A 515,068-nucleotide genomic window follows, 5' to 3' on the forward strand; every position below is an offset into this window, starting at 1 on the left:
CCAGATCTGCGCCTTGGGGAATCCCATCGTGTGGTGCTGGGGAAGAGAAGAGCAATGCTGTGAAACTTCTCAGAAAGACCATACTTGTTTTGGGTCCACCAGAGAAATCAGCTATGCATCAGAGCTGGCTGGGGGCCTTCAACACCAAACCACCCAGCTTATCTTGACAAGGCCAGATGCCCATTTGCAGAAGCTGAAACAACAGCATGTGGGCAAGAAGCTCACACCAGAAGGTAAATTGAGTATGATTTGTTAAACCACATCCAGTGAGTAGAACCAATCTTAAATCCTGCTCATTATCCTGGGGCCGTGTTGCAGAGCTCCAGAAGTGAAATGCTCCTCTGGAACATATTTGCTCTGATTAACTGGGATCCTTCAGGATAACGCAAGTTCAAATTTTCCTACATTTTCCTTTAAATACTGAGCCTCTCCTGGAGGCTAAGTATCAAGAAGCTCAAGTAGAATCTATTTCTTCGGGAAGGAGCCCTTGGCAATTCACTGGCCTCTAATGTGAGCAGGCATAATGCTGAACAGCCAGTAAAGTCCCAAGCAAGTTTATTTTATTATCAATATTTCATCTTCAAGGTCCATAGTAACTTTTCTACTTACCTCCATTTTTACCTCCACTACCTCCACTGAGGAATGAATAGTAATTACATATACTTTGGGAGATTATTTGATGCACTGTTCTTGGAATCATCTTGTGAACTAAATTTTCTTAGGTGGCTGTATCATCTTGAAAAATAAATAAAATGTGATTACAACCTGACATTTTTACAAAGCCAAGAGCTCAACCCTACTGTTGCTTCACTTCATTGGATTATTTTTTTTCTGTTCAAGGCTTTGCCCCAAACATCAACACTAATAAAAGAGAAAAATGGTAATTGGCGTACGAGCTACCCTTTTCATTGGCTAATCAGGGCTATATGCAAATTAACTGCCAACTAAGATTGGCAGTTAACTGCCAACAAGATGGCGGTTAATTTGCATATGTAGGCACAATGCAGGGAGGCGAAAGGGAAAGCAGGAAGAAGCCCCCTGCCACTGACAGTGATCAGACACCCAGGGGGGAGCTAAGAGCTGGGGGGCAGGGCAAAGGCGGCCCTGGGGCTGCCTTTGCCTTGCCCCCCAGCCATGATCGGAGAATCAGGTGCCTTTTCCACCCTGGCCAGTGATAGCAGGAAGTAGGGGTGGAGCCAGCGATGGGAGCTGGGCACGGTCGAAGCTGGCAGTCCCGGAAGCTAGGGGTCCCTTGCCTGGGCCTAAAGCGAAGCCCACGATCGCGGGGCCGCTGCAACTGCGGGTCCCCGCTGCCCGGGCCGGACGCCTAGGCCAGAGGCGTCAGGCCTGGGCAAGGGGCCTATCCTGCGATTGGAGGGTGATGGGGGTCAACGCCTGAGGGCTCCCAGTATGTGAGAGGGGGCAGGCTGGGCTGAGGGACACTCCCCCCACACACACACCCAGTGCACGAATTTCATGCACCGGGCCCCTAGTCTAAATAGATAAAAGCCTAAGCGACCAAATGACTGAACAACATGAACAACCAGAACAACTGGTCATTATGATGTGCACTGACCACCAGGGGGCAGATGCTCAATGCAGGAGCTTCCCCCTGGTGGTGAGTGTGCTCCCATAGTGGGAGCATCACTCAGCTGATCAACCCTCCCAGTGGCCCACCAGCCCAGCAGCAGCCACTCACTCCTTCAGTAGTCATGCAGGTTCAATTCCAGAGAATGGGCCAGGCACCAACGGACCAGCCCTGCTGGCACAATCCTGACAGCACTGCCAGCCTCCTGGAAGTCGGCCTCAGGCACTGCGGCTGTTTCCTCTCCCTAGACACTCCACAAGGAAGAAACAATATAAAAGCAGCCTCCAGGTGGCACCCAACAACCAACACTAATGTCAGCAAGCTGAATCCGGATCCTGGGCCAGCAAGGGCATCCCACTGCCTGCTCGGAGGGCCGATCGCATCCCGGCTCTGCCAACCCTATCAGGACCCCACCTGTGCATGAATTCGTGCACCGAGCCTCTAGTATTTAATATACGTGCAACAGGGAGAAACCAAGATGGCGGCATAGGTAAACACCTGAAATTGCTGCCTCACACAACCACTTCAAAAATACAACTAAAAGACAAAACGGACATCATCCAGAACCACAGGAAGGCTGGCTGAGTGGAAATTCTGCAACTAGAAGGAAAGAGAAAAGCACACTGAGACTCAGAGAAGGTGCAGAAGTAAAGTGCAGAGGTATGGAGGCGCACGCAGAAAGGGCTGGCAACTGAGGACACGGTTGTCTTTTTCAATTGGGAGGGAGTCTCAAGCTCCCAACTGCTTTGAACTCCAGTTGCAGGTGAGTCTCTGGGGACCCAGACTCATATGGGGAGAAACTGGACTGTCTGGCATCAGTCGGAACACGAGGGCGGCTTCTCTCAGAGGTGCTTGCAGCGATTACTGGGACACTGAGATGTGGGGCTTCTTAGGGTAGGACTGAGGAGCAGCCATAGCTGTTTGCTCCACCCCGTTGATTCCCTGAGACCCCGCCCCACCCAAGCTGTGTGCAGAGGCTTTTGCTATGTAAGGCCTGGCCCTTTGCAATCTGAAAGTTACCTAACAAACTGCAGCTGGGCCAGACAGACCCAGAACTTCCAAAAGAAGGCCCAAGGCCCCACAGCAGCTTGCATTGCTTCACAGCTGGGCCTCATCTGGGCACCTCCAAACCCCAAACAAAGAAGAGGAATCTGCAGAACTCTCCATAGCTCCTGCTGGGTAGCCTCAGGCAGAGGCTAAATTAGCACCTCCTACCAGTGTACCCAGTGGTCAGAGTGGGACCATCCAGATTACAACTCCTCAGATCCAAAAGGGACACACTCAGGGGGTAGACTCAGTGAGTACCAAAGCCCCACTGAAGCAAGTCTTGCCCCTTAGGGTGTCTCCAGCACAGAAGTTCTCCCACTGTATACACAGCTGATTCTCACAGCCAATGGGCCTGGAGGTCAACTCCTCCCAGTGATACCAACTACAATCAAGGATTAACTACAACAAGACTGTGCACAAAGCCCACAAAGGGGTGCACCAAGAGTGTCCACCTCAGGTAATTGGGGAGGCTGAGCCACTGGGCCCTGTAGGATACCTACCGCAGAAAGACACTCTATCAACACAGGGAAACATAAAAAATGCAGAGACAAAGAAACAAGTCACAAATGACAGAAATGGAGGAAAGCAAACTACTGGATATAGAGTTCAAAACCACACTTTTAAGGTTTTTCAAGAATTTTCTAGAAACCTCTGATAAATTTAATGAGACCCTCAAGAAATCTAGTGAGACCCTCGAGGCTGTGATAAAGGACCAACTAGAAATTAAGCATACACTGACTGAAATAAAGAATATTATACAGACTCCCAACAGCAGAATAGAGGGTCCCTCAGCCTGGCCTGCATTGTCTCGCAATCCAGGACCCCTCAGGGAATGTCAGAGAGCCAGTTTTGGCCTGATCCCACAAGCCAGGCTGAGGGACCCCACGAATTTGTGCACCAGGCCTCTAGTTGGATTATAACTGGAGTTGCTAATGTTAGAAAATCCTGTTACAGATATAAAAGACATTGTCACATACTGTATACTACTTTGTACCTCAATTCCAGCACTTTAATAACACAGAACATATTTTCTGCCCTTTGGGGTGATGCCCAAGCATCCTGACTTGGGGTAGATATGTCTAGATCAGGCCCCTTGCAGGAAATAGCTTTCCAATCATCCATCTTGTTCTGGGCTGAGATCAAGGGAGTATGAAACCTATTAGTAGAAAGTTAGGAATAACAAACTGATCAAATATTCTCTTCCTTTTCAAAGAAAACACTTGGTGAAACTAAAGTCACAGAGGATCAATATCACCCAACCTAAAGTATTTTTAACATTATCAAGTCAAAATACCAAAATGTTGGAACTAAATATGCAATCTTTCAAAGACTCACTCTCCATTTTTCTTCATCTACAATTGAGTATAAGAAGACAGAGTTTTGTTTTTTGTTTGTTTTTCCTTTCCCTGTATTCCTTTCCTGGTGCATGATACATGTTAACTCATTCCCACTCTCTAACCCCAGCCCAGACTACCTTCTTGGGGCCAGGCATTCACCAAATTGGGATTACAGAAGTGGGTTTTTTAAAAAGTATTTTAGATATCATTGTGTTTGCCTTTCCTATAACATGCATTCAGTATGTTAAGCACCTCAAATTCCCTACTGTATTATAGGGAGAATGTTTGGAGTCATGTATGCATTTAAAGATAAAACATTGTATCTTCAGTCAAGTTCCCTAGAGGCAGAACCTGAGATGGGGATTCTCGATCAAGTGATTTATTTGTTGGAGGAGTACCCCCAAGAGAAGGGGAATGAGACAAGCTGTATGTGCAGATGAAGGAAGTGAATAGGATCCTGGATGAATTGATTTTGTGTGAAAGGAATTCTCTGGGAATTGCTTAGCATCTGTAGGACGGTCAGGGCTGGTGAAGGGCATTTGTGCAGGGCACCGGTGGTGTCTATTCCATGATGTATTGCTAAAAACTGTTGCTTTGGGTAAGAGAAAATGCATGTTGGGAAGCAGATACCTTTAAAACCTGGTGGAAATGGTTAAGCTTTGATTCAAATATACAATGAATTATTCTGGAAGGGTAATTTTCTATTAAAAATTTTGCTTGAAAATTAATTTGCTGGCATTGTGTCTCCTCAGAAAATCTAGTATTATATATATAGTCTCTACTCATTTAACAAGTACTCAACTTATTAACATTGTATATATAAAAATAGAATGTCTAATGCTTTACAGAGGAGAATGTAGAGCCTTCCTGGAATTTACTCACCAATGTGATAAAGATAATATACCTACTTAATTATTGAGGCTCAATTATGAGAATGGTCTAAAATAATTTGTAAACAGAATATTTCTTTAAAATACAAAGTAGGTATTATGGTAATAACAGGGATTAATAGATGGAAAAAAAGAATGTAGATAGATAGATAGATACATACATACATAGATACATAGATAGGTAGATAGATAGATAGATAGATACATAGATAGATAGATAGATAGATAGATAGATAGATAGATAGATAATCATTGACAGGGAAAAGAATGGAGAAGAAATGTTTCTCTATATTTATATTTGTGTTGTGTACTTAGTGTATTATTTTATAACCACCTCATCTCAACAGGTTGTTTTGTTTGTTGTGTTGTGTTTAGACAATCAGGGCCAGCCTTATAAAAAAAAAAAAAAAGTGAAAATTAGGCAAAGTTCAACATCAGTGAGGAGCTAGTATCGTGAGCCAGAAACCTTGGCATCATCCATCCCTGCTTCTATCCTTGCCCACTACAGTGTATTCTCAGCAGGGTAATGCTTTTAAAACCTGTCAGGTCATTGCATTTCACTGCTGAAAATCAATTGGCACCTCATTAGATCTGAGTGTAAGCCAGGTTCCTTGCCATGACCTTCAATGTCTTGCCTGACTTCTCTGACTGCATCTTCCTCCAACTCCCTCCACTTCTTGCTCTTCCCCAGAGATGCCCAGCTCCATGACTGCAATGCCTCTCCACACATGGTTACACACTACCCAGTGCTAGAGAGCAACATGCACCTTCACAGTCATTATAGGTGTGCAATTTACTACCACACATTGTCAAGTGACAAGGAAGTGTCTCAGGCAAGGCAGGCTATTTGGAACAGCAACAAGGCTGATTCCAATTTAGGGTTTTTCAAATTGTTTCTTCAGTCTTAGAATTCTTCCCCTTCTCCCTGCCCCCCATTATACATTTGTGGAACTCCCTCACCTCCTTTATGTCTTTGTTCAAATGATGCCAACTCAAGGCCTACCCTGACCACCCTACTTAATATGCATCCTGCACTACCCCCCAACACAAACACATTCCTGGAATCCCTAAACCTACTCTATTTTCTTCACAGCACTTGCCCCTTTCTAACTTGCTATATTATTTACTTATTTATTATATTCATTGTTTACTGTCTCTCTGCCACACTAAAATGTGAGCTTCATGGTGATAAGGATTTTAGTCTGTTTTATTCATTTATGTATCCTGAGTACCTGGAATAGTGACTATGTTAAGTTTCCTAATTTCTCGGGTCTCTGTTCATCTGTTAGTGTTGAAGTGAGGATGCTGTGCTATTTATACTGGTAAAGTCCTGTCGAGCACATAGATAAAGCTCTTTCAATACTCTTCCTCGGTGCCTGTTTCCCCAGTGGTGAAAGCAAGTAACCGCAGTCAGAAAAGAAAGTATCTGGATTCCTTAGATTCACATTTTCAAGACCAAGAAAGAGTATTTGTTTAAGGTCAAAGGTGGAACATTTGGAACTCCACAACTGGTGCCCCTCTAGCGGCAAGGTGCTTGCGTGTGTATGTGCTCTCTTTCTCTCCCTCTTTCTTCTGAGTCTCAGCAAAAATTCTCTGTGATGACTTCATCCTCAGGCAGATTCTCTTCTGAGGCAACAAAGAAGGCCTCAGGAACTTCAGACTTATTTGTGCTTTATAATTTAGTATCTTAGAGAAAATCCGTTTCTCCCCGGGTCCTTTAAATCTCCACAAAATGGACTTCTTTGGGCCTACCTATGTCACATACCAAACCTAGACCAATCACTGTATTAAGAATCTGCCTGTCTGGGTACCTACTTACTCCAGAGGTGGAAAAACAGGGTGATTAAAATCTTAGCAATGGAAGGAGTATCAGTTCCCCCAAAGAGAAGATTCTGAACAAGAAAAAAAATTAACAAATATTCCAATACTTAGAGCAATACCTACACTATTGCGGCACTCAGTAAGTGAACATGTGCACTATATTCTCATTTTTCTTGGTAATGCCTGCCAGTAGTTCATTATTCTTTTTGGGGAACTGTCTTTTATTTATCATTCACTTTTAAAACTTTTTCCTACTTTATTAATGTCTGCTATTACCCTTATAAATTCCTTCCTTCTCTTTCCTTTTGGTTTTATTTTGTTGGTTTCTTTTTCAGAATTTCAGGTGAATCTTAGTCCATTTATTTCTCATCTCTCTCATCCCTTTGGCCCTAAAGGCAGTAGGAACATCTCTCAGTGCATTGGCCATTATGACTCATTTTACAGCAACAAAAAGAAATAACATTTTAATGTTGAAATGGGGCCAAGGGGTGGACATAAGGGGAAAGGGTCATTTGCACTCCTCACCACTGCTCTGTGGTCTGATGTACGTCTCTAGAAAGGGCTCCTGAGTATTTTCAGGCACATGGGATGATAAAAAGAAGACTAACAATTTTTAGTTGACTTCATGATTTTTTTAAGTTCTCCATAGAATAGATACATTCTCATTGCCTATACCTGGGCAGCTGGCTTCCACAGCCTCCCGCCCTCTTCCCTTGGGGAGTCACTGCTGACTTCTCACATAGTTCTCAAAAACTCACAGTGGGGGGCATCCCATAAAACTCTGCCATCCTATTTCACCAAAAATTCCTCACACAGACCTGCCAGTTTTATCTGCTATTTGAGGAAAGCTAAGAAATCTCCCTGCCTGCCAGACAGATTCCAGAGATGGGAGGGTATTGTTAGGTGGAATTTGTCATGGAAAAGAGCTTAACCAAGAATGCTTCCATCAAGGTCAGCTAGTCCAAATGAGGCATTCTCTCAATAATCCTCATATTTCCTTGATTTGATGTCAAAAAGGGGTAACTAGACACAGTGATTGTTGACTTTGATGCATTATAGTGACTTACATAAAGTGGAAATTCTACATTGGGAATAGACCTAGGTTCAAACCCCAACATCACCCCTGACTTTCTCTATTATCTTAAACAAATTACTAAGTTAGTATGCATCTCAAAATCCTCCTTTTAAAAGATGGGTCAATAATATCTGCCCTGTCTTTCCCAAAGGGCTGTTTTGTGACATGAACATGATTGAAAAGGACTGGGCAGTGTGGCAGCAAGATCTGGACAGAACCTTTCCTGCCTCATTACTCACTGAGATGCAGCCCTCTGCAGCTGGATCTCCTGGCCTCCTATTCCCAAAGTAAGCAAATGGACCTTTACTAAAGTGTATATTCCACATGCTCCTATTGGGTTTACCCATTGTTTATTATATTATTACCAGGGGCTCAGTGCACAAATTCGTGCACCTTAAAAGGAACTGTGGGCCATGAGGCTGCAGTGGGGATAGGGGTAGGTCTCGGCCCATCCTCTGTGCCCCCACCTGCCCCCTCCCAACGCAGCCCCCAGTCCCCTGTCTGCCAGCAGCCCCACTCCCACCACCGCCACTCCCACACACTGATGGTGCCAGCCCTGCTCACACCCGCTGACGGTACAGAGCAATTTGGGCCGACGCTGTCAGCAGGTGCGAACAATGAATGCTGCCCTGATTGCCCCTCAGGAGCAGGAGGAGGTGGAGAAGCCCTGAGGGGCGATCAGGGCTGGAAGCCACCACTTGCACCTGCTGACAGAGCTGAGAGATTGCATGCAAGCGGGACCAGCGCTAGCAGCAGGTGCAAGTGCCGGGAAGAACCGCGGCACACTGGAGCAAAGAATTTTCAGTAACCACCAGAGGTTCACCCCGATGACAGCAACTGGAGCCCCATCTTGGTCTGGCACCCCCACTCACTTGCTCCACCATTCTGCTGTGGCTGACACCCACCATGTTCCACGTACACCCCCTGGTGGTCAGAGCACAGCATAGCGACCAGTTGTTCGGTTGTTTCGTCAGTCTATTTGCATATTATGGTTTTATATGTAGATATTATGTACTCATTGTCTATTAGCATGAAGACATGGATTTACTGGTCTTTTACATTTTTTGTGCTCAATGGCATTTTAACTAAGATGGGCCTGATACCTTGATGATGATGATGATGATGATGATGATTTATTTTTATTGAAGTAAGACATACTTACAGAAAATCACATAAGTCAAAAGAGTATAGATCAATCATTATTTTCATGCAATCATCATTCAGATCAAGAAATAGAGCAGGATCAACACCCCAGAAGTTTCCTTCATGCCTCCTTCTAGTGGCCACCCAACCTTTCCTTCCAAGGATAACCACTATCTAACATAGTCATAGATTAGTTTTCCTGGTAGCTCTTTAACAGGGTAGACATGCTATTTCCATGTCGTTTCTAATAGCTCTCTTATTTGCTATATAAGATGTTGATGATTTATCAGAATAGAGGTTGTTTTTTTTAAAAAAAAATATGTTTTTATTTCTTTCACAGAGAGGAAAGGAGTGTGAGGGAAAGATAGAAAGAAACATCAGTGATGAAAGAGAATCATCAATCAGCTTCCCTCTGGTACCTGCCCTCGCAGCCCCAGTTTTATCTGGAAGGTCATCCGGAAGGAGGTCTGATCTAATTAGCATATTGTGCTTTTATTATTATAAATAGGAAATGAGCAAAGGGGGAAGGGTAGGCATTATAGGCATGTCATATAGGCAGCTTCACCAGGAAGCTGCAACTTTGCACTCCCCAGGGAACCACCAGACTATTCCCTGCAAAACACTGGGGAAAAGAATCTAATGAAAGGAAGATAGATGCATACCCAATAAAGTTGGAGTGACATAAGGAAGGTGCTTGCCTCTGAGTCAAGCCTGGGGAACCATGGATTGGCCAGAATGACCATGGCCACTGAAAGCATGTGAAAATTTTGGAATACATAATCTCCTAAACAAAGGAATTCTCTCTTCCTTGGCATACTTGGCTTGTGACTCTTGGCTCTCTTGCATTTGTCCTTCTGGCCCATGGCCAGTGAACTCTACAGGCCGTGGACTAATGGACTCCTGCAGGAAATACAAGCTAAGCTATCCTGTTACTGGACTGGACCCGGCTCCAACATGGAAAGAAAACTCTGGACATTGGCTCTGATTTTAGCTCTACTGAAGCCCCAGCTACATTTCTTCTATGACTGGACTAAGGGAAATGGAACTTTGGAAACCCAGGGGTGTAATTCCATGGAAATAAAGCTTTCTACTATATCTCATCCTCCTGTGTGAGTGTCAGGAAATTCTTTTTCTCAGGATATCACAAGAAATCCACCCCCATCAGCAGCCAGTGGGGACAGAGAAGAGGACCTCTCCCCTCTGTTAACAACATTTTTGGGAAAGCAAAGCTTAATGAAGTTGGAACTATTGTGTTTCTTTTGTCTCAGATACATTACAACATACCATTTATAGAAAATTTTAAAAAAGAAGGAAAGCATTTTTCTGTGGTTTAACTTGGTACTTGTCCATGCTTGGAGAAAGTTAGAGATGCACAGTATAATACTGTCAACTTAGATTTTTTTTCAAAGGCCCTTTTACCACAATGTTCCCAAGTACAAACAGAATCCAAATGCCAGATCTTGCCCAGGTCACCAATACATTTTCTAGGTGATGAGCAGAGTGCTGGGGGCAGAAGACAGGGATAGAGGGTGGGGGGGAACCAGGTACTGTGTGCCAACTGCCTCAGGGCAAGAAACCTAGCTCCCTTTCTGTCTCTCCATATCAAATCCTCAACTGCATTCCATTGTCTGACTGCGCTGGCCACAGCTGAGGCTGTTTCCAAAATGAAGATGGAACCTAGCCATACTTGGATTTAGTATTCTCTAGAATTGCTCTTCCTTTGGGCATTGTTGTTAGGAGTATCATATTGCATAGGGGCTTAATTTGTCTAACTGGCTTTTGGGAAAATTTGCAAATCTTCCACCCAAATATAAAAAACTGATGTCAGAGGCTTCTGTCATTATACTTTTTTGTGTGTTTTTCTAGAGCAGATAAGTTATATATCATCATAGCACAATACAGCTGCATATTTAAGCATAAGAGTAAAAGACTATGGTGACTTCTTGTTATACTCTGATTTAAATCAACCAACAGTCTCTAAGAACTTAGGATATACCAGGCACAGTGTTAGATACAGATAAAAATGAGAAATAAAACTTTGTCCCTGCTTACAAGGTATTCACAGATAAGTGGCACAACAAATGCAAAGCCAATAATTACCATATAGCAATTAGTTGTTGCAATGGAAGTATTGTGTCCAATCTTTTGCAGAAGAAGAAATTATTAATTCTCATGGAATGTTTGATCTGGGAAAAAGTCACAGAGGAGGTGTTACAGCATAATTTGCCAGCAAAGGCAAGGACCAGATTGCCAGGGAAAAGAAATAAAAACACAAAGGCTCAGAGGAATGACAGCCCAGTATTCAAAAACTCAAGTGACAGCAAAGTCATTTAAGCGTAAGTGAAGGGTGACAGTCAGTGAGACTAATGCAGACAGGTGGGGTCAGATCATGGTATGACTTGACCCTCTCAAGAGTTTTAAGCAAAGGAACAATGTGGTTAGAGTTGTAGTTTAAGGATTCACTCTGGCATAGAATAAGCTCAATTATCAATTAACAATTATGGAAAATGGAGGCAAGAAGATCAATTAAGAAATAATGTGCTTTCAGGCCTAAAATGTGCCAAGCCTTTAGTACCATGGACACCCTCAGTCTCACCTTGGCCTATGCTCTTGCTCACTCCCTCTTTTCTATTTGCATTACTGCCTTTCTTTTCCCATACCCATATAACTCTTCCTCATACTTTATATAACACTATAGAATTTTTAGGAAGAATGCTTAAAAATATCCTGCATCATCCCACAGCCAATATACACAAGATACACAAACAACTTAGAAAAAGAAGAGAGGGGTTAATGCAACCAATTTAAATAATAGGTTGCGTTAATTTTTTTCCATTATTGTAAATATCTTAGGGAAGGTACCTGCTAAATAATAGTCTCTCTGCTGGCTCTGTGTAAGTGATGGCAGACTTGGTAGCAGAGCCAGCTATGGTTTCACTACCATAACAAACAGAAAAGGAGAAAGTTTCTTATTACCAGGGCCTTGCTGGTGATGTCACTCTGCCCAGAGAGTTTGCTTGGCCTTCAGCCCTTGGCTAATCATCTCTGACCTGTCACTAGTTGTCCTTATGGGCTGTGACACATGTGATTATTCTGCACATTTCTGTAAAAAGTAGCTGGCTTCTTTGTGTCTGCTCCTTTCTGGAAGGTATGGGTTTACAGGGGGATGGAGAGGAGACCATATATGGTGGTGGAACCTGCTCTATTTCTGGATACACAGATGAGCCAGTCTGACCAGTTAGGACGAACAAGACTTTGAAGGAAACAAGAAGACTGCTGAAGGATCTCCTAATGGACAGGTGCAGGTGAATCTAATAGGGAGAAATAATTTGTGCTTCCAACATAAGGTGTCTCAGCCTTAGGTAGTGTATAAAAAACCCCTGAGAGGAAAACTTGAGAAATTTGAAAAAAAATCTAAAATTATTATTATTATTATTGTCTTTAAGTCAGAACATTCATTTATTTAGAAAATTTAAATGCAATAGGAGAGTGTGGGATATTTGTATTTATGAAATGGAAACTTTTGTTGTTGTTTTTTCTTGGATATTTTTTGAGACTGAGAAACAGTGCTCTCATTTGCCTAACTCACAATAAATACAAGAAAGCATGGAAGAGTGGTCAGTCAGAAGGAAGTAAAAACTCAAATTCAGCACCTGAGGCAGTAGTTTAATAATTTCTTTTCTTCACTGTGCCTCACTTTTCCTTGTATGGCTAAGAGGAAGTAGCCTTTGGCTCCATGGGAAAATGAATCTAGCAATAAAAATTGGATATACTAGGAAACACGTGTAAGCCTATTTACAATGAGCAATGAAATAAAATGTTTGAAGTTTGTTTTCAAAGAACAAGGAAAACTTGTATGTTTTCTAAGCAGGTTTTGATTTTTTTCTTCTAAGAAAAATAAAATTGACTTGCAGCATAATGATAAATTTAGGACCACGAGTTATGCTGCAGAATACATGAGGTTTTTTAAAGAGCTTTTAGAAATTTTTAATGTTTCATTATGGTATAATGGAAAGAATACCAACTTCGCAGTCAGAAATTTCTGGGTTCAGAATCTAACTGAAATTTCCACTGCTGGCCAACATGGAGTAAACCAATTACAACCTATCTCTCCCACTGATTACAGAATACTCGAACAACACTATCAACCAACTTAATCTAACAGACACTTAAAGAAAACTCCAACAACAGCATAGTATACATTTTTTTCAAGTGCACATGAAAATTCATGATGATAGATCATATCATGGGCCATAATGCACACCATTAACTAAACGTAATTGAAATCAAACAAAGTATATCCTCTGACCAAAAGGATTTAAAAATAACTAACAATAATTTTCTGAAAAATCCTTGAATGTTTGAAAATTAAATGGCACACTTTTAAATAGTCCATGGGTCAAAAAGGAAGTCTCAAAGAAAACTGGAAATTCTTTTGAACTGATTAAAAAGGAACATACAACATGTTAATCTGTGGGTTGCAGCTATAGCTGTGCTTAGAAGGAAATTTATGGTACTAAGTACTTATATAGGAAATTATGAGGCATCGCTAATCAATAATCTAAGTATTATATTAAAGTACTAGAGGCCCAGTGCATGACATTCATGCACTGGGGGCGGGGGGGAGCTCAGCTTGGCCTGCACCCTCTCGCAGTCCGGGACCCCTCGGGGGATGTCTGACTGCCTGGGAGCGGGCCTAAGCTGGCAGTCGGACATCCCCTGAGGGGTCCTTAGCACTGCTGCAGAGGTGGGAGAGGCTCCCGCCACCACCACTGTGCTCGCCAGCTGTGAGCCTCGCTTCTGTCAGAGCGGCGCTCCCCCTGTGGGAGCACACTGACCACCAGGGGGAAGTTCCTGCATTGAGAGTCTGCCCTCTGATGATCAGTGCGGGTCATGAATACCGGTCATTCCGCTGCTCAGTCGATTTTCATATTAGCCTTTTATATAGGACTAGAGGCCCGGTGCACAAAAATTTGTGCACTCAGCGGGCCTGTGCCTCTCACAGTCTGGGACCCCTTGGGAGATAATGACCTGCTGGCTTAGGCCTGCTCCTGGGTGGCAGAGGGCAGGCCCAATCCCTAGGTGCAGCCCCCTGTCATGCACAGAGCAGGGCGGATCAGGAGGTTGCAATGCCACCCTCAGTCACGCTCAGGGTAGGGCCGCTTGGGGGGTTGGGGCACCGCCCCCTGTCACACTCAAGGCAGGGTCGATGGGGAGGTTGCGGCGCCACCCCCTGTCACACACAGAGCAGGGCCCATCAGGGGGGTTGGGGCTCCATACCCTGTCACGCACAGAGCAGGGCCGGTCAGGGGGTTGAGGAGCTCCCCCCTGTCACTCACAGAGTAGGGCCGATAGGGGAGTTGGGACACCGCCCCTGTCACACACAGAGCAGGGCGGATCAGGGGGTTGGGGCGCCGCACCCTGTCACACTCCGGGCAGGGCCGATGGGGAGGTTATGGCTCTACCCCATCACATACAGAGCAGGGCCCGTGGGGGGGGGGGCCGTTGGGGCGCCTCACCCTGTCACACACAGAGCTGCAGGGCGATCAGGGGTTTTGGGCGCTGCCCCCGTCACACTGATCCCCATGCTGGGAGGCATATTACCCTTTTACTATATAGGATAGAGGCCTGGTGCACGGGTGGGGGCCAGCTGGTTTGCCCTGAAGGGTGTCCTGGATCAGGGTGGGGGTCCCCACTGGGGTGCCTGGCCAGCCTGGATGAGGGGATGATGGCTGTTTGCAGCTGGTCATACACCCTTCAGGGTGGGGGTCCCCACTGGGGTGCCTGGCCAGTCTGGGTGAGGGCTGAGGGCTGTTTTCAGGCTGGCGGGTGACTGAAGCTCCCAACCGCTCCTTTTTTCTTTTTTTTTTCTTTTTTAATTCTGGGCCAGCTTTAGCTCTGAGGCTTGGCTCCAGCTCTTAGGCCTTGGCTGCTGAAAGCAGGTATCTGGTTTGTTTGGGTTCTATACTCGAAAGACTGTTTCAACTCGAGCTCTGAGATCCTGGATGGCTGAAAGTAGGTTTCTGGGGTTTTGTTTAGCTTCTATATTTGTAACAATGTTTCAAACTGCAAGCTCAGAGGCTGGCAGCGGCAGGCAGGGAATGTTGGAGTCCTCTGTCACTGAAGCAAGCAAGCCTCGTGCTCGCTTCAAGCTGCCTGGCTGCCGGCCGCCATCTTTGCTGGCAGTTAATTTGCATATCGCCCTGATTAGCCAATGGGAAGGGTAGCGGATGTACAGCTAATTACCATGTTTCTCTTTTATTAGATAGGATAAGAGCATCAAGCCCTGGCTGGGTGGCTGGTTTGGCTGGAGCATTGTTCCGTACACCAAAAGGTTGAGGGTTAGATTCCTGGTTGGGATTCATGCCTAGGTTGTGGGTTCAATCTCTGATCAGGGTGCTTATGGGAGCCAGCCAATTGATGTTTCTCTCTCACATTGATGTTTCTCTCTCACATTGATGTTTCTCTCTCTCTCTCTCTCTCCCTCTCTCTGTCTCTCTCAAGTCAATAGAAACATATCCTCAGGTGAGGATTAAAAAATATAAGAGCATCAATCAATAAAATTGTTTAAGCAAAAAGTAAAGGAAATCAAAGTAACAAAAAGTTTATTCTTTGAAAGATCAATAAGACTGATAAACCTCTACCTAGGTTAAACAAGAAAAATGGAAGACTATAGACCTGATAGATAGTAAAAGGATGGTAAGAGAATCCTATGAACAACTCAGTGTCCATAAATTTCACAAGTGAAATAAATTGGACCAATTCTTGAAAGAGAGAAACTGCCAACACTCACTCAAAAAAAAAAATAGTTAACCTAAATTTTCTTATATCTATTAAAATAACTGAATTTTATTTATAAACTTTCCAAAAACAGGAAATTCCAGGCCCAGATGGTTTCATTGGTCAATTCTATCAAACATTTAGGAAAGAAACAATACAAATTTTCACAAGTTTTTCCATAAAACACAAGAGGAGAGAGCACTTCCCAACTCATTTTAGGAAACCAGTATTACCCTGCTACCAAAGCTATAGAAAGACAACTATGGACCAATATACCCCATAAATAGAAATGTAAAAACTCTCAAAAAATATTAGAAAATCGAATCTGGTAATATATAATAAGGATAAGACATCACAACCAAGTAGAGCCTATCCCAGGAATGTAAGGTTGGTCCAACATTAGAAAATACAATTAGAAAAATGTATTTCACCCTTTCAAGAGGTTAAAGAAGATAAACCTTATAAAGGCAAGAAAAGCACATTTGATAAAGTTCAAATTCCATTCATTTTTTTTTTAAATTAAAACTCTCAGCAAACTGTGAACAGAAGGGAACTTCCTTAACTTCATGATGGCTAACCTATCTGTGCACACACTTAAAGCCCCACTTCCATTTCTAAATACTACCAATGAACATTTTGAAAATCAAATAAATTTTTTAAAAAAACAGTCACAAGCACAGAGTATATCATTGGCTTATAGAGGACTCTCAAATATTTATTGAATGAGTAAGTGTGCAATTTGCTTTTTAAATGTATTATATTTTTGTTTTTCAATAAATTTACATTGCAAAATATATTCTTCTGGGTGTTGTGAACATGATATCCTCGAAAGAATAACAATTATTCACAGATAGTAGCAGTGGAGAATAAGCTAGATAGCTAGAAACACATTAAATTTAAAAACCTAATGTCGGCCACCTTGGCGGGGAAAGTAATGATTGGTAAACCTTCAGTTTTCTTTTAAACAGTAAAGGCTGCCAAGTATAGCTACTTTCATATTGTGGCAGACTCATTGACTAAACAATGCATAAAATTCACGTAGCTACCTGGCTGCTTAATATAGAGAGGTTACATGGTATCCAATTTAACAGTTTTCTATAACCCCTCACCTAGTGGGGTTTGCTGCTATGGATGTTCATGAAGGTCTATCTCAATTGTCTGGGGCTTGGTACCATTGACTGAGGTTCTTCAGTTATTCCCTGTGTTGCCTTGCTTTCCATGTAGTGCCTCTAAGCACCTGCCACTTCTCCAGGAGAAGAGCGTAGACTTCTGAAGATACTTTGATTTCATCTAAGAAGTAAATTAATGTACTTTTGGAAAAGCTTCTTAACTCCCTTTGTTAAAATCAGTTGAGGTGTCCAGACTTAAATTTGAAAAACATGTTTAACTTTACCAAAGCATTTTCCAAAAAGTAACAAAGACTTCTATTTTTTAAATGCGAAAAGCATGTTTTCGGGGAAATGTGTTTGGAAAGAAAAAAAAAAATTCCCCTAAGGTTATAAACATTAGGCCACTCTGTCCAGTCAGTGTATCTCCCTTCTTCCTTCCTTCTTTCCTGGCAAAGTGCTTTAAAATCAGAACTTATTATGCGTCATAGTATTAAATGTTTTTTCTAGAGTTTCCTAGAGTGCTTGTGAAATATTTGCTTGAGAAATTGGAGGATAAAAAAAGGTTACAATAGCAAACATTTAGTAATATATCACTGTGAAAATATCCCCTATGATAACTGATTTTTTAAAGGCTATGGTGGATAATTTTCTCTGAGAAGAGAGAAAATCTAGAATTTTTTTATTCCATTATATTTACAATCCATTATACTTAGACTTAAAAAGATATGATGGTAACAAAACAACTTATTTCTCATATTCAGGGGAGTTATAAAATTCCAAAATATACAATCAATTAAAAAAGATAAAAAGAGTTACCAACAATCAAAAATTTGATGTGATAATTTAGATTCTATTTGCAGCCAAGGATATATATTTGTTAAAAGAAACCATTTCCCTTGCTAATAAAACTGTAAACATTAAGTTGTTAGTGTTTAAGAGCAAATAAAATAAATATTGTATTCTTTTATGTGTATTGAATTTTTTTTTAATTCCCGGCAGAAACTCAGGTGGAATCAACACTTTCATTAGGGCCATCAAATATAAAGTATTTTTTAAGCTAATAAAAATTAGTTTTCACTTGAACATTTTAACCAGAACTTTCACCCATGTATCTTTCTGCTTCAGAAATTGAGGTACTTATTAAATGGTCATGGATGCTTATTATGATTGCACTGTATTTTATTAAGATGTTTGTAATACATTTAATAAAGTGCATGTTACCTCTAAGTTTAACCTATATTTAAGTGTATAGTAGTATTAATTTCTCAAACCTTTTTATGGTGAGTCAGGAGAGGAAACTAAAACAGGTAATGTCTCCTCTTATAAATTTGGAAGTATTCACTACCATTTTTTTCCTAGCTTTGCCAGGAAGAAAAATATTTTCAGTGTCACAAATGGTCTCAGAGAAAAGAAAAAAGCCCAAGGTTCCAACAGTAAATATGTTGTCCGAGTCATGGTAAAGTCTTTAAGATTTTAGAATGATGTCAAGCAGTGCTTCATACAGAGGCCCTGCGGAGAATACCATGGGCATTTTCTACAGCACCCTGATCCTCACCAAGGTAAAATTTATATATGTGGCTTTTGTCTAATGGGGTGGGTTAATTTGCTATAGGAGGCTCACAGAGTTTTAAGGAATATTGTATTGATGAAGATACTGTCAATCGACTAAAAGTGATAGAGGCAGTTCAAAATGAAAAGAGATGTTTAGGCTCCCAACTCCCCACGGGTATTTTTTTTCTTAAGTCTCTTTTTTTTAAACCTTCCTCTACACACAAAAATATGGCTGTAATGGATATCTATTGTTATGTAACAAGCATAATGGCTTTAAACAATGATTTTTAAAATTGTCATGTTTCTGTAGATTAACCAATGGTTCTTTCGCTCCAAATGGGTCAGCTGGGATCACTCCTCTGTGTGCATTCAAATGGTGGTTAAGCTGAGCTAGAAGGTTCAAGAACTCTCTCACTTGCTGTTGACCAGGGTATCTCCTTCCTTCCCTAGGTGGCTTTTCTCTCCATGTGGTGTCTCTAGAGACTCTCCACAAGGCTCAGGGATCCAAGAGTGTGAAAGCAGAAACGACCAGGCCTTCCTTTCACCACCTTTTATTGGTCACAATCAGTTATAAGGCCAGCTCAGATGGAAGAGGAAGGAAAATGGATTTCAACCTTGAAAGGAGGAGTTGTATGCTGCACGGGGAAGGGAGGAATTGAGGGCCATCTTTCCATCACAGTCCACCCTCTGGTCACAAGTCTTGTTCCACCCACATGCCAAATATACTCACCCTGTATCCTAAAGCCTCATCCATCATGGCATATGTTTAAAATCAGTATCTTATCATCTAAACTAGAGGCCTGATGCACAAAATTTGTGCACGGGGGGTGGGAGTGTCCCTCAGCCAGGCCTGCACCCTCTCCAATCCAGGACCGCTCGGGGGATGTCCCACTGCTGGTTTAGGCCCAATCCCACAGCAAACATCCCTCTCACAACCTGGGACTCCTGGCTCCTAACCGCTCGCCTGCCTGCCTTCCTGATCGCCCTTAACCGCCTCTGCCTCAGCCCCCACCACTGTGGCTTTGTCCAGAAGACGTCAGGTCTAATTAGCATATTACCCTTTTATTAGTATAGATTAGGTCCAGATATGGCTGAAACTCCTCAGGTACTGTTTCTCAGGTGTGGCTACTGGGGAGTTGCTTCACTTAGTCCAGGTTTCTAGGATGTAAAAACCACACAGACACTCCCAGTCAAAAAGGGGGTGAGGAAAACAGGAGACACAAAACTAAAATGGTTGTCAGGGTCCTACACTAAAGTCTGGGATAGTCCCTCAGGTGGTGACTTCCTAATCCATCACTTACCTTGCTTCTTGGCTCCTCCCTCTGGGATATTGGCCCCACCCGCTAGTCATTCTTTTTCTATAAGAAATGACAAGTGCCAAGGGCCTACGTGGAAATTTTCCTCAAAATTCTTCTTTAAAATCAAACAGTTCTTTCTTCAGCTTACTTCTCTCTTCTTGTACATTATCATCATCAGCTATAAAAAGCTAATTGGTACTTTCACCACTCTGCCTGGAAATCTAAGAGATCTATAAACTCATAAGGTTTATTTTCCATCTTCTATGTCAGAGCAGGCAAAAGTATTGACACACATTTTGTTACCACATACTAACTCCGGCCCTACATTCTCTTGCATTTAGTAATTTCCTTACTGCCTTTCCACCCTCTTCTTAGAGTTTGTTCACCATGTTTCTAGCCTTGGCTAACAGCCTCCTAACTATCGGTGATATTTTTCTCTATCTCCTGTAACAAAGCCCACAAACTTAGCAGGTCTAAGCAATAAACATGTATTACTATATAGTTCTTGAGGTTATAAGTCCAACACCAATCTCAATAAAGTAAACTCAAGATGTTGGCTGAACTGTGTTTCTTTCTGAAGGCTCTAAAGGTGGGTGAGGAGGGGGTCTGTTTCCTTTCTGAGATAGTTCCTCAAGTGGAAAAATGCTTTTCATTATGAGTTTAGAATGATCTTTACAAAGAAAACCAAAACAAAGCCTTGTTTTTGACCAGCTAGTTATTCACTCCAGTTACAGCGGCAGAATGACCGAATAAAGATTCTGAGGTCATCAGCAGTAAATTAACCAGCCAGGTGTTGGTGTGAATATTACAGCACAGGTGATTGAATTTTCTCCATCAAACACAGTGTTCTGTAATAAATATGTAATGAATAAATACTACAACAATAACTAACATGTAAAATAAGATTGCAGTTGGCAGAGTCTCAAGGGGATAATATGGAAACATTCTCAAAAGTAATTTGGAGAGTGGTGCTTTGTTCCTTCTGAGCAATCCAGCTAGAAACTCAATTTCATAACGGCAACATGCAATAAATGCGCAGCTTAATATACAGTGCATGAATAGACTTCCACTCCGTTTAGTCAATGCTCTTTTATTTTTTTGTGAATTTATGGTAACTGGAATACAAATAATCTCCAACATTCCCCTTAATATAAAAGCGTAGTGGTGACTACAAACACTATTGTCAGTGAAAGTCTGTCTCCTCTAGGATGCTTGTTCACTACAATATAACACACAGCCTATGGTTTCAATTGCAACTCTGAACTAAGGTTGAACTTTATTTGGAATTTAAAATGATCTATGCTTCTGTTACATAGTGTCTTCCAACAAAACATTGAATTTTTATTTCAGCAATCACATTTTCAATTCCCAAATCTCTTATTGCATATTCTTTTTCATATCCCATTCCTGTTTTGTGGCTACAATATACTACTTTTCTGAAGGTATTTAGTGGTGTTTTTTTCCTTTGTTCTCTGCTTGTGTGTTTCCTTTGGATTCCCACCGCCCCCCCTTGTTAACGGGCCCCTCTTTTTTATTTGGAGGCTTTCACCATGTAGTGATACTTGGCTCTTTTTCATGAATAGTGAGTTTTGGCTGGTGGTCTTCAATGTAGGTTCATTAAGTGGTTAGCCAAACTTTTCATTAGGACCTTTTAATTGTATTTGGAGGCAAAAATTTGGTAAAATTATCGCCTGCAGTAACACGTAGACAGAAAATGCAGCTAATGCATTCATGGCATTCGGTGAGATTTTTGAGACAGAATTTTTAAAGAATAAGCTGGCTGCTATTAGCTGTAATTGATGAAGTACTAAAAGAAAGAGAAAAGCTCAAAAATAAGGTGGTTGGTATGCAAATGGAATTGAAAGGGAATATAGACCCTACAGTGGTTCTCAACCTTCTGGCCCTTTAAATACAGTTCCTCATGTTGTGACCCAACCGTAAAATTATTTTCGTTGCTACTTCATAGCTGTAATGTTGCTACTGTTATGAATCGTAATGTAAATATCTGATATGCAGGATGGTCTTAGGCGACCCCTGTGAAAAGGTCGTTCAACTGCCAAAGGGGTCGCGACCCACAGGTTGAGAACCGCTGCCCTAGGATGTACAGGGCTGGAGAATGAAATCGTTTCTCACCAAATCAAATGTGTTATCATTAAATACAACCTTAAAACAAAGACTAAGGTCAGGGTACTGCTATTACCATGGTCTCAAGGAAAAGACCAATAAAGGAGTATAGATATATATTCATTTTTAAAAAATATGTTTTTATTGATTTTTTATAGAGAGAAGAAGGGAGAGAGAGACAGATAGAGACATCAATGAGAGAAAAATCATCCATTGGCTGCCTCCTGCACAGCCCCTACCGGGGGTTGAGCCTGTAACCTGGGCATGTTCAATTCCTTCTACTGGGAATCAAACTGGTAACATCTTGGTTCATGGGAGGATGCTCAACCAATTGAGCCACACCAGCCAGGCCATATATAGTCATTTTTTTAGACCATGTAAGAATTAAGGAGATGCCTTTCAGCTGAACCTAAGTATACCTAAAAAGAGTAAGGAAATGAGAAGCTTAATGTGCTCAAAACATACATATATCAATAAACTAAGTCATAGGCATGGCACCTTGAGCACCTCAGGCTGAACTAGTTAGTGACTGTTTCTCTCACCTCTTATGGGAAGTCTTCCAGGCCTTTACTCCCCTAGCCATTCCCATACTTGGGTGAACCCTGATTCTTTATTAAATCTCTTTATTCATGTAATACTTGTAATGAATCTGCTTTCCTCATGAAATCCAGACTAAAACACCTGGCTTCCCTAAAGAGTGAGGAAGAAAGGAAGGCTAACAAGGATGAGAAGCAAATGCTCATTGATAACTTACTATATTGCACTTGTTTCATGAAAACCCATGAAGAGACACTGCCAATCATTTGGCAAGTACACTTGCTTAGCCACATGGTATATCTCTAAACAAAAGGGTGAAAAACTGTGCCATAAAGATGTGTTACTGACCAGCCAGTGCACGGCTACTTTGTGAGGCTCCTTTGAAGAACCGTTTTGTCTAATGGCTCCTTCATGGCAATGGCTACTTGGTCTGCAATAAAGCCTCTCCTATATACCTGTGACTTCTCATGTCTTCTCTGTCTAATACCCAGTGTCCAAGGGAACTTCCACAGTTAGCATAGTCGAACAGGATCAAGGATCTGTGTTCCCACAAGGAATAAGTGCTCCAACAATTGGCACTGTGAGCAGGATTCTGGGTAAGTGCCCCGTCCACCCCATGGGGGGGGGGGGGCATGTTGCCTTCAACAGGGCTGTGGTGTCTGGTAGCGGCAGTCCTGATGCCTTGGACCCCTCCAGAGACTTGAGAACAGGACACGGTGATGCTGGTACTGGCGGACAAGACCAGATCCCCAAAGAGCAGCAGGGAACTGTGTGGCCTGGGAGAGACTGAGCTTCCAGGAGCCAAGCGGAGGCAAGGCGGAGCGGAGCTCCACAGCAGCAGCCGTGGCAGCCTTCGCCTAGAGCAGAAGCAGGTGAAAGAAGCGAGACCTGTGACTGTGCGTAAGACAATGCCTAAGGCAATGAATGGGCCCAGGTACCTGGTACGGTGAACCCACTGCTGCAGACTGCAGTTTGCTCTGTAGTGGCTTGGATAGATGTGCGGGCCCTGTTGCTCATGTAGACAGCTGTGGGGTTGAGCTGTCCCTGTATGGTAGCAACTCTCTCCCATACCAGAGTGCATCTTGGGGAGATTGGACGGACGGTGTTGTGTCTGGAGACACTGAGGATGGTCCCCGGTGCAGAGCCCCTACAGTTCTCTGGTATGGCCGGTAAAGAAGCCTGAGGGCACCTGTTGAATGACTGTGGGTTGCGGAGAAGTGAATGACTCCTCTGTCCTACTCCGCAGCGCCAGCTATAATGGATCTTGTGGACCGCTAACTCTGTTGTTAGGGTGGAGACCTCTGTGCAGTGGCCTGGCACTAGATTTGGCTGCCTGGGGCAAGCCTCCAAGGCACCAATGTTCCATTGTGTTAATAATGTTGTATTAACTTCTGGTTCTCTTGCAGATTTGAATGCAGCTGCCATTCGTCTATGGCAGACTTTGGACTCGTGGGGTATTGACAAGTGTCCATCCCTCACATAGCACAGTTGTTACAGATCTATATTGGTCTACAGACCTATGTTGGTCTTTTGGGGTATTGGCGAGTGTCCAGTCTCCACTTGGTGCAGTTGTTGCAGACCTATATTGGTCTAGAGACCTATGTTGGTCTTTTAGGGTACTGGCAAGTGTCCAATCCCCACTTGGCACCATTGGTACAGCTATTGTGTCAGTTGTCCTGAAAGGGGATGATGTAGGGTTGAAACCCAGAAGTAGAGAAGGGTACCAAGCTGCCAAGGGGGCAGTCGTCCAAATGTGTGGAGAAGGGTACACACCAGGTTTTGGACCCAGTTATGGAAAACTGGGAGCCAATACTCTCTTGTTGAGAAACAGTTGGCAGCCATGTGTGCTGCCTTGCAGGCCTGTGTGAGCATGCCCATGTCGGGTGTGGCACAAACCCCAACTTTAGCAAAGTAGGGGCCTAGTTGGAACAGAGGGCAGCAGTGAGTACCAGCCCTGTCACAGGAATTGCAAGCCCTGTGGGGTCCTGTGACATAAGAGACACTGTCAAGGGATGAGACTCCTATGGAGGAGGTACTCCCTAGTTCATTCTAGGGGGTCCGCCACCTCTCCCGGAGACCATGTAGTGTATAGATGGGTCTAGTAAGGAAGAACCTTTCTACATGGACAACTGTAACTGTCCGTCTGGATACTGATGAACTGTGTAGTTCAACTCAGATATTGGGCTAAGTAGCCCTTAGAACAGACAGCTGGACTGTCTTTATAGGCTTAACTATGTAGTTGCCATGATGGCACAAGCAGTAGTGGCTAATAGGCAATCTCCCCATGTGGGGTCAGGAAATGTGAGCTCCACCTAGGAGTGGACCCATGTAGACTACAGTACAGGCCATGCAAGTCCTTTCCCATGACCCACTCCGAGACTGGTGGGATGGATTGTTAGGAGCATAGCATTGGGCATTCTTGAGTTTTACTATTAGGGCCGGAGTACTGGTCCTCATATAGTACAGTTTGTATTATTGTTGTAGGCTCTGAGTTCAAGGAGCTGGCAAATAAGCCAGGGTACCCCCAGAAGACCATCTGGTGTGAGGGGTGGAGTGTGGGAACCCTAATCAGAGTACGCTGGATGTTCAAGGCCAATTTGCCATATGCATGTGCAAAGGTGATGACACAGCAGTTTTACTGTACGCAATGTGCAGGCAGACTTTTCTATAACCCAAATATTGATGTCACTATTTGGCAAGAAGCCTCTTTTGTCTGCATTAGTATAAAGATGTGTTACCGACCAGCTGGCTACTTTGTGAGGCTCCTTTGAAGAACTGTTTTTTCTGATAGCTCCTTGGTAGCAATGGCTACTTGGTTTGCAATAAAGCCTTTCCTATATACCTGTGACTTCTCATGTCTTCTCTGTCTAATACTTGGCGTCCAAGGGAACTTGCTCCACAGTTAGTGTAGTTGAGCAGGATTAAGGACCTGTGCTCCCACAGTGGGTCCTTTTTTTTTTAGTATAGTTGGTATATATTAGTTGTTTTTCTGGTGTACAATATAGTAATTCAACATTTTTATACCTTAAAATGTAATCACCTCAGTAATTCTAGTAATCAATCATCAGTCAGCATGTCAACTTATCACAATATTATGGACTATATTCCCCTTCACCTTTTTCACCCATCCCCCTACCCCACCCCACCCTCCTCTGGTAACCATCCCTTCAGTCTCTGTTTCAATGTGGGTCATCTTATGCCAAATGGGAACAAATGAGTGATAGAATTGTGTTGTTGTTTTTCCCTGCCTCCCTTTTGTTCTGTTAGTTGTTCGTAGAGCCGGTTTCATGACAATGGATTTTGGCTCAGGGAAGTCCAAATTTCAACAAGAAATCCAACTTTGGCTTGCTTAAATCCATTCAGCCTTCCTCTGTTCCCAGCACTAAGTTCTAAGGATGAAGAAATCCATTTTAATTCCATTCTTGTAAAATAACTGCTAAATAAACAAGCCAGTTAGTTTATTTGGCTAAGACTGTAGGGTTAATAATGTCCAAACCTTATATAATCTGCACTCCTTTTCATAAATATCATAATAAAATGGTGACCTCATGGAACCAATCAAAAGTCCCAGGTTCTAGACCAAGTTCTATCACTAACTAGTTTTGTGGGCAAGTTAGTTAATTTCTTTGGGCCTCAGTTTCTACATGTATACAAAATCAGGGATTGCTATATATTACAATATTCCAAATGTCCTATTTTTACAGGATGTTAGTAGCCATTACTTATTCAATTAAGTTTAAGAAATACTAACCTAAATAAAGTTCTAAATGTTTATTTCAGGACTTTTTAGCATCTTTATGCTGTGCCCTTTGAATCTCTAAGAGGGGAATATAATGTGCAGCAAACTCATTTCACCATTAACTAGTATTTTCATGAAACATGTGTCCCCCTGAATATACTTTTGGGAAATGTACTATTATTTCTAGCATCACTAATGAGTAAATTTATGTCAGGGTCCCAGAAAGAAACAGAGGGCAACTTCAAATGGGGACATTTAAGTAAAAGAATATACTAAATGACTATTTACAAAGATATGGGCAGGGTTTATGGAAACCCTGGAGCTAATAATACCCGGGAGGCGTTACTATCCCTAAGTGAACAGGGGCAAAGGGGGGGACCTGAAATGCAAAAGTGTAGCTGCAATAACTGAAGAATGGCCTACAATAGAGGATAACTACGGTGTCCTGGCAGGAAAGGAGGCCGGGGAAATACACACAATTTCATTTGCTTTTCAACCTCCAATCTCTCGCTGGTGCTTCTCATTTGTTGAAACCAACCAAAAGCCAAAGGGTAAAGGAACCTACCTACCTGAGAGAACTGAGAGAAGAATGGAAGAGTGGAGGGGGCATCAGGAGGGGCCCGCAGAAGCTACCAGCACAGGACTCCATTCACAAGCAGGTAGATTAGGTGACTAAACGATGCCCTCAGGACTCAGTCTCCATCTCTCCGCTCTGCTTTCCTTTGCTGGCTTCATTCTAAGGCAGGCTCTTGCCACCTGCAGCACAGATGCCAGCAGCAGCTCTAAGGTTATCTCATTTAGTTTACAATTCCAAATAAAATAAAAGGGTAAAGAAAAGACTTACTGTAGGCCAGGTGCTTTTGAAAGCCATTTAGATACATCGACTCAAGTTAATTCTCGTAAGTATCCTATACTAGTAAGGTAGCTATTGTATTACCTTACCTTTAGAGATGAAGAAACTGACATATGACTGGTAAGTGGAAAAGGAAAGCTTAAATTTAGATTCAGATAGTCTACCTCTAGAGTCTGCGCCTTTAACCACTGCACTTAGTGCTTCTTGATAAATAAGCCCTATCTTCTAAGCATCCACACCATTTATCAGAAAGGATGCTGGGTCATGTGCTCACCACTGAATCAACCACCTGAGCCATGTGTCCAAGCCTATGACAGGAACCCATGACCGCTAGGAATTTCTCCCTAAAAAAGATGCCAGATGTACAAAGCAACAATTGTCCATCATAGGCAGTGTGGACGTGAAATAGTTCTAGGGACTGGAACTACAATTCTAGTTTTGCCTGTGTTTGCCATTAACTTCAAATTACCTATCACTTCACTCACTGTCAGCAAGGAGATTCTGATCCCATTTACCTCCAAACGTGGTAGTGAGAATAAGTGGAAAGATACAAGGATCTTAAAACAAGTATCTAAATATATCGAATTAAATAGGTATAAATATAACACATTATTATAGTAAAATGTAGTAGTAAGATTGAGATATGCCAAACTTGAGCTAATAACTTCTTAAGCTAATTTTTCAGTCAACATTATCTCTGAAAATTTCCTTAAAAATGACATCCTTTTAAAAATATATGAGGTAAGCCCTAACCGGTTTGGCTCAGTGGATAGAGCGTTGGCCTGCGGACTCAGGGTCCCAGGTTCGATTCTGGTCAAGGGCATGTACCTTGGTTGCGGGCACATACCCAGTGAGGAGTGTGCAGGAAGCAGCTGATCGGTGTTTCTCTCTCATAGATGTTTCTAATTCTCTATCCCTCTCCCTTCCTCTCTGTAAAAAAATCAATAAAATAGGAAAAACCTCGCATAAGGGTAAAACCGTCCGGAGGAAAAAGTAGAAGGATGGCATTTACTTTTACTGAAAAAATTAAAATTCTCTTTTATTCTAGTGAAGGGAAAGAGAAAGAAAAAAAAGTCCTGCTAGCAGAGAATGGTTTCAATCCATTGACCTCTAGGTTATGGGCCCAGCACGCTTCCGCTGCGCCACTCTGCTTCTGCGGGTGCAGATGGCTCCTGGTTCCTATAGAAAGTTTCCTACGTGATCTCTGTCCTAATCGCTTTACACAGCGCTGTCTAAGTTTTGGTAAAAAGAAAAAAAAAAATCATTACTGTCTAGTCGAATCTGATTGGCTAGTTCCTGACGCAGCAGGGGTTTTTAATTGGTTTACAAGCCCGTTTTCTACGGTAAACCAATAGGCATAAGCGGAGGAGTAAGGTGGGAGCCAATCGCGCCGTGGTGTGTTGGCATCCCGGCCAGCCGCCTCTGCTCGGAGGCGAGGGGTGGTTGGTGTGGCTTCCATTGTTCAGCATCTGGGGCGCCATGAGGGGCGGCAGAGGCCGAGGTCGTGGCGGGCGCTTTGGTTCCGAGGAGGCCCGGGAGGAGGGTTCAGGCCCTCGGTGCCCCACATCCCATGTGATGTCTATTTGTGTGAAATGGCCTTCCCTCGGGTTAAGCCAGCACCTGATGAGTCTTCCTTCAGTGAGCCATTGCCCAAAAGAAAGCAGGACCTTGCTCCTAATTCTGCTGAACAGGCCTCTATCCTTTCTCTGGTGACAAAAATAAGCAATGTGATTGACAATTTGATTGTGGCTCCAGGGACATTTGAAGTGCAGATTGAAGAAGTGCAACAGGTTGGATCATATAAAAAGGGAACAATGACTACAGGACATCATGTGGCTGACCTGGTGGTCATCCTAAAGGTTCTGCCAACGTTGGAAGCTGTTGCTGCCCTCGGGAACACAGTCGTGGAAAGCCTCAAAGCACAGGATCCGCCTGAGGGTTGGACCATGCTGACCAATGAAACTGGCTTTCAGATCAGTTCTTCTGATGCTACAGTGAAGATTCTCATTACAACAGTGCCACCCAATCTCTGAAAACTGGATCCAGAACTCCATTTGGACATCAAGGTGCTGCAGAGTGCCTTAGCAGCCATCCTCCATGCCCGCTGGTTTGAAGATGCTTCTCAGTCCACAGTTAAAGTTCTCATCAGACTTCAGAAGGACCTGAGGATTCGTTTTCCTGGCTTTGAGCCCCTCACACCCTGGATCCTTGACCTACTCGGACACTATGCCGTGATGAACCACCCCACGGACAGCCTTTGGCCCTACATGTGGCATACAGGCGTTGCTTGCAGATTCTGGCTGCAGGACTGTTCTTGCCAGGGTCAATGGGTATCACAGACCCCTGTGAGAGTGGCAACTTCGGAGTCCACACGGTCATGACTTTGGAACAGCAGGACATGGTCTGCTTCACAGCTCAGACTGGTCTGAATCCTCTCACACGGTGGCTTTAGGAAGATCCTTGGCCAGGAGGGTGATGCCAGCTGTCTTGCTTCTGAAATATCTACCTGGGATGGAGTGATCGTGACACCTTCAGAAAAGGCTTATGAGGAGCCACCAGAGAAGGAAGGGGAGGAAGAGGAGAATACAGAAGAACCACCTCAAGGAGAGGAGGAGGAAAGCATGGAGACTCAGGAGTGACTCCCTTCTCTCCACCCTTCTTACCCAAGGGGAAGATGGAGCCTGAGATAACTGCTACTGGGCTCTATATGGTGGCATTTCTGAGGGCTGGGGGAGACAGGAAAGAAAATAAAAAACTATGGAAGGAAAAAAAATCAATAAAATATATTTTAAACATATGAGGTAAAATAAATAAAGCCTTATTTTTTAAAGTGGTCTTGCAGACATGACACATGAATATTCTCTAAGAATAAACAAAGCACAATTACAAGTTTATTGATTTTAACAAAATAAAGAAACAAAAGTGGCTTCTTAAAAACTAATGAGTAATTTTTCTTGTTTCCTTGTCTCCAGAGCATTTGGCATTCTTTATCAACTGGTACATAAAAGAGTAGAAAAATAGAAGATTGTCATATTGTCCTTTGTATTTCTCTTCTAATATATCAGTATGGTAGTCTACCAGAAAGTAGTAGATGGCTTCAATTGTGGAAAGGAAGGTATCTGGCTTTCCTTTTTGATGGCGCCAAAAGCAAGTTTTTCTTGTTTTCAACTCAACTTGTAGCAACCCTGCCAAAAACAAATAAGAAAAGTATAAATATATATACATTTTACTCTCACCCAAGGATGTTTATTGATCCTAGACAGAGAAGAGGAAGGGAGGGACACAGAGAAAGAGAGAGAGAGAGAGAGAGAGAGAGAGAGAGAGAGAGAGAGATCGATTGGTTGCCTCACATATGCACAATGACCAGGGATTGAACCCACAATCTAGGTATGTGGCCTGACCTGGAATCGAACCCGCAACCTTTTTGGTATACGAGACAACATTTCAACTAATTGAACCAACCACCCACGACTAAATATTTCTTAATCACAGGGTGTGGTACAATTAAATGATTTCTATTAAAATTTTTTTTTAAAGAGCACAGATAAAACCCCTTGCTCCCAATTCAAAGTAAGATATTTTTGCCCTAGCCAGTTTGGCTCAGTGGATAGAGCATCAGCCCACAGATTGAAGGGTAATGGGTTCGATTCCAGTCAAGCGCACGTTTCTTGGTTGCAGGCTGGATCCCTGGCCCCAGTCTGGGCTTGTGTGCAAGGCAACCAATTGATGTGTCTCTTTCACATTGATGTTTCTCTCTCTCTGTCTCTCCCCCTCCCTTCCACTTTCTCTAAAAATCAATGAAAAAATATCCTTGGGTGAGGATTAACAAAATAAATAAAATATTTTCTTAAATGCTTTAAAGTATATACAGAAGCAATATAAAACACAGATTGAAATCTTATACCTATAAGTCTTGGACCCTGTAGCAATGGGTAAAAGTAGTTAATATTTAAGGGATTCATCTCTCTCACTCTCCTCTCTCTCTCTCTCTCTCTCTCTCTCTCTCTCTCTCTCTCTCTCTCTCTCTCTCTCTCTCTCTCTCTCTCTCTCTCTCCTTTATCCCAGGAGTGAGGATATTTCTTTCCCATTAATTTTTAGAGAGAGTGGGAGGAGGGGAAGGGAAGAGAGAAATATTGCCATGAGAAAGACTCTTTGATTGGTTGCCTCCTGCTCGAGTCCCAACCCAGGCCTGGATTGAACCTGCAACTAAAATATGTGCCTTTGACTGGGAATTGAACCCACAGCTGACACTCTAACCACTGAGCAACCAGCCACAGCAAAAGTCATCTCTTTCTGCTACCTACCACTGTCATTTTTTATTTAAACTTGTGACAGGACTAAATTCACCAGTTTTCAGAAAGGTTTCATTTCCTTGATAAATAAACATTTAAAACATCATTCTGAAACTCACTAAGAAATAGGCAGGTTAATGGTCTTGAATGCATCTAGAAGTATTGAAAATGTTGTAAGCAATTAGTACAATTAAAATCTTAACATAGGCGGTGGGGACCACTTTGTAAAGTATATGATTGTCTAACCACTATGCTGTACACCTGAAACTAATATAAAATAATATTGCATGTAAACTGTAATTGAAAAATAAAATTTAAAAAAAATCTAAACATAGAATTTTGACATCATCAATGTAATTTATAAAAAGAAACAAACTAAGAGCAACTATTATAATAATGCTAGTTTCTATAATACATCTAATATATTCTAAAATATCTAATCTAATGAAAGGGTAATATTATGCAAATTAATCATCACTCTGACACAAAGATGGCAGCGCCCATAGTGTCCCATGCCCTGGCCGTGGAGGGAGGGAGGGCGGGCTGCGGACACAACGCAGGGCTGCTGGGCTGGGGGCGTGCCCTCGGCAGCTGCAGCACGGCTCAGGCACGCCCCCAACCCTGTGGACACAATACAGGGGGTCCTCTGCACATGAGCTGTAGAGGAAAACACCTTTTCTGATCGCTCATTGGCTAAGCTCCCTGTATGCCTCCACTAGCAGTGTTCTTGGTAATTTGGGTAATAAGAATCCAAGAAGGTGATCTAGGGTTTTCCCACCTCACTCCTGGAGGAAAAAACGAAGGTCCACTGCTGGAGGGGCTAAGAAATGTCATATCCTGCCCTAGCCAGTTTGGCTCAGTGGATAGAACCTCAGCCTGCTGACCGCAGGGTCCGGGTTCAGTTCTGATCAAGGGCATGTACCTAGGTTGCAGGCTCCTCCCTGGCCGGGCCCAGGTCAGGGCTCATGCAGGAGGCAACCAATCGAAGTGTCCCTCACATTGATGTTTCTCTCTGTCTTTCCTCTCTCTTCCAAGCTCTCTAAAAAATCAATGGAAACATATCCTCAGGTGAGGATAAAGAAAAAAAAAAAAAAAAAAGAAAGAAAGAAATGTTATATCCTATGAAAGACACATCTTGAAAATGCCTAAAGAAAGTTGTCATTTTTTTCATGGTGAAGGGACTGGAGTCCGTGTTGATGAAAACACCTTGGCGGCTGTGGCAGTGGCAGCAGCAGCAGGGTGATGGGAGTGGCGCCTTCCCCTGATCAGCCCGGTCACCTCCCGCAAAGGGAGGCCAGACTCCTGAGGGCTCCCAGTCTGTGAGAGGGGGCAGGCTGGGCTGTGGGCCCCCCCCCCCAGTGCACAAATTTCATGCACCAGGCCTCTAGTTAAATATAAAAACCAATATTTAGTGACTATCGCCACTAATCTATCCTGTCTTTAAAATTTCCTTGGAAATATATAGACATATAGAACCTTTTAAATTACACTAAAATACACAGACATGAAATTAGTTAGAAAATTTATATTTTTAAAAGTTTGATATATACATTTAAAAAAATTTCTTGCCAGTATTTCTGGCAATCAATAACTTTAAGATAACTACACAAATTACTTTAGCAGTAAAACTTGAAAGCAGGTAACTGTAGATGGCTTTTCCCTCTAAAATTATTGCCTGAATTTCTTCAACCAAAAAATGGGAATGAAAATCATATTATTTTGAGGACTAAATAAGGTAATATACTAGTATGACGCGCATTCATTAACATACTAAGTATAGTTTGGGAAATGTTTATAATGTGAACAAATCTGTCAAAATGAAGGGATAGAGCTGGCAATTTTTAAAACAAATTATGATATAATTCCCACTTTAATCATCTGGACCCTCTCCTTAACAAAAAGAAAACCATCCTTCCCACCACATCCCCCCAAAGCTTCCCATGGTGAATCTTCAAGAATGTATGTCAGTTCATGTGTAGATTTACACTATATGATTAAATTAGACATTCAACCTTTAAATGTGTTATTTTGACAGTAGTAAAACACCCAGAGCTTTCCTCTGTAAAGTCTGGCAAAATGATGTTTTTACATTGTTAAGGGGATTCTTAACCTCAGCACTCATAGTAAGATAACAGAAACATTACTTTTTTAATACATTAATTTTGAGGGTTTAAACTGAGGTTTAGAGTTGTTCACATTAATCCCATGAAATGATAAAATGTTTTCAAGCCTAAAGGCAATGATTTATAACAAACATGAGTTGTTTCTTGTGGAAGTAATTGGGCTTATCTGGAAAATGGTATTTCACAAATACAGAGATTGTAAATAGGCACAGAGCCCGATTTCCCTGTGGTGAACGGAGGAGCCAGAGTAGGACATGCAGAGAAGACTGACTCTAGAAATCGGTTTATTTCATGATTTTGAAGGAATTGAGACATACTTTTTAAAAATGTAATGTATCCCAGAATTAAAATGGATGATACTTTCTATGTGATGTGGGAAGAACAAAAATTATTCTGTACAAATCTGATTTTAAGCCTTAAGCTCAAATGTGGACACTCTGAAAACAGATTTTGAATTTTACCTCAGAAATTCCTTATATAGTTTTTTTCAAGTGTTTTCACTTAACGGTCTTTCATTGGATCCTTTCAATAACCATATAAAGAAAAATAGCTCAGAAAAATCTTCAAACTGGGGAGTAATTTGCTGCTGTAACCATCCAAGATAATGTGGCCAGCAGAATCCAAAGAGAAGGGTTTTAGGGTTCCATTTCTCTATTAAACGTCAGCAACAAGATTCTTCCAGGTCATGTCCTCTACAGTGTCTCTCTCTCTCTCTCTCTCTGTCACACACACACACACACACACACACACACACAATTTCTCTGTCTCTATCTCTCTCACACACATACACATAAGCACACACAGAACAGGAAAGCAATCTTACTAACATTTATGTTGATTTCACAGGTATGAACCATATAAATTAAGCTAATTAACTTTACTAATGTCACTCACTTTAGCTTGGTACTGATTAACACAAGTCAGACTCCGAAAAAAAAACGTGTCATAAACTTTCTTTTCTTAATGGTGTACTTTTGACAACAGCCTGGGAGAAGCTCTCCCAGGTTGAAACTCTTTTGGCAACTGCCTATTACCAACTAGGTTGGTAACTAGCTCTCTTGCCTTATAATCGCATATGGTACACAGATAAAGCCTCCAAAAAGCTGGAAATAAAACTAAAGCTTTTAGAAAAACTGAGAAATCCTGAAGAACTGAGTAGGTGAAACAGCATGAGAGTTCATAAGAGCTCCTGTTCCTCATATTACTGGTTGTCGTACTTGGGGAAATAAAGCTACTCTTTTACTAATAAACCATTATTATTAGGAACTAATCTTTTCACTCCAAGAGAAAAAGAGATATAAAACAAGAAAAAAAATCACTGTAATGTTAAAGCTGCCTCTCTCTGCCTCTCTCTCTCTCTCTCTCTCTCTCTCTCTATACACACACACACACACACACACACACACACACACACACACACTTTTTTCTTGGCTCTGTCCTTTGAAGCGACGACATCCAAACAGTAATAAATTTACCAGATCTTGATTTCTAATATCATTCCCCATTAAAAAAGCACCACAGTTCCTTTGAATGACTGGTTATTGGTCTGGGGCAGGAGAAAAGTGCAAGTAAACTTTGAATGATTAATTCTAGGTCTGAGGAAGGAAAAAGTGCTGAACCAGAAAGACTAATGAGGCCATGCCTCAAAGGACTTGAAGCGCTCCCACTGACAAAATCTGAGACAATCTGGGCATAAAAATATATATAATCATTATAGATTTTAACATACTGAATTAAAAAGGCATGTATCACACCACAGTGATCTCATAAATGGTACAAGGAGAGAAGACAAAAGAGGAGGAGAAAAAGGAAAAGCTCTTCCTTACATAAGAATGCCAGTCAACAAATATAGAAGAAATAATAAAATTAAAATGTTATCATTTTGCAATTCTCGATATAATTACTGATTTAAAGAAGCATCATCAGTGAATACAAAAACCTCTGAATGAAAAGCAGTTGGTAAACAGACAGTCCACAGTCTCAAAGCATCCCCTCACAGATTACTACTAATGTCAAAGAAGAAAATAAATCTTTAGAATGGAGAGATCTGGCAATCACCTTTAACCAAGAACTGAAAGTTATCACCAATAATGGAACTTATTTAAATGCCTCCTGTTTTGATGCAATAATTAGTAAACAACTTCACCTATATGAATAGGATAATCATATAATTTATCAGTTATATAGCCTCATTTCTAAGAGTAAAAAGCAATCTTATTAATAATTATACCAAAACAATAGTTATAAACTGGAATTGTCATGGGAAGTCCTGGATTTATTCTTATCTGTAAGGATCCTTGCAAAAAATTTTAAACTGAATCTAATCACGATGAAACATTCAGACAACTGACCTGTCCACTTCACACAATTCTAAGTCATGAAAAACAAAAACAGGGAACTGTTCCACATTAAGAGAGAATGGAGAGACGAAACCAAATGGAATGTGAGTTTACATACCACATCATACATCAGAGGAAAAAAAGCTACAGAATATATTTTTGGGTCAATTAGGGAAATGTGAATTTGGACTGTATATTAGACATTACAGAAGTTTTGTTAATTTCTTAAAGTGATAATGATACTATGATCATGCAATTATTCTTAAAAGATGTACACAGGCATTTAAAGGTGAAGTGTTGTAAAGCCTACATCCTTCTTTCAAAAGGTTCAACCGAAAAAATATGTATCTAAGTATACAACACACATAATACAGAAAAGAGAAATAAAGCAAATGTGGTAAAAGATGCATGGGTAGTTAATGCAATTCTTCTAATGTGTCTGTAGACATGAAGTTTTCTGAAATGAAAGTTGGGGGGGAAAAGCAATACAAAAACAATTTTTTTTCTTACCTTGAAGTCTCTCATCAGTGAATATTTTGTTTGTTTGGTTCCAGGTGCTATCTATAAATATAATTTTTTTCAGTGTTGTCTCTTTGCACTTGTTGTCATTCAAATCTTGTTCTTCAGTTTTCTTGCGTTTACTAGATGGCTTGTCAGGGTCATCATTTTTGCCTCTCACATTATTTTGAATCCTTTTTTGCAGATGAAAAGAAATATCTTTTATTGAGACAGACTTAGGTCCAGGAAAAATGAGCGCAACCTAAAGCAAAGAAACTTAAGTTAATAGTGTGTGATTATGATCAGAATGAATAAATTCTGACTTAAAACTTTAAGAGAAAAAAAAAATGAATATCTAAGAAACAAGCATTAGCTTCTACTACATCCACTTCTTCAATATATATGGTAAAGTATTTGACTCTTTCCAAGTAATTTATAATCACTGTATACTACCTAAAAGTTTTATTTCAAAATAAGTTATTCACCTGTGGATAGAAACCTAGTTAATTGTACCTTGAAAGAGAAAACTAAACTTTATAATATTTCATAAGATCAAAGGCAAAGTCTGTGATATTTTGTAAAAGAACCATTGAAAAGTGCTCAATAATTAAATATCATTTTCATCTATATAATAGACAAAACAAATGATACACAGTCAATACTGGTAAGCAAATTGGCAACTTAAAGAGTTTTGAAATGTTCACACTCTTTCATCAAATAATTTCACTTATGGGCATTTAATAAAATAATCCTAAATACCCACATACCCACCACACCCATAATATTTATTAAAAATATATCTATTACAGTACAAAATTAAAACTGAAAAATCTAATTTTAAAGGAAAAATTCTATAAATTATAGTACTTCTTTTAGCATTTTACTGAGACTTTATACTCCTATGTCTGAACGGCTGCTATTACAAAGCAGGCATCCAGTAAATATTTGTGAAATGAGTAGATGTTGGTAGAATTATGAGTATTTTATCCCCCATACTTTTCTGTATTTCCCAAATTTTCTTTAACAAGTATCATTTTAATATTAAAAATAAGCATTATAAAAATAAAAGAAACAACAAATCTTGAATTTTTAAACTTCAAAGTTATATACAAGTTGCTTAAACATCCACAATCCATGCCAATATTCACCATGCACTCAATCAGCAAAGTCTAGGGGTTTTAGATTTTCTTGGATTATAAGATATCACATCACTTTATTGAACCTAGCACTGTGTTCTATTTAATTCACATAAATTATATCTAGTAGACCAGCGAAGGAAATGCAAATATATTCCTAGATCCAAAATTCAGGTATTATTTACAAACACAATTTTCTATATAAACTCAATAAAAAACATACTTATGAAAAAGGAAAAACCAAGTTCTTTTTAGAACAACTGAGTGTATGTATTAATTTTTAATTTTGTTTCTGATTAACAACACCAATAAATGATCCCCAATATACCTAAAAGGGCTTACAAGTTTCTTTAAAAAGTACCCAATGCCTACTTCTTTTTGAGATCTATTACAAAAGTGCTTTTCAACAAGGCCAGTAATATCTCACCAATGTGAAATTTCAACTATGCAAAAACCAATGAAGAATCTAGAAATGAGCAAGGAAGGCCTCTGAGCTGACAAAAGAAATGTTACAAAGGCCATATACTAAAGCTCTAAATTTAGGGAGAATTCCTGAAATTTTTTTTTCATTCAGTCTTTCTTTCCTTCTTTTGGAGAAATTCCAATAATGTTTGTACTCTGGTTTCTCAGTTTGCATTAAATTAGATCACCTATGTGTCGTATAGGCAGAACAATGAAGTGGGGAGGAAGTGAAAGTAGGCATAATAATATTGGCAAAGTGTAAAAACTTAAAGAATTCAGAAAAAAATGATAAAAAGTGGAGACTCAAAAAAGTCTAACAAATCTAGAATCGTCTGATCTCTTCAGATACCAATGAAATGAAGTGTATGTTGTTTAGTGCTAGATATAAGGATAACCCTAGATCATTAAGAAAAGTATTAAATTGTGTTCAAGTAAGTTCAGAACAACACTGGAATTTAAAGTTCATTTTTAGATTCAATGTGCACAGTTGCAAGAAATAAGCTACCTACTTCATGGTCCTCTTCTTCATATTCCGGAATACAAGGGTACGTGTAAATATTTACAAATTCAGGTGCTAACAGTTTAGCGTGGATAGCAGTACTTTTGCCATCTGTTTCATTTGGATGTTTAATGATGTCAATCTTCAGTGGAAGCTAAAATTAAAAAATAAAAGACAAGTGAACAAGCCATATATTAAAATTCTAATTAGTATGTTAATACAAATGGTCTTTAAAGCTTAAACAGCAAACTCACACTACATCTCTATAAATATACTTATGGTTTGAAAATCATCCATTTCTACACCAGGCTGTTAAGAACAATAAGAGTCATAAACCAAATCCAAATTTCTTCCTCGATATTGTTAATCATATGATAGAACAACTATTTTAACTCATTTAACAGAGAATCTGCTCTTAAAGCAAAGCTCCAATGTCATTTTCATTTATGTTACAAAGCCATTGAGTCCAATCACTTCTATTTCAGCATCTCTGCCAATAATATTTTTTAGAATTCCTATAAGCTTCAGATTTGTTCATTTTATGACATGTAAGAGGAAATAAAAGTTTGGGCAAAGTTTCATATCTAAAATTCAAGTTAAAATGTTGTTCCTTATACATCCTTTGACGTCATATATCCAATTATCCTTAGTTGTAAACATCATCATTCTCAGAAGTGTCTTTTAACAACACAAATGAAATAATTATCAACTGAAAAAAACAGTAACAGAATGGACCTAGGAGGTGCATTCTATGGGTAAAAATAACTCTCTCAAAATGACTTGGCCTATTTCTCTTAAAGTTTAATTATTTATTATGGGTTGTGTCCTTTCTCTATGCAAAATTAATATTATTTTGCATTTTTTTAGTTATATTTTCCTATTACTTTACTGATGTGGTTTGGTTTTCTGCATAATGCTTGTGCAAGTGCTGCACTCAGCCATGATTATGAAAATGAAAGCTTAGTCATCTCTCTCCCACTATACATAAGAACCCTCTCTGAGATGGACTTGGCACTGCAGGTTTCAAAGGACTTATTGTTATGATAAGCACTCTTCCAGCTCCTGTCCTGCACTCAACAGGCAGCACTCTAGGTGTTTACCCTGAACACAGCTATTTTACCCTGGAGTACAAAACAATTTTTTAAAAAGCTTTATTAAAGAGAAGAAACTGATACAATAAACTACACACACTCATAGTGTACAATATAATGAGTTTTAACATGTTACACCCTTGAGCTCATCACTACAATCAAGATCATGCACATACCTATCACCCCCAAAGTCTTCTTGTGCTTCCCTCTGTCCCCAATCTCCATCAACTCCCACCCACAGTCCTTAGGCAACCACTGATGTGCTATCACTATAGATAAGCTTGATTTTACTGATTTCTATAAAAATACAATTATACAGTATGTACTCTCTTCATCTAACTTTCTTCACAAAATAATTATTCTGAGATTCATCCATGCTGCTGTGTGTATCATTAATTCCAGAACTATTTTTTTAAGGAGTAGTTGGTACATGCTACTAAATGATCTCAATGGCATGTATTTTATCTTTTCAGATGATTACGTGAAAGAGGACAAACAGTGTATGCAATTTAGTAGTGTATGCAATAGTTTGCAATTTAGGGTTTCAAACCCAATTTCTTCTACTATCTCCATTTAAGCCTAGTGATTAGTTATAAGTTAGGGCCAACTGGCTCAAATCATCAAAGCAACTTCTAGCTATAGAAAATTTACCATTTAAGTAGGCAGTTCACAAATGATTTTACATCAGTCTACTTCTGGCTGAACTCTACATCAGACCTCCCTCATGATGCTCAGTCTCAGGTGAACTATATTTCCTTTCCCCAGGGTCTGTCATTACCAGGTCAGCATTACTTTGCCCAGGGAAGGTAGGAAGAGGAAAGAAGAAAAAGAAAGCAAATCATGACCAAGTATTCTAGTACTAATAAAATCAATTTTCTTTTATGGCTGATTAGTAGAGCTGAAAATTCCAAAGGTGATCAACATTTTTGACCAGCCGGCTACCTTTGAAAAATATCAATTGTATCAAGGACACAGGATTGAGTGTTATTAATGTACTTTACAAACTATGTACCTAGCCCAGTGGTCGGCAAACTGTGGCTCGCGAGCCACATGCAGCTCTTTGGCCCCTTGAGTGTGGCTCTTCCACAAAATACCACGTGCGGGAGGGCACGTACAGTGCGATTGAAATTTCGTGGCCCATGCGCAGAAGTCGGTATTTTGTGGAAGAGCCACATTCAAGGGGCCAAAGAGCCACAGTTTGCCGACCACTGACCTAGTCTATTATAGACTAAAATCTACAAGCACTAGTAGAAGACAATTATGCAAATTTTGTGCTCAAGAAGTATTCCTGGGACCTAGTCCTGGTATCTGTAGTTCTCTGGAAGTTAAGCCTAAAATTTCTGATTCTACGCAAAGCACAGACACAGATCTTATCATAGAAATATATATTTGTGCTCTAGTTCACATATCTTAAAGGAAGATACTTCTTAAATAATGACGGGATAACACCAGCAGAGCTGACTAGATGCAGTTCAAATACAGATGTTTCATTTTCAAACATGTAAAGAACACCAATATGTCCTCTAACACTATATATCCTATGAGAGATCACAAACTTATCTGCCCAAATTTATCAAAATGCCATTAGCAGAAAGGCCTAACTAAGCTGTCCCCACAAGATTATTACTTTCTCAAAGAAAGCCTTTTAAAGTCTAGGACTTTAATAAAAATGAAGCTTCCTTTTACCTTATGATTTTCTCTTCTTAAAAAAAATACCAAGAGCATCTTTTAATTTTTTCATGCATTTCTCATGGCACTAAAAAAACAAAATCATATTCCACATAAAAGGACAGGAATTTATGAATTTATTTCCAGACTAAAATTTAATGCTTGGGAGGTAGTTATTTACTAGTATTATGTAATTACCTTCCCTTCCCAAGCAGGCTATCTAAAAGCAAATGCTAAACAATTTGTAACAATAAAAATAAAGTAGAAATTAGAAAGAAATACTTAGTTTTTATCATTAATATATATTATTAATGCATCAATTTTATAAATGGCCTTTAAAATATAGTCACTTTCAAAAACTGCATAGATAAGCAGGCCATTTAGAGTTGATCAAACAGTTGGCATAGTGTTTTGAGTCATTTCTATTAAGTAGTGTACATTAGACCACTGATTTGGGAAATAATCCTCTATTATTAAATTTCTATGAGAATGTTAGCCCTGTCAATATATCATTGAATTTTATTCTGATCTTCAATCCCTTTTGACCATAACAAAAAAGTTTTATGTTAAAACTTTTCATGAAATACTTTCTTTATGTGGCTATAACATAAATAGATGATAGAATAATTCTGTGTACACTTCAAAAATAATACTTTGAAATGTAACTAAATTCTTATAAGATAATGGGAAACTTAAAAATAATTATTGTCCTCAAGTTCTCAGTTTTTCTGAAATAGCTATAAAGCTGATTAGAGTCCATGCTTACTTATTCTCAACCAGTAAACTTTCCAATAGCCTGTAAGTACGATTTTAGACCCCAGAGAAGACTGTGGACTTGACAAGATAGTATATAGGCTAAACTGAAATCCAAGTAACAGAATATGAGTATTAAATTATTCTTACTTCAAATTTAATGAACCTTAAGATCACCACATTAAATGTTTTAAGTGTAGTTACAACTTATTTTCTTACTAGCCAGTTCTGATGAGCTCATGTGTAATTTAGCCTCACTAATTCTAATAGGGAGGAGTCAAATTTTATACATTATTTGATTTACTCCTAGATCCCCAGTCACTGTTAGACATATTAACGTACACCTATCCTATATAATAAAAGGCTAACATGCAAATAGACCGAACAGCCGAACAACCGAACCGATTGCTATGATGTGCGCGGAACTGTCAGCCACGGTGGGATGGTGGAGCAGGTAAGCGGGGGTGCCAGATCAAGGTGGGGTGCTGGTCGATGTCATCAGGGCAAGCCTCTGGTGGTTACTGAAAATTCTTTGCTCCCGCATGCCGTGGTCCCGCCCAGCACTCACACCCTCTGCCAGCACCTGGCACTGAGTGACGGGGCCGGCACCAGGTGCAAGTGGTGGCTGCAGGCCCCAATTACCCCTCAGGGCTTCTCTACCTTCCCTGCTCCTGAGAGGAGATCAGGGCCAGCAGCCACCTCTTGCACCCGCTGCCAGCAACAGCCCTGCTTGCACCCACAGCCGGTGCCAGAGCTGCCACTAACACCCGCTGCTGGCACCTGGCACCGGTCCCAATCGCTCGGCACCATCAGTGGGTACAAGTGGCAGCTGCAGGCCCAATTGCCCCTGGGGGCTTCTCCACCTCCCCCTGCTCCTGAGGGGCTATTAGGGCAGCAGCTGACACTCATACCCACTGACGGTTCTGGCCCCATTCGCACCCTCTGCTGGCGCTGGCTCCAATTGCTCTGCACCGCCAGCAGGTGCGAGCGGGGCCAGTGCCGTCAGCATGTGGGAGCAGCGGTGGCGGGAGGGGCCACAGATAATGGGCTGAGACCTGACCCTGTGCCCACTGCAGCCTCACAGCCCACAGTTCCTTTCAAGGTGCACAAATTTGTGCACTGGGCTCCTAGTCTATAATAATAAAAGGGTAATATGCTAATTAGATCGGACGTCCTTCTGGATGAAGCTGAGGCCAGAGCAAAGCCCAGGTTCTGGTTGCCTGCCGGCTGCCTAAGGGAATCCGCCCGGATCCTGGGTGCCCGCTGGTGGCTGGAGGGAAGCAGCCCAGGTCCTGGAGGGAAGCCAGTGCCAGCAGCCGGGGGAAGGAAGGCCTATTCTTGCTCGAATTTTTGTGCATTGGGCCTCTAGTCCTATATAATAAAGAGCTAATATGCTAATTATACCTGATGGCAGAACAACCTTCTGGAATGACCAGTGGGCAGGTGGCAGGGCTTCGAGGCCTACCCTTGCACGAATTTCATGCATTGGGCCTCCAGTATTTATATAAAAGCCTAAGCAACTGTTTGACTGGCCATCCGACTGGTAGCTATGACATACAATGACCACCAGGGAGCAGATGCTTGGCAACTGCAGTTCTTGGGTGATGCACCTGGAACCAGAGAAGAGGGAGCCAGATTCCAGGGTGTGTCATCCGAGAACCTCCCTCTTACAATCCGGGACCCCTTGGGGATGTCAGAGAGCTGGTTTTGGCCCAATCCCCGCAGGCCAGGCTGAGGAAACCCACTGGTGCACCGGGCCTCTAGTGTAATAATAAATTCTTTGATTACATAGACATGATGCTCTACAGATTTTTATACTTTATATAATAGTAGTCTTGATAAGCAACAAAAAATATAAGCCAAGTAATCAATTCACATATATTTTTAAGATCTGGCTTTAAATTACTACAAATTATAACACAGCCCAATGAGTAGGTCTTAGTCTTTTCAATTTTAGTATCTTTTCGTTTTAGTCACTGACAGGTGCTCCATATTCACGTACAGGATGGAGCTAAGCCCATTCTACAAAAGCCTAAACAAAAACGAAGCCTACCTCGTCCTTCGGCATATGTTTTCTCAGAGCAGTCCAAGGACCTGAGGTGGTTTTTGAAGCTCCTTCAGGCAGTCTATAAACTTGTCTCTTGCAGTATTCATGTTTATACCACATTTTTTCCAAGGTTGTAAATGAATTATAGTCATTAATTTAAAAAATAATTGATTTCATTAAAAACAACACCATCTCAGAACCTAGTGTTTTGGCAATCTGGATCTGTTTTTCCAGAGACAAGAAAAACAAACAGGTTTCCAGTCTGTAGGATTACATTTCTATTAATATAATTCATTTTCCTAATGATGCTATTTATCAAGTGTATCTATTACATTAGAACAGGAAAATATGAGGTCTTTTTAAAATCTATGTTCCTACTTTCAAACAATTAAATTTCTTACCCACCTTCACAAGTGGCATCTGCTCCATAGGTACATTTTCAACTGGGACGTAACATGTATAGCAGTAGAACATTCTTGAACCACCACATTTAAGACATTTTGATCTTCCACTTTGCTGAGCTTTCTGAAGAACTTCTTGAGATGCTAAGCGTAAATTTTGAAGAGGATCTTCTGCAGCTATGGAAGTAGTTTGTGGTTGTTGTATTTCCACAAATCTTGAATTATTTTCTTCCCTCTCTTTGAGAAATATAGGTGGGCTGAGAGACATTTTTCATTCAAACCGAAGTTTAACATCTATTTCTACAACACATTATCGTAGGTGCACTGAAAAAAAAAAATAGTGTGTGTGTGGGGGCGGGACAAAATAATAACAAAACATTTTACTCACTGTCTCCACATATAAAATTACTCAATTTAATTCACAACTGTGTGCTGTTTTTAGAATTAAGAAAAGTTAACAAGTTTTTAAATCACTAAATTAGCATACTTTTGAATTAAATTTATTGGAAATACAAAATTAAAATGCAATAAACTCAAAACCATAAATTACCCTTTGGAGGGACCCTCCCATAAGAACAGAAAGGTGCTCTCTTAGAAAACTTATTTCAAATATAAAGTTTAGGTAGCAACAATCCATTTTTCAGTGGCTATCTTTGTTTCCCAAACAGTAATTTTGTTTTATAATAGGAATGCAATGGCTTAATGTATCAGCCAGGAATGTATTCAACCCAATAGGCTCTTTGAATTGATATAACATCACATCTAATCTCAACCAGGACTAATGAAAATACAGGTTCCAATATAATCAGCAAAATTTAGTTGGTTATGTTCTAAAAGATACCTTCCTCTCCAACTTAAAACACACATAAAAAATAAAACTAAAACCCTGGCCAGTGTGGCTAGAGCAGGGGTGGGCAAACTTTTGGACTCGAGGGCCACAATGGGTTCTTAAACTGGACCGGAGGGCCGGAACAAAAGCATGGATGGAGTGTTTGTGTGAACTAATATAAATTCAAAGTAAACATCATTACATAAAAGGGTACGGTCTTTTTTTTTTTTTTTAGTTTTATTCATTTCAAACGGGCCGGATCCGGCCCATGGGCCATAGTTTGCCCACGGCTGGGCTAGAGTGTCCCACTGAAGGGTCCTGTGTTCAATTACTAGTCAAGGGCAAGTGCCTGTGTTTCAAGTTATAGTCTCAGCTCTGATGTGCGGGAGGCAACCAATTAATACAGTGGTTCTCAACCTTCTGGCCCTTTAAATACAGTTCCTCATGTTGTGACCCAACCATAAAATTATTTCCGTTGCTACTTCATAACCGTAATGTTGCTACTGTTATGAATCGTAATGTAAATATCTGATATGCAGGATGGTCTTAGGCGACCCCTGTTCGACCACCAAAGGGGTTGCGACCCACAGGTTGAGAATCACTGAATTAATGCATCTCTCTCACAATTGAAGTTTCTCTCTCTCTCCCCTAACCCTGCTCCCTCTAAAAATCAATGGAAAAAATATCCTCAGGTAAGGATTAACAATAACAACAACAAAATATATAAATACATATATATATATATATCAAACATCTATTAAAATATGAGCTGCATCTACTTTCAATTATTAATAAAATATCCCAAAAGATAAAATATATCCCTGAAAAATAAAATACAATATTATAAATTTAAAGTTTTGTAGAGTAACATTAATATGCACTCATTCTAAGAATTCCTACTGCTTTTTTTGACACCATTCAGATTATTAGTTCTAGAAATAAAATAGGAAAATGACTTTTCCACATAAATATTTCCTTCAAAGAAGGATGATGGCTGCCAAAACTGTATTCAAATACTCTGTAAGCACAATATCTTTTGAGTAGAAAGAGACTGGGGCCCTTTTTATTTTATATGCATTCCAAAACTATAAAATGATTCTCCTATTATAAAGTCTTAAGGCATTGTGGTGTTTAACTATGAGGCTCCAGGCACTCTGACAGGCAAAATACTGACTTGCAACAGGCAATGGTCTCCCAAATAGAATATGAACAAAAAGTCCAGTGGAACATAATGTACAAGATAATTTACCAACAAGAAGTTTAGTGATACCAATTTAATTACTCATCAGGAGTTTATCTACCTATAACAAAAAAAGCATTAACATGCTAATTAGACTGGATGGCCGAACAACCTTCCAGACGAAGCCAGGGCTGCAAGGGCTAAGTCCCTTGCAAAAAATTTTGTGCATTGGGCCTCTAGTCAACACTAATAATCAACACTAATAAAAGAGAAAAATGGTAATTGGCGTACGAGCTACCCTTTTCATTGGCTAATCAGGGCTATATGCAAATTAACTGCCAACTAAGATTGGCAGTTAACTGACAACTAAGATTGGCAGTTAACTGACAACAAGATGGCGGTTAATTTGCATATGTGGGCACAATGCAGGGAGGCAAAAGGGAAAGCAGGAAGAAGCCCCCTGCCACTGACAGTGATCGGAAACCCAGGGGGGAGCTAAGAGCTGGGGGGCAGGGCAAAGGCGGCCCTGGGGCCACCTTTGCCCTGCCCCCCAGCCATGATCGGAGAATCAGGTGCCTTTTCCGCCCTGGCCAGTGATAGCAGGAAGTAGGGGTGGAGCCAGCGATGGGAGCTGGGCACGGTCGAAGCTGGCAGTCCCAGGAGCTAGGGGTCCCTTGCCTGGGCCTAAAGCGAAGCCCACGATCGCGGGGCCGCTGCAGCTGTGGGTCCCCGCTGCCCGGGCCGGACGCCTAGGCCACAGGCGTCAGGCCTGGGCAAGGGGCCGATCCTGCGATTGGAGGGTGATGGGGGTCAACGCCTGAGGGCTCCCAGTATGTGAGAGGGGGCAGGCTGGGCTGAGGGACACTCCCCCACACACACACCCAGTGCACGAATTTCGTGCACCAGGCCCCTAGTCCTATCTAATAAAAGAGAAACATGGTAATTGGCGTACGACCGATACCCTTTTCATTGGCTAATCAGCGAGATATGCAAATTAACTGTCAGCCAAGATGGCGGCCGGCAGCCAGGCAGCTTGAAACTAACATGAGGCTTGGTTGCCTCAGTGATGGAGGACGCCAACGTTCCCCGCCTGCGGCTGCAGGCCTCTGAGCGGGCAGTTTAAGAAACATTGTAACAAATACGCCCAACTTCAGCCAGCAGATTGGCAACATTGTAAGCAAAGGCCAGAAACCTACTTTCAGCCAGAGGCCTAAGAGCTGGAGCCAAGCCTCAAGCTAAAGCTGGCCCAGAATTAAAAAAAAAAAAAAAAAGGAAAAAAGGAGCGTTTGGGAGTTCAGTCACCCCCAGCCTGAAAACAGCCCTCAGCCCCTCACCCAGGCTGGCCAGGCACCCCAGTGGGGACCCCCACCCTGATCCAGGACACCCTTTAGGGCAAACCAGCCGGCCCCACCCATGCACCAGGCCTCAATCCTATATAGTAAAAGGGTAATATGCCTCCCAGCACCAGGATCAGCGGAGCCGTGAGGCCTCCCGGCACTGGAATCAGCGTGACAGGGGGCAGCACCCAAACCCCCTGATCGCCCTGCAGCTCTGTGTGTGACAGGGGGCGGGGCCACAACCTCCCTATCCACCCTGCTCTGTGCCTGATAGGGGGGAGCTCCCCCCCCCCACGGGCCCTGCTCTGTGTGTGACGGGGTAGAGCCATAACCTCCCCATCAGCCCTGCCCTGAGTGTGAGAGTGGCGGCGCCCCAACCCCCTGATCCGCCCTGCTCTGTGGGTGATAGAGGGCAGCACCCCAACCCCCTGATGGGCCCTGCTCTGTGCGTGACAGGGTACAGAGCCCCAATCCCCCTGATGGGCCCTGCTCTGTGTGTGACAGGGGGTTGCTCCACAACCTCCCCATCGACCCTGCCTTGAGTGTGACAGGGGGCGGCGCCCCAACTCCCCAATTGGCCCTGCTCTGAGCCCGACCAGGGGCTGCACCTAGGGATTGGGCCTGCCCTCTGCCACCCGGGAGCAGGCCTAAGCCAGCAGGTCGTTATCTCCCGAGGGGTCCTAGACTGCGAGAGGGCACAGGCCAGGCTGAGGGACCCCCCCTCCCCCCCCGAGTGCACAAATTTTTGTGCACCGGGCCCCTAGTATATATATAAAAGCCTAAGTGACCATTACAACCGAACAACCGGTCAACCAGTCACTATGACGCGCACTGACCACCAGGGGGCAGACACTCAACGCAGAAGCTGACCCCTGATGGTCAGTGTGCTTCCACAGCCAACCTCCTATGGTCCCTCACCCCAGTCGGCCAACCTCCCGCAGCCCCACCCACTCCCGGATGGACCCCGGTTCGGCCTCAATCGCTGGCCAGGCCAAGGGACCCTACCTGTGCATAAATTCATGCACCATGCCTCTAGCAGATTATAAATTCCAGGGAGCTGGAGACCCAAAGAAGAAATGCAAAGGAAAACAATGATGTTCATTAAAGGAAAAATATACTTGCAAAATTTACCCAAGGGGAAAATCAAAATACTGTATAATAAACATTTTTGATGTGTACAGATCAGGTATAGATTTACATTTTTTATTTTTCAGAAAAAGTGCTATTTCAGAATAATAGTCCAATCACTTTTTCTTGTCTCACAAATGGAAAACATCATCTACTTCTGACCCCCACACCAAATCACCTACTCCAAAACGGCTTCTATCTTTGTGACTATGCCCTCAATGACTAGAACAGTGCAGGATATTAAGCAACCACCTTTTCTTGAGCCTCAGATCCTTTTAAGATCACTTGAGAGTCTCACACCTTACTTACAGCAAATGAATTTTACAGACACAATGTTTTTCTCACAATTTCATGAGATTTGTAGATCAGTAGAATTCATCTACAGATACATATAAAGAAATCCTAAGATCAAAAACTCATTCTAAGTTCAGGAGGCAGCCTTAAAAGTCTAAATTTGGAGGGGAAAAAAGTCTAAATTTGGGTTTGTTCTGGTGTTGCCTGCAGTCCTTACAGAGAAACATTTTTAGGCTGTACCAATCTTGAGTTACTTCAATCACAGGACTCCTCCCAAAACAAACAAACAAAATGGATTGGACTAATTCATTTCCCTGGGTATTCAATGGAAAACTAGTGGTGCATTTTTTCTAGGGCTCTCAACATGCACTCCTTCTGAGATGCCTCAGAAACATCCCCTATACTTGGGCTTCCATCCATATAACTAAATAGATATTAGTGGAACCTTATATAAATATTGTTCCCCTACAGAAATCAGATATAAATACCTGTGAGACAGTGAAAGGGGCATGTTTATGACTCTCTCCCCTGACTCACCTACACACTCTCACTTATGGCTGATGTGGCCACAAAGAAGAGGTCAGCAGTAGTAGGTCATGGGCAGCTACCTCCAAAGGTCTCTGAAACCATATGACCAGCCAACAGCCTGCCTCAAATGTGTACAAATTATGTGTTGCAAACATGATGATTCAAAACCTTCAAAACATACTTGTTAACACCAAATATATGCATGGGAGTTATTTGGAAAACATAAAGAGACTTTATATATGTTTGCTGATACAGTTCCTAGGGCAAGGGAAAAGATAAAATAAACAAGTGGGACTACATCAAAATAAAAGGCTTTTGCACAGCAAAGAACCCATCAATAAAAGGAAAAGGGAGCCCACTATATGGGAGAACATATTTGGCAACAATACATCTGATAAAAGGTAATAGCCAAAATATATAAGAAACTCATACAGTTTAACAAAAGGAAGACAAATAATCCAAGTAAAAAAATGGGCAAAGGACCTAAATAGACACTTTTCAAAAGAGGACATACAGAAGGCTAAGAGACATATGAAAAAATGCTCTAAGTTACTAATCATCAGAGAGATGCAAATTAAATGACAATTAGGTATCACCTCACACCTGTCAGAATGGCTACCATCAACAAATCAACAAATGACAAGTGCTGGTGAGGATGTGGAGAAAAGGAACCCTCATGCACTGCTGGTGGGAATGCAAACTGGTGCAGCCACTATGGAAAACAGTGTGGAGTTTCCTCAAAAACTTAAATATGGAACTGCCATTTGACCCAATGATTCCACTTCTAGGAATATATTCTAAGAAACCTGAATGACCAATCAGAAAGAATGTATGCACCCCTATGTTCATAGCAGTGCAATTTACGATAGCTAAGATCTGGAAACAGCCCAAGTGCCCATTAGTAGATGAGTGGATAAAAAAAGCTGTGGTACATCTACACCACGGAATACTATGCAGTAGTAAAAAAGGACCTCGTGCCCTTTTGAGACAGCATGGAGGGATCTGGAGAGTATTATGCGAAGTGAAATAAGCCAGTCAGAAAAAGATAAGTATCACATGATCTCACTTATATGTGGAATCTAAAGAACAAAATAAACTGATGAATAAAATAGATCCAGAAAATAGAAGCATGGAACAGACTGTTGAACCTCAAAGGGAAGGCGGGGGTAGGTGGGTAGGTAGGAAGAGATTAACCAAATTAACTTTTATGCATATATGCATCACCCATGGTCACAGACAATAGTGTGGTGAAGGCCACAAAGAAGAGGTGGGGGACAGCTGCAGGCTAGAAGGGATCAATGGGGAAAATTTCAACCATCAAGATTTTTAAAAAAAATAAGTGGGGAGGGGGGAAGACTTTATTCCTAAGGAACTAACTAGTACATCCATCATTCTGGGACTTAGATTGAAAACAAATCCTCCTTCTACCCTATCCCCCCAAAAAACGAATTACTCACCAAGTCGCATCAATTCCACCTGGCACATAATCCTCCACTTTTAGTCTCAAAGTCAGGATTCTAGATAGTCTATGGCAATCTCTTACATCTCTACCTCTGTGCACTTATTGATTCCACATATTTAACATGGAAAAATGTACCTTAACTTCGAGTACCTTTGAGTGAAGTTATGTGTCCTAGCAGATAGTCAACTCTGCGAGGGCAGAGCTCTTTACTCGTCTCACCTATCCCTGTGTCTAATGCAGCAGGAGTCAGTCAACAAATACTTAACCAAACCAAAACCATTCTAAAAAAAGAAAGAAGAAAGAAAAAGAAAAAGCATACTATATGCATCTTGCTACTGAAGTTCCTGACAAACTAATTTTATGGGCCAAATGCAGCCTGACATAAAAAATGCAGCCTGGCAGACCTCTTTTTGCAAAACAGTACTCATGGAAAGGCTCATAACTACAACCAAGTTGACTCACTTCCTAATGAAACATTACAGAAGACTGTCCTGTATTGTAGGTATTTTTTTTTTATTAAACCCCCTTCAAATATTTCTTTGCGGCAATATTTGTAAGAACCTGGTCACGTAACATATACAGATCTCAGATCCACTCTTTAAATTCCAAGGTATCACCTTTTTCGGCACAGGACCCAGGGCCCCGCCCAGACCACCCCCGGGGGGTGCCACGGGCACTTCGTAGTCGTCCCCGGCGCACCGGCTTCAGATGGAAGCAGCCCTTAAACGTTGTGGTTTTAGTGGCGGCTTTATCCGCCAACTCCACGGACTTGCCATCTCAGAGTGATCATATATTTCCTTACTTGTCCTATATTCCCTCCAAATAACTTAGCCATAGGTAACAAGCTCCTTTGCTTATGATGTAAGCATTATCTTAATATTTTAAATATTACAATGCATGGCACACTACGTCTGTGCTGCGTTTCTCCTGCCGCAAACCACTCCAAACACTAAAAATACAAAGAATAAAGTAGGGTCCCTAGAGACTAACTTTGCCAGGACAGACTTTCTTTGAGACGGAAAGCACCGAAAATAATTGTTGGAGGGGTTGGGGGAGGTATTTTTTTCCTTTTTCTTTTTTTGAAAAATCTGGAAGTGTTTTTCCCCCGAAGGGCCCACAACAACCAAAAAAATGCAAGCGCCGCGCAGGGACCCCGGAACGACCTCGGCGAGGGCTCGGCCGACGGCGCGTCCACTCCCCGCGGCCGCACGGAGCCCGCCGGGGCACTGGCGCCCAGAGGGGCGCGCACACCGGCCCGGGACACCGGAGTGGGACTCAGACCTGCCAGCCCGCGGTCCTCGCTCAGCTCCACGCGTCCTCCGCTCCCCGGGAGCCCGTGGCGAGCGCCCGCCCTGCTCGTGCACGAACGCGAACGCGAGCGCGGCGGAGCGCTTTCCGGGCGACACCGGAGGGAGGAGCCGGCCGTTGCTAAGGCCGTTGCTAGGCCCGGCGCGGCGCCGCCCGGCGGAGGAGGTAGCGGGCTGGGGAGACGACGCGGAGGGCTCGGACGGGAAGTCCCGCCTCAGCCAGTCGGTGCCGGCGGGTCGGCCTTGGCCTGCGGCAGCCGGGCCAGCCCAGTCCGGTCCGGGAGCCGACCTTACAACTCCCGGTGCCCTTCTCAGCCCCGCCGGGCTGCAGGAGGGGACGCGCGGTTCTGGGAGACTCTCTCAAGGCGGAGCTGCAGTGAGTTGGAAATGCGGGTCCCACCGAACGCGTGTCCATGCTACCCACCCCCAGACCCCCCTCCTGAGAACTTGGTGCTTGTGTATGGCTCTGTCAAGACACGTGTTTGTAGTTTGATGATTTGGTTTGCTTAAAAACTACACAGGCCTGAAGAGGTGGCACTGTTTTTGTGCACTTTCCCAGTTTGAAATTAAGCACAATGTATGGATAGATTCCACGCCCCCCCTCACCCCACCCCCCTTCCAAAGACAATCCAAACCTAAAAAGTGGGTAACAACTGAGAGTTGGAAATACAAGGGCTAGATATTGTGTCCTATGAATTCAGCAAGTGAAATACAGGACAGAACCTTGACCTGGAGGAGTTTGCCATATCAAGTTAAGCATGGGTAGTACCGAAAATGTAATATGACTAACAAATTGTAGGGTTTTCTAAACAGCTCAGAATGGACTGGCCAGTGAAGGCTCCGTGGTTGGACTTGAGTAAGGCCTTTGCTCAAGCGTGACTGCAGTCTCCAGTAGTGTTTGTCAAGGGGACTGTGTGGGACCCGTTGGTGGCGGTCCTGTGTGTAAGCAAGGAAGTCTATTTAGCCAAAACTGCGCTTTTAAAAAATGAAGTAATATAATGTGGAACTATTGGTGCATGGCACTTGGTAAGGTTAAGCATCGCTTTATGGAGTTTTAAATTATTGCCGCAACCTTCGGGGCGGGGCTCAGGATCTGAAGGAGGGGCCGACGCACAAATGAAAATGCTATTCAAGAAATGTGCATTGAGAAGGCATTGGGGGGCCGGGTGGACCCTCTTTTCCTGAAGAGGCACACCGAGGTCTGGCCTCGTCCGGTTTTTGTTCCGTTTTAGATTCACAGCTTGCCCTCAGTAAAGCATGGCAAGCACATAGCAGACAGACAGTCTCAAAGGTCCGTAATGACCAGTAAGGTCCAGTGAACGTTTACTTGGAGGCCATCAGGTCAGGAGGTTGCTTCGGGCCACCGCTAGCTCAACATGAACAGTCGGTGCCTAGTGTCAGCCCTGCTAACGCTCAAGGTCCATCAGCCTCCCGCGTTCCTTGGTGCATACTCATGACAGTACTGGCAAGCGGTGGCTTCCCACAAATTATGTATGTGTATACACACACACACACACACACACAATTTATATAATACACTAGGTCATGTTTATAAAGTCTATTTCTTATTTTGTGTTTTTCTTTAAAAAGTTTGAAAGCCACTGCTTTAGGGGAGAAAGATGAACTTTCTAGGTGAGAGAAGTAGCAATAACGAAACTCTCCAAGCCAAGAATATTCACATCTTTTTTCTTCTGTAACTGCTTTAGTTCAAGTGCACAGATTACAAAACAAATGATATGATTAATTAATTGGAGTTACTATTGCTCTGCAGTAAGTTACTCCAAAATATGTGTCTTAAAACAACCATTTTATTATGTTCATGAATTTTGTGTTCAATAGGGCACAGAAGGACAGCTTTTTCCAATAACTCAGCTGGGAAGACTATGAATGCTAGCAGAGCTCCTATGTGTGGTCTCTCCATGTGGCCTGGGCTTCCTCATAGCATGGCAGCAGTGTAATGAGACTTCCTAGTGTAGGCCCAGTGCTCCAAAGTCAAATGTTGCAATGGACAAGGCAGAAACTACATGTCCTTTTTTTTTTTTATCTAGCCTCAAACAGTAATATGGTGTCACTTCTCTCACATTTTTTTGGTTAGGAATCACAAGGCCTGTCCAGAGTTTAGGAGAAGGGACATAAAAGTTGCTTCTCTAAAGATTGTCAAAGAATTTGTGGTCATATATATTTTTTTAACACCAACATAGTGAATTTACTGCTATCACAGAAAACCCCCAAATTTCAGTGGTTTAATACAATAAACTTTGTCTCACAAGAAATTGATTATGGATGTTTTTAGTCAAATGAAATGTTAGACTTAAGGATACAGGTTTCTGTTTCTTTTTTTAGTGATTCTGCTCTCCCCTAGGACTTGGAGCCCACAGCTTACCTGACAAGAAAGAAAGTTTGGTGAATCACACAAAAAGTTTTAGAGATCAGCCCTAAAAATGCATATATCACTTTTCCCAGATTTCATTGGCCAGAATTTAGTCCCAAGTTTGCTACTATAACTGCAAGGGAGCCTGAGAAATGTAAAGAAACATATATTGTTGAGCATTAACAGTTTGCCACATTCTAGGCCTTTAACCAAAACCCTCTGGTTCCCAACCTCTCCACCCTATTTTCAATTTTATCAAAAGGAAAATTCTTTCAGGTCTTTTAAATATTCTGTTATTTACTCCATATTTCAAAATATGGTTACACTGCAATGTCTTGATTTTTCAATCTCAGACATTATTCATTGACTTTCTCCTATGGACGTCAAAGACAAAGCTCTTTTATCACACCATCCCTAAGTGTTGAAACATTTCTTTTCATCTCCCCCCTCCCCCACTCTTTTATCCCCTCATCTCTCAGTATAGTAATATCACAGTTTTTGTTCAAATCAACATTTGTAAATATCAGTCAACCCTCACCACGTTAACTTTCCATGCAACCTGGTACTTTCCTTTATCTTAATAAATGCCATATTTATACTCGCTCATTTGTAATCTGCCCTCAAATACTCTACCAAAGTGCTAAAACGTCACAATCAAACACATCAGTTAATCTCAAAGATTAATTTTTTATCCTCAAGATAGTCCTAACTCTAGTTCATTCAGTATTAGTTACTTTTACGATCCAATACTGCTCTCCTGTGTTGGATCCCTTGTTTACTTTTTCTTTGTTTAGTCCTTTGTTTTTATGAAACATATCTTCCAGTACCTTCCTGAGAAAAGATGAATGGGAGTATGGTAGACAGCATAATGACCACCCCCAAAGATGTCCACATCCTAATCTCCAGATCCTTATGGCAAAAGGAACCTTGCATATGCAATTAAATTAAGGATCCTGAGATGGGGAAGTTACCCTGAATATCTGGGTGGGCCAAGTATAATCACAAGTGTCCTTATAAGAGAAAGACCAGAGGACAGAGAGAGTAGATGCTGTGTTGCTGGCTTTTCTGGATCTCCAGAGAGGTTCTGCTTAGGATCTCCAGCCAGGTTCTGTAGCCATGTTCCCTCGCTAGGTTCTCCAGCCAGGTTCGGTCACCAGGTTCTAGTCAGGTTCTTTTGCCATATTTCTGTTGGGGTTTTTCTTTTTAATGCCTGCTTTTAAAAAATAAAAAAGGGGGAATTTGCCGGGAGCCGGTCCATCCTTGCTGTTTCAAAGGACCTGGCATATATGGCATACTGTTCTTAATATGTTTACTCACCTTCTTGGCACTATGTGTTTTAACCAAGGACTCCTCTCTGAGAAAGGTGGTTTCCCCAGGTAGGGATTTTCCCCTGAAGTTAGGGAGGGAATAAAACCTCTTAACTAAGTGCCAGGCCGGTAATTAATCACTTTAACTACGAACAATCATGCTTAAGCTACATAATCTTTACTCCCTGGAATGGAGATAAGAAACGCCCTAACCTTTGTAATAGAGATTGATAGGATTGAATCAACTGGTATAAATACAGATGTAACAAGACAGAAAGAGTCAGAACTTAGAAGTCAGAACTTAGAACACAGAACTTAGAAGTCAGAACTCAGAAGACAGAACCTACAGACAGAAGAACTTCGCTGGAGAGAACATGGCAAAAGATCCTGGACTGAACCTGACTACAGAAATATGGCAAGAGAACCTGACTAGAATCTGGTCACCGAACCTGGCTGGAGAACCTAGCGAGGGAACATGGCTACAGAACCTGGCTGGAGATCCTAAGCAGAACCTCTCTGGATATCCAGACCAGAACTTGGCTGGAGATCCTGGCTAGAGATCCTGGCTAGGCTGCTGATCAACTGAACGCTGTCTCCGTGTCATTCCTTCTTCGCCGAATCCGTCCACACCTTTGGGGACCCCTGGACCTGCTGGGGTTGGACCCCGGCATATGGCGCCCAAACAGGGACCCCTAGGTAAGCCCCACTCTCGGGATGGATAGGATTCCACCATAGGAAGAGGGTGGATAGTCTTCGCCGACTCTTTCCACACCTTTGGGAACCCCTGGAACAGGATTCCCCTAGGTAAGCACCCCCCCCATTGAGAACCCCACACTCGGGACGGATAGGACTCCACCAGGGTACTGCAGACCCCCCTACAGAGGATAAGTAGGGTAAGAAGGTGGATAGTACAGAACTTAGATTGAGAAGATGTGCCATACTGAGTCCAAAGAAAGAAGACTCTGTATTGATCTTTAGATTAAGAAGATGTGCCATACTGAGTCTAAAGAAATAAGACTCCGTATTGATCTTTTAACACATATGCTTGCTAGCAGAGGAATTAAGGTTACTCCCAGCCAGACAGAACGTTTTATACAAGAAGTATGTCCATGCTTTTCTGAGGAAGGAAAGGTAAATGTAAAGGCATGGGAGGAGGTAGGCCCAAGGAGCCTTATCCTTAACCCCACTGCAGCCTTTCCACCCCGGGAAAGTGCAGGATTGGCAAGCTCTCCCTGGGGTGGTAGATCAGGACTCAGGTAATAGCAGAAAGCGCCAATCCTACTCTTAAAATGGATACAAGAAAGCATTTCGGGTTTTTCTGGCTGGAGATCTCAGACAGAACCTGGCTGGAGAACCTAGCGAGGAAACATGGACACAGAACCTGGCTGGAGATCCAGACCAGAACTTCGCTGGAGATCCAGACCAGTACTTGGCTGGAGATCCTGGCTAGAGATCCTGGCTAGGCTGCTGATCAACTGAACGCTATCTCCGTGTCATTCCTTCATCGCCAACTCCGTCCACACCTTTGGGGACCCCTGGACCCGCTGGGGTTGGACCCCAGCAGGCTTTGAGGTTGGAAGAAGGAGCTAAGGAATAAAGAAATGCAGGTGACTCCTAGAAACTAGAAAAGGCAAGGAAACAGATTCTCCCTTACTGCCTCCAGAAGGAGCATAGCCCTGCAGACCCGTTTCAGAACTCCGATTTCCAGAACTGTGAGATAATAAACCTATGCTGTTTTAAGTGTCTAAGTTTGTGCTCCTTTGTTATAGCAGCAATATGAAACTGATACAGGGAGAGATGGTGATTTTTTTTTTTTTTACTACTTTTCAGATCTGAAAAATGTCACACACTTGATAGTCTGCCTATATTTAAATTTCTAGGTTGAAATCATTTTGCTGGAATAATCCTCTAAATTCTTATCTTTTGTCCTGTAATTCTTTTCTTTAACTTTTAATTCTATTCCCAGATTTCTTCAGTTCCACCCTCCCACCCCCCCACACACACACACATTTTTGTTTAATATTTAATTAATACCATTGTATCTGTACTTTTTAAAAATTTTCTTTTTCTTTATAATATGCTATTTTGGTTTCAGGGATGTATTACCTTGTATCTTTCTAAGAATCTTAAAGACATTTTAAAGGTTTTCATGTTCATGTATTCCTATTATCTTTATCCTCTCAGATTTTATTTTCAGTTATTTGTTTTGATTTCTATGTTTTTGTTTTTATCTTTTTAAAATTTTTATAGTTATTCCTTAAGTATTCTTCATATTGAAGAATGAGAATTAAATGGTGATAGAAAGCTCAGTGTGCCTGAACAGTGGTTGTCAAATAAATAGCTTCATAATAGGATCAGATTTTACATTGGAATATTCTCAAGTATCTATAGAATAAAGGCACTAATGAAGATAAGAGCAGAAATCAATAAAATTAAAAACAGATGTCCACTGGAGAAAAGCAACAAGGCCAAAATTCCTTCTTTGAAAAGATTAATAAAATTGTTAAGTCCTTGGGGGGACTGACCAAGAAAAGAAAGAGAAAACTCAAAGTACAAATATTAGGAATCAAAAAGGAAACATCCTGCAGATAGTAAAAACAATAAGAGGATAATAAGAACAAATACTTATGTCAAACTATTTGATATTTCTTTTTATTTTCCTTGAAAAACTCAATTTACTGAAACTGATATAAGTGGAAATAGCCTTCTTGATTGATCCTATATTAATTTTGAGAAATTTTATCTGTATTTGTCTGCTCTAGCTACCATAATAGAATACCATGGACTGGGTATTAATAGAGATAACTTAAATAACAGAAATTTATTTTCTCATAGTTGTGGAGTGGAGGCCAGAAATCCAAGATCAAAGTGCCATCAGGGTTGGTTTCTGGGGAAATCTCTCTTCCCGGCTTGTAGATGGCTGTCTTCTCACTGTGTTCTCACATGGCCTTTGTGCATTTAGGGAGAGAAATATCTCTCTGACATCTTTTCCTCCTCTTATACGGACACCTCTATAGGATTAGGGTTCCATCCTTATGACCTCATTTAACCTTGATATCTTCCCCAGAGGCAACATAGTCAAATATACTCACATTGGGGGCTAGGGTTTCCACATAGGAATTGGGTTGGGGAGGAACACAATCCTCTTCCTATATCAATGATGGCGAACCTTTTGAGCTCGGCATGTCAGCACTTTGAAAAACCCTAACTTAACTCTGGTGCCGTGTCACATATAGAAATTTTTTGATATTTGCAACCATAGTAAAACAAAGACTTATATTTTTGATATTTATTTTATATTTTTAAATGTCATTTAACAAAGAAAAATCAACCGAAAAAATGAGTTCGCGTGTCACCTCTGACACGAGTGTCATAGGTTTGCCATCACTGTCCTATATAATAAAAGGCTAATATGCAAATTATCCCCAGGGACAGGAGTACTACCAACCGGGACTTAGACGTGCGCTGACCACCAGGGGGCAGGGCGAGTGGGTGAGTGGGCAGCTCCAAGCCAAGATGGATGTGAGCAGGGGCCCCTATCACCCCACCAGTTGCCCCACAGATTGGTGAGGCCTAGGCCTAGGGACCCTATCTGTGCACAAATTTTGTGCACTAGGCCTCTAGTTAATACTATAACGGTATCTCAATTTAAAACTCCTCCCTAACTTCAGATTTAGGTAGCATCACCAGCAAGGTCTATCAAACATTTAAAGGAGAAATAGAATTGATCTTTCAGATTTCCAAATTCTTTCAGAGAATAGAAAAAAAACATTACCCAACTCTTTTTTATTTTTATTTTTTTTAGGCCAGAATAATCTTAATTCCAAATCTGAACAAGGACATTATAGTAGAGAAAATTTCAGGTCAATATTTCTCATGAACAATTTGGTATAGCTTCATAATGAATGTTTCCTATTCCACTACTTTAAAAGATTGTGTATTCTGCAGTTGTATGTTCTATATTTTCTATAAATGTCAATTAGGTTAAGTTGCTTGATAATGTTCAAATTACCTCCTTTCTGATTTATGTATGTACCTATTTATCAATTACTCAGAGAGATGTGTTAAGAACTCCAAAAATAATTGTGGTTTTGACAATATTTCTCATTTGATCAATTTTTGCTACATTTATTTTGAAGCTCTTTTATTAGGTGCAAACACATTTAGCACTGATATGTTAGCACTGATATGTCTTCTGAATGAATTGGCCTTTTATCAATATGAAGTAAGCTTAATTAGGTATGGTAATACAGTGGGGCCTTGACTTATGAGTTTAATTCATTCCGAGACCGAGCTCGTTAAGGAGCTCATTAACTCAAATTACTCTATCAACTCAATGAAAAAAATCGGCCGAGAGACAGCTGGTATCTCAAAACACTCGTTAGTCGGGACACTCGTAAGTCAAGGCCCCACTGTATTCCTATCTTGAAGTCTACTTTTTCTGATATTAATATAGACACACCAGTTTTCTTATGATTAATATTCCAAATTTTTCAGTAGTTTCTTTTTAAAATTTCAGTTTCTCTTGAAATACACCATTATTTTCATGAACTATATTATAATCCAATATATATATTGTAAAACCTTTAACATATTTATAATAGTTGTTTTAAAATCCTTATCTGCTAATTACAATAATTGTATTCGCAGTGAATTGGTTTGTATTAACTGTTTTCTCTTGATTATGGGTCCCATTTTCCTACTTCTTATATGTCTTTTAATTGTTTTATTGTGTATTGGACATTATGTGGAAAAAATGTGGAGACTGAAGTTTAATTTAGTTCTAAGAGAGCACAAGCCTTTTTCTTACCTTGGCATTTAGAGTGAGAGGCTGTTCCTTTGAAATTTTTCTATACTTGTATTAAGCTTTAATGTTGGCTGCAGCTTTCATTAGATTGAGTTCACCTGTGATTAACCCACCTCCACCATCTCTCTTCAAAGCCACCTCTTATATCTTGTCAGTATTTCATTGGAACGGGTTTGGACTGAAGTTTTAAATATTTTTGGTTCACCTTTGGAGTCAACTCTGTCAGGGCCTTGGAACCCAAGCATTATAAGAATGCATTGGCCCATGTAAATGCTCTAACTTCCCAGCCCTCCTCCATGGTTGCTGATTTTTTTTTTTAACAAGATTTGGAAGTGAGGTGTGGGGTAATTTTTTTTTTTTTTTTTTTTTTTTTTTTGCATTTGGGTGTCTTTCAGACTCCTGTTTGTTCGCCAAGCTCACACTGACGCCTAAGGCCCAGCCTGACTTCTCTTCATCTCTGCAAAATTACTGAATCATGGCAAGCCAACACAAAGCTTACTTCTGGGTAAGGAAGCTGCAACAGCCTCATGCTCACTTATAAAGCGCATATTTCTCTCTGAATTTCAGGTCATTAAGGCTTCCAGGTAAGGCAGCTTTATGGGTTTTCACCTGTGCAGTTGCACAGGGCCTCATGATTAGGCAGCCCTACACTTGGTTTAATTATGTAATTGTTCCTGCTCACTGGCATCCTGCACTCTTCCCTAACCCCATAGAAAGGTAAGTTTTTTATTTGGTCCAGGTTTTTCTTGTTGTTAGCATGGAAGCATAAGGTGTTTTGCATTCTCCTAGAGCCTTACTTCCTTTTAACTAAGAACTTTGGGATTTTATATTAAAATTAGCTGGAACTTTCCTACACAAGTTTCACTTTCTTAATTCATTTTCTAGTTCCCTTTCATTGAGATGTGGATATTATTATAGTGCTTTGTACCAGAAGTGATTTTTACTAGACAGACATTGCAAGAAAAAAGTCAAAATTTAATTGGTTTTAATTTGGCTCCTTTATTTTCTGTGCATTTTAAAATGTACACAAAGCTTTTTTCTAGCCAAACTGCTATAATAACTATCCCTGAACATATATCATGGACATTTTTTTCTCTACGCACATTGTGCTACTTCTCTCTTACAGTGGGGCCTTGACTTAGGAGTGTCCCGACTAATGAGTTTTTCGAGATACGAGCCATCTCTTGGCCGATTTTTTGCTTTGAGTTGTGAGCTAAAATTCGGGTTACGAGCCAGCTTCAGATACCCCACCGCTAGTTGGCGCAGCGAATGTCACAGTGAACGCCTCAACATCAGCCCAGCATCACGTGTCCCACTCCTTCACTTTAAGCGGTTAGCTCTTGGTTGAAGCATCAGTGTTGTGCTCGCATTTGTGCTTGCAGTTATTTTGCAAAACATCGTTTTTCCAACCACGGATCTGAAGAAAGTAAGTGCGAAGGACAGTGCTGAGAAGAAGAAGCGGATGATGTGCATTGAATTAAAGAAAGAAATTATCGAAAAACATGACCAAGGTGTGCGTGTAAGCGACTTGGCGAAGCGGTACGAGCGCAGCACGTCTACGATCTGCACCACACTGAAGCAGAAGTCCATACAGGCTGCAACTCCAGCCAAGGGCGTTAAAATAATGTCTAAACAGCGGACATCCATCCATGAAAATATGGAGAAGCTGCTAATGGTGTGGTTAACGGAGAAGCAGCTCGCAGGAGATACCGTGACGAAGGCTATAATCTGCGAGAAGGCAAGAGCTATTTACGCTGATTTGCTGCTGCAGACCCCAGGCCAGCCGTGGGCAAATTGCGGCCCGCGGGCCGGATCCAGCCCGTTTGAAATGAATAAAACTAAAAAAAAGAACACCGTACCCTTTTATGTAATGATGTTTACTTTGAATTTATATTAGTTCACACAAACACTCCATCCATGCTTTTGTTCCGGCCCTCTGGTCCAGTTTAAGAACCCACTGTGGCCCTCGAGTCAAAAAGTTTGCCCACCCCTGCCCCAGGCACTTCAATGGACGAGGCATAGGGTGAGCCCTTTAAAGCCAGTCGGGGCTGGTTCGAAAATTTTAAAAAGAGGACTGGCATTCACTCCGTTGTCAGACATGGTGAGGCAGCGAGCGTGGATATAAAGGAAGGTGACATCAAGGAGCTCATCAAAGAGCACTCCGAGGAACTGACAACGCAGGAGCTAAAGGAGCTACAGATGCAGCAGCACAGGGAGGTTTTGCAGGAAATAGATGACACGGAGGAGGAGGAGAAGGAGGAGGAGGAGGAGGAGGAGGAGGAGGAGGAGGAAGAGATGGTTATCTTTATAAGTGAGATAAAGGAAATGTTGGGAATGTGGGAGAAACTTTCAGACTTTATTCAAAAGAAACACCCAGAAAAAATTGCAACTGGGCGTGCGATGGAGCTATATAATGACACTTGCCTGACTCATTTCAGAAATATTCTGAAAGGGAGGATGGAACAGATCTCATTGGACAGGTTTTTATTGAAAACTCCTGTAGATGAAAGTGATGAAAGCGTGGCAAAAAGAGCAAAAATCAGCAAATAAGATTCAGTTATTCAGTTCAGCCTTTCTCCTCCAACTCCATCAGCATCTTTAAGTCGTTTGATCTCCAAGGTAAATGCTGTACATTAAACTTAATAAAACAAGTTTATTGCACTACATTCTATTGTTCAGTATTGTGTTTTTATACAATATTCGTTATTTTTAAATACATTTTTCTTATTTAAAAACATTTAACAAAACAATTGCGGTGTTTTTTGGGTGTCCGGAATGGATTAATGGCATTTCAATTCATTGTAATGGTGAAAAATGATTTGACATATGAGTAATTTGAGTTACGAGCTCCGTCATGGAACGAATTAAACTCGTAAGTCAAGGCCCCACTGTATTTTCTACCTTTCTCAATCTGACTAGGCCTAGAGTCTCATGCTTTCCATAAAATTTCCCTGACAGCTCTATGCATCTTTGTATCTGAACACTTTTTTTCTTGTGATTGTTACACATATCCTTTATTTTTTCATTACTATATTATCTGTTAATATATTTACTTATGTTCATCATCTATTTTAAGTAATATTAGGAGAATGAAATATTATCTTCAACCTCAAATGTATAGTTATTTTTATAGAACATGGCCTTGTAATTTTGTAATCTTGATCATTTTACCTACTGATAAGAAATATGGGTGTGAGTAAATTACAATGTAATGCAATCTTTTCAGACAATCATCATCAGACCATTAGGGTATTAAATAGGATATTCTGAATTTCTCTTATTTTGGTCTTCTCACTAGTTTTTTTTTTCTTTTCTTATTTAAAAAAATATATAAATACCTACATATTTCTCTGACATTCATCTACTCATTTATTAATTAATTAATTAACACTGAAAGTACTTATTATGCATTGGCCATAGGCCAGCCTCTGTATGAAATTTTGACAATTCTGCAGTGATTACACCATAGTTTCTATCCTTGTAAAGATACAAATCTGCTGTCTGTTACCATAGCATGGTTCTCAATCTTCTGGCCCTTTAAATACAGTTCCTCATGTTGTGACCCAACCATAAAATTATTTTTGTTGCTACTTCATAACTGTAATGTTGCTACTGTTATGAATCGTAATGTAAATATCTGATATGCAGGATGGTCTTAGGCGACCCCTGTGAAAGGGTCATTCAACTGCCAAAGGGGTTGCGACCCACAGGTTGGAATAGAGAATATTTTTGGGGACCAAATTAGTCTTCCTAGAAAAAATGACTTTCTTCTCAATTAATATTTGACAAAGGAGGCAAGAACATACAATGGAGCCAAGATAGTCTCTTCAATAAATGGTGTTGGGAAAATTGGACAGATATATGCAAGAAAATGAAACTAGACCACCAACTTACACCATACACAAAAATAAACTCAAAATGGATAAAGGACTTAAATGTACGACAGGAAACCATAAAAATTCTAGAACAATCCAAAGGCAACAAAATCTCAGACATATGCCGAAGCAATTTCTTCACTGATACAGCTCCTAGGGCACTTGAAACTAAAGAGAAAATGAACAAATGGGACTACATCAAAATAAAAAGCTTCTGCACAGCAAAAGAAACCATCAACAAAACAACGAGAAAACCCACTGTGTGGGAAAACATATTTGCCAATGTCATATCTGATAAGGGCCTAATCTCCAAAATTTATAGGGAACTCATACAACTTAACAAAAGGAAGTTAAACAATCCAATCAAAAAATGGGCAAAGGGCCGAAACCAGTTTGGCTCAGTGGATAGAGCGTCGGCCTGCGGACTGAAAGGTCCCAGGTTCGATTCCGGTCAAGGGCATGTACCTGGGTTGCGGGCATATCCCCAGTAGGAGATGTGCAGGAGGCAGCTGATCGATGTTTCTCTCTCATCGATGTTTCTAACTCTCTATCTCTCTCCCTTCCTCTCTGTAAAAAATCAATAAAATATATTTAAAAAAAAAATGGGCAAAGGACCTAAATAGACTCCTTTCAAAAGAGGACATTCAGAAAGCCAAGAGACATATGAAAACATGCTCAAAGTCACTAATCATCCGAGAGATGCAAATCAAAACAGCAATGAGGTACCATCTCACACCTGTCAGACTGGCTATCATCAACAAATCAACAAACGACAAGTGCTGGAGAGGATGTGGAGAAAAAGGAACACTTGTGCACTGCTGGTGGGAATGCAGACTGGTGCAGCCATTATGGAAGACACTATGGAGTTTCCTCAAAAAACTGAAAATGGAACTCCCATTTGACCCTGTGATCCCACTTCTAGGAATATATCCCAAGAAACCAGAAACACCAATCAGAAAGGATATATGCACCCCTATGTTCATAGCAGCACAATTCACCATAGCTAAGATCTGGAAACAGCCTAAGTGCCCATCAGTAGATGAATGGATTAGAAAACTGTGGTACATCTACATGATGGAATACTATACTGCTGTAAAAAGGAAGGAACTCTTACCATTTGCAACGGCATGGATGGAACTGGAGAACATTATGCTAAGTGAAATAAGCCAGTCAATGAAGGAAATATACCACATGATCTCACTCATTCATGGATAATAGAGACCATTATAAACTTATGAACAATAATAGATACAGAGGCAGAGCTGCCTCAAACAGATTGTCAAACTGCAGCGGGAAGGCCGGGGAGGGTTGGGGGGCAGGAGGGAGGGGGGTAAGAGATCAACCAAAGGACTTGTATGCATGCATATAAGCATAACCAATGGACATAAGACTCTGGGGGATAGGGGAGGCTAGGCGACTGTCAAGGGCGGGGGGGAAAAAGAACACATGTAATACCCTTTGTAATACTTTAAGCAATAAAAAAAAAATAAAAAAAAAAATCCTGGCATGAGGCCTAAAAAAAAAAAAGAAAGAAAAAATGACTTTCAATTTGATATTTGATATAAAAGTTAAATAGGCCAAGAATGGGTTGGAGGAAGAGGGTTCAGGACAGGGAGCCTTCTAAGCAGCAGGAAGAATGTGTACACAGTCTCTAAGGCAAGGAAGAGTAATATGTATTCTCAATTAAAATTAATTTGTCTAATGAAAGGATACATTTTTAACTTACAAAGAAACTGCTAATAAAAATAGGGTCATTACTTATTACACTAAAACATCCAAATATTTATAGTATTTTCACCATGTCACTAGTGTGGCTTTTTAAATACTTCATTTTCAAGAGGAGCATGTTATTACATTTTTGGCTCTGGATTTGTTGTAGACACCATCCCAGAGAGCCCAAAATATCCTGTAATTCTTGTAGGAATTTGAAATGAGGACATTCAGGAGGATTCATGTGGAGCTTTTTCTGTAGGAGTGGGGTATCAGAATTTGGGTTGGAGGCACAGAATTTAAACACTGATCTCTGTCACTTTTCAAAGTGCAGGGACTTTACAAAGTATTTTACAATATCTTACGGCTCTGAAAATTATGATAAGTTCAGTGTTTTTATTTATTAAAATAATGTATAAGATTATGAACAATCTGAATTTATGTTAATATTGATTTTTCTTTATTAGGAACCTCCAAAGAACATTGAAGAATTCTTAAGGTTCCACAAGTTGGTGAGTAGAGCATCCCGTTTTATGTGCCGGTACATCTTTTAAAATATCAGTTCTGGAGATGGAAAAAGCCTAGGAAAAAACTTTAATAATAGAAATTCGTATGGGTTCCATTTTCTTTTTGTTCTTTATTGAATTTTTGGTTAATAATTGGTTAATAATTGGTGACATTGGTAAATAAAATTATATGTTTCAGGTGTACAGTTCTATAATACATCATCTGTACATTGTATTCTGTGTACACCACCCAAAGCCAAATCTCCTTCCATGACCATTTATTGCCCATTTACTCTTTCTACCTCCTCCCCATTCTCCTTTCCCTCTGATAATTACCATAATGTTGTCTGTGTGTATGAGGTTTCTTGGTTTGTTTGTTTAATCCCTTCACCTTTTTAACCCAGCCCTCCAACCCCCTTCCCTCTAATAGCTGTCAATCTGTTTTCTATTTCTATGAGTCTGTTTCTATTTTGTTTGTTCATTAGATTTTACATATAAGTGGTATCATGTGATATTTGTCTTTCTCTGACTGGCTTATTTTATTTAGCATGATTCTCTTCAGGTCCATCCATGCTGTTGCAGAAGGTAAGATTTTCTTCTTTTTTCTGGCTGAGTAGTATTCCATTGTGTAAATGTACCACAGCTTATCTATGCACTCATCTACTAATGGGCTCTTGTGCTGCTTCTAAATCTTGGCTATTGTAAATAACACTGCAATGAATATGGAAAATACATTTTAATGTAAGAAATTTTTATAAATATTTACCTTCTTTCAGTAAGCTCTATCTCATAGCTTTTCCCTCTTGTCAATATTCTATTCTCTTTTCCACTTTTAAAAATTCCAGTCCAATGTCCTATCAGAAGAATTATATAGACATTTCTCTATTATTTTGCTAATATAAGATTTTTGTCTTATATATTTACACCTTAAAGAATATCTGACAGTTTTGCTTACTTACATCATTTACATTCACCACAGCTGAGACAGGTATTGCAGTGGTGTTACATCAGTGTTCTTTGATGTTGAATCAGGGTAAAATATTTAAAATGTGTTTTTATGTTGAAAGCTCCAGTTTCCATTATGTGTAACTATTGATTTCTGGAGTTATTTGGATTGTATGGGTTTTCTCTTGGGTTCATGCAGTTGTGAATCTGAAGGTCAGGTTTTTTTTTGTGTTGAGGAGTGTCAAAGGCTAGGAAAATGATGTTAATGAGGAAAGCAAAGATGCTTTTTTAATGAGGTGTGTACATATTTTGAGTAGATTAGACTTTAATTTGCACTTATTTATGCTTAAATGTAAACAGAATTTGCTGTGACTAAACTGTTAACGAGTTTCAAAAATATCTATTTTCTGTTCTTATATTTGTTTAAATAAGTGTTGTTTTCTTAATGTTTTAAAAAAGGATTGAATTCCCTTTAGGAGTGAAATGAAAATGTTCTTAGTTTACAAAAGTTTGTTTCAATCACTGTGGCAAAGCAGAAATTTTGAAATACTCTTAGGGCAAGCTTCTTGCAGCTATTTTAATTTAAATAATGATGGAAATGTGCTGTGGCTTAATCACAATGCTCTGGGTCTTTTTTAATGTTAAGGGAAAGGGGTTACAGTTAAAATTAAGCCAAACTCAGCAAATAATTATGGAGACATTTGGACAATACCATCATGCATGTTTGAGAACCTATGATTTGAAGTGAAAATGTATAGTCACTCTGTTCAAATTAAGAATAATACTAATCAAATCAAGATCACAGGTTTATGCCTTTCACCAAAGATAGAATAAAATAAAACTTAAAGCACCATCCTTTTTGCAAAGGACAACATCTATATTGATGGCCTTCCTTTTTTATCAGCTAACATTTGATAAAACAACATATCCAGTTGTACCATTTTGTCTTTTATGGGTGTATCTGTACATTTTTTCTTATTGTCTAGATTTCCCAACCAAATACTTAGTTGTTTTTTTAAGGTTGGGCTATGTCTGTGCATTGCCAAACTATTGGATATTTGAATACATCTAGGAATAAAATGACTATATATTTAATTTTTTGTTTGCTAGACAAAACTTCTACCTCATAGATATTAGTAAAAAACTAATAAATCCTTCAAATTTATTTAAAACACATTTTTGAATACCTATTGTGTATCAGGCACATAGACATTTAGAATAGATCAGTGAATCAAAACAAGCAAAGATCCCTGCCTTCATGAAGTTGTCATTTTTTATTTTTTTTATTTTTTTAATATTTTTTAATTAAAATATTACATATGTGTCCTTATCCCCACCCCCCGCTCATGTCCTCACCGCCCCCCCCCCCCATTGTCCGTGTCCATTGGTTAGGCCTATATGCTTGCATATAAGTCCTTTGGTTGATCTCTCCCCCTTACCCTCACCCTCCCCTACCTTCCCTCCAAGGCCCGACAGTCCAATCAATTCCTCTCTGTCTCTGGATCAGTCCTTACCATTTGCCACAGCATGGATGGAACTGGAGAGCATTATGCTAAGTGAAATAAGCCAGTCAATGAAGGAAATATACCACATGATCTCACTCATTTGTGGAATATAATGATCAACATACACTGATGAACAAGGACTGTCATTCTTTTTTAATTGTGGCATATTATAAACAAGTGAATAAAACAAAAGAGAAATTGAAATATATTCTAAATCACTTATGGCTAAGCCTGTCTCTGTTTAATTTTTCTAAAATATAAAAGCAAAGGTATGTATTTTTATAGTTGTGTAGTGGTTAAAATCAGAGGCTCTGGGGTCAGATTGCCAGGTTGCCTATGTTTAAATCCCAGCTCTGCTACTAATTAGCATTTAGTACAGTACCTGGAACTTCCATGTCAGCTTTTAGTTTCTTATACTTTACTAGGGGCCAGTGCATGAAATTTGTGCACGGGTAGGGTCCCTAGGCCTGGCCGGCAATCAGGGCTGATCTGTGGGGCGACCTGCGGGGTGATCAAGGGCCCCCGCTAGCACCCGCCTTGGCTAGCCTTGGGTCTGCGGGTTGGGGGCAGCTTCTGCGTTAAGCGTCTGCCCTCTGGGATCAGTGCATGTCATAGTGACCAGTCGTTCTACAGGTTGTTCCACCCTTTGGTCAATTTGCATAATTGGCTTTTATTATATAGGATGCTTTGTCATTTCCTACATCATCAAAAGCCCTCTCATTTTGGTCAATTTCCACTATCTCTATCTTTCTTTTATAATTTTAATATTTTATACCTTCTACTCCTCTTTCCTCTCCTTTGTTATAGTTCTGTGTACTTTCTTACCTTCAATCATTTCTCTTCTCATTTCTCTATTGACCAATTCCCACATTCTTTTCTTGTCTCTCCCCCTTCATCAACATTCTGTTTCTATTTTGTTTTTTAAAAAATATTTTTACATTTTTATGGCATCCTTTTGTTCCACTAATGTTGCATCATTATCATTTCTAGTATTTATTCTATTCATTCATTTAATGATTTTTATTAACTACCTACTATTTGCCAGGGAATATTCTGGACACTGAAGATACAACAATGAGCAAAAAAGATAAATATTCCTGCCCTTGTGAAATTTACCTCCTGCCTGCATCTATACTATCACAACTTTGTAGTCCTTTTCAGTTATTTAGGTACTGAAGAGTTGGTTTAACTCTTTCCTTATATACTTATCAGAGTTGACCTTCCCTGCTGTTATTCATTATTCTTTTTTCTGCTTTCATGTGATTTCTACCTGGTAGTGCTTGTCTTAGGACATCAGTGTCAAATTTTGTTAATAGGGCTGCTAGGTTTGTAATACAGGCTGGAGAATACTTAGATCCCTACTGGATCTTTTGCAGGAGATCAAAGGTGCTTTACTATAGAGAGAATAATTATTTCTTTTCCATTCTCTTTATTCAGGGAATAGCTGTTTTATTTATTTATTCATTCATCCATCCATCCATTTAGATGACTCGAGTGATATGAGAGAACTATATTTTCAAAAGTGGTTGCCATTCTAAATTGACCATGTTTGTCTCCAGGGATTGTACCCTATGATCATATCTTATTCTTCTGAGATCTTTGTATAATTTGACACAATAACCAGGTGGCTGAGTGTATTCTTTAAAACATGTTTGTAAGATTTTAGAGGGTGTACTTATGTATCTGAGTAATATTTTTTATTCCAAAATGGCAGAAAGACCTAGATCTCTCTGGGAAAGTTTTCAGATATTGAAAGCTGGGTATTATTTATCTACTTGTTATTGTTAGAGAGCACCATTCATAAAGATATGATGATGACTGTAGTGGGTTTTTATTTTTCTACTTATAAAGAGCTGAAACTTATTTCTCACAGTTTTGGAGGCTGGGATACAAGATCAAGGCACCAGCAGATTTAGAATCTAGTACAAAACTGGCTTCCTGGTTCACACACACAGCCTTCTTGTTGTGATCTCATATGGTAGAAGAGATGAGCAAGTTCTTTGGAGCTTCTTTTATAAGGGAACTAATATGGACCATGAAGGCTTCACCCTCATGACCTACTCAACTCCCAAAAGCTCCACCATCTAATACCATCACTTTTAGGGTTAGGATTTCAACATACAAATTTTAGGGTGACACAAACATTCAGACCATAACAGAAGGCATCAATTCTAGTGTCCAATAAACATAGGAAAAAGGGGGACAACTTGCCTCCAGGTTTGGGGCATCAGTAAGAACTGTAGCAGAGTGTGTACATCATTAAATTTTAGAGTTCAGTGGGCTTTGAAAGGTCTAATTAGTCATCATATCATCCACTACCCTGGCCCTAACACTAATCCCTTTAGTGTTAGTGGCTTTTATAGGCTTTTAAAGAAAGAAAAAGGGAAGTGGAATGGACCAAGGCAAGTTTAAAATTCCTGATCTGGAGATTTCAGATTTATTCCCATTTAGCTAAATTTCCAGAATATTTTACCAAAATTTATTAAAGAGTTTTATATCATACAAGTACCAGAACTCATCCTCTTACTTACAAACCCTTAATTATTTTGGCTAAATTTCTTTGTTTTGTTATCATTGATTATATTGAAAGATAATCTTTTATTTGGCTTGCAAATGTTAATATTGTGATTCCCCTTCTATTCCTATTATTTTTTCCTCTCTTTTCTTCCTCTCCTCCCCTTCTTGAGTAGTTTAGTCCTAAAGCCATTTGGGGGCCAAAACAAGGCAGGCATCCAAATTGGCAGGGGAGATAGGGATTCACTGTGATAATGTCGAGCAAGCTGTCTGAAGTCAACCACAGTGAGGAGAGTGTCCATGTTACACCATATGTGTCAGAGTCCCAGGGAATGAGGATGATATCTACATGTAGCCAGGGCAAGGGATGAAGGGTGATTTCAGGAGGTGGGAGGTAGGCTATGGCCTGATATGGGAAGTCAGAACCCAAGTGGAGGTAAGGAAGGTATCCCTATAGAAGGGGCAGCCTGGCAAGAGGTGTCAGAGCCTGAGCAGGATGAGAAGGGCATCCAGTAGAGAAGAAACTATCAGTACATAGAAGAGATGGGTTAGTGATCATCTGAGAAGATAGATAAAATAAATACATATATTAAAGATAATGGCAGCTAGGTTTTTTATTGTTGGAGATGATAATTATAACATGGAAAGAGAGAAAATAGAATGTTTGAAAATGGAATTAGGAATACCAGTATGAGTTCATGATTTTAAGTACACAGGAAAGACTGAGGAGCTAAAGACATCTGAAGAAAAATGTAATGTGTAATACTACACTAGATCCTTTTGCTATAAAGTGCATTATTGGTTAAGTTGATGAAACTTGAATAGAATCTGAGGATTAGCTAGGAGACATTGTATCAATACCAATTTCCTGAGTCTGATGATTAATTTTGTTATATAGAATAATGTATTTGTTTTTAGGAAATACACACTAAAGTATTCAAGGATGGTAGATAAGCAACTTATTTTCAAATGATTTAGGACAAAAAGTTTTTATGAAGCATTTGAAACTTCTAAAGTTTATGAATGTTTCAAGAATTTTAAAGAATACATTTAATAAAAAATAATGCTGTGTAATAAAATCTCAATTTTAGCTAATTGATTTAAGTTGTATTGGATAACATTTTTTTTTGCAGGATTATTGGCCAGGGGAAATCATCTTTGGAGATCAAGATAAATGGGCATGCATACTGAAGAAAATAAAAGAAGATAGTTCATTTGCTTCAATTTATACACACCTCTGGGAAAATGTCCCTCGAAGACATGGTGCAGTCAGGATCATGGAGGCAAGATTACAGGAATGTTCAATTCTTTTGAAAAACCATGCCTCTAAAATTCTTGAGTGGGAAAATATAATTTCTCAGAAAGGTAAACTGTATTTTTGTATGAGTAGAGCAATGGTCAGTTGTGTGTGTGTATGTGTATCTATGTCTGTCGGTCTGTCTCTGTGTGCAATCTCATAAATAATGAAATCCTAAGGTATAAAATATCTAAAAAACATAATAATAAATTTATTTTATTTTATACCTCTTTCTTTCCATATGGTCCAGTACAGAATTTTAGTTGAACATGAACATGTGGATTTAAAGAAAGTATTGCTAGGACAAAAACTCAAATAGCTGTGAACTTTGTTAAGCTGGAACAGGGGTAGCCAAATATCAGGGAAACACGATGGATTGTATAAACTGATACTGGTAACAGAGATAAGCGAGCCAGCAAGAGTCAGGTTATAAGAACATAAATACCTAAAACCCAAAGTAAAAGGGGTGAGAGTGGATTTACATGAGCTAGTTTAGCTTGTAGGAAGGTAGTGTTTAGTATTCAGAACTGAATAGCTACAGACTGGGTAAAAAGCATATCTGCTAGGAATGTTACTTCTTAAAATTAACATTTTTACTTCTCTTAAGTATTTGTATAACTTTTTTATTATCTAATTAACACTTTCAGTAACTAAAAGATTTTAGATACTAATTGTGATACTTGTCCTATTTTTTATTTAATGGGCAAACTTGTTCATGGGTAAGCCTTAAAAATGCTGATATTAGTTATACTTAGAAAGTATTTTCAATGTATTAAATAAATTTAATTAGTCATATTATTTAGATATTTAATATTCTTTTATGGACCTCTATTTTTCAAATTTTGAGAATGTGTTTAAATACACTATTATTAAGTTTTATTTTAAATTTTCTTATTTAATTTTGTATTTTTAATATAAAATATTTTGAACCATATATGTGTGTGTAATATATATATATATATATAGAGAGAGAGAGAGAGAGAATATATATATGTATATATAGAGAGAGAGAGAGAGAAAGTACACATGTGTACTTTAAAAACTAATTGTATGTATATTAATTATTCTCAATATGTACATATCAAAGTTTGACTCAAGTCCAGGTTAACTAACTTCAGTGCCCCTAGCCCAGCTGTGGGCAAACTACGGCCTGCGGGCCGGATCCGGCCCGTTTGAAATGAATAAAACTATTGAAAAAAAAGACCGTACCCTTTTATGTAATGATGTTTACTTTGAATTTATATTAGTTCACACAAACACTCCATCCATGCTTTTGTTCCGGCCCTCCGGTCCAGTTTAAGAACCTGTTGTGCCCCGCGAGTCAAAAAGTTTGCCCACCCCTGCCCTAGAGTCTTTCACTGGGCCATGTTTCAAAGTCCTGTTCCTACTGGAATTTAAGGTGACCATGAAACTACAATGCAAGTGATTGAACTATTTAAACAACATGAACTTGATCAGTAAGAAGAAATTGATGTAAGACTTTAGATATAGGAGTAAGTGCAAAAGACATACTAATTGGAGCATGACATTTCTGTAAAACAAAGGAAACAGAAGAAATAATAGTAATCTACTCATTCAACAGCGTTTGTATATCTAGCATTATGCTTATCAAAATAGCTAGTTGATCCCGTTGAATAGTTTTATATATATTTTATTTAAAGTACTTACATCTTTTTCATTTTTAAAGGAGATCTACATGTGTATACACATACACACAAGTACACATATATATGTTGTGAATTCTTGTTTTTTTAAAGGTACTCCTGGAAAATTGGAAAAATATGAGGCATTTCTAAAGAATCACCATAAGAAAAAGATGATAATGGTACGGTATTTGTTTTCATTCTTGAAAAATTATATTTCCACAGAAAATATAATCACTGTAATTGCATAGATAACTTTTTGAAATTTTCTTATATCTTTTTATCATCTACCTATCTCTGTATTTTTAAAATATCTGGACTCATTTTCTTTACACACATAATATCAAAGTGTTGGCATGTTCATATCACTAGAAGTGATTTTTAAAATGTATATATTTCATCCTCTTATTATTTAATAATTTATGTTCTATACTTAGTGCAGGTCCCATATCAGTTCTCTTCTATAGAAAAAATTAAGAATTCCTTTTACCAAACATTCAAAGAAGAACTAACACCTATCCTTCTGAAATTATTCCAAAAAACTCAGGTGGAGGGAAGACTCCCAAGATCATTAGGCCAGCATTATCCTAATTCCAACACCACATAAGGATACTATAAAGAAATAAAATTACAGGCCAATATCCCTGATGAACATAGATGCCAAAACCCTCAACATAATATTAGCAAACCAGATCCAACAATTCATTAAAAAGATCATACACTATGATCAAGTGGGCTTTATTCCAGGTATGCAAGGTAGGTACAATAGCAACAAATCAATAAACATGATACACTACATAAACAAAATGAAGGATAAAAATCACATGATCATATCAATAGATGCAGAAAAAGCATTTGATAAAATCTGGCACCTATTTGTGATAAAAAACTCTCAACAAAATATAGAGCGCACATACATCATAATAAAGACCATATATGACAGCCCACAGCCAACATTATACAATGAGCAAAAACTAAAAGCTTTTTCTTAAGATTAGGAACAATATAAGGATGTCTATTTTCACCACTCTTATTAAACATAGTACTGAAAGTCCTAGCCACAGCAGTCAGACAAGAAGAAATAAATGGAATCCAAATTGGAAAGGATGAAGTAAAACTGCCATTATTTGCAGGTGACATGTTACTGTATATAGAGAACCCTAAAGATTTCACAAAGAAACTATGAGGACTGATCAGTGAATTCAGTAAAGTAGCAAGATACAAAATAAATATCCAGAAATCAGTTGCATTTTTACACACCAACAATGAAGTATCAGAAATGGAAACTAAGAAAACAGTTTCATTTCCAGTTTCATCCAAAAAATTAAATGCCTTAGAATAAACTTAACCAGGAATGTAAAAGGCCTGTAAATTATAAGACAATAAAGAAACAAACTGAAGATACAAATAAGTGGAAGCATATACCATGTTCATGGGTAGGAAGAATTAACCTAATTAAAATACTCATATTAACCTATAGATTCAATACCATTTCCTGTCAAGATACCAATGGCATATTTCATATAACTAGAACAGATAATCCAATAATTTATATGGAACCACAAAAGACCCCGAGTAGCACAGAAATCTTGAGAAAAAACGAAGTTGGAGGAATCACTCTACCTGATACCAAACTATACTACAACGCCATAATAATCAAAACAGCATGGTACTGGCATAAAAAACAGACATATAGATCAATGGAACAGAATAGAAAGCCCAGAAATAAATCCATGCTTTTATGGTCAATTAATATTCAGCAGTGGAGGCAAGAACATACAGTGGGGTAAAGATAGTTTATTCAATAAATGGTGTTGGGAAAATTAGGTACCTGCAGAAAAATGAAACTAGACCCCTTCTTACACCATACACAAGAGTAAACTCAGAATGGATTAAAGACTTAAATGTTAGACTTGAAACCATAAAAATTCTAGAAGGAAACATAGGCAGTAAAATCTCGGGCATTTCTCATAGCAATATCTTTTCTGATATGTCTTCTCAGGCAAGGGAAACAAAATTAAAAAGAAACAAATGAGACTACATAAAACTAAAATGTTTTTGCACAGCAAATGAAACCAACAAAATGAAACGATAATCCATTGAAATGGGAGAACATATTCATTAATATATCTGTTAGGGATTAATATCCAAGATTTATAAAGAACTTATAAAGCTCAACACCCAAAAAAAAAATTAATCCAATTAAAAAATGGGCAAAGGACCTTAATAGATATTTCTCCAAAGAGGATATATAAATAGTCAACAGACATATGAAAAGATGCTCAGCATCACTAATCATCAGAGAATGCAAATTAAAACCACAATGAGATACCACCTCACATCTGTCAGAATGGCTATCATCAATAAATCCACAAACAAGTGTTGGCAAGGATGGAGAGAAAAGGGAACCCTCATGCATTGTTGGTGGGAATGGAGACTGGTGCTGCCACTGTGGAAAACTTAAAAATAACCCAGTGATTCCACTTCCGGTAATATATCCCAAGAAATCCCAAACACTGATTCAAAAGAATAGATGCACCCCTAGTATGTTCATTGCAGCATTATTTACAACTAGAGGCCCAGTGTACAAAATTCATGCACTGGGGGGGGGAGGGGTTCCTCAGCCCAGGCTGCACCCTCTCACAGTCCAGGACCCCTTACCCCTTACCACTCGCCTTCTCACTGCTCCTTAGCACTGCTGTGGAGGCAGGAGAGGGTCCCACCACTGCTGCCGAGCTCACCAGCCATGAGTCCAGCTTCTGTGGGAGCACACTGATTAACAGGGGGCTCCTGCATTGAGTGTTTGGCTCCCGGTGGTCAGTGCACATCATAGTGACTGGTTGTTCTGGTCATTTCACCTTAACGGTCACTTAGGCTTTTATTATATAGATATCCAAGATTTGGGAGCAGCCCAAGTGCCCATCAGTAGATGAGGAGATACAAAAAAATCAGTGATACATTTACACAATGGAATACTACTCAACTGTAAAAATGAAGGAAATCTTACCTTTTGCAACAGCATGCAGTGAGCTGGAGAATATTATGTTAAGTGAAATAAGCCAGTCAAAGGAAAACAAATACCATATGACTTTACTTATATGTTGAATCTGATGAACAAAATAAACAAAATAGAAACAGACTCAATAGATGTAGAAAACAGACTGACAGCCGTTGAGAGTAGGGGTGGTGTACTGCGGAAAAAAGGTGAAGGGATTAAGCAAAAAAACAAACTCATAGACACAGATAACAGTATGGTGATTACCAGGGGAAAAGGAGCGTGGGAGCGATAGAAGAGGGTAAAGGGGCAATAAATGGTGACATAAGGAGACTTGACTGGGTGGTGAACACATAATACAGTAGACAGATGATTGCATTATAGACTTGTACACCTATAATTTGTTAAGAGATGTTACCCCAATAAGTTCAATTAAAAAAAAGTTAAGAATTCTTTGTATTACCTTCAGAATTGCTTTATCATTTAAAAAATCTCTTTGAGATTTTGAGTAGAATCATAACTGGCTTTTAATTACTATTAGAAATTTTGTCCTTTTCAAAAATACATTTAAAGTTATATAATGTTAAAACTATAAAGACTTAAAGCGCCACCACTAGTCTCTCCACCTTAGTAAATGTTAATTTTTAAATTTCAAAATTACTTTGTTTTCCTGATTATTACTAAGGTAGTCATTTTTTAAAGTTAAAAGAAATAGATAAGCACTAAAAAGATAAAGAATTCTAATTTTATTATTTATAGATAAATTACATATATCTCACTATTTAATTGTCACTTTGATTTCTCTTTAATTTAAAATTTTAGAAAAATTTGATTAACATACTTATAATGAAGTAAATGTATTATGGAATTTTTTTATTAATAAATATTTTTCTACAGTATTTAAAAAATAAATGAATGTAATTGCCCTTTTTCTGGATTCTCAGATTTACTGTGCTTTATTCATTATTATTTACAAAGCTGCTGTGACTATATTTAGAGCTAAAGACTGTGCTTGCCCATGAGTATTAAGATAAATTTCTAGATGCCCTGACAGTTTGGCTCAGGGGATAGAGCGTCAGCCTGAGTACTGAAGGGTCCTGGGTTCGATTCCAGTCAGGGGCATGTATCTGGGTTGTTGGCACATCCCCAGTGGGAGGTGTGTGGGAGGCAGCTAACCGATGTTCCTCTCTCATCGATGTTTCTAGCTCTCTATCCCTCTCCCTTACTCTCTGTAAAAAAATCAATAATATATATATATATTATATAAAATTTATATAATATAAATATATATATATATAATCAACACTAATAAAAGAGAAAAATGGTAATTGGCGTACAAGCTACCCTTTTCATTGGCTAATCAGGGCTATATGCAAATTAACTGACAACTAAGATTGGCAGTTAACTGCCAACAAGATGGCAGTTAATTTGCATATGTAGGCACAATGCAGGGAGGCGAAAGGGAAAGCAGGAAGAAGCCCCCAGCCACTGACAGTGATCGGAAACCCAGCGGGGAGCTAAGAGCTGGGGGGCAGGGCAAAGGCGGCCCTGGGGCCGCCTTTGCCCTGCCCCCCAGCCATGATCGGAGAATCAGGTGCCTTTTCTGCCCTGGCCAGTGATAGCAGGAAGTAGGGGTGGAGCCAGCGATGGGAGCTGGGCACGGTCGAAGCTGGCAGTCCCGGGAGCTAGGGGTCCCTTGCCTGGGCCTAAAGTGAAGCCCACGATCATGGGGCCGCTGCAGCTGCGGGTCCCCGCTGCCCGGGCTGGACGCCTCAGCCAGAGGCGTCCTGCAGGGGCAGGGGCAGAGCCCGCGCGATCGCAGCGCCCCCCGCTGCCACTGCAGGTCCCCGCTGCCCGGGCTGGACGCCTAGGCCAGAGGCGTCAGGCCTGGGCAAGGGGCCGATCCTGTGATTGGAGGGTGATGGGGGTCAACACCTGAGGGCTCCCAGTATGTGAGAGGGGGCAGGCTGGGCTGAGGGACACTCCCCCACACACACACCCAGTGCATGAATTTTGTGCACCGGGCCCCTAGTATATATATAAATTTCTAGAAGTGGAGACACACGGGAGAAGAAATCTAAGTTTTATGACACATGTTAACAAATTGTTCTCTAGAAAAGTAGTACCAATTTATATTTGTAACAATAAAATTTGTGATCAATCTCACCCATTTTCTTGCCAACATTTTATATTATATATTTAAGTGTTTGCAGAGTTGATAGATATAATGTTATCAACTTCATACATTTTACTAATAATGTTGATTTTTTAAAGTTTTTATTCATCTTTGTGTTTCTATTATTGTGAGTTGCTTATTTATGAACTTTTGCCATTTTAGCTGTCCTTTTTTTATTTCTAAGAGCTCTTTATACTTTAAAAATATTAATCCTTCTCAGTAATACATGTTGTATATATTTATACCACTTCATTGCCTTTTAATTGAAAAGTATTTTTTACTACATAGAACTATATTTTCATGAATCTATAATTTTCTATTGAAATTTTCTGCCTTCAGTGCCATAATATTTAAGAAGGCTTTCTTCATCACACAGTCAACATAATATTTACCTTTGTTCTTTTATATTATTCTTACATATTTGTGTCTTTAATCTTTTAATCCATTAAGTGTTTATTTTTGTGTAAGGGAGTAAAACATAAGGACCTTATTTTAGCTTCACCAGTAAATCTGTGTGATTTTCTTCATATAAGTTCTACACACACTGTTAAATTTACTTTTGGATATCTTAATTTTTTTATTAATAATGTTGATGAGATTGTTTTTCCATTATATTATCAAGGTGAATTATTGCTAGCATATAGAAAATTATATTGGCATATGGACATTATTCAACATTGTTTTTCACTTTGTCTCTGACTCAGAATTCTAGTAGTACTTTGTTATTAAGTATAATTTTTAAAGGTTTAGATAGCTATCCTTTTTTCAGATTAATGAAATTTATTTTTATTTTTAGTTTATTAAATATAGATAGCTGTGGATGTAGATGTATATTAGGTATACAGGCACACCTTGTTTTACTGCACTTTGTTCTATTGAGCTTTGTAAATACAGAGCGGGGCAAAAGTAGGTTTACAGTTGTGAGTACACGAATTTATTCTTGTTATTATTTATTAATTATTCTATTATTTTTCATATGAAAAATTCTAAACCTACTTTTGCCTCACTCTATGTTGTGTTTTTCACAAATTGAAGGTCTGTGGTAACCCTGCATGAAGCAAGTCTATCAGTGCCATTTTCCAACATATTTGCTCACTTCAGGAGTCTGTGTCACATTTTCTAACTGTTGCAATATTTCAGACTCCTACTCTCATATTTTTTATAGTGATCTGTGACTAATGATCTCTGTTACTATTGTAATACACTTTGGGGCTTCACGAACCATGCCCATGTGAAAACAAAATTAATTGATAAATGTGTATTTTTGACTGCTCCACTGACAGGCCATTCCTCTCTCCCTCTCCAAGGCCTTCCTATTTCCTAAGACACAACAATATTGAAATTAGGCCAGTTCATAACCCCATAATAGCCTCTACGTGTTCAAGTGAGAAAAAAAGTTGCATGTCTTCCACTTTAAGTCCAAAGTCAGAAATAATTAAGCTTAATGAAGAAAGCATGTCGAAAGCTGAGATAAGCTAGAAACTAGGCCTCTTGCACCAAACAGTTAGCCAAGCTGTGAATACAAAGGAAACCTCTTGAGGAAAGTTAAAAATACTATTCCAGTGAACACACAAGTGATAAGAAAGCAAAACAGCCTTATGCTAATCTGCAGAAAGGTTTAGTGGTCTGTATAGAAGATCAAACCAGCCACAACATTTCCTTAAGCCAAAACCTAATCCAGAGCAAGGCTCTACCTCGCATCAGTTCTAGGAAGCCTGAGAGAGGTGAGGAAGATGCAGAAGAAAAATTTGAAGCTAGCAGAGGTTGGTTTATGAGTTTTAAGGAAACAGGCTATCTCCATAAGATAAAAGTGCACAGTAAAGCAGCAAGTGCAGGTGTAGAAGCTGCAGCAAGTTATCTAGGAGGTCTAGCTAAGACAGGCTGACTTCTTACTAGGGGCTAATGCAGCTGGTGACTTCAAGTTGAAGCCAGTACTCAGTCACCATTCTGAAAATCCTGGGGCCCTTAAGAATTATACTAAATCTACTCTGCCTGTGTTCTGTAAGTGGAATAACAAAGCCTGGATGACATCTATCTAAAACATGGCTTACCGAATACTTTAAGACCACTGTTGAGACTTACTGCTCAGAAAGAGACCTACTGCTCAGAAAAAGATTCCTTTCAAAATATTACTACTCACTAACAATGCACACGGTCACTCAGTAGTTCTGAGAGAGATGTACAAGATTAATGTTATTTTCATGCCTCCTAACATAACATCCCTTCTGCAGCCCATGGATCAAAGAGTAATTTTGACTCTCAAGTCTTAAGAAATGCATTTTGCACAGTTATATCTGCCATAAGTAGTCATTTCTCTGATGGATCTGGGCAAAGTAAATTGAAGACCTTCTGGAAAGGACTCACAGGTCTAGATGCCATTAAGAACATTTTTAATTTATGGGAAGAGGTCAAAATATGAACATTAACAGGAATTTGGGAGAAGTTGATTCCAACACTCCTGGGTGACGTTGAGGTGTTCAAAACTTCAGTGGAAGGAGTAACTGCCGATGTAGAAATAACAAGAGAGCTAAAAGTAGTAGTGGAGCCTGAAGATTTGACTGAATTGCAACCATCTCATGACAACACTTTAATGAATGAGGAACTGATTTTTATGGATGAGCAAAGAGAGTTGTTTTTTGAGATGGAATCTATTGCTGGTAGAGATGCTGTGAAGATTGTTGAAATAACCAAAGATTTAGAGTCGTACAGAAATGTAGTCGATGAAGCGGCAGCAGGGTTTGAGAGGATTGACTCCTATTCTACTGTGGGCAAAATGCTATCAAACAGCATCTCATGCTACAAAGACAGTGCTTGTGAAAGGAAGAGTCAGTCCATGCTGCAAACCTCATTGTTGTCTCATTTTGAGAAATTGCTACAGCCACACCCACTTTCAGCAACAGCCACCCTGATCAGTCAGCAGTCTTAAACATTGAGACGAGAACCTCCCACCAGCAAAGATTATAACTCCCTGAAGGCTTGGATGATGGTTAGCAATTTTTAGCAATAAAGTACTTTAAGATATGTACATTATTTTAGACATAATACTATTATATATTTAATAGACTACAGTATAGTGTAAACATAACTTTTACATACACTAGGAAACCAAAAAATTTGTGTGACTCACTTTATTGTGATATTTGTTTTAATGTGGTTGTCTGGAGTTGAACCCATAATATCTCCAAGGCATGCCTGTAGATTAGATATAGATAGGTATCCCTTTGCTCAAAAACTTGAAAAAAATCTCCATGTTTTGAAGCAGAGAGGAAAATAATTCACTGTGGTGAATAGCAAAGCTACTTTCAGCTTTAATCTGTGAATATGGCATTTTATATTAATAGCTTTTTAAAAGTTGAACCATTTTTATAATCTTAGGATATACTATTTAATCTGTGTTTCATAAGATACGATTATCTCTTTTGGCTTTGTTATCAAAATTATACTAACCTCAGAAAATGAGTTAGTTAGCTTTCTCTTTCTTTCCATTCTATATCTAGCTTGTGGAATATTGAGATATCACTTGTTCCTTGTATGTTTAGTAAAAGTTGCCTGTGAACTTTTATTGATCTTTTAATATTTATATGTTGCAGAGGGTAATAGTTAGGTTGGTAGAAATGCTGTGTGGGAAAAAAAAAGAACGCACTCACTGTTTACCAAGACAGTTAAGTTAAATTTCAATTTTCTAATATAACAAATGCCTATGTATTTTGACATCATAGCTATGAATACAATGCAGTTACATATTTCATTTGAAAATAAAACTTAAGGAGAACTGTGTTAATATTACTTGGCACCTCCAGAAATCATAAAAACAAATGCTGTGTGGAAGCCAACAGGTTCCATAAATAACTTTGGTAGATTGTCAAAGCATAATACTGAATGGAAAAAAAGCAATATACCAAAAGGATATGTACAGTTGATATCATTTCTCTAAATTTTAAAAATGCACAGAAATGTCTATATTTTGTACATACACACATATATACATATGTGTGTAAAAGTATTTTAATGAAATGGAAGGGATACAAACAAGACAAATAATAATGACTATCTCAAGAAAGAGGAACACATGAATATAACTAGAAATCATTGTGAAAGCAAATCCAAACTTTTATTATGTATATTTATATATAAACTTTGTATATTCTCTTTAAAATAGTTTTAAGCAATACTAAAATATCAGCGGTAATCCTTTCTAGATTGTGGGGGCATAGGAATACTGGTAATTATGGTATTCATTATAATTTCTGTGTTTTTTAATTTTTTTAAATTTCTGACTTGATAAAAGATGGCTTTCAGAATCTATTGAAATGATCTTAAGATGAAGTATACTAACAAAAGTTTTAATAATTATTTAATTGTTAAATATGTTATATCGGGGTTTTTAATCAAGATGTTAGCATGTGTTATTTATATTTTTGTGGTATCTTTCCCAGACTATATGATCAACACCTTGTTTTGTTATTACTCTGCTCTTTAAAAATGTCCAGTGTTTCTTTGCTCCCTGCAGAATAAAGCCAGGTCTTTGAGATTAACATTAACATCTTTCTAAATTTGACCCCTATCTTTATTGACCAGATGTATATGAAGCTCTCAAGCATACAGCATTCATTATTTGTTTTTAAATATATTTTTATTTATTTCAGAGAGAGCGATAGAAACATCAATGATGAGAGAGAGAGTCGTTGATTGGCTGCCTCCTGCATGTCCCCTACTGGGGATTTAGCCCACAACCCAGGCATGTGCCCTTGATCAGAATTGAACCCAGGAAACTTCATTCCACAGGCCAACTCTATATCCACTGAGCCAGACTGGCGAGGGATATGGCCTTTTTTTTTTTTTTTTTTTTTTTTTTTACCATAATTGATTTTACTTTCCCTAGTCATTCTTTTTTATTCCTTTGCACACTTTTTAAAATGCCAATAATGTAATTATCTTAGCAATCTTCTGGTAGCAATCTGTTGTTATCCTTTTAAGTGTGTTTTCTATGTCATCTCCTCTACAATAATATGTATTCTATAGTGTGTGTATGTGTAAAAATTGCATGTAAGATTAGGTATTCCTGGAGGAAGTAAGGATATAGAAATTAGTAAACAATCTATCAACATGTCTAGATGGTCAAAAAATAATGTATATAAAAGGCTACTTAATCTCTGTAAAGTAATATGGTAAACGTGGAGATAAGCCACATAGATGCTCCTTCAAGGGAGGACCTGTTGCTCTAGCTGCTAGGAGCGCTGTTAGGGCACTGACAGCCCCTTTAGGGATTGCCTCACCTATACGGAACTCACGAGGACAAGCTCTTTCCGGAACCACCCACATCCAATGGCTGATCAAGTTGGATGCAGAAAGAAGTGGCTATTTCAACCCAAAGCAGGACAACTATGATGGGTCCTTTCAGCTTTCGAGCCCTTCTTAGGATTATTGGAGTCTGTTAGACTTGCATCATAGCTGACTTCTCCATCTTTCCAACCTTGCCTCTCCCTTGCCTTCCATAGATAATGAACCCAAGGCCCTCCCAATAAATATTCTGAACACTAACTCCACCTCAGAGTCTGTTTGCAATGAATCCAAACTGCAGTAAGTAGTTTGTTTGCATTTCTGATATAGCCCTTATCTCTTTGTGTTCTGTTTATATATATATGTACCTTATTCCACTCTTGAACTCTGAGTAGCTCTGAGGGTAAGGGCCATTTTGTATTCTTAGCATCTAACACAGCCACAGCATTCTAAGCTTCAGCAGGAGATCCACACACATGCATTAACTGAGCAAGTTTATCAAATATAAAAATTCTTTTATTTAGGATTTTAAAGATTTTATTTTAAATGTTTTCCAGCTTTCCGATGAAATGGAAACAGCGAAGAATATAGAGGTATTTAAAATTTCTGTTTTTTTATATTATGTATCAATGAATTATGTGGAGGCAAAAGAATGTTTGTAAAAACAGATTTGGCTATAGAGATAGGGATAGTAGGAGAGAGTTGGGAACAGATATAGAAGTTTTCTTTTAAAAAAATTGAAAATATATTTTTATTGACTTCAGAGAGGAAGGGAGAGGGAGAGAGAGATAGAAACATCAATGATGAGGGAGAATCATTGATCGGCTGCCTCCTGTGCACCCCATACTGGGGATTGAGCCTCAGTATGCGCCCTAACCAGAAATTGAAGGAAATCGAACTGTAACCTCCTGGTTCATAGGTCTGTGATCAACCACTGAGCCACGCTGGCCAGGCAAAAGCTTTCTTTTCCTGCTTAGTCCATTTTCTTATGTGTAGTTAAAATTCTTGATCATTTGATCAATTCTTAATCAATTTAGTTATGCAATATTATTTCCTTTTGCTTTTGGATTTGGCATGTGACTATATCAGGGTCTTAATTTCAGAGAAACAGATAGTATGAAGATTTTGCTTAGGTGGAATAAATATTCTTCAATTTTCATAAAAAGTAAAATAATTGACAATTAAGTATTTGTCTCCTACTAAGACTACCAATTGAAAAGAGTGAAGTAATTACTGTTGTGTGATATTTCCTCTTTCTAGGGTTGCAACTTTGCAGGATTCAAAACAAATGAGCTTTCTCAACTACCCAGACACTTGGATGCTGAACGAATTTATCTCTTTGTTTTAAAAGCTCATAACTTTGATGTATGTAAATATTATTTTATTTTTGTATGATAAGTTTGGAGATTATTATTTAATGAATCAGACCTTTATTTAAACATCTGACAAATTAGATGTTTAAGCAAGGTTTAATCCTTTGAGTATTAAGTCTGGCAGGAAAGACTAGTGATGATTTACATCCTGATCACCTGAAGATAATGTATTAGACTCTGTGTTCCTGCCTCAGGGGCCTGCGGTTGCTAGTGTGCATTGGCTTAGCATGTGCAGGAGAGGTTGTAGAGAAAGGAGAACCCTCATTCACTGCTGGTGGGACTGTAGACTGATTCAGCCACTATGGAAAACAGTAAGGTAGTTCCTCAAAAAATTGACTCAAGTTACCATATGACCCAGCAATCCCTCTTCTGGGAATCTACCCAAAAATCTTGCAAACATTATATATGCACCCCTACGTTCATTGTAGCACTGTTCACAGTGGCCAAGACATAGAAACAACCAGTGTCTTTCAATAGATGATTGGATAAAGAAGATGTGGTACATAGATACTATGGAATACTACTTAGCCATAAGAAAAGATGAAATACTGCCAAATGCAATAATATGGATGGACCTTGAGGATATTATGCCAAGTGAAATAAGTCAGGCAGAAAAAGCTGAAGCACCAAATGATTTCACTCATATATGGGATATAAAACTGAAACTCATAGGTACAGACAACAAAATAGTGGTTACCAGAGGGAAGGGAGTTTGGAGGATTGTAAGGGGTAAAGGCAGCCAAACATATGGTGGTGGAAAATTATTTTACTTTGGGTGATGGGCACACAATGCAATATACAGATCATGTATCATAGAAATCTACACTTGAAACCTATATAAGCTTATTAACCAATGTTAACCCAATACGTTTAATTAAAAAGAAAACAAAAAAAAGAAATGCTTATAATAACTTACAAAGATTGAACTTATGGATTTGAAACTCAGAAACAGAAGGTTAAAGAGCTACTGTTTTATGCCCTTTATTTCAGTGGGAATTCACTGAAATAACTGAATTCCCCTTACCTCATCCAAACACATTCCTGTACATACAGGCACAGATTAAATTTCTTGATGAACAAAAGTATATCTTAGCCCCTGTATCACACTGAGCAGAACCTTGGCTAGAGATGATGCTCAGTAAAAATTTTATTGAATTGAATTGTGAATAAAGGGCCTATACTGGTAACATAGTTAAAAGGAGAAAGCAGAGTCGCAAGCATACTTACATACACAGATAGAAATTCGAGAGAACATAGAAGTAATTTTTTCCAACCTGAGTCAATTTAGGAGAAAAAGTTCCAAGTCAGATAATCTGTAGGTTTTAAAATATATTATTTACTGGGACTGGAATCAAAAAAGTATCACAAATGTCGAAGGGGGTGGTGTTGAGAAGGTGAGAACCATTTCGTTTTTAAGCTGGGTTTGGGTTTGTTTTCTTTTCCCAATTTTCAATTTTGAGTGGTTTTTGACTATTGATATATTTTAAAGAATTTGGAATTTTCCTGGAAAAAAAGGAAGTTAGCGATAATGAACTTAACCAAAATTAAGACTAAGATCAATCATACAATTAACTTACAGTAAAAAGCATCTTTGCTTGAACTATGCAAATAATTTAAGCAAAAATATTCATCTTTCCCTCATATTTCAATTTTCTACTTTTTCTTTATGTACTTTACATATGTTCTTTGTAATTAAGAAGTACCAAATCTAAGATGATGCTGTTACCAATGTAAGTGAAAGAGAAGTGCCCCCACAGAATTTGTGATAAATAATAATCTCCGCATAAAAGTTTGCACGATCTGTTTTGTTGTTGTTGTTGTTGTTGTTGTTGTTGTTATAGACTTGTACTTGAGGAACAAGAATTTATATCTATGTATTTCATTAAAAGAAATCTTAAACTCTACTGAATCTGGCATTTAAAAACTTTTAGTTGAATAAGATAAAATGATCTATTGAATATACCTCTTTAAACCAAGATTTATAATTTGTAATAGTCATGGTAAATAGACTTAACTTTATGTGACAATTTAGATCCATTGCTTAAAGAAATCTCTATGTTTAGGTAAGGTGTAGAGTTATAATGGGGTTGATTGGGATAGAAGTCCATGATTGGTGACATCTGTCTTCATTGTAAAAGAGAACTGGTAGCATATCTTGAATTTTCGCTATTCTTGATCTATCCTACACTATAATTTCCATATGTCCTAGCCACGTGGTTGTCAAACTGCGGCTCACGAGCCACATGCAGCTCTTTGGCCCCTTGAGTGAGCTCTTCCACAAAATACCACGCTTGCACGCACATACAGTGTGATTGAAACTTCATGGCCCATGCGCAGAAGTCGGTTTTCAGCCTGGGCGAGTCTATTTTGAAGAAGTACTGTTGATATTTGGCTCTGTTGACTAATGAGTTTGCTGACCACTGTCCTAGCCAAATGTGATTATTGAAATGTTGCTAATATTACAGATGAATTTTTAAATTATATTTTAATTAATTTATATATAAATTAAAAACTAATACTTGATTCAGTTATCAAAAAACTTTTGATTATGTTTGAAACAAAATTATAACCATGTATTTTATGAAGTCTAAATATTGATCTAGTATGTATGATGAAAATTTGGTGTTCAAATTGAGATGTGCTATAAGTATAAATTATACAGTATATTTCAAAGGCCTAGTACCAAAAAAGATTGTAAAATATTTAATTAATATATTTTATTTTTTAATTTCTTCATTGATTAAGTTATTACACATGTGTCCTTATCCCCACATTACCTCCCATCCCCCCACTCATGCCCTCAACCCCCTGTTGTCTGTGTCCATTGGATAGGCCTATATGCTTGCATATAAGTCCTTTGGTTGATCTCTCCACTTACCCCCACATTCCCCTACCTACCCTCTGAGGTTTGACAGTCTGATCGATGCTTCTATGTCTCTGGATCTGTTTTTGTTTATCAGCTTATGTTGTTCATTATATTCTATAAATGAGTGAGATTATGTGATATTTATCTTTCTCTGATTGGCTTATTTCACTTAGCATAATGCTCTCCAATTCCATCCATGCTGTTGCAAATGGAAAGAACTCCTTTATTTACCGCAGCATAGTATTCCATTGTGTAGATATACCACTGTTTTTTAATCCACTCATCTGCTGATGGGCACTTCGGCTGTTTCCAGATCTTAGCTATGGTGAATTGTGCTGCTATGAACATAGGGGTGCATATATCCTTTCTAATGTAGTCCCATTTGTTTATTTTCTCTTTAGTTTCCATTGCCCTAGGAGCAGTATCAGTGAAGAAATTGCTTCATCATATACCTGAGATTTTGCTGCCTGTGGATTCATCTAGTATTTTTATGGTTTCCCATCTTATGTTTAAGTCCTTTATCCATTTTGAGTTTATTTTTGTGTATGGTGTAAGTTGGTGGTCTAGTTTCATTTTTTTTGCATGTATCTGTCCAATTTTCTCAACACCATTTATTGAAGAGGCTGTCTTGACTCCATTGTATGTTCATGCCTCCTTTGTCAAATATTAATTGAGCATAGTGGTTTGGGTAGATTTCTCGGTTCTCTATTCTATTCCATTGATCTATATGTCTGTTCTTGTGCCAGTACCAAGCTGTTTTGAGAGCAGTGACTTTGTAATACAGCTTGATATCTGGTATTGAGATACCACCTACTTTGTTCTTCATTCTCAGGATTGCTGCAGCTATTCGGGGTCTTTTTTTATTCCAGATCAATTTTTGGAAAGTTCGTTCTAGGTCTGTGAAATATGCTGTTGCTATTTAATGGGGAGTGCATTGAATCTATAGATTGCTTTGGATAGTATGGACATCTTGATGATGTTGATTCTACCAATCCATGAACATGGTATGTTCTACAATTAATATATTTTAAATCAGATGATAACATTTTAAATATATATATAGTTGGTTAGATGTGATTAAATTTATTTCACCTTTTACTTTTTACTATTTTAAGGTGGCTACTTGGAAATTTAATATCACAATAGAGCTCTAGATTACATTTATATTGAACACATACTCTTTACAAAGCCTATTTAATTAACATGTTTTATAATGTATTTTAATTTTATCCCCATCTGTCTTTTTTTGTAGGAAAAACTTTTTAAACTCTGGAGGATTTATTTTCTCTCAGAAGCCTCTATTGCTGTCTTGCATGATTCCTTTTGGTGGTGGTTTCTACATAAATTTAAGGTATAATGATATTTTAAAAAATTTCCTTTTTAGGTTGATTTGCAGCATAATTCTTTTTTCAGTAGAGGTCGCATTGGTACAAAAAATTTTTTTCTGGATCCTTTCACAGAGCTTGGTTTTTTAGTCTTCCACACATGTAAGAAATCCTGTTTGAAATAAAGAGTTCTTTCACAGAATTAAGACTTTAATATGGATTTCAAGGAACCTGGGTCTTCATTTAATCAGAAAAAGATTAGTGAAATCAAATATAGTGAATAATAAAGTTGTAGCTTTATTTAATATTATCATTTGTTTATAAACAATAAATAAGAAGCCCACTGCAAGTCAGTGACATTGAAGGAGGTCTTCATTTGGGAACCATTCTGCAGATCAGATGGAGAGAGGGTCCTCAGTTGTTTTAAAAGGGTTGACTCTGATTAGGATTAAAGAGAGAAAGAGGTGGGTATCTGGGAAAAAATAAGAGAATGGATGTAAGCAGCTCATAAATCTTACTTTAGAAAATACATGAACCTAGAAAAGGTGGTGAATATAAATGAGTGCTGTGTAGCCTCTGGATCTGGAAGAATGGAAGATAGAGCAACGCAGGGCATTGCAGTCTAAGCATTAAGAAGGTGTGCCACCCCATCAAGGACACCTACCTTTCCCCAGCTCAAGTTACCCCCAGAAAACTGTCGATGGATCCTCACAGAAATTTCATACCATGAATAAATGGGTGTTACCAATCCTATCTAATAAAACAGAAACATGGTAATTGGCGTACGACCGCTACCCTTTTCATTGGCTAATCAGCGAGATATGCAAATTAGTCAACAGCCAAGATGGCGGCTAATTTGCATATGTCAGCCCCAAGCCTCAGACTGAGGCTTTAGGCTGGGGCCTGGGCGGAGCCATCTAGCAATCATTGATGGCGGCAGCGGAGGGGAACCAGGCGGAGCCAGCCAGCTATGCTTGATGGCAGCAGCGGCAGGAAGCTGGGGGTGCTCGGGCCCAAGCCTAAAGCCTCCGCCAGAGGCTTTAGGCTTGGGCCGGTCCAGCCCGCCAGGGATCCTTGATGGCAGTTGCAGCGGGGAACCGGGACGGAGCCAGCCAGCGATCGGTGGCGGGGAGCTGGGGGTGCCCCGGTCCAGGCCTAAAGCCTTGGCCAGAGGCTTTAGGCTTGGGCCGGGGAGGAGCCAGCCAGCGATTGTTGATGGTGGCAGTGGCGGGGAGCTGGGGGTGCCCCGGCCCAGGGCTAATGACTCTCCAGAGGCTTTAGGCCCGGCAGGGGCCATACTGGCAATTGGTGTGAACTACAGAGGAAACACCTTTTCTGACTGCTGATTGGCTAAGCTCCCTGTGGTCACTGGTAATATTCTTAGTAACTTGGGTAATGAGAGTCCAAATAGGTGATCTAGGGTTTTTCCACCTCACTCCTGGAGAAAAAAAGGAAGGTCTGCTGCTGGAGGGTTAAGAAATGTCATATCCTGCCCTAGCTGGTTTGGTTCAGTGGGTAATGCCTCAGCCTGCCCAATGCAGATTCTGGGTTCAATTCTGACCAAGGGCATGTACCTAGGTTGCAGGCTCCTCCCTGGCCCGGGCCCAGGTCAGGGCTCATGCAGGAGGCAACCAATCAAAGTGTTCCTCTCACTTTGATGTTTCTCTCTGTCTTTCCCTTTCTCTTCCACATTCTCTAAAAATCAATGGAAACATATCCTCAGGTGAGGAGAAGGAAGGAAGGGAGGGAGGGAGGGAGGGAGGGAGGGAGGGAGGGAGGGAGGGAGGGAGGGAGGGGGAGGGAGGGAGGGAGGGAGGGAGGGAGGGAGGAAGGAAGGAAGGAAGGAAGGAAGGAAGGAAGGAAGGAAGGAAGGAAGGAAGGAAGGAAGGAAGGAAGGAAAGGAGATGGAAGGATGGATGGATGGATTTTTTCATGGTAAAGGAACTGGAGTCCATGTTGATGAAAACATCTTGGTGGCTGCCCTGACTGGCAGTGGCTGCAACAGTGTGGTGATGGGGCTGCGGCCTTCCCCTGATCAGCCTGGTTGACTCCCACAAAGGGAGGCCAGACTGTGGCTTAGGCCCACTCCCCAAGGGGAGCAGGGAGCAGGTAGTAGGACATCCCCTAGGGCTCCCAGTATGTGATAGGGGGCAAGCTGGGCTGAGGGACCGCCCCCCCCTGCCAGTGCACAAATTTTTGTGCACCGGGCCTCTAGTTTTATTTTATATATAAAGTACTCGAGTAGTGCTTTAATGTAATTCTAGGTAAGAGTATTTCTGATATTGTTAGGAGCTGAATGAGGCACAGGAAGTGACATATCAATTCTACAAAGGTCATTACCTAGGGAAATTTGTGGAATCAGGAGAGTTTCATTATCTTAAGTTTCTCTTCTAGATCTGGATCCCGAATTTATGTTTTCCCATGATAACAGAGAGAAACCTTACTTTCCCACTAAATCTGTTAAGATTATATATAACAAGTTTTTGAAGAAACTGTCTAGCATAATACTGATTTTATAACTGGAGTAAAATAAAACTGAGTCACATATAATTTAATTACCAACATAATAAGGAAAAAAATCACACTTTAGAATATAGCATGCTTTAGCATGCTGACTCTAAACTTGTGTCAGTTATTGTTATATGATTAATATAAGAGCAAATTTTGTTTCTTTATTACCTATAATTTAATGGTAGGCTGCTAATAGAAAAAAATGCTGTTCTTGAACCCAGAAAACTAAAATTGAAGTCTTTTTCTCCCATTAGTTAGTGTGAGACTTTGGGCTATTTGAGAAAACCTCTCTGAGTTTCTCTAAAGGCAAAACAAAAAACAGGTAGAAAATAACATAAAACCTGTTTTTTTCTAGGATGGTCGTGTGTTCTAAAAGTGGCATGAGTAAAAAGACACATAATAAACTGTGAAATGCCATAGAAATGTAATAAGGGATGCAATATAATAGAATTAAGAGATCTGGCTTTCAAAAACAAGTTTATGAACTTAGTAAATAATGTGACCTTGAATAGTTATTGACCTCTCTGAGTCATTCATAAAGTTTAAAAAATTACCTACTTTATGTGTTTACTGGGAGTGTTATGAGAAAATGTACGTAAAGTTTTGTTTTCATGGAACTAGGTATAGAGTGAGTGTTTAATGGATACATCTATTGTTGTTGTTGTTGTTGTTATTATATTGATAAAGAGAAAACAGTGTCCTTCCAAAAAATTGAAAAGGGGGAACACTTCCTAACTCATTCTATGAAGCCAGTATTAACCTGATACCAAAGTCAACAGCACTATAAGAAACCAAAAAATTTTCATGAATATTGATGTAAAAATCCTCAACAAAATACTAGCAAACCAAATTCAGCAGCACATTAAGAATATTTCTCTATGACCAGTGGGATTTATTCCTGGAATGCAAGTATGATATAAGATGTTAAATAGCTTGATCTAATGGATATACCAGTAACCTGAATATCCCAAACAGCTACAGGATATATTTTCTTTCCAAACATACCATAACATTTACCAAAAAAAATGATCATACCATTTTCCTACTCTGTCTCCTGTGGAGGTATATATGGTATGGACACATATTACTCAAAGACATATTCTGAAAGTTTCTGCTTCGGTAAATTTCTTCATACATGTTAAGTGTAGATTGTGTATTTGAAACATGATAACTTTTTTGACTAACTACATATATATGTATACATATACACACACATATATATGTGATCAAGAACTGCTATTAACATTATCATTATTATTTTTGCTATAATCTCCTTCCATAAATTTATTACACAAGTATGAGAGCTGTATTGGGAGTTAGGAGACCTAGATTCTAGTCTGGCTCTCAGTTACTTAACTGTATAACCTTAAATAATTCTCTTAATCTTTCTGAGTACCAGTGCAATAACTGAAATAGAAGAACTTAATGTAGGTGATATCCAACTTCCATTTTAGGTCTAAGATCCTGTACATTTGTAAATCCCAGCTCATATGGCTTGCTAATTTCATAAAAGACTACCACTAACTTTGAAAATTTTTGGTGTTTATTACCATAATATATTAATGCCAGGGTGCTTCTACAATTGACATCATAAATTAACTTGGACCCTTTAATTCATCTTTATTGCTTAATTGATAGATTTGGACTCTAATTCATCTCTTCATTTCTTAATAAAGCAAGAATCCAGAGTGCTACATTAAAACTTTAGTATAATATTGCCATTATTATCTATATATTTCTTCCTTCTTGCAACATCCTTATTTTGTTTTTAGTTTAGCTCTCATGTCACAATTTTACTAGTTCTAGTTATGACTTTTTCATCCCAATAATTGCTTTACTTTCATGCTGAGTTACTGGTAATGAAAGAATTGGAACGGTTATAGAACAATAGTAGGTAGCTAAGTCATTGATTGCATTCTACATGCCAACTACTATAAGAACCTTCATTAATTCATCAAGCATTTTTGTGTTTTCTATGTGCCTGGCACTGTGCTTGAAATACATCATATAAAACATAATCCTTGTCCTTACTTAATTTTAAGATATTACTTTAAGATATGTATATATTACCAACATTTGGCAAATGAGGAAAGTAGGACTTAATTAACTTCCCCAGGGTAATGCAGCTAATGAAATAACAGCCAGGATTCAAATTCAGGTCTGCATGATGCCAAAATCCATGTTTATTCCACTGCAGCAACTGATCTGCTCTTTAAGAATAGGTAAAATTACTGATATTTGGCAAACAAATTCTAGTTTTAAATTGTAATATTAATGATTTTAATTCCATACATCTTTTGTTTTTTAAGCCTGACAAAGAAAATCAAGATTTCTTGTTTGATAGGATTTCAGAAAGTTACGTGACACTTTTCATAAGCATACCTCAAAGTAAAAAGGACGCATTCTTTCAGGTAAAACATAGAAATTAACTGGTTATGCTAATTACTTTTGGAGCTAATGAAGTAGAAAAATCGTTATTTTTACTTAAACACATATAAGAACATATTTTGTTACTTTGAAAGCAAAATTTCCTGAAATAAAGTAAGTTATGATACTGTTTTAATCCTTACCTGAGGACATGATTTTATTATTATTATTATTATTGATTTGAGAGAAAGGAAGGGAGAGAGAAAGAGAAAGAGAGAAACATAGATCAGTTGTCTCTCATACTACAATTTGGTAATGTGCCCTGATATGTCCCTCACTCCAGAATATTGTATTCCCTTGACTAAAGTTCTTACAGAATCTCCTTAGTGTGATATAGGTCTTTTGTTTGCAGATTAATAATTTGAAAACTATTGACTTATTCTATGTATATTCTTGGTTTTTATATTTATCTAAAAATTGCTTATCAGTTTTGTTTTTCTTTACAATATATGTTTTGATCTAAGAGGACTTGAAAAGTTTATGTTATGCCTAAAGACTAAGTCCCTGTTAAGTAAAGAACATGGACAAATTTATGAATCAAATGCTTGTTTTCCTTTGCTCTAATATTAACTAATGAGTAGGGTTGATTAAAATAATTTATATTCTTGAGTAATGTTAAATGAAGATAGTAGGAATTTCATTGGGTATTTTTACATTTAAACATTTAGTATTTCAAAGCAGAAGCCACATTTAAATACTTTATTGTGTTGACATCTGTAAATCAGGAATACATAGGTATTTTGGAGTCAGTAAATGTTTCTTTTCCATGGGTAAAATAAGCCTAAAATAAAAATAGTTAAATGTCCTTCATAAACAAACCTAATTTGTGAAATATTTATATGTGATCCTTATCTTATAAACATACTAGAGGCCCAGTGCACAAAAATTTGTGCACTTGGGGGGGGGGCGGTCCCTCAGCCCGGCCTGTGCCCTCTTGCTGTCTAGGACCCCTCGGGGGATGACCACCTGCTGGCTTAGACCTGCACCCCAGGGTATTGGGCCTAAGCTGGAAGTCAGATACCCCTCTGGCAGCCTGGGAGCCCTCAGGGGATGTCCACTTGCCAGCTGGGAGCAGGCCTAAGCTGCAGTCGGACATCCTTAGCGCTGCTGAGGAGGCAGGAGAGGCTCCCACTACCACCACTGTGCTGGCAGCCGTCAGCCTGGCTTGTGGCTGAGCAGAGCTCCCACTGTGGGAGCGCACTGACCACCAGGGGGCAACTCCTGCATTGAGCATCTGCCCCCTGGTGGTCAGTGTGTGTCATAGTGACCAGTCATTCCCAGTTTTTCTGCTGTTAGGGTCAATTTGCATATTACCCTTTTATTATATAGGTGCACGGGTGGGGGCTGGCTGGTTTGCCCAGAAGTGTGTCCCAGATCATAGTGGGGGTCCTGCTGAGGAGCCTGGCCAGCCTGGGTGAGGGGCTGAGGGCCATTTTCAGGCTGGCCACACCCTCTTCAGGGAGGGGGTCCTGCTGGGGTACCTGGCCAGCCTGGGTGAGTGGCTGATGGCTGTTTGCAGGCTGGCCATAGCCCCTTCACGGTGGGGGTCCCTGCTGGGGTGCCTGGCCAGCCTGGATGAGGGGCTGAGGGCCGTTTTCAGTCTGGCCAAGCCCCCCAGCGGGGACCCTCATCCCATGAGGGTGTGGCCATCCTGGGTGAGGGGCTGATGACTGTTTGCAGGCTGCCCACAGCCCCCAGCCACCCAAGCTCCCAGTGGAGGCTGGCTGGAAGCAGGTATCTGGGATTTGTTTATCTTCTATACTTGAAACTTTGTTGCCTTGAGTGGAGCACACAGCCGCTGGCGGGAAGCTTGGCTTCCTCCATTGCCAGGGCAACCAAGCCTCCTGATTGCTCCAGCTCCATGGCTGCTGGCCGCCATCTTGGTTGGGTTAATTTACATATAGTCGCTCTGATTGGCTGGTGGGCGTGGCTTGGGGCATAGCTAAGGTACAGTCAATTAGCATCTTTATCTTTTATTAGTGTAGATACCTACTGTGTCACAAAAGGAAACCAGTAGTGGACTTGGAATGAGATTTGGCTTCATGTCTGGAATCTGCTACTAATTTTCTGGGGGATCTTAAGACATTCAGTCTCAGTTCTACAGCTGGTTGTCTATCAGAAAAAGATGATGATCAGATTTCTGATTCATAAATTATTGTTTTGTAGAACAATGATGTTCTCAAAGATAGACTGAAATTTTGTCTGCTAATACTGAATTGTTTTTAGTATATTTTATTGATTTTTTACAGAGAGGAAAGGAGAGGGATAGAGAGTTAGAAACATCAATCAGAGAGAAACATTGATCAGCTGCCTCCTGCACACTCCCTATGGGTATCTGCCTGCAACCAAGATACATGCCCTTGACCAGAATCGAACCTGGGACCCTTGAGTCCGCAGGCCAATGCTGCATCCACTAAGCCAAACCGGGTAGGGCTAATATTGAATTCTTTTTTCTTATTTGCAGGAAATAGTTAATAGCTAGGATTTTGGCTAATTAAATTGTCTAGAGGTGACAAAAACAACTGTTTCTCTCTCCATCATCTTTGTTTGCTTGGGAACCAAGCCACCTCCCTACAGGTTTATCCCCTTCAGAGCAATTTAAATGGAAGTGGAACCTCATCTCTCATTGACCAATTTCCATTATTTGTAACTCATTCAGATAAGTGGGGGTTTTGTTACTATTAGCTCATCTACCTTATCATACCTAAGGAAGAGAAATTTATTAATTTTAAAGAATAAAAACTTATCTTCAGATTTTATTATTCATACACTAGAGGCCCAGTGCACGAATTCGTGCAAGATGGGGTTTGGCTGGTTTACCCTGATCGAGGCCAATCAGGCCGGCGAACCTGGGGGAGGGCCTGCAGGCAGTTGGCCAGCTGACCTGCCCCCTGGTCAAACTCCTGGTTGAATTCCTGGTTGAGGGGACAATTTGCATATTAGCTTTTTATTATATAGGATATTAACTGAATCTAAACATATTTACTGCGGCTTTTACTCCCCTCTCTTCCCATATTGTACAAAGATATTCCTTTAGAAATTTTTCCCAACACAATTTGACACTTGATCTCTTTTTCCCTTAATCTCCTAAAGGTGAGGTGCTTACAGGAAACTTTTAGAGATTTCCCTTTTTCACCATGTGCAACATTTAATTTTAATCATTAGTTTTATCCTCTTCAGAACTATTTAAGTGGAAGTTGTTTTATGTACCACAAATAAAATATGTGATTCTTTCTGGTAGTAAAATGTTCATGGTTCATTCAATAAAGTTATATATATCAATATATTAAAGCATTCTCCTCTCTCATTCCTGCCCCCCTCCCAAAATAATCATTGAGTTCTTCAAATAAAACCATCACTTACAAACAAATGTGAACAATACTGGATTCAGTGGTTCTATTACTTTCCTATTGTTGCTATAACAAATTGTCACAAACTCAGTGGCTTATAAGAGCAGAAATTAATTGTCTAACAGTTGGGCCAGAAGTCCAAAACAAGTCTTTTTTAAAAATTTGTCTTTATTGTTGACAGTATTCTAGATGCTCCTTTTTTTTTTCCATTGATCCCCTCCATCTTGCACCTATCCCTCCCAGGCCTTAACCACACTATTATCTATGTCTATGGGCTGTGCGTATCCTATGAAATAAGAGAGAAACATGCAAATTAACCATCCCTTCACTATGTTCAAGCCATGCCCACAAGCCACACCCACCAGGCATGCCCCCCAGCCAATCTGAGTGACTATGCAAATTATCTGACAAAGATGGCAGTTAATTTGCATATGCAGGTGTCAAGCACACCAGGAGATGATGGCTGCCATGGCTGTGGGCGACCCGGACTTTCGCTGGTCGGGGAGGCGTGGCCGCCGGTGCCTAGTCACGCCTACAGACTCCTAGGACTTTGCCGGCAGAAAGCAGGAGGTTTGGAGGACTTGGCAGAGCAGTAGACAGCTGGACATAGAGCAGACCAAAAGAGAGAAGGTGGCTTGGAGGGCACAGCTCCCTCTGTCACCCAGCCTCCTCATCACAGCTGTGGAAACAGGGAGGAGTAAGTCCCACCCTCACAGAATCAGCCAGAATCAGACATTGGTCAGATAGCTCTCAGCAGCCTAATAGACCGGACTCTCATTCACCTGCATCTCAGACCACAACAGTAGAGTGGTGGGACTATGTCTAAAGAACAACTGTTGATACAACGTAGCTCTGCAGCCGAAAGATGCCGGCGTTATCGACAGAAAGTGTCTGCAGTGCAGTGTGTGTCAGATCTTGAAAGAAGGCGGTACCTGCAACAGGATGTATCTGAACACCTACTACTGGAAAAATGCCGCTCTAATGCTGAGAAACACCAGCGTTATCAATAGAAAATGTCTAAAGACCAGCGTGCCTTTGAAGTTGAAAGAAATCAACAACAGAATATGTTGAGAGAACAGTCATCAACAAGTACTACCAATACCAGTAGGAACTGCCTTCTCAGCGAAAATGAAGTACATGAGGATGCAATCCTCAAACATAGTTGTGGTGGAATGACTGATGTGAATTTTGCCTATCACTAAATTTCTCGGATGAAAAACCATCTGATGGGAAATTTACTTGATGTTGTAGCAAAGGGAAAGTCTGTCCAAATGATATACATTTTCCAGATTACCCGGCGTATTTAAAAAGATTAATGACAAAGGAAGATTCTGATAGTAAAAATTTCATGGAAAATATTCGTTCCATAAATAGTTCTTTTGCTTCCATGGGTGCAAATATTGCATTGCCATCAGGATATGGGCCATACTGTTTTAGAATACACGGACAAGTTTATCACCATATTGGAACTTTACATCCTTCGCATGGTGTTTCTCAGAAGTTTGCTCAACTCTATATTTTGGATACAGCCGAAGCTACAAGTAAAAGATTAGCAATGCCAGAAAACCAGGGCTGCTCAGAAAGACACATGATCAACATCAACAGCCTAATGCATGACATAAATGAATTAACAAAATCGTACAAGATGCTACATGAGGTAGAAAAGGAAGCCCAATCTGAAGCAGCAGCAAAAGGTATTGCTCCCATCAAGGTAACAATGGCGATTAAATACGATCACAACAGTGACCTGGGTAGATATAATTCTCCCCGTGTAACCAAGGTTGCTGTCATATTCAGAAACAAAGATGGAGTACCTCCTTTTGAAAGGGACTTGCTCATTCATTATAAACCAGATCCCAATAATCCAAATGCCACTAAAATGAAACAAATCAATATCCTGCTTCCTACATTAGATGTGATGACATATCCTATTCTTTTTCCACATGGTGAACAAGGCTGGGGAACAGATATTGCATTAAGATTCAGAGATGACAGTGTAATCGACAATAATACTAGACAAAATGTAAGGACACAAGTCACACAAATGCAGTATTATGGATTTCATCTCTCTGTGCAGACACGTTCAATCCTATTTTAAATGCAGGAAAATTAACAGTTTGTTGTGGATTCGTATTAAAAAATGGAGGCCAATCAAATAAATTTCATCAAAGCAAACCAATCTAAATTGAGAGTTGAAAAATATAGTGGTTTGATGGATTATCTCAAATCTAGACCTGAAATGGACAATGTGCCGATTGGTAAAATGATAATACTTCCAACATCTTTTGAGGGTAGTCCCAGAAATATGCAGCAGCGATATCAGGATGCTATGGTAATTGTAACGAAGTATGGCAAGCCCGATTTATTCATAACCATGACGTGCAACCCCAAATGGGCAGATACTGCAAACAATTTACAACGCTGGCAAAAAGTTGAAAACAGACCTGACTTGGTAGCCAGAGTTTTTAATATGAAGCTGAATGCTCTTTTAAATGATATCTGTGAATTCCATTTAATTGTCAAAGTAATAGCTAAACTTCATGTCATTGAATTTCAGAATCGCAGACTGCCTCACGCTCACATATTATTGATATTAGATAGTAAGCCCAAATTATGTTCCTCTAATTAATTACCTTTCAATGTGCATGGATTTCATGCACCAGGTTACTAGACTATATATATAAAAGCCTAAATGACTGAATGACCAAATGACCGGTCGACCAGTTGCTATGACGTGCACTGACCACCAGGGGGAAGACCCTCAACACAGGAGCTGCCCCCTGGTGGTCAGTGCACTCCCACAACCAACCTCCCAAGGCTAGTCAGCCTCCTGTGGTCGGCCAGCCCCCCTGATTGTCTCCATGGGGAGATGGGGGGCGGCCGGTCAAGCTCCTGCAAGTTCCTCCCCTCAGCCAGCCAGCCAACCTCCCATGGTCCCTCCCCCCAAACAGCTACCCCTTCCCCCCCCCCAAATCGACCCGATCGCTGACCAGGCCAATGGACCCCACCCATGCATGAACTCATGCACCGGGCCTCTAGTATGGTTAATCTCTCCCCTCCCTGATTTTTTTTCTTTAAGTAAATTTATTGGAATGACATTAGTCAATGTGATCATATAGGTTTCAAGTGCTCTATGTTACAAGATGTGTATATTGCACCATGTACCCATTTCTTAAATTCAGATCTTCTCCTGTCACCCTCTTTTAGCACCCCCTTCTTCTCTTACCCACTTACCTCTGCAGCCCCCAAACAGCTGTTTGTTTTCATGAGTGTTAGTTTTATATCCCACATATGAGTAAAATCATATGGTTCTTAACTTTTTCTGACTGACTTATTTCACTTAGCATAATATTCTCAAGGTACATCTATGTTGTTGCAAATGGCAATATTTATCCTTTCTTATGGCTGAGTAGTATTTCACTGTGTATGTTCCACATCTTCTTTATCCAGTCCTCTATTGCAGGACACTTTGGTGATCTTACTCTTATTGTTGTGACCTTATGTTATGTTTCAGAATAACTCCCTTGAGTATTTTCTGCAATGGAGATTTCTGGTGATAAAATCCCTCAGCTTCTGTATGTCTGGGAATGTCTTTATTTCTCCTTTAGATTTAAAGGATCATTTCACTAGATATATTATTTGTGGCTTGTAATTTCTCTCTTTCAGATGTTTGAATATTTGGTTCCACTCTTGGCTGGCTTTTGGAGTTTCTACTAAGAAGTCGGATGAAATTGTGATGGGTTTTCCTTTGTATTTCACTTCCTTCTTTTCTCTGGCTACTTTGAGCATTTTTTCTTTGTCATTAATTTTTGACAGTTTTAATACCAACTGCCTTGAAGAATGCCTCTTTGGATTGAGGTAACTAGGTGTTCTGTTTGCTTCTTGGACTTGAGGATCTAGTACTTTCCATAGGTTTGGGAAGTTGTCATCCACTATTTGTTTGAATATATTCTCTGTTCCCTGTTCCCTCTCTTCCTCCTCCAGAATGCCTATTGTTCTAACATTGCTTTTTCCAATAGAGTCAGATAGGTCTCATAGAGCGCTTTCATTATTCTTTATGTTCAGGTCTCTCTCTCTTCCCTCTGTATCATTTCTAGATTCCTATCTTCAATATCACTAATTCTTACCTCCATCTGGTTGGCTCTGTTTTTTTATGCTCAGTAGTTTACTTTTAATCTCCTTAATTGCATGCTTCATTTCCAGGATTTCTGATCAATTCTTCTGTAAAGTTTCAATTGTTTTGGAAAAGAACCTCTTTTTTTATTGATTTGTTTTCTGAGTGCATTGAATTGCCTGTCTATATTTTCTCGTATCTTGAGTATTTTCAGAACTGTAATCTTGAAATCTCTGTCATTTATATCATATATTTCCATGTGTTCCAGCCTGATTTCTGGGGATTTTTCATTTTCTTTCTGATCATCCTCATTACCATGGTTATTCATGGTTATTTGCTTTTCTCCTTTGCCTACACAGTTATCTCTGTCTATATATATGGCCAATAGCAGTTTCCTCTGAAGAGGTCTTTATTACTATTTTCCAATAGATGGCACTGAATCACAAGATTTTTTTTACCTCTGTGATCTCCCAGTCTTGATCTCCACAACTTCCATAAGACAATGCAACAACACTGCTTGGAGGTGGGGTTTGTTTTGACCTCACCATAATGGCAACTCCTGACCTCTATGGGGTCCTGCCCCAAGCACTCCACCTGGGGATCTGTCACAGAGGGAAACAGTGGTTCTACTGCAATGGCTCTTGGTTTACAGGTAATATGATCCTTAACCCACCTCCAAGGGTGAGTTTTGGGAGTCCAAGCAGCAAGGCTCTGTGGTTCCATTTATTTGTCTGAAACACCACTGCCCAGCTCCACAGTGGAGAGTTGCATGGCAGAACTCCATGCTCTGTCAGGCGTCTGCTGGCTCAGTCACTGTTTGCTCTGCTTGCCCTGCTGGAATGCCCCCCCCCCGCTCCCCCCTTCCCCCCCTCCCCCCTCCCCTCTCCCCCGCAGCTATTGCTGGCTTCCTCCCTTCTCTTAGGCCAAGCCATGAGCTTCTGGCTGCAGGGCTGCATCTGTGGGTCATCTGCAATTTCCTCCCTTCTCATCTCCCCATTTATTCCTGGTTGCCCACCTTTAAATGTTTCAATACACAGGTCTCTCAGGAAAACCTTTGTATTTAGCAGGGAATTCTTTGTTGAGTTATAATTAGTTAACTTGTTCTAATTTCTGAGGGAGAGGCCATGGGATCTCTCATGCTGCCATTCCTCTGACGTCCCCAGCTCATTTCCTTAAATGAGTCTTATAGGGCTAAAATCAAGGTATCAACAGGGCTAGTTTCTTTAAGAGGCCCCAAGGGATAATTCATTCCTTGCCTTTTCCAGCTTCTGCCAACATTCCTTGGCTTATGGTCACATTACTCGTATCTCAACTTCTGCCATCACATTGCCTTCTCTTCTATAATAAAATTGTCAATTTCCCTCTTATAATGATACTTGTGGCTTAAGGCCCATTGTACAATCTAAAATAATCTCTCCATCTCAAGATCCTTCACTTGATGATGTCTGCAAAGCCCTTTTGTTGTATAACATTTACAGGTTCCAGGAATTAGGATAGTTACCTGTTAAGGGCTTTTCTGATACTAAAATTTTACATTATTAAGGCCTAAATGGGTGATTATAAATACTTATCTGAATGCAGAGTACCAAAATAGTAATTTAAAAAAAATTTTAATATAAAAGTATCATATCTTTCTATGTTTAAGTATTCCCTGAGAGAACTTTAGTAGTTTAGGGACCACTGGTAGAACCATAGATTGATATCTGATAATAGTTTTAATATGTAAGTAATATAATAATGATTATAATATACTAACTCACCTAAACAGGCTTTGATTATTTAAAAATATGCTTTTTATTCTGATAATTATGTGACTTAACAGAGGTATTTGCTAAGGCCATAGTGCAATATATAAATATGTTAAATCAACACATGTACACATTAAATGTACACAATATTATATGTCAATTATATTTATATACACTTTCAATTATTATCTGTACATGTTACTTTATAAAAGAGGATAACAATTGCAAGGTAAAACTAAATAAATATGTATTCATCAAACCTTATCTTAATTGTTAATTTCATCCTTTATCCAAGTTAAAATATTTCCCCAAATGTTATCAAATAGGCAAACTGACTGACTTTACTTTTAACTCTTCTTTACATTCCTCTATTAAAATTACAAAGAGATAATAAATGGCCAAAAGCAAGCTATAACAAAAAAGGGGCATGTATATTTTACCAACTTAATAATTTTATTTGGTAGTTGAACTATGTTATATGAAATATGAAATTATTCTAATATGTTTTTGGTAGGTGTATCCTGATTGTTTGACACAAGCTATCTATGTAGCGTTCCAGGAAGCATTTCCAGAATCCAGTGATCTCTTTAATGATGAATTTAAAGAAGATCTAGGGAATAACATTTATCTTTGGTTGTCAGGTATGATTACATCATTTAAGTATTGATCATTATCTTGGTACCTAAAACTTTTGGATTTTGTTTGCTTCAGTCAAAATGATAGGTAGTTCTTTGCCTTACAAAACATGCTATCTGGATACCTATATTTTAAAATAGTAATGAGTAATCTCAAAAAGAGGTGATATGCAAATTGACTGTCACACACTCACAAGATGGCTACCTACCACCAGGCCGGCAGGGGGGTTAGTGAGGGATGACCAAATGACTGAACAGCAGGCTGCGTTGGGTGACCAGACTGGCGGGGGTTGGGGGGGGGCGCTGTGAGGGGTGACCAGGCAGGCAGGCAGGTGAGTGATTAGGAACCAGCAGTCCAGGTTTATGAGAGGGATGTCCGACTGCTGGTTTAGGCCCGATCCCTAAACTGGCAGTCGGACATCCCCTAAGGGGTCCCAGATTGGAGAAGGGTGCAGGCTAGGCTAAGGAGACCCCCCTCCCCTTGCACGAATTTCGTGCACCAGGCCTCTAGTTCTAAAATATTTAGCTAGAAATGTAGGTACTTGGATTTAATACTAAGATATAGTTACATATTCCAGGAATGACCTTCCCAACATTTTTTCTAAGACATTGGGCTATTATGGACTACCAGAAGCTGTTGACAGTTTTCAAGTAGTGCTTCTTGTAAATCTTTCAGTTCAAATTTTGACTGATTTTAAAAACTGTTTTGTGTCTATATCTTTAGTAACCAAACCATTGCTATCAGAAAGTGTATCATATTTTAAGGAGAGAGAAACACCACAAATTTCTGTGTATTGATTTTTCAGGATACAAAATTACTATATAAAATTAGTTGCATCTTTCTAACAATGAAATATCAGAAAAAGTAGTAAAGAAATCAGTTTCATTGACAATAGCATTAATAGCAATAAAATACTTAGGAATAAATATAGACAAGGAGAATAAATAAACTTTACATTAAAAACTACAACACTTCAATGGAAGAAATTAAAGAATGTACAAACAAAGGGAAATATATCCTGTGTTCATAGATTGGAAAAATCAATATTAAAATGTCCATGCTACCTAAAGCCATTTATAAATTCAGTGCAATTGCTATTAAAATACCAATGGCACTTTTCACAAATATAATACAGAATCCTAAAATTATATGGAACAATAAAAGACCCTGAATAACCAAAGCAAACCTGAGAAAGGACAAAGTTGGAGGCCTCACACTTTCTGATTTCAAATTATGCTACAAAATTCTAGTAATCAAAACAGTATGTTACAGGCATAATAATAGATACATAGACCAATGGAACAAAATCAAGAACCCAGAAATATACACTCACAAATACACTCAACTAATGGTTGACAATGGAGCCAAGAATACTCAATGGGAAAAAGATAATCTCTTCAATAAATGGTGTTGGGAAAACTGGATAACCACATGTAGAAGAATGAAATTGGATTCCTATTTTATTACCACTCACAAAAATTGACTTGACTCAAAATGGATTAATGATGTAAACATCACAAGTGAACTGCAAAACTGATATAAGAAAACATTGGGGGAAATCACTTGATATTTGTCTTGGAAATTTTTTTTAATGTGATATCAAAAGTCCAAGAAAGAAAAACAAAAAATAATAAGTGGAACTGCATCAAATTAAAAGCTTCTGCACAGCAAAGGAAACCATCAACAAAATGAAAAAACAACTTATAGATTATATTTTTAAATCATATGTCTATTAAGTAATATTAATTTCTAAATATACAAAGAATTCATGCAACTCGATAGCAAAAAATAAATCTGATTTAAAAAATGGACAGAGGAACTAAATTGATATTTTTTCAAAGAAGACATACAGATGGCCAACAGATACGAGAAAAGGTATTCAGTATCACTTATCATCAGGGAAATGCAAATCAAAACTACAGTGAGGTATAACCTTATGCCTGTTAGAGTGGCCATTATAAAAAGGCAACAAATAACTAGTATTGATGTGGATGGGAAGAAAAGGGAACCCTTGTGCACTGTTGATAGAAATATAAATTGTTGCAGCCACTATGGAAAATAGTATGGAGGTTCCTCAAAAAAAATTAAAAACAGAACTACTGTATGGCCCCACAATTCCACTTCGGGGTATAAATCCCAAAGAAATGCAAATAGGGGCTCAAAGAGATATCTGCACTCCTCTGTTCATTGAGGCATTATTTACCATAGCCAACGTACAGAAACAACTTAAGTTACTGTCAGTTAATAAATGGATAAAGAAGATGAGTATATATAAACAATAGAATATTCTTCAGCCATTTGAAAGAAGGAAATCTTGTCATTTGTAACAATGTGGATGGACCTTGAGGACATTATGCTTACTGAAATAAACAGAGAAAAACAAATACTGTATGATATCACTTATATGTGGAATCTAAAAAGTCAAATTCATAGAAATAGAGTGGTATGGTGATTATCAATTGTTGAGGTGTAGGGGAAATGGGGAGATGTTGGTCAAAGGTTACAAACTTTCCGTGATGAGTAAGTTCTAGAGATATAGTGTACAGCATGGTAGTTATAGGTAATAATACTATATTATATACTTGAAAGTTGCTAAGAATGTAAATTTAATGTTCTCATTATAAAAAAGAAATGGTAATTATGTGACAGAATGGAGGTGTTAGTTAAAATTATGGCAGTAATCATTTTATAGGTATGTAAGTATTATAATATATGTGTCTTATCAAATTAAATCTTAAACTTACACAATGTTATATGTCAATAAAGCTGTAAAACCTTAAAATTTAATAATTTTTTAAAGATATGAAACACACTATTTTGGATGTGATGGTCCTATATTAATGCCATTCTTTAAAAGAGTTCATGTTTCGCCCTAACCAGTTTGGCTCAGTGGATAGAGTGTCAGCCTGCAGACTGAAGGGTCCCAGGTTCGATTCCAGTCAAGGGCATGTACCTTGGTTGCAGGCACATCCCCATTAGGGGGTGAGCAGGAGGCAGCTGATCGATGATGTTTCTGTCTCATTGATGTTTCTAACTCTCTATCCCTCTCCCGTCCTCTCTGTAAAAAATCAATAAAATATATATAAAAAAAGAGTCCATGCTTAGTTACAAATTTAAATTTCCTACTTGTAAATAATGTTGGGATGCAGTCACAGCTCAAACAGTGGTTTATTTGAAAAAGAAGCAACCGAGAAGCTAACTTGCATTAAATGCTTGCTATGGACCAGATACTGTGCCAAATAATTTTACATCTGCCTTGGTGTCAGGCAGTATCTAAATTGAGTTGAATATTGGGTTCCCTTGTGTCAAATACATAGTTTAGCACAGGGGTCCTCAAACTACGGCCTCCGGGCCACATGCAAATACAAATATTGTATTTGTTCCCGTTTTGTTTTTTTACTTCAAAATAAGATATGTGCAGTGTGCATAGGAATTTGTTCATAGTTTTTTTTAAAACTATAGTCCAGCCCTCCAATGGTCTGAGGGACAGTGAATTGGCCCCCTGTTTAAAAAGTTTGAGGACCCCTGTTTTAGCACATAGTAGGCCTTCAAAACTATTTGCTGAGCCCTAACCAGTTTGGCTCAATGGATAGAGCATCAGCCTGTGGACTGAAGGGTCCCAGGTTCGATTCTGATCAAGGGCATGTACCTTGGTTGCGGGCACATACCCAATAGGGAATGTACAGGAGGCAGCTGATCAATGTTTCTCTCTTATCAATGTTTCTAACTCTCTATTCCTCTCCCTTCCTCTCTATAAAAAATCAATAAAATATATTTATTTTTAAAAAAAGTGTTTGCTGAATGTTATCTTTACTTATATATCAGAACCTAGTAGGGTTTATTACAGAAATGGAAGGATTATTCAATACTAGACTGTACTAACCATTTCTTTTGTTTTCTGTATTCTGATGCTTTGATATTTGGGGTCTTGCTGGCCCTGGAAGGACTGCCCCTCCCAATGTTAGCCAACTCCTAGAGCTATTAAACAACTCACCCATGAGCATGCTTTTCAAGTACAAACCAACCAATCCAGAGCCCACACCTCAAACACCTTCTTTATTGGGCTCTCACTCTAGGCCACTATCTACTTGCCCTAATCATCCTAGGATCGGGTATCAGACAATTGGGAATAGCACCTATACCCCAGAGCCACTGAGATTATTCAGACTAGCCATTCATAAGCCTATTTACTCTGCCTCATCCATTTCTTCCCACAGAAAACACAATAAAGGCTCCTACCCACAGTCTCCCCCCTGACCAACCCCTATGCTTCCTTTCCTATGTGGCCTCCCATGGCATGGAGTACCCCCTCCTCTTGGAAACTGAGTAACAAACTATCTTTTCACTGTAAATCATCAATGTATTGGCCTTACTATTCCTCAAATTTTAATACATTATATTTTAAGACAATCTATCAAGAAGCATTCAAGTTAAACAAACAAAGCTGTTGCATTTTATCTACATAACTGAATCTAAAAACACTCAGAAATTCTAATTTGATAGCTGAATATAGCAAATAATCCTCATTGAACACTCACTACTGAGAAAATATTGATTATATTTATGAGTATGTTGATGTATAGTAATAATGTTAGCTCATGGTTCCCATTTACTGAGCATTTTAATATATATTATCTCAATAACCTTCAGAACAAACACATAAAATACACAGATAAATTTATATCTGTATATCTTTTTATTGCTCAGGCTACAAATGTTTATTGTGGTTAAACAAATTATTCAACCCTACACAGCTTTTAGAACAAAAGTGGAACTTTGTAAATGAAATATATCTTACAACTTTTGGGGTACTATAATTGATTCTTAAATACTATCCTATATGCCCTAACTGGTTTGGCTCAGTGGATAGAGCGTCATCGTGCAGACTGGAGGGTCCCAGGTTCGATTCCAGTCAAGGACATGTGCCTTGGTTGCGGGCACATCCCTAGTGGGGGGTGTGCAGGGGGTGGCTGATCGGTGTTTCTCTCTCATCATGTTTCTAACTCTCTATCCCTCTCCCTTCTTCTCTGTAAAAAATCAATAAAATATTTTTTAAAAAATACTATCCTATCTAATAAAAGAGAAACATGGTAATTAGCCATACATCTGCTACCCTTCCCATTGGCTAATCAGGGCGATATGCAAATTAACTGCCAGCCAAGATGTCGGCCGACAGCCAGGCAGCTTGAAGTTAACATGAGGCTTGTTTGGTTCAGTGACGGAGGACTCCAACGTTCCCCGCCTGCCGCTGCCAGCCTCTGAGCTTGCAGTTTGAAACATTGTTTCAAATATAAAAGCTAAACAAAACCCCAGAAACCTGCTTTCAGCCAGCCGGGATCTCAGAGCTGGAGTTGATACAGTGTTTTGATTATAGAACCCAAACAAACAAGACCTGCTTTAAGCAGCAGAGGCCTGTAGCTAAAGCTGGCCCAGAATAAAAAAAAAAAAAGAAAAGAGCAGTTGGGAGCTTCAGTCACCTGCCAGCCTGAAAACAGCCATCAGCCCCTCACCCAGACTGGCCAGGCACCCCAGTGGGGACCCCCACCCTGATCCAGGAAACCCTTCAGGGCAAACCAGCTGATCCCCACCTGGGATCAGCGGAGCGGCGAGGCCTCCTGGCACCAGGATCAGTGTGACAGGGGGCAGCGCCCAAACCCCCTGATAGCCCTGCGGCTCTGTGTGACAGGGGCGGGGCCACAACCTCCCTAACTGCCCTGCTCTGTTTGGAACAGGGGAAGGCGCCCCAACCCCCTGATCAGCCCTGCTCTGTGCCTGATAGGGGGGAGCTCCCCAACCCCCTGATCGCCCTGCGGCTCTGTGTGTGACAGGGTGCGGCACCCCAACCCCCTCACCCCACGGGCCCTGCTCTGTGTGTGACGGGGTAGAGCCATAACCTCCCCATCGGCCCTGCCCTGAGTGTGACAGTGGCGGTGCCTCAACCCCCTGATCGGCCCTGCTCTGTGGGTGATAGAGGGCGGCGCCCCAACCCCCTGATCTGCCCTGCTCTGTGTGTGACGGGGCGGTGCCCCAACCCCCAAATCGGCCCTACCCTGAGCGTGACTGAGGGTGGCATCACAACCTCCCAATCCGCCCTGCTCTGTGCATGATGGAGCAGTGCCCCAACTCCCTAATCAGCCCTGCTCTGATCCCAACCAGGGGCTGCACCTAGGAATTGGGCCTGCCCTCTGCCACCCGGGAGCAGGCCTAAGCCAGCAGGTCGTTATCTCCCGAGGGGTCCCAGACTGCGAGAGGGCACAGGCCGGGCTGAGGGACCCCCCAACCCCCCGAGTGCACAATTTTTGTACACCAGGCCTCTAGTCCTTTATAATAAAAGCCTAATACACAAATTGTCCCCTCGACCAGGAGTTTGAATGGGAGTTCGACCACTCGCTATGATGTGCGCTGGCCCCCAGATGGCGACCAGTGGCAGCAGCAGGAGGCAGGACTGCTGCCTGGCTCTCAGGCTCTGAGGGAGCTGGGCGAGGCCCGATGACTCAGGCAGAGAGGGCGTGCAGCGGCTCGGGAGCCCAGGTGCTGCCCAGAGTCCATAGGTAAACTGGAACCCTGCCCTTCCACACCAGACACTCATGCTTCGATTGCCGGCCAGGCCTAGGGACCACACCCATGCATGAATTTTATGCACCAGGCCTCTAGTTTTTAAAATAATAGGAGATATAGATAGGGGAAATTTGTAAACAATTATCACCTATGCTCAGAGGCAATCATATTAACATTTAGGCTGTAGTCACATTACATAGAAGGTAAAATTGTTCTTCACATAAAAACATGAATGCCTTTCTATGTTAACAAATATATACAAGGTAACTTTACTGGATACTGAAATCCACTGTATGGATGTGCTGTTGTTGGATATTAAGGTCCTTTCCAAGTTTTTACAATTGTTAGCCTTTTATGTTCATATGTGAACTTAGCATATGCGTATGAATCAAAAGAGTACATATCAAGCTTCAGCTGTTTTCTAATTCATTGATTAATATAATAAGACATTTCTATATAAAATTTCTCTCATTAGAAACTTGAGACTGACAATCCTCAGAGGACTGTTGTGAGAATAAAATGTATAATATTCATAAAAAGGTTTTGATAGATCAAAAAAAATTTCAAAATCCTAATTTCTTTGGCTGACTGTATGTTTTATTATTAACAGGTTTGAAACCTCAAAAAGGTTTTTGGACCCAGTGGAAACTAAAAGACCTGACCACAACAACTATACATGGTACCAAGAAGGCACCTGGCAAAATCATATACGAAAGGATTATAAGGAGTCAGGAACGCATAATGAATAGTAAGTAAATTTATCCTCAATTGAAGCATGAAATTGCCAAGATGAAGTGTGCTAAGTTATTTATTTGTCAGAATTTTCTAATGATTTATACTTTGGTGAGGATCTTCAAATAACATTTGATTTGTACACTGGTGTTATAGTAGTTTGAAGATTGCTTAACATTTTAGTTTTTCATTATAAAAGTTACATATGCTTAGGTCCTTTCCTCATTTTGCCCATATTATATGTTTATATTGATTTTTAGGAACTTTTCAGGTACACAAGAAATATTCTTACTTTTTAGCTATATTGCTAACTGGTTAATAATGTATTTTGCTAATAGGTAAGTTTAAAAATTTTTCCAGTAAATTTAAATAATGTTTTCCTTAGAATTTCAGTTTTGTGACATGTTTGTCAGGACTTACCTAATATTATGAAAATATCTATCTCAGTGTTCTCAACCTTCCTAGTGCCATGACCCTTTAATACAGTACCTCATGTTGTGGTAACCCCCAACCATAAAATTATTTTCATTGCTACTTCATAACTGTAATTTTGCTACTGTTATGAATCATAATGTAAATATCTGATATGCAGGGTGTATTGTTACAAATTGACCATAATTAAAGCATAGTGATTAATCACAAAAACAATATGTAATTATATATGTGTTTTCCGATGGTCTTAGGCGACCCCTGTGAAAGGGTCATTCGACCCCCAAAGGGGTCGCGACCCACAGATTGAGAACCGCTGATCTATCTTCTCTTTCTAGTACTTTTTATTTCCATGTTTTATTTAACATTTATTCCATCTGGAATTTATTTTGTTACAAGGAAGGTAGTTGTATTCTAGTATTTTTTTTTCTAATTGCTCATTTATTAAATAGTTCACTTACAGGCTACATGAAATATCAATTCACTTGGATATATTTGTGTATTCTCTTCTGTTCCTTGAGCTACATGCCAAATTCCTGCACCAAACTTCTCAGTTAATCTTGATTAATAAGCACTGTAAGACAAGGTTATTTCTCTCTTGTTTATACCATATCTCTAATACAAAGCATTGGCCTGGTGCTCAGGCCTCATTTCTGACTCATTAAATCAGAATCTGCCTCAGGATTTTTTTAAGCTACCCAGGATGATTTCAACATGCAGGCAAAGTTAAAACCACTAATGTCAAGGGAAATCACTTTTTAATCTTGATACAGGACAGAGGACAGAGGGACTAGCCTACTCAACCTACTCTTCCTATTCCGAAAACTATTCTTCAGTTAATTTCTGTTTCTAAAATTAATGAATTATTGCTCTTGGGATTTGTGCTGTCATTTTCCCCACTCCTATCCTCATAGATATCATCCTATCTGATTTCTATCTTTTAGTAGTTAACATGAAATTTCTTGCTTGCTGTTGCCACGAGTTTTTCCAGAACTTCATACATAGTTGTTGTTTTGAATGGAGAGGTACTTTACCATCTTGACCTAATCTTGCATATCTGTGTTTACTCCCAGTCTCATAGGTGAATAACAACTTGGCTGAACATAAAATTAAGGGGTTTGAGGTAACTCTTTATTCTGTTAAAATTTTAACTTACGGAAGGTGATAAGAATAGAATAAGGAACTTCTATACTGGTATATCCCTGATCCATCAACTGTTTAAATTTTACCCTATTTATTTTATCATTCCTTCTCTTATTTTTTCCTGTAGCATTGAAAGCTATAAATTTCTCTAAACACTGTTTTAGCAACATTGTATAATTTAGATGTGTTGTATTTTCATTATCATTTAATTTAAAATATATTCTAATTTTCAGTATAAATTCTATTTTCACCCTTGGGTTATTTGGAGATGTATTGCTTAATTTCCAAATATTTGGGGATTTTCTAGATATCTTATAGTTACTTAATTCTAATTTAAACTATACTCTATATGATTATTCTTGCTTTATGGTACAGTGCATGGCCTATCTGGATGATTTGATGTGCACTTGAGGAGAATGTACATTTTCTAGTAGTTTTATAAATCTTAATTAGATCAAGGTATTTGATAGTATTATTCAGATCTTCTGTATCAAGAGTTAGCAATTATATCCTGTGAACTGAATCTGGCCTATACACTGTTTCATGTCCTGTGAGCTAAGAATGACTTTTACATTTTTTAAGAGTTGTAAAAGAAAGAAGAATATACCACACAGACCACATGTGGTCCACAAAGACTAAAATATTGACTGTCTGTCCCATAATAGAAAAAGTTTGCTAACTCTGGTTCTATCTCCTTACTGATATTTTAATTATTTATTCTATTAATTAGTGACAAAGGATATTAAAATCTCCAACTCTAATTTGGAAGTATTTATTTCTCCACTTGATTCTTTTGATTTTTGCTTTATCTTTAAGTTATTGGGCACATACTCATTGTTATAATGTTTACCTTTAATCATTTTGAAATTTTCTGTCACATCTACGATAATTCTTCTTGTCTTGAATTCTATCTAGTCTATATATATATATATATAAAGGTAGTGACCATGTCGACCGAAACAACTGGCCGACCGAACAGCAGGCTGCGTGGGGCGACCAGGCCAGCAGGGCAGCTGTGAGGGACTACCAGGCCAGCAGGGTGGACAGTTGGGGGCAACCAGGCCTGCAGGGGGGCAGTAAGGGGCAACCAAGCCAGCAGGGGGGGCAGTTAGGGGCAACCAGGCCAGCAGGGGGGGGCAATTAGGGGCAACCAGGCCAGCAGGGGGGACAGTGGTGACCAGCACTGGTTAGGAGCCAGCAGTCCAGGATTGTGAGAGGTATGTCTGACTGCCGGTTTAGACTCTAAACTGGCAGTCGGACATCCCCTGAGGGGTCCCAGATTGGAGAGGGTGCAGGCTGAACTGAGGGACCCCCCCCCCATGCCATCATAGTTTAATATAATAGAGCCACCTCAGCTTTCTTATGCTTATGGTTTGTATGGTGTATCTTTTCCTATCATTTTACTTACAACCTATTTTTGTTTTTGTGTCTAAAGTGCATTTCTTGTAGAGAGCCTTTAGTTGTGTTTTGTTTTTTTTATTTAGTCTGACAATGTCTTCTTTTTAATTAGAGTGCTTACTTCATTTACAATCACTATAAGTATAGATTTATTTTTACCATGTTCCTTTTTTTTTCATTTTTACCTCTCCTGATTTCTGTTCTTCCATTTCCCCTTTACTATCTTCTTTCAGTTAATTAAATATTTTTGGTATTACATTTTATTTCCTCTATTACTTATTTGCCTGTATCTCTTTGTAAGTTTTGAGGTTGCCTTAATGATTACAAAATGCATCCTTAAATTATCACAATACTACTTAAAGTTAATATTGTCCAACTTCACTAGAAATATAGGAACTATATGTGGAGTAGAGTGAAAAATGGAACAAAAACTTGGGACAATTGAAGGGCTCCCTCATGTGTTTCTCTTTTCTTTGGGATTATTTTCCTATGTTTCCTGTTGTCCAACACATGAAAACCATTGTTTCATTTATTTTCTCTAAATTTTCAGTTGTTTAAGAAAGTAAATCGGTGCCTGTTACTTCATCTTAGTTAGAAGTAGAAGTGATTATAATGTATTTTTAAAATATCAAGAGAAGGTTTAAAAATAGCCTTCTAAATTTATTCACATATTTATCATTTCTGGTTCTTCATTCCTTGATATAAATTTGAATTACCATCTGTTATTTCCCTTCAGCCTGAAAAATGGCCTTTTGACAGTTTTCATAGTTTAGTTCTGCTAGCAATGAATTTTCTCAAGTTTATGTATCTAAAAATAATGTTCATTTTGCCTTACTTTTGAAGGATATTTTTGTTGGATATAAAATTATGAGCACTTTTCTTTTGCCTTTCAGCAAGATACTGTTCTGTTGTGTTCTATTTTGTATTATTTTAAGTGAGAAGTCAGACACTATTCTTGTCATTTTCACTATGTCTAGATCAGAAGCATTTTCTATAAAGGACAAAATAGTAAATATTTTAGATTATGTTGGATACACTTGGTCTCTGTCACCTAATATTTAAAAAAAAACAACTCTTTAAGAATGTATTTTAAAAAAAACACTCTTAGGTTGGAAGCTACATGGAAAATAGGTCATGAGCTAGATTGGACCTGCAGGCTGTAGTTTGTTGAATCCTAGTAGATGTAATGTGCTTTCTTCCCTCTAACTACTATTAAGATTTTTCTCTTTATTCTTGGTGTTTAGCAAGTTGTCCATGATGTGCTGATGCACTTTTTTTTGTGTTCATCCTCCTTGGGGTTTCTTAAACTTGTAGTTTGATGTTTTTCACCAAATTTGGGAATTTTTTTGCCATTATTTTTTCAAATTCTGTTCTATTTCTCTCTGGGACTCCAATTTACATGTGTTGTATTGCTTAATACTGTACACAGCTCATTGGGATTTTGTTTTGTTTGTTTTTTTAACCATTTTTTCCTCTGTGTTCTTTAGAAAACACAATTTCTACTTATTTCATTTTAAGTTCACTCATTTTTTTCCACCCATGGTTTACATTCTACTCTTAAACCCAATAAATGAATGTTTTACTTCATATATTATATTTTTCAGTTAAGAATTTTCATTTGGTCTTTTTTTATAGTTTTCATTTTTATTCTGAGGTTCTCTTCAGACCATATTTTCCTTTAAGTCTTCAAACATATTTACAGTAGCTGCTTTAAAATTATTTTCTGATAATTCCAATATTTGGATAACATTGAGATGGATTTTATTGCCTATTTTTTCTTGACTATAAGTCACAATTTCTTGTTCCTTTTCATGTCTAATAATTTCTTATGTATTCTGAGAATTTTGAATGATACTTTGAGGAGACTCTGGGTTCTGTTACATTCCACTGAACAATAGTAATTTTTGTTCAAGCAGGCAATTTCTTCAGCTGGACTCAAAGTCTTCTGCGGTGGTAAGCCACTGAAATCTCAGCACTTTAGTTATCCAGCTATTCCTTTTCACCTTTCCACCCTATTGGTCTCCCTCTACCCAATGCATGAGTAATTCAGACAACAGCCAGAAGTTTGAATAGAGCTTATACTATGCAGATTTGGTACTTGCCTTCTGCAACCCTTTTCTTTCCGTGATTTCTAAAAGTTCCTCATTTTTCAATCCTCTGGAAGTCTTAAGTGAATAATATTTCTACTTGACTCCTCAAAACGGGAATACTTCTACCTTCTGTTTGCATCCCATCTACTTATATGCCACATAGACTAGGGAGTTCTGTCAGTCAAAATGCTGTAGCTGCATGAACACAAATTGTATTTATCACAGCTTCCTTTCCTCTACAAAGGTTCGACTCCCTTCCAGTTTATGGTGGCTTTTGGCATTTTCTTATATATTCAAATTATTTTCTTTAATATTTTCAAAATTTTATAACTTTTAACTATTGGAAAGTCAGGCTGATGTACATTAAATATTTTATTTAAACATTGAGCTCATTTTCCAATTTAAATTCTCAAATCACATTTTCTCACGAAACCAGAGATGTTACTTCATTATCTTTTATTATTTAGTCTGGTAAAAAAAAAAAAAGTCTTAAACCAATCCATTTTTATTTCCTTTACAGTTAATTTTTGGAATTTTATTTTTTACTTTTGCTTTTTTTTTTTTGGTTTAGATGTTTCAAGGAATTTTTTTTTTAATAAAAAGACAATCAGTAACATTTTTATTTTGGATTGGACACTTGTTCAGTATTTTACAGATCCTCAAGTTTTGAGGTAGGTTGAATATTAGCATTGTATTTTACAACTTAAAACTCAGGCAGACGTTAGATCACTTATCGCAAATCACAGCAGGAGGCCTATCATGGTCAAGAATAACACGGTCTCTGATATTTCAAATTAATCTCTGATGCATAGATTTAATGGAGATAGCTTGCACATACTCATTTTAAAAGACCAGATGTTACAGAAATTCTACTTTGGGTTATTTTGTAATTCCTTTTTTTTCCTTTTAAAACATGGAATGCTTCACAAATTTGCGTGTTATCCTTGCACAGGGACCATGCTAATCTCTGTATTATTCTAATTTTAGTGAATGTGCCGAAGCAAGCACTATTTTGTAATACTTAAATCCATCCTACAATAATTATACATATTGTGGAATAACCTACTTGTTCCCATATCTTAAAATTGCAAAATTAACACATTACTAATTTTGTTCTTTTCTGGTTTTTGGGGGTGGGTAGAGCAGAAAGATAACCAGGGAGCTTTCCTCAGAGCATTAGGTTGTCTTTAAGTGCAGGCGCTATATTCATGGCACCATATATGATGATTTAGGGTAATAGGAAAGCAGGTATACAAATGGAGCCAAGACCAGAAAAGATGCCTGGATCTAGGATTTTTAATTGGACTTTAAAATTGAAAAATGTCACCAAAACATATCTCAATATTAGGAACAATTTCTCTAAGTTTTTGCCAGTGCCAAATGTAGTTAGAATTCCTGGATATCCCTAAGCTTCATTGTTGCAGAATTTACCAGGCAACTGGAAAATACACAACGAGTACTCAGAGATTCAGGAAAAACCCTTTATTTGCAGATGTACTAGTACAGTGACTCAGGGGAGGCAGTTTTCCAAAGCCTGAGTGATGAATATGGAGGAAGCCTTCCTTTTATATCAGGCTTCTAGACTTTTTCATGGGCTTTGCGGTCCCTCTGTGGGTTGGGATGGGGGATGTGAGATTACACCCAAAGGTCTGGCCTGGCTGGCGCCAGCGCTGACAACCCCTCTGGGAGTTGTGTATGGTTCATGGTTTATGGCCTCTGGAAAATGGGAGTGTTCAGGAAACAGGTTCTGTAAGGCAGCTTACATTAGTAGATTTCCCTTCATCAGCACAGGCCTAGTAAATGTCTTAGCTAAATATTTCAAGTGAGACAGAAACTTACATGACCAGACTGAAGATAGAGAAAAGTATCACCGTTTTAGATATTTAAGAAACAAGTGTTTTGTTTTTTTTCCTACCAGTGGAAGGTATCTCAGATGTTGAGGAAAAAAAATCTTTAGAAAAAGGCTTCTTATCCTGTTTTCACATGGTATACTATGATAGACTAAATGTCTTCTGTTGCAGCATAAAAACTGAATATATTTAGAAATCAATTAAATAAATAAATAAAAAGCCATTAACAAGCTATTCCTACACTAAATGTTACAAAACCAAGAAGAGTTTTCTATTAAGGAATGAAAACTGAGATGGCTAGATGCAAAACATCAAGTCCCTAGGAAAGACCACAGTTTTCGATATCACATTTTAGCCCTGTCAGCGGCTTACCATTCTACCAGATGCTCCGGGACTTTAGAGGCAAAAGTGACCATGAGTGAAGGGATTCTCATTAGATTCCCAACATTTCAACGCAGCTTTTGCTTTTCAAGTAAGTTTCTGCCAGTGGGATGGAGATCTGTCAAGACCTCCTCTTATGTACTTTCCCATCATATGGTAAAGTATATTTATTATTAAAAACCTTGAAAATTTGGTCCCATTTCATAGGTTTCAGATATATATCAATTTTTATGTTTATCTTCTGGTGCTGATACATATTTTTCTATTTATATTTTACAGTTTTTTTAACTCAGAGCTAGGAGATTAAAGTGGCTATGTTTATCTTGCTACCTTACACAGGGGTCTCCTTTTAGGTTTGTTTTTATTACAGTGGAACATTGGTTCTTGACCTAATTTGTTCCAGAAGACTATTCAAGAAGTGATTTGTTTGAAAGCCAAGTCATTTTTTCCCCATTAGAAATAATTTAAATTGAATTAATGCATTCCAAACCCCAATGATTTCCTGTTTTAACCTTTCTATTTATATACAGTGCATGTCTAATGTACTGTTTAATCTATAAACAAACACTTCTTTTCTTAAATTTATCGAACCACAGTCTATAAGCCTTAAACAAATTACTTTCAGCAATGTTCCAGGCGTGTCTTTTAGGAAGTCAGGATGCAGCACCTTCCCTTTTGCACATATCACTGCTTCAGAAATGCTAACTGCTTTTCATTTATCCAAATCAAAAATAGTTTCTCTACCTCTTCAGTTGCCTGTGATCATTGTTTCTTTCACATCCTTATCAGCATTAGCACTCATGATGGCCTCTTTATGTTTCAAAGTGTGTTAATTGTCCATTTTGTCAGCAAAAAAACCCCACAAAAATATTCACAGCATAATTTCCTGAGATGTTAACAACGCAGTAAACTGACTGACATTCTCTCCTTTGTTTGTGGCCTGAGAGAAACACTTTTTGTCATGCTGATGGATCAGCATGAAAGGGTTGTCAAACCCAGAACCAAAGCTTGTTCAACAACCAAGACATTTTTTTCTGTGAACAACTTGGTCAAGAACCAAATTGTTCAAGATGAGAGACATTTGGGAACTGAGATTTGACTATGTTATATTTTATTCAAACCTGCAGGATAGTATAGAGCAGTGGTTCTCAACCTTCTGGCCCTTTAAATACAGTTCCTCATGTTGTGACCAACCATAAAATTATTTTCGTTGCTACTTCATAACTTTCTGATGTTGCTACTGTTATGAATCATAATGTAAATATTTGATATGCAGGATGATCTTAGGCAACCCCTGTGAAAGGGTCGTTCGACCGCCAAAGGGGTCACGACCCACAGGTTGAGAACTGCTGGTATAGAGAATATTTCTCACATGTAACAACTGTTTGCATTTTGCCACACTTCCTTGTCAGGCCTTTTATTTACAGCTCTTTTGTCCCATCCCTAAGTTAGTCCCCCCATTCCCAGAGGTAATGACTATATTAAAGTTTGTGGGCATTCTTTTTTTCTATACCATATAATATTGTTTTTAAGTTTTTTACATAAATAACATATGAAATTGTTTTACATTTTAATATTCACCTATAATCAATATTCAATAATTTAAAATAATCATATGTAATCTAAAATGAAGAATTTTTCTAGGTGGTACACTAATATGCTTGAAATAAATTTAATACTGTACTTATAAAGATCAGTTTTATTTGAAAAAACATAGGAATTATATTTGCTTCTAATACATTTGATTTTTATATTAATGGAAAAATTTTATAAAATGTATCATATTTTATTTACACAAATATTTTAAAAATATTTTCTATTTGATTCAAAAACATGACTAGATTTTTCTTTTTTTTCCCCCTTTTTTTTTTTTTTTTTTTTTTTTTTTTTGATGAGATCACCTAAGTCTGGAGGGCAGGTTAGAGGTTTAATGAGTATTTCTTTTCATATGCTGCTCATAATTAAATTTTAATAATTTAGGTTTAACTTGGAGAAATCCTCAGTTTAAAGCATACTCTTGATAAAATGTGTTAACTTAATAAAACCTCATTAGTAACATTCCTATGTGGCAGGTCAGTTTATTGTCATTTATAAAATGAAACAACTGAAGCATAATATAATTTAGTAACTTGTCTAAGTTCACATAACTGGTAAGTGTTGGATATGAATTCAAAGCCAGCAAATTCTGTCCTTAGAGTCTGAACTCTGAACCACTTCTCATACTGCTTGCCTCTCAGTCATTTAATTTTATAGGCTTGTAAGTATTTAAGGCTTAAATTTTTCAACATAGGATGAGTTGCAACTTATGAGAATTACCATAGCCTCAGTCCTTCACTCATGACTAATGTGAGTTTTCAGATCCTTTCCTGGGATCAAACTTTAATAGGTGAGACTGAAGGAGGAAGGATGTTAGTGGAAGTGCCAAAAAGGGAGAAGACTGGGGGTGAAGGGTGGGGGAACTCACTGGTTTCCTAATTTTATATATGGAGTCCTCTAGTGAGCAATGTTTAGAGAATTGAAAAAACCTACACTCTGAGTCTAAAGTGGTCCAGAGGCACAGTGACAGCAAAAGGGTTGGAATTTCTAAACCTCTTAAAGAAACTAAGCCTCATTGGGAAAGCACAGGTCTGCTACACACCATCTTTTTTGGTAGGGAAACTAAAAGGGCAGTTACACCATTTCAAAAAGGCAAGGATTACTTACTGAGGTTTTTGCTGTAAACTTCTGCTTAAATTATTTGTGACTACTGGGAAATGACAGATTTTCAATACTTAAAGACTTCCCTGATAAGTCAGTGGTGATATTAACAAATATGAATTTTTGATATTGTATAAAGTGTGTCAAAATTTAGATCTGCATAACTCCTTGGACCAATATTTTCCAAATGACCAATGACTTATATTAAAAATAATTATACATAGATTTTAAAAAGTGTGACAGCTTAATGAACTTTAATGTAATAGAGTACACAAAGCACACCAATGTGGTTTTAAATTCCACAATGCTACCCACCTTTAAGAAACTACAACTTCTCAAGTTCTTGGGTAGCATAAAGAATATTCATAATTGCCCTAACTGGTTTGGCTCAGTGGATAGAGCGTCAGCCTGCAGACTGAAGGGTCCCAGGTTCGATTCCAGTCAAGGGCATGTACCTGGGTTGAGGGCACATCCCTGGCAGGGCGTGTGCAGAAGGCAGCTGATTGATGATGTTTCTCTCTCATTGATGTTTCTAACTCTCTATCCCTCTCCCTTCCTCTCTGTAAAAAATCAATAAAACATATTTTTTAAAAAGAATATTCATAATTATATGAAAAAGTTATTAAAATATTTCTTTTTCCAACTATTTGTATTTTACTGGATTTTTGTTATATACTTCAAAATATAAAAATACTTTAAAATCATATCATAATAGAAGTAGATATTGGAATGCGGCTGTTTCTACTTTCAGATGTTAGAATTTTTTTAATGGGAAACTAAGTTATTCCTCTGAAAATTTCTTCTTGAAAGTAGTTCTTTTTTAAAAAAGATGCCATTTATGTGAACATGAAATGGATTTATTACTGTTCTTTTTAATGAACTAATAAATAACCGCTTAAGAAATACTAATAGATACAAAAACCAAATGAACAAACATTCTTTAGTGTCTTCAACTGTTCTTAAGATATTCAGTCCTTGAGGTTGAAAAGTTTGGGGACCACTAGCCTATAGGAAATTGCTGTGACTGGGCTTGGCCCCTGGCATCTGAGCACTCCCATATCCAGGTTAACAGTTTTACAGTTTCTTTGTGGCTTATCCCCAAGCTGTACTCAATCATCATTGTGGAGGATGCCCCACATGTAAGACTCAGATAAATTTACTCAGGATATAAATATATTTTAATTTGGAGACTTTTCTACAGATTCTAATATTTCCTTGGGTCTGATATATTTAACTTGCACATAAAAGACTTGAATGTCCTTGAATGTGTCATAAAACCCTTCATAGCCTTATTTTTCCACCTGAAAAAAAAGGTGATTAGAATAAATTATTTCTATATTCCCTTTTACAACATTTTGTTTACTCTATACCAGTGATGGCGAACCTATGACACATGAACTCATCTTTTTGGTTGATTTGTCTTTGTTAAATGGCATTTAAATATATAAAATAATATCAAAAATATAAGTCTTTGTTTTACTATGGTTGCAAATATCAAAAAATTTCTATATGTGACACGGCACCAGAGTTAAGTTAGGGTTTTTCAAAATGCTGACACGCCGAGCTCAAAAGGTTCGCCATCACTGCTCTATACCTTATATCCATAGGTGCTGATAATCTTCCAAAGTGATTGTTGACTATTGAAATGGAATTAGTAATAGAAACTAGTGGCTTACATTGATTATTTTAGCATTTTTACCTCTCCATAGTTTTCTCCTTCTCTCTGCCTTTGTGTGTATCAGTACCTTAATTTGTGTGCTGTAGGAATGCCAAGGCAGATCAAGAGCAAAACAGGGTAAAACATAAGCATTTACATGCATGTGTGCATCTATGGCTTTCAAGGAATAAAATCACTTGTGCTCCATGTATCCTGGTGTCTCAGAACTGCCGCTTCTAATCCAAAACATATTTAAAACATTGTTTTTTCTTCTTGACATCTGAGGTGCTTACTGTCATGTGGGTTAACTTTTCTACAGAATTTTAAACTAAGAGAATTTTCTTTTTTTGTTTTCAATGAAGTAAATAGACAGCTGATAGTTAAAATTTGCCTTCCAAACAAAGAGGCATACCTCCACTTTCAGGAGAGGGATGTAAGCAGTTATAGAATCCGGTATCTGGAATGACACAGGATTTACAAGCCAGCTCCCCTTAACCAGTGAATTGTTAGATTACTTACAAGACTAAAGTTTTAATGTTCATTCTTCTTATAATGGTACAACACCATATAACCTTTTAAACTAAGATGAGGATCATTTTAAAAAAAATTTTTATACCTGTCCCCTAATTTTTAAACCCAATTTTCCCTCTTTATCTAGACTTTAAGGTTAAAAAATTAACTCCATGATTTTTAATGAACTGTAGTTTAAACTGCAAGCAAATTAAAAAATCTTTACACTCAGTTAACATGTAGCTTTTAAGTACCTTATGTGCAAATTACTTCACATGGTACTGTGGGGAGATGAAAATAAAAAAGAAAGGTAGTAATTACTCATACGCAGTACACGTTGCTATTCAGCAAATGATGTGTTCCAAAAATACTTAAAGTATTAGCCAGATGGATGAGCTAGTTAAACTTTAATTTGCACCTCTGTCATTTTTCAGAGACTCTTCACTCTTCACTGTCACCAATGCTTAGAGACATTTAAAAAACAACCCTTAAAACTTGGAAATAAGGTAGCTCTCTGAAAATTAAGCCAGTAAAAGCTTGACATTGTGCTTTTCATTATACATCACTGAAAGAAAACCAAGAAGATTGCATGGTAAAGAGTGAGGAAACTCCCAAGACACTAATAAGATGGCCAGAGATATAAACTCCCAATGTGGTACTAATTTAATACGTTGTATTATTGTATTGTTGTTGGTTGTATTTTATATTATATGGAGAAAGATTGTATGAACACAAGTTGGGAAAACAACATGTGGCATAGGATAGAGGAAGCACAAAGAAACAGGAACTGGCATTGTTTTTACAGAACTATCCAGATTTGATCATTGTGAATTAGGTTTCATAATAATTTGATTAATATGTCTTTTAAAGCCATTTTAGCTCTCTGTGCTTTAATGTCATGCTCACCAAGCAACTTTCTAATTACTCATTTAGCTTTTAAGATAATTTCCCATGGTCTGCCATAGGGTGACCTGCAAATCCCTGCCCCAGATATGTTGGTCATTAATTGGTAGCAGTGGTCAGATGTGCTGGATGGCATGAAAAAGCAATGGTTTTTCATTGTATTATAAAATGCTTTAATATCATCTATTGAGTGACATGGAAATACTTCTGAGAGAATCACTAGTTTGAACAAAACATCTGCATTTGTTTCAATATTGACATAATGCTTTGTAGCTATGTATGCTCATTATTCTGTTCCTGAACTGGAATTCATTTATCCATTTGTTCACTGAATATTTACTGAGGGCTTACTTACTATGTGCCAGAGACTGTTAAAGACGCATTGGGATATGTAAGTGAACAAAACATGTAAGGTCCTTTCCTTGTAAAACTTATGGCCTGGTGATGAGATAAACACAATGGACTGAGGAAACTTTAAGGTTTGTTGTTGAGCAGTGAGAAGATTGGACAGGTAAGGTAAGAGCCAATTGTATGACAGCTTTGGATGCTATTTTAAGGAATTTTCTAGTACTCTCTCATTCTTTCTGATTCTTTGCTCTGTGGGAAACAGTCATGCTATGGGGAGGCCCATCATGGGGAAGTGGTGTTGTGAGCCAACAACCAGTGAGAATCTAAGGTTGGATCCCTCTCCAGGTTGGGCGTAGAGATAATAGATGACTGCAAGCCTGGCCAACACCTTGATGCAGCCTTATAAGAGTTTCTAACTAGAAACACATTGTGAAACAATGCACAGCTCCCGGAGCCCATAAACTATGAGATAATAAATATCTGCTATTTAAGTCACTAATTTTTAAGATAATGTGTTATATAACCATAGATAACTAAGACATGGCTGGGTTGGTCAAGAGAGAGGTCTGTCATCTTCAAGCTAAATATTATTATTCATCTCAATTTTTATTATTAGAATATAAGTTCTGGTGATAGGAAAGAAAATAAATTTGATATGAGGATTTAGAAACTGAAACCACAAAATAATCAGAAAGTAAAATAAATATATATGAGCCATCTTCTCAGCTGAGAGGAAATACAGGTATTGTGGGGAAAAGACTAGGACTTCATTATTTCTTGCTTCCTCAACTCAAAATAAATCAATTTCCTTGATACACCATTCAAAGTTAGAGGAGCACATGTGAGCCTAAAGGGAACATCACCATCATTGAAAGCAGCAGTTTCATTGAATATAGAAGTAAAATACAGTAGCCTAACAAAAATGCTGAAAGAGTTAGAAATAAAGTTTTATGAACTATTTCATATTAGGATAATGCATTAAGAGCTCTAACCACAGAGCCAATTGATAATATTTTCTAAAACTCTATTTTGGGGTCATCATGGAAATGGTTAAGGCTGATAATCATCTGGTGCCCACAAGTAAGTCACAGTGCCCTGTATCTATTCTGATAGATCAATGATATATTCTGATTGACCAGTAACCACTCATACTGGTCGTTACATTTTTAATATCACTCTTATCCAGAGTGAATTTTAGATAACTTTTGGGTTTTCTTTTGCCATGTATCACCTGTGTGTAAAGTTGGACTATGATAAGGTACAGGATCTCTTGTGACTTATTCATGCCCAAGTATATGGCAATAGGGTAGTGGTGTAAATGAAGCCATTATGATAAAATTTGTACATCTTTCTGGTGGATCACTTTTACTCACTGGTGTCGCTTTCATATTAAAGCACAAACAAATGTATTATGGAGTAAAATGCAAAAATTACATGAGTCTTTTTGTGTCTTTGGTGAGTGACCTTAGACTCTCATTCTCTGCCTCTATTATTGGCATTTCAGTAGAAAATTGGAAGAGGCACTGATGGAAACTAAGAATTCATCTCCAGAACTCTTCTATCAAGTTTAGTTTATTACCAACTCAAAGGCTGATATCTTATAGCTTTTTCATGTGAAAATGTTTTACTTCACTAACTGCATTGAAAGTATCTTCTGTATTAACTTCTTTTGCTAACAATTTATATTCTTTTAGTTTTTTTCCTTCCTAATTATTGGAAACCTATGTATTTAACCACCATTCTTTTCAAGGACCATCTTAAGAAAAGATTACTCTGTTTATATGGATATTTTGCACAGTGCTCTCCATTTGTAAACAAAGGGGTACATGTAAGAGTTGACTAGGAATTAGGATGAGAAATTGCATTATTTCTTTCATCCTTTTGATTGAGATCACAGTATAGACTAATTAATTATATATGAAGTGAATTGCCAAAACACAAGTCATGCATATATATGTACATTCAAATATAAATATTATGTCTCGATAGTATTTTTTTAATGAGACCACTAATAATCCTAATAGTCTAAGAGTAGGAGGCACATGCTAAGTGCTCTAGACTCTTGTGACAGCTCTCTACCTAACCAGGTACGTGACTTTGGATGTATCATAATCTTAATTTCCTGGTCTGCAGATAAATAGGAGGGACTAAGGCCCTTTATAGTTGTAAGAGTCTAGAATTCTAAGCATATGTAACTAGTACAGATATTCTAAAATTTTCATGATAGATGTAAAAAAGGAGGCAACAAAGAGTTAAAAGTATTTCTAGAAATGCTCCCAGATTGGAATTACTGCTAAAAGTTGGTTTGCTTAATTCAGCTTTGCTGTGTAATTTGATTGTAACTATAACTTCATAGACAAAGAGTATCTGACCCTAACAAGCTTGTATCATACACACACACACACACACACATATATATTTCTGCTTACATTTCCATATAATCATGTTTCACCCTAACTTTTACAAATGAAGTAAAATTAGTCTCATTATGAATTTTTTTGATATTCAAACATTAAATCAATTCATATAAAATTTGAGTATGGACAGATATTCTGCTAGGTCCTAAGAAAATAAATATGAAAAACATAGGTCATCTTCTGCCCTCACATGTTCACAAGACTCCAGAAGCTGATCTAGGAACCTAGACTAGTAAGGCCCTTGAGTCAGATAACAGTTAAAAATATCATTCTTGGCCTGGCCACGGTGGCTCAGTGGTTGAGCGTCAACCGATGGACCAGGTCACTGTTCAATTCCTGGTCAGGGCACATGCAAGGGGCGTGCAGGAGGCAGCCAATCGATGATTCTCTGCCATCAATGTTTCTGTTTCTCCTTCTCTCTTTCTTTCTGAAATCAATTTAAAAAATTCTTTTAAGAAAAAATTATTCTTGGCATCTCCCCAGAGTAGATCTTAGAAAGGGTAGCTTTTTAGCTTCCCGCAGTCTCATTAGACAGGTAAACCACAAGAAAACCAATTGAATTTGTTGTTTCTGTTTATTTAGCTGTTTCATATAACTCTCACCTATAAATGTATTACCATATCCTATCTAATAATAGACAAACAGGTAATTAACCATACCTCCACTACGCTTCCCATTGGCTAATCAGCAGGATATGCAAATTAACTGCCAACAAAGATGGCGGCCAGCAGCCACGCAGCTGAAGTGAACATGAGGCTTGCTTGCTCCAGTGATGGAGGAAGCCAAGGTTCCCCGCCTGCCGCGGCCCAGCTCTGAGCTCCGGATGCAACAATGCTGCAATTACAGAAGCTAAACAAACCCCAGATACCTGCTTTCTACCGGCAGCAGGCTCAGAGCTTAGAGCGCCAGTGATGGCAACAGAGTTTCAATTATAGAAGCTAAACAAACCCAGATACCTGCTTTCAGCCAGCCACTGCCTCAGAGCTGGAGCCGACTCTCAGCTCCAGTGATAGCCATAGAAGGTAAATAAATCCCAGAATTAAAAAAAAATAAAAAAAAAAGAGGCTGGGAGCTTCAGTCGCCTGCCAGCCTGAAAACGGCCCTCAGCCCCTCACCCAGGCTGGCCAGGCAGCCAAGCGGGACCCCCCACCCTAATCCAGGACACCCTTCAGAGCAAACCAGCCAGCCCCCTCCTGTGCACCAGGCCTCTATCCTATATAGTAAAAGGGTAATATGCAAACTAACCCTAACAGCAGAAAGACTGGGAATGACTGGTCACTATGACACACACTGACCACCAGGGGGCAGATGCTCAATGCAGGAGCTGCCCTCTGGTGGTCAGTACATTCTCACAGGGGGGAGCTCTGCTCAGCCACAAGCCAGGCTGATGGCTGCCAGTACAGCAGTGGTGGTGGGAGCCTCTCCTGCCTCCTCAGCAGCGCTAAGGATGTCCGACTGCAGCTTAGGTCTGTTCCCCACTGGCAAGTGGACATCCCCCGAAGGTTTCTGGGCTGCCAGAGGGATGTCTGATTGCCATCTTAGGCCTAATCCCCCGGGGAGCAGGCCTAAGCCAGCAAGTGGTCACCCCCGAGGGGTCCCAGACTGCGAAAGGGCACAGGCCGGGCTGAGGGACCCCCTACCCCCCGAGTGCACAAATTTTTGTGCACTGGGCCTCTAGTCTATATATATAAAAAGCCAGCAACCAGAACGCCGTAATGACCAGAACGACCAGTTGCTATGATGCCCACTGCAGCCAGTGAACCAGCCCGATTGGGGGAGTGGGGCCAGCCAGTCAACCTCCCACAGCCACCCCCCCCAAGCTGACCCTATTCCTGATCATGCTCTCCCACCCCGATCGAGGGCAGGCTGGCTGGCCAACCACCTGCGGCCCCTCTCCCTGGCCAGCCCCACCTTCAATGGGCCCCCACCACCTGATCGGCCTGTGGCCCTTCCCCCCAGCCAAAACAGCCCCCAATTGGCTTCCCACACACCAATCGGGGATCGGGCCAGCCAGCTCACCACCCATAGCCCCTCTGCAGGCCATCCCCACCCCCAATTGGCACCCCCACTCCAATCAGGGGTGAGGTCCATGGGCCAATTGCCCACACTCCTCCCCTGGATTAGGGCAGGCCGGCTGGCCAACCTCCCGCTGTCTCCTCCTCCCAACAGGCCCGGCCCCAATTTGCCCTTATTGAATCCGGTCAGCCTGACCCCACCCATGCATGAATTTGTGCACTGGGCCTCAAGTAACATTTATATAAAACAAAGGAACTTGAATGAAAAATATTTTGAAATTAAAACCACCATGGTGAGAATGTCAATAGTATAATTTAGATAACTTTTGACTTCCTATTAATGAATATATCAGGTGCCAATGGAAGAGTTATGAGTGGAGATTTGTTTTCTGATAAATCCATTATCTGTAGCCTGATTTTAAACCTTTATGAAATTCTGGGCCTCAATATCCTATTTTGGGCATTGTACTCTTGCCATCTAACAGGGAAACCACTTTTAATGCTGCCATACTCCAAATGTCCAGATTTCTAGAGATTAGAAAAATTACTAACTTTAAATATGCATGTTTTTAAAATATGGTATTTTCTACTGATAAACTCAAATATAGTCTAACTTTAAAATTATGTGAGTTCTTTTAACTTATACGATTCAATTTAATTGACAAGAGTATGTGGCAAAACATATTTCACATTTTTGGATTGTTCCCTGTGAGACATCTATTGTGAGATTGCTGCAGGCTGTCATTTTTGTCTGTCATCCAGGATTTGCTGGCCCAAGTGTTGTGTACTGGACTTGGTGTTGGTCACAAGGGGGAGGGAACTTGCAGTGGAGCCAGCCGGTTTTGTTATTGCTTTACAATTAAAAGCATATGAAACAGATACAGCTTATTAAGGTTGTTTTTTATAAATAACATAAACTTAAATAACAAAACAATAAAGTTCATATACAACTTAAAATAGAGTTTAATGCTGTAACCACCAAAAAGAAAAAGCATGATTATTTGTGGGGAAAACATTATTATAAGCCATATTCCTAAATATGAATTATACAAAAGATAGATTATATTACTTGAATTTTAACTTTTAGGGATTATAAAATGTTTTTTTGTGGCAAGTGAGATGAAGTACAGTATTATTACCATTATTGCTATTTTATATACAAAATTTTTGAAAACGTCCTTGTAGCAATACCCTTTCAATTTGAGCAGCATTAGGAATTTTGTTCCTGTTAGTAGGCACAAAAATGTTCTAATCATATACTTTGTATAACTATTCAATTCCATAATAGAATTTTTGAGAATATTCCTTCTTTTCTGATTAGAGTTTAAGTGAATTATAATTTTTCACTAGAAAGCATTTCAGCTACTGCTCATCTTTCATAGATAGCATTGGCTTGATTATCTGACAAATCATTCCAGCAGCCTTTAGGTCTGACATATCTTATATAACATCATCTGCATTATTATTATTATAGCAGCCATTTAATAAGCAGAAAAGAATATTTAAATAATCATTATCAGATAATCAAATCTAACATACTCTTAAGGGTAAATTAATTTAAGAAAAAAATTACTATTACTAACATCATGATTGTACAACCAGTTTTACAATTTTTTACAACTTTTAGTTACTAAATCTGATTTTTGTGTTTATTTTTCAAACCTTTTTAATGCAGTCTCTTAAAATAAACATAATGCGCAAGTCCAGCTTGATCAGTTTTTCAGTAGTTTTCCAGCCTTTCTTGGTTACTTAGAGAAGAGAAAAGAAAAGAAAACAGTCCACTTAAAGAAATCTCCCTGCTGGAACTGGTTTCTTATATAGCATATATGATTAGGTTATTGCCATAGGAAGAAAGTGAGCTGTTTTTTGTTCTTTCTTCGTTTTTTTTCCTCTTACAGGCAACCCCTTTTGACTTAAGGCAACAAACATTTCTCCTCCACCGTGTGTCCATTTAGCAGATGCATATGTGTTATAATGGTTTTCCAGGATTAATTCTTTGAAGTTGCAATCTTCATTGCACTCTTTCTGTTAAAACAACAAACAAACAACATTAGCCAAATGATTTTTAGAGTGGCTCAATTAAACAAAGAGTAAGCAATAATATTTGGTAGAATTAAAGCATATATTACTTTTTTAGTGGGCATAATTGCAGTTTACACATTTGCAAAAAAATAAGATCTTAAATTTAAAAATAAAATGATACACATTTAGTTATGCAACATGATTTCAAACATGTAGCTTTGGGCAGTCAGTTGCTTCTGTTCTTCAATAATGGGAGTTATTTCCCCCTAATTAGCAGCTCTCATTTTACTGTGCCTGCCACTCATTCCCTAGTCACCACTGAAACTTTGATGACTAGCAGAGCCTCTGCCTTCCTCAGCTGAAAGACATATTTCACAACCTTTATTTCCTACTACACTGTCTGCAATAGTGATGGAAAATAAAAGGTAAATTTATTTGTTCATCCATCTAATTATTCATTCATTCATTCAGTTAAACCTGTGTTTTTATGTAATTAACCTGTGCCAGGTATTGTGATGGACTCTGAGAATACAAAAGAAAGCTAGTTATACTTTATTACTGTGGGATGAACTGTTACATATTTTACATTGTAATAAAGTAAGAACGATGGTAATACTTGCAGTTCAAAGCCCATAATTTTGGGATTGATAAACAAACTTCTGAATTCCCCCCCACCCCAAGAATTCCCATGTCAGCCATGTGCAAATTGGGTGAACTCTAACAATAGAGCTTTAGTACTGATGGATGGAAATTTAAGATTTTAAATATCTAAAATGCACATGGAATGTTAGAGCTGGAAGAATCCTTAGAAGTTAGCTAGTTTAGCTCATTTTACAGATGAAGAAACCGAAGTCCAGAAAGCTAAACAATTTGTCCAGAGTCACACAGAAAACATTTTTCTTATTGCTTGAATATAAAATATTGTAATGAAATCATTATATGGTTAGAGAAAAATTAATTCCATTTTTTACTTTTCAGAAAGGCAAGATGTTCTTGGTAAAAATAAGTTTGGAAAATTAAGGCTATGCTATCAATTATTAATACCTTTGCATAGAGTTTTCCTTCCTTGTTCATTGCAAGAAAATATTCACTTTCCACCCCTTTGATTGCCACAATTCCAACTTCCACTGTCCTGATTTCCATAATATCTGCAAGGAATCACAGAGAGACATGTCAGTTATTTACTCAGCTTTGCACATTATGCAAGAATGGCCATTTGTCTTTATTTCTGTTCAATTGGAAGTTAAGATTATTAATGTGATTATTTACTTAGCACATACACACAAACACCAGATCACTACTTCTTATTATATATGTGCAAACTACTGATTTTTTATTTTGTAGAAAAATATACTTATCTGGATTCAATGAAATAGTTACATATATGAATTTAGCTTTTTCTTCTCTAGAATTACATTTCTAATTTACAAGAATAATAACATTAAAAAATAACTAAGAATTGTTCTAGCACTTATGTATTAACACATTTACTCACCACCCAGACTATGAGGCATGTACTCTTGTTATCTCCAGTTTACAGATCAAGAAGCTCAGGCAGAGAGAAATTTAGTAATTTGCCCAAATTCTCTTAGCTGGTAAGTGGCAGAAGTGGAATTTGAATCGAGATGGCCTGGCTCTTAATCATTATATCCTATATAATAAAAGCATAATATGCTAAGTGTCCAACTGTTCAGTCGACCGCTCGACTAGTCGCTATGATGCACACTGACCACCAGGGGGCAGGTGCTCCAACTGGTAGGTTAGCTTGCTGCTGGGGTCAGGCTGATCAGGACTCTAGGGCCGGATATGTCCTAGGGCCTTCCCATGGTCCCTCCCCAGCCAGCCGGCCTTGATTGGCCTGATTGGGCCCCAATCAGGACTGGGCGAGATGGCCCCAATCAGCCCACATCGCTGGCCAGGCCAAGGGACCTCACCTATGCACGAATTCGTGCACCAGACATCTAGTAATACTATAAAAGCATAATAAGCTGACATCTTTATTTTTCTACTTAAACTATCTCTTTAAAAATATTGCTAACAGAATATCTCTTGAATATACTGAAATTGAATAAAAATCCAGTCAAAGCAATTGTAAACGATAGTAAACAGAGCCTAAACTTCAAAAAAGATTAATAGTCAGTTTTGTGATACATGAAAAGATAATTTAAAACAAAATTATGAACCCTACTCATATGTTATTTTATAAATGTGTACCTAAGTAATTTTGAAATTAGTTGTACAAAACTTGTAGTTCCCACAAGAATGTTACATTATTATTTTGCATTATGTATATTTTCCTTAAGTGATATATTTTAATGACTCATACTAAATACAGTAAAACCTCAAGAAATTTTTAAAGATTATTTGGGAATTAAAAGTTTAGTGAACCTTTTTATGTAATTTCCATTAATTATACTTTCAACATTAAGGTGCAAACATAAGACATTCTCTTTCCTGCCCCTCACACAATACAAAGAAAATTCCAAGTCAAAATTATCTGTATAAATTGAGACTCCAAAAGCTATTTTATAAAATATTCATTTAATAAAAGGAAAATCTGATGTTTTACTCTATGCCTTTAGTTCATCCTCTTATTCTTTTTGCTTTGGTTTTCTTATCTAGAGAATAAAGTTGTTACTCTTTTCATCGGGATTAATGTAGCCTGGCTAATATTTGTTATCTGTCTCACATGTGTGCTGCATATAGAAGCCACTTTCCAGTATACTGTGCTTGGCACCTGTCAGGGCTTATTTAGTTGAGCATTAAGAGCTGCTCATCCAAAAACTGGGCTCTATATATAAAATGCAAAGGAATGGATATTAATCTTTCTAGGTATTTATAAAGTATAGTCAGGATGCATAGTACTGTACTATAATTTTAGAATACAGATTAAGGAAAATTGCCCTGGTTTCTGAATTCCAGAAGTTAAAAATCTAATATAGGCCGCAAACACATCTGTAGATATACCTTAATGAATGAGAAAAAAACTCTTTGGAAAACACAGCCCTGAAAAGAAGGCTCCGGGAAAATTTAGCAATTGTTTACAAACACATGAAGGCTGTGACACTGGTGCAGTCATACAGCATTTAACGAATCTTCACTGAGAGCCAGTCTGTTCAAGGTCACTTCAGAGACAACCCGTGCCCTTTGGGAGCACTGTATCTGGTAACTAACTCTTCTTTGTGTTCATGAAAGGAATGGCAAAGGGAAATCATTTACAATGCCTCAAAATCTGATTAGGTTATATTCGTACTAATACCATGAATGATACTGAAAAAATTCACTGATTTAACATATTTGCAATATCTTCTAAATTGCAAATGTATCTATTTAAGAACATATGGAGCAGTGGGTTTCTAAACCCACTTACCACTGCAAAATTAAATGAAGAGGTCAGTATTTTCCTTATCATCAATCCATTTACTCCTGCTTCCCAGCCTTTATTCAATGTTATATTTTTTTGTAGATAGAAGAGTGCTGATGAATAGGCTTAGGATATCTTCCATGCTCAATTGCAATTAGGGAATGGAATCTGTAATGTTTGCTGGCTTTTCTTTTATAGACCAGTGTTCACACAATGTAACTGTGATAGAGGAATTGTTGATTATGATAAGCAGACAACTTCTCTTTCAGGTCCAGTCATGACAATATGCTTATATTGTCTCACCTCCAAACCCTTTTTTTCTCTATACCCTACCTGTCCATTGCCCATCTTATTTTTGTTGCACTCTTATACTTCATACGTGATGAATATTGTTCATCATATCCCTCCACATGTCGGGGTATATTATATTAGAAAGGGTTTAGATTTTTAACAACCCAGTTCACAGTGAGCAATATCTGAACTGGTAGGTGCCTTATCAATGTGGCAAATAGGCATATGAAAATATGCTCAATCTTTAAAGATTCTATCCTTTAACTGGGATTAAAATAGACCTGAAATGATAAGGTTCCTGATTCAAGGATATTCTTAATTGTTTGATGTATTTAAATAATATCTTTCACTAGGAAATCAACAGAGTTAAAAGTAGAATGCCTAGGAGAATATTAAGTAGTGTTGGCAGAATCAATACCCTATCAGCCCTGACTTTCTAGTCCGTTCTTCCCTTGTGCTGTGCTCTCTTTTATTCAAAAGAACAAAAAAACAAACCCTAAGAATGAAGAAGCTACAGTGACGACTCTTGTTCAAATGCAGAATGGAAAAGTAATGTTCCTACAAATCCACAAAGATCTGTAGAAGAATGAACTATTTAAGCTTATTATATCCTGCCCTCCAACCCACAAGCCAGGCAGTTGCTTAGAAAATATAAATAAAAATATATAGTGTGTCAATATTAAGGTAGCTATCCAAATAAGTTAATTGTACATGGTTTTTATTTACTGTATATTTTTTCTTTATACAAGAAAAATATAAGTTTATCTTTTCTGGTGAGTCTAGATTTATGAAAGGCTACATACTGTATGATTTCAACTTTGTGAAATATAGACAGTTATGAGGAGTAATGTTATAATAGAAAAATGCATTCTGGGGAGGGTTCAACTACACAGACAAGAGTTTGGGGAGAGATGAGAAGGGATGAAAATGTGAAGAATGGGATTTTTAACACAATGAAATTATTCTGTATGGTGTTGTAATAGTGGATACATGATGTTAGACATTTGTCAAAACACATGGAACTACATATACTAGTAGAAAAGAGTAAACTTTAGTGTAAACTATGGACTTTAGTTAATAATATGATTCATTATTGACTCTTCAATTTTAACAAATGTTCCATATTAATGCAAGTTGTTAATAATAGAGGAGCTGTGAGGAGAGGTTGGGATGATATAATGGGAACTACCATCTACCCAATTTTTCTGTAAATCTAAAGCTTTCTTTTAAAAGTCTGTTAATTTAAAATACAGTCTAGATTTTAATTAATATAATATGATTAAATGTGCAAGACACTTTTTATACTGGCATTTTTATTACTTATTCTTGTCCCAAATATGTAGTATATCTGGGGTTTATTATTAGCTACTACTAATAATGTCTTCAGTGATGGATTAAGATCTGCCTACCAAGTCTATGACTTCTCTTTGTGAAATATGGACAGTTATGAGGAGTAAGATTATAATAGAAACACACTTTGGGAAGTTAGGAAATACAAATATTCTGTATACAGGTGACAGTATATGGGTATTATCTCTCAGGTGCTTTGGGATGGAAAAATCACTGAGGTCCAGTAATATTTAGAAACCTGATGTCATAAAAATATCTGGACATGAATAAAATGTATGTCAAAATTCAATTAGAATTTTCTCTTGCTACAGAAAAAGAAAATGAATGATACCCAGCAGTATGTGCCAATTGCTAAAAAGAATAGGATAGAAAAATCACTTCAATAGAAATTCAGAAGGAAGATGTATTGAATATCCCAGGTGATCAAGGGAGGAGTTGAGGAACAGACAAAACTTGAGTGAGATCTTGAAAGATGGATAAGGTTGAAATAGGTGTGATGGAAACATAGGGTGGAAACATCATTCTAATTGGAAAAGTATATGTAAGACCATTGAGTCAAAGATTGCAAAGTCATGTTCAGAAGAGAGAAACTACAGCTGTCTGGAGTAGGAAGTGTCTCTAATAGAAGAAGGTGGAAAGGAGCTAAGACTAGATTGTTGAGGGCCTTTATTGTCAATTTAAGGAATTTTAACTTTTGTTTGTAGACAGTGAGTCATTGGAGGTTTGAAATTTGAAAAATGTCAATATCCCAAGAAACTAGAAACACCAATAGAGGATATATGCACCCCTATGTTCATAGCAGCACAATTCACCATAGCTAAGATTTGGAAACAGCCTACGTGCCCATCAGTAGATGAGTGGATTAAAAACTGTGGTACATCTACACAATGGAATACTACACTGCGGTAAAAAGGAGGAGTTCTTACCATTTGCAACAGCATGGATGGAACTGGAGAGCATTATGCTAAGTGAAATAAGCTAGTCAGAGAAAGATAAATATCACATGATCTCACTTATTTATGGAGTAGAATGAACAACATAAACTGATGAACAAAAAGAGATCCAGAGACAGAGAAGCATCGATCAGACCGTCAAACCTCAGAGGGAAGGTAGGGGAGGGTGGGGGTAAGGGAAGAGATCAACCAAAGGACTTATATGCAAGCATATAGGCCTAACCAATGGACAACAGGGAGGTGAGGGTATGAGTGGGGGGGGGGTATGGGAGGTACCGTGGGGATAAGGACACATATGTAATAACTTAATAAAAAAATTAGAAAAAAAATGTCAGAATATAAATTGTGTTTTAGGAAAATTAATTGGATGTGCAATGTAGATAGGAAGAGAAAATGACAAAAACTATATAAACGCAGCATTTTTTCCCCTATGTTAATACTGTCTGTTGATGTTCACATTGACCTATAATGTGTTATTGTGATTTTTAAATAAGTTAATACATAAACATTTTTAAAATGTCTCACTTTATATTTCTAATGTAGGAAACAGAAGTAATTATAACCCATAGGGAATAAAGCTCTTTGAAATCCTCAATAACTTTCAGGATTTTAAAGGGAGCTCAAGAATAAAAAGTTTGAAAACAGTTTTTGTAAATTAATTATATTTTTCTTGGGTGTTTAGTTGCAGTTTGACTGCACTTTATATGTTGTACCCATATATTTGTGGGTTGAATATCTTTGGCTATTTTGTATAACACTTTATATACATGGGCTTATAAATTAAAACTCCATGGCACATGCATACAGAAATCCCCAATGCGCTCCATAATGTCTGGAGAATTTCTTGCAAATTATAATTAAATTATGTAAGTAAATAGTAATCTATGTTAAACATTCGTGTTTGATCAGCTTGGTTTCTAGTTTAATGTTAGTATGGCTTTAATTAAAGAATAAGGCTAAGGTATATATTTATGCTGCTATGATTTTTTACACAATTATAAGGATAGCAAAGAATTTTTCTAAATATATGCTGTATTTGTGACATATTAAAATCCTGTATCTCAGTCTTAAGTTTTTCACATATCTTGCATATAATTACTGCAGTTATTATTGTATGTGTGCTTGCTGTTTTAAGTTCAAAATAATTGCCCTCAAGAACAGTAGACTGATGATTCTCTCTCCTCCTAGTTTCCCTGAGATATCTTCAGTCCTTCTCTTCCTTGCAAAAAGGAAGAGAAACCCACTTTCCAAATGTTTTCCTTAATTAGGGCTGTTGTAAGATTTTCATAGACCTTAGGTACTGCTATTTCCTGAGACTACCCTACACAGATTAAATATTAAGATACTAGAGGCCTGGTGCACAAAATTCATGCACGGGAAGCAGTGGGTGTCTCTCAGTCTGGCCTGCACCCTCTTGCAATCCGGGACCCCTTGGGTAGGGTCCCTAGGCCTGGCCAGTGATCAGGGCCTATCAGGGCTTTCCTTCCCCTGGCTACCAGCAGCTGGCCCCACTCTCACCACTGCCACTGCTTGCCATCTGTGTGGCACTGCCCCCCCCTCCCCAACCACCAGTTGCCTCCCTCTGCAGGTGACAGGTGTGGGATGTGATTGGTTGGCTGGCCTGGGCCTCCCTCTGTGGGGTGATTGCTGGCCACCCCCACACATCTGCCACAGCATCACTGGCCAGTGGCCTGGGCCTCCCTCTGTGGGGCAATCGATCGCCAAGTCCTCAGATCAATTGCCCTGCAGAGGGAGGCCCTGCCCACCCACTGCAGTGCTGCCAGCAGGATAGCCTGGGCCTCTCTCTGTGGCCACCAGCCAGATGGCCTGGGCCTCCCTCTGCGGGACAATGGTGGGGGCCCCCCAACCAATCACATCGCACCCACCTTGGCTGACCTGGCACCAGTGCGTGTCATAGCGTGGTCGTCTGGAAGGTCATCCATATGGTCGTTCTGCTATTTAGTTGTTCAGTCAATTTGCATATTATGCTTTTATTATTATAGATTTCTCATCAGATACAATATTTTATAATTATTTCAAAGTTTTGTATAATTTCTTTTTAATTATTTGTCCTAAAGGAACCAATTAAATTTACCATTATCTACAGTTTTTTGTAAGTATTGTACATTCTTAGGATCTCTTACAAAATGAAAAATTATCAAATCATTTTCAAATTTTATGGAAAAAATAAATTTTATAAATTTTATAAATTTGACTTAATGGTATATTTTATATGTTAAGTATTTGCTAATCTTTGTTTTAATTTTCTTTTCAATTCTCATTGCTAATACTTAATTTTAAAGGTTTAAATATATTTGTAGGCCCTTGAACTTCTCACAGTCTCTAGGGTCTTTGCCTGTGGGCCAGTTGAATAAAATGCTCTTAACTCTGGAATCTTTTCAAAAGACTTCTCTAGTTCCCTTAAACTAGTACCACATTTCTTCAAAGTGTAGAGTAAATCTCACTTTCCTCAATTTAACTCTTGTATTCTAACTTCTAATGTCTTTATTGGCTTTCTCTCTTCAGGCTCCTCATTGACCTCCTAAGTGCTAAATCCAAGAGTTTTTTAGGTAATGTTAACTTTCTTCTATGCATCTTTTGGCACTCTAGACATCTCATAGTCTGTCCCTAAACCTCACTGTTTCTCTAATCCTACACTTTTCTGATTAATTTATTCAAAATGATTAGTTTTGTGTAACCATATCTATAGATATTATTTGCTAATTTATTATTTATTTAACTTAAAAGTCTTTTTTTTTTCATTTCACTGTCTGAAATACATTTTATATTTTTAGTTTTAAGTATATGTTTTAAATTCATCTGGAATTAACATGGGGGTATGGTAAAGATGAAACTCTAAACTGGTATTTTTTCCTGAAAATAGCCAGTTTTTTCACCATTACTTATTAAATATTCCATTTCTTTTTTACTGATGCAATGCCTATCTTTTGCCTTTTTTCGATCATCTTGTTTTGTCCAACTCATTTATCTGTCTGCTATATACCCACATTATTGAGCATTACCAATTTTGAAGTGGCTCATTACATTTATTGGTAGCTCTGATCCTAAATGTGTGTATATATTCAGAATAAATGAATATCTTTTCCACATAGAGTCTTTCAAGTAGATAAAGATACTGGTCATGCACTCATTGGGCAAAGCATCTGCAGCTTCTTCAGCCCTGTCTCACTCAACTTGGACTCCAGACTCTTCACCAGCTATATATCATTGCCTTAAAACCAGCTTCTCAGCAGGAACTAGAGACCAACATAGACATAACAGTCTAAGACAGATTATTAGTCATTATTTCCCTTAGTATGGACCTCAACCACTGTAATGTAATTTCACCATTTTTAAGGAATAATTGTTACCATTTCATTATTTTGAAGTTTTGATATAATAAAAAGCGTGTCTATCAAAACAATTTTTATTTCAGATTAGTATATTTTTCAAGGGTATTTTTTTATAAAAGCTGTTTAATTATAACAAGTCATATCTATAACAATAAAAGCATAATATGCAAATAGACCGAACGGCTGAAGAGCAAAATGACCGTCCGGACGACCTTCCGGATGAAGCTGGGGCTGCGAGGGCCAAGATAGCCAGGGCTGCGAGGGCCGAGCCCTTTGCATGAATTTCGTGCATCGGGCTTCTAGTTTTAGATATAGAGACATATGTCAACTGTTCCCTTTTAACAAATGATGAGTGCTTCTTTTTAAATTAATTATTCAATAAAGCATGGGTTTGTGAACAAATAAATTTCAGAATCATATGTGATATGTGCAGAATTTAAAATGTATTAAAATAAATATAAATTAAAATATAAATGTCATAGCATTAAAGATGTCAAAACATACTTTCTTACTCTGATCTGATATTGGAATAATTCTAGTCTGTGCTTTAAAAATTAGCTCACTTATTTTTACAATCTTACGTAGTATCTAACATGATATAGGAGAGATACTGTCATTCTGCTATTTGCAAATAGTGCTTCACAAATGAAGTATTGCTAGTGAACAGAATCATTATACCCCCCACCAAAAAAATAAAGCCAATTCTAGTATGATTGTCAGAATATATTCTGCAACATACAAATTATTTAACAAATATTTGTTGAGTATTTACTATTGCTGAACCCCATTCTAAGCACAGGTACTTACTGACCTAGAGAAAATTATCTAGAAATGAATTGTGGAATTATCTTAATGTTTCCTATTAATGTTTAAGTCAATAATTTCTATGCTTCCTATTGTTAACTAACAGCCTGTTAAGGTTGTAAATTTAACAGCACATGACAATGAATGAACCTATTTATAAAATAGTGAAAACAACTGTGATTTGATTAAATAATGAAAGAATGAGTAAACTGGGTCATGAGCAAATTTATCTCATCTTTCTAATTACCAAGCATCCATATTTGATAAAACGGTGAAAGCACTAAAACAATTTTTTTTCTGAAATGGAAAAAATATATAATTAATTTTAGAAAAACTAGATAGAAGTTGGAAAAGATTTGTTTTTATGCCTTTAGTTAAATTAATCCCCCAAGCACCTTGGAAACTTCTGGGTAGTATACATACAATTTATTGAGAAGGAGTAAGTTGAATTTCTTAATTCACTTAATATTATATAAACTATTTTAAAACCAGTGACATACTGGTGGCTTATATTGAGGTTATAAAATGCCCAGGACTTCATTCATGTAAATCATATCTCCTATGTTTTGTTGACATGCAACTCATTTTTTCATTGCAGTTTGGATCTTTATATTTCTGTCTGATTTTGAGTATTCCTGACTATCATACTTTTTAAAGTTTTAATTCAAATACCTCAAATTTTGTATGTAAATTGACAAGGAATAAATTATAAATAAATGATATATGAGTATATTAGAAAATTTTGACACCAACATATTAGCTATTCCTTTCATTTATTTCTTATTGGCAAATTTGAGATATGTCTTCATCTCTAATGTACAATGCATTTCTTTTGCATCTACTATTAATCATTGAACTGTGCTTTTTATACCATTTGAAGTTAAACATTTTAACCCCACCCCTTCTTTCATTAGGCATACTGGGTTTTCTGTTCTCTCTTTGTCTTATCTGCAATCCTTAAATCTTCAAGCTTATGACAACACATTGTCATTCATTATGTCATTCATTCTTTCATTAAACCATACATAGGAATTTTTCTCCCCAATTTCATGAGCAAAGAATATTCATTGTTCCTTTATTTCCTTTCTTCTCTTCTTCCTAGCAATATAATTTTTAGTTTGCTGCACAAAATAAACATTACATTTCCCAGGCTCCCTTGCAGTTCAGTGTGGCCATGTGACCAAGTTCTAGCTAGTTCGACATGTGAAGGGTCCCATAGCAACAATGAGAAATCTTCCATAAGAGATAGCCAGCAGGAGCTCTTTGTACCCACTTTTTAGTTTTTTATTCCATTCTCCTGCTGGAATTTGGATTCTACCTTAGATTGTGAGAACAGGGAGATTGTGAAACAGTGAGATTGTGGAACAATGAGCTGAATGGAGCCTGGAAATTCCCAGATGTTTCTGTAGAACAGAGTTGTCATGTCTCCAGATGTTTGTTGGAAGGAGAAATAAATATTAGGTTTGTTTAAGCCAAACATAATCTTACCTAATGCAGTTCAATTTCATTTTCCTGTCAGAAACATTGTTCATAAAATGTACATAAAAATTCAGGAGCCCATTTTTTTTTTAGTTATTCTAAGCCAAGAACCAGAAATAGAAGTCCTGTTTTCAACACTATTGTTAATAGGCAGGTTATAGCTGTTCCTTTAATTTCTAAAGTCATGAGATTAAACTAGAAGAAGAAATGCAAACAACCTGTGCTCTCATGTCTTTCATTTTTCTATTCAGAATTTCAGTGTGACTAAAGATCCCAAGTTTCATTGGTGTTGTCATTCATTCCCACATGTGTCAGCATTCAGTGAGCTTGATGAATCTTCACTAGTTCTCCTTTACATCTTGATACATATGTCAGGAATACCCCAAGCAAGCCACCTAGTAAGTTGTGTCAAACCTGTGTTCAATTGCTTGCTAACCAGTAAATAACCTCATTACAGAAAGCTTTTCTGAATGCTCCTCATTGTTACATAAAGCATGAGATGCGATTGTCAATCTTTGAGAAGGACCAGATTTACCATTCTTAGTTAGAACATCATAACTCTTCATTTGTGAGGAAGACAATTGTTGAGATGCTTAACTATGTTCAGCACTCTGAATATAAGTTGTCTTTCTTTACCATATCAATTTTTTTTTTGGCCATATTCTTAATGGTAGTTTGGATTCCCTAGCCTCTTTAGATTTATTTTCTTCTTGGCTTCCTTCCTGAATTAGTTTTTTATCCCTTTAAAAATGTTTACCTTCTCTAATAAGCTGAAACATAGAAAAGAGTGCCTCAAGCCTTTGTACTTTCACATATAGCCAAGAAAAATAGCTTATAAATTCTACACGTGATTGGTGACCATTGCAGACACAAGAACAAACATGATAGATACATCCCAGGTCACTTCAAATTGCTCCCTTGTATCCGTATGTCCTGGAATTTTTCCCCGAAAGCTGTTGAGCTCCTGGAAGCATTTCTTTCAATTTTCTGGATGGTTCCCTTGTCAATGCCTCTATACTTTGTTAATTATCTAGGAAGTGAAGCATAATGCTGGATAAACCACGATGTCAAACATAGCTTCTTTCAGCAACTATGATAGAATGCAAATACTCAACATACTTGACAGCAATGATTGAAATGATTTCTTATCTCATTTACTCATTTCTCTTGCTATGCCCATTTCCCCAACTTCTAGGCCCAGTGGATGTTTTGGCTAAGGCATAAGGATAAGGAGTTAGAGAAGTCAAGGATCACTTCAAATTTGACTGATTTTGAGAATGACATGCAAAAACTTAGGGGGATGCTGTTTTTATTGGGTTGGAACTGACAACATGTTTGAGTTTTATGAAGACATTGAGCTTGACGTGATGGCATTTTTCTGTATCTTGTTCCTAAATTTGGCATGAGCAAATCGCTCTGTGATCCAAATCCACAATAAAGTTCTAGTTGTGCTTATAATTGTTTGTTAGCAATAAAAAAATCATTTTGTATGGCACAAAAAATCAGAAGATATCAGACTAATAAAAACATGGTGATAATGTTAGTGTTTCAGTTTTTTAATATTTAATATTTACTCAGTGTTCCCAATGTTCTCAGTGTTAAGAGTATTTGTAGGTGTCACTCAATGTAGCTTCTCATGTGCTCTCCTATCCCTACTTCCCTCTTTAATCTGCAACCACATCCTGGAATTTCATAATTTTCCATGCTCTGATCACAACACTAAGATCTTCAAAAGATGAAGCAAATCAGAATGTCTCAGTTTGACTATGATTACATGCAGGGCTTAAATTTTACTAGCATGAATGACATTAAGACATGTACTGAAGCATAATTATCATTTCTATTTAATACCTTCCTCTGTTAAATGGAACATTGAACACTTTCGTTGTGCCATGGGAGTGAGAATTCCTTGGTGTGATGTGGATAGAAAGTTCCTCAGTTCTCTTTCCTTATCATTATATCTCATTTTTAATTTCTTATTATATCTTCCTAATACATTATAACCAGTAACTCTCAATCATATTATTGCTATTATCCACCACTTTTAAAGGCTTGGCTTAGTTGTGACCAAGATCCCCATAGTTGAGTTCAATCAATGATGCCAGTGGTTGTAAATGAGATTCTCAACTACTTTTATTCTGCTATTTAGTAAAATCAGGGTATTTAAGTAAATAGTTTATTGAATTCTTAGTGACACCTCATAATTTAATCTATAAGTCACTGTTTTGACATTGAATACAAAAACAAAGCAGTTTTTACTGTTCTGACTCTATGAAAGGTAATAAAAATCGTTGTACTATTAAAATCCAAATGAGTTGTTAGTCTGAGATTTTTAGAATGAAATAAAATAATGGTTATGTCATACATAATGTATTAGAATAAACTATAAAATGTTTTGATGATTAAACTAATTTTAATGCTCCATACTATTCAAATAGAATAGAATACATTTAATTTTAAGAATATCTCTGAAAGTAGCAGTTTTGTATATAAGATGGTACTCAGTGAAATGAATGATATATTTACCTCAAACCAAAATAATCCTTTAAAGCAAATATGATTGACAGCAGAGTAACACAAGTCTTATATTGACCAAGACAGATAAATTGCTTATAAGAAAATAAGTGACTGATGTACTATTTAAAACTTGTTTCATTCTTAAATTTATTTTAAAGATGGTTTATGAGTCATGTATTTTCTTATAAGTAACTTCTATCATGAACCAAGTTTCATCAAATTATCCTATATAACAAAAGCCTAATATGCTAAGTGTCCAGTCATCCAGTTTTCCATTCAACCAATCAAAGCATAATATACTAATGATATGCTAAGGCCACTCAACTGCTCACTATGATGTGCACTGACCACCAGGGGGCAGATGCTCTGACTGGTAGGTTAGTTTGCCGTTGGGGTCCGGCTGATCGGGACTGAGCGAGAAGGGCTGGACATGCTTGGAGCCCTCCCGTGATCCCTCTCCAGCTGGCCAATCTCCCATGTCCCTCCCAGCCCTGATCATATACCATTGGGGTCCCTCAGACTGGCCTGCCACCCTCTTGCAATCTATGACCCCTCAGGGGATGTCAGAGAGCCAGTTTGAGCCCGATCCTGCAGGCCAGGCCAAGGAACCCCACTGGTGCACGAATTTGTGCACCGGACCTCTAGTATAAGATAATATCCAATTAAGAAGATGTAGCTACCAATATTCTGTTTCAAGGTGTCAACCTAAAACATAGGCAGATGATCTTAAGTGATATATGCATGTTATTCAAAATTTACTTTCTCAAAAGTTATAGTAAAGCAGATAAACACACAACAAACTATCTTAGGTTGAAGTAAATTTGAGTCATCAAGTAAGCAGAGTGACTACTTAACATGGAAGACAAATCTCTCTTTTCACCTTTAGGTAGCTGTTAGGTGCACATGCTGAATTTGCTGTCTGAGGGCAATGATTCAGTGTTTGAGTTGGGAAAGAAGTGAGTTCAGCTTCCCCACACTTCTTTATTGACTTTCACTTGGAGAGGCGACACAAAAGACTTTGTAGAGGTAGTGACTCCAACAGGTTCCAGGTTCTCTTACTTTTACCCATGAACCCTAGAATCCACTATTGTAAGATAACACAATTGATTCATATGGTTGATAATGCTAATCTTGTCTTTGGGTCACTTTTTTAAAAAGCATGCCCTGTAGCCCTGGACAGGTGGCTCAGTTGGATGTCACCTGTACATGAAAATATCGTGGGTTCAATTCCCAGTCAGGGCACATACTTAGGTTGCTGGTTCAATCCCCAGTCAGGGTGTGTATGGGAGGCAACCAATTGATGTTTCTCTCTCACATTCATGTCTCTCTCTCTCTCTCTTTCTCTCTCTCCCCCTCTCTCCATTACAAATCAATAAACATAGCCTTGGGTGAGGATTGTTTTAAAAAGCATACCCTGTAAAGCCAGCAAGAAAGAAACACAAATAGATAAATTATTACAGAAACTCAGAAAGTGTAATTCCCATCAAATCAGCATGAAACTCAAAACAGTTGCAAATGATTGCACAATTGCTGGTATCAAATATAACTGAAATGTCCTGAAACAGAGAATTGATTCCACACCATCTTCATCAGTGCAGGATAAATCAATTACAGCTCTTATCAATCTTCTATCTATTCCATAATGATGTCCAAAACTACTTACATGACTTGTCAGGTTAAGTAAAAAGAACCGTGCCATTCACTTAGGGATTTATTAAGAAAATAAATAAACATTAGACAATCTTTAGAAAGTACATAACATGTGGTACAGTGATGGCAGTGTTTTCTTTTGAAAGAATGTAAGTTGCAACAGCTTGTTTCAGCGGGGTTAAAACCATGCCAGAATGAAAAGCAAACTATTCAGTTGTGCAACAAATAGGATGATCCCAGTGGCAAATTACTGAAAAATGTCATTGGAACAATGTTGAACCATATTGCACAGAAGTAAATTGCTATACCACTTTGCCGACTTTCTCCTTCTCCTTGTGGCCTCTGGAACACCAGGGGGCCAGTTTCTCCTGTGGGCCAGGGAAAACACGTTCCCTGCACTGCTGGGAGGAAATACTCTTTTGTTTGCTCTGTAATCACTGTAAGTTCTCAATTTTTATTCAGAAAGAATGATTTAATCAGGTTGAGTATTTACATCTGCTAAATACAACTTTACTATGTTCTAAAAGTGGCTCCGAAATGATCAGAATAGATGTGGATACTGTAATCCCAGAATATATGAGAAAAATTTCAGAAATGGAAATAATCTCTTCTTACTCCTAAAAAGTTCTCATTTTCTGGCTTTTCCTGAAGTCTAAAATATCTTCAATAGGAAACCAAACTTTTCTTTATATAGGATTAGGGATAAGGTTCAAAATATAGATGTGTCTGGAGAGCAACACATACACATAAACTCAGACTATGGATGTAAGGACTATACCTTCTGTGAGAGCAGAGTTGGATTTTGCTAGAAGTGAATGAGCACAGTGGCACCACGAATGAAACTAAAAGGGGAATGTGGTCATAAAAGGAAGAAGATGTGGAAACTTTCATTAACATTTTACTTTCAGCTAGCTTCAGGAGTCAAGACCTCTCAGGTTCCATCTAATTCATTGAGGCACCAGGTCACAAGAGAAGCCACACATCCACTTTGTCCCTCTACTTTACCTATTACTAGGTCCTGTGAAGTATTGCTATCTGGTATATATTTAATGTAATCTTTCCTATTTATCTCTCCTTTTTTAAATTTTATTTTTGACATTATTACAGCTGTCCCCAATCCGCCCCCTTTTTGCCCACCTCCACCCAGACCCAGCCACCCCTCCCTCTGGCCATCACCCACTGTTTTCTGTGTCTGTGGGTTATGCATATATGTTCTGTGGCTAATCCCTTCAACTTCTTTCCTATCTATCTTTGTAACTTGTATTGAAATGTTCTGCCACCCAGCAATAAGATAATTCTAGATACTTCGGTTTTAGATTCTGCTGGTAATCAGCATTGAAAAACTAAAGCATGATTTAAAGCCATTTTGGCCCTTGGCTCTCTTTGGAATTTTTAGACACACAGTTTTTGCTAGCAGTCTAAACAATGAGTTCTAATGCGGAGTAGTTATATTTTTCATACAAATGAAACTGAAATGAAAAAGAAGAAAGTAATAAAAACATTCGGGTTTACAGAGGAAGACAATATTTAAACGGAGATCCAGACACCCTTTCTATATCACCAAATGTGTATCTGGTACTTCCCTTCTGTTTTCACTGCCATCATGTTCGCCCAGGCCTTCATTATTTGTACCTCGCAATAATTACAGCTCCTTAAGCCTCTCTGTCTTTATATTTACCCTTTTCTATATTCATGAAGGACATGCTGTAAGGGTTACTCTTCCACTCCAAATATCCTGAAACTTTCAGTGGTGCACTCTATTAAAAAGCAAACCAAAATATTTTACTTGGATTTCAAAGCCCTCCAAAATCTGACTCCAGCTTACTTTTACAATTTTCTCCCATTGTTCCTCTACAACTTACATGAGCCTTTGGCCCCAATAAATTGTTTTGCTTATTGTCTTCCTCTCCCATACAAATTGCTGGGCACTTTTCCTGCTCTGCTCACCAGTTCCAGTAACTACATAGAGTCTCTATTTCAGTTTTTCCCAAACATTGCCTCATGGACTGGTTCCATGGAATCAAGTGATGAACTCTTTAAAAACTTTCAAATGCTCAATTCCAACTCCTCAGAAAGTCTGATCCAATGGGTCTAAGGTGGGGCTTAGGAATCAGTGTATTAATAGCTTTTATTTACTTGAGTGACGCTTTTCTTTCAATGCCAAACTTAAGGTCAAGTTTCTTCATAATATTTTACCTACTTTTCTTACATTAAGACCACACTGCTATACTATGAATTAGCACTCACTTCAATACTCCTATTGTTATTCATAATTTTAGCCCTTTTCCCCTCTAAATTATAAGCAATTTAGAAAGACTTTCTTATACTCCTGCAAATCCTTGTTACTTAGTATAGGGATTTGTACTTGGCAGGCCCTCATTAAATGCTGAAGTAGATAGAATGATACAGAAACCCCATATTTACTAGTGTCATATTAAAATTAGCAAATGAAAGTAGTTATTCCAGTATTAAGGAATTAATGTGTCTTAATCATATCAGAAGAACTAAGGTTAAAAGATTGATTAACCAAAAATATTTATTAAATTTCCTTCTAATTTTTATTATAGTTTTGGAGTTTATCTAATTCAATAAGTAGCATTAAACATTATGATTAATTTAAACAATAGTTCATCTTAGATTATATTTTATAGTACCAACTCAAAAGAGTTGAGAGAATTCCAAACATCTTTCATTTACTAACCAGTTATAGGTCTTTCTTTTTTGGTTTTGGCTAAACATCTCTTGAATTTATTTATACTTTTAGCATGCAACACTTATATGAGTAACAATTTCCATATGTTTTGGTTTTGTGTAATATACCATATCTATTTATCTGTCTTGCTCCTAGCATATTATGACTTTAAGAAGTGTATGCTAGTTCCAATATTTTATCAATTAACTAAAAAGTTTCTCTTATTATTATTTATATTGTTATTATTTTGCAGACATTGAATATAGTCCATCTTAATGTGGACCTTAATAAACATTTACTATTCTAGTTGATAGCTTATACTTTTTAGCCTATGTCATGAATGTCTTACATCATTCATTTATTCATTCTAATTCCAGGATGCTTCCACTGTACTGTGTAGTCTTTATCAATACTAAGTGAAGAGGATGACATCTGTATTCCAGATGTAGATATACCATGTTATTTACACAGAACTATTAGAACAGGTCCTGTTTTGTATCTTAACTTTCTTCCTGACGATGCCCAGCACTTTATTGGTCTTTTGGCTACAACTGCACATTAAGATAATATCTTTAGGGAAACATCCTAAGTGATTTCTTGGTGCCTTTTTTGTAAGGAAGTTCTTGTTCAAAGCCCTTTATCTTATAAATATAATTTAAATTGTATTTCAAAGTCTATTACATTCAAACTCATCTGCCAATTTTCTGCTGACCTGTATACATATGTTCTGCCAGCATTTTAACATCATTAGCTTATTTCACTAATTTAAAAATGTTAGTATAATTTACAAATTTGGAATTTTTATTATATATTCTCATTGTTAGAAATATGTTGACTAAGTTGGGTACTTTTATTGATCCCTGAGGAATCTCACTGTTATATATTTTTGTTCAAAATATTTATTCATTCAAACTTTTTTCTTATTTTGAACTTGTTTCTTTTTCTTTAACCAGTGATTCTCAGAATGATTATCTAGAAGTGGAGGTGGGGGCAGATACTGTTGGGCAAAGAACACCCTTCAGGTTTCAGGATTACTGGGACTTTTTAAAACCACATATATATTCCATGAAGATTCTGGTACTTCCCCTCTTCCTGTCTTTGGAAAGTTATCCCCTGCACAATCTAGCACTCGAGGGACGTACCACTGTAAGTAGCCAATGATACAATAGATGTGTTTGAAATAAGATACCTTATTTCTTGGCCACATCAAATAATTGAAGGTCAAAAAAACTGTCTTCATGCTTTTTCTTCATAGAGCTTTAGTAAAGAGGTATAATTTTCCCCTTACAGAAACTGCCTTGCCTACTTCCTCAACATCTATTCTACAAATATCTTGAGTACTTCATAGCAACACAGTAGTGACATAGGGAAGATGAGGCAGAAGGAACTCTATGAGAAAGGCACAGAAGCATAAAACACCTGGCATGTTGAAATTAGTGTGCTGTGCTTAGAGCAGCGGTTCTCAACCTGTGGGTCGCGACCTCTTTGGGGGTTGAATGACCCTTTCACAGGGGTCGCCTAAGACCATCGGAAAACACATATATAATTCCATATTGTTTTTGTGCTTAATCACTATGCTTTAATTATGTTCAATTTGTAACAATGAAAATACATCCTGCATATCCGATATTTACATCACGATTCATAACAGTAGCAAAATTACAGTTATGAAGTAGCAACAAAAATAATTTTATGGTTGGGGGTCTCCACAACATGAGGAACTGTATTAAAGGGTCGCGGCATTAGGAAGGTTGAGAACTACTGGCTTCGAGCATATATGAGTCAGATTGCCAAGAAAAGAAACGAAATATAATTAGGGACCAAATTATAAAAAAACTTATGTAGCTAGTTTAGTTTGGATTTTTATCCTGTGAGGATGGGAAGCAACTGAAAGGTTTTAAGATGCTTCTGTTAACAGTGTGGTAGATGGATTGGCAAGAGGCAAGACTATGATAGTGAAGAAATAATAACACTGTTCTAGGCAATAGCACTGATCCAAGACAAGGATGATGGGGGTTGGGGATTGGAGGTGAGTGTACTTGTTTTCTCAAATAAGTTGTATTTATATAAATAGTTAATACAAATCCTCAATCCTATTTACAGTGATTTAGGACACAATCTCTTAAAAGGCTTCAAAGTGTTGTTGATACATAGAAAATCTGATAATACTATATCTACCACAACACAGTCCCAATGTGCCAAAATTGACTTTATAAATGCCTAAGTTAGGACCTAGAGAAGAAAATGTTGTTGATTATTATGATGTAAAATCAAGTTTTTTAAAAAATATTAATTTCAGAGGGGAAGAGAGAGAGAGAGACATCAATGATAAGAATCATTGATCAGCTGCCTCCTGACGCCTCCTACTGGGGATGGAGCCTGCAGCTCCATCATGTGCCCTAACCAGGAATGGAACTGAACTGTGAACTGGCTCATAGGTCCCCACGCTTAACCACTCTCAACCACTGAGCCACACCGGTTGAGCTAAAATCAAGTTTATCAGTAATGAATCATCCTCCAGAATACAGTCATCCCTTTATAAATTCCAACATCTTTACTAGACTGAACTACTTTCATATTCAGATACTTCATTTGTTTTTCTTTCCAAGTTGTGTGTTAATTAAAAGCATAATAAGTGAAGCAGGAGAAGGAGGGACAGAGAGCAGTCATGGAATCTGTGAGCAAAGCTACATTAAGGTCACTGTGACCTTCCCCTGTGCTTTCCAGTTTTGTGCCATTGAGAGTGGATGGTGCACAAGGAATCAGGAGACATGGAGTTAATATAGAATGAAGAGAGACTAGTAAGCTATATTTGCCGATTCTGGAAAAAAAAATAGTGGGACTGGATTAAAGATATTTCTGGACAAAGGCTGTGTGAGGAAAGAAAGGATAGTAGAACAAACCCATATTAAGACATCTAATCTGAGAGCACCTAAATTTAGTAGACATATATTTTAGAGGCTCACTATTCATCCTTCAAAATCCTTTCTTTGGAAAAGATTTTCAGCAAGAATCACATTCATATGTGATTAAGGCACAAAAAAGCAATCATCATTATTTTTTTCAAAACTGCATCTATTACATAAATCAGTGTACCCTAATAACCATATACAGATAGTGAGCTCTCAACTGTTTGATTTTAAATTAATATAATGCAGTAATTAGCATATTGAAATTCAGCTTGGATTTCTGTGGTATGTCATGTTTTAATCAAGTGTCAAAAATTTCCCTCAAAAATATCAGCATTGCCCCTTTTGCTACCTTGAGAATGTCCATACTCAGTGTCTGCACTGTCTGGATGCATTGTGCACAACTCTTCTAGTCCGTGTATGTAAGTGTGGAGAAGTGTCAGAGCATGAAATACGCTATTTCTTTGATCAGCTAATGTCTGCGTTGAAAAATAGACATGATCTCAAGGAAACTTGACTTAGGGTGGTGAATACACAATACAATATACAGGTGATCTATTACAGAATTATACACTTGAAATCTATATAATTTTATTAGCCAATGTCACCCCAATAAATTCAATTATTTTGAAGGAAAAAAAAACTAGAAAAAAAGGAATAAGAAAAATAGAGATGATCTCAAATATGCCATGACTTTTTAATAACTTTAATAATGACTAAGGAATATGTCTACTTAGTAGTTTTCAAATCTAAATAAATGAACCAAAGTTTTGACTGCATACCTTCCTTGTATCTAGTATTGTACATAGAATAAAGAAAATAAGTTGATAACTACCTATGAGAAACAAATTATCTTTGGGAAATAAAGAGTCCTACAATTAGCCCACATGACAGGGAAGACTAAATAGCAAAGCAGTAAGGACAAGTAAAGGTCAGTGACCCTAGTTCAGTCAAGGAGGGCTTCCAAACACGGGGATGAAAAATATTTGACTCAGGGAGAAATGGATTAGAAGGAAATAGACGAAGAAAAATGGCAGAGGTGAGCGAGGAGCAGTGTGTGCAGGGAAAGGCTGGCCACCAGGTTAAACAGCATCCTCCTTTGTGGTTTACATAAATGCTAGCTCTCAATACTTGACTTTGAAGTAGTACAATTTGAGTTGGACAACATTCATTTTAAAAAGAAAAATGAAAAATAAAACAAAAATATTATGAAAAAACAGACACGCAAACAATTCTCCTCTTTGATATTTGCTTCACACACAAAGACCACACAGCTTTGACCTCTAATATTCTCTGCGAGAACAGAAAATCATATTGCCAAGATAGAGATGCTGCACGGTTTTTACAAGTGCCAGAGGGGTTTCAGAATTGTTTAATCATTAATATACATGACTGGTATCAAGAGCTTTCCGTTTTTAGAGTGTAATGAATACAATGTGAGTGGGTTATGATATTTGTTTTATGACTTGGCTGTTGTTAGAACATTTTTGGAACTCACTAATACTCCCACCTTGAATATTTGGTAATGATCGCCTGGACCGTGAAGAAATGTCAAAATATAAATAGTAAAAAGAGGAATCTGGTCTACAGGTTTGGAATTTGAGCTAATGTACATGCATCCCAGATTTTCAGTTCAGTCAGAGATAATACGTGGACACACAACACACACCAGAAACACAAATTATATTTCATTCTACTGAAAAATCAAGCCTCATCTTCCATAACCATGACCATATGAGTATCTCAGCATGTTATTATCTGTGTGTGGACCAGTGATTATGTATGATGTAATTAAGTGTGCAGTTTATCCATTTCTAGGGATATTGAGTTTTCAGGCCTTTTATTTTTAAATTCAGAAGTAACTTTAGTGGGTATCAGGGAAAGGAAATCTTTATTTTCCCCTCTCTTCAGAGTGTAGGGCCTGCCTCTTCCATACTTGATGTTCTGGTCTGACTCTCCATGTAAAAATTGCCACGACACTAACATTAGCATGAAGTCTGTTCTTGGTAGAGACAAACTAGGCGGCGGTGAGGTACGAGGTACAATGCGAAGGGAAGAAGGTGTTAGCTGTGGAAACTTCATCTACAGACAGTGTGTGTGCTGGTGAATATGTAACACAAACTCTCCAGAGAAAAAGGGAAAGCTCTGATTTGTAGTATTAGCCAATTTCCATGGTGCAAACACTCCCACATGTCTAATTTCACACCTTCCTCAAGCTACCTATCTGGTTGAAGAGATGGATGAGGAGTTGGAAACAGGCACACTGAGAGCCACCATGTGCTGGTACCAGCAAACCACTGCTTGGATCCAGCGCAGTGGGCTGTGAACCATTCATTGCCTAGCACTGGCCCCTGAAGATGTGTTTTTTTAAAGCATAAAATAGTAGTATATAGCACTATATAAGTAGTAGTTATATTATGCCCCAACTCTATGAATTTACGTAGAGCAAAATTTGCAAAATAATAAGAGAGATATAAAAGAAAATGAGACTTTAAGATATATTAAGATAAAAATATCAGATGGGACAGGAAACACATTTAACATGATGCTGAAATGCAGTTTTGTTTTAAAACCATGTTTCACTCTTCTATCTAAAATCAAACAAACAAACAAGAATACTGCACTTCAGGAATGTATAGTATGTGAGCAAGCAGTTTCAGAAAATGGACTGAATAGATTTACAAATCATAGGTGTTCTAATTCTAAAAGAGTTTTTCTAGTTCGCTGCAGGCACCGAGTGGTTGTACTGTTACTCCAGAGAGCACCCGACACAGAGAGCTCGCTGGGAGCCCGCCCTCGACGGTGAAGGTGCCCCGGCATGTACACAGTCCTCCTCCAGGACCATTTACACCCAACACAGACGCGCATGGACACATTCTCTCTCCAGGAAACTCATCAGATAGTCTATAGTGACTATACTGATAACACAAGGGAGAGGACATAGTCAAGCATTAATTTTATGAGAGTAATATTGGTTTTTAAAAAATGGAAAATTGTATAATCAAAGGAATTATCTTATTGATATGGATACAGATCAGTATTTTTGCAATCAGTAATTTTTATCAAATAGCCTAATTTTTAAAAATGATTACTTATAATTAAAGAGTAGATATTGGGCAGCCTAGTTAAAAAAAAACACAAAAATACATATGCAGGAAAAAATTTATCTGCAAGGCTTATTTTTTGTCTATAAATCAAATTTATAGAATAAATTTCTAAAAGACGAGATTTTAAGAATGTCCAAAGTATCCACAACTGTAACTATTCCCATTGCTTTTATAAAACATTATCATAAAGTTGATTTTGAGCTTTGTTGTCTGATGTATTACATTTTCACTTTGCATGAAAATCAGAAAATATGGGAACATAAAGTTCACTCTGATTTCTATAAAGGAAGAGCTTGGCAGTGGTAAAAAGCAAATTCTAGTCACTGCATTCTTAAAGAGTTTCTTCTAGTGAGTATTATCTTAAACTGTATGAGTCTTAAATTGGGAAACAGGGAACAGAAAAATCTTGGATGAAAAATAATCCAAATAAAACTGAAACCTCTAAATGATAACTAATTAGAAACACAAGTTAACTAAGCTAGAAGTGCATGTTTATAAGTTTAAATGACCTTTAAAGATGACTCATAGCCAAATGATAGCTTAGTTGTGGATTATAACTATTTAAATATACCATTTATTTTTGTTCTTTTTGCTCAGGGACTCAATAGTTTATGTTGCCAATTATAAATACCTCAACTTATCCATATTATCAAGCTGAAGCCTTAAATTTTCACAGAATTTTTACATATTTTATCTCATTTGATCTTCCAACAACACTTTTGCTATGAAATGAATATTGTGATGGGGGAAAAAATCAATCAAGAAAGTACTACTTAACCAAAGAAAAATAACAACTGTAATAGGTTTAATACATTGATGATAACATTAGCATAAAAATTAGAATCTCTTAATTGTTATTTTATTATTATAAGCACTTTCCAAAGCATACACAATTTAATTGAGGACTACAATAATTCTTAGGTTTCTTAAATATATTATTTCACAAACACTCTTAATTTTAAATACTATAATAAATAATATAATAAAACCTCTGTTTTCTAAATACTAAATTAATGATGCATTGGAAATCTATTGTCATTTGTACCTTGGGATCACTTCAAAAATTCTGAAGATCACACCCATTTGATAAATTCATTTTCCAAGTCTGCACTCTATGGTTTCTCTTGTCTTGAGAAATGGAAAAGTTTTTGTTGTTCAAGGAATTTGGGAATAATTCATTCCTATAATAATTATTGCTATAGATTTTTAAGAAAATAGATTTTTAAGAAAACCTATAGATTTTCTACAAATTGGTGCAGTAGTTTTAAATTACCAAATTTCAAGTTTACATCTCATGATTTTCCCGTTTTAGTTAATGGCATCACAATTTTACAAATCAGCTTTTAAATTTAAATGCCTTTTTATATATATATATATATATATATATATATATATATTATTGATTTTTTACAGAGAGGAAGGGAGAGAGATAGAGAGTTAGAAACATCGATGAGAGAGAAACATCGATCAGCTGCCTCCTGCACACCTCCCACTGGGGATGTGCCCGCAACCAAGGTACATGCCCTTGACCAGAATCGAACCCAGGACCCCCCAGTCCGCAGGCCGATGCTCTATCCACTGAGCCAAACCGGTTTCGGTTTAATCCTTATTTCTCATCTCCCACATCTGATTGCCACTAACTATGAATTCCATTACAGAATAGCTTGCCCCTTTTTAAAAATTTTCTATTTCTGTTACCAACACCATTGTTACCACATTCGGAATGTGATAGTATTAACTGAATTCTCTCTCTTATCCTATTCTCTCCCCATTCCAATCTATCCAAGATTCCTGCTTTCCTAAAGAAACAACACTATGTATAAGCTTGTAATGGTTCCCCACTTGTCCAGGAAATGGAATGCAAAGTCCTTGTCTTATGTTATGAAGTCTTCCTATTTTGCACCTTGCTCTTAGACAAGGTGACTTTTTCAATTCTGAGGTTTCTTCCCAGTAATAAGGGGGCAATTCTGTTGAATTTTTTAAAATTAAAGTAGATTAGCTTACATGTGTAATAAATACACTTAACTGAGTGCCCAACACATTGTAGGAACAGTTACCTATCCTTTTCCCAAGCATATCACTCACTCATCAACAAAGTTAAATGGCCACTGAGTCTCACAATTCGAAACCTTGTGTTCACTCAGCCTGCAAAGTGACCTCCCACCCTATGTTCACCAGTCAAAGCCAAGTACCTGATCCTCCCTCTTTTTTGCTCTTTTCAGAAACTCCCAAAATATACCTCTCCCCCTTTTAAGAAAGAGCACTCACCATATTCTGCCTTATTTTGCAATAACTTGTGTAGTTATGCTATCTTTCCTTTTAGAACATTACCTTCTTGAGGAGGGAGAGGCTGAAAAATATAATCCTTAAGTATCTTTTTTCATGTAGAAATATATCTAGCCCAACTCTTGCCCATGGTAGAAATGCTACATTTATTGAATGAATGGAAATATAATTTTTGAGAAATTTTACTTCCAATATGTTACCTTGATAGCATTACATTTTGTATTAGCCTTTCTTATATTAACTCTGTCAAGTAATTTTAATTGGCAGAAATGACCTGTCATCTAAGACACTGTCCAGCTGCTTTCTCTTTCCATGATTTCTTTCAACTTCTAAATATAACTCTCCACTTGTTGCTTCCTTCACAAAGGGTGCTATTATGAACATCAAACACATTATGGGAGTTTGGGTAATAATTTGGGTCTCAGAGTGAAATAGAGTAAAAAGTGAGAATGAAAAATTAACTCTAAAATATGCTAAATGAAATAAGCCAGTGAGAGAAAGACAAATACCGTATGTTCTCTCTTAAATGTGGAATCTAATGAACAAAATAAAATGATAAACAAAATAGAAGCAGAGACATGGATACAGGGAACAGACTGACAGCTGTCAGAGGGGCAGGGACAAGAGAGGAGAGGACTGGATGAAAGGAGGTGAAGGGATTAGCCCAAAAGCATATATGCATAGCCAATGAACACAAACAACAGTGTGGTGTGATGGCCAGAGGGAAAGGAAGGGGCAGGGGCCAGGTGGAGGCAGGCAAAAGGAGTGGGGGATGGGGACATCTGTAAGAGTGTAAACAGTAAAAAATATATATATAGTGTATCTAGAATAAGAACTGAAAAAATAATCTCAGTAAAATATGTTTAACAAAAATAGAATTCTCTAATAGAGAGTCTAGACTTACTTTAAAATTTTAGAATATCTCTTAAGAGTGGTTATAAAAGGCAGAAACACATTGGAGCATGTAACTGCATGTGGAGCCAGCTCTTAGTTGTTTCTGTTAATGAAAGCTCTTCTAGTTTTCCTGCTATTCCCTCTTCTGGAGACATTTCCAACACATTTTGCACTCTGCAGTGAAAATTTCAAGTAGCATATTTTGGGTACCAAAAGTAAGGAAAAAAAGAATAAAGCCATGGTTCAATAATAGCCAACAGTGAAAAAATGGCATACTTGAGACAAACTGAAATTTTTCTTCTATGGAGTATACCCAAATTCAAGCAGTTTCACTAAGAGCATGTTTTCTTATTTCTCCTACTTTGAACAAGAAAACAGCATGTGTATCTACTTAAACCACCAAAAGCATTTATTTGTTTTAAATGCTGCCATTTAAAAATACGTATGTTTAAAAATATGAGATGTTTGGTAAGAAGTTAAATTGTTAAATATATGTCTTAAAGGACTTGTCTACAGATCTTTTTTTTTAACTAATGAGGGATCTAACCACAAATTTGGTATAAATTAAAAATTTTAAAAATAGACCTCACAAATGTTCTCTCCTCTGTGAACCTCTGAGTGATCCATGGGATGTCTCAGGGAGGACAAGGCAATTTATTGGTCCTCATGTCTGATGAAAACATGTTCTAACTCTAGCATTAACTCTTTTCTTTTGTAAAAGTGTGCACTTTCTATATTTTGTTTTGTCTCTTTACTCAAGAGATACAGAAAGGGAGAAGATCGGCCAATGGAAATATGCAGATGTATGAAAAAGCCTGGTGTATTTGAAGCATGGCAAACAGTGAGGTATAGCTAGAACAAAAGGATCAAGGGAATAGCAAGTGCTGTTGAAGCCAGGTATTGGAATTTGACCCATAAGCACTGGAAAATAGCAAATCGTGAGCATTATATGTAGAATTACAATAATCAGGTATTGTTTTTAGAAAGACACACAGTGATGGTCTGAAGGGTGGATTGGAAGCTGAGAAAATGTAAATCATTTCAAAGATTAGTGCAATGACCTTGGATGGGTGTGAGATGACGTCAACCTTAAGTAAATCTGTTTTAAAGGGAATGGCTTAGTAGTGGAAGGAGAGAGGAAAAGGAAAGGAATTAGCCTTCATTGATAATTGTTTGTCATATATACATTATACAGTTTAACCTTTGTACAATCCATTTTACAAAAGAAACTGATGTTTGGGAACATTAAAATTCTAGCTCTAATTTATAGATGAATTGGGGGTAAAGCAGAATTTCAAACCCAGGCCTGTCTGACACATATATCTATTATACCCCACTGCTGCTTCAGCCATTATCGATCTCCTAGGGCATTTGAGGACCCAATTTTAGAGATGCTTAAGCAATAGAGCATCTATACCCAGTGACCAAAGATGAGAGTTTAAAGGAGCTGGAGGCATGCAGGGCTTCCAGCTTGGTCAGCTGAGTGGATGATGATGGCATAATGTATGGAAGGAATACAAGACAAGAGCAGGTTTGGGGAGAAAGATTAAAAGTTCATTTGGGAACATACTGAACCTGAAATACCTGGAGATTATCAGGAAAATTATTTAGAGGCTCTTAGACACATGGACCAACAACTCAAGAAAAGAAAGAGGAATGGAATCACATTCCAGAATAATTAATATGTGGGCCATAATCAAAGTCATGGGTATAAATACAAGGACTATATGAATAGAAAAAATGCAATCATAATAAAAATATAACATGGGGACCAAACATGCAGTACCTTTTTATAGACTCTGATGTAATAGTTTAGGACGACTTTCAAAGATTGTTTATAAAACCCATATTTCTACAGTTTTAAGAAAAAGAAGAAAATCCATTATTGTAGTAGCATTACAATTTTTAACTAAAGCAACATTTTATACATTGGGTCCCTCTAGAAGGAAAATCAGTTTAAAGTGATAAAAATATGGAGTTTGGAATATATAAAATATTTAAAGAAATTTAGTTTTGTCATATTTTTGTCCATATCATATTAAGTAAGGCATATAACAGCCATCATTTATTGGGTGCTTATATGTACTATTCCCTGTGCTATGCTTCACATACTAGTATATTCATTATTCTAATAACCTCATAATTATATAAGTTAGACATTATTATTTCTGTTGCTCTAATGAGGAAACTAAGATTCAGAGAGATTAAGTAATTTACCCAACACTAATAGTTTTATATCTAATCTTGGATTTGAACACAAACTATAGTCTCTTTATTATACTTACTAAAAGATTGTATCCATGAAAGCTTTTTTAAAATGTAGTTGCTTAAATAAAAAATAACAACTTGAACTTCATATCAATTCTACGTAGATTCTTCCCTCAAGTGCCAGAAAATAATATTTCAGTTTCTCTGGTAGCTTATTTTTACTTATTAATTTATTTACCAAACATCCTTTTTCATAAATAGTATAGAATAAATTCCAACCAGGGTCTATTTTAATTTTCACATATCTAAGTTAATAAGTAAATAATGTTCAAATTTCTGAGTATGGCAAGTAATAAAGTAGGATTCCATACTGACAGTAAGTTTTCCAAATACTTTTTTCCCTCTAATTATTAAACCCAGCTTCTCAAATTCTGAATCCTGGATCCTGGGCTCTTGTGTTGCAATTGGAAAAAACCACATATGAAATGAGTCATTGCCTAAGAGACTGCAAAATATGTCTTAGTTTATTTCCCTAGGCAAAGGATTTATTTAACTTCTATAGATTGATATAAAAACTTAGCAAATAGTTTTAAACAGATATGTTTATGGCATAGATTTTGATGATGGCTTCACAGATGTATTTTTATCTCCAAACTTATCAATCTGTATATATTAGAAATGTACATCATGTTTTGTATCAATCATGCCTGAGTAAAGAGATTTTTAAAAAATTAGGAGTATCAATCCTCAAGAAATCCTTCAAAGTTAAAAATTAATATTAGATTAGGTTTATGTTCCATATTTACTTAAAATATCAATGTAAATTAATCTCTGGATAGTCAATGCAGATAAATGTTAATTGTTGCAAGAATCAGAAAAGGATTTAGAAAAAAATACAATCTAAGAGCTAAAATTTCAGTAAAATGAAGATTTCAGATTTTAAAATCATCGTTAATATTGTAATCTGACATTCAGTTATGCGGTTATAGTTACGTAATTGTTTGGCCTTTTAAAATTTATTAAACTTTACTATTTCCAGCAATGAATAATTTTTTTTTCAACTGAATGCTGCACTTGTTTCAGTACTTCACAGAAAACAATTATCACTGTAATACTAATTTTGTGCCTGATAAAATTTTTAGTTTTTATAATTTTTTCTCTTACACAATCTTAGGTTCTATGATATATAACTGTATTAAGAAGTTATTTTCAATGCTAGAATTCTTATGATAGTTAACATTTTTATAAAAAATTTTAGCAAAATCTGAATTGGTTAGAATTCAATGACAGTATTACTCATTTCATGTAAAAGTAGCAACATTCTTAGTTAATATTTTGGAAACAAATACATATTAATTCTATAGAAAATTGTTTTCTGATATACGTTTTTTAGGTCATGGGCTTTATATTCAACTCTTAAAATTTTGGTGGGATTAAACTATCTCTTAAAAGACAGTTTTGAAAGGACTTGTATGCATGCATATAAGCCTAACCAGTGGGCACAGACACCAGGGGGTGAGAGCATGAGTGGGGAGTTGGGTGGAGCAATGGGGGGATAAGGACACATATGTAATACCTTAATCAATTAAAAAAAAATAAATTGAAACAATTAAAAAAAAGACAGTTTTGTAGAAGTTTAATATTTTGCTCCCTGATGTTGATGGCACTGACCAGCACAATACATTTTCTCAGCCCATTCAAAGGAGGAGATTTGCTGTAGATATACTAACTACATCTCTAAATTATTTGAGCTTTACAAACTGGCTCAGCCCCCAAGTGAAAAAGAATAAGTAGGCAGCTCCAGAAAACCTAAACTATGGAATGACCTATAACAGGTTTTACAGAAAAGTAAGATGAGATTTATTTTAAAATGCATTATCAAAGCAAGTTCAGTTTAATTAATTTTTACTGAATTATATTTAAAGATCAAGAAAGTAGTTGAAATTAATTGAAATCTATGGTTATGGGAACCAAGAAAAATGACCCAAAGGGCGCTGGCTGGCTATTGGGTTTTAGTTTGCAGCCCTGTGTGCTTCCCTCTCTATGGCTATGTCACCAGTTGCCAATAAAATATTTTCTGGCAAAAAAAAAAAAGATAGTTTTTCTTCTCCAAAATATATTCATATTCTTGCCTGCTGCATCCCTGAGATTGATCTATTGGAAACTAATTGCTCTACATTGAGCATCATATCCCCTGGGGCACACAGCTAAAGGGCATATATTTCTGAGAAAGTTTACACATTGAGCTATTATTCATTATAACATCAATTTATAAAATTGGCTTCTAGCATGGTTGGCTGAAAGGAGGCCGCCAGGGAAAAATATGGCATGCAGGACAGTCTTGAAGTGTCAGCGTAAGGGAAGGAAACAAATCTGTAACAACAGAGTCAAAGACAAAGGCCTCTAAAGCAAGGAGCACTGGACAGTGAAGAGCACAGTAAAAGTTCCAAGAGTCAGAGGAAAGGGATGGCCTCTAAAGACAGCAAGCTGCTGAAAGATGACGGGGACAGCAATGAACCTATATTTCATCGTTTACTCTGTTAATGTCTCCTGTTAGCTCTGAGTCTTGACATATACACGAAATTCACTTTCTGACGTTCTAATTACATTATGTGGGTTTCTTTTTAGTGAATTGCCCTCTAAGACTGCACGTTTATCCTACAACTTCATGATTTTCATTTGTTTCTCAGTCCCACAGACTTGCATAACCCTGGTACATGCATTCCTGACCCACTCCTAATGGGTCCAGGCAACTGCCTTTGTATGAATGTGCAATGTCACAGCCTAGTTTGTGATTGAGCATAACATTGGCTTCTCATAAGTCTGTGGAGTATTCCCTCCATATGTTTCTAAAAACCTGTTTCCCAACTCAAGAACAAAATGTTAGAAATTCACAATATGCTTATGTCTCTCAAGTTAAGCAATCTCTAGGAGTATCTGACCTCTTTCACATGTAACTTTTTTTGTAGTTGACTAGAATGTTGAGATGAAGCCAATAAGATAAAATATAAGAAAGATAATGTCAAGGTGCTATAAATACAACAACTGCACAAGTACAGAAGCAGAGGAGACCTGACTTGGCAACAATTTATTTGAAAGAGAGCTTGAGCAGACAAGCTTAAGATGAGCCAAGAGTTGAGAACATCTGATCCCGAATATACTAGTATTGATGGCAAGAAGAAAGCGATTGCCGAGGGAGCAGTAATCCTGCTGTTCTTGGAATAACCCTGCTTTGTTTGCAGATTGTGTTCTGGGTACCTCATTTAAGACGGTATCCACAGAGGTCTGTTGGATGGAGAGAGGTTAGGGAATCATATTTAAGGATAATGGTTGAAGGAATTTACATTGTTTAGCCTAGAAAAAATATGCTTAAATAGAAATATAACTGCCTTTATATATTAAAATCACTGTCCTATAGAGGATGATTTATAAGTTAGGCATAAAAAAATTACTTATGGTCTTATTTTAGATTATGGATAGACTGACTTCATGATGATTATATTCCATACAGAAATGAGTAGCAATAAGTATTAGAAGCTATGCTAGTATATGAGCCTGTGCAGATTGAAATTACTTTTAGTAGTAAGAAAACTTTGGATTGATAATATAGTCTGAGATAGTGCAGGAAGAATAAACAATTCTCTGCAGACTGGAAGTATCATCCATGTCCCTAGTCAAGTCCCTATCCAGCATTTTAAATAGCTGGAAACTTGCCCTAACCGGTTTGGCTCAATGGATAGAGCGTTGGCCTGTGGACTCAAGGGTCCCAGGTTCAATTCTGGTCAAGGGCATGTACCTTTGTTGCGGGCACATCCCCAGTGGGGGGGGGGGGGTGTAGGGGGCAGCTGATCGATGTTTCTCTCTCATTGATGTTTCTAACTCTCTATCCCTCTCCCTTCCTTTCTGTAAAATATCAATAAAAAAATATATTTAAATAGCTGGAAACCTCTTTAAACTGTTATGGAAACTCTAAAATTTTAGAGATGAAAGTGATCCTAGCAGTCACCTGGTTTAATCTTCCTATAAAGAATAGAAGTTGAGAAAAATTAAATGATTTGTAAAGTTCATAATACAAACTAGAGGTAGATCAGGAACCAGAACTCTGGCCTATTGATTCCTAGTTCAGGTGTCAAGTTTGTTCATTACACTATCTAAGTAATTATTTGAGTGATACTAGAAAAATTGTTTTCTCTGTGTTATATAAAATACTAGTCAGGGAAATTCCTCACTTACTTTGAAGCCACTTACTAAACCACCTCAGTTATATGGAATATCACCAGGAAGTATGCATAATGGCGTTTGAAGCACAAAAATAGAAGTCCTAAGAACTTACCCACAAAATTCATTAACTCTATTATATTGGGAGCCTCTCACGTCATTTATTCAGACATTAGATCTATTCAAAGTTACCTAGTTCTTCGGAGCCTTTATTTCTTCATTTGTAAAAGAAAAATAATAATGTGTGCTAATTCAAGTATTTTAAAGATTAGGTGTCATATGTGAATTGCTTAGCTTTGTGCCTTACATGCACACACACACACACACACACACACACGAGTTTCATAAGTGTCAGGCATTATTACTACTCACTAATCATGTGCTGGAGATGAAACACAATGCATCTGGCTTCTGCAAGGGAACAAGAATGGACTTTTCTTAAAAGTTCCAGGACCTCTTTATGGCCAGTTATTACCCTGCCGAAACAGTGGACAGTGATCCTTGCTCCCATAAGCCAGAAGTGGAAGCACCTTCTAGCCTCAAGATAACTCATGCTCCTACTCCACAAAACAAATAACTACTCATAGAAGAGAGGGAAGAGCCCAGCTGGCGTGGCTCAGTGGCTTAATGTTGACCCATGAACCAGAAGGTCACGGTTTGATTCCTGGTCAGGGCACATGCCCCAGTTTTGGGCTAGATCCCCAATGGGTGTGGGGGGGGGGGCGGTGTTCTGCGGGAGACATCCAATCATTGATTCTCTCTCATCACTGATGTTTCTATCTCTCCCTCTCCCTTCCTCTCTCTCAAATCAATAAAAATGTATTTTTTAAAAGAGGGGGAAGGACCCAGGTCTACCCTAATTCTTAAACTATCTTGTCCTTTGTTTCCTGAAGTATCTTTTCAATATTTACCAATTGTCCCTCCCCCTAAATACATACACATGTTCATAAACCTAAAAATGCTTCATCTGCACCTGTGACCTCATGTTGCTATGGCAGTATATCCTACATCATCTCAGGAACAAAATGTCTGCACAATGCATAGGCTATATGTTTTATTGATTTAACCATAACTAGAGCTATAATCTTAATCTGGTAAAATTACCAGGAAATTATGTATTGGTCATGGTTTAAATAAGTTTAAGTCATAGAACAAAAACTTGTAAAAATATAATAATATTTTGTAAAGTTATAGCTGTATTATATTTTCCAAGCATCTTTTAAATGATTTCTAAAAGCCTTTCCCCATATTACTTTTCCAAAATGTGTTGTTTTCCATGTGGTTATAAAGAAGCAAATACTGCCTTAGAATGCCAGAGCAATGGATGGATTCTGATCCTGGATTTGCCACCAATGACCTTGAGCAAAACAGAGAACATTCTATCCACAGCATCTGAGTTAAATTATCATTCCTCCCTCTACCTCTGACTCAGAATTTTCAATAGTTTGAATTCTTAACATTTCCTTAGAAATAGAAGCCATAGTTTCCCTCAACACTGTATTAGTCATATATAGATTCTAAGTGAGGCATAGTTGCTTCCCCCATCACCCCACTGCTTATCTGCAGCACCATAGCAGTACTGGTTTAGTGTAATTTCTGGGGTCAGACAACTCAAATCTGACCCTGGACTTGCCAACTACTGCCTCTGTGACCTACGGTACATCTGTTAACTCTGTTTCCTCATCTCTAATATAAACATAATAATACCTACATCTGACAGTTGCTTTGAGGATTAAATTAATAACTGTATCTGTGAAGCACTTAGTAGAATTCTTGGCACACACTAAAGGCTCTATAAATATTATTTCATCATTATTATTACTGTTATTAGAACTAAATGTTTTTTATTCATTTGGTTATTCAGCCATTCAGTTTTTATTTGCTAAATATCTATGTCATTCTGCCAAGAATATGCAGTTATAAAAAAAAATACTGCAGTTTCTTTGACTGTTGTACCATACAATCTATATGAGAATACAAACCAAGATATTTTATAAAATTTTAGATCTTAGTCACCCAAACCCCATTTTAACAGTTAAATACCTTTTTTAATTTCTATCTTTTTATTCTAGAGATTTTTCTAAAATGAAAAATAGGAAAACTTTTTTGAAAACATTTTAATGTTTCCAGAATTATTACAAGTAAGTAATTCAAGAACTCTTATAAGCCAGAATGATTCTGATATTAGTTACAGATCAGAGTGAGTTGAATGTGAGAAGATAAGATCTTAAATCCCTACTAGTTTTTAAATCATCTAGCATGCCTGAATTCAGGCACATGCACATACCTAATCACAACACTTCAAACTGAGCAATACGAAGCCTTTTGTTGTTGTTCAATAAAGGCTGGGAAACTATTAAGATGGAGTAAAACTGTCAAAAATCCAAGATAACTTTTTAAATCCTCACCTGAGGATATGTTCATTGATTTTTTTATTTGTCCTTATTGTTGAAAGTATTACAGATGGCCCCTTTTCTCCCTCAATGACTCCCTCCTCCTGAAGAAGTATTTGATAAAATCCAACGCCTGTTTTCAATATGGAGGCATTTTTAGTTTATTCTATTCAATAATTCCTCCACCTTGCATCAAATTTCCACTAACAAATTCCTACATTTATATTTATTTATTTTTCTCCCCTAAGTAGTCAAAGAGGAGTAATTTCTTCCTTGTTCTCTTTTTGATTCCTAACATTTGGCCCAGTACCTGACAACAAGTACTCAATAAATACAGGGTGTCCACCCCCCAAAAAAGTATATACACTTTGAATGATTATTAATCCCTATGGGTTATATCTGAAAAGGAAGAAACATCAATTGAACTATCAGAAAAAAAGTGTGCATACATTTTGGGGGGACACCCTGTGTTTATGGAATTCATCCATTCATCCCCTCAACAAATATTGAGCACCTACTATGTTCCAACCACCATTCTAGGCACTGAATATATTAACAATGAACAAAATACCTTCTCCTTCTAGTCAGGGAAAAAGTTTATACATAAGATAAATAAAAATAATACATAGTATCTCAAAGAGTGATAAATGCTAAGGGAAATAATTGAAGAGAGAATAGGAAGTATGTATGTTGGGGAGAAGGGAGAAGGAAGGTCTCAGTGAAAAGATGAGATTTCAGTAAAGACTAGGAATAAGTAAGGAATTGAGCCACCCAAATATCTGGGAAAGCAAACATTTCAAGCAGAGGAATAGATAGTACAAATGATGCAAGACTTTGCCTGACTTTGTCCTCGGAGCAGCAAGGAGGCCAGTGTGAATGGAGTAGCATGAGCAAGGGAGGTCGTAGCATTGAGAGTTGGTGGTGAGGGGTGCAGATCTTCTGGGGCTTTGTAGGTCACTGTAAAAGTTTTAGATTTTATTCTGAGTAAATTGGGAAGACATTGGGGAGGTTTGAGCAGAAAGTGACATGATCTGATTTATATTTTGAAAGACTCACTCTGAGTCTGTCGTAAGAGTAGACTTCTGAGTACAAGGGTGGAAGAAGGGAGACCAGCTAGAAGGCTTTTGTAGTAACCCAGGCAACAGATGATAGTACTTGGACTAAGGAGGAGCAATGGAGGTGGCAAGAAGTGGTAATGTGGGGATGTGTTTTAGAGATGATACAATAGGATTTATTAGCAAATTGAGTATAGAATGTGAAAGAGAGATGTAAATCAGGATGAATCCAGATAGTTCACTGGAAGACTGGTTGGTATTGTCATTACCATTTTCAAGGAGCATGGGGGCGCAGAGTTCTGAGTTCTGTTTTGGGTATGTTAAGCTGGAGATGCCTGAAAGTCATCCAGGTAGAGATGAATTTATGAGTCTGGGATATAGGGGAGAAATCTAGGCTAGAGATGTAAATTTGGTGGTCATTAGCCATGAGACTAGATGAAATCATCAAGAGATGTGTATAGACAGAAAAGAGACGTGTGTAGACTGAAAAGAAATGTGTGTAGACAGAAAAGAGATGTATATGAAAGTATTTTATTAGTCATGTCAATCTATTATTCATATGCACAAAAAGAGAAACATGATGAAAAAGTCTTAAATTAAAGCAAGGGTAATTTCTCTAAATATGAGCAAGTGTTCCAACTGTTAGGATGATTTAATATGGAGTGGATTGCAGGTGGTTCCATTCTCGGAGAGCTTCAAAGAACTGTTTGCCAATTACAGGTCTTGGATTTCTTAGATTACTGGTGGTTGGGGGAGACTTTCTTGTCCTATCAAGTGTAACTAAAAGAGGAAAATGAGAACCACATGAATAAAAAGCAACATATTTTATTATAATTAAATGTGCACATATAAATATATATGTATATGTTCATGTTCATCAAGAAATTAGTATATGCTCATCAAAGAATATTTGGAACACTAAAAAATGAAAATCACCTGAAAATATATCACTGTTATAATCTCTTTTTAAATAATTTTTCCTGTTCATTCTGATAAAGTTGTAATTATAAATAGGTCTTTTAAATTTGATAAATTATTTTTAATTGCTTTTTTAATTCAAGCACAGGAAATTTACTCAATTGCTTTAATGAATAATGTGTACTTCAGTTCTCTAGTGTGTCTAGGAATGGCAAAGAAATGGAGAAAAGTTGCTAAAAGAGTTGGGCAGGAAGAAAGAAGAGAGAAAAGAAAGATGAGGGAGAAGGCAGGAGGAAGGGAAAGGGAGTAGAAAAGATGATGAAGGAGATGTGGGGAGAAACAGAAGAGTTGTGGGAACACAATAGAGAGATGCCAGGGATAAGTGTGAAAAGAAAAAGGTTTAGTAATTTGTGAGAGAGCTCCTGAGATAATCGCCATTCATCTGGCCCTCCAACACCACAGCTATAAACAGGAGCGTAATGTGTTGCTTCATATTTCTGCTCTTTGAACTTCACATAGTTTGTTGGTTTCAGTTCTTTATATGCTCTTTTGCAATAAAATAATTAAAAACATTCAAGTCAACAAGGTAGCTGGAGCTGCCTGTGAGTGGGAAAGTCTTCTCTTGTTACAGAAGCTAAAACTAGGTCCCTAAAGAACAAAAACTTGAGGGTTCTACCTATGCCTTAGGCATTGATAACCCAGAAAGCAAAAGGCAGGCCAGCTGTTTATTCTATTTACTCTAGTTCTTCATGAACCTTTGATTTCATGTTTTCTCCATCATGTTGGTGATAAGTTAGATGAATTAGTTTGGAGGCAATAAAAATTCCATAAAAATTTTTGTATGCATCAACAATTTTTCATAGACAGACTGCAAGTTTACCCAAAATAGCTTCCTCAAAAATGAATGTGATTGTTTGAAAAATCTATCAATTTGCATAGACTTATCACCATACCAAAAAAAAAAATGCATCCTAAGCAAATATACCACTGATAGTGGCCATTTATTTTAAACTTAACAAATAGTACATCAATGCATTTGCTTCCAAGATTTACTTAATAACGAGTAAAAATGTATGTGGTTTCTATTAACTTTTATATAGATCACACACAAATGCTAATGTTAACCATGTACCAAATCCTGCTTTAAAATTATTAATTTCAAAGAAACATATAAATCTGGCTATAATATGTCAGTGTAAATAAATCAATAAGGTCCAATGGCCAGTGTATTTGAAAGAACAGGTCAAAATTTCATAGCTTTAATGCAGAGGTAGAAATTAGACCACATTTTCCAAGTACTGGTTTATGTACTGAGTAGTACATAGGAAGAACTTGCTGTCCCGAGTACAAAACAAAGATAGCATCAAGAAAGATTTCAATAAATGCAAAATCTACTGTAAATGCATTTTCCGGAAATGCAGTGCTAACCTGGGCTAGGTTAGTAAGGACAAGTAGGGCCACTGAAGTACTGATCCAATCTGGAAGGTGACACAGTGAAGACCATTCAGTCTCCTCAGAAGGCTGTGAAATTGAGCCAAATTGGGCCAATTTACTATTGCCTTTGTCTTAATTTTATAACCATTTTCATATACTAAGACCTTCCAATTTATGAGTAAAATATTTTAGTGGTAATGTTAACATAACAAAATATAGAATCTTGAATGTTGAAGGAGAAAGAAATGATTTTCTATGATATAATATCATATATTTTGTTTGAATGCACTCCAGGAAAACAGATGTAATTTGTTTCAACTTTACACTTGGGCGATTTTTCCTACTGGACAATATTTTACTTATGAACTATACTATGATTTGGGGGGGGGCAGTATTTAACAATAGGCATTTCTTTGATTTGCATACTTAGTACATTGCTTTTTTTCTTATTTTAAAACTACAAGGAGTCTATAACTGCATCTATTTTTAGATCTGTAAAATTGAGCATGATTATGTGTTTTTACTACAATTAAAAAAATTTAAAAAGTGATTAACTCTTTCTGCAGACAAATGTCAAAAATAGAGTTCAAATTCAAAAATATAGAAGGATATGACTTTTTGAGAAGTGGTGTTTTATTCCTCCAATTTTAATCAACCATCTTAAAGAAATTTCTCCATTACTCATAAGAACTAATTACTATAGTGGATAAAATTATATTTAAAAAATTTTAATGTGAATTTCCACAAACAAAATTTGTTAACATAAAGACTGAGAGGCTCTTGTTTTAGCATATGATTTTTGGTAGTTGCCATATTTTCATTTTGACCTTTTTTAAAATTATTTAAGTACAGTGCACATACAATATTATATTAGTTGCAAGTATACAAAGTAGTGAGTAGACATTTATATATTTTATGAAGTTTTCACCCCAATAGGTCTAGTACCTATCTGGAAATATACATAGTTATTATAATATTGTTGACTACACTAGTGCCCCGGTGCATGAATTGAAAGGAAATTAATAGAAGGTGGCCAGCAGGGCAGGACTGGGCGAGATGGGCCAGACATATCCTGGAGCCAGCTTCTTGCAGTCCATCCCCAACTGGCCACACCTGGGGCAGCACCGTGCCTTGAAGGGCATCTGTGGAGTGAGTGGGGTCCCTCCTGCAGGTGGGATCCCTCAGCCTGGCCTGTGGGTATTAGGCGAAAACCAGCTCTCCAACATTCCCTGAGGGGTCCCGGATTGCAAGAGGGCAGTTCTTGAGTGACACACCCGGAATCAGGCTCCCTCCTCTCTGGTTCTGAGGTGCATCACCCAAGAACCACTGCTACCAAGTCACTGCAACTAGGCAGCTCCTGCATTGAGCGTCCGCCCCCTGATGGGCAGTGCACATCATACCTACCAGCCAGTTGGATGGTCACTTAGCCTTTTATATATATAGATTCCCTATGCTGTATTTTACATCCCCATGACTTTTAGTATTATTCGGAACAGTCCACTTAATTTCAACTGGAAATTTGTACTTCTTAATTCCTTTCACCTTTTCTACCCATTCTCCAACCCACCTCTAAGCAAAGCTCAAAGTTATCAGGTAGTATTTTGCCAACTAAAAAAACAAAAGGAATTTCTTAGTTAATATTCTCAAATTCTTAGACTTGTCAAAAGAAATAACATACAGTGCAGGCTTATTTATATCTAGGGGCCCGGTGCACGAAATTCGTGCACTGGGTGTGTGGGGGGGGGAGTGTCCCTCAGCCCAGCCTGCCCCCTCTCACATACTGGGAGCCCTCAGGCGTTGACCCCCATCACCCTCCAATCGCAGGATCGGCCCCTTGCCCAGGCCTGACGCCTCTGGCTGACGCGTCTGGCCCGGGCAGCGGGGGCCCGCAGCTGCAGCGGCCCCACGATCGTGGGCTCCGCTTTAGGCCCAGGCAAGGGACCCCTAGCTCCCGGGACTGCCAGCTCTTAGCTCCCCCCTGGGTTTCTGATCACTGTCAGTGGCAGGGGGCTTCTTCCTGCTTTCCCTTTCGCCTCCCTGCATTGTGCCTACATATGCAAATTAACCACCATCTTGTTGTCAGTTAACTGCCAATCTTAGTTGTCAGTTAATTTGCATATAGCCCTGATTAGCCAATGAAAAGGGTAGCTCGTACGCCAATTACCATTTTTCTCTTTTATTAGTGTTGATTATTTACCATGGGCCTGGTGGCTTGTCTCCATAAGTTATTACAAAAATGAGTTTGTGAAAGCCTTATATCAGAGTAGGAAACCCCAGGCTTGCACTTCTGACCCTTAGCATGATTTTTTATTCAGTGGTTAAGGTAGTATTATTCAGATCACAGTCCACTTATTCAAGAAGATGAATCTGCCATGCCCCCTAACTCTGGTTATACCTTTCAAAATCTCTGTGGACTTCAGAACTTCCAGAGCATTGCTTTACCTTTTATCTCTCCTGCTTTCTTGATGTATCTGTGTTTCCTTTTCCTTTTCTTTAATGTTCACTCTAACTCTTGCCCTGCTTGTGCATTTCTCTATATATTTCCTCGTATCCTGCTTCTTCCTCCCCTCTCTTTCACCCTCTTTTTGCTCCCCATCTTCTCTTTTCATAATGTGGTTAAAATATGTTGTGAAGGATTTGCCTGTTTACCAGCTCTGTGTTACCACCCTCCTACCATATTCTCAAGCCACCAGGAATCACCACATACATGTCTTTTTGCACAGCTCTTCACCCTCTATCAAAATCCTCCAACTAATTCCCCTTTTGTGCAGATGCAATTTTTCTAGGAAACTTTCTACTCTGTCTCCTTTGCTTTTTTAGCAGCACCCAGTATTCACTTTCATTCTCCTGATCAGAGGCCTGGTGCACGGATTCATGCAGTGGTGAGGGGTGTGGCCTGTGAGGATCAGCCCACTGTGGGAGTGCCGCTCATCCTGGTCAGCTTAGCGGCAGTGGACCCGCCCTCTGAGCGACTGCTGAATGAGGAAATTAGTCTGAGCTGATATTTCCGGGTAATGTCTTGGGTAAAGGCGTGCTCTGTGTTCTGGAGGAACCTGGCAGAGAGCTTTGCACCCCAAAGCCACTTGGTGAATGTCCTTGATGTGTGATGCCAGGTCAGTGACACCATCGGGGATGTTCAAGGAAGCTGTGCTCCAGGATCCTTAGCCATCAGGACAGCTTCCCCGGGGGGGGGGGGGGGGGGCCACAGTCACCTCCCCTCTTGCTGTCCACCTATGCCAGCTCCCCGCATTCTTTCTAGAACACACCTTAGAGGTCCTGCATCAGTTGGTGGGGTCAGGCCAGAGTCTGGATTGTCTCAGGTATTTGATAGGTGCAAAGACTTGGCCTCACCCTGAGCCTCATCCTGGGAGCAGCCGCTCATCCCGGTCAGCCTAGTGACACTCCCACTGTGGGAGCACACTGACCACCAGAGGGCAGCTCCTGCATTGAGTGTCTGTCCCCTGGTGGTCAGTGCGCGTCAGAGCAACTAGTTGACCAGTCATTCTGGTCATTCTGCCGTTCAGTCGCTGGGCTTTTATATAGAGAGATTAGTAATTTACAGAACTTACCAAATCATCCTATATAATAAAAGCCTAACATGTTAAGTGTCCAGTCGTCAGGTCATCTGCTCAACCAATCAAAGTGTAATATGCTAATGATATGCTAAGGCAGTGATGGCGAACCTATAACACGCGTGTCAGAGGTGACACGCGAACTCATTTTTTTGGTTGATTTTTCTTTGTTAAATGGCATTTAAATATATAAAATAAATATCAAAAATATAAACCTTTGTTTTACTATGGTTGCAAATATCAAAAAATTTCTATATGTGACACGGCACCAGAGTTAAGTTAGGGTTTTTCAAAATGCTGACACACCGAGCTCAAAAGGTTCGCCATCACTGTGCTAAGGCCACTCAACCACTCGCTATGACATGCACTGACCACCAGGGGGCAGACACTTCAACTGGTAGGTTAGCCTGCTGCTGAGGTCCAGCCGATCAGGACTGAGCGAGACAGGCCGGACACACCTTGGAGCCCTCCCATGGTCTCTCCCCAGCTGGCCAACCTACTGTGTCCCTCCCCGACCCCGATCGTGCACCGGTGGGGTTCCTTGGCCTGGCCTGCGCCCTCTCGCAATCCAGGCTGAGGGACCCCTCCTCGAGTGCACAAAATTCATGCACCGGGCCTCTAGTTTCCTATAAAAGAACATTAAAGGCAAAAGTATATATCTTCATAGCCTTTATTACTCAACTAGAGGCCCAGTGCACGGATTCGTGCACAGTGGGGTCCCTCAACCTGGCCTGCACCCTCTCGCAATCCAGGACCCCTCAGGGGACGTGGGACTGCTGGGTTTCAGCCCAATTGAACTGGCCTGCAGGGATTGGGCTGAAACCTGGCAGTCTGACATCCCCCCTAAGGGATGTAGCAGTGCCAAAGTGGTAGGTGGCTGGGGAGGAGCCCTAGCCAGGGCTGGATGCAGCTCCACTGCTGCTCATCCCAGCCCTGCTGCGCCAGCCACTGCTGCTCAATGGTGCTGCCACAGAGGCAGGAGAGGCTCCTGCTGCCGCAGCTGCGCACCAGCCATGAGCCCGCTTCTGACTGAGCAGCACTCCCACTGTGGGAGCACACTGACCACCAGGGGACAGCTCCTGCATTGAGCATCTGCCCCCTGGTGGTCAGTGGGTGTCATAGTGACTGGTCGACCGATCATTCCAGTCATTTGGTCATAATGGTCACTTAGGCGTTTACATTTATAGATGTCACCTTGTACATTTTATTGAATTTATTGGGGTAGCATTGGTTCACAAAACTATGCAGATTTCAAGTGTACAACTCAACAAAACATCATCTGCACACTGCATCGTGCGCCCATCACCCAAAGCAATCTCTTTCCATTCCCATTTATCCCCACCTTTGCCCACTTCCACCTACCCCTTTCCCTCTGGCTATCACTATACTTGTCTGTGTCTATGTATCTAATATATATACATATGTTTTGGCTTTTTTGCTTAATCCCTTCACCTTCTTTCATCTAGCTCCCCTACCCTATCCCCTTTGACTGACAGCTGTCAGTCTGTTCCATGTATTCATGCCTCTTTCTATTTTGTTCATCAGTTTTATTTTGTTCATTAGATTGCACATATAAGTGAGATCATATAGTATGTGCCTTTTCTGACTGGCTTATTTCACTTAGCATAATAATCTCCAGGTACATCCATACTGTTGCAAATGGTAAGATTTCCTTCTTTTTATGGCCATGTAGTATTCCATTGTGTAAATGTACCACAGCTTTTTTATTCACTCACCTATTGATGGGCACTTGGGCTGTTTCCAGATTTGGCTATTGTAAATAATGCTGCAGTGAACATAAGAAACCCAAAACACTAATTTGAAAAAATATATGCATCACCTGTACATTAAATGTGCTTTATAAATATTGAATTAAATTGTATTCTTAATTTAAATCCCAAAGATCTAGATCAAATTGCATTTTAACTCCATGTGACATTTAGTTAAAATTTTCCATGATTAGTGGCTCTTAACTTTAAAATTTTTCTCATTTTTAAAAGAAGTCTTCTCCAGTGAAATTGTGTCAGCCTACTCCCAACTGTAATATACATCTTTATTTTTAAATAGTAAATAAGATAAATTAATAAAACATTGGTATTTCTAAATATACTATAGTTTTAATGTACAAGGAAATTAAAAATATCTTTATTCCAGTAAGTGAAAAACTCATCAGTTTATGTAAAATTATAATGTAGATGGGGAAATCTACATTACATTATTATATTCTCTTAGACTTTCAGACCAGCAATATAAAGTGTTATTCTTCTTTACAGTTACTATATCAACTCTTCTCCAACTTGGTTCTCACCACCTCCCCTTTCTTTACTCTTCACCTCCCACCTCACCTATAAGGTTAATGCTTTGCATAGAATAGTTACTAATTACCTTATTCAATGTCCTTTATAATTACTTGACCCACTAGCATAGCTATTTATGCATTCAACAGAAAGAAAAAAGGGGGAAAAAAATCTCAGTTACAAATTGTTACTGTTTATACCAAACAATTCAAATACACCACCATTTGTTTTTCTTCTTTTTAAAACAAGGCCTTCTTTTGGCTTCTACATGATTCCTGTATCTCTACTCAGTTCTTGGCATCCACCAATTATGTGCTTCCCACATCACTCAACAGGTTTGTTAGAAAAAAGATTCGAAATGGCAGATGGGGAAGGAATGCTAGAAACTGTGTGAGGGCAGCAATAGTTTCTATCTTGAGCCCTACTGTGTTACTTGCCCCAACAACTAGCACAGTTCCTGGCATGTAAAAAGTACTTAAAAATACTTTTCAATCCTGGCTGATTTGGCTCAGTGGATGGGGCGTCAGCCTACAGACTGAAAGGTCCCAGGTTCGATTCCAGTCAAGAGCACATGCCTGAGTTTCGGGCTTGATCTTCAATAGGGGGTGTGTAGGAGGCTGCCGATCAATGATTCTCTCTCATCATTGATGTTTCTATCTCTCTCTCCCTGTCCCTTCCTCTATAAAATCAATAAAAATATGTTAAAAATATTTTTTTTTCAGATAACTGAATGAATATATGGATCTGTATTTGGGTTTATATTAGGGATGACCAACTATCATCTATTTGTTGATCTCTTTCTTCCTAATATATAAACACTGGGTTTTCAGATTATATACAATTTGGAGAAATATTCTCCGCTTTCTAATGACTATTTTACTTATAAAAAACATATCCACTTTTTAACTCTTGGTGGGGGCACAAAATGGAAAATAATCCTAGTAAAGAGAGTGTGTTGAGGAAAATCAGCTAAGCATTTGCTTTTACAAACATTGCCACTAATTCATAACATAACTTTAAAAGTTATCTGACTTCTGTGTCTCAGGTCATTCAATAAGATGAGCATGATGGCTAGATCACTTTTGGGGTGGGGAACACAGGTGTTTTTGAAAATCTAATGAAAGCTTTGAAACCATTTCCCAATATTTTGTGCACAATTTTTCTTACCAATTTCCCTGAGGACCAAATGTGAACTGTATGTCAAGATCACTGAATGAGCTGATCTCAAGGCTTCCTTCCAGCTCCCTATGTCCAGAATGGAGTTGGCTTTGTCTCATCCAACCCATAGTGTGCTTTCAAGCAAATAATCTAATTTCTTTCTCAGTGCTACAAAGTGGGGCATTAACACACACTAGAAGCTTTCCTGTCTGAGTTTACAGTAGGAGAAGAGAGCTACATGCTTCTTAAGGAAAACATAAGCCAAATTCACAGCTTCCATAGGAGAGCTGTCTATTCCTCAGGCTAATTTCACAAACATACTACCCTGCTCCTCCTCTGTTCTTGCTCTAACTTAACTTTATTCCAAGCTTCACTAGACATTCTTCAGATGCAGAAACCATATGTGGTAACCAGTGTTTGGTTAGGACTCTAATGATACCCACCACTTAGTGTTTATAGATATTTTGGAGCAATATTCTCCCCTCTCCAGTGACTATTTTACTCCCACGTTTTACTAGGGTTGCTTTGTGTGACCAATAAAATAAGGCAGAAGTGATAGTGTATCATCCAGTTTTCATCTTGGAGATGAATTCTTGCTCCCTCCTCCTCTCTTTCATGCTCGGTCTGTTATCATGTTATAAAGACATTTAAGAAACCTATGGACAGCCCCACATGGGGAAGTCTCTGGCCCATAGCCTTCTAGGAACTGAGGCCTGCCAATACCATGGGAGAGAGCTTGGAAGCTGATCCTTTGGCCCCAGTCCTGGCTGACAGCTTGACTGACACCTTGTGAGAGACCCTGAGCTAAAATCACTCAGCTCAGCTGCTCCCAGATTCCTGACCTAGAGACACTGTGAGATAATAAATATTGTTTTAAGCTGCTAAATTTGGGAATTCATTACACAGCAATAGATAGTTATTTCTCTCTCTCTCTCTCTCTCTCTCTCTCTCTCTCTCTCTCTCTCTCTCTCTCTCCTACTTAGTACTATTGGTAACATTTTACAGTTGAAATCTATTCAAGCAATCTGTTCTAACCTCTTTCGTTTTATATATTTTTAAAATGAGGCCCAGGCCATAACTGGTTTGGCTCAGTGGATAGAGCATCGGCCTGCAGACTGAAAGGTCCCAGGTTTGATTCTGGTCAAAGGCATGTACCTTGGTTGCGGGCACATCCCCAGTAGGAGGTGTGCAGGAGGCAGCTGGTCGATGTTTCTCTCTTATCAATGTTTCTAACTCTCTATCTCTCTCCCTTCCTCTCTGTAAAAAATCAATAAAATATATTTAAAAAAATAAAAATAAGTAAATAAATAAATAAAATGAGGCCCAGAATAGTTAAGTGCTTGCCAAAGTCATCCAATTAAATACTGAAAGAAAAAGCATTAAAACCTAGTCTCCTAATACTAAACACTGCATTATTTCCATGTCCTATGCAACCTCTCACTTTCTAATCAAGTCAATCTAGTTTTAAGGGGTAAATAATATGTATTAATGTTTATACTAAAAGAGCACTATTGGTATGATAAACTAAGACCGATAAATCATAAATGAATTATGTAAGCCTACTTTTTTTTCCTTTTCTCCTAATTGACAATTAAGTCCATTCATAAACCCTTATACAAAGAGTGGGTAGAACAAGGTAATGAGTATTAATGAACATGAGCTAATTTTGCTACTTGTGGGTAGTTCTGATAAGAAACTTTGGTAAGAAAATTAGTTAAATTTTTATTAAAATAAGTGTTCAGGTTATTAGCAAATATTAACCATCAAGTCACTTTTGTGAAAAATATAAATAACTGATTATTTTTTATTAGTTACTGCTTCTGCATTCTTCTTCAGTAGCCCCTTATTACCTACTAGAGGCCTGGTGCACAAAATTCATGCACTGGGGGGAGGTTCCCTCAGCCCAGCCTGCCCCCTCTCACAGTCCGGGAGCCCTCAGGGGATGTCTGTGGGAGGCATCTGGGCTGATCAGGGGAAGGCGCCACTCCCATCACCCTGCTGCTGCTGCCACTGCCGGCTTCCACAGCCGCCAAGGTGTTTTCATCAACATGGACTCCAGTCCCTTCACTACAAAAAAATGACAACTTTCTTTAGGCATTTTCAAGATGTCTCTTTCATAGGATATGACATTTCTTTTTTTCTTTCTTTCTTTCTTTCTTTCTTTCTTTCTTTCTTTCTTTCTTTCTTTCTTTCTTTCTTCCTTCCTTCCTTCCTTCCTTCCTTCCTTCCTTCCTTCCTTCCTTCCTTCCTTTCTTTCTTTCTTTCTTTCTTTCTATCCTCACATGAGGATATTTTCCCATTGATTTTTAGAGAGCGTGGAAGAGAGAGGGAAAGACAGAGAGAAACATCAGTGTTAGAGGCACACTTCAAGTGGTTGCCTCCTGCATGAGCCCTGACCTGGGCCCCACCAGGGAGGAGTCTGCAACCTAGGTACATGCCCTTGATCAGAATTGAACCCGGCCCCCAGCCACGGCCATGGGGCTGGGGCTGGGAGCCAGCCCCCCTGTGTGTTGTTCTCTCCAGCTCCAGGGCTGGGCGCAGACCAGCCTGTCGTTCTCTCAGGCTCTGGGCCCACACCAGGCCCCTCCTCCTGAGTTGGTTGTGACGTTACAGCTCCCAGCCTAATTTGCATATTATCTGTTTCTATAGATAAGGATAAAGTACATGTTTCCTGAAATGGACTGTAGTCTCATCTCTCCCTGATTCCTACTTTGAATTTGATACTCCTGAAACACTAATTCCCACACATACCTACTGACACACCATTCAGTTTTCTGCATGTACTATTTCCAGGAAGAAGTGCCCTTTATTCTTACTCATTCCCCATTCCCTATCCCCTTCTAGCTAGCCTGGTTCACTCCCACTAACTCTTCAAGATGTATACAGTTCAAATGTATAAGGTCCTTCAAAAGTCTTGCTCAGTCTCTCTATGATTCTGCGATTGGCCCTTCACTATGACCTCCTAACTTCTTCCTGAACATATCTTTATCACATACCACATTCTATTAAAATTGAGTCTTTGGTGTTGGTCTTCCAAGTGGGCTGAAATTTTCCAAATAGTGGATCTTTTCCATATTTTTCTATGTAGCCAAAGTACCTAGCACACAATATATGCTCAATCAATATTGCAATACAGGATATAGTATTCTAGTTTCTGGAAAGAGGCACTGCAACTTTCAAAATACAAGCATTCCAAGATTTTTTTAAGATGTTGAAAGAAACTCAAGTCAATCAGTCACAAATAATGCATATGTCTAATTCTCAGGGGAAAAAAAAGAGAAACAGATATATGATTTACCCAGATATAATGTCTTCGCTCTAACCCGTCATTTTTATTCCCTTTCTTTTGCCTTTTTCTTTTAATTGGGCAAAGTTCTAAGGGGATTAGAAATAAATTGAGAACATAATAATCATGGACCAAAGGAAGAACCAATTTGCCAGTAAACTATTTTTTTTCCAACTATCCTTCAGAAGTGCTTGTTAGAACACTCTCTGCTGTTTCTTTTATTTGTTTTTGTGTTTGTTCTGTTTGGATTTAGTGGCCTTTGGAGAGGGAAACTATCTGGCTATACTCCTAAAATTAACGGATTTATTCTCTAAAATTAAATTGTACATATCTATATATTCTATAACAATTGAGGACAATTAACAGAAGTATAAATATTTTTAATAAATAACAGAAACGTGTTTAAAATACAACTAACTTAAATTTTGTGGCATCTCTAGCCATTTGTTAGCAAAATAAACTAAAAGTTCTATGCCAACTCAGAGGAAGGCAGATGGAGATGTTGTGTACAAGGAAAGTTGGAGTCAAGTTTTTATTTAATGATAAAAAGATAATGCCAACTGCTCATTAGGTCATATTACAGAGAAGAAAATGTCAGCTGTTTATAGTTCTTCACATACAAATTATCCCACTACATGGTGCAAATTAATAGGTGATATTTTAATAACGCCAGTGACATGTGGTGAAAACTAAAATTATGCTTTGGAGTTAAACCCTCCTGGGTTCACATCCCAACTCTGACAGTTACTAGCTATGAAACCGAGAGCAAGTTACTTAACTCTGTGAGCCAAAGTTGCCCCCTCTGCAAAGTGAGGATAACTCTACAACCTTAAGTGTTCTGTGATGATTAGAAATTTGATAATATATATAAAGTGTCCATAGGGCCAGGTACATAATAACCACTTAATATGTTTACCTCTTAAAGTAGTTGTTCTTATTATCTTAAAATAATATAAATGGCCTGTGTTTTTATTCTGGAGTGAAATGTTACTTAAAAATGCCTCACTTCGCTCTGGCTTGGGTAATTTAATGGTTAGAGTATCGGCCCATGCAACAAAGGGTGGAGGGAGGGTTCGGTTCCCAGTCAAGGGCATGTACCTGGTTGCAGGTTCTATCCCAGGCCCCAGTTCAGGCATGTGCAAGAAGCAACCAATCAATGTGTCTCTTCCTCTCACATTGACCTCTCTCTCTCTCTTCTCTCTCTTTCTCTCTCCTCTCTCCCCTCTCCTTTCTATTCCTCTCCCCTCCCTCTCCTTCTCTTCTTCCTCCCTCCCTCCCTCCCTCCCTTCCACTCTATCTAAAAATCAATGGAAAAAATATCCTCAGGTGAGGATTAACAGCAACAACAAAAAAAAATGCCTCGCTTCTTCCCCTTCCAAGTCTCTTAATAACTTGTGTTGGCTTTAAGGAAACTGGGAGGTTTAAAGGCGTATTCTGAACATGAACTTGTTGCTCTTTAATGCATAAGCATGTTTATCACACAGCGAATTCATTGGGCCTACTATTCAGTGTCTACTCTTTGTAAGTTAACTAACCATCAAATATTTCCAGAAAGCAATCATTTCAAACAGAAATTTTGATATGATCATTTCAATTTTCAGCTAACTTTGAAGACTAATCCTTCTTAATTAAAGTTAACAATGCCTAAATAAGAAGCAAAACAGGCCTATATATAATTTTAAAACTAGAACTTGTACACTAGCAAACTTATCAAACCAGTCAATCTCCAAGGGGTCTTTTCTTCAGTGAAATGGACTAATGGGGATTGCAAGCTTAAAACAAAGAGGTATTTTTAGAAATAATTAAAATGGAATGAAGTGTCCAATTGCACCAATTTTAATATTGGCATATGTATTTTAAAAGAAATACATCTATTTAGCTCAATAAAAATGTTCCCAGTTGTACATTGTGCAATTTTACATAGACTAAATTAGACAATTTATGACAAAAACAAACAAAATTTATTTCTACACATTGCAGTAATTTTAATAATGATATTAAATAATACTTTAAAACATCATAAATTTTAAGTTCAAGTACAACTCAACAACCATGATATATAGATTTATGCTTGTTTTCTTTGGGAATGAATTATTATTCAATATCAGATCAACTTCAAGACATTTAGAAAATTTGAAGACCAAGTTTGGCCAGAATCTTTTCAAAGTGTATAGCACCTTTGTATGTCTACTAAACACCCAACTTTATTTTATGCATTATTTATGCAGAAAGAGGATTGAGCACAATTTCTCAGAAACAGAGAGACTTCAGTAGATTTATCTCAGTGGAAAAACATCTCAGCTCATTGCCTACTTCATGATTTACAGAGAGTAAAACTATGCCAACTGCTTGACTACTGAGTGTCCGGTTAAATAGCTGAAACAGGTGATCCAGCTCTAATGATAATGTCTTATCTTCAAAAATGTGGCAGACAACCTCCATAACTTTGTCCTTAAAAGGCTAAACATATTCCTCAAAACCATTGTTTCTCTCACTTTTTTAGAAACTATTATGGGAGAGGAGAGAAGTCCTCCATAAGGGTAATGTAGCTTTTACAATGAGTATCTGTGAATAGTTGATTTAAGCAGGTTGTAATTATGATCAAAGATCAAAAAGGAATTAAAGCCCTAGCCAGTTTGGCTCAGTGGATAGAGCGTCAGCCTGCGGACTGAAAGGTCCCAGGTTCGGTTCTGGTCAAGGGCATGTACTTTGGTTGCGGGCACATCCCCAGTGGGGGGGGGTGCAGAAGGCAGCTGATCCGATGTTTCTCTCTCATGGATGTTTCTGACTCTCTATCCCTCTCCCTTCCTCTCTGTAAAAAATCAATTAAAAAATATTTTAAAAAAGGAATTAAAAAGAGAAAAATATGCAGTTATCCAGAAAAGCAGTATTATTGCAATTTAATTTATGTTTACTTTACCATTCCAATTTAAATTATGCCTTCAAAAATGTTACCTTTTAAAGGAAATAGCCATTTTTAGTAAACAGGGCAATCAGAAAAAGTCTGAAAGTTAATAAAGGTCAAGTATTTTTCTCATATTTTGAATAGAAAAAAAAGAAAGTTAATCTTTGTGAGCTTAATATTGATACCTAGAAAAATACTAAGTCACTTTCCATTTCCCAACCTTGCAGTACTCTCTTATTACCAATCATCTGCACAAAGTATGTCCTCTGAAGGTAATACATTTGTTTGCTCTTTCATTCTGATTATTCTTCAGGTCATTTTTCTTTCAGGAAAGAATTCCATGCTACCCTCCTCAATTTGATTTAGGCAACCCCTAATATGCTCTCCACTTTCCTCCTCTGACTCATAGTTCACCCTCCACCCCCAACTAAACTGCTAATTCTCTAAAAACATGGATTATGGACTTAACTACTATTTACTACTTACTACTGAAGCATCAGTCTGGCATAGGGAAGTATCAATGATTATTTACTGAATTAGTAAAAAACTGAAAAAAGCAGTCACCAACCTTTCAAAGTTTTACATGATATCTTTATTATTCAAGCAAACAGGGAGAAAGCTGTCCACTGCCTACAGGTGAACTCCCTATGATTACTGCCTCAGTATTTACCAGACTTGCCAAGCCTGTGGTCAGAGTCCAGTTAGAGACACAACAGGACACCAAGAGCCTCTCCAAGAATCAGGCTACTGGCACTAAAACAAATTCATACTGTATTCACCAACTTGGCACTTCTCCCCAGCTCTTTATCCCTACATACATGTCCTCTTCTCCCTTCAACATTGCTCACGAAGTCCAGGACCAATCTTATAAGTGCTAATAATGAGTAGGCAGATCCCTACTAAAATTTATAGCCCACTGCTTGTTTTTTTACCAGTATAGCTCATTTAATTCTTAAAGACTTTTCCTCTCTTTTTTTTTAATGCAGATATTCCTTAAGTCAATGTCAACTATGATTATATTTTTCTTTATATAGTTTTTGATATACAGGGATTAGTTTATAGTCAAATGATAATAAGAATGGGTGTTGAAGAGGGCCATAGCTCTTCCAGGATTTGTCTTTACCATGCCTTGCCAATCACCGTTCTTGTATCACCAGTGGTAACTGTACATGCTTAGATCCTTGGCCTCTACAATAAAACTTATTCACTAGTTCCTTGAAATTACCCAGAAAACACTAAGTCAAATAGGTTACAGAGGCCAAGACATTTTTAATGATAGAGAATAAGAAAGAAGAGAGGTGCACTTCTCTTTTATTTCAGCAAAGCTTTAATTCTTGTCCACATCAAATTTTGATAACTTAGTAATCTATTTCTTACTTGTAACTAGTTTTAGATGTGTAAAAACTTAAGGGAGAAATATGCTGAGTGATTGCCAATCCTTCTCTCTTCTCCCACCTCTTACATTGGACTAAGTGCTATTTCTTCTCTCATTGGGAGATAGAAGGAAGAGTAAGACATGATACTTAATCCACCAGAACTGGCATTCTAGTGGCATTGCCAAATGCAAGCGTGAAGAACGATAAGACAAGGCAAATGTGCTGTGTATGGCTAGAAAGACAATTCTATTTACAGTCTTCAATAAGTGACCTGTTCAAATGATATTGCAATTAATTCATTAAATTTGCAATTCTCCTTCTAGGTTATGCTAAATTTCACATTTCTAGTTTTTGGCCAGTAAATGAAATTTGTTCTTTATTGGTACAATTGAAAGAACTTCAGCCTTTGCTCAAACTACTTTTTTGAATAATAAAGCAAAAGTTTCTTGCTTTCAGGTACATAAGATAAGAAATTTTCAATCATCTTGGAATCCTAAAATGTTTCTAGTTTGGAGTTGGTTTCTAGGTCGCCCAAAAAATAGGTATTGGGCATCATTTCAAATTAGGAGAATGATTCTGTAAAGTTGCTCAGAACCCAGAAAGATCTTTAAAGTAGGTTTAAATCTTACTGCAAATCTCTGGATTTCAGCCCAGCATCCATACCCTAAATATTACCCTAATAATCCAAAACATGGCTCCTGACTTTGGCACAAATTCTTGGTTCAATGTCATTCTTAAAATACTACTCAGGTCAATCTTATAGCCTTTTAATTTGGAACAAACAACTTAGTGGAAGCTTGATTTTAGTTCTTCACTACACAATAGATAGATCCAGTAGCTCTCACTTTTCAATGTAATGAAATTTAAATGTTTTACCCAATCAAGGGTGAGAGTGAGGAGGGTGAGAGGGTTGTGTGTGGTCTGTTGTCAAATAAATTTGGAAAATCATATATAGTCTTCTAGAGTTTTGTAATTCGTATTAGTGTGGTATAGGCTTAGAGAATTTATTTGGTGAAAAGCTTGTTCAACTTTGTTTAACTTAATATTTCTCAGTTGGTTAGCCATGGAAATTGTGCTGCAGGAAGCACCATTAATATCTGTAGGAACACTAGTGATCTAAGAAACAAAGTTTGAGATTGCTGCGTTAAGAAAGATCTGCATTGCCTAGCCAGTGTGGCTCAGTGATTGACCCAGGAACCAAGAGGTCACTGGTTCTATTCCAGGTCAAGGCACATGCTTAGGTTGTGGGCTCAATCCTCAGAAGGGGGGGTGGGTGTGCAGGAAGCAGCCAATTGATGATGTTCCTGCTTCATTGATGTTTCTATCTTTCTACCCCTCTCCCTTCCTCTCTTTCTAAAAACCAATTAAAAATATTTGGGGAGGAAAAGGAAAGATCTGCATTGATTCTGAATTTCATCTCAAATCATTTTTTCAACATTATCTACAATTACATCTAAAGTTCAAATAGGCAGGTAAATGGAAAGTATTATAATAGCTTTTAATAGAACCTAATAAATATGGTATTTTAGGATGTTTAAATACACTTCATCTCTACTGTCTTACATCATAAAAATAAAGTCAGTTTCAGAATTGTCCTGATAAATATGCAAAGATTATTGCAGTTTGGGGCACAAATTTAACTAGTAGATTCAAGCCTTCTATTTGAGTAACATCTGCAATAGTCGTATTATCATATTAACCCCTCTGCATACTATTTTGTTTCTGTTTGTTTTGATCTCAGAAATCCTCCCACTACTATCTTATCCACCTATTGAATTCCGTTGCCCTTATGTTTAAGTACGTCAAAAAGTTAGTAGAGCTACATTTTAGGAAAATCTTTTGTACTTAAATTCTCTAAATTTAAAATGCAAAATCCATTAAGTTTTATATAAAGTTCCTTTTCCTCTCTTCGCTCGCCTTTTTCTCTCCTGTTCACAAACAGATATTTTCTTCCTATTTATTCTTAACAAGACACTTGCTAATGGCTCTGTCAAGGACTCAACGCTTACCCCAGTAGAAGTGATTACATCCCTCTGCAGGGAAGTTGACCAAAGCAAGTGGAGAGAATCTTCCAGACCCTGTTCTTCCCCAATGTATCAACCCTGTTCCCTCTGAGAATGGTGTTGTCCATTTAAAAGTCAAGTTTTACCTGGAAGTGCATGTTGAATAACTCTCCTCTATCCTTCCCCACCCCAGTCCTGTTGTCTTTAGATAGTACTATACAGATCTGTTCAAAACTAGCTAACTTGAGCCCTAACCAGTTTGGCTCAGTGGTTAGAGTGTCGCCCTGCAGACTGAAGGGCCCCAGGTTCGATTCTGGTCAAGGGCATGTACCTTGGTTGCGGGCACATCCCCAGTAGGGGGTGTGCAAGAGGCAGCTGATCGATGTTTCTCTCTCATCGATGTTTCTAACTCTCTATCCCTCTCCTTTCCTCTCTGTAAAAAAATCAATAAAATATATATTTTTTTAAAAAAGAACTAGCTAACTGGAATGATATTTGTTTGGTTAGTGAATTTGGTATGGCTTCTCTAAGTTAGATAGAGAATCTCAGGTAGACTCTGAAATGCAGAGGTGAATCATGGTCAAGTTAAATGTTCAGGGACTCTTTATTGTGGCTTTCAGAACCATGTAAAAGGCAGAGGACCTTCATTTTCCAACCCATCCTGCATGTGGAAAGATTGTATATGAACTGGGAGGACACTAGGCTAACTGAAATAAACCAGACACAGAAGGGCAAATACTGCATAATACCACTTATAGGCTGAATCTAAGATAGTCAAACTCATAGAAGCAGAGAGTAGAATGGTGGTTGTTAGGGCTCGGGGAGCAGAAACAGTGAGGTATTGTCAAAGGGTATCAAGTTTCAGTTACAAAAGATGAACAGGTTCAAGAGATCTGTACAGTGTAGTGCCTATAGTTTACACTATTGTACTCTATACATAAATATTTGCTAAGAGAATAAATCTTATGTTAAGTATTCTTCTCACAAAAATTATTATTATTATAAATAAAAAGAACAGGAGGAAACTTTTGGAAGTGGTGGATATTTTGTGCTGTTGATTTCGCTGATGTACGTTCACCTCCAAATTCATAAAGTTGTATACATTAAATAAGTACAGCTTTTTGTTTGTCAGTCATACCTCAATAAATTCTGTGTGTGTGTGTGTGTGTGTGTGTGTGTGTGTGTGTTTCATGAAAGATTAGGTATGGTTTAGGAAAGGAAAGCATATGAAAAACTATTTCATTTAAGGAGGGTTTTTTTGCTTATTACTTAGCCATACACAATTCCTGCCTTTTCTTCTACATGCCATATGTGAACTTAAAATAGCTTATTTCATAGTGATTTAAAAGAACCTACTGTGCTCCCCAAAATTACTTGATACAGAGGAAGAAGGCTAGGATCCTTCCAAACATGAAAGCGTTGCCTTAATCCCACACTTACAAAGGGAACAAACCTCTAGCTTCATATCCTTTCCACTAACCTGGATGGACCCTCTAGGCTTGTAGTTTCTTTCCCCCTGGGTTTTCTAGACTGGAAGTTGTCTCTTTCAATCACTGCTTTGAACTCTGCGGGGCAGCCAAAGGAGGTGACACCTTAATTTGAGGGCTGCAGGGTTCCTAGCAGTAAGTGGCTCATTTAAGTGCCAGGTGAGCTGGCACTGATGCCTGTCCCGCAGGTGCTCTGCTGCAGCGCCGCTTGAAGGTGTCAGAGAGACTCGGACCTGCCTGTCATCATGCGACTGTGGCACAGGACCTGCTATCTCTGCAACCAACTCACTCCCCAAAGAAACCTTTTTACATAGCAGCTTTAGAGCTGTCATCACGTGCACTTCCAGGCCAGTTCTCCAGATGCTGAAACCCCTGAGATTTGTCAGAGTTCAAATGGACCCAGGAGAATGTCCTTAATAAATCCATTTCAAAATCGTGCAGGATAAGTTACCTCTGGAGCCCTCCACGGGTACAAAAATATTCTTGGGACACCTGAGGAGATTCAGGCTGAATTAGAACCTTTGGTTCCATTAGTTAGTGGTTTTCAACCTTTCCTGCACAATAAAATCACCAGAGAGCTTTAACCAACATTAATACCTCGGTCCTCCCCACCTTCTTGAGATTCTGATATAACTGAGCTGTGCGTGGTTTCCCCAGTGATCTAATGTGATCCCTCAGCCCCGTCTTTCTCAGCTTTGGCAACATGTCAGAGTTATCTGGGGAGCAAAATTCTCAATGCCCAGGCTGCGCCCCCAATCAATTTAATGAAAATCTTTGTGGGTAGGACCTGACATCAGTATTTTTTTTAAAGTTCCCCAACTGATTGCAATATTTAGCCAAGGCTGATAAATAGAAAAGTGTAGAAAAGGAAACCCTTCCATATGTCTAAAAGCTGGCTTTTTGCATTCTCTCCAGTTTACTTACGTCTCTGATTGCTCTGAAACTATAGGCTGAAGAGTTGTGACACAGCTGAGTAACGAGGGAAAACACATATTCAGATGCTCTGGGTTGGCAGAAAATGAAACTGATAGGTGAGACTTTACAAAATAAATAAGAGATGTACCTGTGGCAATAAATTATTAGGACTTCATAAGTGCCAGGCACTTGCATTAGCCCACAAAAGAGGGAGCCTATATGATGAAAAACAATCTTGAATATTAGACTTTTCAAAAGTAGCTAATATTTTCAAATCTATTCCACAGAATTTTATCCATCTCCCATAATTTAGAGCCTTGACAATTTACTTAAGGGACTACAGGTCATCAGTTCTACAGGATTCCATTTTGTCAGTAATTCTAGGATGTTGGTTCAACTCCATGGCTATGTTCCTCATTATCTATTTTTTAAAGGTGGAGTTGTCCTGGTTTTCTTATTTTTTACTTTGGCTATGTGAATTATTGTTCTTTGAGTTAACTTGCTCAGAACTGTTTGGAGCACAAGCAAGTTTGCCATATTTAGAGGTGATGTGTATGTTTGGTAGCTACTAGCAGAGATTATTGTTGATTAGGAGCTTGTCCAAAGAATTGTTGACAATTGAGTCGCTGAAGATTTTGTAGCCAAAGTCAAATCCAACAGCACTGTGTTTATTTGCTTTTTGCCAATTGTTAGGCCATATCCCGTTACAGTCTAACAATCCAAAAGAGAGTATTGCCAAATCATTGGCCAGTTTTCAGAATGGCTAACCCTTTTCTTGCTATGGAACTTAACTATAACCAGTAAGGCATACTTTTTTTTGGATCGGTGCTGTATGACAATTCAGGATTTTTCTTTTCTTAAAAGGCATGGGTGATATTTACCATTGCTGGGAAAGGCAAAACCTTTAAGTAATTGGATGCCTAAAGGAAGGAGACCATCCTGAGAGACTGAGCTCTGTTCCACATCTGTCTCTCAGGGCAGTTGCCGGTTCCCAATGCCCTGCTGCCGTCTCTCATTCGGCACCTCAATTCCCAACTTAAACAGCAGTGTTATTTCTGTCAGGTGTGGAGTGATTGCTTCTGTCTGCTGATGGGTTGCCTGGTCCAACAATTGTCTAAATTCACCCTCTGGCCTGTCTCCCAGGGGAGAGCTCTGACAAGAGCGGTGGAAGCATTGACCATCCATCGCCAGGCCCTTTATGATGGTATTAATGCTTCCCTGCACAACAGCATATGTATTTTACTTGTGAGGTGGGGGCATTTTATGCTTTTATTACCCTTTTACCAGTATTAGTTCAAGTTAAGTTCTAGTTTCATCACCTGGAAACCTACTGTGAGGCTAAATGTGGAGCCACCAGAGAGAGCAAGTGGAAAGGAGAGGCTTCTTGTCTCCTGGGTGATGATGGTATGCAGTCTCAGGACCAGGTCTCCAGCAACAACTTCTCTCCCCTGAAGACTCAAAATGTGGTCCAGCATCTCTTGGCCTCTCATGGGTTCCTACATTTACACAGTTGGGTCTTGCTTATATGTCTACTAATACGTCTTATTTCTATTGGGTTCCTTGGTACGCTTTTTCTGCGATTTCATTCCAATATAAATGTAATATATTTCACAAGACACCACTATAGTAAGATAGATTGAAATGAGATCTTCACAACCCAGGGTAGCTTATGTAACTTTTTAAGTTACCTAAAGATATGAGACATGAGCTATCATATCCTGCTCCCTACCATTCCCCCTTCTCTTCCTTCTGGCTTTCCATCCACCTACCCCAGCCCAACACCTTCTGAAATCAGAAGTATCCATCCAGATTTTCCACCTCCTCTACTCACTCCAATCCATTATCTCAGCAATATCTTATAAACTTCATTCTTATGAGTAGCTATGCTTAATACTGGTAAAGTAAGCAGTCCTTCAAGACCCATTAATATCCTGATGTCACTTCATTTCTTTTTCTTTTTTTCTTACTGCAGAATTAGTTAGTGTTAGAGGAGAAATGGCTTATCAGAGTGGCTTTATGATTACTCAAGGTTTATGCTAAATTGTATTTCAGACTACAAAATAACTTTAGCATTTTGTGTATATATTTACAAGTGCCTATGTTTCATGGTTTTAAGAAATTTTAACATAAATAAAACTTACATATGTAAATGTATTCCAGTTGTAGATATTTTTATCCCAAATAATTATATATATTATTCATTTTTACTGGATTTTATATCTAATTTTTCACTTTTTTATTATTTGACAAAAGCATTCAAAAGGAGTTAGTCAGCATATAGAAGAATTCCACAGGGTTTAAGTTTAAGACACTTACTACTACAATTTTCAATTAGTTCTGACAGCTCATTCTTACCATTGAGATACTATCACTTTCATCTCATTCAGTGTGTGTGATAATTATGAGTACTTACATTTTCCACATTTATGTTATATAAGTTCTGTGGTTTAAAATAAAATAGGCTGTAAACTAGAAGATATATTGGAAATCATCTGTACATATCCCACATCTTACAGATGAAAAATTGAGAATTTTTAAAAGTAAGAAATTGTTCCAAAGTCATTCACAGACAGGGGTTGGACCCAAATGTTATAACTTCACCTAGTCTTCCCCATCAGGTTCTGTTATCCATTATAAATCTCAACTTATAAATGAATTTATTATAGGCCAAATTCTGTTGCTCACATAAAAGTGGCCAACCACAAATAGTTATAACTTTCCTCCAAATAGTTATTTCCTTAGCTAAACATCAGCATAATCAGGCCAGTATTCTAAGGATAACATGATAACTTCATTAATAACAGTAATTATAAAACCACAACTGTTCACAATCCATTAAAATGGTCTTAACATTCTATATCAATTATAGTTAAATTAGCTAAGAAGCCTGAAAGCCATTCATTAAATAAACAACAAAAGTTTTAAATATTTACTAGGCCATCCTGGCACTGTCCTAGACAAATGTTTACACCACCATCCCCAGGCATTCCTTTTCAATTGACTTTAACACATGATATTATAAAATGATATAATAATAACATTGTTCAAGTGCTAGTAATACAAACAAAATTTATTTTTACTCAGGGACTTTTAAATTCTAATATATATGTTGAGGTATATATTTTATCCCATTAAATTTAATGCTATGATAAATCCAATCTTGATATTTCAAGATGAATAACTGATTCTTGAGGAAAATTAGGGCTTATTAATTGAAAATCATGGAATTAACATATTTCCAACGCACTTGTATTTCTTCCTTCACATTTACCTATCTTTTAAGGTACCATAGAACTATGGCATAGAAGATTTATATAAATAAAATGTTAGGAAGGACCTATTTTTCTACTTAGGTAAATAATTAAACATTATGACATGCAAGCTCATTATGACATGAACAAATAAGGATACCACAGACTTCCTTCTGTTTTATAACAATTCACAATTGCACAAGTCACTGAATGTATTTTTGAACATAGACTCAGTATTTTGCATCACAGAAATATCCTTTCAAAGAAAATAAAATTATTTTTAAAAGTAAATTCTCTGTTCCTCAAACTAATAAGTGGTTTATGATGACTATTTACTGAGTACTCTATTAGTGTTCATAATGAGTTTTGCTAGCAGATACATTCACATTTCAATGTGAATAATACCATTGTTGAACTTGTGTTATCAGTTCAACTATATTAGTAAACTTGCCCTGTTCCAGGAGGTTTTTAGGAACACAGTCCAGCTATCCAACTTTAGAGAAATTAAAAGATGAGGTTTAATTTTTTCCAAAAAGTAAAAGGAAACATAAAGCATGTCACTTGCTTTTCCAAGATTGTTAGGGTTCATTAGTAGTGCTATAAATAAAAGACATTACTTACTGTAATTGTTCTTCATCTCTTGGGTGCCTTTGACTTTGCCTCGTTTATCAATTCTCAGATACCACTGTGTTCGACAGAAGAGTCTTCTCACTCTTATATCCCCTCCTTCCATGTAATCATAACTTCTTGTATGTCGCTCAGGGCTGGAACAGTTCACATTTGCAGCCATTTGCTCTGGAGTCATGTCATTGCAAGCTAAAGATATAGTGCCCACTAGACAGATAATGTGGAAGCAGGAACTGTAGAGCAAAGTTGGCAGGATCCATGTCAGTATCCATTTGCGCATTATAGTGTAGTGCTCCGGGTGTTCATGAATAACATAATGAAAATTAAATCTTGAGTGATTATTGCTCCTAGGTCATTGACCTCTTCCTATCCGTGAACTGTAGGTTGATTTAAGAAAGAGTAGTTGCTCTTTCCAGTTTGGTAGCCTTCTCCTAGTTCCTGATAACAATACAGGATTCCTCCTTTACTCTGCGGGTATATCCTTATAAAAACAGGTTGTAGGAAGCTCAGTTGCTGTGACGCTGTTTGCTACTTGATTTCTGTTTGCAATGAGAGATTAAGAATAGGGACAGGAGGAGAAAGGAAGATGAAAAATTGAATGTCTAGCTCTCAGTGGGTAAATAGTATTATAACATACAGTGCGGTGTATACTGTGGAGGTACATTTAAAACAGCCTTCATAGGATGCCAACATGTTTACCATTCTATATGTAAATTTATAAAAGTTATGCATTGGTAGAGATAAAGCAAAATATGATTGTACCAATCATTCCAGTTCTATTTGATAGAAACATCATGCTATTAGAGCTATTGGTTTAAATTCAGTTCTAAGAGTACTCTTAACAAAGTAAAAATGCTTTCCCTAGATTTCTTTGTTATATGCTTTTACGTTTTGGTTAATCAGTTATTTTCTCCTGAACTGCCCACACTTCTCAAGTTAAATGTCAGAATTGCTCTGGAGAGCTTCAACCTTCTCATTCTGTTAGTTCTACAGTGAAATTACTATAGATAATTATATGGCTTGAAAATCTGGTAACTTTACTTTTCTCCTCAGTACTAAAACCAGAGAAAGAGATAAACTACTAGAAAACATTCAGCATTATTTTTAAAGACAAATAACAGTAACTTACTTGTTCTGTTGATAACAGCTGGATACACAAGAATTCCATGTCTGTTGTCTGCCTTCTGCAACTTGAGCCTCTCTACTGTAGCTACAAACTACTTCTCAGCTGAGAAATTCTCCAGCAGAATCATAATTGTTTCCATAAATCAACAGGCAAGAGGATTTTCTCTGTGTGTGTGAGTGCGTGTATGCTTGTGTGTATGTGTGTGGAGCCTTTTATTCAGGGCTTTTCGATAAATACCTTTGCTGACCTCATTGGAAGCAATTAAAACTTAACCAGTGAGCTGTTAGTTGAATACAACAGCGAGAATAAAGGAGACTTGTATAATATTCATTCAATGGTCATGAGAGGGAGCTATGAACATGGTTTATGCTTAAATCTACAAGTGGGTATCTCCTTAGTAGAAACAGCTCTCCGAGTCTGAAGCAGTTAGAAGGGAAAAGGGAAGTTTTTGTACCGTCTTTACAACATAGCAGTAGTATATAAATTGAAAAATATTCCTTTGGACATATATAAGGGACTTTTCAATAGTTAGAAAAATTTTTCCATAGCTCTATGATGCATGTATTTCTATTACTCTCTGGTACTCAGAATGTTAGAATAAAACTACTAATCTGTATTTACTCACATCTTCGTGTCCTAAAGTACAATATTACAGAGGCAAGGGTATATATCCCTTTATACAGAAATATTTCACCATTGTATACGCATATAATTTGTATGTCTGATATTTCTAGACTGAAAATGAGAAGACCTGGGTTCTTATTTGAGCTGGGCCTCTAATTACAAATATGACCTTGGACAAGTCACTTAACATTCCTGAGTCTCAGCTGCTGCATTTGTAATATTAGTTTAAGTGATTATATGGTGCCTTATAGTTTTAAAATTCTGTGACTTATAACTTTAACTACTGTATAAGGAAAAGGATACACAATTTTTAATTATGATTTTTAAAAATAAAAAATAAAGAAAATGGTTTTACATTGATTATCAGTATTTGACTCTTGCCTCATAAGACTATTATCACAATAAATAAATGTTAATTTATAGATGGAATTATAAGGGTTATAGCTAATGTAAATAAGAAAGCTATTTTACTTTCTAGCATGAAGTGTTCTCCCCTTTACTTCCTGTTCTAGCATATATATAATTGTTTTCTGGTGTTTTATTAGATATTTGTCACAGAATAATTGCATTGGTAATCTAAATCAATATTTAAGAATGTATATTAAAATTCTCTTTCCCATTTTAAGACACACACACACACACACACACACACACACACACACACACACACACTGCATTTGAAATGTACTACTTTACCACCAGGTGGTGCATGTAGACCAATAGGATAAGGAAACTAAGTCCTTTCAATTGGATTATGTTATTTCCCTTTGTGTATATGCTTTTAGGGAATAGAATTAAGAGCATAGAATAGTTTAAATGTACCCAGGTCCTACTGTAGAAGCACCAGATATTGAAATTAAGTGTATCAGGGCAGAGGAGTTTGGGCCCTTCTATAGCTGAAAGCTAGATTGCTCAAAAATATCCTATCATGCATTTCTCTAAAAGAAGAAAGAGAAGAAGGGAAGAAAGTGTGATGCTACTGTGTTCTGAATCATACCCCATTAGTTTTATAGGCAACGATAATGAACAGGATTAGAACTCCCAGGACCTGGATATTACCTCTAAAGAAATGAAAATTATTGTCAGTTCACATGTAAAGGTATTCAAGAGCTTCTAAATCAGTTCCACACTGACCCTACAGATTTTAAATTAAGAAACCAACAGATTAGAAGTCAAATTTTTCTAATTAAACACTTAAGACTTAAATAAAGAAATGGATAGTATGTTGGTAAAGAGTGCTTGGTTCCTTCTGAAAATCTGCTATATAGGGTTAATTATAAATTTGGAAGCAAAATAAGTATGAGATTGTGATCGATGCACTTTAAGTTCATTAGATGCCATTGTACTCTGTGATTTGAAAATATAATTCCAGTAATATTAATGAAGGAATTAATCTCAACAAGGAAACTATATTTAAATCATTTGATTATCAATTTCCTTAATGGAGAATAATTAATTCAAGATGGGCCCACAACCTGCTTCACTAGCACCAAGTCTGTAATAAAGAACCTCATTTATGTCCTTATTGTTCTTATACTTCAAGAAGGATTCTCCAGAAACCAAGAGTAACATATGTTATGTATAGATGGGTTAACCCTCTATGTTTTCAAAATTCTTAATAGTAATAATGTTGACAAATATTTATTGCTCTTGTTTTAATGTATATATAGTGATAGGCTAAACACAGAAATATTTTGAAGTAATGTCTCTTTTATTGTTTCCAGATTGAGTTAACTCCATTTTTAATTGGAAAGACTTCTATAAATTTATAAAATAAAGGATTCTTGCATCTATCCTTAAAAATTGACTTTAAAAATAAATATGCTTAAAAATTAAAAATAAAAATAACCTTAGGAAGTAAAGATTATCACCTAGGGTTCTTCAAAAGGAGACAGTGCCTAACATTTGTCTAGTTTGATTTAGGGGTATGACACATAAAAAGAGTACGAGAATCTAATTCAGTGACTGTAATGAAAATATAGGCAGTTGTTAAAGTAATAACCAACCACCTAGTTTTGCTTGAGCAACCTTTGTTATATCCCTATTTCATGGAGAGATAAATAATAGAAAATTGCTTTTGTTTAATTAATTTGCATTCAATAATGAATTTTAAATGTATGCCACATGCATAGTGATGTATAATATAATTGATACAGAAGTACATCATTAAATATTTTCATCACTTTTATTCTTACATCCTATCCTATTCTTCATCCTCCTACTTCCAATCCTGCCAGAAGCCAATTCCAGCATGTCATAATTGCAAGAGTTTCATCAAAAGGTTGATGGAACTTGGGGACTCAGCAAGGGCTGAATCATCTGGGAATGGCTGATGGCATTTCCCAAAACCTGCAAGGGATGCATAAATTGATTGCTTGCTGCCACACAGCTAAGGTCATCTCAATCTACATGTTATTGCCTCCTACTGGCCAAACACCTGAACAGCTGTAGGCAAATTCTTCCATTCTGACAATGGACTGTGTATACAAAACCCTACCCTTTGAAGTGTATATTGCCACCTCACCTTAGGACAGATTGTGTTAATAAAAAGCAAGGGGTCCTGAGACGAGGAGATCTTAGTTACTTTAGCTAGGCTCCTCTGACCCCCAAATGCCTTTCAAAATTATATTTCCTCTCTGGACCCTTTATTAAGTTATACACAGCCTTTGTCCAGATTGCTGAACCCTTCTAGATGCTGGAACAAGAACCCCAGCACAATCTTTTCCCCAAAATGTAGGTAATCATTTTTATTAGTTTCTTGAATATCTTTCCAGAGTTTCCTATGCATATGCAGATAAATTAAATACATGTATATGTATATATTACTTTGCTTTTTCTCTTTTTATACAAAAGGCAATATACCATATACAATGTTCTGCATTTTGCATTTTTTTACTAAGTAAAATGGAAAATCTTCTCATCTCAGTATTTAGGAAATTTCTTTACTTTTTAACAACTGCATAGTACTCCATTGAATTGATATATCATGGTATGTTTTACTAGTCTACAAGTGATGAACATTTAATTTTTCCAGTCTTTCTCTATTACCAAAAAAAGATGCTGCAAAGAAAAAAGTTTTAAATCTGTCATTTTTTACTTGCAAATGTATCCGTGGGATCCATTTCTGGAATTTCTCTGGGTCAAATGATATTTAAATATTGCCAATTTACCCTCCAGGAAGTTGTATTCATTTTACAATCACACTAATCTGACAGATTAAATGTTATTTTATTGTAGTTTTCCCTTTCATTTCTCATTTTATCAGAGAAAGTGACCACCATGGACAAGTAGTATAAAGGAAAGGTGTGAGTGTCTACAATAGGTGGCAGTGAGGAAACATTTCCTTCAGTAATACCAGGAGAGCTGCAATTTGGGTTTTTTTGTTTTGTTTTTTTTTAATATATTTTTTATTGATTAAGATATTACATATGTGTCCTTATCCCTACATTATCCCCTACCCCCTGCTCATGCCCTCAGAGAGCTGCAATTTGATGGGTGACTTGGAGTTAACCAAATGAGGTACCTGTCAATATACAGATCATGTGTTGAAAGTGAGCATGTCTTTTTCAACAACAAAGCATCGGTGTGGCGTTAGCAGAGAGAATGAGAGAGACTGTGGTGCATAATGAGGCCAGAGAGGCAGGCAGTGTGTGATGGACTAGGTCAAGGAGTTTGATTTGTGTCCTAACAGCAGTAGGAAGCCACTGTAGTGTGTTAAGAGTGACATGAGCAGAATTGCACTTCTCGACTCTACTGTGGCACAAACTTATTTAATTCCTATTAGCAGAATAGGCTTAGGAAATATTAAATTGTGCTCATTTATCCTATTCGTTCTGTTCTTCATATTTTCAAAAAGATAGCCAAACTTTGTGTTTGGAAAGGAAAAATGGGGGAGAAAAAAAGCCATATCTCCTCCTTGACTTAGTTTATGTAAAGCCTAAATCTGTTTCAAAGGGTTTTGCTGAGTCCTCTGAAAAGAAGGGAAGTATAAAAGTGCATTTGATAGGCAGCTCAGGGAAGGTAGAGCCCATAGACCACGAAACTTAGAGAAAAAAGTCTACTTGGGGAGTCAAGCTCCGATGTTTCTGGTTACGCTGCAGCACACAGCAGAAGCAGAAAAGCTTGAGAGAGTAAGAACTGCCTCATGTCTCAAAAAGGATGGGCCCATAAACAACCCTCATAAAGCTTTCCCATGTTTCAAAAGAAATAGGGAAGCAGCAGGGAGCCCAGATCTGGAGGAACTGCGTGAGCAGAGTCAGAGAACTCCCCCAGAAGTAACCAAAGTAGACAAATGGCTCAACAACCAGAGGCCCTTGCCTTGGCCCTAAATCAAACCCTTGAACCCTGGCCCATCTTGAAGTAGGACAAGGAAACCCAACAATAATTGAGGTTAAGTTTTCCAGAACTGGGGGGGAAGGGGGTTGAAATTCTCAAAGTTGAAGCTAGGTTGATTTACTAGTATAAACATAAATTTATATGTAATTTCTTATATATTTGAGAGCGTGGTCCAAGGTTTATTTCCACTACATTCCCACAGCTGTCTTCACACTACAAATTTATCTTCATCCCTTCTGTCAATTCTTTTCCATGAATTTAGCCTCAACTTTGGATCATTTCATACAACCAATAGTACTTACTTCCTTGATTCATCCACTAAACAAATATTTATCAAATAACTACTTGGTGCCATATGTCATCCTCAACTTTTGGAAGTACAATGGTGAATATTCTGGAAGTGATGTCTATCCTTACAGAGTATGCATTCCTAACAACGCATAGATCTGTGATGTGAGTAGGAAGTTGGGGTAGGGGAGATATTAGCATTCAAAGAAGGTGCTCAAGGAGATAGGAGATAGAAAGATAAATGGGTAGAGGCACCTACTTTAAATAAGGAATGGCTTGGTGTGTTCCAAGAACTGAAAGAAGACCAATGTGAATGAAGTACATGAGCAATGGGGAGAACAGTGAGAGATAAAGGCAGCTGAAAAAACAGGCAGGGACCAGATCTTCAAGAATTTTGAAGGTCATGGCAACAGGAGTTTGGGTTTATTCTAAGTGGAATAGGAAGTTGGAGTACAGGCGGGTCTATTCCAAATCTGATAGACCTGGTCAAAGACAGTAGTTTAAACTCTGAAGTAAAATTCCAAAAGTAATTGAGCAAGCCTGTGGGCCCTATAAATCCTCAGTTATATAAACTTTGTGCTTACCATTGGCATTATGCCCTAACATTTTAAAACTAACTGTATATAAGATACGAAGTCTGAGTCATATGTTCAAAATTGTGGTGTGCCAGTGACTCAACTATATAAATATCTCAGTTTACAAATGTAATTGACTCTTTGTGTCTCTGAGTCTCTAAAATTTTCTTTCATTTAATTTTATATTTATAAAAAGTTCTCTGAAATGCTAATCTAAAATTAAAGTTCTTCAAATTATATTATTAACTTAGTGAATTACTGAGCAACTTTAGACCTGCAGCAAGATGTCATCAGAGTATTTTTTTCAATTTGGAAATTACTATATAGTGAAGTTATGTACAATTCATTCTTTATTGCCTTGATTTCCTTTAAATTAATGCTTAACTTTAGCAAAGAATCAGTCTCTTCGATTAAGTGCTACACGTGAGTAACTGGTTTTGACAGCCTAGTAGCACTCTATAACAGTTGAAAAGTGTTCTAATGGGAGTGGAGAGAGTTTGGTTCTACCCTAGGAGAATATTATGAAAAACAACAGAGACCCTGTGTAATTAAGGTTATTATATTCTATGCTTTAAATTGTCATTCTTTGGTTCCACATTCATTGTCTACATAGCAAAGCAGCAAATGAGGGATAAAACTAGCACAACAAATTTTTTTAATGTTTCATGGATGTCAATGTGTTAATAACAAAATTGGTTTAATTTTTAATTCATTAGCTTTACAACCATGACTTTTCAGCACCAGATAAACTTTTCAAAAGTGAGAGGAAGCAGAATAAGGATAGTTATGATAGTAAAGATGGAGAAGAAAGTTATGGGGTCCTACATCTTTAGTATAAAGATACACCCACAAAAATCCAGGTCCGGTAAAATATAGATTTCTGTAAAACCAGTGGCTAAAAAAATCATTCATAGGTAAGAGAAAAGACAGTCACACTTCTCCATAGGCTTTTCTTCAAACTAAAATATTACTCATATTTTTCCTCAGTGATGTTTAATTTTAATTCAGTCATAGTGAATCTTCCTTAATTCTCTAATTGATTTCAAAAATCATCACTTCTACCACCACAACTTTTCCCACACTTGTTTCTTCCTATAAGTTTTCCCTTCACATTCTAAGTCAACTGTTATCTCTCATGTCAACTGTATCCTAATCCATCTCCTCATCTGCAGCTCCTCTCTTTAAACTCCAGTCCATTTTATGTGCTGCTATCAGGTTAATCTTCCTAAAGCACAACTGTAATCATATTATTTTTCTGCTCAGTAACAGTCCCTGAATAAAACTCTAGCCTTCTTTTTCTAATATAGAAACCCCTGGCTCCAACATCTTCCGCGATCCTTTAGCCATAAATGGGTTGCAAAGTTGTCAAAATATAGGTGAATGAATACTTTACAGTGAACTCTTGTGACACTGAAAAGTCTCTTAAATAACAATATAAGCATTTTTACAAAGAAATCAATACTTAGTATGCTCTCTGGTTATTTTACCTAAAAGAAAGTCATTTCTATATTTTATATTTCCTTAGGGAAATACACTAATAGAGGAATGTTGTAGTAGAGTCGTTCCTATCAGCATAAAATACCATAGTAGATCATACAACAAAAAGAATATGTCAAAAACTAAAATTTTGTTTATCTAATGCCAAGAAAAATTAGTTAATTTGGAAGGAAAAAAGACAATCATATCGGTCTTTGATGGTGGCCAAGAGAACAATAAAACAAGACTGATTTCTTTCTAATAGAATGATTTGGCTGCACATGAGTAGAGTTTTTATTTCCTAGCCTAAGTGGCTTGGAAGATAGAAGTATTGTATCGCCAGTTTAGAAAGTTGCTGAATTAGTAAAAATTCTAAATTATAGTCCATTTTAAAAGAAATACTGTTTATTAATGTCGTGCTATATGTGTAATAAATCAAACTGTCTCTGGCTTAATTGAATCAATAAGAAAAATATGGAACTAGCTTATCAGCTACTCTGCAAATGTGGATGTGAAAGTACTGAAAGATGTTTGAAAATTGTTTTCTCCCTTAACTGTTTTTAAATCTCTCATGACAACCGATTTATTCTATTAATTTGTACTATCTTGAAAATATCTGTAAAGCAAAAGATAAATTTCAATCCAAACTCAATGTCAATGGCAAAAAGGGACTTCAAATAAATGAAGTTTTACCATATTTTAAAACAGGCAAGTTTATTAAAAAAATTCATTTTATTATTTTTGCCTTGGATAAATAAAAGTAAAGAGAGTAATTCTAGTTCTTAGTAACTAAAAGAGTGATTAAATACTAATTTCAAAATGGTAATTGAATTTATTTATGATGTACTCCTCCCTCCCCTTGAGTGCCTTCTTTATGCCTTCCATTCCATTTGATTCCACTCAGGATGTTGATATATTGTGGTAGGAAATATACTTTCATTTCTAATATAATCAAATATAAAACCAAGAAGGAAACTCAAACACATCATTAAATACATTATTGTTCTTTTTGTCCCTCAAATTATGTGGAAGAAAAGAGATGAAAAATAAAAAATTTCTGGATTATTTTACCACACCCAGAACATGTCATATTTTACATTTAAAAGGGGATTTTTTTCTTTTTTTTTTCTTCTTTTTTTTATTATTTTTTTTAATTGCTTAAAGTATTACAAAGGGTATTACATATGTGTCTTTTTTTTTCCCGCCCTTGACTATCCCCTGGCCTCCCCCACACCCCAGCGTCCCATGTCCATTGGTTATGCATATATGCATGCATACAAGTCCTTCGGTTGATCTCTTATACCCCTCCCTCCTGCCCCCCAACTTTCCCCGGCCTTCCCGCTGCAGTTTGACAATCTGTTTGAGGCAGCTCTGCCTCTGTATCTATTACTGTTCAAAAGTTTATAATGGTCTCTATTATCCATGAATGAGTGAGATCATGTGGTATTTTTCCTTCATTGACTGGCTTATTTCACTTAGCATAATGCTCTCCAGTTCCATCCATGCCTTTGCAAATGGTAGGAGTTCCTCCTTTTTTACAGCAGCATAGTATTCCATCGTGTAGCTGTACCACAGTTTTCTAATCCATTCATCTACTGATGGGCACTTAGGCTGTTTCCAGATCTTAGCTATGGTGAATTGTGCTGCTATGAACATAGGGGTGCATATATCCTTTCTGATTGGTGTTTCTGGTTTCCTGGGATATATTCCTAGAAGTGGGATCACAGGGTCAAATGGTAGTTCCATTTGTAGTTTTTTGAGGAAACTCCATACTGTCTTCCATAGTGGCTGCACCAGTCTGCATTCCCACCAGCAGTGCACAAGTGTTCCTTTTTCTCCACATCCTCTCCAGCACTTGTCATTTGTTGATTTGTTGATGATAGCCAGTCTGACAGGTGTGAGATGATACCTCATTGTTGTTTTGATTTGCATCTCTCGGATGATTAGTGACTTTGAGCATGTTTTCATATGTCTCTTGGCTTTCTGAATGTCCTCTTTTGAAAGGTGTCTATTTAGGTCCTTTGCCCATTTTTTGATTGGATTGTTTATCTTCCTTTTGTTAAGTTGTATGAGTTCCCTATAAATTTTGGAGATTAGGCCCTCTAATAAGTACTGAGAAACCATCTTGTCCCTGTTCCTTACTTTCTTGGTTTACAGGTAAAATTAAATTATGCTAATTCCATGGTGACACCAAATACTTACAAATATTTAGGAACTGAATTTGTTTGGTCTTGAATTCTGAAAATGTTCTTATCTTATTCTGTTGATCCTGCATCCCCTTTTCTCCTCTACTTTGTTTTTAACCCCCTCCTACCACATACATTCACACACATATGCACATGCACACATGCTTTTTCTGTCATGCCCATGCTTCAAGTTTCTAGAAACTGCCTTAGGTCATATTTATATTAATTTTCTACTTGTTTATCTTTTTTTCAGTCTAGTCTTAAAAAACACATCTGGTTTCTATTCTAATAAGTATTCCTCTGAGAATAACTTCATATTATAGAAGACAAACAATTCTCAATAACCCATAATGATGCAACCTCTAATAATTTTAAACTTTTATTCAATAATTTTTTAAAAAATATATTTTTATTGATTTCAGAGCGAAAATGAGAGGGAGAGGGAGATAGAAACATCAATGATGAGAGAGAATCATTGATCGGCTGCCTCCTGCTCACCCCCCACTGGGGATCAAGCTTGCAACCCAGGCATGTGCCCTTGTCTAAAATCAACCCTGGGGCCCTCAGTGTGCAGGCTGAGGCTCTACCCACTGATCCAAACCAGCAAGGGCTTATTCAATAACTAGAGGCCTGCTGCATGAATTTGTGCACCAGTGGGGCCCCTTGGCCTGGCCTGTGGGATCGGGCTGAAACCAGCTCTCCAACATCCCCTCAGGGGGCCTGGATTGCAAGAGGACACAGGCCAGGCTGAGGAACCCCACTGATGCACAATCGGGGCCAGAGAGGGACATGGGAGGTTGGCCAGCCAGGGAGGGACTGTGGGAGGGCTCCGGGGCATGTCCAGCCTATCTCATTCAGTCCCAATCCACCGACCCCAGCAACAAGCTAACCTACTGGTCGGAGCATCTGCCCCCTGGTGGTCAGTGCACATGATAGTGAGCGGATTGAGCAGCCTTAGCATATCATTAGCATATTACACTTTCATTGGTTGAATGACCAACCAGACACTTAGCATTTTAGGCTTTTATTATATAGGATTTTAAAAGAGCTACTTGTGTAGTCTAACTTGGCAGGCTTTTTTTTTAGATTAAGTTTATGTCTGAGTAATCAGTTAAAGGAAATTGATATTCGCAAACCTATGTTTTCAGAGAGAGAAATCTTGGAAACTAAAAGTAGAAAATGATTCACTATTCTCATTAGCAATTCATTTTTCAGAGTCACACGTGAAATGACATCTGCAAAGTGTTAGGACATTAAGAAGCTAGCAAAACCTATGTACTGAAAAACAAAGACAAAAAAAATTGGAGCCACTAAAAAACAGCAAATACATATTAAGAGATTCCTGACAACTCCTTACAAAAGCTGTGTACTGTAGGAGAGGATATAGTGTTTAGATATAATATGGAACAATGGGCCTGGGAAGAGTTTTCAGCATTCAGATGGTATATTTGCAGTCAGACAAACCTGGATTTGAATTACTGTTATCCTTAATAATTGTGTGTAGGCAGGTTACTTCACATCTTTGAGTCTGTCATATGTAAAAAAAAAAATAATAATAATGATACCTATCTACCTTTTAGGTTGTTGTAAGAATAAAATAAGAGAACTCCTGCTGGTAAGTGCCTCAGAGTAGGGGCTCAATAATGCATACTCTAGTGTATTTTCTTTGAAGAAGGATAAATGGCTAGAGACTGGATGCCAAAAATAAATAGGGTGATTTAAAGGCTCTGAATTGAACTTTCAAAGAGGAAGATGATTAGCTAATTATAGTGGCAGCACTGTAGGTGAGACCAAGTGGGAACCTCCTATGGGCAGGGAAGGTGAAAAGAAACCAAGAGCAAAGTAATGTTTAGAGCCTGGATGAGCCTCATAAACAGAAAAGGCATAGATGAATATAATAAGAAACAGAAAGAGACTAATTTATCAAATACTTACATAGCAGTACATGCTAGGCAATTTTCTAAGTGTTTTGTAAAATTATGACATATTCTAATTAAGTTGGTACTATTGTATCCTCATTTTGCAAATGATGAAACTAGTTTTAGGAATGATTTGCCAGAACAGAAGGAGAAGTAGAACAAAACTTGAGATAATTTCAGACCTCCCCAGCAGATCCTGGAGAAAAATTACAGGGGCGATGGTCCTGTCCAAGAGGAAAATTATAATGACAATTTAAACTATTCTAAATTTTATACGTATGTAATATATATCATTTCATGAAAAACTTAGTAAGAGCTAGCAAGTAATTAACAGATAGCTATTCTTTTATCCTCACTTTCTAGATGAAGAAAGAAGGCATAAAAGAGCTTAAGTAACTTTTCCAAGGTGTAATAAAGTTTGTAATAAATTAGAACCATTAATATGGAGCCTGAGCTCTTAATCACTATTGTCTTCAATAATGGATATATTTTCATAATGAGGGTGTCCCTAACCTCCCTCACTTCTCAGTATGCAGTGCCTTAGAGTGAAGTATGCAGGTTGATAGAGCTGGTTCACATGCAGAAAATATACCAGAAAGCCCTCCAATTCTGGAGAGAAACTTGCTGAGAAAAAAACACCTCCCCAGCTCCAGAAGAAATTCATTTCAGTTACCTATAATAGTAATACTAATCCTGAATTCATATATATGAACCGAAAATGACAAACATTTGGAGAAAACATGAGCAGGATCAAGGTGAAGGCACCAGAAAATTGATCCATGAGGAAAAGATAATCCAGCAAATGCAAAACGTTTATTTCAAAGTCTAACTAGAATTATTATACTCATTCAACAAATACCACTGAATACCTACTATGAGTCAGACTCTGATTTGTGATGCTAAATGCCATGATAATAACCCACCCCCATTTTTTAAAAAAATGAGAGCTACCCCAGGGAGCCTATTTGAAATTATGTTGCATTGTAAAAAACCACAATCACAGGAAATGGTGCAGAAAAAAGTAATTCAAATAGTTCTTAGAAATAAAAAAAATATGTTGCCTGAGTAAATAACTTAGCAGAATGGTTAGGTAATAGACTGGACATGGCTAAAGGACAAATTAATGATTTGGAATATCACAGCACTTAAAAGTGGAACAAAAATACAGAGACAGAATATAGAAAAATGTTAAATGCTATAGAAGATTAATTCAGATAGTTCATTCTTCATTGCAAAAGGAGTTCCAGAAGAGAATATGAGGGAAAGAGAGAGAGCAAAGAACACTTAACAAGTTGAATAAAAATCCAAGCCTTAAGATTGAAATGACCCACCAAGGGCCAAGTAGAACGAGTACAGACCCACATCTTGGTGAAACCTCTACTAGTAAACTCAAACAATTAAAAGAAAATTCTGAAAGTTTAAAAATTAAAGTTTTACAACTTGCTTATAAAGGGACTAGAATGAGACTGTCATCAGATATCTCATTAGGCAGCACTTGGTACTAGAAGAAAACGCCGAAATATCTACAAAGGTCTGAGCAAAATTGCATTAACCCAAAATATGTACCAGTCAAACTATCATTCACTCACAAGTTTAAATAAAAGTATCTTCACACAAACAAGAACTTCAAAGGTCAATTGGCTATAGACCAGCCGTGGGCAAACTACGGCCCGCGGGCCGGATCCCGCCCGTTTGAAATGAATAAAACTAAAAAAAAAAAGACTGTACCCTTTTATGTAATGAAGTTTACTTTGAATTTATATTAGTTCACACAAACACTCCATCCATGCTTTTGTTCCGGCCCTCCGGTCCAGTTTAAGAACCCATTGTGGCCCTCGAGTCAAAAAGTTTGCCCACCCCTGCAGACCCTTTGAAAAAAGAATTATGGCAGCAAAACAAAAATTTTCTAAGAGGAAATATAGGATAGAAAAAAATAAATGATGAAATACTACTCAACGAAAACAAGACCCAATTACTGATATGTAGAACATATGCATGAATCTCTAATCATTATGCTAAGTGAAAGAAGCCATACCCAAAAGGCTATATACATAGAAAAGACAAAACTATAGGTACAGTAAACAAATCTGTGGTTACCGGGGCCTGGGGCAAGTGCTAACTACAAAGGGCACAAAAGGATTATTTGGGTAATAAAGCTGTTCTATATATTGATTGTGGGGTGGTTACACCACCATATGCTTTCGTCAGAATTCATAGAACTGTGCACCCAAAAGAATAAAAAAGTAGATTATGTAAATTATGCCTCATAAATAAATAATTACATGCACAGATACACACATATGGAAAAAAATTAGTGCTAATGGTAGTGAACAATGGAGACCAAAAAACTGGTTAAATATATAGTTAAGTCTCAATCTTAAAAAATTTTAAAACAATTTTGAATAAAAATCCCAAATTATTACAACATTGACGGTGTTGGGAAGGAGAAGTTTAGGAAGATAAAGAAAAGTTTGTTGAGATTATTACTTTATTTGGGGGGGTGGGGAAATAGATATATTAATATATTCTAGATGTTGATAAAAATTAGCTAAATGTTTTAGATTAACCCCTAGAAGAATAGAAATGGAATTCATAACTTCCCAAGTAGATGAAAAAAGAGTAATTAGAAAGCAATCTAATTAGATTATTAAGTAAAATAGATGAGTTTTTACTAGCTGGGTGATTCAGTGAGGTGGAGTGTTGTCCCATACACCAAAAGGTTGTGATTTAGCACTAGCTGCTTTGGCTTAGTGAGTAGAGCATCAGCCTGCGGACTGAAGGGTCCTGGGTTCGATTCTGGTCAAGGGCACATGCCCGGGTTGCGGGCTCAATCCCCAATGGGGGCCATGCAGGAGGAAGCCAATTGATGATTCTCTCTCATCATTGATGTTTCTATCTCTCTCTCCCTCTCCCTTCCTCTCTGAGATCAATAAAAATATTTAAAAAATAAAATAAAAAAATTGTGATTTGATTCCCAGTCAGGGTGTATATCTAGTTTGTGTGTTCAATTCCCGGTTGGAGCACATACAGAAGACAAGCAATTGATGTTTCTTTCTCACATTAATGTCTCTCTCTCCCTCTCTCTCTAAAAATCAATAAAGACATATCCTTGGGTGAGGATTTTTAAAAAAAGGAAAATAGAAAAGACCAAAAAGTTTTGATGGAAAAAATAATTTCAAACAGATTAGTCATCATCTATATATATATATATATAAAAGCCTAAGCAACCAGCCAACCAGCCAGTAGCTATGACTGAGCAATGATCATGAGGGGACAGATGCTCAATGCAGGAGCTGCCAAGCTACAGGAACTTTGCAGGGTGCCCTCTCCCACTCTGGGAGCCCTCAGGGAATGTTGTAGAGCTGGTTTCAGCCCAATCCCTGCAGGCCAGGCTTAGGGACCCCACCTGCCAGAGGTACCCCTCTCACTCTGCAGACACCCTTTGAGCCCTGGCGCTGCCCCAGGTGCAGCCAGCCAGAGAGGGATCGAGGGAGGTTGACTCCTGGGTGTGTCCAGCCCATCTCACCCAGTCCTGCCCCGCCAGCCACCTTCTAATTAATTTCTTTTCAATGAGCACAAATCTGTGCACCAGGCCTCTGGTAAGAAATAAGAATGTTGCCAAAACCGGTTTGGCTCAGTGGATAGAGCGTCGGCCTGCGGACTGAAGGGTCCTGGGTTCGATTCCGGTCAAGGGCATGTGCCTGGGTTGCGGGCACATCCCCAGTGGGAGATGTGCAGGAGGCAGCTGATCGATGTTTCTCTCATCATCGATGTTTCTAACTCTCTATCTCTCTCCCTTCCTCTCTGTAAAAAATCAATAAAATATATTTTAAAAAAAAAAGAAATAAGAATGTTAACTTTTCATATTAAAAAAACAAACCCTAATAATGGTTAAAATTAAATATACACATACAAAAATTAAAATTTAGCAATATGCTATTTGTAAAAAAAAGATCTAAAATTAAATGACACAATCTGATCATCTTACTAGGTACCAAAAAATATATTTAACATGATTTAATATTCATTCTTAATAAAAAATGAAATAAATTTAGTTTGTTGAGACTTATAGGAAAACTTCATTTATTTGATATAAGGCAACACAACACACCTGCAGAACATCAGATTTAATGTGGTACACTAAAAAGAGAGTCACTGCTTCATTCGACTTTATTACTTCAGGTTTTAGTCAATATAATAAGTGAAAAAAATTATATGATAACACCTATAGAACTAAAGATGATAGCTAATCTCAATCTAATAATTGCTCCTACCAAGATTTTCTTTGCCTGTTACATGTCTTTTTATTTTAATAATTTTATAAGTACATTGTTCTAAACAGTTTTATTTCTAATTTCTTGTTCAAATGTGTTAAATTTGCTGTTAAAAAAATTATTGGTGTTCCCTACATATCAGCCTGCCTTCCATCAGCCATCAACTGTGTCTTGGTTGAAGGGTTGCCAGAACTTGTTTTGCCCACACATGGAGGACTAGAATTAATACCCTTTGGGGGAAATTGCTTCACCCATGACTGAAGAGAGAGAGTTAATAAATGCCAGAACTCCCCCACCCCTCTCCTTGGCTGGGATAATTCTGATGCATGTGTTTTACACTTTTTCCCCAGAGTTTCTCTAGGATTATAGTGCATCTTTCATTGACTACCTTTTCTTCCCTCTCCTAGCCATGTTCCTTGCAACTCCCAATAACCTGCTTGCACTGGAATCCTTGGGACAGAGTCTGTGTCTGAAGAGCATAAACTATGTATAGACATAAATAGTAATGATCATGGATATTGAAATGCCTTTCATTTGCTTCATTTTTTAATGCTAGCAGAGTCTAAAACTTATTTTCAAAACGATTTAACAAAAGAAATGCAGAGAAAGCAAATGGGGCAAAAGGTTGAAAACTGGTGGATATAAATAAAAGTCATAGAGATACTCTATTGTGATAGTTTTGTATATCTTAAGTTTCAAACTTTTCAAGACAAAAATTTGGAGAACATGCTGAATGACTTCTAGTTTGAGGATGGCAGCATCAAGTCAGCATTTCCCTTCCCTTCATGGAAAGTATCCAAAAACAAGGAAAATAAACAGCACACATTCCTTTGAAATTCCACTTCCAATGGTGAAATTAGGAGATAAACAAAATTCAATATCACAAAACAGGTCAAAGGACTTCCCAAAATGAGAAAAAAATGAGGGAGGAGGGAAGGAACAGGGAAAACAAGTGGCAGATGAAGAACATTCTCCAGAAAATTGATATCATGGAGTAGAAGAAAATTATAACTAGAAATTTGCCACACATTGTAAAACTTAATGATACACTTTTATGAATGAAAAGCATAAGCATAAAGGCAAAAGCTTAGTGTAGAGATTGAAAAGATGTGAGAAAGCCATCAACAGAAGGTAACATCATGAAGGTAACATTGGAAGGAGCCCAACAATGAATAAGACACTAATTAAAAGATAGTAAAATTTTTTGAAGGGGGAATATGAGTAAAATGGATATCAAGAAAAAGTTTTAAATGATAGTTAAGACAGGCAAAGAAACTCTCCAACATTGAAGGCCCCAAAGAAGCAAACCAAAATAACAGAAAGAAACAATTATTTTAAATATAAATTATTTTTAAATATAATTTTAAAAATAATTTTCACAATTAAACTTCTCCAGACTTTTATTTGTAGAGTTAAATGTGCAATTAGGTTTGACAGAAATTGTAAATAATGCTGCAATTAATAATAAGGGTGCAAATATTCTTTCAAATTGATGTTTTAGGTTTCTTTGGATAGATTCCCAGAAATTGATTCAGAGTTATAAGGCAATTCCATTTTTAATTTTTGAAGAAACTCATACAATTTTCCACAGTGACTGCATCAGCCTGCATTCCCACCAACAATGCACTAGTGTTCCCTTTTCTCCACATCCCCATCAACACTTGTTTGTTGATTTATTGATGATAGCCATTCTGACAGGTGTGAGGTGACATCTCATTGATTATTAGTGACATTGAGCATCTTTTCATATGTCTATTGGCCATCTGTATGTCCTCTTTGGAGAAATGTCTTTTAAGGTCTTTTGCCCATTTTTTAATTGCATTGTTTGTTTTTGGTGCTGAGTTGTATAAGTTCTTTATAAATTTGAGATATTAACCCCTTATCAGATTTATCATTGGCAAATATGTTCTCCCATTCAGTAGGTTGTCTTTTCATTTTGTTGATGGTTTTCTTTGCTGTGCAAAAAAAAAACCACAACTTTTTAGATTAATGTAGTCCTATTTGTTTATTTTTTCTTTTGTTTCCCTTGACCAAGGAGTTAGATCGGAAAAAAAAATATTGCTATGAGAAATGTCTGAGATTTTACTGCCTATGTTTTCTTCTAGGACTTTCATGGTTTCAAGTCTTACATTTAAGTCTTTAATCCAGTTTGAATTTATTTCTGTGTGTGGTGTAAGAAGTTGGTCTAGTTTCAGTTTTTTTGCTTGTATCTGTCCAATTTTCCCAACAGCATTTATTGAATACACTGTCTTTACTGCATTGTATGTTCTTGCCACCTCTGTCAAATATTAATTGACCATAAAGGCATGAGTTTATTTCTGGGCTCTCTATTCTGTTGCATTGATCTGTATGTCTATTTTCATGCCAGGATCATGCTATTTTCACTATGACTTTGGTATATTTTGATATCAGGCGTTATGATTCCTCCAACTTTGTTCTTGTTTCATAAAGATTTCTGTGGCTATTTATGTTCTCCTGTAGTTCCAGATAAATTTTTGAATTATTTGTTCTGGTTTTGTGAAATATGCCATTTTGTATCCTACTACTTCACTGAATTTACTTATCAGTTCTAGTAGTTTTGGCTGAACTCTTTAAGGTTTTCCATATATAGTATAATGTCATCTGCAAATAATAGCTGTTTTACTTCTTCCTTTCCAATTTTGTTGCCTTTTATTTCTTTTTCTTGTCTGATTGCTATAGCTAGGATTTCTAGTGCTATGTCGAGTAACAGTGGTGAAAGCAGACAAATCTGTCTTATTCCTGATCTTAAGAAAAATGCTTTTAGTTTTTTCCCATTGATTATGATGTTAACTGTGCATTTGTTATATATGCCCTATAGTATGTTGAAATATGTTCCTTCTATTCCCATTTTGCCAAAAGTTTTTATCATGAATGGGTGCTGTGTTTTATCAAAAGCTTTATCTACATCTATTGATATGAATATGATTTTTTAATGTGGAGTAGCACATTAATTGCTTTGCAAATATTGGACCAACTTTGCATGAATCCTACTTGGTCATGATATATGGTTTTTAAATGTATTATTGAATCCAATTTATTAATATTTTGTTGAGGATTTTAGCAGCTATGTTCATCAGGGATATTGGCCTATAATTTTCTTTCTTTGTAGTGTCCTTATCTGGTTTTGAAATTAGGATAATGCTGACATCATAAAATGAGCTTGGAAGTCTTCCCTTCTCTTGAACTTTTTGGAATAATTTGAAGACAGGTGTTAGTTTAGACTTTTGTGTTTGGGGAAGTTTATTGATTACTGCTTCAATTTCACAAATTGTAATCAGTCTTTTCAGACTTTGTATTTCTTCTTATTTTTTGTTTGTTTATTTGTTCCAAGTGTCAGTATTTTTTTTTAAAATCTTTATTGTTGAAAGTATTACAGATGTCCCCTTTGGTTTTTTTGGTTGTTTTTTCCTCCCATTGACCCTCTCTTCCCTGTACCAGCCCCTCCCAAGCCTTCTGCACACTATTGTCAGTATCCATGGGCTATGCGTATATGCATATAAATTCTCCGGTTAAGCTCTCCCTCCTAAACCTCCCTTTCCCCCACTCCCCACCCGACACTGCCCACCTTCCCTCTGAAATTCATCAGTCTGTTCATGGTTCTAGTCTCTGAATCAATTTTGTTCATCAGTTCATTTTGTTCATTAGATTCTACATATGAGTGAGATCATGTGATACTTATCTTTCCCTGACTGGCTTATTTATGTTTCGTCTTGATTTAGTTTTAGGAGATTATATGTTCCTAGGAATTTGTCCATTTTAACCAGATTGTCCTTTTTGTTGGTATATAGTTGTTCATAATATTTTCATACAATCTTTTGTATTTCTTTAGTGTCAGTTGTTACTTTTGTTGTTTTAGTCCTGATTTTATTTATTTGGATTCTTTCTCTCTCTCTCCCTCTCTCTTTTTTTATGAGTCTGGTTAAAGGTTTGTCAATCTTGTTTATCTTTTCACAGAGTTAGATCTTGGTTTCATTGATCCTTTGTATTGTTTTTAGACACTATTTGGTTTATTTCTTCTCTGATCTTCATATTTCCTTTTATCTACTCAATTTGGATTTTATTTCTTGTTCTTTTTCAAGTTAGTTTAAGTGTAAAGTTAGATTGTTTATTTGAGATTTTCCTTGTTTCTTGAGATAGGTCAAGATTTGCTTCATGTATTTAGGTGCTCCTGTGTTGGGCACAGAAATGTTTACAAGTGTTATATCCTTACTAGAGGCCAGGTGCATGAAATTCATGCACGGGGTGGGGGGGGGGGGGGAATCCCTCAGCCTGACCTGCACCCTCTCCAATCTGGGAGCTCTCAGGATAGCCCTCTCCAATGTGGGAGCCCTGATGGCTTACGCCCACTACCCATGGTTCTCTGCTCTCTGCAGGGCCTGGCCACTCTGCGCCCGCTGCCCAGAGGCTCTCCGTGGCCCAGAGGCCCTCCGCAGCCGGGGTGGAACGCTTGCCTCATCGCCACAGTGACAAAGCAAACATTCCACCAAGCTGCTCACACTTCCGGCTCTCAGTGGTCGTCCCCCCGAGGACTGGGGTACTCTGGCAGGGCTGAGGGGACTGGGTGCCGCCATCTTGTGGCAATGGGTGCTACCATCTTTGTGACAGAGTGATGGTTAATTTGCATATTACCCTTTTATTAGATAGGATGTTGAATTGCTCCCTTTCTCATTATGTAGTGTCCTCCTTTTTCTGTTATTATAGACTTTGTTTTAAATTCCATTTTATTTTATACTAGAGGTCCAGTGCACAAAAATTTGTGCACTCGGGGGAGAGGGGGGGCCCCTCAACCTGGCCTGTGCCCTCTCACAGTCTGGGACCCCTCGGGAGATAACGACCTGCTGGCTTAGGCCTGCTCCTGGGTGGCAGAGGGCAGGCCCAATCCCTAGGTGCAGCCCCTGGTTGGGCTCAGAGCAGGGCCGATTGGGGAGTTGGAGCACCGCCCCCTGTCATGCACAGAGCAGGGTGATAGGGAGGTTGTGATTCCACCCTCAGTCACACTCAGGGTAGGGCTGATTGGGGGGTTGGGGCATCATCCCCTGTCACACTCAAGGCAGGGTCGATGGGGAGGTTGCGGCGCCACCCTCTGTCACGCACAGAGCAGGGCCCATCAGGGGGGTTGGGGCTCTGTACCCTGTCACGCACAGAGCAGGGCCAATCAGGGGGTTTGGGCGCAGCCCCCTGTCACGCACAGAGCAGGGCCGATCAGGGGGTTGGGGTGCCGCCACTGTCACACTCAGGGCAGGGCCGATGGGGAGGTTATGGCTCTACCCCATCACACACAGAGCAGGACCCGTGGGGGAGAGGGGGTTGGGGCGCCGCCCTCTATTACCCACAGAGCAGGGGCGATCAGGGGGTTGGGACACCGCCACTGTCACACACAGAGCATCAGGGTGATCAGGGGGTTTGGGCGCTGCCCCCTGTCACGCTGATCCCGGTGCCGGGAGGCCTCGCGGCTCCACTGATCCCGGTGCTGGGAGGCATATTACCCTTTTACTATATAAGGTAGAGGCCTGGTGCATGGGTGGGTGCCGGCTAGTTTTCCCTGAAGGGTGTCCTGGATCAGGGTGGGGGTCCCCACTGGGGTGCCTGGCCACCCTGGGTGAGGGGATGATGGCTGTTTGCAGCTGGTCACACACCCTTCAGGGTGGGGGTCCCCACTGGGGTGCCTGGCCAGTCTGGGTGAGGAGCTGAGGGCTGTTTTCAGGCTGGGGGTGACTGAAGCTCCCAACTGCTCCTTTTTTTCTTTTCTTTTTTTTATTCTGGGCCAGCTTTAGCTTTGAGGCTTGGCTCCAGCTCTTAGGCCTCCGCTGCTGAAAGTAGGTTTCTGGCCTTTGCTTACAATGTTGCGATCCTGCTGGCTGAAGCCCGGCAGGTTTCTGGGGTTTTGTTTAGCTTCTATTTTTGTAACTATGTTTCAAACTGCCAGCTCAGAGGCCTGCAGTGGCAGGCGGGGAACGTTGGAGTCCTCCGTTACTGAAGCAAGCAAGCCTCATGTTAGTTTCAAGCTGCCTGGCTGCCGGCCGCCATCTTGGCTGACAGTTAATTTGCATATTGCCCCGATTATCCAATGGGAAGGTTAGCGGTCGTACACCAATTACCATGTTTCTCTTTTATTAGATAGGATAAGCACTGCTACTCCAACTTTTTATTTTTATTTCCATTTGCATTTGCATGAAATATCTTTTTTCATTTCTTTATTCTTTGCTTGTATGTGTCTTTCTTTCTTAGGTGGATCTCTTGTAGAAAGCATATATATTGTTCTTGGTTTCTTATCCATTCAGCTACCCTGTCTTTTGATTGGAATATTTAAGTCATTTACAATTAAAGTGGTTATTGATAAGTACATATTTATTACCATTTTGTTATTTATAAGTGTTTGTTTTTCTTTCTTTTTCTTAAACAAGTCCCTTTAACTATTGTTTAATACTAGTTTGGTGGTAATGAATTTTTAGTTTTGTCTGGGAAGCTCTTTATATCTCCTTGAATTTTATATGATAGCCTTTCTGGGTAAAAAGTTGCAGGTCCTTGCTTTTCATCACTTTGAATATTTCATGCCAATACCTTCTGTTCTGAAATGTTTCTGTTGAAAAATCAGCTGACAGTATGATAAGAGTAACTATCTCTTGCTACAGTTAAGATTCTCTTTGTCATTAACCTTTGCCCTCTTAATTATGATGTGTCTTGGTGTGAGCCTATTTGGGTTCATCTTGTTTGGGACTCTCTGTGCTTCCTTGATTTGTGTGTCTTTTTCTTCACCAGGTTAGGGAAGCTTCTAACCATTATTTCTTCAAATAGGTTCTAAATCCTTTTCTCTCTTTCTTCTCCTTCTGGTACCCCTATGATGCCAATGTTGTTATACTTCATGTTATTCCATAGGTCCCTAGACTATACTGCTCTAATTGGGTGTTTTCTGATATCTTATCTTTCAAATCACTGATTCAGTCCTCTGCTTCATCTAACCTAATCTTTATTCCTTTTTGTGTATCTTCATTTCAGATATTGCATTCTTCATTTTTACAGCTTCTTTTTTATGGTTTCTATGCTCTATTTTATGCTGGCTATCTCTTTTTTAAAGTTCTAAGTTCCTTGAGCATGTTTATAACCTTGAGCATTTTTTTGAACTCTATATCTAGTAGATTGCTTGCCTCTATTTCATTTACTCCTTATTTTCTGGAGATTTCTCCTGCTCTTTCATATGGGGCATATTTTTTTTGTCTCCTAATTTTTGGTGCCTCTGTATTTTTGTTTCTGTGTATTAGGTAGATATATGTCTCCCAGTCTTGGTAAAGTGGCCTTTTATAGTAGGTGTCCTGTGGAACCCAGTGGTGCAGTCTACTTGATCACCTGAACTGGGTACTCCAAGAATGTCCCCTGTGTTGGTTGTGTGAGACCTCCTGTTATAATTTTGTTGTTGTTGTTGTTAATCCTCACCCAAGGATATTTTTCTATTTTTTTTTAGAGAGAGTGGAAAGGGGTGCGGGAGAGAGAGAGAGAGACATTGATGCGAGAGAGACACATCGATCGGTTGCCTCCTGCACATACCCCAACTGGGCCAGGCATCAAACCTACAACCAAGGTACATGCCCTTGGCTGTGAATTGAACCTGCAACCATTTGGTGCACTGGCCGATGTTCTAACCACCTAGTCATGCCAAGTCAGGGCGGTAATTGAGTCTTAATTGCTGTTGGCCCAATTGTTTATGGAGTCGACCCTCAGGTTGGTTGACTTTGAAGATCAACCCAAACCACAGTGTATGTGCTACTGTGCAGGTGCTGACCACACAAAATGGGATTTGCCTCAGGTTCTGGCCTGCCGAGATCACCCTTTGTATATGCCACTTGTGAAGCTAATTGGAGCTTGCTCTGATGGTGTCTAAAGCTTGCCACTGGATGGGTTTGTTCTGGGACATTACTAGGAACTTTAGTGCAGGTAAATGTCAGACACTGTTGGTGACTGGCCCTGTGCAACCTGTTTGTAGCGCCCTAGCCATCCACAATTTGTGGCTGCTTCAGCTGAGCCTGAATATGTGTGGGAAGGACCTAGCTGCTCACCAATGCCAGCTTCCACCAGCACCAAGCCTGGAGGATGGTCAGCAAAAGGCCCAAGGCACCATGAGATCTGCCTCTACCTGCTGACTGCCTGTTAGGCTCAGTCACTGAAGGAGCCACTGGTGGTACTCAAGTTGCATGAGAGATTCCAAGGTGTTTCTTATGTGCTTTGATGTTTAAAGAACACTGCTGTATGTACCATTCAGTTCTTTCCCATGCACTGTCCATTGTAGTATAATGGTACCAATTATTGTAAAAATAAAATTGGTTCTTGGATCATGGGCTAGTAGCACTCAGTCCTTCTCCCTGAGGAAGTGTCATTAAGAATGACAGGTCTTCCCTAGGTACTAATTCAAACCTTCCATAAATTTTATTAGTGTCTTGTGGTCTTGCAAAAGAAACTTCTGATGGTATTCCTTCTCTTAGTATGATTGATTTGATTAAATTTTGATTCAGTTAGTCTGGGGAGAAGCTTAGTGGTAGGCCAATCAAAGAATTTGGGATTACCAGCCTTATAAGAGCCAATTCTACTCTAATCGTTCATTTTGACTATGAATTTCTCATTCATTTAGAAGAGCTTGGTTTAATTAAAAGCAGAACCAAATACTGAAAATTTGATCTTGGAATATGGGCTTATTTTAAGGCATATTGTTAGTGGTAAATATTGAGAATCCACCCATGGAAGAGGTTTGAGAGTCTATAATTTATTTTTTTAAATAATGGAATAAAATGCTAGTTTCTTTGTTCAGTAGAGAAGTCTAACTTACAGTAAACACTCTGATGGAAATATTTTGGTGAAAGGGAGGGGAACTGACACTGCGTCACTAGGACTTCTGCCAGCACTTTTCCCATTAGAGCACAATGGCTCCAAACAAAGAGGAAATGATATGGGTAAACCACAGCACCCTCCATACAACATTTACACTGAGAGGAAACACAATAGCTCTTACTAGTTTTCTTCCACCAAATTTGACCCCTCCACCCACATTTTGAAAGAAACATACGTATTTAATGTAAATCATACATAGAACTGACCTCACCAAAATGTGAACTCTTTGCCACTTTGATTTCATTATTTCAAGGTTTTGAATTTCTTAATTAACAATACTTCACTTTATTCCTCTATGGTAATAGGTAACTAACTATGCATTCCTTGGCTTCTGTTTTCTCCATCATTTTCAGTGGTAGAGATGGTCCATTCCTGTTTCATTTACAAAATTTATGATAATTTGAAATAATTAGGCTCATTATCAACTTTATGACTTAAAGGGGAAAACCACATCACTCACATCATTTGTTAAGCAACTGTAGTACTTAAATGAACTCATAATTAGCCACTAATTATTTCAATCATCCTCAAAGTTTTGAGTTCAGTCCATTATTTCTGGACACATAGTAACAATCAGCTTACACTAGGATAACCACTCCATCATAAACTCCTTTGCTCTTTTCCTTCTTCATATTCTTAGGACATTTCCTAAGGTAACCTTTTGCTGCAACCAGGGTGGTCTTTTCAAGATCCTGCCCAAATGCCCGTTACCCAATCTCACCCTATGTACATGCCATTGGCCTAATTCTTTTTCCATGTCTGAACTCCCACAAATCTGATCAGTTGTTTTTGTTTTTTTTTAAATATGTTTCTATTGGCTACCTCCTACCCACCCCCTACTAGGGATCAAGCCTGCAACATGGGCATGTGCACTGACTGGGAATTGAATGGGCCACCTCTCAGTACATGGGAACATGTTCAACAAACAGCCACATCAGCCAGGGCAAATCTGACCCATTTTTAAATGAGCCTTCTTTGACAGCCTCATCCCACAAACAGTCTCTGTCCCATCCTAAAAGTTCTATTTCCAATACAAGCTCTTTGCCTCTTTCTATTAACTTTGTAATAGACATGGAATTAATTATTCACAAGTATTTTCTGTAGATAGTTTACCAACCTGTTTGATTATAATTGGCTGTTGAATCTATGGACTGTATCTTTTACTTCTTGTTAACCTTGTAGTGTTTTTCACATAGTCCACAAGAAATGTTTCTTGAAGGAATGCATGAATAAATCAATAAGTGGAAAACAGCAGATTTAGGCTGAAAAAGTCATATTTGTGGGTTTTCCCCACTTATCAGAGGATTAATTTAATCTATTCCCTCATACCTTAATTCATATAATTTAAAGTAAGGCATGCAATTTGAACATAAATTTTAACTTTTTTTAAGACCTCACTTTTTCAAATGAGGATCTTGAGACTCAAGTGAAAAGTGGATTGCTAGAGATTGCATATATAGCCATGGCAAAATTAAACCAGAATTTAGATTCCAGAATTCTAATACTGTGCTCTTCCAAAGGGCAGTGCTTTGCGGTGAACACACCAGGTTAGCATTAGCCATTAGGCCATTTCAAGAAAGGGTTAAATAAAAAATGAGGTAAAGCACACAGATCAGTTCATATTGCATATCACATGTTTAAACCCTTTCTTTAAAATAATAGGCAATATATTTATGTATATACTTAGTTATGTATATGCCCATCTTTTGCCCATAAGAGTTTTGGTAGCTTTACATGAATGTTTCAGAACAAGAGCATAAAATAGCATGTTAAATAAGCAGATAAGAGAAAGAGGGCTAGGCAAAAATGAGATAGAAAAAGAAAAGTCTGAAATGATTTTACAACATAAAATCTTACTGAAAATTCTTTTACTTTTGCTAGATTTGGCTCACAAATATGATTGGTTCTAAGCTTTCTATCTGCCAAGGAAAGGAAATGACAATGTCATGTACATAATTTAGCAGTTGCCATAAAATAAAGACAAACCATTTGTGAGTATGAAGCACTCTATTTCATACTAGAGGCCCAGTGCACGAATTTGTGCATAGATGGGGTCTGGCTGGCCCGCCCCGATCAGGGCCGATCAGGCTGGGCTGGCAGGGGGGAGGAGCCATGGACAGTTGGCTGCCCAGCCCTGCCCCCAATTGGGATAGGAGGTCCAATCGAGGGTGGAGTCAGCTGAGGGGAGGGGCTGCAGGCAGTTGGCCAGCCGGCTGGCCCTACCCCCTGGTCTAATTCCCAGTCAAACTCTTGGTCAAGGGGACAATTTGCATATTAGCCTTTTATTATTTTCACTGAAGGCCTGGTGCACGACATTCATGCACTGGGGGGGGGGGGCGTCCTTCAGCCCGACCTGCACCCTCTCCAATCCAGGAGTTTCTGTCTGTCTTTGCAATCATATGAGCGAATTGTCTGAGACTCCAACTCAGTTTGGTTTGCTACCCACAGAATAATAAAGGCTTTTTTTTTCTTTGCTTCATTGGTGGAGATTTCCTGGAAGTTTTAGGATATCTTCCCTTTAATTTTTCCTAGACACTCTGATTTTACTTATATCTCTCACCTTTGCTTTCCCTCCATCCTCCACCACAGCAGTAACTTGCTCCAGGCTCACTTTGCTCTAATGTCTAGGACAGTGGTCGGCAAACTGTGGCTCATGAGCCACATGTGGCTCTTTGGCCCCTTGAGTGTGGGTCTTCCACAAAATACCGACTTCTGCGCATGGGCCACAAAGTTTCAATCACACTGTACGTGCGCGCCCACACGTGGTATTTTGTGGTAGAGCCACACTCAAGGGGCCAAAGAGCCGCATGTGGCTTGCGAGCCACAGTTTGCTGACCACTGGTCTAGGAGACCTGTCTGCCATCAGAACTATGATTCCCAGCATTCCTGGTGCTTCCCGCGCTCTGGGCTTCTGCTTCGAGTCCTGGGGCTGCCACCAGAACTACTATTCCCAGAATTCCTGGTGCTTTCCACACTCTTCGTTTTCCCTTCCTGCTCTGTCTCTATCCCACGGCCTCCCACTCTGCCAAGTCCTCCAACCCACCAGCTCTCCCTCTCTGCTCTCCATCTGGCAGCTTGGGGAGCCAAGTTCCCCAAGTTGCTCCACTCTCTGCTGGCTCTCCCGCTCTGCTCTCCACACAGTGCCTGTGTATGCAAATTAACCCACTATCTTTGTTGGGTTAATTTGCATACTCAGTCCTGATTGGCTGGTGAGTGTAGTGGAGGGATGGGCAATTTACATGTTTCTCTTTTATTAGATAGGATACTAGTGTCCCAGTGCATGGATTCATGAACATTGAAAGAAAATTAATTAGAAGATATATTTTAATATTGCTATTCGCCCTTTCTCTATAATAAAAGTGTCAACCAAATTCATTATCAACAATGACAGATCAAAACACATGTGTGCAATTGATGCCAGTGAGAGCTTTATATATGAAAATAAACTTGCTTGCCGAAACCGGTTTGGCTCAGTGGATAGAGCGTCGGCCTGCGGACTGAAAGGTCCCAGGTTCGATTCCGGTCAAGGGCATGTACCTGGGTTGCGGGCATTTCCCCAGTGGGGGATGTGCAGGAGGCAGCTGATCGATGTTTCTCTCTCATTGATGTTTTTGGCTCTCTATCTCTCTCCCTTCCTCTCTGTAAAAAATCAATAAAATATATTTTAAAAAAAAGAAAAGAAAAAAGAAAATAAACTTGCTTAATTAGACCTGCTTTCTGATTTAGCTAAACTTTTTCCAGCCCAGTGAAGCACCCCAACTTCAGGTAATGATCAGTAACACAGCAGTAAATATCAACACAAAGCACAATATTATTGTAGATTATGCAGTGAGAACAAAGGGTGAAATATTTAACTGTAGCAGTGTTTGACTAAATTTTGCACAGTGAGAAAACCTGAAGTCATTTTCAAGAGCCACCATTTCTTACTTCTTTTAAGTTGGGTCAAGTTTCTAAACTTTTCTAAATCTCTGCTTTCTGGCTAATGAAAATAGGTTTCCACCAAGTCTCCTATCTCCCTACTCCAGGATTTTTTGAGGATCAAATGAGCTGGGGCACATGAAAACACTTCACAAACACTTGGTTAAATTGTAAAATGTTTGCACCTGGCTATAAAGCAAGTTGGTTTCTTGGGCTGAAGAAACTCCAAGGAGACTAATCACTAGGGAGAAGAAGCTGGGCATTGCTACGTGATGTCATTACCCAGCACCCACAGCAACCGTTTCTGGGCTGGGCTGGGCTGTGGACCACATTTTGTACCATAGGGTCTCAGCAGCATCAGCTGCAATTTGGTGGGGTGTCGCTCCAGGCTGGTGGTGGGGCCTGTGTCCCACTTGGGGAAAGCCGAGTGTTGGTTTGTTGGTGCCAGGTCTGCAGTGCCATTTATTCTTAAATGGCCAGTGCACATTTAAGAAATGGCAGCTCCTGCATTGAACATCTTCCCCCTGGTGGCCAGTGCTCATCATAGCTACCAGTCGGACGGATGGACAGTTAGCCTTTTATATACCTACTAGAGTCCCAATGCATGAATTCATGCACAGGTGGGGTCCCTCCTGGCCAATCAGGGCCGTCTTGCCCAGTCCTGATCGGGACCGGCTGGGGGAAGGGACAGTGGGAGGTTAGCCGGCAGCAGGATGTTGGCTGTGGGAGCGCACTGACTACGAGGGGACAGCTCCTGCGTTGAGCATCTGCCCCATGGTGGTCAGTGTGTGCCATAACTACCATCCAGTTGTCCAATGGTCCGGTAGTCTGGTCATAATGGTCACTTAGGCTTCTATACATACAGATATAGATACTAAGACTAGATAGTATTCTTCCTGTGAATTCTTATATCAATCAGGATATGCTGTATTATGCTGTAGTAAGAACTTCAGCAAAATCTTAGTGGCTTATGCTGATAAAGATTTACTTTTCACTCACACTGTATACATTGCATACAGACTGGAGTCTCTATTGGTGTAGAAACTCAGACATCCATGCCGAAGAATATTTCATCTCATTCACAATAATCACTGCCTCGGGCAAAGAGAATTCAATGAATTGAGTACTGGCTTTTACATCTTCATCTCAAAAAAACAAAACATTATTTCAATTCAAATTTTATTATTTTATTGCAAAGTGCAAACCACATGGCCATACTTATCTCAAAGACATTAGTGGTTTTCAGTCCTATCATGTACCTTGGAAGGATAAATAGGTGAATATTTCTGAACAGCCTAATTGATTACCACACTCTCCCTAGGAAAGCTCTGTATAATGTAATGACTATGTTGACATAGTAAATGCAGATAGGATTGAGCAAGGGCATAAAGATAAAGCACAATATGGTAAAAAAAAAAAAAAAAAAAAAAAGTGCTAAAGGTGACCAGAAAAATTTAGTGCTAATACATAGCTCTTTGCTGGTCTACCTTAACTAAAGAATATGTCTCAGATTTCTCTAAAGCAGCGGTTCTCAACCTGTGGGTCGCGACCCCTTTCACAGGGGTCGCCTAAGACCGTCAGAAAACACATATATAATTACATGTTGTTTTTGTGATTAATCACTATGCTTTAATTATGTTCAATTTGTAACAATGAAAATACATCCTGCATATCAGATATTTACATTACGATTCATAACAGTAGCAAAATTACAGTTATGAAGTAGCAACGAAAATAATTTTATGGTTGGGGGCCACCACAACATGAGGAACTGTATTAAAGGGTCACAGCATTAGGAAGGTTGAGAACCACTGCTCTAAAGGAATAGATAAAACTTAATCAGTCCTCAATATTTTCAATATTTTTTCTCAACAAAGCTTTTATATATATGAAGTAATAGTGAGTTTGAATTTATACTCCTTAAAAAATAATATTAATAATAATATTGATTAACATGTAACCTTTACAATGTGCCAAGCACAATGATTTGCATATATGCTCTTATTTTTATGCAGTTAACAAGTATATAAGGTAACTATTATCATCTTCTAATTTTATTGAAGAAACTGAAGCTTAAAGAAATTCATTTGCCCAAGGTCACGTCGTCTACAAATGGCAGAGCTGGCATTTAAATCTGTTTCCGTTTGACTCCAAGACCTACATGCTTAACTCACACACGACTCTCCTTCAGGGCGCAGATTACGTTCACATGTGTGTGCTTTAAACTGTTATCTTTTTTTTTTTTTAATATATTTTATTGAGTTTTTACAGAGAGGAAGGGAGAGAGATAGAGAGTTAGAAACATCGATGAGAGAGAAACATCGATTAGCTGCCTCCTGCACTACTCCCACTGGGGATGTGCCTGCAACCCAAGTACATGCCCTTGGCCGGAATCGAACCTGGGACCCTTCAGTCCGCAGGCCGACGCTCTATCCACTGAGCCAAACCGGATTTGGCGTTTAAACTGTTATCTTTCCAGTATTTCTTTATACAAATGAGAGCAAATATAAAATATGCTTATTTCCTCTCTTTTACTTTATACTTAAGGTAGCATACTGTATAAGTGAATTAAATAATACACTCTATACCAGTGATGGTGAACCTTTTGAGCTCGGCGTGTCAGCATTTTGAAAAACCCTAACTTAACTCTGGTGCTGTGTCACATATAGAAATGTTTTGATATTTGCAACCATAGTAAAACAAAGACTTATATGTTTGATATTTATTTTATATATTTAAATGCCATTTAACAAAGAAAATCAACAAAACAAATGAGTTCACGTGTCACCTCTGACACGTGTGTCATAGGTTCGCCATCACTGCTCTATACAGTGTTCTGCACCTTGCTTCATTTAATGCTATGACTTTCAGGTCTCTACATCAGTATGGGGATTTTCCTCATTGTTTTTTTACAACTGAACAGTATTCCTTCAAATGGAGGTGCCTTAGTTTATTCAACTACAACTTTATTGCTAAATACATGGGTTGTTTATCATCTCTAAATTTTCAAGTTATGCCACAAATCAATAAAATTGTACCTATGATCTTTCCTACTTTTGTAACAGGTTGTGTAGTAAATATTCTCAGGAGAGAAATCACCGGATCAAAGCGAAAATATGTAATTTTGGTAGATATTGTCAGATTCCTCTTCATACGTTCTATGCTTTTACGCAGGTTTTAAAGAAAAGAAATTATGTGGTTTACTACTTTTCTTGCCAATTTTAACTCCAACTCAATCTAATGTTGGTTCCACTCAAAATTTTAAAATGCAGATTCCTTGCTAACCAATCATTTAACCTCTGCCAGAGATAAATCCACACTTGCATCTAGTATTTCAGGCTAATATTTAAAATATTCTCATGTATAATGTAAAAAATCAATTCCAGTGACTTTCCTCAACACCTGAAAGGTTTCTCATCAACATCACACCCTCTAAATCTAATTGGTCTACCTGGTAACTGATAATAATGAGTGCCAGAATGTAGCATAAGCCTCTTAGATCACCTGTTTTCTCTGCTCTGTGTTAAGCTATCTTAATAACCAGCTTTTAGGCTGACTGACATAGCTGATTAAATCATACAGTTCTGTTTTTTAAGACATGGCAAGATTCCCTAGATATCCTCATGTGCACTCATGCTGGTTGCAAGGAAAAATTGCCAGATAAGGGTATGTAGTCAGTATGTGGAAAAGGTGGACTCTAGGATCAAGCCTCCTATTGCATTTAACGAGAGGGTCATGAAAAGAGCTCTGGACTCAGAAGCAAAAGACCTAAGCCTGTATCTTCTCCATGTATTCTTAATAAATGGTAGCTTAGAGCAAGTCATGAGAAAATAAGATGCAATATTCATTTTCTCTGACTAGGGCAAGCTATAACAATATCTTAAACTTCTCCCATCCATCTTTGCCTCTGTCCATATTTAGAGTGAATTGCTAAGAGAAAGAAGGGGCATCATGTATTTTTGTCAAGAAAAAAAAACCCAGAATTTTAAAAAATATTTTATTTTCTATTTTAGCTATAGACTTCAATATGACGAAAATTTTTAAGATCCCATCAGGATATACATTATCCACATCCAAGGAAGAATCAAGAATATTAAAACCATCAGCAAAGGTTTGGAATAGAGTGATTATTTTTTTTAAGTTCTTACTTCTATAATTAGCAATACAATTAGTTGAACAGTTTCACATAGACATGTTGAATATTTCATTCTTGATATATATCTTAGGAAAAAATAATGACCAAAGTGATTTATTGGCAAGTTAATCTAATATAAAAACTCTTGTTTTGTTTTTGTTTTTCCTTAAAAAAATCTTCCTGTGTAATGAGAAAAGACATGGTATTTACTTTTTCTCCCACTTCTGGCACTACTTCTCTCTGGATTAACATATAAATGTGACTGTGATCTCAATAAGCATCAGTCAAAGTTGCAGGGAAAATGTCAAAGGAGTTTTCAGTAATGGTTGGCCTGTCCCCACCTCTTAAGCCAGGGTCTTGGAATAACTGAGTACATACATGTAGACACTGTTACTGTTAAGTCTAAAATGCTCTGTTTCTCCACTTTCCTGAAGGTGCCTCCAAAATAGAGATCATATGGACTTGCTATCTTGTGATGCTTTAGCAAGATTTGATGAGGTTATTGGCTTAAAATTCTGAATTTGATCTCTTGTTAGGTTTTAAATTTGTTGAAGTCTCTATTGCTAAAATTTATCTGAATTATCTAGTCAAGTCTGGCCATTATTTTAAATTTTAAACTATGCCTATATAAAAGCCACTTTCTGAAAGTCAGTATACATATTTCCTGGTCTCTAATAATCCAGGTGTATAGAATCTCTTCGAACCTTCACAGTGCTACAAAGTGTGGATTGTAAGTACTTAGCATAGAAAGTGGTGATCTCTAGAAGTCAATTTGGGACACATGACAATATCACACCTTTTTTGGTGGCAGGAGGAGATCACTAGATTTAGAAATCAGGGAAATATAACAGAAATTGTGTATCTGATCTTCAGCAAACACTAAAAATGGTCTTTTACACCTTGCTTACGAGTTGAAGAAATCTGGACAGATGGATGTGTGACTGTACAACCTTTTCAAGATAACACTATTAAAAGCTAGAAAGCAAATATTGTAGGTACATCTTATTGCATTATTGGTCCTGTCCCATGCAGACTACTTTATCAACAACTTGGATAAAAATATGGTTGCCATTTTATGAGATATGTAGAAGTCATACACATAGAAGAATTATTAATACATTGGATGACAGGCTAGATTAAAAGGCCTGATCTTAGAAAATAAACTTTTAATGTGGAAAAATAGGGGTCCAAAATTACAACTGCTGAGGTGCAGTATAATAAAGCCTTGGCTTAGGGGCATCTGAAAAGGCTTGGGAATTATTTTTAACAGTAAGATCTGTATGTGTCAATAGGAGGATGTTGTTGACTCCCAAATCTACTGTATTCTTGGCTATTGAAATAGATACATGGGTTTTACTCTATGCTGATTTGATAATAATTGTGTATTATACTCATTTTGGAGAGCTTCATTATATAAGAATCTAGACCAAGCATGTCAAACTCAAAGGCTAACACGGGACAAACAAACAAAGTTTAAGTTTATGTGGCCGCAAAAAAAAAAAAAAAAAAAAAAAAAAACCTTCAATTTTCATAGAAATGTAGGTTTATTTCGATGGAGATATGCTGAATATAAAGGGTTGAAATAAATGAGTAATCATTATCATAAAATCATAGAACATTTTAATAAAAATTAATATTTTTCTTGAACATTAACTTACCAGACACTGAATAGCTGCACAAATTAATAAGTATAACACAAATAAACCTATTTTTCTTGTTCTCCGAAAGTGAAATATTTCCTATTGAATGCACCAAACAAGTCAGTACAAGACTAATGACGTGGCAATCGGCTGCTAAAATATTCACTGCTAGTATTAGTGGAGAGAAATGGTGCGCCTGTATGTAAGGCATGTAAAGGAAGTGAATGCAACACGATTATAGTAATCAGTCATCAGTGAACGTTGTAGTTCGTTATTAATAACTAGTAGCCCGGTGCACGAAATTCGTGCACTGGGGTGGGGGGGGAAAGGGCCCCTCAGTCTGGCCTTCACCCTCTCCAATCTGAAACCCCTCAGGGAATGTCCAACTACCTGTTGGTGCCCACACTTTTAACAGATAACAGCTGCATTGTTGTTTCTTTCTTATGCTTAAAACCACTGGAATTAGTAGGTATTCAAAGTGTGTATACATTTTGGGGGGACACCCTGTATATCTCTAGTCAGCGGTGAAAGAAACCAACAGCAGATTTGGAACCCCCAGACAGGGAACCTCGCTCACGCCCCACATGTCTCCCCACTTCACTTTCCACCTTCGTGGGCAGCAGGAGATTCAACGTTTTCTCTCATTAATTTGGAAAAGCACGTCCTGTCACCCGCTGCCTGGCAGGAGTGCACTAGGCCCCAAGCAAGCGAGGCTCAGTCAGGGCAGCCTTCGCTCATTGGCGCTGGCACCCAAAGTGCACATTCCTCCTCTACAGTCGCCCCGACTATCCCACTGTTTCACTGAGAGGACGGAATTCCTCTCCACCTCTGGGTTCTTGATCTTGAACACTGACCGAAGGCACCTCAGCGAGGGCCGCCCACACCCACCAGGTGTGTCTGTCTGCATCTGCTCCTGCCTCAGCACCTGCATTAACACCCTAGAGGTGATCTCGTAGCTGCACTGGCCTCCGTGGTAACAGAGCATCACCACTCCGCCCTCTCACTGTCATCTCACAGGCGCCCACCCTCAGCACCCAGAATACCCAGACACTCTCCAAAGGACGTGAGCGCATCAGAGGGGATGTGTGCACATCCTGTGGGGGTGTTAGGCATGCAGGGTTGATGGAAGTGTGGTGGAGAGGCAGGGGGAACTTGTGCACGCCTTGGTTTGCAACTGTTGCAAGCACGGGAGGGTGACAGTATGCTGGGGGATGTTCGCACGCTAGTGGGGGATGTGCACACTGGAGGCCTCTGGCTTTGCAGATCTGCAAACCCCCGTGGTGCGGCTAGGGGGACGTCAGTCTGGCCCGCCACAGTGGCTGTCCCTGCAATCCTGCACCTTCTGGGCCAGGAGGTGGATCTTGCGCAGCCACTCCTGGGCGCTGATGGCCTGCAGGAGCTACTTCAGCTCAGCCTGCAGGCTCCGCTTGTCGCGCTCACAGCTGTCACCACCGCCATGTGGGGAGTACAGGCCGCCCTCTGCCGACCTGCCTCCCCTGTCCAAAGGCTCTCTGCACTGCTCACCTGCCCAGAGTGACTGGGGCTGGGTGGAAGCCAGGCGTTCTGCCCTTCCCAACCCCGGCCGATCTGCCCCTGTGCGAGCTGCTGCCCCGCCAGATAGGGTCACGGATCCGGGTCCTGGGACCGCAGACAGACTCAAGCACTGTCCCCCGCCCGGCAGGGTCACAGATCCATGTCTTGGTCCCGTGGACAGCCTCAAGTGCTACCCCCCGCCCGCCAGGTCACAGATCCGGGTCCCAGACCACGAACAGCCTCAAGCGCTGCCCCCACCCGCCAGGTCATGGATCCGGGTCCCAGACCGCGGACAGCCTCAAGCACTGCCCCCCGCCAAGCAGGGTCACAGATCTGGGTCCTGGACTGCGGACAGCCTCAAGCGCTGCCCCCTGCCCCTGCAGGGTCACAGATCCGGGTCCCGGGACAGTGGACAGCCTCAAGAACTGCCCCCCGCCTGTCAGGGTCACAGATCCGGTCCCAGACCGCGGACAGCCTTGCCCGCTGCCACCCGCCTTCAGTATGCAAATTAGCTGCCATCTTGTTGCTTCAGGGTGGGGGTCCCCACTGGGGTGCCTGGCCAGCCTGGGTGAGGGGCTGAGGGCCGTTTTTAGGCTGCCCACACCCCCTTCAGGTTGGGGGTACCCACTGGGGTGCCTGGCCAGTCTGGGTTAGGGGCTGAGGGCTGTTTTCAGGCTGGCAGGTGACTGAAGCTCCCAACTTCTCCTTTTTTTCTTTTTCTTTTTTTTATTCTGGGATTTATTTACCTTCTATGGCTGTCACTGGAGCTGAGAGCTGGCTTTAGCTCTGAGGCCTGGCTGCAGCTCTGAGACCTCGGCTGCTGAAAGCAGGTCTCTGGGTTTGTTTGGATTCTATAATTGAAACACTGTTGCGATCCTGCTGGCTGAAGCCCGGCTGGCTGAAAGCAGATTTCTGGGGTTTGTTTAGGTTCTATAATTGCAACATTGTTTCTTAGAGTGCAAGCTCAGAGGCCAGCAGTGGCAGGCGGGGAACCTTGGCTTCCTCCATCACTGGAGCAAACAAGCCTCCTGTCCGCTTCAGCTGCCTGGCTGCCGGCCGCCATCTTGGTTGGCAGTTAATTTGCATATCGCCCTGATTAGCCAATGGGAAGCATGTTGGGGCTATGGTTAATTACCATGTTTGTCTATTATTAGATAGGATTATGTATAACAGGATATTGTAAAAATTAAGCTATGAAATTTCTATTAAAATGTTTCTTACATACAGTTATATTGGCTGGGCCACAAAAATATATGCGGGTTTGATATGCCAGGTGTAGACAATCAAAAGCATTCTGCACATAATGATGAAGGATTCCAAAACCATATTATTTGAGGAATGGTCAAAATATTTAAAGACATTTCTACTAGAAAAGAAAAAACCCTGGCGACCTTATTAACTGTTTTCAAATAGAGAGCTACTGTAGGAAAGCAAGATTAGACTTTTTCTGTGTGGCTCAAAAAAAAAGTATTTTTACCAATACAAAGCAAAACATTTTTTACTTTTACCAATAAGTGAAAGCTATAGGAAGATAGATTTCAACATAAAGAAGAGGCTGCTTTTTTTTTAAAGCACCGGGGTTGTCCAAGTGATTTAATGGGTCCCTGTTGGTTTCAAATTCTCATAAGAGCATTGGCAGGACACATATTAAAACACCAAAAATCAAAGTTTAGTTTTACAATCATTATCAGCAATTATCCTGTAATAAATTAACAGAAAACTTCAGCACCAAAACCATTTCTTAGACTTTCTGGTTCACCCCTGGTGATCCTTCCAAAGTTTATAGGATTGCTTGCTTCTTCAAAATTAGTACCAAGTTGTTCTTTGACGATGAAAGCCCTGTTTATGGAATCAAAGTTCTCTGACAATTTTCTGTTAGATCTTTTGTGGAGTGAATCAAAGCAGTGGGACTTCTGTTAGTTGTTTTGGCTATTTTGAATATGTCTAACAAGAGTTCTTTGGGCAACATGGGACCTTCTGATATAAAGTATCTAAGAAAATGGCTAAGGCTCAACAAAACACTGATTTTGCATTTAATACCTAGTTCTGCTCTTGCCTGGTTCAACTATCCTTAAAAAATCAGCCGAAACCAGTTTGGCTCAGTGGATAGAGCGTCGGCCTGCGGACTGAAAGGTCCCAGGTTCAATTCCAGTCAAGGGCATGTACCTGGGTTGCAGGCATATCCCCAGTAGGAGATGTGCAGGAGGCAGCTGATCGATGTTTCTCTCTCATCGATGTTTCTAACTATCTCCCTTCCTCTCTGTAAAAAATCAATAAAATATATTTTTTTAAAAAAATCAAGGATCCTCATAGCAGAAGAAGGAGCTATAAAGTGTAGTTTTTGTAAGTTGAAAACTGGTAACTGAAGGAAAAAATAACAGAAATGTCTATTTGTAGTATTTCAGTAAGTTAGAGTTTTTATCTTACAATACACAAGATAGAAGCCAGGAAAGGGGTCATAAAATGATCTTTTGATACAGGCAATTTTTCTTTTTAATCTAAATAAAGGTTGGCTTGGTTTTGCATGTAATTTAAAAATCAGACTAGATATAACCTGATGTAAATTGTCATGGATTAAGGTGAAGGAAATGATTTACATCATAGGAAATACATCTGATATTGATATTTAATTTTCACCATCAAAGAATTGCTTTTGATTCTCATAGTACCACTTTTAAAAATAATTCTGGAGCAACTAGGAATAAATACAATTAAAAATAACCATAAGCAAAAGAAATACAGGAGAATTTTATGTATCAGTAAAAGCAAATGAGAATAAAATCTTACTTCCCCACAGGAAATGGAATCAATAATAAATCTCTCTTCTAGGCCTTATAAATATTGAGAAAAGACAACATATGAATAGTTGCTATATTGACCTTGTTTCCCACAAGGAGTCAATCTTGAAGCAATTATATTTATGATTGTTGTTTCATTGACATAGAATTCGTGGTCAACATTTTTTTCCACCAACACTTTGATTGTTATCCAACTGCCTCTGATGTCCTTTGTTCTAATGAGAAGTCAGCTGTTAATCTTATTAAGGATCCCATATATACTGTTTTTCTCTTGATGTTTTTTGAGTATTTTCTTTTTTGCCGTTGTCTTTCAACACTTTGACTATGATACATCTAGATGTGAATTTATCCTACTTGAAGTTAAGCTCCTTGGGAAGTTTCATTCATTATTTCTTTATCTATTTTTCCCCCTTTTCTAGGCCTCTGTTCCTTTTCTTCATTCTTTTTATTTCTATTCTTCAGAAAAAAATAATCTCTATTGACCTATTTCAAGCTTGCAAAAGGCTAGGTGGGCTTTACTGCATATACTCATAGATTCATACATTAGTAAATTTCTTTAATTAAGAAGATGCTTTGAAGTATTTAATTGTATTTATTCTAATACTAGAGGCCTGGTGCACAAAAATTTGTGCACTCGGCAGAGAGGGGAGTCCCTCAGCCCGGCCTGTGCCCTCTCGCAGTCTGGGACCCCTCAGGAGATAACGACCTGCTGGCTTAGGCCTGCTCCTGGGTGGCAGAGGGCAGGCCCAATCCCTAGGTGCAGCCCCTGGTCGGGCTCAGAGCAGGGCCGATTGGGGAGGTGGGGCGCCTTCCCCTGTCATGCACAGAACAGGGCAGATTGGGAGGTTGCGATGCCACCCTGAGTCTCGCTCAGAGTAGGGCCGATTGGGGGGTTGGGGCACCGCTCCCTGTCACACTCAAGGCAGGGTCGATGGGGAGGTTGCGGCGCCACCCTCTGTCACGCACAGAGCAGGGCCCATCAGGGGGGTTGGGGCTCCGTAACCTGTCATGCACAGAGCAGGGCCAATCAGGGGGTTGGGGCGCTGCCCCCTGTCACGCACAGAGCAGGGCCCATCAGGGGGGTTGGGGCTCCGTACACTGTCACACACAGAGCAGGGTCAATCAGGGGGTTGGGGATCTCCCCCCTGTCATGCACAGAGCAGGGCCGATCAGGGGGTTGAGGAGCTCCCCCCTGTCACTCACAGAGTAGGGCCGATAGGGGAGTTGGGGCACCGCCCCCTGTCACACTCAGGGCAGGGCGGATCAGGGGGTTGGTGCGCTGCCCTCTATCACCCACAGAGCAGGGACGATCAGGGGGTTGGGGCGCCGCCACTGTCACACTCAGGGCAGGGCCGATGGGGAGGTTATGGCTCTACCCTGTCACACACAGAGCAGGGCCCGTGGGAAGGGGGGTTGGGGCACCGCCCTCTATCACCCACAGAGCAGGGCTGATCAGGTGGTTGGGGCGCTGCCACTCTCACACTCAGGGCAGGACCAATGGGGAGGTTATGGCTCTACCCCATCACACACAGAGCAGGGCCCGTGGGGGGCGGGGGGGTTGGGGCGCTGCACCCTGTCACACACAGAGCAGAGCTGATCAGGGGGTTGGGGAGCTCCCCCCTATCAGGCACAGAGCAGGGCTGATCAGGGGGTTGGGGCGCCTTCCCCTGTCACGAACAGAGCAGGGTGGATAGGGAGGTTGTGGCCCCGCCCCATCACACACAGAGCCACAGGGCAATCAGGGGGTTTGGGCGCTGCCCCCTGTCACGCTGATTCCGGTGCTGGGAGGCATATTACCCTTTTACTATATAGGATTGAGGCCTGGTGCACGGGTGGGGGCTGGCTGGTTTGCCCTGAAGAGTGTCCTGGATCAGGGTGGAGGTCCCCACTGTGGTGCCTGGCCACCCTGGGTGAGGGGATGATGGCTGTTTGCAGCTGGTCACACACCCTTCAGGGTGGGGGTCCCCACTGGGTTGCCTGGCCAGTCTGGGTGAGGGGCTGAGGGCTGTTTTCAGGCTGACTGAAGCTCCCAACTGCTCCTTTTTTTCTTTTTATTCTGGGCCAGCTTTAGCTCTGAGGCTTGGCTCCAGCTCTGAGGCCTCAGTTGCTGAAAGAAGGTATCTGGTTTGTTTTGCTTCTATAATCGAAACTCTGTATCAACTCCAGCTCTGAGATTCCGGGCTCACCTAAAGCAGGTTTCTGGGGTTTTGTTTAGCTTCTATATTTGTTACTATGTTTCAAACTGCAGGCTCAGAGGCCGGTAAGGCAGGCGGGGAATGTTGGAGTCCTCCGTCACTGAAGCAAGCAAGCCTCATATTAGTTTCAAGCTGCCTGGCTGCCAGCCGCCATCTTGGCTGGCAGTTAATTTGTATATCTCGCTGATTAGCCAATGGGAAGGGTAGCGGTCGTACGCCAATTACCATGTTTCTCTTTTATTAGATAGGATACTAGATGGTAGTTTTATTCCTTATAATGCAGTTATAATTTATTTACAATTCTTTAAGAACATACCAAATTAATAACTGACTTTATTTTTTCTTTCCCTTACAGTCCCATTATAATAGCGCTGGTCCAGAGTTTAGCCGTGTGCTCTTCAATATTGGAGGTCACAGTCCACTGATTTTATATTATCTTAAGATGCATGAGCTAACAGGTATTTACAACGCCCTTAGACGACCCAAGATTAGGATCACTGAAATATCGAAAGAACCATATCCTTTTTTAAGCTTTTAAAAAATACTATCTATTTCTAAAATATTCAAAATGTTTTCCTAAATGTCTTAATTAGAAAAAATAATTCATTTTTAACCAAAGCTTTTACTTAGCATTTAATTATGTTCAAAGCTTTTGTAGCATGTTTGGTTAAAGTATTTTCTCTTTTAGATCTGAGGCTATGAGTTTTCATGCAACAAAAATAAGTCAAACACAAAACCTAGGAACTTTAGAAACTGATATAGTCAGCTCTTTAGTAACAGACTATTTTTTCAACTTACCTTTCAGTGTTCAGTTTCAAACATTTGTCAGAACCATGAGAAATGGGCTTCTAGGCATCTCCAGAAGAGAGTTTCAAACATGTTTTAGCTGTGGCATCCTTTGTTCCATAGAAAATGTATCAAAAAGCTTAATGTGTAAAATATAAAATAAGTGAAATTGGAACTCTTTGCTTACAGCAGGGGTGAGGGGCCAGAGTTCTATTTACACTCCTGTGTTCCCTCTGCATAATCCATCCTGGCCCAGGCCTGTCTGGGGACACGCAGATGAACCACCAGGGGATCTAATAGTGTGCCCTCCAAACTGGAACATACACAGCTCTCACTGGAAAAAAAAAAGATATCAAGAGTCTTGTTTACATGTACTTCTATCTTGAAAAACAAAAAAGAAGTTGCATTTCACTAGTATTTAGTAAACAGGTACCCTCACTCAGCTGATATTTCAGTCTGCACTCTACCATGCTGATGAATAATGATGGCATCTTTGCTCTTGTGTAATTTTCTGAGCATCACAACATAGTGCTGTTTTCTTTGGGGAGGTTAAGCAGATTTATAGATTATATCATCTAGCTTAACTAAATTAACAACTCACTAGTGAAACAATAGTTTTAAAAGATTTCTGGAAAGAACTGTAGATTGATGATAACATTTATGATGCAAGGATAAATTAGATTCCACATATAAACTAAGAAACAAAATAGAAAACAGACTCATAGCTGTCAGAGGAGAGGAGAGGTGGGGGCTGGGTGAAAAGATAAAGAGATTTGAGCAAAAAACAAAACAAAAACAACTCATAGACAGACAACAGTATGGTCATTACCAGAGAGAAATGGGGGTGGGGGAAGTAGAGAGGATAAATGGGGGTAAATGGTGATGGAAAGTGACATGATTTTGGGAGGTAAACACACAATACAATATACAGATGATGTATTATAGAATTGTACACCTGAAACCAATATAATTTTATTAACCACTAGAACCCCAGTAAATTCTATTTTAAATAGAATAAATTTTATAAAAAAGAAATGGCAGAACAATATTTCTCCTACTCCTTGAAGGAGTGCATTTTCAGCCACATTAAGAGATGAAATTAATGGTGACCCATTTACTTCTACCCAGATGTCAACCAAAAATATAAAAATAAAAATCTTCAAAAACACTATTTGAAATATGGATATACATCTACATATCATTTTATAAACAATGAATCTAACCCTAAATGTATGTTAAATGATAGTATGCTAGTTTAATTTACAAGGCATTTGTAAACCAACTATCTAGATATCAACATAAATCTCTATAATTTGAGGACTAAAGGTTTGGTGTACCATTAATAAACATTAAATTTTATTTTTAAAAAATTTCATCTCAGTTTTCTATTTCTACACTGCATATTTTTATAATGAGCATAACATATTATTACAGATTGATGTGTATATAATTTATACATTTAAAATTATACCTACATGGGAGTGTGCTCACGTAGCTTTTACTCATGGGGTACATGATCAGAAAAATGTGGAGACCACTGCTCTAGCAGACTTCAGACCTCTTCCCTGGTCGCTTCTTCTCCCACATTTCAATCAATACAACCTCTAGCCTCACTGACCACAAGCACATGGAATTGACTTGGGTGGCTCTGGAACACAAAAAGAAAGGCAAACTATAATGCTAAATCAGTCTGTTTTAAACTTGTCAGTTAAATAATGGAATAAGGATTCTCATCAACCTTGAATTATGTCTAAAACAAAAGTTTTAAACTTCTAGAAGTGAAATTTTTAAGGTATCAAACAACTTTCATAGTAGATTAAATTTATTTTTAACTAATTTTTATTTTGCTGGTAAAACTTTTAATCTTTGTATTTATATTTCTGATGAGCATGAATTTATTCAATGGCCATGTAAGAATTCATATCACCATTTTCCTGAGAATGTGGGAAAAATGTGAGTATGAGTGGGGCTGGGGAAAGGAGAAGGTGGAGATCTAAAGCATAAAACCTGTTAGGATTATGTCTCATTTAATAAAAAAATTGAAATAAGTCACCCATTGGAAAGTAATGGGTCTTTCCACAATGCTTACTGAGCTTGCAAAATATAATACCCAATGAGAAGAAAACATGTTCCTAGAGCTAATGATGAACAGAATTATAATGATGCCTCACATTCATCAACACTGGGCAATTTTTTCAAGCATGTGTTGAATTCCCCTATGTATTATCACAGGAATGGCAAGCGTCCTGTGACAGTGGGCAGGCACCCATCACAGCCACTTCACAGATGAGGAAACTAAAGCACAAGGAGAGTAGGTGGCTTACTGCACAAATTTGCCTCTATAGCCCTGACACTTGAAAAAGTGTGTAGCATACAACAGTTGTCAAACAAATGCTAATGGGTGGGTATAGCATGGTTTTATATAAAGACTCGAGGCATGGTGCACAAAAATTTGTGAACTCGGGAGGGTCCCTCAGCCTGGCCTGTGCCCTCTCGCAGTCTGGGACCCCTTGGGGGATGAGCACCTGCTGGCTTGGGCCCGCTGCCCGGGGGATCAGGCTTAAGCTGGCAGTCAGACATCCCTCTGGCAGCCCTGGAGCCCTCGGGGGATGTCCACTTGCCAGCGGGGAGCAGGCCTAAACTGCAGTCAGACTTCCTTAGCACTGCTGAGGAGGTGGGAGAGGGTCCTGCTAGCACCGCTGTGCTGGCAGCCATCAGCCTGGCTTGTGGCTGAGCAGAGCTCCCCTGTAGGAGCGCACTGACCACCAGGGGGCAGCTCCTGCATTGAGCATCTGCCCCCCTGGTGGTCAGTGTGTGTCATAGTGACCAGTCATTCTGCTGTTAGTGTCAATTTGCATATTACCCATTTATTATATAGGACTAGAGGCTCGGTGCACAAAAATTTGTGCACTCAGCGGGGGAGGGGGTCCCTCAGCCCGGCCTGTGCCCTCTCGCAGTCTGGGACCCCCCAGGGGATGACCACCTGCTGGCTTAGGCCTGCTCCCCAGGGGATTGGGCCTAAGAGGGCAATCAGACATCCCTCTGGCAGCCCGGCAGCCCTCAGGGGATGCCCACTTGCCAGCAGGGAGCAGACCTAAGCTGCAGTCGGACATCCTTAGCTCTGCTGAGGAGGCAGGAGAGGCTCCCACCACCACCGCTGTACTGGCAGCCATCAGCCTGGCTTGTGGCTGAACAGAGCTCCTCCCATGTGAGAGCGCCCTGACCACCACGGGGCAGCTCCTGCATTGAGCGTCTGCCACCTGATGGTCAGTGTGTGTCATAGTGACCAGTCCTTCTGCTGTTAGGGCCAGTTTTCATATTACCCTTTTACTATATAGGATAGAAACCTGGTGCACAGGTGGTGGCCGGCTGGTTTGCCCTGAATGGTGTCCCGGATCAGGGTGGGGGTCCCGCTTGGGTGCCTGGCCAGCCTGGATGAGGGGATGATGGTTGTTTGCAGCTGGTCACACCCCCTTCAGGGTGGGGGTCCCCACTGGGGTGCCTGGCCAGTCTGGGTGAGGGGCTGAGGGCCGTTTTCAGGCTGGCGGGTGACTGAAGCTCCCAACCTCTCCTTTTTTTCTTTTTCTTTTAATTCTGATATTTATTTACCTTCCATGGCTGTCACTGGAGCTGAGAGCCAGCTTTAGCTCTGAGGCTCAGCTCCAGCTCTGAGACCTCAGCTGCTGAAAGCAGGTCTCTGGGTTTGTTTGGGTTCTATAATTGTAACACTGTTGCGGTCCTGCTCACTCCAGCTCTGACGACTGAAAGCAGGTTTCTGGGGATGGTTTAGCTTCTATAATTGTAACATTGTTTCTTAGACTGCAGCTCAGAGTCCGGCAGTGGCAGGCGGGGAACCTTGGCTTCCTCCATCACTGGAGCAAGCAAGGCTCCTGTTCGCTTCAGCTGCCTGGCTTCCAGCCGCCATCTTGGTTGGCAGTTAATTTGCATATCGCCCTGATTAGCCAATGGGAAGGGTAGCGAAGTTACGGTTAATTACCATGTTTCTCTATTATTAGATAGGATAGAGGCCTGGTGTATGGGTGGGGGTTGGCTGGTTTGCCCTGAAGGGTGTCCTGGATCAGGGTGGGGGTCCTGCTGGGGTGCCTGGCCAGCCTGGGTGAGGGGCTGATGGCTGTTTGCAGGCTGGTCAAGCCCCCCAGTGGGGACCCTCACCCCATAGGGGTGTGGCCAGCCTGAGTGAGGGGCTGAGGACTGTTTTCAGGCTGGCCACACCCCCCAGCGACCCATGCTCCCAGCCTCTCCTTTTTTTCTTTTTCTTTTTTTTCAGCAGGTATCTGGGATTTATTTATCTTCTATAATTGAAACTTTGTAGCCTTGACCGGAGCTGAAAGCCGGCCAGGGCAGGTGGGAACCTTGGCTTCCTCCATCGCCAGGGGCAACCCAAGCCTCCTGCTCATTCCAGCTCCGTGGCTGCCGCCATTTTTGTGATGGAGTGACAAAGTGATGGTTAATTTGCATATTACTCTTTTATTAGATAGGATAAGGCCAAATTTCATCTTATTTCTCAGAAAAAATTGACATTATCTTTAAAAATTAAAAGAAAAAATACTCGAGGAAAGAAACAGATATTTGGCCCTGGCTGCTGTTGCTTAGTTGATTATCATCCCATGCACCAAAAGGTCACCATTTCGATTCCAGGTCAGAGCACATGCCCAGGTTGTAGGCTTGGTCCCCGGTAGGGGGTATGTAGGAGGCAGCTGATAGATGCTTCTCTCCTGCACAGATGTTTCTCTCTCTCTCTTCCTCTCCTTCCTCTCTCTCCAAAATCAATAAAAAAACATTTACAAAAAATGGAAAAAAAAGAAATTTGACAGTCATTAGTACAAAGTCAATCTATAAAGTCATCATTATTAAAATTATGTTTTGAATAATATATTGAATAGTCACTGTGTACCAAGCACTCTTCTAAGTACTTTATACTTATGAACTCGTTCAATTCTCATTGAACTTCTGAGACAGATATTATCAGTGTCTCTGTTTTGGCACTCTGCTACTCCCTTGTTTACCCAGGGGTCCGTGTAGCTCCAGGCTCTTGAGGAGAATTGTAATCCTGGATTGGAGGAAGGGTAGTCAAGTCAGGGAAGTCAACAGAGGACAGAAAAGAGGGGCTGCCATGATAGTGTCCCTCATCCTAGGGGAGAAATAGCTAATGGATATTTCTAGTGTGGTCCAGCATTAAATGACTTCAGCAGTTTTTCCTTCAGACATTTAAGATTGCATGACCATGCAATTCTATTTCAAAACTATTTTATCTATTTAATATGAGACTATTATGATAGGTACACTTTATTAAACAAGCTCAAATGCAGAACAATATATTTAGTCACTATGCAATTTTAAATTAGTCTTCTGGAACAGATACATTTAAAACTAAATGTAACATCATAGGTAATATTTATTTTGATTCAGAGTGATTTGCCAAACTCACAGGATAGAGGATTGCTTATTGTCAGTGTTTTAGTATTCATATGTAAACCCTAGAGGACTGGGGATGTAGGTGGAGAGAGATAGGGAGGAAGTAAATGTAATTGTAAATTATAGAGGTGTTCATGATTCTGAGAGGATTTAATGTACATTTATAAGAAAAATAAACTTCTGTACTAATTAGTGTTCACTGAATCATTATTAGTTGAAAATTTGAGTATTTTGTGAATAATTTTTAACTTGATCATTTAGTATTAGAGTTATGATTAAAAAGGTGGGAAAAACTTTGATTTCTAAGACTAAGAGAAGAATGTGTAGTGTGTCTTTAAACCATGCAGAATTTTGTACAAAATTTATTTGTAGCTCCTAATTTTCCCTTCTCACAATGTCTGTACTATATTTTTGTCAACCACCTCAAGTCCTTTATGTGTTGAAAGTAAACTAACAAATACTCAAAAGTCTAATAACTTTCTTACACGTAAAACATAATTATTTTTAAAGAAAGAAGACCCGAGAACAAACTGTTGGTGTAGTTTATGTGGGTCCTGTTAAAAATAAGAGTCTATAGACAATATATGTATTTCTAACTTGAGTTTAAAATGTTCACATTTGGTTGCAGTTTACAAAGAAATCCAAACTCAATGCAGTGTCATAATGAGTGAATTGTATTGCTCTAAACACATGCTTCCACCATCAGACACACATACACAGACTCTTTAACACGTAAAAACTTTTTGGGGTGGATTATTAAACTCTACAATGGAAATTAATGTGGGATATATCAAAGTTGATCCCAGAAAAAAAAGAAAAGCTATACAAAGAAATCATCTGTTGTGAATTATCTGTGATATGGAGGAAGCGAATAGTCAACAGTGAAAAAAAGGGAAGCAATCCTGAGACTCCCGAAAGGTCACCAGCACACGTCCCCACACAGCCAGAGTCCAGCGGGAAGCTCTTCAGAGCCATGTGCCACTTCTTTTCACTTCTATGTATAGAGCGATTTCTAAAGTCTTAGTCACATGTGCACTCAGACTTTTTCTCACTAATATGTGAATAATAGCTTGTGAACTGTTACTAAAGTTACTATCAATTGTATTTTTTACTTCAAATCAGTAACATTTCAAGTTAATTAATATTTACTAAGGATCTGGTAATTATATTTTTTAAATAATAAGCTAGCTAAAAGACAAATGTCCAAAAAACTTCTAATCCAGAACCCTTCCATCTAGTTATTTTCCTAGTAAAGATAACATATAATACTTTTTCTCTCAATCCTTCTAAAGTTCTCCGGGTGAAGGAATAGGAAAGCCTACGCTGCTAGAACGTTTGTTCCATTATTTATGAGATTGTACCCCCAAAATATAGCCCTCACTTTCCTTCAGCTTCAAAAATAGGCATGTGATCACCACAATATTATCTGTTAATGCGACCTTTCAGATAATAGAAACCAGATGTTAGTTTCCTGGAATGGGAGGTCTTTGAAAAATACTTTCTGTTGAAAACACCCAGCCCTCAAAACCCTGTGGATTTTTAGGGCACAGACTCCCTTCACCAAAACATGATGGAGGGCTGATATTTCCTCCAGTTGTCTACAGAGAGGAAAAGCAGGGACGTGGTAGACTCAGGCTGTTAAGGCTGCGAAAAGGATGAGAATGAAAAGGGAATTGAGGAAGTAGAGAGGAAACCTAAAACCCTTGGTTGCACTGAAGAGGCCTCTTCAACAGTATGCAGGGGCGGGGGGGGGGGGGCGCAGGGGGCGAAGTACTCTAATTTGAGCCTGTTCCCCATTTATATCAATCAATCAATCAGCAGATGGGTTGGACTACATAAATTTCAAGTCCCTTTGAATCCTGAGATTTATGATTCTGTTGGAGGAATTTGACTTTCCACACCATCAATGGATAAATTGGTAAATAGCTCGATTTTTCCCCGAAATGACAACATTCTCATTTTGTCAGCGTTTCTGAGTTCTTATGAGGCTACACAAAGAAAAAGAATGCATAGACACTATTTTTCCCATTTTTGGCTGTAAGCAATTCTAAAACACCACCAGAATAACCTGTTGATCAAATAAGCTAAGTTTAGTAGATTTATTGTAGTAAGAGTGAATAACAATTAAACAGTTTTAGTAGGGTCTCAAAATGGGTAAATTAAGTGATGATATTTATAGTTCTAGGGCCTGAATTAGATGATTTTGAGGCAGGCCACATAGGCAGAAATTGGTGGGATTGGGCAGAGTTTATTGATATCATTTTGAATTAGTAGGCCCAATGAAGCAAGGATCTTGAAGTAAGCTTTTGATGAGCAAGTTATTTTAGTTTGTTCTAGCAAGTATCTTATGTTATTATTACTCATTCCCAACGTTGCTACATATAGGAACAAAAAAAGTATGCATGGTCCCCAAAGTTTGTAATACCGGAACTGCAGTGACATCAGCATCATAGCTGAATAAGACATCCCTTGTTCATGCCCCCCTCTCAACAGCAACAATGTGGCATCCATTCATGGACAAAAGAATAGCAACCAATCCCAAAGACATAAAGATCTCAATTTATCTGATAAAGAATTCAAAATAACTGTTTTAAAGAAACTCAATGGGTTACAAGAAAACACAATTTAATGAACTCAGGAAAACAATATGAACAAAATAAGTTTAACAAAAGAAATTTTAAAAAACAAACCCAACAGAATACTGGAGCTGAAAAATATAATGAATTTAATAAGAAATGTAATAGAGAGCATCAATATCAGAATGGATCAAGCAAAGAAAGAATCTGTGAGTTAGAAGGCAGGAATTTTACAATTATTCAGGAGAGAACACAACAAAAGAATGAAAAAGAGTGAATAAAGCTCACTTAATGTATTGGATACCATCAAAAGAAATAATCTAAAAATTATTGGAGTTCCAGAAGAAAAGAGGGGAAATGGAGCTTAATTAAAGAAATAAAGGCTGAGAACTTCCCAAATCTGGGGAGAGATTTGGATATCCAAATTCATGAAGTTCATGGGTCACCAAACAAACTCAACTTAAAGAGATCTTCTTCAAGACACATTGTAATAAAACTGTCAAAAATCAAAAACAAATCTTAAAAGGATCGAGAAAAAGAAATCTGTAATTTACAAGAGAATTTCCATAAGGCAGTCAGCGGATTTCTTGGCAGAAGCCGTACTGACCTGGAGATAGTGGGATGATATATTCGAAGTACTGAAAAAAAGAAAATACCAACCAGGAACGTTCTATCCAGCAGAATTATTCTTCAGAAATGAAATGATAAGGACTTTCCCAACAAACAAAAGCTGAGGTAATTCATCATCACTCGTCCTGCCTTAAAATAAATGCTAAAATGACTTCAAACTGAAATTAAAGAATACTAATTAGTCATGTGAAAATACTGGTTGTATATTGTATACTGTATTTTACTGGCATAAAAAGAGTCTCATAGGCCAATGGAAAAGAATTGAGAACCCAGTAATAAACCCTCATATATATGGTCAGCTAATATTTTACAAGAGAGCCAAAAATACTCAGTGGGGAAAGAATAGTCACTAGTAAATAGTTTTGGAAGAAGTGGATAATCACATGCAGAAGAATGAAATTGAACCTCTAGCTTATTCCACTCACAAAAATGAACTCAAAATGGATGAAAGACTTAAAACCTGAAACTGTAAACTCCTAAAAGAAAACATGGGGGAAAGCTCCTTGATGTTGGTCTTGACAGTTTTTTGGATATGACCCCAAAAGCACAAGTAACAAAAGCAAAAATTAGTAAGTCCTCATCAAACGAAAAAGCTTCTGCACAGCAAAGGAAACTATCAACAGAACGAAAAGGCGATCTATGGAATGAGAGAAAATATTTGCAAATCATATATATGATAAGGGGTTGTAGCAAAAACATAAAATGAACTCCTACAAATTAATAGCAAAGAAAAAGCTCTTCCTCAATCAATCTAATTAAAAATGGGTAGAGGACCTGAATAGACATTTCTCCAAAGAGAAATACAAATGGCCAAGAGACATATGAAAAAATTGCTCAGACACTAATCATCAGAGAAATTAAAACCACCATGAGATATCACCTCACACCTGTCAGAATGGCTATCATAAAAAAACAACAAATAACAAGCACTGGTTAGGATGTGCAGAAAGGGAAACACTAGTTCACTGCTGGTGGGAATGCAGACTGGTGCAGCCACTATGGAAAACAGTATGGAGTTTCCTCAAGAAATTAAAAATGGAACTTCCATTTGACCCATCAATCCCACTTCTGAAAATATAACCTAAAAACCCCAAAACACAAATTAGGAAGAATATATGCACCCCTATGTTCAGAGAAGTGTTATTTATAATAGCTAAGATCTGGGAAGAGCCCAAGTGCCCATCAGTATATAAAAAAAGGCTGTGGGACATTTACACAATAGATTACTATGCAGCTGTAAAAAAAAAAAAGAAAGAAAGAAAGAAAGAAAGAAAGAAAGAAAGAAAGAAAGAAAGAAAGAAAGAAAAGAAAGAAAGAAAAGAAAAAAGAGTGATCTCTTACCATTTGGAACAGCCTGGAGGGACCTGGAGACTATTATGCTAAGTGAAATAAGCAATCTGAGAAAGATAAATATCACATGATCTCACTTATTTGTGGAATCTAATGAACAAAATTAATTGACCAACAAAATAAGATCAGAAGCAGGGAGGCATGGAACAGACTGACATACCTCAATGTGGGGATGGGGGGACGAGAAGAGATAAACCAAAGAACTTACATGCATTGCCCATGAACACAGGCAATAATGTAGTGAAGACCTGAGTGTGGGGTTGAGGGCTGGGAGGAGGATGGAAAGGGGGAGAAATGGGAGATATCTGTAATACTATCAGCAATAATATATATTTTTAAATAAAAATAGAACTACCATATGACCCAGCAACTCATGCATGGGTATATATCCAAAAGAAATGAGAACAGAATCTTGAAGAAATATCTGCACTCCTGTGTTTATTGGAGCCTTATTCACAATAACCAAGAGAGGGAAACAGCCTAATTATTCTCAGTGGATGAACAGATAAAGAAGATGGGTTTATATAGACAGTAGAATATTATTTAGCTTCAAGAAAGAAGGAAGTTTTATCACTTGTGACAACATGGATGGAACTTGAGGGCATTAACCTAAGTGAAATAAGAGAAAGACAAATCACTTACATGTAGACTCTAAAAAAGCTGAACTCATAGAAACAGAGAGTAGAATGGTGGTTGCCAGGGACTAGGCATAGGCGAAATGGTGAGATGTGGTGAAAGGGAACAAACTTCCAGTTATAAGATGAATATTTGGGGGGATCTAATGTACAGTATGGTGAGTATGGTTAGCATACTGTATTATATACTTGGAAGTTGTTAAGAGAGAAAATCTTAAATGTTCTCACCATAAAAAAGAAATGGTAATTATGTGAGGTGATAGAGGTATTACTATGCTAGTCATTTTACAATACATCAATAAGTCAAATCAACACAGTTGTACACTTAAAGTTACACAATGTTATATGTCAATTATATTTCAATAAAGCTGAAAGGAAAAGAACAAAAATGGACAGGGAAATATATTTAGTGTATGCTTTGAATGCCTAGGTTCGCTTCCAAAATAAAGGACTCATTTCTCAGCTACTGGGGCAATAATGCTGACAGCTCTCAGTAGCCAGCATCTTAGAAGGATTGCCTCAGGTGATGATCTTGTCCTCATTCGAGGTCACACTATGTGGCAGATTATATTTTTAAAAAATGGCCACAGCAACGTTATTCTTCTGGCAAGCTCTTGTTACAATGTGACTTCACCACATCTCCCATTATGTGGAAGAAAAGACTTTTTAACATGACCTAGAAGCAGGAGTGGTTAAGCACGGAATTAGACTAACAATGACACCCAGTAGCCATTTTTGTGTTTAGAAGACATTTAAAACACAAAACTTTGTACAGTGAGAGGTTCTAAACAAATATACTGTGCCTATGTAATTCTTATTTCTCCACCCCATGACTTCAAATAAATACAAAGAAGCCTAACAACAAAAAAAGATCTACACAATGGATAGTTTCTAAGTAAGAGGCAGAGGGCCTGAAAACAATGCGTTGACCATGCAGAGACGCCCACCGCATATGGTTGGGCAGGTTTGCATTGCCTAATGTTGTCTTTATGAGAATTGTGCAGCATATAAATGCTTACCGGTGCATGATGGCCTTGAACACATGCTTTTAAGGGGGAAAGCGATGCATGTGAGGAAACCTTTTTCATGCAGTGGATTTGGCTTGTCTATCAGCAGTCTCTCCTTTGCACCTGTGCACTCCCATATAACTCTACCGTTGGCCCTTGCCTGAGCTTTTCACTCCTCCAATTCTCACTCTGAATCCTAAGTGTGTTACCTTCTCTAATTATTATTATCCAGATTCATCAAATCTTGCTAAGTGTCTGATTCCGACCCATTACCTGAATATGCCTCCATTGCCTGGTCCCAGACTCCAGACTGTTCTTGTGTCTCATTTAACAAACATTTACCAAAAAACCCAAAACACAACAATGTGCTGGGTAATATGATATGTGCTAAGGATATGACTATAATCCCCAACTTCATGTAACTTTTTGTCTATTGGACAATCTTGTCCACAAGCTTGTCAGCTCTACTTAAGATATAGCCTCTCACTTTCCTCCTAAGCCTCCTGTTCTTCCCCTCTCCTCAGTATCTTAAAGCTGCTGTTCATTGGCCTTTAAGAGAGATGACACCTGTAAAGGGCTAGGGAAACACACTTCCTGTTCCTGGAAATGGATGAGATCTAGTGAGAAATGGGTATAATTTTTTGCTTACTTTGGAAGCAATCAGAGCAACAGTTGAAACACAAATGAAATGCTTGCGGTACTGTGCACGGCTGTCTTGAACAGAAGCTTAGTCTGGGAGAAAATGCAAAGGGAATTACAGGTTGCTTTTCTCCATTGCGAAAAAGAATGCTTTTTAAAATATATTTTTATTGATTTCAGAGGAGAAGAGAGAAGGAGAGTGATAGAAATATCAATGATGAGAGAGAATCATTGATTGGCTGCCTCCTGCACAGCCCCACACTGGGTATCAAGCCCCCAACTTGGGCATGTGCCCTGACTGGGAATCGAACTGTGACCTCCTGGTTCATAGGTTGACCTCCTGGTTCATAGGTTGACACTCAACCACTGAGCCATGCCATTGGGCTAGAAAAAGGATGCTTTGCTACCATTCCATGTCATTACATTTATCTACATAATTCGCTATCAAGACTTGGGGAAATCTCACCAGAAGACAAAGAGAGGAGGGAATAGAATTGGGGAAACTGGAGTCAAACAACCAACCAGAAGTATAGAACTGCACTGAAGTAAAAGGGGTGCCTGGTAATGTTAATCTTGATACCTATCAAGGGTTATAAGGAGGGTCAGCTCACTGTGTCTTTGGCTCTCATGTACCAGGAAGTGCTGTAGGAAAGGAAAAGACATAGCTGCTCTGAGGTAATCCACTCTGAAGAAATTAAGAAAGAAGTTGCCCAAGTTTTAGGAATTATAAAAGGCAAAGGTACAAAAAGACTCCGTCAAGGTCAAAAGATACACTATGAAGAAGGCAAGTCACAATGTCTGACCAGGATTCTAAGCATAACCTGTTGTAAGGGATGGATCATTGGTTCTTACTGTGTAGTCTCAGCCTGGGGGAACTAGCCCATAAAAGGCAGTTCCCTTTTTCTCATTATTCTTCTACTCTGATAGCTTCTAACTAGATAGTTTAGAAAACCAAGATTTTGATCCATTTGATCAAATTTTACATGTACAAAATGGCAATATACACTAGAGCAAATTTTAAAGAAATATAAATATGTACATATAGTTAGGTATTTACTATATTTTTTATCATTCAAAACTATACCATTCAATATGGTAGCCACTAACCATGTGTGCCTATTTAAATTTATATTTAAATTCATAAAATTAAGTGGGAGGAAAAATTCATTTCATGAGTTATACTAGTGATATTTTAAGGACTCACAAGCCACAATAACCCAATAACTCTCCTGCTGGGCTCTCAAAGATTCCTTGAAGAACCAGATTTTAAATTATTAAAAATATATTTGACTTATTTAATAGAGTACTTTATAAGCAGAGAAACATCATGGACACATAATAGGATAAAGAGTACATGAAGTATTTAAATTTTGCTCTTAGAAGAGAAAGTGAGGTTTTGTTTTTATTTTTAGATGACTTTTAATTGAAGCTATTCTAAACTCTGTTGAGTAAGTTGCTAAGTTTCTTCCTTTCACAAGCTCTGCCAGTTAAGAGTAGGGACCAAGGGTTTTTTTGTTTTTTGGTTTTTTTTACAGTGGTATGGGGGAGTGGGAGAATGAACATTTGTTTAAGAACTCGAGGGAAAGGGGCTTGTTTTACATGAGTAGCTATGTACATGTGGATCATAAGCATTTTGCAGCCACCTTGAGCCAGAGACAATTGCAAAATGGCTTGTAAGATCCGGCCCCTTTTTTTCTTACTGACTCGGTTTAAATTCTAGTTAGAGTTTTTCTTTCCTTTCCTTTCCTTTTCTTTTCTTCTCTTCTTTTTTCTTTTCTTTTAATACACAAGACACAAACCACAATTCAGTAAACTTGTTATTAAACTAACTAATGAAATAAATAGAAGACTTTAGTTGCCTTGAGTAATCAGCTTCCAGGGAGTGGGTTATATCAATCCTTTAGCCACAATTTGGACTTTGATTATAACCATGTCTCAATGGAAAAATAAGAGAGGAAGCAGGAAGGTTTTTCATCCTAGAGAGTTAGTAATAGTTTGGGGTTATTTTTTAAATTTGGTATAAATGTGGTAAAGCCCAATTTGTATCAAATAAGAGAGGAAATAGATCTTCAAATGTTGAAAAAAAATGGGGATTCTTGCTATACCCATTATTGGTCGATTAAAAAAAAAAATCAGTTGGAAAAGCCAGTGCTTTTGAAAGCTTAGAATTTAGGCCTAAAAAGAAATACCTTTTAAAAATAGAAAAAGTGATTATAATTATAATTATTTTCACCCAACCAACGCTGTTACTCTGCACTCACCCCATAAAAATCTCTGCTGGCTCCTGACTCCGCGAGATTCTGTGAGGTGCTCCAGGATATCAGAGTGGAAATCCTATCCCAGCTTAGAGCTGAAATCCTACGTATTTAAAGAAACGCCAAATCGGCTTTTTTGGGTGGTTGCCTTACTTGTATTCTCGGTTTTGTTACTAATAATCCAACGGGGGGTCAAGAATTTCTGTCTGGAGAGGAGGGACTTTTATATTCAATCCAGTTACAAGCAGGGAACTGGGAAACTTGTCTCAAACCTGAATTTGTGCAGCAAACCCCAAGTTTATGTGTTTATTTAGAATGGCTTTGTGGGGGAAGGAGGAGTTGAGGCTAATAATGAGGATGACTGAAGTCGCTCCAAGCAACCCTTGGAGCTGTGTGTGTGAAGGACATAAATTATAGAAATGTTGGGATCGCTCTAACCCAACAATTTGTTTATCCAGCCTTAGCAGGAGTGAACTAAGTTTCCTATAACTAAGTTTCCCAGATAGCGAGTGCCGACCATGTGCAACACCAAAACAGTTTACGCTAACCATTTGAATCAAAAATGTCCCTGAATATAGATCATACTTCATTGACTTCTTAAACAATATAACAACAATGAATTTTCTGGTGATGACCAGGCTGCTCGAGATGAAATCTAAATCTAGGACTCGACTGCGTGGACCTGTCACGGAGAAGCTCGTGCGGGAGGCGAAGAGCAGGGAGCGCCTCCTGCGCCCGCCCCCCAGCACTGGGGCGGGGTGAGGGCGCCACAAGCCGGCAGCAAAGACAAGAAGCGGGGTCCTGGGGACGAAGCCCTGCGCCAGGCGCCGGGGTAGCACCGAGGAGCACCCTTACCCAATGCGAGACAGTCCTGCACTAAAGGAGAACAGATTGCTAGACTTATATAGTCTTTATTTCTATTTTTTTATGGTTCTTTTGTCTCCTGCTTCAAAAACTGCCTAATGTCTTTTCTCATTCCGACTAGCTCCTTAAAACCAAACACCATGTCTTACTCATCTTTGTGTCTCAACGCCTAGTAAAAGTCCTGGCGAGTTTGTGGAATGCTTTTAGTTAAATCTGTGTTAACATTTCCAGTGGCCCTGTTTCCTCAAGTTTCTAGACTATGCTAAAACTGCTGCTAATGCCGTGTTAAATAGTGAAACTTACTAAAACAGTAACCCTATTTTACACATAATACCAGGCCATGTACAGTAGAATCTGGGTGAGATTTCAATAGAGATTCTGTCTCCCATAGAATAAGGTACATGTGCTTAGTTATCTTGCTGGGGTTTTTTTAAATTTTGGATACATGGCTATGTTGTGGATGTTGGACATTCCTGCAAGTCTAACGTGAGCTGATACCGTTGTCATTACCTAGCTATGAATAACTGGAAAGGAGCAAAGCGGCGGCCAAGAATAGACGCGTCCCAGTAAAGTCTGGGTGGGATAGGGAAGGTACTTGCCCGTCAGTCACACTTGGAAACAGGTCATTGGCCAGAGTACGCATGGCCACTGCAAATGGGGGAAGATTTGAGATAACTAAGCTCCTAAGCAAAGGAGTTTTCACTTTTGCCTCGTGGCTCTTGTTTGCTCCAGCTTGACTCATGGCCCGCAGGACTCTCACACTCCTGCTCAGAGCCATGAGCACCCCGTACAATGGACTAATGGACTGCAACTAGCCTGATACTGTACCGGACCCAGCTCCTCCGTGGAACAGAAACTCTGGACACTGGCTTTGCTTCTAGCTCTACTGAATCCCCAGCTGCACACCTTCAAGTACTGGGTTAAGACAAATGGGACTTGGCAAACCCAGAAATGTAATTCCACGCAACTAAAGCTTTCTACCAATCCCATCCTCCATGGGGCCTCTGGAAATGCTTATTCCCACAGCACCTCAGAGCCCCACTCCCGCTAGCAATGGAGAAAGACCCGCCATCCATTTCTCCAATAAGGAAACTATCTGAAGAGTCAGTAAAGGTAAACATTAAGCAGAATATAACTTCTTTAAAATCAGTTGGGGCCACATACTAATAAGTTATTAGAATTAAGAATTAAATGAATTTTGGTGTTTAAAGAAGAAGATTCTGGCCACTGTTTGAAGCTTAGGCTCCTTTTACGTCATATACAATAGCATCATGTGTAGCCTCATTCTAGAACAATACTTTTGGCAGACAGGAGCAAAAATCACACTGAGACATTCTTTTCTTGAGTCCCTCACACACCCAAGCTCTCAAAGACAAGGTACTTCCCTTCCAGTGCCTCAGTTTCTTCATCTATAATGTAGTCAAATGGGACCCTGTGATTTCTAAGGTTCCTTGTTTCTCTGTGATTCTAAACGGAGATCAAAGACCCCAGAGTCTGAATTGAGGCCGCGAGGATGTCTCCAGGTCTTGGTTTGTCACATCCCAACCACAACTGTTGTGTACAAGACCATTTTATTTGTGCCCAAGTGGCTCCTTATCCATTTAGTGGCTTGCCATGTAACCCCCATGTAACAGTGCCTGAGAAAATAAGTGTGAGGTCTGTTCAAACGGTGGAATTGGAAAACATGTTGCCACAGTCATCCCCAAGGAACAGAATATACCCACCCATTCATCATAATTTATATGCTTTGAATATTCTATTTTTCTTCAGTTGGGAAACATTGATGGCCTTAAGTATCTGAGGGAATAAAAATTAGGATATTAACAAACATTCATTAACAGAAGTCTACTGAAAACCATCACCACGAAATAGTGCAAGAAAATGCTGGGATGTTAGTCAACACCAACATTATACAGTTCAGAGCCTCATTACACAACACAAATGTACAACTGTGGCCCAATTTTGGGGACAAGGAGAATGACTTTTTAAAGAATGTATACCCAGTTCATTTCAATAATGGCATATGTTCAAATTAATAATTTATAATAAAACAGTTCTTTGTCTCAATACCAGTAGTAAGTATATAATGAATGTGCAATGCAAAATAAAATCCGATTAGAGTGACAAACATATCAGCCTGCTCACAAATACTTCATGAAAACCATGGTCAAGAGCACAATATAACTTTGTAGGACAGTCTTTGAAATTCTAACAGGCACTTGAGGGAGAAGTTAAATATTAGCAGGAAATAACTGCACCCAAATTAAATCTCAGCAGCTCGAGACCATCAACACTTTAGGAAAAAGTGTATCATTAGTCATGCTAGGCGTTCAATAAGAAGAATGATATCCAGTTTTCTGTGACTTTTACTCAGAGAAGATCTTACTTAGACTTTCAGTCACGTGTGCAGTAGGAGGAGGAAGGCAGGTATTAAAGGTAGCTGAATGCTACCGGTATCACTTGTTAGAGGAAGATTGCTGAGCCTTCTTTTCTAATGTGGTCGGACTTTTTTACAGTCTGTGGCATGTAGGGGGAAACACTAAAGGTGGGTATCAGGCAGAACAAACTGCAGGCCTTGTGCTGATGTCATGAACGGAGCCACTGCCTCCTTTCTGACTGTGTGCATCACACCAGTCCCAAGCTAAGCAAGACCTGGGCTGTCTTTGCCCAGAATTCAGAGGGAGCCGAGTGAGGGGAGAGACAGTTCTCCCTGGCTAGAATCTCGGGTTGCTGGGGAGGAGTCATATTGGAACACACAATTGGAGAAGAAAGGAGAAGTTGGTAATTTCATGTAAGAAAACCCAGCAATGTTTGCACCTTGGTAATGATAATTATGGCAATAGAGCCCATCTCGTATGTGCACCCAATGAAATCTTTTGCAAACATTAAAATTATTAGGACAAAACCTAGGTGCATGGGGAAATTGTGATACTATATTGGGTAAAGAAAGCAACCACACCATAACAATAAGGTAAAATATATATTTGCATGTGACAGATGGAGAGATACATAGAAAATTGAAAATAGTTTCACTGTTTGGAAAGTGGGATTATGGGAGAATTGTTTTCTTTGGAGTAATGCAATCATTAATGCTGCTAATATATTCTTAAAATAATATCCTTTGCCTTGCTGAAACATGTGTCAAAATGAGTAGATTTTGTAAAGCTTAGTTTTTTTCTCTGCTTTAATTATTTAAAGTGAGGCTTCCACTACTTCCCTCTTAAATTTGAGAACTAATGTACCCTTAATCTTGTTATTCATTGAATAATCAAATACATTTCTTATGCAGAAAGACAGCTCAATGCCCAACTTTGAAAGTAATGTGGGTCCAGCATTAGGAAGATTTTTTTTGAAATTTTACCATTAGGGCTTGATTCACATCGAGGAAAAAACTGTAGTTCATATGGGCACTTACTCTAGCAGTGTCATTTAGGACAGCCCTGAAGACGAGGAGATGTGCACAGTGTGACCAGAGCATGTGGGGAAAGCCCACTGGGCCTTTCTTATACCAGGTAAATAAGATCAAAATGAGCCTCTAGGATGGCCTTGAAATAGAGCATAAGTGTTTTAAATGAGCAAATTGCATTCAGAGAAAAGTCGAGGTAATATTGCAGTGTGCCTAGGGTTGGAAACTGCAGAGGGTTAAGGACTCCTCATTATTGATGAGTCTAAGGTCATCACAAAGGTGAGGGCTGCCTCCTTGAGTCATTTTCCAATCGCTTCTTCAGAAGGGAAGTGTGCTAGACACAAACCTGGGCTCACAAGAGGTTAAGGGTCCCAGCCACAGACTGTACCAGAAACAGATGGGACAAGAGCCCCGGCCTCATTAACAGCACACTTACACCGTCTGCTTACCATCTTTCTTTCTTTTTTAAATCCTCACCCAAGGACATGCTTAAGAGAGGCAAGGAGAGAGAGTGAGAAACATCAGTCAGTTACCTTCTGTTCATGCCCCAACCAGGGATCAAACCCACAACTCAGTTATATGCGTTGACCAGAAATCTGACCGACAACCTTTGGGTGAATGGGACGATGCTCAACCAACTGAGCCAATCTGGCCGGGCTCTGCTTACCATCTTTCTCCGTGCAGTTAGCCAAGCTCAGGCTAAGGGAGGCAGCTGACATGCTGCCAGTCGCCTCCAGAGCCTCTCAGAGGTCGAAAGACTTTGAGGTTCTCAGTATATATAGAAATGAAGAGATCTGACTTAGGGTAAACACACATGCAGTATATAGACGATGCATCATAGAATTGTATGCTTGAAACCCATCTAATTGTACTAACCATTGTCACCCCAATAAATTTAATTTTAAAAAGGAAATGAAGCAATGTCTAAACAGCGTTACAGAAATTCTGGTACATTTTTAATATTTACATTTAACAAATTGCTGCTTTTGAAGCACACCAAAAAAAAAACAACAAAAAAAAACAACTCACCACTTAAAAATGGTAATTACAGGATTTATGTGGCTGTTAAGTCCTAGCACACTGTGGTTGGAGTGGTCCAGATAATGGGATACAAGTTTAAAGTGGTCAGTGGGTCTTGTCTTCTTTCAGTCCTCTCGGTTATCACTCCAGACCCAGCATTCAGTTACACTTGAGACCCCTCATGCCAGAAGCCCAGGCCAGACCCCACCTTGTCCCCCCATCGAAGGTACTGTTTATCTTTCCTGAATGTTCCCAATTAGAAATCTTTCCTGCCAAAACCGGTTTGGCTCAGTGGATAGAGCGCCGGCCTGCGGACTGAAAGGTCCCAGGTTCGATTCCAGTCAAGGGCATGTACCTTGGTTGCGGGCACATTCCCAGTGGGAGGTGTGCAGGAGGCAGCTGATCGATGTTTCTCTCTCATTGATGTTTCTAACTCTCTATCTCTCTCCCTTCCTCTCTGTAAAAAATCAATAAAATATATTTAAAAAAAAGAAATCTTTCCTTAACCATAATCCCATCACATCACCTGCTCCAACTTACCGTGATATTATAAAGGAGGCAAACAGACAATTTGCAAAGAACCGAAGGGACTTGAGGATGTAAGTTGCTGCCATACTACTGCTAAATATAAAACTGACTCTTTTAGAGCTGGAAGTGATCTTAGAAACCATGTCCACTAAGCTCCTTCTGAGCATCTTACAACGCAGAGATTCTTTCCAAGTAGGTGCTGAGGATGCACTTCGTGCCCGTGGAGCCATGGCAAGTATCAGGGATTGAGGAAGGAAGCAGGGCTGTGGAGTGATTGGGGGATGCACCCCGACGTGGAGAGGCCAGAAGAGAGCCCCAGCGACTAGGGATTGGATCCTTGTCCATTTACAAAGATGCCCTGGAAGCATAGCGGAAAAGTTGTCTTCACTAGAAGGAGGTCCCTGGAGCTGGGTGGCAGCGGGGGTGGTATTGAGGAAAGCAAGGCAGGGAGGTCTTTTCTGAAATGTTTTATTTTAACCACTTAATTACAATGATTACTCATGGCCAGCCACGGTATTCTTATGTGCCAGGAAGCTAGAAATGGCTTAATGAGAGGATGTCCATCAATTTTTATAAGAACAAATTGGCAGGATCCAAAACTTCTGTGATGTCAAAGTCACTGCCTAGAGGTCTTACCGCCTTAAACGGGGGAAAGGACGAGTGCCTGGTGCTTTTCAGGAAACACATCAAAGAGAGGTCATTGGAGAGCAGCCAGCCAGGTCCTATCCAGCAGCAGAACCAAAGCCTGAGCTTCTGCTCCCACAGTCCCATTCCCCTCCCACCCATATTCACAGAGAGGGAGCCCTTAGATTTCCTGTGCTCAGTGGGAACAGCAGGATGGACACTGTGTGGGAGGGCCTTATGGGAGCAGCAAAGCCAGCCCATACTCGGGTGTCACGAGTGATGCCTTTGGCAGGTGTTTGTAAGAGAGGGTGGGCTGGGGACTCCTCACACAGAGTACTGCATTGGGAGGGGACACTGAAGAATTGGTTTGTAAAGGACTTTTACTGACATGGGAAAGTCGGCTAGTTGTTGATTTACTCTTTCACAATTAGAAATGTTTGCTTTAGCCTTAGCCAGTTTGCTCAGTGGATAGAGCCTCAGCCTGCGGACTGAAGGGTTCTGGATTCGATTCTGGTCAAGGGCATATGCCTCAGGTTGCGGGCTCAATCCCCAGTGGGAGGCATGTAGGAGGCAGCCAAACAAGATTCTCATCATTGATGTTTCTATCTCTCTCTCTCTCTCCCTCTCCCTTCCTCTCTGAAATCGATAAAAATATATTTTTAAATAAATGTTTGCTTTTTTAGAAAACTTAACTCTGATATTTGATTTTATAGGGAAAAGCACAGACTTAATGAAGAAATAAGAATTATAAAAGAGCGGCAGGAAAGAATTAACAAGGAGCTTAAGAGGTTTGTTTCTTATTCAGCGCTGTAGTGTTTAAACATTTTAATTGAACAAATGTGTTACATAAAACCACAATGATTTTATTATGTAAAAATACACCAACTCAGATATCTGCAGAGATTTTCTATTCAACAGTTCATCTAGAGTAACATTTTAACTTCCTTTATCCACATAATTACCTACTCTGCTAAGTTAATTACTTGCTAACATTATCATCTTCTCCTTTTACTCCACCAGATATAGAACTTAGGCTCAGGCTTTTAAAAAGCAAGCCCATGAGCATGCCATGCCCTAAGGGAAGATGTAAACTCCAGACCCACCTGTTTAACTGGTCTGCCCGGACTAGTTCTTTGTCCCCCTTCTGTCCCTGCTGTGTCCCCTACACATACATTGTCCCCTACTGAAGCAAGGACATTGGTCTCATTTCATTTATTTATTTTATAAATTAGAGTATAAATAGGAAAGCTGTACTGAGACTAACCCACTTCTTCCAACACACCCACATGCGTGAAAGTGAGCATCAGATGAGCACAAACTTCCAGCAGTCCGCGGGGACCAGCATGTGTCAGTCTCGCATACTGTTGACCCTTGAACATCGTTGACCTGCACACAGCCAAAACTCCACATATAACTTTTGACTCCCCAAAGCTTAAGTTGTCCTTGTGCATCCACAGGGTATTAGTCCCAGGATCCCTGCAAATATCAAAGTCTGCAGAGGCTCAAGTCCCTCATACAGAATGGTGTAGATTGATGCAGTTGGCTCTCTGCCTCCACTGAAAAACAAAGCCATGTATAAAAAGACCTATGCAGTCCAGACCAGTGCTGTTCCAGGGTCAGCTGTCCTAAAAACCACTGAATTGTACAATTCCAAAGGGTAAATTTTATGGTATGTGACATACCTCAATAAACCTGTTATTTATTTAAATAGAGGAGGGCTGTAAACCAAAGGAGAGACTTGGAAGATGGGTTGATGTCAACTGAGATGAACCAGGGTCTCAGGATGAGTTGCAGGTCAAGAAGATTCTAAGAGGGTGTGACTGGAAAAGGGCACAGGGATATTTTGGAGTAAATAAGACCATGAGGAAGAGACCCGAACTGTAAGAACACACTTGAGAAACACAGAAGGACAGACCCAGAGGGTAATGTGAGGTTGAGGCGATAAAATTGGCAGAGGCAAAGTAGAAGATGAGTGAGGGGACATTTATCACTCACAGAGCACTAACGCAAGAGACCCCCAAGAGGTAGCCCTACTATGCCCTCGGGGCAACCCAAGACTAAACACTGAAGAAACCTAGAGCAGGCCTTGCAGGGGGTTGGCAACCCAAACTTTATGCTTGCACAAGTATATTTGGAATTCATAGAAAATTTTACTTCCTACAGATTTCATGGAGGAAGAATAATTTTAAAATGTCTCAGTTGAAAATTTCCAGTGAAATAATAACCTTTTACCCTTTTTCATTGTTCTTTCACTCATCCGTGTTTCTCTTGCTACTAATGTTTCTCCCTTGTTGCAAGTTCCTACCCTTCCTTGCCTAGGCTACTTCTGCCTCTTGCCTCAAAGATCTCTGGATTCAACTACTCATCTCCCTCCTCAATAATTCTTGAATGAGTACTTAGGGACAGAAACCATGCGAGAGCCCTGGATTCCCACTCTCTGTGAGTTTAGTCTAGTGAGCACCCTCGCCCTTTTGCCTCTTCCATGTCTCTCTCTCTCTGTCCCCCAGGTCTTTCTCTTGCCAGTCTCTCTTACTCTTCTCTCCCCACTGACCCTTCCTAAAGTCTGTGCTGGAGCCTGTGAGTGGGGTCAGTTCAGGGAGTGCTGTGTGCAGCATCTCTCCGAAGAGGACGCTTCATGGCTGGGGTGCAGTGTCGCACCATGGTTGGAACTGAGGGCTCCAGTCACACTGCTTGGGTTAATCCTCTGCTACTTGTGAGCTCTATGTCTGTGGGGAGGGGACTTGACCTCCCAGAGGCCGTTTCCTCATTGATAACACAGGATAAATAATAGTAGTACCTACTACATAAGACTGCTGCAAGTGTAATTGAATTAACACTTGCAAAGTGCTGGCAAGTGCCCGGCACATTAAACTCTTTGTAAATGTTGGCCTTAGTTGGTGTCAGTATAAAAACTATTTTGGTTAACGATTTTCTTTGTTCCATGTTAGACTCCAAGCAAAGGCTACCAAGAAGCCTTTAGAGATTGAAAAAGACTTTAAGAAGTTCCTACATAAACTGGTATGTTTTGTTTTTTAACTAATTGAGAAGTCTCTCTAGCTTCTCTTACTAGAATATAGACTAGATCAGGGGTGGGCAAACTTTTTGACTCGAGGGCCACAATGGGTTCTTAAACTGGACCGGTTCTTAAACTGGATGGAGTGTTTGTGTGAACTAATATAAATTCAAAGTAAACATCATTACATAAAAGGGTACGGTCTTTTTTTTTTTTTAGTTTTATTCATTTCAAACAGGCTGGATCCGGCCCGCGGGCCGTAGTTTGCCCACGGCTGGACTAGACAATATTAAGTAAACAGTATGTGGCTTCATATGTTATTTCATCATCCATGTGCACATTTCATATGTCTGTGACTATCTCATGTCCACTATCCCCACCCCTTGCTTCTGACCAAGGATAAATTATGCAACTAAAAACCTCCAAATGCAGTCAGATTTTCAAATTAACAGAAAATTATTGGTGTTTGAAATCATATTCATATTTTCCATTCATAATTGAAAATATATTGGATCCCAACCACTATGTTAAATGAATGGGCCCTACCCACAATTAACAGAAACATAAGACAGAAATGAAAAGGTTTTGAACAGAGTGGAAAGAAAGAAAAGGAGAGAGACTGGGCCACCTTCCCGTTTTCCGTGTCCTCCCCTCTTCTGCTTATGGGCAGTCCTGTGCCATCAGAAGGGCCTTTTTCCTCCCAGCAGGCAAGGCCATGTAGAGATTACTGTACAACAAATCTGAAGGCTGGGCAATCTGAGGTCAGAAGCAGAAGAGAACCTTTTCTTTTCAGTATGCCAGGCTACCAATCAAAAATCTAGAGCAGTCCTCGTTGGCTGTGGGTGTAATGTCAAAACAGGAGTTAAATAATCTAATCTAATTCTTATGGAAGCCATAAAGGTGCAACAGAAAGAAGTAACATACCTAGGTGCTTAATATTAAACAAACAGGACTATTCTTTTTTTTAATATATTTTTTATTGATTAAGATATTACATATGTGTCCTTATCCCCACGTTATCCCCTACCACCCCGCTCATGCCCTCACCACCCCCCCCCCACCCCGTTGTCCGTGTCCATTGGTTAGGCCTATATGCTTGCATATAAGTCCTTTGGTTGATCCCTTCCCCTTTCCCCCATCCTCCCCTACTTTCCCTCCAAGGACTTCCACAGACACAAAATACTTCTTTCTCCCATTTTTATTGGTATCTCTTAACTACTACTGCTAGAGACATGGGTCCAGAGAGATGTTTATTTAGTAGAGAAAACACCTGTGCAGGTATGCGGGGAAAGGGCATGCTGACCTCAGCTAGTCAATATAAACGGCTCCAGTATTAGGGAAGTACGAGGAACTGTGGAAACTGGCACACTGGAGAGCACTCCCCTCGTCTAAATCAGGCAATGACCTCAGCTCCAGTTCATTGTTGCCCCATAGGAATGGAGGCCAAAGTACTATCGGATCTTCCACCATCAGCAATTCAGATTCACGCTCAAATTCCATCTTCTACTTGAACCGTTTTTTTTCCCAGTGGCCCTAGCCTTGTCCTTTCCACACAAGTTCGATATCTCTAAGAATTTCTAGAACAACACTTGGTGATAGTCTTATTGAAATACAGTTCTTTTTTAAATAGATAGCAAAGCAATGGCAAGTGTCTTTTTAAAAAAAAACACTGTAATGTAGGTATCTTTAAAGAATTATATACCAGCCACAGATCTTTTGTGGAAAATAGATATTTAAAAAAAACAACCAAAGAATTATAATTTAAAATCAATTCAGAGTTTGCCCTGGGCAGTGTGGCTTGGTTAGAGTATTGTCCCATACACTGAAATGAGACGGGTTCAATTCCCAGTCAGGGCACATACCTAAGTTGCAAGCTTGGTTAGGGCACATATGAGAGGCAACCAATCGATATTTCTCTCTCTCTCTCATTCTCTCTCTCAAAAAAAAAAGAAGAAAAGAAAAATCAATAAATATATACTTAGGTGAGTATTAAAAAATTAAATCAATTCAGATTTTGGATTATTGAGTTTTAAAAACTCAAAATTCTTTCAATAAATTTGACTTAAGTTTTCTAAGTCTTTGCCTTTCTGCTAAGAAATTTAATTTAGAATAAAATAATGGATTTTCTAGTACTTTCTATATGACTATTGTCCTTTGAGAAATATGACAACGAACTTTGCCTGAGCCTCCATGAAACTGAGATTCAAGATGATGATGTCCAATCTTTGAGTTGCACATTAATGAGCAAAAAACAATCATAGGTTAATAGAAAATTGTGGTAATTTTCTGGATAATTCATGCCATAAGACCACTGCTGTCTCAATTATCAGATTACATCACTAAATGCCTTCTTGTCTAAATCTTTACATAATTCAAAAAGGCCCTCCTGTCTTCTATCCGTGAGAGAAAGCCATTCATTTACCATTGCTACCTGGCCAAATATTTCTGCCCACGTTTGATAAACATATACAGGTACCCACCAACACCTCTACCCAACCTCAGAACCATCTCTCTAAGCCTTTTATACTCTTACCCACATACCTGCACATCAACTCTACACTGGCCCACATATATGAATAAGACTTACTAGACACACAATGAAGGGGTGCAAGGCGGCTTCCTCTCCCTAGTGAAGACAAGCCTCCTTGCAGTTCCTTCAGCCCAGGAACATGACTTGCTTTACAGCCAGGTGCAAACATTTCACACTTTAACCAAATGTCTGTGAAGAGTTTTCCTGTGCCTCATCTCATTTGATCCTCACAGAAGTCCTGGAGTAGGTAGATAGGAGACTGGTAGAATCCTATTTTCTTTTCATTAGCCGGAAAACAGATTTAGAAAGCTTAGAAACTTGACCCGACTGAAAAGAAGTAAGAAATGGTGGACCTTGAAAATGACTTCAGGTTTTCTCACTGCACAGAATATAGTCAAACACTGCTGCAGTAAAATATTTTACCCTTTGTTCCCCCTGAATGATCTACAATAATAATGTGTTTTGTATTGATATTTACTGCTGTGTTGCTGATAATTATCTGAAAGAGAAGTTGGGGTGCTCACTGGGCTGGAAAAAGTTTAGCTAAATCAGAAAGCAGGTCTAATTAAGCAAGCTTATTCTATATACTAGAGGCCCATGCAGGGATTCGTGCACTGGGCCTCTAGTATGCATATAAGATCTTTGGTTAACCCCCTCCCGCTCACCCCCTGCTCCCTTTCCCTCTGAGATTCATCGTTCTGTTCCATGTTTCCATGCCTGTGCATTGAGCATCTGCCCCCTGGTGGTCAGTGCATGTCATAGCTATCAGTTGAATGGTCGAATGGTCAGATGTTCTCTTAGGCTTTTATATATATAAATAGATATAAAAGGCTAAGTTGACTCATGTATGCAGGATACATATAAAGCTCTCACTGGCACCAATCGCACACGTGTGTTTCTATCATTGTCAATCGTGAATTTGGTTGACTCTTCTATTATAGAGAAAGGGCAAATAGCAATATTAAAATATTTCTTCTAATTAATTTCCTTTCAATGTGCACAAATTCGTGCACCAGACCTCTAGTATTTTAATAATGCTCATGTTGGTAACTGGGGAATTTCCAGTATACACTGTCCAGGAAAATCTGTGCATCCCTAATAATGTATTCTTTTCATAGCGGAATGAAGCTAAGCTTGACAGAGAATTTTTGACATCACTGTCATCATCATCATCAACAGAAGACTATACCGTGGATGAAGAAGAACGCTGAGAGAAACCAGAAGTAAACTGTGTTTAAGATACTGTACACAAGTCAATTGTTTCAGTTTAACTGTAGCAGTATGTTTAATTCTAGTCCAATCCATGAGGTTGGGATTGTCTTTTACAATTCATCTTTAAAAATCTTACAGTCAATAAATCCTAGTAAATCATACTTAAGGGATCTGTCCAACCATAATTTTGACTCCTATTGGTAGAAAACATTTTTTAAGATGGAAAAATAATCGTTATGAAGCTTAGAGAGCTTGCAACCATTTCTTTGGAAACACATCTTGATAATAGCAACCGTTCATCATAATACAAAACAGAAAGGATTAATTTACTGTGGCATGAGAAGTCCTGCCAGTTCCTAAATGCCCTAAATAGTTTCTCTGAGATTTTTTTACATTGTTTAGGCCTCAAGGAAAACCAAGGCCCCGCCTCCAGGTTTGGTAGCAAACAAACTCTGCTTCTCGGGTGCCAGGCACCGATCACCACTCTGGTAATAGGCTTCCTGCACATTTGCTAGGAAGCTGGGCAGCTTGTCAGCAGGTACCAATGAGACTGTGCAGCCTCCCCATCCAGCTCCTGTGAGTCGTGACCCTTGAGCCCCAAACGTCCTAAAACAGTGAGAAAAGAAAAATTAGATCCTGTAAATGAACATGAGAGTGATTTGGCTGCTGCTTATAAGACACGTAGCCTACCCAAGTTCTAATGAGAGAGAGTGCATCTGTGTGTATTGTTTTGTAGGGTTTTCTCCAGTGAACTTTTTAGTAAATTAGAAAATTTATACTGTTGCAGAGGTAATTTCAAATTTAATTATATCTAAAACTGGCCCTTGGTTTTGGCTCTGAGTAGTAGGCTGCTTGCTATATGGCTCTTTGAGTGGTGATCTCATGGAATCTTCCTGCATCTTCAGGAGCTGGTCTGACAACTGGACTCAGAATTTACCATCCAATGAAATGTGCAATTGGGATGGAAACTATTGTATAATCCACCACACAGCAGGCAGTGAGCTTAGTCCCCATCAACCAGGCACTGTCAAAGCTAAGATTTGTACAAAGTACAAGGATCACTCATCTTCAAAGGATGCTATTTATCCTGACAATAAAGTTAACATGTACTTCCAATTCTAATAAATTTACTCCAAATTTATAGCAGGTTAAAAACTCCATAAGTAATTTAGCACAATGTCATCCCCTTTTTCCATCTAAATGAGCTACTTTACTTCCTGGAAAATATCAGTAGACTATTACCCCTACTCTAGAACATCAGAATTATTGCATATCAGTGATTCACTTCCCCTCAATAATTTTGTCAATCGATTTCTTGTCATTATCTGCTTTATTCATTAAAGTATGCTTTTCAAATAAAAATAGATGTTGAAGGAAAAAAACAAAAATGCTTGCAAACAAATAAAAACCACTCCTGTCCTCCTGTCCCTCAAACATTCATTCAGCTGATGACCCAATAGCTGCATGGAGCCCTGGGATCCTAGAATGACTCTGAGTCCGTAGGCTGGCAAAGGGCCAATTTGCAATTTGGTGATTTAGAAAAAAAAACAAAAGTTGTCAGTCACATCAAACTCTCTTCCCTGGGGAAAATGCTAGAACAATAGAGGTGTCCGTGAAGCACCTCCCGAGAACCATGCCTCATCCAGAGCACACTGTGCCGCCTCCTCCATTCTCTAGGGCCCAAACTGTGCCATTTGGCTGGACACAGGCCAACCAGGTCTCCTCTGGTCTTCAATGAACTTGTAGGCATATTTGCTTACAGTTTTTCACTGGAACAGTTTCTGAAAGCTGTGGTTTCAAAACTGAACTTAAAGCAAACTGAGTGTTGTTTCTAACTCACTGCAAACCCCATAAGAATTGTACCAAAGGGCCTATTGTGCTGAGTATCCCGCAAGTTTCCAGAGAGCAGAGGCTCAAGTCTTCCTAGGTGAATGCATTCACTTCTGAGTCCCCAGAGCGGCTGTCAGCACCCTGCCGGCTGCAGATGACATGGAGTAAATTGCATCAACCACATGGTCTAAAATCATCAAAGCTTGACTTTCCCAAATAGAGAGCGATAAGTGCTATTATAAATAGCTTGTGCCCTGAGCCAGTGGCACTTGTGATCACAAATCAGGGTCTTCCCAGCAGCTGGTCAGCCGCCTGCCCAGCTACACACTCACAGGCTGAAAGGGCCTGTCTGCAGTGTCCCCACTGGTATTTAATATGCCCTTTGGCATATGCCATCAAAATTCCCGGAGACCCAAAAGTTAGGAGACCAATAAAAACTTTAAATTAAGAAGCAGGTGAGCAAGGGCATTTAGTGAACGTTTCATGTTTGCATTTTCCCCTGGAAGAACAGTAAAACATTAAGAATGTAGGTCCTGAGCAGCAATCATCAGAGAGGCAATACAAGAGTTATAAAAAGCCAAACCCTAAAATCTCCCAAATACCATTTTGATGACTGTGGCAACTGGACTAAGAAGAGTGCAGAAAGGTTGATCAAAACAACAAAAGAAGCCTCTGCCTTAAAAAGCATGATCTATCAAACAAAGGCTAGGGCAAGATACGAGATGGAGATTATAGACTATTCCTTTTGATCCTTTTATCACTGAAAAGTATATTCTTCTAACTTTCCAGGCACCCAATAAAGCCCGAATAAAATTTCCTACTTTTAAAGGATCTGATTTGACCATAAAGCACTTACTAAGGCACCATGCACAAGATAATGGGGGTGGGGAAATTCAATAAGACCCAACTTTGCTACAAACTACAAAGAGAAAGAGCAAGGAATTTTGCCTTGTATGTATTTCTACTCAATTTTATTTCAAAATAAGTATTTTTATATTATACAAATGTGTATTAATTATTTTAGAAAATCTTAAATTCAGGGGCAGCTTATATCTATCTCTCTAATCTCAGCTCAGCATAATTGCAGGCATTTGTTAGGTTCTAAAAATTGGCTGTTGGGTTTTATATTTGTTTTAAAATATCAAAATATAGGAACTGCCTTATGACCCAGCAATTCTACTTCTGGGAATTTATCCAGAGAAACTGGAAACACTAATATGAAAGAATATATGCTCCCTTATGTTCTTTTAAAATAGCCAGGATCTGGAAGCAGCCCAAGAGTCCATCAGTAGATGAGTAGATAAAACAGCTATTTTACATGTACACAATGGAATACTACTTGGCTGTAAAAAGAAAGAAAATTTTACCCTTTGCAGCAGCATGGATGGACCTGGAGAACATTATGCTGAGTGATATAATGCAGTCAGAGAAAGACAAGTATCTGATTTCACTCGTATGTGGAATCTAATGAACAAACTGAACTAACAAGCAAAATAGAGGCAGATTCATAAATAGACCAGTCTTTCTGGCCGGGGGTGGAGGAGTTGGGGTGTGTGTGTAGAGATTGAGCAAAAATAAATAAAAGAGAAAGATCTCATGGACACAGACAACAGTGTGCTAATTATGGGTGGGGGAAGGAGTGGGGAGAGGTGGAAGAGGGTATAGGGGGAACTAATAGTGATAAAAAAAAACTAAAATAAAAAAATATCAAAATATTTACTCAGGTTTTTAAAATAAATCTTAGAAAACCGCAATTATGTGAAATAAAGTATAATAATAAAGGAAAAAGATGATACTTGCCCAATTATAAAATCTTTTAAGTAAACAAAATGTAAATTTTAAAGTAGAATTTACTGAAGAACATAAAACAATTTTGAAACCAAGTCAATTATATATGAAATGGCATATATATTAATATAATATCCTATCTAATAAAAGAGAAACATGGTAATTGGCGTACGACCGCTACCCTTCCCATTGGCTAATCAGGGCAATATGCAAATTAACTGCCAGCCAAGATGGCGGCCGGCAGCCAGGCAGCTTGAAACTAACATGAGGCTTGCTTGCTTCAGTGACGGAGGACTCCAACGTTCCCCACCTGCCGCTGCAGGCCTCTGAGCTGCAACTCTAAGCAACTATGTAACAAATATAGAAGCTAAACAAAACCCCAGAAACCTGTTTTAGTCCACCGGGTTTCAGCCAGCAGGATCGCAACATTGTAAGCAAAGGCCAGAAACCTACTTTCAGCAGCGGAGGCCTAAGAGCTGGAGCCAAGCCTCAAAGCTAAAGCTGGCCCAGAATAAAAAAAGAAAAAAAAAGAAAAAAAGGAGCGGTTGGGAGCTTCAGTCACCCCCAGCCAGAAAACAGCCCTCACCCCCTCACCCAGACTGGCCAGGCACCCAATGGGGACCCCCACCATGATACAGGACACCCTTCAGGGCAAACCAGCCAGCACCCACCCATGCACCAGGCCTCTACCCTATATAGTAAAAGGGTAATATGCCTCCCAGCACCGAGATCAGCGGAGCCGTGAGGCCTCCCGGCCCCGGGATCAGCGTGACAGGGGGCAGTGCCCAAACCCCCTGATCGCCCTGCGGCTCTGTGTATGACAGGGGGCGGGGCCACAACCTCCCTATCCACCCTGCTCTGTTTGTGACAGGGGAAGGCGCCCCAACCCCCTGATCAGCCCTACTCTGTGCCTGATAGGGGGGAGCTCCCCAACCCCCTGATCGCCCTGCGGCTGTGTGTGTGACAGGGTGCGGCGCCCCAACCCCCCCCTCCCCACAGGCCCTGCTCTGTGTGTGACGGGGTAGAGCCATAACCTCCCCATCAGCCCTGCCCTGAGTGTGAGAGTGGCAGCGCCCCAACCCCCTGACGGGTCCTGCTCTGTGAGTGACAGGGGGCAGTGCCCCAACCCCCTGATTGGCCCTGCTCTGTGCGTGACAGGGGGTGGCGCCGCAACCTCCCCATCGACCCTGACAGGGGGTGGCGCCGCAACCTCCCCATCCACCCTGCCTTGAGTGTGACAGGGGACAGTTCCCCAACCCCCCAATCAGCCCTACCCTGAGCGTGACTGAGGGTGGCATCACAACTTCCCGATCGCCCTGCTCTGTGCATGACAGGGGGTGGCGCCCCAACTCCCCAATCAGCCCTGTTCTGAGCCCGACCAGGGGCTGCACCTAGGGATTGGGCCTGCCCTCTGCCACCCGGGAGCAGGCCTAAGCCAGCAGGTCGTTATCTCCCGAGGTGTCCCAGACTGCGAGAGGGCACAGGCCGGGCTGAGGGACCCCCTCCCCCCCAAGTGCACAAATTTTTGTACACCGGGCCTCTAGTATATAATATAATCTATAATAATAAAAGTATAATATGCTAATTAGACCAGATGAAGCTGGGGCCGGAGGGAAGTCCAGGTCCCAGGTGCCAAAGGGAAGCCAGTGCCAGCAGCCAGGGGAAGGAAGGCCTACTCTTACACAAATTTCGTGCATCGGACCTCTAGTATAATCTATACTAATAAAAGGGTACTATGCTAATTAGACCGATATTCTTCTGGACAGAGCCACGGTGGTGGAGGCCAAGGCAGAGGCAGTTAGGGGTGATCAGGCTGGCAGGGGAGGGCAGTTAGGGGCAATCAGGCCAGCAGGGAGGGCAGTTAGGGGTAATCAGGCCAGTAGGGGAGGGCAGTTAGGGGCAATCAGGCCAGCATGGGGGGAGCAGGTAGGGGTGATCAGGCTGGCAGGGGAGCAACTAGGGGGCAATCAGGCCAGCAGGGGAGCAGTTAGAGGGCAATCAGGCAAGCAGGGGAGCAGTTAGGAGCATCAGGCTGGCAGGCAGAGGTGATTAGTGGTGATCAGGCTGGCAGGCAGAGGCAGTTAGGCGCAATCAGGCACTCAGGCAGGCGACCGGTTAGGAGCCAGCGGTCCCTGCGGGATTGGGCCTAAACTGGCGATCAGACATCCCCCAAGGGGTCCCAAATTGGAGAGGGTGCAGGCCAGGCTGAGGGACCCCCCTTGCCGTCTGTGCATGAATTTCATGCACTGGGCCTCTAGTATAATCTATATATACAAAGAAGTAATATGCAAATGAGGTTGGGACTCTGTAACAGTCATGACCAGCACAGGAGGAGGGGTCAGGCACGGTCCCAAGCCTGAGAGAGCAACACAGAGAGGCTCCTGCTCCAAGCCTCCGCGGCGTGGCTGGGGGCAGGCCCCCAGCGGACACACACACACACACACACACACACACACACACATACGGGGCACCTGCTCCGAGCCTCCAACCCGGGGGGTGGGGGGTCCCTCAGCCCAGCCTGCCTCCTTTCATAGTCTGGGAGCCCTCAGGGAGCTTCCCACAGGGAGCGGGCCTCTGGCCACGGAGGTTCAGAGCAGGTGCCCCGTGTGTGTGTGTGTGTGTGTGTGTGTGTGTGTGTGTGTGTGTGTGTGTTCGCTGGGGGCCTGTCCCAGCCGCCCCACAGAGTCAGTATGGTATACTATACTGACTGCCTCTAATATAATCATAAGCAGTCGGTAATAGATCCTTTACCTGGAAATACTTCATGCATCTGCTCTGAAGCCTAAAATTTTCTGACTAGAATCTCAGAAAAACAGACCTTCCAGAACTAGTTATATTATTTTTACAGCCAGGTTAGAACCACTTTCAGATAACTTTAGATTCAAGAAATCAGAGACTCCAAATACTGTTTAGATGAAAAAGTATAAGAAAATATGACTACAAGTCTACCTTAGAAATGAAGCTACTAAAGGCCATTGGAGAGCAGTTGGGTTGGTTCTAGCTTATGGTATATCTCTATCTATCTATCTATCTATCTATCTATCTATCTATCTATCTATCTATCTATCTGGCAGGTGGAGGAAAGTAAGTGGAAGACAAAGGCCCAAAGAGAAGTGAGCCCAAGGGCAGCGGGAAGGGCTCCCTGCCTTTCTTGGGCAGAAATAAGGTTAGCACCTGAGCTGGTGGGAAAAGGGCCCAGGACTGTGGTGTGCACCTCGCTCCTCCCTCTGGGACCTGCTCAGAACAGGCACTGGAGGCTGAGCAGTTCGGGGGGAATAATGCTGTGGAAAGCCTTTTGAGGAAGACAGCACTTCTACTTTTGTAACCTTTGTTGGTCTATTAAAGTGTGTCATTAACAGCTTGGGCAATAATGCAGCACTGAGTCCTCCTTATTTCAACAAGTGTCAACTTATAAATAATGGCCTTAACTGTTTTTCCTTAAGTGCAACCAGGGAAACCAATAGCGAATGAGCGGTTTCTCATGTAATTGACTTGGTTTCAAAACTCCTTTGTGTTCCTCAGCAAATCCTACTTTAAAATTCAGCTGTTTCTTAAAATTTACATTTTCCTTAAAAAGAGTTACTTTATCATTGGGCAAGCTTCATCTTTTTCCTTCATTATTATACTGTACTTTGTTTCACATAATTGAGGTCTTCTAATGTTAATTTAATAAAAATAAGTAAACAGACTCCCTGCAGGAGTGTAGTTTCCTTCTCCCTCCCTGCCCCTTTTCTTTGGATCCTCAATGGATTTTCTCTTGAGGAACAGAAAAAGGCTCCCACTGAGAAAACAGCCAGCACTGGTGGCCGCTATCCTTCCCCCTTCTCTCCATCCCAGTCAGAAAGCAGCTTCTATGTTGTCCGATAGACTGGCTATGTAGAGGCACCTTTCCCTGCAGTCTGGCTCAGAGCACATGAAGGTTCTAGCATGTAATAGTGCCCCGAGACCTCCAGGCATAGGAATCCTTCATTCACTTAACCCATTAGTAGTCTTTTGCAAATACTTTCCAAGCAGGCCTTCAGGAAAACTAAAGGAATTTTAAAGTGCCACAAGGGGACCAGGAGGGAAAGCTAACCATTATCTTTGGTGATGCTCCCGACCCCTTTCCAGCCTTCCTCCTGCCCACAGCCTCACTATGCTGACTGGTCACAGCACTTAAGCACTAGCACCTCTATCCCTCCTCTTCCTGCTCTCATATCTGACGGTATCTTAAGATCATTCTGACTCAGAAATGTGAAGTCTGACTTCCAAAAATGTGGCTTTTATAGAAAGAAGGACATTTTCTGAGGCCAAAAATCCAGGAGTCATCTCGTGTCCTGTCTTTCACCCACACAGCGATGGTCTTGAGTCTTCCTTCAAGGCATCTGCACGGGACCTTAGCACTTCCACTCGCCTTTCTCCCTTCAAGCCAGAGCGCCTCCATGGCCCTCAAGGCCCACGTGGTGTGGCTCCTCCCACCCTTCTTTCTCCATCACCCACTACTCTGTCCTTCCTCTACTGTCCTCCAACCACACTGGTCTTCTTACTGTACCTCACATGACAGCCACTGCTCACTCAGGACCTATCTACTTCCTTCAGGACTCTGTTCAAATACTGTCTCTTCGGAGAGGACTCCTTCAGCCATTCCATATAAAGATTTCCCCCTTCAGCCCTGGTACTCTCTATCCCTTCTTCTTCTTCTTTTTCATAACACTTATCACTACCATCTGATTTCTTTTTAATTGTCATTTTCCTCTTTCCCTGTGAGAATGTAAGTTCCACAAGAGCCATAGCTTGTGGACCATCCCAGGAAGAAAAAGTTCATTAGTGAATTGCAGGAGGCTAGCAAATGCCTTTCCACTGCTTTTCAGGCAGGATTCAAACCACCCCACTACCTTACAGGCGGTGACGCTTCCTGATTTTGCACACACCATCTCTCTTGCTCTTATGTCCAGAACTGAACGATATTTGTCCCCTTCCATTTCCTGGGCCCTTGATATTTTCTGAAAAGAGCACTCACAATGAAACAAGCTCAGGAAGGCTCCCTGGCAATGAGCGAGCAAACACTGACGGCAGCAGAGTCATTGTCATCAATGCTCCGTTCACATCCCTCAGCAAGCCGGGTCACACATGCCATGTGCAATCACGGGGGCTGCTTGGTTTAAACTCTTCAGGCTGCGGGTGTGGCAGTGAGTGAGGCCAGCCATAGGCGCCAAGTGGCAAATTATATTTTCATTGCTAATTGCAGACAGTCCTCATATTCTCTTCATGCATTATCTTCTCACAGTGAAAACAACATGTAGCCATTTGAGAGTTTGCCCAGTTTCCCTTTCAGTTCTCCCAAGGTCACGGATCCCTCTGGGCAAAGGGACCATTCTCCTCTGTTCCCCCCACTCACCAGCAATTACAAACGAACTGGTCACAAGCTCCCTGAAAGTTTCCCTCATTACATTTCTGTCTCACCAACCATTCATAAACTGGGCTTTCTCATCTTTATTCCCCCAAATTGCCTAACAAACCGGGAAGGCAGGAAATGCTGGCTCTCTGAGTTAATCCCTTCAGCAACCTCCCTCTAGCCCAGCATCCTATTAGGCTCGAGGCTCCCTTTCCATTTTCTGTTCTTTTGAATAAAACTAAACTTGGGACACCAAACAGGAGATGTTGGCAGAGCCGCAGTGCAGTGGGCAGCACTGGGTGAACTACCAGGAGAAAGTAACGGGCCATGTCTGAGAAAAGCTCCCTAAATGTCTTTCCCGGGATGTTCTGAAGGAACGACTCCGTTCCCGGAGCCTCGTGGAGCGTGAGGGAGGCCTCCAGTCTCTCACCGCACAGACGTTCAGGAAGGAGCAAGGTCGGCTCCATTTCACACACAACTCTTCATACAGGAAGTGGGCAAGGACCATCTTGCACTCAGAAGGCCATGAAAATGTGGTGTGCGTTGTTTGTTTCATTAATTCAAACAACTGCTTTGGTAGCATCCCCCCCCCCCCACCCCCACCCCTGCCACGCTGCTGTCTCAGCCTCACCGACAGATGTCCACCAGCCGGTCCAGCTCAGGGCAGCTACACTCGTACATGTCCCGGCAGCTCTCGTGGCTCTGGTTCATCAGCTCCCCCAGCAGCTGGACCATGTTGTCAGGTGCTTCCTCACAGATCTTCTTAAACTGGAGCACTCGCGCAGCCTCGCTGCACACGTGCTTGGCCCGCTGGTACAGTTTGAAGATGAGCACTCAGGAAGAAAGGGGATGGGGAACAAGGTTAGAAATAGTTACCGGACAACCCAGTGCAAAGAAAAGTACGGTCATTGAGGACTTGCATTTCCGTCTTCATTATCAATACCTTAGACTTTATATAGGTCTCTCCTTCACTGAAAGAATTCCATTTTAAGTCTAGCTCTAACGTTTTATGATTCTATGAAGAACTTCCTCCAGGCCTTTCCCCTCATGTTGTTATGCTTTGTGAAGAGGATGTGACTGTCACCTTCTGTTTGCACCCAGTTCTCCTCTCTGCCCTTCCCTGCCCCGACATCTGCCCCAGGAGGCTGGCTGGTGTGAGGCACACCAACATGCTCCCTTGCCATCTAGATGGGAGAGAGGAAGATCAGCAAGAGACAGAGGGGAGAGAGTAAGGCCAGAATGTTTGCTCCCAGCTCTCCCTTGAAGAGCCCTCTGGAGCCAGGTCTGTCCTCCACTGAAGGACATCCTTTCGAGGCAGCTTTTTACATGACTCTCTTCCAGGTGCCTCTCCCCTAGACTATCACTACTTTTTTGGAAGTACTGTTACATTCCACTTATGAACCAATAGATTCTGCTAAAGTCTCGGGTCACATTTTTCCCCCCCATACCACCATCTTCCTGGCTCTTGGAGATGGATAAAAAGGCAGCAAAGGCTACAGGAAGTGAATGCTCATTCTTAGGATTTGTGTAACAGTTTACTAATGATAAGTGTGGGGCTAGTTTTCCTATAAATTAATAATGAAAAGTTTTCTTTCAAAGTTTCTCAATTGAGTCATATTAGACATATTAACTTAGAGTTGACTGCTTGCATCAATGAAATGATACAAATTCATGTGAATTTTCCTATTCTCTTTCAAAGAGGACCTAAATGCAGTCATCAGATCTAATTGGTTCTTTTTTTTACAGTGTGTTTTGTCATCATCCCTTCCTTCTATTCCCACTGTCATGACCCAAATTTAACTTTTATTTCCTTTCCCACTTAAACTATTTTGCAGTGATTTCCCAATTGATCTTCCTGTCTTAATCTCAACCTCCCCTGAGGTCAACACTGTCAGATTGCACTCCTAACACATAGCCTTACTCATGGTCCCAAACCTTTACTGCTTCCCCAGTTTTTACCATAATCCAAATTCTTAGACTCAACATGCTCGTCCCAATAGGAAATCTTCCCTCCAGCCAAAGTTGCCAATTCATAGTTATCCAAACACTCCTTGCTTCTGGGTATACTCATTGGTCCACACAAAAGGAGTTTCTTGCTCTCTCTCTCTCTCTCTCCCTGTCAAAATTTTACCTCCTTTATATGCTCCATGAAGTTATGATGGCCCCAGATGGGAACAATCTCTTGACTCTGCATTTGTACCACACTTGCAGTCCGTGGCACTCATTTGGGTGATCATCATATACAGTACTTTCCACAGTAATTGTTTCTCCTATCTCCGCAAAGTTTGCCAACTGCTGAAGACAAAGACTTGGTCTTCTGATTCTGTGCATTCCCCCACTACAACCTTTCACCCCACAACAGCACCTTCAACAGTGCCTTACACAGCAGGAGCTCCAGTGGCTGTCCATCGTTGATAATGAGATATTAGGGCTTTATTTTTAACCCCCAAAGCAAGATACCTCCATATAGTCATTGTTGTTTAAAAAATGAGGTGCTGGTATTCAACAGCTTATTAGTACTGAGGAAAGGGGACAGCAAGATTCCCTTTGATATTGAATCTGCAACCACTGACACCAAGTATGGAGGAAAAATAAAAAAATACCAATACTGGCATATACTGACAGCAAAAACACACTGTCTAAAGAGATCACAGGTAGATTTAATGATCACTCTTCAAAATCTCTGAACAGAGAAGGAAAAAGATGAGCCATTGATTGGCATGTAGGTGCCCAAGACAGTGCCAATAATTTTATGTATGCTAATATAACTATACTAATAAAAGGGTAATATGCTAATTAGACCAGGTCAATCGGCCATCTTCCAGACGTCCAACTTCCTTCCAGACAAAGCCATGGTGGTGGGGGCTGAGGCAGAGGCAGATAGGGGTGATTAAGCAGGCAGGGGAGTGGTTAGGGGCAATCAGGCAGGCAGAGTGGTTAGGGGCGATCAGGCAGGCAGGTAGGCAAGTGGTTAGGAGCCAGTGATCCCGGATTGCGAGAGGGATGTCCGATGGCCAGTTTAAGCCCAAGGGACTCCCTCACCATGCACGCATTTTGTGCACCAGGCCTCTAGTAACAAATCACAAGGGTGAAAAGTGCAGCAGATGGAATACAGTCAATAATATCACAATTTTGTACAGTGACTGATGGATACTGGACATTTTGTGGTGATCACTTTGTAAGTTGCATAAATGTCAATTCTCACTGTGTTGTATACTTGAAACTAATATAATACTGTGTGTCAACTATAATTGACACAAAGTATTAGCCCGGCCTGTGTGGCTCAGTAGTTGAGCATCAACCTATGAACCAAGAGGTCAGGGTTCAATTCCCAGTCAGAGCACACGCCCAGGTTGAGGGCTCGATCCCCAGTGGGGAGCATTCAGGAGGCAGCTGATCAATGATTCTCTCTCATCATTGATGTTTCTAGCTCTCTTTCTCCCTCTCCCTTCCCCCTCCCTCTCCCTTTCTCTCTGAAATAAATAATACATATATATATAAAAGAGCTTTATATTCCAGAATGAAAAAAAATAATACTAGCTTTTGGATTCCACATGTTTCAGTTTTACTTTTTAACTACTTCATCTCCCATAATCATGGGCCAAGTTACAAAATCAGAGCGTGGGGTTGGGGGCAGAAGGGGAGATTATTGGTTCGTTTTTATTGTAATGTTCCATTTTATGAAGAAATCATCTAGTTTCCAGGTCCACTGCTATTTACTATCACAGCACAAAAGGCACAATAAAGCAACATCCACTACAACCATAAAGCAGTGCTATTTAGCTGACAAATCACTGTACTGTACTCCAACTTGCAAAAATTTTAAAACTTTGAATTATAAAAATTTTCAAATTTATAGAACAGTAGAGAAAATATTACAGTAAACTCAATGAGCCCATAAATTAAACAATTATTAACATTTTGCCATACTTTCTTCAATTGATATTTTGTTGAAGTGTTTTAAAATAAATTATAGATGTGACATTTCCTCCCTACATATTTGCATGTGCATGTCCACAATATAAGTATATTTTCTTACATAACTCCATATCATTATCACATCTAACAAAATTACAAATGATTCCTTAATATTGTCACATATTCAGTGCATATTTAAATGTCCCAGTTGTCACTTAAATGTCAATTGATTTATACCATGATCCAACCAAAATCTACACATTATATTCCATTATGTCTAATAGGTCTCTTTTTTAATATATATATTTATTGATTTCAGAGAGAAAGGGAGAGGGAGAGAGAGATAGATACATTAATAATGAAAGAGAATCATTGATCGGCTGCTTCCTGCACGCTCCCTACTGGGGATCAACCCGCAACCCAGGCATGTGCCCTCAACCGGAATCGAATCTGAGCAGTCTGCCGCTCTATCCACTGAGCCAAACCAGTTAAGGCTAATAAGTCTCTTTAAATCAGAATTTAAAGTGATTTTTTTTATAATCTTGGTTTTCAATGTCATATACATATAATATAAGCATGTTTAGGGTCACTTCCTGTAATAAAACTCAATATAGTCCATTAGGGAGAGTATGCTTTGGTTTCCCTTTAGGATTACATAGTCCTTTAAAATTAAATGTTTTTTGTTAGGATTAAATATTCTAAAGCAGAAACTGTCCAGAGAGATGTTTTTATGTTAATCCTTAGTATTGGTATTTTGATTTGTGATAAGAAGCATTCAGAAAGCACCAAGCAGATTACTAGACCCTCACAAATCTGGCAACATCTGTGTCTGTTGTCTATTGCAGGGTGTTTCTGAGCAAGACTCCTGAAACAGAATGTCTAAGAAGGACTTTTGCTAGGCATTCGAAAGTGTGCCCCCTGAATGGTAGTCTACAGTGCAGGAGAGGGCAGAAAGGGCATCTGTTTTCAATTGTGATATAAAGTCTTGCTAAGGGCTACAACAGATCTGGAGACCACCCTGTGGGAGGGAAAGCAGTTCAGTGTTGGCTGGGTATCACAAATGCTCTCTCAATCCAGGGTTCTGGCTTGTTATTTGCTGGCAACTCATCAGGTCTCTGTTGTACATTTACCAAAATATGCAAGAAAATCTAAAACTGTAACAGCTTTCTTCCCTGCCCCATCTGTATATAAACTCTTATAATCCTTCAGAGCAATTATTTTATTAAAGATGAAGGAAGTTGTTACTGTCTTCATTCATACATGCTTTCTTTCAAAGCAAATTCAATTTTAGACTAGAACACCAGGTGCCATTTTCCTAAAATACTACTAGCATCCTATCCTGTGGACGGGACATCTGAGGCTTTGAAGCAGGACATATCGCATAGACTTTAGAACATGAATTTTCTCCAGTGTGATTCTTATAGATAATTACTGATTCTGATCCTGGAACATGACACAGATTCTGAGATCTAGGTGAGCATGGCCATATACATTTAAACTGTAAAAGTTGTTGAATAAATTCCCTTGTGTAATGACTATCTGTTAGCTCTAAACTTGCCTTCCCCCTGAGTTCCCTACACCATATGGGGCTCCTCCCTTGGGCCCGTTACAGCAGCTGTTCTGAAATGCTCTTCCCCCTGATCTTGACATGGCTGGCCCAGCTTGTTATTCAAATCTCAGATGTCACAGCTATAAGGAGACCTTTCCTCAACTTCAGTCTAGAGTAACTCCCCCACCTATATATTCTCTCCATCCTATTTTATTCTTCCCAACATTTAACAACATCTAATTTTTTTTCTTTATTTTTCCCATCACCAATTATCCCCCAGATACCCGCTTCCACCTCCACCCACCATACTCCCCCCCCATCACCACACTGTTGTCCATGTCCATGAATTCTTTCCCTTTTTTTTCTTTTTTGCTCAATCCCTCTACCCCCCCCCAACACCCACCACCACCACCAGAGCTGTCTGCCTGTTCTTTATCTATGAATCTGTCTCTATTGTGTTAGTTCGATTTTTTCATTAAATTCCACATATAAGTGAAATCATATGGTACTTGTCTTTCTCTGACTGGTTTATTTCACTTAGCATAATGTTCTCCAGGTCCATCCATGCTTTCACAAAAGGTAAAGTTTTCTTCCTTTCTGCAGCTGAGTAGTATTCCATCATGTAAATGTACCGTGGCTGTTTTATCCACTCGCTTACAGATGGGTACTTGGGCTGCTCCCAAATCTTGGCTATTGTAGATACACTGCAATAAAAATAGGGGTGCATATATTCTTTCAAATTAGTGTTTCAGGATTCTTCAGATAAATTTCCAGAAGTAGAATCAGTGGGTCATAAGGCAGTTCCATTTTTTATTTTTTGAGGTAACTACATGGAATGCTGCACCAATCTGCATTCCAACCATCAGTGCACAGGGTTCCCTTTTCTTCACATACTTGCCAACACTTGTTTTTTGATTTATTGATGCTAGCTATTCTAACAGGTGTGAAGTGATGTCTTCTTGTGGTTTTAATTTACATTTCTCTGATGATTAGTGATGTTGAGCATCTTTTCATATGTCTATTGGCCATCTGTATGTCCTCTTTGAAAAAGTGAGTATTCCGGTCCTTTGCCCATTTTTTAACGGGGTTGTCTTCCTGGTATTGCATTGTATAAGTTCTTTAAAATTTTAGATGTTAACTCCGTTAGCTTTTTCTTGTCTGGGAAGCTCTTTAAATGACAGCTTTGCTGGGTAGAGTATCTTGGTTGTAGATCCCTGCTTTTCATCACTTTGAATATTTCATGCCAATCCCTTCTGGCCTGTAGTGTTTTTGTTGAGAAATCAGCTGGCAGTCTGTGGGAGCTCCCTTGCAGCTGTCTTTCTCTTACAGATGTTGTTATACTTCATGTTATCCCAAAATCCCTTAAATTAACCTCCTTTTTTTTATTAATTCATTTTTCTTTTTGCTGCTCGATTGGGTTTGTTTTTTTCTACCTTATCTTCCAAATCACTGATTCGATCTTCTGCCTCGTCAAGCCTACTACTTATTCCTTCCAGTGTAGTTTTTATTTCAGCTATGGCATTCTTTATTTCTGCCTGGTCCTTTTTTATGGTTTCTATGTGCTGTTTCATGTGTTTGGCATCCTTATAATCATTACTTTGAACTCTGTAACTAATAAGTTGCTTACCTCTATTTTATTTATCTCTCCTTCTGGAGAAGTTCTTTCATTTGGGTCCTATTTCTTTCTCCCCCCCATTTTGGCTATCTCTTTGTGTTTGTTTCTATGTATTAGGTAGATCTGCTATGACTCCCAATCTTGGTAGGGTGGCCTATGTAGGAAGTGACCTGTGAGACCCATTGCACAGTCTCCCTGTTCACTTGACTTGGGTGCTTTAGGAATGTCCCTTAAGCGCATTACATGGGCCCTCCTGATGTAATTGAGTTTTGATTGCTATTGGCCCATCATGTGTGGGATAGGTCCTCAGGCTGGCTGACAGTGAGGCTCAACCCCCAACACAACATGCAAGCTGCTGTGCAGGTGCTGATTACAGGAAGCAGAATTTGCCTCAGCAGAGTTCAGTGCCTGCCGATATCTCCCTGTGAATATACTGCTTGTGAAGCTTATTAGATCCTACTCTGTTGTGATCTGAAGCTGACCACTAGGTGTATTGGTTCTGGGCCTCTTCTGAGGGACTCTGGTGCAGGTCAGTGTCACACAATGTCTGTGACTGGCCCTACGCAACCTATCTGGAGCTATCAGCAATCCACAACTTGTGGCTCTCTGCTGGACCTGGGTGCATGTGGAAAGGACCACACTGCACATCAAGGTCTGCTTTTACTAGCACCAGGCCCAGGAATAGGTTAGCAAAAGTCTCAAAGCACCCAGAGATCCTCCTTTACCTGTAAGCTATCTATTAGGCTCAGTCACTTAAAGAGCCTCAGGCTGTACTCCTCAGCAGGACATAAACTCCACAGGGTGGGGCAAGAGGGATTCCAAGGGGTGAGGATATTGTTTCCTTCCAGGTTGATGTGCATGGAGAGGAGTGCTTTGCCTGACAAAAATGGCTTCTGCAGTATGGGGGAATTACTCAGCACAGGGATCCTGGCAGCTGACCTGGCAGCTCTCTCCCCATAGCCATCAACCCCAGATTCTCCTCACACAGCTCTAGCCCACTCTGCCTTCCCTCCACTGGAGCCAAGGATAAGTGGCTGTGAACGAAATTTTGTGCACTGGCCCTTTAAGAGGATAACTGCATTACTAGCAGTCTCTCCCTGGCAGACAGAAACCCCACTGCTTTTCACAGCCAGGGGTAATATGGGTGTCTTTGCCAGTTCTGGTACTCTGGGCTGGGTAGCCCAGCTTGTGGTTTATACCCCACACTTCTCAGGGGAACCCCTCTGCAGCTGATACATCCCTCTGGAACTCTAGCTGCTGCCTCTGCATGCGCAGGCAGCCCTCCTGAGCCTCTGTACCTCCTACCAGTCTCAGTGTGGCCTCTATGTAAGCCCTTGTTATAAGGCTTCTTTCCAGGTAGTCTTCAGTTGGTTATTCAGGATTATTTGTCTATACTTTAGTTCTAATTTCAGTTTGGTCTCGAGAATAGTTGAGTGTAGCTCCCACCTAATCTTCCACCATCTTGGGTCTCCCCCAGTTTTCTTATGTGTTCATTTATTTGTTGGCTTGTGGTCATTTCTCTCCACTAGAAGTTAAGGGATGGGAGATCAAGGACCTTGTCTAATTTCTTCACTATTGTATCTTCAGCAGCTAAAAGATGGTTTGGCACACAGATGGGACTCAATGAATATGTATTGAATGAATGGTTCAGTTTCTTAACTTTATAACAAACCTGCACCAAATCTTCGCTAAATATTCTGTGGGACAAATGCAATAGAGCAAGTGAAGACTTACTATTTTGGCAATTTATGCTTCCTATCACCTTCACCAGAAAAAAAAAGGGGGGGAATAGTTTACTAAAAGAAGGTTCAGTAAACTCCAGTGTCTAAAGTGTGCCTAATACCCATTATCACAGATGACAGAATTGTTTATATTGTATTTTGCTTCACAGATGTGGGAGAAAAGAGATTTCTAAAACAAACAAAATGTGTTTCAAATAAAAGGAAGGAACAGAAAATAGATAATCATAACCAGTTATTTTTTTCTTTTAGACAATCTTTGAAACAAAAAGATGCCTATCACTTCCACCTTACAAAGATGGCTACATAGCTTATGATCAGAACTCCTCTCTAATCAATGAATTAAACCAGGACACAAACAATTGGTCATTTTGTTGTATCTCTAGTGGGAAAGAATGAGAAAGAGCCTGTGACTGGCACCATTTTCCTCATAAAAGCTGAAAATAGCAGGTCAACAATGGATGGACATGTCTATCCAATCTCTAAAAGAGCCCCAGTGATTTTTTGTTTGTGTGTTTTGTTTAAAGAGGGAATTTATTAGAATACAAAGGTTCTTGCAGGGAATCCCACAGATGTAATGAGATAACAGCTAGAATCACACCTTTCTGAAGGGCAGATTATGTTATAATCTTAACTTCTATTTCTGGGTTTTGCAAGATCACCAAGAGAATATCCCAGAGGATGTTCCTCCCTCTATTGTGCACAGGGACTAGAATGTGGATTCATTCCTGCTTGCTTTTTGGTCCTTATATTCCTTTATGCTGGCCTCAAACTTGCCAAGCACATGTTGGCAGACATTCATGAGCTCATTCAGGCCTCTCTGAAATGGCTCAACAGCTGGAAGAGCACCTCGAGTCTGAATTCGTAAATTAATTTTACTCTCTGAAGGACGGGTTGTAGTGTAACCACAAAAATTCCACTTCCGGGTTCTTCATGATCATGTAACGAAGAGAATTTCCTAGGGTATGGTCCTCCTCATGCAAAACAAATGTCATACAGTGTCTATCTATTCCAGCTGCCTGGGCCATTTCCAGAGCTGTCTTCCTCTTGCCTTCAGCCATTGAGATCTTCAATCCAGACATTTTTCTACATACATATTTTTTATAAAAATGAGATCATACTTTCCAACTCTTGGTCCTCTTTCATCACGGGGACGGCTTCTGGGATATTCCGGTGGAGCTGGCGTCCCTGCCCCATATAGCAAAATGTGCGAGAGAAGCAGGAAGGAAGGAACAACCGACCACAGAGCCCCACTGATTTAATTTTAAATTCTGCACTCAAGAGCTGATAGTCTCCTGATTACCTCATCTTCTGGTAAGAGTGATGCCAAAAGCACTGCATAAGATAGCCATCTAGCAACAAACAGTAGTTCTTATTGAGCACCTGCCATATGTTCCACACCATACTGCTAGAGGCAGAAAAAACATGTGAACAGAAGCCCCTGCTTTGGGGAACTTACAACTCAGTTAAACAGACAAAACAATGAGACCATTGGACAGTGACCAACTGTAGCAGATATACAAGTGCTGGAAATGCTAAAGGCGCACTGAGAAGACAGGTTTTTGTGGGGGAAGAACAGTAGTGAGAGGTGTCATGGGAGCTTCCTTGCTGCAGACAGGATGGGCTGCAGGCCCAGGCTGGGAACCAGCAGGGTGTGTTTATGTGCCTGAAGAGAGCAAACTGACCAGAACCTGTGGCAGCCTCTTGAGGAGTCTGTCCTCATAGCTGAGGTTTTAATATCCCCTGGTACACACACTACACAAAGTTGAAAACTAACAACCTGTGATCCATATCTAGCCACAGTGGTGCTTTCCTGATCCACATGCTGTTTTCTAAATTTTATGTAAGAATCTGAATTTCTGTTTTCCCTTGAAAAACTGAAAGGCCTGGCAGCATTGAAACACTGCACAGCAATGGTTAGCTGGAGCTGAGGAGCTGCTATCCCTTTTACACATAGCACACACACTTTATTTCCACACTGTTCCCACCATTTTGATGCTCAGCCTGCCTCACTAGTTTACACACCTGCCTGATCCCTGCAGGCATCTATGTGTGGGCTCTTGTCCCATAAAACTCTGTATAACAGGAATTGTTGGTTAGAGAGGGAAGAGTGGGTTTTCATGCCATAATGCACCACTGTTACTATTACTAACAAGTGCCACCTTACTGTGGCGCACTGATAGTTCTGTATTGAACTAAAGTCTATCTTCATGTAACCTCTACTCTTTAGTCTTTGTTCTGTTCCTCAGACATATGTAAACATAAGACAGTCCTTCAGTGATCTGAAGAAAACTCTCATGTCCTACGCTTTTTATATAATGATGAGAATCCACTATGTGCCAGTTTTAACATTGAAGAAACAGCAATAAGATAAGCTCCTTAACCTCAAGAAATAATAGTCTAACACAGTGGTCGGTAAACTCATTAGTCAGCAGAGCCCAATATCAACAGTACAACGATTGAGATTTCTTTTGAGAGCCAAATTTTTTCAACTTAAACTATATAGGTAGGTACATTGTTATTAACTTAATTAGGGTACTCCTAAGGCTTAGGAAGAGCCACACTCAAGGGGCCAAAGAGCTGCATGTGGCTCGCAAGCCGCAGTTTGCCAACCACAGGTCTAACAAAAGACAAGTGTTGGTGCGCATGTGCAGAAATGGAAACCCTTGTACACTGTTGGTAAGGATATAAATTAGTACAGTCACTATGAAAAACAATATGAAGGTCCCTCAAAAAAATAAAAATATAGTATATCCTAAAGAATTCAAATCAGGATCTCAAAGAGATATTAGCATTCCCATGTTCACTATAGCACTATTCACAATAGCCAAGATGTGGAAGCAACCTAAATGTCCATCACACCCCCTACGTTCACCTGAAAGAAAAGAGGCCATATCCTTCCCTATTACTCATAAATTGAGCACTTCATTTAATTGTCTTATCCATTAAGGTAGTGTTATGTATAAGAGTAGAGATTTCAAAAAGATATCTCAAATCCTAAACTGCAACTCATTAGTTGTTTGATTTTAAACAAGTTTTTTGAACTCCTAAAGCTTCAGCTTCTTCAACTATAATTGAAAAAAATTTAAAGAAAATTCAGTATATACATACAATGAAATATTATTCAGTCTTAAAAATGAAGGAAATTCTGCAATATGCAACAACATGGATAGACCTTGAGGACAACATGCTAAGTTAAATAAACCAGACACAGAAAGACAAATACTCATGATTCCATATATATAGGATACCTGAAATAGTCAAATTCATAAATGCAAAGGCTGGAATGTTGGTTACCTAGGGCTGGGGGAGGGAGAAACGAGAGTTATTAATCAACAAGCACACAGTTTTTGTCAAGTAATATGAATAAGCTCTAGAGATCTGCTGTATGACATTATGCCTATAGCCAATAATGCTTTTGAGAGGACAGATCTCACATAAAGTGTTCTTACCACAATAAAAAATAAACCAAATTTTTTAAAATAAATGAAGCAATCATCTACTAGAGAGAGATCATTTAAATAAGTACAATGAAGGGTAATAGTACAACTAAGTACAACTCCTCACAGCTAAAGTGGAGGCACAAAGTCAAGAGGGTGTCCTGATCTGGGTTAACCTGAATACAGAGGCCTCGGACAAAGATTTGAATGCAGGTAGCAGAAATCCAGGAAACTGGAGCAAAAGAGGAAGGAAAGTGAGACAGGAAGGGAGAAAAGCCAGTGAAGGGCACTTAATGAGCAGGTTACACTGCGGACAACCAGAGCCCCATTGCTTGGGGGTCTCTATGAAGAACCATATAGAAGGTGCCTCAGAATTGGCTCAACAGAAGATGGGCATTTATCTATGATGTTCCCATTGTTTGAGTGTTGCCCCCAGGGGGTTAACATCTCCACAAATTTGTGCCTGGGCAGTGACTTTGGAGAATGCCCCAAGAAAACAAAGTTGGCACCACACAGCTGCTAGCTTGGCGTGGACTGCTGGCAATGCTGAATCGGGTGGGCCCAGGGGATGGGACACAGTGATCAAGACCTTCACGGAGGAAGTGAAGCCAACTGATTCTTAAAAGATAAGTAGGTGTCCAACAAACCAAGTATAAGGCAGGGCAAGGTGCAGATAAGAGGATGAGAAAATTAAAGTAGAGAAACATCATGAGGAAAGACATGGATATTAAAAACCATGAGGTGCTTTTAGAAAATTCCTAGTATCTGGCTGTGACTGGAGCAAGAAATGAAGATGAAGAACAGACGTAACAGGAAACAGAGTGAGAGAGAAAATTGAAGAGGTAGGCAGAGGCCAGATCATGAGGGCTTTGAAGTAAGGTGTTTAGATTGTAGATAAGTGGTTCTTGGCATTTTAAGGGCTATAGACCCTTGAAAATCTAATAAAAGAGGGATTTCAAAAAGACACCTCAAATCCTAAACTGCAACTTAGTAATTGTTTGATCTTCAGCAAGTTTTTTGAACTTTCAAAGCTTCAGTTTCTTCAGCCAAGACTGAAAAAAATGGGCCCTCTCCCCAATCTGAATGCACAAATATTCAAAATTTTACAGGTAGTACAATATATACACAGATTCCATAACGCTATCCTTGAATCCAGGTTCAAAATCCCAGCTCGAAATAAGAAAGCATTACAGCCATCATGTCAGTCAGGATTCTTGTTTGTAAACAACAAAAATCTATACCAGCTAACTTAATTGAAAAGGAATTTATCTTAAAGATATTAGGGAGCTCACAAAATCTATCAGGATTATGTATTCCTATTCTCTATTGGAATGTGAGAAAACCAGGCGGGAAGGGGTCAGAAGCAATGGGAAGCAGGCAGTGAGGAACACTGCTAAAGTCGCTCCACAGTCTGGATATAACATTGGACTCTACTGTCAACAAACCCTGTGTCTACTAGACTCAAAGCCCCAGACATAGAATGTGCCAGGACACCAGGACGAACCTAGGACCTCTGCTCACCGCCAGGTGATAAGTGACCTGTGAGAGACAAATCTCACCCCTCAGCTTCTACCACAGGAGGCAAGACCCTCCCTCCCACCAACACGCACATAGCAAGCGATTTCCTTAGGAGATTGGCCTGGATGCTAGGTAGCTAAAACCATAGCACCTGCCCCCAGCAGCAGTGAAACACCATGGCTCTATTAGCATTTAAGTCTTCTCCTCTCTTCCCTTGCATGACTGAATTTCAAGCCTCCTTCACTGATGATTCCTGTGAGCACACAATGAGTCTGTGTATGCCCCTCTTAAAGGATGGTTTCCCCATCCATCCTCAGAGAGTCTGAGGAGTGCTGGGCCTCCATCTCCCTCCTTCTCAATACAGTGAGTTTCTTCAAGTAGCTTCATGTGGCCAAATGACATACACGTTGTCTAGGGATGGAGGAATGCGGACCCTGGTTTTCAGCTAATTAGCTTTAAAGTAATACAATATTTTGGGAATCAGACTTAAGTTGGATAAAGACTTCATCTGAGGATCATTAAAACAAAATAAATAGATATGCCGGTCTGACAGACATGGAAATCTTTATCATGTAAGTGTATAATTAATCTTCTGAGACTCTCATACCCCGAAATACTTTCCAACTGTTCGGGTAGGGGGCTAAAAACAGTTGTGGTTTTAGCTGTTTCTGCACAACCCTGGAGTTGCACGCCACTGGCCAATTTCTCTCAAACAGAAAGCTCCACTGGGCTAAGCCAGGAGTTGGTTTCCAAGAACAGCTAGCCAGAGGTAGATGGGGAAAACCACGTCAGAATCCATTCCTGAGTCCTCTGGTTTCCTATGCAGCAACGTTAGAATGAGTCCCTGCTCTGGGGCATGGAATCATCGGGGTATTTAAGCAGAAGAATGGAAAAACACTGTACAATCCTCATTGAAGTTGGACTGTGGTTTCAAATTTACTTTTCTGGTAATAATATTTTTCATATATGTGAAGTTTCTGAAATGATCAAACCCACAAAAAATAAACTACTATTTTCAGCTACATTAATATCCCATTCCCATGCTGCAAAGACTAAATTAAATTAGCATTTTACATTTAAGAGGGAAAAAAATCTTTAACTACCTGCTTTTAAAGCAAAACCACTGATGAAAAATATATATGTGCACTTTCAACACAAACCACATTAGTCCATGGAAAACAACATTCCAAGAGGCATTTGTGAATATTTTCAAATCCACAGCCTAATGCCATCTTTTCCATGGATAGTAAAGGCACCCCATGTGATTATAGCTTCCTTTTCTCAGATTTCCAGGAGCAGCAAGAGCCAGCACTGTCTGTGTCATAATAAATTCTCCTGCTCTGACCTTGAAACCTTTGCCTCACTCTGCTGTATCCCCCTCACCTGCATTTTACACTCCGGCAATATACTAAGTGCCTGTTACCTCCAGGGCTATTTAAATGTCAATACAGAGCCCACTGCTCCCTTCCTTTTCATTCTATACTGTACCTTTCTAGTTCAAATTCTTACCACGCCATGTCTGAACAATTGTGCTACCTTCCAACTGGTCTCTCCTCATCGCTAACCCATCTGTACACAGCTGCCATAATAAATTTCCCAATTCACCATTTTGATTATGGCATTCCTGCATATTTGATTGCATCAAACACTTGGATATTTTTCATTGTCCAATAAATGAAGGTCCACACATTCCAGTCCATCAAGACACACCGAGTCTTCTGAATGTGCTTAATCCTTTCCTACCTCTTACGGTGTGTTTGTGCCGCCCCTGCTTGCTCATACCCTTCTCAACACTGGCTTCTGAGAGTAGGGGTGCAGCATGGATATCCTGCCTAGACTGGTCCTGAAATCTCTTTCAATGTCAGCCCAGAGGCCACCCTTTCCAGGAAGCTCGCCAAGAACATTCCTGCCCAGAATCTGTTTTTGAAAGGTCTGCACTGGACAGACGAGGACGGTGACCTGGGCACTGAACAAGAGGGGACCAGGAGTGAGGGAGTTCTGACTCCTGCCCGCCTCTTCATTTCCCCACAGCAAGAACTGAAGACAATATACCTACGCTACCCTTGGACTTTCCAAACTGTGGTGTACTATTAGGGAGGATAAAAATGGTTCAATTTCATAGCATCTAATGAGATGTCCCTCTTCTCAAGGTGCTCACAATGTGACTGGTGATACCTTGAAAAGCTAAGTGAGGGTGCTGCTATTGCACAGAAGCCCATAATTACAAGTGTGTTTCAGCAGCGCTCCAGGGACAAGGGTGGAAAGCAAATGCACACAAGTGTGAGTTTGCTGATGGTTTTTCTGCATTTGCAGTTATGTGCTTCCACATAAACAAGCAGTGTGTACCCATCAGACTCTCCCCTTTATCAGATTCATTTTCCCTTTTGCTTTGACTCTTTCCCTTTTGATTTTCATCTCTGTCCCCTTACCCCTGTAAGAGTAAAATACATTCATTTTTGTTAAGCATATATCTTGCTGTTTCTTGTATTAATCGAATAGGATTTTATATTCCTTATTCTTGGAACTCTTTAAAGTTTCCCATTTAAAGACTAAATTATATTGCTTTCCCATGTAGGTGGTCCCTAGTTTCCTCTGCTATTGCATCAGTAGCCCTTAACAACAAAAAAAGGCTTCCCAACATTAGAGGTCCTAGTGAACTGAGCGTGTTCATTCTTGTGGTCTCTCCCACCCCATACCCTCCAGAAGACAATACGAGGAATCATCTTCCTCAAACATCTTATAAAACCATGCAGTGTCTCTGCCCTGTCATGTTTTCCTCTGGAAACCGATAATATGAATGATACTCAACTGAGATCTCATATAGTTAAAACTGTGAATGTGTATACAGATACAATGGACCATCATTTTTTGTTGTCATTACTATTATTATTTGGCAATAAACTAGAAAAAGATTAGAGCCAAGTAAAGTCAGAATTCGATTATTACCTCCCTTTCTTGATGCAGGATTGCTAAGGCCAGTTTAAAAAAGCAATGGCAGAAAGAGCATTGGATTAAATCAGAAGATTAAGATTTGGGATCTAGCTCTAGCACCTACTACCTCTGTAGTCTTGTAACTACATGTAACTAACTCTCTGACCTCAGTTCCCTCGTCTGTGAAGAGGATAACCATGTGCCCTGGGGTTATTGTGAGATTAAAGTCAGGTGATATGGGTGAAAAGTAATATGTAAGCCATAAAGTAAATAAGTTTTTTGTGCTGGGTATTTTTATGGGGGGGGGGGGGGAGACTTACTCTAGATGTCCCCGTCCTAAAGAGCAGTCTGTCAGTGCCCAGTGCTTGCTCTAAAGCCATGCTTATCACTCATGAATTTGGAGATCACAGAATCCAAATAAATTAGTCAGCCACTGGCCAGCACTTTGCCAACATATGGTCACAGACCAAGTTGGTACTCCAAGCAATGAGATTTGTCTCCAGCTCAGCCTAGTGCATCTAAGCAGCAGGACCACCCCAACATGGAGCACAAGCTGGGCCTCCCAAAAAGAATGCTCCTAATAAATTCCCCCTTTCTTGCCTGGCCAGTGTGGCTCAGTGATTCAGCACTGACTCATGAACCAGGAGGTCATGGTTTTATTCCAGGTTGGGCATATGCCTGGGTTGCAGACTCAATCCCCAGTAGGAGGTGTGCAGGAGGCAGCCAACTGATGATTTTGTCTCATCGTGGATGTTTCTATCTCTCTCCCCCTCCCCCTCTCTGAAATCAATAAAACATATTTATTTTAAAATTTTCCACTTTCATAAACTAGCACCCAAAGTACCTGACCTATTTTCTACCTGTTTCCATTTAGTCCCTCATGGGCTCCTTTGTTTATCCTCCAGTGTGTGTTCTTGACTTATTTCCTGTGCTAGATACACATGCCCATCTCTGCTGGCTCTGACCACAGCTTCTTTTCCTCTTAGGTCACACCTCTTCCAAATCAGCCTGGCCCCTGATCCTCTAGAAACCCAGACTTTGTACCACATCCTTAGGTAATTCCTACCTGTCGGCAAGGCCTGACACATAATCCTTAAACTATTCCTAGCCAGTTCCCAGTGGTAGAGTTTGTGCATCCTAAACAACATCTAAAGGATTTGAGGATTTTGCTTTGTGTGTGTAAGTGTGTTTAATTTCAATGGCCTCTAAGCATTTCTAAATCCAATTATTATAAATTTGGAAAGAGAATATAATAATTGTGCATGGGCCTTTGAAAGTCTGGATGGTTTAGTAGAAGCTGAAACCCACAGTTTGATTATAAACATCTCTCCCTACACTGTCATCTCAAAGTCAACACCTCCCAACTCACACTCATATCCAGGTAAAGAAGGAAAGCAATTTGGGCATTAAGAGAACATCAAATTCCACATACCTTTGAGAAAGGCATGGATTTCCATCATCAGAATATTAGTTCATGTCAAAACTAAGTATATGTCATCTTTGCCTCCATTCATACAATCTAAATACATATAGTGCCACATTCAATAAGAATCACATCTTCCAAAGCATTAAGAGAAACATTTGCTTAATGTCTTGGACCAACCAAAGCACAAACTCAGAAGGAACAAGGCAAAGATATAAAAGGATTTTAATCCCTAAAATTAAAAATGAGTGCCAAGAGAATTCAGCTGGAAATTTGGCTGCGGTTAGATAGCTGGATCCAGAGAGTAAATCAAGTGACATTAATCTAGGATCATCTAAAATCCCACACATTAATTTATGTTCATAGGTTTTTAAAATTTATTCATTCCAAAAGCAAAAGGGGTAAGCTTTTGAGAAATACAAAATGGATTCATTCATTCAACACAGATATAATGAATGCAAACAAAACAAAAGTAAATTATAGAAAGTGATGCAAGTGGGCCAGTAGGCAAGTTGAGAAAGAGGTAAGATTTAGTATGGATCATTTTTTACAAAAACTATGTAATCATTATCTTTAGGGGGAAAATGTAATTATATACATAAAGAGAAATGCATGTACTATGATTGGCAAATTGTCCTTTGTGTTTTCCAAGGTTTTCTGGGAAATTAACTTATTAAAAAACATGCTAAATAGAAAGAGAAGAGGCTATGGATTAAGGAGAATAAATAAAAGATTAAAGTTATATTGAGCTGTTAAGATAGGCAGAAACTATATTTCAGAAATTCCAACTAGAAAAGGGCAATGATTTTTAGGATTAGAGGCCCAGAGGCAAGACCAAGATGTAATAAGTAAATGGAATGGTTCAGCCAAGACACCATGGTCCATGTGGGCAAGCATGCACTAAAAAGGGCGTTAGAACAGAACAAAGTTAAGGCCAAATCAGAAAAATACCTAACACCCATTTAAGGAGTTTAGGCAAGGAGGTAATGGTGAGGCTCTAAAGGTTTTTTAACTAAGAAGTGATACCATGAAAAGACTGCATTAAGGATATCATTTGATAGTGAATATCCTCAATGTCTATTAAGGCTTTTTTGCCTCTTTACCAAAAATTCCAAAATCTAATTATATGGTTGGGGTTTTACATGTTCTACGTCTTTATTTAGATGCCTTGCCATATCACCAAACAGATATATGCATTCATCATGTTGTCTCCAAGATCATTTCCCATACCATAATTCCCTGCCTTTCTCAGCATCAATACTTTGGCCTTCTTTACCTTCTGTTCCTTTTCTTTTTTCCTTTCCTCCCTCCATTCCTTCCTAGGTGCAGGCAATCTTTAATTCCAACTGAACTCTCCTTTCTAGTCTTGAGAATCTACCTGTTGTAATATCCACCAGCAAACCCTTTTTCAGGCTGTTGTGTGATGGAGAATAGAATACTAGTCCCTTAACTGGCATCCCTTTAAACCAGTGGTTCTCAGCCTTCCTAATGCCGCGACCCTTTAACACAGTTCCTCATGTTGTGGTGACCCCCAATTTCATTGTTACAAATTGAACATAATTAAAACATAGTGATTAATCACAAAACAATATGTAATTATATATGTGTTTTCTGATGATCTTGGGTGACCCCTGTGAAAGGGTCGTTCGACCCCCAAAGGGGTCGCGACCCACAGGTTGAGAACCACTGCTTTAAACAGTATTTTTGGCATCCAATCATACTGCACACAATATCTCTTAGCACATTTTCAAATCTCCACTCCCCGTGTCTCTATGTCTTTACTCAGGCTCTCCTCTCTGCCTGGAATGGCCTCTCACCCCTCTCTGCCTGGGAAGTCCGTAACTTTGAGATCCAGCTCAAATTTAAGCCACATTTTCTAGACATGCAGTCATTCTTTCCTCCAGACTCCAAGACTCTTGACAAAGACCTTCACTGCAGTGAGGGTTGTTTACTGTGATGGCTGTGTGGCACTCTCCCTCTTTGACACTAGGTCACTATAAGGTCGAGATCGTGTCCTACTTATCTTTGTATCCCAGCATCTAGCATAATACCCAGCCCAATGAAGTCAATATATATATTTGCCGAATTAAAGAAATTGGCTTATGTCTTAAAGAATAAAGGTTGTTTCCCTGGAAACTCTCCCTATCCAAAGTCCTACCCAACTTCTTCACTGTGACCTCCTGGTTCATAGATTGACACTCAAACACTGAGCCACGCCGGCCAGGCGCACCATGTATATTATTTTTAAGAAACACTCAACTAGCTGTAGTTCTCTGGACATGTAACCCTCTCTCACTCCTCCCTGCCTCTGCACCTGCTCTTTTGCCTGCCTGGAAGTCTTTCAGACCACTTGTCTACATTGGACACTCCTATTTATTCTCTAACTTTTGTCGAATTGCTATCTCCTTAGTAAAGCCAGCTCTGACTTCTGTCTTTTCTGGCCTCTGGAGACCCAAGCGTACCTCCACCACAGCAATCATTACTCTATGCTGGATCAGCTTTTTCTTATCAGTTTCTATCACTACTTTGTAAACTCCTTAAGAATGGTGTGCCGGAAGCCGGTCCATCCTTGCTGCCTGACACAGTCGCTGCAGGAAAGAAACATCTGCACAGCATATGTTTCAAGGGACCTGGCGTATATAGCATACTGTTCTTAATATGTTTGCTCCCCTTAGCGCTGTGTGTTTTAACCAAGGTCACCTCTCCAAGAAAGGTTGTTTCCCCAGGTAGGAATTTTTCCCTGAAGTCAGGGAGGGGATGCCTCTCCTAGAAAGGTTGTTTCCCCAGGTAGGAATTTTTCCCTGAAGTTAGGGAGGGAATAAAACCCCTCAACTAAGTGCCAGGCGGGTAATTAATCCCTTTAACTACGAACAATCATGCTTAAACTACATAATCTTTTCTCCCTGGAATGGAGATAAGAAATGCCCTAACCTTTGTAATAGAGATTGATAGGATTGAGTCAACTGGTATAAATACAGATGTAACAAGACAGAAAGACACAGAACTTAGAACAGAATCAACAAGACAGAACTCATGAGACAGAATTCAGAAGACAGAACTTCAGACACAGAACTGAGAACACAGGGCTTGGAAGACAGGACCAAGAGAGACAGAGCCTAGGCACAGAACCTACACAGAACGTTCTCTAGAGACAGAAGAACTTCGCTGGAGAGAGCATGCCGGAGGATCCTGGAGAGGGACTGGCCTCGGAGCCTAGAGACAGAGCCTAGCGGGAGAACATGGCAAGGGATCCTGGACTGAACCTGACTACAGAGATTGGCAGGAGAACCTGACTGGAACCTGGACACTGAACCTGACTGGAGAACCTGGACAGAGCCTGGCTGGGGAACCTAGCGAGGGAACATGGCTGCAGAGCCTCGCTGGAGATCCGAAGCAGACCCTCTCTGGAGATCGAGACCAGAACTTGGCTGGAGATCCTGGCTAGGCTGCTGATCAACAGAACGCTGTCTCCGTGTCATTCTTTCTTCGCCGACTCCGTCCACACCTTTGGGGACCCCTGGACCTGCTGGGGTTGGACCCCGGCATCTGGCGCCCGAACAGGGTTCCCTTAGGTAAGTCCCCCCGTACTTGGGACGGATAGGACTGCACCGTAGGGTGCTTCAGACCCCCCCTATAGAGGATAAGTAGGGTAAGCGGGTAGTTAGTACAAAACTTAGATTGACAGGATGGGTCATACTGAGTCTAAAGAAAAAAGACTTTGTATTAATCTTTTAACGCATATGCTTACTAGCAGAATTGGAGTTAAGGTTACTCCCAATGAGACAGAAAGTTTTATAGAAGAAGTATGTCAATGGCTTCCAGAGGATGGAACTGTTAATTTAAAAACTTGGGTTGAAGTAGGAAAGCAATTAAAGAAACACCATGAATCTGACGAGGTCCTGCCATGTTTCTTTTCCCTCTGGGAATCAATCTGTGACACCTTGGCACCAGAGGCAAAAACGGTTGAACTTTCTCAAAATTTAAATAGTCCCTCGGCTCCACCCAGAGAGGATACATCATCATTGTCTTCAGCTCAATCTAAAAGCAATTTAGCTATGCCTACTGATCGGGAGGAGAATAAATATCATAAACATGACCATTGGTCCTTTCCAGTCAGTAGAGAGGAGAGTGGCCCTCCCATTCAAAACAGGCTCCCCAAATTAGAAAGGAAGCCTAAACCAGGTCCTGTGGCTCCTAGGAGCTCCATGTCTAAATTTCAAAGGGCGATAAGAGAAGCTGAAGCTAATGGAGATCTTGAATTCTCACTCTGCTTCCCAGTTACATATGAGAATGAGTCTGGTGGGAATAGAAACCCCACCTTGGAGCCTATACCTTACAAAGTACTTAAAGAATTAAAATTGGCCTGCTCTGAATATGGACCTCTAGCTCCTTACACACAAACCTTGGTAGAAACCCTAGCCAGTAAATGGATGACTCCTTATGATTGGTCACAGGTTTGTAAATCCTGTCTCTCAGGAGGCGATTACTTATTATGGAAAACTGAATATGATGATCTTGCTAAGAAAGCTGTAGCCACTAGCGGAAAAACCAGAAAAGGAATAACCCTAGACATGATATTAGGAGAAGGTGATTTTAACACGGCTGAGGAGCAAATGAATATGCCCACAGAGGCACTTACCAAAGTAACCAGTTGTGCAGTAAGTGCCTGGAAATCCCTACCGTGTACAGCAGGAAAAACAACCACCCTTACAGAGGTTAAACAGAAGGTCGAGGAACCATATCAGGATTTCCTTTCTCGCCTCATGCAGGCAGTCAAGAGAGTAATCAATAACAAAGAGGCAGCCGATATCCTAATCAAACAACTGGCTTTTGAAAATGCTAATAATACCTGTCAGGCTTTATTAAGGCCGATTCGCAGAACAGGAACTATAAATGATTTTATAAAACAGTGTGCTGATGTAAGTCCAGCATTTATACAGGGTGTAGCTATAGCTGCAGCTCTCAAAGGGGAGACATACCCTCAATATGTACAGGCTATAGGACAAGCCAGCAATAATATAGGTAATAAAAGAAATATGAACTGCTACTCTTGTGGCTTATCTGGGCACTTTAGCAGAGAATGCCCAAATAAAAATAATAATAATACTCAGGCCAGATGGCAAGCTCCTCGACAGCCTGGAAATACGTTAGGGAATAATATTAATCCTCCAAAAACCATTTGTCCCCGATGTCAGAAAGGATTCCATTGGGCAAAGGAATGTAGATCAAAATACCATAAAAATGGTCGGCCTTTAAACTCTACAAATAGCTCCCAAGGAGGTTATATCCCATCACCTCAATTGGGAAACTTGAGAAGGGGCCAGCCCCAGGCCCCTGCAATAATAGGGGCATCAACCTTCAACCCCTTTGCAAATTTCGATCAGTCAGTGACCTCTTCAGGGCAACCCCAGGCAGTGCAGGATTGGACCTCCACTCAACCACCCATGCAATACTAACCCCAGACTCACCAGTAGTAGCCATTCCTACAGGAGTGTCTGGGACGCTGCCTGAGGGAACTGTAGGTTTAATATTAGGGCGGAGCTCCACCTCCTTACAGGGGATCTTAGTCATCCCAGGAGTTGTTGATGCAGACTACACAGGAGAAATACAGATTTTACTTTCCCCACCCACCACAACTATACAGATTCAGCCCAACCAGAGAATTGCCCAATTACTCCTGTTACCAATACATAAAATAGGGACAGTTGTTACCCAGGAAGCTAGAGGGGCTGGAGGCTTTGGATCTAGTGATGCAGCATTTTGGATACAAGAAATCCATGCTACTAGACCTACAAAAATTTTACAAATTCAGGGAAAACCAATTGAAGGTCTATTGGATACAGGAGCAGATGTTTCCTGCATAGCAGAGAAGGATTGGCCCTCTTCATGGCCCACGCACACCACCTCCACTTCCCTAGTAGGACTAGGCAAGGCATCTAATGTAAAAAAGAGTTCTCAGATTTTAACTTGGGCTGATGAAGATCAACATTCAGGGACATTCTGTCCCTATGTAATTACGACTATCCCCTTTACATTATGGGGAAGAGATATCTTGTCTCAAATGGGAGTTGTATTATATAGCCCCAGTGATAGAGTAACATCACAGATGCTAGACACGAGATTTAATCCAGGAAAGGGATTAGGAAAGGAAAGTAATACCTCACACTCCTCGACAGGATCTGTAATTGGGGCCATTGCCCTTAGGACTGCTGATCCCATAGTCTGGAAATCGTCACAACCAGTATGGGTTGAGCAATGGCCGTTAACATCTGAGAAAATATCAGCAGCCCGACAATTAATTGATCAGCAATTAGCAGAGGGACATATAGAGCCATCAAATAGTCCCTGGAACACACCCATATTTGTAATAAGAAAGAAATCAGGCAAGTGGAGACTTTTGCAAGATCTAAGAGCCATAAATGCCACCATGGAAGATATGGGCTCCTTACAACCTGGATTGCCCTCCCCTGTGGCAATTCCACAGGAGTATTGTGTTGTTGTTATTGACTTACAGGATTGTTTTTTCACTATACCTCTTCACCCAGCTGATTGTCAAAGATTCGCATTCAGCATACCATCAGAAAACTTTAAACAGCCTTATCAGAGATACCAATGGAAGGTTCTCCCACAAGGGATGAAAAATAGTCCTACATTATGTCAAAAGTTTGTAGATCAGGCATTGCAAGTTATTAGAAAGAAATTGTCAGATCTATATCTTATTCATTATATGGATGATATTTTACTAGCTCATAAAGATCGGGCTACTTTACAGGAAATTCTTACTCAGACCATCCTTGCTTTAGAAGAACATGGTCTAAAAATAGCCCCAGAAAAGATTCAGACTGAACCTTCTTTTTCATACTTAGGCAGAATATTACATACTTCTACTATCACCCATCAGCCTCTACAATTAAGAAAAGATCATTTAAACACATTGAATGATTATCAGAAACTATTAGGTGATATCAACTGGGTCAGGCCGTATCTAAAAATAACCACTCTTGACTTAAAACCTCTATTTGACATTTTAAAGGGAGATTCTAACCCTAAGGCTCCCCGACAATTAACTGTAGAAGGAGAAAAGGCTATAGCAAAAATAGAACAGGCCATCAATAAACAGCAACTACAGTATCTAGATTATTCCAAATCTTGGGCCTTAATTATTCTAGCCACTAAATATACTCCTACAGGATGCTTGTGGCAGGAAGGACCATTAGAATGGATACATTTACCTGTCACTCCTAGGAAGATTGTACCACCCTATCCCTCCCTAGTGGCCACTCTCATTATCAAAGGTAGACGACGCAGTATCGAACTCTTTGGAAGAGAAGTTACTGAGATAATAATACCTTATAAAAGAGAACAATTAGACACACTATTACAATTTGAAGAAGAGTGGCAAATAGCTATAGGTAACTTCCCAGGGCAAATTTTACATCATTTGCCAAGATCACCTATATTGCAATTTCTCTCCCTACATCCGTTTATATTTCCTATTAAATGTTCAAAAGAACCATTATCACCTCCTGCCTCCTTAGTATTCACAGATGGTTCCTCTAATGGTAGGGCAGTAACAATCATTGACTCAATAACCCATGTTCAACAAACTCTAGAGACGTCAGCTCAGAGAACAGAGCTTTTGGCAGTCATTTATGCTTTTGAACAATTGCAACAGGTTCCCTTTAACTTGTACACTGACTCTCAATATATAGTTAAATTATTTCCTCATATTGAGACCGCCTCTCTCCCACAAGGAAGAACAGCCATTTTCTCTTTGTTAACTCAGCTACAAACTTGCATTCACAAACGAGAAAAGGCTTTCTATATTGGACATATTAGAGCTCATTCCTGCCTACCAGGACCCTTAAGTGAAGGAAATTATCAGGCGGATTTACTAACTCGCCCAGTAGTTTGTACAGCTCTAGAAGAAGCCCGGCGGTCTCATGCCATTCACCATCAAAATGCTTCTGCTCTCCGTCTATATTATCGCATATCTAGAGAAGCTGCTCGAAGTATTGTGCGTGACTGCGGCCATTGTCCTACTCATTTTCCTAGCCCTGCTACTGGAGTTAATCCAAGAGGACTTAGACCCTGTGACTTATGGCAGATGGATATTACTCATGTCCCATCTTTTGGCAAACTTTGCTATGTGCATGTTTGTATTGATACCTTTTCCCATGTTATCCTTGCTTCTGCACGTACAGGAGAAGCCTTTAAAGATGTAAGTCAACATCTATTCCAATGCTTTTCCTACCTAGGAATACCAAGGGCACTTAAAACTGACAATGGGCCTGCCTATACCTCTAGAGCTTTTAAAAACTTATGCTCTACATTCGGCATCGCACATACTACAGGAATACCCTACAATCCTCAAGGCCAAGCAATAGTAGAAAGGGCTCACCAAACTTTAAAAACACAAATTAAAAAATTACAAGAAAATGAGTTTAAATATTCCTCTCCTCATCATGTTCTACAACATGCTCAATTTGTAATTAATATACTAAATGTAGATTCTGAGGGAAATTCCCCGATGTACAGGCATTGGAACCCTGATCTAACTAAACCTAAAGCCCTTGTCAAATGGAAAGACTTGCTTACAGGAGCCTGGAAGGGACCTGATGTACTTTTAACCTGGGGGAGAGGATATGCTTGTATATTTCCACAGGACGCAGACTCACCTGTGTGGATTCCAGACCGTCTAGTCCGACCTTATGTCTCACCGCCCGCCATCTCTGCCTCATCATAGCACACCTGACCAGTGCCCGTCTGCAGCAGATGTGCAGCCCTGAGCTGGAACAATCTGTCCATTGGGAGGATCACATGTGCCTCCTTTTTGTCTTTCCACATGTCTCAGCTTTGCCCCACATCTCCTTTCCTTTTTCCTTTTTTTAAAAATCTAACTACTTGTTTGCTGGTTCTTTGGCCTGTCTCCTTCTTTCCTGAACACAGCCTTTTCTAGAATCTCCCTACCCTACTGTTCCAGGAAGGGCACCTCCCTTTTCTGCCATAACTAGGGGGTGTCTAGTATATGTCCCATACACGGAGTTGTCTTGTGCCAAGAGCCTGACATCCTGGGCTGAGAAAGCCCTATTCCAGGACTCTCCTTTGTCCTGTATTGGCGCCTCTTACCCTTGTGCCAAGAGGGACCCTCTTCTTACAATCCAATTGCCCATAAGCTGTTGCCTGAGCTCTGTGTTCATGCTGAGGTTGAAGCCTCATGGTGGCTGGTACCATGGATCTGTCTCTGGCCCAATGGCGTAAGCTGGGCCCTCTCTAGAGAAGAAACCTGAGTTCCCTATGATCAATGCCAGAGCCCCGCCAGCAAGCGAGGGAATCCAAAGGCAGTTGCTGGGCATGGAGGCCAGAGGGACATAGGCTATCAAGGAGACAAAACTGAACCTCACATCACCCTACTTGGCCCAGAGATGGCTGGTAGTCAACGACGGGTAAGACTCCACAGGGTGGGGCAACCTAAGACAGGCACAGTCGGGGGCCAGTAGGAGAAAACTTGGGGTGCAACAAAGGTGGGGCACAGACCCCCCTCCCCAATGGTGCAGGGGCTTGAACACTCGCCCCTTCTGAGGAAGGTCTCCTGTCCCCATGGCTGCTTCCTGCTTCCCATGCCCAGCTCAGATCGGGACCCAGGTAAAGACAGAGACTGGCTGACAGCAGCTGCCCTCTCACTGCAACAGGACTTGTTTCCCATTTCTACCTGGGACCACAGGGAAAGGGGAAGCTGAAGGAAAGGACTGTGTCAGGATGCTGCCTTCTTCCCTTTCTTCTCCCTCTTTTTTCTAAACACTTCCATGCCTTGTAGTTCTTTTGCTTTCTCTTCTTTTTCTACTACCCTCCATTTTCCATATCAGCTGGATCCAGAGGGCACAGCTTACTCCTCCTCGGACATCGACACCACCATCAACCACGGCCCTGATGGACCCTTTGATGCAGTCCTTCAACTTGCAGACGCTTCAGGAAGCCTGTCGCCAGTGACGCCGCCCACTAGCCAGACCAACAAAGACAATCAAACCAATAACTTGAGGACAGCTGAAATCCCTTGACTGAAGAGGCTGGCAACCTTCTACAGGAATGGGGCTCCTTCTGCGCTCCATCCACTATGTTTATAGCTATGCTCACTATCATTGCTTGCCACTCTTCTTCCGAGACTTAAATGGCCCAATCTGAGAGGTGGCCACTGATTTGCATGCGTGAGCATTTAAAAAATAAAAAAGGGGGAATTTGCCGGAAGCCGGTCCATCCTTGCTGCCTGACACAGTCGCTGCAGGAAAGAAACATCTGCACAGCATATGTTTCAAGGGACCTGGCGTATATAGCATACTGTTCTTAATATGTTTGCTCCCCTTAGCGCTGTGTGTTTTAACCAAGGTCACCTCTCCAAGAAAGGTTGTTTCCCCAGGTAGGAATTTTTCCCTGAAGTCAGGGAGGGGATGCCTCTCCTAGAAAGGTTGTTTCCCCAGGTAGGAATTTTTCCCTGAAGTTAGGGAGGGAATAAAACCCCTCAACTAAGTGCCAGGCGGGTAATTAATCCCTTTAACTACGAACAATCATGCTTAAACTACATAATCTTTTCTCCCTGGAATGGAGATAAGAAATGCCCTAACCTTTGTAATAGAGATTGATAGGATTGAGTCAACTGGTATAAATACAGATGTAACAAGACAGAAAGACACAGAACTTAGAACAGAATCAACAAGACAGAACTCATGAGACAGAATTCAGAAGACAGAACTTCAGACACAGAACTGAGAACACAGGGCTTGGAAGACAGGACCAAGAGAGACAGAGCCTAGGCACAGAACCTACACAGAACGTTCTCTAGAGACAGAAGAACTTCGCTGGAGAGAGCATGCCGGAGGATCCTGGAGAGGGACTGGCCTCGGAGCCTAGAGACAGAGCCTAGCGGGAGAACATGGCAAGGGATCCTGGACTGAACCTGACTACAGAGATTGGCAGGAGAACCTGACTGGAACCTGGACACTGAACCTGACTGGAGAACCTGGACAGAGCCTGGCTGGGGAACCTAGCGAGGGAACATGGCTGCAGAGCCTCGCTGGAGATCCGAAGCAGACCCTCTCTGGAGATCGAGACCAGAACTTGGCTGGAGATCCTGGCTAGGCTGCTGATCAACTGAACGCTGTCTCCGTGTCATTCTTTCTTCGCCGACTCCGTCCACACCTTTGGGGACCCCTGGACCCGCTGGGGTTGGACCCCGGCAATGGTGCCCCCCCCGCCCCCCCCCCTTGTGTTTATCTCTGTGTTCCCAAACTCGGCCTCAGGACCTAGCAGAGGTGGGGGAGGAGAGGGAAGGAGAAATAACAAAGGAAGCTAACACCCCCATTACCACATTACAGTGGGGCATTGACTTAATCGTATGTCAAATCAAAAAGTGAACGAGTGAGACATGTGATGCTGGGCTGATGCTGTGGCGTTTGCTGCGCCAGCTAGCGGTGGGGTATCTGAAGCTGGCTCATAACCTGAATTTTAGCTCGCAACTGAAAGCAAAAAATGAGCCGAGAGACGGCTGGTATCTTGAAAAACTCGTTAGTCGGGACACTCATAAGTCAAGGCCCCACTGTACACAGATTACTCCTTTAAGGGAGGTATTCCTGTTATGCCTACTTCATGTAAAACTAAGATAAATGGTCACACATCTAGTGAGTGAAACCCAAGATCCTAATCCAGGCAGACTGTTTGGTCCACTGCCTTTCTGGTGTGGAGGCCCTCCAACTTCTTCTGCAAAGGGCTAAAGCTTTTGTGAGCTTTTCAGTCTCTGTCACAACTACCCAACAGTACTGTTGCAGTGCAAAAGCAGCCAGGACCGATTATGGCTGTGTTCTAGCAAAAGTTTAATTTACATAAACAGGTGGCAAGTCTGATTAAGCCTATAGGCCAGCTTGCTCATCCCAGTTCTAGAGACTCAGTAAACGTTCATCAAATTAAACCGGATCTAACAGTGTCGGAGACCAGAACCTTCTCTCTGCCCTCAAATGATTCCCTTATCTGATCCTAAAGCTGTCACTAATTACAGCCTTTCATCACTTGAAAGGTATTGCAGGCACTCAATAACCAATTTCAGAACTGAATTGAATGGAATGGAAATGGGGCGCTGAGGCTGATCGTTGTGCTAAGCTCCCACCCTCCCAACTCTACCTCAAGAAACCACTGGAGCCCTGGCCTGTGTGGCTCAGTGGATTGTCCCATACACCAGAAGATGGCGGGTTCAATGCCGGTCAGAGTGCATGTGGGAAGCAACCTATTGATATTTCTCTCTTACATCAATGTTTTCTTTTTCTTTCTTTCTTTCTTTCTCTCTCTCTCTCTCTCTCTCTCTCTCTCTCTCTCTCTCTCTCTTTCTCTCTCCTTTCTGTCCTCCCTCCCTCTCTCCCTCCCTTCCTCTTTCTCTCCTTCCTTCTCTCTCTCAGATGATTTTTTTTTAAAAAAGAAACTATTGGATCTTACCTAGATGTCCCTGCCCCCAGCATTGACTTCCCACAAATAAACAACCTTTACTTCTAAGAAGAAAAGACACTCTAAGGCTCCATCCTATACCTCCAACCTTTACCTGGCCTTCACGTCAGTATCTGATGTTATCAGTATAAAAACAAAATTACGTGAAAGCAGCATGCACACAGAAGGAGCTTCCACACTAAAGCAGGCCACAAGTCTGACCTAAGCAGTGAAGACTTCCTGGTGCCCCGAGTGTGCTCCACGGCAGTTACAGCACTGTTCAGACTTAAACCTCTTATATAGTTAGTATAATAATCAGAAGAGTAGGGAGGGGTAAAAAAGATGAAAACAGAGATGCTGATGGAATTATGAACCTCTGGAGGGCAGGGACAATGTAGGATTCACCTTTGCTTCACCAGAATACCTGGCATGCAGCAGACCAGCAAATGTCTGTTGATGAGTGAAAAAATGAATTTAATGAAGACAAGAATATAGATAATTAGTTTGCCAAAACACACCCATTCTCCAAATCCCTCAAGCAGGCTTCAAAATCAGCGAGATCCTTGCGGAAATTGTAAATTTCCCAGCTGTGAATGGGGGAATAACCCATGTTCTTACTTCCTCCAGCACACTCACCATCCTGAGTGTTTGGACTCAGAATTTGGGTCTGAAGCTCCTGCAGGCTGATTCCCAGACACCTGCAGACCTCCTCGGGGCTATAGGGTTCAGGGTGAAGAGCATCCTCTATAATCAACAGCATTTCTTCCAGACTGACCCCCAGGATGGTCTGCACCTCCTCCAGCCGCAGCACTTTATCCCATTGCAAGCTTTTGTACTTAGCCAGGAGCTGCAAGTTGAAACCAAGATAATGGTCAGTTTTCATTGCAGAAATTAATATGTACTATTTTAATTAGCCAGATTCAACTTAAAGCTGTTTTTGTTTTATTTTGTTTGTTCCATTCAACCTATCCACATTTCCCACCATTGCTAGGTTCAGATGTTTGGAATTAAACATGCTTGTGTGACACTCCTAGAGTAGTTAAGTATTTTTCTTAAAAAAATAAAAACTATTCTTCTGTTGATTCTTTTGCCTGTCACCACTTTCCCTCAGGGCTATTTCTTTGAATAATTTGGTTCTTTCATCCCTATTCAGTTCATCTCAAATATACCACTCTCTATAAAGTCTACCAAAAAAACTGGTCAAATCTCACATGACGTGGGTCCTGAGGTGGACACTGTATGCCCAATTTCATTAGAGCACTTCCTGTTTACTACATGCCTCTTTGAAATGGCTAATGAATTTAAGTATCTGGGCGTTTGGAGTAAAGTCCCAGATTTTAAATGAAAACCTCATTGGTGACCTTAGGAAAAACCATTTCATTAGGTTGCTAGTAGTAGCAGAGCTGCATGTTTCTCCACCCTCAAGAAAAGAGTGTGGCTTCCAGTTTTGTCCTGAGGCATCCCCTCAGCCTGTTGGAGGGGGTTAAGTACAAACCAAACCTTTGTAACCAGGTCTACGCACTGGGACCCCAATCCAGAATATGTTTCCCTCATTCTCCCCAAACCACTGACTGAGCCCTTCAGGCAGGTGATAATCAATACAGTGAAGATATCTCCACACTGAGGTCTGTAAAACTCAGTCCCTGGTGTGAGGAGGCCAGGTGCAGGCAGCACAAACAGCAAAAAGAGGCGAGTTGAAGAAGGGGAAGTTAGTCTGCAAGGAAATGTGCATCTGATTTACTCTTCTATTATGTTGATGATTTGATTTTCTTTCTTTTCTACAGGAAGCAGGGTTTACCAAAAGATCATTGTACTCTGCTTAGGGCCACTCACTTCTGAAGACTGTTAATAACATAAGTTCTTATATTTGTTAATCCTCTTTTTAAACCTCTGGCTTATATATTTGAAAGAAGTTAATGATTTTAGGCAGAACTAGGAAAAGAGGCAAAAGGATTATATTTTTCTGTTCATATATTTTACAGAACCTGGTGCCATTTTTAAAGCAAAGGCACAAACTAAAACCTTTCTTCTGACCTTGTTTGCTTGCTTAGCACACTTTGTTAGTGTATTAGAAACGTTGGATTTGATACCTCCACAGATTGACCCATTCATTCATTTCATTCATTTCATTAATTCATTCATGGTCTATGTTTCAAAAATAAAATTTCAGAAAACTTATAAAGACTTACATAATGCAAAAGAGAAACATACAATGTATTTATTTTATACAGAAAAAGAGCTGAAGTTGATGATCTCCTAGAATAATGCTTTCTCAAAATACAGATCCAAATCCAACTAAGATAAACAATGCAGCTTATATAGTGCTACATGATTTAAAATGTGCTTTTTTGCTTCCTTCAATCTTTGGCAGCTCTGTGAGATGGGTAGTGTCTAAGAAACGAGAGTAAGTGACTTGCCCAAAGAAACATTTGGAAATTAAACCCAGGTCCTATTGATGCCATTTTAATAACCTGGTTTATTTAACAGAAAAGGAGGGAAGAGGGAGGCCAGAGAGCATAGGCATGCCATTTATACAGCTTTGCCAAAAAGCTGCATTTAACATCCTCCACTTCTATTCCCTGCTGATTAATGAGGGAAGAGATTAGAGCAGTGGTTCTCAACCTTACTTATGCCGCGGCCCTTTAATACAGTTCCTCATGTTGTGGTGACCCCCAAATTCATTGTTACAAATTGAACATAATTAAAGCATAGTGATTAATCACAAAAACAATATGTAATTATATATGTGTTTTCCGATGGTCTTAGGCGACCCCTGTGAAAGGGTCATTCGACTCCCAATGGGGTCACGACCCACAGGTTGAGAACTGCTGGACTAGACAAAGGCAGTTTAGACACATGCCCAGTAAGGTCTGAGTGAGGTGGAAAGGAGCCTACCTGTCTGCCAGTCATATCTGGGAACAAATTAGTGGTCAGGATGGACTGATCAGTGCAAGTGCATGAAACCTGAATATTTAAACTTCCAAACCACAGAAGCCTTCTCTCTCTCTCTCTCTCTCTCTCTCTCTCTCTCTCTCTCTCTCTCTCTCTCTCTCTCTGTCTCCTGCTGCAGGGGGATGCTCTCTCCTGTATCTACATGGCACACATGGACTGATGAACTGTAATCTGGCCTGAATACTAAACCACACTGGCTGCAACATGGAACAAAAACTCTGGACACTGGCCCTGCTTCTGGCTCTGCTGAACTCCCAGCTGCCCCTCTTCCAGGACTGGCTTGGGGAAATGGGACATTACAACCTGAGGAATATAATTCCATGCAAATAATATCTTCTTCCACATCCCATCTTCCCATGCAAATCTTAGAAAATTCATTTTCTGTAGATATCACAAGGATCATTCCCACTCATATCTGGGAAATCTGGCCCATTAATTCCTCCTGCATCACTGTAACTGTTTCTTGCCTCCCCATGGCAACATTCTCAACGAGGTCTGTCTGATATCTATGTTGTGCTACTCATGCATTTTAATCCCCACTCACATCTTAGAAATGGTTTTTGAAAAATAAACTAAGATTGGTACTAGAAGTAAACATTCTAGTGATTTAATAAATGGATTCCTTCAAAGAAGATAGCCACAAAGATAAAGAAGAAGGGGTGGGGGGGGACGTGGTCAGGAGGAGGAGGAGAAACATCAAAGAATGGCCCCCAAGTAATGAGAGCGGGCTCTTCCTAAGAACAACAATGATCTCCAAGTTCCCATCCCTGGCCTCCCCTTAAACAAGCCACACTGCCTCAGGCACTACATCTCAGGAAACTGACCCAGAGATGTGTAGGGAGAAAGTCGGCTGCCTACAAGGTTGTCGTCAAAGGCAGCCTCCCTAAGTGCCTTTCGACCACAGTCAGAAGCACCAACATACAGAGGTTCACATTCACTCCAACCGTTTGCCCTTGGGTTCGCTTAGCCCTCAGCTGGAGGGTCCACACAGCCAATTTGGTGTGTGTTTCAGTTAAGAGTGAAATCTAACACATGCCCTCTACAAGAGCCGCACAGCCATGAGCCACTGAGTATGTGCACTACATTGCAGAGTAAAATAGAAAAGCCACTTAAGCCCTTTGAAATTTGGCTCAAGAAACAGAAAGATGACTTGCAGATGAGGACAGAGGGTGGGTAAGATCGCTGTTGCTCAAAGACAGAACTTCATGAAGGAATTTGCCACTTATGGCCGGGTGACTGGCCTACTTCAGAACATTTGTGAAGCAGGTCTATGAGTCAGGGCTATGGGTCATTTTGTCACAAGTTCCTCACTCAGCAGCAGGATGGGCAGAGGAGAAAAAGCATTTCTTTGTCAACATTCACCATTTTGTTTTCACCACTGCAAATATTAAGTGCTCACATGACATACCACTTCCAGTAGGTTCCTGAGCCTATTCTGTGCTCTGAGGACAAGAAAGCAGGTAAGTTCTTTGTCCACAGTCATAGGAGGAGGCAGATAAACAGTACTGGGACCCTGTTTTAAGTTGGTTGCTCTTGGAAGAAGACCGGAGACAAGAATTTGAGGGTTCAGTGATAACAAGAAGTGCTGGTAGAGAAGTGGAAAGTAAGACAGGAAGAGAAGCTAATGTGAGGTGCACTGATGTAGTCAGGGGAGGTAAGGCCTATTGGACTTGTATGTATAAACCTGAGATGTGACTTACCCATGGGCAAGAAAGCTGGGATATTTACCCACTAACTCTCATCCATCATTGATTAAGGGCTGCTGACAAAGGGAATTGCCTCACTAGCACTACCAGGTTATCTGGGTGCAAGCTAGACACTTTCCTGCAATTAGAAGACAAAACCCTCAGTCTGAGAGTCACTGAGACTTCCAGGAAGAGAGTACAGTAGGAGTGAGCTAAGATATGGACCCTAATTCAAAAGCCTGTTTGTCAGATCCACCCCTCTTCAACTTTTTCACTGTAGTTAGCAGTATTAACAAATCAGTGGGAAAAGTACAAATCAGCTCTTCACCAGGTCAGCAAACGATAAAAATTCTAATCCCTTTCTGAGTTACTTCTATAAACAAGAATTCATTTAACAAGTTGTTTTTCACACAACAAAAGTAGCGGTGTTGTTGTTTCTGGTTATACAATCACACGATTTTATTAAACTGCAAAGAACACACAATTCAAAGTAAAAAATAACAACAACAAAAAAAACTCTAAAATAAATCATCTGTAATCACCCAATGAGATAACCACAACTGCCATTTTAATAACCATCCTATTATGCAATTCTTTATGCATGCTTCATGCACACCTCCAAACATATAATTTGAAATAAATGGGATCATACATGGCAGTTTGTATTGTGCATACTTTTTTTTTGGCTCATCTTCCCCTCATCTCCTTCCAACTGCATAGAACTGGCCCCCAGTGACTTCCATGTCCACGTTCCACTCATAAACATCATTCACCACATTGAGCTCCCCAATGTTAGTCATCCCTACTGTCCATGTTCTCTATGTTAGTTTGCAGGCCACAGAATCAATCTGAAGAAATCTACACAACTGTACATAACCGGTCTCCTCACTGCACCCTCAGCACAGCATAGCTGTGGCATTCAAGCACCATGCTCATCCACGCGTAAAGGGGCACAGTGGAAAGAGGAGGGACAGAGACAGACCTGGACTCATGCACTTACTTAAAACAAGTCACAACATACCTTGCCAGGAAATTCCCAGGTAAAGTGGGACACTTAATGGCTACTTCACAAACTACTGTGAAGATTAAATAGGATAATAAAAACAGAAAAACTTGAAAATGGCAGCAGAGTAGGTAGATTTTCTTCACACCTCCTCCCTGAACCAAACTGGAAATAAAACTAAATTGGGGAACAATTACCCTAAACTACCAACTGAAAATTATCTGAAGAGGAGACTTTTAACAAAGAAGGAGGAGGAGAAGGAGGAGGAGGAGGAGAGGGAGAAAGGAGGGGAAGGAGGAGGGGAAGGAGGGGGAGCAGGAGAAAAAAACTGAAGAACATAGCTTTAAAACAAGGCAATATATAGGTACCTATCAATAATCATTTTAAATGTAAATGGCTTAAATGCTCCAATCAAAAGATATAAGGTAGCTCAATGGATAAGAAAACAAGACCCATGTATATGCTGTCTTCAAGAGCTCCACTTCAGAATGAAAGATACACGTTGACTAAATAAAATGATGGAAAAGAATATTTCATGCAAATGAAAAGGACCGCTAAGGTAGCATTACTTATATCTGACCAAATAGACTTTAAAACATAGGCTATAATAAGAAACAAAGAAGGACACTATGTAATGATAAAGGAAGCAATCCAACAAGGAGATATAACTCTTGTAAACATTTATGCACCCAACATAGGAGCACATAAATATATGATGGACATAAAGGATGATTGACACTAATATAGTCAGAGTAGGGGATTTTAATGTCTCATTGACATCGATGCTTAGATATTCCAATCAGAAAATCAACAAGGAGACGGCAGCCTTCAATGACACACTAGATCAGATGGATTTCATTGATATCTTCAGAGCATTTCAACCCAAAGCTGCAAAATACATATTATTTTTAAGTGCACTTTAGGTATTTTCTAGGATTGACTGCATGTTAGGACACAAATAAATTTAAGAACATTTAAATAAAGCATCTTCTCTAACCATAATAGAATGAAACTAGAAATCAATCACAAGAAAAAAACTAAAGAACACACAAAGACATGGAGGCTAAATAACACTCTATTAAACAATGAATGGGTCAACAACAAGATCAAGGAAGAAATTTAAAGATAACTTAAACAGGGAGAAACCAAGATGGCGGCATAGGTAAACACCGGAGTTTGCTGCCTCGAACAACCACTTCAGAAATACAACTAAAAGACGGAACGGACATCATCCAGAACCACAGGAAGGCTGGCTGTGTGGAAGTTCTCCAACTAGGAGGAAAGAGAAAAACATACCGAGACTTAGAGGAGGCGCAGTGCTTAAGTAAAATACTAAGGTGCGGAGTGCATGCGAAGCAGGCTGGTGGCTGAGGGCATGGTTGTCATTTTCAATCGGGAGGGAGCCTCAGGCTCTGAGCTCCAGTTCGGGGCGAGTCTCTAGGGACCCAGACTCATACGGGAGAAGCGGGACTGTCTGGCATTGCTCAGAACCCTAGGGCAGCTTTCTCTTCGTGGAGCTTGCAGCGATTACTGGGACACTGAGAAGCAGAGCCTCTGAGGGCAAGACTGAGAGCAGTCATAATTGCTAACCCCGCCCTGTTGATCCCGTGGGACCCGCCCCGCCCAAGCCCTGCAGGGAGACTTTTGCTGGATAGCCTCAGGCAAAGGCTAGATTAGCACCTCCCTAGAGATCCAGGAGCCAGGAAGCCCAAAGGTCAGAGTGGGACCATCCAGTTTGCAGCTCCGTGGAACCATAAAAGACACACTCAGGGGGCAGACTCAGTGAGCACCAAAGCCCCATTGAAGCAAGTCTAGCCCCAGAGGGGTGTCTCCAGCACAGAAGTTCTCCCACTGCAGACACAGCTGATTCTCACAGCCAATTGGCCTGGAGGTCAGTTCCTCACAGTGATAACTACAACAATCAAGGCTTAACTACAACAAGACTGCACACAAAGCCCACAAGGGGGTGCACCAAGAGTGTCCTCCTCAGGTAATTGGGACACTTAGCACAGAAAGGCACTCAATTGACACAGCGAAGCATAAAAATGCCGAGACAAAGAAACAGGATACAAACAACAGAATTGGAGGAAAGCAAACTGTTGGATATAGAGTTCAAAACCACACTTTTAAGGTCTTTAAAGAACTGTCTAGAAGCCACCGATAAACTTAATAAGGCCCTCGAAAAGACTGGTGAGACCGCCGATAAATGTAGTGAGGTCCTCAAGAAATCTAATGAGACCCTCGATGTTGTGATAAAGGACCAACTAGAAATTAAGCATACACTGACTGAAATAAAGAATATTATACAGACTCCCAACAGCAGACCAGAGGGTCGCAAGAATCAAGTCAAAGATTTGAAATATGAAGAAGCAAAAAACACCCAGCCGGAAAAGCAAAATGAAAAAAGAATCCGAAAATACGAAGATAGTGTAAGGAGCCTCTGGGACAGCTTCAAGCGTACCAACATCAGAATTATAGGGGTGCCAGAAGATGAGAGAGAGAGCAAGATATTGAAAACCTATTTGAAGAAATAATGACAGAAAACTTCCCCTACCTGGTAAAAGAAATAGACTTCCAAGTCCAGGAAGTGCAGAGAACTCCAAACAAAAGGAATCCAGAGAGGACCACACCAAGACACATCATAATTAAAATGCCAAGAGCAAAAGACAAAGAGAGAATCTTAAAAGCAGCAAGAGAAAGAAAATCAGTTACCTACAAGGGAGTACCCATACGACTGTCAGCTGATTTCTCAACAGAAACTTTGCAGGCCAGAAGGGAGTGGCAAGAAATATTCAAAGTGATGAATACCAAGAACCTACAACCAAGACTACTTTATCCAGCAAAGCTATCATTCAGAAGTGAAGGTCAGATAAAGAGCTTCACAGATAAGAAAAAGCTAAAGGAGTTCATCACCACCAAACCAGTATTATATGAAATGCTGAAAGGTATCCTTTAAGAAGAGGAAGAAGAAGAAAAAGGTAAAGATACAAATTATAAACAACAAATACACATCTATCAACAAGTGAATCTAAAAATCAAGTGAATAAATAATCTGATGAACAGTATGAACTGGTGATTGTAATAGAATCAGGGACATAGAAAGGGAGTGGACTGACTATTCTTGGGGGGGGGGGGAAGGGGTATGGGGATGCGGGAAGAGACTGGACAATAATCGTGCACCTATGGATGAGGACAGTGGGTGGGGAGTGAGGGCGGAGGGTGGGGTGGGAACTGGGTGGAGGGGAGTTATGGTGGGGAAAAAGAGTAACTAATGTAATAATCTGAACAATAAAGATTTAACTGAAAAAAAATAAAAAAATAAAGATAACTTAAACAAATAAAAATGAGAACACAACAACCCAAAATCTATGGGACATGACGGCAAAGTAGTCTTAAAAGGGAAATTCATAGCATTACATACCTGTATCAAGAAACAAGAAAATTCTCAAATAAACACTCTAACTTTACACTTACAGGAACTAGAAAAAGAACAGCAAACAAAGCCTGAAGTGAGTAGGAGAAAAAAAATAATAAAGATCAGAGCAGAAATGAAGAAAATAGAGTCTAAAAAACAATACAAAAGATCAATGAAACCAAGAGCTGGTTCTTTGAAAAAATAAACAAGACTGACAAACCTTTAATCAGACCCATTAAGAAAAAAAAGGGAGAGGACTCAAATAAAATAAGAAATGAAAGAGAAGTAATAACTCACAAAAAAGAAACACAAAGGATTGTAAGGAAATATTAAGAACAAATATATACCAACAAATTAGAAATCTGAATGAAATGGATAAATTCCTAGAATCATACAACCATCCAAAACTGAATCAGGAAGAATTAGAAAATCTGAATATAAAAATTGCAAGCAATGAAATTGAAGCAGTAATTTAAAAAAAACTCCCTACAAACAGAAGTCCTGGACTGGATGCCTTTACAGGTGAACTTTACCAAACATTAAAAGGCAAACTGACACCTATCCTTCTCACACTATTCCCTAAAATTCAAGAGAAAGGAAGACTTCCAAAATCATTCTATAAGGCTAGCATTATCCTAATTCCAAAACCAGATAAAAGCACTAAAAAGAAAAAAAAATTATAGGCCAATATCCCTGATGAACATAGATGCTACAATCCTCAACGAAATATTAGGAACCTGGATCCAGCAATAAATAGAAAGACCTTATACAATGCTCACATGTGATTTATCCTGGGGAGGCAAGGTTGGTACAATATCTGCATATCAATAAAGGTAACATGCCACATAAACAAAATGAAGGATGAAAACCACATGATCATATTAATAGATGCAGAAAAGGCACTGGATAAAACCCAGCACCCATTTGTGGGGAAAAAAAAAAAAACTAAACACAAAACAAACAAACAAACAACAACAACAAAAAAACAACTTTTAGCAAAGTGAGAATAGAGGAAACATACCTCAATATAATAAAGGCAATGTATGACAAACCCACAGCCAACATCATACTCAATGGGGAAAAAGCAAAGCCCAAAGTGAGTAGGAGAAAAAAATAATAAAGATCAGAGCAGAAATGAAGAAAATAGAGTCTAAAAAGTAATACAAAAGATCAATGAAACCAAGAACTGTGTTTCCCTTAAGAATGTGAACCAAACAGAGATGTCTGTTTTCACTACCCTTATTCAACATAGCACTGGAAGTCCACAGCAATCAGACAAGAAGAAGGAAAAAAGGGCATCCAAATAAGATTCCTCCAAAAACACTACTAGAACTGTTAAACGAATTCAGTAAAGTAGCAGGATACAAAATAAATATCGAGAAATCAGTTGCATTGTTATACACTTACTAGAGGCCCACTGGCCTGTTGGGGATCGTGCCAAAACCAGCAGTCCAACACCTCCAAGGGATGTAGTAGGGTGCAAAGCAGCAGGAGGCCGGGGAGGAGCCCAGGCCCAGGCCGGGCGCCCTGATACTGCTGCTCATCCCAGCCTGCTTGCACCCCTGCAGCTGCGCTCGCCAGCCTTGAGGCCAGTGTCTGGCACCTGTCAGTCAGCTGAGCGGTGCTCCTGCTGTGGGAGCACACTGACAACCAGGGGGCAGCTCCTGCATTGAGCATCTGCTCCCTGGTGGTCAGTGTGCATCATAGCGACCAATCAAAGGGTCGACTGGTCACTTAGGGTTTTATATATATAGATGAACTGGTGACTTCTGGCACTCTGCATTATCTACCTTCTTCATATTCCCTGTTTATTGGCTTCTGTAACAGTGAATCTTCCTGGTATCCCTCTCCCCTCTCTGGTCCCAATACCGTCTTCATCCATGACTCAGTTTTCTCCTCTCGTTATTTAACTGAAGCTGCCTCCTAAGTTCAGCCCCTGGCCTTCTGATCTGATTTTGCCACACTCTTTCCCTCAGCAATCTGAACTAAGCTCTTGGTTTCAACTATTATCTCAAAATAAATATATCTAAAGGCTCTAGCCCTAGCCAAGAGATACACCCCAAGTTCAAATTTCTAGCCATTCATAAGAAAATTCCATGAGGAAATTTCATACCCTCCCACTTTCCAGTCACCTTCCATCCTATCTTCTCCAAACCTATCAGTGGCAGCCCTATGCTTTCCATCCATCATCTCAGCTTAAGATGGCAGCCTATTGACTCAACACTTTGCCTTCACTCCTGTGCATCTGCATGCAATGAGTGTTACTGAGCATCTACTTTGCAGGTCCTGGACAGACAGCAGTGAGTAAGGCACTCATGGCTCCTGACCTCACAGAGCTCAGTCTACCCAAGGACACAGATGTTTAACAATTGCACAGTGAAGAATTTAATCCAATTGTGATAAGCTGCTAAAACAGAAAAATACAGAATGTGGTCAGAGCATAGAAAAGGTCATTTAACACAACGGAAGTGGGGAGGGTGGTCAGGGGAAACTGCCTCCAAACAATAGTGTTTATGCCAAAAGGAAGACAGACACCCAATCACAGAGCCTTTTTATCCCATCCTCACTGACATGTTCAGACCCACTTCTCTTCAACCAAGGCAAAGATCCTGCTGCCAGACTAATATTTCTAAAATACCTTGCTAACGACATTAGTGGCTCCCACTGCTTCCAGGACCAGGCTGTGTGACCCTTAGCACAGCACTGAAGGCTCTGCCACAACCTGGTTCCACTACACGCATCAACCCTGTTCCCCAAAGTATGCGTCCTCTGCCCTCCAGCCTGGGCTCGCCATTCTAGGAATACTCCACACTAGAGTCTTGGCAGAGTGCGCTCAACTGAATCAACAGTCTCAGCGAAACTGGCCACATTCTTGGGTATTAGGTTTGTTCTCACTCAAATTCAAGGAAACTGCCAAAGCCCTGAAAATATTATGCCCACTTCTCATTCTTTCACCAGACAGAGAATAAGTTCCATATTGACCACTAAATGGCAGGAGCTAAAAAACTGGGTGTGTGGTGGCCCCTGACCAAACAGGCTCTGTAAAGAATCATGCTGTGAATTTCCCTTAAAGTGTCAAAGGACCACATGAAACTCTCTCCTCCATTGCTTCACATGTTGCCACAAGGAGCACAGGCTATGCAAAAAGCAATAGTAAAATTTCTCTTTCCTTTTTGATTTCCCATAATATTTATTATTGGCATCACACATTTTATTCCTCAATATAATTAAGGGTTACTCTCTTTTATAAACATAAAACATTTCTGGAAAATTTTAAGCCACTGAATACATGTAAAATACAAAAAAAATTTGTGCTCATTAAAGATTTCTGGCCACTTTGTTAATTTAAGAACATAAAAATGTGCTTCACTTAAAAGTATCATTTACGCAAGTAATAATTATAAATCTCTATTGAGTTTGCTTTGAAATGTTTTTAATTTTAGTTCAATGGCTCTACATGACTCTGATTTTTAATGAATCTACATCAATTAGTTTTGGGAAGCTGCTGGAAAGGGAGAAGGGGGAAAGAGAGAGAGGGAGAGAAAGGAATCTTAAGAATAGAAGACAGAGACCAAAAGGATGGCTACCAGAAAGGAGGGGTTAGAGGATGGATGACAAGGGTGGAGGGGAATATGCCCAATAACATGTGATAAATTTGCACAGTGACAGATGATTACTAGAATTAGTTGGGTAAGCACATTATAAGATGTAAAAATGTCAAATCACTATATTATACACTTGAGACTAAAGTAACTAATATAATATTGTATATTAACTAAACTTAAATAAAATTTTAAAAAGAATAGTAGAAACTATCAATATTGAAGTAAAACAAAGAAAACTCATCTTTATTGATTTAGTGTACTTCCCTGTACTAAGATACAAAAGGTACTCATTTTCAAAATAGGGGTTTAGAGAGGGAGAAGAAAAATATTACTCAGTACAATTTTGGCATGTGGAGCTTTATCTAATCAGTCTCATTTTCAAAATTATCCTGATTAGTAATTTCTCCACTGACACCTCATTTTATTGTCTGAAAACAAAAAGTTTATGCAGATTAAAACAAGCTTCTTTTCCTTTTTAACATGGGATTTTATTTCCTGATTCAATGAGACCATTTCCAAACAAAAATTATATTCACTCACATGCTACTGAAAATGGAAAATGGAGCCATATTGCAAGGACAATATGTGTAGCAGAATTCTGGTTCATATTCGTAGGCAAAAACATAATCTTACCATCAATAGCTATGTGTGTAGCCCATATCAGCAATTTTATCTTTATTTCCCTTTTATATGTAACCTTGGATTCTAGTGATCTGCAGCAACATGATTTAGAAAACATTCTCCATCTTAATAAAGTCACTTTTCTTTCTTCCATATTTTAAAAAAGAGAAAAGCTCAGAGTATTGAAAACAATGTTTTATCTGTACTAACTGTGAGGAATATGTGGCAAAAAAAAAAAAAAAAAATCAGATGCCAATTTTGCTGGCCAGAGTCGCTTTAAAACACGTATGGAATTGTACAGTCACACTCAGAAGGTACCCTCCAGAACAGGTGGTTCTACAGGGAAGTAAGTAAGGTTTTCAGCTGCTACTTTCAAAAGAGATGTGCTTTTTATAGCTAACTCCAAAAAGACATTCCTCCCCTCCTGACAACTTTCACTACAGAGATTCAGTCTCAAAATTTTATTCCTCACTTTCTTGTTGAATCTTTGAAAGAGACTATCCACGACATGAATCCATTTCACACATCTCATCCCTGTTTTAACTCACGTATGGATCTTGTAGAGGATATCCAATTTCGTGATAAACTCTGAAAACAATGTTGTGTATGTCTGAGGTCTCCTCAGGAAGGCAACACTTACTCATCGACCTCAAAATCAGAAGTCAACAAGAATAAGCACTCAAACAAATAACACACTAATTTCTTCCATCTCCTGAAAGAGGAAGCTTGTCCTAAACAACAAAAAAGGCCACTAACACTAAAGCCTTGATATTGAAGTTTTCCGTACTACTTCATCTCATATATATCTGATTAAATACTGTGAAAGTCTCATATTGAGACATTTGTTTTATATAATTTTTAGAAATTATCTGAATGAGTAAATTCCAAATTTTTAAAATTTAAATCATGATTTTAAAAAAAATGTTTAACCCCAAAACTTTCCAGGAAAAAATAAATCTCTCATTTTTTCTGGTTCATCATATCTCTACTCTCCTCAACCTCACCACAACTTTAGGGGGTGGGAGTAAAGGTGAAGGGGTAAGTCAATTAAAAGGGGGAACTACACCCTACACATCTCCATGGTAGCTAGCCCAATGCTGGGCATACAATATGCACTTGTAAAAAAGTGTAAACTTGAGCAAAATAAATATGACAGGGCAGGCACACAGGCAGTAGTCACTCATTTATTTAACAAACTAGAGGCCCGGTGCACAGATTTGTGCACCAGTGGGGTCCCTCAGTCTGGCCTGCGGGATCAGGCCAAACCAGCTCTCCAACATCCCCCAAGGGGTCCCAGATTGCGAGAGGGCACAGGCCAGGAAGAGAGACCCCACTGGTGCACGACAGGGGCTGGGGAGGGACGTGGGAGGTTGTCAAGCCAGGGAAGGACTGTGGTAGGGCTCCAGGGCATGTCCAGCCCATCTCGCTCAGTCCCGATTGGCCGGACCCCAGCAGCAAGCTAACCTACTGGTTGGAGCATCTACTCCCTGGTGGTCAGTACACATCATAGCTACTGGTCGACCGGTCGACTTTCTGCCACCTGGTGGTCAGTGCATGTCATAGCAAGCAGTTGAGCAGCCTTAGCATATCATTAGCATATTACGCTTTGATTGGTTGAACGGTCAACTGGACAACCAGACACTTAGCATGTTAGGCTTTTATTATATAGGACTAGAGGCCCGGTGAACAAAAATTTGTGCACTTGGAGGTGAGGGGGAGCCCCTCTGCCCGGCCTGTGCCCTCTCGCAGTCTGGGACCCCTCAGGGGATGACCACCTGCTGGCTTAGGCCTGCTTCCAGGTGGCAGAGGGCAGGCCCAAACCCTAGGTGCAGCCCCTGGTAGGGCTCAGAGCAGGGCTGATTGGGGAGTTGGGGCACCATCCCCTGTCATGCACAGAGCAGGGTGGACCGGGAGGTTGCGATGCCACCCTCAGTCACGCTCAGGGTAGGGCCGATTGGGGGATTGGGGCACCGCCCCCTGTCACACTCAAGGCAGGGTCGATGGGGAAGTTGCGGCGCCACCCCCTGTCACACACAGAGCAGGGCCAATCAGGGGGGTTGGGGCTCCGTACCCTGTCATGCACAGAGCAGGGTCGATCAGGGGGTTGGGGAGCTCCCCCTGTCACACACAGAGCAGGGCCCATCAGGGGGTTGAGGAGCTCCCCCCTGTCACTCACAGAGTAGGGCCGATAGGGGAGTTGGGGCACCGCCCCCTGTCACACACAGAGCAGGGCGGATCAGGGGGTTGGGGTGCCACACCCTGTCACACTCAGGGCAGGGCCGATGGGGAGGTGATGGCTCTACCCCGTCACACACAGAGCAGGGCCCGTGGGGGGCGGTTGGGCAGCCGCCCTCTATCACCCACAGAGCAGGGCTGATCAGGGGGTTGGGGCGCCGCCACTCTCATACTCAGGGCAGGGCCGATGGGGAGGTTATGGCTCTACCCCGTCAAACACAGAGCAGGGCCCTTGGGGGGGAGGGGACGTTGGGGTGCCACACCCTGTCACACACAGAGCAGGGCCAATCAGGGGGGTGGGGCGCCGCACCTTGTCACACACAGAGCCACAGGGTGATCAGGGGGTTGGGGAGCTCCCCCCTATCAGGCACAGAGCAGGGCTGATCAGGGGGTTGGGGTGCCTTCTCCTGTCCCGAACAGAGCAGGGCAGATAGGGAGGTTGTGGCCCCGCCCACTGTCACACACAGAGCTGCAGGGTGATCAGGGGATTTGGGCGCTGCCCCCTGTCACGCTGATCCTGGTGCTGGGAGGCCTCGCGGCTCCGCTGATCCCAGTGCTGGGAGGCATATTACCCTCTTACTATATAGGATAGAGGCCTGGTGCACGGGTTGGGGCCGGTTGGTTTGCCCTGAAGGGTTTCCTGGATCATGGTGGGGGTCCCCACTGGGGTGCCTGGCCAGCCTGGATGAGGGGATGATGGCTATTTGCAGCTGGTCACACACCCTTCAGGGTGGAGGTCCCCACGGGGGTGCCTGGCCAGTCTGGGTGCGGGGCTGAGGGCTGTTTTCAGCCTGGTGGGTGACTGAAGCTCCCAACCGCTCCTTTTTTTCTTTTTTTTTCTTTTTATTCTGGGCCAGCTTTAGCTCTGAGGCTTGGCTCCAGCTCTTAGGCCTCCGCTGCTGAAAGCAGGTATCTGGTTTGTTTGGGTTCTATAATCGAAACACTGTTTAAACTCCGGCTCTGAGATCCCGGCTGGCTGAAAGCAGGTTTCTGGGGTTTTGTTTAGCTTCTATATTTGTAACAATGTTTCAAACTGCCAGCTCAGAGGCCGGCAGCAGCAGGCGGGGAACGTTGGAGTCCTCCGTCACTGAAGCAAGCAAGCCTCATGTTTGCTTCAAGCTGCCTGGCTGCGGGCCACCATCTTGGCTGGCAGTTAATTTGCATATTTCCCTGATTAGCCTATGGGAAGGGTAGTGGAGGTATGGCTAATTACCATGTTTCTCTTTTATTAGATAGGATGTTTACCCTGTGCCTACTTTAGCCTAAGCACTATGCCAGGCATTAGGGATATTAGATGGACACAGTCTTAGTTTTCAGGTAAAATCAAATCAGAAAAAGGAGGCAGACATTAAACAGTTGTGATAGTAATGTTACTGAGATGTCAAATACAAAAGGACCCCTACCTTAGTCTGGGAATAAGGAAGTCAAGGAAGGCTTCCTTGAGGGACATGTGGGCTGAGCCTTCAAAGAGGGGAGGAGTGTTCTGGGCATGTGCAAAGTCACTCAGGCTAGAGTGCAGTGGAGTACAGGTGCTGAGAGGGGAAGAGGACAAGGTACACAGGCCTTGGATCCTGCAGGGCTCTCCAGGTGGTGATGAGGACTTTATTTTATTCCAATGAAATGCAAAGCTTTTGAAAGGTGCTAAGTAGGGGAATTGCCTGATCAGATTTAAATTTCTAAACCATCATTCTAACCACTATTTGAAGAATGATTAGGAGAAAGCACAGTGGAGCTCCTGACCCAGATGCCACTACCCAGCTCCCAGCCTCAGTTCTCTTCACTTTTTAGTCATATCATGAGCTTTGCTGGATCCTCCATAACATTTAATTTGTGGCAACTGGTTATATACCACCTGATCACATACTAATCGTTTCCTATTTATCTTTTTCTCTCTTTTTTTCAATTGCAGTTGGCATTCAGTATTATTTTATGTTCGTTTCAGGTGTACAGCATAGTGGTTAGACATTAATATAATTTACGAAGGGATTTTTTTTATCCTCATAACTTTAATTCTTTACTCTCTCTAGTCTTATGTTCTGGATCGTTTTGTATATCAACAAGTATTCAATGAATACTTCCTCAGTAGATTTAAGGCTGGGCTGGCAAGGGTCTTCTAAAATGTGGAAGAAAGAACTGGCAGGACTCCCTTGTGGTTTGTGTTTTCCCAGTAGACATGTAGGAATCTTCTGGGCACAGGGAGGGTTGTACCAAGCCTATATTTTTAGAGTAACCAGTGATGGCCCAGTACAAAATGGTACATGTAGGAGGACCAAGGATTGAGGCTGCCATCACTTTTGTTCTGGAAACAAAATCAGCTATGGTCACTTCCCATCAATCACTTCCAACTAGCTTTCTCCACACAAAAACTGAATCCATGGCCTGTGCTTCACATACATAAGCTGTCCTCTTTTCCCCAGTCCTACTCTAAAGACTCAATTGTGAAGTTCATATATTTCTCAATAGCTAGAGGTTGCAGGGCACACCTATAGGCTTATTTATCTCCTAAGTTTAGAAGATTGCTCTAAACCCAATGTCCTTCAATTAGAACAGGGGTCCTCAAACTACGGCCCAAGGACCACATGCAAATACAAATATTGTATTTGTTCCCCCCCTTTTTTTTTTTTACTTCAAAATAAGATATGTGCAGTGTGCATAAGAATTTGTTCATAGTTTTTTTTTAAGCTATAGTCCGGCCCTCCAGCGGTCTGAGGGACAGTGAACTGGCCCCCTATTTAAAAAGTTTGAGGACCGCTGAATTAGAATGTTGCTGCAGTCAGAATGTTTCCCTGATTTTAGTTAAAGAGATAAAGTAATAGAGAACAAAGAAAATAAGAACCAGAGAAAGCTTACTTTAATGGTCAATAGTTTGCCAAGTTCATACCTTTGCAGCCAGCCGACACTCCATCACCCTGATGTTGAAATGGGAGGTTGCTGCCTTATTCATTTCCACACAACTGTTGGCAATCACAAACACTGCTCCACTGGGGAGTTTCACATCAGTTGCCCTCAGAGGGCTAAATTCTATCAACTTGGCCTATTGGAAGAAAATTTCAGAAAATGTTTAACCATTTATGCACTTATTTATCTCAGTAAATTTTTTCCTAAAAATGCATTTACCATTCAAGTATTATTTGTTGACTTCCAGTTACTGTACTAGGCATAGAAGATACAACAGTGAATAAGACAGACACTGTCCCTGCCCTCATAGAGCTTCCAACCTAGTGGGAAAGGCAGTCAAGTAGACAAGTACACTTCCAGGTTGTGTTACAATGGTTGTAAAGGTCAGGGTGCTATACAGACACATACTTAAAACACCTGATCAGATATAGCCTAGAGCGGGCTCACTTGAAAAAAGGGAAATCTAAACTAAGTCTTAGAGGATGAGCAAGAGTAGGACAGGCAGATGATGTCTTTACCCAAATAGGATGTCAAGGTGCAGGAAAAGCATAAGCAAGCTCAGAGGTGGAAAAACACCCTGAGGTGTTCATAGAGCTTCGGAAACTGAAAATTAGCTGAAGCTTAGAGTTTGAAGGGGGAGGCATGGTGAAAGGGTAGATACGAGGGGTAAAGCAGGAGTCAGATTGTAAAGTGCTTTGCAAGCCCAAAGAATTGGGACTTTTTTCAGATCTACATCTAACTTACATTAACATCAGGACTCGTGCCATCATGTCTGCTTGTCAGGTCTCATCCAAAACACCCAGAGTATTTTCTTAGCATTAAACCAAATTTCCTCATGCCTCATGTATTTGGCTTAGGGGAATCAGCAACAAATATTCTTAATAAGAAAAAATCCAGGTATTCTGGGAAAATAGCCAAGCCTGTAGGAATCTGATGAAAAACTAAGAAAATATTTTAAAGAAATGTCTGCTTCAAATGGATAAAGGACTTAAACATAAGACGGGAAACCATAAAAATACTAGAGGAATCCATAGGCAGCAAAATCTCAGACATATGCAGAAACAATTTCTTCACTGATACAGCTCCTAGGGCAATGGAAACTAAAGAGAAAAATAAACAAATGGGACAACATCAAAATAAAAAGCTTTTGCACAACAAAGGAAACCATCAACAAAACAACAAGAAAGCCCACTGCATGGGAAAACTTATTTGCCAAAGTTATCACCAATAAGGATTTAATCTCCAACATTTACAGGGAACTCATACAACTTAACAAAAGGAAGATAAAAAACCCAATCAAAAAATGGGCAAGGGACCTAAATAGATACTTTTCAAAAGAAGATGTAAGGAAGGCCAAGAGACATGAAAACATGCTCAAAGTCACTAATCATCCAAGAGATACAAATCAAAACAACAATGCAGTACCATCTCACACCTGTCAGAATGGCTATCATAAACAAATCAACAAATGACAAATGCTAGCGAGGATGTGGAGAAAAAGGACCCCTTGTGCACTGCTGGTGGGAATGCAGACTGGTGCAGCCACTGTGGAGAACAGTATGGAGTTTCTTCAAAATACTAAAAATGGAACTCCCATTTGACCCAGTGATCCCACTTCTAGGAATATATCCCAAGAAACTAGAAACACCAATCAGAAAGGATATATGCACCCCTCTATGTTCATAGCGGCACAATCCACCAATAGCTAAGATTTGGAAACAGCCTACGTGCCCATCAGCAGATGGGTGGATTAAAAAACTGTGGCACATCTACACAATGGAATACTACACTGCGGTAAAAAAGAAGGAATTCTTGCCATTTGCAACAGCATGGATGGAACTGGAGAGCATTATGCTAAGCGAAATAAGCCAGTCATAGAAAGATAAATATCACATGATCTCACTCATCTGTGGAATATAATGAACAACATAAACTGATGAACAAAAACAGATCCAGAGACAGAGAAGCATTGATCAGACCATCAAACCTCAGAAGGAAGGAGGGGGTAAGAGGGAGAGATCAACCAAAGGACTTGTATGCATGCATATAAGCCTAACCAATGGACACAGACAACAGGGGGGTGAGGGCATGAGTGGGGGGAGGGGGCATGGGGGACAATGGGGTGATAAGGACACATATGTAATAACTTAATCAATAAATAAAATAAAATAAAATAAAAAGAAACTAAAAAAAAAATGACTGCTTCTACTTTGGAAATGGGCACTTTATGACCAGCAACCCAAAACTTGTGCTCTGTCTAAGGAGTTGATAGCCAGGGGGAAGTGGTATCTAGCTAAGGAATTCATTCCTGGCTTACTGTCAACATTCTTTTCCCCACCGCTGAAACCCCAAAAATGTTGACAGAGAAAAATGATACCAAAGAGTAAATTGTAAAAAGAGGGGTTGTGAATATATGTGGTAAGAAAACTAACATTTGGGTTTAAAACCAACAAGAGATTAGGAAATGCCATGAGATGAAGTGATTTAGGACGAGAGAGGGAAAAGAGATCTCAACAACTAGGGAATTGAGAAATCATCCTAACAATGAATTAGGAGGAAGAAAAAAAACCACCTAAACACAAGAGAAAAACAGACTTGAGGGATGAGCCTGGAAGCTTAAAGGAAAGGTGATCAACATGAAACAGAATAGGTGAACTGGTGGTAGCCTTGAATTACAAAGGAGAGGAGAAAACCATGCTACAATGGAGTCTAATAGAATAGACTGCCCAAAATCGAGCATGCTAGGGATCTCATAACCTTCCTCTCTGTGTGAGCTTTCCCTAGCTGATATTTCCAAATAGCTCAATGCCACCTACAGTTCCTTCTTCTGCAAGAAATGATATGGACTGGTCCATCCCTCCTCCTTCGGTGCCAATATACCGCTCACTCTTGGCGCAGATTTCCGCAAGTTCCACCTGGAAAAATAAAAATTGATTTGCATCATGAGTACAATCATAATCTATTTCTCACTCATTGCTTTTTTAAAAATTGTAATGTATTTCCAAGAGACAGGAATGGAGAGCGGGAGAGAGAAACATCAATGAGAAACACTGATCGGCTGCCTCCTGCAGAGCCCCTACTGGGGATTGAGCCCACAACCCCAGGTATGTGCCCTGACCAGGAATCAAACTGGCAACCTCTCAGTGCATGTGACTATGCTCAATCAACTGAGCCACACCAGCCAGGGCATAGCATTCATTTCTTATTATAGACATGACAGATAGGTTTGAATTCCAGTGCCAACTGTGAGCAATTGATAGTAGTTGCCTGGAGCACTGTGTGCCTGGTATGGGATGGAGATAGTGACTGTGCATTTACTACCGTGTATTTACTACCCTTAAAAGACTCCACAGGGCAAGCACTTTCTCCCATCTTCCTATTTGTTCCATCCCTCTCTAGACTGGTATCATCAAAAATCTCCTATGTGCACTGATTCATTTCTGCCTCAGTGCCCTTTGTCTCCCTACAATGAACTATTCCACAGTCTCCCCACAGCCAAAGTGGGGTCATCTGACTATTTCCCAATCTAAATTAATTCTGTCTCTGTGGCGTTTCCATTAAATGTAAGAATCAGAATTAGTGTCATTTCACTAAACACATCTTCAACCAAGATGAAGAGGCCCAAAATATGAACACATTTCTAGTATATCAAAATATCTGTTTAAGTATCTTCAGTGGCTTCTTATTGATTAAATTTAAACTCCTTAACCTGGCATTTCAAAGTCTTCCAAAAATATACAATCAATGTGTATACTAGTATATGTACCACTCTTTTCCAGTTAGATTTGTCTCCTTGACCATTTCACACATTATGTCTTTCTCTCATATAAATCTTACTGCCATTCAATACCCAGCTTATTGGCTATCTACTATAGGCAAGTCACTGGGCTGGCACTCAAATCTGCCTCCATGAGAGTGTCCCTCAAATATTGTTCCCACTATAGCATCCCCTTTCTCTAAACTCCTACAATGCTTACAATGAGCATACCTATTTACTCACTCTACTATTTTATATTTATTCATTTTCTCTTTCTTCTAAGAATTGATTCAGGCCCTACTTCTCACCTGTTTTGCTGGAAGATCCTCCTAGAGTGGTCATTCTGAAACACTGCTATGATCATCTCTTGCCTGCTTGGTTGCCAATGCCTTCATGCTCAGCCTTCTCAGCATGGGACACAAGGTCTTCAATGATGTATCCCTTGCTCATTTCTCCAGCCCGTTCTCCCACCACTAAACCCATAAACCCTAATTTCAGGCCATCAGGAATACTGAGCAAATGCTGTTCTTCATCATCCCCAGGCTCTCTCGTGTCTCAGTGACTTTTTAAATGTGATTTTCTGTCCTCCTCGCTCAGTATTCCTCTGTCCAGCATCCCCCACTAGCCATCAGGATCAACTCAAGCACCACCCAAATGCACACACACACACACACCACATAACCTCTCTCCTGCACCCTGTAAACCTTATTCTCGTTTATCAAACCAGCTTGAAGTATGGGTGTTCTTATCTCTTGATCCACCAATCTATGAGCCCATGCAGTGCCCAGATCAGAACCCACTTAATATGACTGGATCAAATAGCGTTTATTATTGTTCTTTAATCATGTTAGGTTTCAATCACATCAGTTTGCCCCAAAACACTGTCAGTCCTGTAAGAGACAAATAAAGAAAGTGTTTCTTTTGTATCCCCTACTTCACACAATGCTGACCACATAGTAATTCAGAATAAACATGCTGTTTTCGCTTTCTGAGAAAGCTGCCCAAACACCACCTGACGGATTCTGTGTTATATTCCTTGTTGGTCATGTGGATTCACTAACATTAACTCTGCCTCGTGAAACAAGGTAAATTTGGGATTTTGACATAATGGGCATTGCATGTGGCCAGCTGAATACAAAACCTCTCTGTAACAGGCACATTAAAAATAAATTAATAATCAAAAGGTTAAAACACTTGGATTTTAAAATGTAAAGAAACAACTCCAGTGTAGAAGTTTGCACAGCATTCAATGAGGAATGACCAGACATGAGTTCCCACCTAAGGGTGACCCTGGACCAGTGTGAAAAGTCATCCCCACACAACCACAATGATAGCCACACTTACATACTCCTTATCCCTTTTGTAAGCATTACATCCTTGAGGCTCCAAACAACACTCTGCTTATCCTTATTATACAGATGAGGACAATGGAACTTGGAAATATAACAGAAAATGGAGGAGCCAGCAATTGAATCCCATCTGCCTGACTCCAAAGCCGGTATTCTTTTCACACTGAACTTCAATTACTTCTCCCCACAAATGAAGATAATAGTACCTTTATTTCCACTACCTCAAAGGAATTTAAAATGACAAATGAGGTCACCAAAATTTAAGTATTCTCCCTCTTAAGAGGAAAAAAAACTAAAGCATTAAGAAGTATTTATTCTCACTTTTTTTAAATTTTTGATGTATGGCAATAACTGAATACTTTAATAGAATTAGGAGGTTAATTTTTCAGACTATCTATGTAGGAAGAATTCAGAGGGCCCCAAAGTCCCCAAAATCTCTGTCAAGTCCCCACCACCTGCAGGGCTATACACATCCCTATGGCCTTACTACCTCTCATGGTAAATTCTAACAGAGTTCATGACTGGACAGACAATACCCAGAGTCCTAAGTGTGAGGAAACAAGATGAAAATACGGAAGTTGGAAGAAGAACGATGACTTGTTTTCCAGTCCCCCCAGAATGCATGAGGAATTCAGCAGTAAATACAGAGAAAAGAAACCAATATCCAGTGCTTCCAAATCTTGGTTAAAGCCCAATTAGTTGTGTTACCTTAAATACATTTCTTAATTTTTTCATTCTTAATTTTTTCATAAAAGTTTCCATTTCTTCATGTACTATCCTATATAATAAAAGTCTAATATTCTGTGTCCAGTCGTCCAGTGGTCCGTTCAACCAATCAAAGCATAATATGCTAATGATACATTAAGGCCACTCAAACTCTCGCTATGATGTGCACTGACCACAAGGGGGCAGATGTTCTGACCAGTAGGTTAGCTTGCTGCTGGGGTCCAGCCCATTGGGACTGAGCAAGACGGGCCGGACACTCCCTGGAGCCCTCCCACGGCCCCTCCCTGGCTGGCCAACCTCCTGTGTCTCTCCCTAGCCCCAATCGTGCACCGGTAGGGTCCCTCGGCCTGGCCTACACCCTCTTGCAATCCGGGACCCCTCAGGGGATGTAGGAGAGCTGCCCCTTGGTGGTCAGTGCACTCCCACAGGGGGAGCACCGTTCAGCCAAAAGCTGGGCTCATGGCTGGCAAGCGCAGCAGCAGTGGTGGGAGCCTCCCTAAGCCAGCAATTGGACATCCCCTGAGGGCTCCTGGACTGCAAGAGGGTGCAGGCTGGGCTGAGGGATCCCCCCATCCCGAGTGCACAAATTTTGTGCACCAGGCCTCTAGTTAATAATAATAGTTTTAGTAGGTAAGATTTACTTAGCACTAACTATGAGTCAATTACTATTCTAATTATCTTGCATGAATTATATACTTTGTATAATGACTCTATAAGATAGGCACCACCTCATTTTACAGATGAGAAAACTGAGTGGGTTTATAAGCTGAGACTAGACTAGCAATTCCTAAAGCTCAAATTCAAACTCAAATTGTCTAACTCCAGAACCCATATCCTTAATCATACTATATTACCTCCCATCCATAATATACAAAAAAAAATACCCAATGAATTAAATAGAAATACTTCATAAATAATAAAGCACCATACAATTGTTAGTTTTATTATCTTTACACAATGAACAAGGAAATCACTGATTTGCACAAGTGAGAAGCTAATTCCCCAGCCAAATGTACAAACAGATATAATTATTCTTCAATACAGGGCCATTTTTTAATTTTTTTTATTTTTGGAGGGGTCAAATTATTATTTTTTCTTTTTTAAATAGTTTTTAATTTTTCAATTACAGTTGACATACAATGTTATATTAGTTTCAAGTATACAACATAGTGATTAGACATTTATGTAACTTATGAAGTAATCGTCCCCACAAGCAGGACCATTTTTTAAAGTGTTCAGGGAAAGAGAACTTAAAAGATTCTGATGCCCCTTGGAGAACGAATTCAACAATAGGAAGTAATGGACCCTGGGGCAATGAGAGTGTATGTTCCATTTAAGGCAGCGGTCCTCAACCTGTGAGTCGCAACCCCGTTGGGGGTCGAACGACCCTTTCACAGGGGTTGCCTAAGACCATTGGAAAACACATATATAATTACATATTGTTTTTGTGATTTAATCACTATGCTTTAATTATGTTCAATTTGTAACAATGAAAACACATCCTGCATATCAGATAGTTACATTACGATTCATAACAGTAGCAAAATTACAGTTATGAAGTAGCAATAAAAATAATTTTATGGTTGGGGGTCACCATAACATGAGGAACTGTATTAAAGGGTCGTGGCATTAGGAAGGTTGAGAACCAGTGATTTAAGGCATTTCAGTCTCAATGGGGTAGGGTAGGTCCCTGCTGGCCAAACAAAACATCCTTGTATATAAACTTCAACTGTAGGCCCACAGGCTGGCTTCCCAAGTGGCCCTAGCCCTTCACCCCCATACTAAAAGCAGAAAGGTAAAATCCTAAATGCTTATGAGGTGGAAAGAAACAACAAACAAACGTGTGTGTTGTTTTTATCTCCAATTCTTGCATGCTTCTGAAAATAAGCAAACATCAGAGCGAGGCCCATAGCCTTAAATAGAGATGGCATGACCTGAACCCAGAGAACCATTAATGGAGGAAACTTAACAGCAGTGGATATAAGTGGGAACAGAGAATGCCTGTCATTCTGGGTAAGGTGAGGTAGACAAGTGAGCCTGCCATGTCTTTTCTGTCTTTGGGGACACTGGAAATAGAGTTGTAATTAGGCAGAGCGATTTGCAGAGGCACTAAATCAACACTCCACACAAAATTAAATTATGTAAAATATCAAAAGAGTTCATGAGAATAAGAAGGCGCTGTCAGAACACATTAACAGCCCAGCCAGTGTTGCTCAATGGTTGAGCATGGACCTGTGGACCGGAGGTCACAGTTGATTCACAATCAGGACACATGCCCCAGTAGGAGGCATGCAGGAGGCAGCTGATCAATGAGTCTCTCATCACTGATGTTTCTTTCTCTCTCTCTCTCTCTCTCTCTCTCTCTCTCTTCTCTCTCTCTCTCTCTCTCTCTCTCTCTCTCTCTCTCTCTCTCTTTCTCTCTCTCCTTCTCTCTCTCTCTCTTCCTTCCTCTCTGAAATCCATAAAAATATGTTTTAAAAACAAAACACATTAACAGAAGTATGGACAGAAGCCTATTGAAAGTTAACTTCAAGGACAGACTGAATAAAATTCTAGGATCCAGTTCTATTTAACAGAGGATATCTTCTCTGAGAATCACCCAGTTTTCCTATCTTCCCACCACACACACACACACACACACACACACACACACACACACACACACAACCTGAAAACCCTCAAGCAAGAACAGCAAAGCTCTAACCAAGAAGGGAATCTCTCCCTTTCCCACACATGTATTTTCTTCTGCTCTTATACCTGAGTGCTCCCGAAACCTCAAAACTGCGCACTGGTGACATTTAGCTCTCTCCCTTCCCGCAAATTACTAACGTAGAAGGATCATTAGGAAAGATCATTTGACTGCATGGGAAACTCTTCCAAAATTTGTAGCCAATAAACTCATTTCTATTTTGACTTCTGCCCTCTGGCCAGTTAGGAGAAACCTGGCATTATTCATAAACCTTCTTTTAGAGCTCCTGAAGACAGCTAATGAGGCTGATTTGGTCTTTTGTGTGGTTCTTCTCTTGAAGCAGCCTGGGGAAGAACCAAGAGTCAAGTGGGCTCCAGAATTAAACAGCTTACCCATCTGCTGGCCAGTGGGGCTCTAGTAAGAGGAAAATTACAAAGTTAGATTTAACAGTCACTAAGAAGGGCTAAAGAGTCATGAAAGCATTGCCTACTAAACCTGGATATTTATTTTTTAAAACAGTAATACAAAAAGACTCAAGCTATTAATACAGTAAACGCTATCTTTGTTTAGCAGATTTACGAATGATACTGTTAAAAGTAGGATAATTACCTAGATAGAAAATGTTAATCTCTTCCTATGGTACAGCCTTGCTATTTGGAACACAGACCCTAACCAAGACAGTATCACCCAGCTACTGCTGCCCACCCTAAATGCAAGTCAAGAGAAATGAAGAAAAGGAACGGGCCCATTCACTCGTTCAACAATCATTTAAATACTAGTAGTGTCCTTCAGACAAGTGGACAGTGTCTTCCCTCAAGAAGTTCACGATATTTATATTGTCTTCAGGTCAGCAAGTCTTTCAAAAGGAAGTGTAAAACCGGTGTGTGATTTGCCCTCCAGATCTTCTGTCCCCCCACCTGCTGCCTCAGGAGACAGCCCAGCATAAACTACATCAACAGGCTCCTGTGTACTCTACTTCCCACTGGGCTCTCCCGACAGAGAACTCTGGCAGGGAATGGGTCCAGGTTGGAAGGTTACCTCCCTGCCAAGATCACTTAAGGCCCAAGAACAATAACAACTCAGTTATAACTAGTCCTGGGTTTGTTCTGTATCTACACCTTTGCAAATAGTCCTCATGCAATAAATTGTCCTTTATTACTGAGTGTGTCATCTATTGTCTGCTCTGACCCTGACTGATATAACCTATCTAATAAAAGACAAAAAGGGTAATTAACCATACCTCCGCTACGCTTCCCATTGGCTAATCAGTGCCATATGCAAATTAACTGCCATCCAAGATGGTGGCTAATTTGCATACTGCAGGCAGGGCTGGCCAGTGCCAGACACCATCCGGGCCGGTGCGGCCCTGGGCAGCTGGGCTTAGGCGGCACAATTGCGTCACCTAAGCCCTGCCCCAGAAGGGACCCCCGTGTGCCGCCTAAGCCCCGCTGCCAGCTGGGACCCCATGGCAATCCCAGAGCAGGCAAGTGCGGAGGGCACCCCCCAGGTGGGCTTGCTCCTGGGATGCCATGGCAATCCCAGAGCAGGCAAGTGCAGAGGGCGGCTGCCCCTAGGTGGGCCTGCTACTGGGATCGCCATGGTGATCCCAGAGCAGAAAAGTTCCCCACAGGCAGCACCCAGCAGGGCCTGCCCCCGGTTTCTGAAGTGATCTGGTGATCCATAAGCAGGAAAGCGCAGCCTGCAGGCAGCACCCCACCCTGGCCACAGCTCAAGGGAGAGAAAAACACGCAGTGGAGGCCAGAAGCCTGAGAGATTAACACAGAGAGGCGCCTGCTCCAAGCCTCCATGGTGTGGCTGGTGGCAGGCCCCCAGCAGACAGACAGACAGACACACACACACACACACACACACACACACTCACACACAAACAGTGCCTGCTCCAAGCCTCCAATGCAGCTGAGGGCAGCCCCCCAGCGGACACATATACACACACACACACACACACACACACACACACACATACGCGCACAGGACGCCTGCTCTGAGCCTCTGCTGCCAGACTGTGGCCGTCAGTAGGACATCCACTGAGGGCTCCCGGACTATGGGAAGGGCAGGCTGGGTTGAGGGAACCCCAGGCCCCAGTGCATGAATTTCGTGTACCAGGCCTCTAGTCTTAGATAAGAGAAAATGTTAATGGCTCCCCTGACTTTTCCTTGCCTCAAATATTTTTTTCCCCTGCAGTTCTTTTCCACCCTAACTTTTAAAATGCCTGGGTTTTTACCTGGGGGTATTTTCAAATTCTTCCCCAAATTGGCAAACCTATTAGGTAGAGCCCAGGCAGGTCGGAGAAACTCTTCATGAAACAGCAGTAAGTTAAGCCTAGAGGAGACTGGATTTAGACTTGCTTTGTTTGGTAATATGGCTGATGACCAAGCTCTAACTCGCAGACATTTTGGAGCATTCTAAGGTTAAAAAAAAATCAGATGCTTTAATTAAAAAAGGAAGAAGAAGGAGGCTATTATTTCTTCTTCACATCCCTAACACAAAGAGCAGGCACTCAGAGATCAGTAACTTTGCTTTTTCACTTCAAAGAAAAGTTGCCTGAGGACAATGACAGCCTGTTCCCTAAATGAGCACAGCAGATACAACTGACCCTATGGCTCAGGCCGAAGAAAAGTTCCAGTAAGTAATGCAGGAAAGAAAAAAGAAGTAGCTTAAAAGTTTAAAAAATCAGAAACTACAAAGAAACAACCGTGAAGAGGATTCTCAAAAGTAAATGTAAAAACAACTCCTAAAATGTTGAATCATCAAAGAGTTTGCATTAAGCACTCACAAATGCGTATCAGAGAAAACAAGGACAAGAGTGGACTCCTCCACCTGTATACATGGGAGAGAGCATAACGGAATGGGCCTGCAGAAGGCTAGTAGTTGGCACATGTGGGTCTAAAAATATCTGAGGTGCTCAGTGAGGTCAGAAGCACAGTTTTGGGGTCAGCTCCCTCCAAACTCTAAGGAGAGGAACAAAGACCACTTCCCTAACCTAATTAACCTACAGTCTGAGTCACGGAAGGAGCCAGATTCTGAAAGGAGGCCTTCAGCAAGGCAGGAACACGCTATTTTATGTGAAACCTTTTGGGGCCCAGGTAAGGGGATCCTGAGAAAATGTCTATGATCAGTTTCTTCTAGAGCGCTGCCTGTTCTGGGTGAGGAGGAGGAACCTTCTTACGTACATGATAACAGCCGACCTTTGGTATTTCTTGTGATAATCCTGGATGTACAGATGTGTGTGGTAAGACTATTAAAATGCTAGCATGAATCTAACGGGTGATAATGAGATGTAAAGAGAGGAAAGAATACAGTACACTCTGCTACTCTAAGTGAGGGCCTCAGACACAGCATTGGTGTCACTTGAAGACTGATTCCAAGTGCGACTCAGGCCCCCACCCCCCAAGACTCGCTCATCAGAATCTGTAGCTTAACCAGAGACCCCAGTGACTTGTGTGCACATTCAATTTGAAGACACTCTTCTCAATGATTTTCTATGCTGAGACTTTCTTAATAGGTTAAGCAGACAGGGAAGAATCAGAAGGGAAGGAAGCTAACAAATGTCAAATGTCTTCTAAGGCCAGACACTATGCAGGGTATTTTATATGTGCTGTCTTATTTAGTCCCCAAAAGAACACTGAAATGTCAGAATTATAATTGCTACTTCGTAGAGAAGGAAACTGAGGTGCCAAAATGTCAGTAAACTAACCTCAGCTGAGACTCAGAGCCAGGTAGGTCTGCCTCCACAGTCCACCAGGCCACCTTGTCCCCCTGCCTCTGGATACAGAGGCTGAGCCTAGACACTGGCCCTGGTGAGCAGAGCAGAATATACACACACTCTTGAACTGAACGTCCCTCTGGTAGAATAAACAATGAAGCTGACCATGAGCCCAAGGATGCAGACATTTGAGTCCTCACAACTTCATTTTGTCCCAGGTTTAAAGAAAAGGAAAACACCCACCTTGCTGGATGGTTTGAAGTTTGAGCGCTCTCCCATTATCCGTCTCCAAATACAATCCCAAATGCCTGCCTCCCAAACAACCACAACCCTGAGTGATCTCAATATAACACCAACATTTGGGTATGATTTCTGCAGCCTCACCATAATAATAGCAGCTAACACATTCAACAGGCACTGTTCTAAGCACTTTTCATGTACTATAAATTTCTAATCCATGAGAAAGGTTTTTATTACTAGATGCATTCTATAATAAAGAAATTGAAGCATAGAGGTCAAGTAAATTGCCCAAGATCATTCTGGGCAGAGGCAGGATTTGAACTCAGTCTTAGCTCCATGCTTTTGACCACAATATTATTCTTTATCCCCAAGGGGAGCAGAATTTGGGGGGGTAGAACGGCTCCAAAATTCAGGAGCTCCCAAAAGCCTTCCCTGAATACTTTTATCTCTCGTTGGCACAATTAACTCAATCCCGCTCATTGTTTAAATTCAAAAAAAAGAAAAAGAAGGGGCAACAAGCACATATCAAGATAACTATTATTGGGATGGGGGAGGAGAGGAGAGAGAATGCAAAAAAAAAAGTTGTGAAAAGACAGCAAGAGGCAGAAGCCTGGCCTGATTAATGGAATCAGACAAGAATATGACCCAAGTCACTACTACTAAATACCAAAGGGGCCTCCAACGCCTGTGGTAAAGGCTCCCTTGGCTGGCAGACCATTTATTTTGGCTCTGACCTTTGAAAAACGTTAAATAACGATGATAATAATGGAAGGGCGGCAGGCCTGCAATCTCTGTGGTTTGGCAAGTGTGTCTGGAACTGCAAGTCCCTCCCATGGTCAGAGGGACGCTCCCAACCTCAAGGGAGAGTTCTTCACTCAGAGTTTTGAGCAGCACAGTCCTGTCCCACCCTCAGGTCCTAACTACAGGAAACCTGGCTGTTAATCAATCTGGACTCTCAGGGATAAAGTAAAGAAGAGGGGGCATGAGATAATTAACTACAACTTCCCCCAGCACAAAATTGACACCTATTAATTTTCCCAATAGGACTCCAAAGAGAAGAAAAAAAACTAAAAATTCCCATGAAACATAATCTAAAATCATGATCATGACTCATGATCTAAATCAACCAAAACCATAACTTGGTATACACATTTGCCTGGAAAAAAAGAGTGCTATGTGTGCAATATTCAATTCACAAAGACTTTGATAGGAAGTGGGAAGAATCTTTAGGGTAAGGAAATGGTAGAGAGTATTCAGATGTTACAAGAGAAATAAATTGATTTTATTGGATTGTGCTCAGATGCTATACCAGAAGCATCTACTGAAGGTCATCATAAGAAATAGTCACACATTTGTGGCTACTTCTTCACACAGGCTGCTGGCAAGGTCACTGTCATGATGTTTTGTATGCTGTAAAGAATGCACCTGAAGAACTGGAATGGTTTCTATTCAGGTCACAAGGCCTATGTAGCCTACTATGTTTCCCCTTTTGCCTTGGCTTCTAAGACAAATTAAACAAAACAATTACATTAGTTAGCATTTGATGTGTTTTCATTCTTTTTTTCTTTGCCCTGATTATCTATTTCGAATTTACTAACCTTATTAAAGAAATATTCCTGGTCATATAATTCCTAGAATTTTTTCAAAAGAAAGTAAATATGGGCTTGGTACAAGTAAATGAAAAATGAGACATAACACATGTCAAGTGGAATATTCATGTTCAGGGGGCAATGACAGTCTAATCCAAAAGGAAGAAAAACTGACTGAGGACACTTGTCCTTTGGGGGGAAAAAAAATCTGATTGCAATCTCTTTCTCTAAATATTAATTCCTTGTTGAGTACCTACATGTGGTCATTCCTGGCACTCCCCCAAATTACAAATGTTATAAATACTGTGTTTAACCAAAGACTAAGGTGAAAATAGAAACATTGGAAGTGATGTTGCATAAACACTCTCCTGGATGTAAATATAGAAATGCCAGACAATGGTTTGGCAAACTGTTTGCAGAAGGTTTCAAAGGAAGGGTAAATAATGTTTAATGGAACAGAAACTAACCAAGACCAGGAGATGTGCCAAATTTGTAAGGTAATTTCTTACAAAACACATCCACTTCACACACACAGAACAAGAGACACTAACAGTGTCTAAAGGAAGGTAGTAGGAGAGAAGGGGAGAAAAAGATGATGATCACATCCAAGAAACACCAGTAAGGATGGGCCCCGGTTGCTTTCCAAAGTGGATAATGGGCTCTCTACTGTTGGACCAAACAGCAGCCTGCAACATCAGCCCCTGTCCTGACCCCCTGTGCCTCAGATGGCAGTTCTGCTCTCTCCCCCTCTCCATTTCATGAGTCTTTTCTTCCACTTATTTTGAGAGGATTTATTACTTATTTCTACAACTGAAGTTTTAGCTCTTCAAAGTATTCTGGAATACTTTTATTTTTAATAATAAACTGGTAATTTTAAATGAGAAAATTTCCTGAGTTCTGTGAGTCATCCTAGCAAATTACTGAACCTGAGGAGGGAGTTGTAGGAAGCCCCAAATTTATAGCTGGTTGCTCAGAAATACAGGTGACAATGTGGGACTTGCAACTGGCATCTGAAGTAGGGGCAGTGTTGCAGGACTGAGTCATTAACATGTGGTACAAATATAATGCTAAATCCAGGTAGTGTTTTGTTTGATTTGGTTTGAATTAAATTAAATGGAATGGAATGGAGTTGAATTGAATTGAATTGAATTGAATTGAATTGAATTGAATTGAATTACACCCAGTTGGTGTCTGGAGAGTGGAAGAATTGGTTGCTGTCAGAAAAAACACACACAAATAAAAATAGTTTATACCCCTCTTCCTCCAAGGTCCCAGTCACTACTCAAAGTTCCCTGAAGCTACTCCATTATCCATAAAACTCAGTGTGATGGAGCTTTACAAGATGTATGTGTAGCCACCCCTCCCTATCTGCCATTTTCTGGGGCACTTCCCCCTGCCCCTCCTTCACACTCTCTCTCTCTCCCTACCAACTATCACAAGGTTACACCTTAAATGCCCCATCTTCTGTAATCCTCCATCTTCTAAAACACACAGCCCATCCACCCCCAGCATAGTTCATAGATCCATGTGTGAACACCTACCAGATTCCCTTCTAGATTCCCTCTTCCAAGGGAATCTTGCCCATAGAGAAAGAAAGAGTCCGTTGGGAGTGTCTGGATCTGTTCCATTTGATCCCAAAAGCTGGCAGCAGTCATGTTTTTACCATAGAGGCCAGAGAAGTAGAGGAAGCTGGTCTGAAGACAGAGAAGACTGAAACAGAAGCAACAAAAGAGCAAGGCCAGTGACAGGGGCAGACCTAACAGCATTTGGGTTTCTGTCCATTCCTGAAACCTAGCTACATCCACAACCTTAGACTTCAAAATAGCCACATATCATCCTCTCTCTGTTTCCATTCCCTTGCAATGTGACTTTGGAACTCCTCCCCATGAAAAGGTGAAATCCTTTTCTCCACTTCTTGAATCTGGGAAGTTTTGGCCATGGGACATGCAGCAAATGTGACACAAAGAGACCTCTTGCTGTTCTTGGAAGCCTGTGGCCTCCATCTGAACAAGCCTGGGCTAGCCTGGTGTATGATGCGAGGCACATGGCCCAGCCTCCCATCATCCGGCTGACAACACGCCAACCCAGAAGCAGCACTGCCTAGCTGACCAGCAGCTGAGAGCAGATGTGTGGATGAGTCTAGCCAACACAAGGAAAAGCACTACCAAGCTGAATCCAGTCCAAATGGTTGTTTTAAGCCACTAAGTTTTGGAAGGGTTTATTACACAGCAAATGCTGATATACTCACCTTTGTATTCCATTCCATAACATATCCCTTGAGTGAGGTTTCTTCCTTGCAAGTAAGAGTCTTAATAACTCACATTTACATTCAAAAACATTTTATCTTCACAGAAGCCCAAAGAATATTCAAACAAATTTAAACATTTTGCTCCACTGAGTTAAAAAAAAATATAGAGAGAGCCCTGGCCTGTTTGGATCAGTGGGTAGAGCGTCGGCCTGCAGACTGAAGGGTCTTGGGTTCAATTCCGGCCAAGGGCACATGCCCGGGTTGCGGGCTCGATCCCCAATGTGGGGCATGCAGGAGGCAGCCAATCAATGATTCTCTCTCATCATTGATGTTTCTATCTCTCTCTCCCTCTCCCTTCCTCTCTGAAATCAATAAAAATATATTTAAAAAAAATATATATATATATATGGAACTATTCACACAATTTCAGTTTCTCCTTTCCTGGGCTCCAAGTTCATCTCCTCTGTAGCTTATCAATTTTTAGCATATATGTGCTGCCAAAATAAATACACCATTGCCCTTTCATAAAATAGATTATGATCTAACTTCTGCTTATTTCTTCTACCATAAGGTCCTGCTGCTTTTATCACATAGTCAAAGTAAACTAATTTCAGTTTTCTGAATATCACATGCTCTCTATGCCTGTGTCTTTGTAAATGCTATTCATCAACAAATATTTACTGAGTGCTGACTGTGGGCAAAGCCTATTATAGGTTCTGAGAATACAGCACGAAGAGAGATGAGACCAAAATTCTATACTCTTTTCACATTCATAATTGTGGCTGATTGTTCTTTCACTCTAACTAAATTCAAGCAGCAACTCCTCTGGAAAATGGTCATGGCTCCCTATAATTAAATGGCATACTCTAACTCTGCTCTATCATAGCACTTCTCAGTATAACAGGTTATGTTTCCTCCTCTGAAAAATGGGAATTACAATAATTACCTGCTTCATTGAGTTGTAATGACTTATTGTATAGCTTCTTGTTTGGTATGTGTGTGTGTGTGGGGGGGGGGGGTTCTTTTGTTTTTTTAACATGTTTTTATGGATTGTTTTTTTTAGAGAGAGGGAGGAAGACAGACAGACAGACATCGATGTGAGAGAGAAACATATGTTGGTTGCTTCCTGCATGTACCCCAACTGGGGACGGAACCTGCAACCTGAGCATGTGCCCTGACAAGGAATCAAACCAGTGACCTTTCAGTGCATGGGATAATGCTCCAATCAACTGAGCCACACTGGGCAGGGCAAGTTGTAAGGATTTTAAAAGCTTATTATATATTTAGTGCACAATTAATGTTGGCTATAATTATTGGCTAACTAGGAATCAGTATCCAGGATTTTTCTATCTACCATTCCCTCAGTCTAGAATGCTCTTTGTCTGAAATCTCTGCTCAAATATCACCTTATCAGAAAGAATTTCCCGCACCTCCCTAAAATATATCAATACCCCATGCCACTCTCCATCTCATACTCCGCTTGTTTTTCTTCAAGGCTTTACCACTTTATAACATATTTTCATTTCTTTTTCTGTCTCCCCCCAAATAAATGTAAGCTCCATGAGAGCAAGCATTTTTTAGTCACTACTCTTTCCCAGTGCCTGGAAAAGTGCCTGGCATAAAGTAGATATTCTATAGATTTTTCTAATTGGATCAACATATGCAGTAAATGTAGTTTCTTTGAACTGTAATATTTTTTAAAGTTATGTAGATTTTATTTTCATCATAATAATCAGTGTGGCAATGAGTCCAATCTTTGGTTGTTAAGATTATAGATTATTTTTTATTTATTTTAATTTCTTAATATACTGTTAAATTCCCCAGTATTCTATAATACGAATGCATTGCTTTTATAATAAGAAAAATAACTCTCATGGAATCTCTAATTATTCATGATGAAATCAGGAAAAATCTGGAGTATTTAAAAATGTTTTTCCACCATCTAAGATGGTATGTTGTGCTTCCCATTTCTATTCATGGCTAGGAACCTGCAGCTCACAAACTAGCCTTCAAGACTAAAACTTACACTTGAAAACTGTTTGTATTCTCACTGCCATTACTTTCAGTCAATACTTACCAATTTTAACTATAACACTTCAATTAGAAAATATTTCATTGATCTTAAAGTTCTGGTCAACAAGCGAAAACTCCCACTCTACCACTTTATAATAGCTATATAATGCTTATCTCCTTTCTCCAGTGGAGAGAAAACTAAGAATCAGAAAATAAAACTAAGAGAGCATGAGACTGCGCAAGTATAAAGAATAAAATTAGGTATACAGGAGATGTTTCCACATTCATCAGGAGAGCTTTGCACCTTTAGAAACACCTCCATTTTTGGTAGCCAATTAGCTGTTACAGTTCCATTGCTTCTCTTGCTCCTTGAACACCTCCCAGTGTATTAACTCCTTCACCTAAGAATATAAGAGGGCAGGGGATAAAATTTAGAAACTTCAAGTTGGGGCCCAAGAGGGACAGTCTTTGCTAGTACTACTACTACTATGGCAACTCTACTAATTCACAAGCTTGGATTAATGGTATGTGCTTTCATATATGTGCACAACAGACAAAGCCTATTGGCAACTAAGAGGTATGCAGGACTGGCACAAGTGCCTGGAACGAGGGATACAGTCGTATTTTTAACAACCATTGGGAACAGACTCCCAACTACTCAACATGGACACCAGCCATAGGAGAGAAAAGACAGAACTCTGTGAATCATCCCACCCAGAACATACTAACCCTTCAGTAAATGTGGATAAATCTTCTGCACTGTCTGAATTGTAAAACTGATAGACACACAATTGATTATACTAGTAAAAGCCCAAATAATTATTTACTTTATCACCAGCAAATTACCATGTTGCAAATGAGATCACACTTTTTTTTCTTAATTAATTTTGGCACCAGATTGCACACTGGGGATACAAAGATTTAAAAAGGGTAGTCTCTGTGGTTGAAGACAACACTGTAATCCAAAGGGAAACATCTTTGCAATACAAAGTGAGAAGCACTATAGCGAAGTTGGAGGTTATATTGTGGTCCCTCAGGCCAGAGAGCTTTAATCAAAGTTGGGGAGTCTATAAATGGTTTTACAGCTACAGATTGAACCCACAGTTCCAGTTGGCCATCTCACAAAAGCCTGTCAATGACATGGTACTGAGTGAGCAAACACATGTGAATGGTTCAGTAGCCAACAACACAACTACCCGTCTGCCTGCCTTCTGTAGACAAGGCATCAACCTCAAGGCAAAGGAAAGCACTGCTTAGCTTTTCTTTCCTATGATGTACCAACTAGATGACTGGAGAAACTTAGATCAAATGACCACCCTGCCTTCTATCAACACCACCCACCTGGGAAGCAAAGAAGGTCAATACACACAGGAAAGCACGCACATGACAGGCAGCCGCTTGCCCATGCCAGGCCACTCTTAAGTCCACCTGTTCTCTGTGGAAGCCCTGGCTTAAATCCAACATTTATCTAGACAGACTGCCAGTATCATTTCTACAGTGAGATGTACTACTGATCAACCTTTTAAAATCTTAACATAAAGCTTTAAAAAATTTAAGCCTGTGTAGCACAAACCCCTTAAAAGATTACAATAATTAGAGATTCAGAGACATGTAAATATTTGTTAGTCAAACCAAATTTGTGTTGACTGGTATTTTCTCTGGAGCCTGACCATGTCATTACACTGAAATGTGATATATACAAACCCTGAGTGACTGCAAGTGAAATAATGTGACCCTATATACACAGTGACAGTTTAAAATTACATTTGCTTGGGTTATTTTTATGTTAGACATCTCAAACAGTTTATTCAGAGCTTAGTACATTTTGTTTCCTAAACAAAACAATGAAGAACATAAAAAGACTTAAATAGCAGTGCAACAATGGAGGATTTTAATTCCCTGACAAAGCTGAGAATTTGTGATTTTTAAGTAATCAGTATTTTCATTCATTCAACAAATATACATTGAGGTTGTATTTATTAAGACACAATAAAAAATTAACTAAATATGTTACAACATCTATTTGTACTTTCAAAGGACTTTTAAAATTATCTTTTAAATTCCCTTTATAAAAAGAGAATTTATACCACATACCTAAATTAAAGCATTTTTTTTTTTGGATAGACAGCAGAACTTCTGTTTCTATGCATGAGAGTATTTATCTTTTCACAATATGTACAAATATTGATCATTATGTTGTACTAATGAAGCTAATATAATGTTATATGTCAATTAAAGTTCAATAAAAAATAAACCAAAAAATTTTAATTTAATGAAAAAACAGAAGTTATGTGATATGATTCACGGAGAAGGACATCAACTATATAGAATTGCTGGGGGTAAAAAAAGTTAATCTCGACCTAATAATTAGGCAACCAACCTGATAAATCAAAATTGAGGAAATTTGACCCCCCAAAAATTGGTCTGGACTCTTCAAAATGTTGCTGTCATGAAAGATAAGAAAGCAGAGAACTATTCTAGAATAAAGGATACAAAAGAAACATGAAAATTAAATGCAATGATTGGATCAGAAGAAAAAAGGGGGGGGAGTTGTAGAGGACATTATTGGGGCAACTGGGAAATTATTAATTAATATGGACCTCGTATTAGATATTAGTATTGTGTCAACAATGTCTGCAATTAACACTCTAATTGTTCAGGAAAAAAAGTAGAGAAAAAGACAAAGCATTGGCGGCAAAATATTTACAAGGTTCTAGGTAAAAGACATGCATCTTCACTGACTATTCTTTCACTTTTTCTGTACATTTGAAATTTTCTCATAATAACATTAACCCATCTATTTATGCGTGTGGTATTTGACATTATTGTTAACAAGTAACAATGTATCAGACTTTTTACAATATTGTCCCCAGAAATTGAAGTACATAAATGAAAACTTCTAAATATAAAGACTTCTTGCATTAAAACATGTGTCTGCAAATTATTCCTAAAGAAAACTTACATTTTTTTTCTGACAACTTGTTTGCTTTATCACCAAATTTTATTTTCTTCAGAATAGCAACCTTCTTTGAGGAATTAAAATTTGTAATTAAAATGTGTTGTCATGAAAATCAACACGAATACTACTTAAATTATAAAAATGAAAAGGAACACTTTGATCTCTTTTCAGTTCTTTACAGCATGTAGAATTTACATTTTAAGAAAATTTTAATTCTACTGACTGCTTGAATTTTTGCATATTTTTTACCAAGCAATAACAATTTTATCAGAATAAGAAACATTAGTCAGATATCCTGTAGATGCTCTTGTAACCACAGGAGTAATGACCAATTTTAACTTCCCTGTAACTTACTTAAATTATAGGAGATTATGAGCTTTGATGACCACACATAAAGTTCCACAGGGGCCTGCTCCAGTTGATTTAAATAAACACAATCAAAATTAACAACTGGTTAATAGCCCAGAATGTCTTCTCATGTGGGATGTTACCCAAGATCTTTGAAACAATTATATTTTACTTGCATGCTCAAAGTAATTAAATCAACATATTGGTCAAAGAGTAACCTGGGTGGCACTCATTAAAATCTATCATTTTAAAGTGATACACAAAAAATTCAACCTACTTTTATGTTGTCCTTGGTAAACTCATATTGGTGCTGACACAAAGCAGAGCAACCAAGTGTTAACAGCACAACCTGAGTTTACAGAAGATCAATTTAAAGAACTTTATTCATTATAAGAAACAAAATGAAATGGGATTCCCTGTGCCTGCTTCCACTATTGCTCCAAAGAAGTTATGATATTCCATGGGAAATAATTTAATTACAGGCTAAATTACTTTAACATGTCAAATTGCCAACGTGACAGTTGAATAGCCTACATGTGCAAAACGAAACATTAGCACATGTTAACTTTGCCAGCCAGATATCCAGAAAACAAATCCTTTCTTCTCTGAAAAGTTTTATTCTTTAAAAGATTTATTTTTGAAGAAATTAAACATGAAAAGCAATGGGAATTTTGGCTTTCACATTACTCATTTTATTCATTTATTGTGGGATCTGTTGGTATTTAACAGCAAAATGATAACTAGAGAAATGCAATGAAGCTGTGAAATAAGGGTAAAAAGCATAAATTATACCACGCTAAACAGCAGAATAGGATTTGATAATAAAAATTAGCCAACTTGAAGACAGGAAGATGGCAGCCAAATAGGAAGACCTTTCTTGCACCTCCTCCCAGGGTCAGACTGGAAATACAACTATACTGGGGAACATTCACAAGGAATTACTAATTGAGTTCCACCTGAGGAGGAGACATATACCAGGGCAGGACAGAAAACACCTGGAGACCGGAAGGAAGGGCAAGGTCGTGAGAAGGGCTGACCCAGCTTTCACAGGGGTCAGGCCGAGAGTAATGAGGGAGCTCTTGGCTGCAGGAGGGCTCTTTCCCTGAGAAGATCGAGGCCCAGAACCCAGGCTGGGCTGCACAGCCTGGAGCACCAGAGCTGAGACCAGGGCCCTTGTAACATCCAGCTGTGAAAGGCGGCAGGGCTGCTGGCCATCGGGAAGTCTGGAGCTGGTCAGACAGAAAGCTGAAGGTTTTAGTTTTTATTTGTTTTTATTTTCAAAACCAAGCGCACAGGATTTTCCTTTGCAGTGACTCACCTGAGGCTTCAGTGGAGGAAGGGTGGCGCAGACCGAAGGTGCCTGAGGAGAGGCTGGGTAGGAAGCATAACAGGGAGACATGGAAAAGAGGCCGCCAGGAGACCTGCATTCAGTCCACACTTCCAAACCAAACAGCCATTTTTCCTGAAAAGCTCTGGCCCATTCCAGTAGCCACAGTTCAGGAAAAGGAAAACCCTCTGCCCTCCGTGATACAGGAGCCCTGCCTGCCACACCCTGTATCTTTTCTTTTCTGTTTTTTTTGAATTTCAGAGAGAGGAAGGGAGAGGGAGAGAGAGACAGAAACATCAACGATGAGAGAGAATCATCAGTCAGCTGCCTCCTGCATGCCCCTTACTGGGTATCCAGACACCAAATATGCATGTGCCCTGACCAGATGTTGAACTGTGACCAGTGCTCAACCACTAAGCCACACTGGCCAGGCTGACCCCCTGCATCTTGACCTTTGCAGAGAAGACAGCAGCAGAGGCCAAGACTACAGGTTTGAATAGTCTCAGGAAACATCAGTCACTGGCATGGGGGTGGGGCTGACCACTAACCCGGGAACCTACCTGGTGCTTCCCCCTCAAGGAAGAGCTGATCCCACTGGGCTGAGGATCTCCACCGGGCTGGGTCATTCTCAGAGGAGTAGCTCTGGGACAACCATCACTTTCCCTGAAATTTGAATGGCATCTCCCCCTAATGGGAGACTCTTTCAGAAACAGACTTTGAGTGATTGAGATTGACACCTGGCTAGCAGGCAAAGGCAGGCAGAGGCAGAGCCCAGGAAACCTGGGAAAGGTTGCTGACCCATCACTGGGCCCTGTGCTGCTAACTGGTTTAGAGTGCAGCTTGGCCCCTCCTGCATGCGGCCAAGTCCTGTGGAGAAAGACAGAAACTGAATTGCTTGAAGCTAAGAGCCAAAGGAGGACAGTTTCTGACAGTGGTTAGCACCTAAGTACCGCCCAGGAAATCCAGAATTGGCAGACAAAACAGACAGCTTCAGTCATCAGAAGAGCAGGATCCAAAGGGAGCTCCAGGAGACACTAAACTCTGCTGAGACAAATGGCACTTTATTTTTTCTCTACCATATCTTTCTTATTTATTTACTTATTATTTTAGTCTCTCTTTTTTCTTTCATAGACCTAATTTTTCCCTTTCCTTTTCTTACCCTATTTTTTTCTCATTTCTCCTGCTTTCTCTGTTTTTCCTTTTCTTATTTTTTGTCTATATCAGTGGTTCTCAACCTTGGCTGCACATTAGAATCACCTGGGAATCTTTTTAAAATCCTGATTTCTGGGTCCCATCCTCCGGAATTTCTTTCTTTGTTATTAATGTTGTGGCCCCACCCCATAACAAAGAAACAGAATTTCCGGAGGATGAGGCCCAGAAATCAGGATTTTAAAAAGATTCCCAGGTGATTCTAATGTGCAGCCAAGGTTGAGAACCACTGGTCTATCTGCTTTCTTCTCTATTTCCATTTACATAATTATTTTATTTCTCTTTTCTTTTATACCATATTCCTTGCCCAATTCTTTATTCTTTTCTTTCTTTCACCTCTGCCTCTTTATCTTCCTTTTTCTTCCCTTTTTTTCTCCTCATATTTTCTTTTCTTCTCTTATTGTCCTCTTTTCTCCTTTCTAATTCTCTCTTCTTTTGTAGTTGCTTTTATTGTTATTGTAGGGATCTTGTGTATGTTTTTGTTTTGTTTCTTGTTTTGTTCTGCCAGAACCTGCACAACAGCTCACACAACATGGTTGGTGATGAGCCTCACAATCAGCCAGCCTGAGAGAAGATTCCTCTTACAAACAAAACAGCACTCAAGACCCAATTACAATAGTAGAGCCCACATAACTCACACAAGGGACATTCCTGGAGCACCCAGCTCAGGGGATCTAAGATACTGCACCATGGGGTCCTACAAAACACCTACTACCTAAGGCCACACCACAAAAACTGGGAGGCATAGCAATTTGCTCTAATTCATAGAAACAAATACAAAAGGACAGAAAAATGGGGAGACAAAGAAACAACCCCCAAATGAAAGAAAAGAAGGAAACTCAGAAAGAGAGCTAAACAAAATGGTGGCAAGCAATTTATCAGATATAGAGTTCAAAGTAATCGTTATAAGGATGCTCAAGGAACTTTTAGAGTATTTCAAGAAAACTAGTGGAAACTACAACAGCATGAAACAAGAAATAGAAACCCTCAATAAGATATGTGACATCAAGATACAAGAGAAGTCTCAGTCCTCCCCACGCGCACATTGTGACTAAGCACTCACCCTGCATGTCCGCTGCTCCCTTGTCCTCGGGCGACGTCCGGCGGCCAGACCTTCACCATGTCTATTCTGAAGGTGCACACCAGAGAGATTTTTGACTCTCGTGGGAACCCCACTGTTGAGGTGGATCTCTACACCGCAAAAGGTATGCGCCACCTGTTTCTCTAGTTCAGTGGTTCTCAACCTTCTAGCCTTTTAAATACAGTTCCTCATGTTGTGACCCAACCATAAAATTATTTTCGTTGCTACTTCATAACTGTAATGTTGCTACTATTATGAATCGTAATGCAAATATCTGATATGCAGGATGGTCTTAGGTGACCCTCGTTCGACCACCAAAGGGGTCGCAACCCACAGGTTGAGAACCACTGCTCTAGTTCCTTCCACCACACTCCACTTTTGAAAACTTCCTTAAAGTGACAGATTCTGAGGCAGGAAACAGTCTATTGCTGAAATAATGCCTTTCTTGCTCGCATGTGCTGGTAGGTTGTGATTCCTGGCTGGGGAAGGGGGGTTGTAAAGCAGGAGTCCTGGTCTTTCTGTGTCCCTTGACCCTAAATAGGCCCATCAGTGATTTGCTTCCAAGCTTGATGTGACCAGATAAGCAAATGCACATGGGAATATAGCACACTGTCAGCTTGTTTCCAGAAATCGCTCTCTAACCAGGGATTGGGGACAGGTTTCACTTTGGGGTGTTGGGTGGTTCCAAAGGCCCTTATTCACCCCTAGGAAGAGTTTTCTCAAATGGAAAAATAGGATGGAGACTCTTAAAGTTCCTCTGTAGCCTGTGTGACCTCCACCAATGCCTCAGCTAGCTTCTAAGTGGGCATTGTGGGTGAGGTTGGAACAGGAGGTTGGGTAGAATCGCACAATGTGCTGAACACGTGAACACTGCCAGTCGAGCTGAGTCATGACTGTGACTCACAGGCCAGGCTGAGGAACCTCCAGCCCTTCCCTTCCCGCCCTGGCCTCCTCTCCTCTCCACCTTGTCCAGGAAGAGAAAGCCCTTGAGCCTAGATGTCATTGGACAAAAGTCCGCCTGTGTTGTGCCTTTGGTTACCCACTGTGATAGGCATTCTCAGAGTGGGGTTCCCTCTGAGCTGGGGTGTAAGGCGTGTGCATGGGCGCTCCCAGGATGCCCAGGATTTCAAAAAAAAAAAAGATACACAAGAAGGAATCAAAGATAGATTAAATTAGGCAGAAGATCGAATCAGCGACTTGGAGGACAAGGTAGAAAAAAACACACCACCCAATTAGAGCAGCAAAAAGAAAAAGAATTAAAAAGCAGGATAGTTGAAAGGAACGTTGGGACAACATGAAATGTAACAACATTCACATCATAGGGTTACAAAAAGGAGAAGAAAGTGAGCAAGGAATAGAGAATCTGTTTAAAAAATAATAACAGAAAACTCCCCTAACCTGGTGAAGGAAAAAGTCACACAACTTCAAAAAGCACAAAGTTCCAAGCAAGATAAACCCAAGGAGATCCAGTCCAAGACACATCATAATCAAAATGTCAAACATTAAAGACGAAGGAAGAATCTTAAAGGCAGCAAGAGAGAGACAGAAAGTTACCTACAAGGTTGTGCCCACTAGAATGTCAGGTGATCCCAGAGGAAAGGGGGCATGGGGTGCAGGAAACCTAATATATGGTCATGGAAGATGATTCAACTTTGGGTGGTGAGCACAGTGCAATGTACAGGTCTTATATCTTAGAAATGTATACTTGAAATCTATGTGATCCTATGAACCAGTTTCACCCCAATAAATTTAACTTTAAATTAAATAAATAAATAATAAGGAAACTGAGATGAGAATAAGGACCATCTAAAAACTGTAGATATATTTTTATATCCTATTCAATAAATAGAAATATTTAAATAAATAAATAAATAAAATATTCCATAGATATATTACTTTTTAGTCTGACTGCTAACATTTTTACCTAGAATTTGACCCCTGCCTCATACTTTTATAATCATCAAAGACCTTAGAATAACTAAGTTGGAAAAAAGTTACAAAATACTTCCTAAAATGCATCCCAACTTTGAAATATTAATACTTATAAATTACTCAATGTGCTTTTAAGAGCATGAACTACTAAATATAAAATAGGACAGAATATTCAAAAGAGAAAATAAAAGTTATGTCCATAGAAACTAATTCTAAAAATTAAATTTGGAAAATAGGAAACGTTGATTTTTTTTAAAAACTTGAGACTATGAGTTTTTATTAGATTTTTCAAAGATAGTAAACACAATACTTCAAGGGGTGTGGTATTTGCAAATTAAGTCAATACACTTAAGTTTTAATGGCAGGAAATATGCAGTGTAGCTTTGAAATGCTTCACAATGATTTATGGTGTATCTAAATCTTTCCTTGGAGCCATGGGAAGCTGAATTTCACTTTCAGTTCTCACCCTCACTTTTTTTTTGCTCTTCTGTTCTTCTTTTCCTTTTTTACATATTCATTTATTTTAATTAAGATTAAGAGCATTCTGCCCAGAAGTAAAAATATGTGTGGTCAATTCAAGAGCTTGGTTACCCCAGTACCTCCATCTAGTGGGCACTGAGATTATAAAGCTCATTTTATACAATAAATTCCTGACTTCCAAGTTTATTAAGTAAAATAATTGTAAGAAGGAAGAAAAAAGAAAGGCAGCAGGTATTTTCCTGTAACTGTAGATCAGCAATACCAGGAGAGTCATGTTACATCTTATAACAAGTACCTAAACCCCCAGTGTTCCAATATTGCTAAAGTTTGGATATAGCTTTCCAGTGTGGGTTTTTTTTTATTCCATTAATGATTTTGTTGTCACTAAGATCTAGAATCTTGAAAAATCCATTAGAAAATTTAGATATCATTTAAGTGTGAGTTTGATTATTATTAGACAATGCTTCATAAAATAATAGTCATAAAAATTGTTTCATCTCTTACATCATAAAATGTTAGTGTGAGAAGGGGCCTCAAAGATCTAATAGTGGCTAAATTCACTTATTTTACTAGTGAGTAAACAGACCTAGAGACAGAGCCTTCCCCTCAGTCATAAACTAGAAACTGGCAGCACCAGAATTCAGACCCAGGTCTATTTTTCAGTCCCATACTCCTCAGAGTAAAAAATAAAAAAGCAATCTCCCAGTAAAAAATACTGTTTTCTTTGAAACAAAGTATTAATTTTATGTTCTCATCCAAATATAATACTAATAATAGACAAAAATGACTGTTTTGCAGATAATGATGATGGTGGTGACAATTTACTAATTTAATCCAAACTAATTAATTACCTCCTTTATGCCAGCCATTGTAAAGGTACTCACAAGAAAGTAATACATACCAAAAAAACTACTAGATTTAATAAATGAATTCGGCAATGTAGCAGAATACAAAATTAATATCCATATATCAATGGCATTTTTATACACTAATAATGAATATTCAGAAAAGAAACTTAAAAATTCCCATTTACCACTGCAATAAAAATATTAAGATACTTAGGAATAAACTTAACCAAGGAAGTGAAAGACCTGTACTCAGAAAACTACAGGACATTGAAAATAGAGACAGACAGAAGATATAAACAAGTGGAAGAATATATCATGTTCATGGATTGGTAGAATCAACATCATGAAAATGTCCATACTACGGAAAGCAATCTATAGATTCAATGCAACCCTTACTAAAATGCCAATGGCATCTTTCACAGATCTAGAAAAACACTCCAAAAATTTATATGGAAACAAGAAAGACCCCGAATAGCCACAGCAATCTTGAGAAAGAAGAAAAAGTGGGAGGGAATCACAAAGCCGGATATCAAGCTATAATACAAAGCTACTGTAATCAAAACAGCCTGGTACTGGCACAAGAACAGGCATATAGATCAATGGAACAGAACAGAAAACCCAGAAATTGAACCAAGCCATTATGCTCAATTAATATTTGACAAATGGAGTTAAGACAGTCTCTTCAATAAATGGTGTTGGGGAAATTGGACAGGTATATGCAAAAATGAAACTAGACCACCAACTTACACCATACTCAAGAATAAACTCAAAGACTTAAATGTAAGTCACGAAACCATGAAAATCCTAGAAAAAAACATAGGTAGCAAAATATCAGACATCGTGGGGGACTCTTTCCCCCTGCCTACATGGGAGTCTGTGCTGTGGGACTCTTTTCCCCTCCCCATGTGGGAGTCTGTGCTGTAGGACTCTTTCCTTTTTCCCACATGGGAGTCTGTACTTGTTCTTCAATAAATTTCTACCTTTGATATAGCAAAAAAAAAAATCAGACAACTCACAATGCAGAATTTTCACAGATACCTGACCTAGGGCAAGAGAAACCAAGAAAAAAATAAACAAAAGGACTACATCAAACTAAAAAGCTTCTGCACAGCAAAAAGAACCAACATCAAAATGAAAAGGGAACCCACAGTATGGGAGAATATATTTGCCAATGATACAGCTGATAAGGGGTTAATTTCCAAAATATATAAAGTACTTATACAACTCAACAAAAGGAAGACAAACAATCCAATTAAAAAAATGAGCAGAGGACCTGAATAGACACTTCTCCAAAGAGAACATACAAATGTCCAATAGACATATGAAAAAATGTTTGTCACTAATCATTAGAGAGACACATATTAAAATAACAATGAGGAACCACCTCACACTTGTCAGATTGGCTATCAATAATAAATCAACAAACAAGTACCGATGAGGATGTGGGGAAAAAGGAACTCTCCTACACTGCTGGTGAGAATGTAGACTGGTGCAGCCACTATGGAAAACAGCATGGAGTCACCTCAAAAAATTAAAAATGGAACTGTCATTTGACCCAGTGATTCCACATTTAGGACTCTATACTAATAAAAGCCTAGGTGGCCCTCACACCCTCACGTCATCACAAGATGACCACCCCCATGTTGTCACAAGATGGCCACCCCCACATCATCACAAGATGGCTGCCACAAGATGGCCGGCAGGGGAGGGCAGTTGTGGGTGATCAGGCTGGCAGGGGAGAGCAGTTGGGGGCAATCGGGCCAGCAGGGGAGCAGTTAGGCATCAATTGGGCCATCAGGGGAGTGGTTAGGGGGTGATCGGCTGGCAGGCAGAAGTGGTTAGGGGCAATCAGGCAGGCAGGCGAGTGGTTAGTAGCCAGCAGTCCTGGATTGTGAGAGGGATGTCCGACTGCCCGAGGGGTCCCAGAATGGAGAAGGTGCAGGCTGGGCTGAGGGACACCCCCCCCCCACACACAAGTGCACGAATTTCATGCACCGGGCCTCTAGTATATCCTAAGAATCTCGAAACTCCAATCAGAAAGAATATATGCACCTCTATGTTCATAGCAGCACAATTTACAATAGCTAAGATCTGGAAATATCCCAAGTGCTCATCAGTAGATGAGAGGATACAAAAGCTGTGGTACATTTACACCATGGAATACTATGCAGCTGTAAAAAAAAAGGCCTGGAGATGATTATGCTAAGTGAAATAAGCCAGTCAGAAAAAGATAAATATTACATGATCTCACTTATATGTGGAATCTGACGAATACATTAATTGATGAATAAAATAGAACCAGAGGCATGGAAACATGGAACAGACTGACAAAACTCAGAGGGCGTAGAATTTTCATATATAACGCCTGAGGCAGGAGAAATAAAGGAAAAAATTAACAAATGGGGGGAGGGGCAGGAAGAGTTTAACAAAATAACTTATATGTATATATGCATTGCCCATAAACACAAACAATAGGGTGTTGAAGGCCTGGGGCAGGGTGGGAACCCAGTGGTGAGAGGCAGAAAGAAGAAAAAATAGGGAGATATTTGTAATACTGTCAACAATAAAAAATAATTTTAAAAAAATAAAGAAAATGATACAATCATCTTTCTTCAGGAAGAAAAGTTTTTAAGGTTATTGACTATTAGTCACACTGGCTGAATTTCTTTTACTCTTAACAGATTTATATGTCCTTCAAGATTAAAAAGATATTTCCATTGTCAATTACCACTGCCTCCCCCAAGCCCTTGAAGGACTAAATGTACCTGAGCCCATCCATCCAATAACTGTGCCCTCCAGTTTTTCTGTGTTGTTGCTGCTGCTGTTGTTTGGTCTAGATCTTAAAGGGAAGTAGAAACAACATTAACATGTTATAAAAGTGAAATCTGCCATATCTCTTTGATATAACATAAGAGCCAAGTAAGTATTCCTATAACTAGGCTCCAGGAAGTCTCTGAGAGGCAAGACTCTGGTCTAAGAAACTGGTAGTCACACCTTACTTGACAGAGTTAAGTGGCCTGGTAGATGGATCATTGCAAAAAATTTTTTATTTTTCCTAGTGCTAAACAGATGCTAAGTTATATTATTATTTAAAAGTATATATCTTGCTCCACAAATACTATTATTAAAATGTTCCTGCTTATAATACAAATCAGTCACAATTTTAGTTCTTCTGAGTGTCTAAAGATACAAGGTCAAACATGTGGCAGACCAGAGCCATGGTGTCTATTTAATGAAGCAGGTGGCTTAGTCCTGAGAAATCCTTTCAAAAAAATCCCTGCACCTGTCAGAGGCTATTTTGTGTCCAAGTATTTTACTTAAAAATGAAATGAAAGGGTGTAGAGTATTTTCAACTCAAGGAAGATAAAATTCAAAGCATATACAATTATACCATCCTATGTGTTTGCTTAAATATGACTAAAGTGGCTTTTGCTTCAGAAGTATTAGCTTAAAAGAAGTCAAGTTTAAAAGGGGAGATATTTGCAAGATATGATATTAATGCTTAATATCTAGAGTTCTTATGGACTAATAAAATGATGATTAATGAACAATTCAGGAGAAAATGAGCTGATTAGATATACAATGAAGTCCAAAATAAGCAAGTGACTGATAAAAGATATGGAAAAAATGTTTAAACTATCTAATAATCAAAGCTATGCCCTTGACAGCATCTATCAGGCTGGAAAATATTTTTAATATATATTTTTATTGTTGACAATATTACAGATGTCCCCTCTTCTCCCCCAACTCCCTCTGCATCAAGACTGGAAAAGATTTTTAAAAATTGATAGTCAGTATGGCTGTGGGAAACAGACTCTCATACAATATTGTTCCATATTTGTTGGTTTCTAGATGACAATTTGCAATGAATTTCAAAAGTTAAAATGAACAGGAACAAGGCAAAAGCACTACTGCTTTTCAACACCATACTGGAAGTCCTAGTTAGTACAATAAGACAAGAAAAAGAAACAAAAGATAAACAGATTGGGAAGGAAGAAATAAAACTGTCTTTGTTTGCACACGACATGATCATCTATATAGAAAATTCAAGAGAATCAACAACAACAAAATTCTTTTTTTAAAAATATATTTTATTGATTTTTTTTTACAGAGAGGAAGGGAGAGAGATAGAGAGTTAGAAACATCGATGGGAGAGAAACATCAATCAGCCGCCTCCTGCACATCTCCCACTGGGGATGTGCCCGCAACCCAGGTACATGCCCTTGACCGGAATCGAACCTGGGACCTTTCAGTCTGCAGGCCGACGCTCTATCCACTGAGCCAAACCGGTTTCGGCAACAACAACAAAATTCTTGGAACTAACAAGCAATTATAACAAGGTTATAAGATAAAAGATTAATATCCAAAAGTAAACCACAATCACTTTTCTATAGCCAGCAATGAAGTAGAATTTCAAATTCAAAATACAGTGTCATTTATATTAGCACCCCCGAAAATGAAATGCTTAAGTATAAATCTAATATGTACAAGATCTATGCAAGGAAAACTACAAAAACTCTGATGAAGAAAATCAAAGAACTAAATAAATGGGGAGGTGTTCCATGTTCATCAATAGGAAAACTTAATAGTGTCTAATGTTATATGGAGAGACTAAAGACCTAGAATAGCCAACACAATATTGAAAAAGAATAAGTTGGAGGACTGATACTACCCAACTTTAAGACTTACTATAAAGCAACATTAATCAAAGACAGACCCACACAAATATAGTCAACTGATCTTTGACAAAGGAGCAAAAGTAATACAATGGAGCAAAGATAGTTTTTTCAACAAGTGGTGATGGAACAACTGGACATCCATGTACAAAAGAAAATGGATCTAACCACAGACCTTACACCTTTATAAAAATTAACAAAATTAGCAAAATTTATCACAGACCTAAATGTAAAACATTACACTATAAAACTTCTAGAAAATGACACAAGAAAAAACCTAGATGCCAGAGGAACTGGTGATGATGACTTTGTTGTTGTTAGTTCTCACCTGAAGACACTTTTTCTGTTGATTTTAGAGAGAGTGGAAGGGAAGGAGGAAGAAGGAAAGAGAGAAACATTGATGTAAGAGACACACATAGATTAGTTGCCTCTCACATGTGCCCCACGTGGGGCCAGGGATTGAACCTGCAATCTAGGTATGTGCCCTTGACCAGGAATCGAACTTGTCACCCTCCAGTGAGCAAGCTGACACTCTAACCACTGAGCACACCAGCCAGGGTGACGATGACTTTTTAGATACAATACCAAAACTTGACTTCATTAAAATTAAACATTTCTGCTCAGCAAAAGACAATGTCAAGAGAATAAAATGAGAAACCACAGGCTGGAAGAAATATTTGCAAAAGACACATCTGATAAAGGACAGTTAACCAAAATATACAAAGAACTCTTAAAACTCAGCAATATGAAACAAAGAACCTGATTAAAAAATGGGCCAGAGACTTTGACAAACACCTCACCAAAGAAGATATACAGATGACAAATAAGCATATGAAAAGATGCACCACATCAGATGTCAATGGGGAAATGCAAATTAAAACAACAATGAGATACCAGAACACACCTATTAAAAAGGCCTACATCCACAACTCCAAATGCTGGTGAGGATCAGAGAACAGGAATTCTCATTCATCACTGGTGGCAATGCAAAACGGTACAGCTGCTTTGGAAGACAGTTTGGCAGTTTCACAGGTTCCAGTCATCACTTCTGTGCTTTTCACCTGAGCCTTGCTTCCTAGAGCACATAGGCTCTTAGCAGCAGAGACTTCTTCAGTTTGGGTCTCTCTCAGATGAATCAGGAATGGAAAAGCTGGAGTGTTTCAGAATACTCCCCAGGGGCAGATGAGGGCTACTGTCTAAAAAGAAGCTTACATCTGTCCATCTGCGTATCAAACATTCCAGGCCTAAGAAATTAGAATCTCCCCCACAACTGGAGAGCGTCTGCAAGTTACAAGTCATGTTGTGCCTCTGTGTCCAGTGTTTCAGTTTGGATCTCTTTGTCCAGTGATTCTAAGACTGGCTTGGTGGTCACAGTGCTACACTCACTCTCTTCAGTTTGAGTCTGGATATTTGAGGCCGAAAATAACTCTTCGATATCACAATCAGTTGCGGGATTCTGAGTTGGGTCAGATGGGAGCTGGGTGTCAGGTCCAATATGCATTCAGACAGAAGACTACAATTTTCCAGTGTCTGACCAGGCAGACTACTTGACAATGTTTTTTAAATCGCTTAATAAATCTAGAGTTTGGGTCTGATTATCTGTCATGTTCTTTGAAGGAAGCATACTGTTCTGTGCACTGAGGTTTACAACTGGTGCAGATTTCTCAATATCTTGATTTAAAGTCTTAGGCTGGTTCTGGGGTAACAAACCATGAGTTACAGTCTCTCCTCCAAGCTGCTGCTTATAATACTGTCTGTAGAAGCGCTGTATGAGGAATGGACACTCTCAAAAATGTCTCCACACATTACAGCTTGGCCCATCTGTACTCGGTTTGCTGTTGGACTTTGCATTCCACTGGTCTGAGATTCTCTGGAGGTCCCACCTGACTGGAACCAGGCATCTAAAAACACATCATTCTGAGCGGCTATAGATGAAGTTACCTTAGAACTGGGCAAAAACGTTTGAGTATGAACACTAATGGGAAGGGAAACTTGAGAACCAAATGTCAAATCAGTTTGAGAACAAGAAGATATAGAGGAATCGGGGTTCACCCACAGTGCAGAAGGTATAAAGTGTTGCATGGCATAAGACAGATCTGTCTGTACGTTGCGTGAAAAAATGCTATGCTTTTGACATGTGCTCCCTAGTTCTTGTAAAGGATTCAACGGACTTTTATCCAAGTTCACTTGAACGCCTGTACTTATTGGCTCACCAGCAACAGAATTCACCAGTTTTGAAAGAGGGAGGTTCTCCTTAAGAGAGAGGGCCTCTGTATCAAGGCCGAGGATCAGGGTTCCTGTTGACAAGAGCAGTAAGTGCACAGCACCAGGGGCAGAGCCCTGATGATGGACACCTAACACCATAGGCTGGGCCAAAGAGTCAGCTATAGGCACAAAGACAGGCATAGGAGAAAACTGCATAACAGGTAGTTTAACCAAAGCCACTCTGGGCTTTGGTAAAAGCCACTTCTGAGAATATCTTGGCACTGTGGTAAGAGTCTGCTTCCTGGCATTAGGGCCACAAGAGTCTTCAAAGGAAGCGACTAGCTTTATTTCTGAAGTTTCTAATTCTTGAGTGTCTAATCTCAGGGTTGGTTGGTTGCTCAATGAGTCAATGGTCTTACTGGACAACTTCTGGTTGTGCAGGCAGTTTTCCATTTTCCTCTTCTTTCCAGGTGAATCCTGTGTTCTGTAGGGATCTACGGCCAGTTCGGTAGATGTGGGACTGTAATGCAGTTCTACTGGCAAAGGAACTGCCACACATGCACTGAAGGTCTTCCCCCATCCTCTGCATGGTTCCAAGTTCCATTCAGTGCCATATGAATTGATGCACTTACTATATTTCTGCTTCTTTTCGACGTGCATTTTCATAAAGTGCCATTTTACAAGAGAAATTTGAGGAAATGGTCTGTCAGGGCCTCTAGGGCATCCTTCAATTGGACAACATTAGAATTCCAGCACGGTTTTCAAACTCTTTCTTAATGTTGGATTTACTATACCATCCTGCAGTGGGTGGCTCTTGACCAGGTGCATGTTGAGTGTGGGGTTGCTGGGCAGGATCGTGCTGCAGCTACACATCGTGCACAAGGAATCAGTCTGCAGGGCCCAGACAGCTTGCTTACCTCTCACTGGGTCAGCACTCCTGCTGGCGGCTGGCGGCAGGACCTACAGGCTGCTGCTTTGCTGAGCTGGCGGAGGTCTCAAGGCTGGCTGCCTCTTAGTGATCAGGTGGCACACAGGCCTGAAGCAATAGCAGCTCCCCTCAGCTGTAGGGACAGGTGAGGGTGCCCAAGGTCAAAGCCCGGGGTCCCCCAGCAGTCGCTGCCTCAGAGGCCACCATGGTTCCGCATGACCTGTAGCAGCTTTATTCATAATTGACAAAACTTGGAAGCAACAGAGATGTCCTTCAGTAGGATGGATAAACAAACTGTTTTACATCCACACAATTAAATACTATTCAGCACTAAAAAAGAACTGGCTATCAAACCATAACAAGACATGGAGGAAACTCAAATGCATATTACTAAGTGAAATACATCAACCTGAAAAGGTTACGCACTGTATGGTTCCAATTATATGGCATTCTGAAAAAGACAAAACTATGAGACAACATAAAGATCAGTGTTTGCCAGGCATTAGGAAGGAGAAAGGGAGGAATAGATACAGAGGATTTTAGGGCAGCGACACTACTCCGTATGACACTATAATGGATAATACATGTCATTATCAATTTGTCCAAATCCATAGAGTACAACACCAGTGTGAATCCTAATGCAAAGGAGATAATTATGTGTCACTGTAAGTTCATCAAGAGTAACTAATGTACCCTCTGGTGCAGAATGTTGATGGCGGGGGGGGGGGGGGGGGGGGAAGGGGTAGCTATGTGTGTGTGGAAGCAGGGGTATATGGGAAATCTTTGTACCTTCTGCTCAATTTTACTATGAACCTAAAACTACTCTAAAATATAAAGTTATTTTAAAATCATTAATTTTTTTTAAATTTTAGGTTAAAAATGAGAATATCTTTAACCCAATATTTCTATGTCCTTGGATTTATGCTAAGGAAATAACTGATAAAGTGGGGGGGGGGGGCAGAATGTGTGCATGAATACTCTTCAGAGCCTTTTTTATAATTGTGGAAAATTGGAAACAACCTAAATTTCCACCATAAAAGTCTAGTATATCCTTGTATAGAAATATAATTTATTAAAATTGATGTTATATATAAGCTTGGAAAAAACTGAAATGTCTAACTATAGGGCCAAATGAATTACAGTATGACCATATAATATTAAACAAGGAAGCCATTAACTGTATATGGGCTAATATGGAATGATTCTTTATACTATTAAGTGAAAAAGCAAATCACGGGGGGGGAATAAATGTGTGTGTGTGTTTGTTTATCACAAAAAAGAGAAATGTATGTATTACAGTGGATAATGTATCCCTTGGAGGATTCATAAAAATTCTTTAACAATGGTTGGTCCTGGGATTGAAGAAAATCTTACTTACTTTTTTTTATTATTATTATCCTAATATATAAAAACCCTGGGTCCATTAGGACCAGAGGCTCGACCAACTAGAAGTCAGTCCTGCAGTCATCGCTGGGTTGCCGTGGCGACCCAGCACTGACTGCTGTGGCTGCAGGCGCCATGACCCAGCACTGACTGCTGAGGGTACTGCAAATCAGTCCTGGAGAGAGGCCTGAAGAGAGAAGCAGGGTCTGATCCATAGCCTCTGTGGCAGCTGTTGATCAACACTTGCCTCTCTCTTTCTCTCCAGCAGCTGCGTCTCCATTTCTCTCCAGGCCTCCATGGGGACTGCTGATCAACCCTGCCTTTCTGATCAGGCCCCATTGATAGGCCCAGAGATGCTGACTGGCATAGAAACCAACCAATCAGAACCAAATCTGGGTGAAGTGTGAGGAGCCAATGGCTGCCTAGGAGGCAGAGCTTTTAACACTGACTGGCATAGAAACCAACCAATCAGAACCAAATCTGGGTGAACTGTGAGGAGCCAATGGCTGCCTAGGAGGCGGAACTTTTGATGCTGACTGGCATAGAAACCGACCAATCAGAACAAAATTGGCCAGCAGAAGAGGGCAGCTGGGGGTGAGAACAGGCCTGCAGGGGAGGGCAGTTGGAGGTGAGATCAGGCCAGAAGGGGAGGGCAGTTGGAGATGACCAGGCCGGCGGGGAGGGCAGTTGGGGGCAATCAGGCTGGCAGGGGAGCAGTTAGGTGTTAATCAGGCCAGCAGGGGAGTGATTAGGGGGTGATCAGGCTGGTAGGCAGAAGCAGTTAGGGGCAATCAGGCAGGCAGGCAGGCGAGCGGTTAGAAGCAAGCAATCCCAGATTGTGAGAGGAATGTCCTGTGGGATTGGGCCTAAACCAGCAGTCAGACATCCCCCAAGTGGTCCCAGATTGGAGAGGGTGCAGGCTGGGCGAGGGACACCCCACTCGCAGTGCACAAGTTTCGTTAAAATATAACGAAAAGTTAAAATATAAGACACATAGTAAAAGTGCCTTAAGCACAAAATAAAGCTCAATAATTTGTCACAAAGAGGACACCCATGTAACCCACCATCTAGGTCAAGATAAGTACTGCCAGCCCCCAAGAAAGTCCCTTTCATGTCCCCTCCTAATCATTCCCCTTCCCTAATCCCAAAGGTAGCGATTATACTGAATTCTACTTCTATTTTGCTAGGAGTTTTTGTTTGTTTGTTTTTTGTCATGAAGAAATGTTAAATTTTATAAAATGTTTTTCTTTATCTACCAAGATACCATATGCTTTATTCTATTAATATGGTAAATTACATTGATTTCAATTGATAAGCCAACCTTTAATTCTTGAAATAAACTCAATTTGGCTATGATGTATCATTCTATTATATTATTGGATTAAATTTGCTAATAATGTTGTTTACAATTTTTTGCATCTAGGTTCATGGAAAATGATTGACAGTAATCCTCTTTTCTTATAATGTCCTTGGGTCATATTTGGTATCAAGGTTTGATATCAACATTTGGTTTGGAAGTAAGGTTATACTGGACTCATAAAAGGAGTTGGGAACTGTTCTCTCTGTTCATATTCTTTGGAAGAATTTATATATGCTATGTTTGTGTGACATTTCTATTTTTGTTATAATCCATTCTCCCTGACTAAATTGTAAGTTCATTAAACCAAAGACTATCCACAGGGTTTTCTGTCCCCTAAACATCCAACCCTTAGCTTTGGATGTGGCAGGATTTGAAAAAAAAAAAATCATTATATTAACAATTATTTTTTGAGAATAAAATTGGTCAACCCATAAAAAAACATTCAATTCATATGAGTAAGCAGGAGGGCCGAGAACTCGGGAAGCCGCGGCGAACGGTTGACTTGAGATGGAGGAGAACCAAGATGGCGGCGATATAGGCAGACGCGTCCCAGGTCGTGTCCCGGAGCAAATGGAATGAACAGCTGAAACTAGTAACACCCACACCGAATTGGCGAAATTGCTCAGCTGGTGAGAGGGTTTGCAGCCGGGAAGAGCAGAACTCCCCTGGAAAGCAGATCCAAGCAACAGCAACCTCCTGAGCACCACATCCTCTGCTGAGGAACAGCAGCTGTACGTGAAACCTCGCCCCACCAGCCAGAAGAGCCACCACAGCTGTGAACAGCACCCACCAGAGGAACTGCTGCCAACTGAAGAGCAGCAGCTACCGCAACCGCCCGAAGAGCAACCACAGACCAAGGAGTCACTGCCACCCAGGGAGCAACCACTGAACGACTCAACATCTAGATATGTCAGTGAGATCAAACATGGGTAGACAAAGAAACCCCCAAAGGAAAGAGAAGGAGGACTCTCCAGAAAAGCAGCTAAGTAATACAGAGGCATGCAACATGACAGATAAAGAATTCAGAATAAGGGTCCTAGAGTGCATAAACCGGATGGAGGAAAAAATCGACAACCTCTTCAAGAAGCAAGAAGAAACAGATGAAAAAATCGATAACATATGGAAGAAGCTAGAAGAAACAGATGAAAAAATCGATAACATATAGAAGAAGCTAGAAGAAACATGAAAAAATCAACAACCTAAGTAAGACCCAAGAAGAAATGAAGAGTGATATAGCTGCAATGAAAAACTCCATTGAAAGTATCAACAGTAGACTAGGAGAAGCGGAGGACCGAATTAGTGAATTAGAAGACAAGGAAGCAAAACACACCCAAAATGTACTGCAATTGGAGAAAAAAATCAAAAGACAGGAGGAGAGCCTAAGGGAGCTTTGGGACAACATGAAACGAAACAACATACGAATAATAGGAGTACCAGAACAACAGAAGGATGAACAAGGATTAGAAAACCTACTTGAAGAAATAATATCAGAAAACTTTCCTGAGGTGGGGAAGAAAAAAGTCACACAAGCCCAGAGAGTCCCAAACAAGGTGAACCCGAAAAGACCCACACCAAGACACATCATAATCACCATGGCAAATGTTCAGGACAAAGAGAGAATCTTACAGGCTGCAAGAGAGAGACGGAAAGTTACATACAAGGGATCTCCCATTAGACTGTCAAATGATTTCTCAACAGAAACACATCAGGCCAGAAAAGAATGGACTGAAATTTACAAAGTGATGCAAAGCAAAGGACTGAATCCAAGAATACTCTATCCAGCAAGGCTATCATTCAAACTTGAAGGGGAAATAAGAAGCTTCACAGACAAAAAAAGGCTAAGGGAGTTTGTCACCACCAAGCCAGCAATGCAAGGAATGCTAAAGGGACTGGTATAAAAAGAAGAAATAAAAAGCTCAGAAAGAAAACAACCACACACACACACAAAAAGAAATGGCTACAAACAAGTACCTTTCAATAATAACTTTAAACGTAAACGGACTAAATGCTCCAACCAAAAGACATCGAGTGGCTGAATGGATAAAAAACATGACCCATACATCTGCTGTCTACAAGAAACCCACCTCATTAGAAGGGACTCACACAGACTGAAAGTGAAAGGATGGAAAAATATCTTTCAGGCAAATGGAAAGGAAAAGAAAGCTGGGGTAGCAATACTTATATCGGACATATGAGTAAGCATATACATGAAATTCACTTCCACCTATTTTGGACATCAGAAAGATCACAGAAAGTTAGGGCTGGACTCATCTGCAGTGTGCTCCCTATGTCGACAATACTGACCATATTACACCATAGCTAACAGCATCGCTGAGTGGGAAAAGCACCTATTTTGAATCAAATCTCTGAGCTGGAATCCAGATAGCTCCATTCACAGGTGGTTTGTCTTTGGTCATATTATATAAATTCTCTCAACCTCACTATTTCCCTCTGCAAAACTGAAATAATAATAAAACTTGCCTTATAAAGCTACCATGAGGTTCAAGATGATGTGTATATAACATCTAAGCACTATAGTAATGGTGGGGGGGTGGAAGGCATCTTTTACTCTGACATAAACTCTAACACATCTTTAAAGTCATATTTTTCAGTAGTAAGCTCCAAATCTTTGTCTCCAGAACTTCAATGCCTTAAACAGTTTCCATTAGTTAACCTTTTCCTTCTGAGTCACTTCTTCTCTATACAATACAGTTTGTTTCCTTACTTTAAAAACATTGTACCATTACAAAAACTTTCCTGACTACTAACCTATTTTCCCATCTTACTTATTTTTCTTGCTAAATTCTTCCCATAAACATTTCCAAAATCTCCAATCATGAAGGTCAGGGAACTATAAATATTCAGCAAATGTAACTGTTTTGCCCTGTGAATTTCAAGAAACAGCTAGCTTCTCTTACACTTAGTTTAAAAAGAGAAATTGAGACACAAGGAGTTTTATACAAGTTACAGAGTAAATTGTCACAAAGGGGGGCAAGGTTTAGAGCCTTTCATTGTCCTGATTACTCTATCAAATATTAGTCTGGGTAATTCTTCCTCAAGATGGTTACCATCACCTCTACGAAACATAAATGCATGAAAATAAATGACAAATCCCTCTGAATTTAGTAAGGAGGTTATTTGTCCTTCTATTTCCATCTTTTCATTATTTTCATTGCATACAATGAATGTAGTAGCAAGAGCAATGCAGATATGTAGTATGCTTGATATCACCTACATTGTTCCATTATACATTATTAGATAATGTTTAACTTATTGCTGGGTGCCAATAAAAGTTTGGAGGCCTGGAAACAAAGGATCTAAGGATCACAAGGAAAGTTCAGAACACAATCAGGCATGAATTTGCAGCAATAGTGGTTTCATTTGAAACCATTTGGAAACAGTGACCCATATTCCTCCAATCTGCTGCTCCTTAATTAGTCTTTTTGCCTTAGTTTATGCTAAAGGCAAACATGTATTTAGCCTAGGAAAGGAAATGGAAAAAAAAAAAAACAGAGGTGACCCAAACAATCTCTGCAAAGTAAAGCTTCTAACCTGCAATCAAATAGCTTAGTCACATCATCCAAGTGAACCCAAATTACTCAAAATCATTAAATGAATGATTCAGTCTCTAATCCTACTCCCAGAAAAAAAAATGTAACCAGAGATACAAACACCATCCCACAGAACTGAAAGAAACTTCGTTCTTTTTTTAATAGATAAAACTACTTTATGTGAATGATTTTATATTGAGATATTAACAATATCAACTTAAATTTTCAAGCATTTTAAACACAGGCCACCCAGTGCTAACCCTAAGCACTCCTGGTTTTTGTACCAGTGAGCACATGGCTTCAGTCCATGTTCGACACTTAATTAAGAGATTCTTTTCAAAGATTGTAGTCTGGATTTACCATCTTCTTAGAGGCCATGCTGCAGTTCATTAGCAGCCAACATCTGGCTGGAATGCTTTAAACTACCATTTTCCTTAATCATTATATAGATGAGGTTTTTGTTATTCTAAGCAAACTCAAACAATGTCCTTGTATAAACTTCCAACGTAGTAATTAGTGACAGTGCAAATTGTTTTCTGATTTTCCTTATCCCATGTAGCAAACTGCTATTAAAAGATTCAAATCATAGTTTAAACTTTGTATAATTGTGAGATTCTTTTCATTTTATAATGTTGATCATGCCTTTACTTTTTTAAGCGCAAGGTCTCATTCTGAAGGCCAAGAAATGTTTAACTTAAATGTAGCTATATGCAAAGAAAAAAATGTAGCCTTAAACTTTCTCAAGGAAACAGCCCTTATAAACTTGGGAAAATGAAAACTTGAACACATTTGGCACAAAACTTTGAACATTCCACTTACTCTGCTTCTGAACCTCAAAGGTCACTTGCACAGTATGGATTTCAAACTTCAAAAACACTTCTCTGAAAAGAGTATCAACCCATGTCTATACAACTAATTTGCCCCTGAAATTTAGTTAACTAAATCTGTTCAGGGACTTAAGCAAGTAGAAAACATCCCTGTAGTCAAATAAGGTTTTAAAAGGAATTTCATGAGGCTGCATAAGAATTTTTAGGCCTCGGCTGACACATATTTATAAGTCTGGCTCAGAGAACTGTTATAAGACACTTATGGGCTCGCTCTGCCTGAAATGCCCTTGGGCCTCTCCCAGGACTTTGTTTCAAGACACAGCCTTCACTTCCTTCAAATATTTTTTAGGACTCACTACTTACTTAAAATATTCCCTGTTTAACTTCAACACAAAGCCATTCTTAAAACACTGTTCCCCTTTTACATATAAAATATTTCATACCTTGGATGAGATAGATGCCCAACGAATAGGTCTTCTGTTACTATTACACTATGTGTGTTAAGTTTCATAATGGCATTAACCATTCCTTTTATTTTCTTCTCTCTCTCTCTCTCTCTCTCTCTCTCTCTCTCTCTCTCTCTCTCTCTCTCTCTCTCTCTCTCTCCTTTCTTCCCTTTCTTCCCTTCCTTCCCTTCTTCCCTCCCTCCCTCCCTCCCTCTGTTCTCCTTCCTTTCTCTCTCTTTCTTTCTTCTATTCCCTCCAATTCCAGGATTGGGTACAATGTGGTACTCCCAGCTGAAAGAACTCAAATCAGTATAAATCACATCTTGCTGTCCTCAGCTCACAGCCCTCCAAAGGCCTCCTGTTACAGTTGGAATGAAATGCAAGTAAGACCCTCCACAAGGTGGCCTCTGACCACCACTCTCAGCTCACTTCCCACCACTCTGCCCTCTCCCCCACTCACCAGCCCCAGGACCTACATAGGCCTCTGCTATTTTCCCTTAGGGCAATGGTTCTCAACCTTCTGGCCCTTTAAATAGTTCCTCATGTTGTGACCCAACCATAAAATTATTTTCGTTGCTACTTCATAACTGTAATGTTGCTACTGTTATGAATCGTAATGTAAATATCTGATATGCAGGATGGACTTAGGCGACCCCTGTGAAAGTGTCGTTAGACCACCAAAGGGGTCGTAACCCACAGGTTGAGAACCCCTGCCTTAGGGCTTTTGCACTGGCTGTTCCTTCTGCCTCCCTTCTCTGCTCACTCCCTCAGGTCTCTGTTCAAATGCCTCCTCTTTAGAGAGGATTTCCTAACTCCTAACTACAATAGCAGCTCCCCTTACTACAGCCTACTTTTCCTCATAGCCCTAGCTGATATTATACTATATAATTATTTGGATAGCTATTCATTATCATTACAAGCACCAGCATGTAAGTTCCATGAAAGCAGGGTCTTCACCAATTTACTCTCAGCTGTATCTTCGCTGCCTGCTACAATGCCTGGCTCATAGAAGGTTTCCAGTAAATGTCCGTGAATAGCTGCTTCCAAGACTTAGGAAATTTACACTGTAGCTGAAAAGCATCTTCTCTGGGACACAAATCCAGTGTTATTCCTGTTAGGCCAGGCTTCCGAATAATGAACAGGATTCTTTATACCTAATTCTGAGCTTCCCCAGCTTCTCAGTAGACTGCAACCCTCAAGGAAAAGTTTTATGCCCAATCCATATTCTGGGTTACAATCACAAGAATTACTCTTTCTTTCTTTTTTTAATATATTTTTATTTCAGAGAGGAAGGGAGAGGGAGAGAGAGATAGAAAAATTGATGAGATTGAATCATTGATGGGCTGCTTCCTGCACACCCTACACTGGGGATCGAACCCGCAACCCGGGCATGTGCCCTGACCAGGAATCAAACCGTGACCTTCTGGTTCACAGGTTACCACTCAACCACTGATCCACGCCAGGTAGGCACTTACTTTGTTTTTTATCCTCACCCCAGGATAAGTTTCATTAGAGAGAGAGAGAGAGAGAGAGAGAGAGAGAGAGAGAGAGAGAGAGGTGAGAAAGAAACACTGATGGGCTGCCTCCTGCATGCACTCAGACCAGGTATCAAACCTACAATCTTTTCATTTTTGGTGTATATAACAATGATCCAACCAACCAAGCCACCCGGCCTGGGCACAAGAATTATATTCATGAAAAAATGCCAAAGATACCCACACATACTATACTATCCTACTCCACTGCTCCCTGCTGGTCATTTCAGCCTTCATCAACTAAGGTAATAAGGGATTTTTTCCTCCTTACACTTCAATATGAGGGATACAACTCAGCTGTACATTCTTCTACTGTACCCCCCAATTCTCCAAAGTGGATCTTCTGACCATCACTTGCTCAGTCCATCATCTCATGAATTCAAAATCAACACTTCAGCCCACCCCGGCAGAGAAAAGATTTTGTAGGGAGAAGTCAACCGAACACACTTTATTATCTAGGGCAGTGGTTCTCAACCTTGACTGCACATTAGAATCACCTGGGAATCTTTTTAAAATCCTAACTTCTGGGCCTCATCCTCCGGAAATTCTGTTCCTTTATTATTAATGTGGAAAACCCCATAACAAAGAAACAGAATTTCTGGAGGATGAGGCCCAGAAATCAGGATTTTAAAAAGATTCCCAGGTGATTCTAATGTGCAGCCAAGGTTGAGAACCACTGATCTAGGGCTTGCCTTTGGAGTTGTAAACTATCTCCCAAGCAAGGCAGCTGTCTCTAATCTAAGATCCTTAAGAGGAACTTGGTCTCCAAGGACAACCCTAAGAACACAAAGAAACTGGGCACAAGTGTAGAGCAACCTGAATCCTGAGCTGACAAAGTGCAGGTATACCTTACAGAATGCCTCACCAACTAACGTTTTCCAGATAGAGCACCTCCTGGGTTTTGATACTCAGACTTCATAGATTGTATGTATCTCTCAACATAAGGTGTTTATGTAAGAAAAAAATATATAGTTACATACCAATCCCTAAATACAACACTGTTAGCAAAATAGTATGCAAAATACTGGAACACCAGGTGTTGACAGAGAAGACATACAGAGTATTACTATGTACAGTAACTTCTTGTTAACCACCATATTAATTGTTTGTGTTCAAGAAGGCTGTTTTAAGTCTTTTTCATTGTATTTCCAAGTTACTTATATAGAGGAATTTTTACTGTGTTTTTGTAACATTGTAGAAAATTAGTTAGTGGAGTTGAGTAATGCATTATAATTTCTCTTACTTAAAATAATAATAGGCCCCCGCCTGTGCAGACCTCTGGTTTTTGGAATGGACTGCTGCCATTAACTGGAAGATGCCTGCATTTTCTTGGATTCTTTCACCCAAAACCCATCAACAAGCCTCTCCCTAGGCCTTTCTGATCTGGTCACAGTCCAGCAGCTCATCTGTTCTCAATCTCTAACTTTGACTCATTGAATCCCTTCTCCCTTCTTCATCTTCCAGCTCCCCCAACTATACTAATTTGGGTCATCCCTTGCCCCTCTTACCTTTCATTCCATTAACCACTTCCCTCTATCCTTCTCCTTATTTTCAATTAATTTTTACTTTCACTGAAGGAATTTATGCACGTAATCTAAGAGATCAAACAAGCTAAAAGGGTTATAATAACAAAAGCAGTCCCTAGTCTCACCCTCTCATCCCCACTCCCAGTGCTGTGCCCAGAGTCACTGTCAACACTTGGCTCTGGCTTTAAGTGATTAAGTCCCAGTTACGCGCTACCTCCTGATTATTCCATTTTAAAGTTTATCTACCACCTTCCTATTATGGTAAATGAGGATTCTAGCTCATTTACACCAACTTCCTTTACCCCCAATCTTTCCTCAACAAATTTTGGTTAAATCCATATTCAATGCATTTATTATTATGATACTGTTTGCTTATGAGCCAAATAATGAAAAATAATTTATTTCCTTTCTGGAATATTTTTTCTTTTTCCTATATTTAATAACTTCCTAATTTCTTCATTTAATTTGTTTTATTTGTATGTCCAGAAGCCTTCCCACACCCTAAGACAACTCTGTAATAAATATCACTCTCAATCCATTTTTTCACGTGGTCAAACAGATCAGATTTATCAGTGTGTTTTTCCTGATAAGATTTATTAATTTCACTTGTTCCCTCCCTCTTCTGGTTCTAATCTGTACTGAGAGTTTTCTAACTGCTAGATGTCATGGGTATAAGTTATGTTGGGATTTCCCTTCACTAATGTTCAAAAACTACCCAGTTTCTCTCTCCTACATAGGATTCCCCATTTCCCAGTCCCCATGTCATCTTCTTTCTTGGTTTACTCCCCAGTTTTTACATGGATTACATCCTGTAGACTTTTAGACTTTGCAAGTTTGAGAATATTTTATTCCATCCTTATACTTTATCAATTCACTTACTATAAGCTAAATTCATATTTTAAAGATATTACTCTGTTGCCTTGCATCTTCTAAAGTTGTTTTTGATAATTTTCATTCCTGATCCTTTGATTGTTACGTTTCCCTTCTTTTCTCTTGCTCTCTCAGTCAGCTTTAATGTGAGTTCTATTAACATTCAAGTTTCAAAATTCCCAGACGGTATACTTTGGTTTGGGGTGTGTGTGTGTGTGTTCTTTTTAAAAAATTTTTATTGAGGTATCATTTAGGGATTTTTTTTCCATTTATTATGCTGAGCATCTAGTGAGCATCTTGCAATATGAGAATTCATGTTTTTACTTAGGAGAAATATTTGTTGTTGTTTAAAGTTTTACATATGTCTCCTTTTTCCCTGATTGACACCCCCTCGGCCACTACCACGCCGAGGGCAAGCCCCCACTGCCCCAGTGTCTGTGTCCTTGGTTATGCCAATATGCATGCATACAAGTCCTCTGGTTGATCTTTAACCTCCCCCTGCCTTCTCTCTGAGGTTGGACCATCTGTTCAGTGCTACTTTGTCTCTGGATTTATTTTTGTTCATCAGTTTATGTTGATCGTTATATTCCACATATGAGTGAGATCATGTGATATTTATCTTTCCCTGACTGGCTTATTTTGCTTAGCATAATGCTCTCCAGTTCCATCCATGCTGTTGCAAATGGTAAAAGTTCCTTCTTTTTTACCACAGCATAGTATTCCACTTGTAGATGTACCACAGTTTTTTAATCCACTCATCTGCTGATGGGCACTTAGGCTGTTTCCAAATCTTAGCTATGGTAAATTGTGCTGCTATGAATGTAGGGGTGCATATATCCTTTCTGATTGGTGTTTCTGTTTTCTTGGGATATAGTCCTAGAAGTGGGACTACTGGGTCAAATGGGAGTTCCATTTTTAACTTTTTGAGGGAATTCCATACTGTTTTCCACAGTGGCTCCACCAATCTGCATTCCCACCAGCAGTGCAGGAGGGTTCCTTTTTCTCCACATCCTCGCCAGGCCTTGTCATTTGTTGATTTTGGAGAAATATTTTTTTTAAATTATTTTCTAGTGATAGTTTTCTCTATTCCACCTTACTAGTCAGATATCAAATTTCTGGAATTGATTTATAAATTTTCCTATCTTTCTCTCTCTTATGGCCAGCTCTTTTTATTTCCTATTTCAGCAGAGAGTTCTTGCAATCCTTTTACAGAACATGTTGTTTTAGCTATCATATTTTTAATGCCCAAAAGTACTTTCTTATTGTTTGTTCATCTTTTTAAAATAACATTCTATTCTTTCTAGAACATTCTCTTTTATCTCTGAGGACATCGAGGCTTCTTTGAAGCGTTCTTCAGCTTTCAGCATTGTCCCTGTTTTCTGTTTGTTTGCTTCATGTTGGAGGCTTTCTTCCAAAGTCTAATTATCTCTTACTGTTCTATCATATTTAATAGTGAGTCACTAAAAAGCTGATTAGAAACTTTGCAAATGGGCTTCTAACAGGGTCTTAGAGTAGCAGGAGAGTTTTTGTGGGAGGAGGTCACCAAATGTCATTTTGTCTCCAGGATGGCTGTTTCCTCTCAGAAGGATCGTCCAGTATTCCCGGTGGGTTGGTAAGGCGGCCAGTGTGCCAGAGCTGACCAGAGGAAGGGAGTTGGGAATGAATGTCACTGTTGAGATGCAGAACATCCTATAATCCCCTTATTTTCCATTCTGTTCTCCTCCTGCCTTTGTTTATACTTAGAGCCCCCATGTTATTTCTCCAGAGACTCCTGCAAAGGTGAAGGGAAATGGTCTCCTTCCTTAACCAGTGGGCTCTGGGGGTCTAATGGATCCTCAGAAAGACTTTCAAATAAATTCCCACCTGCCTTTTCTGGTACTGGTGCCTCTAATTCCTAAGCCTTTCCAGAGGGCTGTGAGCAAGCCCTCCCTTCATAAGCACTTGGCTCTGACCTTTCTCCAGTCTGCTAAGTCATGTACCATCCTTCACCTACTTTCCATCTTTGTGTCTTGTGAGTTAGGGTTATTTATGTCTCTTTGATTATATCAAAGGTGGGACTTGTGCCTTCTTTTCTTGTCTCCCTACTGTTTGGGGATGATTATTTGAGAAAAGAGGAATAAATGAGTGATGGAAAAAGAAAGAGTCTTCATTCTGTCATCTTGAAACCTCTAGTCTTTTCTATTTCATAGGTCTTTTATCACACCATACTCTTCTCTCAGTTCCATTCTGACTCATAGTTTCTGTCTTCCAGATTTTCTGGGTGACTTAGACATCATTATACAGGTTTCAGACATATGACATTTAGTGTATTAATGAATTAACAAGTTCCACATGGGATATATAAGTAGGGCTCCCTTTTTGTTGCAGTAATTATTGCCTTCAGTTGTATAGGGCATACTGTTTTCCATAGTGCCTGCACCAATTTACATTCCCACCAACAGTGCACAATGGTTCCCTTTTCTCCACATCCTTGCCAACACTTGTTATTTCTTATCATTTTGATAATAACCATTTTAACAGGTCTGAGGTTTTGATTTGCATTTTCCACATGATTAGTAATGATGAGCATCTTTTCATGTGTCTATTAACCACTTGTATGTCTCCTTTGGAAAAATATCTATTCAAATACTCTGCCCATTTTTTTAATTGGATTGTTTGGGTTTTTGTCTCCTTTGCTGTATAGAAGCTTTTTAATTTGATGTAACCCCATTTGTTTATATTTTGTTTTGTTGCTGTTGCTTTTGATGTCAAATTTTAAAAAATCATCACCAAGACCATGTCAAGGAACTTACCACCAGTGTTTTTTTCTAGGACTTTTATCATTTCAGGTCTTATAAGTGGTTAATTCATTTTGAGTTCCTTTTTATGTATGGTGTAAGATAGGGGTCCTGTTTCATTCTTTGGCATGTGGCTATCCAGTTTTCCCAACATCATTTATTGGAGAGACTGTCCTTTCTCATTGCATATTCTTGGCTTCTTTGTCATAAATTAATTAATCATATACGTGTGGGCTTATTTTTAGACTCTCTATTCCATTCCATTGATCTATGTGTCTGTTTTTATGCCAAAATATTTGCTATTTTTTTACTTTCAAAGCACAGGGACATCCAGATTTAATTCCAAAAGTTCAAGTTTTCTTTATCTTCTTTTCCCTTAGATATTCACACCATTGAAGGGCCAGAAAATAATACCCCCCCCAAAAAGTTTCACCAATCCTTCCATTAAAAAAAGAAATTAATTCCTTGACTTCAAGCCATCACAGATACCAGGTTATCTCTTTTTCCATAGCCAGACTTTTTTACCTCTCATAGACCCTTCAACCCCTTCTTATTTTAAACTGCTTTTTCCAAAGTTTTATTCAACTTCTTTCATGCTAAATCTAATGGCTACTTCTTATCTTTGTCCCACCCTCTCAGCAGCATCTGACACCACTGCCACTCCTTCCATGAAATGCTCTCTTCCTTGTTTTTGCAGTTGCCTCGCTTTCTAGTGTTCCTCCCATCCGTCTGGTGACTACTCACTCTCTTCAGTGGACATCTCTTCCTCTGCCATCCCTCACATGTGTGTGTCTGTCAGAAGCTGTCATACTCTTCCTTATCTTTCTACCTGCACTGTTCCTGGATATTCTCCTCTACTCCCATGGCTTCAAAATTAATTACATCCTAATGACTCTCGAATGGACCACCTCAAGTCCAGATCTCCCTTCAGAGGTACTGTTTGTAACTAAATTTTAAATAACTCCATCAGTATGTCCACAGATTCCTCATACTCAACATTTCTGCTTTCCCCTAAACCTAGTTTTCCATCTCTATTACTTATTCCCATGATTCACATCAAGTCAGAGACCTGAATATGATCCTTGACTCTTTGTGTCCCCAGTCCTCACACCCAATCAATAATCAAGTCCTATTGATTCTATCTGAGATGGACCTTAAATTTACCGGTTAATTCTCCTCATTTTCACTGCCACTTCATTAAACCAAATTATCACCCTACTGCTAATACTGTTGCCCTCAAATCTAGATTTTATAAAAGAGCCAGGGTGATAATTCTAAAATATGATTATGGTACCCTCCTTCCTAAAAGTTTGCAATGGTTTTTTTACACTGCTATCAGGATAAAGCCCAAATTACTCAACATGGTTTACAAGCAGCTAGTCTTCTACCCTGTCATCCAAATTACTCTGTTTCATTTAAATTAGGTTTATTTTAGTTCTTCCAATAAGCCATGATCACTCTTACCCTATATATTTCCACATGATGTGTCCTCTACCTGATACATGCCTATCTGATATTATCAGTGTTCTCATGTTATCGGTACTTCTTGACTAATATCTACAAATCCTTTTGTCTCAGTCTAGCTGTCCTATGCTCTCTAAATCTGGGTTAGATCTGCTGCCATAGCATAGCACTTATCCATTTATCACACTCTATAATAGTTGCCTGTGTACTTGTCTCTGTTCCCCTTTTGGATCATAAGCACTGTGAGGGTTAAAACTACCTAGGATATCTTCAATGCTTTTAACATTACCTGGTACAAAGGAACCACTAAATAAGTAATGGTTAAATTAAGACAGTTTTTACATATGGACTTTCATTCCCTTGCTTTCTCTCCTCTCAAACAAACAAACAATAACCAGCAAATCATCCTTCCCTCCAAATAAGCCATTGCTTGCAAAGGGCTAATTAATGTATAATTCCATATAACAGGTGAGGAAAATGCTATGAGGCTTTGCTTTCTCCTTCATTTCTCTCTTTTCTGTTATATATAAAATTTTCAAACTGGAAGTTTAGATAGCCTTAGAAAAGACTAAGCACGTAGATGTCTTTTCTCTTGATCTGCCTGATGCCCAATCTGTGTTCCCAAACCATTTATAAACTTGGAAGAGTATGTATATGGAATGAAAAGAACATATGATAACATTTTATTGAAACCAGAACTCACAGCATTAATTAAAGCTGAGCACACCTGCTCTGAACTGCAAAGATGAAGGTTTATGTGAACTTGTAAAGTTAAGGCTTTCTGACCTCCTGTAGGATTTATGTTTCCTCTAAATAAGCACTTCCTCTTTGTGACGCAATATTTTTTTTAAGTTTATATCAGTGACTAACCTGCTGGCATAAACAGATATGCTGTTCAGTTCCTTTATTGCCTGGTTTTACCCACTGCTTGTCAAATATTTAAAGTTCAGGTGAAAATAAGCAGGTCCAACCATGAGGCCTAGAATTTCTTATTCTAAACTTGTTAATGCGGTGATCTAAAAGATATCCATGCATTCAAACTCCACACTGTAGATTAAGAGCATTTCAATATAGTTATTCACAGATATACTCACTGCTTAGAAGGTGTCAGCTACCTTAGAGTGGTTTATCACAAGCAGGACTTGTTAAGTTACAATTCGTGCATGTATAGTCTGTTAAGTAAGACAAAGTTTTCCAATCAAAGGAAGACATTCTAATGTTCAGATTCGGATACTAATATCTTTAGAAAAAGAGGTTTCTGTGAGGTTACCTTGGATAGGTTCATTCCCAGAACTGTGAGTGTCACTAAGCCAGCACAACAGACCAACGCACTGGAGCTGGAGAGGCCAGAACTTGGAGGGATGGTCCCATCCACCAGGCAATTCATCCCCGCCAGGTCGCTAAGACCAAAGTGTTCCTAAGGATAGAAGAAAAGACAGCATTAGTCACTTTGGTGTTGGATTCAAGGAGTAGCAAAGTGCTATTTTACTCCGCAGGGAGCAAAAGTCTATCAATGGACTTATTATGCTATTTATAGAAACTACTTGTGCAATTCAGTTGCATCTGTGACATTTTATGTAAGGGTATGGTAATACGAGGATTACTTTTTACTCTGTTCAACAAAATGCTACTGATCCATTTCTAAAATTGCCTTAAATTGTCTCTTTCTTGAACATTAATTGATTTGAACAAATATGGAAAAATATTGAACAGTTATAATTAAACTTCTCAAGTAGCAAGAAATGAAATGCACAATTATTAGCAAGAGAGATTAAATCACTATATAGTACATCCCAACACTCTGAGATTGTAAAACTCTAACATCAAGCAGTAGCTTATTTCTATGGAGTGTCTTTCTTCAGAAGGGCCTCTGAAGAAAAAGGGCTCCAAACTTTCAGTTCTGTTTTCCTATGGAAAAACATAGGCTCCAAAATATTAAGAGACTTTCCCAAGATCATGGGTAGGAAACTAGGAGTAGGACCCAGGTCTCCAATTTCTGGATGAGAACGTCTCCATTGCAATCAGAAATCTGAGCCAGCACACTGTCACTGTGATTTAATGTAAGTCAGCTATATGAGGAAATCCAGATTTTTACTAGAGTTTAGAGATACAATTTAGCCATATGGTAGCTTTCAAGACAGCTAAATTAGAATTCAGCCACAAATAAGAGTACAAACTCTAAACAAAGCAGGGAAACTCTATTTCTCTGATCTGAAGATGGAAAGCTCTAGGTTACTTAGATGAATATGTAGGATGACACTTGGGATGCTATCACATATAACCTTTGTGGTTTAAGATTAAAAATAAATTCAAGCCCAGCCAGCATTTCTCAGTGGTTGAGCGTCGACCTATTAACCAGGAGGTCATGGTTCAATTCCTGGTCAGGGCACATGCCCAGGTTGTGAGCTTGACCCCAGAGCGGGGCATGCAGGAGTTAGTCGATCAATGATTCTCTCTCATCATTGATGTTTCTCTCTCTCTCTCTCCCTCTCCCTTCCTCTCTGAAATCAATAAAAATATTTTTTAAAAGTAAATAAATAAATTCAAGGCCACTTCCTCATCAAGAAAAGTACCACTGTTTGCAAATTACTCAAATGGCTCAAGACCAAAGTACAAAATACTATCATATTACGTAAGTATGCATTTAATCATACATATTATTCTATGGAGAAATTTCAATAAACTATTAGAATAACCAAAGTAACAACAAAACTCTACCAAAAAAAAAGAAGACTGGTTTGATTTTTTTGTCCTTTTTTTCCTAAACCGGCAAAATTCATGCACCACAAAAGAAGAGATTCAGTTGGATGTATACTTCTCTTTTTGATTTCAAGTCATCTAAAAATTTCCTTTCCAGAAATACACATTATAAACTGAAACACTGCTGCTGCCAATGCCCTTTTATACAGAACATCAAGACAGCTTGTTTTTAAAAAAAATCCTCGTTGAATGCTATATATTTAACCATAAACTGATTCACAAGGTGTCATGAATGTGAATCATACTTACAAACTTATCATGCAATGTTTAAATTAAAACTTATAACAGATTCAGAAATGCAAATGGCTTTTGCCAAATTCTGTAATAGCTCTGTCCCAAAAGGATAACATGTTTGATTTAATATAAACAGATTATCCTCTGGACCTTTCTAGTATTTGAATTGGAAGGTCTCTGAACAGGCTAACTTGAAATTACTTTTCTGTCAAAAATTCATTGCACAAACCTGCTTTTGCACATAAGTTATTAAACCAAAAGGGATGGCTTTGGGACCTGGAATTCTCAAAAGCAACACAAAACAACATGCAGTATTTAGGTTACCTTTCCCATATGCTACAAAAGGCATGCTGCTATAAGGAAGATCAAATTGCATTTGCCAGGTAAAAGCTTCCAAATACTGTAATTCCCAATAACACATATGACAAGTCAAATCATTTGAAGATTTAAAACCTTCCAATAACTTTTCCCATACATTTTTACCATGTATCTGGGGGAAGGAAGGAACAAAGGAACGAAGGGAAGGAGAAACTCCAAGACTAGAACCTCCATAATTAAAGACTACACATAAGAAATAAATGCGACGTATTTCTCTAACAGATAGGCCACTGAGCATTAGGCCACTCGTGACAAAGTTTCAGATCAGACTGCCATATAGTAAGGAACACAAGCTCTCTAAAACATGGATTTTAATAACAAATTAAATTGATTTAGCAAATTCAATTTTTTTTGTCCTTTACACTTTTTTAATTAGGAGAAAGGAAATACTTTATTTTCTCGTTCTTGTACATGACATTAGAGATGTTCAAAGTAATTATTCAAAGTTTCTAGGAAAATACTTATTCTTTTTTAAATTTTTATTATTTTTTTAATCAGAAAGGAAGGGAGGAGAAGAGAGAGATAGAAACATCAATAATGAGAGAATCATTGATTGGCTCTGCCTCCTGCACACCCCCCACTGGGGATTGAGCCTGCAACCCAGGCATGTGCCCTGGACCGGAATTGAACCTGGGACCTTTCAGTCCGCAGGCTGATGCTCTATCCACTGAACTAATAAATTTCACTACATTTTTTGTAGGCCCACCTGATAATAATATTAGTTACCATCTATTGAATGTCTACTACACATCAAGCATTGTGTAATCCAGTGGTTCTCAACCTTCTGGCCCTTTAAATACAGTTCCTCATGTTGTGACCCAACCATAAAATTATTTTCGTTGCTACTTCATAACTGTAATGTTGCTACTGTTATGAATCGTAATGTAAATATCTGATATGTAGGATGGTCTTAGGCGACCCCTGTGAAAGGGTCATTTGACCGCCAAAGGGGTCGCGACCCACAGGTTGAGAACCGCTGGTGTAATCCTTGCAATCACCCTGTTGAGATAGCAGTGACATCATTTTATAGATAACAGATCTGAGACTTAAGAGGCTAAATTAATGCAGCTGGAACAAAATGTGAATAATATTACTAGAATGTATCCTTCAAAAGAAAATTTAGAGGGGAAATTTAAAAACCAGAAAGATGTCAGATGTACCTGACTTGTGAACAGCCACTACTGCCCCTATGAACACCACCCAGAAAAAGTCATATCTACCCCGTCCCCTGAAATACATAAATTAGCAAAATAGAACAGAAAGATCAGTTAGTATTAAAAGGAGACAAAAATGATAAATAAAATAAATCTTGATACAATAAACATCACAGTCTCAAATGTTAGTAGGTGCCTTACAAACCAATTTACCTGAATTCCTCTAAATCCACATAGGAAATAGTTGTGCCACAGAGGCTTGGTTTTGTCAATCTGAATGTTGTTAGTGCCAGTACTGAAGTCCCTGCAAAAACAAGACACCGTGACTGTCAGGCCAGGTCTTGTGCTGCAAAATCAACGGCTGACTGCTGCCATCTTGTGCCCAGGCAGTGACACTGAAATCTCATCTTCCATTTATTTTCAATATATGCACTTCACCACCTACCCCAAAACAACAAACATCTCCAGCCGTTATAAGTTAAGAGAAGTTATAGTGACCTTAATAACTAAACTACTTCCAACTGACCCTTCTTATTTCCTAAAACAGAGAGGAACAATATGTTTTAGCATAATCTATACCACTTTTTATTTCATGATGGTCCTTGTTATGCTAATGTAAACCTTATCCTTTGGCCCTGCTCTTTGGCATATTGATAACTGGAATGGAAGTGCTCAAAGCCTTCTTTCCTCACACTCTTTGCCACCCACAGAATATTACCATATGCACAGTTTAAGGGTAAAAAATTAATAAATAAAACAAATGATGATTCTGATGATCATAACTCGAATAAAATAAGATGCCATAAATCTACACTGGTATAAATTAACAAATGAATAGCTACATGAAGGAGAAGGGAAAGCACTTCCTTAGAGTCAAACACCAACTAATTAGATGTAAAAAATGATGGAAATTTTTTAAAATCACCATTTGGCAAACTCCATGATAACTGTTTCAGGAAAGAATCGATGGATGCTAAAGTTACTGAGTAAAAACTTTATGAGAAAAAAGATACTTATATACACTCCAGGTATTTCCCCGCCAGATATTATTTCAAGGAAAAAAACTGTAACTTTATAGTAAAGAAATCTGGCAGGTATCACCTAACCATCACCAGTGAAGGGACATTGTATGCCTCCTTGATATAATGCATGAGGACATATCCATTAACGTGTAGGAGTTCTTGGTATTACTTTTGTGACTTCTTTGTAAGTCAAAAATTATTTCAAAATGAAAAATTAATAGGCTTCTAAATCAGCCAAAGGACAAAATATGTGAAATGAGAGAGGGGGTAGGGATCAATTTAAAAGTGAGAAAATAAGCAACATTCCCCATGCTGACTGAGTACTCTTCACATAATTTACTAAATACCTATTATGTGCCAGTCACTGTCGTGCATACCTTGCATACATTTTCTTTACTCAATAACATAAATACATGATCTCCTAAGGAAAATATTTAATGACCACTTAAGTGTGCAAGGTATTCAAAGAAAACAAAGGAAAAAGGAAAGAGCTTATCTTTTAAGTATTGGTAACCTAGTCAATGAACACAAGACATGATCATATACCACTATCATGTGATGGTGTGTATCATGGGGTGGGATAGAAGCCAAGAGGGCATCATTTCTATAGTCAGCATCATGGGTTGGAGAGAGGAGGCATTCTGGAGGCTCAGAGAGGTTTAATGACTTCAAAACACATACAGACTCCAGATCACAAGCTTTATCGTCACCCACAGAAGTTAAAATATATTGGGGGAGAACCAAGATGGCAGCATAGGCTAACGCCGGAGTTTGCTGCCTTGAACAACTACTTCAAAAGTGAAACTAAAACACGGAAGGGACATCACCCAGAACCACAGGAACGCTGGCTGAGTGGAAGTCCTACAACTAGGAGGAAAGAGAAACGCATACCGACACTCAGAGGAGGCGCAGTGCTGAAGTCAAATTCTGAGGTGCGGAGTGCGTGGAGCGGGCTGGTGGCGGAGGGCGCGGTTGGCGTTTTCAATCGGGAGGGAGTCGCAGACTCTGAGCTCCAGATCTGGGCGAGTCTTTAGGGACCCAGACTCAAACGAGAGAGGCGGGACTGTCTGGCTTCGGTCAGAGCGAGTGCAGCTTTCTCTCCCAGCTTTGCAGCGGTTGCTGGGACTCAGAGAGGCAGAGCCCCTGGGGACAGGACTGAGAGCCGCCATAACTGCTCTCTCCGGCCCACCCTGTTGATCCTGTGCGACCCGCTCCGCCCAAGCCCTGCACAGAGGCATTTGCCAGATAGCCTCAGGCAAAGGCTAGATTAGCACCTCCCTAGAGGACAGAAGTTCTCTCTCTGCAGACACAGCTGATTCTCACAGCCACTTGGCCTGGAGGTCAAACCCTCCCTGGTTTTTTGCTTCAACAATCAAGGCTTAACTACAAGACTGCGAACAAAGACCACTAGGGGGTGCACCAAGAAAGCATAACAAAATGCGGAGACAAAGAAACAGGACAAAATTGTCAATGGAAGATATAGAGTTCAGAACCACACTTTTAAGGTCTCTCAAGAACTGTTCAGAAGCCGCCGATAAACTTAATGAGATCTACAACAAAACTAATGAGACCCTTGATGTTATGTTGGGGAACCAACTAGAAATTAAGCATACACGGACTGAAATAACGAATATTATACAGACTCCCAACAACAAACCAGAGGAGCGCAAGAATCAAGTCAATGATTTGAAATGCGAGGAAGCATAAAACACCCAACCGGAGGGGCGGAATGAAAAAAGAATCCAAAAATGCGAGGATAGTGTAAGGAGCCTCTGGGACAGCTTCAAGCGTACCAACATCAGAATTATAGGGGTGCCAGAAGATGAGAGAGACCAAGATATTGAAAACCTATTTGAAGAAATAATGACAGAAAACTTCCCCCACCTGGTGAAAGAAATGGACTTACAGGTCCAAGAAGCACGGAGAACCCCAAACAAAAGGAATCCAAAGAGGACCACACCAAGACACATCATAATTAAAATGCCAAGAGCAAAAGACAAAGAGAGAATCTTAAAAATAGCAAGAGAAAGAAACTCAGTTACCTACAAGGGAATACCCATACGACTGTCAGCTGATTTCTCAACAGAAACTTTGCAGGCCAGAAGGGAGTGGCAAGAAATATTCAAAGTGATGAATACCAAGAACCTACAACCAAGATTACTTTATCCAGCAAAGCTTTCATTCAGAATTGAAGGTCAGATAAAGAGCTTCACAGATAAGGAAAAGGTAAAGGAGTTCATCACCACCAAACCAGTATTATATGAAATCCTGAAAGGTATCCTTTAAGAAGAGGAAGAAGAAGAAGAAGGTAAAGATACAAATTATGAACAACAAATACACATCTATCAACAGGTGAATCTAAAAATCAAGTGAATAAATAATCTGATGAACAGAATGAACTGGTGATTATAATAAAATCAGGGACATAGAAAGGGAATGGACTGACTATTCTTGGGGGGGAAAGGGGTGTGGGAGATGTGGGAAGAGACTGGACAAAAATCGTGCACCTATGGATGAGGACAGTGGGTGGGGAGTGAGGGCGGAGGGTGGGGCGGGAACTGGGAGGAGGGGAGTTATGGGGGGGGAAAAAGAGGAACAAATGTAATAATCTGAACAATAACGATTAAAAATATATATATATATATATATATATATATATATATATATATATATATATATATATATATATATATATTGGGAAGAATGATGTCAGCATCATGGTAAGTGAGATGCTCCCTTTGTCTCTCCTATTCAGTCTATAACTAGTGGGACATAAATAACTCAGGAAAGATTCCTCTGCTCAAGGCATTAGATGTCTGAGAGATCCAAGCACTGCACATCTAAGGTGGCAGATTGGAATGCATAGGGCAGGCAGAACTCAGGAACAGTAGGGATGGTGCTCCTGCCCCTGGTTCCTGGGTGGCAGCTAAGCCCACAGCCCTAGTGAGCACAGTAGCAGCAATGGAAACCAAGCTGCAACTCCAACCGCACCATGGCCTGGAAGGGGGTCGGGGAATAGGGAGGAAAAGGAGAGCAGCAGTGGCCATGGCATCAGCCCCTGGGACTCTGGCTCCAGCCCTTGGCTGCAGTGGTGCTGCCTCACTGGAGAGCTCAGTAGCAGCAGCTGAGGCAGCACAAGAGTCTCTGACCTCCTGGCCACAGAAAAATCAATAGCAACAGAGAACAGGCAGCACCCCAGCCACCCCCAACCCCTTCCATCCCTGCACCACAAGATATTGCCGATACCCAAATGACCCCAGAAGCAATGGGGGCCCACACCATCCCTGTGATCCTGGCAGCAACACCCATGCAACTACAGCGACAATGCCTGCAGCAAGGCACCAGTGACTCCAGAGGCACAAGCAGCAATGAAGAGGGCATCTACGACACCTCTGGCAGAGGCGAGGGAGGTGGGAAATGCTGGCTCTCAAATATAGACAGCTCAGCTCTAGTGAGCACATTAGCAGCGATGGAGACCTCAGCTGCGATAGCAAAAACTTGTTCTATAGACCACATCCTGGGGGGAAAAGGCTTCTAATCACCACTTATTTATGCATTGATTGGTTGATTCTTCTATGTGCCTTCATTGAACCCACAACCTTGGCATATGGAGATAATGCTCTAACCAACTGAGCTACCCGACCAGGACCTCCTTGTTGACTTTATGTCTGAAGTCTCTATCCAGTGGTGTAAGTGGGGTGTTGAAGTCTCTTACTATTATTGTCATGCTATCAATTTCTCCCTTTAAGCCTGATAATAGTTGCTTTATATATTTTGGTTCTCCTGAGTTGGGTGCATATCCTATCTAATAAAAGAGAAACATGGTAATTAGCCATACCTCCGCTACCCTTCCCATTGGATAATCAGGGTGACATGCAAATTAACTGCCAGCCAAGATGGCGGCCAGCAGCCAGGCAGCTTGAAGCGAACATGAGGCTTGCTGGCTTCAGTGACAGAGGACTCCAACGTTCCCCGCCTGCCTTGCCAGCCTCTGAGTTTGCAGTTTGAAACATTGTTACAAATATAGAAGCTAAACAAAACCCCAGAAACCTGCTTTCAGCCAGCCGGAATCTCAGAGCTGGAGTTGAAACAGTGTTTCGATTATAGAACCCAAACAAACCAGATACCTGCTTTCAGCAGCGGAGGCCTAAGAGCTGGAGCCAAGCCTCAAAGCTAAAGCTGGCCCAGAATAAAAAAAAAGAAAAAAAGGAGTGGTTGGGAGCTTCAGTCACCCGCCAGCCTGAAAACAGCCCTCAGCCCCTCACCCAGACTGGCCAGGCACCCTAGTGGGGACCCCCACCCTGAAGGGTGTATGACCAGCTGCAAACAGCCATCATCCCCTCATCCAGGCTGGCCAGGCACCCCAGTGGGGACCCCCACCCTGATCCAGGACATCCTTCAGGGCAAACCAACCGACCCCAACCATGCACCAGGCATCTATCCTATATAGTAAAAGGGTAATATGCCTCCCAGCACCGGGATCAGCGTGATGGGGGCAGCGCCCAAACCCCCTGATTGCCCTGCGGCTCTGTGTGTGACAGGAGGCGGGGCCACAACCTCCCTATCTGCCCTGCTCTGTTCGTGACAGGGGAAGGCGCCCCAACCCCCTGATCAGCCCTGATCTGTGCCTGATAGGGGGGAGCTCCCCAACCCCCTGATCGCCCTGCGGCTCTGTGTGTGACAGGGTGCGGCGCCCCAACCCCCTGATTGGCCCTGCTGTATGACAGGGTGCAGCGCCCCAACCTCCCCACCCACAGGCCCTGCTCTGTGTGTGACGGGGTAGAGCCATAACCTCCCCATCAGCCCTGCCCTGAGTGTGACAGTGGCGGTTCCCCAACCCCCTGATCGGCCCTGCTCTGTGGGTGATAGAGGGCGGCACCCCAACCGCCCCCCATGGGCCCTGCTCTGTGTGTGACAGGGTAGAGCCATAACCTCCCCATCGGCCCTGCCCTGAGTGTGACAGGGTGCGGCACCCCAACCCCCTGATCTGCCCTGCTCAGTGTGTGACAGGGGGGAGCTCCTCAACCCCCTGATTGACCCTGCTCTGTGCGTGACAGGGGGCAGCGCCCCAACATCCCCATCGACCCTGCCTTGAGTGTGACAGGGGGCGGTGCCCCAACCCCCCAATCGGCCCAAACCTGAGCGTGACTGAGGGTGGCATCACAACCTCCCGATCTGCCCTGCTCTGTGCATGGGAGGGGGCGGCGCCCCAACTCCCCAATCAGCCCTGCTCTGAGCCTGACCAGAGGCTGCACCTAGGGATTGGGCCTGCCCTCTGCCACCCGGGAGCAGGCCTAAGCCAGCAGGTCATCCCGAGGGGTCCCAAACTGCGAGAGGGCAAAGGCCGGGCTGAGGGACCCCCGTTCCCCCTGAGTGCACAAATTTTTGTGCACCGGGCCTCTAGTCTAATCTAATAAAAGATAAACATGCAAATTGACCGTACCTCTGCTACACCCACAAGCCATGCCCACCAGCCAATCAGGAGCAAATATGCAAATTAACCCAACTAAGATAGCAGTGGCCACAGAGCAGGAGGCTTGGGTTGCCCCTGGCAATGGAGGAAGCCAAGCCTCCCACCTGCCCTGCCGGCCCTGAGCTCCACTCAAGGCTATAAAGTTTCAATTATAGAAGATAAATAAATCCCAGATACGTGCTTCCAGCCAGCCTCCACTGGGAGCTTGGGTGGCTGGAGACTGTGGCCAGCCTGCAAACAGCCATCAGCCACTCACCCAGGCTGGCCAGGCACCCCAGCGGGACACTCACCCTGATCCGGGACACCCTTCAGGGCAAACCAGCCGGGCCCCACCCATGCACCAGGCCTCTATCCTATATGCAAATTGACCCCAACAGCAGAACAACTGGTAATGACTGGTCACTATGACACACACTGACCACCAGGGGGCAGACACTCAATGCAGGAGCTGCCCCCTGGTGGTCAGTGCGCTCACACAGGGGGAGCTCTGCTCAGCCACAAGCCAGGCTGACGGCTGCCAGTACAGCAGTGGTGGTGGGAGCCTCTCCCGCCTCCTCAGAAGCGCTAAGGATGTCCGACTGCAGCTTAGGCCTACTCCCCGCTGGCAAGTGGACATCCCCCGAAGGGTCCCAGACTGAGAGAGGACACAGGCCGGGCTGAGGAACCCCTCCCCCCTCCCATGAGTGCACAAATTTTTGTGCACCGGGCCTCTAGTATATTAATAAATGTTATGTCTTCTTGATGTCCTTCTTATCATTACATAATATCCATCTTTGCCTTCTTGTTACCTCTTTTGGCTTGAAGTCTATTTTTCCCAAGTATGGCTACACCTGCTTTCTTCTGGATGCCATTTGCTTAGAGTATCATCTTCTGTCCCTGTCTTATTTTTCTGTCCAGCCTTTTCCTAACGTTCAAAAACAAGCACTCATTTTCCCACCAATGTTTTTTCCTGCATTCCTCACCCATCTTTCTCCATTCTTATACCCATGTTGTAGAATGCTAAGAAAAAAGTCTTCAAAATGAGCAAACATGACTCACTTTCCACTTACACATTTTATTCATTCATTCACCTGTTCTTCCAACAAACATTTGCCCAGTGTCTACCCTATTTGTGTCAGGAACTAGGTTGGACCATTTACAAGAACAATATTATCAAAAAAGTAAATACTTAGCCCTAGCGGTTTGGCTCAGTGGATAGAACGTTGGCCTGCAGACCGAAGGGTCCCAGGTTTGATTCCAGTCAAGGGCACGTATCTCTGTACATCTGAGGTAGCATATTGGAATGCATAGAGCAGACAGAACTCAGGAACAGCAGTGACGGTGCTCCTGTGGTTGCAGGCCCCTCCCCAGCCCAAGCCCTAGTCAGAGTGTGTGCAGGAGGCAACCAATCAATGTGTTTCTCTCAAATCAATGTTTCTCTCTGTCTTTCCCTCTCTTCTACTCTCTCTAAAAACCAATGGAAAAATATCCTCGGGTGAGGATTAAAAAAATAAAATAAATACTTAAAGAAAAATTTAACAAAGCATGTGCCTTCAAAACAACAAAATAATTCTGAGTGAAAATGAAGACCTACATAAACGGAGAGATATACTGTGTCCATGAATTAAAAGAGTAAATACTGTTAAGATGTCAATTCTTTCCAAATTGATTTATACATTCAGTACAAAACCAATAAAAATCCAAGGATGCTTTTTCATAGGAATTGAATAGCTGATTCTAAAATTAATGAGAAAATGCAAAAGATCTAGCATAGCAAAAACAAATTTTAGAAAGACAATATTAGAAGATTTACACTACCTGAGTTCAGGGCTTCTTACAAAGCTATAATTTTCAGATACTGTGGTATTGACATAACAATGGACAAATACATCAATAGAACAGAACAGAATCCAGATATAGATCCCTACATATCTTACCAATTGTTTTTCAACAAAAGTGTCAAGATAATTCAATGGAAAAAATAATCTTTCCAATAAATGAGAAACAATTGGACAGCCACAAGCAAACACAAAAACCTCAGCCTTTATCTCATGCCACATACAAAAGTTAACTCAAAATGAATCCTAGGCCTAAATATAAGAACTAAAACTATAAAACTTCTAGAATAAAACACTGGTGGAAAGTTTAGTGACCTTTGGTTTGATAAAGGTTTCTTAAATGCAGTCAAAAACTACAAACTGTGGAAGAAAAAAAATCAATAATAAGGACTTCATCAAAATTAAAAACTATTCTTCTTCAAACAACACTGTAAATAAAATGAAAATTCAAGCCACAGATTGAATGAAATATTTTGCAAAACATACATCTAGCAAAGAATTTGTATCTACAATATATTAAGAAACTCTTACAGATCAATAATAGAAGATGAAAAACTACTTTAAAATGGACAAATGATTTGGACAGACCATTAAACAAAGAAGATATACAGATGACAAAAAAATGTATGAAAAGATGTTCAACATCATTAGGGAAATTAAAAACCACAGTGTACTACCTATTACACATTTATGAGAGTGGCTAAAATTTAAAGACATGTCAGCAAGGATGTGGATCAACTAGAACTCTCATATACTGATGGTGGAAATGTAAATGTTACAACCACTTTGGAAAATAGGCAAATTTTTTGAAAAGTTAAACCAGACAGTCCACTCCTAGGTATTTACCCAAGAAAAATGAAACACATGTCCACACATAAGAATACGCTTCAACAATTATTCTTAGCAGTATTATTCATAACTAGAGGCCTGGTGCACAAAATTCATGCACAGATAGGGTCCCTAGGCCTGGCCGGAAATCAGGGCCGATCTGTGGGTCACTGGTCACCATCTGTGGGGTGAACAGCAGGGCGATCAGGGCCCCTGCTTGCACCCTCCTTGGCCTGGCACCGCCCGCTCGCCGGCCCCAACCCCTGCCACTGCCGCAGGTCAGTGCACATCTAACTCCCCGTTGGTCAAACTCCCGGTAGGTCAAACTCCTGCCTGTGGAGACAATTTGCATATTAGCCTTTTATTATATAGGACTAGGGGCGCGGTGCACGAAATTCGTGCACTGGGTGTGTGGGGGGGGGGAGTGTCCCTCAGCCCAGCCTGCCCCCTCTCACATACTGGGAGCCCTCAGGCGTTGACCCCCATCACCCTCCAATCGCAGGATCGGCCCCTTGCCCAGGCCTGACGCCTCTGACAGAGGTGTCAGGCCTGGGCAGGGGACCCTCATTTCCCCCCATCACTGGTTCTGCCCCCAGCCCCCTCCGATTGCTGGCTCTGCCCCTTGCCCAGGCCTGATGCCTCAGCCAGAGGCGTAGACCCCCATCACCCTCTGATGGCCTGATCGGCCCCTTGCCCAGGCCTGATGCCTCCGCCAGAGGTGTCAGGCTTGGACAGGGGACCCGCATCTCCCCCTGATCACTGGCTCTGGCCCCCGCCCAGGCCTGAGGCCTCTGGCCCAGCAATCATGCCTGGGCAGGGGACCCCCATCTCCCTCTGATCGCTTGCTCCACTCCCCGCCCAAGCCTGACGCCTCTGACCCAGGCTTTAGGCCTGGGCAAGAGGACCATCATATCCCCCCAATCCCCGGCTCAGCCCCCCGCCCAGGCCTGATGCCTCGGCCAGAGGAGTTGACCCTCATCACCCTCCTCCGATCACCAATCACCGGATCGGCCCCTTGACCAGGCCTGAGGCCTCCGGCAGAGGTGTCAGGCCTGGGCAGGGGACCCCCAGCTCCCCGCGGTTGCAGGCTCCGCTCCTGCCCAGACCTAACGCCTCTGGCTGAGGCGTCCGGCTCGGGCAGCGGGGACCCGCAGCTGCAGCGGCCCCGTGATCGTGGGCTCCGCTTTAGGCCCAGGCAAGGGACCCCTAGCTCCCGGGACTGCCAGCTTCGACCGTGCCCAGCTCCCATCGCTGGCTCCACCCCTACTTCCTGCTATCACTGGCCAGGGCGGCAAAGGCGGCTGATTCTCCGATCATGGTTGGGGGGCAGGGCAAAGGCGGCCCCAGGGCCGCCTTTGCCCTGCCCCCCAGCTCTTAGCTCCCCCCTGGGTTTCCGATCACTGTCAGTGGCAGGGGGCTTCTTCCTGCTTTCCCTTTCGCCTCCCTGCATTGTGCCTACATATGCAAATAAACCGCCATCTTGTTGGCAGTTAACTGCCAATCTTAGTTGGCAGTTAACTGCCAATCATAGTTGGCAGTTAATTTGCATATAGCCCTGATTAGCCAATGAGAAGGGTATCGTCGTACGCCAATTACCATTTTTCTCTTTTATTAGTGTAGATAGCCAAAACTGCAAATGATCTAAGTGCCCATCAGTGGTGAATAGATAAATTATGGTATCTCTATGCAATGAATGCTACACAACATGTGAAGAATTCTGGGAGGCATGCTGCATACTTCCTAGGGTCCTGGTGGAATAAAGCCGCTTATCCTCAGCAGAGAATACTTGCCTTGATAATTTACCTCTGCCTCCCTAACTCATTCTCCATGCTGTTTCACTACCACTCCTAATACTGGAGTATTGCCAAATACTCCACCTTCATCCAAGTCTGTCTCAGGCTCAGCTTTTGTGAAAAAATAAAATAAAGTTGAAACCACATATTTATAGTGATAGCAATGGTTAAGTGAATTTGAGTAAATCAATGTGACAAATTATTATGCACCCACTATTAAATATTTGCAAACAATGACACAAAATTGTGTTTGAGATAATGTAAGGTTTTCTTTAAATGGTCCAAAATGTATGTAACATATATTCTCAATTATGCAAAGTAAATAGAAAATAAAAGGATCTTATACAATAAGTTCTATATAAACGTAAGGAATTTCTATATCTTGCACAACCTGGTATAATGCCTTTTCAAAGGCACACATAAAATAACTGCAGAATAAACATAATTGCAGGCAAATTGTCCAATGAATAATAAGCCAAAAATATAATGTGCCAATTATATGCCAAATCTGGTTTTTTTTTGTACTGACTGTGCATGAATTTCATGTACAGGGCCTCTAGTATGCATATAAGATCTTTGGTTAACATCTTCCTCCCCGCTTCCCTCTGAGATTGTCAATCTGTTCCATGTTCCCATGCCCCTGGTAGTATTTTATTCATCAGTTTATTTTGTTCATTAGATTCCTTGTTTGTTTCTTTTGATTTTTAGATTCAAATGTTTACAGATATGTATTTATTGCCACTTTATTGTTCATATTTTCTATCTTTTTTGTTCTCCTTCTCCTCGTCCTTCTTCTTCCTCTGCTTAAAGAATACCCTTCAACAGTTCATGTAATACCCATTTGGTGGTGATAAACTCCTTTAGCTTTTCCTAGTCTGGGAAGCTCTTTATCTGACCTTCAATTCTAAATGATAGCTTTGCTGGGTAGAGTAATCTTGGTTTTAGGTCCCTGCTATTCATCGCTTTGAATATTTCTTGCCACTGCCTTTTGGCCTGCAAAGTTGAGAAATCAGCTGACAATCATATGGGTGCTCCCTTGTAAGTAATTAACTGTTTTTCTCTTATTGCTTTTAAGATTCTCTCTTTGTCTTTAACCCTTGGCATTTTAACTATGATGTGTCTTGGCCTCTTTGGGTTTATCTTGATTGGGCCTCTCAGGCTTCCTGGATTTGTAAGTCTATTTCTTTCACCAGGTGGGGGAGGTTTTCTGTCATTATTTCTTCAAATAGGTTTTCAATATCTTGCTCTCTCTCTCTTCTCCTTCTGGCACACCCATAATGCAAATGTTGGTACGTTTGAAGTTGTCCCAAAGGCTCCATACACTATCTTCATATTTTTGGATTCTTTTTTCATTTTGCCCTTCTGATTGTTTTTTGCTTCTTCATATTCCAACTCGTTGATTTGATTCTCAGAATCCTCTACTCTACTGTTGAATCCCTGTAGATTATTCTTTATTTCAGTTAGTGTATGCTTAATTTCTGACAGGTCCTTTTCCATGTCTTTGAACTTCTCACTGAGATCCTTGAAAGTCTCACTAAGTCTGCTGAAGCTCTCAAGATCCTTGACCAACCTTATAACCATTGTTTTGAACTCTGTATTCAGTAGTTTGCTTACTTCCATTTTATTTATTTCTTTTTCTGGAGATTTCTTCTGTTCTTTCATTTGTGACATGTTTCTTTATCTTCACATTTTGGCTGCTTCCCTGTGTTTGTTTCTATATATTCATTAGACCTGCTATGTCTCCTGAAATTGGTAGAGTGGCTTTGTGTAGTAAGTGTCCTGTAGGGCTCAGTAGCTCAGACTCTCCAGTCACCTGAGCTGAGAGTGCTAGGTGTGCCCCTGTGTGGGCTGGGTGCACAATCTTATAGTTGAGCTTTGATTGCTGTTGGTGTCACTTAGAGGAGTTGACCTCGAGACCAATTGGTTGTAAGGACCAGCAGCATCTATAATGGAAGAGTTGGTATGCAAGAGATACCAACTTGCATACAGGACTTGCTTCAGTGGTGCTTTGGTGCTCACTGAGTCTGCCCCTTGAGTGTGTCATTTGTGGATGTATAGAGCTGTAATCTGGTATGGTCTGAAGCTATCCACCAGGTGCACTGGCTCTGGAGCCTCCTGGGAGGTACAAAGTCAGCCACTGCCTGGAGCCACATGGCAGAAGCTACAGAACAATCAGCAGATGACTGCTACTTGTGTTGGGTTTGGAAGTACCTAGGTGAGGCCAAGCTATAAGTAAGGCATGCTGGTGCTAGTGCCAGGTCTTGGGCCTCTTATCGATAGGTATGGGGCATGCTGACATGCTAGTTAGCTACTGCTTGTTTGAGAGATTTTAGGAAAGCCTGAAGCCTGAGCCAGGACAGGTTGTTCATACGGAAAAGCCTCTGCAAACAGCTTGGGTGAGGCAGTCTTGATGTACTTTCTTCTTTACTTCTCTAGTTATAGGACTTCTATTCAGCCAGATTTTAGGAGGTTCTGAGTGATGGCTGTTCTGTATTTTAGTTGTAATTTTGATGTGGCTGTGGGAGGTGGTGAGTACCAGCATTTATCTACACTGCCATCTTGGTTCTCCTTCTTCAGTAAATATTTCTCTTTTTGTTGTTAATCCTCACTTGAGGATATTTTTCCACTGATTTTTAGAGAGAGTGGAAAAGAGGGAGAGAGACAGAGAGAGATAAAGATCAATGTGTGAGAGACACATCGATTGGTTGCCTCTAGCACATACCCCAACAAGAGCCAGAAATTGAGCCTGCAACTGAGGTATGTGCCCTTGACTAGAATCTATAGTCTGTGGGCCAATGCTCTATCCACTGAGCCAAACCAGCTAGGGCCAGTAAATATTTCTTAAATGAATGATAGAACAAATAAAATAAACAAATATTAAATAGTAGCCTTAGACTATTTTGCAAGTCAGATACAAATTTTCAATAAACTAAAACAATTATTATAAAATTAACAGCTCCTAAAGAGTTCATTTGGATATAAATACAAACACACACACACACACACACACACACACACACACACATGCACATAGTACCAATCCTAAATACTCACAGGTACAAGGGATTTGTATTGGCCAGTTGGAGAGTGTGTGTTTTTACAGGTTCCACAGCTATTAACATATCTTGTTCTACAGCCATAGGAAGAACAGAATATCCACAGTAATCTATATGTTCTCCTAGGAAAAAGAGAAAGCATTTTTTATCATTGAAAACTTACAACACAAGAGTAACACAAGTTGACACTGAGGAAAAAACTTGACCACAAGCTAGGTTTTAACAGAAAATAAAATACTATGGGCAGAAACTGATTGGGGTTTCTTTTTCTCCCAGATATCTGAGCCAGGAACTTCTGCTAGCAGAAGTATATTAGTTATTATTTTCTATCACTTTTAGAGTTGTTTAAACCTTCATAAGTTTTTTTTACACTTTCTGATTCATAATGAACACTTCCAAATAATTGTGAAGCATCAAGAGCACTATCTCCTTCTTCTGTTGTTTTTTGTATCAACTTTTAAAATATGAATGATTGAAGCCTTTAGCACACTCTCCCTTATATTAACACTATGTGAGTCCCACTCTCTTCCTAACTAAAGAATGAGGTCACCAAAGGTGAGGGTTTTGCTTTTTATTTCTTTGTGGTCTAACCACATGCCTGGCAACAGTAAGTTGTGTTGAATATGCTCCACATAGCTAGGATAAAGAAAAAGAAGCTGGAAGAAGAATATTTATTCTGTATTACTTTATATATAGTAAGCAAATATAGGAAGTAAACTATTCTTTAATTCTAATTCTTCCATGAAACACCAGGAAGAATTGTTTTCTATTATACCATAATGTCTTCAAATTATCACTTAAATTCAAGGTTGTTATACATAAGATTTAACTACAAAATAACAATTCAAGAAGGTGGGTTAAACAAGCTCATTTTTATTTCCCCATACCAGGTGTTTTTGTTTGTTTGTTTTATTTTTTATTTTTTTTTTATTGATTCAGAGAGGAAGGGAAAGGGAGAGAGAGATAGAGACATCAATGATGAGAGAGAATCATTGATTGGCTGCCTCCAGCACAACCCACACTGGAGCCTGCAACCTAGGCATGTGCCCTAACCAGAAAGTGAACCATGGTGGCTTCCTGGTTCATAGGTCTATGCTCAACCACTGAGCCATTGTGGCTGGGCCCCATACCAGGTTTTTATATCTGACTAGTGGCCCGGTGCACAAATTTCATGCACATTAAAAGGGAATTAATTAGAGGAAATATTTTAATATTGCTATTTACCCTTTCTCTATAATAGAAGTGTCAGAGATGAAAGAAAATTAGTACAATGTATATGAAAATCTCCCTCCTGTCAGAGTCTGGGGCTCGTTGCGGGACCCAGAGTCAAGTCCCTGCCAACCCACATGCACCTCAAAATTTCATGAGATCCAGACCTGGCCGGCCCCAGCCCCATAAAGCCCCACAGAGCTGGGGGCACAGCCGCAGGTCCCTCGTCAAGCCCCACTGGGCAGGGGGTGCAGCCTCAGGTCCCCCAGCCTGGCACCAGGAGGCAGGGCACAGCTTCAGGTCCCCCAGCCCGACCTCAGGTCCCCTGGCCCCAGCACTGGGGCAAGGGGTGCGGCCTCAGGTCCCCCAGCCCAGCACCAGGCGGGGGGTGTGGCCTCAGGTGCCCTGGCCCCAGAGCGAGGGTGCAAGGGTGTGACAACCATTTGCATATTAGCTCTTTATTGTAGAGGATTGCTCCTATGGCAGATATTGATCAACTGAGAAATGAATAGAAGGCAATTCAATTGCATAATCATATTTTTTAAAACAAATATTATTTTACATGTTCTTACAGATAACAAACCTTTTCTTTCTACATTGATATAGAATTGATATATTATTTATAAAATAATAAAACAGACTTCTGGTCAAGATGGCAGAGTCCTCCCATAACCACATGAAAAATACAACTAAACTACAGAACAACCATCATTCAAAACCACCTGAAATCTAGCTGACTGGAAGTCCTACAGTTAAAAATATAAAGAAGAAGCCACATTGAGACTGTTAAGAACAGAGGAGACACAGATAGGCTGTTCCCATACCCACATATGGCAAATAAAAATCAGGAATCACCAGAGCAGGGCAAATAATGTGAGCCAAGTTGATGGGGACTCAGCTGTGGAGGTCCCCCATAAGGATCGAGGGGTTCCAGCCCCATAGAAGACTCCCTCAGTCCAGGGTTCCAGTGTCAGGTAAAAAAGTCCCCATAACTTCTGGCTGTAAAAACCAGTGGGGATTGTGGCTGAGTAAGACCGAGGGTGGCTGGAGTCCCAAGCAGTTCCTCTTAAAGGGCCCACACATGGACTTACTCAGATTCATTCCCTCTGAGTTCCAACAGTAGCCTGAAAGGCACCAGAGACATACTGGGAGGAACTGAAGTGTCTGGCATCAGGGACAGAGCTGGAGGGACAGCTTTCTCCCAGACAGAAGTGCTGGTAGAAGCCACTGTTCCTTTTCTGAGCCCTTCTCCCACAGAGCCAACAAGTAGGCACCATATTTGAGTCCCCATCAACTTGGCTCAGATTATTTTCCCTGCTCTGGTGATTCCTTGAGACCCTACCAATCTGTGGGCCCACCCAACCTGTTTCCAGTGGCTTTTCCATACAAATGACCTGTCTTGGCTGATACTTCAGACCAGGGGTCCTCAAACTTTTTAAACAGGGGGCCAGTTCACTGTCCCTCAGACCGTTGGAGGGCTGGACTATAGTTTTAAAAAAAACTATGTACAAATTCCTATGCACACTGCACATATCTTATTTTGAAGTAAAAAAACAAAACGGGAACAAATACAATATTTGTATTTGCATGTGGCCCATGGGCCGTAGTTTGAGGACCCTTGCTTCAGACTTTCCTAAAATCTCTCAAATAAGCAGCAGCTGGCCTCAGCATGCCCTGTACCTCTCACTAAGTGGTCCCAGGCCTAGTACTAGTGGCAGCTGGTTTAGGTTCCAAGCTTGGCTCTTCTGGGCACTTCAAAGCCAAGAACAAGTAGCAGTCATCTGCAGTTAGCTTTGTAGCTCATGCTGGATGGCCCCAGGCAAAACACAGGTGGCAGCTGACCTTGGCCTGCACCTCCTGGGAGGCCCCAAAGCCAGGGCATCCAGTGGACAGCTTCAGACACATCAAAGCACCACCAACCACCTCCACAAGCAACTTAGCAGGACTGCAGACCTGCTGGAGTAAGTCCTGCTTGGTAGAATGGGCCCTGCATAGTCGATCTTTCACAGTGGTCCCTGGCAATCCTTATATCCAGTCTTTATAGCCATCTCTCTCATCGACATGCCAACAGCAATCAAGGCTCAACTGCATCAAGTGGGTGTACACAGCCCACACTGGGGGATGCCCCTGGAATTCCCAGCTCGGGTAAAGGGGGAGGCTGTAGCACTGGATCCTATTGGACACCTACTACATTAGGCCACTCTACCAACCCTGGGAGATATAGAAGCTCTACCTAATACATAGAAACAAACACAAGGAGGCTGCCAAAATGAGGAGACAAAGAAACATGTTCCAAAAGAACAAAACAAAACTCCAGAAAAAGAACTAAACAAAATAGAGACAAGCAATCTATTAGATGCAAAGTTTAAAACACTGGTTATAAGTATGCTTGAGGAACTTAGAGACATGGAAACCGTTAAAAAAAAAATCAGAAATGAAATCACTAACTGAAATGAATAATTCAGGGGAAATCAACAACAGAGTAGACACATATGGTGTCCCAAAAAATGTATATACACTTTACAGCTGCCAGCTCAATTGACGTTTCTTCCTTTTCAGATTTAACCCGTTGGAATTAATAATTTTTCAAAGTGTGTATACATTTGGGGGGGGGGGGACACCCTGTATAAAGAAGCAAAAATCATCCAATCAGAACAGGAAAAAAAATCCAGAAAAATAAGGATAGCGTGAGAAGTCTCTGGAACAACTTCAAGCATACCAACATTCATATCATGGAGATACCGGAAGTAAAAGAGAGAGAGCAAGAAATAGAAAACCTATTTGGAAAAATAATGACAGAAAACTTCCCTAACCTCGTGAAGTAAATAGACATACAAGTCCAGGAAGCACAGGGAGTCCAAATAAGAGGAACCCAAAGAGGACCACAATAAGACAAACAACAATTAAAATGTAAAAGGCTAAAGACAAAGAGAGAGTCTTAAAAGCAGCAAGAGAAAAGGAGTAGTTACCTACATGGAAAAATTTTTCAAATCAGAAGGGAGTGGCAAGAAACATTCAAAGTGATGAAAAGCAAGGACCAACAACCAAGATTACTCTACCCAGCAAAGCTATCATTTAGAATTGAAGGACATATAAAGAGCTTCCCAGAGAAGGAAAAGCTAAAGATTATTGCCACCAAACCAGCATTACAAGAAATGCCAAAAGGTCTTCAAGAAGAAGGAGGAGGAGGAGGAAGAGGAGGAGAAGGAGAGGAGGAGGAGGAGGAGAAGGAAGGAAGGAAGGAGAGGAGGTCATCAAAAATATGAACAATAAAATGGCAATAAATACATATCTACCAACAATTGAATCTAAAACACAAAATAAACAAATATACAGAACACACAAAAAATAATAAAATAAAAATTAATAAAAATAAAGGGCTTTTCCTAGATTGACAATGACAGCAGGAGGCAGCCAATCAATGATTCTCTCTCATCATTGCTGTTCCTATCTCTCTAGCTCTCTCCCATCCTCTCTGAAATCAATAAAAATATATTTATTTAAAAAAAAAAAGAGTCAAAGAGGCCCTCTTCCTATGCTCTAGATACCAGCCCTCTTGCCCTCTAGGGAATTCTGCTCCATCAGTTCCTCTCTTCTCAGATGTCTTCAATCTCTCTCCACTGGATTTACTCCGTTGCCCTTTCCCCCTCATTTAAACATCTCATATTTTTTAAATCCTCCATTATTTGCTTCGAAATAAAATAAGATCACCTGAGTGGAAAATAATTGAAGCTATTGGGTATATGTGAGCTTATTTTATTACTAGAAGCCCAGTGCATGAAATTCATGCCCTCAGGGGGGTCCCTCAGCCCAGCCTGTGCCCTCTCGCAGTCCAGGAGCCCTCGGGGGATGTCCGACTGAAGGCTTAGGAGGGGAGCAGGCAGTTGAACATCTTTAAGAGTCTCATGCTCTACCGACTGAGCTAGCCGGGCACTTCCAAGTTGAACATCTTTAGTGCTACCATGGAGACAGGAGAGACTCCTGCCACCGCAGCTGCACTGGCCAGCCATGAGCCTGGCTTCTGGCTGAGTGGCACTCCTGCGTTAAGCGTCTGCCCCCTGGTGGTCAGTGCACGTCATAGCCATTTGGCTGATTTGCATATTAACCTTTTATTATATAGGATGCCAATTACTTTTTTGTATGTTTACACTTTTCATTTTAAAAGTTTTTTTTAAATCCTCCTTTGAATCCTGAAGCTTTCTCAGTTCTCCATCCTATTTTCTCTCAATAAAAACAAATCATTCTCACAAGAAGACTGCCACTGTTCCAGTTTTATACATTATGGCATCCTAGCACAGGTTAAGTATTCAATAAATATTGATGAAATGGATATGATCACACCTCATGCCACAGTGTTTAAATATGATTTTAACTGGATAGGGAGCTACGTAAGTTCCTGTTGTGGATGGAAAGGGGGCTTCTATGGAAAGTCATCTCACAGAGTGATCTGATCATAAATTCCTAACTGGGCAGGTTATGGTTGGTAGTCATGTCCCAGGCATATAACTTCTTTAGTAAAGGCTTATCTTTGCCTTCAGCAAGCCCTGTCCATTGTTTCTGTGCATCTAGGCTAACAACTTTGAAATGGTCCTTCAGAACTCTTCTTCAAAAGGTTGAGTTTAACTATCCTGTACTCCAATCCCTGAATTGCTTTCTCCCACCATCATGTGATCTTTTTTGTTTTCCTTCCTTAATCTCAAATGCATAAAAGAAACTGCAAAACCTTCTCCCGAGCATTTGTGATCTTGCTCCCAGCTCATGTTGTCAGTGTGGCTCAAATAAACTCTTATAAAGAAATGTTTTAAAAGCAATCATTCTTTAGGTCATCACATAATTAAAAGCAAGGAATTAGCCCTAACTTGTTTGGCTCAGTGGATAGAGCATCGGCCTGCAGACCAAAGGGTCCCAGGTTCAATTCCAGTCAAGGGCACGTACTCAGTTGCAGGCTTCTCCCCAGCCTGGGCTCTAGTCAGGATGTGTGCAGGAGGCAACCAATCAATGTATTTCTCTCATATGGATGTTTCTCTCTGTCTTTCCGTCTCTTCCACTCTCTCTAAAAGGTCAATGGAAAAATATCCTTGGGTCAGGATTAACAAAAATAAATAAAATAAATAAAAATGAGGAATTATAGGATTTCTAGTATTCTTCTAATACAATGAGTAAACATAAAATCATCAAAATTACTCACCACAGTCTAAAAATGTAACCTGAAGCACAGAAAAATATTTTTATTCCTCATGAAACAACATTAATAACTAGTTTCAATAAATTTTTTAAATGAATGGAAAAAATTAACAATAACATGGATTGGGAAAGATGAAAGTATAGTGTGGTTTCTTATATAAAAGCTTGAGTAGGTATATGTGAAATATTCTATTTTTTTCAGTTCTCCCAGGGAAAAAATAAGAAAATAATGTATTAACAAAAACTTGGATCTTATCAAAGGAGGAAAAAAATTAGAGAAGGAACTTTTGAAATACCTATTATGTTGACCCTTCCTGGTGCTCGAACATAAAACTTGGGAATGGATCCAAACTTAGAATTAAATATCTCCTTTAGCTTCAGCAATCTGAAAATAAGAGTAGAATGTCAGAATATCCACATACTAGAAAAATCCATAAAATACACATGTGCAAATATATTTCATATATTTACCATCATTAATTACCCTTAAAAAGTAAAAAAAAAAAAAAAAAAAAAAGCAGATATTATAACTTCCTAAGTGACATTCTAACAGTTTGGACGTTCTTTCATAGACACAAACCTGGCACATCTTGTTGTGCCAGAAAGTAAGGAAGTGCTGAAACAATGATGTAACATGTGAGGACACAGGAGCCCACAAAGAGGATCCCACTGCCCAAATCTGAAACAACTTGATCAACATAGTAATAAAGACAACATATTATAACCCACAGAATAAAACAGAAATCAGTATGTCCATACTAACATAAATAACTGGAAGAGCCCTAGCTGATTTGGCTCAGTGGATAGAGCGTTGGCCTGCAGACTGAAGGGTCCTGGGTTTGATTCCGGTCAAGGGCACATTCCTGGGTTGGGGGCTCAATCCCCAGTGGGGGGCATGTAGGAGGCAGCAGATCAATGATTCGCTCTCATCATTGATGTCTCCATCTCTCCCTTCCTCTCTAAAATCAATAAAAATATATTTTTAAAAAATAACTGGAAGAAAAGGAAAAACACTTCATTATACTGAAATGACAAATAATAAATGTAAAAAAAATAAAAAAATTGAAAATCATCATTTAGTGACCATCATAGTAATAATTTTTTTTAAATATATTTTATTGATTTTTTACAGAGAAGAAGGGAGAGGGATAGAGAGCCAGAAACATCAATGAGAGAGATCGATCAGCTGCCTCCTGCATGCCCCCCAGTGGGGATGTGCCCGCAACCAAGGTACATGCCCTTGACCGGAATCAAACCTGAGTCCGCAAGCCGACGCTCTATGCACTGAGCCAAACCGGTTAGGCAAGCCATCATAGTAATAATTTTTTATTCAGCCAAGGATCATCAGTGGATGCTAAAACCAGTAAATAGAAGTTTGATATGAAACAGAACATTAACATATTTTTTAAATATTTCATCAAAAGATACTTAATAGTTACAGAAAAAAAATAGTAACTTTACAGTGGAAAAACCAGGCAGATGTGTCCTCAGCCAAGTGATCCCAGTTAACAGCATTGGTAACGGGCAAATAGACATCATGTGCCTCCTGATATGATGTACTGAGAAAACAAAATTACTTTTTTGTAGTATCCTTACAAAAAAAACAAAGTAAATCTAATAATGAATAAATATTATATAAAGTCTGTTAAAGGGAAAAGAATTTTAAAGTATAATCATGGCTCTTACACAGGTATAAAATACACATGTATTGAACATTTTTATCTCATTAACTAATGACAAAACCAGTAAAATATTATAACCAGTTAGAAGGAGAAACCAAAGTACTACTCATATAGTCAAATAAGGAATGTTGAAATAAATTTACAAGTAAACACAAAAGCTACTAAAACTGGTTAACAGCAACAATCAACTGCATCCCACTAGACATAATTTGCAATTCCTATGCATAAGAAGCATTTGCACTGCTATCAGTTTTCTATGACCTACAGCACTATTAAAGAGCCTGACTGTAATGAAAGGCTCAGAGATGCATAGAAATCAGATCACTTGAAAGATAGGTATGCCAGGCAACTTCTGATTCTCCTTGGAGACACCTAGTAAACTTTTGATCCATTTCCAAGTTTTTCACAAGTTTTCCCTACAACCTAAATTGAGGGGTAGTCTATAAAATAACTGGTCATGAAATACAAAGAAAGACTGAGGCACCGCCTGCCTCCCAAAATAAAAGATATTTAACAAACAAAAAAAGAAACCTAAATGCACCGTGTCCTCGATTGAATCCTGACCAAGAAAAAATATCTATTATTATTATTTGCTATAAAGCACATTAGTGGGATAATTGGTAGCATCAATAGATAATGTCATATTGATGCTAATTTCCTGATTTTGATCATTGTATTCTGGTTCTGTTAGAAAATATTCCTGTTCCTGGGAAACACATTCCAGTATTTAGGTTAAAGAGGCATCATGTCTTCAACTTAATCTCAAACTGTTTAGAAAAACATAACATAACTAGAGGCCTGGTGCATGCATTCATGCATGGGTGGGGTCCTTTAGCCTGGCCTGCACCCTCTCGCAATCCAGGACACCTCAGGGGGCTATCAGACTGCTGTTTTTGCCTGATCCCTGGCCTGTAGACAGCTGGCCTGCAGGGATCAGGCGAAACCAGCTGTCTGACATCCCCCCAAGGGATGTAGCAGTGCTGAAGCGGCAGGTGGCTGCGGAGGAGCCCCACTGGGGCCAGGCGCAGCTCCGCTGCCACTCATTCCGGCCCCACTGCGCCTGCTGCTGCCGCCACCACTGCCACCACCACTGTTCAACAGCACTGCCGTGGAGGCAGGAGAGGCTTCCACTGAAGCAGCTGCGCTCGCCAGCCGTGAGCCTGGCTTCTGGCCGAGCGGCACTCCTACTGTGGGAGCACACTAACCACCAGGGGGCAGCTCCTGTGATGAGCATCTGCACCCTGGTGGTCAGCACACATCATAGCAACCAGTCGACCAGTCATTCCAGTGATCTGGTCATTTGGTCCTAATGGTCCCTTAGGCTTTCATATATATAGATAAGAGAAAGAACAATAAAATAAATATGGAATAATGTTAACATTTGGGGAAGCTGAGAGAAGAGTACATAGTATTGTTTTACTATATTTGACTTGTGTAAATCTTAAATTATTTCAAAATAAAAAGTTTTTAAAAAGCATTTACTGATACTTTACTAAATACTCTACTTAAAAAGGATATTAATAATAGTTGTTGGCCTCTAGGAATATAAAAGTTTGTCGGAAGAAAAAGATGGGTAATAAAAAGTACAATACAGCATGACAATAAAGTGATACAGTCCTTTGGGAGTAGAGAGAAGCTATTTAGCTCCTATTGTGGGAGAATGTGGATGAAGATAAATCCATAATCGGGAGAATAAGTTAGAGAAGGCTTCCCAAAGAGGCAACAGTTAAAATGAGTTGTAAAGGATGATGTCAGACAAGTGGGATGTTGCGAAGCATTCTAGGCAAATGGAATTAAAAGGGCCAGCATGCTGCATTCCGAAAATTATAATTAGGGCTTTAAATACATCAAAAGAGAAAAGTAGGAGAGGAAGCTGGTGGTAATCAAGCCCCAGATCCTAAAGGGCCTTATATGCCAAGTTGAAGCAATTGCCTGTGAACAGATGTTTAAGGATGAAGTGATATCAATTTCACACTTGACAAAACTCACTGAGGAGTGAATAGAAGGTGGGTCATAGGAAGGCAAGGCAGAAAGAAAGAAATCCAATAGGAAGCCATTGTAGTAAATCTAGAGAGAAATGCTGAGGGCACACTAGTGGTGGAGATAGAGAAGGGTGAAAATTAAATTTATATTAAGAAAGTCTAATCCATAGGAATCAGTGACCAATTAGGCATGGGCAAGAGAAAGACGTTTTCTAGCTTATTTAACTCCACTAGCCTCAACAGCGGCTATTTCTGCCTATGAAAATCACATACAGACAAAATTTCAAGCAGAACTTGAACCCTTATTAATTTGCTTTTATAAACACTGCGAACACAAATAAAATGAAGTACTAATGGCACGTTAGAGTAAGTCGCCTAAAATGTGTTTTAGTAAAATGATTTTGAGTTATTAAATCTTGCATGATTTTCCCAGACTACCCCAGGAAAACAGTCTGTTCGTGCCTTACTGTAACTACTCCATCACCAAGAGGCTTACCATACAACACTCCTGCCTTTGAAATTCAAATGCAAAGAGGCTGTAAAGGAAAGTATTTTTCTCAAAGAATAGAAAGAACTGGTGTACACAATGTTTTCCTAAACCTCATACCTAATGTATGATAATAAAAGCGTAATATGCTAATTAGACCAGACGTCCTTCTGGACGAAGCCACAGCAGCGGGAGCCGAAGCAGAGGTGGCAGAGGAAGCAGAGGTGGCAGAGGCCCCCGGCCACCGGCGCAGCGGGGGCTGAGCACCTTGCATGAATTTCATGCATCGGGCCTCTAGTCTATACATATAAAAGCCAAGTGACCGGTACGACTGGAACGACCAATTGCTATGACGTGCACTGCAGCCAGCCAACCAGCCTGATGGGGGTGGGACCAGCCGGCCAACCTCCCTCGGCCCCTCCCCACAACCAGCCCCCGCAACCCCAATTGGGGGTGGGGCCAGTGGCCAACCTCCCACGTCCTCCCCCCATCCCCTCACCCCCACCAGCTGGCCCAGATATGTCGGGGCGGGACCCACCCATGCATGAATTCGTGCACCAGGCCTCTAATCCTCTGATAATGAAGCAATATGGCTATAATTGGGAGAGTAGCTATATTTTTATCACACTAGGCTAGTCACCAGCAAGACTCCATCGCTTAAAATGTTGTCACTTAAAGTATGCCTCCAAAAAGAGTACAGTGAGCATTTCCAATATGAACATAAGAGCTCCTACAAAGATCACATCGTTAAAGGCAGAAATGGTCAAATTATCACCACACTAATTGCTGAATCTGGTGCTCTAAATGCTCTTTGGACTTCAGATATTTTTTAACAGCAGTTTTAGTAACAGAACTTGAGAAACAAAAACATGACTGTAGTGAATGAAATAGATTTCAATATAAGGACTGATTCTCCAGGAACCCTCGGGTGACCAAATGGCTAATTGCAAAGAATGAATTAAAATTTTAAGCGAAAAGACATGTATCTTTAGTTTGACTATCTTAGACAAGTCTCCTATACTATCTGTGCTTCTGTTTTGTCTTCACTATCAGGATAACAAGAAAAATATGAATTTTAATACTAATTTAAGAATACTTGGCTGTGAATATGTACTTTCATGGTGAAGGGAATCAAAACTTGCCCCTTCAAATATGTCATTTGGCAGGAGGATTATTTTGAGCTGAAGGCAATTTAAGAAATAGCAAGCACAGGAGGAGCTCTCTACTCTCCCTCTATCTACCTATAAGCAGGGCATAGATTTCCCTCTCTGTACTTGTCTCATTCCTTCTCCCATACCAAGAGATGAAGACTCTTATCACTGAAGACTTCACTAACAAACCTATATAAACAAACCTTACTACAATAGCCCTTATTATCTTCCATTAGTTCCCCCCATATAGTCACCTTCCCACAACTTGCCATCCTACAAGCCCAAACCCCTTTTTATTATCTAGTCACTTCTCACAATTTATCACCCTTTGTTAAAATGGTACATAACCTCCCATCCCTAATCACTTCCTTGGGTTTTCACTTTTCTGGAAGCCCCCATGTGTTGAATATGAAATAAACCTTTTCTCCTGTTAATCTATCTTTTGTCAGTTTAATTCACAGGCACCAGCTCCTAAACTTAAGAGAGTAGAGGAAAACTTTTCCTCACTTAAAATCATAATTTTAATGAGTTGTTCTGTCCCTCATTTTCCTCAACTACAAACTGAGGATAATGATAGAAGTTACTGCAAAGGTTTGTTATGAGAATAACAAGAGCCCAGCTGCAATGGCTCACTAGTTGAGCATCGACCTATGAACGAGGAGGTTACTGTTTGATTCCCGGTCAGGGCAAATGCCCAGGTTGTGGGCTCAATCCCTAGTGGGGGGTGTGCAGGAGGCAGCCAGTCAATGATTCTCTCTCATCATTGATGTTTCTATTCCTCTCTCCCTCGCCCGTCCTCTCTGAAATCAATAAAATACCTAGGAATAAATTTAGCAAAGAACATGAAAGACCTATATACTGAAAATTACAAAGCATTATTAAAAGAGATTAAAAAGGACAAAACAAAATGGAAAAATATCCTGTGTTCATGGGTTGGAAAGATCAACATAGTTAAAATGGCAATATTACCCAAAGCAATATGCAGATTTAATGCAATCCCTATCAAAATTCCAACGTCATTTTTTAAAGAAATAGAACAAGGAATCATCAGATTTGTATGGAACCACACAAGACCCCAAATTGCCAAAGCAATCCTGAGAAAAACGAACAAAGCTGGAGGTATCATGCTACCTGCCTTCAAATTATACTACAGTGGGGCCTTGACTTACGAGTTTAATTCGTTCCGTGACGGAGCTCGTAACTCAAATTACTCGTATGTCAAATCAACAGTGAATGAGTGAGACACGTGATGCTGGGCTGATGTTGTGGCGTTCACTGTGACGTTCGCTGCGCCAACTAGCGGTGGGGTATCTGAAGCTGGCTCGTAACCTGAATTTTAGCTCGCAACTCAGAGCAAAAAATCGGCCGAGAGACGCCCCATATCTTGAAAAACTCGTTAGTCGGGACACTCGTAAGTCAAGGCCCCACTGTACAGAGCTACAATAATCAAAACAGCATGGTATTGGCAGAGAAACAAATATGCAGATCAATGGAACAGAATAGAGAGCCCAGCTATAAAACCACATGTAAATGGACAGTAAATTTTCAACAAAGGAGCCAGAAACACACAATAGAGTAAAGACAGTCTCTTCAATAAATGATGCTGGGACAACTGGAAAACCACACGTGAACAAATGCAACTGGATTACAATTTGTCCCCATGTACAAAAACTAATTCAAAGTGGATCGAAGACCTAAATATAAGACCTGAAACAATAAGTTACATAGAAAAAATATAGATACCAAACTTATGGACCTTGGTTGTAGAGAACATTTTATAAATTTGTCCCCAAAGACAAGGGAAGTAAAGGCAAAAATAAATGAATGGGACTGCATCAAACTAAAAAGCTTCTGCACAGCCAAAGAAACTGACAACAAAACAAAGAGGCAGCCAGCCAGATGGGAGATGATATTTGCAAACAGTAGCTCTGATAAAGGTTTAATTTCCAAAATAACTAAAGAATTCATAAAACTCAACACCGAACAAATAAACAACCCAATCTAAAAGTGGGCAGAACACGTGAAAATATACCTCTCCCAAGAAGACATAGGAACAGGCAACAGATATATGAAAATATGTTCAACCTCACTGGCAACTAGGGAAATGCAAATCAAAACTACAATGAAATCCCACCTCACACCTGTTGGAGTGGCCATTAGCAACAAGACAAGTAATAATAAGTGTTTGGAGAGGTTGTGGGAGAAAGGGAACCCTGACTCACTGCTGGCAGGAATGTAGACTAGCACAACCACTACGGGAAGCAGTCTGGCGATTCCTCAAAAAACTAAGAATAGTGCTACCATATGACCCAGAAATCCCTCTTCTGAGTGTATACTCGAAAACCTTGAAATTGTGTGTTTGCAAAGATATATGCACCCCTATGCTCACTGCAGCATTATTCACGGTGGAAGACATGGAAACAACCAAAGTGACCTGCGATAGAGGACTGGATAAAGAAGATGTGGTACATATACACAGTGGAATGCTACTCAGTCATAAGAAGGTATGAAATAGCACCATATGCAACAACATGGATTGACCTTGAGAACATTATGGTAAGAGAAATAAGTCAGTCAGAAAAAGTTAAGAACCATATGATTTCATATGACGGGGGCTCCCTTCTCCACGTCCAGCACCGAGAGAGAGACAAACCGGTTCTTTTAAGTAGGAGGCGCTTTTGGGATTTGAGAAAATGAAAAGACAGGCACAGAGGTAGAATAAAAGCTTGGGCCCCGGGTGTGGCGTTTGCCCTCTGATGGAGGGACAGACACAGAGAGAGAGAGCCAGCACCGGAAATCACTTCAATAAATAATCGAATAACAGGAAGTTACATCACATCTGGATGGGCCTTGAGTTCCTGGCAACATCATGAGATCCAACCCTTAACACTGGGCGGGGAAAGTCAAACTGAGTAGCCTCCCAGTCTCTTGACCAGGTCCGCCCCCAGTGACTCTGTCTGCGCTCTGAGTTTCAGTGACAAATTTAAACCGAGTGTTTGCTAGCGGCCCTCAACAATTTCACTCATATGTGGGATATAAAACTGAAACTCATGAACACAAGCTGCAGTGTGGTGGTTGCCGGAGGGAAGGGGGTGGGGGGTGAAGGGAGTCCTAATATATGGTGACAGGAGATTTGACTTTTGGTGGTGGGCACACAGTGCAGTACACAGATCTCATAACTTAGAAATCCACACCTGAAACCTATATGTTCATGTTAACCGATGTCACCCCAATAAATTTAACAAATAAATAAAGTCACACAAAAAAATAAAGCTCTTGACATGCTGGAAAAAAACAGAAATGTCCTTACTTTAACAAAGGCTATTGACCAGAAACAGCAAACATCATATTTGATGACAAAATGTTAGAAATGTTCCCATTAAAAGCAGAATCAAGACAAAAGTGCTATCATTCAACACTGTACTATATACACTGCATAAAATATAAAAGACATCAAAAAGTTTAAGTGCTAGACTGGGAACAATATTGCATAATATATTTAAAAAAACAAATTGCTTATATCAAAAAAATCCATACATTCATACAAAAAATAATATATAAAGGCTCCTGAAAACTAACAAAAAATAGACAATCTAATAACATCTTTTTTTTGCAGGGCCATTTGGCATAAACAATCAAAATTTTATTTTTAAAAGATTTTTTTTTAATTTGATTTCAGAGAGGAGGGGAGAGGGAGAGGGATAGAAATATCAATGATGAGAGAAAATCATTGATCAGCTGCCTCCTGCATGCCCCCCACTGGGGATTGAGCCCACAACCTACGCATGTGCCCTGACTGGGAATCGAACCGTGACCTCCTGGTTCATAAGTCACTGCTCAACCACTGAGCCATGCATGCCAGCTGGGCAACAATCAAAATTTTAAATGTTCATTACCTTTGGCCCTGATTCCATTTCCATGAATGAGTTTTTGTTTTGTTTTTTAAGAAGATTCCATTCTTCTTCTTTTTTTTATTTCATGAATGAGTTTTGAGAGACATTCACAAAAACACTCAAAGATACATTTACAAAAATGCTGACTGTAGCATTGTTTATAAGAGTGAAAAATTGGAAACTAAAATATACACTCTTAAATAGTTTAGCAGTTAAATAAATAATGATAGTCATACTATTAAACACCTTGGTCTTTAAAACAGTGATATGGCAGAATCTCTGAGAAAAACTGTTAAGTGAAAAAAAGTGACAGGAAAACAAATATGATTCTACTCATATGAATATAATAATACCATTTTGTATAAAATGGTAACCATATTACAAGGATACAAGATATTATTAGGATAAAATAATCTTACAAGGATACAAATCAAGTGGGTAATTTCTATGAAGGGAAGAATTGGCAGCACAGATTAGGAATCAGAGACTATAGTGAGTAAAGGAACTGTGGGATTTCCAGGCTTTCCTGAATATACTTTTACATAATCTAAATCTTTCCTATTGAGAATGCATTCACACAGCATCATTATTCATAGAGACAAAAGGTGGAAACAATCCATCAACTGATGAATGAATAAACAAAATGCGGTCTATCCATACAATAAATATTATTCAATCATAAAAGGAATAACATAGCCGAAACCGGTTTGGCTCAGTGGATAGAGCGTCGGCCTGCGGACTGAAAGTTTGATTCTGGTCAAGGGCATGTACCTGGGTTGTGGGCACATCCCCAGTAGGAGATGTGCAGGAGGCAGCTGATTGATGTTTCTCTCTCATCGATGTTTCTAACTCTCTATATCTCTCCCTTCCTCTCTGTAAAAAATCAATAAAATATATTTTTTTAAAAAAAGGAATAACATATTGGTAACACATTACAACATGGGTGAACCTGGAAAATATATTAAGTGAAAGAAACTAGTCACAAAAACTACATATTATATTATTTCATTTACTTGAAACTTCCAGAATAAGCAAGTCTATAGAAACAGAAAGTACATTAGTGATTGCTTAGGACTAGGGGATGCAGAATTCTTTTGGGGATGATAAAAAGGTTCTAACTTGGATTATGGTAACAACTGCACAATCCTGTGAATATACTAAAAACCATTTCATTGTAAACTTTAAACAGGTAAAGTGTTTGGTATGAGAATTATGTATAGATATAGCCATTAAAAGAATAATCCAACAATTTAAAACTTAATTCCAAAGGAAAGGAAAAGAGAGGAGACACCACTTTTAAAGAAAAAAATTAAACTAAAACAGTGGAATTTAAAGTAGTTTTACAATACAGAGAGCATGTAAGATTGGGATGCAGAAAAATAATCAGAGCTTCTATTTCTATTTGATCTATATACATAAAACCCTAATATGCAAATAGACCAAACAGCAGAACAACCGAACAACCAGTCGCTATGACGTGTGTGACCACCAGGAGGGCACGTGCAAAACTTGGCGGGCATCAGCCACAGCGGGATAGTGGAGCAGGTGAGAGCAGGTGAGCGGGGGCGCCAGACCAAAGTGGGGCACCAGTCTCTGTCATCGGGGCAAGCCTCTGGTGGCTACTAAAAATCTTTTGCTCCCGCGTACCATGATCCCTCCAGGTGCTGGCACCTGCCGTTGGTGCCAGAGCCGCCACTCGCACCTGCTGCTGGTGGCTGGTGCCGTCAGCGAGTGCCAGTGGCGGCTGCCGGCTCTGATCGCCCCTCACGGCTTACCCACCTCCCCCTGCTCTTGAGGGGTGATCGGGGCTGGCAGCTTCCTCTCACACCTGCTGCTGATGACGGCCCCGCTTGCACCCACTGCCAGCACCAGCCCTGCTTGCACCCGCAGCTGGAGACAGAGCCGCTGCTTGCACCCGCTGCCAGCACCCGGCACTGGTCCTGATTGCTCGGTGCTGTCAGCGGTTGCAAGCAGCAGCGGCTGCTGCCCCTGATAGCCCCTGAGGGCTTCTCCACCTCCCCCTGCTCCTGAGGGGCAATCGGGGCAGCAGCTGCCACTCACATCCACGGACAGTGCTGGCCCCACTTGCACCCACTGCTGGCGCCGGACCCAATCGCTCCACACTGTCAGCAGGTGCAAGCGGGGCTGATGCCGTTGGCGTGTGGGAGTGGTGGCAGCAGAAGCGGAGCTGCCAACAGACAGGGGACCAGGGGCCACAGCAGGAGGGGCCAAGCAGGGGCACGGACGATGGGCCAAGACCTGCCCCTGTGCCCCCTACAGCCTTGCAGCCCACAGTTCCTTTCAAGGTGCATGAATTCGTGCACTGGGCTCCTAGTTTTTATATAAAAAGAATAGAGAAGAAATTTATCCAAATGTAAAATGTGGTTGACTAATGCCTTTATTTAGAGGCATCCTGAAGAAAGAACAGGAGTTCCACAAGAAAACAATCTGATGTTGACACTCTCATGCATTTTTTTTTCCTTTCAGCATATTGCAATATAGGACCAGCTAGGTGCGTTTATAGATATACTATCTAAATCTAACCTAAGTCACCCCTACTAAAATGAATAAGTGGCTGAAACACTGCTTGAAACTAACAATCATATTGCAGGCACAAGTGAAAACAAGAAAATGACAGCACAAACTTATCTGACTGCTGTTATGATCTCATCAGTGGCTAGCACAGAACAGTCATTTGTTGCATGAATGAACACTGGAAGTCAAAATAGGTAAAGATCTCTAAGAAACTTTTATAAACAATTCTTCACTTTTAATACTTGTTACCACCATTTCCCCTCACCCACAGGGTAACTATAGAAATACGGACCATTATGATTAAAATCATATAAATCAAAAGACAGAAATTTACACATAGATATGTTTTATGTACAAGGTGCCAGATTATTTTCATGTAACAAATTCTTCATGAATTTTATTGGAAGCATGTATTTAACAAAGCGTCCTAATTCATTCAAATGTGTAAGGGCAACAGTACTGTGCAAGGGCCTCAAGAGAATATACTGACATCCAAAGACATTCACATGACCTACCCGGTTTGCTCAGTGGTTAGGGCATTGGCCCACAGACTGAAGGGTCCTGGGACCGATTCCGGTCAAGTGGGGGGGTGGGGGGGGCGCGCAACCAATCAATGTCTCTCTCTCACATCAATATATCTTTCTCTGTCTCTCCCCCTCCCTTCCACTCTCTCTAAAAATCAATGGAAAAAATATCCTTGGGTGAGGATTAGCAAAAAACAAAGACATTCACAAGTAGTCTAAAGCAGTGCTAGTCTCCATAATCAAAAACTGTGTTTCTTTCTGGTAACTAAAGGCCCACTGTTTGCTGGCTTAAGGGTGAAAAAGCACTTGCAAGTTTTAGTAAGTTATTTTATCAACTGTCACATGATGATCATATACCAGGAAGTGGGAAGAGCTTGAAAATTTAATATTAAGAAAAAAGTTACGGGGCGGGGGGAGTAAAAATTAGAAACAGCAAAGGGGGAGGCAAAGCAATCTTAGAAAATCTGAGTCAGAATGACTTATTTCTACAAAGTATCTGCAATATGCCCTCAAATGAAAAGACTGTCCACTAGGTATCACTAAGCTATTGTTATTCCGTGGCTAAATACCGGCAGCATATTAACTCCCTAAGTGGCAATTCATCGAGTCCATGATTTGTGTAAAAGAATGCATACACCAAAGATTTTGTTTGTTTGTTTGTTGCGGGCAGGTTGTTTGGGGTGATGAGGGGTGTGTGTGTGTGTGTGTGCTTTCAGTGAATATTTTAGAAAGGAGACCTTAAAAAGAACTATCAGCCGGCAGGCAAGACAAAGAGAGAAAGGGGTTAGAGTTAATCTGGGTATTTCTGCTGCAGCCCTGCATAAGAGTATACCACCTTGAGGAAGAAAGGAAAAAGAAGAATCTGCATGGATGAAGAGAAACACACATCCCTGGCAGGAGTCAAGGTGGAAAGTGCCGCGTGGTCTTCCTTGCAAGCCCAGCGGCGCAGCCTCATAAAAATCTCAAGGCTTCTGTTCCCTCCCAGGGGAAAGCGCGGTGCCCCTGTGAAGTCAAAGCCACGGACACCGTCTGCACCGAGCCAACCCAGGCGGTCCCAAACCCCCTAACAGCGGCGCCTCCTCTCCCCCACCTGGGATGTTCTGCCACCTGGACTCGGCACGTGACAGGGCCCTCCGTGGCCATATCTAGACCCTTCTTCCTTCGGCAGCTTCAACTGGTGAAAAAAGGCTCCCAACGTAATCACAAGACATCTGCGGCCGGAGCCCTTTCTTCCGGGCGACACGGGCCCCACCGCCCTGCGGAAATCCTGCAGATTCGCTGAGGTGGCTGTTTCGGTCCGCCCTCCTCTGGCTCCTCCTCCCTGGGCCGTGGGGCTCCACGCCCTCCCAGAGGCGGTCAGGTTCAGCCACCGGGCACTTAGTAAATTCTCTTCCCGCGTCCTAGGCTTACGTCTGCGTGCAGAGTTATAAGCTGGCGACTCAGGTTGCGCTCTCCGCCCCCCCCTCCCCCCGCCCCCCGCCTTTTTTTTAAGTTAGGGCTTTTGTTCTTTAATGACAAGCAACTACTCCAAAACGTTTAGTTATTGCCTCTTGTGTGGGTTATTTCCCAATCAGGCAATATAAAATCGATGCAACACTTGATTTAAACATATTTGCATTTATTCCAGACTAGATGCATTGGTAGGCCTTCCTAGAACACATAGCAAAAAGAAGAAAAACATGTCTAAATCCGCAAGAGCCCGGAGCATCCAGTTCAACCCCTTCACTTTTCAGTTACGTAGAGAAATCTTAGATGCCCTGTATCAAAAAACATACCATCCCCACCCCATCACTCTGTTTTCTCTCCTTCATAGTCCTCACAAGTTCTGCATAATTTCTCAGGTATTTTTTTTTTTTTGTCTGTCTCCACCTCCATCATCACTACCATTACAAGGTAAGCAACTTGAGGGTAGGAACTGTGTAAACCAGCACCCAAATTAGATTTTTAATCAATTGGTAAGATGAACAGAATGAACGACTGGAAGGTGAAGTGACTTGCTAATTGGTAGCAAAACTTGAATTAAACTTCAGGTCTGTTAACTCTCTAGGGTACTTTTTACCCCAGAATGCTGAGATCAAACACAAGCAAGGGCAGTTAGTAATGCACCTATCCCAAGGTTCCCTAGCTGAGGAAGTTTGGGCCAACACGACACAAACAGTAGGGTAGTAGCATAACCCAGAGAGATTCAATAAGTTGTCACTCCAGAATTTCTACATGTCTACAGTGGGGAAGGGAAAATTGGAGATGAAGGCTAAAGTGCGAATTGACGATATCAAAGTGGAGTAAAGGGTTGAAGCCCTTTGGCACCTGCTTGCATTGTTACTGTAAGTGGAACATCATGGAAACAAAGCTACTCTGATCTCAGGACTATTTTCTATTATTTCAGTCCCTCCTTATCACTAGCAAATAAAGAGATTATATCTTTTTGAACCCCAATAAATCCTAGTATGGTGTTTATTCTGGTTTACTCGTGAGTAAGAGGAGGCATTATCGTCACTTCTGTAAATAGGTGTGAAGAAGGAGAGAATCTAAGTAAAAAAAAAAAAAAAGTAAAACTTTTAGGAACATTAATAAATATGGAAAAGAACAGATCATTTTTTAAACTTTGCAAACATTGTTATTAGTCCCAACAAACTCATCTCATATAATATTTTTAAATGAATGCAATGACTATAGAAACTCTGTTTCATAAAAGAATATTTTCTACTGAATGTGTATTTGATGACTGCCGGGAGCCGGTCCATCCTTGCTGTTTCAAGGGACCTGGCATATATGGCATACGGTTCTTAATGTGTTTGCTCACCTTCTTGGCGCTGTGTTTTAACCAAGGTCACCTATCCGAGAAAGGTTGTTTCCCCAGGTAGGGATTTTTCCCTGAAGTTAGGGAGGGGATGAAACTCCTTAACTAAGTGCCAGGTGGGTAGTTAATCAATTTAACTACAAACAATCATGCTTAAGCTACATAATCTTTACTCCCTGGAATGGAGATAAGAAACGCCCTAACCTTTGTAATAGAGATTGACAGGATTAAAATGAACTGGTATAAATACAGATGTAACAAGACAGCAAGACACAGGGCTTGGAAGACAGGACCAAGAGAGACAGAGCCTAGGCACAGAACCTACACAGAACGTTCTCTAGAGACAGAAGAACTTCGCTGGCGAGAGCATGCCGGAGGATCCTGGACAGGGACTGGCCTCGGAGCCTGGAGGCGGAGCCTGGCGAGAGAGCATGGCAGGGGATCCTGGACTGAACCTGACTGCGGAGATTGGCAGGAGAGCCTGACTAGAACCTGGTGACTGAACCTGACTGGAGAACCTGAGCAGAACCTCTCTGGAGATCCAGACCAGAACTTGGCTGGAGATTGTGGCTAGAGATCCTGGCAAGGCTGCTGATCAACTGAACGCTGTCTCCGTGTCATTCCTTCTTCGCCGACTCCGTCCACACCTTTGGGGGACCCCTGGACCTGCTGGTGTTGGACCCCAGCAGATGACCAAATATTAAATTTGTTAAATGAAACCTGATGGCAAAGTATTAGTTTGGATCTTGCATACACTTCTAGGGCAGTCTCAGTAAAACTGATACAGACTCGAAAGCACCCTCTAGAGCAGTGGTTCTCAACCTTCCTAATGCTGCGACCCTTTAATACAGTTCCTCATGTTGTGGTGACCCCCAACCATAAAATTATTTTCGTTGCTACTTCATAACTGTAATTTTGCTACTGTTATGAATCGTAATGTAAATATCTGATATGCAGGATGTATTTTCATTGTTACAAATTGAACATAAAGCATAGTGATTAATCACAAAAACAATATGTAATTATATATGTGTTTTCCGATGGTCTTAGGCAACCCCTGTGAAAGGGTCGTTCGACCCCAAAAGGGGTCACGACCCACAGGTTGAGAACCTCTGGTTTAGAGTCTTAATTATAAGCTAACAAGGTAACAGTATTTCATGATAGATTCTTAAACATAAATCTAATTAGTAAACTTGACATTGTTTCCCCTCAAAGGTTATTTGTTTCTGTTTAGATATTAAAGTATTGTAACAAACAAAATAAACATCAAAATCTAACAAAACAAAAACGTGATCCAAATTCAAAGTAAAATCATGAGTGTTCGGGCCAACTCCTACATATGTTAGGTCTCGGCTTAAAAAATCACTTCCTCCAGCCCTGACTGGTTCAGTGGCAGAAGCATCCGCAGAGAAAGGCAACCAATAGATGTGTTTCTCTCACACTGATGTTTCTCTCTCTCTCTCTCTCTCCCCTCCCCTCTCCCTCCTCTCCGCTCTCTCTAAAAAAAGCCAATGGAAAAAATATCCTTGGATGAGGATTTATTTTTTAATTTTCAATCACTTCCTTCAAGAAATTTTCTCTGTTTCCTGTCCCCATCTCTACCTTCAAAACTACGTCTCTAGGACCATAGATTAGCAATTTTCAACTGGTGTACCACAAGAGGCACACTGGTGTGCTGCAAAAAATTTTAAAACATGCAATACCTGACTATTTAGTCAGGAGCACTGACCTCTTTCCCTTCCCATGGTCGGTAAACTGCGGCTCTCGAGCCACATGCGGCTCTTTGGCCCCTTGAGTGTGACTCTTCCTAAGCCTTAGGAGTACCCTAATTAAGTTAATAACAATGTACCTACCTATATAGTTTAAGTTTAAAAAATTTGGCTCTCACTATAGAAGACAGTATGGAGTTTCCTCAAAAAACTAAAAATGGAACTCCCATTTGACCCCGTGATCCCACTTCTAGGAATATATCCCAAGAAACCAGAAACACCAGTCAGAAAGGATATATGCACCCCAATGTTCATAGCAGCACAATTCACCATAGCTAAGATCTGGAAACAGCCTAAGTGCCCATCAGTAGATGAATGGATTAGAAAACTGTGGTACATCTACATGATGGAATACTATGCTGCTGTAGAAAAGAAGGAATTCTTACCATTTGCAACAGCATGGATGGAACTGGAGAGCATTATGCTAAGTGAAATAAGCCAGTCAATGAAGGAAAAACACCACATGATCTCACTCATTTCTGAATAATAAAGACCATTATAAACTTATGAACAAAAATAGATACAGAGGCAGAGCAGCCTCGAACAAACTGTCAAACTGCAGGGGGAAGGCTGGGGAGGGTTGGGGGGCAGGAGGGGAGGGTAAGAGATCAACCGAAGGACTTGTATGCATGCATATAAGCATAACCAATGGACATAAGACACTGGGGGGTAGGGGAGGCCAGGGGATTGTCAAGGGCAGGGAAAAAAGGAGACATATGCAATACTCTTTCTAATACTTTAAGCAATAAAACAATTTAAAAAATTTGGCTCTAAAAGAAATTTCAATCGTTGTACTGTTGATATTTGGCTCTGTTGACTAATGATTTTGCTGACCACTGCCTTAGACTATCAAATTAAAAAATTACAACAGCCAATACAATAGCCATCTCATGTGAATAAATCAAAATTATACCTATTTTTGGTCAGATCGGCATGAAAATTTTTTGGGGTGTTCAGTAGAATTCTAATTTTGGAAGAATTGTAGGCCCCGCACCAGTTCTATTTCCGGTCAGTCAAGGACAAAGGTTGAACCCTGGCCCAGGTTGGGGCACAATCAAACAGGCAACTGATCCATGTGTCTCTCTCAGATCAATGTTTTTCACTCTCTCCTCCTCCCTCCCTTCCACTCATATAAAAACACATATAAAAACACATAATTAGTTTATGTGTGCCATGAGATGAAAAAGGTTGAAAATCGCTGCCATAGGTCATTTATCTGAAATAATGTTATTTCTGTAGGTTACTCTGTTTGTGCAACTTCTAGAAAATATTTCCTGTCTTGACATAATTTTTTTTAAAAAGAAGTATTGCTCACAATTGGGAGAATCCAGTTCAGCAAACTATTTTGTGTATTTTTCCATTATGATAAAATATTATACTTCTTTAATGTCTTCTTTATAATGATCCTTATTCATCTCTATGTAGAATAGAGCCCTAGACGGTTTGGCTCAGCGGATAGAGCGTCGGCCTGCAGACTGAAGGGTCCCGATTGGACTCCGGCCAAGGGCACATGCCGGGGTTGAGGGCTCGATCCCCTTTGGGGGCATGCAGGAAGTAGTCAACCAATGATTCCCTCTCATCATTGATGTTTCTATCTCTCTCTCCCTCTCCCTTCTTCTCTGAAATCAATAAAAATACATTACAAAAATATAAAGCTTAGAATACTAGTACTAGTAGATACATCCCTCTAGTATATAATCATTTAAATAAAGGCAAAAGATAAGCTCATGATTCAGATAAATATATATTTATGTAGTTAAATATAGCATACTAATCATTTATAAATCAATATGAGGGGAACAGAATTGTCTGTGCAAAAATGCTTTAACAAATACAGATTGTTTTGCAGAGTGAAAAACAGTAACTACACTTCTAAACACCCTCTTCTTGCCCAGCCATAGAAATGATCACACCAGTATGTCATTACTTGTGTGTTTTCTTCTCTCTAGTCTAGAGTCTTGCTACTCAAAGTGTAGTCAGACCAGCACCAGCATCACCTGGCAACTTATTAGAAATGGACAATCTTGGGCGCAAACCCACTGAAACATATTCTACAATACAAGCCAAATATTTAAAATTTTCTTTTTTAAATCTTTTTATTGAATTCAGTGAGGTAACATTGGCTAATAAAAATATGTAGGTTCCAGGTATACAATTCTATAATATGTCATCCGTATATTGTATTATGTGTTCACCACCCCAAGTCAAATCTGAATTTTCTATAAGTCATTTTTAAATGAGTAGAAATACATGAAATTAACTTTAATAATAATATATTTTACCCAATATATCCAAAATATTATTTCAAAATATAATCAATATAAAAATTGTTCAGGTATTTTACTTTTTCATAGGAACTCTCCAAAGTCCAGTATATATTTTACACTTATATCTCAATTCCAATTGAGAGCTGTAACTACTGTATTAGACTCTATATATTTAGACTATAAGCTCCCTGAAGGCAAAAACTGTTTTTACAGACTCTGGGGTTTTTTATGCTTTATGATATTCTTTTATTAATTCTTTCTTATGATTGAATTTATTGGTGGGGCAAATATTCCTTAAAAACAACACAAAAAGCATAAAGAATTCTTACAACTCAATAGTAATAAGACAACCCAATTTTAAAATGGGCAAAAGAGGCACTGTTTCTCAGTGGTTAGAGTGTAGAACTGGGCCTCCCTGCACCAGTTCTATTTCCGGTCAGTCAAGGACACAGGTTGAACCCTGGCCCAGGTTGGGGCGCAATCAAAGAGGCAACTGATCGATGTGTCTCTCTCACATCAATGTTTTTCACTCTCTCCTCCTCCCTCCCTTCCACTCTCTTTAAAAAAATCAGTGGGAAAAATATCCTCAGGTGAGGATTAACAACAACAACAATAAATGGGCGAAAGAACTGAAGAGATACTTTACCAAAGAAGATGCATGGATGATAAATAGGCACATGAAAAGATGTTCAACATTAGTCAAAGAAAATGAAAATTAAACCCACAATGATATACCACTACACTCCTACTAGAGGACTAATCTTAAAACTGACCACACTACCTGTTGGCAAGGATGTGGTACAACTGGAACTCTTAAACACTCTTGATGGATATACAAAATTGCAAAACCAGTTAGGAAAACGATGTGGTAGTTTCTTAAAAGTTAAACATACACCTACTATATGATCCAACCATTCTACTACTAGGTATTTCCCCATGTCCATTTCTAGTGCTATATAACAACTAGAGGTGTGGTGCATAAAATTCGTGCACAGGTACGATCCCTAGGCCTGGCCTGCCATTGAAGCACAAGTGTGGCATAGAAGGGGAGGTCCCAGCTGACCTCTGGGCCATGGGCAGCACTTGGGCCCCCGGGGCCCCGCGCACCCCCCTCCACCTGCATCATGGCACCCAAGTCCCCCACACGAAGATGTGGTGACCGCAGCCAGACGCTGTGGGCTGGGGTGCAGTGTGGGCCTCTGGGCCGCCCAGTGGCAATGCACAGAAGCCGGGAGGGCAGCACGCTCTCTCCCAACCAGCCTTGCAGACCAGCTCCTGCGCCAACCCACGGGGAGCCTGACTGGCTCCTGTGGTCCCAGTGACTGCGACCTGGCTCACCCGGAAGACACCGTGTGGGTGCGGGGAGGGCTCCTCATGGGCACCCAGCACCTGAGTGTTTTTAAATGTTTCTGCTTATGTCTTAAGCACATCAATGCGCCATCAAAATAAAAATGTATTAGTTACCATTGAGTAAAATTGATATCAAGAAAAAGAATGTCATAACTGTACAAAGTATTCAGAATGAGCTGTGTAAATGAGGTGACATTTAAATGAACTTTTAAGGACAACAGGCATTCCCGGCAAAGAAAGATTACTTAATTAACATGTTTATTTGTACACAAGGAGTGTGCCTTTAAGTACTGTGAAGACCTATTTAACTGCTCTAAGCAAATTTCCAGATTGGATTACTAAATTTGGAGATGGCCAAGGATAGTATGATTTACTTGACCAATTCTTTCTCTCTATTGTAGAAGTAAGTAATTATATTAAAAAGCAGCAAATTATATAAATTCAATCTAAATGAATTTTTATACATTTACATTATGTAATCATTATGTACATGGTTGATAACTTCAAAATTATTAATGACTAAAAAGCAAAACTGTATAGCTCTGATTACTCTGAGCAAATAAATCTCTTGACCACCTTTGAATTCTATTTTCTCTTTTGAGGAAGAATTATTAATTTCAGGTAGAGTAACCATGTGATTTATTGTCTAAACTTCTGAAGTGATAAATGTTACTAATTATTTTTGTGGGAAAACAGTACTAAATTAAGGTTGTTCCCCAGGCAAACTGGGATGAATAGTCACCCCAGTTATAGGGAGATGTTGTTTTGTTTTAAGGTTACAGGTTAACAGATTGCTGAGCTCTACCCCAGATCTACTGAATCAGAATCTCTGGTATGGAGTTTGGGAAGCTATAATTTAATGAACTGTCATGCTTGGGAAGCCTTGAACTTTAAAGTGATATCATTAAAGGCTCTTCCAATTCTAAAATTATATACTTAATAAGGAAATTTTAAACATGTACTGGCTACTAGATAATATCAAGGAATGATTAATTCCTTAGTGTAATAATGATGTTGTGATTACATAAGCAAATGTCCTTATTTTTAGGAAACACACATAGCTGCATTTAAGAGTGATATGTCATGATATCTGCATCTTATTTTTTTAAATATATTTTATTCATTTTTTACAGAGAGGAAGGGAGAAGGGATAGAGAGTTAGAAACATTGATGAGAGAGAAACATCAATCAGCTGCCTCCTGCACACCCCCTACTGGGGATGTGCCCACAACCAAGGTACATGCCCTTGGCCAGAATTGAACCCGTGACCCTTCAGTTCCCAGGACAACGCTCTATCCACTGAGCCAAACCAGTTAGGGCTCTGCACCTTATTTTTAATTGATTCAGGAAATACATACACACACAAATAAGGCTGATAGTGGGAATACACATGTTTCAATTTTACTGTATGTTTGAAATGTCTTATAATAAGACATTGGGAGGAAAAGACTATTAGGAAAACTTTGTTATGTTAGACAGTGTTATTGTTATAGGACTTTTAAGAATCATGACCAAAAATGTCGATTCAAGTGATTACTAAAAAAATCCAGCCTCTATCCTCCTTTGACTTTTTTCTAAGACAAAATAAAATGACGAATTTATTCACTGCAAGACTGTTTAAAATAGTGGTATGTTTGCAAAATTCTAAATGTATCAAAATGTCAGCTTAAGTAAATTAAGTTGCATTGGTTCATTCAACAGAGAGATTATTAAACAACCATTAAAATAATCATTCTCAATAACATGTTTTACGCTGTTACATAACTAGGTATGTAACAAAAAGAAATTACATCTGTGCTATAACTATATAAGATTTGTGGACTTAAGTGGGCAGAACTGGACGTTCATAAGGAATGTGTTGTTTTAGAAGCAGTTTTTTCCCCTTTATTTCATTTTCTTGTTTCGGATCATGCTAATGACTTTGTGTAATAATGCATTTTAAAAAACCAGTCGTTAACTGCTACCTTAATTTGGTCCTAAGGGCAGTAAAGGTCAGTTTATAATTCGTTGAACAACTGAATAAGACCTGGGGCGTCTCAGTTGATCGATGCTTAACTAATTTGGGATATCCACAGAATCGTTTTTGCCCACTACAAATACAACAAACATTTCGTGTAAACTCTACTGCTGAAAAAGTTTCCAAAATTCACAGGAACACCCACCACAATGTGCGGGCTAAAAACGCATGTAAATAATGATGGCAGAAATACTACCTGTCATACAGGATGGGCATGTCACCCCTTTTCTCCGCGAAAGGCTTCTGGTCCTAGGCTGCCTCTTACTTTCACCAGAATGAGATGGTTCCAGAGCCCCAGGCAAGGGAGGGGACCGTTCCCTAGCCTAGGAGGCTGGAAAAGGCGCGACGTGTGCGAGTGCAAAGTTTCCAAGACCCTTCTTCAGCTGAGCTCCGCAGCACCAGACTCTGCCCCAGTTGCTAGGTTTGGTTGCTAAGGCACCAACCGTTTCGCAGGAAGAGAGAGCGGTGCGCTCCCTTTTGGGGTCGTAGCGAAACCTCTCAACGCCGAGCGCGTTAGTTCCGGAAGGAAACATTCAACTCCTCTAAGAGCGACGGGAAGGCGACGAGAAGCTGGGAGTGACGCCTCTGAACCGCGGAGGATTGTGGGAGGAGGTTGTCTCCAATTTCTCCTCCCCCTCCCCCTTTTCCCGGCCAAGATGTCTGACATGGAAGATGATTTCATGTGCGATGATGAGGAGGACTACGACCTGGTGAGGCGCAGGGGACGGACCTCTGGGGCTGGAGGGCGTTTCTGTCTTTAGGGGCCAGGGCCGGGGCGGCCGCGGCCTCTCCCCGTAAAACATGTGCTCCTTCCAACTTCTCCAGGTGCAGTGACAGGACGGGTTTACCTCCTCCCCATTCCCGCACTGGCCGGGGCCCTGCTGCTCCTGCATGGGGGAGGGGAGGGTAAGGGAGGCAGCGTAGGGGGTCTGGAGCATTGCGCTCCTAGTCCGGTCGCCTCCCTCGCTCACTTGGACGCCTCAGGCCTCCGGCGCCCGGTTCTCGGGGCCGCTACCTCCTCCCGCCGCGCGAGCCGCCGCGGGGACCGTGAAGTGGTCTAGGCCCCGGCTCTGCCCTGTCGGGCCCAGCACTGCGGGCCCCCTGCTTCCCCCTTGAACTGAGCGGGTGCACATGCTGGGGGAAGGGTCTGAAACCGGGGGGGCCTTGCTACTCCCGGGCCCGACCATGAAACGGCGTTTATACGTCTCCTGGAAACATAGCTTAATTAGTCCTGTCCAGGATTCGTTTTGGTTTAAGGGTAAAAGTGCCGTGGAGAATTTAGAGCAAAAATAGCTGGGAAAAAGTAGTTGAACTAGTTGTGTTTAAAGAGAAAAGCTGGGGAGGAGATTCTGCTTTTTGTTTGTTTTGATTGGGGGGGGGGGGGGGTAGGGTAACCAGGGGATTGACAGAAATTTCCCAGGATTCAAAGTTAAAAATACCAGCAGTGAAGACATAAATGTGTGCAACTGAATGGTGACTTTTAAGTATTCAGTGTTTAATTTATTTACACGTGTTTTTTTTTAAATTCACTAACATTTCAACATAAGATAAAGGGGCCCAAGAATCAACGTCAGCTTGCTTTTTTGTATTGTTTGTTTGTTTGTTTTGGGGGGCGTCTTTTTGCACGGTTCTTGTATATTGTAGTGATGCTGCATTATGGTGAAGTTGAGGGAGGTCTGGCCCCTCTTATATTTTAAGTGCCAGAGAGTCTCAAGCTATAAATAGTCGTTTTTTGGATTAGTGTAAAACTTCTTTGTAAAGTCATTTCCAATTACTCTTTCCATTTTAAAAGAAGGCACATCTGCAAAAGGGAAAGGGGGTGCTTACTAATATTACCTGAAAGTCATGGTAGAGGTCTTGGACATTGTTGAAGTTAGATGTGAAGTTTTGCTAATGGCTATTATCTCTGCCTTACATTTTTAGGTTGTACAAACCAAACCAGTTAGTTGTAGGCAATGCCTTGAGTTTATTAAGAACATGTTACTTGTGATATCCTAGGCATTTTTTTATGACACGTTTATATTACCATATTTGTAAGTATGGAAGTGTTCCTTTTCTTTTAAATGTGTGTTTTTAAATGTTTCTGCTTATGTCTTACCGATAGTTCTCAATACATAAATGACTTATTAGCACTATGATTAACTTGAAAGTCATCTACATTAAGCATATAATGGAGGGAAGGTGGTGAGAATCCTATTGTCCCATGAAGTACTCCATTTTTGTAAGAATTTTAATTAAACACACGTTGTTTAACTTGACTATGTTTCTGAAGCCTTTTAGGGCCTGTACTGCATGTACAGCATAAAGTTGAATATACAGTTGTTTTGTCTTTTTTGAACATTCCTTGCCCATAAAAGTAAGATGTTACTTAAATGAAAAAATTTCCCCCAGCGTTCTGTTGAATAGTTGCTCCTCTCCCCATATCTCACTTGCATAGATACCATTCTGGATTCCCACTCAGATGTCAAGTAGTGAAAGCGTTTATGCTCTGTTTACTACTAGTTAAACTCTTTTGGTGGCATAAATTTTATTTAGTAATTTATTTTTTACTGCTTTAGTTAATATCCTTAAACTATTATGCATTTTTTAAAAAGATTAAAGGGTTGGTTGCCATTTCATACTTACGTGTTGCTAATAGGGAAGTTCGGTGTTTTGTTTTGTTTTAATACTTATTTCCCTGGGTCTTTTTTGTTTGTTTGTTTCTTAGGATTTAAAGAGTCTACAGAATTGACTTCCTGTTTTAGGGAAGCTTCTTTTTTATCTAAAAAATGTATTGTTTGTTGGAAATTTTGCCATCACCTCATTTTAGTCAAAATGTTAACCAAAGTCATGAAGATTTCCAACCACAGATATATTCAGCATATCTTTTATAGGTTGTCGCTTGATAAATTTTAATGCCTAAGGTACTTTTTGTTCTTGCCCAGTGTATTGGAAATAGGTAGTTATGCTACCATTGGAAAAAGTAAAAGTCTGTTTCTAAAACTATAGAACATTAGTCCAAGAAAGTAAATAATGATTTGTGCCTAAGATCTTAAAGAAAGGAGAATAAATTTGGTTAAAAAAGAAGAAAAAACATAAAAGAAATTCAATATTCTTGACTTCTAAGATCTTTTTTATTTTTATTATAGGCGGAAGCAGGCACTTTCTAAGCATAGGAATTTATGTGGCAGGGAATGAAGAAGTAGGAGATGGTAAATGTCTTTTAATCTAATGCTACTTTTACAGATTTATAGATTGCTAGTGTAATAATACTAAAGACTATAGTGCCATTCAGTAAGTTCATAAGGCCATTGATGAGTTTATTGTACTGTGATTCTATAGTCCAGTCATTCTAGCATGAAATTGCTTATTATTTCTAATCTTTTTAGAAAGGGTTTAAAACAGATTGACTTCATACCAAAAGTTATTTTTTAGTAGATCCTATGATAGCTAGGGCATTGTACATTTGCATTTAAGTGTATTACAAAGGGGAGAAATTGTCAAAAAAGGTAGAATAATTCCACTTTGGTTAAATGTATTTCCAAGCTTTGAGCCTCATTATATTGCCTTAGCCAAGCTTATAGTTGTGATTAGTGAAGGAATGTTTACTAGTATTGTCTTTCTTGTTTTACTAAATGCCCTAAAAATTTACTTCTTTTTGTCTACTTCTTTGGGAAGTAAGAGTCTTAGCTATAGAATATCTTACAGAATCTCTTATTTGTCACCATTTTATGAAGGTCAGCAGAAAATAATGGCTTGAACATTAGTTTCTCATGTTATAAAGATCTTGGAACATGATTTAACAAATTAAAAGTTTGTGTTGTGTTTTTTAATATATTTTTACTGATTTCAGAGAGGGAGAGAGAAGTAGAAACATCAGTGATGAGAGAGAATCATTGATCAGCTGCCTTCTGCACACCCCCTTCTGGGTACTGAGCTGCAACCTAGGCATGTGCCCTAATTGGGAATCAAACTGTGACCTCCTGGTTCATAGGTCAGTACTCAGCCACTGAGCCACACTGGCTGGGCACTAACTTCTGTTTTTTAAAAATACTTTGAATTGATGTATACAGAGTATATAATCTAGTTTGAAAAAGAACTGATAGATCGATATAAGACCAGGACAAAAGAGTAGCTTTAGGGATTTGTGAGTTTAGTATAAAGGTTCTCACTTTGTCATTCATTGTGCATATAAGGAGCTGGGAGGTTATTTTTCTCTGAGACCGTTGTCCCAATAACTTATTGCTTGGCAAAGAAAATGTTGAGGATCTTTAAATAATAGATTTTTAAACACTATACCTCTTTTAAGTCTGGGGCATTGTTTTCTATGCTGAATATGGTCTTCATGAAAATGAAATTTAATTGTACAGTTGAGGCTTCTAAAAGAAACATAATGTGTTTAATTATAAAAAATTGGAAAGAGCCCCAAATTATCAATAGTAGGGGGGCACTAATACTATTAATATAATAAGATAATGATACATATTATTGTATATTCATATGATGGAATGCTATGTCAGCATTTCAAACCATGCTTCTAAAGCAGAGGTCCTCAAACTTTTTAAACGGGGCCAGTTCACTGTCCCTCAGACCATTGGAGGGCCGGACTGTAGTTTAAAAAAAAAAACTATGAACAAATTCCTGTGCACACTGCACATATCTTATTTTGAAGTAAAAAAACAAAATGGGAACAAATACAATATTTGTATTTGCATGTGGCCCGCGGGCCGTAGTTTGAGGACCCCTGTTCTAAGGACTATTAAGTGATATGAACAACTCTTGATAACTTGTATTGGTCAGGGCTCTTGGATAAGGGACACGAATACATGTCAAACTAGTCTAAATGAGAAAGCATATATAGGCTCAAATCACCAGAAAATATAGGTATGCTTGGATTCACAGGTTCAGGTAATGGTGCTACATCTTTTACTGTGTCCATCTCTCTTCTTGGGCTGCTTTCTTCACTGTGTTGGCTTAATTGCCTTCACAGTATATAAGATGTAATGTGGCATCTTCCTAGTATCATAACCCCAAAGGTAAGAGGATGTTCTCTACTAGCTCTAATGGGAAAATCCCAGGAAGGTCTCTCTGATCTGTGAACACTGCCTCACTGTAGAGAGGGAGATGGGTTGCTCTGTCTTCTCTGTAGGAGGAGTACTGTCATTGAAAATCTTTACCTGGTAGGGGAAAGGTTAGTTAATGCTGTGCACATAGTGAATATATCTCCATCATAAATATATAATTTCTATTACAGTGTTATTGGGAGGGAATAAAATTTATTTTGTTGAGTGGGGAAAAATACGGAAAAATATCTGAAAAGTGCCAGAAAATTAAAATTTATTCGTTTCTTAAAAACCTTTCACAGTGAACCTATATTACTTTTATTGCTGGGAGGAGAGGGGGCAGGTTTCAGAGTACAAATGATAAACACAAATTTTACTTTGATCTTGGGAGGCCAGACAGTGATTTTTGTCATTGCTCAAAATTTTTTTAATTTGTCTTAGAAATTGTTCCATGTAAGTATACAAAGAGCTTACTTCTTTCTTTTTACAGCTGCATTGATTGTATGGATATCCCATACTTTAACCATTAGTTCCCTTGTAATAAAAATTTGGCCGCCCTGGCCGGTTTAGCTCACTGGATAGAGCGTCAGCCTGGGGACTGAAGGGTCTCAGGTTCAATTCCGGTCAAGGGCATGTACTTGGGTTGCAAGCACATCCCCAGTGGGAGGTGTGCAGGAGGCATCTGGTCGATGCTTGTCTCTCATCGATGTTTCTACCTCTCTATCCCTCTCCCTTCCGCTCTGTAGAAAATCAATAAAATATATATTAAATAAATAAATAAAAACTAGTAAGATGTATACTACTATTTTAAAAAAATTGGCCTGTTTTCTTTTGCTGTTATAAACAATGTGCAGCTTTTTTTTTTCCCCCTTTTAACTTCAGCTGTAGCCAGGTCTTGTCCTATTTGTAAGTGTTGAAAATTATATTCAGAATCACTTTTGATAAGTTGGGCCATCAAACTGAATGATTCTGTTTTAGGTAGAAACATCTAATTAATGAAGTGAGTTTTCTTGAGAATTTCAGAAGTTTTATTATCCATGTCAGTATAATTAGAATAATTTCACTACCTCTTTAAATATAAGTTTTGGTGCATTTTTAAAAAGGCCTATTACATTACTTCATAAGTTTACCCTGTATAATGAAATTAGAGAGATTCAAACAAGGATAACTAAAAACATAGGAATGGGAGATAGTTCTTATATGCTAAGAATAAGATAAACTTAAATCTTTTCATTCACTCCTAACTTAAATATATAAACTCTGAATACTCAACAGAGTGAATTTACAATCATATACTATATCTCAAAATGAAAATACAGACCTCAGAGGGAATTAGAAACTTCCTGTAGAGTTCCACCCCCACATTTGACAGAAGAGGAACTGAAGCATGGAGTGTTAGTGACTTACCTAAATTTATACAACAAATTAGTGGGAGAGTCAGAACTAGAGTGTAGCCTTGCCAGAGTGGCTCGGTGGTTGAGTGTCAACCTATGAATCAGAAGGTCATGGTTCATTTCCTGGTCAGGGCACATGCTCTGGTTTTGGGTTCAATTCCCAGTGGGGGGGGCAAGCCGATCAGTGATTCACATCATTGATATTTCTGTCTTTCTCTACCTCACCCTTCCTTTCTGAAATCAATTAATATGTGTGTGTGTGTGTGTGTATGTATATGTGTATGTATTTGTGTATATACACACACGCACTAGAGTACAGTCCAGGTCTAATGACTTTTATGATGTCTTTGGGGGAAATTTAATTTGAAGACTGAAAATTTAGGACAAATATTATAAAAGAATATTCTAATTAACACCATTGATAACAAATTAAGACACATTAACGAGTGAAATTTTTTTAAAGTTTGGATAACTTTATGAATGGCTAAATCATAAATGACTGCCTAGCATAGTGATGGCGAACCTTTTGAGCTCGGCGTGTCAGCATTTTGAAAAACCCTAACTTTGGTGCTGTGTCACATATAGAAATTTTTTGATATTTGCAACCATAATAAAACAAAGACTTATATTTTTGATATTTATTTTATATATTTAAATTCCATTTAACAAAGAAAATTCAACCAAAAAAATGAGTTTGTGTGTCACCTCTGACACGCGTGTCATAGGTTCGTCATCACTGGCCTAGCACTTGGATTATATCTAGTCCTTATGGATAACTAGAGGCCCAGTGCATGAAATTTGTGCACTTGGGGGGTCCCTCAGCCCAGCCTGCATCCTCTCGCAGTCCAGAACCCCTGGGGGGATGTCCCACAGGGAGTGGGCCTAAGCCGTCAGTTGGACATCCTTAGCACTGCCGCGGAGGTGGGAGAGGTTCCCACCACCACTGCTACGCTCACCAGCTGTGAGCTGGGCTTCTGGCTGAGAGAGGGCACAGACCACCAGGGGGCAGCTCCTGCATTGAGCATATGCCCCCCGGTGGTCAGTGAGCATCATAGCGACCGATTGCTGTTCTGTTGATTTGTATATTAATTAGCCTTTTATTATATAGAAGGATAGATGGGACATTACCCTTCACCTGTGTGCCCAGCATCTAGTAAAGCTTATCTAGCTGTAGTCAATGCTGACTCTTGTTTTCCTAGAGCACATTCTTGAGAAATCTGTTGGCAACAGACACAGGAATAAGTAGGTGAACTTGGAGCTGACCCTGTTCAGCAGTGGCTGCATTCCGACATCTGCTGGCTATTGTGTATTGTGTTATTTTGGAACATTCAGCCACTTTTCATTTCAATTATGCAAACACTTCATTGGGCATTTTGTAGTATACCAGGCTCTGGGGATACCAAGATGAGGAAGAAAAAGCTTCTGCTTTTGAGAAGTTCATGGCAGCTCAGGTGAGGGGTGAGAACAACATACACACAAGGCCTCAAGTTGGAGAGATGAATGTCATGTAGAAGCTTGACTAAGAAGATTTAGTTTGCTAAGAAGAGTTGAAGAAAGAATCACAAAGTAAACCCTGATTAATATGTTTTCTAGGAGTGTTAGAGCAGAGTAGTATCATAGGAGAAAAGTGGGAAGTTTGTTTGGAGGGGAGGTGGTTTAGAATTCCTAGGAAAGAGAACATTTGATGCCAAAGCACAGATTTTAAATTGTGTGGCATATTTGAGAAAGGAAGAATAGATTTGGGTGGTGTGGATGGATCACAGATTGCTTTGAGGGAGCTGTCAGGACATGAGTTATTATATAAGTAGGTTGGAACTATTAAGTGTGTTGTTTTTTAATATCTTTAACAATGTTCAAGTGCTTGTTTCTCTTTCAAATATTGCTTAAATTCTTTTTTTGTTTTTTAAAACATTCTTAAAATATTGAATAAAATCTCAGTTTCTCTTTTTAAAAACATTTTATTTAACTTTTACAAATTACGGTTATTTCCTATTCTGATATAAGGGAATTCTGTTTAGCAATATTTCCTTAATGCTTTTCCTATATTTCCTATTCTAACTAATGACACTGTAGTTATTAAAGATAACTTTCCTTTATCTTGTGTCCATGTGCTGGGTCCTTTTTAGTTTACATTCTCAACATCTTCTATATTAATTCTATTCCCTTCCTTTTCCCCCCTCATCTACTATTGGGAATCAGACCTCCATCTCTTGGCCAGACTGCTGTAGGAGTATCCAGTGGACTACTTCATTACTACAAGAGTTCTCTTCCTAAAACACAAATCTGATTATTTACCTGTAAAATCTTTGATAGCTTTCCATTTGATCTAAACTCCTTGCTAGACTTCTATAGTCTTGTTTCTCTGTTCTATACACCAGTTTATCTCTCATCAACTCATTATACAGAGCCTGTTCTTCAGCCCAAACTCTCCATGGTTCTTCCAAATATGCAGTGCCATTTCAAGCTTCCGTGCCTTTGCATACCTTAATTGCTATGTTTCAGATGCCCTTCCTCATTCATCTCTGGCAACTCTTATTCATACTTTTAGAGCTGGTTCAGGTAACTTTTCCTTCCTCTAGCTCACTCAAGATTAGTTGATTACTCCTTTTTTGAGCTGCCACTGTACCTAGTATGTGTCTCCGTTACTGCTTTTATTGTGTTATATTGCTCGATTTTTGCATATTGGTCTCAGAGTTGTTTGAGAGGAGGAAGACTTAATTTGCATTTGTCTGAGCAACTTGTACCTAATTGTGGTTATATACTAAAGATCAGTATCATTGAGTATAAATAATAGAAATCTAAACAGAATGTAGACTTTTCAAAATGTCATCAATTTAAAAATCATGATAGTGTAATAACTGAAAAGTAGTTTGCTGTAATACACATCTTACATTGATGGTGTGATTCACTGAGCCACAAATGACAGATTAATGGTGTCATGGAGGCTGGTTCAAACCATATGAACATGATGTTGCTGATCAAAACAGGAGACTGCCCAATTATGAGAAGCCAATCAGTTACATCAGTTGTGCCAATTCTTGTGTATTTATACATTGAAGCAATAACGTTGAAGAGTTGAATTGCAATTATGCAAAAAATATACATTCAATTTCTTAATCTATCTACACTAATAAAAGAGAAAAATGGTAATTGGCGTACGATGATACCCTTTTCATTGGCTAATATGGGGTAAATGCAAATTAACCGCCAACTATGATTGGCAGTTAACTGCCAACTAAGATTGGCAGTTAACTGCCAACAAGATGGTGGTTAATTTGCATATGTAGGCACAATGCAGGGAGGCGAAAGGGAAAGCAGGAAGAAGCCCCCTGCCACTGACAGTGATCGGAAACCCAGGGGGGAGCTAAGAGCTTGGGGGCAGGGCAAAGGCGGCCCTGGGGCCGCCTTTGCCCTGCCCCCCAGCCATGATCGGAGAATCAGGTGCCTTTTCCACCCTGGCCAGTGATAGCAGGAAGTAGGGGTGGAGCCAGCGATGAGAGCTGGACACGGTCGAAGCTGGCAGTCCCAGGAGCTAGAGGTCCCTTGCCTGGGCCTAAAGCGGAGCCCACGATCGCGGGGCCGCTGCAGCTGTGGGTCCCCGCTGCCCGGGCCGGACGCCTAGGCCAGAGGCGTTAGGCCTGGGCAGGGGCGGAGCCTGCAACCGCGGGGAGCTGGGGGTCCCCTGTCCAGGCCTGACACCTCTGCCGGAGGCCTCAGGCCTGGTCAAGGGGCCGATCCGGTGATTGGTGATCGGAGGGTGATGAGGGTCAACTCCTCTGGCCAAGGCATCAGGCCTGGGAGGGGGGCTGAGCCGGGGATTGGGGGGATATGATGGTCCCCTTGCCCAGGCCTGAAGCCTGGGTCAGAGGCGTCAGGCTTGGGCGGGGGGTGGAGCAAGCGATCAGAGGGAGATGGGGGTCCCCTGCCCAGGCATGATTCCTGGGCCAGAGGCCTCAGGCCTGGACGAGGGCTAGAGCCAGTGGTCGGGGGAAGATGGGGGTCCCCTGTCCAAGCCTGACACCTCTGGCGGAGGCGTCAGGCCTGGGCAAGGGGCCGATCAGGTGATCAGAGGGTGGTGGGGGTCTACGCCTCTGGCTGAGGCATCAGGCCTGGGCAAGGGGCAGAGCCAGCAATCGGAGGGGGCTGGGGGCAGAACCAGTGATGGGGGGAAATGAGGGTCCCCTGCCCAGGCCTGACACCTCTGTCAGAGGCGTCAGGCCTGGGCAAGGGGCCGATCCTGCGGTTGGAAGGTGATGGGGATCAACGCCTGAGGGCTCCCAGTATGTGAGAGGGGGCAGGCTGGGCTGAGGGACACTCCCCCACACACACACACCCAGTGCACGAATTTCGTGCACCGGGCCCCTAGTACAATATGAAAAACCAAAAGAATATATTCACAAAATGTTGGATTAAGTCGTATCTCGGTTAATGTGATTTCGAGGAGTTAAAGCATCTAAAATTTTAAAATACCATTAGTCTGAAGCCAGTCAGGCTTCAGAAGTTTAGGTAGCTAGTCTTGCACTATTAGAGGCATTCAGTGATTTAATGGAAAGGCACTCTGGTAGACATGGTATCAAATGTAAAGATTCTGGTCTTCAACAACGTTATAATCATTTCACCAACCACCAGGTAATTGAAGTTAACCTTTTTAATTCCTAAAATATTTTTAATGTCCCCTTTGCTGACAGCTCCACATCCTACTACCATCATGAGTACCTCTCAGCTTGTGTCTCTCTTCTCATATCCTGGCCTAGTTGTTTTTTCTAATCTGTTAGGGATAAGACACCAAAAATAAATGGGCTTTGAGTGAGAGTCCAGATTCTTAGACTTTGAAATAGATATAAATAAATAAATAAAATTTTACTTCCATGTTCAAGGGTGAATTCTGAAGATTCGGGTTTCAGAAAAGTCATCTTCTGGTTGAGCTAGCTATTGCTGTATGTTATTGAATAGTTAACTAGAGAATAAATGATTTCCAGCCCGGCTGGTGTGGCTCAGTTGGTTGAGTGTCATCCCATTTACCAAGAAGTTACAGATTCGATTCCTGGTCAGGGCACATGCCTAGGCTGCAGGCTCAACCCCCGGTAGGAGGTGTGCAGGAAGCAGCTAATCGATGTTTCTATTTCTCCCTTCCTCTCCCTGAAATCAATAAAAACGTTATTTAAAAAAAAAGAAATTCTTTCCAAAAGTGTAGAGTAGGTTTTATAGATCTGATTCTTTAAGTCTTTCTTTTCTCTCCAATTGCTGTTCAGTTTGGGTGTGTTTTATTTCCCTGTCTTCTAATTCGCTAATTCGGTCCTCCGCTTCTCCTAGTCTACTGTTGAAACTTTCAATGGTGTTTTTTATTGCAGCTATATCACTCTTCATTTCTTCTTGGTTCTTACATAATTTATTGATTTTTTCATCTGTTTCTTCTTGCTTCTTGCATAAGTTGTTGATTTTTTCCTCCATCTGGTTTATGCACTCTAGGATCCTTAATCTGAAGTCTTTTTCTGTCATGTTGCATGCCTCTGTATCACTTAGCTGCTTTTCTGGTGAGTCCTCCTTTTCTTTCCTTTGGGGGTTTCTTTGTCTACCCTTGTTTGATCGTACGGCCATATCTAGATGTTGAGTCGTTCAGTAGCTGCTCTTTGGATGGCAGTGGCTCCTCGGGCTGCGGTTGCTCCTCAGGCGGTTGTGGTAGCAGCTGCTCCTCAGTTGGTAGCAGCTTGGTGGGTGCTGTTCACAGTTGTGGTGGCTCCTCTGGCTGGTGGGGGGAGGCTTCACACACAGCTGCTGTTCCTCAGACAGAGGATGTGGTGATCAGGAGGCTGCTGTTCCTTGGATGGGGGCGGGCTACACAAGCCTCTAAGTCTTTCTTAAAGAGGCAATACATACTTAGACTATAATGATACGCAGTAGTTAACTAGATTAAGAGGGGTAGAAAGAGAAGGGAGTGGCACATAAAGATGAGAAAGAGTTGGCCACTTGTGAGGTAAGGGCACAGTGGTTGCAGCAAAATGAGTGAGGGAGAGTTTGATACATGTTTGGCTGTATAGTCAGGAGTCACATATTGGTGACTTTTGAACTTGATTTTAAGAGCAATGGAAAGCCATTTTTAAGAAGAGGAATGAGATAATTTACATTTTATGAAGATTATTCTAGCTGTTTACCATGGCAAGATTGGAATTTGGTGCAGTGGATAGAGCGTTGGCCTGCATACTGAAGGGTCCTGGGTTGCGGGCTTGATTCCCCAGTAGGGGGCGTGCAGGAGACAGCGGATCAATGAGTCTCTCTCATCATTGATGTTTCTCTCTCTCCCTCGCCCTTTCTCTCTGAAATCAATAAAAAAAAGATGTATTTTTTGAAAAAGAGTGAGTTTTATGGTATAAGAATTGTATCTTAATAAAGCTGTTATGTTTAAAAAATTTAAAAAAATAAATGTTAAAGAAAGTGGAAAGGCTTTTATAGTTTGTGGAGCGTTGAATGTGGCTTGGTAGGTGAGGGTGGTGGCAAGGGAAAGGGGGAAGTGGATAGATTATGATGAAGGTAGAATCAATAAGGGCTTTTTATGTTTCACCAAAATGATTGCTTTTAGTTCTTTAGTTACCTCCCGATATGCTGTTTTGTATCTGCTGTTCTTTTTTCTACTCTCCTGTTTTGTCTAGCAGGCAAACTCCCACTAATCTTTCAAAACCTCGTTCAGAAGCTATCACTTGATGTGCAAGTTGGCTTTTCATTCTTTATTGCTTTTTAGTTTGATCAGTTTCATTGTAGTCAAACCTAGATTATAGGGTTAAAAAATGAATGATTGATCATGAAATTTATTCACTACCCCAAATTTGACCTCATCCTAAGTGTTCCAAAGGGTTTTCATATCAATTTAAACATAACTAAATTGCTGTTCTTAAACCTGTGAGTCTGAGGGCCAGTGCTTCATGTCCTTACACAAAGAAATAATTATCCTCCAGAGGGCGCACGTTACAAAGTCACTGTGGTCAATAAAACTGGTTTTATACTAACATCAAACATGCCCCTCCATCTACTGGTCACAGGAAAAAAAGCATGTTTATGTATTTTTTAGCTTTCTAACACTATACTCAGAATATACCTTTTTTCATTCTTGTGCCTTTATGAAAAATTACAGGATTTTCTATAAATATCTAAAAAAATATTATCTGTATTTGGATTTAGAAATAACTCTACAATACTGTTCTTGTCATTCTGTGTTTACTTTCTGGTACTATTCTTTTTTTTCTAATCTTTATTGTTGAAAATATTACATACATTCCCTTTTTCCTCCCTTTGACCCCTTATAAACCGCCCCCACCCCAACCCTCCACCACCCTATTTATTTTCCGTGTCCATAGGTTATACATATATGTATACAAGTTCTTTGATTGATTTCTTCCCACCACTCCCCCACCCCTGCCTTCCCTCTGAGATTCGACAGGCTGTTGTTCCATGCTCCTATGTTTCTGGATCTGTTTTGTTCATTAGCTTCCACATATGAGTGAGATCATGTGATACTTGTATTTCTCTGACTGGCCTATTTCGCTTAACATAATACTCTCCAGGTCCCTCCATGCTGTCTCAAGGGGTAAGAGATCCTTCTTTTTTACTGCTGCATAGTATTCCATGGTGTAGATGTACCACGACTTTTTTTATCCACTCATCTACTGATGGGTGTTTGAGCTGTTTCCAGATTTTAGCCATTGTAAATTGTGCTGCTATGAACAAAGGGGTGCATACATTCTTTCTGATTGGTGTTTTGGGTTTCTTAGGATATATTCCTAGAAGGGGGGTCACTGGGTCAAATGGCAGTTCCATATTTAATTTTTTGAGGAAACTCCATACTGTTTTCCATAATGGCTGCACCAGTCTTCATTCCTACCAGCAGTATATTAGGGTTTCCTTTTTTCCATATCCTCACCAGAACTTGTCCAAGTTGAGTATCTGGGAACTGGGTGTTGTTTTGTTTTAATTTGTCTTTATTATTGAAAGTATTACAGATGCCCCCTGTCATTCCCCCAGTTGACCCTCTCCTCTTCGCTCCCATCCCTTCCCTAGGCCTTCCCTGAACTATTGTCTGACCATGGGCTATGCATATATATAAGTTCATTGGCTAATCTTTTCCTGCCCCGCCCCCCCCCCCCTTCCCTCTGAAATACGTCAATCTGTAGGATGTTTCAATGTCTCTGGGTCTTTTTTGTTCATCAGTTTATTTTGTTTATTAGATTCCACATATAAGTGAGATCATGTGATACTTGTCTTTCTCTGACTTATTTTGTTTTTACTAGTAAACTTGTATATACTGCTCCCCAAAAAAGTTATTTTACTCCAACTTACCTTTCTGCTTTATTGTTTTAAGTACTAGGAACTGAAGCTATGTGATGAAAGTCACATAAAATTATACAAATTCATTTTCTTGTACTTTGATTTTTTATAAAGGTAGTTAAAATACATTAATATAACTGAATAGCTGTTTAGTAATCTGGAATGCCCATAAGGCAAATATTCTTAGTAACATATTCACCAATAGGCTACTCTGTCATACACAGATTATCCTGGGTAGTTAGATGTGGTTGGATGATGAAATTTAGACTTAGGGAATAGAGAAGTTTAGATTATGGAACTAAAGTTGAATAATTAGCACTTATGTAGATTTTTATCGAGTTCCATGACTAACAAAAGGTCAGTTTACAGAATTGAGGGCCATTAACCAATATTATTTCTTTGCTTTTGTGTTGGTTCTATGGAAATTGTATTTTTGATATGAAAGAAATGATGTTATTGTACTATCCACTTGATTTTGGCTTTTCCCCTAGTTTTTTAAATAATGGTTAAATATCTAGGGCATTTTACCTCTATACCCAAGGTTGTTATGTTGTGTATAATTGTATGATTTTTCTGTCTTTACTTTTTAATGTACTTGTGTGGGTTCCTTTTTTTTTTTTTTTTTTCATTTTAACATTTGTTTTTTTGTTGTTTTTTTTCCAAATACACAGGAATACTCTGAAGATAGTAACTCCGAGCCAAATGTGGATTTGGAAAATCAGTACTATAATTCCAAAGCGTTAAAGGAAGATGACCCAAAAGCAGCATTAAGCAGTTTCCAGAAGGTTCATATTTTTTCTGGTTGATTCTGTGTCTTAAAGCTTATTTTTTTTAAATGATGTCTTAGGTCAAATAAGTTCCAAATGATTTTACCTCAGAAATGTGTGTTGGATACTTAGTGATAATCCTGTAAAATGTTTGCATCATGCAGAACAAGCACATATTTCTAAAGGGCTATCCTGTGGTTGTTTTTTCCAATCTAGCTTCTCTAGAGCCAGGGTTATTGTCCTGAAAAGTTATTATGGTTCTAGTAAGGGAACCAACATGATTGTCAGTAGATGCTTTCCCTGCAATCTTGTTCTTTTGGGGACAGATTACATAGGTGTAGTTTCACTATTAAATAATGTGATTTCTTGACTAATGATACACTTTTGGATTATTCATACCAATGGATAATAGACTATGGAAAAAAATTCTTCTGGAACTGTATAATAATCAAGAAGTAGTTATTAATCTTTTGATAAAGGAACTTTAAAATAAACTCCTTAAGTAAGCATTTTAAGATTATTTCTTTTTAAGCCTTTAAAAATGATATTGAAAAATGGAATTCTTGGGGAAATATTTTTCTTGCATATGATGTAAAATAAATTTGAAATTTAGACATTGAATGTCATTAGAAAATAACAGTATTAAGTTAGACTAAGAATTTCTTCTTTTTTTAGGTTTTGGAACTTGAAGGTGAAAAGGGAGAATGGGGCTTTAAAGCACTGAAACAAATGATTAAGATTAACTTCAAGTTGGTAAGATTTGTTTTGAGAGGAATTAAACTAACAAGTTTTAAAATAAATTCTGTAGGTAAAAACCTCATGCAACAAAAGACCATTATATCTACTTCTTTAAAATAACTGTTTATATGTTTCCATATTTAGACAAGTTTTCATTTGTGACTACAATAATACTAAGTTTTTTAAAAGTTCTGCATAGCATACAAAGTTTTTTGTTTTTCAACAGTTTTTTAAAGAAAACTTATCCTTTAGGTACATGGGCAATGTTTGGCTGCATTATTAATAGAGTAATTTCCCCACAAACTATTAGCATTTATTTTCGAACTTTAACATTCTACTTTTTATTACAAAGAGTTCATCTTCCACTGATTAGGGCCAGAACCTTAGCATTATTCTTGACTTCTCTATGTATCTCTCAGCTTGCAAATAACTTGTTGGTAAATCTAATTTATTGGTGGCTTTATAGCTCTTCAAAATATATCTTGTTTTCTGTTCTGTCCTTTGTTGTTTGACCTCTTTGCTGTTCCTCATGTCATCTAAGCACACTCCTGTGTAAATGCTGGACTTGCTCTTTTCTCTACCCCAAATGTTCCTCACAGATAGCCATATTGCTATTTTCATCATTTGATCAAGTCTCCATTCAAATGTCATCATATATCAGGATGTCCTTCCCCTGACCACCCTCTATAAAATAGCATGCTTCCCATCATCATTTATTTTTATCTTACCCTGCTGTTTTTCTTCTTTGCATGTATCACCACTTAATCTGTTGACTTATTTATTTCTTTTATGTCACCCCCACCCCAATCCATAGGGTGAAAGTTCCATGAGAACAGGACTTCATTTTATTCATTGTTATATTCCTACCACCTATCATAGTGACTGGCATTCAGTAGGTGCTCAAATATTTTGTTGACTGAATGGGGATGGGGCCTAAACTGTCAGTTGGACATCCCCTGAGGGGTCCCAGATTGCGAGAGGGCGCAGGCCAGTTTGATGAACCACCACCACCCCACCCCACCGCCCGTGCATGAATCCGTGCCTCTAGCCTTTCAAGAATGCAGAGTAAAAGTGGAGGGGAAAGGAAGCAGTTAGTAGATGAGAGAACTAGGTACAGACATGATATTTATCTTAAGATCACTAAGGGTAGAGGAACTTTTGAGGAAAAAAAGTGGAGCTTAGATTAGAAAGCAGAGGTAAGCACTTGCCTCTATTGCAAATGGAAGGACAGCTGATAACCTGTTACCACTTTCTTTTTTCCGTGTCTCTGTGTTTATTGTATGCCTCCTCTCTCCACATTAGCTTCTCTAGCCCATCTATCTGAAATTGAATCCCTAAATTGATTAGTGCCTATCCAGTTAACTTCACTAATCTTGCATCCTGCTCTTTTTGGTGTACTCTCACTCTGGCATCATCACCCACTTCCATGACATCTACAATGACTATCCACAAAATATTTTAGCTCAATTTCTTCCCCCAAAATATAAGGACTTTTCAAAATATGCTGTGTTATTAAGTATACTGTATATTGTATTTACATATAGTTATGGAACCTTAGCCAGTATGGTACAATTGGTTGAGCATCATCCTGTGCACCAAAAGGTTGCTGGTTCGAAGTACATGCTCAGTTGCAGGCTCAATCCCTGGTAGGTAGGGGGCATGCAGTAAGCAGCTGATCAATGTTTCTCTCCCTCTCTGTGTGTAAAAACCAATTTTAAAATATTTTTAAAAAATAAGTATAGTGGGAAAATATGTTTCATTTGCCCTTTTCTAGTTCTGCTGCTATGATATTCTCAAAGTATCTCTGTATTGCACAAAGCCCCTGTGTTTTCTTTCCATTTGTTGTTTGTGAAAATATTTACTACATTTAAATCAGTAACTTAGAGGGCTATGGAAGAAGCAGCAGATGTCTCAAGGAATAGAGATTTTGATTAAATAATTGTAGTGACATTAGGGACCCAATATTTAACTCTTAAGATTCTGTGATTTGAAATAATACCAAGAAACCCTATAGAAATTCTGTTACTGTTATTAAAGAAATCTGCTATCTTAGCAACTAAGAGTGATTTAATTTTTGAACCCATTTAATCAGATCCTACCCACAGGGCTTGATTTCACCATTGTACCTAGAACCAAGATAGAAAGCAAGTAAGGGAAAGGATTATTTATATTTTATGTTATTTTGCCTACTTTCCTCTTCTACATTTTATTTGTTCTACATTAAGGTTTATATGAGTAGTTTCAGCTTCCATTCCTGCCCCTTCATTTTCAGGTTGGTTCAGAATAGGACCCATTTGCTCTGTAGTGGTTTTGGGCAGTAAAAAGTTGGAAGGTTCATTACCAACTGCTCTGTGTGTTCATCACAGCAGATAAAACCGATTTACCGAATCTTTCCTCGATCTTTAGTTACAGTAATAATTTTTGAACAGTGAACTTCATTCAAAGTAATGGCATAAGAAAATGAAATCAAAACCTTTTTGTTAAAGTCCTATTTCAAGATATCTCAAAATTGGGACAGTCATATTTTTTATGTTTTTATTTTTTTGTCACAGGATACATTCTGTTATTACTTATTAGCAACTTACTAATAGGATGTTACTTATTATTTATCCCAACATGCTACTAGCATTCTTGGAAAGAGAAGTAGTTTGATATATAATGCTAAATGTTTTTCCCTGTTCTATCCATTTTCCATCCACCCCTACTATTTTCATTTTTGTAATTCAATTCTTGCTCACAAGATTTTAGGGAGTTTTCTTATGTTTTCTTTTCTTGTCCTTTATGCTATATCCCAGAGAAGGACACAGTCATAAGCAGGAAAATTACAGTATCATTAGTTTATTCTTCACCCTAATAAATATATGTTTTTTTATTTCTCAAGGAAAAAGGCATTATGATTACCAGGGCTCCTTCTTCCTATGCTGGAAATTTCACTGATAGTCTTTTACTTCTTCAGACGTTTCATACTTCCTGGAAATATGGAAACATTTCCACAGTATTGCAAATAGTGCTGCAGGAATGGCAACATTAGCTACATCTACTTTTGAGTAGAGCCTTACATGGGAGAACTTTTCTTGATTGTGGGATGAATACCTGGGCTTGAAGAGATTCTTTTATTTCACATTTTAATGCAGAGCCAACCAATACTAGGGAGAAGAGAGACAGAACTATTGTTAGAAAGCTTTCTGGTGAAGAGGATATAGCTGATAACTGCATAGCTGGTTCCCAAGACATTTTAAAAGTTTGATTTACTTATATTTTTTGGCTTATGAATGTTTTAGTGGTTTTTATGACTTAAATAAATGTTTGTTGCACAGCAAGGAACAATATCTAAAATTTGAAAACTCTAAAAATTGTACTTGCCTGGCCGGTGTGGCTCAGTAGTTGAGCTTTGACCTATGAACCCATAGGTCACGGTTTAATTGCTGGTCAGGGAACATGCCCAGGGTGCAGGCTTGATCCCCAGTAGGGGGTGTGCAGGAGGCAGCCAATCAATGGTTCTCTCTCATCATTGATGTTTCTATCTCTCCTTCCTCTCTGAAATCAATAAAAATAAATTTTTAAAAAAATAAAAGTTGTACTTTTCATAGGCTAACTTGATAAATTTGGTTCATGCATCTGAGTAATAATTTCAAATTTTAAGTTAAAATGTTTATAGTGTTTCTGTCATAGTTTCTGTATCATAAAACTATTATTTTTCAGTTACACTGTAATATGTATTATAATTTTAATCATGTATACCTATTTTAGTATATAAATGTGTATCTAATAATGCATTTTTCTTCCCTCACAGACAAACTTTCCAGAAATGATGAACAGATATAAACAACTATTGACCTATATTCGAAGTGCAGTCACAAGAAATTACTCTGAAAAATCCATTAATTCTATCCTTGATTATATCTCCACTTCTAAACAGGTTAGATTCTGGTTTTCCTCTTGGTACCTCTCAGTGTGCTTATTATTTATATTAAGGACTTTATTCTTTTTTTTTTTTAAGGCCTAGAAATTCTGTGGAAGCATTTTTTTTGTTATTAGTGTGCTTTTAAAAGAATGTATACTATTTTTTTGATTATGGTATTAATTATGTAATATTAAATGGCATTAACACTAGCTTAGTCTCCTTACATAATATCTTCAGATGCTGACATAATCTGCACACAGTTTTTACTGGCTTATATTAGATTCCCCTTTACAGTTACTATCACAATTCCTTCTAACTCCATCACCACTTCAGGCAGCCATCCTGAGCTACTTAAATACTTAACAGTGAATCATAGTTGATTTGTATAGATTTGATTATAAAAATCCTTGAGGGGAGAATCTGTATTCATATAGTTAGTGTTTGGCATTACTCATTAGGTGTTTGTTCAAAAAATGCTTCTGTAAAGAATGGGTGGATGGGTAATGAAAAGAAGGGCTGTTGATAAACTACATTGAGCATTGGGAGTGATGGTGCTTTCATTATCCAAGATTTTGGTGAAAAGCAATGGTGATTTTTATTGTAGTGCTAAGATAATTTTTAATTGGATTGTTTTTTCCTATTCTTTTAAGCATCATAGTCCTAAGTTTCAGATTTCTTACACTGGTATTTGAGCATAAGAAGTATTCTCTATATCATTTGATATTTCTTAAAATATTTGATACTTTTTATATTCATAATAAAAAATGTTCATCGCAGAATCAACCTCTTTCATTCCATGTATTCTACTAGATGTCATTTTTATTTCTTGAAGCAATGTATTATTTTTACTCTCTATGTACTAGTTAAAGGTATGTGATGAAAATAGAGGAAGAGAAACTTATGTTTTGTTAGAACATTTGTCCTTAATGGCACTAATTCTAAAGGTGTTATGTATCAAGGGGCTTGTCTTAAGTGGGAAAATGTTTTCTGAATTTTATAGACAAGTACCATCAAAACATTTTTGGTGCACTATTTATAAATGTTATGCCATATTGTGGGGAGAGGGTTAAGTAATTATAAAACTTCAGGATTGTGTGTTGTTTCAAACTACTGTATATAAACTATTTGTCTCTTGAAGTAAGGATATTGAGCACTTATTCTGTAAGCCATCAATAGTCATAAATAAATAGGCAGCCCTTTCTGAAAGTATCAGACTTTCCTGATCTCGTGGCCCTATTACTTCTTGATCCTAGTAAGCAGAGATAGTGTTTGCCTCACAGTACAAACCAAACAAGAGTTGAGTGAATAAGGTAACATTATTTATAACAGTACAACTAGTTCTGTGTAAGGTTCATGTACTTTTGTTAATATAAAATGAGTTATTATATTAGAAAGGACAAACCTATACTGTTAGAGTATTACATATTTTCTGTTTGTTTTTTAATTCACATGAAACCATCTTGGCATGTATCTTTTGTAAATTTGGTCTATATTATGTATTTTGTGGATGGTCGCAGACATTTGGTAAGATACAATTGATAGTGTACCTTATGTGTATTAAAGTTCAAAGATGCACTTTTAGTTTGCTCAAATTAACTTTATTAACAGGTACAAATTTGCTGTTTACAATTATAGAATTCTGATTTTTTATGTCAGATGGATTTACTGCAGGAATTCTATGAAACAACACTGGAAGCTTTAAAAGATGCTAAGAATGATAGACTGTGGTTTAAAACAAACACAAAGGTAACGATTATAATTATTTACATTTTTTCTTTTTGAAGAGTGGGTGGGTGTGCTTAGTAAGCTCTCCTAAAGATGCACACCTTCTATTGATATGTTTTGATTTTAATAAGTTTCTTTCTTCACAGCTTGGAAAATTGTATTTAGAACGGGAGGAATATGGAAAACTTCAAAAAATTTTACGCCAGTTACATCAGTCCTGCCAGGTAACATTCCCTTAATTTTAAAAAAAGATATGTTTTTATTGATTTGAGAGATAGAGAAAGGAAGAGGGAGAGATAGCAGCATCAGTGATTGACTGCCTCATTTATGCCCCCTCCCTAGGATTGAGCCCACAACCTGGGCATGTGCCCTGACCAGGAATCAAACCAGCAACCTCTTGATTAATGGATTGATGTTTTACCACTGGACCACACCAGCTGGGCTCTCTTAATTTTTTATTAACATTTCTTAATAATAAAGAACATAAGAAAATTTTGTATTCAAAACATTGCTTATGGGTGTTTTTGTTCAAGCAACATCCCCAAAATGAAATTTGGAAAATAAGTTACCAGAAAGCTCATTTTTTTTTCTGAGCATTACATTTCTTCTGTTTTAATCCTAACTTCAGTTCTTGTTTGTGGGATGAGGTACAGGTATTAATAAATGAACAGGCGAATCATTAATACTTAACTAAGAATAAGCCTTTCTATTTAGTTATGCACCCTGTGAAAATCAGAAAGGATATTATAGACATATATAATGAAGATATTGTATATTCTAGTTTAAAACGTGTGAGTCCCCTATAACAGCACTATACAGGAGTTGGTATGATGTGAGAAACACTGTATCTGTGCTCTCCAGTATTGTAGCAGTAGCTACATGTCATTAGGCATTTGAAGTGTGGCTAGTGTGACAGAGGTGCTGAGTTTTATATTTCATTAATTAATTTAAAATAAAATTTTTATTGATTTCAGAGAGGAAGGGAGAGAAATAGAAAGATCAATGATGGGAGAGGATCATTGTTTGGCTGCCTCCTGCGTGCCTCCCACTGGGGATCAAGCCTGCAACCCAGGCATGTGCCCTGACCAAGAATTGAACCATGACCTCCTAGTTCATAGGTCGATGCTCAATCACTGAGCCATGCCAGCCAGGCTCATTAATTTAAATTTGAATCCCACATGGTCTGGACAGTTTACATCTATATAACTTTTAGCTATGATTTTTATATTTCCGTTTGTGTTGATAAATAAGTTATTTGATATTAGTTTCAATTTTATATAGAAATACTATTTTTAGAAGTTTACGCTTTTCGCCCTGTCCTGTTTGGTCCAGTGGATAGAGCATTGGCCTGGGGACCAAAGGTCCCGGGTTCAATTCTGGTAAAAGGGCACATGCCTGGGTTGCAGGCTTGATCCCCAGTGGGAGGCATGCAGGAGGCAGCCAAACAATGATCCTCTCTCATCATTGATGTTTCTCTCTCTCTCTCTCTCTCTCTCTCTCTCTCTCTCTCTCTCTCTCTCTCTCTCCTCCCTCTCTGAAATCAATAAAAATATATTTTAAAAATACAAAGTTGACGCTTTCCAAAGCTATGTATTATTATTTTAATTATATATGATTTCTGTGAATGTGAGGAAAGTTGATCAAGAATGTGTTCAAAATTAAGTCACATTCCAATATTTTTATTTATTTGTTTGCTCTTTTTAGTTTTTAAAAACAAGAAAAATGTTTGTATTTCATAATAGTTTTGCTTTACAAAGCAGGACAGTCATTTATGAATTATTTCTTACCTACAGATCTTAGGAAAGCCTACCTTGGGGCATAAATAACTGTCAGTATGGTCCTACATGGAATGGAAATTGTATAGAAGCCATTTCCGAATGAAAGAGGATTTTTTAGTGTATACCTAAGGAATGGGGAAATTTTGCTTCGTTTATATTAGTGTATAAGGAAAATGGATTGTAAATACTACAGTGTAGCAGCGATGCTTGATAATCTGAATGTACAAATTGTCTTGCAGATCATATTTTTTACTCTGTTGTGATTCATTAGTGTGTAACTAAACAGAAGTTTTAAGTTGGAAGACCAAATAAATGATAAGTTTTGGCTTTGTATAAATTGGTATTTAATATTTATGATTATCTGACTATTAACCATATGCTATTTTTCTGAATATTGGCCATATGCACTTTGTGGTTATCTTTCAAAGTTGAACTCAGATGTTACCACTCTTGTTATTCTTTTGACATCCTCCAGGAGAGTTAATCCCTTTCTCTTCCATTCCAACCTTAGGTACTTGGTTCACGCTTAAACTGCAATTGTTATCAATCTTGACAGCTTAATCTACTAGATTGTGAACTTTTTAGTCCAGGAACATTGGCTTATTTAACTTACCTCATAGTAGAACCAGTGCCGGGCACAAGGAAGACACTTGGGGTTTTTTGATTGAATTAGTGGATCTGAAGTGGTTGTGAAGATTTGGGGAAGACCATAAATAGCCTCCTAGCTAAAAACAGGCATCATAACATTTTCTTTTTGAATGTTTTTATTGATTTCAGAGAGAAAGGCGGTTAAGGGGTGGGGGGGGGGGGGGGGGGATACCAATGATGAGAGAGAATCATTGATCGGCTGCCTCCTGCAGGCCCCCAACAGGATTGAGCCCGCAATCCGGGCATGTGCCCTGACTGGGAATCGAACCATGACCTCCTGGTTCATTGTTTTATGTCCCATCCCTGAACCACACCAGCCAGGCAAACATAACATTTTATACGTAATATTATACCTCTGGCCACTTTTTTCTTACTGAATACCAGAAAGTATAAGGTTCCTTTTGGCCATTAAATGTAGTCTTCTTAGGGCTCTAGGTCCCAATTAAAATGTGTAGTGCATTCTCACACAGAATAAGAAACATAAGAAACTTGTAAATGTAAGGTAAAAATTAAATAAAAATTACTAGGCTGACTGTGAATTCTATCTTGAATTCTAAAGTTTTATTATTTGCTTTCCTAGACTGATGATGGAGAAGATGACCTGAAAAAGGGTACACAGTTATTAGAAATATATGCTTTGGAAATTCAAATGTACACGGCACAGAAAAATAACAAAAAACTTAAAGCACTCTATGAACAGTCACTTCACATCAAGTCTGCCATCCCTCACCCGCTGATCATGGGAGTCATTAGAGGCAAGTTTGGTTTGGAGAGGGTGGGCAGTGTCCTGGAAGACCTAAAGTTGGCATTGCATATAACTGAATGACTCTGAAGGTCATTTCTGTTTAAGTGAAAGTAATTGGCAAAGTAGTGAAGTCAATGAAATGATGTAGTCTTAGAAAGAAATTAGGATGAATTTTTGTCTTGTAAATTTATATCATTGAAGATAATAATAGAAAATACATTATCATAAGTTCTATTCTAGAATTATAATGATGTATGAAAAATTACATTCTACTTCAATTGAGATGAAAGACTTGCAAATACTTGTTTGGCTGATCCTATATCATAAAAGGCTAATAAGCAAATTGAACAAACGGTGGAACGACCAGTCACTATGACACACACGGACCATCGGGGCAGACGCTCAACGCAGGAGCTGCCCCCTCATGGTCAGTGCACTCCCACAGGGGGAGTGCCGCTCAGCCAGAAGCTGGCAAACACAGTGGCAGTGGTGGGAGCCTCTTCTGCCTCCATGGCAGTGCTAATGATGCCCCACTGACAGCTTAGGCCTGCTCCCGACATCCCCCAAGGACTCCCGGACTATGAGAAGGTGCAGGCCGGGCTGAAGGATCCCCCTCTCCCAAGTGCACGAATTTCATGCACTAGGCCTCTAGTGTTTATAATAAAGAGCTTGCTTTTTAGAGTTAGTGTACCCTGGGGCTAGTACTGTTCATGTAATAGAATTAAAAGACTGGAAGCCAATGAAATTTTCATTTGATTTTTATAAAGTGGTCACTTGTTATGACACTGAAAATGTCCGCTTTTCTCATGTTCTATTCCTTTACAGAATGTGGTGGTAAAATGCACTTGCGGGAAGGTGAATTTGAAAAGGCACACACTGATTTTTTTGAAGCCTTTAAGAATTATGATGAATCAGGAAGTCCAAGAAGAACCACTTGCTTAAAATATTTGGTCTTAGCAAATATGCTAATGAAATCGGGAATAAATCCATTTGACTCACAGGAGGTATGTGTGTTCATTTCTCTCAGCTGTCTTTCATGGAAATAAACTTTGTACATATAGTTAATTGTTCTTTTACTGTATTTAGGCCAAACCGTACAAAAATGATCCAGAAATTCTCGCAATGACGAATTTAGTAAGGTAAGATTCTATATTTCAGTTAAGGTAAATTTATTTAGAGCAATGAATAAAGGGGAGAGAGAGAAGAGAAATTTTTAGAATTCAGTTAATTCTCAACAATTAACTCTTTTATATTTTGATTTGAAATATACCAAAGTTGTGAAATTTTTATCTATTGAAGTCATGAGATTTTATAAAGTATTTGTTGCTTTTCTCACCTGTGTGCTGTTTTTCAGTAGAAAGCTAACTAGATGTTTTAAAACAATTTCACTGTATTTATTGTTTCTACCTGCCTTAATCCAAAATGAAATTCTGAATTGGTCCATATAAATCAAGAATTTTCAGTAAGACAGTTACTTTACTCATATATTTTAGAGTGGAAGGAAGGAAGAGAGACTGAGAGAGAGAAACATTGATATGTGAGAGACACATCAATTGGTTGCCTCCAACTCACACCCCGGTCAAGGCATCGAGCCTGCAACCGAGGTACGTGCCCTTTACTGGAATCGAATCTGTCAACCTTCCATCTGTGGGCCAGTGCTCCTACCACTGAGAAAACTGGTAGGGCATAAAAAATCATTTAAAAAAAGTTTATCTCAGATAAGTTTCTGAGGTAAGGAGCAGAAGAGTCATATTGGTAAGATACCTAAGGATATATTGATAGCTTCCATGGAGAGAGATATAACTAATGATGTTTAGCAACTGAAAAACCTGCTGTAATTGATATTAAATAAAATTATAGAAGACAAAAACAAGCAAAAAGCCTAGAAAAGAAAAGGCCTGGTTTTGCTATAGAAATCAGTGAACAAAAATTATTTTTCTCTGTGCCAGGAATAAATGGAGCCCAAACTTCCATCGACTTTCTTTGTAGAAAAGTATGAGAAACTTATTAATTTTTCAAGGCATAAAGAATGAAGTGAGGGACATAGGGCAGTTTTGGGATTTTTTGCAGATATATGTAGGTAATTGACCTGACTAGACATTCTCTTTTTTTTTTTTTAGACTAGACATTCTCTTAATGGTTCTTTGCATTTAAGGAAAAAAAGTACTGTTAGATTATAAATTCAGTCACCTACATATTTTATATACTTGGAAAAACTAGCTATTTCATGATATTGTTTTAGTTCTTATGTAAAATGCTCTCACATACTTTGTTTTTACTTGGCTATGATTTTTATAAATTACTAGGTTTTCTTTTTTAAGGAAACCTTAATTTTAGTTGTAAAAATAATGACTTTATTTTAAGGGAACTAAGAATGGTTAAGGAATAAAAACCTTAAATTGCAACATTTAAAAAAATCAGTTTCTTTACTGTTCATTTCTTTAGTCTATTTTAATAAATTTTTGTTGAATTAGTTTGATTTTAGTTATAAAAATAAATTTCTCCATCTTTATTTCAAATAGTTTATTCCACCTGCATTTAGTCACATTAACTAAGAGGTGATTTAGCTAGAGATTAATCAACTTCCTAACCCTTTTTAAAATTTTTTTTTCTAAAGTAACAACCTAAACTTTAAAACTCCTAAAGAAATATTATAATTTTTTTCTAGACCTTAATATTTTATCTAAATTAAATTGGTTAAATACATTAAAGTGGATTAAAGTACTGATGTATCCTACCTTTACAAAACAATAGCTATATTTATATATTTATTATATCTTACAATTTACTTCAGTGAGGCCTTTTATACTGGGACTTGGAAACATATTTTAGTAGTAAATTTTTACCCAAACAAGTGGCCTGTGGTGTCCCACATTTTGTATAAGATTTTCTCAAGCCACTTAAATAGCGGAAGACACTCTCTTAGTTAAAATATATGTGTGTGCAAGTGTTTTCACTACTTGAATATATCCTCCAGTATATTTACGGCAGTATATTTGGAGTAGGTAAGAAAGTAATGCTTCCTAATTTTATCTTCCTAGTCAGTTGCCAGCAGACTAGAGGAAAATAATTCCTGTTGAAGCACTTGAATCACCTGCCCCTAACATGAAGTTACATTGCGACCCATCAGATGGAAGCACAGCAGAGGGCGTGCAGAATGGCTGATGATATGTCTTACATATAAAGCAGACAGTGGTGCCATATCCAGAAGGTTGGCTTCTTCCTTCTCAGCACCTTTAGCAGTCCCCACAGTGCCTTACAGAATCATTTCAGGGCTAGGTACTAGCTACCTCAGAGAATCATGAACATAAATCAGCCTTTGGCCTTCTGCAGCAGGGTCCATCACTCTACTTTGGGTGTGTATCCCATTTAGCAGTAATGGTCCACCACAGATACAATTTTTTGCTGTAGAGCTCAGTGAAATTTTCAGCTAAAGAATTAGAAATCAAATGTTCCTTTTGAAAAATTTGGCAGTTGCTGGTAGCTTTCTAGAAGAAAAAAATTAGGAAGCTGCATTTCTGAATAAGCTTCAGAGATGATATACTGTTGTATTTGAAAGACAAGGCCAGACTACTCCATAGGGGTTAAATGCACACTTTAATTTGAAAACATCAAGCATTAAACAGTCATTGAACTGTTATCAATTCCTACGATTGTGAAAAGATTTATATTAGCTATATATAAATACATAACCAAGAAATTTATTTAATTTTTCTTTTATAAAACTGAAAATATTAAAAAGAAAATTCATTTTAGTTGTAGAAGAATGTGTGTGTTCTTAACTCCGATTCCCATGACAGAAACTATAATTTAGGTTTTTGCATATAAAAATTGAGACACGGGCTCTTTGGGTTATCTGATTTAATATGTGACTTCTTCATGTTTGACAAAATATATACTTTTCTTTTTCTGTTAGTGCCTATCAGAATAATGATATCACTGAATTTGAAAAGATTCTGAAAACAAATCACAGCAACATCATGGATGATCCTTTCATAAGGGAACACATTGAAGGTATATTCCTTTGGCTTCCAGAATTCTGTTTCTTTCTTTGTTACTATCTAAAAGTTCATCTTACCAGAGCTGAATAGACTTTAAGCTGTTTGTCTCCTATGTATTGGGAAGTGTAGCAATATTTCTAAATGTTGTCATGGAATAGGATACTCTCTAAAATTATAAAGGTGTTTTAAAGAAATCACAGCCAGTTTCATATTAACATAATCAAGTTCTTATATAATGTCCATTTCATATAAGAATGAACATCATTGGCTGTCCCTTTTCCCTTTTTATTCTAATGTAAATATTGTTGCATGTTTTTTACTGATGCTTAGGTTTAAATTTTTAGAATTGATTTTTTTTTAATATATTTTTATTGACTTCAGAGAGGAAGGGAGAGGGAGAGAGAGGGGGGCGGGGGGAGAGACACCAATGATGAAAGGAGAATCATTAACTGGCTGCCTCCTGCATGCCCCACACTAGGGATCCAGCCTGGGCGGGCATATGCTTTGACTGGAAATCAAACCGTGACCTGGTTCAAAGGTTGATGTTCAACCACTGAGCCATGCCAGCTGGGCTAGAATTTAGTTTTAACAGGTAGCAAAAGCTTTGAAAATAGCCCACTACAGTTAATGCTGAGAGGCATTTATTTTGAAAGGCTAACATTGTAAAAGTAAGTGTGTGAGATTTCTTTTTGTATGTATTTTATTGATTTCAGAGAGGAAGGGAGAGGGAGAGAGAGATAGAAACATCAGTGATGAGCTGATGAATCATTGATTGGCTGCCTCCTGCACACCCCATACTGAGATCAAGCCTACAACCTAGGCATGTGCCCTGACCAGGAATCAAACCGAGACCTCCGGGTTCATAGTTCAGCACTCAACCACTGAGCCATGCTGGCTAAGCAAGTGCTGTGAGATTTTTAATAAGTTCTGTTGGATTCACAAAGACAGAAATCATTCCTTTGTTCTGGGGCCTCTTTTATACTTCCAGTATTCCCACCTGTTATGGAGCTATTGGGGGTTTTTTTAATAAGCATTTGGAACAATAAAATTCCAGATGTATTAAGAAAATCCAAAGGATAGTTTGGAAGTAATGTTTTTTGTTCCCCACCTTCCTTTCCCTTTCACTCATCAAACATTTTTAAAGATCTTATATGAACCTAGAATTATACTATACTTTGTGGAAATAGAAAAATAGAAGCCTTATGCAAGAACTCCAATCTAGTATTTTTGAAAAAGGCACTTGTACATGAAGAAACTGAGGAAAGTTATAAAATCATTGTATCCTATATAATAAAAGCCTAATATGCAAATTGTCCCCTCAACTGGGAATTCTACCATGGGCCAGCTGGCCAACCACCCACCGCCCCTCCCCCTAGCCAGCCCTACCCTACCCCTGATCGGGGTGGGGGTAGGGAGCCAATTGGGGCAGACCAGCCGGACCCCACCCATGCACAAACTCATGCACTGGGCCTCTAGTAAAATGTAATAGTCTAAGTTTTATAAGAGAGTATAAAGTAAGGAACTTGGCTTGTGCAAATCATATCTTCTTGAAAGATGTTAACTACAGAGGAAATGATGAGTAGTGGGGTAATGAGAAGGCAGGGGGATATTTTAGGTAGTGTCATACATGAGCAAAATTAGGGGGTAATAACAAAAAATTATGGGAGAAACCTAATCATACTGTGCATCTGTTGGACCCAAATATTTTTAAATCCAAATACCTTATGTCCTTGCCAGACTGAAGAAGTGCATGATGATTCATAAAGATATACAAACTTAAATGCAAATGTATTATCTTAATTTTTGTCTTTTCAGAGCTTTTGCGAAACATCAGAACACAAGTGCTCATAAAATTAATTAAGCCTTACACAAGAATACATATTCCTTTTATTTCTAAGGTATTTATATTCATGGGTCTTAATATTTATAATTTGTCATTATATCTGTTTTCCATTTAAAAGAGTCTAACTTCGTAACGTTTTGTAGTATTATGTTTCTTAAATACAGGATAACTTAAAAGCTTTACCTTTTTTTTAAAGCTTTACTTTTAATGTGAATTTTTCTGTGTTTTCTTGGTGTAAATTGAGTTAACAGAAAAGAGAAATAAGAATCATTAAATTTCTTTTTAAAGATTCTCTCAGCCTCAGAGAAAATTACAGAAGAGAGGGTAGTGGCTAAAATATATAATTGATGAAGAGTTAACCCCAACCATAATAAAATTGTGGTAAGAATGTACTTTAAAAGTTACAAAGTTAAATTTAACATACCTGTGTTCAAAAATATTTTAAAGTGACAATGAAATTTGTTATAAATTTTCTCTTCACTAATTTTTCTTTGTGGTGGAAATGAATTTAAAATCAGAATGATAGTTTATATAATATCGTGAGTTTTTTAAAAAGTTAATTAGCAAAATTATAATTATTCTTTTGTCTTAGGAGTTAAACATAGATGTAGCTGATGTGGAGAGCTTGCTGGTGCAGTGCATATTGGATAAGTAAGTATTTGGCTATTTTTATCACAAAATGTTTAGGACCGTGAAGTTTGAATGATGATGGCAAAGGTGGTAGCAGGTGAATTCTTGATTTTTATAAAAAACACCCTTTGGCTATGACTTTCTGCTAAAAGAGACATATATATATAAGTGTGATTTTTTAAAAAATAAATGAATGAGGATATAAAGCACATGATCTCTGAAAAAGTTCTAAATGCTTTTTCAGAAAGATTTTTCATTCAGCAGATGGCTTATATATAGTTAAAGAATTATTTAGTGATTAGTATTTTTTTTTCAAATGGTCTACATTTAGTGATTAGTATTTTTTATGTATTAGGTATGATATATAATAATTTTGAAATTATGTTTTTTAAAAGCACTATGTTGTTTAAAGCTTCACAGTATGTTTGTTCTTAATTGGATAAGTCTATACCTGTTGGTTCTTTCAGTGAAATTGATGACAGGTAGCTGAAATATGGTTTCTGTCTAGAGTTTAAATAAGGCAATGAATATTATAATTAATCCTGAACTCAGTCATCTATAATGTAGCTAGCAGTGGGATGGGGCTTTTTGCATTTATTGATATTGTGGATATTTAAGAAATACTAGTCTAGAAGATATGCTTAGTGAAAATAGCTTGTAGACATGACTTCTTTCATTTATTTCCAGCACTATTCATGGCCGAATTGATCAAGTCAACCAACTCCTTGAACTGGATCATCAGAAGAGGGGTGGTGCCCGATATACTGCACTAGATAAATGGACCAACCAACTAAATTCTCTCAACCAGGCTGTAGTCAGTAAACTGGCTTAACAAAGAACAAGCTTTTACAGACATACTTAAGGCAACAGTGCAGAGATGTAATTCTTAAGAACTGGGAATGGCAAAACTACTGTCGGTTGATGTGTCCTGAAAATTATTGGAGTTATGGCAGAAGTGCTTTTTTTGATCAACTGGTTTGTGTTTTGCTGCTGCATTTATCCCAAGAAAAACAGCTTTAATCTCCAGAAGAAAACCAAAATGCCATGGGATTTATGCTGTATTGACATCTTGCCCTAAGCATACAACATCATAGTAATTGTCATGGGCAACATGACCAGAGAGAAGATTTTTGTCATGATTTTAAATACACTGACACGCTACTGTTGGTTAAATTTAAACATGTTTTACCTACAGAAATTCTCTCACAAATAACCTGCAATAACTTGAAATGCATACCCTTTTGAACACTTCCTTTTCTCATGTATAAATTAAAATGTTTGCTGCATTTTGCAAAATGTCAATTCTCCAAAATGTGTCCGTAAATTTCTGTACCTGCAGTGTAGTAAAGGTTTAGATGAAACCCCATAATTATAGTGGCATACTGTCACTTAGGTTTCAAGCAGCAAAATAAACAGTGCAGCTCAGAAATTGTAGTTTGGTTCTTGATGTTTTTATTACACCTGGGGTTTTTGTTTTGGTTATTAGTACCTTAGAAATTTCAAATTTTATCGTCAGTTAACAATTTTTAAAAGCCTGAGAGCAAATAAGTTAGTTGTTTGCTTTCAAGTTTTTAAAATAAGTCTATTGAGAAAGTAAGTAGAACTAGTCGCTAACAAAACATTTGCATAGTACTTACTTTAATAGTGATGCTTTAAAGGAATAAAATTCTTTTTTTTAAGAATGATATTCCTTTTTCAAAGAATAAGTTCTAACTCTCAGAATGTTCACTTTAAACAAATATGCCAGAACCGTAGACAGCTAAATGAATGTTACTCTGCATAGTGATCATACTGGAAAATTATTTCCTAATTCCAGCTATTTACCATTGCTCAAAGTCTTAGATTTTGCTCTTTTAGAATTGCATTCATAGCTAATTTAAGTCACACAAGCTATTACACATTGTGTGTGTTTGTTTGTGTGTTTTTGTTTTTAAAGTACTACCAAGCTTGAATGTCTTATAGTTACCATTATTTGGCACTGAATAACTTTTGACCATTTCTAAAAATTAAATCAACCTTTGAGGTAATCTTAGAAAGTATGCAACTAACTGGCTTTGGAGGCAGTCCCAAAAGAGTTTTATAGGTATTTTGAGCAGTGGTAACATAGTTAAGAGAATGAACTGTGGCCTTCCAAGGTGACTTACCTTAAAGGATTCACAGCTCATTTGAATGTATTGAGATTTGGATTTATTTGTTTCATTAAAAAAAAAAGTTCACATTATTTTATAGTATCAAAAGGAAGAAGTAAGATTAAGATAATTTCTTTGGTTTTTCTCTTGCTTGTTATTATGTTAAAAGAAGTGAGTGGCAGTTCAGAAGGAAGACTGTTTGTTGTAACTGAAGAATGACAACCAAGAATTTTTGATCATTAAATCAGATTTTATAAACAGTGGAAGGAGCATGGACTTAAAACAAGGCATGCTTATTCGGTTTTGTCAAAATTTTACGAAAATATGTGATATATATTTATACTAAAACTATATAATCCTTAGATTTAGGAAAGCAATCAGTTAATGTCTTCAGCAGATTAAAGCAGTATTAAATACAGGTGCAAGTTGGAAACTGTAGAAAACAAAGAAAACAAAGGACAAAATGTCTCTGGTAGGGAATAAAGAAGTTTAAGATATAAATTATGTGTATTTTCTTCTCTTTTACATAAATTTGTGAAAAGTGTGCTAAAATTTTTTCACAGGAGTGATTATTAGGATTTATTTTTCAATATAATTTGGAGACCGTTTGTTACCCAAATAAACATGACAAGTTTCTGTGCCTGTATTCACATATGTATGTGATAACTCTTGGGGGGGGAACCCTATTTACTCTGAGTTGATGGAATTAGAATACAAAAGATTAGAATGATATGATTTAACCCTTTCTAACTCTTACAGTGCCCAGTCCCCCTGTGATATCTTTGCTGTGTTCAGTGGTGCATTTTCCTGTTTGTACAGGGAAATCATGCACTTGTTATTCTTCAGGAAACTGGGCTAAATATATAACAGAATCCAAAGTTACATCGTAATCTTTAATGTGATTGTGTGAATCACATTGGCTTTGTTTAATATTCCCTAGTTAGAGGCTTAATCTTTTTTTTTAATCATTTGCCACATTTGTTCCAGAATACAGGTTTTTGATAATATTAACAGTCTGACTAATTTAACAATTTACTTTTCCCTTCAAACATATTCTATGTTCTTGTGCATCAAATCTTGTAGAGTTGAAATCTTGAGAGATTGCTTATCAAACATAACTAAATTGAAGAGAAGTAAAAAAAAAATGGCAAGTTCTTAACACATAAGTCTTTTCCTTTTGTGAAAACTGAAGTAACAAGTAGCTTACATCTGATTGTAATCCCTAAGCCTGGATAAACTCCCTGCACAGCATACTTTGGGTGCCACACATACATACTATCTGTTATAAAAGCTGGATTTCCATTATTCATCCTAGCTCTTTAATTTTTAAATTGTTAATTAAATATTTTTCCTCCGCATCTGAATGTAGCATAACTTTTTTTAAAAAAGATGATGGTGTATGTAATAAGTATTGCTTTCATTATTTATGATGGACCCTGGCCAAGAGGCTCGGTTGGGGCATCATCCCACACGCCAAAAGGTTGTGGGTTCGATTCCAGGCCATGGCACATACCTAGGTTGCAGGTTCAATCCTTTATTGGGGCATGTACAAGAGGCAACTGATGTTCTCACATAGATGTTTTTCTTTTCCTTCCTCTCTCAAAGACATTTTCTTTTTTAATCAGTAGTCTTTATGATTATTCAGGAAACAGGTAAGTACACTTGTTTTGGGGTAGTGATGAGATGAAGGGTGTCTAATAAGCGTATACAGCAGATTACGTTGGGGCAGAATTTAGTCAGTTTAGTCCATAGGATAACAAGATATTTGCCTAATGGAGTCCTCTTTTTAAGGGACTCAGAGATACTCTAGCCATTTATTACCAAGGCTGCTTTGTAGAAAATACTACTTTAAATAAACTTGCAAAGTTTTTATATAATTTAGGTCTTTAAAGCGAAACTTTAGCATACAAAACTCTAGTAAAGACCGTTTTATTCTTTATATTGATTTATAATATCTTTTTTGGATTTATAACACCTTGAAGAAGACAAGCAACATTTTGAATTGAGATATGTAACAAATAATAAAGGAATTGGCTTTTTCAAATTTTTTGGAGATAAAATTGACATAAGAAATTGACTTTTTTTGTTTGTTTGTTTCTGACCCAGATAATTATTCCTTAAATTGTAGTTACTAGTCATCATAGTAAAGTACTTTTGGGGTTGATCAGATTTACTTTATCTTTTTATTTGCCTTTTGATATTAGGCCTTTGATCTCACATCTAATATAATTAGGTCTTCAACTATTTTGTTTTGAAGGGTCAATGAATACTCTCTAGGTACTTATAATAAGGCCTCAGAACTTGAAGCTCAAGGAGTTTGACCAAATCACAATTTTTCTCTTTTTTTTTGGAGGTTTTACTTATTTTTGTGTTGTTTTTGTTTTAATAGATTTTTATTGATTTGAGAGAGGGAGAGAGAGAAACATCAATGATAAGAGAGAATCATTCATTAGCTGCCTCCTGCATGGCCCCTACTGGGGGTTTGGGGATCAAGCCCACAACCCGGGCATGTGACGCTCTATCCATTGAGCCAAACTGGCTAGGGCTGTGGGGGGTTTTTTTGCATTGTGTCCCCATCCCTACTCCCTCACCCTGGCAGCATCCTATGTATGTTTTGATAAAATTTTAAGTAGAAATAATTTGTAAGAACTCACCCAATGTAGACATATCAGATATCCTTAACTTTTATAATGTAAGCATATCAATGGTTCTATTTAACTCAAGATTATTAAATTTTGCTATGTTTCTTCTAGCTATCATGTGCCCTTAATGGCATGGATTAGCCAGTTCAAAAATTTTGTATACTTTGAATCACTAGGTAAGATTTGAAAAGGTTTAGCTTTTGGAATTTCACATCAAGTTACAATAGTAATGCCCTTTCACGGATTTTTTATCTTGTTTTTTGTTAATCCTCACATAGGACATTTTTTGTTGTTGATTTTTTAGAGAACGGGACTGGGAGAGAGGAACATCAATGAGAGACCCATTGATTGGTTGCCTCCCGCATAATCCCCAACTGGGTCCTGGGATTGAACCTGCAACCCAGGTACATGCCCTTGACCAGGAATCAAACCTGGGACCCTTTGCTGCACAGGCCAACACTATTGATTCAGCAGCGCTGGCCAGGTCTGCCGTTTGAAGGTTTTAAAAACTGTAGTAATTAAAAACCAATCTTATGCCATTAAATCGTAGGGCATTTAAAAGTAGCTGCCTGTTTTATTGGACATTATTCATCTTATGTGAGTTTACAGGTTTAAAAAAGTAATCTTGAAGTTTAAATCATCCTATGAAGTTGTGAAAAGTTTTTACATGCTTAGTTACTGTTTTAGTAGCATATTGCTATGTTGAATATCTAATTTTTGTTTTAAAAGTTTTCATTTGTATGTCAACCAAGAAATAGAGCAATAGAAAACACAAAATTCTTTCATTTTGCAACTTACTACATAGTTGCATTAGGAATTCTCAATTTTATTTATCTCAAGAAAAATACTAGCTTACTGGTATTAATTGTGACAGATTCCTTGATGGCACACTAGGTGGTAAAAAGCAGGTGACTAGGAGCATGACCGGGGATGTATGCCTGAAATCGGAAGTCCCACAAGTTACTACTTGAGAATCGCTGATGTGTACAGGATGAGTCACAAGATGCTTTAAGACCTAGGTAGTTGAGGGTTTTTTACTGGAAGTACACATTCTTTATCGGTAATAAAAATTTTATACACTACCTCAGATATTTACTGTGTAAACACTAGTTTCGGTTAGCACAAGGCCAGCGCAGTGACTTTAGACAACAGTACACTTTATATATTTGATTAAGTGATTCAATAATGTATACTTAAGTAAAATAGTTTTTGAATGTTTTTAAAATGTTACTCAGAAAACAGTACTGAACATTTTGTTCATTTGGGTTGAAAATCGGGGTTTGTCCATTTTTAAGGTTATCCTGTTCTGCTTTGAAGCATTCATGGAGGAGTTGGCCGCTCCTCAACCCTGCTTAATGCTCTGTCCAAGAGCAATTCATGTTGCAAACAAATGTCTCAAGAATTACTCCCTCAGTATGAAACATTTCTAAGCAGGAAATTAAGTAAAGGAGAAAAGCGAAGGAAGATCTGTACTCCCAACTCCCTGTGATGGTGCTTTAAAATGAACCCTTAAAGGGCTGTAATACCTTAGAAACCAATTGTGAATTTATGTATACAAAAGTGTTTAAGAGAGATTTAGTTTGCCTACCATGTGCTAAGGTTGAAAGATACCAAGAGGAACAAATTATTCCTGTGTTCAAAGAGCTTAATTCTATGGGGAGAGGCAGATGAATAAAATGATTTCAGATGGAGAAAAATCTAGCAATAAGTGAAGGTAGGGAGGCATTGCTGAGGTGTGAAAGTTGACTTCACAAGTGAATGAGAAAAAGGGCTGCCCATGCTAATCGAAGGGACCAGCAGGCCAGGCAGAGTTTAGTGGATGGGTCTATCAAATTCAAGGAAGGCAGAGTGATGTACAAGATAAGAGGTGGTCAGGGACCAGATAATGGATAGTTTATAGTTTGAGATAATGAGATATTTATTTGAAATACAGTGGGCTGCCATTGGAAATTTAAATTCTGATACGCCATTTTAAAGATGAATATTGTGTAGAGAGATGATTATATGGGGCAATAGCATGACCAAGGAGGCCAGCAGGAGCCCTTTGCAGAGGTTGGGATGAAAGGTGATAGAGGCTTTCAGACTAGGATTTGGAAAGGAGTGCACAGAATCGTGATAGGACAACAGGATTTGCTTATGAATTGGAATAGAGCAGTGGCTCTCAACCTTCCTAATGCCGCGACCCTTTAATACAGTTCCTCATGTTGTGGTGACCCCCAACCATAAAATTATTTTCGTTGCTACTTCATAACTGTAATGTTGCTACTGTTATGAATCGTAATGTGAATATCTGATATGCAGGATGTATTTTCATTGTTACAAATTGAACATAATTAAAGCATAGTGATTAATCACAAAAACAATATGTAATTATATATGTGTTTTCCGGTGGTCTTAGGCGACCCCTGTGAAAGGGTTGTTCGACCCCCAAAGGGGTCGCGACCCACAGGTTGAGAACCACTGGACTAGAGGGTTCTAAGGAGACAAGGATGGTTTCCTACAGGATAACTTAAGAGTGCTATCACTAAGTGAAATGGGAAGACTGGGAAAATACTTTTAGCAGGAAAGGGCAGAATGAGCAAAACAAGGGGCTATGAACTGGAAACTAAACAGTAGTGTCACAGAAGCTAGGTTTAAGTTGAAGGCAGAGAAAGAGCCCTAGAGTTACTACTATCCCCCTTGGAGATACTAATGAGCGTTTTCACTGGAGAGATGGGGATGTTCCAGCTCTTCTATTGGACTATGAGGAACTTCTTTCTTTAAACAGTTACATTTCTCATAAATTGAAGATTATTTTTAAATCCATCCTTTTTTATATTTTCCAAATATTAAGTAGGATAATGGGAAATTTTGAAACAGCACACCTTAACTCCAGACATTAATTTTTTTTAAAAAGCCTTCTACAAAGTGTCTCTTCCTATAAAATGTTAAAACCCATTTTCCCCCTTTCCAACACTATGTAAGCATTTAACTTAAAATGTTTTCTTTGCCCTGTCTGGTTTGGCTCAATGGATAGAGTGTTGGCCTGCGGACTGAAGGGTCCCAGGTTCAATTCCCAGTCAGGGCACATGCCCGGGTTTCAGTCTTGATCCCCAGTGGGGGGCATGCAGGAGGCAACCAATCAATGATTCTCTCTCATAATTGATGTTTCAATCTCCCTTCCTCTCTCTGAAATCAATAAAAATATATTTTAAAAAAATTAAAATGTTTTCTTTGATGTCTGTTACTATGAAATCATGTACTACCCAGGGCTTTACCTAACTCTTATATCCCTGCAAAAGCTACCAAGCAAATCTTTATCCCTACTCGTCAAGAATAAAAGAGGCCCAGGTAGCTCAGTTAGTGTTGTCCTGATACAGCAAGGTTGTGGCTTTGATTCCTGTCAGGGCACATACAAGAATCTATCAATGAATACATAAATAAGCGGAACAAATAAATGTCTCTCCCCCTTCCTCCCTCTCAAAAAGAAGAAAAAAAAAGACTAAAATAAAATCAGATAAAAGACAAGTAACAACTGACACCAAAGGCAATACAAAGGATTATAAAAAAATACTATGAACAACTATATTCAATAAATTGGACACTGGAATAAATAGATGAATTCCTAGCAGCATACAATCTTCCAAAACTGAATCCGGAAGAATCAGAGAATCTGGACAGACAGATTACAACTAATGGCAAAGCAGTAATTGAAATTCCCAACAACGAAAGTCTTGGACTGATGGCTTCACAGGACAATTTTATGTAATAAAGGCTTTACTTGACAAACCTATACACAATGGGCAAAAACTACAAGCGTTTCCCTTAAGATCAGGAATAAGACAGTATGTATGCTTTCACCATTCATTCAACATAATACTAGAAGCCCTTCGGCAATCAGACAAGAAGAAATAGAAGGCATCCAAATTGGAAAGGAGCATAAGTGTCATTATTTGCAGATAAGATAACACTATATAGAGAACACTAAGAATCTACCGAAAAAAACTACTGGATAAATGAATTCAGTACAGTAGCAGGATAGGTTTGGCTCAGTGGATAAGAGTGTTGGCCCGCAGACTGAAGGGTCCTGGTTTCAATTTGATTCTGGTCAAGGGCATGTACCTCTGTTGCAGGCTCGATCCCCAGCCCTGTGGGAGGGACTCATGAGGGAGGCAACCAATAGATGTCTCTCTCATATCTATGTTTCTCTGTGTCTCTCCCCCTCCCACTCTCTCTAAAAAATCAATGGAAAAATATCCTTGGGTGAGGATTAACAAAGCAGCAGGACACAAAATAAATATCCTGAAATGGGTTGTATTTTTTAAAAAAGACTACTTTATTGATTTTTAGAGAGAGAGAGAAATATCAATGTGACCACAACATTGATCGAATGCCTCCTGCATGCCCCTACGAGGGATCAAGCCCAAAACTTGAGCATGTGCCCTGACCAGGAATCAAACCGGCAACCTTTCAGTGCACCGGACAATGCACAATTGAGCTATAGCCAACTGAGCTATACCGGCCAGGGCTGTGTTGCACTTTTTTGTTGTTGCATTTTTATACACTAATAATGAATTATCAGAAAGGGAAACTAAGAAAACAATCCCATTGATAATTACGTTAAAAAAAAAAAAAAACCCTAGGAAGAAATTCAACCAAGGATGTAAAAGACTTGTACTTGGAAAATTGTAAGACACTGAAGAAAGAAATTGAAGATATCGATAAGTGGAAGCATACACTGTGTTCATGGATAAGAAGAATTAACATCATTAAAATGTCCATACTGCCCAAAGCAATCTATAGATTCAGAGCAATTCCTATCAAGATACTAATGGTGTATTTCACAGAACTACAACAAATAATCCAAAAATTTATATGGAACCACAAAATAAAGTTTCCTTCTATTTTTAATCTCCTAAGAGGTGTGTAGGATTTTTTAAAATCATAAATAGGTTATGAGAGTTATTGTTTCTGGACCTGGTAAGATGAACATGTGATTTTTCTCTTTTAGTTTATTCATGTAGTGAATTATACTCATTGGTCTTCTATTGTTAACTCATTCCTACATTCTAGAATAAACACACTAATGATTATACGTTCTTTCAATACAATGTTAGATTTATTTTTTAAAATATATTTTTATTGACTTCAGAGAGGAAGGGAGAGGGAGAGAGAGAGAGAAACATCAATGATGAGAATCATTGATTGCCTGCCTCCTGCACTTCCCGCACTGGGGTTCAAGTCCAAAATCCAGGCATGTGCCTTGACTCCCTGACTGGGAATTCAACCGTGAATCAATGCTCAAACCGAATGACACTGGCTGGGCTAATGTTAGATTTATTTGCCAACATTTTATTTAGAGGTTTTCCATCATTGTTTTTAAGTGAAACTGGCCTATAATTTTCTTCAGTCATTTTAATTATCAAGTAGGCATCTTTCACTCTATTTTTGTTTTTTAGAACAATATGTATAATACTAGAGGCCCAATGCACGAAATTTGTGCAAGAGTAGGCCTTCCTTCCCCTGGCTGCTGGCACCGGCTTCCCTTGCAGCCCTGGCTTCATCCAAAAGAACTTCCAGTCTAATTAGCATATTACACTTTTATTATTATAGATGAGAATAATCTGTCCTTTGGAAGAACTTGTAATGCTATTTGATCTGGGATTTTTTTTTTTGTAGAAATAGATTTTTAAGTTACTATTTTAATATTTCCAGTGATTATTCAACTTTATTTTATGCTATTTTTACATTTTATTTGTTTTAAAAATATATTTGGTCTAAGTCTTCAAATTTATTAAGATATAGTTTATGATGTTCTTTTCTTTTTAAATAGCCATTACATTTATTATTATTCCCCCACTTTGGTTCTGTAATTGTTTGTTTCATCTGAGTTGATGAAAAAAATAAACCAAGCACACCACCATGGACGCATTTCTAAAGAGTCACACCTCCTCCAGGAGAGGCTCAGGCAGGTTCCTCAGGAGGTGCCCCAGAGGGAGCACTGTCATCATAGATGACAGTTCCATGTGTGCTAATGACCTTCCAGCAGGACAGGATGTGGAAGTAGAAGACATTGTTATTGACGATCCTGACTCTGTGTAGGCATAGGCCAGTGGTTGGTAAACTGTGGCTCATGAACCACATGCGGCTCTTTGGCCCCTTGAGTGTGGCTCTTCCACAAAATACCACGTGCAGGTGCGCACATACAGTGCGATTGAAACTTCGTGGCCCATGCGCAGAAGTCGGTATTTTGTGGAAGAGCCACACTCAAGGGGCCAAAGAGCCGCATGTGGCTCGCGAGCTGCAGTTTGCCGACCACTGGCCTAGGCTAATATATGTATTTGTGTCTTAGTTTTTAGCAAGAAAGAAAAAAGGAAAAGTTAAAAAAAACAGTTTATAGAATAAGGATATATAGAAAGACTATATTTTTGTTCAGCTGTATAATATGTTTGTGTTTTAATCTCAGTGTTATTACAAAAGAGCTGAAAATTTAATTTTTTTTAAAGTTTATAAAGTAAAAAGTTACAGTAAGCTCAGGTTAATTTATTATTGAAGAGATAAAATATTTTGTTTGGTATAGCCTAAGTGTACAGTGTTTATAAAGTTTGCAGTCATGTATGGTAATTTAGGCCTTCATGTCCACACATCACTCACTCACTCATCTAGAGCAACTTCCAGTCTTGCAAGCTCCTCATGGTGAGTGCCTTATACAGATATGCCATTTTTTTTTAAATCTTTTATACCATATTTTTACTGTATCTTTTCTATTTAGAAACACAAACACCATCCTATATAATAAAAGGCTAATATGCAAATCGGCCGAACAGCAGGATGACCGGTCGCTGTGACTCACACTGACCACCAGGGGGCAGATGCTCAATGCAGGAGCTGCCCCCTGGTGGTCAGTGTGCTCCCACAGTGGGAGCACCACTCAGACAGAAGCCAGGCGAGCACAGTGCAGTGGCAGGAGCCTCTCCCACCTCCCCAGCAGTGCTAAGGACATCCGACTGCCCATCAGTCAGACATCCCCCGAGGGCTCCTGGACTGTGAGAGGGCACAGGCCGGGCTGAGGGATCTCCCCCCACCCCCCAGTGCACAAATTTCCTGCACCGGGCCTCTAGTTGTGTTATAATTGCCTACAGTGTTCAGTATTATGCTGTATAGCTTTATAGCCTAGGATTAAGCGGCTATACCCTATAGCCTAGGTGTATAGTAGGCTATGCCACTTAGGTTTCTGTAAGTGCACTCCATAACATTCATACAATGATGAAATTGTCTAGCAATGCAGTTCTCAGAACATGTCTCCATCATTAAGCAATGCATGACTGTAGGTAAAGATCTCAACATGAAAACATCCTGAATTTAAAATGGTCCTAACCCCAGAAATTGGTCTTTATAAGAGAAAGGAAAGGGGCATTTGGCCACAGAAGCACAGGTAGATGAAGGCAGTGTGAAGACAGAGACAGACATTGGAATTATGCTGCCACACTCCAAGAAATGACAAGAGCCACCAGAAGCTGGAAAAGGGCAAGGAAGAACTACCCCCTAAAGCAGCCGTGGGCAAACTACGGCCCGCGGGCCGGATCTAGCCCGTTTGAAATGAATAAAACTAAAAAATTAAAAGACCGTACCCTTTTATGTAATGATGTTTACTTTGAATTTATATTAGTTCACACAAACACTCCATCCATGCTTTTGTTCCGGCCCTCCGGTCCAGTTTAAGAACCCATTGTGGCCCTCGAGTCCAAAAGTTTGCCCACCCCTGCCCTAAAGCTTTTGTAGAAAGTGTGGCCCTGCCAATACCTTGATTTTAGTCTTCTGGCCCCAGAACTGAGAGAATGAATTTCTGTTGTTGTAAGCCACCATGTCTGTGATAATTTGTTATAGCAGTCCTAAGAAACAAATACACCCATCTGTTAAATTATTCTTTAAGACTAACAGGGAAATACAGGGACAGGTATTCAATTTGTCAACTGATCCATACATAGTCTTGCACTTAGAAACACTACACAGTAAGTACTTCAGTACTGTGTTTGAGGGCCATTTGCAACAATGAAATCAGCACAAAGAAAAGCACAAAAATATGAAAAATGTGGCACTAAATTGACTTCACAAAGGACATTTGTTTATGGTATGAGAGTTGAAACAAGAAGGCAGAGTGTCACTTTGTTTAACTTCAGCTGGAAGCCTGAGCCCTGGTGACTCAAATTTTGCATCCTCTTCGTGGACACACACATGTCCATGAATGACCACAAGAACACCAGGAGTGGTGATTTTCAACTTACAAATAAATGTTAGCAACTAGGTGAATTCCTACAGATGGACTCTTCAAATAATGAGAATCAACTATAGAACTAGATCCAGGCACGCTTTAACCTTTCACTAGGAAGCTCAAGGTGAGGCGAGATCTTATATAACTGCAGTATGAAGCTATAGTTTTCTATAGCAGTGCCCCCTCACCGGCAGTTTCAATTATCCACCGTCAACTGTGGTCCAAAAAGATTCCATTTCCCCAAATATTGACATGGTCTGCTCTTTACATCCAGCCATCAACAGCATCATGGCTAAATGACTCAGGATCACCCGAAACAGATGCTCCTCTGTCTGACACATCATGATATCCAAGAGTTGCAGGATAAAAAGCAAAGTACTTAGCTACTGTAGGGTCAGGGGATCCATTTCCCCTTATGATGCAGCTACAGCCCTTACAATCATTATTCTGACTCAGTGAAGAAATAGGAGAACCAGGAGGTGGTCCCTGTGAGGCAGAAAAGCTTCTATTGGATTGAACTCCATTAAGTGTCCTCCTTTTTGTGAAAGTGCTGGGGTTCAACAGCACAGGTGTACAGAGTAAGCCTGGGGGTGCTTGGAGACAATCCTTAATGGGAACTCCTTGTTCTCAACATGAATTAGGCTGTAAGTAACTGCCATAAAATTCTAATAAGTATGCATGCACATGTGTGTGTGTGTGCGCATACACATACACACACTTATTTCTATGTTTGTCTTTTATATTTGTCTTTTATCTTGAAAGACAAACAATTTCAAAAGACAGTTTTTACCCCTTCTCCCTAAATTATATCTACAACACAGAGTCCTACTTTTAATCTGGCAGTGTAAAGTTATTTCTGTATACATTTTTATATGGCTTAGAGAATTATTCAGCAAATACTATATGTTCATTGTTTAAAAATTAAACTCAAGCGTGCACAGGGGCATATAATGAAAAGTTAAAGATTCCTGACCTTAGATAAAATCTCTACAAAGTTTATTGTCTGTTCTTTCAGAAGTTATCCGTGCATATAAAGGCATATAACTTCTGCATAAATGGGGCCCGACTCAATGTTCTCCTGCTTGCTTTGCTCCTAACGTATATTTTAAGCCGATCTAAAAAAAGGCGCAGCGAGATAGTGTCCACCATGCTACATACAGTATGACATTTCACAGCATTATATTATTTTCTTTTGTTCTTGACTATAACATAAAGTGCCTGTAAAGTGACCTTTTGTTTTGGTATGTATGGCAGGAACACAAGGGTTTTACAATAAACAATATCTCACAATAATGACTCATTATCTGAAGAAAGAAAATCCAGCAAATATCTTGGGAAAATGTCACCATGCATCTGGTGGTCAGCAAACTCAGAGTGGGATTCCTGTCTAGTTTGACTGCATTCCACATTCGCAGTCACAAAGAATGGGATTGTGAGAAAACTCATTTTACCAGTGGGATGTTCGATGACATTTTTTGACTAAGATACTCCCACCATTCTCAAGACCTATAAGCCAGTTAGATTTTTTTTTTTTTAAGAGCTCCACAGAAAGCTCAATGCTTATTTTTAGCACTGCAAATGTTTTCTCTTTGGGGATTTTAAAAAGACAACTCCCACCAGTTCATTATTTTAATGCCTACTATGTGCCAAGCTATGCTGAATGTTTTATGTTGATTATCTCATTTAATCCTCAGAACAACTGTTCTTTCTCAGGTTCCTTTTAATTCACGAAACAGAGGCACATGAAAGCTAAATAACGTGGTCCCAGTCAAACTGCAAAGTGGGGAAGCTGAGATTAAACCTAGGTCAATCTGACTGCAAAGACTACACGCTAACCTTTATGCTATCTAACTTCCACTTCTACTCAAGACCTGTCCCTTCTCTTCCTGCTATTGCCTTTGTGCTATTTATTGGTGCATCCCAATCAGCATATGTGCAGTAGCATGTAGCTTAAATAATGTATTGTCTGTTTTATCTTTTTTAAAATATATATTTTATTGATTTTTTACAGAGAGGAAGGGAGAAGCATAGAGAGTTAGAAACATCGATGAGAGAGAAACACCGATCAGCCACCTCCCGCACACCCCCTACTGGGGATGTTCCTGCAACCAAGGTACATGTCCTTGACCAGAATTGAACTGGGACCCTTCAGTCGGCAGGCCGACGCTCTATCCACTGAGCTAAACCGGCTAGGGCTGTTTTACCTTTTATTTGTTTCTTTTTACTCTCCCTTCTAGAAAGTGCTGTCCTCATTCAGCCCAGACCACTCTACTAGAAGAGGGGCCAGCTGACACTGCCCATCAAAGTAAAAGCAGGAGTCTACCTTGGCCAAGTGGCCTCTTTGTATGAACCTATACAAAGACAATGCATCAACTCTCTGTGCCAAATATGCCTGTTTAGGAAACACTGGTTTTTAGTATGACATATACCCATGGAGTAATTGAAAATGCGTGTAACTTAGTCCCCAGAATAGGTTTAAGCAAACTTCCCTGCATAGAGTCATGAATCTTCTCCTGGGCTTCAGGACTCTTGGCTACCTACTTCCTTAATTGTCAGACTCTTGACTCTCCCTCCTACCTACTCAGTTTTTTCTCTCATAAACTTATATTGTGAGCTCATGCTTTTCCTTCTGCATTTGCATTCTTGAATTACTGCTTCATAGATAAATACAGCTACATGAAAGCATGTATGGTTCAGTGTAGGTACATATAGTTGAGTATCTGGGTATCTATATGTATGGATGTGAAATGGTATATTTTGTGCCTCGTACACTATGACATATGCTCTGGTATATATACAATACTGTGATGAATAAATAAAAATAAGGACCCAAAATTCATTTTCTATAATAAAAACATGGCAGTAGAGTTAGGGAATTCCACTCAGGCTAGCTAACCTCTCTGTGCCCTTGTCAAAGCTTGCAACATCTCTTGTCTTTTTTTTTTTTTTTTTTTTTTTGAATCTTCACCCAAAGATATTTTTCCATTGATTTTCATGGAGAGTGGAGGTGAGAGGAAAAGACAGGGAGAAACACCGGAGTGAGAGTACCACATTGGGCCAGGGAGAAGCCTGCAATTGAGGTTACGTGCCCTTGACTAGAATTGAACCTGGGACCTTTCTGTCTGCAGGCCGACGCTCTATCCACTAAACCAAACCAGCTAGAGCCAACATTTCTTGTCTTGATGCTTACAACATAGCTTCTAAATTAGTCCCCTAAATTATTCTCTTTCAATTTGTACTAGTAGCCACTATCAGAGTCAGCTCCCTAAAACTCTTTACCTGAGAACCATGTTCCTATGGACGGATGGTGCCTCCCCATTCACAGGTTGAAGCCCCAGTGTCACTGTGTTTAGAGATAAGTAACCTTTAGGAGGTAATTAAGGTTAAATGAGGTCGTAGTGTGGGGCCCTAATCCAATAGTTTTTTCTTTCCACACCAGAACCGAGGAAAGACCATATGAGGACAGTGATAAGGTAGTTCCCTATAAGCCAGAAAGAGATTTCTCACTATAAACCCAGTTGGCCAGTTCCTTGATATGGGATTTCCAGTCTCCAGAACTGTGAGAAAATAAATTTCTGTTTAAGCCACCCAATCTATAATATATTGTATGGCAGCCCAAGGAAATGAATACACTGGAGTAAGTCCCAATTTTTCTGACTCCAGACTCTTTTACACACCTACCAAATTCAGTCCTACCATAACTCACTCGGCCACATCTCCAGCTTCTCCGCCCCTAGCATTCTCTGCACTAGTCAAATATGGTTCTTCAATGTCCTCTAAACACCCCTGTCTTTTGTTCATGGTGAGTCTTTGCTTCAAAAATCCACTATGCCACGCACAGCTCACCACCTCCACTGCAACATCTGGTTCAAACCCTCCTCCTCTCCTGAGAGAGTATTTCAACCGAGTATTTCTCCTAAGCGGTCTCCGTGCTTCCCCCTTCAGTTTAACCTCAGTCTACTCCTAGCACAACTGCCCCAGTGATTGTTTTAAGGCACGTCCAATTAGCTCCTCTGCCCAAAACTTTCCACTGGATTCCCATCTCACTCAAATTCTCCCCCATTACCCTTCTGACCTCATCACCTGCTGTTCACTCCCTTGCTTACTTCACTCCAGCCCCACTGGTCTCCTTGCCGTTACTCAAACCTGCCAGGCACATCCCTCCTCGGACCTTTGCACCTACTGTTTTCTGTGCCTGGAACACTACTTCCCATGGATAGCCACATGGCTGATTCCTTCACTTCCTTAGCTCTTTGCTCATATGTATATGTCACCTTCTTAGAGACATGGTCCCTGACCTCCCTATTTTAATTTGCACACACACAATTTCCTATCTCATTTCATTGCTCTAGTTCCCGCTTCTACAACCTAACAGACTATGTAGTTTACTTATTCTTTGCCTATTGTCATGTCCTCCTAGAATACAAGCTCTCTGAGTGTAAGGATTTTGTCTACTTTGTTTATTGCTATTATCTCCAGTAACAAGAACAGTGCCTGACACACAGTAAGTTCCCAACAAAAAGAAATTAAATCCCAGACCCTCTGCCTTCTTTTGCTGTCTCCTTTAATTTTCTTAGTTCATTATCCCAACACACACTATTGCCACCCTCAATTTGTTGAGTCCTCAACTGTTCTCTGTTTAATACGTGTTCAGTTTTATCTTCCCAGCTAAACTGTAAGTTTCTTGAGGTCAAAGACAACATAGGATTTCTTTTTCAGAATCTACAGCACTGAGCAGGAGTACTGGGCATGTAGTCAGCATTTGTTAGATTCTATCTACAGTGAGTCAGACTCCTTCGAACTTTCCATTGGATTCCCATGCTGGGGTCCAACCCCAGCAGGTCCAGGGGTCCCCAAAGGTGTGGACGGAGTCGGCGAAGAAGGAATGACACAGAGACAGCGTTCAGTTGATCAGCAGCCTAGCCAGGATCTCTAGCCAAGTTCTGGTCAGGATCTCCAGCGAAGTTCTGGTTAGGATCTCCAGCCAGGTTCTGTGTCCATGTTCTCTTGCTAGGTTCTCCAGCCAGGTTCTGTAGCCATGTTCCCTCGCTAGGTTCTGTCCAGGTTCTCCAGCCAGGTTCAGTCACCAGGTTCTAGTCAGGTTCTCTGCCATGTTCTATTCAGGTTCTGTAGCCAGGTTCTATCTCTAGGTTCTTCAGCCAGGTTCTCTCGCTAGGTTCTGTCTCTGGGTTCTGTGGCCAGTTTCTGTCCAAGATCTTTTGCCATGTTCTCTCCAGCGAAGTTCTTCTGTCTCTAGGTTCTGTGTAGGTTCTGTGTCTAGGTTCTATCTCTAGGTTCTGTGTAGGTTCTGTGTCTAGGTTCTGTGTCTAGGTTCTGTCTCTAGGTTCTGTGTCTAGGTTCTGTTTTCTTGTTACATCTGTATTTATACCAGTTGATTCCAATCCTATCAATCTCTATTCCAAAGGTTAGGGCATTTCTTATCTCCATTCCAGGGAGTAAAGATTATGTAGCTTAAGCATGATTGTTCGTAGTTAAAATGATTAATTACCCGCCTGGCACTTAGTTAAGGGGTTTTATTCCCTCCCTAACTTCAGGGGAAAATCCCTACCTGGGGAAACAACCTTTCTCAGGGAGGTGACCTTGGTTAAAACACATAGTGCCAAGAAGGTGAGCAAACATATTAAGAACAGTATGCCATATATGCCAGGTCCCTTGAAACAGCCAGGATGGACCGGCTCCCGGCATTCCCATCTCACTCAGATTCTTCCCCATTACCCTTCTGACCTGATCACCTGCCTATGGATAACCATAAAAAAAAACCTCCAAGCAATGTCCAGGCAACTGAGCAAAGGGTAAGTTTCCTTCTTGAATCTCAAGTTCTTTGTGATAGAAATTTCCACGGCTCAGAAAAGCCAAGTAGAGAGTTCAGTGTTTATTGGGGCTTAATGAAATATGGAGGCTGCATAGGAATCTTCAGTAATTTATAGAAAGACATCATGGGACAACAGAAGTGTGTGATTACAACTTTTGTAATACTGTCCTCTCCGTCACCAGCTAGATCTGCTGAGAAGAGGGCAAAGAGCCAGATGCAGGTGCACATCTAAATGCTGAGAAGCAGACTTTAAATCCTGGGGTGGAGTTTATAAAAGTTAATGTAGCCACTTTGGAAAAGAGTTGACCGTTTCTTAAAAAGTTAAATATAAAGTTACCATGTTACCCAACATAAGTAAATTTTATGAAATGTAAAATATATTTCAGTAAAGTTGTTTTTTTAATGTACCCTCTTCTGATTATAAAAGAAATACATACTCGCTTTAGAAAGTACAGAAAAGCACAGGAAAGAAAATAGTATCAAGAGGACATTTTGCTTATTTCCTGTGTGTGTGCTTTACATAATTGATATCATCCCTTTTAAATAATTTTTTTCCTCACCCAAGAATATGCTTTTTATTGATTTTAGAGAGAGGAAGGGGGAGAAAAAAAGAGAATAAAACATTGATCAGCTCCCTAACATGTGTCCCTGCTGAGGATGGAACCCGCAACCTGGCTATGTGCCCTGACCTGGAATCGAACCCACCACATTTCGGTGTACTGGACGACACTCCACCCAACTGAGCCACACCGATCACAGTAGAGGTCATTCTTTATATACAATTTTAAATCCTGATTTTCTAACCAAGCATTATTATAAGCATGTAAGCTTATCATCAAAGTATCTTAATAAATATCAATATCAATAGCTGAGTAATATTTAATAGAGCTATATCACAATTCACTCAGTTACCCATCCATGGCTGGATATTTCAATTTTATAAATAACACGAAAACCATCTTTGTAACAAAAAACAAAACCCAAAAGCCTTATTTTTCAATCTAGTTTATCCCTGTTCTTAGTATATCTTACACGTTTTGAATTTGGAAATATGACCTTCTTTAATCTTCTGTCAGTGAACATAGCCCAGCTTAAGTGCAGAGAATCACTCATGATTTCAAAATAGGGCATGGGTGACAACAGAATGAGGCTGATCAGCTGCGCCTGCTTGCAGCAGGGAGAGAGCCAAGCAGGTAGGTGTCGGGCTGGGATTTGAGCCCAGAGGGTGAGGACGGCAGTGCAGCAAGAGGTCGGGAGCCAGGCCAAGAGCGCCATCCCGGAGGCCACGGCAGAAGCAGCCCCCTTCTGTCAGTGGGTTACCTGGAGTCAGGAATGAGTTGGGGTGTGGGAGGTTTGGAATCCAATGGGGATCCAAGTTGTAAGAAATCATCAGCTTTCCCAACTCATGAGAGAATTGACGGTGGATCAAAACACGGCACCAACAATAGGAACCCAGAAGTGAGTCTGGTCCTGGGGCAAGGTCAGTTTGCTCGCGTTCCTCTCACATGCCGACCAAGGGAGAATCTCGAGTGCAAGCAGACAGGAACCCACCCATAACCCTTGCACCTGTGTCGGGGTTGAAGCATCAGAGTTACAGGGCATTACTAATCCACTATCTTATTTTGAGAAACATTATTTTAAATAAGCAATTGTAATACTAATAACAAACGGAAACGGATTTCAAATGCTACATGAAATAAAGGCATTTGCTTTTTCATCCTTCATAGAAACTGACCATAAATGTTCTAAAATTAACTATGGTGATGATTGTACAAACACAGTGAAGATATTATACACTATTGAATTGTGCACTTTCAACAGGTGAATTGTATGGTATGCAAATTATATCACAGTAAAGCTGTTTAAAAAAATTTTAAGAGAAGGAAATTGACCATGATGGGCTCCTCTTTAATAGCTAGAACAGTGATTTTTAGTCTTTTTCATCTTGTGTCACACAAAAACTAATTACTAAAATTCTGCAGCACACCAAAAACTATATTATATTTTTTTGCGGATCTGACAAAAAAAAAAAAAACTAGGTGTAATTTTGATTCATTCTCTGGCTGTTGTCATTGTTTGATTTGACAACCTAAGGGAAAAGAGGTTGGTGCCCCTGACTAAATAGTCAGGTATCGCATGTTTTAAAAATCCTTGCAGCACACGGGTTGGAAATCACTGGTTTAGAAGATGGAGCACATGAACTTCTACCCATGTTCCAAATCTCTACCCCATCTGCTTCCCAGGGCACCCGAGGTTTTGACACTGAAGACTGATGGCTCTGTGTCATTTCATTGCTTCATCCAACCTTCAAAGAACGGGAGGAGACCCAGCTTAAAGAAATGCTTGTTGAGAAAACTCCGCCACTTGCCCCTGGGGGATAGGCAGGCAGCCATTAAAGGCTCTGTGAAAACACAGAAGAACAAGATATGGATCTAATGAACAAAATAAACTGATGAACAAAAATAGATTCAGAGACATAGAGGCATGGAACAGACTGTCAAACCTCAGAGGGAAGGCAGGGGAGGGCGCGTGGGTGGGTAAAGATCGACCAAAGAACTTGTATGCATGTATGCATAACCCATGGACACAGACAATAGGGTGGTGAAGGCCTGGGGTGGGGAGCGGAGGTGGGATAGAAGAGGTCAATAGGGGAAAAAGGGAACATATGTAATGCTTTCAACAAGAAAGATTAAAAAAATAAAAGATGTGGCACCCATATGCTATATCATTACAATCACCTAGGAAAAACCTATGCAAGGGGAAAAAAGTTCAGAAGACGTTAAATTAGAATGCTAACAGCAATATGAGAAGAAGGTGAGAATGAAAGTCATTTTTCTCTAACAATTTGCTTTCTAATGTTTCCTTGTCTGTCAAAGCATAAGAGTCTGGTTTTTAGTGATGAGTTGCTCTGGGAGAGACAACTTCACCTCCATTTCTGCTCAATGAAGAGCTGGCTCTATGAGACCTACTTTGTTTTCTGTGACAAAAGGAGTGCGGGGGACAGGGACACTCAGAGTGCGGGGGACTAGAGGAAGAAAAACGACGTACTTGAGGGAAGCAGAGCAAATCAACTTACCTTTTGTGTTCTTGTTGGGAGTTTTTGTTGGTTTTGACCATACGCAAAAAAATCAATTTGAGATGGTAACGATGCAGGACAACCTGATTCATCTTTTCTTATCTTGGCCTTTCCTACTGCAACATATTTTCTCTGTGAAGGTATTAAATATTGGCTGCTAATCTCTCTCCTCTTAAAGCCAGGCACCGGCTACTATTCTCTTTTCTTGTCCTACAGAGTGAAATCTACTGCGTCTTATCTGCAATGCGAATAGCAAGATGATGCAAATACAAAGAATACAAACATAAATAAGAGCCTTTATCCAGACACCATAGGAAGCAAGGCCAAGAGCTCCAGCCTTGATGGGAAGGCAAGTGTCCCCTTATGCTCCAGCTCGCCAGACACTTGATCCACGCTGGGCAGGGGATGGTGTGGTGTGAGAAGGATTTCTGGGTTCCAGGCTGACAGGTGGTTTCAGTTCTGCCGCATGAGCAGGTGGTAGGATGGAAAGGATCGCAAACATTACCTCGTTGACATTTTCTTTTGCAAATGAGCAAACTAATGCCCAGAGAAACAGTGACATATCAAAGAGCAGGTGAGTGGCAGAGAAGGGATCAATTGTCAAGTCTCCTGCTTTGTCTTCTAGACGTTCTAGAGAGGGCCTGGAGTGCCCTGCCCTCGTCTCCTCCTGATTCCTTTGAAACAAACCCATCCCCAAGCTGGATTTACCTGCCCAGGTTCCCCGGCTTTCAGAGGGGAGCCAGACCCAGGCCTGCCTCTCTGGGAGCGGGGCCAGCTCTGAGCGGGTGGGGAGGAAAGCCCTGGGGCTCAGCGCTGGGGCAGGTCTGCCCAGCTAAGCCGCCCCGGGTCATTCTGCACTGGTTTGCAGGGGCCAACGACACCAACTCTGCTCCGAGGAAGTCAACATGAAATGCAAGGTCGTAAGCATGACACTAGTGGCCCCAAGACTCACTGTCAGGGTTATTAATGTAAACAGACTGTTCATGTGAGAGACAGGGCTGGGGAGACCCGGGCCAGGCCTCGGGCGGGCACCTCTGCGCCAAGGTGTGATCCAAAGAAGGGAGCATGAGTCCCACGAAGGCAAAGCAGGCAAAGCGGCCTGCCTGCATGGAAGCTGGAGTAGAAGAACAGGGAAGGCTGTGGCCAGGGTGCTCTGGTGAAGGAGCCTTCGGAGAAGACAAGAAGACGGCCACGTAGCTTCTGTCCTCTGCTTGCTGCTGTTCACCACACCGAGAGCTGCAACGTGTTATATTTTTTTCCAGCACAGGAGGTGTGTCCTACAGCACAAAGTCAAAACCCAAAAACGGTGTAAAAAAAAAAAAAATAAAAATAAAAACGTTTTCATCTATTTTCTTTCTGAGGATCAGCCAGACTGTGTATTACACTGAAGAGTGTTAGCAGATCTTCTGATCTTAGGTTCAGGTCTAGCTAAGCATGGGTACTGGTACATGATTGATTAATTATGCATGTCTAAACAGAATTGTTTTCATGTGAAAATCGAGGATCATCATTTAAAAGCATTTTTTTTTTCAAATGGGGTACACCAATTCTGTTCTAAAGGTATAATTCAATGGGTAAGAGAATACTTCACTGGGTTTAAATAAAAAAACAAAAACACACAACAACACAAAGTAGAAGTGACCTTTGGAGATTACTAAACCTAATCACATTTTTTAATGCTTTTAAAAAATGGAAATATTTAGACTAAACTATTTCTGCAAAATATATTTGAGAATTGTTTGGTAAAACATACTCTTCCCAACTTTAAAGATAGATGAAGTTCTTATTTTAAAGCCATGAATATAGCCTGGCTATTTAAAAATTAAATAAAAATCCTTGGAAAATTGAATTCCTTTCATTACTCTGCATTACCAAAGTAGTGTTTATAAAATTATAAGAAAAGAAACCATTTCTCTCTCTCTCTTTTCTTTTTGTTAATCCTGACTTGAGGATATTTTTTTTGTTGATTTTCAGAGAGAGTGGAAAAGAAAGGAGGAGGAGGAGGAGGAGGGGGAGAAGGAGGAGGAGGAGGAGGAGGAGGAGGAGGAGGAGGAGGAGGAGGAGGAGGAGGAGGAGAGGAGGAGGAGGAGGAGGAGAGAGAAAGAAACATTGATGTGAGAGACACACCATTTGGTTGCCTCCCACACATGCCTGAACTGGGCTGAGGATGGAACCTGCAACCCAGGTACATGCCCTTGACCAGGAATCAAACCCAAGACCCTTCGATGCTTGGCCAGGTGCTCTAACCACTGAGAATGCTGGCCAGGGCAAGAAATCATTTCTAACTCATGAGTCTAATGTGATTATTTGGAAAATATTTTTTACACAGTATAACAGCTGTCACTATTTATCTCATGAGAATGAAAAAAATGTGTTTCAAATACTTATAAAACATGTATGTGTACATATATGTGACTATTTTATGTGTCATTTAAAAATTAAATACTTTAAGGCCAAAAGACATATGAAAACATGCTCAAAGTCACTAATCATCTGAGAGATGCCAATCAAAACAACAATGAGGGACCACCTCACACCTGTCAGAATGGCTATCATCAACAAATCAACAAACGACAAGTGCTGGAGAGGATGTGGAGAAAAAGGAACCCTCGTGCACTACTGGTGGGAATGCAGACTGGTGCAGCCACTGTGGAAAACAGTATGGAGTTTCCTCAAAATACTAAAAATGGAATTCCCATTTGACCCTGTGATCCCATTTCTAGGAATATATCCCAAGTAACCAGAAACACCAATCAGAAAAGATATATGCATCCCTATGTTCATAGCACAATGCACCGTAGCTAAGATTTGGAAACAGCCTAAGTGCCCATCAGCAGATGACTGGATTAGAAAACTGTGGTACATTTAAACAATGGAATACTATGCTGCTGTAAAAAGGAAGGAACTCCTACCATTTGCAACAGCATGGATGGACCTGGAGAGCATTATGCTAAGTGAAATAAGTCAGTCAGAGAAAAATAAATATCACATGATCTCATTCATTTGTGGAATATAATGAACAACATAAACCGATGAACAGAAACAGATCCAAAGACAGAGAAGCATCAATTAGACCATCAAACCTCAGAGAGAAGGCTGGGGAGGGGGAGGAGAAGGGGGAGAGATCAAAAAAAGGACTTGTATGCATGCATATAAGCATAACCAATGGACACAGACACTAGGGAGGGGGGACATTGGGGGAATAAGGACACATATGTAATACCTTAATCAATAAAGAAAATATATAAAAAATTAAATACTTTAAATGGATCCACATGAGAAGTTTTAAAGATGGCTTCAATAATTTTGTCTTCACTGTGCTCTTTTAATTACTCATAAACTGGAAAATAAAGATGACTTCTGCTTTTAAAATTCTTAAATGTTTGCTCAGTGTATTTCAAAGGCAGGAAGATATCAACGTGGGCACAGTGTCTAATGCACTGGATCCCCAAATAAATATTTCGTTATCTTCACAGGGTAAACTAATTAATGAAAGTTATAAAGCAACATTTAGCTCTGGTCGATTTGCTCAGTGGTTAGAACATCACCCGGTGCACTGAAGGGTCATGGGCTTGATTCCCTGACAAGGGCATGTACCTGGGTTGCAGGTTCAGTGTGTATGTGAGGCAATGAATCTCTCTCTCTCCTTCTCCCTCTCTCTCTCCCTTCCATTCTTTCTAAAAATCAATGGAAAAAATATACTAGGGTGAGGATTAACATAAAGCAAAATTTAGCAGGGATTTATATAAAATCTTATATTTGAATTTTTTTTTAAGTTGCATCACTTAGGATTTTTTTGCTTAGACAAGAAAAGACTTAGGGCAAATGCAATAGCTATTTTTAAATACTTAACACACATTCCAAGAAAGAGGAATTGGCCTTGCTCCAGAAGTTAGAACTAGGAAAACAGTGGAAGGTAAATATGGTCATAATGATAAATACTTTCTTTCAATTACAACTAAAGGCCAAGGAATAGCTGCCTCAAAATATTTTAAAGAAAATTCCTAAATATGGTCTAAGGCTTGTTGTTACTTATAAGTAAAACTAGGGGTTCGGTGCATGAAATTCGTGCACTGGGTGTGGGGGGGAGCGTCCCTCAGCCCAGCCTGCCCCCTCTCACATACTGGGAGCCCTCAGGCGTTGACTCCCATCACCCTCCAATTGCAGGATCGGCCCCTTGCCCAGGCCTGACGCCTCTAACAGAGGCGTCAGGCCTGGGCAGGGGACCCTCATTTCCCCGCATCACTGGTTCTGCCCCCAGCCCAGGCCTGATGCCTCTGGCCCAGGCATCAGGCCTGGGCAGGGGACCCCCAGACCCTCCGATTGCTGGCTCTGCCCCTTGCCCAAGCCTGACGCCTCGGCCAGAGGCGTAGACCCCCATCACCCTCCGATCGCCTGATCGGCCCCTTGCCCAGGCCTGACACCTCCACCAGAGTTGTCAGGCTTGGACAGGGGACCCCCATCTCCCCTCGATCACTGGCTCTGGCCCCCGCCCAGGCCTGAGGCCTCTGGCCCAGGAATCATGCCTGGGCAGGGGACCCCCATCTCCCTCTGATCGCTTGCTCCACCCCCCGCCCAAGCCTGACGCCTCTGACCCAGGCTTCAGGCCTGGGCAAGGGGACCATCATATCCCCCCAATCCCCGGCTCCGCCCCCCACCCAGGCCTGATGCCTCGGCCAGAGGAGTTGACCCTCATCACCCTCCGATCACCAATCACCGGATCAGCCCCTTGACCAGGCCTGAGGCCTCCGGCAGAGGTGTCAGGCCTGGGCAGGGGACCCCCAGCTCCCTGCGGTTGTAGGCTCCGCCCCTGCCCAGACCTAACGCCTCTGGCCTAGGCGTCCGGCCCGGGCAGCGGGGACCTGCAGCTGCAGTGGCCCCGTGATCGTGGGCTCCGCTTTAGGCCCAGGCAAGGGACCCCTAGTTCCCGGGACTGCCAGCTTCGACCCTGCCCAGCTCCCATCGCTGGCTCCACCCCTACTTCCTGCTATCACTGGCCAGGGCGGCAAAGGCACCTGATTCTCCAATCATGGCTGGGGGGCAGGGCAAAGGCAGCCCCAGGGCTGCCTTTGCCCTGCCCCCCAGCTGTTAGCTCCCCCCTGGGTTTCCGATCACTGTCAGTGGCAGGGGGCTTCTTCCTGCTTTCCCTTTCACCTCCCTGCATTGTGCCTACATATGCAAATTAACTGCCATCTTGTTGGCAGTTAACTGCCAATCTTAGTTGGCAATTAATTTGCATATAGCCCTGATTAGCCAATGAAAAGGGTAGCTCGTATGCCAGTTACCATTTTTCTCTTTTATTAGTGTAGATTGTAGAGATAATAACAAATTTAAGCCAAAGTATATAGTTAATCTAAGAATGGTCTTTTTAACAAAAAGTGATCAAGCATTTGTGATCCTTTTTAACTTTTTAAACATCTTATCTAATAAAAGAGAAACATGCAAATTGACCATACCTCAGCTACACCCACAAGCCACTTCCACAAGCCATGCCCACCAGCCAATCAGGAGTGAGTATGCAAATAAACCCAACCAAGCCGGAGTGAACAGGAGGCTTGGGTTGCCCATGGCGATGGAGGAAGCCAAGCTTCCTGTCTGCCCTGGCCAGCTGTGGGCTCCACTCAAGGCTACAAAGTTTCAATTATAGAAGATAAATAAATCCCAGATACCTGCTTCCAGCCGCTGTGGCCTCTGCTCAAGGAGGACTGTGGCCAGCCGGCAAACAGCCATCAGCCACTCACCCAGGCTGGCCAGGCACCCCAGCGGGGATCCTCACCCTGAAGGGGGTGTGGCCAGCCTGCAAACAGCCATCAGTCCCTCACCCAGGCTGGCCACACCCTCATGGGGTGAGGGTCCCTGCTGGGGGGCTTGGCCATCCTGCAAACAGCCATCAGCCTCTCACCCAGGCTGGCCAGGCACCCCAGCAGGACCCCCCATCCTGAAGGGGGTGTGGACAGCCTGAACACAGCCCTCAGCCCCTCACCCAGGCTGGCCATGTTCCCCCATCAGGGACCCTCACCCCATGGGGGCATGGCTGGCCTGCAAACCTCCACAGACCCCTCGCCCAGGCCGCCCTATGCACCAAGGGAACCCCCACCCTGATCCTGGAGACCTTCAGGGCAAACCAGCCAGCCTCCACCCATGCACCAGGCTTCTATCTACTAATAAAAGGGTAATATGCTAATTAGACTGGGAGATCTTCCAGGATACCTTCCGGGCATTCTTCCGGACAAAGCCATGGTGGCTGGGCTGAGGTAGAGGCAGTTAGAGGCCAAGAGAGGAGGGGAATTGTGGGTGATCAGGTTGGTGGGGGGAAGAGCCATTGGGGGTAAGCAGACCAGCAGGGGGGCCAGTTGTGGCCAAGCTGGCCATCAGTGGGGGTCAGTTGGAGGTGATCAGGACAGCAGGGATGGGCAGTTTGGAGTGAGCAGACCAGCAGGGGGGCAGCTGGGGGCAAGAAGGCCAGTGGAGAGGGAAGGTGGGGACGAGCAGGCCAGCAGGGGGGGCATTTGGGGGTGATCAGGATGGCGGGGGGGCATTTGGGGGCAAGGAGGCCGGTGGCAGGGGGCAGTTGGGGGTGAGCAGGCCAGCAGGCAGAATGGTTAGGGACAATCAGGCAGGCAGGCAGACAGGCAGGTGAGCGGTTAGGAGCCAGCAGCCCTGGATTGCGAGAGGGATGTCCAACTGCCAGTTTGGCCCAATCCCTGTAAACCAGCAGTAGGACATCCTTTGAGGGGTCCCAGATTGGAGAGGGTGCAGGCTGCACTGAGGAACAACCCCTCCCCTCATGCACGAATTTCGTGCACCAGGCCACTAGTTTATTTTAATATTGAAAAACATTGACTTTTATTTATCCACATTGTTTTGAACTTTAGGCTGTGTGTGGATTAGTAAATAAAAGCCTACCTCTAGGGAATGCCATCAAAAATAATTCACAACAGCCCTGGCCGGTTTGGCACAGTGGATAGAGCATCAGTCTACAGACTGAAGGATCCCAGGTTTGATTCCGGCCAAGGACACATGCTTGGGTTTTGGGCTCAATCCCAGAAGGGGTGTGCAGGAGACAGCCGATTAATGATTCTCTCTCATCATTGATGTTTCTATAGCTCTATCCTTCCTCCCTCTATGAAATCAATAAAAATATTTTTTTTAAAACATTCACAACAAAGCCATATTTAGTTTAGCACATCTAAAGCATCACATGATGCAGTTTAAAATACTTAGTACTAGGAGTGATTGTTTTTTTTATTATTGATTTCAGAGAGGAAGGGAGAGGGAGAGGGAGATAGAAACATCAATTATGAGAGAGAATCATTGATTGGCTGCTTCTTGCACATTCCCAGTAGGGATCAAGCCCGCAACCCAGGCATGTGCCCTTACCTGGAATTGAACCTGGGACCCTTCAGTCCGCAGGCCAACACTCTATCCACTGAGCCAAACCGGCTAGGGCTAGGAGTGATATTTTTACTACTGTCAATAATCTGCTTGAATTCTTTAAAAGCATTGCATACAGGAGAGAAAAGTAATACAAGTTCACTAATAAATACATACATACTACTTAAAATATAAATATAGGAGAACTAAAGTAAAATAAGAAAAAATACAAAGAAATGACATTCTGGAACCCTTCGTCTAGAGCATGCAGAGATCATCACCATATATTTGTGTATCCAAAACAAGCAAACAGAATAGAATCCTGTTGCGTACTCAACTGCTCTTTTTTCCCCCTAATGTTATAATGATTATATATAACTAGTAGCCCTGTGCACAGATCTGTGCACAAGTAGTTCACTGCCGCTTGCATCAGTTGGCCACCCTGCCCACCGCCGCTGGTAGCTCTCTGCCACTCGCAGCTCATTGTCCCGCCCTCCTGTAGCTCTTCACCGCTTGTAGATTGGTCGTGATGTTAAAGCATCCCGGCTAATTTGCATGGTCCTCTATTATTATATTAGACTAGAGGCCCGGTGCACAAAAATTTGTGCACTTGGGGGGGAGGGGGGGCCCTCAGCCCGGCCTGTGCCTTCTCGCAGTCTGGGACCCCTTGGGAGATAACGACCTGCTGGCTTAGGCCTACTCCCGGGTGGCAGAGGGCAGGCCCAATCCCTAGATGCAGCCCCTGGTCTGGCTCAGAGCAGGGCTGATTGGAGAGTTAGGGCGCCGCCCCGTCATGCACAGAGCAGGGCAATCGGGAGGTTGTCATGCCACCCTCAGGGTAGGGCCGATTGGGGGGTTGGGGCACCGTCCCCTGTCACACTCAAGGCAGGGTCGATGGGGAGGTTGCGGCGCCACCCCCTGTCACGCACAGAGCAGGGCCAATCAGGGGGTTGGGGCACTGCCCCCTGTCACTCACAGAGCAGGGCCCATCAGGGGGGTTGGGGCTCTGTACCCTGTCACACACAGAGCAGGGCCAAGCAGGGGGTTGGGGCGCTGCCACTCACACACTCAGGGCAGGGCCGATGGGGAGGTTATGGCTCTACCCTATCACACACAGAGCAGGGCCCGTGAGGAGGATGTTGGGGCACCGCACCCTGTCACACACAGAGCCGCAGGGCGATCAGGGTGTTGGGGAGCTCCCCCCATCAGGCACAGAGCAAGGCGGATAGGGAGGTTGTGGCCCCTCCCCCTGTCACGCACAGAGCTGCAGTGCGATCAGGGGGTTTGGGCGCTGCCCCCTGTCACGCTGATCCCGGTGCCGGGAGTCCTTGCGGCTCCGCTGATCTCAGTGCTGGGAGGCATATTACCCTTTTACTATATAGAATAGAGGCGTGGTGCAATGGTGGGGGCTTGCTGGTTTTCCCTGAAGGGTGTCCTGGACAAGGGTGGGGCTCCCCACTGTGGTGCCTGGCCAGCCTGGATGAGGGGATGATGGCTGTTTGCAGCTGGTCACACACCCTTCAGGGTGGGGGTCCCCACTTGGGTGCCTGGCCAGCCTGGGTGAGGGGATGATGGCTGTATGCAGCTGGTCATACCCGCTTCAGGGTGGGGGTCCCCACTGGTGTGCCTGGCCAGTCTGGGTGAGGGGCTGAGGGCTGTTTTCAGGCTAGTGGGTGACTGAAGCTCCCAACCACTCCTTTTTTTCTTTTTCTTTTTTGTTTATTCTGGGCCAGCTTTAGCTCTGAGGCTTGGCTCCAGCTCTTAGGCCTCCGCTGCTGAAAGCAGGTATCTGGTTTGTTTGGGTTCTATAATCGAAACACTGTTTCAACTCCAGCTCTGAGATCCCGGCTGGCTGAAAGCAGGTTTCTGGGGTTTTGTTTAGCTTCTATATTTGTAACAATGTTTCAAACTGCAAGTTCAGAGGCCGGCAGTGGCAGGCAGGGAACATTGGAGTCCTCCGTCACTGAAGCAAGCAAGCCTCATGTTCGCTTCAAGCTGCCTGGCTGTCGGCCGCCATCTTGGCTGGCAGTTAATTTGCATATCACCCTGATTAGCCAACGGGAAGGGTAGCGAAGGTATGGCTAATTACCATGTTTCTCTTTTATTAGATTGGATTATTTTATTTAAAAAGAATTCTTTCTTGTTTCTTGAATTTTTTACTCTATGGCAGTGATTTTCAACTTTTTTATCTCTTGGCACACATAAACTAATTACTAAAATTCTGCAGCACTCCAGAAAATGTATTATATTTTTTGATGACCTGACAAAAAAAGAACTAGGTATAGTTTTGATTCGTTCACATGGGACAGCTTTTGTTGTGTTGTCTGCTGTCATCTTTTAATTTGACAACCTCAGGGAAAAGAAGTGTCTCTGACTAAATAGTCAGGTAGTTTCTGTTTAGAAATTCTTGCGGCACACCAGTTGAAAATCGCTGCCTGATGGTATTCAGGTGTTTCTAACTTGATTCCCATGCGTCACCAATTTAAAGGCACATGTCCATCCTACTTGAATGCATTGTTTAAAATTATAGACGGAGGATTTTGTAAATTTCTTGAAGTGGAATTTCAGAAAATCTTCAGCATTGCATAAGTTATATTCTTTCGAATGTCCTATTTTCCGTCTTTTTTTCCCCCCCCAGAGCAGACAAATTCCCCAGAGCTATGCAGCGTTCCAGAGCATCCTCGTTTTTATTTCATTGTTTTGGAGGATGAAAAGCTTTTTCATAGCACCCCCACAAAATCTGTTATACCAAGCACCACGCAGTCACACAGAGCATTGAGCCCAACACAATGCCTGTGATTGTCACTTTCCTCCTCAGCTTCTTGTCTCTCCATTCTTCAGGCCTTAAATCTGTACACATCATCTCTTCTAAACGGAAGCTTAACACTAACATATCCAGAAAGCACACACATCTTCCTGTACCCATCTCACAGAGCTGGGGAGTTGTTCCTTCATCAGGGGACCTATGGAAGACAGAAAATGAAGTCTTCTTTAATCCCGTGTGAACTGGTAGCTGTGAGATATTGGGGGGTTGGGGGCGTGGAAGCAGCACACTAGCATATAACCTCCACTTTGGTAACTACATCTCCAAATGTAACTGGCTTAAACTTAACCCATTCAGCAAGTGATTTCATTCAGACGCCTAAGCATGATGCCTTTGGCAAACAACTTTACCCAGAAGGTACTGCTCAAAGTTAGACTTCTATGGGTGTTTATGGAGAGTTGTTTTCTGTGTGTTTAGTGAAACCTGTTTTTAAAATGTTCTCCATAATTCTACTTCAGCTGTGTTCCATGTCATAGAGCATTAGGCCTTTGATCGTTGATTTGTCCCATTATTGACCATGATCCTCTCAATCAACCTATCGCGTCTGTCTGAAGTGAGGCGACAGCCTCCCAGGCAGGTATGCGTACCTGTGAATATGAGATCAGTTTCTCTCTCACAGATCCTGTGAATCCTGTGACTGGCCATGTCTTGTCACTACCAGAAAGATCAGAACCATGTAGGGCCCACCTCTAGTAAGGATGTAGGACTTTGAAGCATGTGCACCAATCTCATGAGTGGCCTTATCTTATTTTTTCCCTTATTTTGTTTTTTCACTACTTTTTTCCCACATATGTCTTTGTTACACTTCTGTCTTGGGTATTTTACAAATTTTTGTAAGCTGCCTAAAATTCTTTCTTGAGGTATAAGTCAATGGATAATTTTAAATGACTTTATCATTCCAGAGTTCTAACTGATCTCATCTTGAAGAACTAGTCTTATTCATGGGCATTTATTTAAAAGTTATCCTGGCTGCTGCTTTCTAGGAGCTGACAATATTTAACTATCTGCCTCTGGTGTCTACACTATCCCTGTTCTTTTGTAGAAAGAAGATTGAAGAGGTGATTAGAAAGAAAAGAGAGTATTGGACATACAAAATTGAATTAGAAAAAAGAAAAGAGAATATTAAAAAGGAAAGAAAAGAGAACATTAGACATATAAACTCAAATTCATTTGAGTTTATTCATGAATATAATCATGTATATTTAGAACATTTTCTTAATTGATCTGAAATTCTATCATTCTGTCAAATTACTGGACTTCTTATATAAGTTGACAGGCACAGGAGGCTAAATGAACTAGACACTTTACTTGACTATATCTAGTAAATAATTTAAAAATATTAAATTATCTTGGCCCTGGCCAGGTAACTCAGTTGGTTAGAGCATCATCCCGATACACCAAGGTTGCAGGTTCCATCCCCAGTCAGGGTACATACAAGAATCAACCAATGATTGCACAAATAAGTGGAACAACAAATCTCTCTCTCTCTCTCTCTCTCTCTCTCTCTCTCTCTCTCTCTCTCTCTCCTTTTCTTTCCTCTCTCTCTAAGTTAAAAATTTTTTAATTAAATTATCTTAAACACCCACAAAAAAGTAGGTTATATCTTATATGAAATTTAATATCAAATAATTTTCTCCTTTAATTGTCTGGACTTTTTAGAATATTATTTTAGTTGGTGGGTAATTTAAAAGTTTGTTTTTGCTTTTGGTTAGGAAGTGACTAACCAAAAGATGTTTAGTAGAGGAAGGGGGAAGAGTAACCAACTGGTCATTACTCTTGGTGGTACAATAAAGAATGGTGACGAGTTCATCCAGATCAGACATGTTCATTATCGAAAAGGAATGCTTTTGTAAGCGAACTGCTACTAAAATGATCTTTGCAGAGAATGTTGTATAACCAGATCAACAGAATGGTATTATTGAATATTACCTATAATATTTATAATATATAACATATATTTCTGATATAGTAGGAAGTTAGACATGAGCAGAAGATGAATGGTAGGCCAGGTATGGAAGGTCACCAGGGTGGAAAGCATCGGGTGCCTAACAATGGACAAAACTGGGAACACAAGTATAGTAGGGTGGCACTTGGCCCCCAGGGCGACCTTTCCTCCCCTAGCATATTGCTGGTCATGGTGTTTAGGTCTCCTGTCCTCTCATACCACTGGTTATGCAGTTTGGACCCTCCCCTGACCTTTCCTCCCCTGGCATGTCACTAGTCATGTGGTACACAGCCTTAGAGGAGGAACAAGGGGGGCAGAGAAAAGCCTCACATGACTGACTCCCGTAGAAGCCGTTGCACAACCACATCTTTGAACATTAAGCCCTCGAGATAATGAGATTCTGACCCACATCAAATGATCTTAGGAACAAAGCCTCGGGTCTGTTGACTACAGAAATAGTTTTGGTCAAACTAGAGATAACATTTAGGCCTTAGTAATTTCCAAGCCCAGAAAAAGCAGCAAGGCCAGGCAGGACAACACCATGGCTGACATCAGGACCAGCTGTGATGACTAATGACCCCCTGCCCTGGCGATGACTAATCAGTAGAGACCATGCCCCTGAGGAGACACATCTGGGAAGCTGATGAATATTCTATTGAGATCCTCTGAGACCTCCAGATAAAAGCTCTTAAGACAAAGTATCCAGTTCAGCGTTCTCTCTCTCTCTCTCTCTCTCTCTCTCTCTCTCTCTCTCTCTCTCTCTCTCTCTCTTTCTTTTTCTCTTTCTCCCTTGTTCCCTCTCCCTAGAGCACACCAATGCCTTTCCTCTCTTATTCTCCCAGGTGATTTTCCTTCCTTCCTTCCTTTCTTCCTTCCTTCCTTCCTTCCTTCCTTCCTTCCTTCCTTCCTTCCTTCCTTCCTTCCTTCCTTCCTTCCTTCCTCCTTCCTTCCTTTCTTTCTTATCACCCAAGGACATTTTCCCATTGATTTTTAGAGAGAATGGAAGAGAGAGGGAAAGACAAAAAGAAACATTGATGAGAGAAAAACACATTGATTGTTTGCCTTCTGCACAGGCCCTGATCAGGGCTCCGGCCGGGAAGGAGCCTGCAACTGAGATACGTGCCCTTGATCAGAATTGAACCCAGGACCCTTTGGTCTGCAGGCCAATGCTCTATCCACTGAGCCAAACCAGCAAGGGTGTCTTTCTTTCATTTTTTAAATATGTTTTTATTAATTTATTTTATTTTATTTTTTTAGAGAGAGAGAGACAAAGGGAGAGGGATAGAGAGATAGAAACATTGATGAGAGAGAAATATCATTGATTAGTTGCCTCCTTCAAGCGCCCTACTGGGGGATCAAGCCCTCAACTGTGCATGTGCCCTAACCAGGAATTAAACCAGTGACCTCTTGGTTCCTGGGTCGACACTCAACCACTGAGCCACACTGAGTTTTCTTTGCCTTTCTTTCTCCTAAGCTCCAACGGCCCTGCTTTTGCTTCTGTAACTTGTTACCTGAGCCCATGCAGCCCAGCTGTCTCACTTTTTCTACCTCTGTGACTTTCTAAATAAACTTTTGCTTATATTTGAGTCTTGGCTCTGAATTATTTCTTAGCCAAAACTCAAGGACCAAGGCCTAACATCTGCTGCCATTTGCCTTTAGTGTTTCCATGCACACATATAATCTTTACAGTGTCCTTACTTATATTGATAAATGGGCTGCAATTTAAATAAACAGGGTGAGAGTATGGTGGAGAATAAAAGCTCAAAATGAACCTCAGTCTCTACCACAGCCCTTAGCTCTGGGATCCTACCTTCCCACATTTTTGCTGGCCATCTTAGATGTTGAGGCCCTAGCAGGTTTGAATTTAGAATGAATTATGTGTTTGTTCACTGTCACCAGCTGCTTTGGGACTTTAATAAAATCTTCAGACTTTTGAGAAACTGTCATCTGGACCTCACAGGAAAGATGCAGCAGAGTTAAGACTAGAATTAACTAATATTGGTGGTTGTCATTACATTCTGTTCTCAACCCATGATTCCTGTAGAGCAGTGGTTCTCAACCTTCCTAATGCCGCAACCCTTTAATACAGTTCCTCATGTTGTGGTGGCCCCCAACCATAAAATTATTTTCGTTGCTACTTCATAACTGTAATTTTGCTACTGTTATGAATCGTAATGTAAATATCTGATATGCAGGATGTATTTTCATTGTTACAAATTGAACATAATTAAAGCATAGTGATTAATCACAAAGACAATATGTAATTATATATGTGTTTTCCGCTGCTGTAGAGGAAGCAAATTTTGATTTTTCACATTGCTGTTTTTGGCAAATCTTAACTAGTTTTCTACAATTTCTCTGATCCAATTACTTTAGCTCTTTCCTTCACTTCTTGCTTAAAATGAAAAACTTGAAATCGTTGTGCAAATTGACATTGTGCAATTTTTTTCTATTTCGCAAAGTAAGTTCTCTATGGTCTTACCTTGTTATCGATTACACACTTTGCTAAAGGTAAAGCAAACATCTTGGTAAAGTGCTTCAAATGCAATGCTCAGGCTCCCTCATGCACCTTAGCACAACCTAATGTCATTACAAAATATATGTCACACAAAATCTCAAATGCTATTTCTCAAGAACCTCCAGTTAGTTGTTCTTTCATCTACAGACCCTGCGTTTACTTTGGATAAAAAGGCAGCATTTTTGTTGCCTCTAATTACTTTGACTCAACCAGTTAGCTGCACTAACAATAGACTCATTGTCAATAAAATTAGCCTTTTATCTGTCACCCTCTCCCTTCCTCCACTTTCTAGCTAAGTGCAGAGGCAAGGACAGAGTCTGCTGACTTGAAACAAATGATTTCATCTCTCCAAGCCTCAGTTTTCTCCTTTGCAAGAGGAACACAGTGACACACATCTTGGATTGTTGGGCAAAATGGGTCCAATTCGTCTGACAGAGTCAGTACTCAATAAATGTGAATTTCCTTAACCTCAAAGAAGGAGCTTGTAGGAAATTACAAACATGTATTGGCACACAAAACATGTTTTTAAAAGTCTCACTCCCAAACAACTCCCCAAATTTTGAAGCCAAGAAGTAAATCCAAATTGAAGGTTGGAAAAAAAAAAAACGATTTTAAGTTTGTCCCCTCTTTTAAGGTTAACCTCAACTTGACATTCAAATTATGATCAATTCATTCATCGCAACTATAATTAAATACCTTGGGCCCTGGTGGTTTTGGACCTCTGTCGTGAAGGGAGAGATTGTGCCTCTCTTGGCCATCTCTTAATCCGCGGGTGACACATTGTAAGGGATCTCAACAAATATTTGAGGAGTCATTGAGTGAGCTACCTAGTCTGTTTCTTTTACAGCAGCGCTTCTGAGAGGCTATAGGCGAATCCACGTTGAGTTCCTTTTTTTTCTCTTTCTGATGACTTATGGTAAAATGATCACTAATACTTTCTTCCCATTTCAGACTGCTCTTCCCTTGGCACTAACTCATGAAAAGAATCCATTTCTTGTTGACCTTCCTTCTGTTCTGTAAATAGATGCTTTCATAGTTGGAGGAGATAGGCTAAACAGAAAAGCCATCTATTCAAAGAAATGCTATTGCAAAACCATTTTATTAAAGCGAGAATCTTCTGACATGTGGAATATTGAACCTTATACTTTTGTGTCGTAATGTTAGATCACCTGTTCCAACTTCATAAAAATATGTGCACTGATATTTCCTCAGGACACTCTGTAAGTGTTCTTAAAACACTTTCTCAAAAGAGCAAAAATCACTAAAGTTCTATTTTAATTTATCTCTTATTCTAAGGGAAAAAACCTATGTTTGCTACAAGTAAAGATGACATTTTCCACTCATTATTTAAATAAAATTTATTGGAAATCTATCTTAAAATCTACCAGTAGAAAAGAGGAAAGGACTTAATATTTTGGTAAGGTTGGGGACAGGGAATGGAAAGAATGTATAATGGGTTTGAATTCTTCAACTGCTTTTTTCTGAAGTGGGGGGTTAGGGGATAGGAGGCCTTTCTGTAAGAGTTATTGTAATAGGATCTTTTGACAAAGGCAGCTCTTTTTCATTGTTTTTTTTTCAGGCCCTTATGGGTTAGGAAAGGGACCTATGGGGATGGAATACATGCAGGCTAAACACTTGATCTGGGACTTTTTATATTTCCAAGAAATTTCTGAAGAACATGAGATTCTTTAGCTTTGTGAAACAGTTTGAAAAACACTCTCTGAATATGAATGTGAGCAGTTCCCATCTCAGCCCAGCCCTTAAGACAAGCTTCTCTTAAGAATGACCTTAAGAAATTAAGAATGACCTTAATGTTTGTGAAGAATATACATTCAGTAGGTGTGGGGCTGAGCTCAGAGCCTGCATGTTCAGCAGCAGGGTATGAGAGTCTTATGAAGATCAATAAACTACGCTTCAAGGAACACTATTTTAAGATAGCGGGCAACTGAGTCTCAACTGATCTCTCCACTGTTCCTGTCTTTCCTTCTCCATTTCCAATCCGTCAGTGCCTCAGGTTACCTTCCCAGACGTTCTCCATCTGCTTCTCGCCAAGGTCAGCCTATCCAGGGAAGGCCCATGACAGGGTGTAGTCCCCAACTCCCATCTCACGTCCTCACCCCCAGCCCCACTTGCTCAAGATGGTCTCAGACTAGTTTTCTATCTCACTTCATTCCTTTGTGTTCACAGGCTCACCATTAATATTTCTCTAGCCATTTTGTCCTTTATCTCTATGAACCACATGGCTATCTAAGAATGAATCGAGAGTGAAGTAACTATGAAAACCAAACCATAAAGAGCAATGATGGGAATTGAGGTGTTGAGAGCTTAGAGTGGATTTTGATGTGATTTGATGGTTACCACCGAGGGCTTAGATGTCTGATGGAAGTTAGCTTAGACTCATTCTGTAGATTTCTACAACTCCCAATTAGGACCACTGAGAAAAAGTTCCACCAAAGTAGACTTTGGCTAAGGATAAAGAAAAAACTTCCTAATAAAGTTGTAGCTTTTCAAAGTTATAAAAATCCAGTCCCTAGGAGTGTTCAAAGAAGGGATGAATAGCTTCTTATGAGAATTTTTTTAAATCTTTATTGTTCAGATTATTACAGATTTTCCTCTCCCCCCCCCCCCCCCGCCGCCAATAGCTCCCCTCCACCCAGTTCCCACCATATCCCAGGCTCTCACCCCCCCTACTGTCCTCATCCATAGGTGTAAGATCTTTGTCCAATCTCTTTCTGCACCCCTCACACCCCCTTCCCCCCAAAAGAATTGTCAGTCTGCTCCCTTTCCCTGCCCCTGATTCTATTACATTCACCAGTTTATTCTGTTCATCAGATTTTTTATTAATTTGATTTTTTAGATTCACTTGTTGATAGATATGTATTTGTTGTCACTTTGTTGTTCATAATTTTTTAAATTAAATCTTTATAGTTCATATTATTACAGTTGTTCCTCTTTTTCCCCCATAGCTCCCCTCCACCCGGTTCCCACCCCACCCTCTGCCCTTATTCCCCGTCCCACTGTCCTCATCCATAGGTGTATGATTTTTGTCCAGTCTCTTCCCACAACCCGCACACCCCTTTCCCCCTGAGAATAGTCAGTCCACTCCCTTTTTATGCCTCTGATTCTATTATATTCACCAGTTTATTCTGTTCATCAGATTATTTATTCACTTGATTTTTAGATTCACTTGTTGATAGATGTGTATTTGTTGTTCATAATTTGTATCTTTACCTTTTTCTTCTTCTTCCTCTTCTTAAAGAATACTCTTCAGCATTTCATATAATCCTGGTTTGGTGGTGATGAACTCCTTTAGCTTTTCCTTATCTGTGAAGCTCTTTATCTGACCTTCAATTCTGAATGATAGCTTTGCTGGATAAAGTAATCTTGGTTGTAGGTTCTTGGCATTCATCACTTTGAATATTTCTTGCCACTCCCTTCTGGCCTGCATAATTTCTGTTGAGAAATCAGCTGACAGTCGTATGGATACTCCCTTGTAGGTAACTAACTGTTTTCCTCTTGCTGCTTTTAAGATTGTCCCCTTGTCTTTTGCCCTTGGCATTTTAATTATGATGTGTCTTGGTGTGGTCCTCTTTGGATTCCTTTTATTTGGGGTTCTCTGTGCTTCCTGGGCTTGTAAGTCTATTTCGTTCACCAGGTAGGGGAAGTTTTCTGTCATTATTTCTTCAAATAGGTTTTTAATATCTTGCTCTCTCTCTTCTTCTGGCACCCCCATAATTCAGATATTGGTATGCTTGAAGTTGTCCCAGAGGTTCCTTACACTGTCTTCATATTTTTGGATTCTCTTTTCTTTTTGCTCTTCCAGTTGGGTGTTTTTTCTTCCTCATATTTCAAATCTTTGACTTGATTCTTGGGATCCTCTAGTCTACTGTTGAATCTCTGTATATTATTCTTTATTTCAGTCAGTGTATGCTTAATTTCTGACTGTTCTTTTCCATTATTTATTTATTTTATTTTTTTGGCATTCTCACTAAGATCCTTGAAGGTTTCACTAAGTTCCTAGGAGGTTTCTAGAAGATTCTTGAGTAACCTTATAACCATGGTTTTGAACTCTATATCCAGTAGTTTGCTTTCTTCCATTTCTTTCATTTGTGACATGTTTCTTTGTCTCCACATTTTAGCTGCTTCCCTGTGTTTGTTTCTATGTATTGGGTAGCTGCTAAGTCTCCTTGAATTGATAGAATGGCCTTGTGTGGTAGGTGTCCTATAGGGCCCAGTGGCTCAGCCTTCCCAATCACCTGAGGTGGACACTATTAGTGCACCCCTTTATGGGCTGTGTGCACAGTCTTGTTGTAGCTAAGCCTTGATTGCTGTTGGTATCACTGGGAGGAATTGACCTCCAGGCCAATTGGCTGTGAGAATCAGCTGTGTCTATGGTGGGAGAACCTCTGTGCTGGAGACACCCTTATGGGGCAGGACTTGCTTCAGTGAGGCTTTTGGTGCTCACTGAATCTGCCCCTTGAGTGTGTCACTTAAGACTTGTAATCTGGTAAGGTCTCACACTGACCACTGGGTACACTGGCTCTTGGATTTCCAAGGAGGTACAAAGTCAGCCACTGCCTGGGGCCACCCAGTAGGAGTTACAGAGAGATCTTCAGATTCCTCTTCTTTGTATCGAGTTTGGAAGTGCCAGATGAGGCCCAGCTGTGAAGCAAGGCAGGCTGCTGCTGCCAGCTGTGGGCCTTCTTTTGATAGCTTTGGGGCTCTCTGACCCAGCTGCTGCCTGTATGACTGGTTTTAGGCTGAGAAAGGACAGGCCATTCATATGCAAAAGCCTCTGTGCACAGCTTGGGTGGGGCTGTAAATTGTGTGGGGCGGAGTCTCAGGGGATCACCAGGGCAGAGCAAACAGCAATGGCTGCCAGTTAGCCCTGCACCGGAGAGGTCCCAGCGCAGGAACAATGACCACTATGAGCACCTCTGTCTGAAAGAAAGCCGCCCTCGTGTTCCTGCCCTGATGCCAGACAGTCCAGTTTCTCCCCGTATGTGTCTGGGTCCCCCAGAGTCTCACTCAGCACAGGAGTTCAGAGCAAGCAGAAGCTTGTATCTCCCTCCCCATTGAAAAAGCAGCGCACCCGGGTGCCAGCCTGTTCAGCGCCTCTGCACCTCCTACCAATCTCAATGCGCTTTCTTCTTTACCTCTCTGGTTGTAGTACTTCCACTCAGCCAGCTTTCCCGCAATTCTGGATGATAGTTGTTCTGTCTTTTAGTTGTAATTTTGATGTGGTTGTGAGAGGCAGCAAGTACAGGTGTTTACCTATGGCGCCATCTTGGTTCTCTCTCTTATGAGAATTTGGTAAAAGAAAATATTCTACTAATGAGGATCAGAATTCATTTATTTGTTCATTATTTAATGGATTTCATGGAGCACCCACTGTGTGGATGGTGCCCCAAACACAAGTGATACAAAAGTAATAAAGATATGTTTTATGTTTTGGAGGAGCACAAAGTCCAACAGAGAATTGCACATATGAGCAAGTGCACTGCAATGTAGTGCAAGTGCAACAGCAGAAGAGTAGACAGAGTTGCAGCCTACAGCTGGCACTGGTCATGGGCATGCCAGAGAGCGAGCTGCAGAGATTCCAGCTATCATATTTTGTATTTTATTTTATATATATATATATATATATATATATATATATATATATAGAGAGAGAGAGAGAGAGAGAGAGAGAGAGAGAGAGAGAGATGCTTTATTTTTTAGAGCAGTTTTAGGTTCACAGCACAATTGAGCAGAAAGTACATAGAGCACCCATATGTACATAGAGCTCCCTTCCTGACAGATGCATAGGCTCCCCAACTGTGCACTAGAGTGGTACATTTGCCACAACTGATGAACCTGCATTGACACAGCATAATCACCCAAAGGCCACAGTTTGCATTAAGGCCATTCTTGGCACTGTACATTCTATGGATTTTGACAATTGTATAATGACATCCATCCATTCAGGGTAGTTACCCTGCCTGCCCTAAACATCCACTGTGCTCTGCCTAGTCATCTTCCCTTCTCTCAAGCCACTGGCAACCGCTGATCCTTTTCCTGTCTCCATAGCTTTGCCTTTTCCAGAATGTCTTTAGTTGGAATTATATAGTGTATCAGACTCCTAGTTTTTTATTTATTATTATTTTTTTATTATTTTTAAAATATACTTTTATTGATTTTAGAGAGGAAGGGAGAGAGATAGATAGAAACATCAATGGTGAGAGAGCATCACTGATAGGCTGCCTCATGCATGTCCCCTACTGGGAATCAAGCCCGCAACCCAGGCATATGCCCTTGGCTAGAATCGAACCTGCGACGCTTTAGTCTGCAGGCCAACGCTCTATCCACTGAGCCAGATCGGCCAGGGCCAGACTCCTAGTTTTGACTAACACTTATCTCCTCCCGAGACTTCATGCCAATAAACGTTTTCAGTGCTTAAAGATACCATCTTCGCCTTCAAAGAATTCATCATTAAATAATGCAGGATTCAGAAACAGAAGAAGAAGAAGAAGGAGAAGAAGAAGAAGAAGAAGAAGAAGAAGAAGGAGAAGGAGAAGGAGAAGGAGAAGGAGAAGGAGAAGGAGAAGGAGAAGGAGAAGGAGAAGGAGAAGGAGAAGGAGAAGGAGAAGGAGAAGGAGAAGGAGAAGGAGAAGGAGAAGGAGAAGAAGAAGGAGAAGAAGAAGAAGAAGAAGACAGTGTGATAAGCACTGTTATAAATGCTTCAGAAAAGTAGCTGTTTCCTGGCAGGGAAAGTAAAAGGGCACGTCGATCAAGAAGGAGAGGGCCCCTCAACTGAGATTGAAAAGCAAGCAGGATTTAAAAAGTTGGAGATGCCTTGGAAAAGTCTTACAAATAAAGCAATTAATAAAAGCAATTACAGGGTTGTAGAAAAAAATAGATATTTTTTCCAAAAACCAGTAACTGTGCTAAGTGGTCCACATATTTTAATGCATTTAACTCTCACAATAATCTTGGCAGTAAAGTTCTTCCAAATGAGGCACAGAGGAGTCACTAGGCTGGTAGAGAGCAAGCTGGGATTAGAAACCAGTGACTGCAGGAAAGAGTCCTTAGCTGCTGCACTTGGAGCAGAACCTTCAGAATCTGCAGTAATCAGAGAGCAGGGCCTGCCCTAGGGCAGTGGCAGATGAGTTGAGACAGTAGACACATTTGAGTAAAGTTCTTTGTGATTGGTGGAAGGAAATGAGGGAGAAGGAAAGAGGAGAATATCAGTCAGGATGCACTGAGCCTCAGGGAACAGAGGACTCGACTAAAAGTGACCCAAACCAGAGGTAAGAAGGTGTTGGGAATGATGGGGCCCCAGGGTTCCTGCCATTAAGGACCATCCTCAGCATTCTGCTTGTAGAATGTCTGCTGCACTTTCTGGGGCGCAGACCTGACGGTTCCACCCCTAACCTTTCTGGGCAAGAGTGCAAACAGAGCCTTCCCAACTCTTCCCACAGGCTGCTGCACCTGCACATTTAGAGACCTTAACACCCCACAGCACCTCCCTCTGCAAATGATCACCTCTGGGGCCTCAGGATGAGCAGGCCAACAACTTTGTCTCCATCAGGGACAGACAGGAAGAGGCTCACTCAGGCCCTGGAGGCTGTGAGGATAGGGCATTTGGGGCCTTGGATACCCAGAGGCCATTGTACAAGGGGGCTGCAGGCTCTGGCAGGCATGGATGCCTCCATGGTTCCCCAGACATCATTCCCTTCACGGAGAGGAGCACCAAAGGGTCCTTCTGTTATATCTGTTTGTAGTTTCCCAGAATCTTCCTCCACCCCCCTTTCCCAGTCAACTTCCCTTCAGGTCACTGCAGCCAGGTGAAGCCACATGCCCAGGCTGTAGCTGCAAAGGGTGCTGGGAAAAGAACTGTCAGCTTTTACCCTTTGCTGTAGAAGAGGCATTGAAGAGTAGGGAGCAGAGGATGAGATGTTTGTCAGAAAGGTGGCCAACCACGACTGCTACAGAAAGTCAAAAGTAAAACCCAGCCATTTTCTTTTTCTTTTCTTTTTAATTTAAATTCTTTATTGTACATAGTCTTCTTTTCCCCCCATTGACCTCTCCCCGGCCGCTCCCACCCCCCAGCACATGCCCTCACCCTCCTACTGTCTGTGTCTGTTGGTTATGCTCATATGCATGCATGCAAGTCCTTTGGTTGATCTCTTACCATTCCCCCCTTCCCCTGCTTTCCAGCCATTTCTTTAAAGAGTAAAATTAAAACACAACTACCATACTCCCCAAACATTACCCTCTTAGGATCTGAACCAAGAGAAATGAAAGCATATGTCCATACAAAGTCTTATACATGAATGTTTATACCAGTTCTACTTAAAATAGCCCCAAATTAGAAGCAACAAAATGGCCATTAATAAGGGAATGAATGAACAAATTATGATATAACAATACAATGGCATGCTACCACCTAATAAAAAGGAATGGACCATTAATACACCTAACAATATAGATGAATCTCAAAATAATTATGCTTGTGAAAGAAGCCAGATAGAAAAAGTATATACTATATGATTCCATTTATATAAAATCCTAAAAACTGCAAAATAATCAATAGTAACAGAAGAGCAGATCAGTATGAGCAGTTTATTAAGGTATGTCTATTACACCTCAAAAAAAGTGATTTTGAAAATAATCTTGTTTGGGTAATTATTGGTGGTTCATCAAAATGGAGGAACACGGGTTTGGAGGAAGACAATAAGTTCTTTTTGGGACATACTGAGTTTGGGGCAATCATAGAATATCCAAATAAACATGTCAGTAAGTTTTTGGATATGAGACTGAGGAGAAGTACAGTGGGGCCTTGACTTACGAGTGTCCCGACTAACAAGTTTTTTGAGATACCGTCTCTCGGGGGATTTTTTGCATTGAGTTGATAGAGTAATTTGAGTTAACGAGCTCCTTAACGAGCTCCTTAACGAGCTCGGTCTCGGAACGAATTAAACTCATAAGTCAAGGCCCCACTGTATCTGGGATGAAGATGTTATTTCAATAGCTGAAAGGTGCACATCGAATGTGGTGACATCAGCCATTAAGGTTGAATGATGACAGAAGCTAGGCTGGAGTAGACTGATGGAAAAGCAAAGAAATGTAGAGAGAAAAATAGTTTGGCTATTCTGGAAAAGAGAGAAATAGTGCAATTACTGGAATGGTGTCTGAGCTAAGGGGCATGCGCTTATTTGGTTTTTAATACGGGAGATATTTGAGTCATGCTTAAACACTGAGAGTGAAAATCTGGAGAACAGGTAGAGAGTGAAGACACAAGAGAGAAGAGATGATTGAAGGCTCGAAAAGTGCTCTCTGCGGTACATGACAGGGATCCAGGATCTGGTGTACAGGTGACACGCCACGCTGTGGTCATTGGGAGAGCACCTGTTAATGAATTGAAGAACTTTTTTAAAAAGAGAGGCTAATGTAATCATTATACTAGTCTTTATTGATATGTGTATGTTTAATATATTCATTATGAGTCCACATGTACTTATCACACAGCTTCAGCAATTATCAACTGATGGGACCATTTTGTTTCACCTACATACCCATTCTTTAATTCTCTGAACCTAATGATTTTGCTATATAGAAATAATGTAATACATTAAATATATAATTACTAAACCATCATTAAATCTAAATAAAAATTAATAGTAATTCCTTAATATCTTCCAGTATTAAGGTGGTGTAGAACCAGACTGTTGACTCTAGGTACGGTCTTTTGGAAGAAAGGACCAAACAAGGATTTGTGCTGAAATGCACTGCTATACTGTTATGAGCATCTCCCCAAAGCAGACAAGCCCTGGGCACAGTTATTGTCCTGGCCGGTCTAAAAGTTCAAGTCCCAGAGCTTGACCTGTGGCAAATCCAGACTCAGCAGCACTTAATTAATCCATCCATTCGTTAAATACTTACCAGCACCTATTCTGTGTCAGGCACTGTTTAAAGCACTAGGCACACAGAAGTAAATAAATCAGGCATGACCCCTGGCCTCATGGAGCTTCTAGCCTACCACACTGTGCTCCCCCTACCCGCTGCGGATAATCCAACATTGTTTGCTCTTCCAATTTGCATTTGTTGTTAAACGGCATTATGACACTGAAGGAATTATTTTAAAATTCATCTAGAATAGCTAGATCTTTTATCATTGTATGCTTATATATTAAAATTAGAAGCCAACTAAGTGTCCAACCATTAAAAATGATGAAATAAACCTACATATGTGTGCATGTCATAAATATATACTCAAAGTTTGCTTAAATCAAGGCTTTTCAAACTTTAGCTGGCATGAGACTGACCTAGAGCAGTGGTTCTCAACCTTGGCTGCACATTAGAAAAACCTGGCCCAGAAATCAGGATTTTAAAAAGATTCCCAGGTGATTCTAATGTGCAGCCAGGGCAGAGAACCACTGGCCTAGAGGGTTCTGCAGAATAATAAAGTGGGAGAAAATGTGAGTGCTGAGGAAAATTATGGGAGAGAGAAGAAAGAAGTGGGAGGAAAACAGCTAGAGAGACTTTGGAACAAATGGAAATATTCGATTTTACTCATTTGCTCTACTGTACTGCATGAGGACCCTTCCAGTTGTCTCTAAAATTTTTAGTATTGGCTTCAGTCGATAGTATTTTGAGGGGTGGATGGGGTCAGAAGCGTCCAATATGGGGTGAAGTGGTGCAGAAAAGGGACAGCACATACAGGGGGTGAAACCCAGGACAAGAACTGAGACTTCAGCAAAAGCAGGACATCAGAATCAGAAGTGACTAGGAGAAACGGAAGCCCAAGAATCCCTGGGGGGAAGGAGTGAGAAGACATTGTGCTCAGAGCCATTTTTACTTAAACATTATGAAAAGGGGTGGGCCCATAATGCTGGGGGCTTGGTGATAACCATCCACTGATATCCACCTGTGGACTAATATTGAGCAACGACAACAAGGCCAAGTGTGACAACGCTTGAATGTTGCAAAGCATGGGAGCAGAGTCAGACAGTAGCAGAGGGTTGAGACAGAACATAATTAAGAGAATATACTTATTCTAAGAAAAGAGTCCCCCAAAAACCTGTGACGAGCTTAAATTGTCAAATAGTTTAAAGAGAAAATACGTCCCTCAATACCAGCAAGGATTTCCTAGTCAATAAATGTCTGATCCAAATAATAAGGAACATTATCCTTAGGTTGCAATCTACCCCTTAACCCCACCTGGCATCCGTGGCCAAACAGAAAACCAGTAATGTAAGGAGAAGCACCTATGGTAACAGTGCTCTTTCATTATGATAATGAAGTAGCACAGGCTCCAAAGTCAACAACCATTTAACATTCTAAAAAGTATTGCCTCACATTGCATGAAATTTGCTTTCCCACGAGCAATAAAATGAGTCAGCCTTTTGTGGGAGAAAGAGTATAAGGCTTTCCCCTCCGAAGCCTCCTATAGGGCTAGGTTCTTTCAAATGTGCTGCCCTGGCACCCTGTGCTTAATTCAGTCACAGCACCTACTATATTGCACTAGAGGCCCGGTGCATGAATCTGTGGAGTTTCTCAGCCTGGCCTGTGCCCTCTCCAGTCCAGGACCCCTCGGGGGATGTTGGACTGCGGGGATTGGGTCGAAATTGGCAATCCGACATCCCCTGAGGAATGTAGTTGTGCGCAAAGCAGCAGGCAGCTGGGGAGGAGCCCGAACCCAGGCTGGTGCCACACTGCTCCCACTCATCTGGGCCCCGCTGTGCCTGCTGCTACCAGCACTCAGTAGCACTGCCACAGAGGCGGGAGAGCTCGTACTGCCGCAGCTGTGCTCACCAGCCATGAGCCCTGCATCTGGTGGCCGTTGGTCAGCTGAGCGGGGAGCCTGCTGTGGGAGTGCACTGACCACCAGGGGGCAGCTCCTGTGTTGAGCATCTACCCCCTGGTGGTCAGTGTGCATCATAGCAACCAGTCAAATGGTTGACCAGTCGAATGGTCAACTGGTAGCTTAGCCTGGTGCATGACATTTATACACGGGGGGGTGGGGGGGGAAGGTTCCTCTCAGCCCAGCCTGTGCCCTCTTGCAGCCTGGGACCCGTAGGGGGATGTCCGACTGCCAGCTTAGGCCCAGTCCCCACGGGGAGTGGGCCTAAGCCAGTAGTTGGACATCCCCCAAGGGGTCCTTAGCGCTGCTGTGGAGGTGGGAGAGGCTCCTGCCACTGCCGCTGCGCTCACCAGCCATGAGCCTGGCTTCTGACTGAGCGACGCTCCCCTATGGGAGCTCACTGACCACCAGGGGGCAGCTCCTGCATTGAGCATTTGCCTCCTGGTAGTTAGTGCACGTCATAGCGACCGGTTGTTCCTCCGTTTGGTCAATTTGCATATTAGCCTTTTATTATATGGGATGTTGATGTCTGATCATATGTCTTTTTTCTCCAGTGGACTATGAGCAGCTTGAAGTCAGAAACTGTGTCTTTCATTGGGCCCTAGCACATTGTACAATTTCCTTAGAGGAACTGGTTTTATAATAAGTACATCAATAATTGTATGTGTCTTATAGTAGCCAAAGAAAACAATACTAGGCCTTAATGTCCTTCTCTATAAATGACAGGGTTGAACTGCACCATTGCCAAAATCTCCAGATGTACAAGGCATCATTTGTTTAAGATACCTGACTTATTGAAATGATTTAGAATTTCCTTAAGTTTTCCCAAGAATCTATCTACTATTGTTGATTCAAGTATTTCTTTAGAGAGGACAGAATCTGAAATCCTAGAGCACAGTGTCTCCATTAAGCATTGGAAAATTCTGAATATATCAGAGATGATGGGATGGTGGGATGGTGATTCTTTGGAGATCTGCAGTTTCATCTTCAATAATAAGTCACTCTAAGTGAAAGAAGTCAGACATAATAGGTCACATGTTGTAGGATTCCATTTATATGAAATATCCAGAATAGTAAGCCCACAGAGACAGAAAGTTTAGTGGTTGCCAGGGACTGGGGGGCAGGGAAATGGGAAATGATTGCTTAATGGGTAGGGGGTCTCCTTTGGGAGTGATGAAAATGGTTCGGAATTAAATAGAGGTGATTGTTGCACAATATGTGAATTTACCAAATGCCACTAAATTGTACACTTTATGTTATGTGAATTGCACCTCATTTAAAAAGAAAAATAAGTCACTTCTTTGGCCGGTGGGGTTCCGTTGGTTGGAGCATCATCCCATACATCAAAAGGTGGTGGGTTTGATTCCCAGTCAGGCCACATACCCAGGCTGCAGGTTCCATCCCCAATTGGGGCGTGTGCAGGAGGCAACCAATGGATGTTTCTCTTTCATATCAATGTTTCTCTCCCTTCCTCTCTCTGAAAATCAAATTTTAAAAAGTCACTGACAACTTTGAAGATTTATATTAAACTTCAGTTCCTGAAGTTACAAATAACATGGTGTTAACTAACTTCAGAAATGTAATGAAGGTCTACTTAAGTATCTTATTTGTATTGGGTTTATCGTTCCAAAGAATGTCTTTGCCAACAGGCTTTTAAAAAATTTAATAATAATAATAATAGCTACCATTTCTTGTGAGTTGTCTATGTTCTAGGCATTCTTTTCGTTCTCACAGTAATCCTATGAGGTAGGTACTATTATTATTCCAATTTTATACTTGCTCAAGCTTGCCCACCAGAGTAGTAAGTGGCAAAGCTGGACTCAAAACTCTGACCGTGCCCATGCAAAGTCTCTGCCCATTGGATACACAATTGATACAGTCCAAGGTGGTACATGCAACTGGTTTGAAGAGATCTCATTTGATAAGATAACCAAACTCTTCATATGTTTTTCTAATAGCAAATACATAGCCGTCTAATTTTCAAGTGAGTGAGTACGATAATGGGTTCTAGTTGGTGAGCAACTCCCTTGAAGGAGGAGGCAAACAGAGTTGACCCAGTTAAAGGGAACATTGCTAGAATGCTCTATAAGCTCTTGGGAAATACTTTGAGAATTCTGACGCCTTTTGCAATCAGATTTTCTAATGGTTCAGATGCTCTGCACCTAGGTCTTTGCATTCCTTCCCAGAAACTTCTCTAGAAAGGACAAGTGATACCCTCTCCACAAAGAAGTCCTTGGCAAGATCAGCTGTGTGAACATTGAAGAAGTCCTGGCTTATTGGGTAATTCTGGCAAAACACCTTAAGAGATAATATTGTGGGCAAAGTCTTTATAGATATTTTTAAATATATATATATATATATATATATACATATATATATATATATATATATATATATATATATATATATATATCCTATCTAATAAAAGAGAAAAATGGTAATTGGCGTACGACGATACCCTTTTCATTGGCTAATCAGGGCTATATGCAAATTAACTGCCAACTAAGATTGGCAGTTAACTGCCAACAAGATGGCGGTTAATTTGCATATGTAGGCACAATGCAGGGAGGTGAAAGGGAAAGCAGGAAGAAGCCCCCTGCCACTGACAGTGATCAGAAACCCAGGGGGGAGCTAAGAGCTGGGGGGCAGGGCAAAGGCGGCCCTGGGGCCGCCTTTGCCCTGCCCCCCAGCCATGATCAGAGAATCAGGCGCCTTTTCCGCCCTGGCCAGTGATAGCAGGAAGCAGGTGTGGAGCCAGCGATGGGAGCTGGGCACGGTCGAAGCTGGCAGTCCCGGGAGCTAGGGGTCCCTTGCCTGGGCCTAAAGCGAAGCCCACGATCGCGGGGCCACTGCAGCTGCGGGTCCCCGCTGCCCGGGCCGGACGCCTAGGCCAGAGGCGTTAGGCTGGGCAGGGGCGGAGCCTGCAACCGCGGGGAGCTGGGGGTCCCCTGCCCAGGCCTGACACCTCTGCCCGAGGCCTCAGGCCTGGTCAAGGGGCCGATCCGGTGATTGGTGATCGGAGGGTGATGAGGGTCAACTCCTCTGGCCGAGGCATCAGGCCTGGGCGGGGGGCTGAGCCGGGGATTGGGGGGATATGATGGTCCCCTTGCCCAGGCCTGAAGCCTGGGTCAGAGGCGTCAGGCTTGGGCGGGGGGTGGAGCAAGTGATCAGAGGGAGATGGGGGTCCCCTGCCCAGGCATGATTCCTGGGCCAGAGGCCTCAGGCCTGGGCGGGGGCCAGAGCCAGTGATCAGGGGGAGATGGGAGTCCCCTGTCCAAGCCTGACACTTCTGGCGGAGGCGTCAGGCCTGAGCAAGGGGCCGATCAGGCGATCGGAGGGTGATGGGGGTCTATGCCTCTGGCCGAGGCATCAGGCCTGGGCTGGGGGCAGAACCAGCAATCGGAGGGGTCTGGGGGTCCCCTGCCCAGGCCTGATGCCTGGGCCAGAGGCATCAGGCCTGGGCTGGGGGCAGAACCAGTGATGGGGGGAAATGAGGGTCCCCTGTCAGAGGCGTCAGGCCTGGGCAAGGGGCCGATCCTGCGATTGGAGGGTGATGGGGGTCAACGCCTGAGGGCTCCCAGTATGTGAGAGGGGGCAGGCTGGGCTGAGGGACACTCCCCCCCCCCCCACACACACACACCCAGTGCACGAATTTTGTGCACCGGGCCCCTAGTATATATATATTTAAATATATTTCTTTATTGATTTCAGAGAGGAAGGGAGAAGGAGAGAGAGATAGAAACATCAATGATGAGAGAGAATCACTGACTGGCTGCCTCCCGCATGTCTCCCACCGGGGATCAAGCCCACAACCAAGGCATGTGCCCCTGACCGGAATCGAACCCAGGACCCCCCAGTCCACAGGCTGATGGTCTATCCACCAAGCCAAAGCCGGCCAGGGCTTAAATATATTTTTTATCAATTTCAGAGAGGAAAGGAGAGGGAGAGAGGGATTGAAACATCAATGATGAGAGAGAATCATTGATCAGCTGCCTCTCGTACATCCCCTACTGAGGACTGAGCCTGCAACCCGGGCATGTGCTCCTGACCGGAATCAAACCTGGGACCCTTCAGACCACAGGTTGATGCTCTATCCATTGAGCCAAACCAGCTTGGGCTTTATAGATTTTTGAAATGCCATGGCTGAGAAAAATTTTCCATATTTGTGTGCATGGCTATTTGTTAATCCTGTTAAATACTCTGATGTATCCTGAGGCATATATCCTCCTCCTACTGAATATGATGCAATCGTGGACCTCAGTGTCCTGTGAATAATCTGGATCATCTGATGTCAGGTGATGTGACCCTATGGCATGAACGCTGGGCTTCTATCCAGCAGCATTTACACAGTATGCTATTTCAAGGTGGCCTTTTCTCATGCAAAAATCCATGCTCCACATCTTTAATCTGTGACTCACTACATCCTTCAAAAGTGGTTAGTCTGTCTGAAAATAATCTGCAGATATGACGGAACATGCATTCCATGTACTCAGCTGCTCCTCTTGGCCAGTGCCTGCCTAGGTTATGGACAATATTTAAAGGAGCACACAGTTGGGGCCCTTTTGAAATGTTAAATACCAGTTGCTCAAGAGGCATAATTGCTGGATTTGATTATGAACTCCATAAACAAGGTAATCCCTTCACATCTCATTTAATACCCTCCCACCCACCTACCCCTCCCTCCCCCCCCCCCACACACATGTAGCACACACACACGAAAGCAGGGTTCTGCAAGATGGAGTACAGTGCCCTCAGAGGAGGTGAATTCCTTTTGTGAAATTCATATCTAACTACTGACTAATGTGGTAAGAAGTGTGTCTTAGTCAACCTCATAGTAAACAGCACCTCTCAGTGAACTCCAGACTTGCTTTACAACTACCTACTTGGCATCTCCATTTGTGTGTCTTAGGCAATCGCAAATTTACTATGTGCAAAACTGAACACTGGGCTTACTACCTTCCTCCCAAACTTCCCCAGTCTCAGTAAATGGCTCCACCATTTACCCACCGCTCAGGGCGAGGATCTAAAGGTGATCTTGAATTCTCTCTTTCCCTCACAACCCATACCCCAATCCATCACCAAGCCCTCTTTTCTCTATGTACAAAGTGTATCCCAAACCGGAGAGCCCTCATCCTCTTACTTTGGCTGCTCTCATCGCCTTCTCATTTGTATTCCTGCTTCCACCCCTGCTCGCCTATGTCTATTATGTAACTAGAGGCCAGAGTGATCTCTCTAAAGCAAATTTAAAGAAATAATAATTTTTAAAAATCAGATCTTGACATCTCTTGCTCAAATCCTTCCAACGATTTCTCATCACATTTACAATCCAATGAAAATTATTTATTATGGCCTTGTGACTGACCTGCTTTCCTCCCGAGTCTGTTCTAATTTGACTGCCTTCTTGCTGTTCTTCAAGCTCATCGAGCACATTTTCATCTCAAGGTCATTGCATATGTTGTCCTTTCTATCTGGAACATTCTTCCCCAGATGTTTGCCGGGCTCACACCTTAAATTTTTCAGGGCTCTGCTTACATGTCACCGTTTCAGTGAGACCTTCCCTGACCAACCTATCTAATATAACCAGCCCTCCTATATAGTTTACCCCTTTTACCGAACTTTAATTTTATTTATAGCATGCATCACTTCTGACATATTTAAATATGTGTTGAATGAATGAAAGGTTTAGCACTCTTCCCAAGAGTACTAGAGAGTGAATTTTACCACTTGAAGTTGTCCCACTTTCTACAGCACTGCATCATTTCCCTCTGCATACAGTATATGTCCCTCAGACACACTTTCCCCTGGCAGTAAAAAGAATACCTTGATGCTTTGGAAACTAAGTCCAAACCAATCACTCTAACATACAATTTCAAGAACATACAGGTACAGAACCGCCAATGTTGTTATCTCAGAAGGACTAAGAGTAGCAGCACTGAGTCATAGATTCTCATAACATGCAAACATCTTTCCCCTGCAGCAGCAGAACTGCAAGATGTTACATGTGATAATAGTTCAAAGGCTGCCACGGCTGCCTGTGGCAGGGCCCTGGGTGGAGTAGGCAAAGACTCAGAACTGAGTTATACCTTTGAAAGTGCTGCGATGGTACTAACTGCTACCCACAGCACCTGACCTCAGTGAGAGCAGGGACACCGCCTGGTGTGGATTTAATGTCTCACTCAGTTCATAGCAATGGGGCAATGAGTCGTACTCCAGAGCCAGGGCTAGCAGCTCTTTAGCGCTGCATGCTTCTGAGTAGAGCTTTTACAGGCTGAGAAGATAGGCAGAGAAGGAAACAGTAAAAAATGGAGAGATGAAAAAAGGAAAGGGAGTAGCAGAATGGAGAAGGAAGATCATGAAAGTCTCAGGAGATAATGAAAAGGAGACTTGGTGTGGTGAATAGAGATGGGGGAGAGATATGTGTGTGTGGCGTTCCATCAGAACTCCCCTCCACCTCCTACTCTCCCCAGCCCGCTCCCCTAGTCCTGTTAGCCCCAGGCTGGCTCAGCAGCCAGGCTTTGGTAATGGACTGGATGAGAAGCAGGAGAGCTTCAGGCCGTGCCCATGACGCCCAGGGTGCTTCCTGAGGCCTCTTTTGTCTTCACGCTAATTGCTGTTTGTATTTCTTCTCTCCTTTTGTTGCTTTCTCACTGCATATCCCTTGCCTCCTCACAAACACACTGCTTTCTGTCATTTGGAATGGACACATTTACTGCCTGCGAAGGAGATGATAGATTTCCCTGCGCCCTGGGAAAATGTATTAGCACACGGATGGACATCTGAGTCCTGGGAACAGCTCTGCTGCAGCGGCTGCTTTTCTTCGATCCAGGTGGTGGGGCATCCAAATCCGCTTCCCTGTGAGAGGGGCGTGGACTTGCCAGAGGACCTTTTGCCCACAGACCCCTAGTTCCTCTTCCTGTCTCAGTCTGATCACTTTACTAGGTCTGAGGCTATTTTCTACTCCAGCGCATTTTGAGCTGGAATGAGGAGCCTGCAGTACAACTAGAGTCACGGCCAGGGCCAGGGCACGAGAGAGGAGACACAGCATTTAAGAGGCCTGCCCAGCTCAGCACAGAACAGGGCTGAGATCCAAGGCAAACAGTTAAGGGTCTCCTGCCTTATCTCACGTCAGGAATGAGTGGCATCCTTACATACAAGCTCCTTTGCTTGCTGTATTCAAATTCTAGTTTTGCCACTTTCTTCTCTTTTTTTAAAATATATTTTTATTGATCTCAGAGAGGAAGGAAGAGGGTGAGAGAGATAGAAACATCAATGATGAGAATCATTGATTGGCTGCCCTCTGTATGCCCCACACTGAGGATCAAGCCCACAACTTAGGCATGTGGCCTGACCCACAATTGATCTGTGACCTTCTGGTACATAGGTTAATGCTCAACCACTGAGCCACGCCGGCCAGGCTAGTTCTGCCACTTTCTAACTGGACTGGACGTTATGTAAGCTCGTTAAGTCTCAGATTCCTCTGATACAGAATTTAGGAAGAGAGAGAGAGAGAGAAAGAGAAAGAGGAGAGAGGAAAGATACTTTCTGTAGAGGGCTCAGCACTATTTCTGGCACAATCAATGTAAGTTATTATTACTACTAAGTAGAGGGTCATCATGAACAACTGTTATAGATCAGCATTCTTGACTGCTGGTGGGTGGCGATAGTTCTCATTGTTTCTCTTCCAGAGACCTTGACCAGTCTAAAGCTCCTGAAATGTAACCTGTTAGGACTCAGCACAGCTGGGAATCTAGAGACCCCAAGGCCTGCTGGCAGGTGAAGGGCTGGCTCGTTGCCTGTCAGAAGCAACAGGCCCAGGATTGCTATAATTGTTTCCCTTAAGAGCTCCTCCAGCTCAGATTGTGAAAGGACTGGGTAAGAGGCTGGAGGTTAATGAGCAGGTGAAACAATAAAAACACCTTGCTTGTGTAGTTTCCTGTTGATTTTGGTGTTGATGGGTCTTGGGGGGATGAAATCACTACAGAGAAGTATTAATGCCTTCCCTATCTCCAACACAATTTTAGGATTTTATATACCCTAAATATATATCCTAAAATGCAATATATTATATATTATCTTTTTTCTGTCAATATTCATCTAATACTACCTTCTACCCACAGTCTGAGATAATGCAGGGTCTATAGTTTGGCAAGAGAGTATTGATTTGATATAATCATCAACATGAAGATTCCAGCTATTGTTTGAAGAGGTGGAAATGGTGTGTGACACCTTGTGAAGAAACCCTCTCGTGTTCTAGGGTCTCTGGACCTCTTGGGTCATGCACCAGGATGACTGAGACATACCTTGGGACCATATGGTGGGGCCTTCTCTCTCATATTCCCCTAGTCTGCTTCTGGCTCCTCACAAGCTCCCAGATCTCATTTATGGGGAGGGACAGGGGCTGGAAGGAGGAGGGGAAGGCAGTGATTTCTTCCTACCTCATTTCCAGAGAGTGGCCTGGCACCCATTGTAAGACAGGCCTAAGAGCCTCCAGGTTACTTAACTACAAACTGTGTTGTACAGGTATCTATGCATATAGATGAACAGAGACGAGGGAAAAAAAATCCCCATATGTTAGAAAGGTCATTTTGTGGGTGATTTTCTTTTTATTTTGCTCTTATTGCCATGATATTATTTATGCAAAAACATTTAAAAAACTCAAGAACAGAGATAAAACCAAATTCTCTCAACAGGACTTTTTTCAGAGACTTTATTTCTGCCAGCTTTCGTTAGTTAACAAGCACTTTTTCTCTTCTGAGAGTGGTGAGACAGGTCTTGCTCAGCCCAGTTGGTTGGAAGCCTTAGGGAAATTTGGTAACAAGAGTTGCAGAGGTTGAGCTTCATAAACTCCTGGTTCCAAAAAGCAGGCCTGCTAATAAAGTGAGTTCCTGCCAGCTCACAAAGGACATTTCAGGAAGAACCTAGCTTTGGGGAACGGAGGGTATGTGTCACTAATTTGAAAAATCTAGATGGCTTGTGAACAAACATTTTTAAAGGCAGGACAAAAAAAACATTGAGTTGAAGGAGATTTTTCCATTTCAGATTATATAGCGCTTCCGAATGGAGGGGAAGTGTCAAAGATTTATTGTTTTTCCTATCAGAAGAGGGTGTCCTCCAAAAAAGATTAAGAATTGGAATAGTTCATGAAAATAATCTGAAGGACATCATAATAAATCTGGGACGTGATTTCCTGTTTTTAGCTGGCTGTCCGGAAGACCTCACTGCCATAGAAATGAATGCCATGTCTAACTCTTTATCTGGCTCTCAGAGTCCATTTATGCAACCCACTCGTTCCTCTTCAATTCACTCTTAACTAAACCAGATTATTCATAAGGCAGCTTACAGTTGTTGATCTTTCATGTGGTTGATCCTACCATCCACAATTATTTTTGGATGCTATCATCTTCTAATTTTATTTTATTCACATGCAGCCTGTATTCTCACTGGAGCTGAGGGTTTGCTATTTAAATCTACCATTTAATTACTTCTCTTCCGCCTTGGCCAGTGAAGTTCAGTTGGTTAGAACATCATCCAGTGCACCAAAGGGTTAGGGTTCAATCCCCAGTCAGGGCGCATACAGCAGGCAACTGATTGATGCTTCTCTCTCACATCAATATTTCTCTCTCTCTCTCTATCTCCCTTCATCTCTCTAGACTCAATTAAAAAAACAACAACATGCCCTTGGGTGAGGATTGAATTACTTGGGAGCTATTAAGCATCTTTAAAATAATGATAATAATAATAACAATAATAACCTTCTTCTGGTGACTATGTCAACTACAATGGCAAGCTCATTCACGTTCTTGAGGAGTGTACATTCTGGGAAATAATTACATAAAAGTGATACACAGCACACAAACAATTTAAGGCAGGGTTTGGCACAACAAATTAGAGGAATTCTGCAGAGGATTCTTGTCATCCAGGAAATGAAGGAAATGAGTTGCAAGATGGGAAGGGTATGCTAAGTAAGAAGAACCATGTGAGCAAAGTCAGGGAGGGAGAAAAGCACAGAATGCATTTGGAGTAGGCGGTGTGCCATCACTTAAATTTTGGGCTGAGCAAGGTGCATGCTCTCCTGCACATCTCCTACTGGGGATCGAGCCCACCACCCGGGCATGTGCCCTGACCAGGAATGAAACTATGACCTCCTGGTTCATATGTCGACGCTCAATCATTGAGCCACACTGGCTGGATTTAAGTGACTTTCAAAGTCACATGGCCTCTAAGAGGTTTTGCTAAGATATGCTAAGAAATTGTGGCTTAGCATTATTCATCACTCATCTCCAGCCCATACAGGGTGAGGAGAGGGGACTGATGAGTCATGAAGAGTATTGCTTTGGAGATTTCTGATACCTACCTACGCCTCCAATGGGGAAGAAGAGATGCTTACTTGCTTACTTCAAGCTATGGTGAGAGGAGCTTTCAGGGAAACACTTGGAGAACTTGATACAAGGGAGTACAGGGACCTGAGGAAACGAAAGGCAAACCAAAGAGACACAGAGAGAGACACTGGAAACAAGTTGCATTTTTACCAACTGCAGATACATAAATTGTTCCCAGGGGAAAGTGTACCGATGTTGACAATTAATTTTGTTATGCACCAAAAATAAGATGGATTAACGGGTTGATAGAGGGATGGATGGATGGATAGATATGGGATAAATCAAGTGTAGTAAGATGTTCCCAAGGATGGTAGGAGAGAGCTCTTTCTGAAGTCATTTAAAAAGGGAGCCTAGCTAAGAAAACAGCTTGAACCCTCAGAAGATCAAGGGCTGAGGTTTAGGGTCATATGTGGTTCCCGGAAGTGACTTCACACTTGGGATGCATCTAAGACACCTTCCCATCAAAACCCAGAGGTGGGAGAATCTAAAAGCTTAATCAGTGAGGAGGTGGAGATGAAAAAGGAAGAAAGCAAAAATAAATGTGGCTTCCACCATGTCCCCCTACTGCAGCCTTCGGGCCTGAAGCAAAACTGAACTTGGGAAAAGGACAAGCTTTAAGTTGGAATGAAGTTTGCATGACTTTCATGATATTTCATCCAGGCCAGTAAAAGAAGTAGCCCTCAGAGTTTTTGGAGAGACAGTGGAGTAAAATATACAATAATTTTGTTCTCGCTTCCTACTCAATCCTGCTCATTCAATAACATGCACAAGCCTAACAAAACCCAACCCTGCATGAAAGAATCCCGATTTAATATCATATCACACGTTCATTTATTCAACAAATATTTATTGAGCACTTGCTATGTGCCAGACTCTAGCATAGGTAGTAAGGATACAATACTGAATTAGATAAACATGTGAAATAAGTAGCGAAGTTTTAAAAGCCACTGGGGTAATGGTAACATTCTATATCTTGATAGAGATTTGGGTTACATAGGTTCATGCATTTGTTAAAACCAGAGTTCAATATTTATTTACAGTTTTTTTCTTTTGATATAAAATTTACATATAATGATATGCACAATTCTTAAATATGTATTTGCTGAATTTTGACAAACATATGATCATCACAACTCTGTCTCCTTCCATTGTCAGGAGGTAACCTTGCCTTCTGCTTCACTGAGAAAACAGAAGCCATTAGGCCTTTCCTCAACTTACAAATGTATTTACAGCCGTATCTGTTCTTTCTGCCTTCCCTTCTATTACTGGGGACAATATGCTCTACTCTCATCTGAGGCCAATTTCTGCCTCTGAGTTTTCTATCCTATCCCTTCAACCTGCTCAGAGACCCTGCTCTATTGGATTACCCCTCACCTTGAACTCTCATATCAAGGAATGTGCTTCT

At 40.0% G+C, this 515,068-nt stretch overlaps 5 protein-coding genes and 4 pseudogenes across 10 annotated transcripts; 4 read left to right on the plus strand and 5 right to left on the minus strand.

Moving 5' to 3' along the window:
- The first annotated feature begins 28,357 nt into the window (after positions 1–28,357).
- LOC132237465 (interleukin enhancer-binding factor 2-like) lies at positions 28,358–29,661 on the plus strand (annotated as a pseudogene).
- Positions 29,662–29,770: 109 nt separating this feature from the next.
- Positions 29,771–52,394, minus strand: DTWD1 (DTW domain containing 1). 3 transcript variants are annotated; one of them, XM_059702000.1, is made up of 5 exons: positions 52,241–52,394; positions 44,206–44,525; positions 38,252–38,395; positions 36,157–36,406; positions 29,771–30,077 (listed from the first exon to the last, which is right to left on the minus strand). In XM_059702000.1, exons 2-5 carry the CDS (start codon positions 44,467–44,469, stop codon positions 29,830–29,832), a joined length of 906 nt encoding a protein of 301 aa, XP_059557983.1. In that variant the 5' UTR covers positions 44,470–44,525; positions 52,241–52,394; the 3' UTR covers positions 29,771–29,829. The 3 variants fall into 3 exon arrangements, with proteins under 3 accessions (XP_059557983.1, XP_059557999.1, XP_059557991.1); XM_059702016.1 differs by lacking the exon at positions 52,241–52,394 and adding an exon at positions 51,422–51,556; XM_059702008.1 differs by lacking the exon at positions 52,241–52,394 and adding an exon at positions 49,507–49,615.
- On the plus strand, positions 52,324–266,041 carry FAM227B (family with sequence similarity 227 member B). Its single transcript, XM_059702029.1, has 17 exons — positions 52,324–52,642; positions 61,147–61,256; positions 66,804–66,848; positions 72,940–73,171; positions 74,861–74,928; positions 85,755–85,790; positions 86,458–86,562; positions 90,689–90,787; positions 95,582–95,683; positions 105,426–105,552; positions 112,716–112,853; positions 229,082–229,179; positions 237,725–237,885; positions 258,495–258,572; positions 259,839–259,913; positions 262,074–262,143; positions 265,787–266,041. Exons 2-17 carry the CDS (start codon positions 61,227–61,229, stop codon positions 265,877–265,879), a joined length of 1,557 nt encoding a protein of 518 aa, XP_059558012.1. The 5' UTR covers positions 52,324–52,642; positions 61,147–61,226; the 3' UTR covers positions 265,880–266,041.
- On the plus strand, positions 80,954–82,918 carry LOC132227868 (tigger transposable element-derived protein 1-like; annotated as a pseudogene).
- On the minus strand, positions 118,805–118,905 carry LOC132224005 (U6 spliceosomal RNA; annotated as a pseudogene).
- Positions 131,557–196,802, minus strand: FGF7 (fibroblast growth factor 7). Its single transcript, XM_059701843.1, has 4 exons — positions 196,579–196,802; positions 195,444–195,988; positions 133,742–133,845; positions 131,557–132,700 (listed from the first exon to the last, which is right to left on the minus strand). Exons 2-4 carry the CDS (start codon positions 195,727–195,729, stop codon positions 132,506–132,508), a joined length of 585 nt encoding a protein of 194 aa, XP_059557826.1. The 5' UTR covers positions 195,730–195,988; positions 196,579–196,802; the 3' UTR covers positions 131,557–132,505.
- Positions 263,802–423,761, minus strand: GALK2 (galactokinase 2). 2 transcript variants are annotated; one of them, XM_059701948.1, is made up of 10 exons: positions 423,513–423,761; positions 401,156–401,244; positions 394,465–394,588; positions 380,691–380,781; positions 377,222–377,368; positions 326,701–326,799; positions 323,868–324,020; positions 306,107–306,317; positions 275,504–275,705; positions 263,802–266,486 (listed from the first exon to the last, which is right to left on the minus strand). In XM_059701948.1, the coding sequence occupies exons 1-10, from the start codon at positions 423,530–423,532 to the stop codon at positions 266,279–266,281; spliced, it is 1,344 nt and encodes a 447-aa protein (XP_059557931.1). In that variant the 5' UTR covers positions 423,533–423,761; the 3' UTR covers positions 263,802–266,278. The 2 variants fall into 2 exon arrangements, with proteins under 2 accessions (XP_059557931.1, XP_059557923.1); XM_059701940.1 differs by lacking the exon at positions 423,513–423,761 and adding an exon at positions 414,204–414,412.
- LOC132219335 (ATM interactor-like) lies at positions 357,990–359,965 on the minus strand (annotated as a pseudogene).
- Positions 423,762–423,867: 106 nt separating the features above from the next.
- Positions 423,868–457,624, plus strand: COPS2 (COP9 signalosome subunit 2). 3 transcript variants are annotated; one of them, XM_059701974.1, is made up of 14 exons: positions 423,960–424,026; positions 426,445–426,507; positions 438,740–438,853; positions 439,511–439,588; positions 443,367–443,492; positions 445,113–445,223; positions 445,349–445,426; positions 448,209–448,383; positions 449,199–449,377; positions 449,460–449,512; positions 452,290–452,387; positions 454,190–454,272; positions 454,810–454,868; positions 455,535–457,624. In XM_059701974.1, the coding sequence occupies exons 2-14, from the start codon at positions 426,505–426,507 to the stop codon at positions 455,677–455,679; spliced, it is 1,302 nt and encodes a 433-aa protein (XP_059557957.1). In that variant the 5' UTR covers positions 423,960–424,026; positions 426,445–426,504; the 3' UTR covers positions 455,680–457,624. The 3 variants fall into 3 exon arrangements, with proteins under 3 accessions (XP_059557942.1, XP_059557948.1, XP_059557957.1); XM_059701959.1 differs by lacking the exon at positions 426,445–426,507 and having other exon boundaries at positions 423,868–424,026; XM_059701965.1 differs by lacking the exon at positions 426,445–426,507 and having other exon boundaries at positions 423,868–424,026; positions 445,134–445,223.
- The last annotated feature ends 57,444 nt before the right edge of the window (positions 457,625–515,068 follow it).

This window comes from Myotis daubentonii, chromosome 1, assembly GCF_963259705.1.
Source record: "Myotis daubentonii chromosome 1, mMyoDau2.1, whole genome shotgun sequence".
NCBI classification, from domain to species: domain Eukaryota; kingdom Metazoa; phylum Chordata; class Mammalia; order Chiroptera; family Vespertilionidae; genus Myotis; species Myotis daubentonii.

What these genes read in the sequence shown, in the direction of transcription:
- DTWD1 (XM_059702000.1), bottom strand. Translation starts at nt 44,469, where the DNA reads ATGTCTCTCAGCCCACCTATATTTCTCAAAGAGAGGGAAGAAAATAAT. An exon ending in ATGAAGAAGAGGACCATGAA is followed by an intron (nt 36,407 to 38,251) that starts GTAGGTAGCTTA and finishes TCTTTGCTTTAG; the next exon opens with GTTGCGCTCATTTTTCCTGG. An exon ending in CACTGATGAGAGACTTCAAG is followed by an intron (nt 30,078 to 36,156) that starts GTAAGAAAAAAA and finishes TGTTTTTGGCAG; the next exon opens with GGTTGCTACAAGTTGAGTTG.
- FAM227B (XM_059702029.1), top strand. Translation starts at nt 61,227, where the DNA reads ATGGCAAGCCAACACAAAGCTTACTTCTGG. An exon ending in AAAAGGACGCATTCTTTCAG is followed by an intron (nt 95,684 to 105,425) that starts GTAAAACATAGA and finishes TGTTTTTGGTAG; the next exon opens with GTGTATCCTGATTGTTTGAC. An exon ending in TATTAAAACCATCAGCAAAG is followed by an intron (nt 229,180 to 237,724) that starts GTTTGGAATAGA and finishes TTTCCCTTACAG; the next exon opens with TCCCATTATAATAGCGCTGG.
- FGF7 (XM_059701843.1), bottom strand. Translation starts at nt 195,729, where the DNA reads ATGCGCAAATGGATACTGACATGGATCCTGCCAACTTTGCTCTACAGT. An exon ending in AGAGATGAAGAACAATTACA is followed by an intron (nt 133,846 to 195,443) that starts GTAAGTAATGTC and finishes GATTCCTTGCAG; the next exon opens with ATATTATGGAAATCAGGACA. An exon ending in AAGGAAAACTCTATGCAAAG is followed by an intron (nt 132,701 to 133,741) that starts GTATTAATAATT and finishes TTGTTTTAACAG; the next exon opens with AAAGAGTGCAATGAAGATTG.
- GALK2 (XM_059701940.1), bottom strand. Translation starts at nt 414,256, where the DNA reads ATGGCCACGGAGGGCCCTGTCACGTGCCGAGTCCAGGTGGCAGAACAT. An exon ending in TGGGAATGAACCTATCCAAG is followed by an intron (nt 326,800 to 377,221) that starts GTAACCTCACAG and finishes TTATTTTTCCAG; the next exon opens with GTGGAACTTGCGGAAATCTG. An exon ending in GAGTCCAAACACTCAGGATG is followed by an intron (nt 275,706 to 306,106) that starts GTGAGTGTGCTG and finishes TTTCTTCCTGAG; the next exon opens with TGCTCATCTTCAAACTGTAC.
- COPS2 (XM_059701959.1), top strand. Translation starts at nt 423,973, where the DNA reads ATGTCTGACATGGAAGATGATTTCATGTGCGATGATGAGGAGGACTAC. An exon ending in TTAAGATTAACTTCAAGTTG is followed by an intron (nt 439,589 to 443,366) that starts GTAAGATTTGTT and finishes CTTCCCTCACAG; the next exon opens with ACAAACTTTCCAGAAATGAT. An exon ending in GGTTTAAAACAAACACAAAG is followed by an intron (nt 445,224 to 445,348) that starts GTAACGATTATA and finishes CTTTCTTCACAG; the next exon opens with CTTGGAAAATTGTATTTAGA.